We start from the raw sequence: 487,587 nt of genomic DNA, 5'->3' as shown, positions 1-487,587 counted from the left end.
TGAAACTCCAGAGCCATGCACACCAGAACAAGATGCAAAATGAAGCAATGGAAACAGAGTGAAAGGTGGGTTTATGCCAATTATATTTTTAATCATTCACTTGACAAATATTCATTGAGCAATTACTCTGTGCCAAATATTATTTATATTTAATCAGCTAACTCCTACTCATTCTTCAAGTCTCAGTTTAGATGCAGTTTCCTAGATTATGTTAACTGACCCTGTCGCACAGTCCAATGGCATCCAGCAGTCCTCTTATTATCAGACTTATATTTGTCATGCCTTTTCAGGTCATAAAGGCATGCCAAAAGCCCAACTACTTAGCAAAATGAAAACAAAACAAAACATAAAAACAGTAGCTTACTTAACTGCGAAGGAGCAGAACTTGGAAGTTGAGATACAGTTGTATCCAAGGGGTCTTTGCATCTTTTTATGTCTCTTTTCATCCTCTGCTTGCTTCTCCCAGGTCAGGTTATTGACAATATTCTGCATACAGCTTCTCTCCTCAGTAGAGTTGCCAGGTAAAATGTAGGGCACCTAGTTAAATTTGAATTTCAGATAAATAATGCGTAGTTTTTTGCAACGTTTGGGACATACATGAAGAAATTATTTACTGTTTATCTGAAATTAAAATTTATCCTGTTCTCTTAGATTGTATTTTTATTTGATAAATCTGACGACCCACTTTCCAGGTCACTGGCAACCCCAACCCTACAGCCACATAACTGAATATCCAAAAAGAGAGGGTGTCTCAATTCCAGCTCCATTTACAAATTTCAGTAAGGATTCTGACGGCCTGTTTTAGTCATGTGCCCTCCCCTGTAGTGGCGATAGGGTTGGAGTGATATTGCAGCATGGTAGGTCATGGCAATGGATGCCTTCACTAGGATCACAAGGATAAGAGAAAGACGTTCTTTAAAGAAAGGATCTTAGGCAGGCAGCATAAGCCCACTATACAACCCAACACTTCTTAAGATAAATTTCTTTTTGAGTGGTCTATGTCACACACTAGACTGTAATATAAGCTCTGTAAGGGCAGAGTCCAGTTCTTTCCTGCTTACCACTATATCCTTAAGGCATGGGCCATGATAGATGCTCAATAAATTCATGAATGAATGCACAAGATGCAAACTATCAGCAAGTTGTTTGAGGACATCAGGACAGGGGAGGACATTATGTGAGTTAAATGTTTAATGGTATAGGGCTGAAAAAGACAGCTGATGGATTCATCTGCCGTTAGGATTTACCTGTCAACTTCACCGGGCACTCTGTTCCTTAGACAAGGAATGAATTAGAATTGCGAATTTGCCTCAGTTGATTTTGTTTGCTCCGTTTCTGATACACTCCCTTAGAGGTTGCCACACTCTTTCTTTAGAAATGGAAAGACCTTGAGTTAGGTTTTGCTCTAGGTTGCAAGTACTTCCTTAAGGTTGGTTTTGCATATCTCTGGGGGGATTCTTTGAATCGTGCCTCTGTGATTAAACCTTCAGAGGGAAATCCCTTATTTCCAAATCTTTAAGAGGCTCTTATTCCTCTTATCTCCATTGCCTTTTTTATAACACTGATGCCAGTTTCCTAATAGAAACCACCAGAGAAAACACAGTATGAAATACTGGCACACTATTTTCATAAATTAAATCATTCAATAAATATTTCCAGAGTGTCTAATAAGTGCTGTGCACAGTGCGAAGCTCTGAAGAGGTGACTGTGAACAACCAAACTAGAAGGAGAAGTAGACATTAATGAAATAGCCGCACAAATAGACAATTTCTATTTGAGGACAGGTGGTATGATGAAAGGAAATACAGTGCCCTGTGGGCATTTAGAGGAGTACTGACCTATACCCCATGGAGATCTCCCTATGCTTCTGACATTTGAGCTGAGATTCAAGTTATGAGTTCAAGTTACCCAGGTGAGGGCATATGTGTTTCAGACAGTGAGAGAGCATAAGCAAAGACCCTGAGACAAGGAGATATGCAGCTTCTTTGAGGAAAGGACACAAGGTCAGAGTGGCTGGAAGGTAGTGAATGTAGGGAAGAGTCTATGAGATGAGGTCTGAGAGGAAGGCAGGGATGGGTGCCTGCCAAGCTCCGTAGCCACTTTTGAGAGCTATGGGAAGCCCTTAAGTGGTAGAGAATAACAACAGGTTTGCCTGTTGGATGGATCACATTGGCTGCAGACTGGACAGAGGTAAGGGTGAGAGGAGTTAGGGGGCAACTTGATACAGAAATGAGAATTTGGAAAACAAATTTTTGCATCCCTTGACAGAATACTGAGTTGCCTGCTTTATCTAATCTGTCAGTCAGTAGTTTTCATTTGGGATGGTTTTAGCCTTACTTATGCATACTAGAGAACAGCAATTCTAGGAAGAGGGTGGCCGGATTTATTGGATGATAAGATACACTTTTTGGACTTGTCAACTTTGAGGTATCAGAGTATAGTCATGTGGAAAAGGAAAAGAGTGGGCTGGGAATGTGGGTCTGATGATGGAAAGCACTAAGTCCCAGAGCTGGAAATTGGGAGATCTTCACAAAGAGACAATAATTGGAGTTTTGACTATGAATGTAATTATTAAGGAAAATCTTATTGAAAAGAAGGAAAAGAGGACTAAAGAAAAAACGTGTATTTAGGGAAAGGGCAGTCATATAACTATTCACCCATTGCACAAATAATTATTATTGAGTGTTTATTATGTGCCTGGTACTAGGCTGTGCATTGCAGATGAGGTGGCAGGAGGCAGGAAACACTACGGTTAGAGAGAAATAAAGAACCGGAGAATGTGGAGTGACCAAAGGATCCAAAAGTTCTGAGAAAGGAGGGTGGTCAGTGGTGTCATTTGCTGCAGAGGGGAAAAGTGTGATGAATCCTGAAAAGATGGGCTTGTGTATGACTCTCCACAACTAAACTGGGCGCATTAGAGACGCAGGTTAGTAAACAGACTCAGAAGGATTGTACATAAGGGACCCTGACAAAACCCTTCTCCTAGTGTAGAACTTTAATTACAGGAAGATGAGACTTGATATATAAAATTTCACTTTATATCCCACTTCCTAGAAACACATCTATTCCATCAATGGAGAGAGAGCTGAACTTCTCCCGGCCTGCCATGGCTGTCAGCCAAAAGCAGATATGTTGTAATTTGAGATTGGCAGCAAGATGACCCTTCCAGGGTCATTTTAGTTTCTGTCTTGTGGCAGATCCTCCTGCTGAAATACGGAGGTTCCACAATGTTAAATCAATAGAAGTGAGTGATACAGTGAGTTGAGGTGAAACTAAACGTAAGTTTCCTTTGATTTTACCTTTTCATTTTTCTTTCTAAAGTGCACCACTTTAGAAAAAGAATCACTTCTGGATAAATCATCTACACTGGTTTGGTCTTTTAAGCATGACATTATCCAAAGAGGATCAGAAAAGCCCAAATGTTAATTGTATACATATAGGGTTATATGAAAAGTTCTTGTTGCAGAAAAATATTTCCTGTGAACTTTATTAAGTAGCAGGAACAAACCACTTGTTATAAATATTCAGAAAGCTATAAGTTTGCCAATTACAGATAAAATACCATGTAACTCTGATGAAAATTGGAAACTGTAAGTGGGGGTGGTTTTGGAATCCCCTGCATGTAAAGCATCAATTTGACTTGATTTGATTCATATATTGGGTAGATAAAATGTACTTTATTTGGACTATACCTTTGGAAGGAAAAATATTTTAATTTTGTCCTTTATGGTAATTTCAAATTAGGATTCCCAAGCAATCAGTGGGGATGTAATTGGATTAGCCAAATCATTTCTACTTCATTTTTGTTTCTGTAACTGTAAAAACTCTCATGGTTTCAGTGGCTGTTAGTGTAGATCAGTATGACATAACCAATCACATACAAAGTAGAACTTCTTAGTGGCAAGAAACAGTACCCAGCTACTGGACTGGTGATCATCTATAAATATTTCAGGATTGCCATTGGGAAAAAGGCATTTTCTTGACAAAATGGTGCTAGTTCCATTTTTGTCTACCCAATTTTAAACTCCCTTTTATTAAAATGGTAAACTCAAGCCCCAGGATAAATGGAACAAATTAACTACACACCTGGATGATACATGGCTCCCCTCTTCACTTTCTAACATGTAGACATCTTATGGATGCAAGAATACTTCATGAAAAGGGAGTTTTAAACTTACTTTGAATGCATAAAGAGAAAATTAAACATTTTGATGTCTTGGCTCAAACAGAATAGAAACTCACTTAATAGCCTATATAGTGCCTTAAGATGATTTATTGTTATATTAATATTGTAATGTAATATTTATTAAGCATTGGAAGTATACAGAATACTAGATAGTCCACAAAAAAGATCCTGATGGATTTTAGGTGAAAGGGCTAAAACATGCACTCTCCTAAGCCACAGGAAAAGAGAATAATTCAGAATCTAGCTAACCAATAAATCCTATTTAATTTAGTATATATCATATACCAAAAGAAGGGGAGACTAATGGAAATGGAGAGTATAATCTCTGACTAAAAGTCATTTTAAGAGCACATTTTTGGAAAGCAGACTTGGCTCAATGGATAGAGTGTCCACCTACCACATGGGAGGTCCACGGTTCAAACCCAGGGTCTCCTTGACCTGTGTGGAGCTGGCCCATGCGCAGTGCTGATGTGCGCAAGGAGTGCCGTGCCACGTAGGGGTGTCCCCCACATAGGGGAGCCCCATGCGCAAGGCGTGAGCCCCCTAAGGAGAGCCGCCCAGCGTGAAAGAATTCTGCCTGCCCAGGGTGGCGCCACACACACGGAGAGCTGAAGCAGCAAGATGACGTAACAAAAAAAGACGCAGATTCTGGGTGCTGCTGATAAGAATAGAAGCGGACACAGAGAACACACAGTGAATGGACACAGAGAACAGACTACTGAGGTGGGAGGAAAGGGGAGAGAAATAAATATAAATAAAAAATCTTCAAAAGGGAAAAAAAAGAGCACGTTTTCCTCCTCGACTTGAGTTTAGAGTCAATGCAGTAAAATATTTCTTTCAAAAATTTTTTTGTCAGTAATCCTTCTGTGCATTCTTATCTGATGTTGTAAGATCATGAGTTACAGTGGTTTCTATAGATACCTGCTTTATAACTACTATCCCAAACTATAAGATGAAATGCTTTAAAAAATTATACCTTACCTGTAACTTTACTACATCATGGTAAAATTTACAATGTTGGCATAAGGTATTTGGAAGTATCAGACTAGAGTTATAAATCAGCAGTAAGAGGACAATATTACTTAAAAAAAAAGATTTATTTTAAAGGAATATCTTTAGTGTGGTCAGGTGAAATAATAATAATAAAAAGACAATTATTTTGATGGACTGAGACAACAAAACCAAAAACAATGCCCACACCTGCAAAGTATCAAGACCCAAATCCCCTAAAAGTGTCTTTTATATGAAAAAAAAAAGTGCAATAATTAAGAAAAGAGTTTCTTAGTTTACACTTTACTTTGCATAGCCAGTTTAGCTCTTGGGGGAAAAAGTAAAGCTAAAGCTAAACAGGGGCTTAGAATCGGCATTTCCTATTTTATATGATTTGGCTCACTGACTAAGGGTTATATCCTCACTCATTACTAAATGAATTTTCACAGAAGTTGATGAAAATCAGGTGAAAATTAATTGAAAAACAAGTTCTCTGTATGTATGTATATGTGTATATGTATGGATATACATATATATGCTAAGATAAATATGTATGTGTATATCTAAAATGCCATCCAAAATTTTTTTTAAAAGATGAACTAGTTTTTTGAGGGTCTCTAAGCAAGTGAAAGAATAAAAATATGCCTACTGGTATGCTTCTTTGGGAGATAGTATAGTAGATGGAACTGGAGGTAGAGAAATGTCCTAATTATTAGTCTGAATGTGAAAATAAAATGAATGAAACTTATTTCTGAAAAGGCTACTTTATATTCTTTTTGTTTAAAACAAAGGTATGCTATAGAGTTTATGTGTACTTTTGTAATAAAACATAAATATAAATATTTGTTTTCTTGGTAATATATATTCACAGTAATATATGTATTCTTAAGCAAAGAATGTAGTATTATTTAATATTTCATAAAGAATATTTTAGGACAGTATAACTACCTTATGTTAATTGATGGATTAGATTTGTAAAATGCAGCTACATTTTACTGGGTGATTTTTGTTTAAAAACGTGAAGAGGGGAAATACAGAGCAGTAAACAGTATATACGTGTAAAAATAGTAAAAGACAGCATGGAAGTTGCTTATAAGAATAAAATCACCCATCAATTTTACTTTTTGGTTGAAAACTGGTACATAATTGTATTGTACATACATTAAGCTTTAGATAATAGTGATTTGGAAGTTGGTTGAATCAACCAGTATCTGCTTGTTTCTTTTAAAATTGACCTATAAATGCATAAATAGTTGTTATACACACAAACATAATACATATGGATATATTTGTCAAATTATGTGATTGAATCATTTATCAAAATGACTGCTAAAATTTCTGTACGTTTAAAAAGTTTCCTATGTTGGGTTTATTTGAAATAATGCTTTGAAATGTTGAAAAGCAATAAAAAAAGAGACAATTAGTTCATAAATTTTTTTTCAAAATGTCTCAAAATATTGCAGCAACTTGTAAAACTACTTCTATTTATCAACAGACTTTCAAGAGAAGGGCTGCTAACGAAATAAACTCCAACAAGCACCAGGAAAGTAAAGGGAGGATAAAGGAAGGTGGGAAATTCATGATGGAAATTAGGGATCATAGAATGGAAAATAGAGCATTTGTAGAGTTTTCCTTCTCTTTCAGTTGCACATGGAAGGGACAGAGCAGAAATAGAAAAGGGGCTTTCCCAAAAGTCTTTGAAGAGAGAAAAGCTAGCAAAGAGTTATACCTAAAGATGCTGAGAAACGTGATAAAAAAACACGAAAGGGTGGAAGGAAGGAACAGGGAGGGGGCTGGGAGAAGTGGGCTGGGGGAAGACTTCACTATTAACTTAAAACAGGCTGTGTGCAGGACAGCTAGGTGACTACCTGGTGATAGGACTTGAACTTATTTCCAGCTTCTTGGGTCTTCAGAATGAATTCTAAATGTTCTAGAAAGATTGCAGAGTTAGATTAAATACCATTATGTTCACATCTGGTAGAAAGTTTTATGTCTGATTATTTCTTTAATGTTTACTATTGCGTCTTTCTCCTTTAATATCTCTTCTGGGTACTAGTTCTAATTCAACTACTTTGTTAAACAGGAGCTGCTCAGTTTGTGGACCGTGGGGTATGATTCACCAGCTTATTTCATTTATTTGGCTTGCCACTTGACCCAATAGAACTCAACTTCTATCTGGTGGCTGCTAATTCAAATGAAAAACTAGTCCAAAAGGAAGATCGCCCCCTGCACCCACATCCTGGCTATCACTCAGTGTTGTGCCGTGTAAAAATTAATTTAAAAGCATTACTTCCATTTCAGTAGAGAAGATCATGAAATTCAGTTCTCTAAAGTAGTAATATTTCTGCCTTGATGGTTAAATGAGACATTTCTCCAGATAAATAATTACATAACTTACTTTTGCCTGAAATGTTTAAATAGTTAAAGTAAAAATAAATTTTCTGGATTAGTGATTCTCAATCCTGTATACTCATTAGAATTCCCTGGGGAGCTGTGAAAAAAATATAGATGCCAGGTCCCCACCCCTAACCAACTGAAAGAGGGAGCCAGGCCCTAGCGTTGTTCTTTCTTTAAAAGCTCCCAAGGTGATTCTAAATCGCAGTCAAGGTTAGAACCCTGATCTACATACATAGTTTAAGGCCAAAATAAGAAGAAAAAAAAATCTCTTTTTATTTTGAGGCATATAGTTTAGTGCTTCAGTGTCACCAGTTTTAAAGCCACCAAAGTATTCAGTTGCCTGTAGCATTAAGTCCCAACATTATTAGAACAGCAGTTAAGCTCCTTTACAGTCTGTTCCCAATCTATTTTTTCAGGCTTCAGCTCTCTTCAACCCTGTTTCACTCATTGAATTCAAAACATTCGGTTCTACCATGGACTATTATTTCTTCTGTGTTTTAGTTTCCTTCTCATTCTGTCCCTCTTTCTCTCTTTTTTTTTTTTTAAGTTTTCCTTCTCTGTCATTTATGAACCTCCTTCTATACTTGGCAAAAGGCTATTTAACCTTTAAATACCAGTTTAAAAGTCATTGCCTTTGTGACATTAGACTAATCATAATATAATTATTTTATATAATGCTGATTTGTATAAATTCAAATTGCTTGAATGTTTTCCTAAAGCATCAAAGTCACATTATCTAGCCATACGTATAGTTTAAAATACCTCCTTTCAAAGTATATTTATCAAAGTATGTATCTTTCATATTACTGCTTAATAACACCAGGAGCAATCATTGCTTAGTTATATAATTCTAGGAGGTATTTGATTTTTGTTTATAAATTATTTCATGCAGTCATTTGAATTCTGTCTTAAAAGTTGCAAATTCCAAATATCTTTTATTTCAATCCCTTGAATCATATTAATAAAGGCCATATTTAATGTTTTCCGGTTTAAAATGGGGCTATTCAGACTTTAAACAATTGGAGATATTTAAAATATTTTTGACAACCATATTCTTTTGATATGCTGAGTTTTCACATTTGGCTACAGTATGTATTTGAAATAAGTAGCTATAATTTCTTTTTCTTCACCCCTTTTGGCTTTGCCACCACAGGAAGCTAGCTTGCTAGCTCCTTGACACCTGATATTTTCCTGACTAAAAAGACTCTCTGATGAGGATCAGCATTTTCCCAAGACAGGAGTCATGAATTCTCTTCTTCCTAAAGATACGTATATCCCTTAAAAGGGTCCAGAATATTTCCTGCAAAACTACCTCTGTCATATGAGCACCTATTAGAGCTATAGTCAGCAAGGCTGAGAAGAGCATCTTTTCCTCAAAAGGAAAAACAAACGCACCCTAAAATAGGTGAAGAACTTGAACACCAGCAAGGTTGCAGACTGGGTTGCGGGTGAGAAGAAAATGATTTAAATGAAAGTTCAATTTTTTAAAAAGTTTCTTTTATTGGTTCTCTTTAAAATTTCTCACCTCTTTCTCACTGTGAAATATACAGACGATAGAGAAACATTTATGTTAAATTCTGAATTTTATTTTTTTATTAGGAACGTGGTTGGTTTGTTAGGGTTGTTTGTTGGAGTCTATAACTCTATAGACTGCCATTTGCATTACATCTCCTCACAAAACAAAGTTACTTTCCTGGGACACTTTCAGGATCTCTTCAGGTAGGAAAAGTTCCCGTAATTTTGAAACTACTCAACTTTTAGGCACGAGCACATAATACATACCTATGTAAGTTTTTTCCTTAACCCTTACTTTTTATTGATCATAACCCCAGGTTCTCCATTCAAACACATTCCAGACTGAGCTGTAGGCAATACCCACGCTGGGTGCGGACTGCAGGCCTACCACTGGAGGGCGTCTGGACGCTTCAAAACAGCTTCCAAGAGCCTGGAAATCCCGAGACCAAGGTCTGGAAAGCGCAGAAGAGAGAAAATGGAATTTGATTTTATTGGGCTAAGAGGAGAACAGGCAGGTTTGGTAGCTAAACGTAAACTGCTTTTTTTCTTGGGATGAGCCCTTTTCACCGAGGTAGCAAACTCCCGAGAGAGCAAGAGAGAAAAATAAAGAGACCGGCCTGAGACCGCGGAGTCCCCCGAGGGCGGGTCTCGGGAGCTTTCTGCCCCGCGGCGCAGGGCGCTGAGCACGCTCCCCGGGCGCGAGAGGACTTGGGGACGCGTCTCAAGGCCTCACAGGCAGGTGATCGCGCTCCGGAGGCGGTCGACGGCCGCGGCGCGGCAACCTGCCCGGGAAGTCCGGGAACGTGAGGCCTTTTTCAATAATAAAGGAACTCCTGTCCCTAGCGCTCCTGTCCTCCGATTCTTCCCGCGCCTGGTTCTTTCGAAGCATTTGTCCTTTGGGGCATGGACAGCGAACCAAACTGGGGAAGGAATGGAAAAGCGTAAAGAATTTCTGATGGGCTCGCCCGCCGCATTCATTTCCTCCTTGCTGAAGGTGCGCCCTGAATTTTAATCAATTTCAACTATGATTTTTTCCTCCGATTTTAAAAAATGTGTTTTCAGATCACTTTAAAGAGAAGTCTTGCTTCCTGCTCATGAATCTTTAAATCCCAGGCAGGAAGAGGGGGAGTTGAAAGGCACACGAGAGATGCTAGGTTTACAGATAACCAAGTGCCGGGCACTGGGCGATGTTAAGAACAGGGCAGGGATTTACAAACACGCACTCGCTGAAGCGCCATGTCAGCCCATCTGCTGGGATTTTCTGTCACCTGAGGGGCCCCAGCGACAGATTAGGGCTTTCCAGCTACAGGATAGGAACCGGTTCCCTTAACAACGAAAGCCCTTACTCCCAGGTAAAAAGATGTCAAATCATTGCTCAGCCCAGACGCAGTTCAGCATTCAAAGGGTTACGCGCAGCTGCCGGGCTCCAGTGGAGGGGAGGGCGCCTCAGCACTCCGAGTAATTCAATTAGTCAGGTTTCTAGAAGGTGGGGCCGGTGTGGGGAGGTAAAAGGAAAGGGACTGGGGGCGGGAGGAGACTAGGATAACGCCTCTTTCTCGTGGAGCAAACCAATCCGGTTCGAGTAATGAGAAAGGAAAAAACCCCGATCTGTAAGCAAACAGCAGGCAGTTCCCTGACTGGCTGCTCCAGCCACCCTCCCCTTCCCAAGTAAACTGCAAGGGAAAAAAAAAAAGCAGCAGCCCACATGATCCCGTTCGCGGCCGCAGCGCTGGCTGGGCGCGGGCTGGCGGTGCCTCCCCTAGTTTGGCCCGGAGCTCACACCCGAGCTCGCGCACACACGCCCTGGAGGAGCCGCCCCCACCCGCCACCCGCGTCCACGTCCACGCGCGCGGCCTCCCGTTCCCGGCGCCCGCGGTGCGGCTGCTGCTGCTGCCGAGTCGCCGCCGAGGTCGGCGTTACACGCAGGTCATTAACGAGGGGGCGTGTCCGAGGAGATTTTTTCCCATAAAGCATTTTTTCTCCCCCCCCCCCCGTTTTTTTTCTCTCTTTTGCAAAACTGACTTTTACCCCTTTCTACTTCTCGCTAGTCGTTTCAATTCCTCCCGGGCTGCTGGTGCTGCTGCACTCAAGTTTATTTATTTTCCCGCCTGGGTAGGCGTTTTAGATTCGTGGTTTTCACCTCTTGTTGCTGCTGTGTCTTAAGGAGGGAAAAGAGGAGCAGCTGCGGGAGGATCGGGAAGGTTTTCTCATGTAGTCATCCGGGAGGTGCCGCTCACTCGCGTCTTTTTTTTTTCCCTTCTCTTTTCCCATTTCAAACTGATTGATGCATCTCTACAAGTTGCTGGGCTTGGGAACGGACCCGTCGGAGTCGCAGGGACACTCCTGAGAGCTCACTCGGGGCTCTTGGCACCTCTTCTGAGGGCTTCGTCTCGCTCGCGGAAGGCGATCGGAAACTGACAACAGCTCATCCAGGAGTTGGAGGGATCCATTTGAAAGTGATTGTTTCCCGTCCCGCTCTCCAGACGAACAGTTGGGTTTGCGTCGCCCTGCAGGTTTGGGCATCCCGGCTCCGCCTGGCTGGCTGGTTCGTAACCTCTGCTCTGCATTTCACTCTAGCGCACGCACACTCCGGCCAAGAAAAGCACGCGAGAGAAATCTCCACCGAGGCTCCGCCAGCGCCCAGGGTGTCGTCTGCCGCCGCCGCCGCCGCCGCAGTCTGATTCTGACGCGGGGAACCTGCTGGAAGACGTGGAGAGCCAAACTTTTCTTTGAGATTTGCGAGGCAAGATCGCTCCTCGCCAGTGCAGCTGCAGCTTAACCAGTTCCAGGACGCCGGCGGGGCTGGGTTTGCGGCTCCGGCTCCCCACCCCTCTCGGCGCACCTCCCGGAACCCGCAGCACCTACGACTCCTCGAGATTTCCTCGAGTCGCCCAGCTGAGGCGCAGAGGAATCGGGAGAGGGAATTTCAGCCTTCCGGGGCCACAAGCACGCAGCTTCCCCACCCCCCAACCACACGGCGCCCTCCTCTTGCAGTTTCCCACCAGCCACCAAAGTAACTTGGAGAGAAGCCGGGCGCAGCGGGAGGGCCCCGGGCAGCGGCTGAGCCGTACGCAGCCTGCGGCGCCAACGCTGAGCCGGGCCCGGCGGGCCGGTGTATGTCTCCCCGCGGCCGCGGCGCGCAACTCCCGGTGACTGTGCAGCGCGCGCCGCCGCCTGTCCCGACCCGCGCTGCCGCCGCCCGGCCCGGCGCGCACCTCCCTCTCCCGGGGTGACTGGCCTGCCGCCGCCGCCCGAGACACCGCTTGGCACCCTTTCCCCCGCCCTCGCCGCCACCACCACACACGCACGCTTCTCTCCATCTTGAGCTTCTTTTTTCCTCCTGAACCCTCCAGTGGGGGTGCGAGTTTATCTTTATTCTCCCTACTCCACCGCCTTCTTTTCTCGCTTCTCCCCCGCCCCCGTAGCTTGGTGTGCGCCTCTTTCTTTTTTCGCCCCCTTCATTTTTATTTATTCATATTTATTTGGCTCCCGCTTTCTCTCTCTCCCGCCGTCCCTCCCTCCCTCCGGATCCCCGCTTTCTTCCCGAAGTGGCGCGTCGGAGGCTCCGCCGCTGGCCAGGCGTGATGTTGCACGTGGAGATGTTGACGCTGGTGTTTCTGGTGCTCTGGATGTGTGTGCTCAGCCAGGACCCGGGCTCCAAGGCCGTCGCCGACCGCTACGCCGTCTACTGGAACAGCAGCAACCCCAGGTAAGGCGATGGGGGGTGGGACGCCGGGGCTGCCCCGGCCTCGCGGGCCTGCAGAGGAGTGGCGGTGGCTGCGGGGACCAGTGCGCACCGGCCGCGGGCGGCGCGTGCCCTAGGAGCCTGCGTCTCCCCGGCGCTGATTGCTTTGGGGAGCACGCCTGTCGCGCCCTTCTTTGTTAAGTCGTCGCGGAAAGACCGGGCAATTACAAGTCTCCACGGCTGTCGGGACCCTCTGGTGGGGCGCAGGGAGACTCGCAAAAGGGCGCGAGTTGGCAGTCTTTCGCTTCCCCGCAGGGGCAGGCTGGCCAGCATCTTGATCTCGGCGCAGAGCTGGGGCGCCAGGGTCCCACAGCGCGCCGCGCGGGTAGTTTTCACCTGGTGCGTGGGTGAACAGGGACAGCAGGAAGAATCGGCAGAAATGCCCAAAGTTTCTTTTGTTTTGTTTTTTTAATTTTTCTTTTTTTCGGTGCACGCAGAAAGCGCGTACGAACTGGGGGAAGTGAGGGGGGCTGGGAAGCGGAAGCTTTAGGTTTTTATTTTCATATTCAGTGCGAGGAAATCACCCCGCCACTGGGTCAGTCTTGCCCCTGCACGGTTGGCGGTGGTGAGGATTCTCCCACCTCGTCCACCCTCCGGTGGGTTCAAGGTGCCAGAAAGTTTGATCTAATGCTGGGTTACGTCATGTGTGCGGAGCTTGCTGCTGGAGATGGCCAGCCCGGGAGGTGGGAGTCCTCCCGCAGCCCGACAGTGCGCCACCGGAGGAACGCGCCCGGTTACCTGGAACCGTTTTGCCGGCGTCTCTGAAGCCCGCTGGGCGCGCGGGACGCAGGAGGCTAGAGGTGGGCGCTCAGGGCCTCCCTAGTGCGCCTGATGGACCTTGACCAGCAGTGGACGTTCTGAGCTCATGGACCCGGCAAATGGGGAAGGAAGGCGATTGTTCAAGGTGCCCGGCGGACTCATCGCAGTCCGGAGCAGCTGAGTCTTACTTTCTACGGGACCTGCGCGCGGCAGTCGGCCCCTCTGGGCCCGTATTGGTCTGCCTTCCAGAACCCGAGGCCAGGGTTCCAGCTCTGAGGTAGTCCCGGTGCCCGCTGGGAGGGAAATAGTATCAGTTGTACCTAAACCCACAAGTTTTTTTCTTGCCCTGGAGTGGAAGTTGAGAGGCAGGAGGCCGAGGAAAGACCTTGTGGTTGCTGCGCGCCCCTAACCGGTGGGCAATTCCCAATTTTTCCTATCACCCGTTGGCCCTCTCCGCCGCCTCCCGCCTTCCTTCGGTCTGCAGGCGTGGGATGGACTCCCGGCTTGAAGTTGTGTCAGTTCCCTTGAAGATGAGTAGTTTTCCCTGCCAGCGGTCCACCTGTTGCCGAAAAGAGAGGGAGCCCCCATCCTCTCCCCGCACTCACTACCACAGTTAACCCAGGAAACATAAGTCATACCCAGGTAGCTCAAGCCCGAAATGCACCGCCAAATGGAAGCTGAGACATCCTTGAAAGTTGCTTTAAAAAAAAAAGTCTCGTGAAGGTGGGTGGTGGGAGATGGGAAGCTATTTCTTCTATGACATGCCACTTATCACTAGGAAAAGAGAAAGAGAAGCCGTCCTGCCAGGGGTGCCTTTTATTAAAGCTGACAAGACAAATAGAGCAAGCTTTCTAGTTGTGATGGTGTTAAAAGCAAGTCTCGTTACGTTGGTTGGCTTTATTCCCTGTTGGGCTTTATTAGACAGCGTATATGAAACAGGAATTTATATTTCTAAACTTTAGCGCCTTATTAAATAGAGTAACAGTGAAACCAGTTAGTTGAGTTTGGGACATTTTGCTCTTGTCTTTTCTTTCCTACTCAAGACTTCACGGTGTGGTCTTTTTCTCATGTTGTTATTCATTTATCTGGGTACTTGGGTGTTCCAGTTTTTCTTGGTTGAGAAACGGCAAGGATCAGCAACATCCCCACTCCATCCACCCCACCCCCCAACTCCCCTTAACCTGTCAAGCTAGCTTGAGTTAGTTTGAGAACATTTTATCTTAGGTTATCTCTGTTTTTTGCTTTTGATACTGTTGTTTGGTTTGAGATTAGCACATTGATTTTTGTCACAGGGCATGTTTTTTAATAGATCTTCCCTGCCTGCAGAAAACTCCTCTGCTCTAGATTCCATGCTTTGAATCTGCCTAAATTAATCTGTAGAATTTTAAAATACCAAGGATATTGTTTACTCAGTGTACTAAAGATTTCTGGAAATTCCTTTCTGTTTCATCATTATCAGTTTGATAATGTCTGAAAGAAAGAGTGATATGCTCTCTCCTCCCCAAGAGATTCAAATGTAACATTTAGTCTTCTTAAGGTATATTATCTTAGGGCATCTTGGTATGTTACCACAGTAAAACTTACCTTAAAAATAATATGATTTTTAAAATAGGTAAGCAGTTTTGTCTCTGAAACGTTGAGTAAGACAGTGCTTTTATGACTCATTTCAAAAAGTCAAGTTGGATGAAATTTAAAAGGTCCAAATGCAAAATAAGTAATCTAAAAATAACCAATATTTATCATAAAATATTGTGAATATTTTTTAGAAGTTTGCATGCCTTTACTAAATGCTGTAAATTTATTATTTTACATTTCCTTTTCATACATGTTATTAGGTAAAGTAAGATAACCAGGCCTTTTAGTTTTACATAAACCTATTTTTTAAGATTTTGCTAAACTAGTAATAGAATCAAAATACTTCAACATTTCTGAAAAAATGAACCTTAATTGCAACTTGAGTAGGTTTTTTTCCTCTTAGAAGTAAAGTTCAGTGGACACATTAAGCTGATAATGATGTATACTGTGTCTAAGTGAAGTAAATATTTCAGCTTATATTAATGAACTCTAATTTGAAATTATGTTTAGAAAGAATTAGAATGAAATAATGACACCTTGGTTATAGGATTTAAATCTTAATGTGAAATTTGTGTAGTTATAGAAGTTTATTGGCTACGTTGGGTTTCATTTCTGACTTCCCATTGATACCATAAATATCCGTAGATGTTGGTACACAGAGCAAAAAATATTAAACTTATTTGCAGTCAGAGTAGTTTTACTGTCAGAATCTGTGTTCCCAAGGTAGTCACTTCTTGAAGTGAATGTTCAGTTTTCAAATGTGGATAACTTTTTAGTTACCAGTATTTATTGGTCAGGGAATCAAACTGGTTTCATGTGTTGAATTAGCACTAATCTGTGAAATAGCAATTGAGAAGTATCAATCTTAATAGAAAGAAATGATAACATTTGCCTAAATGCATCTTCCATAATTTTAAAATCTGAAAAGATGTATGAGTTTCATCTAACTACTGAGAGTAACAGAATGTTGTTGATAATGTTAGGCTGAGTTCTGAGCCAGACGTGTTACTAAGTAATTCTGAGAACTGAAAATTCAAATCAAGGAGAATATGACTTTGTCCCTACTTTTCTTGATGAATGTAAAGAGCTAAGTAACTTTAAAAAGGTTTTCAATAATAAGACTTTATTTACATTTCTCCCTTAGTATCTATACTTACGTAGGTAGAGATGACTCAAGAATAGCATGCCTGTTAATCTGAAGCATGCATTCAATGAGAATATTCTTTAAAAGACTGTGTGCCTATTGAGAAGTTCTCTGGATTCTTTTGGCTAGTTGCTAAAATGATGCTAGGGCAATTAAATGTCCTTACTAGTTGTTATTAGTGGATAGAGTAGTAAAATAAACTGTGGAAAATACAACCAACACAGTTTAAGAAATACTGATTCTTATAACTTGGTTCTTTGTTTCTATTAACGCTTAAGTATTACCAGTTTAGGTTAGTCTCTTAAGGGAAAAAATATCACTGTAATTCATCAGAGATTTATTAAACTTTAACCTAATCATAGAATTTCTTTGGACTTTTTCAGTTCTTATAGGGACTTGTAAATTAAGTATGTCTTATCAGAGTAGCAGGTAATTGACACTATTTAGTTTTGTTAACATATAATCTTGGAGTTGTGAAAGTCATGTGAATTCTAGGTCTCTACTCCCAAACCATTCTCAGTACAGATCATATGTATGCCAATAAGGGGATAGAAGTAGTAATATTTTTTTCCTTCTAATCTTGCTTTCTTAGGTATTTTTCCTCTTTCAAAATTCAGGTGTCTATTTTGAAAAATCTGAGCCTTCAGTGTTTTGATATACGTGGACCAGTATATTGATGCAATGCCTTTTTCACTGACAAATGAAATCAATATGGTTTAAATTTTAAGATTTTGTTTATAGGAAAGATGGAAAGTTGGTCTTGGTTTTGAATGAGTTTTATCACCAAACTTGTAAAGGATTTCCTTTATTTTTGAACTTTGAAATGTTTTTAAATGATATTTTTATGTTGGAAACCTAAATGTCCTTCACATAAAGGACTTAGAACTTTTAACTCTTTATTTATTATCTGTGAGCTTCAATACGTGTTACTTAATTAGATATATTGAGCTAACATTATTTTGATATTTATATCAGAATTTATATAAACACCAGGGTAAATACAAAGCAGGAGACCTGAGATGAATCTTCCCCCCACCTCCAGTCCCCTGCTTTAATTTGAATCTAGAAATTTGTAAAAGAGAAATATGTTTCTTGTTTTTAACCAGTTTGCTATAGATTGTTGAAAAGCAAAGTTGCTACTGAGATATTAAGGTTCAACCATTTATGCATATTTGTATATATTAATTATAAGCTTCTGAAGTAGCCAACTGTCTGTTTTTTAGATGAGGGTAGAACATAATGCTATTTTAGGCACATTTGGCTGTACAATCTAATTTGGCATTTCCAGTATGAGACCGAGGTCAGTCAACTCCTGGTGATTGAAAATACCAGAGAGAGCCTTCAGTAGCTCGTTATTCCCTGTTAGTTGACTTTAGTAGTATTAACTAAACCATTGGCTCATTGAATGAGCCTTGTTGCCATGTGTGGTCTGGCTGAATAAGCAATAGCTTTAGAGGTTTCCACCTTTGAAGGCTGAGGATCAGGTTTGGAAGGAACACTTAGTTATTTGGAGGCAAATTAACTTTGTGAATTTCTTGCTATTTAATCTTGCAAGATGCTTTCTGAACAGGCATTTCATTGCATTCTGCCCACTGGCCTGGTTTCCTGTTGGATAGGGACAGATAAAGATGAGTGCCTCGTTTTCTCCCCTGTTGTTATGAACCAAGCAAGCTACCAGCTCCATGCTGGGCCAAGAAAATGAATGAATACAATTAGTCCTTCAGGAGTCCTGGCCTTTGCAGGCTTGGGAGAAGTACATGCCAAAAGAATGTTCTTTTGAGAGAAAGAAAACAGTAAACTATAAAATGAACAAAACATAAGTAAATATTAAGAATGTAATTTTTCATGCATATACTAGCATTTGATATTGCTTAGTCTTCTTTCAGTATAAACCATTTGCTTAATAACTTTTCTGAAAGATGCTACTCAACCTTCTGATTTTTGTTTGCTTTTGAACAATCTCCAGTAGCAATAAGAATTTAAAAATCCTTATTTTATTCAATTCTTAAAATATTTTAAAAGAAATGAATATTTTTAAGAAATGAATCACTCTAAGTTGACTGATTCCATACTATTGATTTTCTTTTCAGAAAACAATATATGGACTGTTAAAAATCACAGTCCTGATTAGAACGTTCATGTTGAAAGGGAAGCCTGTATTTCTCTTAAGTACAGTGAGGAAAGATCTCATCCCTTGCTCAGGACACTCAGTCAGGATCAGTCTTCTGAAATAAGATAAAATTGCCTTCTGATCACTTGTGATGGATAACACCTTCATATTCAGGTATAAAAACCTCAGAGGAGTTTAAGAAATGAGGTGTTAATGTTCACTTTTAATAGTTTGTTTTACAATGGTGATCTTAGACAGCCAAACATCAATAAATTTCTGTCTCTTTTAAGGGTCTGACTTATACTAATAGATTTATTTTTTCATCTGCTTCTCAACCTGTGTCCTAAGCTGTTTTGTAGAAAAGTTTTTTGTGATTAATTTGAACTTCCACTGTTTCTGAGTGGGATATTACTCACAACCAGGAGATCTGCTTTCTCTTAAATTTGTCTGCATTTCTATTTAAAATGTAGTCTGTCACAAAGTAGCATGATGACATGGAACCACTTAATTTAACAATAAAAATTATTATTGAAAAGTTCTGGTGCTAAAACTATTATATGTAGTTTTGAGTAAAGATGGAAAAAAAGCCTGCTTATATCCTAGTATTCTTAATAATCTATTCATTGTACTCCGTAGGATTTATTGTAAAATACTGAAATCGGTGTGTTATTTTTTAATCTAAAATTTGTGTGACTCAAAATCTTGATTTTGAGGCTTCTAAACAGAGTTTTCAAGCGTTGAACCATGTATTTCAATAGAAACATCATTTCAAAATATTGAAAACTCCTACTTAAGTTAACTAGTTACCGAGAGGCAGTACTGTGCCACAGTGATGGTTAGCTCAACTTTCATTCAAGTAGAATTCTGTCATTTTCAATAAGGAAAAATAAACCTTTGTCATCTTTAGAAACATCCTTCATACAATTGACATCTGATGGGTTGAAGAAAATGTTACTGTCAGGTCTTATTTTCCACTCAAGTGAGGGGGAAAAAATAGGTTTGAGGGAGTTAAAAAAAAATCTATTTAAAAATTATTTCAAAACAGAGGAAGTGTTTTTAATTTTTATATGTATGCCATAGAATTTACATGTCATTTGTTTCAGGGAAGGTCAGCATAGTGCATTTCAAGGAGAGATTGTCGAGCAGTTAAGTTTCTGGGATGTTTATTCTTAAAAAGCCAAACACAGTAGTTGTTACAATAAGATATTACTGGGCATTTTTATGATCGGATTCTTAAAGAGGTAAAAGATATCATTGCTATTATTGTTATTGCCTTGTCAAGTAACCTGATTTTCATGGTTGATGAGCATGATTCTAATATGAAGGGTAAATGGGAATTTTGGTTATGTGATATATCTGTGTTTATGTATTGGACAGTCATGTTATCAGCATGCAGAGAGTAGATAGGCCATCATTTTTAAAAATTACTTTGTATTAATAATTTTAAATAAGTATACAGTGTAATCTGGATTTCCACGTGGGAGTACACGAATACATATCTAGAGATGAAAAAATATAGATTACTATATTCTCCTTGCAGATTTTGAAAAGCTAAATTTTTTTCCCCCGTTAAATCAGTGTTTTCCCCCTTAGAAGCAGCCATCTTGTTTTAAGACCGATTTTATTTCTTTCCTGAAAATGGTCTGGAAATGAATATGGACGATTGAAAAGGACTAAACCACTTCATAATCATTTTTGGCAGAGCTCTACATTTGAAGCTCTGTCTTAAGTTATTTGTGAGCTCACTGAAATGCTATTTTTTTTCAACTAAATACAAGAACGTGTTAACTTAAAGAAATGTATTTAAACCCAAGCATATGATAATTTAATGTTAAATGTTGGACTATACCATGTTTACATAGGCATTTTTCTCTTGTGGCTTTTAATTTATTGTTAATTTCAAAGTGATGTAATAGCTCCTACTTGTCACCCCCCCCAATCCATATTTCATTTCTCTGACCATACTAACTAGTCCTTTTTAATTGTGGGTTGACATTCCCTCCTCAAATTGCTTAGCGGTACCAGGAATCTTTCTCCAGTAGAGAGGTACTAATGACCTCTAAAAATCAAACATTTTTGGGTGCTTTAAGAAGCATTGTATGCAGCCAGAGCCTTTTGTTCCTGAAATATAGACTCTTATTACCAAGGCTTTCTTGTGAGTTCTTACAGAAATTTTTTTTGAAAGTGAATTCATATTTGTTACTAAAAGTTGTGAGCATATATATCAACTGAGTCTGCTATATTTTCCACCTTGTTTTGTGTTTCTCAATACATTTGGAAGAACATGTGGGCTAGTAAAGTTGACTAAATTTATACTACATTTTTGCTACTGCATCTGTTTGATGATGTCTGGGAACATTACACCCATGTAATGCAGTAAAAGCAGAGCTTTCTTAAGATTAATTTCAAAAGTAACTTGACTCAGGCAGTCTGATTAAACTAGGTACAGATGAGTACTACTTATGTCACCAATTGTTTCAGTTCATTAAAAGTTGAATTTCTGGTGGTTATAGATCCAGTATAGAGGTGATAAAGAAAATGTGTGTTTTAAAGGCAGATATGCATTTTGTGGGTTTCTTATTAAAGTCCAGGTATAAGTTGACAGTTTTTGCACCAAAAAGCTTTCCTCTGATATCCTTGATCCATTTCTCTTTGGCTGGCGGAGAAAACTAAAATAACTGAGTGCTCATAATGACCATTTTGTTTTGTTTTAAATGAACTAACGAATGCCTGTTGTTTTTTCTTGCTGTGTTAAGCTGTATCAAATGTATCCATTTTAGATTTTAACCATAATTTATTTATATATGTAAGAACTATAATTAACAATTAGCACTCCTGCCTCTTACTATAAAAATACATATTATAAAAGTAAATGAAAGTATTTTTTCCTGTTACAAACCCAATGTCATGATTTGAATAAAATCAAGTCAGGGCTTATTTTGTTTGGATAACTATAGTGCAAACTGTGAGCTAAATTTTTATGGTGGGGGGCCAGAGTACTTGATGCATCCTGTTTCATAGATGTAAGCGGACCCTATGACTTTGCCATTACTAAACTCAGTAATGTATAGGGCATTTCACCTTTTTGGTAAGTTTTTTATGGTGTTTAATTTTGTGGAGACAATGGAATTAGGAAAAAAGGAGAAATAACTTGAAATTTGGGGAAATTATCCTTTGTGTTTAACAATTAGGTTAAACAAAGTGGGAGCAAATGAGCCTAGTTCCCCTTCTATTGTTTCAGGGCAAGAAAATACAGACAGATGTCGGAATGTAGAAGCCGTGACCTCTGACACACACAGCATGGTCCGTGCCCTGGCACACAAGTGTCCTGAGCCACCATCGTAGCAGGATGCTTTTTTGAAGTGACTGACACTTTGAGATGGAGAACCCGAAACTGATTCTGTAGCTATTCGCAGCTCTCGGAAGTATCAGTCTTCCCAGCTTCGATTTTAAGTTCTTCCTTGTACCTTTTATGAAAAATGTTTGTTTGACTTGGTGAGCGCTTTTGTGACATCTGGATGGACTCTGTATCCCTGTAGTCATTATAAATCATATTATTCATCATATTGGGATAATGGAGGGGGCAAAGGGAGGCTTAGAAGTGCAGTTCTCTGGCGAGTGTTGTATTTGCCTGCTTTATTTAGCTAATACTTTTTTTTTTTTTTTTTTTTTAAACAGAGATGAGAGCAATGGTTTTGTTAAAGGCCTTTACTTTTATTCTCTGCTCTGCAATCTCACCAGTAACCCCTGGGTTCAGACAGACCATTAATGTTTTAGATACTGTGGCATTCAGTGTGTTCTTCATATATTTGTTTACTGTTACTGCTTCAGTAAACTTTTATGCCTATTTCAGTAGTTTTCTGGCATGGGTCTCCATTTATTAAAATTTAGTGACCCAGCACTAAGAGGGGTACAGTTCAAATAGTAGTGCTTCTGACAGGGTTTTGTGTCAACCTAGAGAAAATAATAGGGAAATGAAAGCTGCCAAAATGTGTCTCCCAATTACTAATTAATCAGGCGAAAAAGGACCGCAGTGACAGATCTGGTGTCCTCCATGATAGCAACTCAGGCCTGCTTTATTTTAAATACTAGATAAAACAAAGAAAGTTCAGGGAATGTAGCACTGGGTAATTGGTATCACAAATACTGATTTATTTTAAATTTGTGAAAAGCAAGACAAAAAGTCCCCACAAAATTTGAAAGTGGATCTTTGTACTCTTCACTGATGGCATCATAAAACATAAAGCTATTCTAAAGAGTATTTTCCTTGTTAATAGCAAGACCTTTCTTATCAGTAGTGTACTACAGATACAATAATTGTATTCTTTGATTTTAGTATTAGTGTCGCATCAGATATATACTTTATTGTCACCAGAGACTCTTAATTTGAAAATTAGGGGTAAAACATCAAAAAATTTTTCATCATGTGCCTGACATCAGTAATTTGAGCATTACTGTAATTGAAGAACAGAACTTTTTTAAACACTGCAGATAGATATTTTTGCTCTCCCAGAGGTTCCCGTCTTTTCTGGCAGTGTTCCCATTATGGTCAGTGGACCTGTAATTAAATGCCTGTTATTAGTGTATTTTTTTTCTATAGCATTTACAACATAAAAAGAAAAGGGTCTTGTATGGAACTATAGCTGTCAGGGGAACAATGAAAACTAATTATACACTCTGCTATCACTATTGTCAACTATACTCTTGGGAAAACAACAACAAGACAGTGTGGGTGTGGGTGCATGTGTGTATATGGGATATTCCACAGGAATATTACACATAGGGTCAGGTACATCTGATGGTTTAACTTTAAACTCTGGGTTCTCCTAAGCAAAAAAAAGTGCATTAAGGATTATCTAATTCAATAAGTTAAAAAGAATAAAAGAAGTTTGTTGGGAAAGGGCTCCCTTCTTTAGTATCCCTCCTTTGTTTAATATGGACTGAGAGCATCTGTGATATTTATGCCTCTGAATATCTCATTGTTTTGAATATTATTTTGGAGGTGGCCTTATGGATACATCTGTGCTATTAGCATATCTTATAATTTTCCCTTTTTCAAAGTATTTCTTTACTTAGCTCTAGAAATTTTTGCTGATATCTGGTTATTTGAGGGACTACTCATTTAGTTCTTTATTATTTAGGTCTCTCCACTGCTTCCTCTCTCTTTTGATTACTTTGGCCATTTCACTCTCTCTGGGGTAGGTGAATTTGAGAAAGAAAATAAAACTTAAAAAAAAAAAGATATTCCTGAAATATAAAGCATCTTTGATATAAGATTTGGTAAGAAAAGACTTTGAAGCTATTGAATGACGTGAGATTTTGGAATCAATTTTGGTTTTCAATCAATGGCATCCCCATTCTCTAGTACCTTATAGAAAGGAGTTGGTAATGTTTTCCATTACCATTTTTAATTCCTTTGGTGAATTTTCTTTTCTGTGTCTGAAACCAGAGCCCCAGGTGAGTTCAGGAATTATATTTTGATTTGGACTTATTTTTCCAACATTTTCATGAAAAAGAAATATTATAGCTAATATCCAATAGTTATAATATGTTCCTAAATTGAATATCTAAAAGTTATAATTGATGAAATATTTATTGAGTAACATTATGTACAAAAACACTGGTAGGCATACAGAGGAATTAGAGTTGACCCATTGGAATGTACATTTCTACCCTGAGGGAACTCAAGTTTTGTGTGAGATAAGAATTTTATACATAGAAATCACAGTTGAAAGTAGAGGATGCCATAAGGAATCTTTACATGTAACTTCTTCGTTCATTCATTTGGTAAATCTTTATGGAGTGTCTGATGTGTGCCAGGTTGTGTTCTTGGTATTGGAGATTCTGCCGTGAACAGTACAGACTGCGTTCCTGCCATCATGGAACATTATAAATCCCCTGAAGATCATGTTGAAATGCAGATGTTAACTCATAGATCACAGGTGGGCCTGGCAATATGCAGCTCTCACCAGCTCCCAGGTGGTAGTGATGCTGCTGGTCCACACACCACAGTTTGAGTAGGAAAGCTCTAAATAAAATTTAGTTGGGCCCAGCAGGTGTAGCTCAGTGGTTGAGTGCCTGCTTTGGTACCTAAAAAAAAGAAATTCAGTGGGGAGAGAGATTACTTCTGGCTTCTCATCAAGAACACTTGATTGTATTTGCTCTGAACTTACTATATAGTTTTACAATTTCTAAAAGGGCTCAGAATTTACATGAATGAAAATTGCCGTTTAAAAAGCCCGGAAAGCCTCCAGTTCCTCCTTTCCTGCCATATTCCCACAAATCTCAGACAAATAAAACAGATTTTTACATTGAGGTTTATATATCATTAAAAGTATAGCACTAACAAGGTAATAGGCTAGGGATTTTGTTGTAAGTCTTGTTTTCTATAGACAGATTCTATTGCCCTGGTCCAAAATATTTAAGGAATATCCTGTCATGAATGTCTGAGGATATTTATTTGCAAACCCTCCCTAGATGTATGTTATGTGGCAATGCCAGAATCATACCTCAGAAACAGATTTTTATCACTTTCCAATTTAAGTCCATATGGTTAAATGAGCCCAAAATGTTCACTTTACATTCAGCATAAAAGATGACTAACAGTTTCTCTGCTTCCACTGGCTGAGATTTTTGTGGGTGGCTTTCAGAAACCTACACTTCCAATGGAGTTACAGAAGACTCGAAAATGAAAAACCTTCCTGCTGTAAAATTCTATTCTATGATTCTAGTACCTTTAAGTGAGAAAGCTTCGTTGCTACAGAGTCTAGATAATATAAGGTCTGCAAATACGCATCCTTTTTTTTTTTTGCAGCATATATGTCTGGCTTAATATTGCAAAGCAAATATTATGCAGTGCTTCTCTGAACAAGAGATAGAACTAGTTAAATTCAGAAGGTTGCCCTGCCTGCTTACCTATTTGATTTTTTCTGTTCCTCTCTCTGTGTATATAAATACAGTATTACTAATCTCTTAAGTCAACTCTGAAATCTATGAAAACACCAGTACTTAGACTTACTTAACTGAAATATACCTCTACAGAACGATTCTAAAAAGAAAGATCAAACTTTACTATTGTATTTTTATGAAAACAAGCAACCAAAAAGGGAGAGGAGAATGAGCACTCTTAATTCAAATAGCCTTTTATTTTATGACAATTTTTATCATCTTTTTTATAGTTAATTATAAAATGAAAGCAAATCTTTTCATTTTTAAATTCTTGATAATATGGATTTAATTAGGATATTCGGAAGCATTTCATAAGAATTACGTTTATAATTTAAGAATGGTCCTGGTGTTTTTATTTGTTTCTCTAGAAGGGATATGTTTATTCTTGCCATGGTGGAAATAAGGGTTATTAGATGTTGACTTTGAGGTGACACCTACTTTGGGTTTCTAGTTTTATTGTTCTTCTAGATACAGAAATCAAAGAATTTTCTATGACCATGTGTGGCCTTAAGTGGTTACTGAAAGAGAAGCATGGTATGTGTTTAGAAGATAATTCTGTTTAGAAATAGGATATCTTCATTTGCATATCTCTAAGGAATGGCTTTGTTTAAGATAGGGTTGTTATATATTAGATTTGTAGTTTTTGGGATAAAGTAGATGCTCAGTGTTCTAATTATTGCTTCTCCCTTCCATTTATGAAAAATAAATACATTGAGCAGCTTTTATTTTGCTCAGTTATTAACGGTGATTTGTCATCAAATTAATAGGTTGTAACTAAGTTCTTAGGTTTACTGATAAAAATACATAAACAGATTATTTTTATTGTGTGAAGTAAAAACAAAGAATTCATATACTTTTTTCAGTTTTGGGTGTTTTTATAATAGCAACTATTTTGGATAAAACTTTTCAAATGCATTGTATGTTGTGTAGGCAAAACTGAGAGTAAGATATTAAAAATCTTTCTTTTTTTTTTTTTTTTTTTGCTATATTTTACACCATTTAAATTTCAGAACTCGTTGAGTGGCAAGTATGCCATTTATACTATTAAATTGAGCCTCAGTTTCTTCACTTATTAAATAAATGGGCATAATAAAAAATGTCTCCTTCAGAGTTGTGAAAATTTATATAAGATGTGGATGTGTGTCCTGTTGTGGCCCACTGGGTGGACTGGGGGAGAGTGTGGACTACAATGTGGACCACTGTCCATGTGCTGCAGTGGGTCTCCAGAATGTATTTGCCGGGTGCAGTGGATGTACCAGAATGATAGAAGGGTTTGTTGATATGGGAGGGTAATGTGGGTGGGGTGGGGGGGTTATATGGGGACCTCATATTTTCTGAATGTAACATTTAAAAGAAAATAAAGAAGAAAAAAAAGTGTATAAAACTTAAAATAGAGATTTAGGGGTTATCTCACTTTATGCAGCTCACTTATAATTCTGTATATTCTGGTAAACTGCATAGAATAATTTATTTAAACAGTTAAACACGCTTCAAAGCATTTAGGAAGAGTTGACTTTCTAAAAGAAAGACTGAGTTTTTTTTTTTTTTTTTTTTTGTAAAATAGGATGTCCCAGATAGGTTTATTGTATTCATTTATACTGGGTTTTCCTTTAAAGGGATTCCTGTTTTAGGTTTTATCTTGTCATATATACAAGATTAGGAAGAGTGACTCTTGAGAGGCACTGCTAGGACCTTCTTACCACATAGGAATTTTGGAGCTCCTTTGCACAGTTGGCCAAGTTTATTTTTAATGTCTTCTCTTGCCCTCTCACTTTGTCTCTTCTATATTGTTTCTCCTGACTTCTAAAACCCTAATATTGTACTTTGGACTTCATAGGTATAATGAGATATTTCTATCTCAGAAGAGAAATTAATGAATACAGACATCCTCTTGGAGAATGCTTATATTTCCAATGAGGAGCTTGTTGAAACAAATCAGTTCCTGTCACAGTGGGGTTGCTTCTTAAAAGCAGCCAGACTGTCCCTAGGATCCGTGGATTCTTCTGAAACTTACTGCAGAGGAATGGGGTTTAGTTTATCCTCTTCACACCTCTCTGCTTAAAAGATTATTGCTATGGATACCTTTTAACCTGGTACATATTAATTATACACACATTGATATTAGGACCATAAATAGATCATAATATCTAGTTGAGAAAAGAAACCTAATTTGTCAAGGAACACATACGTTATACATTGTGAAACCTGAGTAGCACATTATTGTCAAAGCGCCACTTTCCTACAGAGTTGTCTGGTGGTTAATCAAAGCAGATTTTACTTAAGACATTTATACTTATTTCAGTGAATTGGAAATGTGCCAGTTACTTGTTCTAAAATTGCAATCATATACTTACATAATTATTTCATAACATGTTTTAGTCCTGAAAGTATAAACCTTGCTTATTAAAAAAGAAAAGTAATTCATGGGGAAATTATCAAAGATCCTTATGTTCTGTGCCCAGAAACTTAGTGATAGCTGAGGACAGAACTTGGCCCAGTGGCAATGAAAATATTGGATTTAGTATTAACGATACCAAAATTATTTGAAAGAACACTGCTAACTCTGCATAACATATTTCCCTTAAAGGCACAGTGTTTTAATATTTAGATTTACTATATTCAACTGGACACTAGAACAAATATTTCTGCATTTGTGTCATTTCTTTGTACAAAGGAATTTCTTGGTCCTGCTAAATTGACAGTTAAGATTTGACAAGGGAATCAACTTGCTATGAGTTTATTTCAAGTTTAAAAGTTTATAATTTTATGTTACTTAGATTCAGGAGCTAATAAATGATTTATAGTTATAATCTCTCCTATGTTCCAGACTTCCTTTTATAACAAAGGGTAGTCAAGAAACTTAAAATTTAGTGACTTATTTATTGACATTTTGTATTATAAAAAATAATTCCTTATATTCTTATATATCAGTTAAAAAAACCAGTCAACACTTTATCTCAATTAGGCTAACAGTATTTTTTTTAATGAGGTTTATCAAATTGAGTGTCCGTCAGTACAGTAGTTCCTTGAGATGTTGAAATGATTGAATGGAATTGCATTTTAATTTTTAGCTTTTACTAATGCGGTAATTAATATAGTAAAGGTTAGAGCTGAGCAAATTCCAGTGTATGAATTTAGACATTTAGAACTGGCCTAAATGTCAGTGTACCAGCTTTTACCTCATAATATTTTTTAGGGGAAGAGGGGCTTTGAATTCTCTTAATTCTCTCTTGTGAAAGGATAAGTAATGTCATTGTGTTTTTCATACATGGACTATAGAAGATGGTGAACTTTCTTTAGTCGGTTGTGATAAACTTGAATTTTAAACTGTGGATAGCTGCAAATCCTCCTCAGTTTCTCTCTCATTAACCTTTTCAGCTCATTTGGCTCTTTGTCTATGGAAACATTGTAAAAAGTGAGTGGAAAGTTTGGGTAAGTCTTTGAGCAATAAGAATAAAATCTACTTATTGATCTGGAATGGAATAATGACCATTATAATATTAGTTACAGCCAACTTCCTATGAATTTCTTTCCTCAGATATTTTACAGAAATCTTTAGTAATTTTATATAGTCATAATCATTTTTAAAAATGTCCTAACTGCCACTTTGGATTAAATTTAAGACAATTGACATTTTTAAAAAAAGAAAAAATTAATTAGGCCAACTGGGCAAATACAAAGATATTTACTGTTAAATAATTTTTTGTATTTAATAAAGAAAATATCTATGTTTATCCCAACAAAAGGCAATGTAAATCATGGGGAAAATTCCATTGACTCTAACATAATATCCAAACCAAGTGTCCATTTTTACACATCCTGTCTCCCACCTGCGGTCCTTTAGTAAACCACTTTCACCAGCCAGCGGGAAGAGAGTGTTTGGGACTCAGGTTCAGTCACTCCCTTAAAAACCGTAGATAAGCCTTCCCAATCTATTGCCCAGATAACAGACACGCAAGTGTTTTTTAGCGCATTCTTAATTCATGATGTTTGGTAATTGCAACCTCATTTTAGGACACACTTTGAATTGTGTGTAAGATTTAAGAATAAGATCCCGTTTGGAAGGGTTTGGGCTGATTTCACCCAGGGGCCCTGCATTGCTATTATGAACAGAGCAGGTAAACACTGGCAGTTCACAGGATCAGGGCCCTGCTCAAAGGATATACAGGGGTCACATTAAGTGGATTTGCACTACAGCCTAATATGGAGTTTTAGGACCGTAGTATTCAGTGTTGGAAGACGATTGGTTTTTCTTGTTATAAATTGCTAATTAGTATTGAAAGTCTAACCTGTTTTGTTGAATAGCCGTCCTTATTTTCTCTGAGAAAGTGGTTTGGACAGTAATCTATTTACCCTATCTCTCCACCCTTCTTCCCGCTTGTTAAAATAAAATCTAGAAACCTCTGGGGATTCCCTACTGTTGAGTTCTGCTTGGAAGGAGCTTTAAAACAGTGGCTCCAAACTGAAGTAAATATTGACTGGGTCTGGGGCTGAGCCCTCCTCAAAGCCTGCTATTGTTCCTCCTTACTCAGCACTCCAGAGCGGGACTCAAGTATGCATGTGTTAGGAAGAGAAAAGGCTGCGGAGGGCCCACAGCTGAACTGGTAAAAGTACCCGATAGAGGAAAGGGAAGCCGACTACAAAGCCAGCCAGAGCTTATGCAGAGTTAGAGAATTTAGGACGCTGAAGTGCAAAAATACTGGCCGTCCTGTCTGTCTTAGAGAAGCTGGACGTTCATGAAGCTCTTTGTCTTGGTCGGTCCAGCCCGTCTCTGAGTGAAAATTTCATGCCCGTCATGCAGTCTCCTCAAGGGGAAATGGAACGGAGCCTTTTGGTGGACTTTAAAGACAGATAGAGGATGAACCTGGATTCCAGAATAAAGCTTCTCTTTCCCCGATACCTGTTCTAATGCTGCCGTCAGCCTTTCTCTGAAAGGTCATTCTGGATTACATACTATCTGGGGTCTCCTACCTGCTTGGCATCCTCTGGGTATCAGTGGGTGAGGGAGAACCAACCATATGCCATCTGGAATGAAAGTTCTGAAATTCTCAAGTTGAGATGTTCTTATTATGTGAAAAATTCCAACTTTTTTTTTTTAAAAAGGAAAATTAGATCATTTATCTCTGGAACAGTTTCCCTTGTTTAAAGTGGAGTACTTATGAATAAATGCTGCCAGTAGTTTTACCGTTCTATTCAAGAACACAAACAAACAGCTGGCTGACTTATGTTTTAGCTAAAACCACTCCAGTACACTTACTAACTGGAAAAGTAAACATCCTTAAAAAGAAGTTCTCATGTGTCCTGACTGCAAAGTGATTTTTAATAAATAGACAGTAAAACCAATTGCAGCTTTGGGTTGTTGCTCATTTCCACAGATATAGTAAGTGTCCCTTTTTAAATGCCTAGTTGTCTGTGATATTTGATGTGAACACTTCAGTGCGAAAGACCACATGCAGGCAAATACCAGAACAATTAGGAAATTTATCAGTTGGCAAGGCAATCATCAAAATGTTCTGCTTCACTCAAGCCACTAATATATTAAAACAAATGATGTCACAATAAAGCATGGAATGCTATAGACAGAGAGAGAAAGCCCATCTGTTCAGGGATATCAGGATCTAATCCCTGGGAGAGGAATAATTTAGTCTATGTCTTGAATGATAGGTACGGTTTTAATAGTTAGAGATAGGGGGCAGTAGAGAATATTCCGGAGATCCTGGGCGACAAGAACAAAGACCCGCTAGCTAGAACCTAGATGAATATGAAGGATAGCAAGTAGTTTATTCAGAAGGTAGGGGATCTGGCAATAGTATCTAAAGTGTGGGCCAGAACGGTCGATTGGGCCATGTTCTGTGTTGGTTGTGAGGCTGTCTTTCTAATGTCAAGGGGAAGACTCTAACAATGGATTATTTTTATGTTGAATGAATTACCTGATTCTGATATGTATTATAATTCTTCTGCACTGCTGTGTATCTTATCCAATGATTAATTGCTTTGTAAATATAAGTGAATGCTGATGAAGGTTGACGTTCTTCCAATTTGGCTTGGTTTTTAAGTGGTTAGGTGGGGATGGTAAAAATCAGAGTATTTTTACTATTTCCAGATCAAACCTGGAGTGCTCTCTCTGAATTGTTTCTTTTGTGTGAATTAAGCAGTTCTCAAAGTTATTTTATAGCCTAAAAAAATTCATTGTTCACAAAATTAATTAGTCAAAGCCTAATATGTAAAACAGAAAAAAAATAAATAAAAAGAAACAAACAAAAAAGACCAGCACAACGAACCAGGCATCAAGCTGTGAGAGATTGAGGTCTGGGTTTCTGCCCACCTTCCTTACAAAAGCTTCTGAGAAGGCTGTGAGTGGTCCATACAGCTTTTTCAATCACAGTTTCAAACTGTCCACCTGCCCCCTCAACCCCCCTTAAGAATGCTGGGTTTGGCATTATCTCAGGGACAGGTAGGCTGTTGATGAGAGTCACCTTTGCTTTAACAGACTACGGAAGTGCTTGTAAGCACCTGTAGAAACTGACTTGAATAACTCCTATTTATTGAGCACTTACTGTATACCAGGTACAGTGCCTTACAGACATTATCACAATCATCATTTATTTAATCCTGACAACAGCTTTTATGAGGGAGGAATTATAATGACCCTTGTTTTACAGATGAGAAAACTGAGTTTTACATAATTTAAACTAGCCAGAGGTCTCTTGACCAATAAATGGCCCTTAACCACTGAGCTGGGCTGTGTGAAGCGACATACATTGTCTAACTGAACTCAGTGAAATGTCGAAAGGTGACCTTGGGGCAGAATTTCAGGGGCGGCACAGTGAAGGAGAATGATATGGACTGCATGCTAATATTATGAAAGGATTGTTGAAAATGCACACGTATATTCTCTTGTTGAGCATGTAATGGACTGAGGTAGCAAGCCACAAGTGTTGCCTCCACAGCCGGTAATGAATATAGCCAGAGGTTAAATGTTTTGTGGGCTTGTTCTTTGGAGCTAATTGTGAGGTCATTTGTATATGCAATGTGTGTTATATATGAAGAATAATCAGACTGTTACAGAATTCACACACCATCTGGCCTTCCTCCCCTGTGTTCAGGTAAAATTGATTCATGAGGTCTGCCAAGGTATAGTGCTATTTTTGAAAATTTCCAGAAAAAATTCTGGATATTCCTTGAATAAATTTCAGAATTAAACAATCATATAGTCAGGAAATCTACGCTATATTCATCTAATTCCTATACTTCTAAGTTAATTTTGGTTTGCATAATAACTGTAGATATACTATAAATTTAAATGCAATTTTTGCCTACTCCACAATGAGCATATTTTGAGTAAGAAATAAACGTTTTTTTAAATTGTAAGGAGCAGTGTATGAATGCTTGAATTGACTCTGTGACTTTTGTGTCCTAGATACCCACTCTCCCTCATTCCCCCCACCCCCTTCCTATTGCTTCCTTCCGCTACAGGAGTTTTTGCCCTGTAGCTTAGCAGCCAGTAAATTACTCTTGATTAGTTTCAAAGACAAAAGTTGCCTGATAGGATGTGGGTGGATTAAGTTTCTGCCTCATCTCTAGAGAGACAACATGGAGGGGGATGAAAGAGTTTTTTTCACATTATGCATTATGTGCATATCTGTTTTGCCCCTAACCCAGGTGTCGCACATGAACTGTGTGTGTGGAAATGTTAGGAAATTCATCCTTCTTGCACAGCCCTCTGTACCTCCATGTTGAAAGTTGGTACCCCTCTTCTACATTAATCGTTTATTTGATAAGTATTGTGGTTTGTATATACTGTCTGCATCTTTATATGTATTCTGTCCCTCTCCACTGCTAGATTGTAAGATTCTTAAGGTCAGGGATTGTGGTTTCCACGCAAATTCACTATACACACGGGCTGGCCCATGATGAGAAAGAGCTTATATAGGATGGGTTCTGGGTTCAGTTCTCTGCTCCTCCATTTGAAAGTTGTTGTACTCCTAGACAAGTTACTTTATCTGTCTGTGCTTCATTTACCTGGTTTGTGAATGGTAATAATAGTATGTTTATCCCATAGAGTTATTATGAGGATTAAATTTATATATTGCATGTAAAGCTCTTAGAACAATGCCCAGCCCACAGTATGTGGCCAGTAAATGTTAGCCATTAGTAAATATTTTTAAATGAATTTCTGATTTTCCATTCTCTCTTAAATGTACAGTCTTTTTATAATCATACATATGTGTCTTGACACATACAGACATGTGTCAAGGAGAGAACATAAACTAACTTTAGAATCAGGGTGACCTGAGTTCAAATTCTGCCTCTTTCCTCTAAACCCTCTGTTTCCACTTATGTAAAACAGGGAGTATGTATTAATTTGTAAAATTGGTTGTGATGATTCAGTGAGAAAGCAAATATGTCTAAAATTATGGAGCATAATATTTACTCTGTGAAATTGAGATATTATTCATTATTGTCATTTTTCAGATTCCTTAATCTTTTGAGTATTAATCTATAAGATGCATTATCAGCACACAGATTTTCTCTCCATTTAATTTTTTGACTTCCTGTTGTCAAATATTTTGTTGGCCTAACTGGAACTCATGTTTTAATTGTGTGAAATTCTTTTTTCTGAGTTTTTCAGCTTGAAATATAGGGTAATATCATTAAAAAAATAAAAAGTCCTTGTGTCAGGTCTGGGAGTTAGGTGTCCCTTTTACTCAATTATCACCTCGATGTTTGACCTTAAGCAAATCACCAAATGCTTTGGGACTGAACACCTTTAGAACTAGGTGATCATCGAATTAGACAGCCTCTTCGGCAAGAGTGTCTGACTCAGAAGTTCTGAGTTGTGTTGGGGTCTTGACACCATTAAACTGTTTGACCTTAGGTAAGTCTCTTAACCTTGGTCAAGTGTATTTCCTTATCTGTGCAGTGAGGGGATTGTCATGCTCTGGAAGATCATTTTTAACTTCATTAGTCTCTCTGCCTTTTTAACTTCTTTGATTAAAACATGTAATTTATTTTGCTCCCTCTACTTTATCATTGCAGAGAAACTAATATATACGTATTTATAACGTGCAAACTTATGAAGAGAACACAAAAAGTTTTTCTTTTTTACTTCCATACATAACTTTAAGGGTTTAATGTCTGGAAAACCATATTGAAGTTTCAGCTAATAAGTAAGAAGAATAATGTACGGCATATATCCAGCTATCCAAACTACTCAGCCACTTGGAAATAAGTCAAATCCTGAAATTCAAATCTGTAATATCTTTACGTTTGACTGAATTGTATCATGATTAAACCACAAGTTTAGGTTGGTTCCAAAAATTAAGAATTTTTTTTTTTAAGTTTAAGAGTTCTAAAAAATGAAAAAGAAGAACCTAGAATTAAAAAAAAACCTTTTAGTTCACAGCTATTAGTTCTACCATGAGTTGATATACTGAAATGTTTTGGTTTTCATTTCTTTTCCCTTTCCTTTGAGAGGAGATATGAAGCAGAATAGGGAAGACTTTAGAAAATTGGATAAATATGCAAATATTGGAATATAGCATGTCATTGTACAATATAGATCTTTTATCATAGTTATATAAATATGACTCCAGTGTTTCATACTTTTATCCTGTTTATTGATATAGCTTGTACATTTATTTTTTCATACGATTATTTAAAAGGTATAAATAATGCCATGGTATACTTTATCATTTGAAATGTCCATTTCAAAAATGAATAATCAGTGAAAACTTCAGTGGACAAGATATGTTGAATCTATAAAATAAGAGCCAAGAATCCAGTTAATTGTATGAGAAAGAATGATTCAGTCAGAAAAGAAGTTAGATTTTTAAATGTTATTAAATATTTTTGTATCAAGATGATGGTAAATGTAGAGATAGGTATATAAACAATGATGAGTACCTAATTCCCCAGTTTTTTGCCTTCCTTGCCTTGGACAGACCTGCTTATAGAAAAGAAATCGTCTCATTTATTTGGAGATGCCTGACCCATTTCAGCATCGATTTTTTTCAGCAGTTTCTAGACAGATTATTCCTAATCAGTTTCATGGGTAGATTGGACTGGATTTGCCCCATTTCTTGTGGCAGTGTGGGTTTTCAGTGAACTAATTATAATCACAAAACACGAAGATGTGTTCTCTTAGAGGTTAGGTCTTGTTCTCATCCAAATAGATTGATTTGCAAGCAGCAGTCATTACCAACAGTAGAATGTATGTTTGCCTATGGGTTTCTGTGTTCAGTAATTGTTGGACATGATCTGAATGTTTCCTGTTTCCTCGTTGTCTGCTAAAAGAAGCCTGACTAAATTTAAAAATCCAAGTTTAACTTTAGTGGATTTTTTAATAATTTTGTAATCTTTTATTTTAAAATATACACAAACTGCAGTTTTTACATTATTTAATCTACTATATGAAATTTGCTTGTGTTTTGTGTTTTATGTTATCAGTAAACCCATTAGAAAGATAGTGTTTTTTTATTTTAAAAAGCCAGATATTGTATCATAGGGGTCTTGTTCATGTCTTAGTTATATTTCGTGTATATATATATATATATATATATATATATATATATAATTTTTAAGCATACCTATTAACTGTCTTCAGTGTGCTGATGATAATGAAAAATCCCGATTCCAGTGGAATTTACAAAATAAAATATTAGTCTTGGGGGAACTTGGAGAACTGATCTCAAATGTTTGTACTTTATGCAAAAATCATACATGATGAAACTTTTTCAAAAATATTTTCTCTCATTTCTTTGGTATCAAGGAAATCTCATCTTAAGAACCTTTCAGTGACAATACCCACTGGCAGTAAACTGCAGTATTCCTCACCATCTCTTACACTCCCGTGTGAATAAATTTTTTTGGAAGTTTTTTTTTTTCCTTCAACAGCTACCTCTTTAATTATGCTATATACAATATGAATGTATGTCTATGACCTTTCCTGTCTCCGTGTTTACAGGGAGACCAAGGAACTCAAAATAATTTCATGAAAGAAAGAACTAGCACCAACTTGTCTAATTAGTGCCCCCTCCCCATTTCCCTTTCATATTTCTCCCTAATTCTCTCATCTCATTAAGGAAATTAAGACTAGACACATTTTGATCTCCTTGGTGTTAGTGCATAGTTTGTTCATCTTTATGTTTTCTGTACTTAGCTTATGCTTGGCATACAGTAGGCACTTTGAATATTTTCGAAATATTCTCTCAAGATTCTGCTCATCTTTCCACAGAAAAGGAGCTAAGCTTTAGTTAACCCATTTTTCTGTGATAATTGGTTAAGCCATGAGTCTTACCTAACTAAGCTAACCTATGATTATTCTTCCTCACAGTAGAAACATAAATGGATCCTTATTCATTGTTTTTCTCAGTTGCATTGTTTGTTCTCAGCCTCTTAGGTATTTGAAAAGATGAATTGATGATGCCAAAACAGGTGACAGGCTTCAGGTCACAGGGAACATGTGGCCAAATGAGTTTGGCTTTCTTAATGTTACTGAATCCTTCATCCTTATCTGAGAAAACAGTAATACTAAGTCAGGATCTTTTAAAATGCCTAACACTTTTTAACATTTGGGGGCTATTCTGCAAAGACCTGCTAACTTTAAGTATGCCCAATATCCACAAAATATAAGTAAAGGAAAAAATCTTTTTCCCCCTAAAATCTTTATATAGAAAATAAGGTACTTTGCAAAAATATTTTATGTTCACATATTGGTCTGGTGTTTGGAGTAAGTTTAGTGAGAGAACCAGGCTATCTATGAAACTTGACCCACTCAGTATAGGGATGGACAGATTGGTTTCCATGGCACTAAAAATATCTTCTCTCTTTCTCCTCTCTTTCTCTCCACCCCCCCCCCCCCCAAGCAAGACTGATATAAATAAATTTGGTATAGTTGTGAACATATGAAGAGTGAATGCATTACCAGTTAGGGGGACTTTTAATCAAAATATCTTGAATGTTAGTACAAATTTAGTATTGTCTGCTGGAAAGAAATACTTTGGACATGATATGGATGAACAGTTTAGGTCATGAGAGTTTCAAAGTGGCTAGGGAAATACTTTAACTCCTAGAAGGCATATGCACTCATTTCCTAACTCTGGGCTCAGAGCTTGTCACATAATAGAGATTTTATAATTTTTTTCTGGATGAATTTCACTTACAACTGAACAGTTGAAAACATTTACAGGTAATGACATTATATAATGTGACCATTTTGAATCTTTAAAAGTAAGAAACAGTCATTTAAATTTTTCAGGAAATTTATTAACTTTTGATTGAGCACTGACTGCGTGCCATTTACTGACTATGTACTTAACAAAGATATTTTTGGATGACAGAAAGTTATGAATAATTGACTGGATTTACCGGCTTACTTTGCTTTTTAAGTGCAAGTTTCCTTTTACACATGAAATTTCTTTGAATGAAATTAATTTTCTCCTTTAATTAATCTTCTACAGGCCATTTTTTGTTCATTAATTTGTATAAATAATTTTTTAAATGAAACAAGTTAATTCACATTGTATTTTTAAATAATATTTCATATTCTTTCTCTTTTTTTAACCATGCTCTCAAATTTTTCTGAAGGTTAATAGACGATAACAAGTAGCAGTATAGTGCTTGTCTGAGGAATCTGAGCCGAGGTGACTATTTATCTCTAATGGAGGATGACAACGAAGGATTTAAGAAGTCATCCCCCTTATTGTCTCCAGTACAAAAACCTTCCACCTGCATTTTTCAACTTGTATCACCACTTCTAAAGGATCCATGAACAAACTGCTGAATTTTTATTAATCAGCTTAACTTAATGAGATGAAAAGACATTTTCAAAAGAATAGGAGAGAGACAGATAACTGAGAACTACTCTAATTCTTTTCCATGAAAAAAAAAAAAAACAGATTTTTAAAGAGGGCATATTTAATTCTGTTTCCAGGTAATCCATCTGGCTAGTCTTTCTAATTTTTACACATTTTGGGCTTTCTCTAACCATGTGCTGCCTTTATTTTTACTATTTTTTAAAGAAGTGTAGGCAGCCATAAAGAAGAATTAAGAATTAAGAGTTGAGGGGAGGAAATTCCGTTGGGAAAGGAGGCAGGAAAGCTTAAGCTTATAAAACATGACTCCTTTTTTTTTTGATGGGGCTCTGTTTGGATAACTTGCCCTTGTCTAAATTCTTCTCTCTTCGCATCCTTCCTGCTATCCCCTTCCTTCCCTCCCCCTCTCTTGTCAAGCCTACTTCATAAACGGTAGCAGCTGGAGATCTTTTAGTGGCATTCAGGGATTACTGCCCTTTGGGGTTTTAATAAGCCCTGATGCTTGAAACACCGTAAGAGTGGAGACAATCACCATTCAGGCTGGGGACTTGGACCCTTCAGTGGTGTCACCCGAGGCTGCACTGCGGAAGGCAGATGAGTGAAGCAAGGAATCCGTGGGTCTAGAAGGATAGACAGGGAAAGCAGTTAATAGATGACTGCTTTCTATGAAGTAAATAAGGGGAATTTCCTAGTCTCAGCTTTCTTGACTCATCTTCCTTCATATGACTGGATTTAAATCTGTTACGAGGCAGAATTGCTACCACTAAAGCTACATGGTCTGCTGCTTATCAGAACCCCCGTTGTGCTGGTGAAGCCCCCCACTACAATGGTATAATAACTTGCTGATCTCACTCATTAGATCTACTGAGATGTTACTTAAAAGCTTCAGCGGAGCAGTTGGAAGTCAGGGGGTGCAGCATGCATAAGTATTAGAAATGTGTTTTTTGCCTCCTAAATTTTTTGAGGTCTCCTAGTAATTCTCTCATATCACCTAGTAATATATCCCAATACACAACTTTTAAATTAGTTTTAAGAGTGAATCTGGAAAAACTCTGTGGTGTCACATGGGGTCTTCAAGGTAGTCTAGTCCAAGTTCCCTTATTGTTTTTTTTTTCCTGGGGGGGTGTGGGATGGGAAATAGACAAAATGACATTTTAGTTGTCACACAGAACAAATACCGTCTTTTCATCCATAATTTCTAAGTTTTTTTTTTCCCACTCTCATGTGGAATTATATGTTTAAAGTAGGTGCTGTAAGGATCCTAAAAATTCAGTGATTTTCTCTGGGATGTTCTTTCAAGGTCACTTGGGTTCTAGGGAGAGAACCTCTTTTATTAATAGAAGGTTGCAAGTGAGTCTGGTCAGTATTCCCAGGCCTTTTTAACGCAATGGACAAATTGTCTCATTAGGGAGATTTCTGGATTTAGGAAGTAAGACTTGTTATGATTTCACTAAAGCACTGAGTGATGGCAATAGAAGGTGTCTCTCCAAATGCCTGGTTAGGCTAGCCCCACTCTGCATTTTCTCCACTTAATCCAGTGCGTGGCGCATCATCAGTGCCCTCCTCTCACAGTTTGAACTGGGGAATAACGAGACTGTGGGAAGTTTTAGGTTAGTCATTTGGGTTGAGCATGGTTCAGTGTGGACCTGGAATATTAGGAAACAGCTGTGCTTTGTCTGGGCAGACAGTCATTGATTTTTAAATACTTAGGCCTCCTGATGGCATGAAAAACCATTTGTGCCTCTTTAGATTAAGGTTAATTTTTGTGGTAGTGACTGCAGATGCAATGAACAGATGCTGCATACTTGCTTTGGCTTTTAAACATAATCTTTAGACTTTAAAATGAAATGTAATTAAACATTAAATACATCATTAGGTCATAAAAATAAAAGAATTCCTAAATAGCATATATTGCAATAAAAAAAATTATGGACCTTAGGAGTTGATGAATGAATAAAGTTCATGGGTAAACTATGAAGTGTTCATTATTGATTGGATTTTTTTCTCCTCCCCAAATTTCCAGCTTACTGTGCTCTTGTATAATGATTTCTTAAAACTATATTAACCATAATCAGATAATTATGAGAACTGTAAATTGATGTTTATTCATTTTCTTCAACAGTGAAAATCAAAGTTTTCAAAGTATGCATGAGCATACACAAAAATAGACATGTGTACCAGGCTGATCAAATTCAAACTCAGAAATAGAAGTGACTGTTGTATGGCTTGCTCAAGGGTGCCATCGGTGCCCCTCAGATCATCTTTTTCTGGGGATGAAGAGAAACCCAGGTTGTCTGGGAGGTTTGTGATTGACCTTGTACGTGGCAGCATTCTCATTTGTCTTTGGAAGTATCTGTATAGTGGTTACCTCTGCAGTTAGGAAATCATTTGTAGCTTAGAGTTGTAATGCTGCAAGACAGTCCGCTCACCTGCAGATAATGTTTCATTAGCCTCTTTCAAATTGACAGGGCTGGCTGCTTCCATGTATTCCTCTGGTGAAGCTGAATGATTGCTCTGTTTGTTTTCTACTTTCTTGTTACAGGTCACTTTCAGTAAGGACTCTCCCCTCAGGCCTTATTAAAGGAACAGCAAGACAAATAAACTATGCCTCCGAATTAGGAAGAAGATGGAACTTAAATTACTTGGGTTTTATTATTATTGTTAGCTTGTTTTTAGTCATAAGGATATTTACATGGCTTTTTACCATTCATGTTGGGATATTCCATATGAGCTTTTCTCATATGCATGGTTATTTATTAATTGCTTGGGTCCAGCCTTTATTTCTTTTCATCACTCTATAGTTAGAGTTTTCTCATGTCACTGGAGACAGACTGTAAATACTCAAACTCTCCTTGTCAGTGACTGCATCTATTTTATTCAAGATTTTGCCATCACTTAACGTTATAACCCATACTTTTCCTTCCTTGTCCTTGGCACTCCAGTTCAATGGGAAATTTAGTAGTCTATACCAAAAATTCCCATTATCCAATACATTTGGGAAATGCTGGATAAAAAAGAAGGCTTTAAGGCTGAGCTCAGTGCCTTTAATATTTGAATAATCATTGTGACATTTCAAGAGGGAGGAACCTAGTTATATGCATAACTAGGGATATGCATAGCATATCCCCAAAACTACTGTTTTTAATTACTGATTTTTTTTTTATTGTTAGGCATTCCAGTTTCACCTGAGTTACACATAACTAAGTTTAGAAAATTTTTTTTTGCTAAAAGTTTTCTTCATATTTTGGTTTTTCCTTTGGGTAAGGTAGTAGGATTTTTGGATCACACAGTATTAACATTTTATAATTCTTGGTAATATTGTCAGATTGCTTTATCATTTTATTGCACTCTTATTAGCACTGGGTAATTTCTTTTTTTAAGGGTCTCATTTAATAAAAAAGAAAGAGCCCTTTTTTTATTATACATTTCTTTTATAATCAATAAGTGAGATGCTTATTTATTTCATGTACTCTTTATAGAGACTCTAATATTTGGTAGAATTTGCTCTTATTGACCTGTGCTGTTAGAATAAAATGCTGCTTCTAGTTATGTCTGTGCTGAGCGCCTAACATAGGAGTCCACAACAGCCTTATGATTAGAAAGCACTTACCTAGCTCTTAGAACGTGCCCGAAATTTTCCTACTTCCCTAAGCACTGTTGATGTGGTAGTTTGCCTAATGACCTTATGAGGTAGGTACTCTTATTGCCATCTTCATTTTGCAGATGAGGAAATTTAAGGTAGAGAGAGATTAAGTCAATTAACAAAGGTTACACTTAATAGGAGGCAGAACAGGCTTTACAAACCCAGTCTGGTTCCTGTGTTCGTAACCAGTTCACCTGGCTGCCTTTGCTACTACCGTTATCTATCTAAGCAGGCATATGTCACGTTATTAAAATTGCACAATGAATGCTCGTTTCAGTGCCTACTCCTCTGCCATTTTCAAGTTAGTAGTGTTCTCGAAATAGGAATTATATCCCATATTTTCAAATCCCAATTTATGGATGTCATTCTTCTCTGTGAGGATATAGGATGGAGAAAAGAGGGAGGATGTTAAATGCCCGAAGTAAAATGATGTGCTTTTAAATAAACCTGTCTATCATTGAAGACTGAATTTTTCTTACCTGCTGTGCAAACTGCATGCTTCTGTAGTATTCTGCAATTTACCACCTTGAGTCTCTTTGATAAAATTTATTATATAATACGGATTAGAGAGTATGAGACCTTAAAGTGATTTTATGTTCAGAAGTTGATGAAATGCAAAAGTGACCTAAAAATGTAAACTGTTAATTTAGGTTTTTTTCTCTGTAAGAACATTTAAATTGATTATATTTCAGAAATAGGGCTAAAAGTTAGCCTAGAGATTTAGGACCTTATATGTCTTTCTATTTTGAAAATTTTCAACTAAAATGAACTTTTTTTCATTTACATTTTTAAAATTCATTAACTCATGCTGTAGAAGGAAAAGAAAAAAGAAAAATGCCTTGCAGCTCTTCAGGAATATTTGGTTCTGAACCTTTCTAAATATATGCTTCTCCCTCTGAAGCATTATTCATCTTCTGTTAGCATTCTCCCATGGATTGAAAGTTAGGTTTGTGATTTTCTTGACAGATGCTGGAAGCAGGATCGAGTCACAGGACTTCTCTTGTCATTCTAAATAGTATAGCTTGAAGGAACTTATTTTAACCAAAATTCTTTTTTGGGGAGTGGATTAAGGATTGGGGAGTATATTGCTCTAATACTTTTCCCTAGCATTTTGATTCCCTTTAAATTCCTATAAGGATTTTATTTTTTGCTTATGATATAATAAACAGAGAGTGACCAGTAATGAACTCGTTTACTATTATTGGCCTCATAGAAGAAATTTAAGCCCCTTCCACAAATTTTAGGGATAAAATCTTTGCTTAGTTCAGCGTTTAGCTATTTGTCGTGGTCATTTCTGGCCTGGGTAAAATAAAATAAACAAAAAGCAGGCAAATTTTAGAAAGATTTATAGTAAGTTGTTCTTATAAAACCAGAGAGTTAAAAAACTGGTTGATTTAAACCAGAAATGCTTGCTTTGCTCTCAGATATTTATAAAACGCTAAATACTTTTCATGCTCTTTTCTGATCGTTTACAGATTATTGCCCTGTATGATCACGGGCACTCTTCTGCCAGAACCTATAACCTACATAGCTGGTTATTATGTGACTGTGTTTGCCTATGTTTCGCTCTTTTCCTTTTAGACAGTGTTCATGAGATTTAACTTTTCAATTTTCTAATAAAAGAAGTGTTACGTAAGACACATGGCTAAGGCCATCCATATTAGAGAACATGGTCTTACCTTCTTCAGGAAAAAACTGGACAAGATATTCCAAATTATTTTAGCTGTATTAAACAATATAATGCAATATGGCAACTCTTCTGGAAGCAAATATCTTAAACTAATAAATCAAGTAAATCCTTAGTTTCAGACTGCCATTTCATCGATAGCTTGGCTGTGTCAGAAAAACGTACACATCATTTGGTAAAACTTGTCACGACTTCCTGAAGTGTCTCAGTATGTTGGATTATTAATCTGTAAACGATGAGATGAAGCATTCTTCCTTGTATTAAATTTGAACATGCTTTTGGAGCTCCGTGGAATATTAAATTCTGTTTGCCATCTTTGCAGGCACGCGAAGCAGGAAAACCTTTGTGTGCACATTGGGGGAGGGGACAGGACTGGGTTCATGGCATCTTGGTTCTTATTTTTTATTTTAACAGTAATGGTTACCTGAAATATATTTTTGAGAAAGTCATAGGTCACATATATGTATGAAAACTATGCAGAAGATATATATATATGTGTGTGTGTGTGTGTGTGTGTGTATGTTTTCATTACAGTTTTACTACTAGCATTTGTTAAGACCTTACAGACTGGTTTTATCTGAAACTGATTTCACAGTCAGAGTTGCAGCATGCAGTATTTAATGTGGTAGCTTAAATGTTGACTTCAAACAAGAAAATTTTAAATTCATAAAGATAAGAAAGAGGGGAATGATATTTTAGCATTGATGCTTTTATTAATATTTATTGACCAGTGTCCCTCAGGTTTAATTGTCCCCAAGAAGTTCCGTAGTTAACAACCAGGGCAGCCTAAATGACCTTGCTGAGTGTTGACTCACTCCTGAAACGGTCCATCCTAAGGATGAATGCTTTACTAACGTGGACTTCGCTGTCAGTGTCTGCACAGAGCTGAATTGATACATCTACATTTCTTAATGAGGAGTTTGGTCTTAAATGTAGTGAACCCTCTCACTGTGAGGCTGTCTGTTACCTAAGGCTCAAAATCTATCATAATTACCATTTCTCTTAAACACCCATCATTAAGGAGTGCACAAAACGCTTGCCTTAAAAGGATAATTTCATGGAGATTGCTCGTTGTGTGTCAGCACAAAATGAAATCCCTGGGGTTAAAAAAAACGAGGCACTTCCACACAGAAAAGTGGTGAAAAAATCTACAAATTCAAATCCTGCCTATGAAAGGCAATTAATGTGTTGCCTGGTAGTACAACCAGAGGTGGTGCAATCAGAGCTTTGTGCCCTGATGGACTATTGGGGCCAAATTCTTTCACTGGTGGTAAGTTGATGTTGAGGAGTTTGTTTTGCCTAGAAAAGAATATACATCTAACTCTGGATTAAAAAATTATAAGGAGTTGGCTCAAAGCAAAAAATAAAAGCAGTCAGATATTAAAATAAAAACCCTGCATCATGATTTATTGACTTTGGCCACATCAATCTGACAAATCATATGGATGTAATTTAAGAAGAATGTTATTTTAAGAAACTTTACTCCTCTCTAATTTGATGTGACTAAACCTGAAGCCCTCTGAAAACCACAGTTCAAAAAACGATCCCCTCCCCCAGAGTTTTCATCAATTTGCATTTAGAAATGTAATATTAGTTCTCATGTAGACGAAGGATAAATTTTGGAATATTTCTAGATAATGGGAACCTCATTCAAAGAGTGAAGGTGAGTATCATTTGATGTGAATTATGTGCTATTCTTCTAAATTTCATGTATTTTAATTTCTACCTTTGATTTCTCAACATCCCTGCTGATACCTACTTTTATTCTTTCCCCTTTCACTCTTGTATAAACTACTGGATTATTCTCCCTTTTCTTAAACATTAGAAATGTTGCAATATATCTTGGGAATTATTGCTGTAAAGGAGATAAAATACTCAATATGAATTTTTTCAGTTTGAAATAACATCTTTTTTGAGTTTGGGTGTACACCTTTAAAGGTCCAGTTTAACAATCATTTTGTCTGTATGGACAAGGAACAGTGTCCTTCTGACATTCAAATACTGTTAATCCCCTTCCAGCTCCCATTTATACTGAATCATTGAACGAATTTTTATCCCATGCGCTGAAGAGCGCTTTGAATTTAAAGTTTGCATTACTTTACATTAGAACCATATGCTTTTTTTACTTAAAATCTCTGTAAATATGTTTACCTTTTTCTGGAAGATATAAAATGCTACGAACCTGTAAAATATCATTCCCTTCACTCCAAGGGCTGGAACCGGGGCTCTAATTGTTATGGTCTGTGGCTTTTGTGAGTCATCAGTTTTTGAATGTACAGTTACTTTTGAGAATATTTCATTTATTTGCCCCTTTCCTGTCTGTGGGCAGTGAACAGGGAGATTCGCTGCTGAATGTACTGTGTGATCTCCCCAAACTGGTGATATAGGGTGCATCCGAACCTTCGCTGTGCACTGCATTCCTTTGGCCTCATATCACTGGTAAAAGGAACACGGCATGCCAGTGTTTAAATTATTTATTGTCATAATCGGCCTTTATGTTCGGCCGCCTTGCCAGACCTCTGTTATTCTAGTGCATAATTGATGGTGCTCAGAAGTGGAAAAGTTAGAAAAGCGTAAGTAATGTGACGCAGAAGTGCACTGAGGCAGTGGAGCTCTGCCCGCCGGGGCTGAGAGCAGAGAAGGGCTGCTGTGCTGGCCACAGAGGATGCCTCCCAAGTTATGGGGCTTATTTGGGCATCCCATCTGAAATTTTTCCCTTCCTTCTTCTTTTCTGCAGAAAGGGACAGGGGAGGTGCAAAGAGTCTGTGTCAGATTTTTGCTGTCTAATTGCATGTCTGATCCTGACTCTTGAGTAGAACTAACTGGTTTACATGTAATTCTTCATAAAACACAGTAATAACATTTTAAGAGGAGCAGAAAATTAGAAAAAGACTATGTGTCTTGACCTGATTTTTATTAAGATTAACAAATGACTTTCAAATAATGAAGGCAGGAAGAACTTTTTAAAAAGCAGAGTGCACTTCAAAAATGAACTCAATTCAGACTATTAAAGTGCTTTTCCTTCTTGTTATACCTCTGTGTGCCATTTTTTGGAAAGCAAGAAATGGAAAATAGTCTGCATTATACCTAAAAGCACACATGTAGTGAGAATGAGTTTAGTGCAGATTAAACACATATGCAGTAAAATAAAATATTGAATTATTAGGTGAATTCTACAATGTTGTCTTGGCCAAGTTATTTTGAAAAGATATATTTTTAAATTTCAATAAACTGTTTTTTGATTCATGAATAGAATTAGAAGAATTCTTTAAAGAAAAATGCCTTCCATGAGCTCTGCTATGATGGATTAAATAGTTTAATCCATATATTATTATTTCCATCCTAGGGTAGGGTTTATTTTGAGACACAACCTCTGGATTTTCTGTTACAGCCTTGCTAAGGAGAGGGGAAAGGTTAGGAGAAAAGGAAAGGTTCTCTAGATAAAAATTGGTAAGATTTTATGTATATTTGGAGGGGAAGATTGATGAATTATTGGATAGTTTTGAAGGCATGTTTTTGAACTAAAGCAATAAAGATGAAAAGAAGGACCAAGAAGAAGGAAAAAGGATGCTGGATGAAACAATAATTGAGAAGGTGGAGAAGAGTATGGTCAAAGAGAGAAGTATAGAAATTGTTGAAAAAGGTAGGTGACAAGGTGAAGGATTGGAGATGTAGTGAAGACAAGTAGAAAAATTCAACATTTTCTAGTCTTGCTTATCAACTGTATCTGGGTTTTACCAACTGGAACTTTACCCAAGTGTTATAATTTTGTTTATTCTTTTAAGTACAGCAAAGTTTTATGGGATTATGCAATTTGCATACAAGTTAGAGGATAGAGAGAAAATAGAGGTTAGAGAAGGGCAGGGGTGGAGAGTAAGTATGAAAAAAGAAAAGGGAAAGAATTAAAACGAGGAGAGGGATAAACTTGGGGGTGGGGGAAGACGAGAAGAGAAGAGAGAGAATAGGAGAATAGCAAGTAGAGAGACACTTTCTAAATGTCTTGCCTCTTCTTCCTTCTCTCTGTCATGGGCTGGTTAGGTGGGGACAGGAGGGTAGGGTACTGTAGGCCAGCATGTCTCCCAGGCCTTCCAGCGTTACTTTTCTGGCCACTGGACTATTTCTTTTAAAAACGGGTGCCCATTCCCCATTATGGACTAAGGAAAGAGAATCACATTGATTCCTAAGAAATTTCAAATAAATGCAAAATATCCATATTCATGTGTCACTTTGTGAAATCTGACCAACTGAAGCCTCAGTAAGCTCTTCTGATAATGATTTTTCTTCTTTTTTTTTCCTAGGGGGAGAGTAGTACTTTGTGCCAATTAAAAAAAATTCAAGATTATCAAAATTATTTTAGGCTGTGGAGCTAGCTTAAAAGGGAATACATAAATATTTATCTTTTATTTTTGTTAGGAAAATACACATCTCTACAAATGACTCTCCATTTCTATAAAAAAGTAGTATTCAATAAACGATTGCAGTGACTTGTTTCATGAACATCATTGTTCTCCGGGAAGAATTGCTATTGCCTTTCTGAATAAAACTTATGTTTTTTGGTGTCCAGGAAAACATTATATGCTTATTCATGAGTAGTTCTTTGTTTGCTATGTGGGTGCCTATAAATAAACTTTTAGTTTTACCCTGGACAGAATTTATGTATGTATGTATATGTGTAAATGTGTATGTATGTGTATTCCATATATGTGTAAGGACAGGACTTAAATATATTTTTAACTATAGTTTTGTATTTTTCTCCCTCGTCTATTGTTTTAGATGTAAAATATTCAGACATTATTTAATAATCATTCATTAATTATTTAGTATAACTTTGAATTTGCTAAATATTGTTTTGGTGAGTGTAGACTGAGACTTAAAATTTTGTTTTTATTAAAATAATAGGTAATACATGCACATAGTAATTTTCAACTGGTATAAAAGTATTTGAGAATGAAAACATCTCCTTCATTCTCTCTAGAGGCCAATAAATGTGAATTTAAGAAAACTGCTTTCGATGCCTAAAATAATTACATTTTCATAAAATATAGATAGCCTTTTTCCATTCCTTTTTGGCATATGCAGACAAGAAAATAATTATATCAGGTGGCTTTCCATCCTTCCTTCCTCAAGTCTTTATATGAATTGTTATTTTTCTTAGTATTTTAATATTAATCAGAAACAATGCCCTTATCTTTCCCAGACCTCAAAATACCACCTTCTTTTGTCCTAAATAAGGCCTTCTCTTTTCACAGGTCTCAAAAGACTAAGGGACAACTTGAGTGGAATTTATATCCATTTTATTTAGGCTTCATATTTCATCTTTGAGTTACATTACAATTTTGTTTTCAGTTGCCATTACTCATTGTCAGTATAATATTTAGTATTTATCAAAGGTTCTCTGGGTACAATATGGTGTGGCATTTTCAATAATGTATAGATTAGCTGCTGTTCTAGCCTGTGAATAGCTTGTGCTGTAAGCAGGAAACAAAAAGCAACACTTCCAATATTATATGTACATAGTGACAGATTTTCATAATGAATGGATTGGGGGAAAGTGGAGCAGGAGGTACTCCATTTATGAAAAGTATTTATTCTAGGTACTTTGTGTTTTGTGCTTCATTTTATATATTAATACACTTTCAGGCTTGTTTAGCATGAAATTTCTAATGTGCTTCAATGTGTATAACATAATAAACTTATTTTTAAATTAAAGTTCTTCTTTTGGTACTGGTAAAATTCAGCATTTGATTCATATGATAATTCTTAAAAGGCATGGTATAATGAATTTAGAGGTATAATGGTATAATAAATTTGTAATTTAGAGGATAAGTTCTAGAACCAGTTACCTGCCACTTACTAGCTATATAGTCTTAGTCTTTATCTTCTTGGTGTATTCCCTTTTCCATCTATATAATAAGGATGATAATAGTACCTGCCTCAGCATTATTTTACTGATGACATTCAGTTACTATACATGAAGTGTTTAATTGAGTACCTGGCACATAGAAAGAAATTAATTAGTATAATATTTACTGTTTTCAATTTTAGATTATTGTAGATCTAGCCCAGTTATCTTCATGCTTACTTGTCATTTATTTTCATTGAGTAATGCCATATATTTTGAAACTAAGTACTGTATAGCTATGATGGTGAAAATAAATCTATTTCATAATTGGCAGTGAGCAGTGCTAATGAATAGGACTTATTGTCCCCTAGTAAAAGCAAATGTTTGTAGCTTGTATAAACATCATTGTGGTAATTGAAATTAATTGTAACGTGAAATACATGACTTAATAAATGAATCAATCATTGTGTTTTATATGTATACGTGTGTGTATGTATATATGTACTTACAGCTGAGAATTGGTACCTTATGACACAGAAACAGTAGCTTAATGCTCTTTAACTACTAATATAATCTCATCTTAAATAACTTCCTCAGTTATTTTTGGTATGTATTGTAAATGACCAGGCACTATTTAACGAAGCCTTGCCTGCATTCTGTTGAGGAAGATGCCCTGAAACAGGCATTTGCATGTTAAGTGCTCCCCCGGTGACAATTCCACAGGTGATGAAGTGGCTAATAACATTTATTATTATATCTTTGTGGAGAAAATGAATGTTTCATCCCCATATGTTAGAAAGATGAGAGTTGAGAGTTCAAATCAATTTATCCAGTACTCTAATCTCCTTCTTTAGTAATACTTTTATATTAATTTCACCAGGGATAAACAGAAAAAAAATGAAAAAACAGAAATAAATCACTCACTATAGAAAGAAAGGGGGTACGCAACTATTTTTAAACAGGAAAAAAAAAGCAAAAATTAATGAAGTAACAGAAATCGTTACAACATATTTGATGATGCTATATAAAATTTCTAACAGGCCATGGAGAGATCAGCACTGTTTACAAATTAGAATGTGTTGAAACTCAGTTCCACAGAGTTGGATTGGGGAGGTGGGAGAATCATTGGTGAGTGGGGGGTGAGGGCTAACAAATATTCTCTATTCTTTATTGCCCAGGGCTCTGCCAACTGTGATTATTAAGGAAATGCTTTTAAGAAATGTTTTTCTCTTAAGTTAAAAAATGTAAACCAAATCCAAATCCCAGTACACATAAAATAATGCTGAAACAGAAACAGTCAGTGTTTACTAAAGACTTTCTTTGAGCGAGTTTCTTATGTATGTAACATCAGAGAGATGTATTTTCAGGGCAAAGAACCAGCCATGGGCTCTAGGTCCAGTGAAGCTGCTATGTACAGTACAGATGTCTCATGAACAAATTTATAGAAAATATACTATGCATGTACTCTTATTTACTAGGATAATGACTAGTGAATTTTACTTTAGTGGTTCTGCTTTCACTAAAGATGTTAGCCACCATTTGTGCATGTTAATTGGACTAGAGCTCTATTTCATTCAGAACATAGGCAAAGCCAGTGCTTCGTTAACTGACACTGCTAATCAATTCGTAAGATTTTATTACTTCAATAATGAGTGACCATCCATCGTGGTAGACCAGAAAACAAGTTTGTGAGGCATGAATTAACCTAGCCAAAAAAAAAGGCTTTCACTGAGTCTTTATAGTATTGAGATATTCATTGAGTCTAAACTTAGTCTTCTGTATTGTAATTTAAGAAAACCAACTTAACAGTGTACAACTGAATTGCACTTTTCATTAAAATTTGAAAATCATGGTAACAAGACAGGAATTTCAGAGTTATAATCAATAAGACTAATTTAATTTAGGGGTAGCTGAGAAGAAAGATGAAAATCAGGTACTGTAGTTTGAATTATGGAAAGTGTCATATTTAATTTCACAATTGGTTCTGGTGTGTTTGGGGATTTAGAATAATTTTATACCTTAACATTCAATCTTTATTTTAGAGTGAATAAGCTAATTTTAAATGACTGCTCAACCTGTGTTTGCTTGCTATTATGGAATAGTAGCTTTGGAATAATTTGGTAATTCTTAACACCAATTAATAAGGAATTAGAATTATAAGTTTAAATATGAACAAATTACTTCAGATTATTACATGTATAGTTTATATAAATTGATATTAGTGACAGAATAAGAATCAAGAAGAAGGTATGCTGCCTAACAATTTTCTCTCACATCTTGGTTTTGCTTTGTACCTATATCTTCAAAGAAACTGGTTAATTTTGAATTTAATAATCATGCCAATTTATTGCTGGTTGCTAGATGCAGAAATGCTAAGACCATTTCCAAACATCCCACCTGGTGTTAAGTCAGCTATTCAGGTACAGTCAAAATAGCCAGTTCTCTTAATTGAGTCAACAGCTAGACATTCAAGAAACGAAAGCTTTCTTGTTTATTGACCTTCAGAAGGAGCTTAAAAATTAGTTGCTGTATGTTAAGTTTAGTAGTGATTTTGGGAGAGGCTCTCTTCTGTCTTCTGTCAATTGATTAAATCTCTCAGCTGCATTTAGATGTTCATATTTTGGGTTGTTTTAGAGTCCCCTTGTGCATGCTAGCCATAAAGACAAAGTTTATGGGAACATTAAAATTAACCTAATAAGTATAAACCGAAATTATTTTTAAATTATTTGGCTGGCACTGTATTAAGAGTTGGCAAGTGAATGTTTATGTATAAAATATATTCTTAGTGAAAACCATATTTCCCTTAAATATTGCTGTTAAGAAAGGATGTTTTACAGGTAGACAACTAATGTCTCCAACATAGCAAATACTTGTTTTGCTGGGACTATTACATATTTTGTTGTTTATGCAAAAATTTTCTAAAGTGAATTAGCTAAGGTTATTTGTAATTTTGGTGGTTCATTTCCAAAATTTTGAGGTGAAAGTTAATCCCATGACTTAACTTTTATACAAGAAAACTGGTTCTGTTGCAGATATTCACCACCAAGTTGTTGAAGATCATGGAGAGAATATTTGTAGTTAACAAAGTTAGAAAATATGATACGTAGAATTTGTCAGAGGAATACAGACTCCTGTGCTGGAAGTTTGGAATCTCATGTCTAGAAGAAGAGGGGGAAAAATCTTTTCAACTAAGCCTAAACTAAACAGGCTACTACACAGTGATAAACACTGTATTATCAGCACAATTATTGTATTATACATAATGCACTGACAGTTTAAAAATTTGAATTCTGTTAAATCTGCCATAATACAGTATATAATGAAAAAATTATAACCATGAAAGAGAAACATGATGTTCCTGGCTATCTAGCTGGAGTTGGGGTTGTTTTAAGGAAAACACGTGAAGGATATTTCTCATGCATATGACAATATTAAGCTTCGGCCATTGACTTTTTATTTATTTTTATATTTTTACTTTTAGAGAAGTTGTGGTTTCATAGCACAATCTTGCGTGAAATACAAGATTCCCATATACCACCCCACCACGAACACCTTGCATTGGTTTGGAACATGTGTAACAATTGATGATAGCACAGCCATTGACTTTTGTTATTACTTTGTCTGTGCTCACTGTGAGCTTCACATCAAAGTAAGCTTTTAATTTGTAGCATTGAGTATTGCCTTGATTTTGCTTATTAACGTAGGATGAATGCCTTGACAAAATTAGGTGGCTGTTAATAGTATTGTAAAATCCTGTTGATTGGATAATGGCCTGTTTCAGGTCTTGTCTTAAATCTGTTTAGATATTTCTGGAGCAAAAGAAATTTCATTTTAATTATGTGAGTGGGATAACGTAGAGGACTCTTCCACTTGTGTACTGGGAAAAATTTCTACGTTTTTTGGTTTCATTTTGCTGATGTTCTTAGGAATTTGGGGAAGGGGAATGAATTGGAAAAAATACTTCCTTGTTCAAAGAAATGAATTTTTATCGCCCTGTAAGACTTTATCACAAACTTCATCCTTGTCATTTTTGGGTGATTGGAGAAAGAATGAACACATCTTTAGAATCATAAAGGATTTTTCTGCCACTGTAATTTACAGTATTGGCAAAGGACATTTGTTTTTTTTAACAGACTCTCCCTGGCCCTCACTAAGTTTTTTAATGTTTTGGAAGTAATATGGCAAAATTATAAACTGTAAGTTTTTTTGTGTGTGTACATGTCTATCCAGCAGCCTGCCCACCCACTCTTGCCATACAGTACTTCATGGAAAATTCTGTTTAATGTCACTTAATGAGTCCCTAGAATTGGTGTGCTCTCAGGTACATTGATGGACTTAAATTTACAAATGTTCTTGGACTATAAATTATCATTAAATATTTGAGAAAAAGAGATACTTTTCTATACATTTCACATGATTTATTTAAACTGCTAAATCAGGAAGCTGAAAATAGATGAGAATTTGGTGCTTCCATTCACATTGTAGAATAAAGTTGGCACATTCTGGATGTAGATCAGAGAGAAGCTTATATGAAAACACATGTAAAGTTTTATGAAGTAAGTAGATATAATAGTTCAATTAAAGTAATTTTCAGTTAGATTCATCGTTGAGCTGCCATAGGACCCAAGATACAAGGTTAAGTTCTTTTATTCAGAGGAGACTCATCTCCATCATTACCAGTATTCTCCTCTTCTTCCTTCCCGCCCCAAAATCTCTCTGTACATCAGCACCTTCAGTAGCACCCACTAGATTAAGTGAAAGGAAGCAGAACACACCTGGGCAGGTAATACTGGGCAGGCTTAGGGGAACTGCTTCGAATTTCGTAAAGTGTGAGCTTCAGTATGAACTTGTGGGGCTCTTAGTCTAGTTCTCAAACTCAGTGTACCTCAGTTTCCAAGAAGTAAAAAGAAAATAATATTGATCTCAGGATTTGTTACATGAGTTAGGGAATACATGAAAAGTGATTTGCAAGAATCTTTCCTAGCATAGTGGTATAATGGAGATACGCAATAAGTGGTAGCCATTCTCAGTGTTTAATATTACTTATGGCATTCTAACAGTAGTCTTGATGGAAGAAGATATTAAATAATGTAATGGGATAATAATGGTATCTTTAAATCAGCAGTTTTTCAACTGTAGCTTTACATTTTGAATCACCTGGGGAGCTTTACCCATGAGTTGGCCCCACCCCAGACAACTGAGTCATGCTATTTAAGAGTGTTTAGGGCATGGGTATTTTTTAAGTTTCCCAAGTGACCCTAATATGCAGCCAAGGGTTGTAGCCAAGCAGCTGAGAATTCTGCTATTCTTCCATTTCTTAAGGACATGGCCTGTATCCTCAGGGCTGTGAAAACTCTAGTCATCTTCCAGGAAGCAGGAAAAGGCAGCAGAATAGAAGAAAGAATGAAGAGGAGCATGTCCTGTTGCTGGGTCACATTTGTCATTATTTAACTACCTAACTGTGAGGAGGGCTGGGCTGTAAAATGGAGATTATGTTTTTTGTTTTCCAAGCAGCCATGAATTCTTTCAAAAATTGGGAGAATGATAAGGGAATGTGCTAGTAGTTCTAGAAACTGAATATCAAATCAGGGGCAGTCAAGTCTAGGAAGAAGGTATTATCTCAGTGTCTGAATGCCTCCATCTCCAACTCCAATCTCTTTACACTACAGAATACAATTTACCTAAAACCAAGCTCATGTCCCCTTTTTCTTCTTCCCTATTAATATCAATTCAATTCCCCCAAAATAGAACTGTGACATTCTCCTTTTCTTGCTTTTCTTTATCTCCCATTTAATGATGTTGATCATAATTTTTTGAGTAATCTTATTTTAAGCCTTGCAATAAACCAATGATTTTGTTATTTTTCCTGTTTTACAGATAAGCAAACAGAATGTTAATGACTCCAGCAAGGTCTGGCAGCTTAGAGGGTCAGAGCCAGATATATTCAGTTGTTGCTAGCACCAAAGTGCATTGTCTCAAACTATGGGCCATGCCACCCCCCCCCCCCCCCCCCCCCCCCCCCCCCGCCCCCGCAGTCACTTCCCAAGTTTTGTGAACCTGACCCGCAGGCAGGCCATGATGTTTCAATTCGGTTCTTTTGGTTGAGAAGATTGAAAGAGGAAGTTTCAGCACTTATGTTTCCTTTACCATTGAATCTTTCTTTTGTCATTGAATCTTTCCTTTGCCTTTGAATCAGCCCTCCGTTGGCCCATTGCTGCTTGGGGGACCTGGCTAGTGCTAAAAGCCTGGAACTGTAAGCTGCCTGGGCCCAGAACCTTCTTCCAACCGTGGGCCTCATGGGGTCTTTTTACGTCTCTGTCCCTACTCCTACCCACCAATCCATTTCTGCTGGATGTTTCTACTAAAGTTATTTTCTGCCAGGCATGCCTTCCACAGTTGTCTTTCAAAAACATCAACTTCTTTCTTTTGCTTACAAACCTTTGTTCACTCCACCTTTCTGAAAGGATGTCTCCTTCAGCTTCTAGCCCCACATTCTCATTTTAACTTGACCATTACCCTCTTGCCTACTATTTTCTAGATATAACCTCTCTTTCCTTAAAATTCCATGCTTCCTCACCTCCTTTCACACATGGTGACCCAAATCTGGGATGTTTTTACCCTTCCTTACTCTTCTCTACTGGTTTCCTGCTCATTCTTCAGTTCCTCAGTTATTCCTGCCTCTATGCACTTGAAGTTTTACATACAAACCTCTACTATTTTAATAATTATTTTACGTTGTAAATAGTTGATCTTCTCTTTTAACTGTATGACTAGGGCTCTTCTCAATGTTTTCCCCACTACCTGCTCTTTTCCCTACAGTCAAGCATGACAGGGGCATGTAGTCCATGCTCAAAAAGTGTTCACTGAAGAATATACGTTCTGAAATGACTAAAGATTCTTTTTTGGAATATGGGGAAATGAGGGCCTTTTGCAGGTTCACCTTATGTTATTTTGTATTACATTTGTCTTATATAGTAAAACAGTACATTGTCATCCTCCTTTGAAAAAGAAAATGATTGTGAAGCCATGCTAAAAATAGAGTCCCTATTAAGGAAAAATTATTTTTAAATGTCTCCTGTAATTAACTTAGTATGTTTCTAGTTTGGGAGACTGTGTGTAGATTTAAGCAATAAAGAAGTATTTCTTAACTTTGTTTTAGTTGCATGACTTACATAAATATGTATATGCATGCTCCATTTGAAATAGGTAATTTAGATTATTAGGTAATTTAAGGTACAAAAATATTGACAGATTGCTGCTGAATTGGTGGTGAAAGTAAGTAAAACATCGCTAGCACAATTAGAACTCGCCTGAATAGGGATCTTGTTTTTGTTTTTTAGAAAATGAGAGATGCCAAGTGTTAACAAAGATTTTGTCAATATTCTTTATTATAGCAGATTTGTGCAACTTCATTTATAAATGAAAATCAGATGAAGGTTGACAGTGCTGGAGTTTGTTAAATTACTTGGAGGAAACATATCTGAGTAAGGCATTCTGCATCTTCTTTCTGAGAAAATCCTTAGGGTTTGATTGTCAGAGTACAGTGCTCCTGCAGAGATTTACAGCCATTTAGTGCCCTCGGGCTGATTTCTTTTGGAGATCTATTTACAAATGGGAAATTGGAGAAGTCAGAGTTTTGTAGCCAGAGGTAGAAACATGGGTCTTGGCTCTGTATAGTGCCTCATGGAAAACTGATTAAGCTGTTTCTTTTATCCACAGTTTTTTCGAATATGATTATATGAGTGTGAATAGGAAAGGCATGGTGGTGGTGATGATGAAAGATAGAAAAAAATCTGGCTTTTAAAGAATTCAGAAAGGAACATGATGTACGTTAGAATTTACTTTCTTGTGTTCTAATGTGCTCTTGATTTTTTTTTTTTTTTAATTTGCCAAGGCTAATAGATGAAATTCAAGGTTTAGTTGAGGCATGTCATGAAATACATTCAGTTAAGTTTTGGTTTCTTTTTTTTTTTTTTTAATTTTAATTTTAATTTTATTTATTTAATTCCCCACCCCTCCCCCGGTTGTCTGTTTTCTGTGTCTTTTTGCTTCGTCTTGTTTCTTTGTCCCCTTCTGTTGTCGTCAGCGGCACGGGAAGTGTGGGCGGCGCCATTCCTCGGCAGGCTGCTCCCTCCTTCGCGCTGGGCGGCTCTCCTTACGGGTGCACTCCTTGCGCGCGGGGGACACCCCTGTGCGGCACGGCACTCCTTGCGCGCATCAGCACTGCGCATGGGCCAGCTCCACACGGGTCAAGGAGGCCCGGGGCTTGAACCGCGGACCTCCCATGTGGTAGACGGACGCCGTAACCACTGGGCCAAAGTCTGTTTCCCAAGTTTTGGTTTCTTAACATTTTCCCTTGATGCTGACTTTTTACTCATTCCTTTGACTTATATTTATAAAAGTTCCCATTTGGCACAAGGCACATTGGGAATATGAAAAGGAATGAGGCTGGGCACATCCCTGGAAGTGCCAGTGGGATGGTTTTTATAAGCTGAAAAAAAGATACCTTAATCCTTTTAACCTAAATGGACATTTTCCAAGTTACGTGTTTCATTAATTTGACCAATAGGCATCTTATAACATCTTTGTCAGACTCAAGTGGCATGTTGAACGTTTTTCCTCTTGTTGCTTGTAGTAGTTTTCTCCAAAATAGCAGACAAAAGTATTTTTTTTTTCCTTGCTCATTCTAACTTGGACTTTGAAACTTTGGTGTGCTAAAACTGTCAGGAAAACTGTGCCTATCCTGACATTGCTGAAGATTATGCCAAATGTATTTTCTGACACATTTCAGTTGATTCAAGCTGAGAGGTACTTCTTATCTTTTGATTTGTCAGTCTACTGGCCTGAGGAATAGAGCTACAGTTCCTGGGAATCTTATGACATGCGGAAGCTGAATCACTGTTTTCAAGTGCTGTCAATTAGTGTTTGGAAATGTGGAAAAAAGTACATCAGAATGTCACAAGTTCATATAATGAATTTTGTCTAAAATGAATTTCATGCTCACACATTTTCTTACCAATACCAAGTAACTGAAATACATCAAGATTTTATTATTGAATTAACACTGAAAGCCTCAAATTTTCCTTCTCTCCTTGTTCAATAGAAAGAAGGGGGAATTGCTGACAGGACTTACTATGAAATCTTTAAATTGCATATACATAAGAGCATTGTGGCTAGAATAGGGCTTGGCACATAGTAGGGCATCAGCAAATATTTGTTTAATGAGTAAATGAGGGATGCTGACAGTGTTCTGGGCCATATCATTTTTTTTTTGCCTTCATGAAATGCATAATTTTTAATCTGTTTATTTAAACAAATTCATTTACTTTAAGTGGATGATTTTCCACATGGGAAAAATTAAACTATTTTGTTTTCATTTCTATTTAAATTTCACCATGGCCCGAACCGAGCACTTCAGTGTACACTCTTCAATACACATCTGGTAAAGGTAGTTCTCACAGTAGAAGGTGGGAAGGAGAATGGTATTTCTTTTATTAGTCATTTTCAGTTCTTGCTCTTTACTTTGGAACAGTTGGACAAAATGTGGGACAAACTTGCCTCCAGTGTGCATATTTTCTTCTTTCCTTTTATTTTACTTCCTTTTTCTCTCCCATCACCCTCAACATCATTGTAAGGTTTGGAGTTGCTTTCAGTATTGGGTGGTGCTGCTGGAGGTGACTTTTAACCTGCTTCTCTGATTAGGAGGTTAACGTCCCGGAGCAGAAGCTTGTTTTACTGTTGTTATTAGCATCTCTCCCAGTTTTCTGGTATAGAGACCAGCATCTGGTTGGTACTGAATGAATGTTAGTTAATTAACAGTTGAAGGAGTAGGGACCACACTGCTCCAGTTCCACTTCCCTGTGTTTAGAAACAAACACATGTTTTTTTGTGTGTGTGCACGTGTGTTTTTGCACACATAGGTATGGCATTCACTTTTTTTGTGAATTGAAATTTAATGGTAAGGTAAGTTAGGAAGTAGTGATAACAGCTGATTCACGGTTATTTTTCCCTGGGTTAAAGCTAGAAATAGGCAGCGTGCAAAAGCTGTTAGATTTAGCTTTCGGTAATAGTTCCATATGGGAGAAGGAGTGGGGTGAGGGCGGTGGAGGATATATGGGGACCTCATATTTTTTGAATGTGACCTTAAAAAAAAGACCAAAAAAATTCTCAATTAAAAAAAAACGGCCAGAGTTTCCTCCACAATGCTACTGATGTGTGCTCTGCCATTGATCCCCTAGTTGGCTCCTGGAAGAAAATTGACGTCGCCAAAGGTACCTGAACTCATCCAAATTGATACTTGAATTACTTTAAATCCGATTTTTGTTTGTTGAATAAAAAGGATTGCCTCCTGAAGTTCTCTCAGAGGCGTTTTCTAAGACCACAACTTGTAATAAATATAGTAGATCTTTATGTTAAGAAGCCTTTACATGTGCTGCTATTTAACATGTAACTATCAACCAGGTATTTCTTAATGGGCAAGATACTTTCTATTAGCAACTGAAATGTGGCTCTTGGTCTCCTTTTTTGTGTGTGATGTATAAAGCGTTTTCTATTTTTTAAGAAGCGTGTGTGTGTGTGGTGGTGGGGGTGGTACTTTTCATATATATCTCCGTCATTATGTCAGCTCCCAGTTACCCACATGTGGTTTACTCAGCCTTGGGAATTATCTGCAGAAAATTTTCAAATCCCAGGCTGCTCTCTGCTATCCTCATTTGCATGAATCATGTTACAGTGTCATCAGTGTGTTCTGTGGTAGTGCAGCCTAAACCAAGCATAACTGGGAAGCCAAATCAACCCATCCCCTCTTTATTACATTCTTACGCAAAATACTTGTCTTTTTTTTTTTTCAGTCTTTTCCCTTTGGGATCATCCTCCCCATTATTAACACTATTGACTATGACTTATATGTTCTCTGATGGAAAATAAAACACCATATAATATAAAATCTCATAATTCATTTTAATTTTCCAAACTTTCTTAGTGAAATTAAACTCTTGATTTGATCAAAGATGCTACATGGGAAGGTTAGATTGAACCAGGGTTCCTGGTTTCAGTGCAATACTTATTAAATTCAAACATAGTCACTCTAATTACCTCTCTATTCCCTTACTTAAATGAAATATAAAATCTTGAAGTGCAATATAAGAGGAAGAACAGTTTATAAATGGGAAATTATACTTCGAGTTTTGATATTAACTATCATTGGGCTTTAAATGAGCTCTATTTTTCTTATTCTATGTAAGTAAGATAAGGTGTGTCTTGTTTCTGACCTGTTCTATGTAAAACATAGCTTTTGGCATAACTGGAAGGAAAAAAAGATGGAAGAGATACCCCACCTTATGCTGGTTATATCTCAGAGGGAGGTTTCTGATCAAGGGATAGAAGAATAATTAGTCTGATTTTAAGTGAAGCCAGCTTTTAGGGTACAAGATAATTTTTTTTGTTTTCTTTTTTGGTCTGTTCTCTAGAAACCAGAGAGGAGAGGATGCATAATGGGATGCTGTACTTGTGCATTTCGGCAAAGATCTAATCTTTTTGAATTCATTGCTTGTGAGTTATTATTTCTAATCATACGCTTGATTGACTCCAGCTAAATGACTGTCTGACTGCAAAGGCAGGGGTGTTAAATCCAAAACCGTAAGTGCACATTTTAACTGAAAATAAGGATCATCACGGAATGCCTTCTCAATCAGTAGTGCCTGACACCCCAGCCCCCCCAAATGTATTTTTAAATAGAAATTCTCTCGCATCCTCATGTAGGAACAGAGCATCACAGAACATGATTGAGCTCCAAGAGAGAAGATTGAAACCCTGGAGGGGATATCAAAATGATAAAAACTGGGACTCCGATGGTGCCACAATGACTGTAGTTAATATGCCACTTTAGTCTGACAAGCCAGTCAGGTGCCCCTTAAAACTCCTCTTTGAGATTACCTTGTCATTTTAAAGATTAATAAAAGAAGACGAAAAAGAGGGGAAGGAAAAAGAGGGAGGTTGGTGGTAATGTTTTTTAGAAGCAGGCTTTGACTTGGCCATTTCTCTCAGTGCTTTTTGCCTGAAAATCTTGTAGATACCATAATTTCTTATGGCAGTTTACATAGGTATTTTCCAACATCAGAACATAGTTCCTAAATAGTTTGTTTTTATCTGAAGTAAAATGAGATAAATTCAAGTTCCACGTAGAAAAAGAAACCACCAAAAAAAGTTGAGCTTTTGCTCAACATGTAGTATTTTTTTCATATCATTAAAAAAAAAAAGTTGTTAAAGAGTTGTTTGAACATTTAAGTATATTAGTAATATGCTACCATAACTTTCTAATAAGGTCTGTATTTTACTACTGAGATTTTTGTCGTTCTTGCCTTAATATCTCACTGATACTCAAAAGTTTCTTCTGGATTTTTGGGAGAGGGAAAAAAATACAGAATTAGGAGTCTAACAGGGAATTCACGTGAGCACCTCTGCATAGATTACCCTGAAAACTAAAATAACCACTCATCGTTATTAGAGAAAAGAGCTACCTAGAGGTCATTACCAGTGCTCAAGGATTGTGTATATGTTGCCTTCAAAATAGAGGGCAGAATTATAAATGGACACATGGTAAATAGTCTGAACAGCTAGCTTCCTACCTGGGAGAAAGCCAGTGAAAGCTAATTCCTCATTTGACTAGTTTTTTTTTCTTTTTTCTCATCAGTATATTTCAGTAGTAATTTAAAAATAATTGCAGATTTTACCTTAGGTAATACTTTATGAATTGAGACTCTTTAAAAAACCTGATTTTATTAAACCACTAAAAATTTAAACACCGTCAATACTATGTTAATATGTTAAATATCCAATGCTTTATGGTTTAAAAATAAAATTTTTGTTTAATCTCAACTTCACAAAGCCTCCTTAGGAAGACCCATCCAGTTCTGTCCCATGCCTGGAGAGGGGATTGAAGTTGTTTGTGAGCCAGTTCCAGCAAGAAGCTTTACCTGTATAATTAGCACAGGGAAGATTTTGTGGGGGATGTGGATTATGTGTGTAAACTATACAGGGGTGTGATATTAGGGTGTTAATCTCTTTTATGAAGGTCATTGGGTGATGAGTAGGAACAGGTGCTAGGTTTATTGTGTTCTCTGAGGATCAAAAGGTTAGATAAACTGTTTTTAGGATTTATATAGGGTAGTGATTTTCATGTCAGTTTAATTATCCCTATGTTTTACAAAACTGTCAATCAGAATGCCTGCAAATCTTACAGAATTGGAGGCTCTGCAAACTTTCCAGACTATTTCTAATTAGGCTTATTTGATAATCATTCTTTTCATGATGACCTTAGTTGAAATGAAGAGCTGTGAGAACTGAAAGGCCTGCTTTAGTGTAGGAAGTAGATTTAATCAGGAGTATATCATCCAGACAGAAAAATGCCTTTCATTCTCTTTTCATTTATTTGATATTACTTAGTGATTCAGAAATCTCTTCTTGGGGTCATTACTTTGATTTTCAACTTAGCAGTGTAACTCTTGAAATACTTTATGTAAATTATTTCCTTCAAGGTGTACTGTGTTTAAAAAGCTATCAATCAGTTGAAAATTGCTTTTAATTTATTTCCCCCCTAGACGCATGAACTGTCAGGAATAAATGGAGAGAGAACAGAAGTTCATCCAGCAAGGGTCATGCTGTGCTAACCAATCACCATTTTGTAACGGATTTTCCATGTTTTCTTCCTATTTAGAATATTCGAAACATCTTGAAGATTGTGTTTATTTTAATTTGGTGGTAGTAATTACACTGGCCACATTACAGTTAATAACTTGCATTTCATTTCTTCAACCCCAAAGGCATGAAGATAAAAAGAAACTTATATGATATTAAAAAATACCCTCAGCAATTTTTCTAGGCGCACTGCTTTTATAAAACACTTGAGATTTTATTTTTATTAGTGTAAGACACTTAGAAATGAGTAACTAGCAAATAAACTTAGTGATATAATTCAAGTTTATATTGCTGGGTTAATAAAATGAATAAAATCACAGCCTTTCCCAAGATTTTCCTTTTTCTCTTTTTTTTATTACAGAAGAAAACTGTTCAAGTTATTGAGTTTCAGGTCTTTTAGGAAATTATCTTTAGTTCTTTGTGTTACTTCATCACTGTAGATGATGAAGCAAATTTTGTGTCTTTTGCCAAAGCAACGAATTTTTCAGAAATTTTATTTGGAAACTATTTGTTTTTACTTGCAATTTTGCTCCTGAGTTTGCATATCTTGAAAATTATTTCCTTTAACTTTTATTCATATAATAGGTTTCTGGGATCTTATTGCAGATTTTATTGTCTGGTAAACACAAAATATGTTCTTGTAGTGCCTGTGTCCCTAAGTAGGGCTTCCCTTTTATTAAGACAGTGACCAGTGGTAGTATCTCAACCGCGACCTCTATGTTGGGAACTGCTCACAGCTCTGCTCTGCTCTGCTTCTTCACCATGCATTGCAGTGATATATTCCTTTTTGCATTTATATCTGTATTCTGATTAAACAAAGAGCATATTATCCTTGGTAGCTTTCTTTTTCTTTTTCTTTTTTTATTAGAGCCTTTTTGGTTTACAGAAACATCATGCAGAAAGTGCAGAGTTTCCCTATAACCCCCTCATACCACACAGTTTTCCCTATTTATTAACATTTTACATGCCTGTAATACCTTTGTTACAATTCATGGAACAATATTATTATAATTATGCTATTAACTTTAGCCCACTGTTTACATTATCCTTGATAACTTTTTCTTTTTAAAGAAGCTGAGAGTTTATGAAACAATTATGCATCAATCATAGGATAATCTTTTAATACTTACCCTGCATTGTACAGTAAGATGGCCTTAATAGACATTCTTCAACATTGCATGTATTTTTCTGATTCTGCATAATTTCTTTATATTATAAAAATGAACTCATTACCAATGACATGGAAATTATAAGTAATCAAGTTTCCAAATTTATCAGTAAAATTTACCTTCTAAGAAACATCAGAAATAAATATGAAATATAGTACTAGAGGCGGCAGACTTGGCCCAGTGGTTAGGGCGTCTGTCTACCACATGGGAGGTCCGCGTTCAAACCCCGGGCCTCCTTGACCCATGTGCAGCTGGCCCATGCGCAGTTCTGATGCGTGCAAGGAGTGCAGTGCCATGCAGGGGTGTCCCCGCGCAGGGGAGCCCCACGCGCAAGGAGTATGCCCCATAAGGAGAGCCCCCCAGCAGAAAGAAAGTGCAGCCTGCCCAGGAATGGTGCCGCACACATTGAGAACTGACACAACAAGGTGACACAACAAAAAGAAACACAGATTCCCGTGCTGCTGACAACAGAAGCAGACAAAGAAAACGCAGCAAATAGACACAGAGAACAGACAACTGGGGTGGAGTGGGGAACGGGAGAGAAATAAATAAATCTTTAAAAAAAAGAAATATAGTACTAGTATAATAACCTAAAATAATTTTCATGCAGATGCTTATACATAAGATATATCAGGCAAAAAATGTCTATAGACATTTCCTGTTGAATGATGATAGTTAAGAAATGTAGAGTTTATGTTAAAATCCTTTGCTACTTATAAGACACGTTTGTAAGTTTTCTGTTAATCATTGCCTCTTCTTTCTGCTCTGTATTAATGTTATTTACTTATAAGTTGTCAAAATTGTTGCATACATGGATACATAAGCATTTATGCATTCAGTTTCCTTACCTGAAATCTAGCACAGAAAATGATTTCATCTAACTACACGTTGTATATTCATTCCTTCATGGCAACTAAAGTGGGTTTTGTTTCGAATCAGCTCAAGGACATGGGTTCAGACTGCTTTGGACCAGATGGTTCAATTCTTTTCCAAGGACTAAAAATGACTGTCCCAGCCCTGTCCTGCTCCCTCATCAGTATTTATCTTTGGAACCAATTGGAGATCATTGTGACTCCAGCAGTACATATCTTCACTGGAAAAAAAAAAAAAAGTGTACGCTCATGTTTTTTGTCCTGTCAAATATCTGCAGTTAGAACCTAGAATCCATAAAGAAAAAAATCCTAACAAAAATAACTTGTACATATTTATGTGTCAATGAAATAAGATAAAGAAAACCTACAAAATTCGAATATTCTTTGCAGTAACCTCAGCCTCCTTTTACTATATTGATGATCATGCTAAGTCAGGACTTAAGCATATTATCTTACCTTGTCTTCCAAGGAATTTTTACAAATGTAGATTTTTTTTTTAGGTGTAACGTAGGCTTTAACATAGCAAAAAAGCATACCCTGATGCAGCATTTGGTTTATTTTGAGTTAAAAGATCTACTAATGTTGAATTTGTACTTACTGATTGAGTATAAAAGTATTTTAAACATTCTCTTTTGTGATATGATTCCGTCATTTTCTTTAAATTGGCATTTTCAGCTTGGTTTTTATGTCATTATTTTCGTTTCTGGACCCTGGCCTCATATGCGTTGTGGAGTGATAAAGCTGTGTTGCTAGGCAGAGTTTTTCCCAGCAGTTCATGCTGGGCTTTCTATCTGTCATTGCCCCACTTTCATGTTTCTGTGAAGATGGAAATGATTTGAGACAGAATATCATTGGGAATAGGCGCATAGTTAAGTGCCCAGGTCTCCTTATTCTCCATTGAGTCATCATGAGCGTCTCTGAACAGTGCCAGTGGTATTCTTGGCACGCAAGGCTCAGCGGGAATAACACTGAAATAGCAAAGATCGAAACTTGTGTTGCTAGAAAACTCTCGGCTTTCTATATGACCTTTTTGGTCTTCCACCTTTGAATATGTGCCCACGCGTCAGTGCCACTGTTGGAGTGATCAGGGCTGCCATAGAAAGTGCCAGGGAGAAGGCAGGAGAGATGAGAATAAAATGAACCATTGGTGACATGACTGTATTATGGTGGTGGTTTTTTTTTTAATGTTCACAGAATTTATATCAGAAACATGGGACTTTCATGTGGTATACATTAAAAAAGAATCAAAAGGTAATTCTACTTTTCTCAATAGTGCAATTTTTTAAAGGATTGAAAACATGAAACTCTTTTTGTGCAATTCAGTGAGAGCATGACAGTTCTAGAAAAGGAATAGAGTGGCCCCAAATAGCCTGCCTTAATAAAGATACAGCGTATTATGTTGAGGCTTAACAGTTGACAAAAATAACTGATCGTTTGATATTTCATATAGAATGCTTGGTATATATAAATTAACAGGATCTTGCAGTTGAAGTGCTACATATTTATTAGGCTTTTCAAAATGTCTGCCAGGCTGTGGAACCTCATAAAGAAAGACGGGTGCTGTGTGGGGCTGGTCTGCTCAGCATTTCTCTAAATTCTGTGAATGCTCTTCTCATGATATGCCTGAGAACCTTCAATATTATAATAACGCTAATAAAAATGGAAAACTCTGAATTCTTTATAGATGCATAAAGAAAAGTGTAATTTCTCTGTGACCTGAATAACTCTTCGAATCGCTGCTTTGGCCCTTTGACAGAAGGCGGCTCTTCTATACTGCTTTGTGTTCCTTTCAGCATCTTGCTATTTGACTATTTTAAGGATGGAAATAATAGAAGGGAATTTAATGCAGGGTTATACTTTGAAGGACAGGTGGGATTCCCTCCCAACCTGCCCTGCAATTTCCCCCCCTTCCCATTCTATTGAACATTGCTATCTAGCCTGGCTTCTTAAATGAGAGGTGATCTTGTTGATGAATAAAATTAAATGATAATACAATTTTTCACTTATTCAGTCTCTTCCACCTTTTGGTTTTGCCCCTTTGAGAATCGTAAATTGGATTTGTTATCGCGACCTTTCAAGAGGCACCGTTCAGTCATCTTATTTTAATCGTCGGCCGGGCAGGGGCATGGGTGGCTGGAGGGCTGGAAGGCAGAAGGGCTGTGTATTTGGAGGCTTGCGGCCTTGGGTTGGGAAGCAGGGAAAGTGCAACCAAGGTAAATTTGGGCAGAAATAATTCTACAGTGACCTGTTCTCTCTCCCTCATGCTGTTGATGAGAGTTCACAGTAGTACAGCCTCCAACCCGCCGATGGATTCTGGGGTGATTTTGCTTCCTCAGCTTTGCGTGGATCAGCATGGGGGGTGGGATGGGGGCGCTTGTTGTGTTTTAGGCTCTCTTCTGCTTAGGAATTATTTTTCTCATTTTGACATGGATGTACTACTTCAGCCACTAATGTTAATAACGAGGGGAGAAAGATCAAAGAAGGCCACGCCGCAAGAAGATGGGAGGAGGGCAGCCTGGGCTGGCAAAGCAGGCAGTTTTAATGACCAGTTTTATGGGTAATTTTAGTAATTACAGATTTTACATGTTGCTAAAAAGAGTAGAAATATTGATAATAAATTTTCATTGTTTTTGTTTCTTTGTATGATATTGAATAGTGGCATCAAAACTGTACTGAATCGTAAATGGCAACAACCAAGTGCATTTTATTAGGAATTTAGAGAGGAAACCCTTCTAATTATGCTCTGTTTTAGTTGGTCTTCTTCCAGTTTTCTTCTTAATTTAACAGCCACTTGATTATTTGAGAATTTTTTCTTTTATCAATTACTGTAGTTGCACAAAGATGCGTATGGACTATATTTGAAATCCATGTTTCACAAGAAGAAATACTGTGCTCAGAGTTCAGTAGGTGAACAAAAAGATCAGGAAGTTCCGGAGTGCCCCATTTATCAAATGTATCTAATCAGAAAGCACCATTTATGGTTATAATAAAAAGCCCATAGCCCGCCCAATTCTAGTAAAATGTTCTGTGGGCTGGGTATTCCAACATATACAGAAACTGAAATCTTTGTTCAGCTTCTCCATTAAGCCGAGCTTGAGGACCAGCCCATTCATGGCCATCATTAGCGCCGCTGTGGATAAAGAATGAAGGTTGTGGCTACGCTGGGCTTTGTTGCTGCTTTGTGGCGAGCGCAGCCGTGCAGTGGAAGTGAAGGGTGGGGTTGTCTTTCTCTTCCTTCTCACTCCGCTGCTGCAGAGCCTGGTCAGACAGGAGGAGCTGGACCTCGGAGCCTCCAATCTTGTGCTGCCTGAGCCCTTCTCTCGGGAACTCAGGACCCTGCTGCTCTTGGCCTCCCGGCACCGTGACAGCAGGAGGCAGAGAACACTTTGAAAGAGCATATTCATCTGAAATTGTCAGGAATAAAGACTTGCCTGCATGCAATGTAGCATTTGAAAATATGTCTGCATGAGCAAGAGGGAAACCTAGGGTTTGAGCAAAGTATTTCTAAGGTGGACGAGCCTTAACGTTTTAAATTGTGTATGAGGCTGTGGGCCACAGCTTGGGAGCCTGACCTTGTTTTGTTGCATCGGAGGCTAGAGCAAGTCTCCTAATACAGTTGCTCATGAGGAGGGGGTATAATGGGAATCACAGGATGGGTCTAAAACATGCGGAACCATTTGGGAACTCTGAACTGAGAAGCAAACAAGACACCTAGAGGCCGGCAGCAGTCATTTAGTTTTTAAAGTCTTTGCCTCAGTGAAAGTTACGCATTTCTATATAAATACAACTCATACATCAGAATTAGCTACAGCAGCAGTGATATACGTTCTGCCAGCCCTCTTCAGAGAGGAACACAGTCTGCGTTTGTTTTGGCGTTGCTGAATGCCGTTTTGCTCTTATGGTGCGGAATTTTAAAAACTCACTGAAATTTGTGAGCAGATGGATAGTAGATCTTTTGGACTACCCGGCTCTGACAGCTTATCTGCATTTTATTGTGAAGGTGGCGGCAGCAGGAGGGTGTCAGGGAAGGGTGTTAGGGAGACTAGAAGAGATGCAATAAGTTTGTCTAGTCCAGGTCCTTTTCAGATGTATGGTAAGCAAGTGACAGTGAAGATTTAATTACTTTTTACTGTACTCCTCCTCCCCTCCCTCACCATTCAAGTTTGGGATAAACTTAATTGAGAGAAGAAGAAGTAGATTACCACGACGATGATAACAAACTGAATTTTCCCCCAAGAGATGCAGGTTCAGCTACAAAATATCATAGTCTCTGTCATAATAGTTGATTTAGAATATGAAAATAGATTATTTTTTCAATGTTTATTATAGGTGAGTAAAACCTGAAATCCATGAAAAATATCATTGATTTTTAAAAGTTTATACATTAAACGTCCAGAAAGTAAAATAGACAACATTGTCTTAAAACAGTTTCTTTTTTTTTAAGATATTGATTAACTGGGCTTAAACTCTACTGCACAGGTTTGGAAACAGAGAAGAAACAAGTGCTCCTTCTTCTCCAGAAGTGAGCAGGTTAGCCCCCTTGCCGTTTTAAGTGTGAGTTTGTATTCCCCTGGGAGGGGAAGCAGGATCATAAACCTCTCCTATTTTTCATAGTAATGAGTTGAAAGAATGGTTCAGGGATGTTTTCATTTGTATTTGTAGACAGTTTCTTTTATGATATAAACTTTATATTGGCTTTCAGTGCAGTGGGAATTTTTAGCAATTTTAAGCCCACCTTTAAACTCAGGGCTAATGACAGGATGACTGTATTTATGGTTTTGTTTAATTTGGATATCTTTTATTAATTTAGTAATTAAATCTCTTTACCTTTGAGAAGGATTGGAAAGAGAAACAAAATATTATTCCACTTAGGATAGGAGAATACAGATTTATGAAAGAAGAGATAAGAAGTATTGAAATAAGAAACTGAGAATGGAAAGAACTAATTTAGGACTTTTTCCAGGATCAGGAAACTTCACAAGGAACCCTGTCCTACTCATTTATCTGTTAAGTCTGTATATGGAGGATATTAGAGAACAGTTTGCCTAGGAAGAAGGAAAGAGGTGGGAACTAATATTTATTTTATGCCTGCTACTGCTGTGCTGTGATAGTATTTAGTAGCCATGTAAGGTAGGACTCATCTTCTTGGTTTTATGAAAGAGGAAACTGAAATTTTGGACATACTATGTAACTTCCAAGTTCAAACAGTATGTGTTTCAGTCAAAAATTTTACCATACTATACTACTATAAAAATACGATAGAATTTTGTATAGTTGAGCCATGGGTGTGTGAGTGTGTGAGTGTGTGTGTGTGTTACATGCATGTATGCACCTATGATTGGGTCCAAGTAGCAGGGGTGGGTTGAAGTATCCAAAGCTACTAAAAACAAACAAAATAGGTAGGTAGATAGATGGATGGATGAGAGGGAGGAAGGAAGGAATTACAGTTTCCCTTTATGAACCAAGTGGATTCATTTATTCAATTACCCAGTGGGAAGAGAAAAACTATTTTTAGAGTTAACGTCAACCCTATTCCAGTCTGTTCTTTACTCTGCATTAAGCCAATCACATGAGCCAGGGAAAGTAAATTTGGATGGATGTTCATTATGTTGCAGGTGATACTGGAGTTTTGGGAAAGTAAAAGGACTTTTAGAAAGATAGTAAATAGTGGCTTTCATTGCATTAAGAATTTGCAACAGCTATTTGAGCAAATGGAATTGTTAGAGTTGGTATATTTTGAGTAGCTGGAGGATTGTGTAGGCTTGCGTGCATGCCTATGTGGATTTGGAGCTTGTAAGCTTTGTGTTGCATATTATTCACAAGTGTAGTCTCCTTCTCTTGCCTCAGTTTTTGATCATGATCACTTTCTCACCTTGAATTGACCTCAAGTGTTATATAGGAAACAGAAGTTTTTTTATATGAGAGTGATACTCCATCCCCTCAAAAAACCATTTTATTCAGTTCCAAGAGAAATAGAAACACTTCCCTTCCCTCGCTTCCTCTCAGTTGCCCATATTGGCTTTACAAGGAGGGAAGAAAGCCCGTTATTGAGGACAATATTGAAGAGAAGAAAGGTCAGGGCAGGCAGGGGAAATGGAGGTTCCAGTAAGAACAATACATTCTCTGTGTTATTTTAAATAGTGTGTAACACTGATGCTCAGTTAAAGCCAAAGGCAAAGCCTCTTGAAATATGTGTGCATCAATACAACCACTTTTGCACCCAGAAAAGGAGAAAGGTGCTTGCAATGAGCCATAGTGAAATCTTGGGTTGAGGGTTTGAAGGTGGGATGGGAAGGAGAGGTAGACAAAGGTCACACTGGCAACGGGATGTACCATCTGCAGATCAGTCCTACATCCCCAGCCGGCTTGGGTTTATTCCTCCTACAGTCTTCCTCTTGGTTATCATGGCTGCTATCTATCGGCTAACAGTGAAATTTTCTGCTGTATTACTGTGTTTAGATAAGAGAGGATTTTTTAAAATTATCAAATGAAGGTTTATAGCCGTTTACCTTATTCTCCTGGCAGGTAACTTTTGTCTCTAGCCTGCTGAATTGTGGTCTCTGGCCTCGGCCTCATACAGTCAAGAGAGCTGATCCTTCTCCCCTGGGTCATGCATATGCTTTCCTTCCTAATACCCATAAGAGGGTTTTGGGGGCGGGAAGGAGAAGAACATAAACACAGAAACCACATCCTAACAGCTGCCTCTGGTTATCTCTGTTTTTTTTTTTTTTCCCTCCTAGCTTTTAAATCTTACAGCGGCACCTAATTTGTCCCACATGGCTTTCCTTCCAGCAGTGCTGCTGTCCCTTTCCTTTCTGTCCTTATTTGATCTAAAGCAATGAGAAGAATCAACTAGTTCATCTTCTTTGGGTACTGTCTTTAGGCAGTTGGTTTGCAGGTGCCTGTGAATAGGAAGAAGATAGCCATTTGTGGGTTGGGAGAGACTAGAACAAAACAGTCTAGGTGCCAGTGGATTCATCAAAATATCTCTGGAGACACTTAAGCACTATGTGAAATTAGTTGGCCAAATAGATGAGCTGTGAGCCACTGAGTGGACTGCTGTGATTTGAATAGTCAAATGGTTTTGACCTAAGGGATCATATCAGAATTGTCAGGGGTATTTAAGAAATTCACACACATGTCCAACTTCTTCCCTTTCATTCATCCTGTATTTTACTAAACCTGGGCATAGGGAGTATATGTAATATAAGCGGATCTGTTCCAACATGTCTCCATGGGAAGTGGGTTGCAACTCTCACTATTATTTTTATTATTTTTTAAAGTTTGAATTAATATTTTCTTGTGTTACTCATGTCTTCATTCCCTCTCCTTTGCCCCCCCACCCCCTTTTTTTTAAATCACTGAGTACAAAGTCAGATGCTTATTGGGCAGGCAGAGTATTGAATTAAGTTACTTCCTCCACTGAAGCTAGTCTTCTGTTTCTCCCTTTTAGCTCCTGTTTATTTCTTACTGCTGCTGCTGAGAAGTAAGACATGAAATCCATACATTCAGTGTCCTTTTCTTGTGACTTTAAAAAAATGGTCGTGTTTTAGAAAAAAAAATTAGGGAGTAGCCATTCTCTTGTAGATACCTCTTGATTTATTATTCAATATATCAGTCATCTAAATTCTCTTGCACATATGTGGAATACTATTGGCTTATGTTCTCTAAGATCTGGGAACTATGTGTGCTTCACCTTGAAAAAGGAGTACCTGGATTAGTTCTTATCTTCTTGTCTTGATGATTCTGCTAAAGAACTGGTATTCTTTTTCTATAGTAAGGAATAAACCTATCATGGCTTGCTTTAAAAGGTCATTGTCTCTTGCAGAGTAAATTAGCTCACTTTGTTCTATGAGTAGGAACCATGCTGCAGCCCTGTAAAACTATACATATAAAGTAAATTTTTGATGTCATTTTAGCTTGCTCTTAAAAAAGAAATTTCATGGCAGCCAGTTTTCTCTTGCTAATAAGTCATAACTTCTCATGGATAGAGTGGCAACATGAGAAAGGTATATATTGTGTGTTTCTACTTTTAATATTTCTCTGCTCTTAATAAATGCAATTTATCAAGCCTGGAAAACAGGTGTAAAAGCACTAATGATGAATTGGGTGATTTAGTATTTTTGGTGTTGTTGGAGCCAGTAGTTAGTGGTTGAGTCACAGTAGTCATTGAAATAACTAACTTGTATTTTATGGAAGTGAATAATTGAAATGGAACTTTTCCTTTACTTCATGTATATCATCCAGAATGGGAGTTCTGGTCTCCTGAGGGATGGCCTATTAATCTCCGTTAAGTATAAATCACCACGTATCCAAGACAGTGATTTATCACGTCACTTAGAAAAGCCAGTAAATTTATATGAAAGTAGGGGATAAAAATTGCCATGATATTTTCTTGAAGAACAATAATTAATTCTCTGTGTTCTTTCTCTTACATGCTAAGAATGGGATGAGAAAAAATTCCATTAGAGGGAAGAGTGACTCTCTGATGCATCTTAAATTACGACCTTCCTTACAGTAACTAATTCATCTCCAGTGTCCAGGAAGGAGGAGTTCTTCTGCCTAAATCTGCTTAATCCTTTAAACAATGAAATAATTATAACTTTTCTTGTTGCAAATGGTTCTAAAATGTCACAGTCATTCCCCAACAGGGTCCGGTAGAGTATGGTGAGCTTTCCCTATGAACCAGCATCCTCATTAAGAATACCAGTTACTGAACGCTTCAATAATACCGGAATGCACTTGGGAGCCTTTGAGGTCTGAAGGGTTAGCCTGACTTTTAATGATTTTCCCCAGATGCCTGGGTTCTCTTGCCTCCTACCAATGCCTGGGACTCTTTATTTGAAAGCCAGTGGCTTCTGGTCTCTGTGTTCTTCTAATTGATGGTTTTTCTTTTTTTCTTCCTTGTACTAATTTCTATTCTCCTCTGCCACGTTGACCTACTGGGAGCCTATTCTGATTTCTGTAATCCCAAATCCACTCCCCACCCCCGCTTTTTCCTTTTATAATCTAGCACTAGTTTGAGGGCTGCTGGTTGAATCCAGATAAGTCATTATTGTATAATTAAGTCAAATTATTAGTTCTATCCCCAATTGGTGAGGTGATTGGAAGGGAGAATGAGCAGAGCTGGCTCCATCACTGAGCTGTTAAATAAAGTACGTGGACTTTGTAAACACTGTTTTCCTTTTGCTTGCATGTTCATTTGTTTTGTTCCTGATGGCCTTTTGTGTTCCCTGACTAAATTCTGACCAGAAAAATGAGAAGCAATTTGACCTTGTCTTTTTTTTTTAAGACTTAGTTTATTTATATATGCTCCTACCACCACATTTGTGCTTGCTGTCTGCTCTCTGTGTCCATTTGCTGTGTGTTCTTCTGTGTCTGCTTGTCATCTCTTTAGGCAGCACCAGAAACCAATCCTGGGACCTTGTGGAGAGGGAGAGAGATGCTCAATTGCTTACGCCACCTCAGATCCCTGGTCTGCAGCGTCTCTTATTATCTCTCTTTTTGTTGCATCATTTTGCTGCGCCAGTTCTCCATGCAGGCCAGCATTCCCTGTGGGCCAGCATGATGTGCAGGCCAGTACTCCATGTGGGCCAGCTCCTCTGCTTGGGCCAACTCACCATGTGGGCCGCTTGCCTTCACCAGGAGGACCTGGGAATCGAACCCTGGACCTCCCGTATGGTAGACAGGAACCCGATCACTTGAGTCACATTGCTTCCCTTGATTTTGCCTTTTAAAGGCAGTTTATGGGCACTGATTTCCTATCTTTGTCTCATGGTCTCCATGACTTTCTCCCTTCATGGACAGGTTATTTACAGCCACCTGCATTAATAGGACTATTTAGAGATAATGAAGTCCCACACCTGGCCCAGTACCCTTCAACAATATTCAGAATTACACCCATTTTATAAAAGGCCAGGTTTTAGATAAAGTGAAATGTCTGTTGATTTTCCAAATATAACTCTTGTCAGCAATGGGGACTGTGAAAAGTGCTACTCAGTGAACATGCTTTTGCTGGAATTCCATTAGTAATGTGCACATTTCTTCAGTTATCAAAATTCCCACTCCTTCTTTGCCTCTTCTCTGAGCTCACCTTTTCCCCAAAATTAACTAGAGCATTAGGTTCAGAGTAATGCTGATTGTAAGTATTCAGTAAATTAAGGAAAATTAAAAATATATGCATTAAGTCTCAAAAGGAAAAAATAATTAGCTCTTGCAAAACTCCATCCAAAATATATTATTTGAGCAAACATCAAGTGTGTTGTTAACTGTTTTGGTATGCCGTTTATTCTATCAATGAGTCTGCATATTGCAGTCAAATTCATAGGACTCCAGGTTGCTTCTGCCAATTTTCTAATTTTGTTCTTTATTTCTATTAAGGTATGAACCAAAAGTAAAAAGAGAAAACATGAGTTAAAGTACCTGGCCCAGCAACTTGAAAGTGCTCAGAGAATGTACTTATTCTTGGAATGTTTTTATTGTCAGTTGCAGACAATTATTTCTGCTTTTTAAACTCTTATGGAGTCAGTTTTCTTTAAAAAGATGGCCATTGCTTTATCTACCTAATCAGCTGAGAAATTTTTCATGTTGCTGTGTAGTCTTCTTGAGATTAAATCATACAGATTTCTTAGTCTTTTGTTTACTCTTATATACTTGATTCATTTGGGTTGCTTTTATCAGGATAGCCTTTATTTCCACAGCTTGAGAAGATGATACAGCAGCCCAAAGCAGTAGTGACCAGAGACTGATAGTGAATTGCCTTGTGCTTTTCCAGTGCTGTTTTCTATGGTTCACGTTATCGTCATTTGAGATTTTCCCCAACGGCAGCCCTCCCAGCACACCTTAGACCTAAGGCAGAGGGACTGCACTGCAAGTTCTTTGCTTGCCAGTTGGACCAAAGGATTTTGGATAGTTACGGCTTTCTCCCTTGAGATATATTGCAAACAGTCCTTGTTTCTAGTAATTATGAATGTTATTACCTGTGAAACAATCTACACAACTTTTGAAATTACGTTTAGATTTAGCCTGTTTGCCCCTCTAGAGGTAATACGTTCTCTAAGCTTACTACGTCCTGTATAAAGATGGCCTGTCTTTATTTCTCCTATTTACCGGATATGAAAGGGATGCCCCAAAACATCCCTAATAAGAACTTGATTGTCGTTTTTCTCAGCTTTCTTTATCAGACAAAGTGGTTTTAAACGTACAGGTTTTCCAGGCCTCCCCCTTTCTTGATCAGCTTCCTCTCCAGTGGACTGCTCTCAGCTCATCAGGAGGTAGTGTACAGATATGAGATGGAATGCCAGGTGCAAACATACCTCAGATTTGTATATTAAGAGGAAAACATTTCTTTAAAAAGCTTATCTGAGTACCTTTAGTTTATTGTTGGCCTTTTGGCTACAGCGGTACATTACGTTTTAATCTTTAGCAAATAGTCATCAGTGACCAGCAATTCCTCTTCTTGGGTTGTAACTGACACCTTGCAGCCCATTGATCATCCTCCAAGTGTAATTTATATTCATTTCCCTTAAATGCATACCATTACCGTTGCCCACATCTCAGCTTCTGTGCCACTGTTCTGTCTATTCACATGGCCCTGTGAAATCTTTCTGTAATTCATCTCTGGTCAGCTTGGCATTCATTGGCATTCATTTCCCTTCTATCACCTTCAAACATTGGCTCAAATTCACTTCCTGTAGGAAGTGTTCCTTGGTTAACCCTGACACTGCTCACTCATACTCGGTATTCAGATTATGTCAGGAGGAGCTTCAGCATCCAAGTGCCTCTTTTGTTCTGAATTTTGTTTTAATTATCATTTTTTCCAGTGTGACTGCTTCATATTCTTTTTTTTTACTGAGTTTGGAAGTTATTCAAGAGCTTGGAGAGAGTCCTGAAGGGAAGCTGCCGCTTTTGGACTATTAACAGATACTTTCAGAGTTTTCCAGGTGTATTCTAGAAGCCGTTGAGTGGCCTACAAGATGCATTTCTGAACACGGAGGGTCTCACCGGAGTCTTTATAGCCAACTCACCATAGGGAGATTTTCCTGAAAGCATATCTTTCCTGTTACTCTTTTTTCCTCGTCAAATCTCTGACCTTCTGTCACACTCTTTATAGGTGGCTACTTTTCATAAAATGTTTGATAAATCCTAGCTGCAGTGATATTTATAATTACTACATATTATCAAAAGTTTTCTATCAATCTCTTAAATTGTCTTCAGATGTTCTCTTTTATTTAATAGTGAATATATTCAGAATGTTCAAAATTTATATGATATAGAAAGATACATATTGAGAAGCCTGGCGCCCCACCCCTGTCTCCACCCTCTGTTCCCTACTGTCCCCTGTAGAGAATTTTTTATTGGTTTTTGAAGTATTCCATTTTTGTGCAAGTACAAGCACATACAAATATATATTTTAACCCCTGCTTTCTTACTCAAAGCATATTATACTCAGAGCATATCATATAATGTATTCTATATACCCTGTGTTTTTCTGTGGAGAGCTTTCCATACCAGTACAGAGAGAGCTTCCTTGTTTTTCTTTACATCTTCATATCATTCTGTTGTGTCGATATGTTTGTTAGGTTTGTTTAGGTGGCCCCATGATGGACCCTTGGGTTGTTTCCAATATTTTGCTGTATAAACAGTGTTGTAATGAATAACCTTGTACACACATCATTTTTTTTAACATATGCCTACTGATACTTATCCTCTGTTTCCTTGCCCATTTCCTTATGGACATCTTAAGCCACTGTAAAATTGGTATGCATGATGTTTCTATCTCCCTTAATAATCCACAATGACTTCCTGACTAGGGAAATAATGTCTTGAACTGTAGGATGCCTCCAGTACAGACTTCTCTTGTTTCATCTGAGTCTTACTTATGGTCTCTTTGGACATCTTTAACTCAGTGAGCTGAGCCACAAGTGACAGAATATAATTAAAAAGAAATATCCCACATGCAGATTTAGTTAAGGAATTAAACTTTGAGATGGTATTTTGCCACACAATGAAATAGTAAAATTTTAATTAGGTTATTGGCTACTTTAGAGAAAAAGAATGAAAAATATTATATTGAGTTTTAAGAGTAGAGCTTTAAATGTAATTAGATATAACTAGATGAGCAACACATTAGTGTCACAGTACACTGGTCAGGGTTCATAATTCTGATTCTGAATTCAGACTTTAATAAGATGATCTTTATATTCCTCTACCTGTTTACGGGTTCAGAAGTTGCTTTGTGGGTACATTTATAATACATAGCTTTTCAAAGGACAGACTGCAGACTTTTAAAGTGAAAATTAATTTTATTCTCCAGTCTTTTTTATTTCCTGTCACATACAGTTTTGCATATAGGAACTGTGGTACACTGTGAACCTGGCTTTTTTTTTCCTATATGTGAACATAACCAGTCTTTTCCCAGAATTTAATATCCTTCACTTATAGATAAATTTATGATATTTCTATCCTTTTGGACTGCTTACTGTCCCACTCAGTTTGATGTCAGAACCAATTATTATGGATAAGATGTTAAAAAGAATGCGGAACTCAGGGCAAGATTCCTAGTAAGGGAAATTCTTTAATTCCTCTGATTCCGTGTCTGTAAAATGTGGCTAACATCACTGTGTCTCCCCTCAGCGTTACTGAGAAGGGGTAGGGATGAGGAGTGTGAAATACATGGTGCAGTGTCTAGCGCAGGGTAGGCACTCAAATAGTAGATGTTCTACCTTATCTCTGCATTTATTACTTTGAGTTTCTGTTGTCTTTGAGGACATGTAAGGGTTATTGTAAACAGTTGAATAAATGATTCAAATACTTTTTAATGATCATCTCACTCAAAAATATGAGCATGACTATAAAGATTGTTAGAGATCTGTGTTAGTGTGCTTATATATAATTATTTGGTCTCTCTAGTTTAATGTGTCTCCATTTTTCTGGCAGTTCATTAGGAATTCTGTCGGAGGATACACTTCTATCAGCACACTATCAGCAGCTGAAGAATTTTCAGTTTTCTGCTCACTCAGGGCTTGTAAAAATTGAATATATATCGTTTCCCCTTTATCATGTTGAAAATCTCTGGTTCATGGTCTGTTGAAATTCATCTTGTTATATTCAAAATGCATCTCCTGGAAGCAGCAACAGTGCGCACGGCTTGAGTACACTTAATTCTCAGTGTTTTTGTTTCAATTCCTTTTCTACACTTTTTACTTGGAGATATTTTGTTTTAATCTTCTCTTTCCCTTTTCCCTAGCCAAGTTTTTTGTTTGTGAAAAGTAATATTTTTCCAAGCTCTATTCTATGTGATACAATATGGCCGTGTTTCAAGATGTTCCTCGGCTCTTGCATCCAGCTACTAATTCAGTTCTCTGAAAAAACTCGATGATGTTTATGGTGATGGGTCAGTGCCAGTGGAAGGAAATAATTTTGCAGAAGATGAATCCATTTCCAAGTAATGCTGGCTGAGTAGAAGCTTACATTGGAATTAGTTAGGTTGTCTGATAGGAACCAAATTTGACCAAGACGAGGCTGTATATGTTACGTGTCTTTGTCTACTCATTCTATGCCTTATGTTATATATGTATATAGGATATAATTTCATTTTGATAGTAATTTTAAACTTTAGAAGGATTAGAACAGTAGCTTTTATTCCCCTTATTGATTTCATTTTGATGGATGTTATAAAAATATTTTTAATAAAATTTAAAATAATGACCTTTTTAAAACCCGTGTTTATATGCCTGGTCCTTTACCATATTATCTAGCTTCAGGCTTGCACCAGTCCTGAAAGAAGTGATTGTTATTAACCCCATTTTATAGACAAGGAAATAAGCTCAAAGAAGTTAAATAACTTGTTCAAGTTCACACAGTCACTAAATTTTGGGTCCTGGATCCTGATGTTCCTGAATCTGTTTTTGATTGACATTCTCTTCTGTCCATTGAAATGCCAGTGAGATTTCACTTTACCACTTTACTTTCTGTTGATTTTCTCAGAATATAAAGCCTCAGTGGCAAAAAAAAAAAAAAAAAAAAAAATCCTCAATATTTTCCTTGTGTACAGTGGACAGGGACGGATGGAGGGGTATTGTCAAGACGTGCTAATTTGATATATCTCCTATTGCCAGGAGATAGAGAAATTTCAATTTTCCAATTTGAATGACTTTTTCAAACATTTTAGGACAAAGATAAATTTGGGCTCTTTTCCAAATCATCAAAATGATAATGGATAAATTAATAAAAAAAGACATTTGTTATTACTTTCTATTAAGAAAATTAAATTTTGTTCTAACAAAAATTTTACTTTTACTGCTTGCCCATGTATTTTATTTGTAAATCTTGTTTCAACAAGCAGTAGTAAAAAGCAGGAAATACTTTTTTTCCTAGACAATCTGAGAAAACTAAATATATGATGTCGTGTTTATCAACTCATAGGAATAAAAATCTTTTGCTTATCACCAGTTAGGATTATAAATGCCTTTTTTTCTGCCTTTTATTTTTTAAGATTGGCTTATGTTCTCTCAATAGTGTTACTTATTGCATATGTATATGTGCCATGCACTTTGAAGTATATATTTTATCGCCATTTAGAGATTAGGAAATCAAGTATTAGAAGGCTTGATAAGTTGCCCATGCCATACAGTAAGCAGTAGCAAAGCTGAGAATGAAATCCTGGTCTGTCTGATTCCAAATCCCATACTTTTCATCCTGTTGCTGTAGTGTCGATACTGAGGAGAATGGGTGATACTGAATGGCATTCTTGGGAAGCTACCCTAGTGTGAACTTTTTCCCTAAATAAGCTTTATAATTTCTCTGAAAGTTGAATTCATAGTAAATTAGTTGTATCTTTCCCTTTCTCAGCTTACAAAACAAAACAAAATAAAACAAAAACACCACCACAACAAAATAATGAGTTACTGCTTATTTTTCTGTAAAAGGTATATATTGAATAATGAATTCAAAAGAGTACCTGACAATAAATAACAATTGAGCTTCATCGTTAGTGGTATATTTAAGCTTTATGTGATAAGGAAGGTGAATTTAACTGTTGGGGCTCACTAGAGGCTTATAGCAAACATATCTGTTTCATAAGGAGTCATCCGGAATATCCAGGGTCTTTGCCTTTATTAAATTGTACAGAGAAATTCCTTCGTGAAGTATGAATGACTTTTCCTTCTCTTAGGGAGACAGATTACTAATTTTTCACTATTAATTTGGTTCCATCTGCTCTTTCTGCCTGCAATTCTAAAGGTTATACTTATTTCCATAGTCTTCGACCAACCCAACTGTGTAATCGAAATTAAAAAAAAAAAAATTAAATGCAAGTTTCAATCTTGGTTTTCATAGTGTACTTTTTTGGCTCCTAAAGAGGGGAAGAATGACTCTACTTCTTTCTCCTTTCATATTTTTTTATTCCATTTTGTTCCTTCTTGTACCTCTGCCATATGCCACAAATTACACAAAGCTAACCTCTGTGATATGAGATACAATAATAAAAGAAGTAGAGTGCCCACTCAGCGCCATTATGGTCAGAAGTCTGTTCTAGTATCCAGGTCATGAAAATAAGCATGGAAAAGGCCTAAAAGTCATCTGTACTTGGGAATAATGATTGCATTTCATTATTTTGTGTTCTTATAATTTCAAGCAGTGTGTCATGTCTCAGCATATATAATATATGATAGGGGCCTATAGGGCATGTCTGTGAACAGGGTGTGTGGGTTTAGGATGAGAAAATGGTTGGAAGAAAGCAGACCCTGACTTCGTAGCTAAAAATATGAATAAATGAAGTTCCATACCGCAAATTGAGTAAAATTTGATGATGGGGGATTACTGGAACATTTTATTAACTTGGGTTTTGCTTTTAAAAAAAATTAACTTCTGAAAAAAGTTGAACCTCTAAGCTTATGTGTAAGGGTTTGGCTTGTGCATTGTGGTGATTACAGCAGCTGGCACCGTTAGCCAAACCCTTTACTGTCACACCCTGCAGTGACCGTGCTCACTTTTTCCTCTCTCCTCCTCCCTTCCTCTTCTCACTCCCTCCCGTTCTCTTTCCTCAGGGTCCACCTGCCTTCCTTGTCTTGGCCCTGGTGCCTTTCAGTACCACCGCGAGATAACTCTTTTTTTTATTTCTCATTATAAGCCTGGGGTAGCTTTGGTGACTTACCCAATTACAGTATTATTCAGAAGGTAATTAGAACTGGGAGTCTGTATATGTAATCTTTTAACAATCCATCTTACATTCAGAATTGATATTTGATAAAAGAGCCTCAGAGTTTTTAACAGTATCATGGAGTTTGGAATTTCAGTGCAGGTGAAGCAGGTTTTATCAATGAGGCAAATACTCTGGTTTACAATACTATTTGAAACAAAGATACTTTTTTCCCCCACCCAAGTTTTTTTGTTCAAAGAGCCAGTACTGAAAAAGAATGAGAAGATAAGCACATACTCTTTTTGTCTTACTTCTTTTACTAATCAAATAACCATTTATTAGAAGCAAGTATTCTCCATTAGAGTGTAATTCTAGTTTAGTAGTTAAAAAAAAAACAAACCAAAAAACTGGATTATGAATAACAGAAAGATTTTCAGGTGGAAAGAGGTTGATCGCTGGGTCAGGAGAGGAATTAGATCTGAGTTGCCCTGGAGACCTAGCGTAAGTTTGTAATTATTTGGTGGCAGAGGTGGGGAGGAGTGGTCCTTTTGTAGCACATCCTGTCTTACATTCTGCCTTTTTCTTCTGATAGAGCATTTCCTTTTGGTTCAGTTTCCTTTTCACTTTAACTTTCTAGACCCACAGTTCTCAGTGCTGGCTGCATACTTAAAATCATCTTGGGGAAGAGAGGTTGCTAGGACTCCATCCCTAGTGAGTCTGATTAAAATTGGGGAAGCAGATATAGCCCAGTGGTTGAGCACCTGCTTCCTCTATATGAGGTCCTGGGTTCAATCCCCAGTACCTGCTGAAAAAATTTTGAATCAGGTGAGGGCTGAGCATGAGTGTTTTTCCGAGCTCGCCAGGGGATTCTAATGTGCAGCCAGAGTTGGGGACTTTTGTTTGAAAACCCCCTGACAAAACTGGCATGCTTTAGGAACCATGGCATAGGTTGGATTTCAAGTCAGAAGCAGTGCAGTTCCCCATCGTAGTCTTGGCATTATTGAACGCAGTGCCGTTCCCCATCGTAGTCTTGGCATTATCGAATGCATTAGAGTAATCAAACAGATTGTCTGGAAATCTCCTGTCCTTCCAGAGAGGACAGATTTGTTCTCCTGGTACACAGCCACGGACTGCTTCACTGCCGAGGTCCAGTCTTCCGTTAGGAAGACACTGTCTCCTGGAAACAGTCTGGTCTTGTTTTGACAGTCCTGGTTGGAAGATTGACAGGGAGGAGTGCACGTAATAGCTGAGTATCTGTATCTGATGAGCCTTCTCCCAATTATGGGGTCACTCAACCGCTCTCAGAGTGGTTTCAAAACAGGTTCTAATGTACATCCATGGACAGCAAGGAATTATATAGAAACTGCTGACTAGGAGCATGAATAGAGTTCACATGCTGCAGCCCCTTCTGGAGGTTGCTTTCTCACATACCTTTCGATATTCTTCACTGCTGTTTCTGTGAAACATTAAATTTGCAGATTTACCTCATTGATGCTTTGTCGTGGCTGCTCAGGAAAATTAGTCAAAAGAACCTTGTTTTTTTTCTGCCTCTACCGTAGCTTGTGAGCAGACTCTAAGGAAAAAAAAAAGATATGGGGCTTTTGTCATTTTGATGGAGAAATTAGGAAGTGTGATGGTTTATTTAGTCACGGTTTTCACGCCAGCTCCTCACAGATGCTGAAGAGGTGCATGTTGAAGCGTCCTTTCCTTCTGACAGGGCTCTGCCTGCATTCTTTGGTAGAAGCATTTCTGCCTGGAGGTCTGGTGCCCCACCAATCTGCGTGGAGTAAGTTTTAAGCCCTAGCCCCCATTCCTGTGAATGTGACCTTTGGATATAGAATCTTTGCAGGTGTAATCAAGTTAAGATGCGGTCATACTGGACTAGGGTGGGCCCTAAGTCCAATGACTAGAGATACAGAGGGACACAAAGGAGATGGTATGAGATTAGGATGGTGCAGCCACAAGCCAGGGAATACCCAGCAGTTACTGGATACTAAGGGCAGGCAAGGAAGGATTCTCCCCTAGAACCTTCAGGGAACATGGCCATGCTGACACCTTGATTCTGGACTTCTATCCTCTGAAACTGAGAGAATACGTTTCTGTTGTTTTGCAGTAATCTGCTACAGCAGTCTTAGGAAACTGAGCCGAAAGAAGTCATGTCATTGGTCAGCCACATTTCTTCTACTTAACAACCAATTTTAAATAATTTTTAAAGCAGCATACCTATGTGAGGTCAGTTTTTCAGGTGGAAAAACGAGGTGATTCATAGTTTGTAAAACATGTCTATGTTACAGGTAATCATGCCATTTGACTTAGTTTTACTCAAGAATGAGAACTGTATTTGTACCCAGTAGAGTTTTTGGTCAACTTTATGACCCAAATGCATACTGTGATTTAGTGGAGATTGAACATTGATATAATTGAAGCTTATGTTATACAAACTATTTTTTAAGGTTGACAGTCCATTTGAAAATATGAAATATTTCTACAAAATTGGGTGTAGATAAAGTAACTGCTTTGGGAAGTAGACTGGAATATATTTTAGGCTTGCTATTTTTTTTTTAAGATTAAAAAAAAATTTTTTAGCCCCTCCCCCATTGCTCTCTGTGCCCATTTGCTGTGTGGTGTTCCGTGACCGTTTCTATCCTTATCAGTGGCACTGGGAATCTGTGTTTCTTTCTGTTGTGTCATCTTGTTGTGTCAGCTCTCCGTGTGTGTGGCAACATTCTTGGGCAGGCTGCACTTTCTTTCACGCTGGGTGGCTCTCCTTACGGGGCGCACTTATTGCGCGTGGGACTCCCCTGCGTGGCACGGCACTCCTTGTGCGCATCAGCACTGCTCATGGGCCAGCTCCACACGGGTCAAGGAGGCCCGGGGTTTGAACTGTAGACTTCCCATGTGGTAGGCGGACACCCTATCCATTGGACCAAGTCCACTTCCCTAGGCTTGCTATTGCTGGGGTTTCAAGTTTCTTTCTTTCTTTACTCATTGATTCAATAGATCTTTAATAAGCATCTCCCATGTGTTACACTAATTGATCTGTATGAGGGGTCTTAAACTCAAATGTCCATAAAGGCCAAGCAGGGAAACGGACTTGGCCCAGTGGTTAGGGTGTCCGTCTACCACATGGGAGGTCCGCAGTTCAAACCCCAGGCCTCCTTGACCCGTGTGGAGCTGGCCCATGCGCAGTGCTGATGTGCGCAAGGAGTGCCGTGCCATGCAGGGGTGTCCCCTGCGTAGGGGAGCCCCACACGTAAGGAGTGCGCCCCATAAGGAGAGCCGCCCAGCACGAAAGAAAGTGCAGCCTGCCCAAGAATGGTGCCGCACACATGGAGAGCTGACACAACAAGATGACACAACAGAAAGAAACACAGATTCCCTTGCCGATGACAACAACAGAAGCGGACAAAGAAGACACAGCAAATAGACACAGAGAACCGACAACAGGGGCGGAGGGTGGGGGGGAAGGGAAGAGAAATAAATAAATAAATCTTTTTAAAAAATAAATAAAAAATAAAGGCCAGGCAGGTAATACAATTAAGTGAGGCAGGTTGGGTGGAGTAGAATAAGAAGAGGTAGGAACTGTTGTCAATTGGAGAGCATGAGTCCCACCTAAAGGAGCAGCCACTATTCAGTACTATGGCTGGGCATGAAGATTAATATGAACAGTGTTGCCAGAGTTACTAATTTTATGACAATTTTGTAATGTAGTATTTTAAGTCTATTCTATACCGATTTTTAAAATGTTGGCTCAAGTTAAAACAAACAAACAAAAAAGCAATTCTGTGCCTGCCAATTTAAAGCATGTTTTTGTAGACAGGACTGTTTGTGACCCTTGATCTCTGTAGCTCCATTCTGTGTGCCCCACCCCCACCTCACCCCAAACACATGGAAACCATTTGAACAGGGTCGCTCACTTTAATGCATTCTCAGCTCTGAGAATTCCATGTTAAGTAATTAAAAATTGTTGAAGCAACAGATGGTAATAGAATATGTGCAATGATAGATTCACTTCACACATACACTCCCCTCTTGACCCACCCACACAACTGTTAAAATTTTTGCATTAAGAACCAAACTGGTTACAAGCATCTATGATTATTGGTGTGGAAAATGCCCGTAAATATGGGCACATAAACTACCCAAATGACTGTTTAAACGAGTTCTGGTCACATTATTTCTCAAAGCAATTTCTGAAAGCAGTTGTGGTTGCAGTTAGCTTGGTCCAGCCTTACGGCCACAGAACACGTGAGGCTGTGGCCATATGGGTGCATACCATTACTTTTAAGATGAAATCGTGCTGGTGACTAGAGATCCCAGGTCGTTGACATTTGCCACTGAAACTATAAATTTTCCTCCCTCTGGATAGAACTTATTTGGAAGCATTTCAAGAATGTCCGTTTTCCTGAAGTTGGTGTTTGGAGGCTTGATTTTAGAATATAGGAAGGAACTACCACTTGAAGAGGGAAGATGAATTATACCTGTTTATTTTAGCATTTGCATAAAAGTCTTGACTGTTTTGCTTAGTCAATTCCATTTGTCCTTTTAACTGCTCTGGAATAGGGCAGTGACTGTTGGACTCATCTTTACAGATGACGAAAGCCAGGGTCCAGTAGACTGACTTGTCTATCCAAGATCACCACCTCCAGTTACTGTCTAAGTTAACATCCATTCAGCCAAGTTTCTGGGCCACCTCTTCGGGGTCTCCCTGCTCCTCTTGGAGTAGTCTGGGGAGCTGAAGTGTATCAGCTGGTGTGTGCAGAGGCGCTGACAGAGCCGCTTGCTCAGGGCTGTGTTCCCTGCCCCTATGCAGATGCCCCACAGGTCATGTACTTACACAAGACAAGGGAATATAGCTATTCCTTGTAGAGGGAAGGCAGGTGCACTGAGGGAATTCTCTCCCTGGCTGGGTTTTGAGGAGGAGAAAATTTAGGAATTAGGAACTGTAAGCAAAGGGGGAAAAACCCAAGTCATTTAAAGTTGACTTAGCAGGGGTAAAGCCCAAGCCAACAGAAGCATTAGCACCTAAGACTATACCTTTTACAGAAACCCCTCTCCTTTTTCAGGATCAACTTCAGTAGCCAAGGTAGGAAGTAAACAAAGGGTGTTAAAGGATAGTCTCTTCTAGACTTTATTTTTTTTAATGATAATGATAAAAAAAAAGAAGAAACATGCAGTTTACCCCCTTTTCACTTCACGTCTCCTTTTGGGAGCTACAGAAAATCAAGTGGGGGGATATTCCACTTACTGTGTGCTTTGTTCCTCTTTGCAGAACAAACTATACATTTCTATTTCATTCACTGGTTTTTAAGCACTGTGGCAAAGAGTAGTCACACTCTTTACTGGACTGTGGCTGTGTTTATAATTGTAGTTAGTTTTTTGGAGGCCCCTTAACTCACTTATAAAATATCAGCAGGACTGTTGATTATACCCTTTTTCCCCTACCTGTTTTAGGTTTTTCAGCCATATTTTTGCTTTTTTACTATCTGAATAGAAGGGGATTATTGAGTTAAATCCAAATAAATTGAATCTGGTTCGTTAAGTAGTTTTGGGCTTAGTCTCTGAGAAAGTTAAAACTATTCCTTATATTTAGAGTCGGTGGTTATCTGTAGACTTATTTCCTTCACACTGCTCCCCGTGCCAGGCACATGCTTATTTCACATACCTAAATCCATTTCCATCTGCACAATTTCTCTTTGAATTTGTTCTGTTTGCCACAAATTTGAAGCTTCTTGAGATGGCACATCTCTAAACTGTCTCTCTTGCTGCCACAGACATAGTAGGGGCTCAGCAAACACCATCAATAATGGCAATGCCAGGAAATGTTAGAAATCTTTTTTAGAGCAAGTTGAGGACCCTTGGTACCTCTTATAGAAGGCACGGTGGCTTTTCACTTTGCACTGCAGCCAGAGCACCTGTTCAGTGAGAGGAATCAGCTAAATTACTAGATGTAATTGATGTTTGTGCAAAACATAGAACATTTGTTTTTCTCTTCTTGTGGTTAATGCTCAGCTTGATAATTTAAACGAGACTTTTTCTCTTCCCATCCCTCTCCCCATTCTATTACACACATTTTTCCCTCTTAGCCTTTGTCTCCTGGGCACGAACAGTTGCTAAATGTTTCTTACGGAGGATAATATATTTAGAAAACAATTTCCATTGAAGGTTGTAATGCTATTGGCCCCTTACTACAGGCCAGGCAATGAAATGCAGATATGATGCAGTTACCTTCTCCAAGTTGAGTCATTTTAAAGTTTATGCACGTAATATATAGTTTTTAATAATCTCTCTGCTATAGAGCATAAACTGGTCTATGAACAAGGATGGTGTAATGAAACTTGCTTCCCTGTAAACATGGCTTGAACAGAATCAGCCAATTTCAAGGCAGATTGGTGGCAGTGTGGAGAGACCTGGATAAATAGACAATGACATCACTTGAAGAAAAGAAAAATCATGAGAAGGTCCAGGACATGAGGATACAATTGGAGTGGCAAAAATGGGCCTTGCCATTCTGTATTTTAAGTTTGAACAATACATCAGAAAGCCTAGGGATTGCCTCTATTTAAAAATAAATAAATAAATAAAAACTGATGGTTTTAAGGCTAATTCAGACCACGTAAGCAGCGAGTAGAATTTGAACACTCTTCCCAGACAGTGGTTTGGTTTGTCTAATTTCTTGCCAACCCATATTTTTTAATGAGATATTGCCTGAGCCAAGGAAGAGGGTCACTGTGAGTTTTTAGCTTTATCCTCACACATGTTAAATTGTTTAGCCCTCCCAATTTATCTGGCTTTGATTATGCTCTCTTGTGCACGGTGGTTTTCAGTCCAGTGCCAAGGCACTAGAGGGCTTGCTGTCGTTAGCTTACATACTGTGGGTCCACCTGCTTCCTCCTGGGAGCAGGTCCTGCTGCCCGGACTCTTTTCCTGCTTACTAGGGAGCGGCAACCCTAGAAGAGTAGATAGTTATCACATCTTAAAATTGTACATAGCAAAAAGGAGAAAACTAGTGACATCTTAGTGGTATAGAGCGTGATCACTGTTTGAATGTTAATATGCCTTAAGGGTTATTATATGTATAATTTGAAGGGTAAATGTTCAATTTTTTTAACTTTTATAATCTACATATTATTTCTGCCACTTTTCCCTCCTTTTTTCCCATCGTACAAGTAGGTCAAGAAGTCTTCTGAGAGCCCTGAAATAACTTTCAGGTTTCTTTGGAGGCCAAGAAGCTTCCACTTTTGCTATTTCCCTAATTTCCCATCAAAAGAAGAAGGAGATCGAGGACGAGGAGGAGGAGAAGAGGAAGAGAAGTGTGTGGTTTGTTTAAGCACGTTATCAAAGATTTTTCTGCTTCATACATGTTGATCCTTTAAGTGACTCTTAGATGCTGTTATGATTTTACTTAGAAAATTAACCTGTGTTTCCTTATTTTGCTCTTGTTTCTACATTGTGCTGAGGTATAAGTGAAAAGAAATGCCATCTCTAAGAGAGTTGCTATATCCATTTCTGTATGGACTCATGGGTCTTGGAAGGTTCCATAAGGAATACTCAAGTTGATCCTTCTGTTTCCATGTAAGATTATACCTGCTCATATCTGAAAGACAGTTGATAACTCTTACAATTAATTTTTCTATAAATGGAGGCTGCAGTATGCTTTGGTATAATGCATGGATATGCTTAAAAGCTAAAGCTGTCTGAAGACAAAATTATTTCTGATTTTTAACCAAAATTCTTCCCTTATCTTGACCCATTTTTGAAGGCATGTTTTTTAGTTTTCGTTCTGAATAAATAAGGTTCATTTTATAGCAGATATGTTTCTTTTTAAAATGGGTGCATTTCTATAAATATAAACCTGTTAGAGATATTTTTCTCATTGACTTGTACCATAAAATTGGCAATTACATTTAAACTACTCCCACATTTTTAAAAGTACATACTAATAGTAAGTCTTTTGGGGAGGGGGTGATAAGAATGTTCATTAAGTAAAAGCACTCTATGAATGCCTCGAATACAGTACCATAAAGTGAATTCTCTTGGATCCAGATTCTTGGGTATAGCTGTAAATTTTATATATTTTTTGTTCTTTTCGTGGGTCTTTGTCTTCTCTCAATCTCATGCTCTTAGTTGCTTTTTCTAAAGGCAGATAGATGAGGTCTGCTATTTCTGTTGTATACTCAGAAGCCTTAATTAGGGCTGGAGATGTGTTTGTTTCAATATTTTGTGTAGTTCTGTGGGAAAAGCCAGCGTACTTTTCCTGATTTCTAGGTATGACTTGCCTTTAAAAGCCATTACTATGAGCAATTATTTCCGTAATTGCAGAACTTTTTATAGTGAGTTTTATTTAGTCAAGACCTCTTCTTAATTGAGCGTGATTGAATAAAATAAAAATACCTGAATTTGAGCAATTCTGTGAGTCAGTGGAAGAATTCAGAAACAAAGGAAAACATTGTAAACACAGTATTTTTCAGGCTAGTGGCATGAGGAGTTACATTAAAAAATTGTGCCCACTCCAGCACTGGTTGGACGGGGATTTTGATGTCAGCCTGATTTTTCTCTTTGAGTGATCTGCTTTGCGTAGTAGTCTTCATCTCAGCAGTTTTACTCACTGTGCTATCCAAAGCATTAAACATACCAGTGAACTAAACTGTCCCCAAAATGTAATTTCATTTTATACCATATAATATCTTCCACTGATTTATCACCATCCAGATGGTCTTATGTAACAACTTCTAACCACAATTCTGAGACATTTAGGGATAATTTCTGCTATGGCATGGTCTCAACTTCTCTCATAGAAAGAGCTTTATTCCATATTTGGGGATTGACTTGATTTTAAAGAACTCACAGACTCAATAAAATCTACCCCCACTTTACTCTCAGCACCCCCTCTTTTGGGGGGGGGCGGAGTCTTTATTTTTACCTGTCTTGGACAGTTGATGTAGTGTCTGGCTTATCTGACTTAGTTGTTTAATTTATCACAGATCCATTATGAAAACTCAATTATCTTTCTTTGCCCTTTTCAAATTAGGAATGGATGTTAGTCACAGGTTTTTCTATTTCTATGTAAGGTCTAAATAATTTAGAATTTATCAGCACCTTAACTTAGTGACTGAGCTATCATTCTCTCTTTTGGAAGTATTTATCTCTCTGCATTCCAAAACTACCTTTCTGTTTGCTTTGCTGCTAATAGAAATGGCAAGAAATTCAAAGAGGTAAATCTCTTTTTGTCCTTTGTTACAGTACAACAGGAATTAACTAGCTGTTGAGGTACCAGGGAGAAGGGACATTGATCTTTGTATTTTACAGAAGCCAAATTACAATTTCCCTTTACTATCCCTTTTTATAAGGGAGAAGTAGGAAATTGTACCTACAGTCTCCTTCCGTGGATATTGCATGAACCTGTCTTCAAATCCTGTCCTGCTTTTGTCCACATCCACTGGAGGAACAGAAGGGATTTATTCCCACAAATATTTATGATATATATTTGTACAATTTATACCATATGGTAGGAGACATTATCGAGATATAGCAGTCACAGATATATCCCAGCATGTAGAATAAAACTTGCGCATGGTAGGTGTTCAATAAGTAGTTGTTGAATGAATGAATGAATGAATATAGTCTTCCCCCTTTGCACAGGAACAATCAGAGAAACAGAGGAATTAATTCACACAAGGCCCCTCAGCTAGCAAGCAAGAGTACCTATGAAAATTGACTGCAGTTGCTCTTTGGAAAAAACTGTTTGTAAATGCTGTCAGTTAGGAAGAAAAATAAATCAGGCATTCATTCTGACTGAATTTCCTAATGGTTAAGTTTACACTAAGAAGAGACTGGTAACATCCAGAAGTTGATATAAGACCCAAGTAATCTTTGAAATAGAAGATGTTCAGTTATTGTCTTTAAAGGTTACTAACTCTTAAATAAGAAATTTAAGGAATATATATATAAATGCTGCAGCCAGTACCCTGGGCTAGGCCTTGGCTGTGCTCCTTTCCCTGACAAGACTGAATTCTGACAGCCAGTTTGCCATGGGGACATCAAAAAGGAGCCTGTCTTCGGTGAGCCTGACCCCTTCCTGTTTACAGGCCAGCGGTTTAGGTGAACGTGATTACCACAGGACTCTCTTCACCTTAAAACACCTTGGTTGCTTCAGGGGATAACTCAGGCAGTGTTCTTGGTTTACTGCCCAGTTCACTGGTCTCTTAAGGACAGAGTTATGTTTTGGAGAATCTTGAGGGGATTTTGATTGCTTCTGTGGGGACAATCTTGACATGCCTTGAGCAGCTTGGATCTCCTTAGTCTCCCCATGGAGCTAATTGGAACCTTTGGGAACGTTTGCATGTGGTCTTTCCCTAGAGATATGGAACCCCCATGGACATGAAAAAACCCTGCCTAGACCCACAGTAGACTCTCTTCTGGGACTACAGCAGGGCCTTCATCTCTGCTCTGTGGTACAGATTGAGTGTCCAGGTCACTGGTCACCAGTTCTGCCTTGATTTTTCTTGCCATGGTAGTCAAGGGAATGAAAATGCTCAATTTATCTGTGCCTTATTGTATCATCAAATAAAAGACATACTCCATTCTAATTGGATGAGGCATCTTCCAATTAAAGAACTTGTTGGAAATGTGCAGTTTACATATCTGGCTTCTGAGGTACAAAACTGATTTTCCATGGCAGTGGTGCCATCCCATCACACAGACCCTCTCTGTGTCTGCTCTTCCTTTGCTTTCCAGACATAGTGTGAGCCATGCCAGCCTTCATGGAGCAGGTACTCCTAAGGGGTGAACCTGATGCTCTGGAATACTCTGTCTGTTCTTAATGCAGGAAAGAGTCCCATCAAAATGCACATTCATGCAAAGATGTCTGAGGAAGCAAGTTTACATAAATGGGAAAATCATACCTATGATATTCCCATTGCCTTGTGAACACCTAGTACATACAGATGCACAATTGATATTTTTCTATCAATTGTGTTCCATTAAAACCTGATATTTTCGTGTATCAGATTTTAATGGAACACTTACAATATTCCTTTCTTACCATATTCCCAGCATAGGTAGTTTAATCTGAACCATAATTTTTGGCTGAATAAACTATTCCCACTTCTATTTTAGTTGTTTTAAATTTAGCCAAGTTTATTTTAACATTATCTTAGGCTGCTACCTTTGAGGGACTGGGAGGTCATTCTTAGAACATAGAGTATTCTTCGAAATATAACAAGAGTTTCTCTAACTTCTTCTCAGAATAGTTACGATAACCTTGGATCTTTGCTTACCTAAATTGTGTAGGATTAAAATTCTTTATCCTCTAATGATTACTGGTTCATATATATAAATGTTATACACATGACCTTGTTGTTGAACTTTAGAAGATGTCCTGTTGTTTCCCCATAGGAAGGAATTAAAGTTTTTCATCAGGGAAACTTAGGACTCCTGTTGTTATAGCCTTTCAAACCTAAAAGAATTCTGCTAACTAGATTATAGTTATTTATAGCTGTTTCCTTGAACAGCTAATCTTCTATTCATCGGTTGTTTGAGATGGAATGTGGAATTTATTGACAGTAATCTGGCCAGAGAGTAGAAGAGGAAAGAACAGAAAGAGAAAAAAGGGAATAAGCTCACAGATTGATTTTTGTTATAAGAACTACATAAATTCTTTGGAAACTGCTTAGTTTCACTTCTTATCATTCACTTTCTGGGGGCTGGTTACAAATAAAAGTAATATTTTGAAAATTATCTCAAAGACCAGGATCTAGACATTAATGGCGGAGTCTCTTGTATTTCCCATATTTTACAGACTCCCACCTATGGCAGATTTCAGTGGAAAATTGTTTCTGATTGTCTAGGGTAACACCGAAATATTTTTTTGCGTAGCTTCCTAAACTAGAAAAGTGATATGTAATTTACAAGTCTTTAACTCTATCCTTGAGAAGGCCCATACTCTGTTCTCCACACATTTATTCTTTGTAATATTCTGTCTTATCCATGCCAAAATGAACAAGATAAAATCCCAGTCCTGAATGAACTTAATTTTCTACATGGATATTTTGAAAGATTCATGAATAAAAGTCATTTTAAAATATTCATCCATGTACCAGCATTTATTGAGACCAACTGTTAGGTGCCAGGCTGGGTTTTAGGTGGATGCTTTGGCATATCAAAAGCACATAAGAATCCACTTAAAGCAAAAAAGGGAAATGGACTTGTAAGTAATATTGTACCACTCTAGTAGAGCTACTCCTAGTTTATTTATTTATTTTTATAAGCTGTTCATCGGTATTTGTAATACTTTTCCATGTAAATACAATTAATTTTATAACCATGTACTTTAGAAGGAGACTGTTGGCCACCAGGATGTGTTGTCCAGGTAGTGGCAGAAAGCAGGTTTTTCCCTTGCTATCTTCACAGAGATAGATTTTGAGATGCTTTCTTTCAGTGAATTTTTTTTGGCGGTACCAGGGATTGAACCTAGGACCTCATACATGGTACGCAGGCTCTCAACCACTGAGTTACACCCGCTCCCCAGTAATTTTTTTTTAAACAAATCAGTTTAATTGATACATGTTAATAAAGCATAACCTGTGATTCTTTTTAACTTATTTGTATTCACTCCAGTTGATGTCAGTGATCTGAGGAGAACCTTCAACATGCAGCTAAAATCCTTTTCTGAATATTGAGCAGAGCAGTTTTGGCTGCTAAAATGATGTAGGAGCTTTGGTTCTCATAAGGTACTGGGATAGCAAGTTTGTCTCTTACGATATAAAAGGATCTGTTTCCTCTGCAGCGGGGACCTAAACTCTACTCCCTGTTCCAATTTATACACTAAGGCAGGCAGCTGTACAAGTGGAACTTGAGTCCAAATCACAGGGTGTTATAACATATGAAACTTGAATGTGGCAACTGTTATTGTCTGCAGTAGTGAACTGTCTGGGGAAATTCAATCCCAGCCTTGGGCCTGGTGGAGGCTCCAGCAGCACTTGGTCACCCGTGTAGATGGCTTTGGAACTGATTTTAAACACTCTTCATTGGAACTGAAGTATAATTCTGACCTGCAGCTTAATCAGATATTCGAAGTGCTATGGACTAGTGGAATTTTTTTTACTGTTTTCGGCTCTCATCCCTACAGGCACAGTGCGTCTCTATTGCTCTTTGTTATTCCTTCGTATGTCTCAGAGGTAAAGGACCGTGATAATGAATAATCTCTTGGGATCATGTCACAGGGGGAATGACATTTTAGCAAGTGGGAGGGGAGGTAGAGTAAATTATTTTTAAGGTCTCTTTCAGTACTGTTTTTATGAAATGGCTTAACCTGTACTGGCTTATTCCAGGGTAAAAAAGGTGATTTTTTTTTTTTTCTGGATGTTGTTAATGGAATTTGGGCAGATGATCATGCTGTGAAGGAAGACTCTGAATCTGAGATACACAGGCTGGCTGACTATGTTGATCACAGCCTGAATTGCTCAACTTTAAACTAGATTTTGCTGTAAACTTGTGATGATATATTTTATACACACCTTTAAAATTTGTTGCGCTAAGTCATTTTACAGATTTACCCCAAAGTACACATTACAGTGAAAATTATTCTCAGTGTACTGACTTAGTTCTGAGATAAGGAAATTCCCTAAACTCTTTTTTTGTACGTGCTAATTTTAATATCAGAGATGCCTGCAATTTGGAGAGCAACAGATGGACCAAACAGCCAATTTTTTTGTGTGGACACAGCTAATGCAGTAGTACAGCATAATGTATGTGCATGCTTTTTGGGTGTTGTCTTATTTTGTCCCTTTTTTTTTCTGTAAAAGGGCATGGGATTTGTCTCTCTTTTGACTTTGCAGTTGCTCACCCCAATTAATCATAGTTTCAGATGATCACGTGAAGAAGATCATCCCTGCAACTGGGAAATAAATAGCAGGATAAAATGAGTTTGTTAAAATATAAACTAGTTCTCCTGCAAATGTCCTTAATTTTTTAAAATTTGGATATAGAATTCAGTATATTATCAGAATTGTCTCTAAATGGAACATTTTTCACAGTGTTCATGAGGTCTTATCAGAGATCTAACTTTTAGTATTAAGCATGTTCATTACAATGGCAGTTGGTCACTGAAAAGACCTCTTTAAATTGTAATTTGTGTGTAGCAATATAGACTTGTCGAGTACCTTCAGAAGTGTGATTATGTAGTCCACTAATACACCTTTCTGAGGGCTGAATTATTGTTAGAGCCCTCATCAAGAGCATATAAAATCAGCCTTTAAAGACCAGTAAATGCTATGGATGATTGTACACTGTTAAAAGATTTATGGATAAAGACTTTCATTAGAAATACTCTGAGTTGTAGTAGATTACATAGTGTACCTCTCTCTTACATAGTGGAGACACTGTAAACAATGAGGGAGTTTGATTGATTCATAAGTGAAGTCACTGGATGGCACGAGGATCAGAAGTGCAGTTTATGCTACTAGGTGCAGGGCACATGAAAATTCTGCTGGAAGAGAATCAGGATCAAGTCTCTTTGGTGGATGAAAGCACTTCTGATTTTTCTGTTCTGCATGAATGATTTTATTTAAGGATGATCTCTCAATTTTTTAAAAAGATTGGATCGTGCAACATAAAATTCTTGGGGCCCCTTGTCTGTTACACACATCTAAAGTAAAAAAATAGGATAGCATAATGAAAAGAATTCAGCATCAGACCTGAATTTAACCTTAGACAATTACAGAGATTATAGTAATAGCCACTAATTTTTACTTAATCTGTGCTAGGCCCTTATATACATTTTATCTAATTCTCTTAACCATATGAAGCTATTTCTTGCTCATTGTCACACAGCTGGTTAATAGACGCACCAGAATTCCAGTTCAGCTGTGTTTGTCTCTAAAATCCATGCTCTCTCTTCTGCATTATATTTAAGTTTTTCTGTGCTGCACGATCCATATATACAAAACAGGGACAGTGTTAATTCTTAACTTCTAGAGATGATAGGAAGAAAAGAGAGATCATAGAGTGTTCATGGCACCCAGTGGCCATGCAGAAAGTGGCAGTTTTGATCAGGGCCCCACTGTATGATTTGTGTGGCCCCCTAGTGTTTTGGTCTTTGTAGCCCCTTTCCTCCATAAGCAATATATATGGACTTTATATATATAGATATAAAATTCCTTTTTATTTATTTATCCCACCCTGCCACTTGCACTCAGTGTCTGCTCTCTGTGTTCATTTGCTGCACGCTCTTTTGTGTCTGCTTAACTTCTCTTTAGGCAGCACCAGGAACCCGATCATGGGAACTTTTCATATGGGAGGGAGGTGCTCAATTGCTTGAGCCACCTCAGCTTCCCTGGTTTGTTGTGTCTCTCATTGTCTTTCCTCTGTGTCTATTTTTTGTTGCATCATCTTGCTGTGTCAGCTCTCTGCTCAGGCCAGCTCACCTCCACCAGGAGACCCCAGGAACTGAACCCTGGACCTTCCATATGGTAGATGGGAGCCCAATCGCTTGAGCCACATTCGCTTCCCTATATATATAATTCTGTCTTATGACAGCATTGGTATATAAATGAATATAATCAAGGCTGGATTATGTTCATTTTTTGGTTTTGATTTTAAAAGAAATTAAAACATTTTCATGGGCCTTAAAATAGTGTGATCCATAGGCTTGGTGCCTGCTGTGCACAATGCATAAATCAGCCCATATCATCACAGTCTCATTACTGACTTCAGAGTCATGCTTTTCTTTTCATGCCCTTTCTGAACTCGGACTCCTGCCCAGCATATGTATATGTGTGTGTGTTGGGTGAGGGCGGTGGCAATTATCTGTCCCCGTTGGTATTAGTTGACAGATGTTCTTAACAGATTAGTCTGGCTTATGTTATTTATCATTTAATTTTTCTTGTATTCTTTGACATTTTTGCAACTTTCAGACCACTCACATCCATACTGAAAGTTACTTATAGGAAGCTCTGGAATTAGCTTCGCAAAATTTTTTTTTTCTCTACTGATTAGGACCAGCAGCTGGTTTGGGCCTCATTGTGGCCCTTTTGGGGTTAGAAGCTGGTTCCATGGCAGCTATTTTTTGCCTTGCACCCCTCAAATCCACAGGCCAAAACTGGTTGCAGTCAGCATTTCTCAACATTCAGTATGAAACTCCAGGCTACCTCAAACTTCATGGATTTTGGCTAGGTCGACGTGCGTAACCAGTTTGACTGACTCATAACTAGTTTAATTAGTGTTTGACCTGGCTTAGATTGCAAAGGTCACACTACGAAGGGCACTCTTCCACATCTTCTCAATATCTGAACATTTAATAAGCTCCTGTTGATTGAATGAAGGAATGATTGCCTGGCAAAGAACCAGTCAGTTATGTCAGAGATGCCAATTTCATTGTGTTTAAGACTCAATCCATTAAAACCTGGGCTACGTGGAGAGAAAGTAGGGGCCTCACCAAAAATTAAGAACTTGAGAGACACTTAAATATAATCATACCAGGATCCAGGCCATGGTCTTTGATCAGTTAAGGAGAAAAATACCAACTGTTAGAAATAACCTAAGGTTTCGGACAGCTTCCTCAGCAATGCCTGAACCCCAGTGCTCCAAAAAGCGTTTTTCCCTCCTGTGGACGTCAGACAATATGCTTGCTGATGCAGCCGGTGATATAATTAAACTTTTGACCACATGCATGACTTTAAGCAAAAAAAGTGGCTAAAGCTCTGTGTCTAACGTGATTGAAGGGTGGAATCCGATGGCGAAGCTCCCCCAACTAATCTCTCCTTTCAGCATTCTCTCGAAGCAGCTCTTCTGGGGGTCCAGAGTTTACAATAAGACCCTTTTATACTTAAAATGTCAGCAAAACACTGAGACTAGCTCTTCCCGAAACACGAAGGGGTAAGCCTGCCCATTCTTTCCTCTTGACATTTGGTCTAATTCTATCTCAGATAAGTGGGTCTTGGATGTAATCCAGCTGGAGTGGGGCATCCTAAAATTTGCCCAGATTTTCAGTGTGCTTTTTGAATCTGGGCCTTATCGCTAAACCCTCCCTGGGTTTCCTGTATCTAAAAAGGGCACATGGTCCTTTTTTTTTTTTTCCTGGTCAGGAGTAATAGCTGATATTTAGATTTCATAGACACTATGAAATGTTGTTCATAGACACAACAGTCCAGCCGGGAAACTGACTTCATCTGGGAATACCAGATTTCCCATTTTCCCAGGCTACTTTCTCAAGCAAGGTTTGAGTTTTATGTTCACAATCCGCTTGTTTCAGAGTGACCAGGTGGCCAGAGTGCCTTTGAAAACCCCCTTAGGGCCTAAGGGAATTTGTATTGACATTTATGTTAGTCAGTTTGCAGGTGGAAGGTATTCTGATTTACATTTCACAATCTGATCTGCTGTCAGCCAAGGGTGAAAAACCGGTGCAAATGGCAACTGGGTCTTTTTGAACTAAGAGTGACTATATATACTTACTGTCCTGGGTAAAGCTGAGATAGTTGGGCAGGTTAAAACAAATTTCCGTGTTTGGGAGTGAAAACAACTCTGGAATGCTAACCTTCATGGGATGAGGGGAGAGTATGTGAGCAACAATTTAATTTTCAGGATGTGGATTAGAGAAAGGGTTTCATCACACCTTAGTATTGTACAACCTAAGCAGTTGTTCTCCTGAGGCTCTAAAGGAGGGAGACTTCGTGTTTTGGGAGCTAAAGAAAAGTAAGGCAGGCTTCTCTGAGTTTGTTTTCTCATCCTCATGAACTAAATCTGGGGTTTTGCAGTTTTAACTTATAGGACCCTCTAGAAACACCCATTACTGAATTGTATTTTTCTCATATTTGTGGGGTAAACAGAGTGTTTAATTGATAAAAGTCCCATATACAGCTTATACAGTGTTCTAACAGAAGTGATCAGGAGAATATCTGTAGTAGTCCCACCTAAGATAGTTGAAAGTGGAACTTTACCAAAGAAATGTCAGCATAGTTCCTGATGCTGTATTTTTATGTACTTCTTTTGCAATTGTCATGATTCAACATTGATTTTATGAAAAGGGCTGAGATTAACCTTTGTGAAATAGGCTGGAAAAATGATTGCCTGAAAACATCATGTCCCCTAATAGCATTCTTAGTGGCAATCAGAGATAATCTACTTGTTCACCTTCATGTTATTAGCTCATTTCCTTAAGCCATTTCCTAAACTTGTTACCTGATTGCTGTGATGGTACCAGTTATTGGATTGAAGGAGAGTTCCTTTACTGGATGTAACTTCTTTAATTTTAAAAGAATATGGCAATGACAATGGAAATGGACACTTCTGTTAGAATACTGTAGTAAGAGTAGAAGACTAGAAAACATCTTTGAAAACCAACTGATTTTGTACCATGACAATACCTTTGAAAACTAGACAGTTAACTTCATTGAATTCTGAGATGTCACCAATACTGGCATACCTGAGTGTTTAACGTGGCTATTTAAGTTACTGTTTGCCCAGCATTTCCTCCGTAAGGAAATGAGGCAGTTTGCAGAAAAGAAATTAAATAAATGCTTTCCTTTCCTTTTTATTGCCTTTGAGATTTCCATGAAATCTTTCATTTCTCGGGACCTCTAAGTATATTTGCTATGGGCAAATGCTGATGTTCTCTTAACTAAATGATTTTGGAAGCTCGTAGAAATAGGTCAAGTTAAATAGGTGGAATCCTAGACCCTGTGTCTTTTTTCTTTTTGACCTCTTCCTTCCTAATATTTAGAATTTTTACTAAAACTTTTTCTGGGGGGGAACCTGTTTACCTAGTGGGATGTCAATTCTTTGAGAGTAGGAACCATGCGCTGTATTACTTGTTTGCTTATGCATGGTAGGTTTACAGTAGAGTACTTTATAGTTTTCGCGATCTCATAAATCATGACTTACTCACCTGGGGGAAAAAAAATTCAATCTAACATACTTTCTCCAATTTGCAAAAATGTTAATAGAAGTTTTTAAAACTACATTAAAAAGTTATCGCTAACATATTTTATGAACTAATTGGTATAAAAAGCTATCCATCTGCATGTGTTTATAGAATTCCTAGAAAATACTTTTTCCTTTCAGAAAATACAATTTCTTTCTCTAAGATGGATAGTGTGTATCCTAGTGATCACAAAACAAATCAAGCACTTTGGGGAGACGTCTCCTTTAGACTTGTGGATTTTAAGTGCAGCTCAATGTTCTTTAAAATTCTATAGGGTCAGTCTTTTTATTAAAGTATGATTTTTGCCTGATTATCCTAAGATCATTTCCTGTCTGTCTGGGGAGGCCTTTCTCACAGACCAAGGGCTGTTTCTCACCTCTTGAATCTTTTTGATTAAGTATTTGTTATATTAATAGTTATACCTCCAGAACAGGACCAAAGAATGATTCCATTTTATTCTTTGTTACATTTGAAGAATTAATGTGAAAGAATGCCATGTGTTGTCAGAGAATGAGTATTCAGGTTAGCATTAGCAAAACAGAGCAAGTACCCTCTGCTGTGGCTTTTTACCATATTAGACAGGGATGTCCTTTAAAGTCTTTGGTGATGATGGGCATAAATCAAATTGAGAACAGTAGTATGTAGTCAATTTAGCGCAACTGCATTTTTTAATATGTAAGTAGGCTTAGTGTTATCTTAAGCCCCGTCAAGATCAAACTCGAGCAAGCATTCACATCCACAATTGAATCTCAACCGCCTTTTTCTTTAAGTTAACATTAGTTCAAACTTTCCCCACTGCTTCTGTCAATAGATCTTTTAAAGGCAGGCATTAGAGTTAAGTTTGCCTTAGTCTTTTTTTTTTTCCACAGCTTCAAGCCCAAGGGCTTCTTTTAATAGGCATTAGTTAAGGCCCAGAATTGAGAAGACATTTGTGAAGGAGACTTGAAGTTTGGAACAGAATTGGCCTTTATAGTTTTTCCATGGGGGAAAAAAAATCTTCTTATGAGAATAAAGGCTGCCTACTAATCTGCTACCATCTGGAGAATGGAGAAGCCAGAGGTTGTTGGCATCAGGTCACATCCCTTATGTAAACTGTCAAATTCTTTTCATATTAATGGCATATTGAATTAAACCTAGGGAGATTTGGTATCAGAGCTCATTTATTGACTTCTTTTTTTTGCATGGGAGGGGTCTTAGTATTGTTACTATATGAGAGAAAGACACTGAGTATCAAAAAAAAAAGGTTTTGACTAATAAAAAGACTTTTCCTTTTGCTCACGTGGTACTTACTAGTAGTTTGAAGCCATGCGTAAAAATCCTCAAGTTAGAGTTCTTTCAAGCAACTAATTCCCATCAGACTTTATTGAAGAAAGTTTGAATGAGTCTTAAATTCAATAAGTCGATAGCAGCCGATAGCTATCATATTTATCCCCATACTTGAAATAAAGTAGTAGTAAGTCTGAGATTCTGTTTTGCTTATGGATTATTTTGCATGTGAGTATAAATATAGATGTACCTTTTGGTGCTTTAGGTTTTAATAGAAAAGCTAAAATAACCTCAAGTCTTATGAGGTTTCTGCTGTTTGATTGGTAAAGAATAAAAATCCCTCGCTTTTTGATTTGAAGCCTTTAGCCTTCTGTGGACGCTGGGCCAAACAGATTGCAAACATCTTGACAGCTCTATTCAAAGCAGGAGTCCTCTCGGCAGCGCTTATTTCCAAAACCGATGAAGATTGATTTTGTTCATTCTAAAACTGTTCTGCCTTCCCCCCTCTTCCAAATAAAAAGACACCCATACACTCAACTTTCAGATCTTTTGATAGGCATAGGTTGAACTCTCAAAACCACAGTATGGAAACCAAAATAATTACGTTTTTCCCGGCGACTGACAATGATAGAATAAGCTGAAAGACATGGTGAATAAAACTTTTGTATTATATACTATCTTCATAGGATATTTTGTTTATTGAAGGTTAAACATTCAATAAATTGAACAAATAAGTAAATAAAGGAATGACTACAAACCCTTGCTTTACCTAGGCAGTCTTTGGATTACATAAGGAACAACAAGAAACGAAACCTAAAAATTTCAGCAAACGCGATGAAATAAAAAACAAGCACCAAGACTTTCAGCTTTTGGAAATTCTTTTAAATTCTGAAATGGGAGCATTTGTCCTTGGGGGCCTGTATTGCACGAGCATTTCATACTCCTTTGCTTTCATACGTAAACCAGAAAATGAAAACCAGATCAAATGACCCAAAGGAGAAGAAGCATGTTTGTTTTGTCCATTATATTTCTCTGCTCACGCCCAGATGCCTCGCCTTCTCTGTCCCCCGTGTTTGAAGTTGAGAGCTGGGAACAGACAGGAGATTGAGGTCCCAGGAAGAAGCCAAGTTCAGCCTGAACTGGTGAACTCAGCGGGACTTAGGACGGATAACGTGAGCTAAAGAGACTTGTGTGACATGTTGCCAGGAGGGGAGAGATTCACTGGGGCTTTACAAACCGGTTTCTTTTTGGTTGTCTTTGTGGATGGAGCCTCGCTGAACCTCTTGGCAGTTTCCTTACATAAGCATCTCCAATTGATGATGGTGGGAATGAGTTTACACACATGCCTGTGTAACATAGGATTTTCTGCCTAAGACATTGAATGTTGCAATTCTGAGGGGAATTGTTGTAGGGGATAGTGGGCTGATATTATAGAACATCAGCATAATTTTGTACGAATCCAATAGCAAAGGAAATGAAAAAGAATTGGGTGAAAAGGAAGGGGGATGAAAACTTGGGGGGGATATTAAAATATCTGAGCATAATATCATGATGCAAACCAGAAACAATGGGAATGCAAAACTAATTTTAGTTTCATATTTTGTTATAAATGGTACTCTAATGTTTGAAAGCATTTTAATCTTATGCTGCAGTGCCATGTATTGATTTAAATAATTACTATTAAGAGTATCATTATAAACTCTTATTTTTAAAAGGGAAGTTAAGATTTTCTCCAGTGATCAAGCACCGTATGTGTGAATGACTAAGAATCGTTTTATGGTAGGTTCCCCTTTGTTTTCTTCTCTCCCCAAATTTCTGAACTTGTCACATGCAAAGCAGCAGTCGGGTTCGTATTCATTCTTTTGAACTTGCTTGGACTTTATCTGACTGCAGAGAACCGTGACTGGACAAAGATTATGGCTTTGGGCAGTGTCTTGCTATGATGGGACGTTTTGCTCCCACTGTGTGTTTTACAAGGAACTTGCATCACCAGAGATCTTTCCCCTTCTCCGGCCACTTTCAAAGAGATCGGTGGATTTTCTGGAGCTGGACCAAGAGGCGGAGTTCAGCACCAGGGCCAGCAGGGGGTGCCCTTGCCAGATAAGAACAGGTTTCTCTGTGCCAGAGAAGCTAAAATCACATTCTCTGCCAGTCTTTCCTTTTTAGTCAATTTGGCTCAAGATTCGGCCCTCAAAGCATTTTACACTGCCCTCTCAGGTCCCGGCCCACACCTGTATAACTTGTGCCATCCGCTTTGCTGTTTTCAATTTCTTTTTGTTGTTAACAGTAGGCTCTGCTTTGCAATAACTGCCGCTGGTCCCCTTTTACTTAGAAATTGGAGAGTGTTTTGCTTTTCCTCTCCTTGTATCTAAGGTCAAGTTGAAGGGCACAGTCACCTGCAGGGAACAGGACCAAATGTGTTCATTGAGCATTTTGCTGTTTTACATGACCTAGCCATAAAGGAATGTCTCTATGGGAAAGGAAAAACCTGTTTCATAACCAGGCACTGAGCTTTGTTTTCTCTCATCAGGGTGACAGCCCTTTGGTGCTTGCCAGTGGGTATGTGACGGGGAAGGTGGGGAAATTGGATCATGAAAATTCCACGGGCTGGTGATTGCTCATTCTTTAGCCTCATAGCCGGGAGGATACCGTCTGGTTCCCAGGGTGGCATAGTACAGTATTTCATTCAGAGAGCCCAAACCTATGTGATTAGCATATTATTCTTAGCAAAAAAAGGGGGGGAGGATGACCCATGGCAATTTTTTAGCAGCTTCAGCGTAGTCTGGTGGGAGGGAGGGGATTTGAGGAAGCGTTTTGTTTCCTGAAACTTGGACTCAGTGTACTTCTTGACTGGACTTTGCTGGGTAATGCTTTCCCCAGACAGTGAGCCATCTGCGCAGGAAAAGTTCACGGCGCAGACCCAGGGCTTGTTACCACAATGTGGTGCTTTATGACTGAGAGCCTTTCTTAATGTCTGAGCCACTACGTTCCTGTGCCCTCTGCCCCAAGTTGGATTACAAGCTTCCCCGAAGCTGGAGTGGTTCCCACTCCGGCTGGGGCAGACACAAGAGCAGAAACCCCACAGCAGGTGCTGATGCTTCGGATGTCCTTTTGTGCAGATCCTTCAGCCCCCTTCCCCACTGGCTCAGTCGCCTGACCCCTGCCGTCCATACTGTGCTTCCAATTCTTGGATTAGTTCTCAGGCAGCTGCAAATACTGATGCACGGTCTCCAGTTAAAACAAAACAAAACAAAAACCCATGTGACAGGTACCCCCAGGAAGAAATGTGAAATCACTGAGCCCAAATCTTAGTTGGCTTTCAGAAGTCTGTGTGGAGTGGGTTTATTTTGGTTTGCTTTTAGTAGAAGCTAGTTATTTAATGGGATGTTTCTTTTGTTTTCAAGCTCCTTCTAAGTAACTGGCATTTCAGCTGTGTAAGGACACAGATTCAAAGCTCCATACTATCTATAGGTTCTTGTTTAAGCAAGTCATGTGCAAAATAGGGTTCTGAAATGGAATTTTTTTCTTTAGAAACTGACGTTTATTTTCTGTCCTCTCTACAAGTAACAGAACCATTTAATTCCTGCTCCTCCCCAAACCTTTTTTCATTTTAAAAGTCATCTTTAGGAGCTGTCTTTCCCAGAGCCTCATTGTTCATGAATTATATTGTGAATCCATTTGGACACCAACCAGGAACTTGCTATAATTGCTCATATGCAAGTAAAAGCTTTCTCTGTGTATTAATTAGTTGATACAAGGGATTAAGATGATTACATGAAAGGCATTGCTGCTTTCCTCTGAATAGTTAGTCCAAGGTGGGTGCCAAGGCATCATTTGATCCCATTTGCTCAGCATGTTCTCTTGATAAAGGCACAGAATTCGAATGTTGAAGTTTCCTGAGGCAGCAGAATACGGGCATCATTTGGAGTCACTCTGTTGATGTGAAATGTGGGATATTAATCAAGGCTAATTACATGAACTGGGTTTGGAACAAACTGAAGGCCAGTCCAGGGCATGGTTCTCTATGTAATTACTGACTTTAAGGTACCAGGGTAATTACTAAAAATTAGAGGCCCTGCGTTTATGGGTTTTGCCTCTCAAAATGTGGAAACAGTTTCTTGCACCATTAGGAGGGAGCTGTCTGCTCAGTGTTTGATGTTAAACAGATAGGGCTGGCTTTAAAGTAAGCCTAGTTGACGCCACATCATTTCTGGAGTCAAGGCAATAATCCAGATAATTCTGGCCTATTTTTTTTCCCTGTCAGGGACATTCTAATGTTAGAGTTCAAAGTAAAATATAATATGTATTTGGCTAGGCAGTGGAATTTTAATTACTCAGTGTCCTTTTCTAGCCACCCATTTTCTCTAGTATTATATCCTTTTTTAAAAAGGTAATCTGTGATCCTTTCTATTAATAAATATCACTCAGTGTACAGGTGCTTCACAATGTGTGTTTTAGGGTACAGATGTCCCTTTTTTGGAGGTACCTCGGTCTTGAAGCTCCTTCCTGGAGGAGCGGTTTCACTTCCACTAAGAAAGCCCCAATAGCCAGATTCTTGTTCCCAGGGATCTCTGACAGCTGAGACATGGATGGACATGTTACCTAAGCTTGCCAATTTAATGTCCCTGTCCCAGACTTGGAGCCTAGAGAGAGGAACATGGAGAATCATGGGCAGTTTAGAATGCTGCCCTTGGCAATGGCTTCCAGCGTCTGCCAATCGGGCAGGGATGGCAGGTGGAGTCTTGAGTCCAGAAGTTTGTCAGAGAGTGTCAGGTGTGGCCAGGGGTGTTAGCTTCTGCCGCATTCTTAGGTTCATGCCCATCTTCTAAATGTTCTGGTCAGCTTTGTGAGAGACTGGGTTTTCTTACTTGAAATACCATTTCTGCCTAAGTTCACTAAGGTTGGTTTCTGATGTTAACAATAAGAACTCTGTACGAGCATAATTTTAAGTGTCTCTATATCTACCTTGGGGTTAATATGCTAAGATTACATTTAATTATATATATTAATATGTACAGATTTATATACTACTGTGAACATAACATGCATACTTTGCATGTATGTATGCTTTTACTTAAAAACTCAGGGAAAGGGCTAGGTCTCTGGGCTATAAGGATTCACAGTGGGAGCAACTAGTAATATTTATACAAATCATACTTTGGGCTTGTTCTGACATTGTCCTTTTTAAGGACTTTCAGAGCCAGTTCTCATCATAGATATACTGCTGTTGCATCTGGAAACGGATGGATTTCTAAAAATATGGAGGACTTGTAATGATTTTGCTGAACTGAAGAGTTTTTTAAAAACTTTATGTATATACTGTTTATATTTTCAAGATTAAAAAAAAAAACCATTTTCCAAGTGGCTGACTTCATCACAAAGCTCAAACAACTAGCATATTCTTAAGACTTGTTTATATTCTTTCATGTCCCACAATTATTTACTTGCTCTCCATCCAGGATGTATACTTCTTACCTTGCTCACTTCTGCACATTTCTGACCCAGATTTGAAGGTGTGAAATGGAAAAAGAGGTACTTGAATCTCTAGGTTGAGGCAGTGAAGAACTGCGGCTGTTAGATACTCTGTGGTTTCCCTCTTTCTTTACACTTTCACCCTTTTCTTTATCACTTCATTATTACTATTATCCTGCCTTTGGCCATTATTTCTCCCCTTCCCCTTTGCCACCTCCTGCAGGATTCATCCCCTCCCTAGGACTTTGCAGGCTTCTACCTGTCCAGCTGTTTCACTAAATTATTGTCCCTGCTGTCCCATGAATTCTTCCCTTCTCATGATCCTTATCTATTCTCTTTCTCCCTTCCACTCCCTTTCTCTTCCCCTCCTTTATAGAAAGGTGGATGTATATAGAGATATCTACAGGCATATTCGTATGTATGCAGGCAGAGGGGTACGTGTTTGTTTATATACAACTTAAATGTAAAAATTAAAAACATGCCCCCTGTCAATTAAGAGATGGAATGGGCATCTCCATCCCACAGTCCTCAGGATTGGGGAATAAAATATGGACTAGAGTGGGCTTATTGGTATTCTACTATAGACTTATTGATATTCTAGCAATGGAAGAAATTATATCATTGATGTGGAGACAGTGGTCACTGGAGTTGCTGAAGGCAGGGAGACAGAAAAAGAGGTGCAATATGGGGCATTTTCAGACTTGCAGTTGTCCTGAATGATATTTCAGGGACAGATGCTAGACATTATATATCCTGCCATAACCTACTGAATGAACTGTAGAGAGTGTAAACTACAATGTAAACTATAATCCATGCTGTGTAGCAGTGCTCAATTGCATTAATGTACCACACTAATGAAAGAAATTGATGATGTGGGAAAAGTGGGGGTATGGGGAGTGGGGCATATGGGAATCCCCTAAATTTTTTTTAATGTAACATTTTGTGTCATCTATATATCCTTTAAAAATAAATTTAAAATATATTTTAAAAAATTAAAAACATACTCGTCATTCCAAGACACATGCTGCCTTACCTGAGAGCTAACATTTCTGGCACTCAGTGCTACAGATCTTAATTTCTCAGGGCATTCTAGAAATTCTCCATAGACATCAACGTAGGTTTACCCTTTCTGTGGTTTTCAGGGAACATGGTTTTTGGTCTTTTAAGGTTAATTGTCGTGCTACCCTTATAAGATCAGAGAGAATGCTTCTAGAACACTGCACCAGAGTTTCTGTCTACCCATTATCCTCCCTTTCTTGGGAGTCTTGTGTGAGGCAATTGCAGGCATCCCAGCCTAGGGCAGAAGTGGAATGGAGTGGGTGGTCCGTTTCAAAGCTCCAACTCCATTACCTGGTGGGGCATTTTCTCCCCTCTCCAGAGCAGAAAGATGACTTGATCAGGTCCCCGGGCTAAGTGTATGCACACACGTGAATACCATACTTTCCACTTCTAGCAGTAGGGTAAGCCCAAGATCATAGAAGTAAATCAGCAAAAGTGGAAGTCAGGGCTGTTGATTCTTTACATTCCTCCCTGTAGGCTGCCTCATATATTCTCAAAGAACTTATATACATTTTTCTTCTCTGCATTTTAAAGATTTATTTCATCTTTGGCTATACAGAAGGGAAGTGAAATTTGGTCTATGGGGACATTCTTTTGTACAGAATATCAATGACATCATGGGGTGACCAGAGTCCTGTTTTTTATTAAACGACACATAGAAGGTTTTGCTGCACAAAATGACAATTCTTTCTTTTCCTATTTACTTTGAATAATTAATATCTAGTTTAAGTTCTTTTAAATGCTCTGTAAAAGTTCAAGTAGCCATTGAATAGAACTTCTGTGGGTTTTATTTTTTTGGTAAACATTAACTTACCAAATTTGAATGGCAACTTAAAAAAGGAAATTGGCAAGAAAGGTATTGCTGACACTTATTTTTTTTCCTGTTATCATTCTTTAACGATTAGCCAAGGTTAATTAAGGGAATCACAAAGGGCTGCATTTAGGGAGATATTAGGAAGAATATATTGCATTGAAAGAATAAGAAATTTGATCAGTATTCTGGTTGCTAAAACTTTCACACTTTTGCAAACATGACTGGAAGAGATCCAGAACTTAAAACTCAAATGATATTGCAGGCAGTATTTATTGGCTTCTGCTTCCCCTATAGTTGATAAAAGTTGACTGATGGGATTTGAAAGGAAGCCAGGAGTATTTTTTGTATGTGTGTGATGCCTGTGAAAAGCTGCAGTAATTTGGGGTACTCTGTCCTGGGAAGCTGGATATATGTGTGACAAGGAATGCAGCATTTAGGTATCTGCTTATATGTTTCAAATATCATAAACAAAATCATTGGAAATGATAACAAAGTGTTTTATTGTGTTTTATTCTAAGCTGCCTTTTAGCAAGCTGGAAACTATTGCCACTGACACAGCCTTTTCCTTTACATTTGAACTTTCCTGGTAGAAATGGCTTGTTGATAGAGTCCAAGCTAGTTCATTCCCTTTGTGTGTGGAGAATTAGACACGTGAATGCCACAAATTAATCAAATGTATGTCCAGAATAGAAGCTTCACCCAGTAACATGACTGTGAAAGTCCCTTTGAATAAAAAGGAAAGGACCCATCAAATACGCATGAAAAATAGTGAGTTTATGAAGGCACAGGAATTAAAGGGCTTGACTGGACCTGCATGCCACCACTTAGGGGGCAAGAGCAGAGGGTGAGGGTGGGAGGACCACCAGCCCATGGGGGACAGCGGGGGCTTCTTTTTAAAATGATCCTCTTCCATAAAGAGAAGCTTCTGGGAATATCAATGAGCCCTTAGCTGAGGAGGGGTGGGAGGTCAGAGTGCAGGACCAGCAACCAGGCTTCCTGAGGGACAATAGCAAAGCCTTTCTGAATATATGACAAAGGGAAAGTCCAAAGAGTATTTCTTAGATGCTACTGAATGAAACCGCTGTTAAATTAAAATCATGCACATCATGTAAAATTAACCTTCTCACCTCCCCCCTTCCTATAATTGAAAGTTGATTCTCTTCTTGTTTTTATGATTCCAGCCTCCTATTTTTTTGACTTACAGAACTTCAGCCACTTCAAATTTTTAAATGTCTTTATGTCCCTTTTAATGTTTAGAAGATAATGCTATACAGGAAAAAGGTCTCTGTGGGTTTTGTGTCTAGTATTTCTAGCATTATTGGACTTCTAAAAATTGGCAAAATACATGTTTCTAGATGGACATAAAATATATAATTAGATTCAGCAAATTTTCTTGTGCGAATGATAAAAAGGTAATATAGCTGTAGAGTATATGTGGCTGAATTAAATTTGTATGCACAGGTATTAATTCTTAGAGAAACATTAAAAATCAAAAATTGAACTCCCATGAAAATATTGAAAAGAATTACTCAAGCATTTATTCTAAGATGCCCCAAATCTGGATTTGATATAAATATAACTTATGTAAACATAAACAGATGAAATATGAGAAGTCCTACCATTAACGTAAAAACAAAATGAAAACTTGGCATTTAAGTCACACAGCATAACTATGCGTGCTATTTTCCTGACTCTATCTTGATAAAATTGAAAGTTACCCATAAAAATACTACTCTGTGGTCTTTCAGAGACCATATTTTTGGTTCCTGGTATGGTTTAAATTTCACATGATGTTTATTTTTCTTCTTTCTCTTCGTCTTCACCCTGAAACCACAGAAGGTTTTCAATGGAAGAGAGAGTATTGTATCACACTTCCTGCTCAGTGCCAATTAGTTCCAGTGTGGACTTTCTTTTGTGGCTTTCTGTTGGAATGCTATCATATTATTGGTCTTCACATTTGCCAGAATAGTTCCAGTTTTCCATCTCTTAGCACCAAATCCTCAAAAAGGTCATATGCAACTTAACTAATGGCCAAGCACACATGCTGAGGCGTGTATGGTTTCTTGGTAAGATGACTAAGAGTGGAAACTTTGGGCCTTTTGCATTCATTCCTTAGAGTAAGTATTTGGTTGGACCCTTCCAGCTAGTAAAAGGCCTCTTAGATCAGATAGTGATAGTAATTTGATTTTGGACATTTATTATCATGTGGCCATGAAGCACATTAATAACTTTTAAGCCTGAGAAAAGACACCAGGTTAAGCTAGAAGAGGACAAGAGTCAGGGCAAGAGGCCTTGCAGGGCCCTGCTTGGGTCCTTTTAGGAGACTTGGATTGGACTAATGTTGTCTGATGAAAAGTATCAGGTTGAAAACAAAGAAAACAAAATTAGAATATTCCCAACTATGGTTTTAGCTATCTTTTCTTTAATATGTTCACATTTGACCAACATTTATTGAATGCTTACAATATAAGTTAGGCACTTTGGGGAATACAATGCAGGTTATAGGCTAAAAATGGAAATTGGGCAAGTAAACTATCATTCATAATAGCAGGACAATTCTAATTACTATCATCAAATATATACCACATGCTGTTGGAATTTAAAGAAAGGGGTAGTCACATGTGATGGGGAAGTCAAATATTTTTCCGCAGAGGTGGATGTGAACTATTTGGAGGGAAGATTAGGAGCTACAACAGAAGTTCTGTCTTTAACAATCATTGGTTAGACCACTTTGTTGCAGCATCTTCAAAAAAGTAATTTATGCAGGATACTTGGGTAAATAGATCTGATTGCTCAAGGCTGGGAGGCAACAGACTCCAACCCCCACCCAACATCTCCCCAGCCTCTACCATCCCTCTCCTCGCACTGAGGAATAACTGTGTCTCCACAGATGTGGTCCTTTTAGAGCAAATTAGTTGAGAATCTTTGACTGTAGCATGTTGGATGATTGGATAGAAAAACTAGACAGTGGCCCCGTTGAGGAAGTCCTGGAATGAAAGCTGAGAATTCCTTGGTACCAGGAAGGTAGAGGGGAGCTTTGATAACTTTTGAACAAGACTGTGACATTGAGGATTGTACTTCAGAAAGATTAATCTTGGAGTAGAAGAGCCTGGAGGTAAGAGCCTAGTTAGGAGACTGTTGAATTCAAGTTGACTCTGGGCAAGGGAAAAGGGTGGATGTCCCAAAGACATGGAAGAGGAAGCATCTAGCCATTGAGCAGGTGGTGACATCTAGGTTTCTAGGAGGAGAGACATGGTGCTTGGAAAAAGTCACAGTATTACTTCAGATAGGGATATTAGGATGAGGTATAAGTGTGACTTATTCAAAATAGAAAATGTGGTCTATTTCAAAAGATTTTATCATTAAAGAGAATGCACTGTTAATTAAACCCCTGTTTATTCAAAAGGAGCTTGAATTGTTTTTTCACCAAGAGTTAAGTAAGGCTTTAAGAATACCTTTGCCTTTAAGAATACCTTTGAGTCTGCATCTCACAGCATCACTGTAATGGTTGCAGAGCCAGAGGGTGATTATATTCATATCCCACTGACTTTCATGTTGGTTTGTGAAGCCACTGCGAGAGACCTTCCCCTCACATTTTACAACACAGTCAACCCAGCAATTTAATGCGGGACCTTCCAGTATAAATATTACATGATGAGTACATTTTCCCATTACTACCACAAGGAATTATCTGGATGCTAAGAATAATTTGGCTTTATAAGGTCATACAGCAATATATTCTTTCCAACCCAAAACATAAAAAACGTTTAAAGGGAGGCTCTTCTTTCCATTTTCTTGTACTAGATGAAAAGTTTCTTGATAGAGGAATCATTTTTCTGCTCAGTGGGTACTCAGCAAATGTTACTCACTATGGTCTAGTGAGTTTACTATGAATTTGGAAAACGAGGATTTTGTTTTGTTTGGGTGATCATCTGCTTCTTTTCAAATCGTTCTTTAAATAATTAAATCATTAAGCCTAATTCTTGTTGTACATTAGCCAAGAACACACCAATTACCCTTTGTTCGAGATTCTACTTCAAGTCAAAATCTGACTTAGGAAGAAATTGTCTGTGTGCAAATGAACTAACCACAACTTCCAATCCTATTTCACAAAAGGTAACTTAGAGTGTTGGTTTAGATAAAATATAAACTCAAATGAGAGGGTGTGTGTATATATGAAAGAGGGAGAGAGAGAAGGGGGAGGAAAGAGAAGCTAGATGGAATGATAAATGAAAACTGAAAAAGGCGGGCTTCATTTCACTGGTATTAATTTGGTAAATTATCCATAATTTATTAGAGCTTGTAAACATTGTGGCAATTTTTTTTGCCCTGTCAGTAATGAATTGCTACATCATTAATTTTGTCAAGGGATCAAGAAACAGCATGGCTGAGCTCAAAAGAAAACTCCTAGATGAATATAGTTGTGTCTGCAGTGCTGGTGTGGCTACTATAAGCCAGCAGTGGCTGCTTTTTGACCTGAGGAGATGGTTCCTTAAATGGCAGGATATGCCGACGCTTGGATGGAAGGACTCTACTTGGCTGGCACTGCCTTTTTTCCCTTGTGTTTCCCAGTGACACCTGTGTTCTGGTCTTCACGACTTGTTTCCATACTAGAGAGAAGATTTCAAGAGTTGTCTGCAGTACTGGTATATATTTATCTGTCTTTACCTACTTCCAACTATATTTGAAGTAGCATATGAAAACAATGCATTTTTAAAAGACAGTTGAAATAAAGATTATAAAAGAGGTCAGAAATAATTTATATGGAAATCATTTAATGAGAACTTATTGGAGGGATCTGGAATATCTGTTTAAGCATTAAATCTAGCTTTTCATTTCCTGGTGGCTATGAGAAAAGAGAAATCTGACTATTTTTATGGTTCTCCTTTTCCCATGAAAAAAAAATGTATTTTTGTTTCTTTCTTGCATTTAAAGACCAGGGGGTATTTGCCATATGGCTTTATAATATAAATGGTACCAAGTAGAATAACAGATTTTATCTTTAATTTTAGTTTTGTAAATTGTATTTTATGGTTGTTTGTTTTTGACCCACTGAAGGCCAAATTCATGACTTTCAGTCATAACTCACAGAAGACATTTCAGCAGGAAAAGGTAGGCTGAGGTCTTCTACTGTACTGAGATTATTTGTGTATGTTTATTTTTGGTCATCTGGTCATTGATAGAATTTAGGGAATCTAGAAAAGTTAACAGAGATTATGTCTGTCTACTATCTATCATTTTACTTATTTGTAGTCAGAGCAGTTAATTGATCATTAAAGCCTCATGGGTATTCAAAGCACAATTATTTTCCCTTGTTTGGAAAAAGGACATACTGTTTAAAAACCTAACATAATGGTAGCAGTTGAATTACAGAAATGCAGAGCTAACAAGGAACCTTAGAGCTAGACCCACTCTAGGTTCCTGGTTCTGCCTCGCCTTTGAGATTCTGGAACAACATACACTCCAGACCCTGTCTAACCAACAGTGGTTATGATGGATGAGGCCTTCCCCTCCAGGAAATGGAAGGATTGGGGACAGGGCAAAGAAAGGAGCCCAGTTCTACCCCTTTTTTGACAGACAAGGTACCTGATATTCAAGGAATTTAAGCCACTTGTCTGTGTTATCCAGCTTGGTAATAGCACATGTGAAACTAGAATGTAGAAAAATAAGCAGCTTGATTTGCATTTGTAGGCAACCAAAAAGTGTGTCTATTTCAAAACAGCAGGTGGGAGATGTGACTCAAGGAATTGAAGGTGAAGAATATTAAAAGTGAATATAAGGGGAAGTGGACATAACTCAACTGATAGAGCGTCCGCCTACCATATGGAGGTATCCAGGGTTCGATACCCAGGGCCTCCTGACCTGAGTGGTAAGCTGGCCCATGCTTAGTGCTGCCATGTGCAAAGAGCGCTGTGTCATGCAGAGGTGCCCCCACATAGGGGAGCCCCACGTGCAAGGAGTACGCCCTGAAGGAGAGCTGCCCAGTGTGAAAAAAGTGCAGCCCGCCCAGAAGTGGCACTGCACACATAGAGAGCTGATGCAGCAAGATGACACAACAAAAAAGAGGTGCAGTTTCCTGGTGCCGCCTGACAGTGCAAGCAGATACAGAAGAACACAGCAAATGGACACAGAGAGCAGACAACAGGGGGTAAGGGGAGAGAAATAAATAAAATCTTTTTTAAAAAAGTGAATATAAGAAGGCAATATCTTATGTTTTCACCCAAAGAGCCAAATGTGGTTGAGACCTCAAGATACTTAAACAGAGGTAGAAATTCCATTAGTTAACTAGTTACCTTGTTTAAGGAGTCAGGTTACCGTTTGTCTTTTCTCCCTGACCTACTACTGTATATTATTTGAAAAACCTTTATTGGCTCATTGTTTTTAATAAGATAGCCAATGAGTATATTTTAAGTGAAATTTTAAAGTCTTCACATATTGGATGATAAGTATTATAAAATTTGAAATTGAAAGTAATTCATTCTTTAGCTTTTCAGTGAAAAAGCAGTCTTTTGAAATATCCTTTCAGCACGAGAAGCTTCAATCTTCAGTGTTTGGAGCATTTGAGAAAATAGAGTAAATTCAGTTTTATATAACTTACTTTAATACTCTTAGAATACCAAAGTGTTTTTACAGTAACAAGTTTGAGATAGGATCCAGTATAAATATATTATCTTCACAGCAAGCCTGTTCCTTTAGTCAATTTCAGAACACATATTAAACTAAGCAATATATATATACACAATCTTTGTTTCAAAGTATATTCATGTTCTCAGATGTGGGATATATATCTAGTGAAGTGAACTTAAACAGATGTAACCAAGACTTTGATGAAATTTAAAGTTAGCATTCTGCCATGAATTATAGTGCAACTTCATAGCAGGGAGAGAAAAATTATGAGCTGGCTCTTAGCGAGTGCTCTTTACAAACTCATTATTGTCATGAGGAATCCATTCATTCCATCATTCCTCAGTAAATAATCAGTGCCCATTGTAAGCTTGGCATGGTACTACATGCCAAAGGACTTCCAAGTAATAAGACATCTTCAAGAAACATGTAATTTTTTTGTGTATGTGTGAAACAGGCATATGTGAAAGAGTTAATGGACAGTTTAAGAAGAGCCCCAATTATTAATAATTATCAGAAAATACATTTTCAGACATCATAAGTTGCCATGAGGAAGGGTTTTGGATGAAGTGAGATGGAACAGTGCTGTAAATTTGGTAAGTGTTGAGCAAGGTGCTAAGAGGTGGGGGCCAAATAGAAGAAGTGTTATATTTGGGGGTGAAGACATCTGGGCTGGCCCTGGCCATTCACTTCCAGTGATTTACTGAACCTTTTCCTATGTAAATTTCCTCCATTTTAAGAGTATCTCTAACGTCCCTTCTTGCTGTCTTGTCATCTAAGTGCTGATCTGACTGTAGAATTCTCCATTTCTGCCTCCAAATTTTAGCTTAAATGTACAAGTACCAGAACATATATAAGAAACAAAAAGAGAAGCCCTTTAAACATACTTTCTTTGGTTCTCTTTCCTTAGATTCAGCCTAGATTCATTTGCTCCATAAATATTTCTCATTTTTAAAGTGATTACAGAGAAAGCAATACACTTGAACATATATGACTTTCATTGTTGCATAATAACTGAGCCTAAATTGGATGAGTCTCATTAATGAAAGGACAAGAAAATAAGTAAGTCAAGACATAATTAGGTCACAGTACTTGACCATTGTGACTTAACCTTCCCTTTGCCCTTATCTGCTAAAGCTTTGGTCTTAATATGGACAAAAGGACAATTTAAATCTCTTTCTATTCCTATCCTTTTCCTTAGAGCAGCTCCAGATCTAAACCTCTAATAAAGAAAGGGATAATGAAATAGCAGGGAAAATATAATGGAAATTATATTGACTCTCAAAGAAGTTTTGTAGGAGAAATATATTCTCTTCCCTTAGCTCTGTAATAATATAATAACGGTATGATTTCTACTTTGCTAGACTAGGAACTATTTTGGAAATCTTTAATGAATATAATGAGGTGGTAAGCATTTAAAAATTACTATTTCCTCAAAGCCCAGAAATTATTTGTTCAGTATAAAATGCAAGAGAAAAAGAGAAAAAAAGCAAGCTGCATTTTTTAACACAGTATAATCTGTGTGGCATGGTATAATGGAGTCAGGAGTGGGAATTGAGACCTAAGCTTTGGTCCCATCTTTGAATCTTGCTTATAAAGTAGCACAAGTCCCTTAAACTCTTTGGGGCTCAGATTTTTCACCACCAAAATAATAATAATAATTAGTAAGCACTTATATTTACTGTGTGCCAGGTGCTGTTTTAAACCTTTTAATTATTTAATTGCTAATCACTCTCTTTTATTTCTATTAAATCACGGCAACCTCTGAATTCCCTTTAACTTGCAGCAGTGGCCACTGGGCTACATAATTCATAAGGCAGCACATGGTCCAGATTCATGCTACTCTGCCTGTCACTGTCCTCTGTCCAAACCCCCTCTTCTCCCTGTTTTCTCATTTAGCTCATTTACTGAGCACTATCACCGAAGAGGTACTGTGCTAGGAACCAGAGCTAAAATGTGACTAGTAAGACACACAACTGCTGCCCTTGAGTAGTTTATATTCAGCAGGGAGGTAGGCATTAAAGGATATAAAATTACACATATGCTGAGAGTGATAAAGGAGATGTGGGTGGCTATAGGAGTGGAATTTGGGACAGAAGCCTTGGGTTTGTGTTCAGTTGCCCCTTACGTTTCTTCCTAAGTGTTCCAGCGTTGATGGGACCAGTCTCCACGTAATGGATAATTTAGGGCAAATGAGTTGTGCTGAAGTGACCTGAGAAAGATTAAAATTTTCATCAAACACGTCTTGCCATGGATTGTCATTAATGGAATATGAAGCAGAGTGGCTTTAGGAGGGCATTGATTCAGATAACTTCTTGTTGCCATCCACAGGATTTGAGAAGTTTAAAGATTTGTGGGTAGAGGAATGGTGTTCTAAGTTGAGGGATAGAAATGTGAATTGCCTTTTTAGTTCTGTCTCCAAATAACTTGTGTGCTTTTTTGTAACATCTCGTAGGATTGAGTGAGAATGTGTGTAGGATACTTCACTTAGCTCCTGGCACATAGTAATGTGGATAACATTTAGTCCTTGTTATTAGTTGGGGTTGGGGCTGCAGAGAGGGATAAGACACTGTGTGTGTCCAGCAAGGGTAGACAGCCTTGCTGGAGAGGTAGAATGTCTTTCCACAAAAAAAGAGGCAGTTTTTTCATGTGGGCCAAATAAAGGCTCTTGGGTTGATTCGGTGACCAAAGAAAAGCAGTAAGTCATTTAGCGGTTAAGGAGAATATTCTGGAGGGAGACAAAGGTGTGGAAAAGGAGAACATGAGTGTGTCCCAACAGCATAGATGGATCCAGTTTGACTGGAATGCCTGTGGGGTCAGCATATTGCATCCCAGACCCCAGGGGAAGCTTTCTTTCCTTTCTCAGCATCCTGGATGGCAGTTAAGAATTAATGCAATTTCTACTTTATCCTTGAAGTGGAGCTTGCACTAAATTGGTTATCTTATAGAGAAGTTTTTTTCCCCCTTATTTTTAGCTTGAAATTTAATGAATAGTTATTGTATAATCAGATTAGCCATGTACGTTCCTGTTAGAGAAGAATGTATCTAGCTTACATCTAACTTTGAGCTATTCACCATTCTTTGCATTCCTTTCTTCTGTCTCAGGTTAATTAAACCCTTGTTATTTTCTGTGTTTACTTTACGTGGCATAGTTTTAACATTCATTTTAAGATGACTAGATGAGAAGTAATAGGATTGAGATATCTTTAAAACTCTGGCTTTAAGACTCAATTGTAGAATAAAATAATGATGAAATTAAATATATCCAAAAATAGAAGAAAATCTCAATTCCTCCATTCCACTTCTAACGTACACAAAATGATACGTAACAATGGCCACAAGAGTACTAAGAAAATTCCGAACATGGTAGCTGCTCAAACAGGATTATAAAAACTGTACTTTGACTGTCCAAACAGATTAATGGGTGATATATATCTGGTTATCTCAAGGTTCTGAAGGTGGACCAGGGCAAGATAATGAAATTGCCTGTCAGGTAATCTGATTTGAGGATTCCAGTCATCTGTGAACTGGTGTGTGGGCTAATAAGCCAGGAGTTTGCCAAGACTCATTATTTTTTAAGCTGCTCTGCTCTCTACATCAATCTTTGCAGGCTATGTTAGACAGAGTTCCCTTCAGAGACCAAGAGGTAGGGAAGCCATGAGAGTGCCCAGGTTATAGAGAATTGCTGAGGCCCAACTCCTGACTGAACATGTCCCAGTTGTTGGAAACGCAGAGAAATGCACAGCTGCTTGCGTAACAGAGAGCACAGTGACCTCTGTTCCTCTCAGGTGGTAGAAGCAGCTGTTGCATAATCTAGTAACAAGTGTCCCTCTAAAAATGTGCAGAAGTGTAAGGTTTTTGTGTCACACAGATCTGCATTTGAGTCTTGTCTCTGACATTTAGTAGCACTTGGACCTTGGCTAGAATATATAACCTTTCTGAGATTCGGTTTTCCCATCTCTAAAATGTAGATAATCGTGCCTAAAGCAACTGATTGTCAATAGGATTATAGTTAGTCTCAGAGTATTTCCCCATACAGTAATTGGTAGATATAATCAAAGGATTAAATGAATTTAGGACTTTGTATATTTCTCTCTTTGCCTATCTGTTTCTTCACATCTCCTTTATTTCTTTTTTAATTTTTTTGCCTTTATTCATTTTTTAAAATATTACATTAAAAAAATACGAGGTCCCCATATACCCCTCACCCCCTCATCCCACTACTCCCTCCCTCCTTTATTTCTTATAATAATTGTTTTCCTTTTTTCATTTAATGTTTTTAAAAGGATAGAGAAACCTTACAATTATTTAGTATGTTTTTGCTTTATTAGAATCTTACATGTATTATGCAAATATTAATTGGTGCCGTATCAGTAACATAGTAAAATCACTAGAAGTGATACTTTCTCTATTTTGAGTACAAGATTCAACTGGAACATCAAAATGAGAAGATTTTTTAAAAGGTGCTCAAAACTTTGTTTTTCTTTCCAATATAAATGAGATGCACACTTTTAATGTACATCTGTTTATATTCTAGATAAATTAATGTCACCCTTTTGTAATTTGTTAGTCTTGAAATATTTTACAGGGAAAAAATACATCAGTAAATGAACTGCTTTTGTCAGTGCCATTTTAAAAGCAGTGCTAACAAATTATAGGGTAATTGGCTAGTTTTCTGGACATCAATTGCAGCTTGCCTTTTCTTTGAAGAAACTCTTTTTATTCTGAGTACAGAATTCATCATGAAATTATTCTACTTTTTAAAGGAATTATTTTTGAACTTGAAGTATTAAATTCCTTTTATAAAATATCTTAAAAAGATATTGTCACATCCCAGGTAAAATATTAACCAAAAGAACTGCAAAGGTAAATGGAAAATATATATAGGGTGTGGAAGAACTTACTAGATATGTGGGATTTCCCTTTTTTTTTCCTTTGGGGAGAACATTTAATTGCTTTTTTTCACTGACTTTAAAGAATCACTCCTATAGAATGGTTATAATGTATATGTAATTTAGAAACAAACTGTTTCAATATTCAGTATACTTCATTTAGATAGAGGGAAAATCATAAAGGGAAGCAACTTCTCATCTCTATTATCTACTTAGTAAATTCTGTGGAATTCCCATTGGATATTGAAGAAAACCCATTAATGTCAATAACCCTGGCTACAAGGATAGTGTCCTGCCAGATGCTTGCTTTACCACTAGGAAAAGCCTGTCTGTGTTAGACCAGTAAGAGCTTCTGTTGAAGGTCAAGGTCTCATCTAAATGTTAAAACAACTAAACCTTGAGGAGATGTGAAAGCGTTTCTCCCTTCAGGGATGTAGAATGTAATGGGTGGGTTGACCTTCCCTGGGCTTCCACCGGCCTTGACTGTGTGAGGTAGATTCCCTCTCTGTACCTGGAGAGCAGTGAGCGCGGCTGGCAGTGGTAGCGTAGCACGGGATCTTTCCTGGCTTCTGTCGTCCCCACCCTGTGTCACCTACTCTTCTTCTCTAACACTTCCAGGCCCCAGGTGCAGCAGGGCCACTGGAGATTGCAGAGCAGCTATTTATTCTTGACCCCTTCTTACTGGAGACTGCTGCCTGTGCAGTTAAATAAGGTCCCTGGGGAAGCCCAAGTAAATTCCTTAAGTTCCGGGGTGGTAAGTTGAATTGGATCAGGGCATTGTGTTTCCACTCCTCATCACTCTCCTTTTCTTGATGTATTTATAGTACACGATTTTCCCTTGGAAGGAAATTTATAACGAAAAGGTAATCCCTTAGAGGAGAGCTGTAGTAATAAAACAACAGGTTGCATTTATTTAGACTTTTACAGCTTACAAAGTGCGGTCACACATATTTTCTCTTTTATCCCCTCAAACTAACCCTCAGAGGTCGGTTATTACTGTCCTCATGTTAAAGCTTCTAGAAATTGTCGCTCAAAGTGGCAGAGCCGTGAACTTGGCTTGGAAAGCCTTTTTCACAAGATGGGCTGGTCTTTTCCACTTCACCATGCCATAGATGGATGCCTACAATATCTAGCGCACATAGGCAACATCAAAGCATATTCTTTTCTGGGTTTTCTTTTTTTAAAGTCTTTAACTCTTTGACTTTAAGAATTATTTGAAAATACAGAAATCTCTGATGGACGAAACTCAGTCATGTAAATGGTTTTGAGACCCTACTTTATGAGTTACTGTTATTTTTAATACTCCCTTACTCTAAGTAGACACCAGATATTGTTGCATTAATGGATCAGTGGAAAACAATTACAAACCAGTCTTTTTTTTTTTTTTTAAGGATTTTATTTATTTCTCCCCCCTCCTTCCATTGTCTGCTCTCTGTGTCCATTCACTGTGTGTTCTTGTGTCTGCTTGTATACTCATTAGGTGGCTCCGGAAACCGTTCTTGGGACCTTCTGGAGTAGGAGAGAGGCAGTCATTCTCTTGTGCCACCTCAGCTCCTTGATCTGCCACATCTCTTATTATCTCTTTGTGTCTCTTTTTGTTGTATCATCTTGCTGCGCCAGCTCTCTGCATGGGTCAGTACTCCTGCGCAGGGCAGCACTGCTGTGTGGGGCAACACGCCTGCGCGGGGCAGCACTTCTGCCCAGGGCAGCAATCTGCGTCGGCCAGTACTCCGCGTGGGCCAGCTCACCACACAGGCCGGCTTGCCTTCACCAAGGGGCCCTCGGTATCAAACCCTGGACCTTTTATATGGTAGATGGGAGCTCGGTTGCTTGAGCCACATCTGCTTGCCATGAACCGTCCTTAAGAAGCCTTGGAGCCTGCAGTTGTAGCCATGTTGATCACTTCCCAGCCTTCTTTTCTCTCATGTTATCCCATCTTTATGTGCCTCAGTTTCCTTACCCTTTCAATGGGGATTATAATAGTACCTCCTTCATGAATATCTTAAGATCACATATGATTTTTAATGTATGCCACAACAATGCCTGACTCCTAATCAACTCACAATTATTGGTAGTCATGTAGTAGTATCATTATTATTCTCATTATCCTCCCTTCTATTTGTTACTATTGTTTACCATAAAGTTAGTATGTAGAAAACACTTGGACATTTTTCCACTCTCTGCAGCAGAAGTTACAAGACACTATGAAGACACTGCCCATGTTTTGCAGTGCCATAGGCCACAGTGAGTGGCCAGGATTGCAGAACTCTATCAAAGCCATGGTTTAAAGAGGGTAGGGTATGCATTTTATGTAACAAATGTATTTGGCAATATTAAAAATAAAGTATTTAATTTAAAGGGAAAAAGAGAGATGGCCATAAACATATATTAAAGTTGCATATGTTGGTCAAAAGGGGAGAGTAGTGGGGGTTTCTTTCAAAAGCTTTGTAAGATCTAGCAGTTCTTATTTTTTACCAATTTGCATGCTTATTTTGCTTATAGTTCCTACTCAAATTTAAAAGGAAATTTATCATATTTTGATTAAAATAAAATAAATTTGCATTAAATTTATATACAGGGAGATTTTAAAGTAAATGTTCCATTTTTAGGGCATGAGAATTGATCCGTACGATCTTGCAAAAATGAATACAGGCCATAATAGACATAGGCCATTTTAAATTTAGTTTAAGCCTATAAAAGTGTACAGTGCAAAATGTAAGCCATAATGTAAACATTGGCCATGGTTAGTAGCAATGCTTCAATATTTTTACATCAATTGTAACAAATGTACCATCCACATGCAAAATGGTATTAATAGAGGACCGTGGAAGAGGGGCAGGACACTGGGTATGGGAATCCCTTATATTCCCTATGTGACTTTTCTGTAACCTAAAGCTTCTTTGAAGATAAATTGAAGAAAATAAGACACTGGGGAACATACAAAAGAAACTGTCACTATATATACAAGATAACAGATCTTACAGTGATGAAAGATATAATGTCTAAAAATTTTTATTTTATTTCAATTATTTTATTTTTCTATTTTTTATTTTTTTATTTTTTAAATTACTATAATTTCATTAATTTTATTTGGTTACTTTTTTGTCTTTGTTTTCAGAGAGGTTTTGGATCACAGAATGGTCAACTGTGGCAGGGGAGAAACACTGGCGTGGGATGTCAATGATGGGAGAGGTATGGGGAGGGGTGCACCTGGGGCATGCCTCTGAGGCATATGAATATGTTTAGGTGGTCATGGGGTGTTGTCTCAGTAGGTGTAGATGAATACAATAACTGAAAAAATATTGAATTCTCATCCTGGGGAGTCCTGCCACATTCTCTAATAACAATGGCAAGAATCCCGAGTACATGGGCAGTGCCTAGTGAAGGAAAACAGACCATTATGCCAGGCCCTTGATATTGATGGTTGTACTTATGAAAAACCTTTTTCTTATGAAATTGAACCTTAGCCTAGTATTATATATTGCCTAAACTAAATGTTCAGAAAGATCAGTTCTTCAGATGGGGTAGGAGAGAGATGGAATAAGTTAAGACTGCGTAGAGAAGAAAAAGGGGTATAATTATGTCTTCTTTGATAATCTTGTTTTTGTAAGTATACTGTTTGGTAGAGAAGAACATGGAAATTTGTAGGGAATTACTAGAGTATATCAGAAAGAATCCTTGTGTGGAGCCCTGAATCTAGAATCTAGGAATGTAGACGTCTTCTAGTCTCTGCTGCTGCTTTAAGGGAGATAATCATGGAACTTTAGTTTTCGTACTGACCAAAGAGGAATATAATAGGTCACTGCCCCAAAGACTGTTGGGAGAAGCAAAAGAGTTCCATGGAAAGTTACTTTGAAAAATATAAAGCACTGGAGAGGCAGAATAATATGATGGTTTCTGGCAGGAACCAGCCAACTACATGGTCCATATTGTTTATGACAGAGACTATGTGGCCTGCAAGGCCTGAATTACCTGAATTATTTACTCTCTTGGCCCTTGAAGAAAAAGTCGGCCAACCCCTGGTTTAAAGCAGGAATTCTAATGCTAGTTGGTCTGAGTTTGAATCTTGGCTCTGACACCTACTAGCTGTGAAACCATGGGCTAGTTATTTCCCTACCCCATGTCTCAGTCTCCTTCTCTGTAAAATGGAGATGGAACTGGCATCTGTCTCACTGGGTGGCTGAGACTGAAATGAGTTGGTCCTCGTAAAGCTGCTAGGGCAATGCCTATCACTTAGTAAGTAAGCATGTAATATGTAAAATTTATATGATATTATTAAAGCACTTTAACCCTGGGTAGTAGTCATATAAATGATACTTAATACCTAGGATTCTGATTATATGGCATGATATTTGCATGCTAAAGCTTTTAAAAATTGGTAAATTGATAGTCACAGAAACGGATTTTGTATATTTTCCATTGTACCTAACAGGAAGTCTACCTAGAATACCAGAGTAACTAATATGGCCTGGAAGTCCTCTAGGAATATGGAAGATACACTGTGGACTACCATTTTACCATCTGAGGTGGTTTCATCTGAGACTAAACTTCCTTATGATGGTGGCCAAACTGAAATGAAACTAAAAAGTTTGGCGTTCTGTTTGAGTAGAAATGTTTGATAAAATGCATAAATTTATTTTAATGTAGAAAGTTGCAACAAAAAAATTTAAGTACCTTATAATTAAGGTACCTCATATACATTATTTTATTTGGTCCTCATAATAGTATTTCAAGGTATATATTTTTCTTCACACTTAAGAAATGGGGAAGCTGAAACTCAGAGTATCCAATTTGCCTAAAATCTAGATAGTAAGCCCACAGTCAAAGGACTAAATTCAGTGTCTTGTGTTCAAGGCCCAAACTGCCTCTATACATTCAAACATGAGCAAACTCTGATAGATTTACATAAGTGGTAATATAGTATTAGTATTGTTTAATTCAACCTTATTAAAGTTAACATTCTAAATTATTGAGCTATAAAATTCCTCTGTTAAATTCATATTTGATATTTGCGACTATTGCTGATAGGAGTTATTGTCTAGGTTTAAGGACCAGCAGTTTTTTGATGGTGTGAATCCATCAGAAACCAGAGGGCATCGAAAAGCATCTCTACATTTAGTGGAACCATGTGAGAGTACCTACCCATTATGAGAGGTATTTGAGAAAATTCTTTGCCAGTGTCTTTTCTGCTCTGAGAAGATCCATTAATAAGCAGTTCCCTGCTTTGGTACAGTTTGTCATCTTAAGAAGGTGTTTGAAAGTCAAAAGTCCAAAAATTGAAAGGCAGTCCTCTTCATAAGGAATGTGTGGCTTCCATTTCCAGAGCACTTTAAGTACTAGCCAGTCCCTACTCACATTGAAACAGGCATTGTTTTGGTTTGGACCAGGCAGCCCTGGGAGTGGTGAGAGCACTGACTGTCTCTGGGTCCTAGGAATGTGGCTGCGCTTTCCTGGTGGTTATGGGGCTGCACCCTCATAATCAGTACACTGATAATGTGCACTGGAGAGAAGGAGAGAGAACAGAACTCAGGGAAGCCTCGGTGGCAAGGCCCAAGCCAATGAGAGAGAGGGCTTCTGTGGGGCTGCCCTGTACAGACCACTTCAGAGGCCAACCCTGTCCTCTTCCCTCTTACTACTGGGAAGAATCCTAGGAACCTGAGAAACTGGGGGGACTGGGAGCCTTCAAGTTTCAGATGTCTGAAAAGATTTAATTTGGTGCCCGTGAGATACTAAAAGATGTGGGTGCGCCATGTGGGTGAGCACGAAACATGGTCCATGCCCATCTGTTCATAAAAAACCTCAGTTTACTCTTAGGAACTAGATACTTATCTGCTACTTTCCATCTGCTCCAGGGGACTGGAAAGCTGCCACTTACTAGCTCTACGAATATGGCAAATTGTGAGCATCCATTTCCTCCTCTGTAAATTGAGGATAATTCTTGCCTTGCCTGTCGTAAAAGGGTTTTGTGAAGGTCAATTGAAATAATGTCCCTCTTATATAAGTAAGAAGGATTATGGCATATAATTCTTTACTGACTAATTACTAGACAAATGGGGATTGGTGAGGTACCATTGAAAGCCTCAGTATTTTTGACCACTGTTAATTGTTAATTAACAAGAAAATGGAAGCTTTCCTGAAGTTACCATATAAATCAGTTATAATTTGGTTTTATAACTTTTTTTTACACCAATAGTTGTCAGGACCACTATTTTAGGAAACAAGGGTTTTGGCAAATTTTGAATCAGTTTTTTTTACTTCCTGAGAATGTGGTGTATAGAAAAAAGAAATAGAATGTGTAAGTATGGGTGTTTTCCTGCACAGTATGAATTATGCCCTTTGACTTCACTCAGACGTAGGAGGCCTTGGGGATCTTAATCTCATATGGGGCAATCCTCTGTCTTAGTTTCCTAGGACTACCATAATGAAGTCCCACAAATGGGTGGCGTAAAACAACAGAAATGTGCTGTCTCACATTTCTGGAGGCTAAAAGTCCAGAATCAAGGTTTTGCTGGACCACGCTCCCTCTGAAGGTTCTAGGAAAGAATCCTTCCTTGCCTCTTCCTAACTTTGGGTTGTTAGTAATTTTGGCTTGTAACTGCATCCCCCCAATTCTGTCTCTGTCATCACATAGCCATCTTTCCTGTGTTCCTCTGTTGCTGTGTTCAAATCCCCCTCTCCTTTCTCTTACAGAGAAACAAGTCACTGGATTTAGAGCCCATGCTAATGCAGTGTGACCTCATCTTATCTTGGTTACATCTGTAAAGGCCCCAATTCCAAATGAGATCATGTTCACAAGTATCAGGGAATAGGACTAGCACATTTCTTTTTTGAGGAGGTACACAATTCAACCCACTTTGTCCTCTTCATCTTGCTTGGCTAGATCTCTGCCAAATTCTACCTTGCACCATTACTGGTGGAATACCAGCCCCACCACCACGATCCGCCAAAACCAACACGCTTTTGAAAGACTGCTTCCTACAGAGGAGGAAACTGACAGGTGGTTTGAAATTTTGCACATCTGGTCCTGAAACAAAGGGCTGATTCAACAAATACTTGGTATCAATCGCCTTACCTCTGCTAGAGACTTTTCCTATGCATGTCTCACATCAGCTGTGCATTTCAGCAACTGGGTTATTTATGTGATGCTGTCTTATAGCCCATTGAATAACAGGAATCAAAGGAAGTATTTCCCAAATTTCAAACTTTACCTGTTGATTTTTTTCAGAAATTTCTACCCTCCAAAAAATTATCTGAAGGTATAGCAGCAATATTCCTTCACTTTGTTTTTGTCATTATAAAAATAACCATCTTAAGTGTGAGGCAAAATTATAAGAAAAATATTTTGTTCATTAATATTATATGCATAATATGCATATGTGTAGAATTGCGTATGTGCAATTGCATGTGTGATATCCATTTTTTCCATACAGTTGGGGTATAGGAAGAGATTGTTTTAAAAGTCCATTGTTTCATAAAATTTATGTTGGCTTCTGAACTTAAAAGAAAAAAAGTGCTCGACTAGCATTCCACATACAGCACCTCCCTGCCCCCAACACCAGCTAAAATAATGCATTGTTATTCTGAGGTTTAACTTGATTATGCTAGCTGTGTTTCCTTGGTTATAATACTTTACCTCTCTGGATCTCATTTTCCTCATCGATTAAATGAAGGTTTAGAGTGCTTGATTTTGGTGGCTCTTCTAGATTCTTTTCTAAGTAGGTTTACTTTTCACAGTTATCTTTAACTTAGACAACAAGCACAGAAATTTATATAAACCTTCTTAGGAACTTAGAGCCTAACTGCATAAAGAATTAACTTCTTCCTCTGAATTTGAATGCTGTTTTAAGGTATGAGTTTCGTTTGTTCAAAAAAGTGGTGATTCCATTTAAGCAAAAAGCACTTAGTTTAACAACAGATTCTTAGTTATTTTATCAAAGTTACATTACCATGAAATGTCTGGGGAAAGAAAACAAAAAGCAATTACGAGTCACCCCTAGTAATTATTCACAATTAGTGTACATCATCAAAAAAGAAAAATGCTTTGTTTTTATATAAAGTTAGAAATCACAGGGGCTTTCATATGATTGTCACCCACTTAATGTCTTTTTTTAATGTGCTATGGCCAACTCACCCAAAAATGTCCTGCCAAGGGTAAACATTAACTCTGTATTTATTTGCACAGCATACATTAGTTTCATGAGGTAGTCTTGTCTTTCTTTGAACAACATCAAAGTCTTAGCCTAACATTTCAAACTGTAAACCTAAAACCCTGACCAAGGAGACTATGTGGTTAGAAGGCCTGGAGGAAATTGTGTGGCACCATCACATCTGTGTCATGATTCCAGAGTTTTCTGTTATAGGGAGGAACCAGCATAATTAAGGGAAAACAGCAAACCCATCTTGATCTTCTCCTAGCAAGTCAGATTTACCACGTGGACAGAGTGTGAATTTCTAGTTCTGGCATCTTTTGGAAAATGTCATCCTTAAAAGACATCCCTCTAGGGGCCTGAGGAAAGCTGTTATCGTCTCTGCTTTTTCTACTGCATTCTAATTTTCAGCTAGGCCAGCATGGTAGAGTGTATCCATGATCTATGTGTCTAGTTGGAGAATGAAGCTACAGTAAGTAATACAAAAAGCCACTTCTTTTGCGACTTGATTAAAACAATCCACTTGTGCTTGCTTGGTTGTCAGCTCGAGCTCGTCTCTGTGACTTCTTTTCTGCCTCTCACTTCCATCCATCATTGCAGAAAGCACAGAAGAAGGAATATATATAGTGCCCTGTGCTTGCTTAGGCCTTAGCAAATATCAATTCATCACCAACTTGGGTTTATAAGGGACCATTCATTGGTGTGTTAGACCATTACAATTTACCCAGTGTTCTCTGGTGTCGAAGGAGTCACATGACCGGATCTCAAAACAAAAAGAATTCCACAATATGTTCTTGGAGTTATTAATAAAAATAACTGCTGGTTGACAGGAAAGGCATATGGCAGATTTAAGATGCATGACCACAGTGTTTCGTCTAGAAAAAAATTCTCCCTACATCAGGGATGAATATATGTGTATGTGTTATACACCAGAAAAACCTCCAACCCTGACAGCCATTGATGAGGTGTTTTCAGTCTTCACTAGCTTCTTATTCCATTGCTTTGCCATTGAGCCCTCATAATACTGCAATGAATAAATGTAATCAAAGCAATTGGCTGCCTGAGATCTTTTTTAATGCACTGCTTCGGACGCAGTACATATGCCGTGCAAATAAATACAGAATTAGTGTTCCTGTTGGAAGCATTTGGTGAGAATGAGTGATTTGTCTTGCTTATGAAAGGTGCATACATTTCCGCTCATAGCTGCTTATCGGCCGGCCTCCTTCTGCTTATGGATTCAGAGATGGAATTCATCATTTGTCAGCACACGAGCAGATGTGCTAGAGACGACCAGATTGATCCACGAGGATGAGCAGAGCAGCGGCACCAGTGCTAAGAGGGCGGCCCCTACAAATTGTATTATCTTTTTGAGACTGTTGTCTGCTAGCTCTTTCCTATACTGCAGAAAGAGAAGGAAGGATTCCTTTTTTCACTTTTTGCTTTTGTTTGTGAAAAATGGCTAGTTTTAGTATAGCTTAATGGAAATTGAAAACAGCCTTCATCTCTCTGTGTAGTGAAATCTGAAAAGCCATTTTTACTGAGATCCACTCACTCTTCTGATTGCAAGCAAGCAAATACATTATTTGATGTTGGGTTACAATTAAAAGCAAGACGCTAATGTCAGGGTTGCAGAATTGTCATTTGTTCTGTTTTCAAACTGCCACAGACAGAATTTTCTCAGTTCATATAAATCGTTTCCACAAAGAGAATATTAAGAGACGAGAGAGAGTGTTCTACTTGGAGAAAACTAATGGTTTTCTCAAAATGTGACTTGCTTTCAGTCAAAAGCAAAAGGCCTGTTAAAATAGAGTTGATTATGGAGCCATCAGAGGCTCTTCTTGCCAACAAAATTCCTTAGTGTACTGTGAAGATAGTCCTCTGATGCAGCAGATTGAGGAGCTCCATGTAGCTTTCAGACTGCAGGTTCTTGACCCTGGCCTGAGGTAATTGCCCATCTAGGATCCACATCGACCTCTAAGGGAATCTGGAAAAAGAAACACATCCTCATCCTTGATTAATAAACGGACATAAGTATAAGCAGAACTAGGTCACCACATGAAACATGGTTGGGGCTTACTCACTAAAATCCAAACGGAGCTGAAATGTTTTCACTGAGTTTCCGTGGCCTATGCTTGCTTCTGCAGTCCCTCCGTGAATATTTTCCTTCGGGTGATTTCTTTTTAATCATATTGGTAGAAAACAATTTCATACCCAATATACCCAACATAAAAGTCAAGTCCATCAGAAGTGCTGCATGTGTTTTTGGAAATGTGGCCCATAGTTCTGGACACATGTGGCTCACAGCTGATAATGCTGAGCCAAACTGAGGTCTTAGACCAAGCCCTGATACCATAACAGGCAGGTAATATTTGTGAAAGATGTGGCTTTGATGAATTAAGGAAAGTAAAAGGTTGGATGTGTGACTTTTTTTTCCTCAGCTGAGATCTAGACAGGGCTTTAGAGGTAGAGAAGAATATATGTTTTTACTTGACATTCACCTGTTAGCTGATTTTGTCAGTTATGCTTGTCATCTGTGATTTTTTGAGTCACATGGCTTCAAAGACAACATCAAGGATGTTTAGGTGGACATTGATAACTAAAATGATGGCATAGATGTTTCATGAGATAACAATCAGAGCAAATGGTACTCTCTTGGGGGTCAGTTTTCACATTTCTGAGAAAGTTCTTCAATTTTTTTCTCAGTGTATGTTAATTAAGTAACTAAAATGTGTCAGGCCTTGTGCTAGGTATTGGGATTAAGATGTGAATCAGACACTGAGAAAGGGTGGAAAGTAAATAAACGATTGTAGTGCATGGTGCTGAGTGCTCTGAGTGAGTAATCTTTCTAAGAACACTGAGGCGGGAGTGGCTAATTCTGTGGGACCAGCCCCTCAGCTGCTCTTATCTCTTTCAGCTGTTTAAATAGGCTCTAAAGATAATTTTTAGAGCTTAGAAGATTCATTTCTTCTTCCAAGTGCTGCTTTTGTGTAATTGGAGGTTTTGAATTTTATATTGATTCACAGAACACAGCCTCTCTCCAAAAGCAAACTTGTCCCTCGTCTGCGAGGAGCCCCTGTGTTTGGGACCCTCAGAGGTTACTCAGAAAAAGGCATCCTTGTTCTGACCGATTCTCTGGTGTTCAGGGACACAGTGTACACTGGGTGACAGCTCTGGGATGCTCAGGGCAGTGTCCTTTACGAGGGTCTTCAAGGCTGCGTGTGGGGCTGAGCCCCTGCATTGCCTGACATGTTTTATCCGACCGACGCATCTCCTCCACCAGGCTGTCGTTGGAATTGTCTGATTGAACACCAGCAAGTGCTCTCTAGGAGGGAGATCCTTATTGCCCATTTTCTCTGTTTCCTAAATGATCTTAATTGCTCGGGTAAGGAGGCATCCATTCTAAATCTCCCTCCCACCAGGGGTGATTCACAGAGTAACAAGGTTTAGATTACCCCAAATGTCAGGACTCCCACAGATGTAATGGGCTTCCCTCCAGGGCCCACCTGACAGGCTTCTCTCAAATACCTGCAATGCCCGGAACTCACTACCTCTTGGTCTGCACCCAGGTTTCCTACCCCTCTTATTGGGGCTGGAAGCCAGAGCTGCTTTTCTGTACCTTTTGATTTTTAATGTTCACGATCTGTGGAATGTGTAGAATGCTGATATGTTCGCTATTTTAATTCCATTTAAGTCATATTAAATATTAAAATATCTAAGTGATATTATCAAGAATAACATTTAGAATATGAAAGTTATTGTCATGTAATTTTGGTTCATGGCTTCTGAAAGGTAGGAAATCAGAAGAAAAAAATGTAAATTCCATTTTGGAGTGTTCATCTATTTTTTCCCTCTCTCTGTAATCTATGTTTTTCTTTTCTTTTAGTCTACTGTATTCCTAGATGATAACCTCAGAAAATTCTCTATACTACCTGTATAAAAATGTATTAAAGCATAGCACTTTCATTAAAATGGTAAGTAAATGGAAAACAGCTAAATTACAAAGACCACTGAAAATAAATTTGAATTACCTACCTCTGCCAGGATGTTCTTTGCGTGTATTTTTTGGTAAGGAAAATGACTTCCTCCTCTTTTCCATCAAAGCCATGAGAAAGAAGTAGAGGCAGAACAGGACTGTCATATTTGAAAAAGGAAATGATTGACAATGTCACTTAAATTCAAATATCTCCTTAAAATAAATATAAAAGGGTCTTTGAAGAAGTTGCTTTGAAATCTTTTTTTTTTTTTTTAATTTTTAAAATTTTAACCTGGAGTCCCTAACTTTTTTTCCCTTCTACTTTGTTCTTTCAGACAGATAAGGTGAATTTAGCCTTTATCAGAGCAGAGTAGCGGCTCCACCTGGAGTGGGAACAGGCACCCAGCCCAGTGTGTTAGATGTTACAGAACTTCTACCATACTTGCTTGCTGGCCTCTAGCATTTCTTGGGAGCAGAGGCTCCTGGGTTTGCCAGGCTGTGTTATAGTCGTGTGAAGTACCTAAGTGGGCCTTGTGTGAGGCCGTCATGTGTATTTTAACTTGTGACAGTCCAACTTCCCTGTGAGCATTTGAGCCTAGCGTTTCAGGATAGAATGAAGTCGTAAGAACATAGCCCGTTGAGATTGAGGCAGCCTTCTTGCTTCCTCTTTAGTGATTAAAAACACTTCCAGCGGCGGACTTGGCCCAGTGGTTAGGGTGTCCGTCTACCACATGGGAGGTCCACGGTTCAAACCCAGGGCCTCCTTGACACATGTGGAGCTGGCCCATGTGCAGTGCTGATGTGCGCAAGAAGTACCCTGCCACACAAGGAGTGCCCTGCCATGCAGGGGTGCCCCCACGTAGGGGAGCTCCACGTGCAAAGAGTACACCCCGTAAGGAGAGCCACCCAGCGCTAAAGAAAGTGCAGCCTGCCCAGGAATGGCGCCGCACACACGGAAACTGATGCAACAAGATGATGCAACTAAAAGAGACACAGATTCCTGTGCCACTGACAACCACAGAAGTGGACAAAGAAAAACACGCAGCAAATGGACAGAGAACAGACAACTGAGGGAAGGGGAGAGAAATAAAAATAAATCTTTAAAAAAAACCCAAAAAAACCCACTTCCAACAATTGAAATAACGTTTATTACAAATGAGATGAGGAGTACATTCATAGCCCAGACGTTGTGAAACTGATAGATATCTTTCTAATACCAACCAGAGTTTCTGGGTACATGCAACTCTTAAAATGCTCAGAAGCGTGAGTCAGGCTATCTGATAACCAGGTGAGTGTTTCTTTCCCTCGTCGCAGTACACACATTAGTGATATTTTCCAGCAGAAGAGGTTATAGCCAGCCCTCTCTATCTCCCACACCCCACACCCCACACCTGCCCTATACTGCAACCCAAACAGCTAAAAATTTAAGTGGGTAGTATATGAGCCACCCTCTTGCAGGCAGCAGCCTCTACTTACTGTACATAGAAACCAGACTTAATCAAAGGATAACCATATCCTCTTCCCACCATCTTTTACTAATTTGACAGAGCTGTACTTGTCCTTTCCACAGGAAATTCTCACTGTGCTCATAGGACCAGAGAAAACGGAGCTTTTATCAGAATTTAGTTTATATTCTCTTTGGCCCTTACCTTTCAGTACAATTTTGGAGCAGGGAGTTCTCATTTCTTGTTCTTCAAGACTTAAAATTTTTGTAACCAATCTTATACTAAAAACGTTGAAATTGGACAAGATTTAAGAAAAAATGTGGCAGCGCATACATTTTTCTTTCCTTAAAGTGTGGCCCCACCCCCATTTTGTCGTGTCAGCTCTATGAGCATATGGGAATGGAAGGATTATGTATAATTAGATTTTAACAAAATGTCAGTACTTTTTTGGGGGAATGTTAATTTTTCTTGAAGAATGTGTATGTTAATGTTTTTTCCTGTATCATTTGCTTTAGAACTGCTTTAAAACTCTTATACCACAACACAGATATAAAAAGTAAACCTATATTCTATTTGCCAAACATTTATAATACAGCTATAATTTAAGTGTCTGAAGATATAAATCAAACAGAATGATTAAGATGGTAACTTGGCCTTATTCTACAAGTTAGCCATGAAAATTGCTTACATGTTAACACAGTCAAGTTTCTAAAGGATAGGGGAAACGGACTTTGGCCCAGTGGTTAGGGCGTCCGTCTACCATATGGGAGGTCCGCGGTTCAAACCCCGGGCCTCCTTGACCCGTGTGGAGCTGGCCATGCGCAGTGCTGATGCGCGCAAGGAGTGCCGTGCCACGCAAGGGTGTCCCCCGCGTGGGGGAGCCCCACGCGCTAGGAGTGCGCCCGTGAGGAAAGCCGCCCAGCGTGAAAAGAAAGAGCAGCCTGCCCAGGAATGGCGCCGCCCACACTTCCCGTGCCGCTGACGACAACAGAAGCGGACAAAGAAACAAGACGCAGCAAATAGACACCAAGAACAGACAACCAGAGGAGGGGGGGAAATTAAATAAATAAATAAATCTTTAAAAAAAAAAAAAAAAAAAAAAAAAAAAAGTTTCTAAAGGATAGCTCTTATTTCTTTCCTATTTTCTTATCAAGTACAAAATCTGTAGGTTTAGCTTCCATCTACTTAGAAAATTGTTTCTTTTTCATCATTGCAGTTTATTGTGTTTGAGGTTGAGGTGTGCCTGCCTCAATCTGGGGTGTGTTTGTGGAAATGCAAAAGTTGCATGGGAACAAAAACCACTTATTCAATGTAATCTATAACCAATACAACTTTCAGGTCAGTGTTTTGTTAGAGAAAACTGTCTGAGCTCTAATCTGATTTATTGCACGTTTTTCCTTCAAAAATAATTCATATAACTTTGTATTATGTTTTATTGCCATTTTTGAAGTTGTGGACTCCGATTACATTTTTCTGATTATTACATTTATCATTTGTAAAATTCTAATGAGTTAAAAGTAAGATAAGAGACCATAGATAATTGCTATTAGCATTTTGGTACATTAACTTCCCAGAATTTTATATTCATATGAAAATTTTGATTTGTTATTTGTTCTCTAACATAGTTGTAATCATATCATGAATAAAATTCTAGAACTTGATTTTCTCACCTGATGTATTTTTAAATGTTATTAAAATTTTTAAAGGTTAAGTTTTTATTGATTAAAACTTTTAAATAGAAATCTTCATCCATACACTAATGATTTCTTTAGGATAAATTCCTAGAAGTAGACTTACTTGGCCAAAGACTGAAGATTTTGAAGACTTTGAATTGCTTTCAGTAAAACTTACAAATTTATACTCCAAAAGCATCTTTGAGTACCATGTGTTTTCATTAGTTTTAATAATTTGTAGTAGAAGTAATTGATTTTCCACATTTTTAATTACCTTACTGTTAAGGTAGGGCATTTTCATGTGTATTATGCAGTTGCATTTACTTCTTCAATCTGTTCTTTGCAGTTTTCATAAAGTTAGGGCAAAAAGGTTGTGGGTAATCAACTTTTTTTGGTGACATTTTCATTTCAGCGAGCCTTTTGTGAATGTGGGAAAGAATAAATAGGATTCTTTTTATAGTAGCAAACTGTTATATAAACAGGTTTTGTCATGCATTCTCAATTTGATTTTAGATTATAAATTAGAGTAACTATTTTGTACTTCTTTTGTCTTGAGTATGTATTATAGGCATAATTACTTATGTTCATAAAACTTTGAGTGCCCTTTGTATTCTCCTTGTCTGCATTTTGACTCTTAACCCCTTACCCTACCTCAACACCAGGGTGGTTCGCTCTTCCCTTGACTCCATCTGTCAGGTCATCTGTCTGAGGAGTTAGCATTCCCTTGCCCTCTCAGAATCACCCAGAACAAATAGTCCATGGCTAAAGAAAAGCTGATGAGCATTTCTGTGTGAAAGACAGACTTATCACCTTAAAGATCCCTACGGATAGTCTGAAACAAGAAGCCAGTGCCTAAGGGTGATTTCAAAAGCCATATCCAAAAGCATGTTCTAACCCCCAGCTCTGGCATTAGTATTTCTTTCAGAAATGGGTCCCCCTCCCCCATTTTGCCTTTTAACCATAGAGTTGTCCTCCAGTGGTATGCTAACAGGCTTGAATCCTTTTAAGAGTTTCCAAAGTCAAGTGATTCCTCCTTCCCTCTGCCTTTAGATCTCCCTTCTCTTCCAAGCATGGTCTTTATGTCTTGGTGGTCTTCGATGAAGTACATTACCAGCAACCAGGCTGCAGTTAGTGTTTTCCATTGCTCTCTTTTCCCTAGCCTTCAGAGAAGGAGGGAGATCCGTAATGTATATAGAGCTGAGAGTAGTATTCCCTCTTATAGCAAATGGTGCATCTCTTCTTAACAATGTAAACTAAATTAGCACATGTGATCTTAAACAGTCCATGCATGTATGGCATGATTAGCTTTCTGAAAAAATTATCAGAATCACGTTCAAAGAACCCCGTGTCTCCCAGGCAGGTCACAGGGACATGTAGTTATAGCTTGACCTTTTGGAGCCAAGAATGGGATTTTTATTTCTACCTTTTAGTGAGTGTACTTGTGTACACTCTGTGTATTATGCCTTGCAAGCTGTGAGCGTTGTGACAATGGCTTTTGTTCTCATGTATGCGGTTGTTCATTGTAGAAACCGGAAATGGAGAAACCATATCAAAGCAGGGCAGCCCTAACAAAAGAGAGGAGCCGAGTGCCACAAGGGAACCACTATGTATGAAGGTGCATCTTCTCTCCCAGCCTACAACCAACACTCAGATAATCACATGGCGTCATTGCAGATGAATCAGGACTTGGCTGATGGAATAGAAAATTATGACTGTAACGTAGAGTAACCGTTGCATCTTGTTTTGAACCTTCTATTCCTGCTCTAAACTCCAGGTAGAAGTTGTACCTCCAGTGCCTTACATGTATCCTACCATAGAGTACCATCTGTTATTTGGTAGAGCGTACTGATACATTTTACATAGCCCAGCCTCGCCGTTGTTTGTTCTGTGCATTGACCAGGAACACCCATCCCAGCAACCCAGCATATTACTTCTTCAAAACCCCATTCCTCCTCTAAACATACAGTTCACTTACTGTTCCGACCATTTTTATGTTCCTTAGTCATGTGTTCAATATTGTGTCTGTGTTCAATATCTTCAAGTATGGACAGTGCTTCGTGCTTCTCAGAATGGCAAACATAGTGTTTTGTACATAGTGGAGGCTCAGTAAATATTTTAGTGATTAACTCATTAACTTTTTCTGTAAGAAAATGGGTTTGATTGGATAAGTCTGAGAGAAGACTCCAAGAACTCCCCTATATTGAGTAAACTTAGCTGTAGTGGTGAAAATTTTCTTGGTCTCACATTATATACTAAGTGGAAATTGGTGATTTATCCTTTGTGGAATTACTTTTAACCTGGACATTGCACACTGAGTGTAACAACTGTGTTAAAATAACACACTATCTACAGAGTTTCTGCCTCCACTCTTCCTGCTGTTCTAGCTTTCCCTATCCTTAAAGACAAAGCCCCTCCTTCCTTTAAGAAGCTTTCCCAGCCTTTCTAAGCTTAATCTGCAACCCTAGAAGAGAGTTCTCCTTCATAATACAGTGTTTGCAAACACTGCAGTATATTGTATGCTGATCATTCATGTATATCTGGCTACCTTCCACGACTAGATTTCAGCCTCCTTTGAGGTCTCAGGACCATAGTTTAATCCTTTTGCATGCCATACAGTAATTAGTGTGATGTTTGTCCCTGGATTTTGTGGAAAGCATTCAGAAATTTGGTTTGTGTGACTGTTGCCTAATAATTGTGTGAGCTGAACAAATTACTTCTCTGTACCTTAGATTTGTCATCTGTAAAATGATAATGATCTCTCTGAATTGTTATGAAGATTAAATAAAATAACAGATGGACAAGTGTTTTTAAGTTGTAAAGCCAATATATGTGGAGGAAATTATTATTGCTACTTGTTGATTAACTTTTTTTTAATCTCCCCCCCAGCTTGCAGCTTGCTTGTGGTCTGTTCTCTGTGTGTCTGTATTTATTTTTATCTATCTCCCCGCCACTCCCCCCCCTCTCCCCCCACCCCCGTGGCTTGCTTGTTGTTTGCTCTCTGTGTCCATTCGCTGTGCGCTCTTCTGTGTTTTTTACTGGTCTCCCTTTTCGTTGCGTCACCTTGTTGAGTCAGGGCGGTGGGGGGGGGGCGCTCCTTGGCGCTTGCGGCTTGCGGGACAGCGACCCTCCACAGCGCACCAGTGAGCCTGCCTTCACAAGGAAGCTCAGGATGGGAGCCCAGCTGATTTAGCCACAGCAGCTTCCCCTGATTAACTTTTAAGAAAAGATTTTAAAAATCCCATATCCCATTGAGTTTAAAGTTCCTTGAGGCTGCGCTATGTTCTCTTTTTCCTCCACAATGAGAATGTGTTGGTGCATGTGCTGAAAATATGTATATTTTTTTGACTGACATTGATTAGCTGATTGGAAGACTTTTGAGTTTTTGTTAACTTGTACATATTTTAAGAAATGCTTTTTGCATTAAGAATTGAGGGCTTCATTTCATTCAACCATCCATTAGAAATAATAGATCATAAAGAGTGTCCTAGGTATGCTAGGAATCTTATTTTAAAAACAAAATCATTGAATAATTATTATTAACATTATACATGACTCTAAGCAATATAAAGATACAGTTGAGTGGCTTGTTAGGGGTAAAGGGGCTGAAAGAAGTTATAATTCTTTTTTTTTTTTTTTAAGATTTATTTATTTATTTTTATTTCTCTCACCTTCCCCCCCCCCCACCCCAGTTGTCTGTTCTCTGTGTCTATTTGCTGCGTCTTCTTCTTTGTCTGCTTCTGTTGTTGTCAGCGGCATGGGAATCTGTGTTTCTTTTTGTTGCGTCATCTTGTTGTGTCAGCTCTCTGTGTGTGCAGTGTCATTCTTGGGCAGGCTGCACTTTCTTTCACGCTAGGTGGCTCTCCTTACGGAGCGCACTCCTTGTGCGTGGGGTTCACCTATGCGGGACACCCCTGCATGGCAGGGCACTCCTTGCGCGCATCAGCACTGCCTGGGCCAGCTCCACGTGGGTCAAGGAGGTCCGGGGTTTGAACCGTGGACCTCCCATGTGGGAGACGGACGCCCTAACCACTGGGCCAAGTCCGCTTCCCAGTTATAATTCTTTAAGTAAATAATTTTCTACCCTAGCTACATATTAGAATCATTTAGGTTTCCTACTTAAAAGGAAACAAAACAAAACAAAAATCTAATATTGATTGCAGTGATCAATGCACAACTCTGTGATTATACCAAAAGTCATTGAATGTACTCTTTAGATGGACTGTAAGGTATATGAATATATCTCAATAAAATTTGTTTACAAAAAATAACTGCCCCCCAAAAAAACCAAACAAACAAACCCCTCAGGTACCTTTGCTCTGCCTCCATTAAATCAGAATTTCTGCTTTATGGAAAATGTTAGCTTGTTGTTCCTACAGGTGAATGATATGAAATGAGCAGGTGTTTAAAGATGTCTACTTGCTGTCATTATTTTCTTACAAAACTTTGCTTCTTCTCTTTCAGTAGAGATGTTGAAAAGGAATAGAGTAGGGAGAGTTGAACAACTCTATTGTATCTCCTGAGTCTTATTAAAATTAGGTGGTAATAACTCCGCAGTACTAGGTACATGGTGCTAGGTATGCAGACTTGCTAAAGAAATGGTCCTTGACGGTGATGTGTGTTTAGCTAGTGGGGAAAGGTATGAAGAGGATGACAAGAAGTCAGTGGGAAAGAGGATTCATGTGTCTTGAAAGAGTAAGGGAAGGCTCCAGAGGATGAAATAGGAACTTCGCAGATAGACAAGAAGTCAGACATTGGGTGAGGAATTCTGGCTGTTGCAAACACATGATGTTAGTGTTTTCTCTAACCCTTGTCCACAGTGGCTGTTCCATAAATATTTACTGGGAGTAATAATAATAGGCATGATCTTCATGGCTAGTATTAATTTCTGGATCTTAGTCCAAAAGGACTGGTGTTCAGTTTCTGTCATTGAATAAAAAAATGGTCCAAACATGACAGACTTGGCAAATGACTTCAAAATCCTTTTTATAGTTATTAAAAAATTATTTCTGCTGATATGAGAGAACTCTATAGTCTATCCTAAATTTAAGAGTGCCCGGTTTCTGCTGGCTATCAAATATTATTTCATGTAATGAAGATTGGCATTAAGTGTTTTCTTTTTAAACTTTATCATAATTTTTATTTATCAGTTTATTTTCCAGAGTATTTGAATGTTTTTGCTTCATTCTTTTTTTATTAGAGAAGTTGTAGGTTTACAGAAAAATCATATTGAAAATACAGAGTTCCCACATACCTCCACTCAGGCACATAGTTTTCCCTTCTATTAACACTTTGCACTGGTATAGTACCTTTGTTGATGAAACAATATTATTATAATATATTATTAACTATAGTCCACAGTTTACATTAGGGTTCACAGTTTCTGCTGTGTACAGTCCTGTTTTTTTTTAATTTTTATTCTAATAACATATACAACTATGACGGTTTGAAGCTGGGTGGGCCCTGGAAGATCATGTCCTTAGAGCTAATCCATTCCTATGCATGTAAACCTATTGAAAGTGGGACCTTTTGATGAAATTACTTCAGTTAAGGGTCTTTGATTAGATTGCATGAGCCAGGGTGGGTCTTCTTCCTCTTTTTTTTTTTTTTTTTTTTTTAAGATTTTTTAAAATTTATTTTTCTCTCCTTCCCCACTTGCCTCCCTGGTTGTCTGCTGTCTGTGTCCATTTGCTGTGTGTTCTGTGTCCACTTATATTCTTGTTAGTGGCACCAGGAACCTGTGTCTCTTTTTGTTGTGTCATCTTGCTGTGTCAGCTCTCCATGTGGGCGGCGCCATTCCTGGGCAGGCTGCACTTTTTTTGCACTGGGCAGCTCTCCTTACGGGGCACATTCCTTGCACATAGGGCTCCCCTATGTGGGGGACACCCCTGCGTGGCACGGCACTCCTTGCGCACATCAGCACTGCGCATGGGCCAGCTCATCATATGGGTCGGGAGTCCCTGGGTTTGAACCCTGCACCTCCCGTGTGGTAGATGGATGCTCTATCCATTGCACCAAATCTGCTTCCCTGTTCTTCCTCTTATTCCCCTTTATACATGGGAGAAACATGCAATCATTGAAAGAAATCTCTAGAAGCTGAGAAAGAAGTCCACTGAAGCCAGAAGCTGAAATCAGCTTAACACAGAAGCTGAGAGGAGGCCACTGAAGCCAGAAGCTGAAAGCAACAAGACCTGGTGTAGCAAGAGCCACCTGATCGCCCAAAGCTGCAGCTCAGGGAGAAATCATCTCCTGATGATGCCTTGATTTTGGGATACACTGTAAGCTTATAAATAAAAACTCGTAAAAGCTAGCCTCTTTCTGGTATATCTCCTTGGCAGCCTTTAGCAAACTAAAACAGAAATCCAGAGTTTCCCGTTTTAGCCACATTCAAATATATAGTTCAGTGCTGTAAATTACATTCATGATATTGGTCTGCCATAGCCACTAGTCATCAAAGTCTTGGTAAGGGTGCAGTCAGGGCCATGCCTTGTAAGAAGAATACTTTGAAGTTCTTTGGTATTACTTGTCGTCTGAAACTATTGGTAAATTCATTTCTTTTTAAACCATGCACTGTAGACCTCCAGTCTGGTATTCTCCTGTATCTACAAATAGTCATTTTTCATCTGATACATGTGAAATTTCTTTTTCCTTTCCAATCCTGCAGTCTTCTCTCTACCCACCTACTCACCACTGCCGAATTCCACTATGCCACTATATCATTACCCTCCTCTCTTGGACAACAAACAATATAAGTTATTGTCCCCTCTTTATACCCCAGGTGTAAAAGATTGCCAATGAAATGGGTCCTGGTTTTTTTCCCCTTTTCTCAGAAAAGCATACATGTAGGAGAGGGTATCATTTTTTCCACAAAAAAAGGTACGGAAAGTTATTTTTAAAAAGAAAATGGAATTGTTTTCCTTTGTGGCAAGCTTCCATTATGCTTTTATTTGTTTATTTTTCATGAAAGAAATTCATGCTTTATAGAATCAGGCTCCCTTTGAAGCTGTACCACTCCCTTTTCTATCAATTTTCTTTTCTTTTAGAACATCAATTGGTTGATAAATGCCCTAGTCTCCTGTTTAGCTGTCAGATTTTGATAAGCTTTTTGGGGAACTCATGTGCACTGCTCATTTCACTGCTGTTTTCCTTGTGTGTGGTATACCAGAAGTAACTTGGGGTTAAGGTTTGGCACTTCAGCCTAGTGTTTTGGCTTTGGCTCTGCAGAATACATCACAGAGCAGACATAATATGTGTGCAAGCAGCTGGAGACACTGGTGGTATCCTGTCAGCTAAAAAGCAGAAAAGTCTCTGAAATGTGACAAAGATGAAATTGTGCTGAGTGTATTCATGATAGCATGTTTGCATCATCATTGAAACCACAGCTAGTATTATGCATTTGCACTTGATCATCGTCTGCTTTCCAACACTGGACATAAAAGTAATTAATAGCTCATGCATTTCGCATTTGTTGCTCTTTCTTAGCTCATATGTTTACATGGAAACAGTCACCCACATACACAAAAGGAAAGAGGCCTCAAGTAATGTTCCTTACATAAGTGAGATAGCATCAGACCTCTTCTAGTTTATACATCCTCAAACTATATTTATGATGAAAGTCAAGTCTTGAAGTGTTTTTATGCTCCCAGGTTTAATTGGTTTTATCTGCTGTTATCATAACAACCTTATCTCTGCAGAAAGTTGCATGGATAATATTTGGAGATCAGAATTCAAGCCCAGACACACTGTGTCATCCAGCAATTAAATGTTATTTGATAGTTCTGTGTGTGGCTCAGGTGCTGGGGAGCTCCTGCCTCTGGTTGACAGTCTTTATAGCATCATAAAATGGTTCTCAGGGGAAATCCGGATATGGAAAGCTCTCCGAATAGAAATGGCTGGAGAAGCTAGGGTAAAGTGCGGTTCAGGCTCTTGTGGTTCCAGTCACTGACTGTTGCCTAATGACTATGCGGTTCAGGTCTGAGCGATGTTTAATTATTTCTATTATTGCATTTTGGTGAAAGGATAAAAAAGTCATCTAGTTCTGTGACATGGATGCTGATGTATATTTTGGGAGAGTCCACTAAATGGATCAACATTGCTTTCTACTTGCTGATTTAATCCCTCATATGAGAGCTACATAAAACATATAGCTCTTTATGGGAGAATTCTTGATAGATGTTTAACTGCATAGATCTAATTAGATGCAGAGTAAGACTTTCCCCCAAATGATTAACTGGCAAGATTAGGTAGACCTTCCTTTGTTTTGTTGGGATTTGGCCTTTCTTCATGTAATATTCCTTTTTATCTTTTGAAATGAGTTTCTGAAAGCAGAAATTGAGGCAAAGCAAGCACTTGACACTGCTAAGGTTTGAAGAGTATTAGAGTTATTCTTTGGGGCTTTTTGAGGAGTGGATTACCTCTTTAACTTCCTGTGGCCTGTATGGGGGAGATAGGGAGAAGCCCAATTCAGGCACCTCTGTAGGTGAAGCACTAAAGTGTTCTGCTCATTACATGTTTTAATTGCTCAGTTGTGCCTGGAATGTAGATTAACTCTCACACCTGAAAAAAAGATTCCTCCTTTCATATCCAGAGCTGTGAGGATGGGGAACAATGGGATGACAAATGAGATCGCTAAGTGGAGCCCTGATCAATAGAGAGTGCTGTCCATTTGGGTAATGGACATCCCTGTCATCTCAGCTGTTAAAGAATTCAGCAGAGATGAGTCCCCATAGGTCTGCAAAGTATAAGGCATCCAATACAGGAAACATTTCCACCTCCCTTCCCCAACCCAAATAAATAAAAAAGGTGCATCTCAGGAGTTCAGTCTTTAGCTGTGGTAAGCTGTAGTATGTGGGATTTATTGTGCTCTGTTTTCAAAAATCTTTTCACAAAGCAGAAAGACAACCTGGAGACTGGGGGTGTGGGGGGTGGTCTTTGTTTTCGCAGCCCTTGACTGTGATGTGAACACCTTGGTAATCTTGTGTGTGGCGAGGAGAAAAGTCTTTGGGTGTGAAATTATGAGGTTGTGCAAGTTGCTCTTTTGAAATGATCCCCCTGCCACCTGGTGATTTAAAGCCAGCATATTTGGCAATGAAGGAGCTTGACGAATCGCTTTTGTCAGACAGCCATATGGCAGATGGGGTGGAGGTCACTGCGGTGTCCAGCCTTCCTTACTCAGACTAGTGCCATTTCGGTCAACTTGTCCAATTCTGACAGAGGACTGTTCATGGTTTTCCCTTCCTAAATACTTTCAATATGGCAAATCTCTCCTTCTTAGGTACTCCAGGCTTCTTGTATCCTATGTCATATCATCGAGGCCGGATATAGTCTATTTCTTCATCTGTCTTGCCTCTACTCATTTAACCCAGCTCATTCCCAAAGGGATTGCTGTAACCACTGACTGACGGGCAAGACTCCCTGCTGGAATGTGAATGTGAGGATTTCCGGACTGTTGTGAAGAAGAGTGCAGTCAGGTGTGGGTCATTAATTTTCAGTGCTGTTGTTTAACTATTAATGAGGTCATGGCCCCAGGGCAAGACTGACTTTACCTATCAGATGTCTCCCGTCTCCCAGCAGGCCGTTCACCTTTAGCCAAAGCGCTCCACTAATAATTGTCCTGCGCAGTGTTCACACGCCATTGCCTCATCTCTTAACCTCAGCTTCTTCCAGATAAGAAATAATTCCTCCTGCCCATCTCTCCAGTCATCCATCTTCAGTAGGGTCCATAAAACAGAGCCGTTCCCATTTTCCATTAACCTCAATGTCCTGAAACTTAGAGCCGGATATATGGGGTTTTTTCCCCCTCCCTCAGCAAGGGGCATGTATTTGCCATCATCTTTAGCAAGTCTTAAATTATGCGGAAAAGGCAGGCATCACCCCTGTTGACCTAGACACCTTCTTTACCTTTTATTTTTTCTCCTGCTTACCAATGGAGTTGATAATTTGTAGAACTCAGTAAAATAATTCACAACTGTCAGCATCTTTATTATATTGCAGCCAGCAGCCAAAATCGTAACCTGAAGGGATATCTACTAAATCAAGATTTCTGTAGCATAAGCAGTGTAAATGAATTCCCGCACATTACATTATTATTTTTATGATGTCTTTATTAAAAAGGAAAGGAGAGGATGCCTATTTAGAACAGCATGTCCAAAGGGTGAGAGATTCTTAGGCTGGGAGGAAAAGCACTGTAGAGCTGCTAAGCCCCGATTTCTAGCCCTATTGGAGTCACCATATCCCCAGCAGCTTCTCCTGGCTCTGCTTGGCCATGACCTCACCAGCCGTCAAGGGGTAATTCCTGCTACTTTGTCCTCCTGTTCTCAAGAGCAGCACAGAGAAAGGTCTACTCTGCATGACAGCCCTTCAGATATTGGAGGGTAGGTATCGTATTTCCTGCAACATTCTCTCTTCCAGCCTAACCATCTCCAGTTTTTTCTGCCATTCCTCATCTGTCATGCTTTCTACACCCCTCTCCGTCCTGTCTGCCCCTTTTATTTGTCAGTATAGGTGCAGAAGTGGGTGTCCTGGCACTGCAAACACGGCTGTGGCCAGGCTCTATGAACTATAAGGCATTGGTTACATCCCTTGATCTGGACACTAGGTGTTAATTAAAGTGGCTAAGATTACCTAGGATTTGGGGTCCAGCACTGTTCTCACTGGTTCGTGGGGAGCTTGCATTAACCAAAACCCCTCAGACTGACCCACATGAACTTTAGCTGTTGGCACTTTTATAGTCGACTTTTTTGAATGCGAATGCAGGACTTTAAAAAATATCCTTTTATGTTTATATTTATTGTATTCCTACAATCATTAGATTTTAGTTTCTCATATTTTATGACTTAGAGAGTTATTGACTTTCAAAAAAAAAAACTTTATCAAAGAGCATCTTGTTGAATCCTAAGTCTGTCACCCCTTAGAGCTTTAATTCATTGGCAAATTAAATTTTCGAGATTTTCTTTATAAAGTAGTACATCTATCCTACTAAAATACACAAATGTGTCAACAGAAAGTAACAGCTCACCTATGGCTTCTTTACTGACAAAGGCAACACAGGGCTCCAGGTAAACGCCCGTCTGTAACAGCTGTCTTCTATCAGTGCCTATTACATGCCTGGCCTGATGTGAAATAACACCATGCATTATTTCTCACCCTTACACCAAACCTACATGGTGGGAATTGTTGTTCCTCCTTTTACAAATGTGGAAACCAGACTGGGAGATAATAAGTGACTTGCCTGAGGTTGTGACATTAGGAAGTGGCATAATCAGGACTTTGGACCCAGATCTCTCAGTCTGTCTCCCATTTCACTGCCTTGATGCCTCTGTTAAATTTTACTTGTTAATTTGTTTTTTAAGGCAAGTTTGCGAATTCCCTTATGTTTTACACAGGCCATTTGAAACAACAGCAAGTCAATGGATTGGGGACCAAGAGCAAAATATTTCTGAAGTAGAGATAATGTACCCCATCTACCAGCTGTGGTCATCATTAAGGCTATTTATACAGGGTTCTGGTACTTGTACCTTCCAAGCAAATGAAAGCAAATATGTTCTCCCTACTCACTTGAAATTTGGTGTGGTTGTATGACTGACTGTGGTCAACGGAATGTGAGTAGTCCTGTGTCACTTCTAGACCAGAGCTTTAAAAAGCCATGTGGCCTTTCCTATACTATTTTTCTCCCACTGGTATGACTACTAGCAACTTTTAAGTAGTAGCTCTCTGTCAACCTAGTCCCTGAGTGACCACAATAGTCCTCTGCTGATTGAATGTAGACATATAGTATGATAAATCAAATATTGTTTTTAGATCACTGAAACTTGGGGGAGGTGGTGGTTTGTTAATGCATCATAATCAAGCCTAACCAAAGCTAGATAATGTTTTGTTTAAGAATAAAAGAAAATTTTCATTTACTCAAATCTTCTAGATATGAAAACATACAAAACAATCACGTATATAGGCAATACCTAAAATCTCTATTTTCTTACTATCCATGAAATTTCATGCACAGTGGAATCTGCATTTGTATATAGAACATTACCCTATAGAAAGCATCTTACCTACTAACACTTTAGGTGGGGAATGGGGAGGCAGCTATGCATTTCCAGGGAAGCAAGGGTAAAGGAAAATAGGAATTGAGGCAGGGAAGGAGGGAGAGCAGTACAAGGCAATGTGCTGTATATACCAGGTCAACCATAGCTTCAGCACAAAATAGAAGTGGTTACTTTCTCATGTGAAATGGTACCAGAAAGGCTGTATTTTAGAACCACTCTGCCTTGGACCAATCCATCAGAGAGAGAAAAGTGAGCATTCATCTACTGGCTCCTTCTCTTTCCTTGTCTCTCACTGGCCACAGTCTGTCCCACAGGGTGTTAACTTCCATGTGTTTCCCAGCTATGCTGCCAGGAGACTCCCAGGTGGTTTCTGGGGAAGCTAGAACCTCGGAGAGTGCCTTCTGGGCAGTACACAGGCATGGTGGAGCTTTTTTCACTAGGAGGTTTCTTTAGCCTGTAGTTTAGTAAGCAGAGGCAACAGGGTTTACCTGATGCAGTCCATAAAATAATTCCAGTTCATTCCATGATGTTAAACCATGGTTGGGGACCCTCACCACTTCACACTTCTGTTTCCTCATCTGTAGAAGAGTACATTGGACTATGGTGTGAAAGATCTCACTCTAACATCCTGAAACTGGTAGTTTTTCAAATCGTACTAACCATTGGTCTTAGCAATATTGGATTAGTCAGCTGATTTAATTATTGAGAAAACCAAAATCATTTGAACCTAAGCAATCTTTAAAAAAATCTTTATAAATATTTATTCCCTAGTGTTTCTTAAACACTTATTTCTTGTAATGACCTATTGTAAGAAATTAGTTTTATTTATGGCCCAGTGCATATATGTTGCACACATAATTAAAACAAAAATTCCACAAAAGAATGCTTCCCTAGCTAAGCCATTTATTGTAAATGATAAATAATGTGGTCTTTCTATATGTACTTTGTATATATGGTTAAAATATTCAATTTCATTTGCGATACTTTTGACCATAATTACCTCACTGAAAGAAATGCTGAACATTTCATTTTCAGAGGGTTTCGTTATTGTATTTGGGAAGAAAGTTTCAGCTGTGATAAGATGGAAGAGGAAATTGATATAACCAAGGATAGAAGTGTATGGAATTTAGCTAGAGGGTTTCTTATTCTTTAGACTATCCCTTTAGACTCATAGTATGTAAATAAGACTGCTATAGGTTAACTGAGGATCAGAGGTCCTTTTTCTGGCTTAGTTGTTTCGATACCCAGCTCTGCAAGAAAGGATATTTTCCTCCATTATCCCAGGCAAGTCATTACAGCAGCTCTGTGCATTGCGCACAAGGGGTTCAACTGTTCCCATTTTACAGATAACAAAGGTGAAGAGTAATGTATGTAGTGAATTCCTCTAGACTTTCTATAAATTACTAACTCAATGTCACTGTAGGAATGTGATTTTGTGCTAACAGTCACTTATATCTATTTCCTCCAAACCATATACCATTGAATTTGTTTCCTGCCAATCATTTTATTTCTTGGTTTCTGAAATAACAACCAGGAGAGTGTTCTGAACAACTTTTACTTCTGAGGCAGTAAGTTGTGGAGTTCTTCCTATGCTAAGGGGGAGCCATACCTAGCTTCCTCACATTATCATCCATTACTTGACTTTCCCCATGTCCTTTCACCTTTCTCTACTTGAGTTTTCACATCTGTCACATAAGCTTATTACTAAACTTTCCTACCTGCCACATGCAGTTGTGGTGCAACTCAAGATTATGTCCATGAGAACACTCTGAAAGGGAAAATTGATCTATAAAAATAATGGTATTAGGATTATTATTTTACCTCCTTCCTTTCCCTCAATGCACACCAATATAGAAGAATCATAAAGAGTTGTTCTAAAGGAAAATAAAGTTTCTCTGAATGACCAATTTGCAGATCTACCTATATACATAATTGTTTTATCCCACTTGAAGTTCAAATTTCATACATGTAAATAAAACATAGAATGCTTTGGTTTCTGACTCATAGACAAAATGTAAGGCCATATTTATAGGTGAGATTTTTTTTTTTTAAAGCACAAATATTTTTTCCCAGCGTAAAGGGATGATTTGCCCAGGAGAAAGTGGCAATTTGGCATTTGCTGTTTAATTGCTTATTTGTATCAAAAATGTAGTTGCCTATGGTTATCTATAGTCATTATATTAAAATAAAACCATAGGTACAAGTCCTTTCTTTTCACTTTAAACCATCTTGTCGTAGTGGTTTTAAAGTATCTTTCTGGCACTAATACACATTGTATTACTGTAAATGAAGAAATCAGAATTTCATGTTGTACTTATAGGTTATCCTCATGGTCCAGTTCACCGTAGCACCTAATTTAGGAATTTGCTCTCCCTGTGCTCGTTGGGACTATCTGCTACTATACTGATTTAGTTGCTAGAATAAAATAATGTTCTTTCACATTCAGAAGTAAATTTTGTTCTATTCTTTTCTAAGCACTTTTCACTTGGGAAACTAATCAGATGATCTAGGTATGACCCATGACTGAACATAAAAGCGCATATAAAGGTGATTTCTAGAAAGGGAGAAAATGGTATAACTTTTGCCTGTGTAATACGGCCGAGGAACAAAAGGTGCCCATTTGGGGACATGGCCAAGTCTGAGCTGTTTATCTTGTCAGTGTGAGCAGAAATCACATGTAAGGCCAAATTCTAGTTTCAGGAGGAGTGTTCCACATAAACTTCAGGCCTGAATGAATAGGCACAGAGACAGTGCTGAGTTGGCTGTATATGCTTAGAGATTGCACCAGGATCAGGCTTCTCCTTCTTTCAGAGTTGGAGTCTGTGCATTTTAGCCTTTACTGGATAGTTACATTTTAGACACAGGTGAAATCTGTTATTTCAAGAAGCAGGGTCCTTTTTCTAGAACAAGGGTTCTTAACCTTTGTGTTTCATGGACCTCTGCCAGTCAAGTGAAAACCATGGACCCCTTACTAAGTCTACACTTTACTGTGTATTATTTAATAAATATATCGCACCTGCACCAACACGTCCCCAGAAGCATAATGTTTTTTTAAAAATTTCATTTCAGGGTCGTATCCTTTGTTAAGAAACCTGTTCTAGAATCTGATAAGGTATTTACCCTTTAACTTACAGGATAAACTAAATAATAGATTTCTGTTTATTTCTGACATTCTGTATTGATGGTTGTAAGCAAAAAATGGCATCACGTCTCCTTTTGATTGACTTGTTGAGGGATTCTTTTCCTTCTGATTGTCCTTTGTAAACATCTTCTATAGGGCAATATAAATTTGATTGTTAACTAAATAAAATATTTGCATGAAAATTCAGAAATAGGTTTTAGGAAAATCAGAGTACCTTTGATTCAGATTTAAGTGAGGTGCTGTTTGCTAAAAAAATAGAATGGAAATATCCACATTAACATATGAATTAGGGAAAAAAGAAGTAGGAAAGCAACATGTTCTTATACCTTACACTGTGCTGTTGCTTTAAGATTAATAATATGGCTCAAGGTTTTAGATGCGTTAACAGTATGAATTTGACTAAAGATTGTGAGCTCTCATGCTACTAACTCTTATAAAACTAAATATTTACTACTGTAGAACTGTCTAGTATAGAATTTCTCTCTTGCAAGTATGAAGCAACTATCAGTCATTAAAAATGCAGAGTATCATCATGACAGGCAAAGATAGATGGATACAGGTGAAAGGGAAGTCCCTTCTTCACCTTTAGATATTCTGCTGTTCTTCATTTTACTTTGCAGGAGTGGATGTTCTTGCAAATGGATGAAAATGCTTAGATCATTACAGTTACCCAGTTATTCCAGCAACCTAAGAAATAAACTGATTTAAATCACTCATAGTGGAGAACTGACTCCTTCAGCTTTCTTTAGCCTTGAAGTCGGGCCCTTGGGTGTTTGAGCATATAGGCAGATGTTGGAGTTTTGTTTTTTAAAGTACACAAATCTCTGAAAATTAGAGTATAAGAATTTTTAATTAATCTTATATGAAGAAATTATTTAAGTGGCAATTGTTTACCTGAGACTCTTTAACAATGCCTCCAGGGCGACTGTAGAATGGAAGCGCCAGGAACTAGGCATTCTTATTTTATCACTGCAGAAATCGTTATTCAAGGGCCCTTAGGAGATACAATGTTCATACACAAGTAATTTTTGTAAAATGATTGCTTATGTTATATTACAGAACCATTACATTACATAATTTCTGCAAATATATAGCTTTGCAGTGCCTTGTATGATGATGTACTTTACCTTCGTTTGATGTTTAGTGACACAAATAATTTTAGGGTCCTCCTCGGTCTTCAATATTAGAAATGCATTTAGTTAAGTTTCTGTGATTCTCTATTTGCCAGTGGTAAAAAATATGTTTGCATTAATGAAGAGCATAGTAGAAGATATGTAAATAGTATAGAATACCCTTTGTTTTTCACCTTTCCTAAACTTTGCTACTTTTAATGTCCTTAAACCCCCGCCTGTTTTTAAGCACTTTGTAGTTCTTCTGTGGTGAAACACTCAGCCTGTGCTCTGGGCCTTTTTCTGTGGCCAGGTAAACAACAGTATTTTGCCATTCATTATAAATAAATACCCCCTTCCCTTCTATTGAGTAATTGATGCTATTGGGACAATTTGTTACCTCTAGTGCTTTTTTTTTCTTTGCTGACAAATCTGGTCTGCCAGGAACATAGGTGAGTAACTGCAGGTTAAAGAGTCACTTAGGGTAACTTCAAATTAGACTGTGTACTGCTTGGTGACTTCATCTATTGTAAAGATTGGCATTGGTGAAAAGAGGTTAAACAGTATCATTTTAGTTGATTAACTACGTGAATTACAAAGCAGAAGAATCCAACGAATTGATTTTTAGGGACCAAACCACTGACATTAAAAAAAACGAAACTTTTAATTGCTGTCTTGCACCACCTTAAAGATATTCAGAACCTAACCCATTACTATAAATTGCTGCACAATTTAATTATTTTCTATTAGAAGAGTGAAAGGTATTGGAAGGTAAAAAGGGAGATATGTCTGCTCTTGTTAATTATAGATGGTAACTCACAGTCTGCTTCTGCTACCTGTTGTCATTCTTCCCCACCAACTAAATGTAAAAGCACTCATGTATCGCTCATCTGCATACAGGAGAAGAAGGAAACTCTCATTTGTTATTACAAAGGGATTTCTTTCAATAAAGAAATAAAGTGAAGGGATGACAGATAAGTGCACTTAAACCTTTTGAGCATTACAGCAAGCTTGGAGAATTCGGGCACTGAATATAATCTCTGTATTCTTTGTTAATGATAGAGTTTCTTGGATAGACTGATGCTGTGCCTGGAACCGTAATCCTTTCTTTATGCCATTGCATTGCCCCCTAACAGGCAGGAAGGCATAAACTCATAGCTGATTCTTTCGCTCTCCACCTGCCACCCCCTTGTGTACAGAGCTTTTGAGCCTGATGTAGCCTAGTGCTACATTTGCACAAAATATTTGCACAAAGAGTCAGGCACATTTAGGAACAGCATGCCTTTCACAAAACAGTGAGATAACAAAAGATTTATATTGTTTTAAGTTTTAACAAATGGAAGACAACTGAATATCTGAGGCTATTTCTGAAAGCAAAAAACACCCTTTTCCAGCTTTCATAACTTATTGATATCATGGCTATTTACTAACTCTGGATAATACTAAGATAGCTGCTGTTCCAGAAGGGTCTTGTATGTGCAATATCTTTCAAAAGCAAAGTTACAATAACAAAAAAGGCAGTATTACTGTTCAGTCTGTGAAGACCTACCATTGTTGATTTTTTAAAACACTAGTAATTGAGCTCAGTAACATTACCTTAGTAAATTAAACCAGTCTGTCTCCTTTCTTCCTCTCTGTTGTGGAATATGTGTTAGTGGAAATTAAATAGTCTTTAAATACATTGAGCCCTGTTCTAGATGTTGGGAATAGCCTTCTGTTCATTAACAAGGCAAGGTCCCTACCCCCATGGAGCTTTGTTTTGAGTGGGAGATTCAGACAACTTTCAAGTAAAGGGGATGCATAAACAAGAAAATTGGAGATGGTGATAAGTGTAAATTTTTAGAAGTAAAAAAAGCACAGAGATGCAATAGAGAATAGGGGATAGAGGAATGCTACCAAAGTGGCTAGGGTAGTCAGTGAAGATGACTCTAAGGTGGCGATATTACACTGAGACCAGAAAAATGAGAAAGAGCCAGCCAGGAACATAGGTTTCAGGGACTTTCAGTCTGTGGAGCACAGAGTCGTGGGTTACCCTCGAAGGATTCAGAGGGTTCCTGACATTCCCTTATATAGCAAAATTTGGTGATTGACTATAAAGTGCATGCATGTGTGTTTTACAGGTACAGATACCATTATTTTCAAACAATATGCATGCAGTTGGGGTTAGTAAAATATAAATTCATGGAAAATGTTATTGTACTTATGGTGGTTTTTGTCATGTTGCATTGTTTAGTGCTCAGAAAAAAGAAATGCAACTACTTTCATATAGGAATTTTCATTCTTGTAAGGATTGGGAACTACCTATGTGTGTGGTTATTGATAAGTGCATTTCTGCCACATGAGGATGATATGCTCACTCTACCAGCAAAACAAAAGAGCATGAAATAATATATACATCTAACAGTTAAATGGCACATGTTCATTTTCCACTTAGATTTCAAATCATATTACACTTAGACTAAGTTTAAGAGGGTAGAAGCTTGGAAAATAGGCAAAAAGGGTTTTTATTCCATAGAATACTGTTAAATATTGTATAGAATTATATCATCAGGATATGAATGACTAATAATTACCCTGACCTATCACTATAATTTCCTGAAAGAAACAACAAAAACATCCTGCTTTAGGCAGTCCTGAGTGGTACTGAGCATATAGAAAATGTGCACATTCTTGAATCCTGTTAATTGTAGTTTGAAGGCCTGCTTGTCTTACTTTATAGACTGTTCAGAGAAAAATCTTAAGATGGCAGACTTACTCAATTCAAACTAGCAAATATTTATTGAGTTTTTAAAGCTCAGTAGGAGTTTTTACCTCCTTACCAGGTGAAAGATAGAATAAATGATTTGGGCTAACCTGAACCCAGGTACCAATAGATGCTCCGCATTCTGTGCCTATCACCTTCCAAATATCAGTGTACACTATAAATAACCAGATAACTGAGACCATAAAACTTAATTTTAAGTGTTTTTGTTTCATATCTGGAACACTTAGTATTTTGATATTTTCAGCCACTGGTTCCTTGAATTCTTTATTAAGAGGGCTTTATTGTTATGAGAACAGGGGTCCCACCCTTTTCTCACATCAGTTCCTTGCATTTATAAAGCTTTTAGTGGCAAGCCAGATGTGGCATGCAAACAGACTCCACCAGCAAGTATGCCTCGAGTACAGTGCACGAGAATAGTTTTTGTTATACCAGAGTAACACAGTGATTTATGAAGTGTCAAACCCTCTTGCCTTTGAAGAATTCTGGCCTTCACATCTGTCTTTTGTGTTTATTTCAGTTGTCCTAGTAACACGCTGTCCCTGGAAGCCCTGAAATGGTTCTCTGGACCTTGATGCAAATGAAGGGAGGGCTGTTTCCCACTTTTTAAGAAGAGAAACAAAGCTATGAATGAGAAATCAGGGGAGAATGGGACAGTGAGTCACTGTGTTCTGTCACTGCTCACCCACTCTGTCACACCTGGCACAATCAGAGCAGTGCTTAGAGTTCAAAGGGAAAGGGAAGCCTTCCTGCTAAAATTTATTTCAGTCTTAAGGATCTGAGGATGAAGATGCTTTATCCACCCAACCTTTTCTTAGAAATATTTTTAAAGTGAATATATTCAAATAAAGACACCTAAGCAAATATTGCATTGTTTTTCAAACTTGAATTGTCTTTAGAACACCCGCTTTGTGACTTATTTGTGCTGTTCAGTGAGATGCCTGATTTAAAATTTTTCTGTAGTACATGCTTTTCAAGAGGAGCACTTCACTCTGTGCCCCCCAAAGAAACAATACTCGTTTTCTCAGTGTTTTATTTTAGAAGAGAAAACCACTCTTTTAAAGACCTCTGTATATTTTCCCCTTAGAACTTTGACCCCCTACATGTCTGTTTATTGTTTCAATATCATATAGAAATTCTGAACAGGGCTTTCTACAGGCTGAAGAGGATTAAGTGAGAAGAAGTTTTCCAAAAGGATTAAGCTTAGAGGAACCTGGTGTGACCTTGTCAAGACAAGATTATTTTTATTCCTTTGCCTCAAAGAATGGTCTTGTGATATCGGGTGAAGGAGTCAAGAAAAGGTAAACATTTGATTTTTTAAAAATCTGCATTTCAGCCAATATAGTTTCTATAGTTTTAATTGATGTTCTTTGAAGGAGAAGAAGTAATTGGACAGTGATTCCAATCACCAGGCTCAGACTTACAGAGGGAGGGTTTGTTGATGGTTAAAAATTTGTGTGGGCAGTAGCCAGGATGTGGTCCCATTGATGAGTGCTCATCTAGCTCAATGATAGGGTAACACAAGTTCTTTGTGGCAGTGTCTGTTGTGTACCTGGAAGAGGGACAGTTTCCTTAGATGAAGTCATAGCATAAAGCTAATAACGTGTCATGGAAATACATTTATCCTCTGTAACCACATATCCCAGACACCACAGTACCAGACCAAGCAGGCTCTAGATGTTCTTGTTAAATTTGGGTCACAGGGATTTTGAAAAATAGGGACCCTGGGAATAATTAACATGGTTCCTCTCAATGACTGGAAACTTAGAAAATACTTTTCTTTGAGTGTCTAGGGATTTGAGTATGACAAGGAGATGAAGTAAGTTGGCTTTGTGTTTCAAAGCTGTGGTTTTTTGCCTTTCAGACTTGCCTACTGGAAATATAGTTGCCATACATCTTAAAAACCATCATTGCTTTTCTGAAATGGCTTGAGCTTCAGCAGCTCATAAGGATGCTTTTGGGAGCTGGAGTTACTGAAGTGTACCTAATGGAAATGGTTACAGGGTGCCTTGCCTTTGGCAAAATGAATCTTGCCAGGGAATTTTTAGTTTTCTTTATTTTGGTGTTGTGTATCTTGACTTCCCAATGGGTACTAATTGCCTGGGAATGTCATTTACAGCACTTGAACATCCTTCCACCAGTCCCTGTTGCTTTGCCTGCTACATTGTTCTCCATAGCTGCTTCCGTTTAAGTATGGTCAGTACTCAGGATCTCTCTTCCCAAGAGGTGCATGTCCCTTCTCAACCCTCCTATGAACACCAGAATCCTGTCAATCACACTGACCTCAGAGGACCTCCAGCAAGCCTGGTAAACAAGGGACTGATGTCTGCAAAGACTTTTTTACACACTCTTTTTTTCTTTTTTGGAGTGGGCCTTTCTGATTACTTGGTTGTATATGCAAACACTGAAGGAGTATTAGGTACATCAAGTGGGGCTCCGCTTATATTAGGAAACCCTTTTATTTTCTAAATAGAATATGTCAAACATATTCTTTTCTTTTTAGACAGTTAACCTTTCATCTCTTCTGTAGCAGAAATACCAGTCTCTGGGGCTTGCTAATTTTGTATTTGAAATATTCTAATGCAAAAGGAAACTGCTGTTTACAGTGCCTTCATTAAAATGCTTTTAATCGTGCTTTTTTCGGCATATATAGTCTGGATCCCTGCTGGGTACACTTCATTGCACTGGAAAAATACAGTATTTTTTTAAAGACACAACAATAAAAACCAATCCAGTTCTACTTTGACCCTGACAAATGAGTAGACAAAGTCCTTTTAAAGTGTTCGTACTAAAAGATTGCAATGAAAATATGAGTTTAGTAGATCCTTAGGAATATGGTTTTTTTTTTCAAGATTTTTATTTCTTTCTCTCCTCTTCCCTGCCCCCCAGTTGTCTGCTCTCTGTATCCATTCACTGTGTTCTTCTCTGTCCGCTTGTAGTCTTGTCAGTGGCACCCAGAATCTGTGTCTCTTTTCATTGCATCATCTTGTTGTGTCAGCTCTCCGTGTGTGCGGCGCCATTCCTGGGCAGGCTGCACTTTCTTTCGTGCTGGGCGGCACTCCTTAAGGGGCACACTCCTTGCGCATGGGGCTCCCCTACGCAGGGGACACCCCTGCATGGCAGGGCACTCCTTGCGCGCATCAGCACTGCGCATGGGCCAGCTCTACACGGGTCAAGGAGGCCCGGGGGTTGAACCGCAGACCTCCCATGTGGTAGGTGGACGCCGTATCTGTTGGACAAAATCTGCTTCCCAGGAATGTTTCTAAGTGACCTCCAACCTTCTTATTTTTGAAAAAATCTGTATGTAGCCCATTTAATTTTTTAATCACATGCTTGTGAACAATATAATAGTACTTATTAGGAAGTGTCTGGCAATATTTTTAGTGTTTTTCCAAATGCAGAATTTTATATTCATGAAAACCCTTTGAGTTTGGTTCTATTATTATATCTCTTTACAGATGAGGCAACTAAAGCACAGTGAGTGACCACCCCCAACTGGACCCAGGCAGACTGGCCCAGGTCCATGCTTTTCCCTCTCTGCTATGCTTGACAAACCTGTGACTCTCATGGCCCACCATGAATGTACAGGCCTAGGGAAAAGAATAGGAACCATAATTTACATGAGGTAGCTTTATTTTCCTTTCTTTTCTTCCAGCCCCACCCCCATAAGCTATAAAATTTTATAAATACTGGGCTTTTTTCTCGTGCTCATTTATTTAAGAAAAGTTTTATTGAGATGTCATTTTTAAAACATAAAATTCACCTGCTTAAAATGTATAATTCAATGTATTTTAGTGTTTTTACCAAGATGTACAAATATCACCACAATCAAAGTGTTGTTTGTTTTTTAAGAGGTACCAGGACCGCATGTGTGGAAGGCAGGTGCTCAGCCACTGAGCTACATTGGCTCCCCAGTGAGTGTTGGTTTTTCCATTTGTTTTGTTTTTAGAAAGTACCAGGGATTGAACCTGGGACCTCAGACATGGGAAGGAGGTGCTCAGCCACTTGAGCTACATCAGCTACCCATGCAATCTAATTTTAAAACATTTTCATCATCCGGAAAAGAAACTTGGGTGCTTGTTTACAGTCACTCCTTGTTCCCACTCCCAGTCCTAAGCTGCCTCAAATCTGCTTTCTACCTGTCTAAATACCCTTTTTGGACATTTTAATGGAATCATGCAATTTGTGTTCTTTTGTGCCTGGCGACTTTTCTAGATAGTGGGCTTCTCTACATACTTTCATTGTTTCACACATCTTTCGGATGTCCTCTAAACCTGCTCCCATGGAGGCGAAGAAGTCCAGGCTTTACTAAATGAAATGTTGGGCAGAACCTTTGTGGGGAAACAACATCAGCGCCATCAGCGTGAGCCTCCCAGATAATTAACTTGGTGCTTAGATGTGGGCTTCATGTTATCTAAAGCATCCCTTCATTTTATGGCTGTATATGTCCTGGGTCGAATTGACAGTTTGGGGGGAAGAAGAAGCCTCATTTCAGTGGAAAAATAAATCAAAGTGTCATTATATAGTTAAGAGAATTGTTTGATTAGCAGATTATTTTCCCACTGGCCAGCAGGTTGTTTGGGAGCATTATGAAGGCACAGGTTGAATCATTCCATTTGTTGAAGTTTTCTACTTGACTTTGAGAATTAAACTTTATTGTTTTCTGCATGTCTTAGCTGCTTAAAATTTTTAAAAAATTCTTCATTGCCCTGAACTGCAGGTCATTTGAATTGTAAGGATAAGTAACACCATTTGAAGGGTATTCAACAAATGGATGATGTAACAAGCTGCATAGTGAAATCGACTGTACGTTTTAAAACTACTTTGCAATGATTTTCAGTATGCCAAGGCTTGGATTCTCCTGCATACAATATAACTCATCGATAGATAGATACCTTTGGGGCATCAGCCTGAGTAGAAAGAGGTTATAAAGTTAGGAAGTACCCAGAGCTCTATATTATAATTCTTTGATTTGATTTGTAGAGTCCAGGCCCTGAGTAGATAAAATAAAGCCATGGCCCATGACTTGTTCTCAACAAGAAGGCCCCTTTGCAATCGATAGCAAGTTTCCACTCAAAAATAACTATGTGCTGAGCACCCATTACAAGCCAGGCCCTGTCCAAGCCCACTAGTTTAATTGCTATGGAGCATGGTAAGGGGATAGGTAGGAACTGAGGGGTGTGGGAGTGCTCCCTTAATTTGGTGGTCTGGGGAGTTATACCTGATGGGGTGAAACACCAGAAACCCGGAGGTCCCCTATGGATTTCTGCGGGAAGACAGCTTCAGCCAGAGGGAACAGCAAATGCCCTGAGGCAGGGTCCATAGCCCAGTGTGACTGGAATGAAAGGAGCTGCTAGAGGAAGAGAAGCAGGAGGTCCTCTGAGGGGAGGATGGAGGGGCGGGGAGGCAGGCAGTCCTGGAGGGCCTCACAGGACCATTGTCAGGACTTGGGCTTTTTCTCTGAGTGAGGTGAAAAGGCATTGGAGTGTTCTGAGCATTTGTGCCTCCTCCCCCTTGAGAAGAATAATGGGCTTTTTCTTGCCTGACAATAAAAAAAGGGGTTGACCCATTTCTGCTTTTAGGGTTACTGTGGTCTTATCTGGTTGAGATTGCTTTGATGGTTCCCTTCTTGTAGAAAAAGAAAGCTGCACTTATATGTCTGCTTCTTCAGGTCTCTCCCACACTTTAAAGTTGTAGAGAAGTTTGAATTAAAAACAAGCATTTCACAAATGATTCATGTTCCAGGTGGGATGCTGTGTCCTCTGCCTACCACAGAGAAGGGGAAGATCACTTCACATGAAACAGTAACCTTTTCTTCCCCTCCACATTCTACTCCGTGCAGAAAAGCACACAAATGGTTTCTTTCTGATTGTGTATTTGGAATTTTCCATAAGATGGATCTCTGTTGAACTCCCAGGTGAATACTCCAATCCCTATTTAGTCTCAAATTCTGACAAGAAAGAAAACCCTCCACCGGATGGGAGCGCCAGTCTTTCTGCTGTTTTCTTTAGGTCTGGGAGATCCGGGATGTTTCATAACTTAGTGCCAGAAGAAAAGGGAAGATTGATTGGGGTTTTATGAGGTGGCAAAACACATAGCTAAACCTGGGGACAGGGATGTCATTTAGCATGACAGACACAGCAAAAATAAAGGAACGGACTTTATTTTGTTTTTGTTGAAGCAGTGTGAGATTTGTTATTTCTGCCCCACTCCATCCCCCATGGCCCTAGCTGTTGTTTTTATGCTCAGCGCAGATGTCCAGGAAATGGATTCTAACGCCAGCACCTGTGCAGCACCGACCCGGGCCGCCTCGCAGCATCCTCTGCTCTTACTGTATCATGCAGATCAGCTAACACGGGGCATTTTTCTCTCCCCTCTGTTCATCCATTCACAGCAATCTCAGAATTTCTCTCCATCCATCTGAGTTCATGGGATTCAAGGAAAAACAATATGGAGTCTAGGATTTCTGGGGCGAGTATGTTTTTAATAGACAGGTACCACCAGCTTCTTTAGTTTTGAGGTGGCCTGTGAACCCATGAACACAGTTTTGCAGCCTTGCAAGAAGCTGGTGCCCCACAGCCCATGTCATGTAGAATAAATATATGAACAGTCAATTTCAGTAGGGTGTTAGTGTCCTATTTATAGAATGCCATGTTTTCATCTAGGGCCGTCCAGGTAGATCTCATTTTAAAACTCTAACATCTGCCTTGCATATGGCTTCTGACATCTGGCTTCCACTTGCTATACGACAGAGACACTTTGACTGATTTCCCCATCTTTGCAATGGGACAGTACCTGTTTTTGGGATGCTCTGAAGTGGGAGAAAGAGCAAATGGTAGGAGCATATACTGGAAACAAACACTCCCACCCCCCTCCCCCCCCATATCAACATGCTCATCTCATTTTATTATTAACTGAGTTCCCAAATGAGTGTTTCCTTATAAATCTTGACAGGCATTTTATTTTTATTGAGTTTTTAACTCTCTCCTCTTGGCTTGAGAGAGTGTTCTGCTGCCTGCCTGGGAAAGCCTTTTCCCAATCCAGAATATCTGGTTATGTGGTTTCATTGGAAGCTGGAACCTGTCACCCTCACAGTTCAAGGCAGGCTGGGGAGCACCAGATGACTCCTGGGGTGGGTGATTGTCTGCCTGCAGCCCTGCACCTGTCCCCACGCTCCCCCTTGGGTCCTGGCTTGGCTCAGAGCTACTGCATACAAGAATGGAATTCATTTAGAAGGGTAATGGCCTCTCTAACACAGCAGCCCAAATGACACACCTGATCAAACCTTGCTCACATGGAGACTTCTTCATCAAGGAGCATAGACTTTTAAATTCAGTTGATTTCTCTACAGCAACTTTAGGTCTTCAGAGAGTGTCACAACTATTTTCATTAGTTTTTCTTCATAAGCAACCTGTGTTAAGATTAGGTCAGAACGAATAACCTGAAGTATAAAAGAGGTTAAGTGATATACTTAGAAATGGTGGTTGGCAGGATTACCTTTGAATTCAGAACTGGTGCTGGGTGGTTACTGCAAGATGGAGCTGTCATCCTGGAGTTAAGGTTGTGCGTACGTTTCTTGAAAACACCCCCATGCTTGGGTTGCTCTGGCATTGCTTTATGTTAATTGCAGTAATCAAAGAAAATCTCAGTGTTCCCAGCTTCTTAACCTGAGTGAGATGTTTCATCTTTGTGCCTTATGTAGCTCTCCGTAATGATGGCCTTTGAGAGCCTGGAGCCTCTCTTTTCTTGAGAAGGTTGAAAAACAGGCTAGAGCCCTGACTTTGGGGTAAATCAAGAAGAAACCAATTTTTTTTCCTAGCTCAGCTTGCAAATCAGTTGCTCGTACCTAGACTACGGGGGCACTTTACACCCTACTGAGGCGCCTACACGGGTTCTTTAACAGCTGAGCGAGGATTGATTGACAGCTGCTGTCTTCAACTACAACAGAGATGGAGTGAGCACTTACACAGACTCAGTGGGGTAGGACTTCCCTGGTTGAATGCTGCTTTATGTCTTTTCAGCCAAATGCCATTTACATCTGCCCACCATTTGAAGTCTCCTTTGACTTTCTACTTTTTACAAAAGGAATTAAAAGAAGTGCTGCAATAGCCATAGATAGTATCATGGCATTTCCTTGATTTTCCAGAATGCATTTTTGGGGTGTTGTATGATCAAGATCTTGAGGACAGTAGATCTTTTCAAATGAAAATGTTGTAGTCTTACTATGAGGTTAGCTAATAAATTTTGGAGAATGCATTGTTGAGTTGGTGGGGGGATGGAGACAAGGGGCATGGCCATAAATGTTCTTTGCCCTTTAACAAACCATGTCTGCACATAGCATGTTCATGGTGCCAAATTATTAGTCCATGTAGTTTTTCTTAAGAAAATTAAAAGGCATATAAATTGATAGATAATTGTGGTATTTTCCTTCTATTTTTTAATGGACAGTTTTGGCCTTAAATAGGCAGTGGGGGCAAGGATGAAATTAGAGCAATGCTTTATTAGACTATTTAAGAAATTTAATTTACAGATTAAGAGTTAAATTAGTTAAAGGAATTTTGTACTCTTTTGTCTCAGGTTAGAATACAGCACTTTCTGAACAGATACGTGTAGGAAGTCATCACAGCAAAATACAATATGCTTCAAAAACCAGTATAATTTACATGATGGATTATTATACCATTTACTTTAAAAAATAGGTGTTCAAAGTGTCTTTGATCTCATCATTTTTTCAAACTTGTTTGAGAAGATTATATCCAGGCATGCAATTATGTTGAAATAATTATGTAAGGGTTGTGATGACCATCTAACCAACATGGTTGAATTTACCATTTGGTTTAAAATTCTTTGTGTCTGAGAATATTCTAAAACAAAAAAAGATTTCTGGTCCTCACTGAAGCCTGACTAGATAGTTTATTGTCATACTAGTCTCAGTATGCAACTTTGACAAAACTCATTAACTGATCTCCATCTGATTATCTTAGAGAAATTGATGCAAGTTAAAGCTTACATGTCATGAGGTTTATAAGAAAAGATTAGAAGAAAAAAAAAAGAGTAGGCATTTCTACCAGTCTTCATCACTTCCTCAAAAGTATCTTGTCTATGTGAAATAATGACATCAGTTCATTTTCTAAATCCTGACCCGGCCTTTGCAATTCATTTATTCATTCATTTATTCAAGAACATTTATGAAGTATCTACTTGTCCTTAACATTTGCAGATTTTCTAATAGCTACAATTTTAAAAACTCACATTGTGGCATACAGTGAAATGGTGATCATGTAGCATATTGTTAATGATAACTCATGGCCTCACCTTTACCATGAATTATTCATTCATTAAACATTTATATTTTAACTGCCTATTATGTGCTGTTTAATACACAAATATTTATTGAGCATCTACTCTGTCAAAAGAGAGCTTTTCTGAGTTCTAGCAATATAGCAGTGAATATAACGGGTGCCAGTTTCTACCCTCTTGAAACGCATGCATTTCTTATTTAAATTTTAAAATCATTTAACAGCCATTCATATGTATATGAGTATGTTTGTTTTTTTCTCTAGAGTATAAAATCTTTGATAGTCATTTTAATGTGCATCACCACTGTTTTATTAGAGAAATAAACTTCATTTTCAAAGGTTGCTGAATAATCATTTGTTCTTGAAATTGAATAACAGGAAACTGTACTTACTTTTCAAACCATTTGGCAATTGACAGAAGCTGTTGGCCACAAAATGCAAGCCCAATAAACTGCAGCCCTTTTGGCAATCCGTGGCTGGAAAGGGCCACAGGGACACCTACTGCTGGCACTCCTGCCTTATTTACATATGGGTGTGTTTCTAATGGATGTAGAAAGAATTGATACCATGTTTATTCTTTTGTGCAGTCTGAAAGAGTCTGAAAGGGGTACCTAAAGGCATCTTAGGTTTTAAAGGGGTATAAGAAAATTTTTAGGCAAAATTGCATTGAAGGCTGACATATCATGTGAGTCAACATTGTTCTATAAGTAACACAGATTCTGATAAGCTCAAGAGTAAAGCCATCCTATAAATAAATGTGTAAAAAATAGTTCTTTGTCCACAATGAAAAACCGAAGTTTGCTCCTAGGTACTTTAGACCAGATCACATAAAATACCCATTTAATTGAAGAATATATCAAAATAATTAATAAGTATCAGAATAATTACTAAATGCAATAATGAAATACTGCAAAAAATAAATGCATGAATGTTTAAATGAAATTTTTGGAGTAGTAATAAAATCTAGTATCTTTACAATACTGAACATGAGAAAAATTAAATTATTAAAATTGAATATTGAAACTCTTTTAAGTAGAATTAACTTCTAGAACTTTCCCCCTCATTATTATGAAAACAAGATTTATTCATTACATATACTTGTGCTTACTAAGTTTGTACTACGCTATTTTCTGTTTTCAGATAGTGTTAGTTCGAGCTTGATTAATCTACCCATAGTTTTGAGAAAAATCTAGTTAGTTAAGGTTATTGCTATATCTTGATAGCAAGAGATGATGAGAAAATGGCAAAATTAACCTTGATATTTCAACTCTTCCCTGTTTGATAACCATGCAGCCAGTGTGAAAGTTTGTGTACAATTCCCTCATTTCAGTTTGGTGTAAAATAGATGTGGTCCATATTTATATTTTAAAAGCATATTAATTGAAGAAGCAAGGCAGCATAAGGAATGAGAATAAAGTTTTATACCACCCAACTCTGTGATGATATGTAGACCGTGATTATCTAGAGAGTTGCTTCCTTAATCTGGTTATCTCTTGTGTGAGGACCTAGGATGTTCTCATGGTAACTGTGATCACTGAAGTGGAGGCTTTTCCAACTTAGGACTGCTGTGCTTTCAGTTATATTCTAAGGAGCCTACCATCTGTACTTCCTTTGCCTCACAGTTCTAGAGAAAGCAAACAGAAGGACAAACTTAGATTTAGTTCAGTGGGAGGGAGAAGACCTGAATTGCTCAAAGGCATCATATTGTGACGGTCCAAAGATGATGGTGGAGATTCCTTTCTCCTGGGTAACTCCCCAGATTTCTTTCTGAAAGATAACATATCTCTCTCTCTCTCTCTCTCTCTCTCTCTCTCTCTCTCTCTCTCTTTCTCCCCCCCCCTTCCCCTCCCTCCCCCTCCAGATTCTTATCTCTGAAATGGTGAGATTCTGTCTTGTCTCCCCTCCTGCCCTTCTTAGGCATGCCAGAGCCCACAGTCTATTAATCTTGTTGCTCATTTTCTAGAGTAGTATTGTCCAGTAAATTGATAGTGTGAGCCACATATGTAATTGAAAATTTTCTAGTAGCTACATTTAAAAAAAGATAAAACAGGGAAACGACTTGTCCCAGTGGTTAGGGCGTCCGTCTGCCACATGGGAGGTCCACTGTTAAAACCCCAGGCCTCCCTGACCCGTGTGGAGCTGGCCCATGCGCAGTGCTGATGCGTGCAAGGAGTCCTGCCACGCAGGGGTGTCCCCCGCGTAGGGGAGCCCCACGCGCAAGGAGTGCGCCCCGTAAGGAGAGCCGCCCAGCACGAAAGAAAGTGCAGCCTGCCCAGGAATGGCGCCGCCCACACTTCCAGTGCCACTGACGACAACAGAAGCGGACAAAGAAACAAGACTCAGCGAGGGGACACAGAGAGCAGACAACCAGGGGAGGCGGGGGAATTAAATAAATAAATAAATCTTTTTAAAAAAAGAAAAAGAAAAAGCTTATTTAAAAAAAAAAGATAAAACATAGGTAAAATTAATTATGTAGTTAACCCATCATATCCAAAATAGTATCATTTTCATCATGTAATCAACATAAACATTAACAATGAGATAGCTTATATTCTTTTTTTATACTAAGTCTTTAAAATCTGTGTTTTATACTTACAGCACTTCTCAATTTGGACTAACCACATTTCCTACGGTTCAAATAGCTGCTGTATTGGACAGCACATTGTAGAGACTGAACATCTGGAGAGGGGGGTTGGCATCCTTTCCATATTTCTATCTGAACCCTTCCTACAACCCCCGCATTGCCTAGCTAGGTTCTTAATTAATAGAGGCTGCTGAATGAAGGAATGGTCCATTTTCACTGACCCTATCATTTTAATTTTTTAAGTTCATGGAAATGTTATTAAAGAGCCAAAATTTGTTTGGAGCTAAACTGAAGTCCTTTTCCTAGCGTAGTTGCACATATAGCTATAAAAGATAGTAGAGACAAGGCAGTAGACCAGAGTTAGGAGACCTGATTTGTAATCCAAGAAACACTAGCAACTCTGTGTGACCTAGAGCTGGTTATTCAACTTCTCTGGTCCTCGCAATCTTCTTTGCTGTAAAATGCTGTAGGAGTAAATTGTTTTTAAGGTCCTTTTCTATTCTCTGATTATAGAATTTGTTTTCAAAAACTGGACTTTTTTTTCTTTTGACAGATCGTATTTTATAAGAATAATAGCTCTCTCCTTCTGGCCTTTGCAACCCAACCTATGGTTATTTTTGAGGGTTTTTTTCCATCCCTGAAGATGACGGCATTGTTTCTGTGACTTTTTGCTTACATTTAAAACTATTGGTTATCAATTGCTTGGTGGAGAAATGTGGGGTTTTCAGCAGGTGGTGAATGTTTCGGCTGCCTTTCTTCTTACCGTGTAGGAATTCTGAATAAATATGACCCTTAAAAACTAGATACTGGTTATTGTTTTCTTCCATCTCTATCTTTCCTACAACCAAAAGCAGTTTTCCAGTTTTGCTCTCCTAATCATGTTATTGCCAGGTTCAAAACTCTTCAATGCCTAAAGAATCGGTTGGTGTCAGAGGGACTGGACACTGATTCTGGCCCCTCAAATCTGCCTTCCCACCTGTTCGTTGCACTGAGCCCTGGTGTGAATATGTCATTTGGGCAAATCAGTCTGCCCCTCCCATCCAGACCATGACGTCCTTGCTGCTCTCTGTCCCCAGGACTGCCTCCCCAATTATCTGAATCATTCCCATTCTTCAAGGTCAGCAAGAGGCAGCTTTGGCCTCCGTCTTCACCCCAGTCCATAACTGAGCAACCTGTGCTGACACATTCCTTATTCTTACATGTCCTTATCTTAAGCTTTCTCTAACAAATCAAACTTTTATACCAATAAACAATGGACTGTTTCTACGACCAGATTGTAATGTTCTAGAGACAGGTTCATTTTATTTACTAACCCTTCTTGGATGCTATGTGCCAGATTCCAGGCAAGGCCAAAACATAAAAATATAGGGGGAGGGGATGAAATGTAGACAAGTAATTACAAAGCAGATTGAATAAGTGCAAAAACTGGGATATGTGCAAGGTACCTTGATGGGCCAGAAGAGAGAGTAGACAAGTTAATTGTTCGTGAGGGAAATCTGGGCAGGATACATTCTGCTTGTGAGCCCTAAACTGGGAGTAATTTCAGGCAGTAGGAGTTTCACTAATCATGCCGCAGAGCTTGGAGTGTTCACCTGCACCTCCTTGTGGTTCTGCTTTAGAGCAGTATGTGCATTGAGCCTACAGACTGATGTCTGACTGCACGAGTTCAAATCTTGGCTTTGCCACTCACTAGCCATCAACTTGGGCAAGTTACTTAGTCTTTTTGCCCTTCAGTTTGTTCGTATGTAAAATGTTCATGATAGAAATTTACCTTCTAGATTGTGTGTGTGTTAGGGGCAGGGGAGACTGAAACGAGTTAAACTAGGTAAAGCATTTAGAGAACAGCAAGTGCTTAATAAGTATTAGTTCTTATTTTTATGTCTATTATTGCTTCTTATTTTTATGTCTATTATTGCTTGTCATGTACACAGAAGGTGTTCAATGAATATTTATTGATTGTTTGAATATTGATTACCAATCAGTTTTATATTCAACCCCTTTGTTAAAAAAGCATCCATTTTCTAATGGTACCCCATCTCTCAATGATAGGCTACTTTTTTAAGGGTATGAGAGGTGTGTGTGTGTGTGTGTGTGTGTGTGTGTGCATGCACACACATGTGTGGATGATATATGCTGGGTTCATTTTGGCTCACTAGGGGAAATTTTCCAATTCTGAGATCAATGACCTGAAACTCCTTGTCTGCTGTGATTTCCAGCTGCTTAAATTTTTGATACAGCATGCCATAGGCAGTGTTTGCAGATTTGTTGCATGGAAAATCAGTACACGGCACACCTTATAGTCACATCGTTTGTGTAAGACTCAGTTTCTTCTCTAATGAAATGCATATGAAATGCATATGAAATTAATAACATGGGGATGCCTTGAAGCTCTTCTAAGTCTTTTACACTTAGATCATTTGATATTTTTTTAAACTGTTTTTCATATAATGAACAATATTTTTTTCTCACAGATATACAATGCCTACTGCTTTACAAATTATGAACTATGAATATTAACATATAGCAAGTCCCTCATCTTAAAATTCGTGCATTTTTGCCTTGAACCAAGATTGAAGCTGAGTCCTCTTTAGATGCTTTCTCTTTACAGGGCTTGTCTTTTGTTATTAATGTCACAGTGGTTTTTCAGAACAAATTGCATTAAAGATACAGGGAGAAAAAGGCTATTTTTTATACATATAGCAGCTATTTGAAGCTATAATTAAATAATAATATGAAGCTATTATAGTGCCATAATTTTACCATTAATTAGATCATAGCTTTTGTCTGTTATAGCTATATTTTAAAGCATATTTAAATAAAATAGTAAGAGTTATTCCTAAAAGTTAAAATTCAGAATCTTTCCTAGAATAGTAATGAAAATCTTTATAACTATACTTCCATAAATATATGCCCGACATTTAGGCTTCATGTCTAAATAGGCTTCAGCAGCACTTTTTCATCTGCTCTCACCACATACCATGGGGATAGGTAGGGAGTCTAGTCTGTTCCGCTGATTTTACAGATGGGTAAACTGAATCACAAAGTAGTTAAATGATTTGCCCAGGGTTATGTTGTATTAGATATCTGTATCTGTGCTCCTTTCAGTGGGTGATTCTGCTGCTCAAAATATTTATTCCTTTACATATGTGTCATTGTCTTTTTCTCTATAAGAAGATAAGAGAGTATAGCCAATAAAGTTTGCTATAGTAGGGGGACAGACACTAAAATGTGCCTTCTTTGAGAGTTGTAACATTTTGTTAAACGAATTTATAAATATATAAATATTCGTTTAACAAAAATGGTACTTTCATTTCAAATCAGCCACCTCTCAAAATAATTATTTAAAAAGACATTTAACTTTTGCCTGTAATTCAGACCTTAAGAATTTTTTTTATCAGTCTTCATTCATACCTTTTACAGATAATTTTTAAAATATCCCTTTCCCGACACAGGAAGCATCTTTCTTTTGAGAAGCCTTTCTACATGGCAGAGTTCCTTACAACAAAAATACCTGAAGAAACAGAAAGCTCTTCTGACACTTCTCATACAACTGATATTTGAACATGCTAGTCTGGCTGATGTATGAAAATGAAATTTTCTATAATGTGTTGACATCATGAAACATGAGAGCTATCTGATGATTACTTTTAAGGTAGCTAATTTAATACATGTTGTTACACTTTTTAAAAGTTCTGTATTGAAATTATTGAATGATATAAAAATACACAAATCTGTTTATTTCCTAAGAAGATGAAAAATAAAATATTGCTAAAAATTTAGTTATTTAGTTTTTTAATGGCCATTTTATGGGTAAATAATTTTTTATACTGATAAATCATATTAAATGATTATAAGCATAATAATTTTAAAGTGTTGATAGTCTAGGTTACAAAGGCCTTATCTTTTAAGACCTTATCTCTTTAGAATTTAAGTGCCTTTACATATTTTGCTTCATTTATTTTTATAGCATCCTTATACAGTGACTTGCCTGGGTGGCCCAGTTCTTACTATGTAGATGGCAAAATCAGGACATAGGTTAAACAATATACTCTTAATTTTTTGCTGACTTTTGGGGGACATTTTAAGACTTTGTATTGCTATTATTCTAAGCAATACATAATTCAAAACAGGTAGAAACTCTAGGATAGAAATAGCACCAGTTCTTAGAAGATCAAGTTTATTTAGAGTCCTTAATGATTCTGACCTTTGGAATGACAGATTTTTAGTAAACTTTAAAAAAAACTGTTTCTAATAAAAGTGGAATGGTTAAAACTGTGAACATTTTACAATGATAACGTGAAGGCATGTAACTGGGCCAAACATATTCAAAATATAGGGTAGTATTTTGTTTATTTCAAATCTGATGTATTTTGTTTACTTCAAAGGCTGATGACTTTGTTAGTTGGTGACAGTTTCAACAATTCTGGAAACTTCAATGCGGAGTGAAGCAATCCTGCATGGTAGAACCAGAGGAGGGAAAAGAGATGACCTGGTAGTAAGTAAATAGTCAAGTTCACAGGAGAGAACTCTTCCCCATGCAGGCCCTTTCCCAGCATGCTGGGGGGGTCCATTTTGAGTTCTTCATTTTAGCTCCCATTATCCACCACCCAAGTTTTCAATTCAATTTCAAATTTGGGCAAAAGACTGTCATTCTATTTGCTTTGGGTAAGTTTAGCAAGCGGCTACTGATTATGTGTTAGAGAAGTTGGGTGTACGGGTTATGGAAGGCCAGGACATGAGAACTCTGAGAAGCAAATTGATTTATTTTGACTGGCCGGACTCGGTGGACTCCTGTCCTAATAAAAACCGAGCCCCGAATAGAATTTTGGGTTCCCTTTTATACAGAAAAGATATAAGGGTGGGGAGTTAAATGGTGCTTTTATGAAAGAAAACGACTTTCCCTGTTAAGTGTTTGTCTGAGTACCACATAGGTTTGAATTGAAGTACCCCCCACATTTCAGGTGAGCTTGAATTAGCAATTATACCTTAGAGACTGTGTGCCTCTGGGAGTGTATTTTGTAGGCAATGAAGGGGAAGAGGTTTGGAGCATGGCTTCTCTTGGTAAGCAGGTGTACCGTATCAGGGATTGTCCTTCCCACCTTTCAATCTGTCAGCTCTCTGTATCGATGGAGTGTCCTATGCCTGCAAGTCATCCCATCCCAGGGCAATGAGAAGTGCTCTCCTAGGGCCCATTTATCAAGTGCGTCTAGTGGCATTTGATGGAAAGGAATTTAGAAGTCATAGTTTGATACACTTAGAGCATGGCCACATTGTCCTTTGCACGTCCCCAGTTTGTGTGTACGCATATATATATATCAACCCTGTGCAAATGCTTTTCAGCAGCTATAGTCATGTGCTGTCAAAAGCCCTACAGACTAAACAACAGGATACAGCTGTGCTTTGTAATGTAATGCGTAAACTTCCCCAGTGCCAGGATCACAATTTTTTAAAGTGCTGCTTCCTCCACTAAAATTATTGCTGGTTCATTTCCATCAGATGGGGAAGATGTGCTAGATAAATTCAGAATGTTGGGGAACAGTTTTAATGCTGACTGCGGCATGATAAGCGTTCTTTCTAAATGATGATGGTATCAGCTCTCAGCTAAGATGAGACTCTGGTCTCAATGCAACAGAGACAGCTTCCTGTTGCAGTGAGGCATGAGGGGTAAATGGATTAAATGAACATAAATTAGCTTCATCTCCTTTTCTGAAAGAATCGGGGGAGGAAGGTGAGGAAAGAAGGCAGTTGGGATTGCTGCAGTGCTTGAAGAGTGGAATTAGATTCCTGAAGTCAGAGGATTGGTTTGTTAGTCCTATGTTGGGTGAAAAGGAACACTCCTTAGTGCCTGCAGCCTCAAGTTGCTGTATTCAGCAACCTGTGGGAGATGCACAGTGTTCAACCTTGCTAGAAACCCATCAGATGGGGTGGGTGTTGTTCCTCATTGAGCTCTGCTTTTAAAGCGAAGTTTCAGTATTGTATCCCAGCTGCAGTACTTTTCTTGAAGGCAAGAAAGTGTTTAAACTGATAAAATCTCAGAGGATTCTAGATCCACTACATTTTTCACCTAGTTGTTGCCTATTATTTTGACTTTATGGTCTTTTATTTAATGCCATGAATTTAAGTGATACACTTCCTTCCATCTCTGTACCTCACATAAAAAGTCAGCATTCTTTAATTTACGTTATAAAAACCATTGCAGGTTCAGTATAGTGAGGGTTAAGATACCACAATGAAAATGTAATCTACATTATATATCTTAAATTTTAGTCAATAACTGCATTAAAGTAATATCATTACAATTTTAAAAGTTCAAACAAATAGTGAATGCACAGAACAAAGTACTGAAATATTTTATGAAGGATTAAAAGCACTAGTTTTGAATGAGAAAAAAATAGTTGATGGGAATTTCTTTGCTATTCAGCACAATTTGATTCATTGCTACTGAACTGATGAATGAAAGTCCGATATGAATGTAAGCGATAATATTTTCACTTAAATGTCATGTCTAATATAAGAGTATAATATATCTAAAACTGCAAACCATACGATTGTTATAAAAATAGAAAAAAGTTTAATTTCTTGATAAAGCCTATATTTTGTTGATTATATAGTTGATATTGTACATGGAGTAAGAAATAGCCCAATGAACCAAGAAATATAGAAGAAAAGACATTTAAAAAATCATAAGGGAGCAGATGTGGCTTAAGTGGTTGAGCTCCCACCTCTCACTTCAGAGGTCCTGAGTATGGTTCCCAGTGCCTCCTGAAAAAAGGAAAACAAACAATAAGCTAAACAAACAGGGAGCAGATGTGGCTCAGTGGTTTAAGTGCCTACTTTCTATGTATGAGGTCCTGGGTTCAATTCCCAGTACCTCCTAAAAAAAAAAAATCCAGTGAAGGAAAACAAACAGGATTTAGCATGACTACTGTTGAAAAAGATTTTGAGTTTTTCTGCCTCATAAAATTAGGAGTTGGCATATTGTTATCTGCTATAATTCATTCCAACAAGATGTGAAGAATTCCCAAATAGGAATTTGATTATCCAGAAAAAATTATGGCCTAAATGGAAATTAAATTACTAAACCAATAATTTATTTCATGCTTAGAGATTATTATGTCCAAAAGTTAGAGCTCTAATATAAAAACTAGAATTCTGTCATAATTAATTTCTATTATATTAGAATTGTTATTTACATTTATAAAGATTTGTTGCTATACTATCTATTTCTTATATTTGATTATATTAAATCTAATCTGGCCTTGCACTCTCTTTTAAAATATGTGATTTCTTTCAATCTATTTTTATATTTATTTATCAATTTTACAATAAAGGCCCTTTTAATAGCTGAAAAATAACCATTGATTATATACATTGGATAGATCATATGGTATGTGAATATATCTCAATAAACTGCTTAATAGTGCTTGCTTTGGCAGCACATATACTAAAATTGGAACGATACAGAGAAGATTAGCATGGCCCCTGTGCAAGGATGACACACAAATTTGTGAAGTGTTCCGTATTTTTTAATTCCATCCATCAGCCATGTGGGATCTAAGCCCTGTCTAGATTTAGAGGTGGAGTGGAAATCACCATCACAGGGTCCACAGGGTGGAGGAATAAAATAAGGATTAGAGTGGGTTTACTGGTATTCTACTATAGAACTATTGTGACTCTAGCAATGGAAGAAATTGTATCATTGATGTGGAGACAGTGGCCACGGTAGTTCCCGAGAATAGGAAGAGGAAAGAAGAGATGTGATGTAGGGGCATTTTCAGGACTTGGAGTTGCGGTGGTGTGCGGGGGTAAATGGGAAACTCATATATTTTAATGTAACATTTTTTGTGATCTATGTATCTTTTTAAAAAAAGAACAGTTAAAATTTTTTTTAATGAATTAAATTGTAAGTCATATAGAAAAAAAAAACTGCTTAATAAAGAAATAAAAAATTGTGCAAGAATAGCCAGAAGTAGCTGCTGAGTACAGCAGGGAAAACAGAGATTGAGAGGGGAAGATTTCCTTGTTTGTTTTTTTGTTTATTGTTATTGAAATAATGAAAATGCTTTAATAATGATTGAAGTAATGAACTCACAACTATGTGATTATACCAGATATCACTGATTTTACACTTTGGATAAATTATATGTTTTACTTGAAAAAAACAAAACAGAACACCCAACTCAGGGAAGCTGAGGTGGCTCAGTGGTTGATTACCAATTTACCAGATGCAAGGTCCTGGTTCAATCCCCAGTCCCTTAAAAAAACTCATATAATTTATTTTAAACTATATAGATTTAAATTGTTTTAACAAGAGTCTGCAGGCTTGAGGAAATGACACTTTATGGCTACACTGTAGAAGGCTTACAGAAGTTGTCTTCGTGTTAGTTTATACCATATGCACCATATCTCCTTACCTAGCCCGCAGTGTGCTGTAAAACAGTAGGCATAAACAAGACGACTCCAGCTATGAATAAGTAGGACAAGCTGGCATCTGAAGCTGATTCCACTGTGAGTGCTTCTCCCCACTGCCCAGGAGTTTCACAGGTTCCTTTCTCCAGGACCCAGGATGAATGATCCTGGCTGAAACGTTCAGGAAACACTGTTTGGAGGAATGTTTCTCAGGCTCTCACTGTTTGAAGAAACGGAGTTGAGGTGATTTAAGGGCAAGACAAATCCCTTAAAGACTTTTGTCATAATATAGCCCTTTTGTCATAGTTGAACACATGCTCAGTTGCCCACAGTGTTTCATGTTCCAGTCAGGGTAGAACAGGCTAATTTTTAAGGGACATGTGCTTCAAGGACACATACAGGGAAATAAATAAGACTAAAAAGTGTGCGCTCAGAACAGGCTTAGAAGGGAGTAAGACTGCCACACCATAACAAGGACAGTGCTGGGTGGAAATAAGACCAGGCTAACAGAAAGCCTTGTTTCCTCTCGTCTAGAGAAAATTGAATTCAGTTCAGTAAATAGTCAGGCACTGTGGGGGAGACATGTGTATGATAGGTTTCTGCTTTGTAAGAAGCTTAGAGGGGGCTTGGCTTACACTGGTGAAATCATTAGAGAACAAGAAAGATTGCAGTAAAGTGTTATGATAGGAATATGCAAAGCCACAAATGTGTGGCTTTGCATGAATAAGATACATGAACGAGTTGTAGGGAAAATATAAAAGATCAGCTGCCTTGCCCTACAGATCATAGTTTTACTAATGATAAATGTGTGAACTTTGCCTTACTGCAGATTATAAACAAAGCCCCCCAAAATAAACACCTATTAGTGGTCAATTGATAGGCAAGAGATTAGATTGCAATACTTCCCACCCACCCCCATCCCCCCACCCCCCGCCATGAGGAATCTGCTTTGAGAGATGCTACCTACCAGTGGCATTTGAGAGGATTACAAGAGGGCGAGAGAAAAGCTCTCACTGAAGCTCCAGTAAGAATATGGCCAACGCTAAGTTACAGGTGCTGTGCTGTGAATTCCTTCTTGCAGACCCCAGAATCAATTACCTGGGCTGAAGCATGTACAGTACGCCACAGAACCAGAACCATGACTCTGGGCTTTCTCTTGCTGGCCCCTCCCACACATTCCATTTGGTGCTGCCAGCTTTATAGTCTCCATGGGCTCTTTTGCTTTGGTAATTTGCACCTAATGCATTTATATTGGTGCTTTTTTCTCCCTGGGACCCTGGGATCTTATTTTATTCATGAGTGCAATAAGTGGTGGAGTGAATATCCCTCCCTAAAGCAAGGAGGGGAAGATTTATTTAGGGCAAATAGCAACTATGCTAACTGTGGCTTTAATTAAAACACCAAAAAAAGATTTGGTCTTATTTAGACGGTGGCAAGTACCTGCATCTCTTTGTAGAACACTAGTCCATCTGTGGGCATTATGACTAACTTAATTTTTTCAGCCAGTGTCAATGTGTTTTAGTTTCAAAACAAAACAATAATAGCCCAGAGATTGAAACTCAAGAATTCTTTGGCTGTGGCTTGCCAAAAACACATACTTGGTAGGGCTTGTAGGGAAAATTGCTTTGAATAACAGAAGTGCAAACAAGAACTGATAGAATAATAAGCAATTAAGGTGGATTAAGAACAGTTGCTGAATTCCAGCTGTTGGCTGCAAATGCAGCCTGACTCCTTAATTCAGACTAGTTGGAACCACTAGAGACCATGATGCCCCATAAATATAAAATTCTGGTAGACCACAACATGTGGGAATTCAACAAGACTCCAAACAAGTATAAGGTGAGTGTTGTGGAAAACATTGGCTTCCTTAGAGTGTTGATAGAATATGCATGCATCAAGAAGTAGAAAAAACACAGCTGAGTTCATTTTGTGAAGTGTTTCTACTGTCCTAGTAAGAACAAAATATATAGGCATATGTGAACAACAAAATACAGGTTGAGTAATTATGGTTATTCCGCATACTAGTTAAATGCACTTATATTTTCATTTAAAGCTGGCACTGTACAATATAAAGATGAATGGTAGAATTCAGGCTTGTAATGAAAAGATTTAGCTTTTCTTTATTTAGACAGACATTGAGGAGCAAATAAACATCATGACATGATGAAAGTGACTGTCGAAGAAATCAAAAAGCTTTGTATTTTAGTACCATTATTGGCTCTTCTTCTGCTTTTTGTGCTGGGGCCCTGTATTTTCATGTTGTGCTGGGCCACACAAATTATGTAGTGAGGCGTTGCAAGGTGATCAGCCTCAGATTTCACTGGGATGAACTGTAGAAGATGCTAAGACCTCCCAAGTCTTCTTAGATCGTCCATCAGACACAAACACCAAAAAGATACGCATCTTGTGCCATCTTCCGAGACTTAGCTAATGTAAAGAATTGACCCAGCTGAATAAGTGGGAATAAGGGTTCCCACTTATTCAGATACCACCATATTTAAAAGTTTCCACCTGCACAAAGAAACTTTTCCAGCCTTTTTAGCTAGGCAGCCTATCTTTTTTGACTTATTATCTTCAGTACTGTGTGAGAGCCCTTTAACCCTCCAGAAGTGTTTAACAAAAGGAATTTTGTACCAGTGTATCAACAGATTATAAAATGCCTCTCCCAAGCTGTTCCCCTTTCCCAACTTTTTTGTTTACAGCAGAATGTGAGCTTTTTCCTCTAAATGAGTTAGAAAATGTGTCCTTGTTGATTTATTTGCCTTCATGAATGTCAACAGTACTCTGTAAAAAGAATGCCTACTACCACAGACAAAAACACTAATACTTTGCTCATGATATCACATCGAACTATATGCCACCCTTGTCCAACGCAGCTCAGTAACTGGCTTTTAAGTCAGAACAGTGTTAATAAATGCAAGTGACCTCAGGGAGGTGGTTATGAAACCACAGGTCCCCACTTTGGACCAGTGTCAAGTGTCTACTTGATACTTTGTGAAAACTGTTCCATCTCAGCAGGTAAGACATTACCTTTCAGAAACTTGGTGTGAACTAGACCCTCTGGTCTTATCTATGGCAAAGAGCTGTAGAGTAGAGGGTCTTTCGGGTTTTTGTTGTTTTTAATTAAGTTGGAGGGTGGAGGTTTGAGTTAGGGTGGAGAGAAGAGACCTGTGGACTAGCCCTCCAGAGGCTGACCTCCGGATCTCGTCTCAGGCCAGTACTCGAGGTGGCCAAGGCTTTCCCTCCCACTTTTGGCTGCAGGGACTGCCCATTCCTTACCAGACTCTTCTGGTATTCACTTCTGACTAAACTGGACTCAGTAATTCCGTCAACACCAGGCCAGGAGCCATTTAATAACAAAGGTATATGAATATAAGAAGATCCTTGCTTCCAAAGATCATTCCAAAAGATTTCCAAAGATTGGAAATGTGGTTTTGAATGTTGTTAACATTCCTTTTTTGCAGGGAGTGGAGGATGGATCAGGGAGTTTCAAAGTGCTTGAGAGCACACATTTATTTGTCCTACCTCCTCATCTTCTCAAATGTGTGACACATGACTTTACACATTCTAGGGATTCAATACGTATTTACTGAAAAAGGAATAATATTAATAGATTAGGAATTCATGGATACCTGCTGTCCGAGGCAGTGACATCATAGAAAAGATTACTGAGGTAGAAAAGTAAAGAGATTCTTTCACACTTCATGATCATTTTAAGAGAATTAAACTCATTGAAAGTAGTGTTGAGTGCAGACTCTGGACTCAGATTGCTAGAGTTCCTGTCTCAGTACTCATGCTAACTAGCAGTGTGATCTTGGGTAAGAGTTTGTGCCTCAGTTTCCTCTTCTGTGAAAAAGGGATAATATTCTGAGATCCCTGAGAGTTGTGATTTTTAAATGAGTTAATACATGTAAAGTGCTTAGAAAAATCTACACGTGTTTAATAAATGAACACCATTGGTATTCAGAAGACCAAGTCTACCAGTTATGCTCAAAGGAGTCAGAGGGATAAAAGCACCTATAGCTCATCCTAAAGTTTATGCAAGTAGTTATTGAAGTTACTCTGTTTGTACATGAAGGTCTCTTAAAAAGTACAAGATATTTATATTTCCCTACACTTAGCAGTTTGCAAATTCAAATAAGTACAGAGTATGACTTCAGTTTTCCAGAGTCTTGTTATTTACGTGGTTTTTCTTCTTGAAAAAGGAATGTAAGCCTTGACGCTATTATATTTAGGCAAATTTCTTTCATCGCTTTTAAAAGTATGCTGGTAGGAATGTGATGGTTACTGGTAGCTGAAAAGAAACGAGATGTGGGAAATGCTCTCCAAGTACCTCACACTTCAGCTTCTGGGTCCTTTAATTTTTCTTATCAGTAGTTCACTTTAGATAGCAACTATGGAGACAAAATTGACCATAGGGTTTGGCTGAAGGGAGGGAGAACAAAGATTTTATTGGTCTTTGATCTGTTTACTAAAATGTATTTGGTCGTAAAAGATAAAAACAAACGTGTCTCCTCTAGAAAATGAACAAATAAAAATAATTATTGTAGAGGGACATTACGTACAAATAGGATATATTTACTTTTCCCTAGTTGGTGGCTTCAAATTAAGAACTCATTATTATTACTTTTTGACTCTCCAGTTGAAAATCAAGCAAAAGAATAGGCCTAAAGGCTAATTTTCTTTCAGAATGCAATTGATGGAACTTACTTATCCTCAGCCTAATTTTATTCTGTGAGGATCATAAATTGATGGCTTCTTTCTCTAATGGTATCCTAGTGTGTAAGAATGAATGATGGGATAAAGCATAGTAATGAAGAATCTTGGGTCATAGCGAAGAGATTTAGATGATCACACCAGATAAATGAAATAACATGGATTTACATGAAATGCTTACTATTAGTCAAGAGTAATGTTGAGGGGGAAATAACACATTTTTTTTCCTTTAAAAAATTATCTACTTTTTAAAACCTCTAATTTTTATAATGTTGCAATTGTTAATGATTTTTCTACCTGAATACAAATCATAATGAAAGGATGACATTGGACTCTTCAGTAAAAGTATCTGTCCCATCTCAATGTTGTAGATAACCATTTTTGAAGCATTTTTACAAAATCGCTCTTGAATATTTGTTTTCTTAAGGACTGGTTTTTGTTTTTTCTTTTAAGTTTTTGTAATTTTATAAAACTGGATGATTTTGTTTAATATAATTTAGGGAGGATATTTTTAATTTCTTTTAAAATTAGATTATTATATTTGAGTATGCAATACAAGCACATGGTATAAAATTCAAAAGATATGAAGGATATATGGATAAAGGGTATGCTGTCTTCCAACTAGGCAGTTCCTCTCTCAAGAGGCAACATTCTTTCATAGGTTGTGGGTATTTATAGTGGTAATATTTACACATACAAATGGGGGAGGGGTGCGAGGCACACAATTGGTGACCTACTATACATTTTGTATTGCATCTTTCCTTTATTCCACATAACATATTTTCATGTCACTACTTAAAACTGCCTCATTCTTTATAATGGCTGCATATTCTGTGTGGATTTACCATAATTATTTAACTAGTCCCCTACTGATGAACATTTTTATTTTGTGAAACCTGTCAGTTCATACAGGAAAGCATATAAGAAATGAAACAGCAGTGAGGATAGGAAAGGCTTAGAATCTTACCTGTTCATCCCCTGTAAGCGATTCTTTATTTAGACTTTTGTTTTTACATTTTTATTCATTTTTTTAACATTTTTATTTATTTATTCCTCCCCCCACACACACCCATTGTCTGCTGCTCTCTGTGTCCATTCACTGTGTGTGCTCTTCTGTGTCTGCTTGTCTTCTCTTAGGTGGGTCTGGGAACCGATCCTGAGACCTTCCAGAGTAGGGGAGAGGTGCTCAATCTCCTGTACCACCTCAGCTCCCTGGTCTGCTGCATCTCTTATTGTTTCTCCTTTGTGTCTCTTTTTGTTGTGTCATCTTGTGCGCCAGCTCTCCACTCGACCAGCTCACCATGTGGGCCAGCTTGCTTCACCAGGAGGCCCCGAGAATCAAACCCTGGACCTCCCACGTGTTAGATCACTAGGTCCGATCACTTGAACCACATCTGCTTCCCTCTTTGTTTAGACTTTGCCACTGTGTCTGTTTAGAAGGGGATGTTTGGGGGACAAACAATGAAATATACTAATGACATGATATTTTTAGTTCCTAAGGAATAAAAGGGGTCTACTGTCTTATTCTTTGTACAAGATAAAAAAGGAATATATTTGAAATTGTGAATTATCAAAGAAAAATAACTTTACAGTAGAATTAACTATAGATATCCCATGTCACCTCATTCAAAAGATAAATTCTAATAAAAATTTCAATCATCTTTCAAATGGGCAAAGATCAAAAAGGTTTATTTTCCACTATATTGATGCGGGCATGGTGATATAAATTTTAGTGCAGCCTCTGTGGAGGGTAATTTGGCAATATCCGCCAAAACTTAAAATGCATATACTATTAGTTCCAGCATATTTCTAGGAAATTATCCTACAGGTACACTCATTACTTGTGAAAAGTGACATAACATTAATTTTGACCTGTAGAAGATGGGCACGCAGTAGTTATCATGCCTTATATCTGTATAGTGTATTCAGGTTTTGAAAGTAGTTCCATCCACTTTCTGTAATAGGTAAGACGTCTGTGTGACAGAGGTTTTCAGGTTTTGAAAGTAGTTCCATCCACTTTCTATAATAGGTAAGACGTCTGTGTGACAGAGGAGGAGGGTGAGTCTCAGTTGCCCACATCACAGAGCTAGGAAAGGGTGCGGTTGGGCCCCAGGGTCTGGTCCTGTGAACACAGTTGTCCAGTTGTACAGACACAGCCATGAAGATTGCAGACTTCCCTTATTCAGTCCCCAAGAAAAAAAGAAAGTGGAAAAGACACAGTGGAAGTCCTCCGTGTTGCCATGGAGAGCAGGCTGGAATTAGGGGGTCCTCCTGCTGGGGGCTCTCCCCACCTCACCCTTTCTAATAGGCCCAGAGGAGGAGCCATGTCCTTCGGACCGCTGCCCTGGAGGCAGTTTGCCCTGAACATAGAACCACCAGCTTGTGTCCTTTCTCAAGGTGACCAAGCCAAGAGTCCCTGAACATTTTGTTACTGAGTTCTGATAACATGTTTGCTCCTTAATTCATAAGTCACTTCATGTCATGATGTGACTTAGGTGAGAATAAATGTAAAACGTGTTCTCGAGCCTCAAGCAGGTTTGAAGTCCAGTTGTCTGCCTTGGAGCTGGGTTTCAGGTAAGGGGAATATAAAATCTCATCCTGTTTTTAACTGTAAAATGAGTAGCATCACTGAAAGGTACTATGACTCTGTTAGAATGGTGAAGACAATGTCAATTTGGAGTTGTGTAACTTAGATTAATACTCTCTTTTCCCAATGAATGGTAGACTGGCAAGTAAAGATGAATCTGAGTATGCTGCTGTAATGTATTGGCCACATCTGCACATATGCTGACTTCTTTACCTGCATCACTTCTTTCACCTCTGCAGTGTTAGTCACATGTCAACAGTTAGTGGTTTCCGCTGCAAGGTAACTTCCATGTCTAATCGACCCTGGTGTGCAGGTGAGGTGAAGTTTGCACCCATTTACTAGTAGTCCCACAGCCTAGGGTGAGGGCACATGAAGTCTCAGCTTACTTTGAAATGACTGCTTTGATGTTTCCTTTTCTGGAAAGTGTAATGCAATTCATGGAGAAATAATAAACTGGTTAACTAGAAGTGTGGGTGGTATAGTTTGAAAACAAATATATTGAAAAGCAAGCTCCCCACAATGGGCTTGTGCTTTTTTTCTCATCTGGTCACAAATAATGGATATGAAAAGTGGATTAATTGTAATCTAAGTATCTTGTAAAAATGGTTTAAAAATTATAAAAAATGAAAAAAGCGGGTTATATTCAGTTGCAGGAATGAAGCGTTGATGTTAAACTTTGTGGGTAGGTGAATGGGGGTCATATTAGCCTTGAAGTTCTCAGAAGCTTCAGGGTCCAATAAAATGCTTTAGGTACCTTGTAAATTCACATTGAAATAATACATATTAAGTTTTTCCTTTAAGATCTACCCAAGGCAGATTTAAATTGGTGAAGTTTTGTTTAAATTTTTTTTTTCTTTATCCATTTTTTTATTATTACATTAAAAAATATGCTAAATTTTCTTTTCTTTCACACAGTATTTCTTTTAAAGATATAATTTTTTTCTCGGCCATTTTGTGGGGGTGTGTATGTGTGTATGTCTTCTCAAATAGCGGCTCAAATAAAGCCAGGTATAGCTCTTGATAGAATTATGTTTATGACATGGGATTTGTAAAGTAATAGATGCCTGTAGGAATCCACATAGAGTGCCACACCTTTTTAAGAAATGCTTCATGAAGAGGAGGCTCTTGTAGACCCGGATAGTGAATAACCAAGACATTTGGAAGTCCAAAGCAGTAGAAGAGACACGTGTCATTCTCTTCCTTCACTCAGACTTCTGAATTAACAAAGTAACTCAGTGAATATGTTCAATGTGAAACAGAAAAGAAATTTAAATAGAATGTTTTTATTCCTTTTCTTCTTTTAATTTCGTAAATAGAATTTTGAATGAGACTTGGAAACACAGTTGCCTTATGTGATATAAGAATTTGATAAATTAATTGAATGAATGAATGAACTGGTCAGTCAGTCGATGAAAATTCTTTAACTAAATCCCCAAGTAGGGGATAAAGTTTGCATACAGCAATTAGTATTTCTAGCTGCCTGTAGCAATGGTGTATTTGGTTTTTTAAAAAGATTTATTTATTTATTTATTTCTCTCCCCTCCCTCCATTGTCTGCTCTCTCTGTCCATTTGCTGTGTGTTCTTCTGCATCTGCTTGTATTCTCATTATGCAACTCCAGGAACTGATCCTGGGACCTTCCGGAGTAGGAGAGAAACGATCATTCTGTTGCACCTCAGCTCCCTGATCTGCCGCATCTTTTATTCTCTCTCCTCTGTGTCTCTTTTTCTTGCGCCATCTTGCTGCCCCAGCTCTCCACATGGGGCAGCACTCCTGAGTGGGGCAGCACTCCACATGAGCCAGCTTACCACACAGGCCAGCTTGCCTTCACCAGGAGGCCCTGGGTATTGAGCCCTGGACCTCTGTATGGTAGATGGGAGCCCAGTTGTTTGAGCCACATCCATTTCCCTGTATTTGCTTTAGTTTGACTCATCCCCACTTTAAAAACTATTTTTCCAGCACAGAACTCATCTCCTCCATGGTAAAAACAAATCTTTATCTCAGCATTTGTATTTTAAATGCATCTCTATTCTTCCAGGACTCTAGGCTCAAAATATTAATTTATATCAGAGATCCTGAAACGTGCTGATTGAGCTATTATACTGTCTTGGATTTCTACTTCCACCTTTTCATAGGTTCTACTCCCTTTAAATCCATTTGCCATCTAATGTTGGGTGTAATAAAATAGTTTGCTGACTGTTCTCTCCAGTGTCACAGCATAGGGAGTAATCTTTTTGAAATTAAATTCAGCAAATATTTGTTGGCACCTGTTATACAAACACTGTGCTTGTTGCTATAGGGAATTCAAATATGAAGAGACAGTGCCTGTTTTCATGGAGCTTTACAGTCAAAGGGGGGATGAGATAGGTAAAAAACCATAGCTGTCTTTCAGTGTTCAAAAAACATAGCTGTCATTTCAATGTCTAAGGTACTAAGAGGCTAATTCCCTATCATTTTTTTATCATCAATTGAAAAATTCCTAACCTCCACAATTTGACACCATCCTAACTCTTTAAATTTGTTTTACAGCTATTCCACAAAGCACCTTTACTCTGCTCCTGCCTTCTGCCTAATACTGTTGTGAACAAATTCTTCCACATATTCCTTCCTTCCTTCATATTTGTGCAAATATCAGCTTTTGTGTCAGAGCCTATGCTAAGTACTCTTGGGAAACAGAAATCAATAGAACACAAACCCTGCCTTGAGCAACTTACCATCTAGTGGGAGGAGACAGACAAGAAAACAGTTTTTTAGGGGAGGAGGATGGTACAGTAGGTTCTGTTCTAAAAGAATATACAAAGTACTGAAAAGAGGACAGAGGAAGTGAAGGCATCACAGAGGAAGTTAACCTTCCCAGAAGTTGATCAGGAGCTCTCTAAAGAGCAAAGGAGGGGAGAACCGTTTAGACAGAAGTGGTGTGAAGCAATTCATGGATGCAAGGCAGAATGTGGCTTAATTAGGGTGTTGGCAGCAGGAATGTAGGATGGGAGCTAATGAACAAAAATAACACTGGCAAACGGAGTCAGATTATGATGGGCCTTGACTGCTATGCTAAGGAGTTTGTTCTTCATCTTTTGTGTCAGGTAAATTGATCTGAAACCTCAAACAGAGATGGAGACTGATGCATGTCTTAGACTGTTGAGGTAGCAGTGTGGAAGATTAGAGTGGAAGACTGTGGTGGTTTGAAACTGTGTATACACCTGAAAACTATATTGGTAAAGCTAATCCATTCCTGTGGGTATAAACCTATTGTAAGTAGGACCTTTTGAATAGGTTACTTTAGTTACTGGGTGGCCCAGGGTGGGTCTTAATTTTCTTACTGGAGTCCTTTATGAATGGAATGAATCCAAAGAGAGATAAACAGTTACAGAAGCAAGAAGCAGAAAGCATTGAAACCTTGAAGAGAAAGGAGAGGCCGGCACATGCTACCATGTGCCTTGCCATGTGACAGAGAAGTCCAGGATAGCTATCAGCCAGTCTACAGAGAGAAAGCACAGTCTGATGATGACTTGAGTTGGACATTTTCTCAGCCTCTAATCTGTAAGTTTGTCAGCTAATAAATTCCCACTGCTAAAACCAACCCATTTTATGGTATCTACTTTTGTCAGTCTAGCAAATTAAACAGAGCTACTGGAGACAGACAGGGTAGAATGTTGGATAAGTCCCAGCCAGAGGAGAAAAGGCTTTGAAATAAAGCACAGGCATAAAATCATTTTGAAAGTTAATTTCCCTAGGGGACCTTCATTGCTACTTTGGTATACATACATTAGTCAGGACAGGATAGGCTATGCTGTGGTAACAAACAGCCCAAAGACCTCAGAGGCTCAACAGAGTTTTGTTTCTTACTACAGATACTGTGATCCATGCCATGACTCAGTGATCAAGTCTGCTTCAATCTGGGGATTTACCATTTTAGCACAAGCCTCCAGGCAAGAAAACACTAAAAGGATCAGCTAACACCTACAAGGGGCACAGGTTATTTTGCTCAAAACTCTTCCTAATGTAAGTGAGTTGGGAGAGGGAATTCTTTCCTGTGCCCAGGAGAGGACAGTGGATATGGGTGAATTCTAGATATCCCTCCTACTCCATAATCTTTATCTCCCCCCTCCCCTGAATTCTATACATTATCTGGACCACTCTCTACTTGTTAGTTATATATTTTTCTTAGAATTATTATCCGTTATTGTTTCTCACAGGTCTGCCTTGTTTCTCTAGGTACTTGAACCTGATGTGTTCTCAAGGATAGGGTTGTATCTTTTACTTTATATTCCCTCCTGCGTCCTAACACTAAAAGCAAAGCTAAATGGGTGCCTGTGAAAGTGCATTGGATTGAATTTGGCAGGTTTGGTTGTTTCCTATCAGAGGCCTCTTGAGTACACACTCAGGGATCATCTGATTTTTCTCTTTGTTTGCGATTTCATGTCCATCAGATGATTGAAATTTGATTTGAACTAAAATGAATCAATAGGGGTTGGGCTCTTTTACTGGTAAGCCTTTAATGCCATTTTGCCCATGAGGCCCTCATTTCTCATCCCTGCCTAGTGGAAATTGCACAGCATTTACCCTGAATGTGCCATTGCCTTGGCACATTTGAAAGGTGAATCTGAAGTTTAAGGACATCTAAATATGTCGTCTTCGCTTCAGTATCCACTTGGTGAGGTTCAATAGAAAACAAATCAATTGCCTTCCCCAGTTGAAAATAAGCACACAAAGATCTAGCTTTAAAAAAATATTGCAAAATGAATTCATACACAGTAGAAGGTGAGGTCGGGACCCAGCAAGCACTTTATCTGAAACAGTGCTTGGTTACTCAGACTGCACATTTCATCCTTTCCTGGTCAATCTCTTTGACTTTTTCTTCCCTAGTAAGCCTGACTTTTAAAATAAGTGAGAATGCAGTGAAGCAAACCCTGGTTCCGATTAGTTCCCCATAGTATAAAGACAGAATAAGTGAGTATCTGTAGCTTTTGAACATAATCCATAGGAAGTAGGTATGGCAATAATTATTTTTGACCCAACACTACTGCTAACAGATCAATTCAGTCTTTCTCAAGGACCAATTCTACCACAAATATTTTTTGCCCTGAAAAAGAGAGAAAGATTCATTTAGTAGTAACAGGGCTAGCTGTTTATCTATCATCCTGCAAACTTGAAATAGTACATTATAGTTGCACACCTCAGGGGGTTACTTGCTGGCTTCCACTTCTGCCTATGAATTCGCTGCTATGAAATGTGTGTTTAGGCTTTTCCCATTGAATTTGCATTTTAGTATTTTTCCATTCTTCATAGCTAAGAGGGAACTTTCTTTTCTCTAGTCATGTCTACCTCAACTTCAACACAGTTGAAACTAGGTTAAAATTGGGCCTTATTATTGCAGACAGAATGGAGATGTACGAAAGATTTGAATTGAAGTTCAAGGGAAAAAACAAGATCAGGAATTCAAACCCTCCTCTTAGATTTTTATTTTCTGCTTTTTTTCTGCCTTCTCATTTCATTTCTCCTAGAATTTTCTCATTTTTCCTCCTTTGATCCCATCTTCCATCTTTCTACTTCACTTTCTTGGTGAACCTTGCTCCTTTTCTGTACATATTACAGCACTTGCTTGCAAACACCCTCTTCTCTCAGAATTGTGATGCTGGTGAAAAATAATCATAGCTGTCACAACAACAGTGACAACATCTGATCTTCCTTGGACCCTACCTAGATGCCCTGGTCTTTAGATACACCATCTCAATTTAATCCATTACCACCATCCTATTTAATTAATTTGCAAATGAGGGTTCTTCTGGGTCAACCAGAAAGTGGCAGAGCCTGGTTTCCAACCTAGTGGTCTTACTCCTCCCGCTCTATGCTTAGAGTAAAATTTGGGACAATATTATAGCTGGTGTCCTTGGCTCATATATTTTAGACACAGAAGAACTCTCAGGAGACCATCTGGTGCCATACTGGCTTTCTGATTAGTCCCTCTAATTCCAATGTGACTCTGTGCACAGCATCTGTTGCAATGGATCCATTTAAATCTTCCAGGTTCTGAACCAGCTCCTCAATGACTTGAAGGTTGTACAATGGGAAAGAAATTTCTCTTGAGTTGTCATTGCTGGTACCCGGCAACTTCCTATGTTGACTCCAGTACTAGTAGAAGCAGCAGTTTGGAGAATTAAGTATCCTCTCTTACCGTGGACACCTACTCCATAATTCTCAGAAGACTGAAAGCATTAACCTTGGGGGAGAGCAGAGAGGGCTCCTGAGCTCAGCTTGATATAAATGCTAAAGGTGTTCAGCAGTTGCATAGTCACAGCTGTGTTACCTGTTTTGCACTAATTAGGAGTTACTATGAATCTGACAATTAAGGACAAAGTGAACTTTAAGGCTGATCGGTACCATGGGACAGTAAACCGTTCACAAGCAAGCAAAATGAAAATTTGTACCAAGTACTATGTTTTACTGAGACTATAAAATTTCTTTAATAATGTGAATTCAAATATTAATAAATAAATAAAAGCCTGAAGTAGGTTTTCCACAACGTGAATAGGATCTCTCTAAGCAAATAACTCCACTTCACATCTTTGGTAATGGAAGTGGTTGTGTATGTTCTTTGTCACTCACCTGATAAATAGTACTTACTTCAACATTAGCCTTAACAAGTTCTTGGATTTCAGTTGCCTGTTTTTTGACTAGTATATCTTAGCATCATAGCAATTCAGTAATTAAATAACTTTGTTGAGTAGGAAAACACATAAAGTTTAATTTCTCTTAAAAGTCATATTTGATGAGCCATGTTTTAAGATAAAAAAACGTTCCCGGTTTAAATTTTCTGTTCTTCTTTGCTATCCCTTGCCCCCCACTCCCACCCCCTAAATAATTCATATAGGCATGTATCTATTGCCATTCATTTGGGATTAGGTCATGCATGCTCTTAAATCATGTTCTTTTTTGTGGGCTGTAAAAATACCTGAGGGGAGATTTATCAGGGCTGGATTCTTTAAGGGCCTGATGCTAAGTTTCAGGCAAGATTGCCCTGTCATCATCCAGAATCTGAGAAAGAGATAGCAACCTGGGTGTGACTTACAGCTAGGATTCAGGAAGACAGTGCAGAGTTCAGAAAAAACCTGCAAGCCGGAAGGGGCTAGTTGAAAACTGTAAGTATAATTAAGCCAGGTGGATTCCGTGACAACAAAGAGGATTTAGGGACCTGGTGGATCAGGTAGACCATTGAGACCTATGCAAATAGATGTCAATTTATTTATATCCCTTCTCCCTGGGGTGGGCGTCGGGGGGAGTCACACACACACAAACACACACAACATAGTTTGATGTCTAAATGAAATAATCCCTAGAAAGAAAAGGGAGATTATATTTGTTAAACTGTATAAAAAAATCAGAAGATAATATGGCTTTGTTCATAGTATTACATAAAGAAGATTAAAGACGAGGAACAAGCTGCTTAAACACTGTAAACTAATTAGTTCTACGAATTGTTTTCCCGAGGTTCATGAGATATGAAACATTGGCACCAGTGCGTGAAATACACTCTGCCTCAGTGCTCTTTTCAATTTATTTTTCTGTTAGTGTCATATGTATATATATATATAAAAGAGCAGCCAAAAAAGAAAGAGGTTACAGAGGGAGACCGAAGCCTGTAAGATGATCGAGGCTGACATTTTGTCATCTTAGCCTGGTCGGGAGGGTCCCCCTCTAATACCTCGTATAAATACCAGCTTCGTTTTCCGCCATCACAGGCTACATTGCGCAAACGATGTCACGACAAGATCCAGAGGAGTTCCTGCTGCTGCTGAGAGCAGCCTGGCAGCTCCAGCACAGTTAGGCCCAGGCTAGCGCCTGTGTCCTTCGTTGGTTTCCCAGGATCTTCGTCTTTTTTTTGAGGGTAGGCAACGGAACACAGAGTGAGGGGGGACCCACGTGCCCGCGGGCATCAACTTTTCAGTCCCTTCTTAAGAGATTTCCCATTTGCTTGTCCTAAAGTTGACTCTTTTCTAGATTTTATCTTTTTCAGAAATTTGTATTTAACTTAGAAATGTGTTATTGGTAAAGGAGATGAGTTTTCTTATGCTTAGCACTCTTGTAATGAGGCTGTTTGTAACCCTCACTCTCCATCACGTCTTTTCTGCTTTTCTTCCTGTATATATTGTGCAAAAACAGGAGCATCCTCACTCACTACTTAAGCATTCTAAGATATTCTAGTCAGGATAAATCACTACTTTCTCTTTGTACTCAGAGATCTATGTAATAGTCCGTTACAGATATAAAAGTGTAAAGTTGCTGTCCTCTTTTTTTTTAATTTCGCCATCAGACTTCTAAAGGAGTACTTCTTACATCTCATCCTCACTGGATCCTGACCCTTGCCCCACTGGAAGCCTGTCTCAACAGTAATGGAAGACATCTTATTATCAAATCCACTGATCTCAGTTCTCAGTGAGCCAGATTCTCCCTCCCTCCTTTCTCCCTCTCTCTCCTCTTTTCCTTCTCCTTCCAACATTCCATCTTTAGCCCATCTTCTCCCTTCATTTATAGTTGGACACTTCTTGGTCCATATTTCTACCTTTCACCTCTCACTCAGCATCCTCTAATTCCCTGTTGCCTGGTGAACATCTCTTATATGTCTTTTGCTCATTGTTGTATCCCCAGATTTCAGAATAGTCCCTGACATTTAGAAAAAGCTCAGTTACTATATGACAAGTGAATTAAAAGCATGAATCTCCTCAGGATGTCCCCCTACCAGCTCCTCAAACTCAAGAAGCCAGTTGCCACCTCTTGTTGGCTAAACCTACTTCTCCCTATCTGTTCAATCATTTAAGTTCTCTCTCTCTTTCTTCTGTTTGTTCAGATCTTGGTCATTAGCAACTTCTCCTTCCTGCACACTTCTAAGCAGTCATCCCCCTGTGAGGTCTGCTTCCCCAAAAGCTCTCATTCTCATTCCCATAACTACACCTTACACAACCCTAATGTGGTCTTTTCTGACCACTTCCTCCAAGACTCTTGAAACTGTTTTCCCTGGCTTCTGTTTGTCCTCCATTCTGCTACCGCAATTACTTTCCTCAGTCACAAATCTGAATTTATTGAAAAACGTGATCACTCTGACTTGTAACAAAGTCGTGACTGCTCGTTATGGATAGCATTCCAAGCGCCTTTCTATCAGCAGCCTCTTTATAGGTGTCATTTCACCCTCCACTCAATCTTCTCCCACTCAAGCCTAGACTTCCTATTGTCTTAGCTTCTGGGTTCTGCTTAAATGGTGGCTTCTGAAAGTACCTCCATTATATTAGTCAGCCAAAGGGGTGCTGATGCGAAATACCAGAAATTGGTTGGTTTTTATACAGGGTATTTTTTTGGGGTAGGAGCTTATAGATACCAGACCATAAAGCATAAATTACTTCCCTCACCAAAGTCTATTTCCACATGTTGGAGCAAGATGGCTGCCGATGTCTGTTCAGGCTTCCTGGGTTCCTCTGGGCTCAGCTCTTCTGTTTTCTCCACAAGGTCAGCTGTAGACAAGTGAACAGCTCTGTTTCTCCCCCTGGGGTTTCTGCCATGTCTAAGGAGCTGTCTCTATTCCTCTATGTTCTTATTCTGGCTCAGGTCCTCTCTTCCTGGGGCTTGCTTCTCTTTTCACTGCGTGCTGACTTTCTGGGGCTCCAGCTTAAGACTTCAGCATCAAACTCCAACATCAAAATTCTAACATCAGAAAACCCCCTACTCTGTCCTTTGCCATTCCTTTTATCTGTGAGTCCCCATCCACCAAGGGGTGGGGATTCGACATCCTAATGATCTGGCCCAATCAAAGCCCCAATCATAACTCAATCATGCCCAGGTACGGACCAGATTACAAACATAATCCAATATCTATTTTTGGAATTCATAACCATATCAAACTGCTACACCTATGTAGCCCTCTCGCTTTTCCTTTACTTTTATGTATGCCTTTTTTGCACTTATCAAAGGGAGCCAGGTAGTCACATAATTTATTTATTGAATCCTTCCTCCCCTAGAATGTTTTGGAGTGCAAAAACCTGTCTCTTGAGTCTTGATATCTACATAGAGCCTAGGACATTACTTTTTTAAAAAATTGAACTCTTGCCTTTATTACATCTACTACATCTTGTAGTTAATAGATTTTTTTGGTCCCTGCCACTAAACTCTCCTTAGGAGCAGAGAACATCTCTGTACCTTTGTAGGACATGAAGTAGATTCATACAAAATTGGTTGAATATAATTTTAAAGGGAAACAGTGGATGTTGAAAGGTTAAAAATGTAGAGAGTTCTACCAATACATTTACAGAAAAGCATCTGCAGTTTGTAGCATTAGTATATTTTCATTACATAGTCATATCAAAATAGCAATATGTTCAAGCCCATCCAGCTGGGACAGAATAGGCTATTCAACAAATGGTATTGGGAGAACTGGATATCCATATCCCAAAAAAAATAGAGCTCGTATCTCACACCTTATACAAATTAACTCAAAATGGATCAAAAGACCTACTATGAAAGAGGCATAAAACTCCTAGAAGAAAATGTAAGGAAACCTCTTCAAGACCTGGTGGTAGGTGGTGGTTTCTTAAACCTTATACTGAAAGCACAAGCAACGAAAGGGAAAAAATGGATAAATGGAACCTCCACAAACTTACACTTTGTGCTTCAAAGGACATTGTCAGGAAGGTGAAAATGCAGTTCACTCAATAGAGAAAATATTTGGAAACCACATATGCAATAAGGGTTTGATTTCCTTGCTATATTATTTTTTTTTTTTTTAAAGATTTATTTATTTATTTAATTTCCCCCCCTCCCCTGGTTGTCTGTTCTTGGTGTCTGTTTGCTGCGTCTTGTTTCTTTGTCCACTTCTGTTGTCGTCAGCGGCTCAGCGGCACGGGAAGTGTGGGTGGCGCCATTCCTGGGCAGGCTGCTCTTTCTTTTCACGCTGGGCGGCTCTCCTTACGGGGCGCACTCCTTGCGCGTGGGGCTCCCTTACGCGGGGGACACCCTTGCGTGGCACTGCACTCCTTGCGCGCATCAGCACTGCGCATGGCCAGCTCCACACGGGTCAAGGAGGCCCGGGGTTTGAACCGCGGACCTCCCATATGGTAGACGGACGCCCTAACCACTGGGCCAAAGTCCGTTTCCCTCCTTGCTATATTAAAGGAATCATACAACTCAACAATAAAAGAGCAAGCAATCCAATTTAAAAATGGGCAAAAAATCTTTAAATAGACATTTCTCCAAGGAAGAAATTAAAATTTAGGACAAATCATGTGATAAAGCTCATGAAAACATTTTCAGTATCACTAGCTATTAGGGAAATGTAAATCAAAACTACAAGATACCATCTCACACCTCATAGAAATGAAAACACTCTTTTGCTGTTGGTGGAAATAAAGAATGGTGCAGCCTTGTGGAGGACAGTTTGGTGGTTCTTCAGGAAGCTAAATATAGAACTGCTGTATGAGCCAGCTGTCTCTACTAGGATATATCCAGAAGAACGGAAAACAGTGATGTGAACAGACATTTGCACACCAATGTTCATAGCAGCAGCATTCACAATTGCCAAAAGATGGAAACACCCCAAGTGTCCATTAACCAATGAATAGATAAAATATGGTATATACATAACGATGGAATACTGTGCTGCTCTAAGAAGAAATGAAATTGGGACACGTATGATAACATGAATGAAACTTGAGGACATGAATGAAATAAACCAGACACAAAAGGACAAATATTGTTGGTCTCACTAATATGAACTAAATATGAAGAACAAACACATCGCATTAAAACCTAGAGTATAGGTTACTAGGTGATAGGATGAAGGCTGAGAAGGGGTCCTGATGCTTACTATATGTAGAATTTTTAATTAGCTTGACCGTAAAAGTGTGGAGATGGATAGAGTTAATGGTAACACATTATAGTGAGTATAACTAACATAGCTGGTAAATAAATGGGATTGTGGATGAAAGGGGCAGTTTAGGGATGTAAATATCAATCGAAAGAAAGCTAGAGAATAATCTAGGGACTGAATAACACAGTGAACCTGGAGGTGGATGAAGATTGTCGTTAATAGTACAAAAAGAATAATTTTCTTCTATTAAATAGGATAAATGTATGTCCCAATTATAAAGTGATAAGAATATGGTGATGCACGGGGAAAAGAAAATTAATTGAATTATAGTTAACAGCAATATTGTAATATTTTTGCCCCAGTGTCAAAGTGTATACTATATCAATGCAAAGGGTCAATAGTAGGGAGATATGGGATTTTTTTCTTTTGAACTAAGGGAAATGTTCAGATACTTACTGTGACAATAACTGCACAACTGTGATGAGAGTGAGAGCTACTGAGTGTATACTTTGTATTGTACAAGGCATGGGACTGTATAACACAGTAAACCATATGGTGAAAGATGGACTGTGGTTAACAGTACAAATATGAGAGCATTCTCTCATGAACTCCAACAAATGTACAGTACTAATACATGGTGTTAATAATAGGGGGTATATGGAAAAACATACCAAATGTAAGCTATGGGCCACCATTAGTGGTAATAGTCTGATCATATTCTTTTATAAGCTGTAACATATGTTCCACAACCATGTAAGGTGTTGGTGGAGGAGTAAGATATACAAACTATGCACATTTTGCATCATCATTTTGTAAGCTCACAGCTCCTCTAATAATATATATGTATAAAAAATAATTAAGATGTCCCAAATAATCTCTTGCCCATCCTCTGGACCTCTTAGGGAGCCTGCCTGCCATCATATCCATCAAAGGTCACTTGTTTTACTAGTTTGCTCTTCTTTAAGTCTTCTTACTGTGCGAAATTGAAAATGATCAAAGGAAAGACTAGTATAGATCTTTATCTGTTGGTAATCATCTACACTAAGCTCCTCAGAGTGGGCTCCCTAGTTCTGAATTTATTTTAATTACGCATGGACAACTGTGCTTACATGAACAGAGAACTGAGAACTGGGCCCACATGAACAAGGTTTAGTACTGTAACAAACATCATTTCCATAGATTAAGGTGATAGTGAATGGTAATCATAGGTACTGTTCTGAATAGTACTTGGCATAAATAGTAGTTCATTTAAATTATTCTCATTGTTACTGCTTTTTACAATAAAAATTAATTTTGCCTTTATCTCCCATAACTGTGATCAGACTCTGACTTCATAAGCAATTATATCCTCATCTCACCCAGATGTAGTTATGCATGTTCATATCTGTGCATTAAAAGATAAAACATCAGAGACAGCATGGTAGTAGGATAGTTCAGATTGTACGGATGAGGGTGGGTAGCAAAGTGCAGTGATAAATAACAGCCAAAAATGCTAAATAAAGATGATCAGTTATTTTCAAGTCAGTAAAATAGCAATATGTTGGCTTTTCCAGATTTAGCTACTATTGCCTTGCGTATCTCCAGCATATCTGTAGGGCACTTTGGGCATGAAATATGTCTTGTTTACCTTTATTATATAAATTGGAATTCTTCAGCCATTCTTTATTTTCTAATGACTTTTTTTTACTGATATAAACAGGCACTAATAGGTTTTTGACATCACAACATAGCATTAAATTGGTCCTATTTCAGCTGAATCTTGATATTTTACCTTTTTAAATAAAATAACATATATATACAGAGTGCCAGTATTGTACTCTGAAAATTCTATTTCCTTTTCATTGTTTTTCAAAGTATAAGATAATGTAACAAATTAAGAATAGTGACCCTAGAGTCAGATCCTCTAAGTGTCAAGTTTCTTTATCTGTAATATGAGGTTAGTAATGATCCTACTTCATGAGGATGCTATGAAGAGTTGAAATAATACCTATAAAATTCTTAGCATTGTGCCCGGTACACACACACTCAATACATGGTTACTTAATATTATTCTTTTGTTTATATTTTGGATTTGTTTAGGGAGAGAGTTTTGCATTTCGTGGAGGATACCTCTGAAGAAAAGAAAACTCTTATGGACCTTTGTGATGCTGTCTAGTCATGAACACAGTGGCAATGAATGACTCCCTAGAACACTCCTGTCTCATTTAACCTCAAAACCCCATAGCAACAGTAAATCACTCTGTGGCTTCAAAAGGGTAGTTGTACTTTCATTGTTTTTTGTTTTTTTTTTAATTTGTTTTCATTTATTGAGGTCAGTGCATTTGTGTCAAACATTTGAAACCTGTCAAGAAAAATCAAGAATAGCCTGGGCACTTCTCAATTATTATACTGATCAGATTTTAATTAGCACCAGATGTAGAAGAAGTGCTATTTTTATTATCCATTACCATACACTTGCTTACATATTTACCCAGTGGTGAGAAGAGTTTTATTAATCATTTTTGTTGGAAACCAAGGCAATAGTTTTGACTTATGATTTGAAAGTTGCCAATCTGCTTATACACTAATAATCTTCATAAGAAATGAACAATATGTGTCACCAAGCATGAACAAATCTCTATAAAATAGAGTACTTCATTGTTAAGTTGGGGTCATTAGCTTTTAACACTATGCACAACTTTATTCCAGACTCTTGTCTTAGGAATTATTTTTCTTTATCCAAGTTGATGTTACTTTCTGAAGCTGAGCCCCTTAAATCAATATACATGGTCAACATGAATTTGCATCTTTTTTAGAATAGTTTACCTTCCTAATCGAAAGGTTAGCATTGCTTAATTATATGTTTTTGGAGCAGCCTTAGAGAAGGATACAAAGTTCCATAAATAAAATGAAAGTTTCATTTTAGAAAGCGGGCTAATGAAGTATGAACCAGTCTAATGACAACAGTAAATGGGAACATGAAAAAAAAAAATGCAATGCTTTTACAAAAATAATTAGATACTAAGGGACTTATATTGGTTCCAGAGGTAAACTCAGGTGACCCTGTCTTATTTATTATGACCGATGAGCTTCCGTTGGTGTGTTTCTTCCTTTGCTCCTGCCGCATTTCTTCATTTTTTACATGCTGTCTAGAAGTTTGCAACTTTCATGCTATATATTTTTCCCTATCTGACTTTTATGACTTCCCCTATAAAATGTATTGGTTGTCTGAGTCTCACAAATCCTAACCTACTTAATGGCTGTGGCTGCATCCATTATGCTGTTCTCTGTGTGTTTGTGTTTTTTTCCAGACATCTGTGTAGATATCGTCTGAAATTTACAAAACCTTTGTAACTAATCCCATAGGTTGACCTGAGCCAGGGGCGCTGTTTGTTTCTGCTAATTACACAGTGTAAACCTTTGGGAAATAGGCCCTTTGTTTATGATGAATTTGAGCAAGCAACTAAACATTCCAGAGGAATGCTGAGAATATTACTTACCCAGGTCTTTATGACTGTGGATCTCCTGCTTGCCTCTTCTTTCTCTATAGCTGTCTGGCCATTGTGCTTGACGTACGTATTAATTGCTCTATCAGGAAGGGAAGTGGGGAGCTTTTTTTGGCAATGGGGTGTAACACAAACAGCTGTGTAATGAGACACAAGTGGATTATTAGGTATGACATAATGAGTAGTATTTCTATCATGGCATTATGTATCTGTCAAGGTTTTGTCAGACTTTTTTCTTCCTAGGACTTGAAAACCTGCTTATCACTAAAAATGGCCAGAAATCCCACTGCTACCAATCAGTTATGCTACCTCTAAACATCAGCCTCTGATTAACAGTTTCTTAAAGTGTGTTACAAAAGCAAGGGGAACTCTCTTTAGAGTTGGTGTGTGTTTGATTTAAGAGGTATTGATTTGCATAATTTAGGAAATAAAGTACTATATAATTAAAGGACTGGAGGCATTTACTCAACTTTAAAAATAAATATACTATTCATATATTGTGATCTGGATTTATCATATCAAAACTGTCCTGTAAAAACAAAGCAGTACCAGAAATTAATCAGGAGCACACAATAGCCACACCTTGAGGAACATCTCACCTGGTGGCTTGCTTATTTCTATCAGGCCCACTTAAAAAAAAGCAGAATTATAGAGAGAAAACGATTTATAACTTTTATTATAAAAAAAGACACCTGAAAAACAAAGGAATGTAATAAATGTCATTGCCAGGGATTCTTTTACAACTGCTTACGCACTATATAGCAAGTTTTCTAGAACAGTAATGCTTTATATAAGGAAGGCCCTTTTTCTACATGCCATTTCTAAAGAAAGCTCTTTCATACTTACACATGCAAGTTTAGGTCTAGATTTGGACCTGTAAACAGTTCAGAAAGATAAAAGTTTCTCCAGATGTTTTTCTCTTAGTTGCTTAGTTCAAAAGGTTCCAAATCACTTAACCTATTGTCAGGGAAGAGAAAGCCTTAAGATATGCACATGAATATTGTATTATTAGTCAGGGTTCCCAAAGGAAACAGAACCAAGAGGAGTTATGTAAATAGGAATATTATGACTTTTATTATATGAATTGGCTCATATAAATGTGGGAATAGGGAAGTCCGAATTTTGTAGGACAGGCCACAACTTAGGAAGTCCAGTGAAGGGGTTTTTTTTCCTAAATTCATCTTTTAAAAATTACTTTTTTTTTTTTTTTTTTTTAAGATTTTATTTATTCCTCTCCCCTTCCCCCTGTTGTCTGCTGTGTTAATTCACTGTGTGTTCCTCTCGGTCCACTTGAATTATCCTATGGCACTGGGAAACTGCATCTCTTTTTTGTTGTGTCATCTTGCTATGTCAGCTCTCCATGTGTGCAGTGCCGCTCCTGGGCGGGCTGTGCTTTTTTTCACATGAGGTAGCCCTCCTTGTGGGGCATACTCCTTGGTTTGGGGCACCCCTACACAGGGATCCTCCTGGGTGACATGGCACTCCTTGTGCAGCAGCAGCACTGCACATGGGCCAGCTTATCACATGGGTCAGGAGGCCGTGGGGGTCGAACCCTGGACCCTCCATATGGTAGATAGACACTTTATCAGCTGAGCCACATCTGCTTCCCTCCAGTGAAGGTTTTGATGAATTCCCAGGAAAAGCTGGCTGGGGATTGAAATGGAAATTCTTTTTGACTGCTGAAATCCTCAGTTCTCCCTTTAAGGCCTTCAATTGATTGAATGAGACTTCTCTCAATGCTGAAGGCAATCACCTTTGTTGAGTCTAATTAGCTATAGATTCAATCAACTGACTAATGATTTAAATTCATGAAATACCCTCACAGTAACAATCAGGCCAGTGCTTGCTTGACCACATAACTGAACACCATAACCTAGCCAAGTTGCCACACGACCTTAACCATCACAGTCCACCCCTTGTTAATGTAGCATTCATACATATCTCCTTAAACCATACTTAATCTCTAAATAAAACAGTAATAGTCATACTTTAGCCTAACATAGCCCAACTAAGTTAGTCATTTGCCAGGTGATAGAGGTATACCATGACCAAGAATGAGTTGATTTGCTCAAGTAATGATACCACATTTGGTACAGCGGCTGCAATTGGAATCACCACCTAGTTAAGTTTATAATAATCTGCTGTCATCCTCTAAAGATTCATTTGTTTTCTGCATAGGCAAAATAAAGTAAAATGAGGGTGTGGTGGGAATCACTACCCCTGCCTGCGTCCTTCAGATTCTTGATGGTGTCCCTGAAGGAATGCAGCATTGCTTCTGATTGACTATTTTGGTAGGTAGGGACAATTCTAGTCGCTTCCACTTGGCCTTTCCTACCATAATAGCCCCCACTCCATAAGTCTGGGAACCAGTGTGGGGATTCTACCAGTTGCTGAGTATGTCTATTCCAGTTCATTCCAGAACTGGGGAAATAACCACAGAATGGGTTCTGGTACTCACCAGACCTGCTGTGAGACGGACTTGAGGTAAAACTCCATTGAATGATCTCCTGAGCCCCATAAGCCCCTACTCTGACCAGTGGGCAACAGTGACATTTTGGGTCTCCTGGAATTATATCAGTTCTGAGCCGGTATCCAATAATCCCTGAAATGTCTGATCATTTCTTTTTCCCAGTGCAAAGTCATCCTTTGCATTCACTATAAGTCCTTTTGGGGAAAGGCTAGAAGGAAGATTAATAGTATAGAGTTTTGGCAGTGTACCAGGGTCCTTCCTGAAAGGGACCTGGCCTTCGTTTCATTCAAGGGGTTCTGACTCTGTAAATTGTCTCACGTCTGAGAATTGATTGAGGGCCTATGACTCTGTTTTTGTGGTATAAGTTATACTTTTGTTCACTGGACCTAGAACTCATCTGCTTTCATAGAAAGAATTTAGAAGACTGCCCCTGTTTCTCACATCTGTGTACCCCATGCTTAACTGGTCAGTGCCACAGGCCTCTGCTAGTCAAACTATTCTGATTATTGCTATGCCTCTGATGTCCATTACAGTAGCCATGCCTACCTTGTCTTTGGCAATTAAGGGCCACCACTTGGCTCCTGCTGACTCAGGATCTGATCATCCCCATTGTGTTTAAGAATCCTAGTTCAGGAGTAGCTGTCACCATAGTAATAGCCAGCCTACAAAGAAGAGGGACCATAGAGCTCTTCAGGCATAATGGGACAGTTCTCACAAATTTATTCCTCACTGTCCTAGTGAAAGGTGTGTCCCCTGGACGTTCCTGAGGTGGGTGAGTAGATCTTACATGATAAATCCACTATAACCATCCTATCTCTCTAAGCCTTTAGATCCCTTCTTCTACTATATACCCCGGGGTAGTTCTGGCATTTTATTTTCTGGCATTTTAATTTCAAGTAACATAGGCCACCTTTTGGTCCATGCTTCTACCAGCCACCTGAACAAACTGTTAGAGCCCTTTCTAACCCCTCAAGTTATAACATCAAATCCAAAATCTCTGCTAAGTGGGCCCATATCAATAAATTCAACCTGATTCAACTTTATATTCTTTCCACCATTATTCTACACCCTTAATATCCATTCCCACACATATTCCCCTGATTTTTATCTATATGAATTGGAAAAATAATGTAGTGCTTTTGGAGTGTAGCACACTTTCTCATGGGTCACACTTTGTACCTCACCTTTTGGGGCCTATTGGGACTTCAGTCTAGCTGTGGGTCTGAAAGAAAAAAGGGGTGGTGGTAATGGGTCATGAGAGAAATTAGTGTCTTACAAGCCAGCTCTCTCAAGGCAATCCATTACAGTTTGTTCTGGTGAAACAGGACTATCTCTTCAGAAGGGGTTATGAAGGTTCTTTCCTTAAGGGAGGTGGTTACAGGTTTATGAGGCACATCATGCTTAATCTCTTCAGGTGGCCATGGAATGGCTGATTTCTCAAGGAGAATGGGGTTAGGATGGCTTATTCCTGAAGACAGAGCATCACAGTTTTAAGCTGGCAAAGAAGACCTAGTAAAATTGAAGGTTTCAGTGTCCCCACCATCATCATCAGCTCATATGTCCCCATCCCAATTTTAAGGATTCCATTTCTTCCCCATCAGTGTCCTGATTTTAATAGCAGACGATCCTGAAAGGTTGGGAATTCAATTTATGTTGTAATTCAGCCACTCATACAATGAGATTCTGGGTCTGGTTTTCAGAAATCTTGTTTGCAGCTATAAGAAATAAGATTGTCTCAGGGAACACATAGAAATTTTCATGTCCTTCATGCAGTGCTTGAGGTAGATATCTGAAGTCTTGAGCTCATCGCCTTATTTATCAACTGTATTCAGTGTATTTGGGAACAACCAGGCAAAATCAGTATACTTTTAACTCCACGAAACTCAGTTCAGGTATAAAATGCACTATCACCCAGAGCATTGCCTCTTACAAGCATTTGAGTAGCAGTACTACAAAGTGATATACTTTGTGTGCCTCTATTATGAATTCATACCATGAACTATTAGTAACATTTTGATCATTAAAAATTGAGTCATTAGTGGATTTTTTTTTTTTTTTGGAAGTACCAGGGATTGAACCCAGGACCTCATACATGGAAAACTGGCACTCAACCACTGAGCTACATCTGCTTCCCAATGAGAGTTGGTTTTTTCATTTGTTTTTAGAAGACACCTGGGATTGAACCCAGGACCTTGTACACGAGAAGCTGGGACCCAACTGCTTGAGCTACATCTGCTCCCCTCATTAGTTTATTTTAATCTAATCAGATTAGGGAACCAATTCCAAAATCCCCAGAACCAACTCAGAAATTTCACCCTTAAGATTTTGTTTCTCAAAAACTTCTTCTGGTACCAGAATCTCTATCAGTCAAGGTTCTTCAGGGAAGCATATGTGACAGGATATATAGGTATAAATATGCAACTATTATGAGATTTATTATATGAATTTGCTTGTGCAACCATGAAAATGGTCATAAGTTAGGAATTAAGGGCTGGCCACAAGTTAGGAATTCTGATACAGGTTTCTATGAATTCCCCAGGAGAAGTTGGCTGGCTAGTGTAAAGATAGAAATTCTTCTTTCTGCCTGCTGAACACATCAGTTCTCCCATGATGACCTACAACTGATTGGATGAGATTTCTCTCATGGCTGAAGGCAGTCACCTTTGTTGAGTATAGATGTAACCATAGGTTCAATCAACTGACTATTTAAATCCATGAAATACCCTCATAGTAACAATCAGACTAGTGCTTTTTTAACCAAACAGCTTGACACCATAACCTAACCAAGTTGCCACATGACCTTAACCATCAACAGTATTCATAATTCAATAGTTTAGTTATTTTGTTCAATTTTTAAAAATATATATTGACTTGTATTTGTTAAATTCTTCCTCAAATACTTGTAGAGAAAAACTTTCTGTTGATAAGCCAGTAATCCCCTTTTGAAACTGTTTCTTTTTGCTTGTTTGTTCTGGCTCCTAGTAAGCTCAGCGAGGTATTGTGATCAGTTGCCACGTGACCTTGCTTATTTGTTGCTGAAGCCGCAGAAGAATCTAGCACAATGTACATGCTTAATACATGTATGCTCAATGAGGGTGTCTATGACTTGAAGTGGTTTTTTATTAGTAATGATTTCCATTCACCTTTCTATTTGGCTCTTTTGTTATTAAGCTATCTCAGGTCTGTAGTCTCATTATTTGTGAGTCACATCATTTAATGAAGGAGGCAGGATATAATAAATAGGAAAGGAATATGCCTTTGTTGGACACTATAACAACAAGTTTGGATGTCCTGTGTGTATGTGTATGGATACAATTATATATTTTGTAATATTTCTATTTTTGTAGGGAGTTAAGGTTAAAGAATCTTGACATATGAAATTCTAGGAATTTTACTTAATAGAAAGGTAATAAAGTATTTCCCAAAACTCTGCTCTTCTTCTCATCAAACTGGTTATTTGCATTAATTTTTTTGTTAATTAAACTAGAAGGGAGAAAACAGCAGTTATAGAAGGGTCTGTTTGAAACTAAGCAAGCCAGTTGATGGCTTTGTTTATCAATAAAATAAAATTGAATCCTTGCTTCATGTCAAAATTACGAAAATATACATTTGTAAAGGTTTACATGTTTCAATTGAAAGTATTATATACTCTGCTCTCCAGAGTCAAGTTCTTTAAAAACTCTCAATCCACCCTGGTATCATCCAGCTCATGTTTTATTGATTTTCAAGTTATACCATTTCAAACAGGTGCCATGCTGTGAAAAACATGACCATCGTTTAAAATTCACTCTTGTAAAATATTTCTACATTAGACGTTTTTAAAGGATCTGGAAAGTGTTGATATTAATTAAGAACATCCCATTGCTCCAGAAACAATTCAGCCTGGGTATTTTGAGACTCTGAATTAGTGTAATCTTAGGTAGAACAATCCAAAGGGCTTTCTCACTGTGGGGTGGGATGTTCTCATGAGAAATATTTAATAAGGTTGTGGATACCCTAGATAAATCTATCTTAAGATGTGTAAGTCTTATGCAAGGTTATAGTGTTACTGACATAGTCCTTGATCAGCCGTCACAATTTTACTGGCTTTTCTGGCTCTGTTCCCCTTTTAGCAATGCAGTAGATTAAAATAGCTTCTGAAGCACTTTGAAAATGTTCTGCTCCTGAAAGCCATAGAATCTCTCTACATTTTTCTCCCAGGATCTTCACCAAATCCTTTGACATGGACAGCAGTGGCATTTTGTTTCTATTGAGTTTCTTGGAAGATTCATGTTAACCATCATCCTCCACCAAAACCCTTATACAGTTTCCTGTGCTAAATGTTCATAGGGCATCCCTGAGCACTACAAACCATCTGCTGTTTCACACTTAGCTGAGGTCAATGATACTGGTAGTTGGAGAAGTGTGAAGTGTATGAAATGATTAGCCACCTTACAAGGGTGGGGTGAAGTTGCACCAGAACCTGTTTGAATAGCTCATGTTTGTTAATTCACAAAGACAAATTAATTATTAACATTTAATACTGTATAACTTACAGGGAGAGAAAAGGATTGTTTATTCACTGTGCTATTGTGACACCTTTGTTCAACAGGGAACATGTTACAAATGCCACAGGTAGTAACTTGAGGATACATCCTTTAACAGTTTATTAGTAGTCATTTCCCGGTTAAGTAAACATCTTAGCCCAGAATTTTATTCAGTAAGGCACAGCCATAGTGTAGAAGTAGGAAGTAACTTCACATTGCACAAACATTATTTAAATAGTGGGGCAGAAATTTTTCTGACAGTGATGTTTATGAAAATTTGATAGTCCTCGAATGGTAATAGCCTGAACATTTAGGAGTTACCGTAATTTGTCCTTTCCCTGAGAATGCCCTGAAGTAGCCATGCATCCCCATCATCTTTGGCATTTCCTTGCTCCCTGCTGTTGAAAGGAGGTCAGCCAGCATCATCCTGGAACAGTTGCTGGTCTTCCCTCTGCCTTTTGGCTGGAACATAGTGGCCCGGTATCAGTAACGTTCATTCCAAAACAGACTTAACAAGACTGAGAGTGGTGTGCCCTATTGCATATTAACCAGTATTTGATATCAACAGGCCTGGTATCTTTGACAAACTTGGTGGACCTGAGATATGCTCTCCAACACGTCAAAGCCACCCCAGGATACTGTGGTCAGGTGATTTGCGGTTGAACCATTCTTCATTGCCAGTGCATGGTGCATGATTGCGTGATAACACCTTTCCGTATTGTATTAGTCATGCTTGAAGGAAAACTCACCAAGGGTTAGTGATCCTTTGGAAAATGTTTACCTCCAAAATTGTAACTCATGCAGTCTGAAATTCTTGAAAACTCTATTCTGGCTGTTCCATGCCTATGAATATTTCTTAAAGTAGATGCAAATCTGTAAACTATTGATTACGTGGCAAACTCTGAGAAGTGACAGAGAGAGGTTCTTTTGCAGACATGCACACTTACATGGATGATGTGAGTTAAGGACCCTGTTTAAAAAGTGGTCGCTCATCAGTTCTAGCAAAATATTACCACATAAGAGGAATATGGAGCAAGTGACGCCAGACCTAATTTTTCAAGAGAAGGTAGAAATCTGCACTTTATATGAAATCTCAGGGTATCTAAATATTGGTTCAGATTATTCTGAAACATTGTGGTGGCCAAAACTTACATATATGAGGCTGAAATTGTTCCACAGATCCTAGTTTAAAACACCTCTTATGTGGAAATCTGTATCTAAACCATGTCAATGGTGTACTAACTACATGAATGTTAAAGTCAACGACAATCTAATTGAAAATGAAGAACATTGAGTCAGAATATCTTCTGGAGCCTGGCAGAATGTGTCTTGGCATGACAATCACATTCCATACCTGATTGTAGAATATTAGGCTAACTGTATTTTCAGAATAATTTGGCTGTCAGAGCCATACATAGTTCCTGACTTTGGGAATAGTTCTGTCAGCTTCTCCAGTGAGTTGTAGTTAACATGAACACAAGACAGGATCCCTAGTAATAATGCAGAAAAAAACAGCCTGTTTGTCATCGATGAAGACTCCTAGGTCTTCTTGGTATGGTATATACAAAGCAGAATCAGTGAAATCCTCAAGTAGGTGACCACTATCATTTTAAGGGAAGTAGAGTATGATATCAACAAGTAGGATGAATACGAGAAATACTTGAAAGACTCAACTCTGTTATCATCAGTAGAGCCAGACTGCCAAACTTCAGGACTGGAATGCAGCAATTAGAAAGATGTTGCTTTCTAGAACAAAGATTTGAGGTGCACAGAGTGTAAATTCCAGGGGCAAAGTTTTGAACAGTGGCAGCTCTACGAAGGGCTACAACTTGAAACACTCCATGTTCTTGAGTTCTATCTTCATCAGTAACATCTTGGAAGAGGGCAGAGTTGTTTGCAGAAAAACAGTGGTCAGGGTGCCTGGAATGAGTAAGAGCATCCCCCAGAGGCAATAGGTGAATGAAGAGTTCAAGCAGGTGCTTGGAGGGGGGCTCCATTTACAATGTTGAGATTCCTGCAGGGGCTAAGAATATCAAAGGTTTGTTCAAATATCCTTCATCAGCTCACCATTTGCATCCCTTGGTCCAACAAGCTTTATTTCAGCAGTGAATGTGCTCAGATGACCCATCCAGCTCAAGTTACTGATTGCTATCTGTTTGTCATTCTAGCCCTGTTACCTCCCACAGGAGTTGTACCTTTTTGGTGCAAATAAGCTGCTCGAGCTAAGCTGGCTTGATTTCTGTGCGGCAGATGTCTCTAATTAACTTGATTGTGACAGGTCCATGGGATCCCGTTGCATAGTGTGACAAGTCCCACTGTCCTGGGAGGCACTACCCTGTCACCTGATGCATGCTTCTTGCTAACATCCTTTGGGCAAAGTTTATTAATGACTAAAGTCTTCAAGTGCCCATGCTTTTAATATGAAAGCTGTGGAGTGATGGTTGCTAACGGGCAACGAGGAATGTAAGAGTTATCTAAGAATTATCTCATGCTTTCATTTAGGTTCCTCAGAGAAATCTCAAAAGAACTTTACTAACTTCTAGTGTTTTAAGATCCAAACTGTAACAATTTTATCATTACTAATAATACTAATAACAGTATTGTAGCAGCTTTAAGAAACATGATCAAGCACTGTAAAGATTTGATTTGTTTTTATTTCCTTCAACATCCAAATTTACTCTCATTTTTCTAGAGGAATAAATTAATCATCTGTATTTTGTGTGAGTGGTTTTGTGCACATTTGTATGTGCTTTCTACGAATAGCTATAGCTTTTTTCTACAAGTTCTAGTCCAGGTTTAAGGGTATTTGTTTTGTCTCCCTGCATGGATATCTTACAGCAGTTATTTTCTGAAATATCCTGACTCAGAAGTCTATTAAATGTTGAAGGAAAAATAGAGAAATTGTCAGCCACATTTAAGTATTACTGTGCATGTAATATTAATGAGTATACATGTAATATTAACTATTATGTAACATTAATGACTCTATTATTCACAATAGATATAATACCCAACACGAAAGGAAAATATTGAATTCTTTGATTTTTAAATTCTGTTTTCATGGGTTACCATTTACATCACAACTCATCACCAAATGCATCCTTTTGGCTATTTCTAGTAGAAGGTGCATCATGAGGAATCATCACAATCCATGATCTAGCATCATTAAATAGCATGGCCTTGCCTCACCCATAAATCGCAAGTGGATTAATATATTAATATTAGTTCACTCCCAGTTATCCAAGCTGTCATTATCAGTCAGAATTAATAGTTCTATTCTCAGTTGACCAACATGAGTTTGTGGACCATGTACCTGAGACTGAAGGATAAAGAGAAGATAGAGAACACGGTCCTTGTCAGTGCCGTACACATAAAATTCAATTGGGCCACACCTCAGATAGAGAAAAGATAGATACCCTCTACTACTTCATGTTTCAAGTATAATAATATTCTCAGACCCATTGGACCTCGGAAAGGGAAGAGGTCTTTGTGGGCTGTGAAGGTGGTAGAAGCTTTTATAGCTTAACCATTGGCAAATAACATGAGAGGAATTGAAGGAGTTGGAGGCAAAGAGAGATTCAGTAGAAGCGTGAAGATGGGAGTTTGCATAGAGGGGAGAAGACTAGGGTGGCAGAGAGGTCCTAGGAGTATCGAAGGTGGATAGATTCCTTGCGTGGAGAACTGAAGGACCAAGCATAAATTAGAACAGCTTTTCTGATATAGGCTACCATTTTGGTTCTAAACCTGAGAGGGCCTGATGAACTGGAAGAGGAGAAGAGGGACTGGGAACAAGGAAGAGCAGCTAGGAGGTGATATAATCCATGTCGTGTAAATGTAATTGTCCTAACAAACTGAAAGCAGATCTAATCGAAAGTAAATTCAGCACTTGAAAGCAGATTCAACACGGTGATAGTTTGAATGCTCAATGTAGTTTATTTACTTCCTTAATTGCAAGCTGCCAGCACAGCCAGTGTATAATAACTATGCCAAGGGCACACAACACATTTAAAGGTGGAGGATTCCAGAGCCCGTAGAGTCTGTCTTCCCAAGGACCAATACAAGGCAGGTGGATCCCTTTAATAAGAGAGCTTGGGAGCCAGGTTCGACACAGTATAGCAGTAAAGCGTCTGAATCCAAAGGCAGGAGGTACAGATGCCCATGTACAGACAAGGGCGCCAGTGAGCACAGCAACTGGAACTGTGAGTCGGAGCAACTGGGTTAGCCTGCCTCTATCTGATGCTCACCAAAGCTGCATCTGCAGTAGGTTTTATGCCTCAGAGGTCTGGTTGTCAATTTTTTTTTTTTTATCAAGGGAGTACCCCTCTTAGCTGGCATTGTGTCAGCCCATATCGTTTCCTCGCCTGAATGCCTGGTTATCACTTGTTACAAAAACATGGTTGTTCTCAATTTGTTTACATCTATCTAATTGTGGTCAACATGGTTACGGTATTTTGGGGATTCAACATCAGTAATATCATTTCGATACACAACAATCCACACATGTGACAATAAGTCCTGGATGAACCTGTGGTATTTGAATAGATTCTGAGAGATCAATCTGAATAGGATATTGAAAAGAGACATCATCAGAAATTTTTAACAGATGGGCTGTGTTGAAGGAAAGAGACAAAGCCATTTTTCTCCTGATTACATTTTGTGATTCTTCTTGTGGACAAGTCCATCAGAAAGTAGGGAATAGAGAAGTGAAATTTTAGAAAGTCCATTTTATCCATTATTAGCAGTGTTAATCTTTGATGAGTAAAAGAATTTATGGTTTGTTGAAGAACTGCTAATATTAAGGATTTGATAAAGAATTTACAGTGCATTTTAAACTTGTCTGTGCATCGCTAGAAGAAAACATTAGGAATTGACAAATACTATCAGCTTCTCTGTTTAGTCCTTCAATTTTAATCCAATAAAAATTGCAATAGACATTAATGGTTCATCTATTATACCACTCTCTCTGGTCAAGTCTCAACGCCAACACATAATAATTGGAGATTTTTCATTTCGGAGGATATACTTCATCATCTTTAGAATTCATACAACAATGACTGGATGTCATTTGCTTTTGGTCCAGTCTGCAGGCTTAAAATGGCCTCTCTGGCTACTCAGATAAGCCTTTTTCCTGACCTATGTATGGCAGTCCCAGGAGTAGTGAGTTAGTGATTCCAGGACTCCACTGGAGCCATTTTTCAGGAGCAAAAGCAGACAGCAAGAGTATGCCTGCTTTGGCATTGACAGGGTTATCAGTACAGGGAAGGAGAGGTTCCTGCAGCTGTAGGTGTACATCTTAGTTTCAGAGCCCCTCCTAATGAATTTTGGACTGAGAATCTCATTCTCCTAGAACTATCACTTGAGAATCAGAGTAATTATTTCCTATTGCCCTTTGTGGAATACAGTTATAATTGCATTACTGTTAATGGTGTTCGCATTAACACTTAATTGTTAATGTCCTCCTAATTTGGAAGAAATCATCACCTCTTCATATTTCATCACCAGAAAGAGTTGTTAAACTCAGAAAGGATAATCTGATGCTTCCAAGTGGAAAAATGCAGAATGGTGTGAAAATTCAGAGGCAGAATTTGTGGAATGTCATCTTTTGCTTATACCTTTTTGTTTGTGAGTTTCTTTTCTTTTAAGGTATAATGCACCTACTTCATTGTGAGGTTAAGCTGGCATGCAGCCATTAAGTGCAAAGTAACAGGGATTCCTGTGTGGCGTGGATACGACTTTGGGGTTCATGGTAGGAAACGGGCAGTAACTTTCTCTCATAGCTGACATCCTGTTTGAGTGTTGAAAGACACATTAACAAGGAAAGAAAGACGCCACTGTGGCAGGGTCAGCCAGAAGGTGGTGGGCTATAGGCCTTGACTTTCAGATGATTGTTAACTTATCCTTTACAATATACTGAACTGCCTGTTGTTAACAACCAAGCGATTCCTTGGCTTGGCTCCACAGCAGGAAACTGAAATATTTTGAGAAGTCTTTATTCAGGCTTGAAAAAAAGGGGGGGGGGGGGGGGGGGAGGCGTCGGTAGTGGTGAGAAAGAGGAAATAGCAGAATTATGTCAATCTTTGACTGTTAAGGGGAATATTGTTTGGAGCTTTTGAGGATCTATTTTCATCTGGACGTAGGATGGGAGGATCTATTTTCATTTGAACGTAGGATGGACATCTCTAGGACACTGCCTTGGATAGAACCTGTTCAGGGACCAGAAAAAGGAATAGCTATAGTTGCTGAGCACAGGGAGAACTTGTGTGTGCGACCTGTGCTCAGAAGGGCTCAGCACTTGGTTTACTGCTCTTACTGCTGCTCCTGGCTTGAAATTCTTAATCATTTTGAAGAATTCCCCCAACCCCCATTTTCATTTTGAGCTGGGCCCTGCAAATCATGTAGCTGGTCCTGCCGAGCACTCATGGGTAGTTGAAGCTGAATGTTGTTTAAATTTCACCAAGTGTACTAGAAGCCAGACTCTTCAACCACCCATATGTAATCACATTCTGTACTCTTATCAACACACAAACTTGTTTGACAACATTTCAGATTTGCGCTTTTTAAAAAATGTCATTTGGTTAGCAGCCATATTTCCTTAATGCTGACATGATGCCATAACCCAGTTGACCTATTTTTTAATCTTTTCAATTGGTTATTTCTATATCATACAAATGTATCTCATAGTTCCTTGTTAAAATATGAAAGATTAACTAGAGTTCAGTTTCATAAGTTTTAATGTATTGTTTTAACCAAAAGAAATATTAAAGCTGATGTTTCAAAAGCAGACTCAAAAATGGTGAGGTTTAACACTTGCATGCCCAAGGGTGCATTCTTTTATTTTTACGGGTGTGATTGTTGAGACCTGGAAGATTTCAAAAGCACCTCCAGGCTAGGAACTGCCCTCCTTCTAGGGGAGGTCAGCTGGCACAATTACAGTGCAGAATGGACGTTGAAAAGATTCCTGCAGCCATAGCTTGATTTCTTATCAAGTTATGCACTGACAAGAGAGGAACTACACCATTCATTTTATTCTGCTCTGTGACTCATTAGATTTATTTCTCATGAACACCCTTCCCTTCCAAGTATAATCTAAAAAGTTCTGTCATTACAAGCAATTTTGTTTTTCCTGCCTAAGGGTGACTGTTTTCAACAAAATATGTGCATTTTGACAATGTGAGTTTTGCCTATTTAAAGCTATAAGTACAATTTCTTTTTTAATGGATGGTAAACTTTCTGACAAAGGACAGTGAAAATTTCTTCCCTTTTTTAAAAAAAGTGATTTCACATTTCTTTACGTCTTAAAGCAAATTTTACGTAACTTTTTTGTTTTCTTTTTTAGAAAAAGGAACAATGACTGATTTTGTGTGTTGTCAGTTTTACAGGGATATTAGAGGCATTGAGCATTAAATGAAGTGTAAATAGGTCCTGAAAAGAGAATGAAATGCTATGTTGTTTGTATTTGAAAGGTTGGGTTTAAATGCTTATTCCTATAAATATAATGTTATAAAATTACTACCTGATTTTTTAATGTCAGCATGTATGTGCATATCTGTTACCTTTTTCTGATTCTTTTTGATTTGCTGGGCAAAGGAAAGGACCCTTGGACAGTGAGTCACTGACTTCTTTGCTCCTTCTGCTGTGGGGAGACACCATGATATCATTTCCATTCCTTGCCCCTAGGTCTGCTTCCATCAGTGCTCAGAGCTGGCTTTTGTTATGATTCTCACTCTTACATTGTACTTCTAGTGAATAAAACCAAAAGTAGAGCTAACTTCAAGAACACGAAGACGGGGTTTCTCAAACTTTGGTCATCCATGTGTGTACTGCCTTCAAAATTGTTGCTATATTAAATATATGACCTATGCCATAATGTACTTAATATTTGTCTTTAAAATACACCCTGTATTTTTCTCTAATATTTTTCATGGAAACTTTGTATTATTCCCTAAAATATTCCTTTGCCATATGTGGTATTCCTTGGCTAAGTGAGCAAATAGGTGAAGCCTACCCTCTTTGTTAAAAGTTGAGATTAGTCAGTGTTAGATGTTAAAGACCTATTAGCACCATAGTAAGATTTTCTCCTGGACAGCTTGAGAGAGGATTCATAAAGGGATAATTTTCTCATTATGTGATTCGTTGTTTGTTAATGCTGTATCTACATATCACCTGTATAATGCTGCTAGAGGTCTAGGTCATTCACTCTGAAAACACTGCCTTAAGTGATGGGATTTGATAGATACTGAGAAGGTCCTTCCACTTGCCATGTTGTCTAAAATTCCACCATTACAATCATTCCTTTAGATTTATATTTCGATTTTGCTCAGTAATTACCTATTTAAATGTAAATTACTCTGTAACCTTTCAGTAGTCTTCTAAAGATTGGATTTCTTTATTATTGAGACAAAGGCTCCCCCAAAGAAGGACACAGGCTAGAGATTGGGGCTGTAGGAAAATGAAAGAATTACTTAAGATAAACATACATTCTTCATAACTGACTTAGAGTTTCTTCATAGGCATTTCTTTCAGCCTAGCCTCTCTTCCATTACCCACCTCCCTTGACTCAGCTGTTTCGTTTTTTAATACACTCGATTCAAATGCCAACACCTCTGCAGCACTTTCTTGACATTCCTCCGGAAATGTTGAAGGATGTTCTGTAAGCATCTTGCTTACAGAACTCACCACACTAACATACATGATAGTTGTCTGTGACCTCACCTTAGCTACTCTGGTAGACACCAAGTGAGTGGAGTATGAACAGGAGACCTGACATCATTGACCGTGACAGAAAGTAGGAAAAGTGTCACAAAAGAACTTTCCCTAGGTTGGTTTCACAAGAATATTTCTCATGCATCATGAATGGCAAGTGTCACTTTGCATCACCCAGACTTGGCCCAATGACATCAGTATTATGTAATACATCAGTAATACATAGTATTTCCATGTGTATAGAATCATTAGAACAGGCAGACTCTGAGACTTGCTGGAAGTGGGGAAGGGAATTTGGGGGGAGAGAAACCATTTCTATCATTTCAGCTCTGGTGCCCAGCTCGGCTTGAGCTATCTTTCTCCAAGCTTGGCTGACTGACTAGAGTTATGTGGACAGGGAGGATAAAGTATTATCTCGGCAAAGCATAACAGTGAGTCAGCATTTAACACCTACACCTTTGACACAGATTATGGTTTAGTACGATTTATGAGCTGCCTATTGTCTCTAAATCCACGGTGGAACTTTGTTATTATAACAAGCTTTGGCAGCGTGAAGATCCACTGTTTTAGCAAAGGAATGCATCTCTAAACAATTTGGGCATCTTCAGTGGTATCGTGGTGTTATGATACTTTGGAGTCAACCACCTGGGTTTGAATCCCAGTTTGGCATTTAGAAGCTAGGTGTCTTGATGGGAGTTAGATATCTAGTGCTCCAGGCTTTCTCATGTAAATTGGAGATGATAGTAAGGTGAGGACTCTTACTTCACAGTGTTCAGGGTGAGCTATGCAAGACAGAGTAGAGCACATAGCACAGTGCCTGATCCCAAGAGCCAGGGAAACTTATTTTTCCTTGTTTTTCAGTGAATATCTCCAGCTCTTTCTGGCTTGCATTGTTGGATTGTGTGTGTTTGTGTGTGTATCTTTGTGAATGCCCTTGTGAGAGAGTGGGTGTTGAGAGTTTTCTTTTCAGTGTACTAAGACACCATAACAGTACATTTAAAATGACGGGCACTCTGCAGACAAACTGGAATAGCCAGTGATAGAGAGATGAGTATTTGTGTTATTGCTCATTAAACATCTTTTGCTGCTGTGGTGGATTTGCTTGGGAACAAACCTTTGGTAATTATCTTGCTCTTATTTATTGGATTTTCAATTATGCTGGACTAAGTTTCTCACAGGCTAACTGCCATAACCTCATGCTCTTCATTGTGGCTTCTTTCTCACGGTGGCTCACATCTTTATGAGGCAAAGCCACGGGTTTCTTTGGCTTCCTTGGAGAAAAGCAGTGGAACCTCCATGGTCAGCTATATTAGAAGCATCCACCTCTCACTTTTAGGACTCACTTGGCCATGTTAATTCTTGTATTGTCCTCCATGAGTTGTAAAGGGAAATAGGAATAAATTACATAGGGTTGTCACCTTAGTAGCCTTCAGACATTGTCTTTAGAGGCTTAAACATTGATTTCACTATCTCTGGTGTGTGTGAAAAGATGGCCTTGGGAGAGGGACATGGCAAGAAGTGAAGGTGAAGTCTGGTGTAAGTCATAATTTGGGTCAGATTTGAAAATAAAAAGCTTTGCTGTCGCTGTTGGTAACCATTGGCCTAAGGAAAAGCAGTGGTTCAGAAACTTCCCTTGAATTGTTTTTCTTAAAAAAAAAAAAAACTCACAGAATTGAAAGTTTTGGTCACAGGTGTAAACCCTTAGGCCCTGCTTCCTCAGTGAGCTCATTGCTGATCTCAAGGACAAAAAGAGAGAGGAAAAAAGAGCTTGGTATTAAAAACAGATTTACCTCTTCAGGCAGAGTGATGGCTGTGAATGCAGTCTCTGTCAGAACTGGAGGAAGAGTTGGAAAGAGTAGCTGCAGACTTGAGGTGTTTATTTCCCCCTTGCCTCTTTCCCTGGCATGATGAACTTCTCCCCTGGATTTCGTTTTGCTTCAGACTTCTTTCTATGTGATAAGTGAAGGTTAGCTACATGGGGACCAGCAGTTAATTTGAGCCTGTGGGCAACTCCCTTCTTGCCTGGGATTCTATTTGTAACATTCTGCTCTGTGGGTTTAACTGAACTGTCAGGCGGGCGGAGGGTTGAGTTATTGGAGTTCATTGTAGAACGCTCTGGCAGGAAATGAAACTGTTCACCACCCCAGAGAAGGAGAGATGCAGCAGGGAAGGAGAATGTCTGGGCCCAGAAGTAGCCTCTATGATGGTTTGTTTCTCTGGAAAATTATGTGCAGAATTTTTCCTCTTTGTCCCCTGAGGATATACATAGATTTTAAGCTGCTTCAGCATCATGTCTTGCCCCCACCTTTGCTAAAGCACAGTTCTGCTCTAGTTTATCCTGGTGTAGGAGCAGGTCAGATACGGATTCATCTTCATCAGAAGGCATTCCAGACCCAGTTATGACATGGGTGATAAAGGATAGCAGGGATTTTCTGGGGGACAATAGAGTGGACCAAAGCTGCTGCTTGCTTCTAGAAATTGCTGATGTCCTAACCCTGAGGTTGAATTCAAACCAGCCCAGTCTCCAAAGGCTAGGGGTTAGGGACAGGATGTGCCTAAATTACTGCTCTCCCTCCTTTTTAACCTCATAAAATTCCTATTGTCCCCTCCTTGTAGCCACTGCTTCTGGTTTAAAGATTGATATTTAAACTGTGGAGCTTCAAAATTATTTTCTTAATGCTTTTAACCCACTTGCTCTGTAGCACTCGTACAGAGTAAACCTTGGTTTAATATGAGGCACTTGATGCTACCTGTGTCGTTCTCGCCATTAGGTGGATCTGCTTAGATGCAGCTCAGTGGGTGTGACTTTGAAATCAAACATTAGTAACTTCAAATCATTCACACAAGAAACCAGAATGCCTAGCATTTTATGGGAAGAGAGGCTATAGAAGCATATGAAAGGTTATAGAAAAGCCTGATCTTTAGGAATTCTTAATTGATTCAAGAAAATTTTGTAACTGTAGCTTTCCTGAATTAGTTCCAGCAACCATTTTATTTTATTTATTTATTTATTTATTTATTTATTGTCTCTGGGTTTTTATCACTCCATTGATAAGCAGGTTTTTTCTAAGTTCTCTAACAGATCTTAACTTATAATCCTTCCCTGAAATATCTAGGTCATTTGTTTTTTGTTTTGCTAAGTGTCAAAATTCCTCTGTCTGAATCTCTGTGCTTTGTAAGGTGTACACACAGACACATTTATTTAGGTATTTCCCTAATTTTTGTTGGGAGAATGTTAGAAGACAGTCCTGAAAAAGCTAGGTGTAGTATCTTAGCATACATGTGTGTGTGTGAACTTATATTAAACTACATATTGTATTGTGATCTGCCTTTTCATTTAGTGATACATGTGTTATTTACTGGAGAAGTGGCCAAATTGAATTTTCTGAAAGTCTTTTGAAAATGGTTATGATTGTATTTCTGGAGGAAAACAAAATGTAGTGCTGCGGCTTGCTCGGTCGGTGGCGGTGGGGTCTGGCTGCGGACGAGGGGTCGGTCCAGCTTTGGACAAGGGGTCGGTCCGGCTTGGGACGAGGGGTCGGTCCGGCTTGGGACGAGGGGTCGGTCCGGCTTGGGACGAGGGGTCGGTCTCACAGGGGTTGCGCGGTTCGGCTGACGGGGTCGCCCGGCGAAGCCGGCGATGAAGGGGTCGCCTGGAGAAGCAGGCGACGAACTGGGGACAAGGGAGGCCAGGCCCTTGTCGGGGGCTCTCAGGACTGGAGGGCGCACAGCAGAAGAACTACCGCGGAGACGAGGTAAATACGCAGGTCCAACTTTATTGAGGAAGTGGCTACAGTTTTATAGGGGCTGGGGAAGGCTGATTGGTCGATGTTTATGCCATGTTCTGATTGGCTGTCGCAAGCAGTTACTGGGGAGAAGGGTCAGTGGGAGGTACTGGAAGGGGGAGGGGTGGTGGTTAGGGATTGGCGGTTGCTGTTGCTGGGGAAAGTGGCAGGGTTTAGGGATTGGTGGCTGCTGTTGCTGGGGGAAGTGGCAGGGTTTAGGGATTGGTGGCTGCTGTTGCTGGGGTGGAGGGCAGACTTGAGTTTCCCGCCTTGTGCCTGGCTGTTGCTGCTGTTGGGGGGGGCGGGGAAGGCAGACTGGAATTTTCCGCCCTGCGCCTGCGCAGGGAGAAAGAAGAAGGGTGTTGCCTCATAAGGCATCGTGTGGCGCCATCCGGGAGGAGGGGCGGCCGCGGAAGCATGGCTGCCGAGAAGGGGAGACCCGAGGGCACTCTGCGCCCATGCCGAGCTCCCTTCAGGGGTGGCGGTGAGTCCGACCAGCCACCCTATTATGGGGGCAGCGGCTTGGCCTGCCGCGGCTGCTCCCCTGCCAGGCCAGCAAGCCACACTTCAGCCCGAGGGGTGACCGCAATGTAGATTACCTCTTTCAAATGCTTAGAAATAAAGAATATAGAACTATACACCCCTGTCCCGTTAGATCAAAATTCAACCCCCTTTAGTCATAGACGAGGAAACTGAGTCCTGAGGACGACCTGACATACTCATGGTAACCCTGGAAGTGGGCCATAAAGTGGGGACTAGCATTCAGGTCTCCTGCCTCACGGGCCAGCCATGTTTTCTCTCCAGTACACTTCTTCACATGGCATTTTTCTTTACTTCCACAACAGAAATTCTGGTTCATGCCCCTTTTGAATCTTAGCACATTAAGTGTGCACCTTCAGTAAAACAGATTTGGAAGGGCAAAGGAGACCGTGAGAACCTTGCTGGGCTGAACCAAGGCTGTCAGACTGCCTTATGGGACAGGTGGACGTGCTCCTTAATCATGGGAAAGGAGGAGTTGTGTCCCACGCAGCAGGATACGGCTTTACACTTTGCCTTTGGTGTTTGATCTCTGTTTTCTTTTTTTCAGTCTTTGCAAGGTCTCTATAAGATTAGCGAGGGTGATGCTTCTGTTTATCTAGTGACTTAAAATCTGGGCGCTCACAAACCTATTAGCTCCACAAGGACATGCTGTGTATGAAGCTTTATGTCTGGCTCATAGCATGGACCTGGTGCCATTTATTATGGGTTTTTTGCTTTGTTTTGTTTTTTTGCATTGTGGGTATTTCTTATGGAGCAATGTTTCTATTGGTTTGAAATGGAGATACCAGTTCAGCTATATAGCATTTGTTCACTTGAATTTTCAGTGTAGAATAAAGACTTCAATCCAGAAAGGTTATGTAAACAAAAGATGCTCTTTTTTATTTTTCTCTCATCCTTTTCCTTTTCCTCTCTTTTTCTCCTTTCTTTCTCCAAATCCCCTCCCCTATACACACTATGCTCCTGACCTCTTCTCAGTTCTCCCATTTCTTCACTCTTTGATGTGAAGATACCTATTGCCTTTGCAAGTTTTAGGACTATGGATAGTTTTACTGTGTGAATGTGCGTGTCTGTGTGTTTCCTGGTGTTTTCAGGATCTCTGCAGAGATCCCAGGGAATAACCACGTACCCCTAGAAAGGAACACTCTGACGAGTTGCAGGAAATAATTGATCAAGAGGTTGCTCTGTTCAGGGCACATTGGAATTTAGTTAATATGTAGCCTGGAGCAGAAAGTGCCTTGCTGCTTTCAAGACCCTTTGAAAACTTGTACAAGTATTTGTGAGAACTTCAGAACTCAGTTAAGCTGACTTTGATTCCAAAGATATCCCTAAGGCCAGTGAATAAATTACAGATTCTCTCTTTTTTTAAATTTTTACTTAATGCCTATATTAAATAATTGATTTTTTTATGAACCAATGTGGCTAAATAGGTTAATCAAGTTATAACTGGATTTGCTTAATTTCCCCCACTTTTTAAATCGTGCTTGTTTAAAGAGCCAATGACAGAATCGTTTATTAGTCTTATATAGTATTAAGTACTTTTGACCTACAGAAGCGAGGCTGCATCTGTAAGTTGTTCCGGGGTTATTTAGTTGAACGATAGTTCACCTTACTCCCCTCCAGTCTTTTGCCTAGATTATATAACCTGTAGAAAGGGTCTCTTTTCTCCGTATTTAATATCTGACACGTAGGCCTCTCTTCAGGGGTCTTATCAACTGGATTCACAAAGATGCTATTAGGGGCTTGAACTTAGAGGCTTACTAAGTGGTACCTTTGTACATTTAAAGAATTCTTTTGAATAGCTTTCTCTGTACTCTTAGGCAAGTTCATTCTCTACATCTGTACACTTTGTCCTTACTTCATCTGGAAACTGAGCAGAACTACATGTTGTAATTATGGACATTTTAGCCTGTGCTTTTACTTTCAAATTTTCTCTTTTTGGATAATCTTATCTTTCTTTCATTCTGTCTATCCTTCTTTTATTTTTAAATTTCAAAGTCTCTTGAAACTTGGGAATTGGAAGAGACCTTAGAGGTTGTGTAGTGTGATTCCTCCCTCTTTTATTTAAATGTGCAGATGATCAGAATTTGAAATTTCCTTGCTCTGAAAACACAAAGGAATACAGGGCAAGTTTCAGAGATAGAGAACTATTGTGTCTGATTCCCTTTTGAGTTTAATAGCTTTACCCATCAGATTTGCATGGCAAATGTGGAGTGAATGCAAGTCCTTTTGTTTTTCTTACTGGATATCCTAGGATTCTTTTCTAAAGGGAGGGGGGCGGGGTGTTAATGAGAGGCTCAGTTTCCCTTTTTTAATGACCCAGCTATGAAGAGTCATAGACACCCATACGATGACACAGGTTTCCTTAGGGAATTTTAAATTTTATTAGCTTCTCTGATGAGTCATCAAGCTTTATGGTAATGCTGATATCATTTATCCATTTTCTTCCCCCTCCCCCCCCCCCTTTTTTTGGTTAAGATAGAGGAAGTAGGTCAGCTTTTTGCCATTATTATTTTTTTTAGCCTTTTCCTGATTTTAAATTGCAAAGGGAATGACTTTTCTCAAATTTGCTTTTTACATAAAGAAACAGCTGATACCTTTTCTTAAGAATGAGGCTTAACTCAGTCAAGTTTTCAATAAATCAGTTACACTGATATGCTTGCTGTGTGACAGACTGCAACTGAACCTCATTATTCATACATGTCTGTGTGATGTTACTGAATCAATTTGTGCTGTATCCATTTTGCACTCATGGATAGTTCACAGTCCCTTATGAGCAGAAATAGTCAGCAGGCAATAATAGAAGACATGGAGCAAAAATGGATGGGGCCCATAATCCTTTGCTCCATGCTAGGTCCGTTTTTTAAAAATTCATTTTTAGTGACTTTTTGTTGTTAATTCTGGTTTCATCAATATAAGGACAGCATCAGCAGAATCACAAAGCAGATACCTCCCAAACCTTTACAAATCATTCTGCTTTTATTCTAATACAGAATATTAACTGAGGGCACAGTAAGGCTCTCCGTGTCATCTGACTAGCAGAGCAGGCCATTTCCTCATGTAATGCCTTTTGTCTATATAACACAGTTGGCCTTCCTGACCCAGAAGACAGCATGAAAGCAGAAAAGCCAAAACTGCACTCAAAAATATTACCTTTGGGGAAGCGAATGTGGCACAAATGATAGGGCTCCTGCCTACCTTTCAGGAAAACCTGGGTTTGACTTTTGGGGCCTCCTGGTAAAAAAGAAAAAGAGAAAGTGTGCCGGCATGGCAAGCCAGCACCTGTGCAAGTGAGTCATGCAGCAAGATGTTGATGCAACAAAAGAGAGACAAGGGGAGAATCAAGGTGAAGCACAGCAGAGACCAGGAACTGAGGTGGTACAATTGACAGGGAACCTCTCCCCACATTAGATGTCCCCAGGATCGAATCCTGGTGAATCTTAGAGGAGAAAAAAAAAATCAGAAGCAAAAACAAATGGAGAAATAGATACAGAAGATCACACAGCAAATGGACACAGAGAGCAAAAACAGCAGGGCAGGGCGGGTGGGGAAGAGAAGAGGAGCAATAAAAAAAAAAAACCTTACCTTTTCAGTAGCCATACAATTCCTAAGCATAAGTGTTTGAGTTTTGCAATCTAGAGTAGAAGAAAAGAACAGCACCAATATCGGGCAGGCCCTGGTGTCTCTTGGCAGCTGGGCAGAGTTATGGCCATTAAAACTGACTCCAATGAAGCGTCCTGCAGAACCCGCTGTCGGCCCATGTCTCCTTAGGTGCAGTTCCAGGCTTCCCTAAGTGCGTTCCCGCTGAGGAAGTGGTGTTGCCACCCATCACATGTGAAGTTAACTCATCTGCCCAAGCCACTGCATTTTGTCAACTCACGTCTGACCACTTTACTGCTCTTGTGCATTAATGGTTTTCCTGAGGAAAAAAAATATTAACCTCATACAATCTTCAACTCTTTTGTACCCACAGAACTCCAGAAGATAATTTTTACAGTGTTGCCCTGGAATTCAGGAATTCATTCCACTCCAATTTTGTGGTTAGTGATCTTAGTCTACCGATTCTGCCTTTCTGAGTGTCAGTTACTCACCTGTAAGGTTTGGGCATAGAATGAATGCCCGCGCAGGGCCTTTAGTTTAGCCTTCTGTTTGTCTGTGGTTCTAGCCTAGTTGTTCCCTGGGCTTTTTGTTTTTCTGTGTCCTGGGCATTTAAAAAAAAAAAAAAAAGGGAAACGGACTTTGGCCCAGTGGTTAGGGCGTCCGTCTACCATATGGGAGGTCTGCGGTTCAAACCCCGGGCCTCCTTGACCTGTGTGGAGCTGGTCATGCGCAGCGCTGATGCACGCAAGGAGTGCCGTGCCACGCAAGGGTGTCCCCCGCGTGGGGGAGCCCCACGCGCAAGGAGTGCGCCTGTGAGGAAAGCCGCCCAGCGTGAAAAGAAAGTGCAGCCTGCCCAGGAATGGCGCCGCCCACACTTGCCGTGCTGCTGACGACAACAGAAGCGGACAAAGACGCAGCAAAAAGACACGGAAAACAGACAACCAGGGGAGGGGGGGAATTAAATAAATAAATAAATCTTTAAAAAATAAAAATAAAAAAATAAAAATAAAAAATAAAAAATAAAAGTACTCCAATGGATGTTTGGGGTAAAGCACCGTTAAATTAAAAAGTAAATTTAAAGGAAGAAATGCACCTTAGATCAAAGAATTGTCAGAATTTCACTATCAAGCTAAAAATCAAGATTTGTGCTTAGAAGGCCTTTACAGAGACTCATTTATTTTTAGAAAAATCTAGGATGCACTTATTAAGATATCAGAAATATCTAGAACTTCCCAAGTCAAGACTAAACAAACATGTATGAATAATGAGGTTCTATGATGATTAAAGATTCTGTTGCACACAACAGAAGGTAGTTTTAAAAATCTTCCTGAAAAGCTCTTCCATAGAGACTTAGTCACTTTAACCAGTGTTTTAAATGAAATAGTGAAGTAGGAGGGCATTCAGTACTTAATTTCTCTTATAATTTCAGTAAATAATTCATGCTACTGACCCACACTTAGGTTTTCCAGCCATCTTTTTACTACATGGCAAAATTTCTGTAACAAAGTATTTACTCATAACAATATGGTTTATTGACTTACTACTTCCAAAAAGGCTTTAGTCATACATGTTACTGACAACCTATCCTCACCTGTGTGCCTTTTGATTCACTCATGCTGTCGGCCTTTTTGGAATGCCTGTGCTAACTTTAGGTAACTCCTGTTTAAACTTTGACACTTGGAAGCCCTGTCTTACCTCAAAGACTAGTTTTGGGGGCCTACCTTTATATTTAAAGATGTAATTGTAAGTTTGTTTCTGTCCCCCTCACTAGGCTGAATTCTGTGAGCAAAGGAATTAGATTTTTTCATCCTCATACTCCATACCCAGCGTAATACCTAGCACCTAGTTAAAGCTCAGTGAATGGAGGCTTTTGAATGATCAGTTGAAGGTATATTACTTGAGACCATTCAAACAATAATAATTGTAAATTGTGAAGAGGTGAGGGAAAGTAAACATGTCAAAAGTATATTACTCTCATTGAATATTAATTTTAGCTCTAAGCGGCCCTAGCAGCCAAATCCAAAAATAATGTAACCAAAATATAATAGAAAGCAGCATGGTTTAGAGGGAGGAGAACAGGCTTTGGGTGTGATATTAAGGGAGTTTAAAGCCTTGCTCCACTACTTACTACTGACCTTGCACAAGGTCCAGAATCTTGTGGAACTGATTCTTTCTTCATCCCAGTTTCCTCATCTGCAAAATGGGAATAATGAGACCTACTTTATAGGGTTGTTTCAAGGAGTAAATAAATTCACATATGTAAAGTGAGAACAGCTCCTGTACTGGAGTGAGGCAATTCAGAGGGTCACTATGTTTCTTTTTCTTTCTTTTTTTTTTAAATTAAACTAGGCAGCATATAAACTATATGGTAAATTTATAACTGAATCAGAGGCCAAGTAAAGGGACTTTGTGCCTTTATCTTTAAAGATTACCTCTATGGAGCACAGTATTAAGTGGCAAATGAACTTTCTTTTGGAGAAGATAACCTTCGACCATAATAGGTCAGTGACGAACTTAGAGCAGAAAAAGTCATGAAAGTTGCTTTTCTTTCAGCAGCATTAGGAATTCGTACTTTACACACTTTTAAGTTTGTTTAAAGAAAAGGCTTGTCACAAGACGTTGAGGGAGTCTCAGAGACTGTTCACTGGTAGGCTGGATGGTCCCAGCTGACCCAGGGCAAAGGGGAAAGAGCCTCGAGAGTTAGACCTGCATTGAGAAGACTCCCAACTGAAAAACCTCAGTGAGCATGCACGGAAGCAGTGGACCAGGGCTGAAAAGACTGCACAAAGAGCACAAATGAGGATTCAGAGTCATGCAGATTCTTCAGAAGCTTTGTAAATATATAAGCAGCAAGTGTCCTAAAGAAAATGGATTTTAAAACCCCAAACAGTAGACTTCTTCCCCCAAAGTTCTTACAGAGCCATCTTGGACAACGCAAAAGCTAGAACAGCCAGAGAGCTCCTTTAGACAGGAGGCAAGTATGAAGGAAGCAAGGGAGGTGATTGATCAACCCCCATCAGAAGCAGTAGCGCAGCCATATTGATTTGCTGGGACAAGCATGGGTTGCTAAACTAACACAGACAAATACCCCAACCACTGGCATGGTTGTAGGAGCATTTGGTTTCAAAACATCTCTTCTTAAAATGGGATCTTTTTCAGCTCTCTGGAGGGCTTAGCAAGATCTGGAAAGATTTTGCTCTTGTTAGCTGGCTGCTACGCATACCACTTTTTACACCTTTACCTAGATGGAAAGCTCTGTAACCCACTGCATTACATGTTTGAACAAGCTTCTTGGATAGATGACGGTGCATGAACAGCTGGCTTCATGAAGAGCTGATTTGCACTGCCCTGACTTTGCCTAAACAATGATTAGTTACTTTTCTTCCTCCTTCATTGTTTAATAAGTTTCAGCATGTTAGAAGAGAGATGTGTGGGAAATGGCTTAGAGCAGGGGGATAAAAATAAAAATGTATGTCACACTGTAGTTGGCTTAGGTTAAATGAACTTTAGATTGATATATGGAGACACATCTTTTTAGGAGATGAACCAGATACCCACCACTGGCCCAGAGCTCTTAATTAGCCCTTTCCAAATGGAATATGTATGTGTGGTCATTCACTGGGATCCTAATCCTTTGTCAAGGGTTCTAAGTTAAATGGACTCTCTCTAACATTGTATTATGTCTGTCAAAGCCACAACTGTGTTAATCAAACAATGGCAGAGTATGAAGTATTTCCAGTCAGTGGATAGCATTTCCCTACAGGAGGTACTCAAAATCAGAAGTTTAGCTGCACCCAATCAGGGCAGCTGTGCATTAAAGTTGTTCTGAAAATGTTAACTGGACCAAAGTGTTAGTTTTACAGATCATTACAAGGCTTGTGAGGAGAAAGAAAATCACACTGAGTTAAGTAGAGAGAATTATTCATTACCAGATTGTAACAATGATCTCTAACAGCAAAGAAACAGGGCATTTTGGGTTTCTTGTATCTGTGCCTGTGTGTTGTCTTAGGGGGATGAGATCAAGAGAGGTGGAAGGCAGAGAGTGAGGAATTTTCCATTTTTATCTGATAGAGTATGTTAAATAATTGTGTTTGGTTGAGGCAGTACCGATTTCTGAGTTTATATAGTATGTAGTATCTTCTCTCGATTAAAGATTTTCAAGAAAAATGATTGGCAGATTTGAATATCAGGTATTCAATAATTTCCCCATGTGACTAGTTAGTAACTTCTTATCCCTCAAAGAATTTTAAAAATGTGCCAGCGTAAGGAGGTCAGAGGCTAACCATGGAGGTGTTTAATGTGTGTTTTTTCCATATCTCATGAATAGACTGTTGACATGGGTCTTTTGTGAACTCCCTGGTTAACTATATTCATGATCTGAGGAAGGGGAGAAACAGAGATTGTTTAAATTTCAGAATATAAAGTTTTGTTTAATTTCAGTCAGTCATTTGTGATGGCAAGTCCACTAGATGAAATGCATCTTTGGGTCTCTGTGTGGAAATCATCCTGCCTGCCATGGCGCCAGATCCAGCAAACACCGTTGACACTAATGATAGGGACCAGATGTGAAGACCATGGAGAAAACCTTAGGTTTTGATGCTTGTATCAGATTTATGCATATAGATGTAAGCCGATGGACAGTCATATTTGGAGGCACCAATTGAGGATTTGGGGTTTGTCAAGTCCATCAGGTGGGTGGAAATCTGCCTTTAATGTTTATCACATGCTTTTAAAATATTTTACTGAAGATAAAAACCTTCATCTGTTCATAGAATTGAGCTTTTAAAAAACCTAGATTGGTTCTTCATACCAAAATACATTGCTTGCTCTCTCTCCGTTGCTCTTGTTCTCTTTCTCACTCCCTGATTTTTGTCACCACAGTGGAAGAGAGTTTAAAAAGAATTAAATTTGCAAAACATTTTTTTCCTGAATGTTTCTTTCTTATTCCATTCCTGCCCATCTCTAAATATGTTAAACATGATAATTGTCTGAGAATGCAAAGATATACTTAATGCATTTTACAGTCTCAAAACTAGCACAAGGACTGTAAATTAAAACCATTACTAAAAATGGTAGTACTTACAGTTTACAAAATTTCCCCATATTTTGATTTTTCAGAGCTTAATTTCTGAAAGTTTTATATTCCTAATCTAACGATTTAAAAAATTTCTAACACAAAAATAGTCATAGACTATTACCTTTCTGTGTAAGTCAGAGTTATTCTTTGCACAAAACTAGAGACTGGAGTCATTTTAATCTGAACGTGAAAAAAGTAGAAAATTACTAAGTAAGGCTTCAAATGATGAACTGAGCTGGTTTTACTATACAACTTTGGATGATTGTTCTTAATCTTTACTTTAAAATAAAGTTACTTTATTTTTTTAATACACTTTCATTAATATTTAGATGAAAAGAAGAAACAGTTGAAGCAAAACTTTTATCGGAAAACAATTTCTTACTGAGTTTAGCATAAAATATTTTAAAATTTCAAAAGTGGGTTTTAGAATTTTACAACTCCAATTTTCCATGATAAAATGAGTTTATTTTTACTTTTAGAAAGCCTGAGTATCAGCTTTTGCTTCAGTTTGTATAAAAGCAACTGCACAATGACAGAAGGAAAATGTTCATGCTAATTATGAAGGGAATTATTGGCTTTGTTCATACTAGAACCCCTTTAATGTTTGAAGAGTGGGTTAATGATGATCTGGCATTCATTCTGCTGTGCAGCCATCATTTAAAAACAAACACACAGATCCTTCAGCTTCGGTTGGCATTTTTGCCAACAGGCTGCTGAAAGCTGATTATTCTTCTAATCAGAACTATCACAATCAGGAGAGAAAATTAGCCAGGTTAGGCCTCTGCTGATTTTGCACGTGGTCCTTAGAATCAGATGCCTTAAGCACTCTTGAATCATATCAACAAGTATTTCAGTAATACCTTTTCGGGTCTACCTGCTGCTGTTAGGGTCTGGGTCTGTCTTTCATCTCTGGAACTGTTTGAGTTTCTGAGTTCTTATTTATTTTAAATTGAGACCACAAGGCATTAAAATTTGCGAAAGTCGAAACTTGGCAGAACTCATTACTAGTGCCATTTTAAAATCACCTAGTCAATAGCTCCAAAAATCTCAAAATCAATTACCTGTAAATAAGTCTCTGTTTTTTCTACACTTAAGCACTTCTGAAACTGAACTTACAGTTTGAGTTCCATGTAAAATGCCTATAGGTGTATAAGAGAGATTTTCATGTATAAAAAAGTAAGAACTAGGCTCAGCATATTTTAAGCCTTACTTAAATCAGAATGACATAAGACCTCTTTGACAAGAATTCATTTTCGTATTTTTCAAATGAAATAAATTTTGTTCTGAATATGATATTTATTGATTATATTCATCTGGACATTGTCTGAATTTACCAGATTTTGGAACTTTTTTTTTTAATCAAACAAGCAATAACTATTATCACTGTAACAAATATGTCAAAATAGTCTGCACATCTGTCTGAGTATTCTGCCAGTTTTAGAACTCAAGCCAGAATGTCAGTGTGTTCCAGAGATCCAGGCTAGCAGAATATTATCACTTAGAAATAAAGTGTCTTTAAAGGGAAGCCAGAAGATCAAATAGAGATTTGTTTAAAACAGTGTAGGACTTGTTTACTATAATGTGAGAAGGATATAATGATTTTATAAATGTAAAAAAATGTAAAAAACATAACTGGGCAAGCATTTTTTTTATTTGAAGGATTAAGGTATTGTTATTAATTTTATGTTTGCAAGTTAAGTCTTTGTATGTGTACCTATCTGTTCGTTCATTCATGAGTTTTCCCAGGTATATGCACTGTAATTCTTGTATTTGGCTAATGACTCTAACAGGGAAGATCAATTAGAAAATGACTAAGAGTTTAACATTTAAGGGTTGATAAAGATCATCATCTAATTAGCTAATTATTACATGAAAATAGGCTTAAATTCTAACTAGGAAATAACAGCTTTATTGTAAGTCTGACATTTAAGTGGGTACAAGTTCAGGTAATTTATATGTTTTCTTTAAGATTTTTGTTTACTCATTCATTTGAACTTTCAGTTATTCATTCATTTACCATCATTCTCTCTATGTAAATAAATCTACATATAATAAACATATATTTAGATTATTTATTCTCAGCCTCCAAAACAATAGCAAAAGTTTATGTCTTCAGTGTATTTTTAAAATTTTTTTCATTTTGCTAAATTTAGAAGTACTTGTTGGGACCATTTATGGACCATGGTAATAGCATTCTGATTTTTGCAGTTTAGAATTAAACAGTCTTGCATGGTTTTTGTTTTTGTTTTTTTGCTTTACACATATGCATAGACAGCTAATACAAACCAGCATAACTGATTTATCCAGTTGCTCTATGGGCAATTAAACCAGGAGTATTATCTCAGCAGGCATAAGTGGGCAAATTACACATGTGAAGTAAATGGATCTTTGAAGCTTGAACACATAGGTATAAAGATTCTTGTAGAAATCAATGGGGGTTTATTGAAGAATACCATATAATAGGGAAGTGATGTCACAAACTTTTAACTGTCTAATAAATTATCTTTGACATTTTTTGCCTTTGTGTAAGGCCTACTGCTTTTTTGCAAAATAATAGTGTGGTCTTCTACACATTGTGAAGAAAGCGCTTTGCCTTCCTGTGGGATTAAACCTCAGGGATCAAATGCAGAGGCCATTCCCCAGGCTGTTTCCTAAAGTTCTCTAAAGAAAATGAAAAGCCTCCAAAGGCATTACCCTTGTTCCCTTAAGGAATGTGATAGATGACAAAACATTGTGAATTTTTAATAGTAATTTTCATTTGCTACATATAAGCATAACTCACATATCCTCATTGGTTTGAGTAGTCTCTGACTGACCTCACCAATACTATATAATTTTAGAATTCTAAACACCCCCAACGTCTCTTGTAAAACAGAGTCCAGTTCATGTGAAATAAAGAATACTTTGTTGGAGGAGTCAGTAGATGAACCAAATACATCCAGAGCCCTGATTTTCACCCTTAGTCTCTAATTATGCTCAGGACTTCATGCTTTTGTCAACTATAAGCAAATTTTAAGGAGCAAAGATAGGCAGAACATTTGAGTTACTGAGCAATACTTTCAGGGATTAGGCTCTCATGAGTGTTCTGGATGAATTACAGCTTTGAACATGCTTAAAGACTCCAGGAGGAGAAAGTATTTAGTCAGCAAAACTAGTTTAGAAAGAAGACAAGAGAGAGGGAGACTGGCAGAAGGCATTTTACAATCTAGTTCTGTGATTTTAGTTAAACCACAGTGAGGCTGATAGCATCAGTTCTCCAGGAAGTGAAGATTTTGCTGTCACCTAGGAAAGCCAAAACTTTGCTTTGAGATCCTGAACCTGAATGTGTAGAGGTCCCAGGGTGCTCAAAAACCCATTTTGTTTCATTGAATCAAAATGAACAAAAAAAACAAAAAACCCTTTTCCTTGGCATAGCCCATTCCCTCTCTTATAACCCGCCTCCTTCCTAATGCTAAAATTGAGGCATATAAAATATTTCATGGCTTTCTGTCATAGTTAATCCAAATTTATTGGCCAAAATAACAGATCATTTGAAAGTACATGATTTGTCTCACCTTTGGGACCTGCAGGTCTATTCACCATGCATAACAACAAAACATTTATGTCAGCATATCCTTAATCAGAGCCAAAAGGGAAAGTTAGAGCAATAAAAGAAGTGACCTCCATCTGCCTAACATATTGTCAACAGTTTTAGAGACGGACAAAATCTTAAATTACGCCTGCACTTAGGGCATCTAATTACCTTCTGAAAGATTTTGGAAGAGAGGAAGTTTTTATCTGTCCAGAGAGGGTCATACAAATGTTTTTTGATTGTTTGGTTTTTTTAACCTGTCTTTTTTAGTGGGAGGGAACAGGTGTAAAACAATTTTGATTAAGTGTGTATTATATGCTAATATTCCTTTAATGGGTATCTTGGAACCTGGAGAGCCCCTCAAGGACTTTATATGTTGAAAGAGATCATGAAACAATTCAGAAGATACTTGGGGGAAATTATTAAACGGTGACCTCACTGATTTTTCTCATGATTGTACTTGCCATTTCCTGTTGTGCTGCATCAGCCTTCAGTAGGGTTGAAAGCAGATCTGAGGGAAGAATTAAAATCGTGTAGTTTTTGATCAGTGGTGACATTATTATCAGTTGTTACCACTTATATGGTCCCTATTTCTGCCACTTTTTACATGTAGTGAGTGGAATTCTTTCCATGCTGTTAGGCATAGTTTTGGCCTTCCAACCTTCCATACCTTAAATCAGGCAATCACCAGGTTTTCCTTGTGTTCCCTGAACACTGGGACACTGTCAGCTTTGAGTGTTTGATTATATCTGCTCCACTTTCAGAAAAAATGGATGTAACAGTGACCAGGAATCTAGGAGCAGAATTTGGCCTAATCTCGGTGTTCTACCGAGGCTAATTAATCATTTAGTTTCTGAAATAATCCTGTCACCAAATATATGTTAAATGACAGATCTCCGTATTTCCTGTGCTGGACTGAAGCACCTTTAGGACATCTAGTTACTCATTTATTCAAAGTGAGATAAAGGGAGATTATATTACCTGTCCAGTTTATACAGTTTATAATGTATTTAAACTCAGGTCTTTTGCTCCAATTTCATTGTTCTTTTTGCCACGTCCCATTACCTTTTTTTTTCTTTTAAGATTTATTTTTTATTTATTTCTCCCCTTCCCCGCCCGCCCCCGCCCCCAGTTGTCTGTTCTCTGTGTCCATTTGCTGTGTGTTCCTCTGTATTCTTGTCAGCAGCACCGGGAATCTGTCTCTTTTTGTTGCGTCATCTTGCTGCATCAGCTCTCTGTGTGTGTGGCCCCATTCCTGGGCAGGCCGTACTTTTTTCGTGTGGGTGGCTTTCCTTATGGGGCGCACTCCTTGCGTGTGGGGCTCCCCTATGCAGGGGACACCCCTGTGTGGCATGGCATTCCTTGCATGCATCAGCACTTGCGTGGGCCAGCTCATGACACAGGTCAAGAGGCCCTGCGTTTGAACCCTGGACCTCCCATATGGTAGGCGGACGCTCTATCCGTTGAGCCAAATCCGCTTCCCTATTTTTTAACATATATGGTGGTACTTAAAAGCTACAAAGAAGTAATCAAATATTAGTGATTATTATTAATCCTCTCCTGCGGATTCTGCCTTTTGCCTGTGTGTAACTTTTCCCTTGTTCATTTCCTCTGTTTCATTCCTGCAACAGCTCTACTTCAAGCACTTTTTTACCTGATGTCTAGGCAATCACAGGAAACCTAAGGAAAAAGATTGCAACCAATATTGTATCCTCCCCAAACACATACACAAAAAAAATCTTGCAAACAATAGGGCCTCTACAGATAGTTGCTAAATGGATGAATAAGTGAATACTTTATTATCAGATGCTGGGGGAGTAAGAAATCCTCAGCTTACCTGCAATGTTTGCATGTTGTTTCCTTGCCTGGGCTATTGCAGTAGACTATGGGATGACCTCCATGCTCCAGCCCATCTCCCCGTCTAGTGTATCTTCTCATGTACTAACAATAAGATCGCTTTTAGAGTAGAATGCAGCCATGTCCTGTACCTACTTAAAGTCTTTACTGGCCCTTCATTTTCTGTCAAACTCCTTTTTCAAAATAAGTTTTAACCTCCGTTGGTGGTCTCATTTGCCCTCTCAACAAACTCCTTGCTCTCAAGCTCCCTTGCATTTGTACATGTCACTCTTGCCTGAGAAGCCCACTCTTCTCCTGTCTCTTAGAAGAATTCTGTCTGTCCTCCAGCACCTGGCTCCTTGTGGGGTCTTCCTGAACTCTTTCAAAGTCTGTTTCTGCTTCCTATTTGTCCACGGTGTTTTGTACACATTTCTCTCATCACAGTTACTTCTTTTTATTGTGATGATTTACTGTGTGGCTATTTTCCCCACTAAATGGTCATTTCTCCTAGGGTAGATGTTCTTAATCTTCTTTGTTCCATGGACCCCTTTGCCAAGCAGGTGAAAACCATGGACCCCTTACTAAGTCCACACTATACTGTGTATTATTTAATAAATATATCACACCCTCACCAACACGTCCCCACAAGAATAATGCTTTTTTGAATTTAAATTCAAGACCATGGACCCCTTGTTAAGAACCCCTGCCCTAGGACAAGGACTGCATCTTGGTTCATTTTTATACCTCCACCTTCAAGTATAATACCTGAGTCACAGAAGGCAATCAACTTACTTGTTTTGAGTGAATTTATTCATTAATGAAGAAAGACAGGCTATAAATATACGGGAGAGTCAATCAAATTAAGAATGGATGGAAGGTCAGCCTAATAATTGTATTGTTCAAGTGAAGTGTAATTTTAAAGTTTAAGTTAAAACAGGCCTTCCTATGGAGAAATCTCATTTATTCTAATGTAATGCAATGCTTAGTCTAAATCTGACCTCTGCAAAACTGGGTAGTCTCCAGTGTTTCTCTGGTATCTCACTACACCTCTGCACAGTGTCTCTCCCCTGAGGCCTGTCCCCCACAACACCCTGCAGACCATCACTCTTTCTTATCAAAATTTACTCGCCATGGGAAGCGGACTTGGCCCAATGGATAGGGTATCCGCCTACCACATGGGAGGTCCATGGTTCAAACCCCGGGCCTCCTTGACCCGTAGGGAAGCAGACCTGGCCCAATGGACAGGGCATCCACCTACCACATGGGAGGTCTGCGGTTCAAACCCTGGGCCTCCTTGAGCTGTGTGGAGCTGGCCCACGTGCAGTGCTGATGCGCATAAGCAGTGTTGTGCCACACAGGGGTGTTCCCCTTGTAGGGAAGCCCCATGTGCAAGGAGTGTACCCTGTAAGGATTGCTGCCCAGCACGAAAGAAAGTGCAGCCTGCCCAAGAATGGCACCACACACACGGAGAGCTGACACAACAAGATGATGCAACAAAAAGAAACACAGATCTCGGTGCCGCTGATAAGGATAGAAGTGGTCACAGAAGAACACACAGCGAATGGACACAGAGAGCAGACAACTGGGGGCGAGGGGTGTGGGGGCAGGAGAGAAATAAATAAAAAATAAATCTTTAAAAAAAAAATTTACTCACCATGGATGTTGCTCAACAGATAGAGTGTCCGCCTCCATGTAGGAGGTACAAGGGTTCGATACCCAGGGCCTCCTGGCTCGCCTAGTGAACTGACCCATGTGCAGTGCTGCTGCATGCAAGGAGTACTGGACTATACAGAGATGCCCCTGCGTATAGGTGCCCCCTGCGCAAGGAGAGTCGCCCCGCGTGAAACCGCAGCCCATCTAGAAGTGGTGCCACACACACGAAGAGCTGACCCAGCATGATGACACAACAAAAAGAGACACAGATTCCCAGTGCTGCCTGATAAGAATACAAGTGGACACAGAAGAACATATGGCAAATAGACACAGAGAGCAGACAATGGGGTTGGGGGGAGGGGTAAAATAAATAAATCTATAAAAAAAGATTTACTCACTATGACCCCCAGTTTCCTACGGATCCTAACTCTGCTAGGTGACAAGTGTTAATGGGTCAGAGAAATAAAATACATTAATGTATTGGTTGGGAAGTAGGATTTCCCTCCTAAGCAAAATATTTAAGGAATGAAATTCAGACTCTTGGATAAGATATTTTTGTGTAAAGATGGCTTTGTGTTCCAGAAACCACACTACTTGGGCAACTGCCCTCCCTTCCCCCATATATTTAGTCCAACAGGCCACTGAGTTATCCGTGTCCTGTGCATAGGCATTCCCTCTGAAGAGTTAGCCTATTCTCTCCCCCATTCCATAAACTTTTAGAAATCACTTTTCCTTCATAAACAAAAATTTGTTATAATTACATTCTATCTATTTGAGTTATTACAGTGATGGTTAAAAAAAATTTTTTTTTCTAAAGATCTTTGAGATTCTCAACATATTTTCAGAGTATTAAAATTCTTTGTTTTTAGCAGTCAAAACATCTTTTAGTTATGTAAATAATATAAGGTACATATCTCTCTCACCTTTATTAATATTTATTGAGTGTTTTAGTTTGCAAAGGCTGTTGGGAGCAAAATACCAGAAATGGGTTGGCAAAATGGGAACTTACTAGGGAAAAATCCTACAGTTCTGAGGCTGTGAAAATGTCCAAATCAAGGCATCAGGTGAAGCACTCTCCCTGAAAGTTGGCTGCTAGAAATCCTGCACTCCTGCCATGTGGCAGGGCATAATGGCAGCTCTTCCAGTCCCTGCCTTCTCCTTTGAGCTGCATTGATTTCAGCCTCTTTGTCTTGGGCCTTCTCTCTCAGCGTCTTGTTGGCCTCTTTCCATGCCTCTGAGTTCAGCTGATTCCAGCCTCCAGCTTCTCTCTCAACCTCCTTGGGCTTCTCTAGTTCTCTCTCTTATGGCAGGGTAAAATGGCAGCTGTCTTTCTAAATGTGTGTTTCTGCTTTCAGTTCTCAGTTTACATAAGACTCCAGAAAGAGGGTGGAAACCTATCCTGGTTCATGCCTCACTGACGTAGTCCAATCTGAGGCCATAAAGCAATCTAATCAAAAGTTCCGTTAACCAAATCTAGTACATTCAAAGGGTCCCACACCCACAGGAATGACTTAGTTCAAAGAACATGATCTTTTCTGGGAAACTTGAAACTGTCACATTGAGCATTTACTATTTTTCAGTCACTGTACTATGTCCTTTACATTTAATCTTCACTTGTTTGTTTAATGTATTCATTTAATCCTAACATGTTTTAGGAGCGAGGCATGATTATTATTTTTATGTTACAGATGAGGAAACTCAAGTATAAAGAAGAAAATAACTTTCAAGTTTACACAGTTGTATTATCGGAACCCAGATTTGAAGCTAGGCATTCTTTATCCCTCTCTCTTGGCCTATTTCCTGCACTGACTGTCACAACTGAGTTCTGAGGCTGACAAAAATTGGTTTGTTTTGTTTTTTTCTCAGTTATTGGATGTCTATAAAGTCTGCAAAATGAGATAAAGGTGAAATATCTTTAATCAACTCTGATTTCTGTGATAACTATCAGACATCAGTGAAGTTTACAGACTGTATGTACTAAAGAAAGCCAAGTACCACAAGGACTGGAGATTAAATTTCCTTTCTACTCCATTTCTACTTTTATTATTGACACTTCCCAAGTGATTCACAGGACACCTATTAGTGTTTCTGGACATTTTGTGCTATTTGCACCTGCCCTTAGAGAGGTCTGGGTAGCTGAACCCCACACACACCTGCCCAGTGCCCCTCTGCCGCTGGCCACCCTCCCTGCCTGAGCAATTCTAGAATGCTCAGTAAACTGAGAGGTTTCCTCTTTCGTGGGCTCAGCATCTTCTGAGTTCTCCGTTCTTGAATCCCTAGTGCCGGGAATCAGTCCAGAGGAGCATGAGACCAGATTCTCACTGAACTTACATTTCCCCTTTACCTTTTTGGACATAGGTAAATTAGTGAAGTGAAAACAGGAAGAAATAGTTCTAAGCCATTCAGTAGAGCATGTGTGTGCTCTGTCCAAAGTGGATTAAAATACTCTTTGGTACCTAAAATCATATATGAAAATGGCACTGTTTGTCCTATGGTATTTTATCATTATTCCTGAAATCAAAATTAGATTTGTTTGCTTAAATCCATAAAGAAAAAGCATTTAGATTAGTATTGGAAAATATGTAAGATATATGTTTTTCTTCAGAGTGAAGCATTACATAAAAGCATTATTTGAGACTGGGAACAAATAAACAGCAAATCGTGCCTGAAAATTATTCTGGGGTCAAACCGTTTTTTGCCAGTTTTCACAGTAAAGGAAATTTTACTTCTAAGCTTGTCTTACACAAATGGATTTGGAAGAGGAGAGCCATTCCTGCCCTGGATATAGCAGCTGTGCTTGCTGGTTTTATAATCTGTAATCTCAAATTGTGCTTCTATTTTAATTCCAGCATGCCTGAAGCACAGGATTCTTTTCAAACGTTTATTCAGACATGATTATTTAAAATTTTAAAGAGAAGTTCAGCCATTAAGTATTCTCATCTTCTCTGAGATTTTCTTTCTGATGTGATGAAGTGAAATACTTTTTCATGTTGCCCATATTATCTACTTACAGTCTTACTTATGCAAACTTTTAAATAGGCTGTAGATGCAAGAGCACATAAAAATCTGTACAAATTTTGTCTGGCTTTGCATTATTGTTAAGTCAATGAGAATTCTAATGGAGTACGGGGAATGAGACAACAAGAATCTAATCAATAGATGCAAAAGGCAAATGAACTTGCATAAATTAGCACTCTAATGGGAAAAGATAAATATGTGTTCTCTTTCATCTTTCAAGCAATACACATTATTGAAATAGGTCTAACAGATACCACCCTGGTTTATTTTAGCCTTTTTCAGGGGTGCAAAACCTAGAAAATGCATGTAAATTGAGCATTGAAGAGACAAATCTGAGCCAGTGACATCAGATCAATGTATAAACTAAGGAAGAACTCAGCATGTTGGGTCCACATGGATGACACTGTCTTCAGCGTGGTTCATAGAAATATGAATCCTTGCAGAGATCTCCAGAGGAAGGTTCGTCCCATGAGTTAGTTTTGTCTTGGAATAACTAGCTTCAGATCCTGGCATCTAGGCATTTCAGTGCACTCTACATTTTACACTCCATCCACAGGGGGGAAATGGCAGGAAGGATTTGTCTGATGGAGAATGGGTGTCTAGAACCTAGGCAGCCACAGATCTGCCACTATAGCACCTACAGTAGTTCAGTTAACCATCAACCAACGCAACTCAAGGAATGCTTAGAGAGCCATAGCACGGCCACCCATTATGCCAGTTACACCCTTTTTTGGTGACTGTCAGTGGCCCTGACATGAATTTCAAAGTGGCACTAATGCTTTGGCCATAGTATAATTGGCAATACCCAGGAGGTTTCTCTGCTTTTTCCTATTCCCCCAACTCTTTGTTTACTGCTTCTCTCTATGGAGAAGGAACTGGGTCTGTAAGGGGCTGCCAAGTAACCATTTCTGCCTTTGATAAAAAGAAGAAAACCTCAGCCAAAGATTGCCATGCATGGCATCCTGATTATTTATGTTGCTGGTTGATTTAATATGGGTCAATAAGCAGATGTCCTAATGGTTTCATAATGGCCCTTCTCCAAAGAGCTCACCTACAGACAAGGAGAAACCTGCACTCCAGGGAAAATTTGGATATCCTCTATCTTGGTATTAGGGGAGTACTTTGGATTTAAGTAGGCACTTTTAAAGATGCAGTGTGTGCAAAATTCACATGGTATGGTTACTTTTATTGCACCCAGGGAAGTTTTGCTCTTTGGGAAACCTAGAATTCTATCTTAAGGGAAATACCATCTGTATTGTTGGAAGAGCAATTAATTTGTCACTGTTGTTTTGTTCTCCATCCAGAAAACCAAAAAGAGTAAAAAAAAAAAAAAAGTGCTGAGCATCGGCATTTCTTATTTTTTTCTTTGCATATTTTAAAAATAGGTCTTTCCTTAGCCCTCTTCCATTATGGTTAACAGTAATCTGTACTTTATGGTTATATTATATAGCTTTGTTTCATTAGGGCAATGAAAATGGTATTGAACAATAGCAATATAATGCAGGGAAACAGTTTGTAATTCGGTTGGAAATTGCTAATGCAGTAGAGAGTCGATAATACAATCAGCTAGACTTTCCAGGGAAAACATGGGCTAAATTTCCTCTATTTTTCTCCTAGATCTTCTCACAGGGTGGGGGTGAGGAGATGCTCTGAACAATACTAGAAGACTGGATACCCCTGAATAGAAATTTTCCTTTATGCATTAAATTTGAAATGACATCTACAGGTCCTGGGCAGAGCTACTATTTAAGATTCAGATTATTCCTCTAGATTTTTTGAAAAAGAGACTAGATAATTAACAGTCCCTCAAAGAAACAGCTGGTTGAGATGATGCCTCAGAGTCTCTTCTAATATCTCATTCTATAGTCTCAATGCAGAGTAGGGTTTTGTGAAGTTATTGTCAAGTGTAGAGTGTCAAGGGAAAACTAGCAGGCCATCTCTTTACAAGGCTATGTCATTCATGCTGTGTGAGCTGAGGAATTTTTAATTCCTGTAGGTTAAGATTGGAAAACATGAGTAATGTCTAGAAATACAAAGGCAAATAACTTGGTTTTTTAAGGAAAGTGATTTGGATGCTCTCCTCTCCAGTAACTTGGTTGTGGTGGTTATTGCTGAGTCAAAACTAATTACTGAAAGTTTTACATGAGTTCATAGATTCAATAGAGTACATAAATACTTGGCTGCAAATTTAATGCCAAGAATTCCATTTTTAATTCAGTGAGTGCTTAGGGAAGCTGGATTGCAATTTACCATTAAGAAAAACAGGAATGATGTGTCTAATTTTGAGTTGTCCTATAAATTTTTCTTGTCATTTGAACCAAAACGATTTTCTCTCATGTGATATGAATTTTTAAATGTCCTAATTGTCTAAGGAAAATAGCAATATTTCATGTTTCCATAGACTTCCAAACATCCCTGACATCTTTAGAGATATTAATTATGTCTTGAAGCCACCCTGATTTAAAAAAAAAAAAAAAGAATACTTACCAGCAAATGCTATGCATATGTAAATTTGTTCCTTTGGGTTTTTTTATGCCAGAAACCCATATTTACACTCAGAACAAAACATCCCCAAGAGCTCTTAATTTTCACCTCATTTCTTCTAGTGGTTAGAACAGTTGCAACTTCTCAGGATTTAAAACCCTAAGCCAATGTGTGTCCAAGCTCAGATCATGTCCCAGTCCTAGGATGGTAATCACAATTCCAGCACAGGTACCACCCCCCCCCCACCCCCCCTCAACACACAGAAGGAAAGGAGTCATTTCTGTAGATAGAAAGAATGTAGTTCTCCCTCCTCCAGCCTTGGGTCCTAAGCCTCAGGACAAGCTTATCATCACCAACAGTGGACATATATTCTATTAGCATTGTAGACTGCACTCTTAGCTTGCCCATTTGGCCAGCACAATCATAGTGTTGCTTTTTCTAGCCATGTTCATGAAAACATAGTAACTGGCACTCTTAATACGTTTCCATTAATAACTATATTCATTAGAATATCTTTGGTGGGAAGCGGACTTGGCCCAATGGATAGAGCGTCCGCCTACCATATGGGAGGTCCGCAGTTCAAATCCTGGGCCTCCTTGACCCATGTGGAGCTGGCCCACATGCAGTGCTGATGCGCGCAAGGAGTGCCCTGCCATGTAGGGGTGTCCCCTGTGTAGGGGATCCCCAAGCGCAAGGATTGCACCCCATAAGGAGAGCCGCCGAGCCCGAAAGAAAGTGCAGCCTGCCCAAGAATGGCACCTCAGACAGAGCTGACACAACAAGATGACACAACAAAAAGAGACACAGATTCCCGGTGCTGCTGATAAGGATAGACGCGGTCACAGAATAACACGCAGCAAATGGACACAGAGAACAGACTTCTTGGGCGGCAGGGGGGAATAGAGAAGTAAATTTAAAAAAATAAATAGATCTTTTAAAAAAAAAAGAATATCTTTTGGCTAGGTTTTGACTGTTGTAAATCTTTTCTCAAATACATGATATGCTAAAGTAGAAAGTTTGAGAGTATTCCAAAGTGAATTCCCCTTTTGCCTACCCTTTTATTTCCCAGAGACAAGGTTGTAAGATAAATTTTATATTTGCAGAATGAAGAAAAAAATCTGAGTTCCTTTTAGAGTACAAAGTGGATTATGGTTTTAATTAAATATTTGGCATCCATGGAGTAGATACTCAGATGTTAAATTAAAACATCAACAAATGAAATTGTGCCCTATTCTAGAAATGAATTGATCAATGAGATATTATAGTCACACTTTCCCTCTGAGTTGGATACAGATTCAGTGCAAAGTCCTGGCTCATTTAATTCCTCCCATGAGTTTCACACATCCCTTTGTTGTTTGACCCAGCTCATCAACACTGAGTCTGTAACTCAATGGTAGCTACATCCTCTCTTTTTCTCTGCCTCACAAACAGTTTGAACAGCAATAAAATGTTAATGCACATGAAATAGAAACTTTCGGAATCTGGGATTATACTTCTTATGGAGTGCTGAAGAAAGCCAGTTGTGACCCTGTCCTCTTGAGGCTCACAGTGCTGAGTTGTCACCCAGCATGGAGTGCCCCTTATCACTCTCTTATTTCATCATCTTTGTGCCCTGGCATTAACCATCTCTCTGAAACCTCACAGTGCGCACAAGTGGCTCACTTCAGAGCTGGTAGCAGGACCAAAAATTCAGAAAGTTCAAGAGGTGGGCCATGTGCATTTACTTTGAACTTAACAGTTCTTTTCTATGGCAGACATTTTAAAAGTAGAGTTTATTAAAACAAAAGTAGAAGGGGAAAACAACAACTATATTCTCTGTTATTGAGATAGACAAGCATTTAAGTAGGTAGAGATATTATGGCACTTGAGAATCCCCTGAAGTGCTTAGATTTATTTCTGAGAAATAAATAGTGAATTGTTTATTCCTTTCTCCCTCTTGTGTTTCCTTGGGTCAGAGCAATTAGTTTCTTATTTTTTATGATTGCATTATTCTTGCATATATCTTTCTTGTGGTCCAGGCTATAAAAGTAAATAGAGGATCCAGCCATATGAATGAATATCCTTTTAATGAGTGTGGGGAGGAAATAATAATACTAAGTGGTGCAAAACCATTTTTATGTGATGAAGCAAAGTACCTTGGTTCCCGAGCTTCCCAGTTTTAAGCCACAGGCCACCAGTAAATGCCTGCATAAAATGACAGTTTCCTATTTCTGGTGTTAACAAAGGTACTTCATGATTTGTTTTGTCCACAGAATGCACTGAATATGATTTTTTGAAGGGTGGTGGCATATTCTATTTTGATTTCAAGGGTCAAGGGAGGGTAAAAGGGAGTATGTGACTCTTCTGTAACACCCTTCATTCCATCTCTGGGCAAAAGCCTTGCTGAAACAGTGAGATAACACAGTTGCCGGGTGATAATACAGTCGTTTTCATAGTGCCTTGAGTTAATTTCAGAGGTGAAACTCTCCTTACTTAGGAAAATAACGTGCCTTCTCTCCTCAGACCAGCCATTTGCTCAGAACAGCAAATGGATATTGTGTATCTTCCACGTGCAAAGCATTGTGGGAGGTGCCAGAAGGCTCTAAACTCTGCTGTCTTCCTTTTCTCCTTATTCTCTTCCTTCCTGGCTATTTTTAGTTTATTGTTTCTCATTGATTCTTTATATCTCTGAAATCACTGGTAGTAATGTAATTCAATACCACCCATACCCCGGCTCTGCCATTAATAAAATTTTAAACTGCTCAAGTAATAGGAGAGCAAGAAAAGTCCTGCAATAGAAAACCATCCGCTGTCATGAACTCTATAGTTACTAAACACTTAGCCTGATACTGCCTACTTTTACATCCAGCAATTGCCAGTGTTGTCATGTTCTGATCATAGTTGCAGGGGAGAGCTTGAAAAGTCCTACATGAAGCCAAATGAAGAATATCAAATACCCGTTTGCCTTTTAGCTTCCAACAGTGACGTGGAGTATCTGATAAGCAAGGATTCTTAACAAGAGGTCCATGAGCTTGAATTTAAATTTTTAAAAAAAACATTATTCTTGTGGGGACTTGTTGATGCGGATGTGATATATTTATTAAATAATACACAGTATAGTGTGTACTTTGTAAGGGGTCATTGGTTCTTATCTGACTGGCAAAGGGGTCCGTGGAACAAAAAAGGTTAAGAACCCCTGTAGGAGAGGGAAGGAAGGTGGGATTTCTAACCCTTAGAAAATCAGGAACTCTGGTCTTGTAAAGCCCCAGGACAATGAATTGGTTCTGGTCTTTCTCTTCAAAGACTTGAGTCATTGTCGGGTAGGTTTGAGGGAATTCTGGCTGGTTCCTGAGAAAGTTGGTTTCCTCTCCTGACCATGACCTGAAGAACAAAGACTGGATGTCCTGGTGGGAGGGACACACTCTATAACCACCTTGACTCCTGCTAACTAGAGCAAACTCCTGGGGATATCCCAGCCTGGTCTGGGACTGACCTGAGTAGAAAAGAGCCTCAGAACCAGAAGACCTCTGGATTGCCAACTCGTGGTTGCTGGGACACAGCTCAGAACAGAACGGTGGTTGGCAGAGGCTGAAAGGGAGTCTGGGATGTTCCTGCCAATGTGATAGGCAGTTTCAGGATTTTGTGAAGCAGTCTGATGAACTCTCTTAAATAGAGGCACCTAATGCTGCTTGGCTGTGTAATTGGGATGGAAATGGGCCAATGAAGGCAGCAGTTTGTGCTTAACCTTTTGGGAGGAGTATTCCAGGACTTGGTGGGGGACAGGGGGAAGCATTACAAATAATAAACTTCTCTGCCTGATTTGTAATGAATTAGTAATAAATAGCCAAGCCTTCTAGGAAAGTCTGACGATTACAGAGCAGTTTTAGCTAAGTGCACGGGACCACATCTTATTTTGATCAGCTGTAGCATTGCAAAGACATGTAATTATCATAATCTAACAATTAGCCTGGCATCACTTTCCAGTGTTTAATTACCCCGATAAATGGTAATTGAATAGAGGACTTAATGACAAGAGAGAAACTTTCATTCTGCCTTAGGTGCTTAAGTTGTCTACTCATCTAAGCATAATTTTCTATCATTGCTTGAACAATAGTCCTGATTATCATTTTCCTTTTTGCAGTCTGCCGTTATTTTTTCCTGATCTTGACCTTTGTTTATAATATTAGTTAGCTCTTTCAAAATTTGATACTGAGACCCAAAACACCAGAGATATTGGGTACATGAACACAGTTTTCTTTTCAAGCATTGTTTTTATAATACTATCTTTCAGGTACAGTTTTCCTTCATTGAGCATGTATTAAATCACTACAATGTGCCAATACTGAGCTAAGTTTAGGGTTACAGAGGCAAGGAAATGTCAGTGCTGTCTTCAAGGAGCTCAAGGTCTCCATTTTAAAATATTATAATAATAATTACCTTGATGTATTTTCAGCACAGTAACAGATTTTTTCTAAATCTGTACATGCACCTGGGATGCAATCAATACTTCTTATGACCTCAATCACCACATACTTTCTGATGACTCCAACTTTTTTTTCTCATATCTTAGCTTCATTCCTGGTCCCAGATTTATATTCCAGCTGCTCACAGAGTTCTAACCAACAAAATCAAAGTACTTCTCACATGTCAATTTTACATAAAAATAGCATCAATTTCTGCTCCATATCCTAATGCTTTGTAGGTAATTTCATGATGATGATGATGATGATGATAGGTAATTTCATGATGATGATGATGATGATGATGACGATGACGACGACATTGATGGCGATGCCCTAGCATTAGCAAATACACACTTTACCTTGTCTTAGGAAGATCAAACCTAAAGGAAAGTCATAAAACCTGTCTTGGTCAGCGGTTTCTTTCCTGATTTGTTGTTCTGGTTTGTCTAAAGGAATTAATTATTAATATTTGCCACATTGGCCTCAGATATTCCAATTCCTGATAAGCCAGGACCAAATCTCAGATTTAGATGGTAATGATCCCAGTAAGTTATCAGTTAAAACAAATATTTTTTTAAAGATTTTTATTTATTTATTTATTTATTTCTCTCCCCCACCCCCACCCCGGTTGTCTGTTCTCTGTGTCTATTTGCTGCGTCTTGTTTCTTTGTCTGCTTCTGTTGTTGTCAGTGGCACGGGAATCTGTTTCTCTTTTTGTTGCGTCATCTTGTTGTGTCAGCTCTCCGTGTGGGTGGCTCCTGCACTTTCCTTCGCACTGGGCGGCTCTCCTTACAGGGCGCACTCCTTGCGCATATGGCTCCCCTACGCAGGGGACACCCCTGCCTGGCAGGGCACTCCTTGCACGCATCAGCGCTGTGCATGGGCCAGCTCCACATGGGTCAAGGAGGCCCAGGGTTTGAACCGCAGACCTCCCATGTGGTAGATGGACGCCCTAACCACTGGGCCAAATCCGTTTTCCATAAAACAAATATTGATTTCACTGTTTGTACAACAGGTACTTAAGAACTATTAATTTATTATTTTTCAAAAATCCTGCCTTGAGTTGGTTAGTGCAAAGGAGATTTATTACAGCTCTTTGGTTATTATTAATTTTGAAATAAGGAACAGCCTGAAATTCCACTAGGTTACTCCATCCTAATAGGATACAAAAAAGCTATCGGTAAGTAAGCAGTTTGGCAGGTATCTTATTTGTTTGATTGACTCCAGCATTCCCTGAACAGAATCAGTTTGTTTATTCCCATTCTCCTAGGACAGTGGCTGGATACCCTGTTAAACGATTTCCTGCATCTGTTCTTACTGATTCTGTGTGTACGTGGCAGGCGCTCTGCTCCATGTGCTTTGTTTGCGCAGTGTAAAACTCAGGATAACTTCTAGAGCCTGAAGCGCAGCTTTGTCAGGAAGCTGCTGGCCAGCAGGATTGGAGAAGGAACCTGTTGTGCGTTGTGGTTGTGGCTGTTGTTAAGACTTATACTGATTGCCAGGCGTTAATTCTTTATTTTTTTAAATTCCCATTTGAAAACCATTAGAAATGATCTATGAGGTGTTGGGTCTCTAGGACTCTGCCTGGTTAATTCTTTAGCTGACTTGGCCTGTTGATGTTGACACATTCTTAGTCTGTGCCCGAGGCCTCTTTGGGGGCTTAGAAGCAATTAGACTGTCACCCAGAACTCCCAGTCTCTTCCTGAAGGAAAGTCTTGTTTAGGCTCTGCCAATTTAATGCTTTGTTTCCTTTGGAGCTCCTCTGTCAAACTAATAAAACAAACTCCAAATGAGTTAAGACACTGAAGGAGAGATAATTGTGTGGGCTCTGTATTTGAAACAGGTGCTACTCCTAGGAGATACCATTTTTAAAGTCATTCTGACTGACACGACTTGTACTAGAAAAGCAACAAGCTAAAGCTACTTGACATTTTTATCCACCTATTTGATAGGGGTAATCAGTATCAATTATGACATTTTTAAAACCAAGATTTTTTTTTAATAAAACCAAGATTTTGAATCACTTGTTTTTAAAACACCAGTGCTCACAAAAGGTTAAAAAAGAAGTGACAAATTAGTTAGTGCACTAAACTACTGGTGAATTCTAAATATCTTGTTAAAAGTAAATTGTTTTATTACCATGGCCAACAGTTATTGAATTCAAGGCAAGGCTCTCATGCTTCAGAATTTATAATTACCAAGACATGCATGTGCATGAACTCTGTTGGAGTTTGCATTAATGGATAAAGAGAGCACTAAGTCCGAGTTCCAATTTTTTTTCAGGATCTTATCCTTTGGATGAGAATGTATATATTGTAAAATGAGGCAATTCAGCTATAAAGAAATAAGTAGGAAACAACTCTGAAATACATCATTGAGGTTTTTTTAACTGCCAAATCTTCACTACTTGGTATGTTTTAGAGCTTGGAAGAGCTGGACTGGGCTGCCTAAAATTTTTTTTTTTAATTTTTAAAGAAGTTTTAGCTTATACAAATGTTACCCGAAAAATACAAAGGATTCCCGTATGCCCCACTACCTCCACACACCCCCCACACACCAACAACATCCCTCACTAGTGTGGCAAACCTGTTACAATTGATGCACCTATACTGAAGCATTACTACTAACCATGGACCACAATTGACGTTATAGTTTACACTTTATCCCCCGCAGTTTTATAAATTACGACAAAATATACAATGGCACGTATCCGTCACTGCAGTGTCATGCAGGACAAATCTCGTGTCCCAAAAATGCCCCCATATCACACCCATTCCTCCCTTTCCCTCCCCCAGAACCTCCGGTGGCCACCGCCTATACATCAGTGACTAGTTCATCCATTGCTAGAATAACAAACGTCTATAGTCAGATAATAATGTCTACTTTAGTCCATTGTTTATTCCCCAGTCTTGAGGATTTGGGGATGGTGATGCCCACTCTGCTTATATGAGGGTCCCAGATCCCATGGGGCAGATGGATGGAGCCATCCCACCTGCAGTTGCAGACACTGTCCGTTCCCTGGGATGGGCACCGTCCATCATCATCTTCGCCCCAGTTGTCCTGGGTGAGTCCAGTGAACTGGAGAGCAGGTGCTGCAACTCTGCTGAAATTCAGGGCTCAACTGACACATGAACAAACCAAAGATCCAAGTCTCTGGACTACATTCACCAAGTATTGATACATTTTAAAGATAAATATGTTTAAGCCCATGAAAGAGAAGAAATAGTTTAAAATAAGCAAAATGAATCTTTGTTCAGCCCCTAGTGACGCTATTATTATTTATATACCCCAAGTTTGATCTGCTGTTTGTATTCTGTGCCTTAACCTCTGCAGGAAAAAAAAAAAAAAGAACATCTTCAGATTCAGGGTAAAAAACCCCATAAGGCTTTCATTCTGTGCTGAAAGGAATAACAGAAGGACGAAAAGAAGTAGTGTGTTATGCAACAGAGACTACCATCTTGCCCATATTCTCACAAAAACATATTTTTAAAACAACCCCTTGTCTATTGCAGAGCCCACTAGGCACTTAGAGGACACGTAAATTATTTTGGTTAAAAAGAGGCATCTTATTCTGAAATTAACCTTTAAATCATAATAGGATTGAAAGAGTGCTGGCTAAGATATATTCACTCTGGATTTAGTTTAGAATTTGGGAGAAACCCTAAGCTGATAAATTTGTTTAATCTTTGACCATAAATCATCTCCTATTACATTTCACTTTCAAGATGTAATACATTACATTGCCTTGTAATTAAAAAAGTGACAATGTAGTTCTGTTCAACTAGGAATATTAAAACGATCACTTCATTGACAGATTAAAATATACTTAAAAATTAATAATCAGCTATCCAGTTAGGAGAAATAACATTTTCATTAATGAATCCTTTAAAACATTACACAAAGGGGATGAAAGTGTCTCACAGCTTCCTAACCTCTAATAACCACTCTGTCTCCTTTCAGTACTGCTGTTTCTGTATTTATGGAGTGCAGAAACTTCACCCAGGAGCTGCTTGATAAAATACCTCAGTACATATTTCCCTGGAAGCAGACTCTCTGCTGTGCCAGCAACATATGCTAAAGGCCAATTTAGAATGCTTTAAATATGCACCATATCCTTCCCTTTCCAGCTACTAAAATGAAATGCATCTTGGTGTTAGCAAATGAGGGTGGAATGAGAGGAGGAATACCGCAGGGAAAAGTAGCTCAAGATGAACTCAGAGGATGGTTATGATGCTTCTCTTCTGTGGCCTGAAACCCAGGGCATTGCCTTTGTGTCCTTTAGACTTGGCCTCTCAACTGTCAGTATCCACAACATGAGAGCATATGGTGGTGGAGGAGGAAGTAAGGTCAATGACATGAGAACTATCCGCTGAGAACAAAAGTTCGGTGCTGCTTACTTTGCCTTGCAAAGAGAAACCAAAGGACAGGTTCACAGTGAGTTGAGAAGTTCCACTGGATGTTGGTAAAGGACCTAGAGTGCTCTAGTACAAGATCGTCCCTTCTTTCAGGACCCCAGTTTGAAAATAATTTTTTTAGTTAGAAGGAGCAAGGTCCTATTTTTCCAGTTAACTAATGTCATAAAGCAATGCTTCAGTGCCTATCTCAAAGTAGAAAGTTGAGGCACGCTGTTGATAATTAAACAAAAAAAACAATTTTCAACTATTACCTGACCTCCTTTGCCTTTAGCTTATTGGAATTCTGAAACTCAAGTCATTTACTTTCTCAAGGCTAAAAAGGGGAGATGTATTACTATTGGTTTTAAATTGTAATCAAAGCTATGATTCGTGTTGTGCTCTTTTCAGGTAAACACTGAGCGACAGAGACCACACATATGTCCTTCTATACAGATATACAGCATACTTTCTGGCTCACACCCCAACTTCAATTGTTACTTTAACTATCAATAGCCCCTGAAATGTGTTTTCTATCCAACCCTCCAGGCAGCCTCTGGGTCTTAAAGGACTACCACAAAGTACATAATTATACTTTTGGTATTTGAGTTGATTATAAAGGACCAGGTCCCATGCTGAATTTTATTCTTCTTAATTGACTAAAATGACCCTTTCTTAATATATATGGCATTGATTCTCAACCAGTCTACTGCCAAATTTTGATAAACGTGTAAAATTTGTTCTTGCCTTAACAGAGTACATTTACTGTTATAATTATATGGCCCATGGAATATTGACCTGAGTAGCTACACAACACATTGGAGAACAGGATCCAACTTTCTATGCATTAAGAGGTGTTTCCTGTCACTTGAAACATTTGCACTGTGAGAACATAATCAATGCAGTAATTGTTTTGCTCAATCTCATTCAATTTTCTAAGTAGGGTAACTGTACATATTTTTATATTGTGAATCGCTCTGATAATTTAGTAGGGATTTTATTATCATTACTGCTGACTTGTTGGTATACAACCAGAGATTCTTACAGTTCAAAATAAGTGGTGATCTCAGAGAGGTAGAGAATACCAGATAGAATGGATGGGATTCAGAATAAGGAATAAAAAAGGAGGAATTTCTAAGAAATGTACAGATATGTTATTAAAGTAGTGGCAGTGCTACTGCCTATGACATTTTTAAAAATTGGCATGTAGAATTATTCTTCCTACATGCAAACTTGTTCTTTTGCTTATGTGCTAAAGTTCATGAAAGTTGTTTCCTTTGTGGAAAAAAATATCTCCTTATGTGAATGGCTGCTGAGCATAACAGTGCTAGTCTATGAAAGACTGGAGTGTTGTGTGTGATTCAGGAGCTAACCTATGGTCTGAGGCTTATTCTACAAGTTGATGCACCCCTATGGTCTGAGGCTTATTCTACAAGTTGATGCACCCCTCAATTTTCAGTTGAGGAGTTTAGGACCAATCCCTGGTGATGAAGAGAGGGGCTGGGATTCCTTGCAACACTGATCTTCTAGGAGATGAAGTATGTAGGTATCTAGGAGATGCAAGTATGTGAGGTAACTGGGTAGCACTCAAAATCCTTAAGAGGGCTCCATGTGATGAGAAGAATTTCTACAGCTGGTAAACTTGGAGCCATTGTGCTTAGGAGGAAAAAAACAGGTTTCTAAACCATATAAGACTTGGGTTCAAATTACAACTCTTCTACTTACTTGCTGAGGAAAAAACAAGCTAAAAGTTTCACTTAAGCTCTTGGAGCAACTGTTTCCTCACTGGCAAAATATTCCTAATTATAACTACCTCATAGGGCTATTTGAAGGATTGCATATGACAACATATGCAGCACACATAGTAGATCGTGGATACCACAAATGTTTGCTACATCAATGAATGAAGAATTGAAACCCCATCAAGAATGAGAATCAGGGAAGCAGATGTGGCTCAAGCGATTGGGCTTCCGCCTACCACATGGAAGGTCCAGGGTATGGTTCCCAGTGCCTCCTGGAGAAGGCAAGCTGATGCAGCACAAGAGACACAAATAGAAAAGACAGTGAGAGACACAACAAACCAGGGAGTTGAGGTGGCTTAGGTGATTGAGCACATCTCTTCCATGTAGGAGGTCCCAGGTTTTGTTCCCAGTGCCTTCTAAAGAGAAGACAAGCAGACACAGAGGGCACACAGCAAATGGATACAGAGAGCAGACGGCGACCACAAAACAACAAAGGGTGGGGGATAAATAAATAAAAATAAATCTTTTAAAAAAGAAGAATGAGAATCATCATCTTCCACTCAACTAGCAGGGGCCATACAGAGTAGACTTAAGGACTTGACTTAGGCAATTTCATTTTTCAGGAAGTTGAGTATTTAGAGCTTCAATTCTGAGGTCATACTTTTTGGGTTTGAGTCTTGCCTCCACCTTTTACTAGTTGTATAAAACATTGGGCATGTTGCTTGACTTCTTAATCCCAATTCCCTCATCTTTAAATGGTGTCTACTCTGTGACTTGTGATGGAGATTAAGTTTAGATAATGAGTGTAACATAAACAATTGATAAAAATACTTATCAATATAAATATATACACACACACATATTTACTTCTTTTTAGTAAGGCCAAAAAAGAATGGAATGAGTCAATGTCACTTTGTACATAGAGAACATGGTTGAGAATAGTATTAGAATATCTGAACCTAAATTTTTCTTTGGATTTTTCTTGAGTAACTTATACAAATGCCTTTCAAGAGTTATAGTCTATCATCATTTGTATATTTATATTGCCCATTTGAAATTTACCTTAGTAAAATTAATATATGAAAATTTAAGATGAAAAACAGAAATCTGCGTTGATTTTATTGTGGTTCATCATCTTTTCTTTCTCATGTATATAGAAGAGTAGAAATACTCATCTGTGGGCCAATCACAGATTTAAAATGGACTCCACAGTCATTCACTTAGTCACCAAAAAGGATAACTGGTCAACCCAATGTAAACTGGGTCTTCAGTCTCAAAAGTTGCTTTATTAAAATTTTCCAGTCTTAATAGGGATAAAAGTTGGGAAGTGGGAAATAAATTTGAAGTGATAAAAATGCATTCATTTGTGAAATAAAGGGAAACACAGAATGAATTTGGACAGTGGTGGTTTTAATTTGTATTTTCACTTTTAAGCTGTGCCAACTGATAGTAGAAGCTAAAATGAATGATACTTATGGAAAGAAAAAACCTTCCCCTTTGAATATCTTTAAAATCTCTGATAATAATGATAATAATATAAAGTGCATCTGAGCATTGCCTTCTACTGCAGTTCTTATCTGGCTCTCATCCAAAACTGTCAGGCTACTCTGAGTGCTGCTGATTCATAACCCGCCCTTTTATCTGAATGTTGCAGTGTCTTTTCTTTGTACTTTGGCAGTGATGCTACCTTGATGTTCAGAAATCTTTTAAAAGCAACACAGGTTTTCCTTGCATCTTGACAAGTTGTTGCCTGCCAGTAATGAAGAAGAAGTAAACCTGGTTCCACTACTGTTGAAACTATATAGATAAGCAAAGAAATAAATATTTCTGAGGGTTTTTTTTGTTTTAGTTTTTTAAAAAGTCATTATGTATTTTGAGAACCTCTAACTGAAAAATGAATATTCTATTAGTCTTTCCTTATTTTCCCTGTATAAATTAGTATACTGCTTTTCAAAAGCATGGGCAAATGAAGTTTCTGTGGATGTTTTGATATTTGAGGTCAGAATTAAGGAATTTTATATGATTTACTTCTTTGAGGATTTTTTAAAAGGTAAAAAGTAGGGAGTATTTTTATATCTGTAATATGTTCCCACTACTGTTGTTTTAAAATTAATCTTTTGTTATTTGCCCATTTAATATGCTTTAATAATACTTTTCATGCATTTCCTCATTTGAGGCTTGAAGAAGCATGTGAGGTCAAGGCAGGTTCCTAGTTTTATTCCAAGTTTTGCATGAGAAACCTGAGGCTCAAGAGGGTTGTGACTCTTCCACTCAACTAGCAGCAAGTCCTTAAATCTAGGTCTACTCATTCAAATGAGTGGCACTTCCACTTTTCCTGTAATGTCTTTCAAAAGAGAATCTCAGCTTTGTCAGTGAGTGTTGAGGTCTAGAGAGAAGACTGCAGTACTTCCCCTGGCATGAACACAGTCTCACAGCCCCTCAGGCTTTTTTTTTTTTTTTTTTTTTTTAATGTTTGGGCGCTGCATTTTAAGGAGAACACTGGCAAACTGGAGGTTTTGAGGAGGGTCAAGAAACTAGAATGATAGGAGCCTGGGAATTATACCAGAAAAAGTCAAAGGGTCAGGGTTTTCCAGGTACAAGGAGGCTATGTGGAGACATGTCTGGCATCTCCAAATGTTTTATGGACTCCCTTGTGGAAGAAGAATTAGATGCCTCCTTTATAATTCCAGGCAGCAGAACTGGGATCACTGGATAGAAATTACCCAGAAGCAGATTTATGCTCAATATAAGAAGAAGCTTTCTAACATTTAGAAACATCCAAAAATGGAATAGACAATCTCACCATCACTGGGATGTGTTCATTCAGAGACTGTCCAAATTGAAGATTATATGACTTTATAGGCAGTGTGTTTCAGCTGTACCATAATTTATGGTGAACCCTCTAAGGGCTCAGCGAAGACTATCCTCACTAGCTAAAAAACAGAGGGATTTTGTAGGTTTTTCCACCTTGATTTTAGGCTGAGAAAGTTGTGTCTATAATAATTCCTAGTTCACACATCACTGTATCCTGAGAAATACTCTTCAAATGATGGGGAAATGCATGTTAGGTTTAAAAAAATAAGCAAAACCTTTGTAAGGTAAGATTTGAAGCAGACAATGCAGTATGTGCTGTGTTGTATGTGTGTGCTTGCATTAACTTTGTCAATTCATTTCATAGATGAATTGGTCATATTTTTATGGGGTTTCTTTGCTTATTCTCATCTGACTTATTATTTTCACTACTTACGTGTCCTGCCCTAGAATATGACCTATATTACTTTTTTAAATGTGAGAAGTAAGTCTGATTTAGGTGGTTTCAGTTTTCTTAATGTGGGAACAGATAAGGCATCAGAAGAAAGGTGGACCTAAATGAGTTTCTGATATAAACCAATCTATTAAGAAAAACACTGCATGAAGATTTGAAGCCTGGAATTCCAAGTGTGGCTCAGTTACTCACTGCTTTATCTATGTACCTTATGTTTTTATTTTTCTCTAAAATAGAAGTAATTTTCCAGGAATTTTCTTTCCAACTTTTAAATTTTATGATTGTAATTCAACCAATTTAATGATTCTAATTTTCATCATTTGCATAGGAAGCTGAGAATGGTCTCAGTTCTTACAAAAACAATTCAATCATTTATTCTTCAATTTACCAATTTATTCAAAAACACTAAACGAAACATAATTTTAGCAGGAATATGAAAACTTTGCTTTGTTATATGTAATTTTAAGAATGAAAGAGAAAAAAAAAACACTACAGCAAAGCCTTACCTCCATAGAGTTCCTCATTTTCAAAGATTAATTATTAAATGTGATACTTAAAAGGAAAATGAAGCACTCCATTTGTAGGATATTTTGAAACAAATGTAATAGAATTCCTTTCTAAAATGGCTTGTTGCTTAGATTTGGAAACTGCAACAGTTCAAGTCATGACCCAAACTACTAGCGTGCAGTAAAAACTTACTATAATAAATCTTTTAGCCACAGCATCTGTAAAGGCTTCCACCACCAATTCAAAACAGAAAGCCTTTCCTCTAAGAATAATTTTATCTTTTTCTTCTTCTGCCAACAGATTCCAGAGAGGTGATTACCACATCGATGTCTGTATCAATGACTACCTGGATGTCTTCTGCCCTCACTATGAGGACTCCGTCCCAGAAGATAAGACTGAGCGCTACATCCTCTACATGGTGAACTTTGATGGCTACAGTGCCTGTGACCACACTTCCAAAGGGTTCAAGAGATGGGAATGTAACCGGCCTCACTCTCCAAATGGACCGCTGAAGTTCTCTGAAAAATTCCAGCTCTTCACTCCCTTTTCTCTGGGATTTGAATTCAGGCCAGGCCGGGAATATTTCTACATCTGTGAGTATATAGAGATTTATTATGTTGTAGGGCAGCTGCAGGAACCCAGACTAATTTTTTACCCATATTTCAGAGAATCGCAGAGAGCTGGACTCTGCATTATAGATGTCTCCTTATAAATGCATACATCAGGATCCCTAGATACATTAACTGGGAATTGAGAGCACAAATTAGATTAAAGACACAGTGCCTCTCACCCTATGAAATTGCGTGTCAGCCTGTTCAGTGAACCACTGCTGACTTGTATTTCTTTTAAATGAAAATTGTTAGTACTTCTCCAAAGCTCAGGGAAAAAAAGATTCCTGAAAAAAATTAAAGGAAATAATTAAATTTACATAGCTGGGAGTCATTGGATTTCTTATTCAGGTGTCAGCAATATCCTTTCAGTCATCCACATTTTCAGTGGAGAAAGCCAAAACTCCTGCAAATGTCAGCATACTGACGATAAATACTCTCTTTGCACCAAGGAGAAAAACAATTATTAAGAGCAGCTGTGTCTTTAAATAAGAAAAAGCATGAACTATCTAGAAAGGGTTCCAGGGGAACTGGTATGAGTGATTTTCCCACCTGTGAACATTAAGTCACTGCATCCAGAGAGTGCTCTAAAACTTTCTGAGCAGACCACTGGATTAATCACATTGCCATGGTCTTATTTCTTCTCCATCGTGTATACCATCACTTCTTTAGGCATCCTAATAGTCATTAATTATAGGCAAATGCTTCTCAAACTTTTCTGTGCATGAGTCACCTGGGGCTCTTATTCTAATGCAGATTCAGATTCAGGCAATCTGACTTTAGGCTCAAGAGTCTGCATTTATAAAGCTCCCAGGTGATGCTGATGCCACTTCTGGACCACACTTTGAGAGGCAGGTTATAGATGATATCTAATTTAGGCAGCAGTGTATACCTGGCCTTTCCTTTACTAAATGGTATCACATATTTAAACTAGTTGGCCTTTCTCACATGTTTACACTGTCAAATGAATGACTTAAAAGTTTATGTTCAAAAGTACATTTATGGAGCAGCTTATCCTGGCTAATAAATGTTGGGGGATGGCAGATGAAAAGATACTCCCTGTCCTCAAGGAGTGACAGTTTCGTGGGGGAGTGGACCTGTAAATAGACATTCTAGTGTAGATAATTGCCAAATGAAGATAAATGCTGACAAGAGTGGGAACATGGGGGAAATTGTATCTCACCTGCTTGAAAGAATCAGGAAGTGCAGCTGCACGTAGTATGGTTAGAGCCAAGTAACACCACCGTGTATGCTTAGCATCATCTTTTCGCCCTAGCTTTCCAGACAAACAAGATAAAGAACATTCCTGTTATTCCTGTTTTTCTGACTCATTTCTTCTACCCAAGTTTCCCCACCCACTCCTAACCCACACATTTTTAAGTCCACAGGAATTTCTAGCTCCACTTCTTCTCCAGAAAGGAGAAATTTATAAGTTGGATTTTACCATCACAAGAGTACTCTCACTTACATTGGAACTGAATTTAAAAAAAGAAAATTGAACAGTAACAGTTTTATTATTTCAGTACATATTTCCATCATTAGTCATGAGAAAACATTTTAAAGCCTTGATACTATCTCACATTCTATCTATAAAATAAGAAAGGAATATTGAGTCCCACAGATGCAGGAAACACTGGCACACAGTGAGTTCACACATTCCCAGGCAGCATGCTCTTGACTTTTGGTGATTTTTTACTTTGTGAAAGAATCCCGTTCAGCAAATAAAGGAAGGAAAGAGGAAAACTTCAGTTATGGAACAGCATCTCATTAATTGCTAACTGTAAAATATGATACCAGTATATCAGGAAATTATTGCCAGATTAGAAATTTTCCTATTGGCTTGTCAGATTAGAAAACAAAAGCAAAAACCAAGTGTGAATGGAGAGCACCAAGATGGGGATTGAATTATACTCACCAGCAAACTAGTGGATTCCATGATTATTAGAAATTATAGAATCCTTTGAGGTTCATAAGCAAGATGTTATTATTCAAGTATACCCATAGTGCTTATGGTTTTTCCTCATTTGTGGTTGAATTCAATATTTCACTAAAAATCATTATGTGTCTTCTATAACATTCATTTAACAGAGTCATTTAACTGTCAAGAGTTCCCGTCAAAGTAATTGTTCCAAAATGCTTCAAAATATCAAGAGCTTTTTACCGTTCAGCTGAGCTTAACTTGAATTACTTCTTTTTAATGAAAGGTAAAATAGCACAAAATTAGCGTCAAAGAGATGTTCATTTACAAGAAATATCTTGGCCTCGTAGTCAGTTAAATTAAATTTTTAGCCAGGGTTTAGAACCACAAAAGCATCCTTCCCCATCTTTTTAGTAGCGAAAGAGTTTCTTCTTTCTTTCCCAGCTGAGAACAGGAACGGCAAAGTTAATGTGGATACCTTGCAGACATTTAATGTACGGTGGTCATAATTAAAGTAAAGGATTCTTAGGGGAGAATTGGCCCTCAGTTGAATTTTCCTCTTGCTCGGTATGCGTAGAATGAACAAGCCATTGGGAAATGGCTCTTTTCACACTTAACTACATTACAAGAAACTCTTCTTGCCGATCTCAAGAGCAAGCTTGACTGCCCACCAGTCAATTTGATAAAATGTTTACTAGGCCAGGGCCGCATTTCAGCTCCTCAAGGCCTTAAAATCTCTTCTAACTTAACCAAAGAAAGAGAAAGCTATAGCCTTTCAGCAATCCTGCTTTAGTATGCAAGCACAAGCTAAGTGGTGATCCTGGAATGCTGAAATTCAGATACAAACACTGATTTGGATAAGCGAACATGAGTATTTGATAACAGTATATTCACCTCATCACTTAGACTCTGGAGAGGTCATAAGCCAGAGAATTTTTATCAATTTCTGCTTTATCCTCAACTGGATTTCTTTCCTTCTTAAGTGCTTTGATTTACATAAAAACTAAGGGAGTGAAGTAGTAGGAGATAACCCATTCCAATTTAATTTTTTTTAAATCCTTCATAGTTCTAGATCCTTCCTTCATTTGTCCCCCCAAAATAGACTCTGTCTATGGTATGTTCTCCTTTCCTTAAGAGTAGGCACTATACTGAGTTGTTGTAATCTCTGATTATTGCTAGGGCAGACAAGGGCCATTCCTAAATCTGACAAATACTATTTTTAATCTGCTGTTGTCATTTTGGTAAGAAATTGGCATATTAGAGTAATGATGGGAAGTTGGTGATTATTTCTATCAGCAATGGATTTGCAGAACTGCCAGGCATTAAGTTAAGGTGATAGTCATTTGTATAGAAGTCCTAAAGGCAAGTGCTATTTTTAGAAACTTCAAAAATTACTTGTTTTAGAAATGGTTCTCATATAGTAATAACATGTTGAAAGAATTTTTTTTGTTTTTAAATCAGCAGAAGTGAAGGGAAACAATTTAAAATAAGGCGCCATAAGCTATCTTAAGGCACCATAAAGTTATAAAATAACTCAGTAGAAATACCTGGTCTCAAAACTGAGACCTAGGACCTTCTCTTTTTTTTCAAATTCTACTCAATTTATTCATTTTTTTAAAAGATATTACATTAAAAAAATATGAGGTCCCCATTCGCCCCCACTGCACCCACCCCACCACTCCCCCCACAATAACACTCTCCCCCATCATCATGTCACATCCATTGCGTAGGACCTTCTCTTGACCTAACCAGTGATATGATCCTGGGTAAATTATTTAACCTCTCTGGATTTCTAACTCCACATTGTAAAATAATGTGGTTATAATAGACAATTTCAAAGGTGCTCTTGGAATGTTATTATATTTTACCTAAGGATGTATACCACTGGGGTATGTGATAACATCTGTAAGGTGGCCCAGTCTAGTGCCTTTCTTATTAGGTGTTGAACACTCAGTAGGTGTTCAATACTGCCTATTAAAGGGAAGTGTCTAGGGAAAAGGTGGAATACAGAAGTGGATTAGAATTGTTGGAACAAGTTGTACTCCTACCAGCCTATCCAAGCCACCATCACCAGGGGCCTTAACTAGGACTAGGACAGCAGCCTCCTATCTCTTTTCCCCACTGTTGCCAGAGTTATTCTTCCAAAACTTAAGTCAGATCATGTAACTGCTCTGTTAGCACCCATCAGTGATTTCCTGTCTCTGCAAGTTTAAAATCCAAAGTCCCTCGCAAGGTCATCCATGGGATGTACCCCTTTTCCCCCACCCTCTGCTTCTCTGGCTTTCCTCGCATCAGTCTCTGCCTTACTCTCTCAGCTCTGACCACACTCCCTCCTTGCCCTTCCTCATGTTTGTCCAGTACACCCTGCCTCAAGTACACCTTTGTACTTGATCTTCCCTTTGCCTGGAGTTCTCACTGGCCCAGGCACCCTTACCCCCTTACTCTCACTTTCTTCAGGTTTGTGCTCAAAAATGTCTTTATTAGAGAGGCAATTCTGTCATCCTCTGTCATTCGCTATACCTTACTATGCTTTATTTTTCCTCAGGGACTTATCACCGCTGGCATTTATTTATGGTTTGTTCACTGCAGTTCCTGCTCTGTGCCCTGTGTTAATTTGCTTGGATATATATGTTCAGTAAATAAGGGTGACTAGTGCTTACCTAGCACTTACTATGTGCCATGTACTGTTGTAAGTCCCACTAATTCTCAAAGCAGCACTATGAAGCTGTTACTGTTCTTATTTCCCAGCTTACAGATGAGGAAACAGAGGCGTGGAAATATTAGGTAACTTGAAAAAAGATTGCACACACAAGAAGTGGCTGATCTGGATCTAGATCTCATATGTTTAAAAAGAAGCACTGTTTAGTGTGTATTAAAAAAAGATTAGAAACAATTAGCACCCACTTTGACATTCACTGTGTAGAGAGCGCTATTCTATTAGTTCTTCCTAGAAACCCCAAATCAGATAGTAGAAAGACAAATTTTGAACTTATTTATCCATTTTCAACTTTCCAAAGGATACTCTTTCATCTCCAGAAGATATTTCAACTTCATCTTCCCAGATTGTTGATGCTTTTACTCCAGATAACTTCAGAGGCTAGCAAAATTCTATTTCCTAAGGAATTCTTCTTAAATTCATTGAATATTCAGCATCCAGGCTGAATCAGGCTTGCAGACTTAATTCAGGAATGAGTTAATCCTAATGTGAGGTCCACAATAAAGACAAATATTTTCTGAAAATAATACTAAAAAGGTAGAGGATTCTTCCAGCATTTATTAAATCTAACTTATAGCTGGTTTTCTTCAAAAGACAATATTCAGAGTAAAGGTAGTTTATAGTCACAGCACCCAGATGGAAACCTGGAGTCTCTGGTAGGTTATTAAGGAATTCACCTTCCTTGGCTTATTGGCAGGCAAAGTTGAATACATGTTGTAGTAGTATGTATGCCTTCGTACTGCTTTGAAGAAAAAAGTATGGAGCCCAAAAAAGCCTATTTCTTTGAAGCTAGAATCCTAAAATCTCATTAATGAAAAGAACTTTCAGGGAGCTGAAGAGATTTCTGTTCTTTTTTTTTTTTTTTGGTATACAGAGTTCTAAAAATTGGGGGTGGTTTATGTCACAATGGGCATCGTTGTTTTTTAAAGTTTATTTTATTTGTTTCTCTCCCCCCTCCCCCTGTTCCCTCCCCCCCCATTCCCCCCGTTGTCTGCTCTCTGTATCCATTTGCTGTGCATTTGTGTTCTCATTAGGCAGCTCCAGGAACCAATCCTGGGACCTTCCAGAGTGGAAGTGAAGCTATTATTCTCTTGTGCCACCTAAACTCCGTTTTCTGCTACATCTTATTTTCTCTCCTCGGTGTCTCTTGTTGAGTCATCTTGCTGTGCCAGCTCTCTACATTGGCTGGCACCCCTGCACAGGGTGGCTTTCCTATGCTGGGTGGCATTGCCATGCAGGGTAGCATTCCTGCACAGAGCGGCATTCCCTCGTGGGCTGGCACTCCACATGGGCCAACTTACCACATGGGCCAGCTTGCCCTCACCAGGAGGCCCTGGCATCGAACCCTGGACCTCCTATATGGTAGACGGGAGCCCAGTAGGTTGAGCCACATCCGTTTGCCATTGGGCATCATTCTTAAACTCATAATATATGCTCCTTAAATGCTTGTGGCTGCTTTACATATTTTAATTAAAAGTTTACAGTTTTGTCTTAAGCTGTGAAGCAGGTTTATTATGTAGGACACAATTTTTAAAACTGAAAAGACAAATACCCTAAATTCCTAAGAGAGTTCTTATTAAAATGATGTAGTTCAAGCTCAGGCATCATTTGATTTTACAGTATGGTTATTGACTAACCTTTAAACAGATATCCAGTAAAACCAGAGAATGCTAACTTAAAGAAAGTCCTTCACTTGCCAACTGGATGTGTTCCAAAAGTTTATTTGCAGGTGAGTTGTTCAGAAGTTGAAGTGTACTTTCTTATAGAAGTGTTTATAAAATCAGGCAACTTTTTCCTAATATGGAGAATCCTCTCAACCATAATGCTGATCAAAAACTATGTATTTTCAGTGAAAATAGTTGAAGTCAACATCTAGAAAAGTGCGTCATACCTAACAGGTATGCAATAAACATTTGTTGAATGAATGAATACCATAATAGTAAATAAACAGAACCAAAAAGTAATTAATTTTTTTTTTATTTCTGACATGTTAATGTTTGAGAAAATGAGAAAAATTAGAGGCCCCAGCTTTTATTGCAACCTCTGCAGCAGTTATCTCTAGTTTCTGTGATCATATGTAGGTAAAAGTTGTCTGCTGCTCAGAAAGGTATCTTCAATAATCTAGATCCAAAGAACTTTGCATCCTAATTGATAGTTTAATGAAAAAAATTGAGAAATGCCAAAAGATTAAATTTGAAGACCGTGCGCTGTAAGTAGAGGAACATTTTGCTAGGACTACATATGCCAAAGGAAGTGTCATTCCCTAAGATGTCTGGTTTTCAGTGACTTGCTTTAGAATCTACATTAAGATTTATTTTAGTCCTGACAGTTTACACCCATCCACCTTTTTATGAGTCGTTCTCATTGAAATAGAAAAGTGTCAAAGCTGCACAATTATCAAAGCAGGAGGTAATCTTTTTCACTATTCATATTCTTTTACTCTTGGAGGGAGGGTGACCTGTAAGTATAATGTGCTTTCTTAAAAATTAACAACTCGATAGTTGCTCCAATGCATATGTGCATTTTGCTTTTATTATTGAAAAAAAATTTTTTTGATTACTGGAGTCTCATTTTAGCATTATTTGGTGTAGCATAAATGCCAGCTGAAATTCAGAGGATGTGTAACTGAAATTTCCAGAAGAACTGTGGTCAAATATTAGTTCGCCTTCTGTAATTTTTAAGTATGTGAATCCAAAACATGGTTATTTCATGAAAGTTTATTTATATTAGTAATAGAGAAGGGTCTTAAAGGACAGTGTTAGGAAACTGACAAATTTTAATATTTTCTAAAGTGGAAGAAGTGAATATGGACATGGCACCAAACATCAAAAGTAATTTTTCAAATATAGATGCAGAGTATATCTTAGTCATTTAAAACTATTTACAGGTTTTTTTTCTAATAAAGCTTGGTTTTAATTTGAAAATAGAATGGAACTACTTTTCTCCAACAGTCTTTAGTGAATCTGCAAGAATGCACTTTTTATTTAAAGAATGAGTTTAGAGAATTGTGTGTTTCAAGTTGTCCCTAGGCATCTTTTAGGAAAGCATGAATGGATTTTTGGATTCTTAAATGAAGGTTAAATAAAGAACATGAAAGAGGGATATTTAGGGACTTTGGGGTATTTTTCTGGGTTAATTTTAATTTTCTCTTATGACAATGGTTGTTTATTGCCAGATGCCGGTTAACCTTCTCAATAAGAATGCTCGATGTCTGTGTGCAGCAGTGCTTGCTTCCCGCAGCATATTTGAGATAGTCTTGAGTAAAACCAAAGGGGGAAGGGTCTGTTGATAGGGACACAGGGTTTTTAAAAGCACCTCATTATTTTTAAAATTTGGGACAATATCATTTGGTCAAATGGGGAGAATTTTCAAAGGAAATTCATGTCCTGTTAAATAACTGGACTAAAATATGAGATTCTGTTAAACAACAAAAAAAAATTAATGCCCGATCTGTGAAAAAGGAAACTGGAGCAAGCCTCACTGCTTAATAGATTTTGAGGTTGGGAGCACTCTTAAAGTTTGTGAAGGGAGCCTTACAAAAGCTATGAATAATGGGGACCTGATGGAAATCCATGCTGTGTCAGCCACAAGAAAACAGAAGATGCCAGTACCCTTCCCTGTATCTGAATTTTTCTAAGACTGTGACGCTCAGATAAGAAGTTCAAAACAAAATTTTTATTTGTATTCCTCTCAAGAATTAAAAACGCTCTTACAAGACTGAGGAAGCATGTAGAGTTCTGACCTCCTAAGGAGGTAGAAGGAATTATGTCACCCTTTGCATCCTTTAACTCCACTGAGACTAAATGCTGAAACAGAAACAAATCAAAGCATTGTTCTTTTTATTCCCAAAATGTCAAAAGTGGTCACATCTTCTAGAGCACTAATGCACCTGATTAATTGTATGATTTCATGGGGAAGCAGTAATTCTCAGTCTTATAAACATGTAATGTACTAATTTGGTTTCAGAGTTAACTGAAAACAGTTTAATAAGCTGCCGTATCGCGTGGATGTGCAGTGTTACATAGAGCAGATGCCAGGAGAAATGGAAATAACATGCCAGTGACACTTGGAATAACAGTGTTTATACTTCATTGACTTTAGATTGTCAGCATGCTATTCTCTGTGTTTCCTTAGTAACTTATTAAGGCAACCGAACTTCAGTTTGATGATGTCTAAGTGTCATTTGTTGTAAACAACACAAGCATGCACACACCAAACACATAACCAATCTTCAGAAAAAAATAATTCTGTCTAGTATAGACAACCAAAATATTATACATGAGGCATGCATGTAGAGTTAAGGGTGACTCTCTGAACATAGTGCGTGCTAGAAGAATAGTATTTTGGCCTTTCATCAGAAGAAATGCTATTTCTACAGATTTTCCCATTCATCTATTCGTGCTCTATTTTAACAGAATGGTCGTGTAACTCTTGGTTTGAAAGTTGTCATACAGCCTCACAGCAGGCTTATATTATCTACAGAGTTCTTTATGAGGAAATATAAATCACCACAAATGAGACTTTTCACAGTCAGAGATATGTAGAAATTTGTGTCAGTACTTTGCTGGCTTGCTAAAAAATATCTCCAGGCTCAGAAGCTCTCTCTCTCACAACTCATCCCCACTCCCTACCCTTTTGGGAAGCAATTCTCAAAACTTGAGATTTATGGTCCAGAGAGCTGATAGTGGCTATAAAGTTTCTATTTTCTCTTTTCTTTAATATTAATGCAGAGAACAAGGCATTATCATTCATTATTTTAGTTCATGAGTATCCTGTGGGCTTGAAATACAGTTTCTAGGGACATGGCTTACCTCTGTTTAATAGGGGAAATATGTGGAGTTTGGCAACAGGCTTCTTTCCATTGGATATTTTTAGGCAGATTTTATAGAATCCACACTGTGAACACAACTTTAATATATATGATATATCCAGGTTTGGTTTTAAAATTTAAAGCTTTACAAAATATTAATTTATTCTGAGCCCCAAAAGCCTAAACTGTAAAATATCATGAATTGGAGAAGAGCCAGCCTGTCTACAATTGTTCGAAAATGGAATGGTATTCTTTTCATTTGACTTTTTTCAGAGATGTGTAAATATTTCCAACTAGCTGGATCTAAATTAATGTTAGATAAGTTTTAGTTTATAATTAGTACCCCTTTTCTGTACCCAAATCCTTAAAAGCAAATAATATCTCTGAATCATTCAAAATGAATGGATATTCTTTTTAACTTAAACCTGCCCAGTTTTTGGTAATTCTGATAGCAGATTTCTAATGTAAATTTGCCTTGCCTAATATTTTTTACAGAATTTTTTTAAGTTAATTTTTTCCTGTAGTCAGTTACCACACATTCTGACTAAAATGTGAATTTGTCAGGTTTTGCTTTAAAAATTTCATCGAGTCCTCAGCCTTGAATTCAGAACTTCATGTTCTATATCAGCCTAATTTTTAAGGACAAAAATCTAAACAAGGAGAGTAAAATAGAAGCCAAAAATATGAATTGGCGAATTTCTTATTTTTAATAGGTTGCTTAAAGTTGTTGCTATATATATTTGAGGCAGTTCTGTTCAGAGAGTTTTGAGTGCTACAACGATTTAAATGAAGTTTAATTCAAAGAAATTTTTTGTAATAAAAGCAGCTTTTTGCCAAAGGCTTACTTATGGCTTGACTCTAACTGCTCCCCTAATACTTGTTCTGATAAGGATAATTATCATGATTTAGCATTTTATTTAAACTCACCATGTGTCAGGCACTGTACCAAGCACCATATACATTTTAACTCTTTGAACCCTTATCTGTAAGGCAAGTATTGTTATTATCGCCATTGCATAGATGAGGAAACTGAGGCTCAGAGAGGCTAAGTAACTTGTCTGAGATGAGATGTTTAGTAATGGAGCCAGGGTTATAATCCAAGCAATTTGACTCCAAGCCTATACTCTTCATTCACTTACTACATAATAAATATTTAAAAAGAAGTTGAAAGGAGACACTTTCAAGCACCATTGCCAAGTCTTTAAATACGTCCTATATCCTGGAGTTTAAGGCAAAACCTCTTCTAAAAATGACTAATGTGAAACGTATTGGAAAGTTTCGTGTCACCCTATTCCCGATATTCACATACTAGGAGGTGTATGAGTTTTTTAAAACAAAGTACAGCACTGTTGAATGGTATGTGAGGTCGAAGCATAATGACATCATAAAATGTGCCATTGACTATCCCATTTCAATTTTGTTGAAGACATTTAAAGATAAGCAAGGTTATTGAAAGTATTTGTCTCTTCAGTATCCTGAGTCATTTCTTAGAGGTTTAAATTTCATTAACAGACTCAATAGCACAGTGCAGGCATTGATGGAGATATTGCAAAGCCTGGTGATCAACTGTCTCAACACTGCAGCTTGTAAATGTGACATGTTGGGGTTTGCCTTTACCTTGTATTTAAGCAGCATGCCAGCTGCAGGTTATTGCTGCAGTTATTATTAGGTGCAGTTGACATTGCTGTTGTGGTGGTTGTTAGGTTTCAAACCCACCAGCTTCTCACAGACGTGGAGTTATTATTACATCTTTGCAAATTCAACATAAAGGACTAGAGATTTTATGAGGGGAAGGGCCACTCTGAGAAATGATAAAATCCTTTAGAATCAAAATGCAGGAATTGTGGCAGCTGTGTACAGCTCCTGGGTTTTACACAGAAGGGGTTTGCAGCACTGTTGCATGAGGATGGGTTCTAAGTTGAGGAGACCACCTGGCAGCCCTCCAGAAAACAAGCTCTCCTGATAAGGAAATCACAAGTACAAAGTTTCAGGAATCAATGCATAGACGGATCTGACTGGAATGGAGAATGTTTGGAAAATAAAATTGGGTAGATTCGGACTGATTATGGATGCCTTAAATTCTGGTCTGAAGAGCTTGGAATTTATTCACCAGGCAAATTTAGTAGGAAAGCTACTAAAGCTTTTTACATAGGAAGTAGTATGTTTTAAAGGGAAAGCTGATTAGATAAATACAGGGACTATTTTTTTAGAACTAGACACTTGCTGGTTATATATTAAATAGCTAGGATGTAGTAAGCACTTTTATCCATTCCACATGCTTGCATAGATCATCTCATCTATGCCTTATGTCAGCTATGTATTAGGCACTATTATTGTTCCCATTTTACGATGAGGAAACTGAAGCACAGAAGGTCAAATAACTTGCCTAAAATCACACTGTTCATGCACGGTGGAGTCCAGATTTGAAACAAAGTCGTTCTGACTCCAGAGTTCATGTACTTAGCATCTACCTTATCCCTGCATGACAAGTAGTATTCAAAAGGTTATTACATGAATAGTACTAGTACTATTTTAAAACAAAGGAAGAAATTATTCTAATCTCAGAAATATTAGTACCCTTTTCTTGAACTTCTGTTGTCTGTTGTCTTCAGTTCCTTTGCCATAGCTGCAAAGTTTTGATTTTGTTTTTTTTGCATAGGCTTTTATGATGCTGATATTAACTAGAATTGCTAAATCAATACCATTTGCTGGATTATTAGCAGAATTTCTGACCTTTCGATATGATGTGTTAGTTTATTATTAAATTCCATTTTGGAAGATTTACTGCAGCTATTTTCTGAAATATTTATATTCAAAATGCTATATAAATCCATTTATTAACTGGTAGTTGGGGTTGTCACTACTTTCGGCACCATTATGTTCATAGAAAATCTACAGTGGCTGTGGAAGGACACATGTCAGTATTATATATTGCTTTCTTATTATCCAGATAGGTCATCAATACTTTCTGAGCTGTGCTCATCCAGTATACCAGTATGGCAGACTTTGTAGAGGGATGATAGAAAATATTGGATGTAATCTTTGTCCACCAGGAGCTCACAGTTGAATGTGGGGGAAAAAATACATGCATGAAAATAATAGCAAAGAGGGAAATAAAGTGTGAGTTACAAGATACTATCCATTAAAGAGAGAGAAAATTGATTCAGGAGGAAAAGATTAAAGATGGGAAATGCTGATTTGAGGAACTAGGTGGAATTCAGGTATTTGGGCTTAAGAAACTATCCCTCACTGTAGTGACCCACCTGCACAGGTGGATTAAAATGTAAATCCTTGGAACTCACCCCCAAAGAGCCTGATACAGCAGATTTTATGGGGTTGCAGTAAGGTCCCACATTTTTATCAAGCCTTCCAAGTGTCTCTTCTGCAAGGGACCCTCCTTTCACACTTCAGGAACACTAACTTCAAGTGGGAGTGGATGGTTCTGAATTCAAGACCTGGAGGAAGTAGGGTACTGGAGGATTTTGGTGAATGGAAGGAACCAATAGGGTTCTAAAAGTGGCACTGAGTGTTGGGAAAAGGCAGTCTTTGGTATGTGAATGTTCATATAAAGCAGGGAAATTCTGATAAGGGAGAAACTGAGAGTTTCCTCATTTGTGATGTCAGCAAACCCTTCCTCCTACCTCAGCATGCAAACTGTGTCATTTGCTTCATCCAGTAAATATACAATTTGGCTAACTGATGCAAATAAGAAACATGTAACCCTTTGGGATTTTTATATTTCTTATACAGATTTTTTATTATTGTTATAAAATGAAGCCCTCTTATAAAATGGGAAGATGCATAAGTGGGGGTAAGAATCAGAAAACCGCATAAAAATAGAGGGCAGAGAAGGCAAGATGTCAGTCAATAAGAAATATTCACTTTGAATCAACAATTTACACAGGAAATTTGTACTTGGGGAGAAATGAAAGAATAATGAATCATTTCTGTAGTATTCTGTTCATACAACATAAGGTTTTTTGGAAGGTACATTGAAGAAGTGGGTGCCTGTTGTCTTTGACCTTTTGTGCTTGTCAGTTTATGTTTTCCACTCCCTGATGTGAGTTAAAGTCTGATGAAAATGGAGTATATCTAAATGGAGCAATGATTTGGTTATGATTAAAGGTCAACAGTGATGTATATTTAATCGCTATTTAGTCCTTCCATATTGGGTTAGACAGCTGTCATTTTTTTAATCATTAGATCAGGAAAGCCCAGATTCCTAGAAAATAAATTCCTTATTTAATAGATTTATTCTTGATGATATTAATTAGGTTTAGAAAAATATATTAGATGCACATTAGGAGATCTTAGTCTTAACTCAGCCACTCATTAGATATGTTAAGTTGGTTATGCTATTTCTCTACTCCCCATGCATCAAGTGTTCCATATGTAAATGAGTTAAAGTGCTGGATTAATAAATGGTATTCTTAATATTGATAGTTGAAAGGCAATTAGTAACTTTCCTACTTTCTGTCAAAATTAATGTAGATTCCATGACAAAATTTTATGGGGACTTTAAATTATACATTTGCATGTGTCAAAAATAGTTCCTCTCATCAACTAGTGTGAAATACACTGGTGGTCAGAAATAGCCCACTGTCATTTACTCACAAGGGCATTTTTCTCACAACTTTTGAAGAATCAAATATGACCAAAAATACATTAATTCAGTTCAGAAGTTATTAATTCAGTTCATTGTGAATGTTCATCTAGAATGTTCTACAGTGGTGGAGGTACAGAAATACTAGTTCTGTTACTTAGAAAACCATTCTTTGGGTCACATATAAGTCTGCATTGGTCAGTTGAATGTATGCAATACTCTTTCAAAGGAAAACCAGAAAATCACTGTACCATTGGCAGATTTTGTGCACCTGTTTTCCCCATAGTCTCTTACCTGAGAAACATGGAGAAATGTTCTTTCCCTAAATTGAAAATCTCAGCTGTAGTCTAAATGAAATGGGATAAATTATCTTTTTCACAATTATCCATTAAGGAGAGCATTAGAATTAATATTAATCACAGATGTTTCATCAAGTTTTATTATCAACCAGATTGGCTGCCAAAGTGCTTTCTGGAAGACATTTTCTCTCCCTCCCCCCACCTGCTACTGAGAACAAACTATTATTATGGGTCCTTAGATAGAGATTAATGGTTTTAGCAATTCATTTGAGGAAATCTGTATTTTACTGTACATTCCATTTCAGTTAACCACATCACTAAAAAGCATGGTTGTCACCCCTGGTAAAATTATGCAGTGGAGACGCAAAACAGTATAATTCTTTCTACAGTCAGAATCAAGTTAATCACCAGAGCACCCCAAAGTTGGTTATCACCAGATCCTTTTTTTTTTTTTACTTTTGGCAAGCCTTGTTTGTGTATTATGAAGCAAAATGCCTATATAAGCTAGTATTTTAACAGCTGTAATTTTACCTATCACACCTGTCATTTTCATATTACTTTTCATTTTTATATTAACTTTCCATTTGCAAAGTACACCACAGATGAGTATTATGTTCATTAGTGTTCTCCACTTCTATGCAGCGTTTATTAATTCTAGCTAACTTACGCAAAATAAGGAACCTTTTCCTATCAAAGAGGTTGATACTTTTAATTGAAAGCCTCAGAATAGATAGGAACCAAGGCAGTGCTGGGGCTCTAAAACATAGACAAGTATCTCTTCAAGACATAGCCATTCTATTGCCTTTGCTGTTGTTGTTGTTAGGCAAGGGAGTAAAGAGTTTATTAAGAAACAAGGAAAGGAAAACAGTCCACAATCTGAGACAGATTGCAGGTGTGCTGTAGGGTGAGATGCCCATTTATCTATTTTCTTAACTTCATGATTCTCCATTCCTTTTTTCACACCACTCAGGATTCAAGCTCCTAGGGGAAGGAATTTGGTTGATGTGTATGCCTATCCTTTGGCAAGAAAAAATGAGCAATTTAATTGTTATTCCCATCAAGATTGGGTGAAACAAGGAAAGAGGTTCTTTAAGGCTTTTGGTATTGTTTGTTTGCTTTAAACCTAAAGAAGATTTGTAGTGATGTTGAATACGCAAAAAAAAACTGGCCACAAACCAGGGTGTATTTCATTGATGAACAGTAGTGTAGAATATGCAGAATTGTTTAAAACAAAGGGAAAATCTATGTAATAAACTGTCTTAAGTGCAAGAGGGGCAGAACATCAACTTACCATTTTTATTTCTAGTTTACTGTGCAGTAATATATTGTCTGTTAGTTTTGCAGACATTAATATGTTGCAACAAATTAAAGAACATGGTTCATATTTTGTCAATTGGGATTTCACTCACATTTAATTGCTTTTCTTTCAATGGCAATGTTATGAAAAAGCACAGACTTTGAGACAAATAATGGTATCATCAAAATACATGAAATGCAGGAGCCTGGTTAAGCCCTGTTTCTGTTGTTGCCCAACTCTAGTTGGTTCTGGAATCAGTTGTATGATTGAATCTGCTTCTTCAAACGTAAAATGAGGAATTGGGCTAGATTGGGGATCCGAAGGTGGTTTCAAAGGATGACAAAATCATTAAGGTGTGACAGTTTCTGAAGTCAAAATATAAGTTAATTTTGGGAAATTCTGGGCTAAATAAAGTTTAATTTTTTTCTTCAAGACTTCTTTTGGAGCCTTAAATATGTTACATGCATTAAAACTTTCTAAAGAAAGTGATAGGTTATGCATTGTTCACCAAACTCATTAGACCTTGAATACTTTTTTCAAAGAACGTCTGGATGGGCCTGGCTTCCATGGGACTAGATGAGATTATTGATACAATCCCACTTAGCTTTAAAATATAGTAAGCATACATCTCCCAGTCACAAAAGTGTGAAATCCATCCCAATACCATTCATCATCCCACTCTTTATATCTAATCTAGTTCTAATGCTGCTTCCACCACAAGGCCTCTTGAGTTTCCCTCTCTACCCTTTGACCTTCATCGATACCTTTCAGGAGTTGAAATCGTTTTCTTCCATTTTTCCTCTCTTGTTTTCCTCCAGTCTTTTCCATAGACAGATTGGGTTTATTAGCCCTGCTTCCTTTAATTTGTCCCCTTTGTCTAAGATACGCCAATGGCTGTACTGTTGTGTCAACCTCTAACTCATATCTTGAAATGTAAGCCTTTTCACTATCTGGCCCTACCTTATTTACCCAGGGAAATCTCTCTCAGTTACCAGAATGAGCCCCTCTAACATGGTTTTGTCTTCTGTCCACCTAAATTGTCCTCTTCTTTCAAGGCCTAGCTCACCTTACAGCCCACTATTTCCTTTTCTTACTCTGAATTCCTCCAGAGGCTTCAGACTTTTCTTACGTGTGCAGGTACCTGAAACACCTTTCATTCAGTACAGCAATACAAAACAACTGATTTTCTTTATTGTCCAGTTCAACATCCATATTTTCTATAAACTCAAGTTGACAGTTTGCTTTTACATGTTCAGAATCCTAGTAATACTTAGAATAGTATAGACTACACAATCTGTCTCTTTTTCTGCTCTCTTTTTTCTCCCTTCTTTCCTATTTGAGTTACCTAAAATATAGTTAAAATCCTTGCAGTTTAGAACATGCAGTTTAGAAAATTCGTTTTTACAGATGACTGTACTGAGGAACCTAGAGGTCGTGTGATTCAACCAGCAGGATTTAATGAAACTTCCTTAAAATATTGAAGATATTTTAAACACAAAATTTCACCCTCATGTTTTTCAGCCTCTTTCATTGTTTCTGTGGTTCATCTGTGTGCATCTGTCTCTCCATAGACTGCACTCTCTTCAGGACCTCCCCTCTGGCCCTGTGTCACTATTGTCTAATTTCTTTAACCATTTATTCATAAAACAGATACTTACTAAGTAACATAGTAGCTGGGTTCTGTCTCTCTCCCAGTTTTGCTGTAGAAAGTAATGAGTAAAATTATTACTTTGCTTACTTTATTACTTTAATTATGATTGCAAGGAAGTATAGTAGGAATGATATGACAATAACATCCATACAGTTAAAAAGCCTCTCTTTAATAGCTATTACTCACCAACATTCTTGCACTTGAAGATGGTTTAATATCTGGTTTGCAAAACTTCCCATTTCTAGGTATGTCAGTAGTAAACATATACCAGACCAGAGTTTATCTAGGGTTATTGTAATCCAGAGTCACAGGGAAGGTAGAATATCCAGTTAAACCAATCAAAACTATTTTGATGCAAGTAAAAACCAAATTCAAAACAGTGCAATCCAAAATGAGAAATTTTTTGGCTATATTTTGGCAAAATGAGAAAGTTTGAGGGCTAAATCTGACAGCTGTATTGAGGGCTTCAAATAATGGCAGCAGATCTGTTTCTCCATTTTTCTATCCGTTTTTTTGTTTTTGTTCTGCTTTACTCTCCACAGGTGGCCATGAGTGTGTCAAGGTTCATATTGATTCTGTCATTATAATAAGGCCACCCCCTATAAAATGTAATCCCAGCAAAAATTCCAAGGCAGATTTTTTGGCCCAGCTTGGGTTATGTGTCCATCCTCAAACCAATGGGTATATTTTGAATGGTCAGTACTGTGCCTGGAGTGAGGCCTAGTCCAGTCAAGCTACATGAACTGAAATTAGAGGAGCAATTCTGTTAACAAGAAAATCCCAAGACTGTTAACAGAAAAAGAAGGAAAAGATACTGGGCAGACAAAAAGCAGTAGTTGTTCTCTATAGCCATCTTGGATGTTGACCTCTTTCAGTATTTTAAGAATTTTCCTTTCCAGCATAACAAGACTTTCTCTATAGTTGCATCTAATCCTCTTTTGAGATGAGCGATAAATATAGGCCAGTTTTCTCTTCCTTCAAAGATTCATGTTTGGCATGAATTATGCCACTTAAGTTCCTTTGACTGTTCCAATGAGAACTGTTTTAAATTTTTTAAATAACGTTTTTGACCTTTTCTGGACTCTTTTTTTTTTTTTTAATCCAAAATAAGAAAACAACCTTCCAATTAGATCTGATAAATAAATAGAGCAGTATGGTGCTACTCCATTTGTTGTCCATTGTGGAGTTTTTCCCACTGCTGCAGATCTGTGCCTAATCTGCTATCCTTTACATATGACAGACTTTTCGTTTTTGTCCCTTAGCATGCTCTTTATTTTCATGAACTTCGTGCCACTTTAATGGACCATTTCTCTAGTTGTCTTCAAGGACTGGTTGCCCTACTCAAAAAATTTTATTTTAAACCTTTTCTCAAGTCCATCTCACAATGCTTTGATGAAAATATTGAGTAATTCCTCAAGAATGACTAAGCTGGGGGGTAGGGGCAGAGAAGCCCTCCCTAATATGTCTTCAGAAGTTGGCCCTACTTCCTCTTTTTGCAATGAATAACTGGCGAGGAATGCATAATACAGTCTTTGATCTTTCGCCACTTTTGCACCAGGACCTTATCCCCACTCCCCGCCAGGCCTGATGCCATTAGTGTCCGTTAGTGTCCTTGCTGCTTTGAGCTCTTAGGTTCTGACTGCTGGGCTCAGAGGGTACCAAATCCTTAGGATCTTCAAAAGATCTTCTACACTGTGTTGTACATATAAATGCATGCCCTGCATCCCAAGCACTGGTAGTCCAAAGACAGAAGATGAGTCATAGTCCCTGTATCCGTGAGGTCAGTTTCCAGAGTGAACATGGCATAGTGTTCAGTAAATGCTTTTGAACTGCAACGTCCCATACACTCTTCAGGTTTGCCGGGATTTCCAGATGCCAGAAGACACCAGTTGAACCTGCCCCCCTGGACGCTTTTAATGTGTGGGCATAAACGATGTGGAGGTTAACACCTTGGAAACTAGGTTCTCTGATTCAAAGTTGATTTAACCATCCCATCCCACACAAAGCCTGTATGTGAAACTCCTTGTCTTTTCCGTTAGAACACTGACTACAATTCAGCGTTCTATATCTTACTCTCTTAAACGTTAGGTTCTGATGGCAGGAACTGTGTATCTCTTCTTTCTTGTTGTAAGCACCGTGGCATACTTCCTGGTACAAGGAAGGGAAGACATGTGAAGAGAATGACAGATGATGCAGATATTTAGACAATGACAAGGCAGGTGCTGCCAAGTATTTTTAAAGTTCTGTTTTCTATTCTAGAGGGAGTTTTCAACTGAAATCGGGTAGAAAGAAATAATTAATGTTTGTTTCATCCCCTTGAGGAAATCTGAACAGGTCTGTATCCTTTTAAACAAGTGTGACATATGAAATTTAGGATTTTATGGAAGATAAATTACAACATGATCATTTACAGAAATGGAATTCTTTTCAATAAATAACCCATGAGCATATTTAAAAATGATTTGATTTCCAAACTCCGGTTTACGTAACCTTCAGATCATATTGGTTGTAAGAAGCAAAAGTAGTTGAAAATGCTGAAAGGATAGCTGTGGGAATAGATAGGGAGAGCACTTCTTTGAGAGTGGGATGAACTTCTTGACATCTGAGAATTGAGATAAAATTTGTATAAATCTTTTCCTTGTAAGATGGTAGTGATGGCATATGTGGGTGTGCTTTTCCTGAAGGCAGATTGTGGCAGCAGCTTCAGCCTTGGTTTTAGTGGTACATGTGTGGATACAGTGTTACACTGTAGAGAACTGGGCCTGTAGCTACTTATGAGAAATATTTCTATAGCTTCATTATGGCTTTTCAAATTATTGTCATAGACAGCTCCCACTTTTCACCACTCTGCTTTCTGGAAATAGATCATAAAGCAGACTGTTGTAAAGTGCCTCCTTCAGGAGTAACACCTTAATTGGGATTTTGTCTCTGATCATATTTTTGAGAAAAAATAAATATGAGAAAAAAAATAAAAACTATATCCAACCCTGTGTCAGAGGCAAAGATGCAGGAGCCAGAACCTTCCACAGTTATTTAAAATAATAAAATTATACTCTTTTCTATAAGAGGAACATAAAGGTATTATACACATTGATTTTACATGTATTCAAAAGAATATGTTCAGAAAATAAAAAGTTCAAACCATTTCATAAATTAATACAGAACTAGCTATAATATAAGTTCATTACATGTTTAATTCCTAATAATTTGGTTCTTTGTATTTATGAGGAGCATTGCAGATTATTTCTTTGCACTGATTCTGTTCCAGGTAGTTTGAATGAGTACTTTCCCTTTCTTTTTCTTTTTTTTTTTTTAATTTTCTTTTTTCATTTTTTAAAAAATATTACATTCAAAAAACATGAAGTCCCATTCACCCCCACCGCTCCCACCCCACCACTCCCCCCACAGTAACACTCTCCCCCATCATCATGACACATCCATTGCATCTGGTGAGTACATCTCTGGGCATCGCTGCACCCCATGGCCTGTGGTCCACACCATAGCCCACAGTCTCCCACGTTCCATCCAGTGGGCCATGGGAGGACATACAATGTCCGGTAATTGTCCCTGCAGCACCACCCAGGACAACTCCAAGTCCCGAAAATGCCTCCACATCTCATCTCTTCCTCCCATTTCCTGCACCCAGCAGCCACCATGGCCACTTTTTCCACACCAATGCCACATTTTCTCGATTATTAACCACAATAGTTCATGAATAGAATATCATTAAATCCACTCTAATCCTTACTGTATTCCTCCTTCCTGTGGACCTTGGCTTGGTTGTGTCCATTCCACATCTATGTCAAGAGGGGGCTTAGATTCCACATGGATACTGGATAAGTTGAGTAAACATGGCAAATTGAAATGTCAAATTTCAGTTTCCTAAACATAAAATGAGGGGACTGAACTAGATGGCCCCTGGGTTCTCGGCCATGAGTTTTGTGTTACCTTGTGTGAACCTTGAGTAGTCAGTGATTTAAGATTGCAGGGCCGTCTAAGGTTGCAAAAGTATTCAATGATCAGATATTGATGATAGTGATAAAGTTCCCCTGCTGGGTTTATTTAGGTCCACGTCACCCTCTTGTATATCCTCAAGCTAATCAGAGCTGCTCAGCCTCATTCAAATGAAGGCCACCAAGAAAAAATAAAACTCCTTCTTAGACTTGCTTCATACTTTCTACATCATCAGCCTTCACCCTTTGAAGGAATGCCTTGAAAACAGCCACGAGGTTATTAAGTATAAGCTTTTCCTAAGGTACTTCAAAGTCATTTTCCATTATACAAATATGTCTTAGTGCATCTTAATTGAATGTGGAAAAGAACTATCTTGAAAAATAAGCCACTCACACATATTTATCGCAGACACATGCCTACTCAGGTATTAGGTTTTTTATTTCCTCTTCTTTCTCAAACTTGTGATCTTGTGGGCATTGTAATAGATCAGTGAGCAAACAAGCATTATTCTTGGGGTGACCTTTTCTTTCATTCATTTATTCTTTCCTTCCTTCCTACTTGCATCGAGCTGGTGTGTGTTGAGTGCATAGTGCTGGACAGATAGTGTTTGAAACCGAATACAACAGAGGAAAAAAACAGGCAAAGCCTGCTTTGAAACTACACTCTAGTGGGGGGCGAGGGACAGATAAGCAAATAAATATCTTAGATATTTCAGGTAGTTCTTTAAGTGCTGTGGTGCAAAAGTAAAGCCTCTTAAGAAGAATAAGGAATATGACGATGGATGGAATGCTGTTTATCTAGAGTGGCAAGGGAGAGCCTTTCTAATAAGTTAAGATTTAAGCAAGGACCTAAAGGAAGTGAGGAAGCAAGCCATGTGTCTATCTGCAAAAGAGTGTTCCAGGCAGAGGGAACCAAAAAACTCAAAGGCTCCAAGGATGGTGTGTGCCTAGAGAGCTCCGGAGCCTACCGGCCACGGGTGTGGCTGGAGCAGATGAAAGGAGGAGGAGGGGGGTGGAGGGAGCCGCCTGAGGCCGGTCAGGAGGGCCTGGCAGGCCACTGGAAGGGCCTGGGATTTCACTCCGATGAGGTCTGGAGCCTCTGGAGGGTTTGAGCAGAGGAGTAATGTGATACTCCTAGGATCACTCTGTATTAATACCCATTTTTCCATAGTAGAGCAGAATTCTTTGTTTCTCTGGTTGCTGGAAGCCTTTGGATTCAGTCCACTAAGGGGCAGAATTTTTGGAAAATAGTTGGTGCAGATTACTCTGCCACTGACTGGGATATTCTTTTACCAAATATCTATGTTGCAGGAGGGGGAAAAAAAGATACAGAGTCACCGTATCAATGAACTCCTATAAAAATTACTGAATCTGCTGTATCCCTTACATTCCTGAGGCATCAGGAAAAGCCCCCACCTTGTCTGTATGTAAATAGACAAGTGGTGATTGTCCGAGCAGGCTTTCCCCCGCCCCCCTCCGGATATCTCTCAGTTGGGTTTGGATAACAGGGATTTCTTCTCTACATGTTACCTTTGGTTTCTGTGCCACCACTGTTGTCAGCTAATTTGCTTCTCCTCCTGGCCAGGACTAAGGCACCACAGGGGTGGGAGCAGGCAAGAACTGCTCAGATCTCAAGGAATACTAGGAGGTCAGAGATAGCAAGATCAGGCTGGGAATTTTCTTGGCCCATATGGGAGTGTGCATTGTAAATTTTCCCCGTTTTCTTTTGGGAACATTAGGTTACTATGTTTTGTTTCATATTTCCTCCTACATTGGTTCTTATAGATACTTAGACGTACATCAGTTACAGCAATATAATATTAAAAGGCGTTTTCCTAACATGTACCTGATTAGGAAATAGCCATAGGGCAAGCCTCTGCAGGCAAAACCCTCACTCGGTTTTTGTTACTGAAACCTGTTACAAATGCTCAAGATTATACAGTCAACTTCTACCAAGTTTTAACCTCTCTTCAGTCTTTTCTTGAAAGACTTTTAAGAGGTTCTGGGAAATTATGAAATAAATATTTGAAATAGAACAGTCATGAAGAAAAGTATGATTTATACTATAAACTGGAGTTGTATGGTTTTGGCATCAGAATGACTTGAATAAAATATCTATTCTACCATAGACTAGCCATGTATGATATTGGCTAACTAGTTATCCTCTCTAAGCCTCGGTTTCCTCATCTCTAAAATGAGGGTAATAATACATGACTCACAGAACTATACTGAGGATTAAATGTAATAAACTGCCATGGTGCCTGGTGCATAGAAATAGTAGACAAATGGTCGCTATTATCATAATATTATTATTATTCATCCTGAGATGAAGTTCCCTGCCTCTAAGCTCCATGTCAATTAAGAAATAATTTCATGTTTCTAATTTGTATTTGGTCATGGTGCATAGAGAAAAGAGAAACATTGTCAAGCAATAATATTCTAGAATAATTGGTGCAAAAGAATCTGAAAATAAAAATAGAGGTCTTGTTATTAGTTCCTTAAAACAGTCATTTGTGGCCATTCTATGACAGATTTATTGACTACAACATTCATTTAGAAATGCTAAACTAATGAGAACTAGTCATTAGTTGTGATAATGGGCTATCATTTGAGGAGCTAAGTCTTGAACCATGTGTACTTATTTGGCCTCATTTCAAAATAATAAATTATTTCAGACTCATTTCATTACTTGGAAATATCCTGATGATTTAGGTCAAGCTTTGGAATATGTGGGTAGTATTCCTGCCATCCATTATCCAAAATAAACTCTATGATTCTGGGCTATTTTGAGATTGAGAAACTTCATTTTTTCAGCAATTGCATGAAAGGATTACAGGGTTTCTCAAACCTCTAATTTACCTTTTTATGCTTGTGCTTGATTGTTGTTCCATATTAAGGTTTATTGCACAAAGAAAATATATGGCTAAATACCACTGCAAGGAAATATTTACAGATGCAAATGACTTCTATTTTTGGAGCTCATGATCAAAACTTGAAAGAATGTGGTACTAGAAAGCGTTTGAATAACCTTTGAAAAATCTCACAATGGAACTAAGCATGGGATATTTTTGATCTAGAATTATAGCTATAAAGGTATGTGTGGATATGTATGTTCAATACGTCTTAAAGGAAATCAAATTGAAACTTGTGGGCCTAGATTTACTTTTCTGTAATTATATATTTAAATATTTTATTGTGGGGAAACTAATTTAGAATGAACTGGAAAACTTGTCCACCAGAAGGAACTAGTATCATATTTGCCTGCAAGTATGTGACCCAGACAGTTTCCACACTTCCATCTTTCTCATAAAGACTGAGGACATCTGCGTTCTTCATTGGACCATTTCAATCTCTTATAGATGTTTTGAGGCTGAAAAAAAATATATCATTATTTAATTTATTTATTGCTCCTAGAGGAGGCTGCTAATAAAATCAGAATAAAGCTGTAATCATTGGCATATATAATCTTTTCAATCTACTCATACCCAGAGAAGGCCCACTCTCTGTTCTCTTCTTTTAAAGACTAACCTAAACAGGGGCCATTATAAAGAATAATATAAGTGGTCTTATTTTGGTGTAAATCGCACCTTTAACACTTTTGGGTGAAGTGACCTGGTTGTGTCCTTTCCTGAGGATGGGTTCTGGAGTCTGACCTGGCAGGGGCCCTGGCTGTATAGGAGAACTAATAAGCATGTCACATGCATCTTGAGTCTTCCAGTCTCTGGCACAGCTGTGGCGTGCCCCCTACCACCCCCCACCCCACCCCCACCCCCGCTGCGAGGCCCAGCACGCTGGCCATTTGTTGGCAAGTTCATATTTCACGCTGCAGGGAATTGAAATGATTGAACAGACAGAAGAAGAGTTTTATTTGCAGTAGCCTATGTATCCCCAGACTCTGATTTGGCATAAAACATCTGCTTCATGATCTGCTTCAAGGCCACTTCTTTTCCTCCAACAAAGGTTACGACTTCAGGCAAGCTGTGCTTCCACTGGCAGGAGGAAATTTGCCTGAAGACTTGATTTAGTCAGAATCAAAGCATCCTGCCACAGAATTTCTTTTTTCAATTATCTCTGAAAAGGCAGCCAGACTTTAAATGTATCAGTATAATAAATGTAATGGAATAAGGCAGACACTCCTTTCCCCCCATTGCTGTCAATAGGAGATGCATACACAGTTGCATGTCCACACTCAGAAGCCTATGAAACTTACCTGTCTGTCTGCTAGCACACAGATTTGGCAACAGCATATTGTAGGTATGGCCCTCAGTGTGTTTCAGCCCATCCTTATGATTTAAAAAAAAAAAAAAAAAGCACATGCATTGGTTTTACCTGCAGAATGCACGTCCTTCATATTATAAAAGCAAATTTGCATGATGGTGCATGTAATTATTACTATTTTTCTTAGTGAGGAAGCATCATATAGCTTTTGTTTGGTGATACGGTCCTAATTACTAATTATATTTACGTGCATGCTTTTGTTATGCATAATCATATTTTTTGTTCAAGACAGACCTTGCTAGCCTTACAGATATACATACAGAATTAAATCTTAGCATTTTATTATACCAGAGCAATTAGATGCCATCCTAATAATGAGGAACATGACATCTTCATCGCTCCACTCTATATTTTCATGTTGTTTTAATGCAGACATTTACCAGAATTGAATACAGTCTTCTTCCTACACACACACACACATACACACACACACACACACACATAATTGAATATCTGCATATCTCCAAGGAGTCCTGTGGGTGAAACCATGTATTCATCTTCTTTAGTTCTTAGGCCACTTTGGTTTAAGAGTAAGAACTGTTGCTTTTATGAAGTGCCTTTTTCTATAAAGTCAAAACCTCACAGCAGTGCACAGAAAGCCGATGGTATAAAGGAGCTAAGTAGAGTCTTTAATAGAGAGAGCTGGGTTGTAAGTGTTTTTGTTCCTACAGAGCAGATAGATTTGGCTCCATCTGTTCCATATTCATAACAAAGGAGCTCACTTACAGGAGGGCCAACTTCCCCTGAGCCGCCTGGTAATGATCTTTTCACTGGAATGAAAGCATCTGAACCCAGTCACTTGGCCCTGCGAAAAGCAGCTCGCAGGATTGCCCTACGGAACCCCGGTTTCCTTGTAACTCAGGTTGACATAGTTTTTCCAATACATAGAATCTAAAAAAAAATTACTGATTTCTCATCTTCCTGCCGCACTGTGGTAGTGGGGAAGTTCAAAATGTGTAAGTTTTACCTTCCCCTCCTGCAAACACAAAAGATTTGTAATTAGAGTGTATGGGGGGAAGTTTGCACTTGAAGTATCTAAGGATATCACTGGGGAGAGACTGTTCTTCAACTTTTAAGTTGTTTCTATTCAGACTTCTTAATCTTTTTAAAAGTGAGGTTAATGAATAGAAATATGAATTACACCAAATAAGGCAAAACCCCTGTTGAGTTTTGTAATTAGCAAACTTCAAAGCCAATTTCAACTGAGCCCTCTTAGATTAAAAAAGTAAATTAACCCAAGAGTACTTACTTTTCTTCCACTAATCAGAGGAAAAGTAGAATGAATTTTTTTTCCCAAAAATGCCATGGTATACAATAAATATTCTTATATATGACATATAGAGTTGGCATACCAATATAAATGATTCCTTAAATAGCATGTTAATTAATCTATTGATAGCAAAGAGAATAGATAAAATGTTTGTGTTTTATATGCTAACTTAACAGATTTCTTAAGAGAGACACATTTTGAAGTATGTTTATCCTTTTCTGCATTCTGTGCACTTTTCAAATACTAAAAATACAGTTAATTAATATACTTCATGTTAAAATTATAATTGTATTTTTTCAACTTTTATTATCCATCTTGAACCCATCTATGCACTATCAGATTATTAAACTAGGGTTTCAGGCTATCTAATACTAAATAAATCTCTCAAAAAGTTTGCAGCAGCAATGAAGTAGGTTAAGTTTTCATTTTGGCCACCTGTGAGATGCTCTGGGTGTTAGCAAGAAGACAAGTAACAGTCATATTCACTAAGAGTAAATAACATAGCAAATCAATCTGTAATGATCTCAGCTTCTAGAATACCTTGGTACCTTTGGTTAATTTTAGTAATATATGAATGTGAATATTTCTAGCTCATTCAGGTTTTAATTCAGTCATTCATTCCTTCAAAAATATTTTTCGGGTACCTGCTTTGTACCAAGTAGTACATTAAGTTTTGGAAACACTGTGTTGTATTTAAAAATAGTAAATTGGTTCCTGCCTCTGGAGCTTACAGCTTAGCTGGGAAATAGATGATAAACCAGGAAAGAAACAAATCTATAACTGCCAAGTACATTAAGACCTGTAGAAGGTGGATGTGGTGACACAGAAATATGGAAGTAGAGGGGAGATGGCTTTCGATTGGGTGGTCCTGGAAGGCCTCTCTGGGAAGGCAGCATCTGAGCCATGTCCTGAAAGGTAGGAAATATAAATGTGAAGTTGTGGTACACAAAAGAGTGGTTTTTGTCTACAGAAACATCTTTTTAGAGGTTTACTTTGAATTTCAAATTTGATATTTGATCTATTAAAGTTAAAAGATTTTAAATACTAATATTTCCTTAAAATTTCAAATTACCTATTCAAATTAGCTTTTCCATCCTATTCTATGTATAAGAATCATAAATTTAAATATTTGGTTCCACTTACAAACTTGGTTAATTAAATGCCTTTAACTGTTCAGAGCTGTACTTTACAATTTAATGCATTCCCTTTCCTTTTAAAACATTTGAAATGAATGACTACAAAGCTTTCCCAAATAATTAATTATGGTAATTATAATAAATTAAACTTAAGTATGATGAACCTTTAGTTCTCTTAAATGTTCTAATACTGTATGCAAACTACAATTTCAGTTAGAAGTCTAAATTGATTTTTCCAGTATATATGTTAAATTGAAATTACCTGTCTGCTATTTTAATTGATCAAAGTTCTACTCTTTGGAAGTGTTAAAGTACCACATACACAGATGTCTTCTTAACACAAAAATACTTGTTCTGTTGTTTTGCACCTCATATAAATGTCTGTACTTAATTTTTAAACTCTGGTGTAATGGAGTTATATCCCTCAGCATAATTTTGGGGATTACTTTCTCATGTAATTTTTGAAGTACCTTAACTTGAGGCTTCTTAATGACTAGAGGATTTATGGTAGCATGATTGTCTTAACTGCTTTCCTGACTGCCTCATGGCTACTTCTTTTTATCATTGCCCAGGTAAGAAGCCCTTGGTTCTCTTTTTATCATTGCTTGAGGAAGCCCTAGATTCTAGCATCACTTCCTTTGTTCCACTCTTCTCTCAGCAGGGTCCATAATCCCTACCCAGGCCAAACATTTTATTACATTCTGCATAACTTCAGCTCTAAAGATGCCCACATTCCTTTCATTTATTTCTTATCTCTAGGGACCACACACTCTTAAAGTTACTAAAATAATATCTGATTGACTTTGACTATTTGATCATACTTTCCAATATTATTCCTCCAGGAGCCAGCAGAGAGGAAAGAAGTGCCTTCCAGAGAAAAGGACATTTTTAAAAAAAATATCTGTGGAATTTGCCACTCCCTCGCTTTCAGTTTTTCTTATTTGTTCTAATCCTGATTTGGGGTTCATGCTTGGTCAACAAATCATTTTGCAGTTTTACAAGGTTTTTGTGTTTTGTTGTTGTTGTTTGTTTGACCTCTTGGATCACCTTTGATGAACAAAGCAGTGGATTCCCTAGAATCTGATACACCTGCATGGCCCCTGCCCTCAGGGAACTTGCAAGTCTGGTTAGAGAAGATGGCAGAGCTACAAAAGGGAATGGGATAAGTGCTATTAAGGAGATGGAAACAGACTAGGGTAAAAACCCGGAAGAGGGTTATAGAGTTAGAGGAATGGGGAAATATTTTAAATGGCCTGGAGGCAGCCAGGATTTTGAGAGGCAAAGGGAAAAAGGGGGAAGCGGACTTGGCCCAATGGATAGGGCATCCGCCTACCACATAGGAGGTCCATGGTTCAAACCCCGGGCCTCCTTGACCCGTATGGAGCTGGCCCATACACAGTGCTGATGTGCGCAAGGAGTGCCACACAGGGATGTCCCCCGCATAGGGGAGCCCCAACCACAAGGAGTACATCCCCTAAGGAGAGCCGCCCAGTGCAAAAGAAAGTACAGCCTGCCCAGGAGTGGCACCGCACACACGGAGAGCTGATGCAGCAAGATGATGCAACAAAAAGACACAGATTCCCAGTTCCACTGACAACAACAGAAGCAGACAAAGAAGAACACACTACAAATGGACACAGAGACCAGACAAGTGGGGCAAGGAGGGAAGGGGTAAGAAATAAAATAAATCTAAAAAAGAAAGGGACATTTGGGGGAAAGGTAACAGAGTCATTACAGAATGGCATATTGTTGGGACCAACTGTTAATGTGACTTGAGGGATGTGGTTAAATAATGAGTGAGATAAAGAAGGAAATAAAAGCTGATGCCAGATTTTGGAAACCCTGGACTACTGTGTGCTATGCAGTAGGGTGGTAAGTTGGAATGCACAGCCATTAACTTTACTGGAAATAATCCTATTCAGAGACCACCAGATCAAACAAGAAATTAGTACCAGTGATTATCTTTGATTTTATTCACTTTGCCAACATAAAACCTTCATCCAGGAAGGCATTTTTGGTGTGAGACAAAATGTGCAATTCTGGTACCTAAATGACTCCCCCCTTGATAGAATGTTAACCTTCTCAAGAGGGAACATTACTTTTTTCAGGTTTCCAATAGGAGCCTGCAGCCCAAACAAATAACTCTTCCTGTCTAGATATTTACCTTACCACCAGGAATGACAGGCATGGGGGAGAATAGAGCAGACCCATTAAGAAAAAACCACCAAGAGTAATGATTGGCTTGCATAAATATATATTTACCTGAAAGTGATGCAAAAGAATACTGAAGAGCAGAAAATCAGAACTGGTTACAGCAGCACAGTTACTGTGGGCGGGTATGGATATGGTGCAGTGTCTTGTATCCTCCCTGCGCTGGTTTTACTTAGTGCCATGGTCGTAGCACAGTCAGGCTATGCAGCTGCCAAAACAGCTTGGACATCCAGCCTGCCTGCTTCCCTACAGAATTTACATCCTTGTCTCTGCTCTGCCATCCCTGTACAAGAGTAGCATGCACATGCTCTTGAAATGGACTTTTAAAAGAACTCAGAGATTTTTATCATTTCCAAAAGAAACAGGTCTCCCATCACCTTCCTTAATTCTCTAAACACTCTCCCCAGCCTCGGCCCACATCCTCACAGACATACTTCTCTCCTCCAGGGGTGAGAGGGAGCACAACAAATGAAACTATAGCGTTTCCTGTTGAAGCTAGAAATCAAGGGTCACACTGTTCTCCCTGGTTGTCCTTATGACCCATAAACAACTTTTTATCATAACTATTGGGAAACTGATCCCTTTCACCCCCTACAAATTTGTACTCAGATCTAGGATCCTATAGGAAGCCTTGCTTGTAGAAAATCCCACGCAGAGGGCACGACAAGCACAGCGCTGATAGCACTTATAAAGTGGTAAAATGATCTTCTCCATCTGTTGGGATCTGTCACCTGGGTTTCTAAGTACAGTATAAAAGTTTACAGTCCATCTAAAGCAAGTCTTATTTATTCATTCATTCATTTTTGCAAAGGGGAGGTTCACAGAGAAACAGCAACCTTAGGTCTGTTCGTGGACTATTCTGGGGTCTGGTTTCCATTTTCTTGATTTCATCGCAGGAAAGAATTCAGAAATGTGGGAGTTTAATAAGGCCAGTAACGAGTTTTCTAAGAAATGAGAATGAATTAGCGAACACCCCCGAGAGGTGGGCGGGGCATGCTGCAGGGTGAGCGGTCTAGGCCCCGGGGGGAGGCCTTCTAAGGCTTGCCTCCTGCTGGGGAGGGGCGCCAGCCGTTTGCTGCTCTGACTGGCTGCGGGGACCGATGGGGCGGCCTTTCAGTTTGGAGTGTTCCGGGTTTTCTTTTGAGCCCAGGAGTTTCAAGCAGGGACCTCAGGACCTGGGTCCTGGTGGGCTTTTCGGAAGGTAAAGCAGCAGCCTTCCCTCGGGGCTTTCCCATCGGGGCCTCGTGGCTGTGTTCTGACCAGCAGGATTCCAGCTCTTCAACAGCCTTTCTGACCAGAGGCCTTCCCTGGTTCCCTATGTTAACCTGCCTCAGGTGGGTTAAGCAACTGACTCCTAACCACAGAATTAGAATGGGTGAGCCTGAGAGAAAGTTTTAGAGCATCATTATGTGTGCAGTCAACCTGTTAACCACGCCCCTTCCTAAAATCCTATCACAGAGGATAAGGATGAAAGGGGTTTTAAGGGTTGGAAGAAATAGTAATTTTTTTCTAGGAGCTTCGTTGAATTGTATTAACTTGATATATTACTAATTTACTGTCGTGCTGCATTAGTACTATATGATAACATTGTTTTTGTTTATGCTGAATAACGGAGTTGGTGGCCTTGGTTGCTTACCAGTTAGCAGTCGCGCTGATAGCATGTTCCAGACAGTGGCACGAGGAACTGAAGAGAAGGAACACTGTATGTCGCTCCTCCTGTGGGGTTCTAGGAATTCTGCCTTTCCTCTGCTTAGTATTTGCTATTACCTTTATTACATGCTTCCAGCTGAAAAGTTTTTCTGAAGGAATAGTTCTGCTTCTCTGTGTTCTCTGGCACATTGTATCTCTCTGGTACAGCAGCCTAAGTCACCAGCATCACCACAGACACAGAAAACATCCGAGTTTCCGGGTCTGGGACCCTCACTTGATCAGTTTGGCCTCAGGCAAAGCCCAGTTTCAGATAATAGCTACAACATTTTTTTTTCCAGCTGCTAGAAAATGTTTGGAAAGGTGTTTTGTTTTTAAGGAAAATATCCAGTAAGAATCTTAACTATGTTTCTCTTGTTTTAGGGGTTCTGTTTACATTTGAAATGTCTTGCTTTGTGTGCCTGTGTTGACTGGGTTTCCCCAGTCGTGTCAGTGAAGGTGGAAGTAAAAACTAGATTCAGAAACTGAGATTTAAGCTGACTTAAATTTCTTTGTAAACTAAAAATGCTTCTGATAAAGGAAATTTTAAGAGCATTCACTTATTTTTGTGAGAATTATCTTTTGGTCACACCTTCATTGATATGAAAATATATAGGACAGATCATATCCTTAGTATGCCATAGAAACAAGTTTGTTGTCACTGAGCTTTAAAACCAAGTGAACGTTTACAGACACTTAAAAAAAATGTACACAAAAGCATAATTTCCAATTTGTTTATTCCTAGAAATCAGTGGAAAGAAACTGGTCCTCAGCCATTTATTTGAGGTTGCTAAGAAAAAGTAATTGATCTACTGAGGCTTAGCTGCTGGAATTCAAATAATACCAAATTACCATTTGTAGTGAGAACTTTGCCTAAGGGAGTAGAGAACTGGGGAAGGGGGGTAATGGGTGGGATGGGTGGGACCTCTCATTTTCCCTTTTGTCTGAGGCTGCACAGCTGGAACTTATTTTACTTCCCTTGCCCTGAACTTTACTCTAATTATTTGTTCCCTGTTAGAGTTCCCTGGTGTTGAAATCATGTTATAGTGTGGAGTACGGTTTTCTACCCATTTTATTATGGGAAACACACCCCTCTGCTTTTTCTAGTTTTTTTAAAAGAAATATTCCCAGAGCCACAGCAAAGTGTCTAATATTTACATATTTTTTAATTTCTCCAAGGCTTCCAGGTTTACTTATTAATCTCGTTTCCAGTCTTTACATTTGGTTACGGTAACCTGCCAGTGACTGAAGTCTGGAGACACTGTGGGCTGCAAGAGATGATATACATTGGCAAACTTAACCAGTTGCTGTGGCTGCTCTTAACTAATATATGTGATTTTTACATCTGTAAGGGTAGAATGGTGAGTTTTAGTCCATCATAACTGGTGATTTTGTTCTTAATATGAAAATTAAGTGTTGGAGTGCTTTTAAAAAAAAAAGGGTGAATTGCCAATTGCAAATTGTTGACGGTTTCCTATCAAGAGACCTAACTTTTGTTTTAAGAATTTTTCTGAAGATCTGGTAACAATTTTCCAAGAAATCCATATGGCTTTGGTTAATCTCTATCCTATTCCCACCACTTCTTCTGTTCCCCACCCTCCATGCATATACACAAAATAGATTTCATTGATTCATTAAATTCTAAGAGACGTTTTCAGTAGTACCATTTATTTAAATTTTTCAGCATTCATTGTGAAAGGAATATTAATGCTTAATCCGGCCTTCACCTGCCTAATTTGCATTTATTTGTGTTGTATGTTAAACCACATGGAAAACATACAGGGGAATAACTGGGCTATGCTAACAACTAATAGCCTATCTTTTCTTTTGACTTGCACAAATTGAGAAATATTGCTTGTGGCGAACATAATGGAAAACTGCATTTTTAATGTTCCCACACACACTCATTTCTTTAAAAAGAAGAAAGCAACTGACTATTCTTAAAAATAAAACTCCCCAAAGTACCCGGATTGGCATAGGACACAGAAAAGGAGAAGGACTCTGACTTTTGGAATTAAGATTTGAGGTTGAGTAGGGTTAACCATAAATGCTAAAGTTAACTAATGAGTACAGTATTGGGCCTGAAAAATGTCAAAAAGTTGGAGATGCAAGAATCTCACCCTTATGTCCTGCTCAATTTTTACTTCTTCATGAAGAAGAATACTTTCTAACTTAATTATTGGAAACATCTCTTTTTTAAAATATCATAAAGTACATATTTAATTTGATGGCCTTTTAGGAGTTAGGAGTTTTGATGCTAAGAAAGTTTTAACTTGTGTTTCAGGTGTTTTTTTGTTTTTATTTTTATTTCTCTCCCCTCCCCCACCCCCTCCCCCACCCCCTCCCCCACCCCGTTGTCTGTTCTCTGTGTCTATTTTTTTTTAAGAATTATTTATTTGTTTATTTCTCTCACCTTCCCCCCCCCCACCCCAGTTGTCTGTTCTCTATGTCTATTTGCTGCGTCGTCTTCTTTGTCCGCTTCAGTTGTTGTCAGTGGCAAGGAAATCTGTGTTTCTTTTTGTTGCATCAGCATGTTGTGTCAGCTCTCCGTGTGGATGGCGCCATTCCTGGGCAGGCTGCACTTTCTGTCGCACTGGGCGGCTCTCCTTACGGGGCACACTCCTTGTGCGTGGGGCTCCCTACGCGGGGGACACCCCTGCGTGTCAGGGCACTGCTTGCGCACATCACCACTGCGCATGGGCCAGCTCCACATGGGTCAAGGAGGCCCGGGGTTTGAACCGTGGCCCTCCCATGTGGTAGACAGACACCCTAACCACTGGGCCAAGTCCGCCGCCATGTTTCAGGTGTTTTTATAGTTCACTCTCCTCCTATTTGGAGAAGAGCATTCTCAAGATTTAAGTTTACATTTTGTATTAAAATACATTTGTACTCACCCAGCAATTTGGAATTAAAAGTGAGACATCATGCTAATTGCAAAGCAACCGTACATATTGGCTACATTAAAAAAAAACAACTTTTGGTTGCTTGGGAAGGAAAAGGAAAAACCATTTTGAAATTTGGTGTAAGGACAAATGTATACATCTTGTAGTCTTTCTTCAACAGCAGTTTATAATTACCTCTCTTCAAGGCATATTTTAAGTGGGTTTGTAACAGTAGCTTGAAATGGAAACTAGTGAAGGATCCAGTTGTTTAGATGTGACTGCAGAATAAGAAATGATCGGCTCTGTGGAAGCCAGGACATGGCTGTCCATAAGCAAAGTATGTTTCAATGTCTTAAACAGTATTTCTAAAGCCTGCCATGGGAAACTTTTGATTGCACAGATTTGTTTTTGTATGGCATATTATCAGTTAGCCCTTGAATAACAAATTACCCCAAAATTTAGCAGCTAAACCAACCTTTATTATTTCACAGTTTCTGTGGATGAGGAGTCCAGGAGCCGCTTGGCTGGGTCCCCTGGTTCTGGGTCTTTTTTCGGAAGGTGCGCTCAGGACTTGACTGAGGAGTAGCTTTGTAGCTCACTCATGTGATTGTTGGAGTAAGGCATCAGTTCTTTGTGAACTCTTGGCTTAAAGCCTCCCTCTGTTCCTTAGCACGCTGGCCTCTCCACTGGGATTCTCACAGTGTGGCAGCTTGCTTAATGAGCAGGAGACAGCAAGAAAGAAGAGTGCTAGCAAGAAGGAAATCATGATATTGTGTAACCTAATCACAGAAGTGACATCCCATCATGTTTGTTGTATTCTGTTCATTAGAAGCAAGTACCTGCATCCAGCCCACTCTCAGGGCAGGGGACTAGACAAGGGCGGGATAGAAGCCATGTCAAACACTGCTTACCAAGAGTGTGATGCTGGTTTTCTCCTGCTGTGTTTGACTGGTAGGCTGAAAGTGAAATCATGGTGTTAATGTTTGCAGTGCAGCCTGTACCTCTTAGTACTTATTTTGGGGGGCATTGAATGTGGTCCTCTTTGTATACTCCGTTGTCTGGTGAGTCCCGAGCTATACTCCCCTGAAACCCGGGAGACCAAGTGAACAGGTTTCAGCAACGGCTGAGGACAGGCCCCCGTCTGAGGTCATAGAAGAGTGAAGGAAATTGGCCCTTAACGGCCTTACTGCCCTGGTACTCTGTGGAGAACCAGAGGGCCGCCAGCTTGTGTTGCAAGATCTTGATTGGGACACTGTAGATCAATACAGGAAAGGGACACAATGGATCTATTTATTAAGGGAGTGGTTTTTGTTTGATTGTTTTAATGATCCCCATATTCCCACTTCTAGCTTCCTACTACAAATGTACATTTTCAGCAGTAGACTAAGTAAAGGCATTTGAATTTGGATTGTGTAACTAATGTTGACAGTATCAGATTTTCCATTTTAATTTGACAAATTCTATTAGGAAATCCACAAAGCCTTTTAGGAAGATTCCAGATCTAGGTTTTCGTCACCTAATGCAGGTTAAGTCCTCTTTTTAGTTGCTAAAACACCAATTTGGGATGTTTTGTGTTCTTCCTGTAGCTGTTGTTGGCTTCTGGAGGACCAGTGATGAAGCCTCTCATAAAATTCTCTCTGATAAGCATGTCTAGAACACCCTCAGAACCCAGACAAAGCCTCTCGCTCCCTGCCCAAAGCTGTGCTGGTTCCTCAAGCACACTTGCGTTACACCAGTCTCCCCAGGGGCCCTGAAGTCCCTAAGCTGGAGTGAGCACAGCACCAGGACAGGAAGGGTATCTCTTACCCAGCTTTGTATCCACAGCATCTGATAACAAATCCAACGCCTAGTAGGAACTTTAAAAGTGTGTGAATGGATGGATGAAGCTGCTGTCATGTATAATGCATGTTGGTAATTCTTCATTATCACTTTTCAAATATGACTGTTAATTTTCTAAGAAAAGTAGCATAGGAAGTTACATATAAATTTTCTTTTAACTAAGATAATGTTGGTCATTATAAAGTGATATGTCTCTGGAATCACAGAGATTGATATTACATACTTCCTGACAAAAGTCAGAGAGATTTTAAGTTTGTTTCTCTATCATTTACATCCTCAACTCCATTGTCTTTTGCTAGTAATTGATCCTGAGAGGCTTTTCTTTTTAAATTTACTTGGGCTAATATATATTACATTTTTTAATTCCTCTTTTATTTTGTGTTTTGGGGGTTTGTTTGTTTGTTTGTTTACCTTGTGACCAGGAAAGCACGTTTTATTTATCTTGTATCATCAAATACTATTAATAATTAATAATCTATATTTTCAAGTGGCATGAAGGTGTCCTATTATACCTTTGGCAGCCAAGGGCTGTGGGGTGGGAGGGAGGAGAAAGCTTGAACATAACATGGAAACAAGCCACTTTCTCACTTTTTTAAACCTTCCATGAAAAAAATTGCATTCTGCTGATATATGGAAAAGGTTGGTATATGGTTTTATTTCTCTTTTTCAATATAGTAAATAAGGAACCTGAGTTATACTGACCTCTCAGGTTCGTGTTAAGGGTTAGACATTTACTCCATGATCTCAGGTGGAATCAACACATTTGATGTCCTGTGTAGTGTCAGACTTCTTTTTCATTCGTATGATATGATTATATGCTTTATTCATAAATTTTTCTATGGAGTAAAATATAATAGTCAAATATTATATCACAAGATGTTAGTCATAATCGTTATTACAGGTTTTCTGGTGATAGGGAGGAGATCAGGAAGTAATTGGGATTGTTGGTGGGAAGAAAGAGATTAAAATAATGCATCTTTTTTATTTTATCATTTTTACTCACAGAAGAATGTAGCCCATCCAGGAGCTGAGGCTAATAGTTTCTTCTTGGGAGCTAGTGGGAGAACTCACCTAAATTTTTCCTGGACAGCATATCATTTGCTGCTGTTCAGTTATTCCAGTCTGCCCTGCAATGATTTTTAGGTCCTAGATACATAGGATTTCTCCTAAGTAGAAATCTAAAAGTCCTTTTCAAAATCCACGAAATTCTCCACTCAAGTCAACACTTGATCCTGGCTCTTTTGTCCCTTGTAGTGTCATCCGTAAAGCCAGTTACTGCATATGGTGGGTCACATGTTCTTGAGACCTGAAGTGGGTTCAGCTCTGCTCAGAAACCCATGGAAGGACAGTGGAAATATCCACGTATCATTATTTCACACCACCTCACACGAATAAGGCATAAAGTGTTTTTGAAGAACCCATAGTTTTTCTAATGAGTAGAAGTCACCTGTGTGTACTATATTTGTGACATGCAGTTGGGGTCCATGGGAAGGACACCATTTCCTGGATCAAACCACAGAGTGCAAATATTGTGCCCTAAATAACACACTAGTTACTGCAAATGTCAGTAGAGGGAGTTTTTCCAACTTTGATTTAATGAAAGCCTACAGTAAAGCCAGCTGTTACCACTTCTTAGCTGCTTGTCAGAGCGACTGGGGGGATGGGGAGAGCTGAGAACATCTTTTATCTTTTCTGTAGACCTTTTTCTTAATATTAAAAGAGTTTTCCACTGGTGTTGAAAAGGGACACTGGGAGTTCTTTAGTGCCTGATGTCTTTTAGGTGGTTGAATTTGTAAGTTCTCTTCCAGGACATAGCTTATAGTCTAAAGTATGAAGAGATTCATGTAAGATTAGTTTGGAGTTTGCGTCTTGAATCTTCTCACCTGCAAAATAAGCATTTTCATTTTCTGGGCTTCCCATGAGGAATAATAAAGGATAAAAATAAAGGAGAGGGACAGCAAACCAAACATCCGGTCCTCTCTTTGTTGATGAGGATATTACCAAACTAATTGTAAGCAATGTGTGTTTTGATTTTATGTCATCTGCTTTTTCTGAACAAAGAAACCACTTGAAGCAAACTCATAGGGAGGAAAGTATGCAGCACTCATTTCTGTAATTTTTGTCATTTCTAGAATGCATTAGTAAACATATGTGATTGTTCAGGGCCTTCCAGCCCTTGGAAATCCCTTTGACATTTTGCTGTGTGTATTGAGGGGAGATAATCTTTCAAATGTAGGGAAAGTTTACAGTCTTATTATCTTGAAGAGGAGAAGAAAGTTTCTTCCTCAATTGATTTATAACTTGAAACATTTTGTCATGTTTTGGTAAGCCCACTTTATTAATTCCATCCTCCTCTGTGGCAAATTAAAAAAAAAACAAAAAAAAGGACCATTGCAACATAGTACTTTCTCAATAGCATATTGTATTTATAATAGCATGATAGAAGTTGCTCTGCTGGGTTGAGTCATATAGAATGCAGAGCCAAGTTCTGAGTAAATCCTCTAATTGAATTACCTGCAAAACACTGACAGACAGGCTTTCAGGACAGACAAAGCTCTGCTCTCCCCAGCAGATATGGGTCATGTTGAAGTCTGCCTTGCAACTATCTGTTGCTGTTTTTTGCCAGCACTTCCACCTCGGGCCCCTAGTGGGCCCCTTTCCTTTGGCAGAGGAGGGTGCCTTGAGCAAAGCAGGAGGATTTAAGCATTATCTTTTTGATTTAGAGAAAATTGATAACAGAGCAAATTAAATGAAAGATCTTTTGAAATAAAGATCCAAAGTATTTTTCCACAGTTTACCCACATTCTTGCATGACTATTTCTTTATTGTATTAAAAACAGAAGATAGGGATATGAAAGTAGCCCCTTCCATATCAGTCTACATCAGTCTGAAAAGTATTGTTTCTTTTAACCTCTGGAAGAATTGGAATATGGTCTTGTTGTTCAGGAAAGAATTTATTATAGACCATTTATATTTCAAAATGAAGAATAATAATTCTCCCATTCTCTCCTCTCTCTTTCTTTCTCTCTTTGTCTTATCCACAGCCTCTGCAATCCCAGATAATGGAAGAAGGTCCTGTCTAAAGCTCAAAGTTTTTGTGAGACCAACAAGTAAGTTACTAGAATGAGTTTCTGAGGGTGGCTTCACTGCGCATGCTTATCGTGTGATCTGGTTCACAGCGATAATTTTTTTTTTACTGTTAAATCCTGTGTGGTATCTGTTTTGTATATCAACATCCATGTTTTAGTTTTCATCATATTTTTTCTCATCATTCTTCATACTTGTATTTAAGTACACAGCAGTTGCTAACTTGTTGTTTCTTAGACTGTTGTACATGCACAGCAAACGGGAACAATATTGGCATTTGGATACATGCCATTGATTGTAAAAACAATCTCTACATAATTAAAAGGACAACAGAGAGAAAGAAAAAAGAAATGGGAGTTTAAGGGTGTCTTCACTAACATATTTGGCTGTTATCTCTATTTTCGTTATAGATAGCTGTATGAAAACTATAGGTGTTCATGATCGTGTTTTCGATGTTAACGACAAAGTAGAAAATTCATTAGAACCAGCAGGTTAGTATGCTTAGAGAATCTCTTTTAACAAATGCATCTCTCTCCCTGGTGCTTCAAATACTTTTTTTCCTTTCTTCCTCTCTGCACGTTTGCATGTAATAGTTGCTCTGCTTGTGCTCATTGCTAGCAATGCTAATATTACTTATATTCTATCTCATTCCTCCAGTATCTTTGTGTAATGCATGTTAGATAAAATATTACTTTTATTTTTTGGACATGGGTTTGATATAACACATTATCCTAACATGGAATCCCATCAGAATGCTAAAATCTCACTACCTTTTACCATATCCTCGGAGCATGCTGGTGAGTCATTGTGAATATTAAAGATCTGTTTTCATATGACAGAAGAAAACCTATCATTGTATATGTTTAGTAAGTTTTCTTTTATATTATATCCATACCTATGGGTAAAAGTAATGTCTGTTGCCTATTAGACACTGATGCACAAAATAACAACTTGTTCTACTTATTTAGTGTTTTCTAGAAGTTCATGTACATTACTAAACTGATCTATGGAACTTTTATTTCAAATATTATTTGTGCTGCGGTTGTCAGTAGCAATTGGTATGGAAAAGTACAGTCACATTAATTCCTAACAACACAAATGCACACACCTGCTGCTCCCACAAATGAATATATCAGAAGCCTCTCAAAACAAATGTGTTCCTTGATTACTGAGGCAAAATAAGTATTAAGGGTAATTTTTTTCTGCTACTGACATCCGCACACCAAAACTCTCCCATCACCAAGAAGAAATACAAAACCACAAAAACAGTCAAACTGACTTTTAATTAGGCAACCATCATTTTGATAGGGCAAGTCCTCTGTTAACAGGCAATGCTCAAAGCTCAGTTTGAATGCTTTGAAATTGAACATTTACACCGCAATGTAACTACGGATAATGTAAACCTTGAACCTGCTTGGTTCTAAATTCAATCTTTATAATGCAACTAGATTGATTTAGGGGCCAATAACCCTCTCTCCATTGTGCGGAGTGTGCCTCGATGCCCCAGTAGGCTCCCCCTCCTTCCTTGCCCCACCTGCCGGAGATCTTCAGTGGTTTCATTATCCATCTCCCATGGAGCATCTCAAAGTTTAAGGGAAATAAATGTATTTCTCCTTCACAGAAAGATTAGAATCCACTTTTGTAAACAGAAATTTTGAGGGGAGGTCGGGGTCTGTTTGCCACAGAACTTCCCTTTCTTCTGGTCCCATAAATTAAAGGGTATTGACGCCCACTTCATCCTAGAGTATTGTTACTGGAACAACACAGTGAGCCTGAGGAAAACTTACCCCGAATAAATGCAGTGCCTCAGGAAATACAATAGCTTTCACATTGTAACTGACAGGAAGAGTTAAGTTTTTTCCCCTAAGCAATGTTATTTTTCTAAGGCAGGCATCTTACCCAGAGCGCAAATGAGAGGTGTGTACAGTAAGCTCTCAGAGACCTTAGTGGCTCCCCAGGGGTCAGTTGACTGCTTTAGCAAGTTGCAAGGAATGAATGCTGACGCGGAGACATTTTTTAATTGTGTCCTGAAAATCTGGAAGCATTTCTGTGATTTACCAAAGTACCAGACTCCTCACAAGCTCAAGGATTGTGTAGTCCTAAGATTCGTGAATTTGATGGGATCTCTTAAAGACCATACAGTTTACACTCTTCCTTTTCTGACTGAGGAAACTTGCCCCAGTCCACAGCTGGATGGGGGACATATACAAATGTAATATTCAGATCTCTGAATTCCTTTCCAACATTAGTATTAAAGTAGGATTCTCCTACCATTATTAGAGGTATAGATGTTTACAAAGAGGGCTCTACTCTCTTGGCTTTGTTAATAATTCAAGAGTAAAATGACTGGCAAAGGTAGGCATGTTGAACAAAAGTTAGCCTAGCATATGATTTTTCAAGATAGGTTGTGCATAATGGAGGTATGTCTTTCTAATAATCTTTTTTTCAGGTAACCTTCATTGCCTATTTAGAGAGCAAGTGGCTGCTTAGAAACAACAGATTTCATGTTTCTCTCTAGCCAAGGAGAGGCACGCTGAGAACTATTCTGACATTAGGAAAATTATAATTCAATTCAACTAATGATAAAATAAAAGAGATTAAGAGGCTTTCATATGTGAGCATATTTCACTGTCTTTTGGAAAACGGGTTCTTTTTCACTGAGCATATACATTGCAACATGGCACAAAACCTGTGCACCTGTAACTGATGAAGTTACAAAAGTTCTGCAGAATGTAGTGATTGCATTTGCATGTGCATGTGTGTCTGTCAGGAGCATTGCATATATGCACATGTTGGAACAGCTCCTTGAGTTCATCATGACTACATTCAAGGGCTTGCTGGTAAGCGTCTTCACTAAAAAGGTAGGACGTGGTTGAGCTACAACTCCTGGAACTATGAATCCGATTCCAAATTTGAGTGCTTCACCTTATTCCTTTAAAAATTCAGTCTGACTCGTACTTCCCTTCACCATTGTGTTGAACAGTTGAGTGAATGAATATTCACCTTTATCCAGTTCTGGGTGTTGACCCAGACTTCATGGATCCAGCAAGCCTGGAAGGATTCCACTGCATGCTCTCAGCAATGTGTACTAATTCACCTGTCTTTGGAATGTATTTGTCTTTTTTGTTTGCTTGCTCATTCTGCCTGCCAGTTTCCTATCATCAGGGATACAGGATGATCTCAGGGCAGACATATGCCACATAATATGGTCCAGAATATCACTAGTGTTCTCTCTTAACCATTGAGTCTCCTATATAGTGGAATCCTGTGGCCAGGATGCAGGAATTGATTTGGCTCCTAAAGAACATTTTCTTCCTCCAAGCCATGTTTGCGGTGACAAGTGTTAGAAGTTCTCTCATATTTAGGTGTAATTTCCATTGAGATAGACTTTGTTTCTGAATTCCTCCTTAGAATTCTGAAATTGCTCAGATTTATCCGAAACGGTGGCCAGTGTCTCATTTTGTTCTCAGGGGCCATAGGATCTGGCAACACTGAGGCCCTGTTTTAATCAAAGAATGTTTTTTAGAATCCTGAGCGAGGACCAGCACATTGCAGGAAGTATGAAGAACTGTGATGCCCTGATCTGTTGTTTTCCCCTTTGGGGGTGAGACAGGTTCTAGTCGTTGGTTACTTAGAAAGGGGCTAATTCCAAAGACGGACAGTGATTAGAAAACTGAAAGCTACATTTAGCCTCATGCTTCCCTTCGGTTAAAGACAACATCTTTTCTCTCAGTGAGCTCCTGCAAGGTGGGTTCACTGTGTCCTGTGCTGAGTGGGTCCAGAGAATGGATGGCCTGTGCTGAGTACCTGGAAAGGACCGGGAGCTGGGGAGGGGGGGAGCCTTCCCGCTCACACTGAGTGCGCCGAGTGTTACTTGGGTACCTTATAGCAGTACCCATCCAAACTAAACAAGGAAAGAGGGCTGGACAATATGTTATTAAAAATAAGGTGGAAAAAACCCAATCGCTGATGTAATTTCAGGTGTATAAATATAAGTGGTGTTTCAAAATGAACTCTGGAATCCTTCAGGCTTTATGGTTCTTTCACAATTAAGCCTGAAGCACTCCATTGTTCTGATTGACAACATATTGGTGCTCTTAAGAAAGTGATTTGGATTTTAATTTCAGGGCTGTTTAAGGGCATTTACTTCCATCTCCTGTTAACTACAGACTTAATAGATTTGCAAGGCTGAAGAAGAGCAGAGAAAGAGGAGGGTCCACAATTGCATCGTGCAGAGCTTATGTATTTTCCTCTTGCTTCCTAACCCTTTCTCGGCTCCTAAACTAAAAGCCACTCCCTGCTGTTTTGCTAAGGTCCAGAAAGGGAGAGCAGATTAACAAAGGGATGCAGTGGCTTCTAGGTGAGGACAGGCTCAAATGATGGGAGCACTCCAAAGCAGAAGCCTTATTTCTTAATTCCTATTGGGAATGAACAGGATGAACAATACATCCTATCTGAATGAGCCTATCTGAAGTATGGACCAGCCTTTGAGCCTGAAAAGTGGTCATTTTAGAACAAATAACACAAGTGTGACTTTACCCAGTGAAGAAAAAAGCATTCTTAATGTGACATGTATGGTGTGAAAATAAAAATGAGTTTAAAGTATGGACAGTTAATCCATGAAGGGTTTCAAGATGCATCATTCAGGGATATTTTAGGGATTATCCTTTGGGGTCTACATCATCGAGAACTCCTAGCCTCACTAGGTCCATTGCCTCTGACTGACCATTGAGCAAATCCAGGGTGGCAGTTGCTGAGCCCCTCTGGGAAGTTTGCCTGATGCTGAAATAAATCACCACAAAGACCCACTATTGGCCTCAAGAACTTGCCGTTCAGACTCTTAGTCTCTTAGTCTAAAATCACAAGTTAGGTTGGGTAGAGGGATGAAGGCAGGCAATACCAGGGCATGGCGAGGCTCATAGACAAGCCTTCAGTCTGTCTTAAGGTACTGATTGCTGCACGGTTTTGGTTTCCATGTTAAGCCTGTTAATCATGCAGTTCAGGAAGGCTATCCAAAGGCAGAAGCAGCCTCATAGAACATTTTATAGCAAAATAAAAGAAGCTTAACTCACTTAATCCATTTTATTTAGAGGAAAATTTGCATCCACACTGATAAATTATGTGCCAAGCTTCAGCCCAATAAAAATAAAAATAGTTAAGTTCAAGTAATTTAATCCTGCAGATACAGGGCTAGCAATGGAAATAGTACCATAATTGATTCCTAATTGTAGGCAAACCGGTGGGCACCAGTTTATTGAGGTTTACTGGGCATTATGTATAGTTGATTTAAAGTGCTATTTTTTGGCATTTAATGTTTCATAGTTGAAAATTCATCTAGGCATCCAACAACCAGGCATTCAACACTAATCCTATGAAACCACTAAAACGAGGAAAGTGGGCAGCCTATCCAGTTCACCACTAATATGCCAACATAACTGCCTCTTTTTTTTTCTCCCAACACGCTACTCATTTCCCCATGGCATCTTAGGTTTAAGATGTACATTCACAGATTATCTAAAGTGTGTGCAAGGTGTGTGATTGCTAGGAAACCAGAGTAGCTCACCTGTCAAAGGTTACAGTGTATGCACAACTCTTGCCCTGACTTTTTAAGGACAGTATTAGTATTGCTGAGAAAGTCCCTTTTCTCTGCCTCTCCTTTGTTTGCTGTAAATAATGAGTGATTATGCAGACATGAAAGTCAATGGTGGCACAAGGTTCATTACCCTACTCTGCAGAGGGGGGTGAGGTCTGTTAACAGCAGGTTGCTGCAAGAGAGTTATTAAGGATGTGAAATCTCATTGGAATGTGTGCTTTCTATTTGAACAGATGACACCGTACATGAGTCAGCCGAGCCATCCCGCGGTGAGAACGCGGCACAAACACCAAGGATACCCAGCCGCCTTTTGGCAATCCTACTGTTCCTCCTGGCGATGCTTTTGACATTATAGCACAGTCCCCTCCCGTCACCTGTCACAGAAAAACATCAGGGTCTTGGAACACCAGAGATCCACGTAACTGCTCATCCTAAGAAGGGACTTGTTATTGGTTTTTGGCAGATGTCAGATTTTTGTTTTCTTTCTTTCAGCCTGAATTCTAAGCAACAACTTGGTGGGGGAGGGGGGGCTAAACTAGTCACTGCCTCCTTACCCCAGCCCTTGCCCATGACTTCTCTCACCTCTTCCAAATTAAATGGACTCCAGATGAAAATGCCAAATTGTCGTAGTGACACCAGTGGTCCGTCAGCTCCTGTGCATTCTCCTCTAAGAGCTCACCTCTGTTAGCACACCATGTCAGCCGTGTGTGGACAAGGAAGGATGGTGGCAGATGCAGCCAGTGATGGCTAGGCCCGGGAGGGTTTTACTCTCCTGTACAATATTTATGCCTTCTCATTCAGGACTGTGAGATGATCGTGCAGGGCATCGTGTCACCATGTCAGGTCCAGAGGGGAGGTATTAAGAATAGATATAATATTACACCATTTCCTCTAGGAGTGTATAAATGAACAGGCTTCTGAAAGGTTGAGACACTGGTTTTTTAATATGACTGTCTTAAAGCATTCTTGACAGCAAAACCTGTGCTCTGTAAAAGAAGCCTTTTTTTTTTTTTCCAGACGGCAGGTCTGGTGCCGGAATGCTAGCACAGAGCAAGTGTGAAAAGAGGAAAAATATGTCCGGTGGGGGTGTGTTTGTGTGAGTGCCTCTAATTTTTTTGGTGACTGGGCAATGTACACCAGATATTTTTTTTCCTTTGAATACAGATCACCATGGTGCTACAACTCTTTTTTGTTTTGTTTTGTTTTGTTTTTAAGAAACTCAAAAAAGAGGCATTTTTATGAATAAAGTGACCTTCCCCAAGGCTGACAAGCCAGGGTTGATGAGTACATAGTGGAATAGCTTTGGATCCTCCTCTGGGGACCATCCGTACCAAGGAAAGGATGTCAGAGGCCCGAGGAGATGTGATTTGGCTTTGCTGGAGCGCCAGTGTGCCGTGGCCTTTCCCCGACGCCCACCCCAGAACCCACGTTTTGCTCCACACTCCACCACTGCAGGGGCTTGGATGTGAACCCCTGTCACCAGGAGAGTCAGTCAGCACTACTTGGGAGGCTAAAGGGAAATTTGGAATAAAAATTCCAAAGTTTGGAATAAAAAAATTCAATTTTGACTTTTAGATTCTTTCCCTTTCTGACACAGCCTAAAGCATAGGGGAACATGTGTTTATCTGTGGGAGATAAACAAGATGGAGTCCCAAAGACTTTAACAAAATATTTTTTTAAAAATCCACTAGAATAGAAAATACATTATTTAGATATACTTTATGCTGAGAGTGAGTATATATGCTTGTCCTATTTAAACTTGTGAGAAAAAGTGGTATCCCTTGATACATTTAGAAATATAAGGGGCTATCTTGTTTCATTGTGGGGGTGGGGCAGAAGGAGAACAAATGCAGGATGACCCTGTTTAAGGAATGGCCAACAGGGAACCGTTTCCAGTTGATTGCCAAGAAATGCAAGCCTTGGGGTTTCTACTGGTGGGGCTGTCACAAACTTTGAACTCCAAAGCCTAGACAGGGAGTAGTGTCAGACCAATGGAAAAGCAATCTAGCCTTTTTTTTGCTATTGCACGGTATGTCAATAGAAACCATGCCTTTCAAACAAACAAAAAATAACTGCGTTGACCATGTAAAATGTGAAAAATTGAAAGCATTCCAGCAAAATAAGGATTTTTCTATATATTTGTTTTTTAAAATGTATATGTAAAAAGGGGGTCATATTATGGGCAGACTTCATGCGTGGGAATTTGCTTAGAATTACGAGTAGTTCTGAATTAGAAAACTATGTGAAGGAAAGGCAGCGGTAAACCTACTGCACCCTAGAGAGTTGTACACATATTGAAACGTAATCTGGGCTCGCCTAATCCATTTGGAGTGGATGTTACTGCTGGTTCTGTTCTCACGTGGAACCAGGTGAGGCGAGTTGCCAGCCTCACAGATAGAATCAATCCAGTTCTCCGAGATATGGGTTGCTTCACTGGAGTGGCAGAGTCTTATCATAGAAGACAGCCACCATTTCACTGAAACAAAAGTTCACAGCATTCGATTCTTTTAACTATTTATATGCTCAGTACTGTCAGTAGTACCCAGTAATAATTCTTTTTATTAATATTTACAGGCTCTTTGGACCAGAGGGATTTGGGTAGGGGAAAAAAAAGACCTAAAATGAATCAACAGTCAGAACCAAAATAATATTGCATGTTCTATAACCACAAGGAAAACAAATGATCCTGTAATGATTCCAGTTAGTCGTAACTACGTTAGCAGTGCTAATTTCCTTTTAGAACTGGTGACTTCCGTGGTTTTTCTAGCATTTGTCTCTAACAAATGATGAAATGATAACTCATGGCCCTCTCTGCCATTGTCTTTCAGTTTTTTTGCAGTGAAATTAGATCTCTTTACTTCACTGTTTTGCCACTGCAAATTAAGTTAAAAATAGCACAACCTAGGCCAGTAGACAGTGCTCCACCTATAAGTGACATAATGTAGGTCAGGCACTTGCCACTGAGCTTTCAAGGAGGTGACTGGTATCAGACAGTTTTCATCTTACCCAAAAAGTGCTGGTGGCCTTTGTTTTTTTCTTTCTGTGTGTTGTTACAACCCTCTGGGGAGGCTTCGGGAGATGCGATGCAGTTCTGTAATAGCTTTTAGTTTCAAAACAATTCTCAAGTCTGAAGGGCGACCAGAGCTAACCCTCAGCCCCAGTTGGTCAAACCCCAGCGACCTTTGCCCCTGGTTGCCACAGGCTTTGCAACACGAAGCAGGGAAATCAGGATCTGTCTGTTTAGTGGATACTGTGTATCCTTTAATAGACCAGGTAACAGTTCGTGTTAGTTTAGACTATTGTTTTGTACTGTACTTTCTTGGGTGGCAGAGGAAAGAAAAGTAAAACATTTAAAAAAAAAACTGCGTTCTTTAAATTCTGTATTATTAGCAACCTCTGTTGTATATAGTGTTTGATAATAAAGTATTAATTTGATTCTTATGTCTTTTGTAAGTGAGAACAATAGACTTTCAGGATTCAAAACATGCATTGAGGCTTTGAAACATCCCATGTATATTGAGAAAAGAGTCACAAATGGCTGAGACGCTGCTCCCTACAGACTCCCGCGCAGCCATCGCTCACCCGTTCTCCAGACTCATCATCTTGGGACCTGGAACATGACTTTTATGATCAATATTTTGTCCTCAGTGTTTTCAAGGTCTGATGTTAGAACCCTGTGGGATCTGTTTTTGTTTTTGTTTTTGTTTTTCACCCCTGGCATGTTGGTTTGAAAAGATTTAGGGAATTTAGTAATGGTTCTGCCCTTTGGTTTGGTTTTCTGTTTGTGGTTGTTTTCATGGACTGTTTCATTATTTTCCCAGGAAGGGTCTTGCCAGTATCGCACGCAGCCCGCGTGTGGGATTGGTTGCAAATCAGTCAGTGTAGGAAGGTTAAGTGGGGGCTGTTTTCCTCTGTGTCGTTGTGAAAGGAAGAGTCACGAAATACCTGTGGATTTTCAGGGTGTCTTTTGTTCTCTGGTGCCTTAGCAACGACAACAGCCATTTTTATTAGTTTCGAAAATATTTTTAAAAATAGTTTAAACTCCTCCTTCTATTCATTGCTCTCAGAGTTGCGGTCACTGGTTTTTCTTTTGAAAGCCACCTCCACCAACACCCCCGTTTGCCTACCCTCCCTTTTTCTTTTTTTTTTTTTTTTTTTTTTGTCTCTCGCCTTCCTCCCAGTTTTCTTTTCCCTTGGAGCCGTGAATGGGCAGTTTCTGTGTCTGGTTTGGCATCACTGAGTTTTTCCCATGCATTTGCCCCAGAGCTGCTTGGAAGTGAGAAAAATCTCCCTACAATGGGCTTGCCTCCCATTGTCTGTACAGTTTAATAGATGCTGGCATGTTGGAGGTTACCCATGAGTCAAAATCCGCTTTCCATGCTTACTCTTGACACCCCATTGAAGCCACTCATTGTGTGTGCGTCTGGGTGTGCAGTCCAGCTCCGTGTGGTCCTGTGCTTGTACTGCCCTGCTTTGCAGTTCCTTTGCACTTACTCGAGTGCTGTTTTGAAATGCCGACATTATATAAACGTAAAAGAAAATGTAAAACACACACACGCACACACACACAAACAAATCCATACGATCTGTATTTGTATTACACGTGTCCGTTCAAGTATACCTAAATAAAAATTAAAGGTTTTCATCATTTTAATTGGATCCCTCCTTCTACTTCTTTGTTCCTTGAATGGCGCCTTTATTTCAGGGGCTACTTGTACTCTGCTGATTTTTCAAAATCTTTGTGGATAGAAAAGATAATTCAACATGCACAAGAGAAGGCCTGGGAAGCTCAAAGAATGCAGAGTTGGAAATGGCTAAGTATCTAGGCACATTCCAGTGTTTCTGATGCGAATGGTGAAATTGCAGCCTTTAAAGTAGGCGCTATGACAAGCCCTGCAGCCTAAAACTCAGGGTTAATTGCAGATTATATTCTTTTACTTTACACGTATTTATTACCCCTTCTAGGGAAAAAAAAAAACACCTTTTTTTTTTCCAGCAAACATCTTAGACTTCAGAAAGAAATAACAATAATAGCAAATAATCATCATCGCTTCAGTATGAACCAAAACCTCAATTCTTATTATCAAAACAGAATTAACCTACCATTGTGTGACCTTGGGCAAGTCACTTGATATTTTAGGCTTCAGTCTCCTTATCTGTAAATAGCAGGATTGGATAAGTGATTTATTTATTCCGTTCTCTAATTTGTCTGATCCTGCCCTTGCTGGGCACTGCAAAACCCATTTTGCATTTGAATGATGTGTGTGTTTGTCTTTGATGATGACATTGCTATAAGCACAATTTGAGAATTTCATCTGTACAGGGAAAAAACATCAAATATCTGACATAATAGACACCTAATGCATTTCAAGACTTGGCTTTAATTACACCATGTTAACATTAAACTCATTGAAAGCTTTTTATTATATTAATTGACAGGGCTACTAAACACTAATTAGAACCTACTGTAACCTTTCCTGCTAATGAAGAGTGACAGCTTTATAGAATGAGCATTTCACATTTATATATATATATATACACACATCTATATACTGAACTACATACATGATATTTTCAAAGAAGAACAGCATTATGTTATCATCATCATCACCATCATCATCAAAAGCATTTAAGCAGTCATGACATTGTGGTCAATGCTGTGCAGAATAAAGTTAATGTTTACAATTGGTACTTTCAAAGTTTATAGCATAAGGCAGATATTACTGATAAGCATACCATATTAATTTTTTTAGAGTAGAGAAAATATTAAATTCAGGCATTTGTTTTATGCATAAATAATGGGGTAGGAGATCTTTTTTAAAAAATAAGGTAAGTGGAAAAAATTTTAAGATTCAGAAGTTTGAAGTTAAAATATTTAAAAAGTCAAAGTGGGTTTGGGAGCTTCTTACAAAACAGAAATTGTAGCAAATTGAAATTTTAAGATTCAGAAGTTTGAAGTTAAAATCATATTTAAAAAGTCAAAGTGGGTTTGGGAGCTTCTTACAAAATAGAAATTGTAGCAAATTGAAAACCACTGTAGACTTTAAAAGGGTGGTAAAAGGCTTGAAGTAAATTTTCATAGACACTAAAAGGGTGGTTGAAAAGGAGAAAACCCAAGACAAACCCCGAGTGCTGTTGAGACAAATTATGAGGATACTGGTCCAGAGAAGTCACCACAGGGCCAGGCTCTAAGGAAATTAGGGGAAATGATGAAAAGTTTCAGTTCCCACTTTAAAGAATAATCAGCTGCTCCTGAAGCCTAAACTTTCCATCTGATTGCAAGATGTCCAGGACCTCAGTATAGGCAACGCTGCCCAGAGAGAAGCACCCACAGATGAGGGAATGGGCTACATCCTCCAATCGTGGCAAAGTAGGCAGGACCAGAGGTGAGCAGTTTTGCATAACCACGTTTGGTAGCAAAGAAGTTGTAATGCTTGAGGCATCTAAGGGGCTATAAAAAAGTCAGGGAAAATTGGGGAGTCTCTTCGATTGCCATATACTGGAGCAAATAAAACATCCATGTATTTGAATCTCTTATCCAAGGGAGTTTGTTTTATCCTTATTTTAGCGTAGTATGTATTCTTGGTGTCATCAAAAAAGCTCGAGGTAATTCTTAAGAATTGCTCATTGGCCATTCTAGCAGTTTCTTAGGAATTATTTGCAAAGCTTGGTTTCATATTCTGCTGCTAACATGCCATCTCTCAGGAAAGCACTGGCAAAAATGCTGTGAAAAGCACTATGATTTTTGCACAGTCCCTTTGGAAAACAAGTACTTCTGAAAGTGATTATAAATAACTAATCAGACCAATATTCTCTCTCAGTGTTGTGTTTGATACATTCTGCTACATTAGTCAAGTCATTCAGTAGTTAAATACATAAGTGTGCCTATTTTTAAAATGCACTTGTAAGTGCTGGTGAACCCTGTGAGCAGCAAATTCACATCAATTGTGTGTCTTAAAAAATACATACAGAAGACAAATGAATGCACAAGTATTAAAAAAGAGAAGGGATTACATTGCCCCCCAAAGAATCAGTCAAGGACATCACCAAGGGCTCGTTTGGGACGACGGAGGGATGATTAGCCAAGAGACTCTTAAAAAAAAAAGCCTAAGTAGGAACAGAAGGTTTCCAAAGCCCCCAACACAACCCCCCACCCTACCCATTTTCCACACAGGATGCAGCCTCCCAGCGCTTCCTATATGGCATTTCTGCAGCCATGCCTTAAAACTGGGAAGAAGAATGGGACGAAAGGCCTTGTGTTCAGCATATCCCAACATAATGACCCTTTTGACAATTCCCATCAGAGATTGTCACATTCTGTTCCCAAGATCTTCAGTGCATGCTGAGAATAAAGCATGATTTCATTGCTTTTCATTATGAACCACCACCTGCTCCTTTCTTAGTGTCCCGTGAATTCTGCCGTCTCACCCCCAGTGATGGCATTTGTTGGTGTCCACCCTGAAGGAAGGTCAACAAGACAGTGCCACCCACTGTGAATAAAAAAAACTTTGGAGTTCCTCTTCTTGCGTCTGCTTTTTGAGTCAGAGTTTAATTCCTAAACTATGTTTTTGTTTTGTTTTGTAACATTAATGGGGAAAACCTTTTCAGCACCACATCTTGTGTCATAACAGCCCTGAGATGCCAGCACAGGGGGATGGTAGTAACATGAGGGAATCTGCAGTTTGGGGTAAAAGCACTACCTCATGAGGCTGTCAGTTGGAGTTAATTCACAAGAATTCAATCTAGTAGGTGGCTCTCAGAGTCAATAATGCACTTTGAAATATCCTGGATTTTAGTCATGATTATTCAAGCACGGACCTCATGTCACTTGGTAAGACACGGATGCTTGTCAATGTTGACAAGAACACAAAGGGAGGGACAAAAAAATCTCTGAGCGAGATTACAATGGGAAAATAGAACACAATATTTTTGCATGCTGTTTTGTTCACGAGTGCCAGGTGCTCCCTTGAACTGCACATACCGTTTGAGATGTGGGTAGCCAAAGTCATTTTCTTTCCTTCACAGCCATGAAACAAGACACTAAAATAAGAGAAAGAACACATTTCTTCCCATACTGCTCTTGGGAAAGGCATTTTATCAACACCCTGGTATCCTCTCCTCTTTTTTTGTTCAGAGTGTGTTCTTTGAGGCAAAAAAGAAAAAAAAACGACTTGTGTAGCACTTGTGTGGAACACGCAAGTCCTCTGAAATTTGTGCTTTGCTTTACTACATCTGGACACATTTTCTGCAGTAGACAGAACAAGAAGATCTGTCTATTTTTTTTTTTCTTTAAGACAGTGTGCCAGCCAGAAAGCTGACTCCATTTATTTCTCCTGCAGGGAGCCGGCGTGTTCCTTCTCCTGGAAGATGCAGGTACTTAAAATAGTAATAGGCTTTGTGGTTTATAGAGAGTATTTCATCCCAAGATCTTGAAGGCATAAAGAATAAAACATAAACTAATGGCTCTTTCCAACAAGCATGGGAAGAATTAACTGGGAAGGAGGATTGTCATCGTTCTTCCCAGGAGATACACAAGAAAGCTCCTTAACTCAGGTAGCCCAGGGAAAGAACAAGAGTCAAGTTGATCCGGGATTTGGACGGAGCCCCCCAGTCTGTTACTCTTCATTCCTAAACCCTTGATTAAGAGCTTCAGCTGAAGCGAAAGCAAACACCACGCTTTCCCCTTCTTTAGGAAGTTTCCAATGCAGTCTAATTGGAAGATGAGCAGTAGGCAGCTTTCTTGTCTTGTGAGTCAATGGTTTTATTATGAAAGTGTACTTTTCAAATGCAACTTTCTTCTACATTTTCTCAAGGTGTCTCTAATCTTCTATACATAACAAACTAATCTGTAAAAATTAGGAAGAATTAAAGAGAATAATTTATATTGTCACTTCTTTCAGCAGTTCTCCCCCCATCCCACACATACACATCCACTATCCATTACCTTTTCTCTCATTTTATGTATACACAGCACTGTTTTTTCCCCTTGGCATTGTCTGTGCTAAGCAGCATGGTACTCAAAAAGACACTGAGGGTCACTTTAGACACGCTTAAACCTCAGGTCAATAATATCTAAAGTCACAGAGCAAAAATGCAAGGGCCGGAAGGACTAATGCTAGGTGATTGGTAAACTAGTTACCTACTCTGATGTTCTTGGATCTGACCACGGTTTAGAGGATTTCCCGAAGCCCCAGCTGTAAGTGGAAAAACCCTCTACTCTGACAGTAAGCATTCCTTGGTGTCCTTTCCTCAGCTCAGCTGACTTCCCACACCGGCAGAGCCACAGAAGCGCCTGAGTGCGCTGACTTTCCAGGGCAGGGTGGAGCCATCGTTCTGCAAATGTCAGGGCCCCAAGCTCCAGCCGCAGCTCGCTAAGTATGAGAGTGTGCCGGCTCTGATGGCAAGAGTAGTGGACTCTGCACCTTCGAAGGTCACCAGTCTGGGCACAAGGAGCCACAGAGATGACAAAATTCATGGTGGTTTGGGAATGCCTCAAATTCTCTCTCTAGGTTTGCCTTAGTCTGGGCTGGACACTGGTGCAAATTGCCAACCCTTCATTTATTCCTATGTGAGGTTTTGAGGTTAGCATGAATTAGGGTGTCCTGCATTCTGTGTGGGCCCTGCCCTTCTCTGGTCCCTGTCAGTATTCAACAACACAAGTTATTCTGCCGCGTAAGTGGCAGCTCTGCCCCCTCGTAACTGGCATGGGATCAATTTTTGAACTTGATTTGAGGAGTGAGGGGAGTATCAAGAATTCAGTGCTCGCTAGTGGAATCATTAGCAAGCTGAATCAGTTTTAGCTAGAATCTGGCTGTCCTCGTCTCTTAGTTCTGCTCTTTTTTTCTTCCTTTTATCATCAATCCTGCCCACAAGACTTATTACCAACTCTGTCTACTGAGGACACCAAGCTCCTTTGCTAAGACATTCACAGCAGGCACAGGCCGCTCACTGCTCTGGCCCGAACTTCAGCAGCTCCATAGGAAAGAGGGAGAAAAATAAAGTGGGTGAGCACTGCAGTTGCACAGAAAATGACCAAAGCTCCCAAGAATGTTACAAGGAAGCAAAAGACACAGCTTAGAAGGAAGCAAGGGTAATTGCCATCCAGAAACCAGTTACTGCACGCAGGGGGTATATATAGCTTTTTTGTAAGCACTCCCTAAACACAAAATTTTCCTCTCCAGTAATATGAAAGAACCTGAGGTTGCCACTTCAAGGGAATTAATATTCATTTTGTGGTGAGGGAATTAGGAAAACAAGAGATTGATTTTCCAACACGACAGTATTTGCTCTGCTTCTAAATGCACTGTCTGCCCTGATCAAGTGTATGGGTGTCCAGGCAGGAACAACTGCAAACGGTGGTTAGTCACTGGCGGTGCGAGCACGCAGGAAGGGACCTCTGCCAGACACAGTCCTGCACTCGGTGCTGCAGGTCTGCGCTACCCACTGCAGTCTTAGAATCTTGGAGCAATAGTCAATTGGAGACAACCCCATTGAGAAAGCTCTATGAAGGGCTGGAGCACAGTGAGCCTACAACTCTGATGTCTGTCCACATCCTTGATGTCTGACTGCAGGGGGGCTCCAGCCGTCACTCTGAAGGAATAGGCCCGAACCCCCGTTGATACTAGAATACAAATGTACACTCTTCAAGAACATACTTTCAGCTTGGCGGGGGGGAGGTGGGGAGAGTTCTCTAGTCTCCTACAGAAAGCAACTTCAGGGTATTAGAATGAGTGGAGCCGCAGCAAGTATCTCATCCTAAACTGAGGTTTGGCTTTCACATCAGAGAATGCTAACCTGCCGACTCTGCAACAACAGCTCTATTCTTACTGAGCTGGGGGTGGAGAAATCTGGAAAGGACAGAGGGAAAGTGAGCTACAGAATGTCCTGGAATCTAGAACTCTGTGTAATTCACTGCTGTTGACAAGTAAATGACATCAAATCACATACAGATTGCAAGTAACTTCACCCCAAAACTAGCCCGAGGAAAGAATATAAAGATTCACTTGTGTGTTTAACCATAATTTATGGAGAACCTACTATAAGGCAGAAAATATGAAAAGCAATTCAGAAATTATTTTTCATAACAGACTGGCCCCACCCATGAAAAATTCCCAGGCAACATGGCGCTGTACACATCCTCTGTGGAGGCTGTCATAGCCACAGTCCCTTTGAAGGAAAAGAAAGGAGGCAATCCTTGGAAGCCATGTACTATCCCTTCATTATTTCCTTGGCCACAGCTGATTGGAGAAGGAGTGATCACATGTCATACATGGCTTGGCAAGGGGAAAAAAATTCTGCCAATACTAGTTATTTAGTAATTACCTTGAAGAATTTGTTTGTCCCTCTTGAGAGGTAATATAAATAAAATAAGCCTAAGAAAAGAGAGAGAAACAAAATGCAGTCGATATGCAGAAAGTATCTTAGTCACATTTCTTCCAGCCAAGTCCTATCTTCTATTGCTCAGTTCCCTAGTGTTAATTTGTTTCCTTTAACCCAGAACCACTTTCAAGTTCCAGTGGCTATGATACCTGGTCCTTATGTGGTTTCTATATGGGGGTTTTCATGAGATTCTGACTCTGTTAATAGCATAGATATTCTTAAAATAAGCCCTCATTGCTAAGCTAGCCTGGGCAAATCACAATTCCTTGCAAGCAAAATAGTCTGTTAAACAAATATGACATGATAAGAGGACTGAGAAGGAAGTTCAGTAGAAGCACAGAGGGAGTAATTAATGCTGCTAGAATTTAAAAATCTGATTTTCAATATGTTATAATACTGAAGAAATCTGCCATATTTCAAAGGTCACTACATCTAAGTTGACCTAATGAATTATATAAAATGACAAACTTGGTTTTCTTAAAGATTCAGACTTTTTTGGGGGGGTGGGGGATGGGTCAAATATAAACTAAATAGTAACAAGAGCCCCTTCTCCCTGCTGATATCCCATATCAGTTGGCACAGGGAAGACTTACAAAATAAGACACTAATTAGAGAGTCTCTGAGATGGCCAACAAGCCGTGAGATGAATGCCAAACCTCACCACAAGCGAGCTGAAGGATCAATAGTGGGGGGAAAATGACCCATTCTAATTCCATAGGAGCGGACAAAGGAGAACTTTCCTTAATTGGTCCTTTTCTTGGGAACCTGGAGTGTTCTCCCATTAACACGTGGCATTTCCTAACGAAGTCATATATTCTATCAGCCAGTCTAAAACTTGGATTGGTGGTAACTTGTTTCGACTTGGCATAAAGTCCTCAGGGAAAGCGGAACGAGCTGAGCAGCTCTGAATGTACCAATATTTTCCAGCACCTGTTAGCCGTTATGTAGGCAAGGCATCTCATTATCAAATATAAATGCTGCCAGTAATGGCATGGAGAAATCCTAAATGAGTACAGGCTAGGGGGCAACAAAACTTATATTGGCATAAATACTTTCTCTCGACAAGCTCATACCGTATAAAAATTCCTTCTCAGTGATGAGAATCCTTAAGCTAAAAAGGCAGGGGGATAAACATGTTTCAAGGCATGAATTTGTGGTACAAAACAAAAGATGCCCCTACTGGTTTAAATCTGTGTGCCTTGAATGGGAAGGGGTGGGAGCGAGGGAGCGCATTATTCCAATTCCACTTGGCTGCTGCGGGTGTGCTGGGTTCTCTTTTACTCCCCTGAAAAGCTCTCAGTACTGATGGGAGAGTGCACAGCTTAGATAAACTGGATTAGAAGAAGAGAGAGAGGTGGATATAATTCTTTCTTCGACACTAAAAATGGGATGGCCGCCTGCTATAATAAGTCCAAGAAAAGGGCCTTGCTTATCTCGACTACAACCTGAAGTCAGTAATTATACAGAGCATGAGAAGAGAGGTCCCTGTTAACCAAAGCAGGGGGTTTATCTGGTCTTTGTAGGCTCCTGGATAAATCCATTAGCATTGCAGCCTCACGATGCCCCCTCTTGTAGTACAGTGTTTACCCTTATCTTCTGCTTGACACAAATGCACAATCAAGACAGAGCCAAGGAGAGTGTGGCTCTTTATTGCAAGCGAATGCCTCCCCTGCTTATCTCTTATAATTATTATTTAGTTTCTGCATTTGTTCGCAGGTTAAAACAAAATAACATTAAAAAAAAATACCATCCTGAATTTCCTGGGCTTTGGTCTCAATAGCCAGATTTCCTTAAAACTCTGGTACTTCAGAGAAGTTTTGCCAAGTGGCTAAATGAAATGCACACAATTGCAAAGTGTTATGAATATTTATGATGGTTTAATGATGGGATTTTTTTTTTGCATCCATGAATAATAAAGATTTTAACAAGAACAGATAACGAGATGGGGACAAAACAGTGAAGTGGTTAATAGAAGAACTGCTTTGGAGGGACCCCACTGAGAACAGCAGGAGCTGACGGCTCTCCTGCCTCTCCACCAGAACCAAGAGCAAAATGGAACACAGGGTTTAGGCTATTCTTCTGCCTCTTTTAATAGATATCTTCAACTAAAATAGGCATTGTACCCATACTTTCTGCCTCAGCTCATGATCTCTTCTGGAAGTGGAGGAAGCCAAAGGGTGTTAGGCAACACCTTTGTAGAGTGACCATCCACTTGTAACAGCTGCATTTATTTCAGCCATGGGTCTCCAGCAGAATTCGCTGTTTTGCCTCTTCTGAGTCAGCTGTTAATCAAAAAAGCACTTGGTGGAGGCTTAAGTTGCTGGCTCATCTCCCTGGAGGCCCCTATCTCATGGTCTACAACCTTCAATTTAGGGAAGGCCTGCAGCATGTCCCTTCAGGAGAAGGTTCTGAAAGGTAAAGGTTAAAGTTGCCACCTCTGCAGTATTGAAGGCAAAGAACACCCAAATGACCCAGTAGGGCTCTGGCATTTAGCCCACACTCTATGCCCTAGTTCATGATCTCCCCGCAGCTGGCCCTGGGAACATTTTGCCTTCTTATGCCCAATCTCTGGCAATGACTCAAAGGAGAGCCACCAACATAAGGGGGTTTAAATCAAGGAGTTCTGGGCTAGCTGCCACCTTCAGCTTAGGTGATTTAACCATGTGAGGCAAACGGTCCTTGACCTCACAGATCCATTCATTCAATCAGTAAACATTTGTTGAGCACCTACTATGTGCCACAAAATATTCAAAGCATCCATGATACATCTGTGAAGAAAACAGACAATGATCTACTCTCACACATCTTACTGACTAGTAGATGGAAACAACATAAATAATAAACAAAACAAGTAAATGGTGGATCATTGGTAAAGTAACCTAACCCAGGCCACAGGGAAATAGGACCTCTGTGTTGACCTCAGTAACATGCTTGCTTTATGTGGTAGATTTTAAAAGTCCAGAAAAGTTGCATGACAATCAAATGACATTTCAAAGCCCTTGAGGAGTGTGTATGTTAGTGTGTGTGTGTCTTTAATAGGACCAAATGATGAATCCCTTTGTTTAATAATGGGGATCTGAATATACTACATTTGGTGTATACAAATATAAATGTCCATTCTTCATATACTATCCTGGGAATCAGACAATCTTTAACACCAAACCATAACGTTCCCTAATACTCGTTTAACCCCTTATGTCCGGAAGCACAGAACCGTGCCCTTAAATCTACTGATGCAAAGTCATAGGAAAACAGTTCTCATGTGGAAACTCATTTAAATAGTAAATTAGGTGTAAGAAAAGAACGTCCCTATGATTCCTTTACTTCCTCTCCATCTCTATATTCCTCACCAGTGTTCTCACACAGTCCGACATCCCTGCCTGCCAATTTTATTAAAGCCTGCTGTGCGGGAATTTCCTTTCTTTGCTTTACTAGCTACCAAGACCACCCCGTCAACGTGATTTTTCACACATTTTCTCTTCCTGTGTTCTGCATCTCAGTGAAATTTCATCTCCCTGACTCACTGTTAAGTGTTTCTCATTTGAAATCACACTCACTCATAATCTCAAATAAAGTGAAAAAAGAGGATGTCACAAAAGGAGACAGACCAAAGTCCTATTCTCTCTCCAATTACTCAGACATTAAGCAAAAGCTACATAGGAATTGCCCAGTCATCCAAGACTAACTGAGTACCAACATCTATGGAAGAAGAGATTAGTCTTGGCACACAGCACACCACATTCCATAGCACTTCTTAATAGAGCACATGTATCTGTCTAGATAATAAAATCTGAGGACCAATGACAGGTGTTTCACTGAGTTACAAGAGTAATTGGAATCTGGAGCCCCACAGGCCAGACTGGATAGCCTCTCCCGGGAATGGAAGAGGAGGGAGAGCTAGAAGGGAAAGAGGCAGAAGAGAGAAATGAAGAAGAAGGAAAGTCTAATAGAAGTGAGAAGAAGAGGTGGATTTGGAAGGAAAGTCCCCTGCTCATGCCACCTTACTAACAAAAAAAAAATTTTATTTCAAAAGATTCCTAATAGAAATAAACAGTTTTCTATCCTTTTAAAAAACCATACCAAACAAAACACTTAATCACTCCCCAAACTGAGATTCATGTAGGCATTTTTCTAATTCTAATGTTCCCAGGAGCCCTAACAATATATTTGTGTATCATGTCCAGTAATAGTTAGCAGGACGGGGAAATCATCACAATGTATGGAGAAGAGCAAGGATGTGGGTCCTAATTTGCTTTTGGCCAGTGCATAATGATTACACTTGCTCAGTTGGAAGTCCTTACATTGTGTCAGGAACTGTGTACAATGCTTAGCTGGCTGTAAGTTCCGTCCTGCCTCCATGCTCCTTTTATCTTGATTCACGAAGAAAAGTGGGAAGGGATGTGTGGGATGAGAGGGAAATAAAAGGAATGGAAAATTTAAAACAGCAATGATCTGTAGAGGACTATCCATGCTTCTGTGTCAACTATTCCCATTCACCAGATATGTACTTAATTCCTAATGGTAGCCTATCATGGTATAGAAAGTATTAAGATCATGGAGCGAACGAATATAGACTGACCACCCACGTAGGAAAATTTTACTTACAGTGCTTAAAAAAGTGAAGTTAATGAATCAAATGAAATTGTGCCAAGCAGTACAATAGTAGCTAACTGGTTTCAACTGAATTGAGCTAGTGGCCTTCTTGATCCAAGGCATGTGCTCTGGGATCTCAAGACACTGTCAAAGAATAAAATAAAATTGTTTGATGGAGTCAAGAGAAATCATATGAGACAGGCTCAGTTGACAAACAGGATGTCCTAACCCCCCAAGAGTTTGTCTTAAGTTGTATCTGAACTTGCTGTCTTCCTAAAAATCACATATGAGATATGATAGATCACTGACTTTGGAATGAGAGAAAAATGGGTTTGAATCCCATCTAGGCCATTAACTAACAGGGCAAAAAAAATCTTCTGCTTCCTCGTCCATAGAGGACAGGTAAAGATAACACACTTAGATGCTGAGATATTGTAGGTCAAGCAACAAGCATGGTGATTGACTCACTGTGCATGCTCCATAATAATTGTCACTAACAAGAACATTTTGGACAATACCAAAGAAATATTAGAAGCTGGTAGCTACCTCTCCTTCTTTGCCTTTAAGTGCCATCTGCTTCTGCATCTTCTTCCATGCCTTTGCTTTTTCTCAATATGAGATGCAAACATGTAACTTTCCCAGATTCTCCAAACTTGTTTTCTGGCCTATATGTGTTTACTCATTGTATTAGTCAGCCAAAGGGGTGCTGATGCAAAATACCAGAAATCTGTTGGCTTTTATAAAGGGTATTTATCTGGGGTAGAAACTTAGAGTTACCAGGCCATAAGCATAAGTTACTTCCCTCACCAAAAGCTGGTGCTGTGTGTTGGAGCAAGATGGCAGCCGATATCTGCAAGGATTCTTCCTCCCTCTTCCTCTTAAGGCTCCATGGTCCCAGCTTATTCCAAAATCAGCAGTAGGCTGGGATAAGTCTCGTCTATCTCCTGGGGCTCGTTCCTCTCCCGGCTCACCTACTCTGTTCTCTCCACCATGTCAGCTGTAGACTATGAGGCTCTTTCTTTTCCTGGGGCCTCTGCCATGTCTGTGGAGTCATCTCTATTCCTCGTGTTCTTCTCCTGTGTGTTTACTTCCCAGGGCTCCAGCACCCAAAGTTCCAACTAACTCCTCTGCTGTGTAGTTTTCTTTTTGAGTACCCACCCACCAAGAAGGCAGGAACTCAACATCCTACTGATATAGCCTGATCAAAGCCTTAATCATTATTTAATCAAGTAAAAGTGAAACCTCTGAATTTGACACAATCTAATAAACCCAGAGGAACAGACCAGTTTACAAACATAACTTGATATTATTTTTGGAATTCATAAATAACACCAAACTGCTACACTCATCTTACCCTCTAACAAGGAGGAAATTACAAAAATGTTCTCATGACAGAATCAGTAAGGCTCAACAGATGGTATACCTGAGGAGGCAGCTTTATAAAAAGAAACACACTGTGATATATCCCTCTGTCTTAGTTTCCCAGGGTTGCTGTAACAAAGTACCACTGACTATTGGCTTAAACAACAGAAGTTTATTGTCTTACAGTTCTAGGGATTAGAAGTGCTAATCAAGGTGTCAGCAGCGCTATGCTTCTTCTGAAGTCTGGAGGGTTCTGACATTGGCTGGCAAGTCATGCTGTTTCTTGGTTTGTGACATAACTCAACTCTGCATCCATCTCTCTGTTTCTCTCTTACGATTGTGTCTAAATTTTCTCTCCATATAAGGACAATAGTGATACTCGATTAGGACCTACCTTAACCCAATTTGGCCTCATCTTAACTAAAAACGTCTTCAAAGATCCTGTTTCCAAATAGGATCACATTCATGGGACAGAAGATTAAGACTTGAACATATCCTTTCAGAGGAAACGATTCAATCCATAACACTCTCCAAAAGTAAAGTTGCTTGCTTCCAAATGATCCTCTGGGAGGCCATACACACACAGCCAATGTTGCTGCCTTTGTTTAAAGAAACTTGTTAAACACTTCTCTATTGTAATCTGTTTCAAGATCTTTGTAATATCCTCAGTGATGGTGAAATTTTGTGCCTCAGGGTGCATTTAAATTTTGAGAGTCAAAGTCACTGAAAGCAAAACTGGTAAGTACAATGGGTGATCTATCTGTGTAGTACTGTTTTTAAGCAAAGATGAGATGTGATTTGTAAAGCATCAATATAATTTTCTTATATGGATCATAAATATTTCTGAAGGAAAGTCCAATGATAATTTGAATAAATTCAATATATGTATAATCAATATGGTTTTCTAAAGTTATTCCTTTGAGGGACAACTATTTTGGCTGTTTAAGTCTCTTTGTATTTGTTTAAAATATACCCCCTCTCCCCAGAGTCCTCAGTCATCACTTTTCTTGATAGACCAAGAGATGGTGACATTTCTCACATCTATACTATACTGAGTAGTGAAAAATGGGTGAAAAATTTAGCAGTTAAGAATGTTTACTATGGGGCAGATCAGACTTATTTTTAACATTTGGAGATTTGTATTTTATATGTTGTGTGAAAGTACTTGAGCCTAATGGAAACATCTTGATCTAGAAACTGGTTAGTAATACTTGCAAGAAATGTGAAGGTAGAAGGTAATGAACACAGCAAACTTCTGTTCCTTGACTTCCTATTAGCTAGAATACTCTATTAAGCAGTATTTTTTGGCAGAACAATGAAAATTTCCACTAAACATGATGATCCCAAGGTAATCCAAGTATAGTACTTTATGAACTATCAAAAAATTGTTCATTATAGTTGTAGTGTTAAATGAATTTTAATATAATCATATTCTTTTAAAAGTGATAATTCATGTTGATGATTAATATGTAGTATGTGGAGTGAATGTCTATCATTGTACATGTGTGGTTAATCGTCACATCCCACCATATAACCATAAAGGGAAAAAGAAAATGTAATGTAATTTTGTCTAAATGTCTCTACTTGGTCTCCAGCTCTCCTTTCTTTTCTGGCACCCAACCAATTTTTGAGCCATTACTATGTGTCAGGCCTATCCCTCATGTTGTCTTTTTCATCACCATAGTAATACATTAGAGATGAAGAAACTAAGCACCAGAAACTTTGGGTTCTTTTCTCAAAGCCTCTTGCTCACTTAGCAGTAAAGCATGAACTTGGAGCCAGCTGTGTGTGAAGGTAAATCCAGCCTCTACCAGGAGGCCCTGGTGACTCAAACTGGGTATAGCAAAAGTCATGAATTGATCTCTAGAAATGTCTTTACTGGATGAGAAGAGGCTAGAATATAATGTAGCCAATTGAAGTGCTTTAATGACTCATTTCAGGGCTGGCTATTAATGACACACAATGTAGATCTGGATAGTCCTCTCCTTGCTCCTTCAGGTTGTGTTATCAGGTTTCTGTCAGTCTTAACTCTGGTTTTACTCAGACTTTAGCCATTTGACTTCTCATTAACCCTGCTCTGTCAGGGTAAGCAGAGACAGACAAAAGAAAGCAACTAAAAAAGATATTACCTCAGTTGTTTATCCCTAAATGTGATATCATTCATATCAACACACTAAAATATTGAGACACTTTTCCTGACAATTTCCTTTAAACAACAAGAAGAATTTCTTCTGTCTTTTTCACTTGCATGAACTATAATTTTCTTCTGTGTGTGGGTTTTCCTACAAGCAAGAATCTGAGATTATTTTTTAAAGTTCTTGGTTTCTTCATTTATTTTCATATGTATGAAGCTCAACTGGCAATTTAAATGGGGATTTTAAAAAATGCTAAAAGTTTGTGTGTAATTTGGACATTTTACCAGTTTCCTTTGTTTTCTGCTGTCCATGATAATCTAGTATATAATTACCAGGAAAAATTAAGGGTTGTTTAATTGTGAAATAATAATGAGGAATAAATGTGCTCCATTGGTCATTCTCAATATAGAAAAGATAAGAATGAACTACATTTTTGATTAAGGGATCACATGTTTCATTCTATATAGGGAGCTACTTTTCCTTTCATTACAATTCAGATCCTTAAAATGGCCATATATTCATCTTTTTAAAAAATGATAGACTAACAAAAGAGGACTGGGCTTGGACATACTTGAAGTAGGTGGGTAACTGCCAGGAAGTTTGCATTTTAAGAGGTGCAGCAGAAACTTTGCCTCCTATCCAGTAATTGTTCTCCCCCCTTTTTCCTTAATATTGAAAGCCCCAATTTCATTTTGGGCAAATATATTCCCCAGCAAAATGTTATGGTTAATGAGATGCAAACAAGCATGGTTTGTTGAATCTGAGGAAACATCACCAAAGCCGGACAGTCAGCTGGAACTCATTCACCCCACCCCCTCCTGTTTCCTGTCTGGATATGGACATGATGACAGCACCCATTGTAGATTGGGAGGTAAACTTGAGGTTGAAAGCTATTCTTTTGAATAAAGAGGCAGAAATGTAGAAAGAGGCTGCATCTCTGATGACTTTGAACTCCCAAAGACCTGCCCTGACTATGGCTAGACTTCCTTTTTATGAAAGAAACCCACCTGTTTTAAACCATTGCTATTTCTAGTATCTGTTACTAGCACCCAAACACAATTCCTAATTGATACTTGGGTTGAGATACTACTGTCTAAAAATAGAAGGAAATGGATCTTGTTAGATTTAAGCTCCGATTGTTGCTAAAGTGCAACTCTCCCTAGAAGAGGTAACTTGTATTTGTTGAGTTTAAGGTCATTTTTCTACAGCCGATGTTGTGAAGAAGAGCAAATGTAGAGAAAGAAAGCTTCAGAGTAAAGAAAAGGGTGCTCGCAGGGATTATCAAGGGCACACCAAATAAACAATTTTAAAAATTTAAAGATTGATTTGTTTAACACAAGGAGTAAAGCGATTAAGAGACTATGCATTGAGATCTTAGGAAGTTTCCAAAACAAAGAAAAAAAAAATGTGGATTACATCAGCAGGGGCAACCTGTGCTAAGCCAGGAAAAAAACAATAGTCCCTATTCATCTAACATGTTTCTCCCTTAAATTTTATAGTCACATTTTCCCTCTAATGGATGGAGAGTAACTAGGCAAGAAGGCTCCACCTGGGGGCAACTTCTTATCACCAGATATTCAAGCCCCTCCCTGTCAAATCTGTAAATTTTATTGTGTTAGTTTCCTATCATTCATTTCTGATGATTTTAAGTCAGGGATTTTCACAAAAATATTTTAATACCTTTCACTCTTCTTTCTCTTTGAAGTTCCAGCCATTATAATTCACCTACTTCTTGGCTCATAAACTTGGCAAGGCTTTCTGGAAAAAAAAAAAAAGCCTTCTCATTGGCAGAGAGGTTTTTCATGTGCTGACAGTTTAGCTTATATGAAATCACTGAGTAATAGGAGGGATAAAATAAGGATTTTTAGGGGAACAGGAAGCAAAATGCCCTCTGTAAACGAATCCCAGACCCTGACTTTTGTTTATCTAAGAAGATGAAGGGCCTTTTCTTTCAAGCAGCATTCACTGACCTCATGCTAAAACTGTTTATTCAATGTGATTTCTCCACTGGATGGAGCATGGTCTTGTCTTCTTCCTCAAAGCTTTCCTTAGGTGCCATTTCAAATTTAAGTCCGGGTTGTCACTTTGTGAGCAGCCTTCTCTAACCCCTTCTGCTAAAGAACACAGCTGGAGGCTTAGGACCACTTAGGATGCCTCCCACTCAAGTAGCCCTTTATTTCAAAACAAATATCTTAACAACATCCCTTGTAATGAATCTTTGTAGACTGATCTATGTGATATCTCATAAAGACTGAAGAAAGGAAGCTTCGTGCACCTCTGAAAACAGCCAACCTCCATATCTGCTCCATATGAAGCACATGGAAAATATTAATCAGCTAAGTACTTGAGTATACAATGCAGGAGACATCTGCCCTTGTTTTCCCCATGCAAAATCCCTTTTCCATGCTTACTATAACTAAAAAAATCACAGAAAGTAGAAATGGCTCAAATTAAAAACATACTCTTTCACACAGCATCCTGTCCTGCTTAACAACACTGTAATTTTACTGCACTGTAAATAATTAGATAGGGATATTGTAAAATTAGCTCCAATTTGCATAATAATGCTTTGCTATTATAATTTAGTGACTGCATGTACACAAATTTAATAACAATTCAGCCTATACTTTTTGTTTTAATATATTTCATACAAATGATGCCAAATTTATAGATTATGAGGTTCCCAAAAGCAAGCCAGTTGAGGACATTACATTTTTGTGAGGTTAATATACCACTTGATATGATAATTCTGGCCCTCTTAAATTAAAGGGCACCTCCTTTCCTGATTGTTTTTTCCCCCCTGCTTAAGAAAAAAAGTTTTTGAAACTCCTGTTGATCTGGAACAAAGAAAAATATTCCTATTTTTCACCCAATGGCATCTGAACTAACAAACTATTTCAAATTTCTATCCCACTTTATTTTAAGGAAACAACCTCAAAATCAGATCTGAAGGTTAAAAATCAACCATATTTGAATCCTGGACTGGTAGAGTAAAAATCATTAAAGGGTGTTTTCATTGCATTTTTTTTTTTTTTTTTTTGGTCACAGGTGTTAATTCAACAGATCTCGCCAGTATTTTCTTTTGAATTTACAGTATAATTCCAACTGAAAGGAAATGAATTTTCAAATAAACTGTACTCTTATCTGAGGCTTTGTGCACCTAGGGTCACTGGGTCAATGATTAAATCATTTCAAGTCCTGAATCAATGCTTTCCTCAAGGAAATTTAAATGATCATCGCTATAACAGAGCACCCTTTTTTCACAGATGAGACAAGCAGTGATTTTCTTGAAAAAAACTTTTAGAAGGGTTATTACTACATATAGGTACGTGACCTAGTTTGTCAAGGTAGTTGCTTAACTTCTAAAAAGATTTTCCTGACAGTCCCAGTTGTTAAAACATTGATATGAGTTGTCAAAAAAAGGGGCAGAAAGGCATTCCTGGCAGTACTTTAGAAATCCTTGATTCTGTGCAGAATGGCTCGAGCCGATGGTGCAGGTTACTGGCTAAGGGAAGGAGCAAATGGAGGCTGAAGTCCATCCTGTGCCCCGCTCGCCGAGCTGGGTACCTGGTGTGGTGCCACACGCACTCCAAGGAGGACGGACCTTCTCCAGTTGGCACAGGATGCTCTACGGGCACGTGGCAGCCCTTTGCCTGACTCCCTACACTGCTGTAAGGATGGTTTTGCCTAACAAAAGAACTACTTCTTAGGGTCTTTCCTTGCCAGAATTCCATCATTTCAAATAAAGGCCTCGTGGGATATAAGTCTGACTCATTTAACTCCGAATGCTAATCCCACAATACTTGTAATAAAGAGGATTGTGGAAACCATTAGGAGTAGCATCCAGGTCGATCCTGGTTCGATGTACATTTATATCTTCTTACTGTCTCATTGGGCACTTGCGAATTATATTTGTACCTGACAAATGATGTCAACGCTTATCTATAGAATTTGATCAATGTGGATAATTGATCACAATAATCAGGCCAAAATCCCATTTTCTAGCCCACTTCCACCTTGTTTGGAATGACAGCAGTTTTTATGTTCTTTTATTTTGTCTAAACCCTTAGATAGATACCGCTTCTTCACTGGTAAGAGTTGTCTAAAAGATTTATTGATAAAAAACTGTCTGATTCAGAATGATTTTGCACTTTATAAAAATATGTGCTATTATTTGCTACATGAATGACTTTATTTGCCATGTTCTAATCTATTTAAAGACATTTGGCACATTTAAATGTCCAGACAGAAAACACATAACAAATAAAAAAATAATTAACATAAATTTCAACCCAGGAGAGGGGAAAAATAGTGGATAAAGTAATAAAACAAAAATGTGTGCATGTGTGCATGATTTAGAACATATACTATTATTTTATATATGTATCTTATACATAGATATATAGCTATTCCATTAATTGTGGACAGAAAAAAATACGTGAATTAATCCCCTGTCGTGGACACATTTTTTTTGTAATCAGCTTTGCAGGTGGTGAAACTTTCTCTTGAAGGTAAGTTAGAATTAGCCTTTCTGGTTCTCCATACATATGTAAGCTGTCAGAGTGCAACTTAGACATAATGTACAGAAAGAACAAAGATAATGTGTTGTCTATACCACAAACACAATAGTATATGTAAAGGAATATGGCTGAGACCCTCCTTCAGTTAAGCCTAGAATGCCAGCCAAACGCCTACCCTGCATTTTCTTTGGGCAGACATTTGTACCTTGGTGATTGTTTCCTAATGTGTTCCCTAAGAGCACTGATGAGGAACTTTCCTTCTTAACAGCCACGCCCCACGGCGAGAGGCTGCTCTAGCAGGACAGATTTGAGGAGTAAATACAACTTTATCAGTGAAAGCTGAAAAAACTAGTTCTTTTCCCCACCACTATATTAGTATTGAAGCAGCCGTATAGAACAAGAAGGGCCACATGTGTTCACTTTCCAGAGAACAGGCCTTGTGTACTCTGCAGACGCTTAGATGATGATCCTCAGGCATCCATCCGGGAACACGATCATTTCCAAAAACACTTAAGTACATGTTTTTAAAAGGAAAATTTATCACTACTAGAAAGGGGGAAATCACTTGCTTTGAGATAACTATAAAAAGAAATACAATTAAGGAAAACAATTTTAGTAATTTCTAACTGGACAGATTTACCTGCCAAATGCTCAGAGCCCTGGCCTTGCTATTTGTTAAAGGAAAGAAGAGACTGACAAGTTGGGGAGAGACGTTTTACACCATTCAAATTTTTCTAAAAAACTTAAAAAAAAGATTTGAGAGGGAAATATATTTCTTCATATGGAATTTATTGCTATTTAATGCCAGGTCTTTTACCAATTTGAATCATTTCTAATGAGCAGAGATATGGGTTCCAAACTTTTGGAAACCCGTACAGAGGTGTCTGCCATCAGTGGGATGCCCTCTTGCGCACTTCTGACTCAACGTCGTTTCCATCCCTTTGCCGTGGGTACTTAATGGAGTGGGAGTGGCCCTTGATTGTGCAAAGCATTTAGTAAGAGCCAGCAAATATCATAGCATAATTTCTCAATATATTTATTCATTAAATCATCAGGCATATTCTAGGTACAAACTAAGGCAAGCAATGTGCTAGGTGGTGGGATTACAAAGATTCAGTTCTTGTCATTTTTTTTCTTTCTTTTTTTTGAGGTACCGGGTAGTGGGAATTGAACCCAGTACCTTTTACATGGGAAGCCGGTGCTCAACCACTGAGCCACATTGGCTTCCCTGAGTTGGTTTTTTGTTTGTTTTGCTTGTTTTTGTTTATTGAGGAGGCACCAGGAACTGAAACTGGGGGGCGGAGCTCCCATATGGGGGGCGGAGCTCAACCTCTTCAGTCATAACCACTCCCCCAGTCTTTTTTTTTAAAAGATTTATTTATTTATTTATCTCCCCTCTCCACCCCCCACCCCAGTTGTTTGTTCACTGTGTCTATTTGCTGCATCTTCTTTGTCCGCTTCCGTTGTTGTCAGCGGCACGGGAATCTGTGTCTCTTTTTGTTGCGTTATCTTGCTGTGTCAGCTCTCCGTGTGGGCGGCGCCATTCCTGGGCAGGCTGCACTTTCTTTCGCGCTGGGTGGCTCTCCTTGCTGGGCGCACTCCTTGAGCGTGGGGCTCTCTTATGCAGGGGACACCCCTGCGTGGCAGGGCACTCCTTGTGCACATCAGCACTGCACATGGGCCAGCTCCACATGGGTCAAGGAGGCCCGGGGTTTGAACCGCAGACCTCCCATGTGGGAGACGGATGCCCTAACCACTGGGCCAAGTCCGCCGCCCAACTCCCCGAGTCTTTGTCATTTAAGAGATTCATCTAGGAGAGAACTATTTGTTACTTAACATTTTAAGATTAAAACTAAAAAAAGGAGGGTGGGATCTTGCATGTCCTGATTTTTTTTGTTAAGCATACCTCCTCTCTTCCTAAGAAAATATAAATAAAAATAGCATGAGACAAAAAGGACAATATTCATCTCAGATAATTAAAATTGTTAATTATAATCATCCCATTCCCACACAACTCTTCTAAATCCTTTCAAATATCTGTCAAATGCAAATAGATGGAAATACCCTCAAAATCTGAATAAAAAGTTACCACATAAACCTGTGATACTAAAGCAATAACGTAACCTTTCTCTGGTTTTATAATTTGCAGAATGCTGCCATATGTACTTTCTCATTTGAGACTCAGGTACAACTTTGAATTCCATTTTATAACTAAAGAAATTGAATATCCAAAAGGTTGCTGATTTGTCCGTGGTCCCATGGCTAATAAATAGGAAAATTAAGTCACAATCTTTTGGCTGTTTTTTCACCAAACACCCTTTTAGCATGCATAGCTTTGGTACAGCCCTAATTTGTACCAGGTACTAAGAAAGTAAGGGTATGAAAATGAATGGCATACCACTGATCCTTTCTCCTTAAATTGGGTTCCCAGGAAAACAAAAGGTTTATGGGTCTTATATGCCATTCTTATGATGCCTGGGATCAAGAATAAGAGACAGAGAAGCGGACTTGGCCCAGTGGTTAGAGCATCCGTCTACCACATGGGAGGTCCATGGTTCAAACTCCGGGCCTCCTTGACCTGTGTGGAGCTGGCCCGTGCACAGTGCTGATGCATGCAAGGAGTGCCATGATACCCCTGCATGGACACCACTCGTAGGGGAGCCCCACGTGCAAGGAGTGCGCACCATAAGGAGAGCCACCCAGCGTGAAAGAAAGTGCAGCCTGCCCAGGAATGGCACCACACACACGGAGAACTGACACAATAAGATGACGCAACGAAAAGAAACACAGATTCCCGTGCTGCTGACAACAACAGAAGCGGACAAAGAAGAACATGCAGCAAATAGACACAGAGAACAGACAACTGGGGGGGGGGGGAAGGGGAGAGAAATAAATAAAATAAATCTAAAAAAAAAAGAATAAGAGACAGGGGAGTGGATGTGGTTCAAGCAATTGGGCGCCTGCCTCCCACATGGGAGGTCCTGAGTTTGGGTCCTGGAGCCTCCTAAAGAAAATAAGCAAAAAACGAGGAGACATTGAGCAAAAACAGTGAGCAGACAAGAAAAAAAAAACAATGAGCAGACAATGAACAAAAACAGATGAACAGGGAAAGGATGCAGCTCAAGCAGTTGGTTGTCTGCCTCACACATGGGAGGTCCCTGGTTCAGTTCCTGGTACTTCCTAAAGAAAAAACAAACAGACAAGGAGCAAAAACCAAGCAGACAACAAGCAGGCAATGAGCAAAAACAATGGGCAGACAGCAAACCCAAACAATGAGAAAAAAACAATAACAACAATGGGCAAACAGACAAGGGAGCCATCTGGGAGGGGATGGAGAGTAAGGGACAGGGCAATGACGCAGGGAATGAGAGAAAGTATTTCAAGAAAGTATTACTGAGTTGGCCAATACTAAGGACAACTGATTGCTGGATCCCTCAGAACTGTTCTCTAGGAATTTTTTAACATTATACTTTGTTTCAGAACAGTCCATGGTGGGAGCTGGAGGGGAGAAGTTTGTTGAGAAAGGAGTACAAATGCTCAAGTCTCCAAATGGTCAGGGCTTTGGCTCTTGCATATTAACTTTCTCACATTTTAGATTTGGCCATATTTAAGCACCTAGGGCATCTGCGTATCTGCTGTCTCTATGTCACTGGGGAAGCCTCCAGTGGGAAGAGAGGAGCATGTGGTATGGACAAAAGGTGAGGCACAGTCAAGTGGTGCCCATGGAATTTGCAGGTTTTCCCTGGAGGGATGCTGGGAATTTTGTCTAAGGTGGTGAGTGGTGAGTGAAAGGAGTCTTGACGTCATTCACAATGAAGATTTTAACTCTCACCATCTACATTTCCAGTACACACATTGCCTATCAGGGGTCTTTACAAGAGATGTCTCTCAGCATCTCTAATTTTACACATTTCCAAACTAGAAGTCTTCATCTCTCCCTCCTCCAAAACAAACTGTAACAAAAAGATTTATCTTCACTCCAAGGAAGTTTCTTTTATCCTTACAAGTAAATATCCCATGATATCCCATGATATAATAAATGGCAGGAATTGGGACATGGGAGGAGCATGGATCTAGGAATAGAACATGAGACTGACATTAACTAACTTCTTTTTGGAGAAGAGTGGCATTCACTGGGACATGGAGACTGATGATTGCAGGCAGAAAGTTTATTGGGAAGCTCTGCCAATGAAGGGGGTCTGGAGAATAGACTTCAGCATGCACCCAGAAGGGGGAATATGAATTTATATAGTACATTCCTAGGTGGGGAATCAATAGTCTGTGGAAGGGTTTGAGAGTCCAAGTGAGGTGTAGGGACCAGTAGGAAGCCCTAGAGGCAAAGTTTTTTCCTTGTCTGGCTAGAGGGTAGAGTGTTAGGGAGTTATGTTTTCTTGGAATGCTGGAGGAGCAGGTGGTGCTTTGATCTGGAGGGTGTGAAGGTCTCCATTGCACTTTGCTCCCTTCTCCATGTGGTTTCTTTGGTCAACCTTTGGGGGAAGTACCTTGCTTTCAGGTGCGTAGGTTATGTGGTGGTGGGGGGATGGACTTGTCTTTCCTCAATGCATGTCATGGGGAACTGAGTCACAGCTTGTAATGATCGCAAACCTCGTGAGGGGGAACCTCTAACACTTCTCTGTCAGGCTCTGTGCTAATAAGGGCTGGGAATAATTGCTAATACCAGTTCTGGCCTTGAAAAAAGGGAATATTTTATATGCCCTTGGAATTCATTTGGGTGGCAGCTTTAAAAATACTGCTAGCTGGTCTCACATCTGCAGAGACTGATTTAATCGGAATGGGATGTGCTTGGGCATCAGGATTTTTTAAAGCTCCTAGGTGAATCTATTGTGCAAATTGTTTCAACCACTGATCCAATTGTAGAGAACAGGCTTCAACTAGCCTAGAGGATCATAAACTTCAATGCATCAGAGTCATCTGGGATTTTTGTTAAACATGCTGATTCCCAGATCCCTAACCAGGATTGTGATTCACTAGATCAAGGATGGGGCACAGGACTCTGCATATTTAACAACTGCTTCAATGAACCTTATGTTCAGAGTGCTTGGGATTCATTTGGGAAACATTTCAAGTCTTAAGAAGGTAATGGTAAAAGTGAAAAGATTTCAGAAGAGAGTATAAAACTTGTTCATACATTGAAAAATAGTATGAGGAGATACTGAGATTATTTATTCCCACAACAGGGCGAGAGGAGGATTTACAAGAAAAGGAGGTTAGAGGTTGTTTGTGCCAGGAGGAAGTATGTTCTATGGTGACCAACTTTTCTCTATCTCCTCCAGTGAAGATGAAGAAGAAAGGCCTTTACACTGTAGAGTGTGGGCTTTAGTTTATATACAAGGAAGGAATTCCTGGCAGTGAGAGCTGTTAAACAGTGATTTAGGTTATTAAAGAAGGCTGTGAATTTTTTCCACGGAGGTTTTCAAAGCCAGCATAGACTCTCATCTATCTGGGCTCGCTAAGGTATTATCCTGCCCAAAGGCAGAGGGAATAGACTAAATAATTTTTGAGCTTTGACTAGCTTATGAGCTATGAATTTGTAGCTAATAGCAATGTAGTTAAATGTGAGTGTAGAGGGACTTCTAGAATGGCTGAGTGAGGAGCCCAGTGGTCCCTTTTTCCAGTGAACAGCCATTTAACTGATGAAACTTATTAAAAAACAAAACAAAACCCAATCATTTAAAAACTCTGGAAATGGCCCTAAGGGCATACAGCAAAAGGAGAAACATTCAATCTAGAAAATCTACTAAATAGCAGTAAGAACAGTGGAAGTCTGTGCCATTTGGGCCAGGGACGTCTTCCCCTGCCCCCAGCTGGGTGTTACAAATACTTGATTCCAGGTGCTCTACTCTGAGATGCAACTTAAAAGACAGCAGCTCCCTTTCCCCAAGTTCCCAATCTAGGGCTGTTTTTCACCCCAGGAGTACGTTGCAGGCATTTATCATTGTCTTAACCTTGTGTTGCAAAAACTTCATTCTGGGCAAGTGTAAGTGAAAGTTTTGAAAGTCCCTTCCTCGCACCAGCCTCCACTTATAGGGCAGAAGCTCTAACCCAGGTGAGGCAGGCCAAGAATACTAGGCTCCCCATAGCCCCGACACAGCTCACTCATAGCGTGAAGGTTCCATGCTAGGAGGGGAAGCTGAGAAGATCAAAGTCTACCATCCCCCACCCCAATGCCCACTCATATAGCAGAGGTGTCACTTCTGGAGAGAAGGACCACTGTCTCTCCCAGCTCCAGTGCAGAGATGTAGAGGTTTCGCTTAGGGGGAAAGGCCGGCTGTAAACAGCACTGCCTGAGGAGACTGACTTTGTGTGGAACAGAGCTTGGAAAATTCCAGGCCTAAGGGTATTGTTGAAAACAATAGAAATCATGATAGAGAGCAATTAAGAAGGTGTTACTGGAGGCCATAAATTAAACAGTAGAACAGCCAGAAGGGTAGCTTAGAGAACCATAGAAAGAGACTGTAAGTAATAGCTGTCCTAGGATCACAGTCAAATCTGGTGGTGGGAAGGCTGTGTGTATGTGTTGAGATGCACTTATTCAGGAGCAATCAGTGGGGCAGACTTGGAATCACCAAGTTGTACATCCATCCATCAGTCCAGTTCAGAAGCCTCATTGGTACAATGGCTTACTCATAACCTCTGACTAAATACTGACTGAGCAATAACTTACTCTGGCCCACAGGCTACTCCTAGGAAGTGAGGCTTAAAAAAATCACATTTCTTTGGTAGTCTGGGAGACACTGTGTATGCCAAAGGCTGCACCCTCTCAGGAAGGATCAGAATGGGAAAAATCCAAGCTACTGGTCCCTGGCTGAATATGGGACACAACTATTATGACAGCAGCTGGAATTGTGACTGCAGCCTTCAAATAAAATACATACCCAAATCTGAATGACTAAGGACACCCTTTGGCCAATAAGTTGATTTACGCTGGCTCAGGGCAACTGTTGGGTAGCCAGGCTGAAAGACAAAACAAGGAGGAAAAAATCTAAGCAGTGGCTACATACTACAAGGGGCACTTCACAGAGTTAGTTTAGCCAAGTCTCTAAACAAATAAGTGATCAAGCAAACAACAGCAACATCAGCCCCCAGGAGAATATCAGTCCCTGGAGTTGTTACACTATGCTATTTTAAATATCCAGTTTTCAACAAAATGTTACAAAACATGAAGAAATGGGAAGTAAAACACATACACAGGAAAAATATTAATAACAGACAGTAAAAACTGCCTGTGAGGGAGTCAAATAATGGACTTAACAGACAAGGATTTCAAAGCAACTCTTGAAAAATATATTCAAAGAACTAAAAAAAGGAAATGATACCTAAAGAATTAAAGGAAAGTATGACCACAATTTTTATCAAATAGAGAATATTAATAATCAGGTAGAGGGAAGTGAATGTGGCTCAAGTGATAAGGCCTCTGCCTACCATATGGGAGGACCCGGATTCAATCCCTGGGGCCTCCTGGTGAAAAAGAAGAGAAAAGAAAGCATGCCTGTGCAGTGAGCCAGTGCCTGTATGGAAGGCCAAGTGCTCACGCAGTAGGCCAAGTGCACACATGGTGAGCCAAGTGCCCATGTGGTGAGCCAAGTGCCTGCATGGTGAGCTGAGTGCCCATATGGGTGCCCATGTGGCAAACTGAGTGCCCATGTGGTAAACTGAGTGCCCGTGCAAGTCCCCGCATGGAGAGCCAAGTGCCCATGTGAGTGCCTGCGTGGTGAACCAGTGCCTGTGTGGCAAGCTGAGTACCCATGCATCAAGCCAAGTACTCACATGGTGAGCCAGTGCCTGTGCAAGTGAGTCACTCAGCAAGATGATGACACAACAAAAGAGAGACAGAGGTATCAAGGTGAAGTGCAGCAGACACCAGGAACTGAGGTGGTGCAATTGATAGGGAACCTCTCTCCACATCAGAGGTCCCAGGATTGAATCCCAGTGAATCCTAGAAGAGAAAGACAAGAGGAAAAGACAAAAAGAGAAATAGATACGGAAGATCACACAGTGAATGGACACAGACAGCAAAAATAGTAGGGTGGTAGAGGGGAAGGGGAAGAGAGAGGGGGGAGGGGAGGAGGAGGGAGAAGAAAAAAAAAGAGTTAGAAATTGTTTAAAAGAACCAAAAGGAAATTCTGAAGTTTAATACACAATAACTGTAGTGAAAAATTCACTGGAGGGCTCAAGGTAGATTTGAGCTGGCAGAAGAAAGAATAAGCAAACCATGTAGGACACAATTAATGTGCCAAATATGTGTAATGGAATACCCAAAGGAGAGGAGAGTGAGAAAGGGGCAGAACAAATATTCAAAGAAATAATGGCTAAAAACCTCCAAGTGTGATGTAAAACAATCTACATATCCAAGAATCTCAAAAAACAACAAGTAGGATAAATACAAAGAGATACACACCTAAACACATCATAATCAAAATATTGGAAGCCAATGATAAAGAGACAATCATGAAATTAATAAAAGAAAAATGATTCATTACAGTCAAGAGAACTCCAATAAGATTAACAACAAACTACTAATGAGAAACAGTAGAGGTCAGAAGACAGTGGATAGTAGATTAAAAATGAAGAGTGAGCAGTTGGTAACTGGAATTTGTATACATTTTCCCAATCATTTCACATTCTGTATATTTGTCTATCTTGTGTGATTACCTAATTATTCCCCATACTTCTTCTGACAGATTCTGAATCTTGACAGGAGATATTTTACAGTTCCATTTAGCACAAATTATTCAGACTTAAAAAATTATTTCTGGACCTTTCCTCTCCTCTTCTTGTATGTATCTTTGATTCCTATCTAAGTATTTAAAATAAAGAAAAAAAGGATTATTATCTCATTTTTAGGTTGTGAGACCGTTGGTCTCTGCTATGGATATTTGTTGTTGTTGCTTATTCCATCTTCTTATGATGGTAGGCTGTGGAATTCTTTGGGGGGAAATTGCCCTCCCTCTTTCTCAATACATGCAGTTTATCTGGGACTGATCTATACTTCTGGCTTCATGGGTGGGCATATAAAACAAGCATGCTCAATCAGAGATTTCTATTCCTCAGGGATGGATATATAACCCAAGCCGTGCTAATGAGACTCAATTTTGGGACTTTGGCTTGAAAAATTGTAAAGGAGATGTCATTTCATCGGTGTTACTTAGTTGGTAGAAGGCCAGCCTGGAGCTTTCATGGGCCCCCAGATTGACAGAATCTTCCTGAGATGAAGACTGGCACAAGGAAAAGTAGACCTGAGAGATTGAGAGCAAGAAACTGGGTTCTTGTGGCATTGTATGAGCCTATAAATTCAGCTGTGCCTGAAGCTACCTCAGCCTGATAAACCATCTATTCCTTTTTTGCATATCAAATTTGAGCTGGCTTTCTCTTAGTTGTGACTAGAATAATGATATGCTCTTCTATACTTTTCAAATATTCTTTGAGTCTGTGTTCATTTTACAATTGAAAGAAACAAACTTTATACAAGAGGCAAACCAGAAATAGATACACAGAAATTCATAAATAGCTTCAAATGATATCTTAGAAAGCCGTTCTCTCATTTGTGGATTTTTTTTTTCAAGCCAGAGTAACTTTAATAATGAATTCAAGAAACGGATGCCAATTTGATCTTCTAATAGCCATGTGCTGGAGAATGCCCAGTAGGTGATGTTCACCTGAGTGTGAACACATCCATCATTAGTGGCCCGTTTCCCGTTCCCCATGCAGGCCTGGAGAGGTTGTTGAGGTTAGGGTTGAGGGCACGGTGGGCAGAGGTGATTAGCAAGAAAGCCCTGAACATTAACTCAGGGCCTTGTTGAGCTATGTAGGACATACTAAAAATCCAAGGAGGCCACATTTAAAAATAGCATAATGAAATTAGTACATTGCAGTCTGCCCTGAGGAACAGACATGACCTGACTTGATGAAGCTTCACATACAAAATGGATTTTATTTTTAGGGCATTCTATCTGGGATAACAATGGCTCTACTGATAGGAAGGTGGTGGGTATAGTTTGTCTTAGTGGCTGGCACTTACGCTTGAAAAGAACAAAATAGCATATTTAAACTGTCAAGTCCTAATTGTTTCATTAGATGGTGGTAGTCGTTGACAAAAGGAGCTGGCTAACTGCTGAAAGCAAGAATGATGAGCAGTAATTCTGGCAGGGCACTGGGGCGCTGCACTAGTTACCTCTCCTCCTTTGTTTCTTCCCAGTTCATCTCTGTTACAAGGGGAAGTCTCATTTTCTAATGTAATGACTGCTATTAAAATCAGTTAAAAGCCTTTCATGAGCTCTGTGGTATATCTTCTACATATTTTTAGATATGAATGAACTACGGAGGCAAGTTCCAGCATTTGTATTCATCTTTTGGGTCTCCAGCATCCAGTTTTATATCAATTATAGTCACGATGGATATTTATTTAGGACTTTGAACCCAGCAGGATTGTAAAGTGATTTACACAATTTATACATTATGGATGAAATGTTTTGTTTACCACTAACTTGTAGCCACCTCACTTTAGACAGCAAATATCACAGAATCGCCTCTCCTATGTGGAAAATGGAGACCAGCCCATCTGACAGAAATGAAGGACTTTTTTAGTAGGCAGAAGGCAAAAACTCAGCTTAATATCTTGACGGGGCACTGTAGAGAAGGCCCCAGGCTAGACATTTATGGTAAATAAAGCAGTTTCCACATATTAATTTTATAAAGCATTTCTGTTCTTCCCTCTAACGCTGCACATCTGTGAGGTATCAGGGGAGAGACTGAGTGGGGGTGTGAGGAGGGGGGAGATTCTGATTTATTTCTTGCTGCTCAGTGGAGTAAAGACCCACAGCATGTTTTCCATTTATACACATTTAAGAATTTAGAGGCTGCTTAGAATGAGAGGGTGGTTATATTTCATCAAGAGACATCATAAAAGCTTCCTCCATTTTGAAGCACACAAAAAAATCAGATTCCATAGATAGCTATTTTTTTCTCAGGTACAATGAACCAAATGTGATTAATATCTTTTTCAAGGGCCTGAGACGGCCTTTCCCATCCAGAAAAGGCTCACAGAGGAATCCTCCGGCCGCCTCAGGCCTCTGTTCTTGGCAGGGAGGGAGGGAGACTCAAGCTCTGGGTGGGCTGTGGAGACCTCTGTTTTGGAGGCTGCCCCTCTAAGTTCAGAGAGCTGATTTATTTTTGATTCAGGTTTTTAAATTAGCCTTGTTTAAAGTTGTCTATCTTTTTCCAAGGACAGCTTTGCTTTCTGCCAAGCCTCACATGACGCCCTGTGTATAAATTTCAGCTGAGTTGTTTTCCAGATTCAAGAGTCTGAAACGTCGAAGCCCAAGTTTATCATCCTCTGGACTGAGCTGGAGCAAGCTTGCCCTTGTCAGATATTGGTTCTGAGCCTGAATGTGCTATTTATTGGTTCTTGCTCAATATCAGATAATGATTTTGTGGGGGAGACTCATTACTTAAATACACCCCTCCCTAACTTAGATGTGGATAGATGAGGGGTCTTAGTAATTGAAAAGCCCCATTAATGAGAAGAAACCAGTCAGGAAAATGTGGAAAGCATGTTGATGAGGAAAGAGACTCCCTGAGCTGAACAAAAAGCTGAAGTGTAAGGGCAGTCCTTGTGGCCTTTCTACTTCTGCAGGCGAAGAAATGTCACAAAAGCACACTAAGGAAGACACTATGACATGGAAACAGCTTGCTTTCTGGGTTAGAGATCAAGCAGCAAAACACTGACCACACCAGGTAGCCACACCAGGGCTAACTACAAGGGTGTGATGAAACACTTTTCCAGCAGTCGGTCTCTTTACCAGTGTGGACAAGGCTTCAGGCTGCTCTTTCAGCATGTGCTGACATGAAGCCTCCCTTACGCCTATGACTCATTGCCATTTCCACAGGATTAGCTGCCACCCAGTATGTTCCACAGAGATGTGAAATGTTCAAAAACTGGAGATGAGTCTCTTGGCATTGGGGACCATTGAGGAGGGGGAAGTATAGAATCTCATTTTCAAATATCTATTTGATCTGACACAGGTAAGAATACATTTCAGTGGTCTAATTTGGTAATCTAGTTTTCTATCTAGTAAGACAAACAAGTAAAAATCTCAGAATGATTGGCCCTTCCTCCTCTTTTTTATACTTTTCCAACAACATATGCGTGTGTGGGGGAGGGGAGAAAAGAATATTTAACAATTACAAAATGTTTTTAGGCCTGAGGAAAAAAAGTCTTCTAGAGAGGAAATAATTGCATATATTCCCAGTTTATTTCCTTCCTAATTGCCAACAAATAGCCTGGAAACCTGGAAACTATAGTCCCTGATGTGGTTGTGGATATTGAAACAAATTGCCTCACCTAAGGTGGGATTAATATATATGACAATGAATTTCTTCTAGTTCTACATAGGATTTTGCTACTGATCAAAATTGCCATCTGTAGGTTAATGGACACTTAATGTTTTCTTTTCTTTTTCACTGTGAAAAATTAGTATTCACCTTGTGTTCATGGATCATTGTACCATGCACATTTATCAATGAAATGTTAAGTAAGTGCTTGGACAGCAGATTCTTTAAGTTGAAAGAATTATCATCAAGCCACTAATAATAACTCACATTCCCATAAAATTCCCCAATTGTAATCTTGGCTGTACATTTTATCAGAAATCTTCCATCATGAGCCATTTTGACAGGCTTCTTGAGACTCTCTGAGAGTATGCATGGAATTATACAATGATGGGGATGGACATGAGCTTAAAAGCATCTAGGACTGCAGAGGGAGAGAAAGAGGTGTAGTAAGGTAACCAAGGAACTAGTTAGAGACAAATCTGATTTCCATTTGTCCATTTACAGCTAGAGTTCTTCAAAGGCCATCTAGGAATGCTAGCTATTAAGGTATAAAAATGGTCTTAGTGATTCTGTTGCTGTTTTTTGTGACCATTTTCTTTTTAATAATCTTACACAGTTTCTTTAGGGAAAAATAGTCAATGTTTTAACCAGAGTCTTGTGTAATTTAGAATGTTATGTTTTACAAATACTGAAAATATAAAACCCAAGTTAATGCCCCAAATGGGAGCTGAAGAGTGCAAGAATGAGATTCCACTGAGAGACTCTCTACCTCTGCCTCAGCCATAATCCTTTCTAAGAAACGTGACCACTAGATGATCTCTAAGGAACCCTTGTGCGGAGGTCTGATTCCATGAGAAACCCTGTGGGGTAATGCTATTTGCCATGCCAAATTTATTGTTTACATATGTAACATTCCTCTCAGACTCCCTGGCCCTTGCCCCCTAAATCTAGTCTCAGTTTTATTGACCTCAGGTAACCATCTAATGAAAGTTCAAATAATTTGGCCAAGATTGAAAAGTTCAGTATAGTTTTTAATTATTATTTGTACATTTGGAGAGACAGAGTCTAGATTTTAATTACAGGGATATTATAAGAAAAATCTAAAAAACATTACAATTTGTTAATACTCCAGTACACATACATGGACTAATAGTGTATGTCAAATATTAGTGCTTCAGACTTACACTGTCAGCTTATAGGAGAATGCCTAATATTATAGAAAAAATAAAACATGGTATATTTAATGCATGATATTAATGAACTCCATGGGTACTGGGAAGGAAAGACATTTAGAAAATATGGTTCAATTGGCTATGTCCCATTATAGTTGAATAATTCTTGATGTACAGAAAAGGGTAATAATACCAGAGGTGCCTCTCGTTGAAAAAGAGACATTCTAATAGTGTTCAGTGTAAGGGGCAGATATTAGATATAGCGTAAGCTGCACAGGAAGAATTTAACCAATATGATAATTCACATCTTATGGATTCCTAGATCTTTCTCCCAAACTCTAGTCTCCAGTATCACCTTTCTTTGTGTATCATATGTCAACAGTGAGACCATCTTGCTGTCACCTTAACTACAACATTATTAAAATAGAACTTCTCTTACCACTGATCTCTGTTTTCTAATTGCCCTGACTCTGATAAAGATCTTCCTAGGATACCCAGGTTTGCAATTTTGGCGTTACCCATGATTCATGCATTTGTTGTATCAAGGAAACCTGGGGATTTTTCTCAGCATTGACTCTTGATTCTTTAGTCATTTCTTGATGTTACTATTGTTAGGCCAATCCCATACCAAGAGGCCTCATTCATCATTCACCTTTCCCTTGGTTCTGTGAATCTTTTATAGTTCAGTTCAAGACTTATTCCTCCATGCAATTTTGCCAAATTTTGCTGTATATTGCCCTTGCTCTTTTCCTTCTCTTCTAACTGTCAATATTAGTTAATTTCTACCAAAAAGCACACTAAATTATTGCCTGATGCTGTTTGATGTTGCTTTTCCACTGAAATGCAAGCTCCTAGGGTGCCCTGACTGCCTCTCCTATTCTAAATTGCCTATAGAACTGAGAGGGTACTGAGGAGGTAATAGGTATGTGTTAATTGATTTCCTATTTACTGAGGGCTAGCAAAAACATCATTTATATTTGCCATGGAAATGACCTTCATGTCTAGTTTCAGAAAATCCAGGGTGAAGCATACATTTAATTAAAAAGTACATTTGAAATTGGATATTTTTTAAAACATGAACCTGCACTCTTTGCTGAGAGCAGAAAAGTACACCTAAGGAATGTATGAACTAATGCAAGTTCAGTGAATGATGCAAAATACTCTAGTTTCTATGATATTTGAGAACCCTAGGTAAATCTAATGTTGTTTTTATCTTGTAATCATTCTGCATTTTGGTAATTCTAAATTTGTGTGGATATTATTGAGGTCCTGTCTGAATACATGTTTAGGAGAGTTTTTAATTGAATTGGCTCTTCTTTACTCATGTGAAATGGGTATGTGTCAACAAGATTAGTAAAGGAAAAATGAAAATTGGAAAACATAGTTAAAAATGCAGATGTTTCAAATTCTCCCATGTTCCATGCTGTGTTGAGGTCATCTCCTATAAATGATGATACACATTAGCACAAATAGTTTTATCAAAGTTTTAGGAAGAAACTCCATTCAGTGGGATAGCTATTATCCAAAAAGAGAAGATGAGCAATGAAGCATCTTATTCACTATAAATCTGGGTGAGACTTTGAATTTTAGGCAATAACTGTATTTATTTTTATTGTATTTTTTATGAGGAGCCTTTGGTAAAGCTTATGTTCCATGATCTGTTGTTTATGGTCAGTTTAGTCTTCCTTTGAAGATGAGCTACACCCATAAAATAGGCCATGATTCATCCTGTGCTTTTGACCACATGATGCTCATTTGTGAAGTTTGAATCTTTATGACCTTAGGACACACCTCTTTCAGACAAGCCCAAGGTGCCTGGACTCGGTAGAGATATAAGGATGTGTCACTACAGGAGCAGGACTGAGCATGATCTTCCATTATCCAGGCTGACCTCAGTGTCTCTGGCTATATAAACTCATCTGTCTGCTCTGAATATTAATCAAGTTGGGTTTAAACTTGGGAATCTTTTAAAAGGGAAGCTTCCCACTCCTCAACAATAACAAACAATTTAACATTGTGTTTAGCAACTGTCAGATGCTTCATCTCTTTCAAAGGAACGTTGTCGGTGATTCTATCTCAATCATGCTGGACCAGTTTGCAATATGCATTATAGAGAAGTAAGGTGTCCATAAAATAATTTAATAGCACATCTTAATACTAAGGGGAAAAATGAAAGGAAAAAAGAGAGAGAGGAGGAGAAAAATAGAGGGTAGAAATTACAGCTAACGCTCCCTAGCCCTAATGATATGCTAGGAACTTCTGAGAACCGCATGTGGATTCACTCCTTTAATCAGCTCCATAAGACAGCTACTATTATTATCTTCACATTTAACAAGGAGACTGAGGCCCAGTGAATAAGTACAGATATAGGATTTGAGGCCAGGTAGTCTGATGTCATAGTCTAAGCTTTAAACTTCTATGACATATTTGCTCTTTACATAACAATTGCTGACTGCTCTTTGAAAAGAGAATTTTAATGTTAAAAGTAGTTATAACACAAAATCAATTGGGTTTTGAAATTTTTATCTCTTTAAGCATAGTTCCATGAGATGCTCAAACAATCAATTGAACCTTGAGATAGTTCACTAATAATTTGTCTTGAGTCCATACAATGGAGCTATTTGTTTGGTTGATGGTGTTTGGAATGAACTGACAAAATATTTTTGCAAAATGGGAAGACAATGAATTTCTTTTTTTTTTTCCTATACACAAGTTTCTTTCTTTCTTTTTTTTTTAATGTTACATTAAAAAATATGAGGTCTCCATACACCCCCCACTCCCTTCACCCCCCTCCTCCCATAACAGCAATGAATTTCTTTTGAAATCTCATACTGGTTAAGAAGAAATCCATTCTTTGGGTCCACTTGGCTACTTTTCATCAAGGCTTATTCTTGATTACTTTCCTAATTTTATTTTAGAGTTTCATGCAGATGTGCTCAGGCTTTGCAAATGTCAAAGCATTAAACAGCAAATATTAATCGATTAAAAGTTCACTTTCCCTCCTGATGTACTTGTCTAGAGAGGAGGGTCTTGTGGGTGCTTTAGTGAGGGTTCTTTCATAGAAATAGTCTTTCAGCCAAAAGTAAAGGGTATAATATGATTATAAAGTGTATATTGTTTCCCCCACAAACTCATATGAAGAAATGGTTTATTTTGAGTAGTCAATATATGTTCATGTAGGGTTATCAGAGAAAAGTTAGAAACTTATTTTTTGTCTTGGTATATGCAATTATTTCAGGCATCATTAGTTGAGTACTGTGTGAAATATGGTTGGTGTTTGTTGTGTGCTGCTTTGCACCCAGTTTTATGTTGGTAGAAATTTCTCCTCCTCTCACCTCATGTTGATCTGGTAGATTTGACTATATTCCTGATTCTAGGGGTAGAGCATCTGATCAAAGTCCAAGCCGGTCAGCAAATAACATTCTTCTAGCACTTGTAGTTGATTCAACCATGACCTAAGTTAGTTCATCGAAACTTTTGAGAACTACTTGAATTTATGAGGATTTAGCCACAGCAGCTTCTGGCAGCAATTGTGAAGTCATGATTATGTAGTCAATATTAAGGACATCAAGCTGAGAAATGGAAGAGAACAAAATAACATACCTGGATAAAATTATTCAAGAACTGGATCAGTCCATGCCTGAATCCAGATAAACCCCTTCTTCCTTCAATTATGTGAGCCCATCAATTTCATTTTTCTAATTTTTTGCTTAAGAAAATTTGTGTTGGGGTTTCAGTGACTTGCAATTGAAAGAATCCTAAATATAAAAAGCAAAAAAAAAAAAAAAAAACAACGGAGCTGGCCCTGATCAAGATTATAGAGTGATATGTGCCAAGCTCTGTCCTCCCCACAAAAGCTTTGAATAACCAGCAAGAACTGGCAAAAATATCTTTCTCAAATCTCCAGAAAACAGTTAAAAGACTTCAGTAACAGGGTGAGAACTGAATCAAGAAAAAGGGTACTTAACAGTAGTAGAATTTAATGGCTCCTTAGCTGGCTTTTCGAACACCTGTGGGCTTAGCACAGAGATGGTCTGTGCTCCCAGGGTTGATTTCTGGGTCCAGTACTGGAGAGAGTAAAATATCATACCTTCAGGCTCATACTGGGAATTTGTGTGTTTGACCCAATCTGTCCTGTGGGTGGCTTGAAGGACTCACCTTCCCCAAATTTGCCATGCACGTAGAAGGCAGCTCACAGAGATGTGGGAAAGCAGTCAAGTCATGTTGCCTGGAGCAAGGAATTTCTGGCTATAGGATATGCAGGGCAGTCCATGGGATTGTGAGGAAACTATTTCTTAGGGTAGAGGGGATATTTGTAAATGGAGGAAATTCTCAGGGTGATATGTAGGTGTCCAAGGCAATACACATGCACAGAAAAGATCAGGGAGGTCCCTTTGCTTTGCATCCAGTTCTATGTTGGTAGCCTGGAGCTTTTCTCTAAACTCATTGTGTGGATAAGCAATGAAGCAGAGCACTCCCAAGAGTCAATCTGCAAAGACTGGGGAAACTGTACTCTTTTTCCTTTCTTCTTCTTCTTCATTTTGGTTATCTCCTGGTATTCAAGGGAAGCTCTATCATCATACTAACATGGTACAATCTTAAGGAACAGAGGGCTTAGAGCTTACTTTTTTTTTTTTTAAGATTTATTTATTTCTCTCCCCTCCCCCCCCACCCCAGTTGTCTGCTCTCTGTGTCTATTTGCTACGTCTTCTTCTTTGTCCGCTTCTGTTGTTGTCAGCGGCACTGGAATCTGTGTTTCTTTTTGTTGCGTCATCTTGCTGTGTCAGCTCTCTGTGTGTGCGGCACCATTCTTGGGCAGGTTGCACTTTCTTTCGCACTGGGCAGCTCTCCTTACAGGGTGCACTCCTTGCAAGTGGGGCTCCCCTACGCAGGGACACCCCTGCATGGCAGGGCACTCCTTACGTGCATCAGCACTGCACGTGGGCCAGCTCCACACGGGTCAAGGAGGCCTGGGGTTTGAACCATGGACCTCCCATGTGGTAGATGGATGCCTTAATGACTGGGCCAAGTCTGCTTCTGATGTCTTAGAGTTTAAATTCCAGAGAACACAAATTAAAATATCAAAACATCCAGGTTTCTACAAAAGATTACAAGACATATTACAAGACATATAAAGAAAAGAAAAGGAAGCAATAGACCAGACAAAGAAGAAGATCAAAACATTAGAAACCATCAATGAGGAAGATCAGAACTGGGACACACCAAAGACTTAAAAAAAAAATGGCCCTAGGTATGCCCAATGAGCTAAAGGAAACCTGGACAAAGAACTAAAGGAAATCAGGAAAATGACAGGTGAACACAACCAGAATGTCAATAGAATGATGGAAATTAAGAAAATGAACAAAACAGAGCTGAAGATCACAGTAACAGAAACTGAAAATTTGCAAGAGGAGTTCAGCAGCACATTGGAGCTGGCAGAAGAAAGAATAAGGTAACTTGAAGATAAGAAAATTGAAATCATTCAGATTGAGATGCAGAAAGAAGAAAGAATGAGGAAAAGTGAACAGAGCCTAAGAAAACTACGGGATACCATCAAGCATATCAATATATACATTGTGGGAGTCCCAGATGGAGAAGGAAGAGACAAGGAGCAGAGAGAATATGCAAAGGAATAATGCTGAAAACTTCCCAAATTTAACAAATGACATGAATATACATATTAAGATGCTCAATGAACTTCAAACAGACTAAACCCAAATAGACCCATGCTGTGGCATATTATAATCAAACTACCTAATGACAAAGATAAAAAATGAAATCTGAAAATAGTAAGAGAGAAGCAATGTGTCAAATACAAGAAGACAAAATGCTGATTTCTCAGCAGAAACCATGAAGGCAAGAAAGCAGTGGAATGACATATTTAACATGCTGAAAGCAAAAAATTGCCAACCAAAAATTCTATATCTGGCAAAACTGTCTTTTCAAAAATGGGGGATAAATTAAGACATTCTTAGATTTAAAAAAGCTGAGGGTGTTTATCACCACTAGACTTGCCCTACAGGAGGTGCTAAAGAGGCTTCTGCAGTTTGAAAGGAAAAGACAGTGAATGATAGATTGAAGCTGCATGAAGAAATAAATATCCCTGGTGAGGGTAAGAACATGTGTGTGTAAATGCCAGAACTATTGTAGTTTTTGGTTTATAACTCCAAGTTTTACGTCCTACAGAATCTAAAAGGCAAATACATAAAACATAATGATAAATCAGTGGTTTTGGACACTTAATTCATAAACATGTAATTTGTGATAAGAACTACATAAAGGCAGGAAGACAGAGGCATATAGGAACATATTTTGCATGGACTATTGAAGTTAGGTTGGTACCAAAGCAAACATGACTTATATATTTAGGATGTTAAATTTAAATCCATGGTAACTACAAAGAAAATATTGGAGAATATACAAGCTTACGGAGTCAGAAAAAAGTACAGGTCACAAAGGGTGGGGCATAGGAGGAATGGGAAGTTAACATGAAGTGGGTATAGGGTTTCTGTTTGGGGAGATGGGAAACTTTTAATAATGGAAGGTAATGAGGGTACTGCATTATTGTGAATGTGATTAATTCTATTGAGAGTTATGCTTGGGAATGGTTCACATGGTAAATTGTATATTGTATATATGTTGCCACAATTAAGAAAAAGCAACTAAAGTGACAATTAAATGCAATACATGATCCTGGATAGAATCTAACAAGGGAAGAGAAAAGGCTCAAAGAGACATTATAGGGTCATATGAAAAAAAGTTGGAATATAGAATGTACATGTTTATCAATGTTAAATTTCTTGAGTTGAGAATTGCACTTAAGGTGGTTACACAAGTGTATTAGTCAGCCAAAGGGGGGCTGATGCAAATACCAGAAATTTGTTGATTTTTATAAAGGGTATTTATTTGGGGCAGGAGCTTATAGATACCAGGCCATAAAGCATAAGTTACTTCCCTCACCAAAGTCTATTTTCACATGTCAGAGCAAGATGGCTGCCGATGACTGTGAGGTTTCAGGCTTCCTGGGTTCGTCTGGGCTCAGCTCTTCTATTTTCTCCACAAGGTTAGTTGTACACTATGAGGTGAACTGCTCTGTCTCTCTCCCTGGGGTTTCTGCTGTGTCTAAGGAGCCATCTCTATTCCTCTGTGTTCTTCTCCTGGCTCAGGTCCTCTCTTCCTATCTGTTTCTTGCTTCTGTTTCCTCTGCGTGCTGACTTTCTGGGGCTCCAGCTTAAGACTTCAGCATCAAACTCCAACATCAAAACACCAACATCAGAAAACCCCCTACTCTGTCTTTTGCCATGCCTTTTATCTTGAGTCCACACCCACCAAGGGGTGGAGACTTGATGCCCTAATGACATGCCCAATCAAAGCCCTAATCATAACTCAATCATACCCAGTAATAGACCAGATTACAAACATAATCCAATATCTATTTTTGGAATTCATAACTATATCAAACTGCTACAACAAGTGACTATCCTTGTTCTCAGGAAACGTACATGGCGGCAAGAAATGTTCAAGTAACATGAAGCATACAACATACATTCAATTGTTCAGAAAAAGGATTGATAAATGATTTGGCAGATAGGAAGAATGATACAGCAAATGTGGCAAAATGTTAAAATTGGTGGATCTGGGTACTTTCAGGATGTGTAGTGGTATTTGGAGTGCTTTTTATGGGGTTTGTATTATTTTTGTAACTGTCCTGTATATTTGAAAGTATTTCAAAATAAAAAGTAAAAAAAAAAAAAAGAAAAAGGAAACAAAGCAATAAACTTCTCAAAATATGTATAATTTCCTTATTATAATACAAAAATATTAAAGATAGAAGGGAATATTTGAAACCATCCTGCTTGGTGTTTTGGTTGTTTGTTTGTTTTAACAGACGCTTTTCAGGCGTAGCAGAGCACTCCCCTCATGCGCGAATGCACAGATACACTTCAACTTGCTGCCACTATTTTTTTTTGTCTACCTGGTTACATCATCCTCTTTTTGGTGCGTCGCTTCACCATGTGGGGGCTGGGCCTCTCCATGCCACGTGGGGGCCTGTGCCTCACTGTGCAGGTCTGGAACGCCTTTTTTCTTTTTTTACCAGGAGGTCCCAGGGATGGAACCTGGGTTCTCCATTTGGTAAATAAGAGCTCAATTGCTTGGGCCACAGCTGTTTCCCTGCTGCTACTATTCTTGACAGCATTTGCTAAAGTGGTGGGACTAGAAGACCATGTTGGTTCCATGTGATATTGAGCCCCTGCCACCTCTGTTGGGAACCTGACAAAAGTGGAGCCAATCTAGAATTTGAGCTGAGCCAAATCCTTTATCTCATTTGAACCTGTGAATTAAGAGACAGAATTATAGCCAGACAATGATGAGCACTTGAACTGCAGGTCATGCTGAGTCTGGTGATTAAGTTTCAGCGTGGACATTGTGGACATTGACTAGTAAGTAGAAAAAGCAGGTCTGGAGAAAGAATTTGGAGACTGCAATTGACAGTAAAAATAAATGAGAATGGAGAGGACATAGGGTCCTTCAACATGTGAAAGAAATTGTCTGAGTTTCTTGTTTCGCAATTTCATTTCTTCTGTAACTTGGCTGTGTATCTTGTACATTCATTCTTTTGTTTATTCATTAATCCAACAAATAATGATTGACCTACTGGTCTGTTCCTACATTTCTAGGTTCTGTGGATTCAAGATAAACAAGATAAATAATGTTCCCGTCTTCACGGAGCTTGCAATTTAGAGGAAGAAACTGAAGGAAAGTAAGAAGGAAGGAAGGAAGGAAGAGAGGGAGGAACATAGGAAAGAATGAAGGAAAACCTACATATTGAGAGAGAGAGAATTGTAAGTGCTTTGAGAAAATGTAGAAGGGTAAAGAGAGAGAAATGTATGTGGGAGTGATGGTATTTTAATTGGCTGGCCTTTCTCTGAGGTGAAATTTGATAAATGAAGGCACTGAGGAAGCAGGCTCTGGTGATAGCTGGGAAAAGAGAGTCCTTAGGAGATATGAGAGAAAATGTAGAGGTGGGGACAAGTGTGGTGTTGGGGAAGAACAGCATAAAATTTCAGTGTGGCTGAAGCAGAGTGAGCCAGGAGGAGACTGACTTGAGATCAGAAAGACATGAAGGCAAAAAGATCCTGTAGGGCCTTGAAGGCCATACTAAGGACATTTTGATGAGGAAAGTCGGAATTACCTGTATTTTCCAATGCTAATGTATTAGTTAGGGTTCTCTACGGAAACAGAACTTACTGGCAATACCTGTAAATAATATGAGATTGTATAACATTCTCTCAAGCAACCATGGGGATGTACAGTCCAAATTCTGCAGGACAGGCTTCAAATCAGGGGCTCTGATGGAGGTCCTTGATGAGTTCCCAGGAGACGCTGTCTGTCTCAAGTAGAGCTGGGAATTCTCCCTCTAAATGCTGAAATCACTTCCCCTTTTATAGGCCTTCAGCTGATTGGATGAGATGTCACTTATTGCTTACAGCAATCTCCTTGGTTGATTGTAGATGTAATCAAACCATCTATGCTATCAACTCATTGATGACTAGAGCCCACAAATGTCCTTGTATTACAATTAGCCTGTGCTTTCTTGACCAAACAACTGGGCACCATTACTTGGCCAAGTTGACATATTAGCCTAACCATCACAACTAATAATTGTAATTATTTCCTTAGAGCTAGTATGAGTAGGTTTCTGTTTCTTGAATATTAACAACTTTTGACTAAAACAGTTTTCAAACATTTTTTGTAACAGAACCATTTTTTTTTCCAAATTCAGTATCATGTGAAACCTTCAGTATAAATATGAGAGCAGTGTTATTTTAAAAAAAATATTTTATGAGTTCCTATTTATAACATTTACTTACTATAAAGTCAAATTAATGAGACAATGACACTGTTTTAATGAGTAGAAATGTAAACTCCAGGTTATGGATGATAGAAGCAGTTTCAATCTTCAGTTTTATTTTTGTATTTTGCATTGCTTGCATGATATTGGGGAAAAAAAATACTGATTCACATCAACCAATAGTGTAAATGGTAAACAATTTTAATAACTCACCTTGAAATCTCAGGATTTTCTTCAAATAAACTGACCTAGAAACCTGAAAGTAGAACAATGGTTGCTTTTCCTTAAAAATGTGGATTCTTATTAATATCTAATATATCTGCATTATTCATCATAAATATAAAAAAGAGGAAATAAAGTTACAAAATTTAAAGTAAAACTATTTACTTTATGAATGTGACTTGGTATCACAAGTCATGTGTTTTATTTGTCACTGCATGGCTGACTGTTTCGCTGTGGTGATCATGTACACCGAGTGGACCTGGCTGAGTCTGAACTGCTATTAACAGAGCACAGCAGGCTTGTGCTGCATTAGATTACTTCCCTAAATCATTTTTCACAAAGTGCATATATGAAGGAGCACATTTACTAGAAGATCAGTTCACAGATACAACCTTCTTTATCAATGATCCAATTTATAGAAGTTCAAATGTATGTACAGATTATTATGGGGGCTGTACAAATATTTATTAACCTGCATGCTTAAATTACCATGTTGTTTTTTAATGGGCTAAAATTTGGTATAAAGCATTATTTGATTGTGTTTTTTTCTTTATTATAAAGAGTTTAAAAATTGTTTTAAAAATTAAAAATTTAAACCTTATTTTACAGGACCCAAAGCTTCTCTGAAGAATTTCATTGATCTCAGAACAACTCTTTAAAAATGTTCAGGAGTGAATGACTCAGAGGTTGAGTGCCTGCTTCCCATATGGGAGGTCCCCGGTTCTGTTCTTGGTGCCTCCTAGGGGCAAAGAAACAAACAACAAGCAAACAAATGAGGGAGCCAACTCAGGGGAGCTGATGTGGCTCAGTGGTTGGGTGCTGGCTTCCCACATGCAAGATCCCTGGTTCATTCCCTGGTCCTGGTACCTTGAAAAAACAACAACAACAAAAATATATAAAAATGATTGTTCATATTTAGTGCTAATATCACAAACTATGACATTAAAACCCATTGAGGGATATTACATGACCTCACTGATATGAATTAAGCAAATTGAGCAAACTCAGAGAGCTATAGTTTGTAAGATAGGTTTTTAGGAGAAAGAAAGGGAGAAGAAGGTGGTGAGCCAATGCCCATATGGGCAAAATCTATGATAAGGTGGAAGTGTGTAGTTGTGCAGTGGATGACAGTGGTGCAGTGATGCTATTGGGTTGGGTGGTGCTGGTTTGTGAGGGAGCTAGTGTGGGGGAGGGTGGGTTGCATTGTCCATGGAACTGGGGGGAAGGTTGCGGGAGGGAGCAGTTGAACTCTGGGGGTTTGCAGGTGTGTGGTTGAAACTACAGTGTTGGGAATGTTCTTTTGGCAAAAATGGCAGGGAAGGGTTACTGGTTTAGGGTGTTGGATGTGGAGAGGCATACGGGACAGGGTGCACCTGGGCAGGTTTCCAAGGGAGTGGGTGAGTGTTCATCTTGTCATAGTGTGTTATATCAGTGGGTAGAGACTCACATAATGAGCGGGAAGAGTTGGAATCCCATCCTAGGGAGTCCTGCTATGTTCTCAAATAGAAGGTGGGAGTCTCTAAGGCAGTGCGTAATAGGGGATGACAGGCCAGTATGTCAAGCCCTCAAGGTTGTTGCAAGTAACTATGAAACTTGTTTTTCAAGGAGTGAAGCTTGGTGGTGGCTCCCAAGGGGAGGGGGAAGAAGGAATAGAGCAGATGGAACATGGGGCATTTTGGGGGCAATTTAAGTGTTCTACATGATCTTGCAATGATGGATACAGGCCAAGTTAAATTTCATCAAAATTTATAAAAGTTTATGGTCCAAAATGTAAACCATAGTGTAAATCATTGACCATGGTTAGTAGCAATGTTTCAATATTTGTACATCAATTGTAACAAATGTACCATCTACATGTAATATGTAATTAATAAAGGATAGGATAAAGGGGGAAGATGCTGGGTATATGGGAATCCTCTATATTCTGTACATCACTTTTCTGTAAACTAAAGCTTCTTTGAAGACAAAAATGAAAAAATTAAGACACTGGGGGAATAAATGGAAGAAAATGCCACTATTCATACAAGACAACAGATCTTACAGTGATGAAAGACATAATGTCAACATTTTTTTATTTTATATTTTTTATTATTCTAATTAAATTTTTTTGTGTTTTATTTGTTCCCTTTTAAACTATCATTACTATTTCATTTTCCTATTAATTGTAATTGGTTATTTTGTTGGCTTCATTTTTGAAGAAGTTTTGGATCACAGAAGGGTTACAACTGCGGCGGGGGCATCACTGGTGTGGGGTGTCAGTGATGGGGGATGCATGGGAGGAGGTTCACCTGGGGCATACCTATAAGGCATATAAGGAATGTGTTCAAGTGTTCATGGGGCATTGTCACACTGGGTGAAGATTAAAAAACAAACAAAACAACAACAACAAAACCCAATGAGGGAAGTGGGAAGATGGTGAGAAATCTCAGACTAGAACACAGATCTGCTTGTCTCATAGCTTGTGACTCTTTCTAATTTGTACACTGGTGATTTTTGTTTTCTTTATACTAAATAATGAAAATGTCTTTTAAAATATTTGATTTTTAAAAATTATATTCCAGTATCGTTTATGAAACGTATTGTAACACCTTTGCATTTATTTCTATGGTGTCTTTAAAAGAATATTAACATACATAAAGAAATTTTAGTTACTAGAAGTAGTTATTATATTAAAGTACTTATCTAGTATTCTGAGTATCTGCAAGGGAAATGACAAGGCAAAGCTATTTTTCTGTTGGATTTTTAAAAAAATCTTTATTTAAAAAAAATTTGAAATGAGAATTTCATTTCCACCTACATTAATACCTTAATGATAAAAAATAATTTAACCCCACCCCCAAATAAAATAACTTATGTTGTAGGAAAAAATTGTCCAAACCTGAAAATCTTTTTTATACTCATTTGTACACCTGTTTCTGAAAAGAGACATATTGGTCTGACTCAGCCTGCTAGTATGCAATCTCTACCAGGGTAAGGAGTAGGTTTGCGTTGTATACTTTTGCATCTTCTAGAATGGTGTGGGGTGCATAGGAAGTATGTATTCAATACATTTTATTGTCTTCTTGGCAATGTAGCCAGAGAATGCATTTCAAGACTTGATTCCCAGTGGTCTTAACTTAGGTTCATAAATAAAAAGTTATAAAGGCCAGTTTTACTGAGAGTTGGGTGTTCAGCCTAAGGGTTCCTATAGTATTACCATTTAAGGTGTAGTTTCAGATTTTAAAACCCTCAAGTCATTTTCTATCCAATTTTGAAGTAGTTAAGAAACTACTCTTACCCAGACGACCTCTAAATTTTTCAAGTTTTCTAATTCAGTTGTGATGGAACTGCATAGTTTATGGTCAATCCAATTACAGTGGTGTCTCTATTTCACTTAGCATGATTCTCAAACTTCCACTATTAGTGGCTCACATCCTAAAGGCTGAGGGACAGTAGATTCTTGATTTGTCTCAGCTAAGTATGGCTGGTATGACTGTGTAGGTGTATCCCTGCTGGCTTATTGTCAATAGATCCCATGGATAACTCGAGTTTCATTTATTCAATGATTGGCATATTAATTCATTTCTTTGTATTACCTAGAATTTGAGACATTGAAAATTACAGAATGAAAACTGTGTTTACATCTTATTAATATCCAGGTGCTATCCTAGGTTGTAATTCTGTTCAGAACCTGTCTTTTAAGCCTCCCTCTGTTTGGTATTACAGCTATCATTGGTTTAGTGTGCAATTTCATTTGCCCCTGAGATTAGCTTCTCTCTTTCTTCTGGGCAGCCAGTCATCATCTTAAACAATGTTTCTTTATGCTTCTGTGCCAACACTTAGTGTTGTGCTCATGTGTTGGATTACTGCCAAGAGTGAAACTCTGAAAACTTTATGGAAGTGCCGACTCTGCTAAAGCTCCTAATGGAAGAGCATAATAAGAATATGGTCTTAGATTTCCAGGAGCTGTTCAGTCTCAGAATCACAGTACTAGAATTTTCCTCAGTTGCCTCCTTCTGGTGAGTGAGCACTACTCCTCTGGTGATGATCCTGTCTCAATTGTGAGAAGACCCTATGAAGGAGAATCACTAATACTGAATAACTATTGCTCTTTGGAAGAAGAGCAAGGAGATTAAAATGGTGGATGATCTGAAGACCATGAATTTTAATCCTTTAGTCATTATATTCTGATAGCTTTTCCAATAAAACTTTGACTGAGCTTCACAACCCACCAGTTTTTTCATGCTTTCCCTTTTCTTCCTCTGTTAGGTCCACTCTAATCACCACCTCCTGCAATTTAGAGAATAGATGGAGTCTCCCGGCATTGTGCCAGTGGCTCTTTTTGGAGCTGTCCTCTAGATGCCACTTCCTTTTCATCTTAGCAATGCCCAGGCTCACCACTGCATATTTCAGGATAGCTTCATTTACTTTCTTTCTTCTTCCCTCCTCTCCTTATTAAAACACACTTGATTGGTGTCACATTCCTTCAGACTCCTGAGCTCTACCTGGAAGCTCATTATCTGGTCTGCTAACTACTGTGCTGGTGAACACTGCTGAGTTAAGAAGTAACCCCTTTCTAGTTATATGTTTGTTTCACAAGAGTCCATCTTAAGGCATGACTTTGAAACAAGAAATTAGGTAAGGAGTGGAAGCTTCACAATGGGGATGGTGCGAGAGAGGGGAGCTATGCTGGGGCAAACACATCTGTCATACCCTTCAGGTTATATCACACAGCCAACTGCCTACTGTCCCTGTCTTTGAACCCTGATGGTGGAAGTTTACGTACTGTCTCAAGAACAAACCACAGGAAGAACACAGCAGACTCTGATAATTGCTTTCTGGATAGTAAGAGCTTAAAGTCCATTCACAGTCCTTATGCTTGTACTTTTTTTCCCCAGCAATTGGGCATTTCTGTTTAGAAAATTCCTCCTCTGTGAGTAGTTCCCTCCACCACCAAATGATGTGAGTGAAAGCACCAATGCATAAAACGGTGACAAGTGAAGCCTCCTGCTACAATCATGTTCTGGGTTGACTCAAACATCCAACACATAGGAAAGGTTGCAAAGTTTTGCTGGTAAGTGTATTTTTGTTGTATATTTTATATTACAATATAATTGTAGTATAATTATATTACATTATACTTATATGCTTCTAAGTAAATCTATAATTTTACATTTTGAACTTTTGACTGACTTGAATGAGCAAATTAACAGATTTTTCTAGTATTGTACACATGCAGCCCAATTCAAGGAAGAGCTGTCCGAAGCTAATTACATAACTGTTGTGACCTAGTCTTACACAACTTGCATTTTTCACTTCTGTTTTCTGGGGTCCAGGTGATTGAATATCTGTCTTCTCTCATTGAGCACCCACTCAGGAAACAGCTCCATGACAGCAGTGCCCCAGCAACTAGGTTTAAATAATGACAACTTTCACTGATTTTCTGCCAAGGTAAATAGCTGTAAGTAATTTTCGAAATAATAATACTGGACTAAGTGATCATCCTCAGTTAATCAATGAGAAAACATCTTAGAACTCATTCAGGTCTAACAATCTAGAAGGTATCAATCTTGAGAGGAGGGTTTAGTTCAGGTAAAACTCTAACTGTCTTCTATTTTTTGTCATTGCTGACAGTAATACTAAAACTACAAAGAAGCCATTGTTTATTGATGAGGCTTCTATTAGGTATGTGAAAGCACAGACTCTGGAGTCAGAATGCCTGGGTTTAAATCCCAGCTCCAAGGTGACAGGCAGTGTGTCCTTGCGCAAGTTACTGAACTTCTTTTCCTTAATGTTCTTATTCGTAAAGTAGAAATAATAACAGTACTTCCTCATAGGGTTGTTGTGATGAGTTAATATATCTGAAGCACTTTGCAATGTGTCTGGCACATAGTAAACACTCAATAAATGGCAGCTAATGTTATTAATTTCATGAGTTTTTCTTGCTTTCAAAAGGAACAGCCCCTTCAGACTCCTAGGCAAAGCCAAAGCTGCAACTAGAGTTGACAAATTTGGGTTAAATGTATTCTTGCTCCTGAGAATGAAGACTGCCTGTAGCAAAGGATGGTTTAGGTTATGACATCTTGGAGGCCTAGCAAAAGATAGTAGAGACCAACATGGATGGTAGCTGAGCAGCCGATGAGGACTATTTAGCAAAGGAGCTGTTTCTCTAGCACCAGTAATGGCCTGAGCTGGTCTTTATGATTGTTTCTGAGTCCTGGGGTTATTCCTGATGTGCATATAGCACTGTCAAGAACTCTGCCTTAAACGAGGTTTCTCTATTCTGTAGGAAATGATTGTCTTTGAAAATAGTTAACAGAATTCAAGTCTTTGCTAGTATATTATTTCACAGAACGTCAAAACCAGACCATCAAACAAAGGGATTATCCAAAAAGTGATGTTTGTTACCAAGCTGGAGACATAGGTCAGGGCAGTAGATGAAGCAGTGAAGAGGGTATAAGGACAGATGAAGGCAGGCTGAGTCAGGTGGCAAGTCATGTGCAGGAGGTGACGACTATGGAATTGTATCTTACCAGGGCATTAGATTAAAAAGTTAGCACTTCAGGCAAAAAATTTCATAGCAAAAGTTATCTTTGAAAATCCCTTTTATTCCTCAAGAGGTTTAACTTTTATTCTTTGCATACACAATGCTGCAGTGTATGTATGAATCATGTATGAAAATTTAAATAGTATATGAAAAGTAGTGCACATGCAAAATTTAATTTTACAACATTTTATAAAATGTTAAACTCTTTTTTTTTTTAAGATTTATTTATTTATTTCCCTCCCCCCCAACTTGTCTGCTCTCTGTGTCCACTCACTGTGTGTTCCTCTGTGACTGCTTCTATCCTTATCAGTGGCACTGGGAATCTGTGTTTCTTTTTGTTGTGTCATCTTGCTGCGTCAGTTCTCCGTGTGTGCGGCGCCATTCTTGGGCAGGCTGCACTTCCTTTTGCGCTGGGCAACTCTCCTTATGGGGCGCACTCCTTGCGCGTGGGGCTCCCCTCCGCAGAGGACACCCCTGTGTAGCATGGCACTCCTTGCGCGCATCAGCACTGCGCATGGGCCAGCTCCACATGGGTTAAGGAGGCCGGGGGTTTGAACCGTGGACCTCCCATGTGGTAGGCGGATGCCCTATCCATTGGGCTAAGTCCGCTTCCCTAAATGGATGCTTTTTAATTTTAATTAATTAACCTACTTACTCCCTCCCCCCCCCCCATTGTCTGCTCTCTGTGTCCATTCACTGTGTGTTTTTCTGTGGCTGTTGTATTCTCATTAGGCAGCTCCAGGAACCCATCCTGGGACCATCCAGAGTGGGAGAGAGGTGATCATTCTCTTGCACCACCTCAGCTCCTTACTTTGTTGCATCTCTTATTGTCTCTTCGATCTGTCTCTTTTTGTTGCGTCATCTTACTGCGTCAGCTTTCCATGTGCGTGGCACAAATCCTGGGCGGGCTGCACTCCTATGCAGGGGGCAACCCTATGCAGGGGGCATTCCTTGTGCACAGCAGCACTCCGTGTGGGCCTGCTCACCACACTGGCCAGGAAGCCCTGGTTATTAAACTCTGTACCTCCCACATGGCAGATGGAAGATCTATCAGTTGAGCCACATCTGCTTCCCTTAAAGTGATTCTTGAACATGGAATAGAATCATCTCTTCTATGGTTCTTACAACACTGGTTGGACACTGGATAAACTCTTATTCTTTGAGGTACATGTTATACCATTTGCCCTTAGCCTGCATACTCTTTCATGCTTACTTGACACCTGAAGGTTAATGTATTTTTTCAGAAGAAAGATATTTAGTAAAGGGTGATGTAACGTGTGGATACTTTGTTCTCCAAGAAGATTGTCAGTATCATAGACTATTAGACTACTGGATATCAGTTTTAACAACAATGCCTCTAGGAAATTAAAGAAGAAATTCTTGCATGTATGCCTGTTTCTAAGGGGACGGACAGGGGTTCTGTGTTAGGAGAGTAGTGAAAAAACTGCATATAGCATCACTCTAAGAAGGGTGACCAAAATGAGTGAGCATCTCTGCTCCATTTTTCTTGCTTGTTTACCTTCCAATGAGAATAGAGATAGTTTCTATAGGGGCAGTCTTAAACTTATTGAATGAGAAGCCAGGTGATAATGTTGTGATTGAGAAGATATCAGGGAACCCCTTATCCCCCACATCTGGCCTATAATCAGTGTGGAATTTTATATAAGATCAAGTTCTTTGTCTCAAATTTCTTCTCTGTTAGTGAAGTAACATATTAGATTTATCAGTTATTGTGCCAGAGTCAGTCTAGAATCCATTTCTTCCTTCTGTACATATATAAAACTACATTTTCAACCTGCTTTGCATTTAGGTTGGGAATAAGTGAATATCAGTGGAAGGGATGCCCACCACTTCCAGAGTTGGATTTAAAATCTTCTGCTTCATCTTCAGGCTCTTTTTCCTACCTTAGTGATTGAGAAAGTTGTATTGAAGATGCCAATATTACCAGATGGAAGCAGCCTGAAATCCTGAGTCCTAACTTGGGGGAGAACCTTTTAAGAGAGCTGTCCATCCACATCAGATTGTGTATAATGATCAGTATACCTCTTTAGTACTAAGCCATTGGGATTTTGAGGTTGGTTGTTAGAGCAGCTAAGATTAATTATCCTAATACATACAATACTATGAAGAAGTGAAATACTTCCATTAAAAACCTAAATTAAGTGACATTGGCTTAGTTGTAGAGATGTCGATAGTAAGAAAACTGGTAATGGAGGCTGGAATGATGGCTATCTATATGATGTAGTGGCAAAATATTTAGAAAAACTGTTACCTGCTATAAATTGGGGGTCAGAACAAGTTCCTATTCAACCTGCAGCTTTTGGGGAAATGGTTGAAATGAATTAAAGTATTAGTATTTGTTGCCTATTACAGGCTGTATTTTCAAGGAATTACTAAAAGAGATGAGTTCAGAAAATAATTGGCTACTTTATAAACAGAAATGAAAAGGAATCAATAGAGTTTAAGGGAAGCGGACTTGGCCCAGTGGTTAGGGCATCTGCCTACCCTATGGGAGGTCCGCGGTTCAAACCCCGGGCCTTCTTGACCCGTGTGGAGCTGGCCCATGTGCAGTGCTGATGTGCACAAGGAGTGCTGTGCCACGCAGGGGTGTCCCCCGCATAGGGGAGCCCCACGCGCAAGGAGTGCGCCCCATAAGGAGAGCTGCCCAGTGTGAAAGAAAGTGCAGCCTGCCTAAGAATGGCGCCGCCCACACAGAGAGCTGACACAAGATGATGCAACAGAAAGAAACACAGTTTCCCATGCCGCTGACAACAACAGAAGTGGACAAAGAAGATGCAGCGAATAGACACAGAGAACAGACAACTGTGGGGGGGCGAGGGGGGGAAGGGAGAGAAATAAATAAATCTTTAAAAAAAAAATAAAGTTTAAAATAGGTGAGCACTTCTTGCAGTGTGGGAAAAGTGGTTTCTAAGTTCCAAATAGGAAGAGTTGGTTTGAAAAAACTTGTTAGCTGAATGAAGTGACCTGATGCAAAGGTCAGATTAGTGTGTTGCCTTTCCTTAGCTGGCTATCAACTAATTCTTACTGATAAGGGCAATTATCTCATTCTCCAGTTGCAGATGGCCACCATTAGATTGGGAGAGAGAGGCATGAGGGTTGAGAAAGCAAAGTAACAAAGCTGATTTAAGAATTAAACCTCAGAAAGAAAGTTGGAAGTTGTTACTAGCTAATGGGAAATGTATTGGAAACCTATCATTTTGTTGAGGGAATTGTATTGCCAAAGAAACTATGAGTCAGGACTGAAAAAACCTTTGGCTGTTTGAGTTTTAGGTAATCCAGCTGGCACTGTTGCAGATTATACCATCCATTTCTCCTCAGTGGGTCCTAGGACCCAGCCCTGGCCATAAAATCTTCTGTATCATTGTCTATTACCTCTTTTTCCTTTCCTTGGTGATGTGGAGACCATCTGTAGGTGGTAGTAGCATCATGTATCACAGCGATGGAAAGAACTTTTATCCCTGAGATATGACTCGGAGGAGACTTACTCAGGGAAGCTGCTTAACCTTTGTTGGACTGTAATGTGAGCAAGAAATATTTTGTTAAGCCACTGTGATTTTGGGATTGTTCATTATAGCAGCTAGCACAACTCAAGAAGACTCCGAAACACATATATTAACATAGGGACTATTCTTTTGTATAAGCCATACTTTGATAGAACAGGAGGTAGTAAGATCATAATGGGGATCAGTGAATATCAGCAGGGAGAAGGTGTTGCAAATATTCTGCATTTTCTGCTTGGAAGTGATCTTGGTTCTCAACTGTATTCTATTTGTGCATGTGTGTGTGTACATGTGTGTTTGTGAACTCAACACCTAGAATATACATGATAAGGAAGATGCGCCCAGTCATAAGTAGTGATACAGAGCAGGTAGAGTGGTGGCCTTCTGTGGAAGTTTGAGATTATTTATGAATTCCAACAAGAGAGATTATGTTTGTAAACTGATATCTTCCTCTGGATGTGATACTCTTTGATTGAATTAGAGTCAGCTGAGATGACTTTGATTAAATTATTTTAAGATTAGGACTTTAATTTGACCATGTCATTAGGGTAATTCAGTTTGAGTCCTGGCCCCCATTGTGGGCTATATAAATGGACACTCAGTTATGAGGACACACAGAAGAAGATACACGGAGGAATAGAGAGAGCTCCATAGACGCTGAAGAGGAAGGAACTTGTCAGCTTTGATCCTGTGGCCCCAGGAAGAGAGATGAGCTATTTGCCTGAAAGTTTACAAATGACATTGTGAAAAGAACAGAGCAGCTGAGCCAAGAAAGAAATGAGTCCTCCATCCTACAGCTGAGATCAGAAGAAGCTGGACCTACAGAGCCTTAAGGGGAAAGAGGAAGGCTGAACCTTCATAGATATCATCCACCATCTTGCTTCAACATGTGGCAACAGATCTTGGTGAGGAATTAACCTTGAGTTGTACTCTTTAGGGTCTTGTAACTGTAAGCTGCTACACCAAATAAATACCCTTATAAAATCCAACAGATTTCTGGTACTTTGCATCAGCACTCCTTTTGCTAATATACCCTCTTTTTAGTTCCCCTTTATCTTTTTCTTCTTTGCCACATACCAATCCCTTCTTGTTTCACGCTCAAAATTGAGCTGTTTATGACATCTGTAATCCAATGTGTAGCCAGTGTTGCTCTGATGAATCAGTTAAGGCTGGGTAACTTCTGCAAAGAGAAGAGACATCACGGAAAGGGAAGGAGCATCCTGTGTCAAGGACCCACTTCATTCCCAGCTGGCTATCAACTAATTCTTACAGAAAATGACTCTTTCTAGAAACTTACATTTTAATTGGAACATCCAGAGGTTTCCAAAGCTTTCAAAAAATCTTCCTTTTTTAATTAGAAAAATTTTATTTGTAAATATAGATGCATTCACATTGTTTAAAATAAAAATAATATACATTGATGGGAAGCAGCTGTAGCTCAAGCAATTGAGCTCCCATTTACCACATGGAGGACTTGGGTTTTGATCTCTGGGACATCCTAGTAAAAAAAGAAAAAAAATATTTTCCAGCACAGTGTGGAGTGGAGAGGCGCAGGCCCTCACATGAAGCAGCAATGCACCAAAAAGACAATGACAACCAGATAGAAAAAATATATATATAATATACATTGAGCAGAATTTATTTATATCACGTCCTCTACCTAAAGAAGTTAACCACCTTTACCAGCCCATTTTGTAAAATAAAACCTTAATGATGATATTTTAGGTACCAACAATTGTTGGGGAAATATTTTTGGACAGGGAATGCTCTCTTCAAATTACACAGAACAAGAGGTCATCTATTCCACCTATTTACAAAATGAGAAATAAACATTGAGGAATCATCTCAATCTCACATTCTCCCCTCTATCAAAGACCAATCACTTGATTTTCATACCATTAGATTAAAATAGATTGCTTAATTTTAAATTCTTAGTTACTGAGATCAACATCCAACCATTAACTGATAGCAAATGTTAATCGTGAGCAATTTAATCTTTGTAACAAATATTTACATATTTATATTACCTAGCCTTCTCAGACCTATTTGCCTATCTTTCTGCTGGTCCCCAGGAACAAACATGCTGTAGTGATCACAGAAGTAATGATATCACAGTCCTGCTGTGTTTCCCCAGTGAGAATGCAATCAGCTGCACCAGATTTTCTGAATTTCTTTCCTATAGATTCTCTTATTACTTTTCTCTATGGCAACAGTCCACAGAAATTTAGCCCCTCCCCCTTTTATTTAGAAAAATCAATTCAATTTGAATTATAAAACCCTGAATAAATTCAGTCTTAAAGATGCACTTGCTATTTTCTTTGCATTTAATTTCTTGTGACAGTTTCATTCAAAATTTTAAGTAGTAAAAATGAAAACAAAGTTCTCAATGTTAAATATTAACCATGTGTCTGCAATTGTTGGAGGGGAAGTAGGGATCTCAGGGTCTTTGAATCTATACAACAGCAGATGTAAAGATCAAAAAGGAAAAATCAGAAGTACAAACCTAGGGAAAACACTTTGAAGTGTGAGTGATTCTTACCAAAGGAAGCCAATTTCCCCAATTTACTAACATAACATTGGGGCAAATAAACCCTTAGTGTGAATGAGTTGATGCTGAAATGTTGGTAAACAGACTAACAGATGGAAGAGGTGGTTTAAGTGTTCTGCCTTCTCATTCTCTTTCATTATATGAGGACAATACATAAACAACAAAAACAACAGCAGAAACAAATGGAGGCTGGGAAGATTACTTAGGAATGCTTAGAATTCTGAGTACAAGGACAGATGTGGCATTTTGAAAAATTGAGGATGTCTTTGTAAGCAAATGATCAATAAGCCAGCTTTTCCAAAATTAAAAAAATCCATGTGCTTCTTCTTGTTTAAAATATAGTATAGAAGTAGAAGTGGTCAGAATTTTAAAAATTCTAAATTCATTTATGGTTTTGCATGTATAACTATTGTCCAAAATTTTAGCAATTTTGTTATTGCCCTTATTTAATGGGCATAAGCACAATTTGGAAATCTTTAAAGGTTCCCTGAGGAGTCTTGGGACAAGAGTATCATGGGGTTATTTTAGATTTCTTTGCTTTTTGTTTTTTAATCTTTAAAGAATGTTTCTTTTGGCTTCTTGTGAACGACTTTCTGAATGATTTTGCTTCTTCTCTTGCACATACATTACGATGATCTCAATGAGCAACATGTTGGACTCTGAATTTGCTTCCATATGGAACAAGTTAGCAGCTATTTAATTTCTAAAAATGTTTATGAAGTCCACAGTCCATTGTTATTTTTAGGGAGACTTGTTCAGATCTTTGCCAGACAGCTATTTTGGAACTTCTTCATGAAACTCCTCCAGAACACAGCACCTTAAATACACTGAGTTGTTATAACGTTTAAAATAAAGGCATTGATACCTTGTCTTAGTCACATCCTCTTTCAGTAGGAGTTAGTTTGTCTTTAGCCACACATGACAAGCAGATTTTTTTTTTAATTCAAATATTTGTCTATGTTTATTTGGGTTTATAATCAATGAGCAAATTGTATTCATGATTGACCAAAAAATGCATATGTAGTTTAGGAATCATGCAATCCCTTAAATACACCTTTAAAAAAAATCTTTTTTAAAGTTGATATGAATTCATCTGTTTTTGGCATGTAAAATGAGCCTTAGAGACAATACTTAACTTATGGTTGTTTCCAGGCTTCCAAAATCATGGTCCTTAGGTGGTTTTAATTTTTCTTCTTGGTTATTAGCTCGGAGTTACCCATTTGCTCAAGGGTTGGACATTTTTTTAGTATGCAGCCTTCATCGTTCCTTCTGAAAGCTTCTTGTGGCTGAATGTTGAACACTCACAAAAGCTGAGAGGTATTTAAATGTGAAAATGAATTCTTATAATTAGATTTACTCTTTTTAATCAAGAATGCAAAACACTGCTTCTTGTTCTCAGTGAAACTTCACAGAGGAAGTTGAGAAAATGTAAAAGTAAATGTGTCTGTGTCTGCCTATTTGAAAATCTGTATCTCTCTTGATTTGTTCTTACTCGATAATGTTCTTCTCATTATATGATTACTTAGTTGTAGCTATAAAAGACTATTTGAATTACAAAATGCCAGCCTGGTGGCATTAGAGATGCATATTGTAGAAGGCGCTTATCTCAGGGTGGCAATTTAGAGTACAATAATTGTGGAAAAAGGAAATGCCTTAAGAAAGAAAGTGGGAAAGGAAAATGACTCATGTAAGGACTTGTAATTTGGCTCCAGCTAAGTATGGAGTTGTAGGGACCTTATTTTGTTACACACAGTACCTGGTTTGGAAGACATCACAGACAAAATATTAACATGCAAGTTCTTTTTTATATTTAAAGCCGGTAGGGATTCAATGGAGATTTTAAAAAATAACATTAATTTAAAAATAAAATGAATTTGTCAGTCTCAGGAACCAGTCTCTCTCCCTGGATGAAAAATAATTTTGTTTTGATTTATGCATTTAATATTTCACACTGGAAATGTAAAACTACAGCAGTTATTTTATAGTGACTAAAACCAGGAAATATGGGGATAATTCATTATATTTATTATTTTTCTTTATAAAACTATAAATCAATGTTATTGAAAATTAAGTGTATGGTCTACTGTGAGGTCGTTTTTGAGGTATAACAGTACTTTACATAAGGCTTTCTAGGATCTGACAGAAACCTGAATTATTCATAAGAGTCTTGAATTTTCCTTCACCCTAATCAAATTAATAAAACTATTTCAATTCTAAAAGCTATTAATGCTCTGTGGAAGAGAGCAAAAGTTGTGAATTTACCTTCAGTGCTTCAGTGTCTTTTTGAGTTTTGTATACTTCTGGGAATCACCAAGACCAAAAAAGTAGATTTTTTTAAAAAAGGGAGATTACTGAGAATTATTATTGTTACTTTGCTGCCATATTTCACTAGTGTGATAATTTGCAGTCTTCTATTGTCATTGTACTGCCAAGAAAGACTATTACTTGTCCCTTGAAAGGTCTTTTGAATTCTTTTTATTTTTATTTTTTTTAGGAGGTACCTGGGATTGAACTCAGAATCTAGTACATGGGAAGCAGGCTCTCAACCACTTGAGCTACATCTGCTCCCCTTTTTTAAGGAAAAAAATACATTTTTATAGAAGTGTTTTAGTTTTTAGAATTAATTACCATTCTACAACCAAAATCTTTTGAAGTCCCTTGTAAATGGAATCGTAACATGTGATAAGATATATAAACACAACAGAGATATTGAAAGAAACAGAGGTATTATCTTACCGGGTACATTAGATGAGCAAATTCTTTAGTTTGCCACTGCATAGAATTGACTTAAATTTTTTGGCATCTAAGGTAAAAGACAAGTTATATTACATAACCTTCATTGTCTAACCTAAAAATAAGCATATGTATTAGTCCGTGGAGAGAAACTTATTTCAGGATGTAAGCTGAAATTCTTTATGTGGATCCTCATGTAAGGGACTTTTAATAATAAACCCTGTCTTTAACTTCTGCTTTTGCTTACAGAAACATTTTTTCACATTGACCCTTGTTGGATCAGTCCTCTTACAAAGTTAAGGATATGATATTAAGCAATAACTCAGTGAAGGCATTCCTTTAGGGGGGTTTCAGATAATAAAATATGAATATTCTACTTGTTAAAGATCTAGTGTAATACAGAACTGGCACTGGGAGAACCCAGAAGGTGGAAGTGCTACCAAGTCTCCTGGGTGGTCTCTCTCAAATTTCAGATCCTTTAAGTGAACCTTTAGTAAGTGCTGGATAATGGTCGGTTTCAGGACAGAATTCTGAACCAGAAACCCATAGATGGGGGTGAGACATTGCATTTTCACCCACCCCAAAGCATCCAGCTTTAACAGAGTTATGGCTAACTACAAAGTTGGAAGTTAGGACCAATATGTTCTCCAAGTCTTCGTAAGTATTTGCTTAGCTGTTGGAACTGTAGAGCATGGGTGGCTGTGGTGGATTGAATTATGTACCCCAGTTTGGAATGTTCTTAGTCTTGATCTATATTCTTGTGGGTGTGAACCCATTGTAAATAGGATATCTTGAGATGTTAGTTTTGTTAAGATGTTAGTTTGAATGAGGCGGGTCCTTAGTCCAGATTACTGGAGTCCTTTGTAAGCAGAAGAAACTCCAACATTGACAGATAAAGCAACAAGGAGGAGCCGGAAGCCAGATGTCATCTTAACCCGGAAGAGAAAGGAAAGGGCATCACCATGTGATCCAAAGCATAGATGCAAGCCAAGGACCTCCAAATACTACAGCAAACTGGCACTAGAATGTTACAGACTTCCTCTTAATAAAGCCTCAATTTTGGACTTCTCCTAGCCTCAAAACTGTGAGTCAATAAATTTCCATTGTTTCCACCAAACCATTATGTGATATTTGTCATAGCAGCCTGGAAAACTATGATAGTGGGTTTGAATTAACCAGAACAAAGTTTTTGTTATCTGTGGAAAATCTAGCTTTTAAGCAAAACTACATTGCTTGATAGCCCTGCTAGAAAGAGTTAGCTGCAAAATGCATACAACATATCTAAATCTGTTGAATGGCATTATTTGATAACATCCATTTAACATTTAGAAGATGCCTAGTAGATACTACCAATTTTTTTTTAAGATTTATTTATTTCTCTTCCCTTCCCCTCCCCCCCACCCTGGTTGTCTGTTCTCTGTGTCTATTTGCTGCGTGTTCTTCTTTGTCCGCTTCTGTTGTTGTCAGCGGCACAGGAATCTGTGGTTTTTTTTGTTGTGTCATCTTGTTGTGTCAGCTCTCCATGTGGGCGGCACCATTCTTAGGCAGGCTGCACTTTCTTTCACGCTAGGCAGCTCTCCTTACGGGGCGCCTACGCGGGGACATCCTTGTGTGGCAGGGCACTCCTTGTGCACATCAGCACTGTGCATGGGCCAGCTGCACACTGGTCAAGGAGGCCCAGGGTTTGAACCACGGACCTCCCACGTGGTAGATGGACTCCCTAACTACTGGGCCAAGTCCACCGCCAGATAAATTTTGAAGGAAATGAGACCAAGTTACTTCTTTTGACTTTTACCAGTTGATGAGTTCAGTGATTAAGACTATTATTTGCTTTATTGCAAGAGAAAATTAAACTGTTTGGCCAACATAAAGAAGGATATTTGGCATATCATTAGCAATAGCAGAAGGGAATATAATTTTTTCATGGACTAGTTCTACCATATTGTGTAGTTGAGAAAATAAATGAAATGGGGCTAGGATATTGCACTCTTGGAGACCAATTCAAAATTGACAAGTGCTTGCCAGGATGTCAATTTTTGTCCATTCATAGTCTAATGACCATATCAAGATTAGACAGATTGTACCTCAGACTGAAGAAAATGAATGAGAGCTAAAAGTGGAGGGAGGAAGTTAAGATATTGGTAGTTGAATAATGGTGCTAGAAATCTACTTGGGGTATAGAATTTAGAAGGCATATCTAACAGATCAAGTAATTGAAATTAAGAACATAAAGAGTCCATTTGTTAATGTTGGCCACTCTGAAGGACTTTGATCTTTGATTTGACAATGATAAGAACACAGGAAGAATAGATTAGAAACTGTTTTGGTGACAAGATTGTGGACTTGGGAATCTACCTGAATGACACTGCAACAAAAATATAGGCCATTTTATATCTTCCCATACATGCAGAATTGTTTGGGAAAGAGTGTAAAACTGCAATATGAACTATGGTCCATGCTCAGTGGAAATACCCCACGGTGCATCTATCAATTGCAATGAATGTGCCACACTAATGAAGGATGTTGTTTATGTGGGAGGGTGTGGGAGGTGTGGAGAGTGGGGCATATGGGAATCCCTATATTTTCTGTGTAATTTAAGTACTTTTAAAAAATAAAAAATACATATTATTTAAAAAAAATATTAGGCAGTTTATCAAATATTTTGTCTTGGATACTATACTGCCATTGTTTCCTGGCGGGGACATCTATCAAATATATAAAATGTGGAGAGAGTTGTGTGAATTTAAATGGAGATTTGTGGTTCTGTGAATCCTCTGATAAGAAGTCAAATCATTGACAACTATATCGCCAAATCTTTGTAGATTTCCTAACACCTAAATTCAAAGCATCTCATTGAAATCTTGTATTTTATAAACTATATGATATATTTTATGCATATTACATCAGATATTTTATATATTTATATATTTATGTACACGGATAAGTTTATGAATATGTAAATGGGAAGAGAGGAGAGAAGAAAGGATGTTTTGTTTTGTTTCGATGTTTGTTTATGGGGGTTGGGAGTGTGGAACTTTATAGAATCAAGAGCCACGTAAAGCCAGAACTTTGTTTTCCCAGGTAAAAATCGGTCAAGTCTGGCTTCACTCTCTGTTATCTGTTACTTGAAAAGGAAATGTAGAGGTTAATTGAAGAATTGGTGGGATTCACACTCTCTCTTGACCTCTGCACTGCGCTGCAATCTCTCTTCTTATAATTTCCCCCATTAGCTTGTGGAGTCAGACTCAGTGACAACACTATTGAAAGTCAAAGTATGTTTAACGAAGAATGAAACAATTTCAGCAGAGCTAGGATATCAGTTTGAAGAGTGAAAATAAAATAAATTATAATATTAATTGATCATTAATGCTGATGTCCTCTAGGTAGCCCAGAGGCTGCCATTTAATGCTATAAAGTAACAGAGAATGAGTTTGACCAGTTATTTTCACTGAAGTTTCAAACATTTGTCTCTATATAAAGAGCCCATGGGAAAGCAATTTCCTGATTTACATTTCCTTTGCATGGAAGATGCGGTACACCCGTCATTAGTTTAATGACCTTGGGTAAATAAGTCCATTAATCTTTGAATTTGTTTCTGCATTTGTAAAATAGGAATAATAGAAACTTAACCATAAATTTAATAGGGCATTTTAATATAAAAGCCATTTAGACACTGTAATGTCATGTACACAAATATAACAGTTTATTTCCGGATGATGTCTTCATGGAGCCTCTAAGAGTCACTGCTGTGTAGTCATGGGCATAGGTTCTGAGTCAGGCAGATTCGGTTGAATCTCAGCTCCACCCCTACTAGTGTGTGATTTGGACCTCTCTGTTCCTCTGTTTGTTTATCTGTAAAATGAGGATATAGTATTTACTTCTTCGGTTAGGAGAATTATGCAAATTAATAAATGTGAAGCCTTCGGGATAATGCCTGGCACATAGTAAACACTCAATAAATGTAAACTGAGGTTGTTTTATAATTACCATAAAATCTGGCATTCATGCCTCCCTAATTGATGCTTGGAATATATAATATTTAGAAAAAAACAATGAAATTGGTTCCAGACATACAGGATGTGAGTTTATATATACAATCAATCTCTCTCTCTCTTTCCCTCCCTCCCTCTCTCTCTCCATATCTATCTATCTATCTATCTATCTATCTATCTATCTATCTATCTATCTATCTATCATCTATCTATCTATCTATCTATCTATCTATCTATCTATCATCTATCTATGCATGCAGTCTGTAAGCACACATGTAAAGGTAGCTATAAAAAAGTTTTGAGGTTTAGAGGTGGTGGTGAAGGGGAGGAAGGAGCCTGAAGAAGTTCACAAAGGATTGGATGAGAATGAGATTGGCAGTGGTGAGTAGCGGCCTGAGGAGAGTCAAAGAATGCTGAACAAAATCACTGTGGCAAGTGATTAAGGAGTCAAAGACAAAAATAATTTGCTTTAAAAAACTGCAAGTATATTGTGTGCCAAATTGGGAGTGCAAGACTCCAGTGTATGGCAGTACCCTGCCATTTTTTGTGCTGAAACCCGCTAACCAATTTCAGCATGGCTCTTTAGGCGTTTTTGAAGAGGAGAAAACTTGAGGCTTAGGTTAACAGGAGGAGTACAATTGGAGAAGGAATAATTAGCTAGTCACATGATAACTCGGTATAGAGGGATTGCAATCCTAAGGCTTTCAGTTTTAGAGTCAATGGACTTTCATTGAAACTGTCAAAAAAATTTTTTTTTTCATACTTTAGCCTTACATTTAATTTTTGAATCTTGTTTATTTTAAGGATAATCATTTGATTAATCAGAAATATGGAATGGTTTGAAGAGATCTGTATAAGTTATGATATTGTCCATTATGAGTGAGAAATAACGCAACAACAACCAATTTAAGCAAGGAGAAATGACAGGATTTAGTGCTCCAATGATGTCAACGGTTTTTATCCATCTTTGAACTAGGCTTCCTTTCTCAAGTTCTGAGGGTAGCGAAATAACTACATTTGCCTCCAGAGTCTTCATCTTTCTAGGATAAATCCAGTAAGAAAGAGTGAGCTCAATCAGGTAACTTTTATACTGTGATAAATTTCACCATGACTTAGCAGTTTGTTTGGGTCATACCCCATAATTAAATCAATCACTGTGACCAGGAAGATGATATGCTGATTGATTTAGGGCAGTTTATAGAGATGGAGATTGAGGGACAGAAAGAAGCCAGTTGAAATATTGTTTGAAGGGAGGCTGGATGCTGGTGAGGCAAGTACCAAATACCTACTAAAGGCCAATGTATCTTGGACAGTTGCTTAAGATACCTTGATATAATTATGTGTTGTTGATATAATTATGTGTTGACATAATTTTCATAAGACAATTATATGCAATAAAAACATAGATTTTATTCTGGGAAAGTATTAAGAGATGATATATATTGAGTTATGACAAACATCTGTTAGTTTTTTTAGTGAAGTTGGAGATTTCTTTATGTTTGTTTGAATGAGACAACAATCGAGAATATGGCCACTTTTATTCTTTTTCATTGCAAAATTTCGATTCAATTTGGTTACAGAATTCTTTAAGGGCTTTCTTGTCTAAAGGGCAATTGAATCTTGTTCATTGTTCTTTTCACTTAAAAATGATAGGTTGAAATGCTTAAAAATGAATTTTCAAGTGGCTTAGACATTAAAATTGGCTTTTGATCTTTTAACATGTTTTCATTCTTAAATTGTTCTATAGTGTTGTAAGAAACAGATATTTAAATTGAATTAAAAACTAGGCTTGATAGTTAAAAAGGGACAGTTGTAACTTAAAAATAAAACTCTAGACATATTTTTGTGATTGCAATTTTTATAGAAATTCACCTTAGTGATGATGGAGGTTATTAATTATAATTTAAAAATGTAAGCACAATTACATCTTTATAAAATATAACAAATACAAAGAAAGAGTATATGGTACCAAATTTTTGACACATTTCTAAAAAGGAATTAGGTTTTACCATATTACTTTTCTTAAGAGAATTAATAGCCTGAATGAAAAAATATTAGCTGGAAAATACTACAAAAACATTTAGATTAGGCTAATATAAATGACTTTCCCTGGTTTCCTTGTATAGAACAAATACCAATGATATTTTGGGAGCAAAAAATCTTTGAAGAAATCACGGAGCTTGATATTGCATTGATGTATGGTGTTCTTCCAGCAAAATTATGCTAAAAAACTCGATGAGAACCATCTAGTGAAACAGTAGCCCACTTGGGGTTCCACTGATCTAAATGTTTCATTGTATTTTAATATGTTTATTTATATAAGATAGAAGGTAATCTCTTAAGGCCACCTGAAAAATTATATGGTTTAAGGATTTTAAAGAGCAAAAGATCAGGTCTTTAACTTTTATCAGAAATTTTATTACTGACTTTTTCAAATGGGGGTGTGTGGATATTGATAAAAACTCCTGGAGAGAAAGGAATTACTTCTTACATACTATCCAAGGTGTATTCTGTGTTGTTTGGTGTTGAAGTACAATAACCACAAGTATGCCTAACAATAATGCTTTCATTACTAAATTGCGGCCCAGCCAACTAACATTCACTGGCAAAATATCCTCTATTGTACTCTCTCTTGGTGTCTGCGTGAGGACAACTGTCTGGTGCAGGGCTGACCAGACTGAGGCGGGTGGTGTTTTCCTTACGGAACTGGTTTGACCCAGCCAGCTACTCCAGCAAAAATGTATTATGGGAATCAGCCAAGGGAATTTTCCTACCAGTACCTTTGATTGCTCTTGTGCAAACAGCCCATGTACTTGGAGAGAATTGACATAACTTTAGGTGAAACCAGCTTCTGCCTGTCTGTGGGACACACTCAGACCAGAGTGGTTCTTTGTTAAAATTATCAAGGGTCTGGGAGAGAAGGCAATGCGGACAGTAACATCAGTATGGCTGCAGGACTGTTAAAATGCTGAGTGACTTGTGAATCTGTTGGTTAATAGCCACTGCCCTGAGGAGCCTTCCCCACTAATGACCCCCTGGCTCTTTTGGCCCCTCCCCTGGACCCCTAGACCTCTCCATGATACAGCAGCAGCTCAGGGGTGATGTCTGGAAGAGCATAGGACCCCACTGTCTGTTCTGATTGACTGGTGTCTGCGCGGTTCCGGTCCTTCAGCGCCACCCCTGTAAAGAGCTGGTGAACGTCATTTTAGCACTTTAGCTGAAGACCAAAACACAAAAACCTCAGGGCAATGACAGCAATCAAAATGGAGGAAAAAGAGCCCAGCCTGAAACCACGTGACTACAGATCCCCCTACTTCTTTAGGCCAGGCTTGGTATTGAATGTGATGCGGTTTGTCTTTCCTCACTTTCCCCTCCTCCACTTTGGAACTAGTTCTGTTTATGATCCTTTGTCGGGTTATAGCAAATGCTCTAACGTTCCATAGTGGAGCATTTCTGCTAATGAGCATATGCCGGAAGCGTGTGGGTAGCATGATGACAACCCTCCCACTTTTAAGCTTATTTTAGAAGACGCAAACATTAGAAAATGAAAATTAATTAACGAGCAAATTAAGGCCAATGCCAAATATTATAGATTAAGGAGTTCCACATTTCCTTCTTTCTTTTACCTAGAATCTTTTAAAAACTTAAATTAAGCTGGGTCTTTATTAGTTTCAAACATCCGTTGCTTCCCCATCCCTTCTCTTGACTTGCAAAGCCCATGAATTTACCATGGCCTTTCTCTCTAATCTGAGCTCATTCTGCTTTTCCAGATTCTCACCCTGCATCTGGCATACCGGCTTTCAACAAATACACTTGTTATTGCCTCTGTTCGCAAGGTCTTCCCCTGGTTCCTTCTATCCCAGCTCTTCACTCCTTAGAAAGGTGTTTCCTGGTTTTCCTAGATGCTGCTGCTTTCCTTTCAGGTACTCTGTATTCCACACTCTGCTTCAGCTTATCCCTAGCTTGGATAATGATCTGCAATTATTTTATTATTTATTTAGTGTCTGTCTCCCCACTCCAGAACAGGAGCTATGTGCACGAAGGGACTTTTTCTGCCTTTTTTTTTTTTTTTTTTTTTTTACCAGTGTTGCCTAGAACCTAAAAGAGGAAGAAGTAGCATAGAGTAGAAGAGTCAATATACAGTTGTGATTAATACCCAGGTTCCAAAGCCAGTAAATCTTACAAACTCAGGCATCGCCTCCTTGCTTCACGATCTTGGGAAACAATACCACCCGTGACTTAGGGTCTTGTGAGAATTAAATGAGCTGATACATGTAAGATTCACTTAGAACAGAGTCTTGCACCTGTTAATTATAATACAAATATTTGCATTTTTTGTTTTTTTTTTTTCATTAGAATATAAGCTGCATGAAGACAGGATTTTGCTCTTTTGCTTGTTAGACAATCCTCAGCATCTTGAACAGTATCTGGCTCATTCAAGGCCCTTGAAAACTGATGTTGAGTGAATTGTTAAAAGTGACCTTTTTGAATTCTATTACATTATAGGATATAGAGAGTAAGCCTTTCTCATTTCTTATATCATTTCTCCCACATATTTAAGACATAAAACCATGGATTAATATCAGGTTTAATGGTGGCTGGGATTTCCCAGTTCTGGTCACAAGAGTCTATGTAAATTGCTCTAATTTGTTAATGGATTATAATACTCTTTCTTCCTAAGTGTGGTTGGGCCTTAGAAATCCTTCTCAAACCAGTGAGTGCTCCAGAATACTGGTCTCAATCAAACTGGGCACACAAGATATAACCCAGTTGCCATCCTGCAGTCTAGGGAATACTTGGTTCAAAGACTGATACATGGAGTTTGTTTCTATACTATAACCATCTTAGAAGACTTCTCTCTCCTTGCATGTAACAGGATACTCACAAGTGATGGAGATGGGGGCAAAAGAAATGCCATTTCTGATTTCATCTGATACGGTGGGACTTTGTTTCATCTTTTAGGGGGTGAAGTGTACTCATATCACAGATCAGAGAACTATGAGAAATTATTAAATTCACTGCTTTAATTAAATGATCCTCACCTAATAGCCACAGAAGAGGTGTGAACTTGAATTCACTCTATACTATTTAGGTGTTAACATTGCCTAAATATGAGAATTAAGTACTAGTCATATCTTTCACTTAAAAAAAAATAGAACAAAATAAATTATGTCTATATTAAAAATCTCAGACATATTGATAAGGTTATCAAAAACATTCATAGGAGGAATGTAATATTATTTGAAAATCTCTGTTTTTTTTTTTTACAATTTAGTGAGAATTTCATTAGTAATGTTGAAGTTGCATTCACATTTATTTTTCTCTCTCTGACCCAGGTATCATTTAAAATGATTGGTTGGAACTTGGTGTTAATGAGATCATAGTCAGGGTTCAGTTCCTTGTCTATCTGTCAGAGTCAGTTAGATCAACTCAGAGAAGTTCTGCAATCACTGATTTTACCATTTTTCTTATCTGTTGCACTAACATCCAGTTGTTTATAAGGTAGGAGATTCATTCTTGCATTCAATTCAACCAATATTTATTTCTTAATTGGCTAGGCTGTTGAAATGCAATATATGAGAAATGGGTTGGCTTTTACAATGGGGATTTATTGGCTTAGAAGCTTATAGTTCTGAGGCTGAGAAAAATGTCCAAATCAAGGCATCATCAGGTGATGCTTTCTCCCTGAAGACTGGTTGCCAGCAATCCTGGACTCCTCTTTCACATGTCAAGGCACATGGTGGTATCTGCGGGGCTCTCCCAGCAGTCCTCTAGACTTTTTTGCTTTCAGCTTCCTGTTTCTGTGGCTTTCTCTTTGTCTCTTCATATTTATCCCTTTTTTAAAGGACTCCAGTAAGAGGCTCAAGACCCACCCTGTGCCACATTTAATTGAAGTAACCTAATCAAAATGCCCTTAACTGAAGTGACCTAATTAAAATATCCCACCCACAATAAGTTCTCACTCACAGGAATGGGCCAGTTTTAAGAACATGATTTTCTGGGGTACATATAGTCTCAAACTCCCATATTTATTAAACTTTTTTTGTTGTTGTTGTTGTTATTTTATCAGTTGTAAGGCACCGTGGATGATAAGATACGCCATAAATATCATAGTAGGAAAAAAAAGAAGTATTGATTTAAATGAATCATGGATTATAATGTATACAAAGCAACTTAAAATATGAGAAAATATGGTTTGTAGTATAACCCCTTAACATTTCAGGAAAACAACACAGAAGTATATATTTTGTTTTTTTGATGGAGACATCTTAAATTTAATGCATATTTTATTAGATCTAAAGTTCATCCTCTGTATGAGATCAAACTCCTTGTTTTATGTACTGAAATATTATTCATGCATCTATATCTTAATTTGTAATCTTATTCAACAAATATTTATTGAGTACCAAGTCCTTTCTAGGTATGGTAAATATTTCTAACAGTAAAAAGTCAGATAAGGTACCTGTTTTCATGTTAGAAAGGGAGAAACAGTAAACATAAAAGTAAAATAAACAATAGTGATAAAAGTCACGAATGTCAAAAAAATAAAACAGGACAATTTTTAACGAGTGTCTGGGAAGAGGAACAGTCTACTTGACAAGCCACCCACTTTTAAACTTACTTGGTCAGGGAAACCTAAGGAAGCCACAGGTGAGCTAAGACCCTGATGATGAGATGCAGCCAAGGCAGGCATGAATTCTAGGCAGAGGGACCAGAGCAGGAGTTCCAAGATAGAAGAGTAACCAGCATACATGAGCCAAAATGACAAGCACAACAAAAGGCAGTGTGCCTGGAGCTAGAGAGTGAGGGGAAGATGCTATGGTATCAGGAGAGTAGGAAGAATGGACATGACAGAGTGCCTTGTAGGGAATGGTAAGGGTTTTCAATAAGTTTTATGCTATGATATTGGGAAGCATTCGTGGGCTAAGCAGATAATAAAAATCTGCCTTGATTTACACTGACAACTTTTTTTTTTTTTTAATTTGATTTCTATGTGTGTCCTGAAGGGGGCAGGACTGGAAGTAGGAAGACCAACTAGGAGATCATAGATTTTTGCTGGATAGGAATAACGGTGGCTTGACAGAAGTGAAAGCAGTAATGATGGGTAGCAATGTGCAGATCCAGGATGTGTTTTGGAGATAGAGGTGACAGGAGTTGCTGGTGGATTGTTTGTGGAGTAGGGAAAAGAGGAATCAAATAGAATTTTGACTTGATCAAGAAGGTGGATGGGGATGATACTTCTGAGATTGGGGAAGTATAGCTTTTTGGCAGAGAAGAAGAGAAATCAAGACTTCAGTTTTGATTATAATAGTCCTGAGAAAAGCCTATGACACATTTAAATGAGATTCCAGTAGTGATAGCAACAACATAAAGCAAACTGATAACATAAAAATGATAGTTTTATGACAATTGCAGATATGTGAAATATTTAAAATGAAGAAACTAAGGTTATTGAGACCCAGAATTATCTAGCAATTTGACTCTGGAAAACCACCATGTCTTGTTTCTAAATTCTTGTCTTAATAATAGTTCAATCAGGAATATCATTCTCTATTGATTAGAGCATTATATGGTAAGACATTGTAAAGATATATTTTCAGAAATGTTTATAACAAACTGATAAGAAATTACAGAGGAAACTCTTTCTTTCTGTAATAGTAGCATTTGTGCTATAGGCTGCATACCGAAGGGTGTTCTAAACACTGAATCCAAGATAGCTGTAGAACAATGGACCAGAATTTAAGCAGCTTCCACCCCGGCAAATATTTGCAAGTGTACATGATGCTCAATAAGTTATTTCTAAAGCATGTTAGGTTGTGACCCATCACAGAACATACCATATTCTTTGGAGTTCCTACAGATGTGTTATATTTTGTTAGTGTGTAAATATCTTTAGACTCACCTAGGAATGATGAACCACAAGGCTCAGTAACCCTGTCTTGTTTACAATACCAAAAGTATGAGGTATTCAAACTTATCCGACTGGAGACACCAGAGCTTTTATTTATATAGTGCTGTGAATGTACAGTAGGCTTTGTAATAGATTGAATTGTGCCAAAAAATGAAATAAGAAGTCAATTGTTCAAACTTGGGTTTCATGGGAAGCAGACTTTCCAATAGAGATTTAGATGTAGGTGGTTTCTTAGGAGTGGTCTTGGGAATGGCATTTTCAATGGGATAAGGGAGGCAGGATTGTGTAAAGAGAAAAAGTTCAACAGTTCTCAAGCTGGGGTGACCTTTTTGAGATGTTTTGGATTGGGATAAGGGGTCCAGACTTTCTCTTACCCCATTTAATCATGAAATAGTGATAGAATGTAAGTATAACCTTAGGCAAAGCAATACTTGCAGCTAAGAAAAATCCCTGGAGAGGGACTTAGCTGTGGGCTGTCATCAGTCCTGAAGGGGGTTAGATCTGGGTGCACACCACAGCGTCCACTGTTATCCACCCTTCATGCTGCTTAGATCCACTTGCTTTGTATAATAGGTTCACCCCATCTGGAACTCTGGTGGATTAATTTTTCCGGGAAAACTTGCACAATTAAGTCTGAAGGATGAACTATAGTCCTTGATCTTAAGGCTGCAGCTGATACTCATCCTTTTCAGTCGCTAGATTCCCCTTCTTTTCAGCTCGCACCTCTACTGATCTAGGTGAACTCAGACCTCTGAGGGCTCACTGTGCCCTCCCAAGGTCATGGTTAGCACACTTGACCATTTGTTGTCAAAATTTGACAGGAAAGTAACATGAGATGCTCCGGGGGTCACTAGGGTACTTAATAGCTTTATCTCTGCCCCATGTGTAATAGTAGCTCTATCTCTTCCTGATGATCAGGCTCAGTTACTTCTGCCAGTAGGGTGACTCCTTTCCTTACCTGTTGGTCACTTGACTCAGGAAGCACCAAACAACTGGACAGTTGCTTCACATATGGTGGGACTCTTGCTACCTTTGCTGGTGAAAGAGTTCCACCTCAATTGTTTCCAGGCAAGATGAACTGTTGCCAGCAACAGAGACCATAATGGAGCTCCTGATGTGGCACCATCCATTAAGGAGACAAAACATTCTTTGATAGTAAGTCAATTAAAGTGGACCTCTTCTATTCTGGAATCAACCCTCTTGCACTGCTCTTCCAGGAGGGTCATCAGGGGACACCCCACACCCCCATGTAGTGACATATGTGAGAGGAGGGAGATACATTGGTCCAACAGTAGAGGATGACCTCTAAGGGGATATTGGAAATATGTTTGGGGTGAGAGAGAAATTGAACTGTGTTTTAGTCTGCCAGAGGGCTGTCAATGCAAACTACAAGAAATGTGTGGGCTTTTATAAAGGGTATTTATTTAGGATAAAATCTCACAATTCCAAGACTGTGAAAAGTCCAACTCAAGGCACCATAAGAGGTGCTTTCTCACTAAAGTCAGCTGTTGATCCTGGCATTGTTGCCACATGTAAAGTAAGATGTCCACCAATCTCTGCAGAGGTCTCTGCCTTAACTCAGCTTTGAGCAACTAGGAAATAGGGCTTGTCTCTTTCTGGGCCTCCTGTATCAGTGTCGTCTATTCTGCTCCCTTCCCAAGTTCAGCTGTAAGCTATCAGGCATAGAGCGGGTCTGGTCTCCTCTTGAGCTGCTCTCTGGGCCCAGCCTCTTGGAGTCTTCATGCTTAAGCATTCCTTTCTCCCTCTCACATTGCAGAATCAAATATGCTGGCTCCCTTTTTCCTCTATGAGTTTGAGTCTCTGTGTCTCCCTTTACATTAAGCCCAGTAAGGGTGCTGAGACTCAACTTGAGTCATGCTTCACTGGTGCAGTCCAGTCAAAAGCCATGTTGTGATCTATCAAGTAATCTAATCAAAGACCCCTCAAGTGAATTCAATGCAGTCAAAGGGAATTACACCCAGAGAAATAGATTAGTTTACAAACATAATTGCTCTCTTTTTGGGATTCATAAAATAATTTCAAACCACCACAAACTGACTCAGTTGCTACAGAGTCCCAGTGGACCATATGAGGAGCTCTGAAACAGGTATGTCTCTTTAGAGATATCTCATATTGAAGCCAGAGGACTGGACCTTTGTATTCCTGTCTGAGCCAGTCATTGAATGTGGCTGCTTCTGGAGAGAGGATGGAAACTTGGCAGTGGCAGTTCAAATCAGTTTAGGGCAATTCCTGGGGAGGAAATCAGCTCTGAGCTGAGGATTAAGTGCCTTAGATTTTTTTTTTAATCTTTATTTTTAAAGACGTTTTATAATTACAGAAAAGTTATATCAAAAATAAAGGGGATTCCCATATACCCCACCCCCCCCTCACATTTTCCCCAATTAATAGCACCTTACTTTAGTGTGGTACATTTGTAACAACTGATGACCAAGTATTGAAGCATTGTTACTAATCATGGTCTATAGTTTATAGTATGGTTTACGCTTTGCATCATACAATTTTATAGGTTGTGACAAAATGTATAATGGCCTGTATCCATTATTGCAATATCATGCAGAACAATTCCAGTGCCTGATAAATAAATGTCCCATGTTGCACCTATTCCTTTCCCCTTCCCATCAGAACCTCTGGTAGCCACTATCTTTATATCAATGTTACAAGTTCTTCTATCACTACAATAATAATAAATTTATTTTGGCCCATTCCCCTCTTATGTTTGTTTATGCCTCATTCTTGATGATTTTGGGATGGTGATGTCCTCTCTGCTTGAGCTTGAGAAAGGGCTTAGATCTTATGGAGCAGATGGACGGAACGGTTTGCTCACAATTGTAAATACTCTTCACTTGTTGGGGTAAGGGTTGTTCATCATCATCATTTTGTTAGTTATCCTGGGTGAGTCTGAACAAACTGGAGAGTAGGTGTTGGCTGCAACTCAACTGAGATTCAGGGCTCAACCGGCATATGAACAGCTGGAAGATTTAAGTTTCTGGGACATATATTTAATGGGTATAGTGCTAATTATAGGTTCAAATAAAAGAGGCAGAAGAACCATATGTAGGGATATTATAAATGCTTCTAACTCTGTTACATTGGGGAAATACATTACCATATATTCCAAGGTAAGGCTCACTGATGGGGTGCTGATTTCATGGACTGTGTGCCTTACGCCTCAGTCTTAAAGTAATGAAACTTGGTGGAATACCACAGAGCTGTTACATCAACACCAACTCATGCAACTTTTCCTAGGCTTATTTTTTTGTCTGAATGAAAAGAACAAAAAATGCTGAAGTGTGTGAAACCAAAAACAACACACAAAACAACTAGCCCTTTGAGTTTGGTGGATTATTGGGCATCCAACAATCCCAACAATTGGGCATCATACAGGTAGATGGTGAGATTTGAAAGATAGGCATGAAGGAGCAGTGTTTTGAGATCCAAATGGAATTCATGATCACATTCTTGTCCCCCTGAAACCTGACCCACCTCTGTGCATTTTCAAACTGAGTGAAAGCTACTCAGAGAGGCAGCACCGTGTATGCAGGCACCAGAGACCAAAACCTCTTTGTTCTTCTCTTTTCTGACCTCCACTTTATGGTTCAATTACTACATCCTGTGGATGGGCACTCTGAAATCTTTCTTGAATTCACCACTCATCTTCACATTTGTTGCCTTAATTCAGGCTCTAATTACTCAAATCAGTCTTCTGATTTGTTTCCCTGCCTTCAACCTCAGTTCTTCCCAGGTTTCTATGTGCTGCACTGTACAGTAACCAGAATGATTGTTTTATAAGGCAAATCTGATGATGTTATGCACTGTTTAAAATTCACTAATGATCCATTGCTTTCCTTCTAAATTACTGTTCCTTGGAGTACAAGGCTCTTCCTGACTAGTCCCTGCCTACCCTTATTGTGCTTCCTCTCTTGTTCTCTTTTATTTTGACCTTATCATTACCTAGGGACTCATTCACACTTACTGTTCTCCGTGACTGCTGGGATTTAGATTAGCTCTTGCCTTTGCCCAGAACCCTTCCGTGATAGGCAGAAAAAGCCCTTACAAAATGTCTTAGTCCCCAGAACCTGTGAATACATTTCCATAAATGGCAGAAGAGACTTGCAGAGCAATGAATGCTCTTAAGATGGGGATATTGTCCTGGCTTATCTGGGTGTGTCCAATCTAAACACAGGGGTGCTTATATGAGGGAGGCAGGATGAGCTCGTCAGAGAACGAGATGCGAGGGTGACAGAAACAGAGTCAGACTGATGTCTTTGATGGAAGAGGGGTCACAAGCCAAGGGGTGTGAACAGCCTCTCGAAGCCAGGAAAGGCAGGAAAATGGATTCTTCCTAGAGTCCAGAAGGAAACTTGATGTTAGTCTGTGAACCCCCTTTTGACTTCTGACCCCCAGAACTGTAAGATAATAAAGTTGGGTTATTTCAAGTCACTGAATTTGTGGTAAATTTATCAGCAGCAATAGGAAACTAATACATAGGCCCTGTGGCTAACTTCTCTTAATATTTCAAGACTCAGCTGAAGTGACAATTCTGTGTTAGGTGATACTTTATTCTGATGATCTATCTATTCCCTGATCCCCCATCCTTAACCCTTTTACCCTGGCTTGAGAGCTGTACCTGTGCTTTATGGTCTGCGTGAAGCCATATGGACCCCAGGAAAGTATGTTTGTAAAGTTAATCCATTCCTGTGATTGTGGACCTATTGTCAGTAGGATCTTTTAGTGAGGAGGATTTTAAATTGTGACTGTCCTCATTCAGGGTGGGTCTTAATCTTTTTATTACTGGAGCCCTTTAATAGAGAATGAAATTCAGAGGTAAATAAGGAAGCATGGGAAAAAAGAAGCTGAAAGCAGCAAAACTCAGAAGAGAAGGGAAAGACCAGCAGATGCCTCCATGTGCCTTGCCATGGGACAGAGGAGTCCAGGATCGCTGACAGCCAGTTTTTGGGAAGAAAGCATTGCCTGATGATGCCTTAATTTGGACATTTTTCTCAGCCTCAAAACTGTATGCTTGTAGTAAATAAATTACCATTGTTAAAAGCTGACCCATTTCACGTTGTCTGCATTTTGGCAGCCTGGCAAACTAGAGCACCCAGGTAGCCTCTTTCACCCCTGTCCTGTCTTACTTTGTGGGTGCCCTTCAACACTTTGCTGCCACCGCTGTTTTGAGGGCCTATTGTCTGGAGTTTGTGCAAAGAAGGAGGAGACTGGGTCATGCAAGTCGGCTCAGGTGAGGCGTCCTTCAACAGGGAACTCTTGGGGATGTGCAGCCAGATGTTGAGTGAGGTCTTTACTTCACAGCATCACAAAGAACATCTCATGCAGCTCTTTTTCCTACCTATTGTACTGTACTCATTGGACTCCTGAGAGGTGGCCTTCAGCTTTGTCTTTTTTTTTTTCTAAAGATTTATTATTTTTTAATTTATTTTTCTCCCCTCCCTGCCCTTCCCCCACCCAGGTGTCTGCTCTCTGTGTCCATTTGCTGTGTATTCTTCTGTGTTCACTTGTATTCTTGTTAGCGGCACTGGGAATCTGTTTCTTTTTGTTGTGTCATCTTGCTGCTTCAGCTCTCCGTGTGTGCGGCGCCACTCCTGGGCAGGCTGCATTTTTTTTTGCACTGGACAGCTCTCCTTACGGGGTGTACTCCTTGTGCATGGGGCTCCCCTATGCGGGGGACATCCCTGTGTGGCATGGCACTCCTTGCGTGCATCAGCACTGCACATGGGCCAGCTCCACACGGGTCAAGGAGGCCCTGAGTTTGAACCCTGGACCTCCCATGTGGTAGGTGGACGCTCTATCTGTTGAGCCAAATCCGCTTCCCTCAGCTTAGTCTTGAGGCTCTGGCACTGGCTGCAGCAAGTTTCTACAGTCCATTGTGACCCCCTCCGCTTTGGAGCCCAGAGCTGTCTTGCCTCAGCTTCTTCCCACATGTTTTTCCTATTCTCTATACTTTTACCTGTTCTATTTTTATGACCTGAACTTGAACATTTGCTTTACTCAGTCTCTCTCTTTTGATTCTCTAGAGACTGTTTTAGAAATTAAAAACAAATATCCCAAATTGACTTCTCCTCAAGGCTATGTGCTTGCCTTTGGCTGACTGGGGAGAAAATCACAAGGAACTTCAAAACGAAAAGCACAAATATGCCAAAAAATTATCTTGCTACATTCCAGGCTTGTTGTACATAAATATTTGTTAAATGAATGAGTAGTGAGAAGGAATGGAAGAGAATATCAAGGTTTTGGTATGGAAAATGTTTGGGCATCACTGTGGTCCTTATACCGCTGGTTGATAATCACTGTTTTAGAAGATCTCAAGGGCAGAACATTTTGGCTAGAAAATGAGTAATTGAGAAGATGCTATCAAAGGGTTGCAGTGAGGAAGGTTCTTATTTCTATATAACCAGATGAGAAAAGATATAATGTAGGTAACCCAAGTATCCACCCCTCCCACATTCCTGTTCATGAGTCACTTTTCTCCTGTGTATAATAGGAAAGAGCTGGTTTTATCTTTGATCTCTCTATTCCCTCAGCACCATGGTCTCCTCTCTGGCACTCCCCTTTCCTCTGGGCCAAACACTTCCCTAGCTGTGGTTTCCCTCTTGAACTCCTAGAATCAAGACCCTGATGCCATGATGACCTCTCATTCTTTGCCTGCAGAGCCTGGCTGTGGAAAGTCCACATGTTCCTTTGCTATATCCTGCCTGCATCTCCAAGCCCTTGCCCTGTAAGAATAGAGGTAACTTTCATTAATGATTGATTGGCTTAACTAGAGGTAGTGACAATGCCAGAGGGGAAAAGTTGAAGCTAACGTTCAATGTTTCCCCTAGTCCCCCATAGAGATGTCTTATGGATGCACCCCAGGTCGTAACCTCATTCCTCTTCAAGTTTCTCAGCAAAACCCACTGCTTTCCACCTCCACCCTGGGCCATCCCACCAGCTTTTAGGAAACCTCAGCTCAGGTCCATGAGGACTGGTCTATCTCAGATTCCATCTTCCTCCTGTTCCCAAGCCCCTTTCCCTTCTGTAATACAAAGACCCTTGGTTTTTAAGCCTGTCAGGACTTCACTGTGTTCTTAATCTAGGCCTTCAGTGCCCCAGTTTGTCTCTGGGGAAGCAAGGGGGAAATTTCAGTCCTCCAGCTACATTTGTCTCACTTGTAGATGGCAGAAAATCCATGGTCATGGCCAAACCTCTGCTAATGGTTTTTAGTGGGTGACAGCAGAATTTTTTCAGGGAATTTCCTATCATTACACTGGGAGGAAGAGGGTGAAAGAGGAAACATAAAGCAGTGTTTTACTCTGTGGTGAAATCCTCATCCTGGGGGTCTTTTCTTTCCATTACTCATGAAGGACACTTTCATTTTGTTGGTTACTTAGCTGTGTTCTCATGGGGAATTTCTCTTTTTCTCTTTAGTGATGTTAGGATTAGATGTTAGTAGAGCAACTCCTCCTTTCCACGCCCCCTCCTCTGCTCAGAAGCTAGATTTTTACAGGTGATGTGTCTCTGGTGGGGGAAAAAAAAATCACAGCTCTGTTGATTAAAATTTTGGTATAACATCCAAAATTGGAGTTTTCCTGTAATTTGGTGCCAGGTTGCCTCACCATTTTCTCTAGGGACTACATATCAAATGCTATTTTTCCTGTTACTGCTGGTAAAGGCCTGATAAAACCACTAGTTTGACCTGATATTAGATTTCTGGAGATGAAAACACTGGTAGAGATTGCCAAATGTCCTTAAATATACTGACAATCCATACCAACATTTTAAAAGAAAGGTATGACCCAGGGGGGAGAATATGATCTTTAGGTTTGGATGTGTGTTTGTGTTTTCTTCCCCTATCTTCAGTGTGTATTTTTATCCTTTGCAAACAATTTCAATCAATAATTAAAATTGGTAAACAAATCTCCAGGGGGAAAATCCTTCAGTTTGAGTTTAATAGATTGCCTCTCAAAGTCACTCCCTGACACAGCAAGTTGCCAAGGGAGTTTGTGCCAGTAAATAGGAAAGAATGGGGTTGATTAAAAAGTAAAACAGCACAAAACCTGACATCCTGTTGTGAGTTTTAAAATAAAGCAAAATGACTATTAGCAACCCAGGTTGATTTTTGTCAAACTATCTTTATATGTGTGGTAAGGACAAGGAGGAATAACATAGCTTCTTGTCAGAGTTTACTTCGGGCTTTATGGGAATTGGTGATTTTTTTTACCCTCAAACTTCTGTCTTTTTTGTTTTCTTAGGACGTTTCTCCTCCTGTGGAGACTCATGAGACATCTATTAGTCAGTCTGGAGCCTGCAGGTATCTGAATTGCTGCAGGAGGAAAAATGGGATGTCTTTCGGTTTTCCTTTCGTGTAGATTTGTTGCATGTTTACTAAGGTGAAAGGATTAGTGCCCTGGAGATCATTTGCTTTCATAAGCTTTAAACTAGAGCAGCAAAAGTTTCATGCCTTGATTCTCTTCCAACAGCTCTTTCTCTCAGCAAGGCACAGAGGAGCAAGCTGAGACCTACAGATTGCCAGCAGACTTTTCCAACAAAATTGCCCTGTCTCAATCGGTTAAACTGGGTGGGAAGGGAGAACCTCTGCCAGTTTTCTCCCATCTCTTCTACCATGTGGTGAGACACCCAAAGCATTCCACAGGGCTTTATAATCAAGATGAAATACTCCAGATTTCTAAGTCTCAATAATACCCAAACCCCAGACCATATGTACAGATAATTCACGCACTTTCTAACCTTTCCATTTTGCATGTAACCTCCCTGTCAAACAATGATTTTTGGAACTTAAAATAGATAAAAAGTTAAGAATAAACAGAAGAAAAACATACTTTTGTAGGCAAGCACTATTTCCATTTAATGTTACAAAAATAGTAAGAATAGAAACTAAAAATCTTCTGCTTCATCAATTTATAGCAGGTACTCTCCAATATGACTGGCAACTAAAAGATAATGATTTAAAATGTTGATTTTGAAATGGAATATAACAGAAACTAGAATGACAGCTAAACAAACAATAACCTCAAAGCTGGGGTGAAACAAATTCAAAGCTGGGTAAATGCAAGCAGGCCCTTGCTCCCACATTACTTAAAAAAAAAAAGTAAGGAAAGCACACACACAAAAGGAAAAGTAATTGTACACTCTTTATATTGATCTCCTTCCCCAAATCACTCTGGAAATAAGGGTGTGGCTGCAAGATGTGCCGATATGCTTTTGTTGATGTATTTATGTGGTAATGCACTTCACAAAAGCACCCTTCAACAGGGCAGTGATCCAATTCCAAGTAAACTGACTAAATGACTTTCTTCAGTTTGAGCACTGGAAATAAGGAAACTAAGAAAAAGCAAAACAAATTTCCACTGTGAATTCATCAATTTTTTTTTGTGTCTTTTTATTCTTATATAAGTACAGTCCTGAGAGTCTTCAGAATGACCAACACCAGAAACACTAAATATTGAACTTGACTTTCCATTGATCAGGTCTATATTTGGACAATTTAATGATTTTAATTTGGTGATTTATCTACCACCTCACTCACTTGTAAAGAATAACTTTACCTTATATTTCACCTCAAGAGAAAAATAACTAAGGTCTCTTTCAAATCCTTACTCAAATTCCTCAAAGCTAGCCCCTACTGCCCTAGCTTCTCTCCCATCCCTCTCTTTATGGGAGGAAGCCTATTATTTCTAAAACCTCCCCTTGCCTTTGCTTTAAACCCCTTCTTGCTCTGCTCCTCAACTATCATTCATTATTCATTTTTTTTTTCTTTCCCTGTATCTTAAACCTTTCACTTCATCTAGGAGTCTTTCCATCAGCATTTAAGTATGCTGGTATTTTTTCTATTTAAACACATGGCAAACAAACAAGCAAACCAAACCAAAACAAACAAAAACCACTTTCCCGATTCTAGCTCCCTCTTTCTCCTCTCTCCTTCCTTTTGCAGCTACATTTCTCTAAGGAGATGTTTTCCAGTGGCCTAGAGCAGTCAGTGATGGTCAGGCTACTCTGTAAACTTCCTTTGATAGGTTCTGGTCATTGCTGAAGGACAAGGGCTTGATGTCTTCACTTTATACCCTCATTTGTGGTTAAAACAAATGCAAGTCTCAGCTCAAAATCTGCTACTTGTACAATTATTTATTAGAAAAGAGGCAAAAAATTCATAATGCCAGTTCCTATAACATCAATTTAGTCCTTAATCACTGTCTTTAGGCACTTAGATGAAAGATTTACTCCAGAGTAGACATCGTGATCATCTGCAGGACTTCCAGTTGGATCAGGCATGAGGGTACCATGTGTGGGGACAGCATAGGAGCAAATGAGCTGTGGGCCTAGGCTCTGCTCTGAAGATATTAGGCTATTGGGTTTGCTGGATTCTTGAATTTCTTTCAGATAATGAAACATCATGAACCCTACCCATTTCATGAAAGAAAATTTATTTCTAACATCCATTATGCTAATCAACTAACCTTCTGTGGGTAGATTGAGATAATAATAGTTGAAGTATGAGCCTCAGTGCCTTTGTAGTCTAGATTCCTAATTAAGTCCAGCTAAATGCTAACTAGCTACCCATTAGGGTCTGATCAAAGTTACCTCACATATACATATAAATCACACTATTCAGAAGTATTTTATCTCCCAGTAGTCTAACAGTCATCTCTTCTCTCTCTGTTTCTTCACCATTCATAGCTCCATCCATTCTCAGCTGGTTTCTGTCCCCATCACTCCAAAGAAATGGTTCTTTCTATGGTCATTAATAACCCCATGTTAAAAACAGTGAATATGTTTCACTCTTCATTTCCCTTTTTTTTTTAAAGATTTATTTATTATTTAATCCGCCCCCCCCCACTTCCCGGTTGTCTGTTCTCTGTGTCCTTTTGCTGCGTCTTGTTTCTTTGTCCACTTCTGTTGTTGTCAGCGGCATGGGAAGTGTGGGCGGCGCCATTCCTGGGCAGGCTGCACTTTCTTTCGCGCTGGGCGGCTCTTCTTAGGGGGCACACTCCTTGCGCATGGGGCTCCCCTATGCGGGGGACACCCCTGCGTGGCAGGGCACTCCTTGCGCGCATCAGCACTGCACATGGGCCAGCTCCACACGGGTCAAGGAGGTCTGGGGTTTGAACTACAGACCTCCCATGTGGTAGATGGACGCCCTAACCACTGGGCCAAGTCCGTTTCCCTTCATTTCCCTTAACTCCTGGTTACATTTAGCCCTCTTGGCCAATTCCTTTTCTTGAAATACCTCTCTACTTTCTAAATATCATACTTTCCAGGTTTTCTTGCCATCCCTCTAACCAAGTCTCATCCTTCCCAGCTGGTTTCTCAGGCCAAAATAAGAAAGGTCAATTTCTCAGAGAAGACTTCCCTAGGTCACATCACGTATTATTATCTATTGCTCCCATTAGAAGAACAAAACGTTCTTCTTTTGGAACGTTCCAAAATCAGAGGTCAGCCTGATGACTAAGATCCAATACAGGAGCCCGGAGAAGGGGCAGCCAGGCAGGTAGGAGGAAATCTACCACCGAGTGGTAAGGAGGGAGCGAGTTTTAGGAAGGGGAAATGAATAACCCTCCTAAACACTACCAAGGACCCGATTAAGCTGAGGTCAGAAAAGTGCTCATAGAATTTAGCAACATGGAGCCCTTTGTCGTTGACTGTGACAACAACAGTATCAGTGTAGTGGTGGGGACAGGAAAAAACCAGAAGGGCAGTGAACAGGAGATGATATCATGAAGAGCTTCCTGTGAAGTGCAGCAGAGAATGGGGTGGGAATTGGAGGGGAATATAGATCAAAGGAGAATATTTTTTACATAAGCAAAAAAAGCATGCTTGTATGCTGATGGGAAAGATCCAAGAAAGGAAGAAATTGATGATGTAGCAAAAAGGGTATTAACTCCTACAGAGGATGAGGGAAATTATTTCTACAACACTGGTAGATTGATCGGCTCTTGATAGGTGGACGATCCTTCAAATGTCATAGGAATGAAGAAAGAAGATGGTTAACTTTGTAATTTTAAGGGTAATATGAACAAAAGGGTAGTACTTCTTAAAACTTTTGGCATCTTCAAATAGTTAAAAGGAAGAACTTTTACCCACTGCCAGAACTGGGTATGGATAACCTGTCAGAATGCTGTGGGTGCATTGCAACATATGCTTTGGGGGAAGGGCTTTTCTTAAGATGTATGAGCATGTCAGGTGTGTGTGTCTGTGTGAAGGCTGTGAGACTTACCTGGATTCTGGCCTTTTATGTAAGTGGGTTAAGATATGCAGGCTGTCATTACTTTAAAATGTTTTTCATTTGCTTTATGATTTGAAAGTCATCTCTTTCCGTGGAAGATAAAAATTTTGAGGTGAGGTAATAGTTCTTCATTCAATAAAGTCACTTCCTTAAGTGATAAGTCAAAATGATAATGATGGAGACACCCTTTCGAACTGATTGAACATCTGCTCACGTGATAAGAACTAAGTTGGAGCTGAGTGCAGGTTGCTTGTAAAGGTGGGTGTGCTCTGCCCTCCCTAGGAGAACTTCATCTTGAAAAAGGTGAATTATTGTGTTTTGCAAGTTTGTAGACAAGAGATTTTGCTACAAAATCGCCATTGTCTTCATAGAGGATGCTTTTGAAGGCAGTGCTTTTTTGAGGAGAAATGAAAAATACCAAGTAGCATCACTCAGGTAGCAACATGCTCTAAACTTTTAGATTCTTCATTTCCCCTTGAAATATAAAAAAGGAAAAACAAAAACAAACAAAAAACCTCTAACTTGACTCTTCCAAATACACGAGGCTCCTACTATTATGGTTTGTCCAGTGGGGAAGAGGAATCAGTATTTAGGTTATGCATGAACTTCTACTAACATATTTTTCCTCTAAGGTAACTAGAAATTCATACTACTACTGTACTTCTTTTCCTTAGAAGTCTTCTGATCATAATTATAGAGTTAGAGCAAAGGAATCAGTGGTGAGGACAATTCTGAGCTCTATAAATATTATTGAAGAACCCTGCCAAAAATACACATAAATTCAGGTGTGGGGAAATGCTGGGTTTAGCATTCTTAAGATGATATTTGAAGAGTGTTTTAAAAATACGGTTTTATAAGGGCTTTAAAAAAATTTTTTAAGAGGAAGTTTTAGCCTGTCTGGTTGTGCAGATAATCTCCCCTCCCTAAATCAGTACCTTGCTGTTTTGTTAAGTCCATGGCCCTGCAGACTGAAACAAAAGGTGGGAAGTTCTTCTCATTCATCATAATGGGGTGTTAATGGCTGCAGGGGCTGACTGTGACCATTTAAATGTGAGCGCTATTAATCAACTAGAAAAAAATACAAACACCCAGCTTGAGCCGCAGAAATGCAATAGCAAGGGACAGTTGGGTCCAATTTTGGTTTTGAATGAAGACTTGTATAAAAAATGAACAGCCCCCATGCAGTTTGGCAGATTTAAAACCAAGGTAACTGCCTTCTAACCTTTTATTGAGATTTAAAAAGCTGGTTTCTCCTATGAACTTGTAGTTTAGCTGTTCTGCATCCAGTGAATGAGTTTTTGTCAGCAGTGTAAATTTCTACTAGGCAGATGCTTCCAAATTATATTTCCTTAAGGAAGACTTTTCATGTGTTCTTTAATTTGGTAATATGTGTTTGTGTGTAAGTGCTTCAATAATTGTTTAATCAGGTTTCAAATAATTTCCTATACTTCCAGTTTGCTTGCTCTGATTCTTTTTGTAATGCGCTTGTCATGGCTGAAACTATTATTTTTCAGTTTTTTTTTTTTTCAGGGGAAAATCATGGCTTTATCCTTCACAAAGTCAACAAGACCTCTGGAAAACAAAATGAAAAATCTGTAGGAAAACGTCTTTTTCTTGTTGCTCTCTTGCAGGGTCGGCTGATGAAGGAATAGCGTAGTGTCCTGATTCTACTTTACAGAGACTCAGCCATTCCTAGCTTCTGATTTGAGTAATGTTATTAATGTATTAAATTAATACAAGGATGAGCGGTATAAGATTTCTGCTAGGGAATATCATTGACACATGACCTGGGGTTTGAGATTAGCCATCAAGGAGTGCTTTATTTATTTTTTGCTTTTCCATAGATGGCCTTAAGGCTATGTCAAAGTGCTTGATCTGACTTTGGGGTGTGGAGATAAGGGAGGAAGGGGAGCTCTCTGGTCCAGAGTCCTTTGCCTATGACATTATGCTTCTTTCCCACTATCACTGGGAACAATAGCCTGGCCTGGCCTGATCTGACCTTGCTTCATGTACAAGACACAAGGTTGGAGGGTGTTTATCCCAGCTGCAGGATATGTTGTTGACTTTTACTTTTTGACATGAGCAGCCAAGCCACTTTCGGTTTCACCACTTCTTAAATTCGCCCCTTGTTTGTAGCCTAGGGCAGAAGGCACTTGGAAAGTTCACAAAGGAAATAAAATACTTCAGTCACCTCTGAAGTTAAATAAAATACTGGTTTTTATGGGTTAGGTCTTTCCCTTCCCCCTTTCCCATTGGAGAGAAGCAGAAAAGCTGTGGATTTTAATAAGGCTAACATTCTGGATTTGGAAAAGGTCAAGTGACCACAGATGCCTGATAAAGTGTTTGCTTTTTTTCAGTATAATATTTGAATTTAAAAATATGATATTTAAAGCAATTATTCTTCAAAAGTTCACTAACTTCAAATGAGTAGGTTCTAAGGCGCTGAACATGCTCAGTTCTCTTTTTAAGAGTTGCCATCGATATTGTTGTTATTGAGACTTAAGGGAGGGTCTGAAATTTAATGCAATTTAAAGTATTGGCAGGCATCTCCCCATACTTGGTGGATGGGGAAAGAAGACTGGATTTAAAGGCAATCTGAGCTGATATCTAATACTACCAATGTATGTATAAAATACAGTTTATGTATTTTAAATTGTCTTCTTCATTTTCACCTTGTATAAATTCAGGAAGAATTTTTGGAAAAACAATGAACATCACCCACTTCCTCTTTTTCTCCTCCTGCCTGATTATGGATTATCTGTTATCCTTTTTGTAATCTTTTTTAATGGAAGTATTTGAGAGCTCTAGCTTTATTCTATACTTCTGAGATGATTTTTTAAGTATCTGCAGTTCCTTCTGCTAAGGTTACCTGTTCGTAAAGATGGCTATTTGGGAGGAAGAGTTGGGAAAATTGATTGCTTTTGTTTTTCCATAGGAGGCTCTGAGTTCAAATATTAGTTGGTTTTGATTCTGGCTCTGCAACTACCACACTGTGTGGCCTTGGCATGATGTTACGCTTTAGTCTTGGTATCCCTATCTGATAGGTTATAGCCTTGAACAACAAATGTTTACAGATATATAATAACTGCAAGAGATTGTAGAAATTCTAAGTATTACAGTCTTATTCTCTTACAAGATCTGATAAAGTGAAAGTGGAGTTTAATTAGTTAATGCAAGTAAATTGAAATTCTTGTGTGAAAGGGACTGGAGAAGTTCAAAGTCATTATATTTTTTATTAATAATAGGTGTTGTACCTCTCTCTTCCCTTCCTCATCTAATCAGCACACATTCTTGGATTAAAGGGAATGTTCTATCTCCAAATAACTTTTATCTTCAGTGTTGAGACATTCCTTATCCTGTTTTATGGGTATGGAGTTTTTAATGACTATAAACAACTCCCTTTTCCATAAACTTTTTTTTTTTTTAAAGAAAAGGAGGCAAGTTGGATCATGGTTCATCTTCGTAAACATGTGAAAATGTTTATATGAGTCTCCTTTACAAATTCTATTCCTCTGTGGGATTAAAACTTCTTTGCTTATGAGTCCATGTTGTTTACTTCACAGACATTTTTAAGCAAGTTCTATCTATGTGGAGAGTTCCTTATTTTATTTATGTGTCCATAGTTTCAAATTCTATCTCTAATTTTAACACAAAACCCCTCTTAAATCAGAATAATAAATGGAGAGCACAAATATAAATGCACTTAAATTTCAGAGTAGTGAAGACTGGAGAGTAGAAATTTCTCAAATGTGGGGAACTTGGCATGGCTCTGACAAATACCAGCCTCACCTGGCTTAGGGGATGGGAAGTCATTGACTTTCGGTAGAATAAGGATTGACAAATATAGGTATTTGGCTTCCCTCTACTCTACTTCTGGGTCTTCTACTCTGCTTGGTCAAAACTATATTGAGGGAGTAGATATAGCTCAAGTGGTTGAGCACCTGCTACCCATGCACAAGATCCTAGGTTCAATCCCTGGTACCTCCTAAAAACAAAAACAAACACACCAAACTGAACAAAGCATCCAAAATTCACTTTTGCAAAAGAATAAACAATGAGTTATTGAATGAAGTAGAATCTAGTGGGAAGTTCACTGGCTTTTTATTCAAAACATTGATTAAGGATCTTCTTTATCATAGGGAACTGTGCTAGGCTTATGAGGGACAGATGTATATTTAAAATCTAGTATGGAGAAGAGAAATAGTAACCTTTTAGATAACCGGATTTAAATAATGACAGAAGGAGTGTTTCCAAGGCAGCAGATAATTGCCAATTGAGTGTAACAGGTGGTAAATGCCTGAGGCCTGGTTTGGCACACTGTAGGTTTTCAAGGAGTACTTTTGAATGAGTTCACAGGAAGGAGGGGGTCACTGTGGGTTGGAATGGCTGCGAAGTCTTTGTGGAGGGTGTAACAGTTGGTTCAGGCTTTGGGATTGATGTGGCAAGGGAATAAGAAAAGGAGTTCCAAAATGGAGGGCCACCGGGAGAACTGTAAGGAGGGGTGAGCACAGTGTGTTCTAGGAAAATGAGTAAGGCTGTGACTGGGGCAGAGGATGGACAGCTTTTGATAGAAAACACTGCAATGTGCAGACCATGGAGTTGTGAAGGCTGAAAATCGAAAGCATGAGATGAACTGATTGTCTTTTGGGAAGTTGAAGCTCTGTGACTAGCACTTAGGAGGGAGATGTACTTTTAGGACTCTTAGAGAAGTGGTAGCTAATACCATGCAAGTGTTGGTACTTAAAGAGGATTTGAAGTCCTAAGTTAAATGCTTTCCTCTCCTAAGGTAGATTTTTAAGCAAAGGGAAGCTGAGGTGCATGACTTTAAGGGATCTCTATATTTGCTGTGCAGAAAATCACATGACAGACGACTCCTGAATTTTTAAAGCAGATGGAAACCCTTCTCACTGCCCCATATGAATGAAGCCGTATTAGGGAAACAGATGATAGAATCAAGAACCAGAATAATGAATGCTTGCCACTGACTGACTCAGGACTCAATAAACTTGTTCTCAGTTGATTTTTACAAACTGAAGTTTTACAATCTCACTAATGATTGTTAAAAACACCGACAAAGAGAACTACTGCCTTGTTTTCTTTCTAGTTTTGTATGAGGGTAGCTGCCATTTAATGAGTGCCTGTTACAGTCCAGGCTCTGCTTAAGTGTTTTCAGATATTATCTCCAATCCTTCCAAAAAGCTCCAAAGTGGGTGCTGCAATCCTTCTTTCTCATAGAAAACCTGAGCCTCAGAGATGGTTAGCAACTTTTTCACGTTACCCAGCTAGGATTCAAAACCAGATCTGAATCCAAAGAGTGTGCTCTTTCTACTATGTCACACTGAATCTTCTCTATGTAAAATTTAATTTGAAAATGTATTGTTATTATTCTAAAATCTGACAGTATGTTACCCAGAGTATCTAGAGAGTGTTTTTAAATTTTTTTAAAATTTTAGTACCTATTATTTAATCACTTTTACATAAATCTGGAGGCATTTTACACAAAGAGGTTAGATGCACTTATAAATGTGCTTATAAGATGCACTTTTAGGCTGAATATACTCAGAAAATATCTTAACATCTTCTGAAGTTGTTCTATAGGTGAAAGTTTAGTCACAAAGGAAAGTTAGAGCTCTGTGTGGAGAATCCCTTGCCTTTCTCCCTGCTGCCTCCGCTTCCCGCAGCTTGTTGTTCTGAGCAGAGGCTGCCAGGACCCATGTGTCCGTGGAGATATCAGTCCTTAAAGCAAAAGTTGGCAACGCCTGAAGAATGGAAACAGCTGCGGATGTCAAGGGCTGGGGAGTTCAAAAGCAGCGATGCTATGTGGAATCCCACATTTGAGACTCTTTCTTTTGGTCGGAAAACTAATAACCCTCTAGTTTTGAGTTAAAGCATTGTGCTTCTTTGGGCGGAAATATAAAAGAGCCTCTGCCTTCTCTGCCCAGGCGGCCCTACCCTTTGTGGCTCATCAACCTTGTGCTTTAGCCTTGGCCCCAGTTTCACACCTCCTCCTTGTGACTGGCATTAGTTGAAAGGAAGGATCGTGGCCAAGATGTGATCTGCTGAACAGAAGGGTGTGGTGCCAGCATGGGGCCCGCTCTCATCTCCAACCCCCTTCATTTCATCAGACATAAGCCATTTCTTTGGCTTCCAGTTTTTCCATAATTTGTTTAGACTTGGCATTTTTAATGCAACAGCACACTCACTGATTATTAATAAAAAAAAAAACCCCAAAAGAGTGCCCATTTTCCACCTTGCCCCTTTACCTCTACATCTCCCTTTCTTTCTCTGGTCCCCCCAGGAAGAATTTGTGATCCGAAATAAATTGGATAAAACCTGACCCTATTGTGCTTTCCAGCTCACCTACTTGTTCCACTGTAAACCCTTTTGTCTTAATAAGGTGCTGGCCAGGTATATGTAATGTCTTTGTGGAGCCACATCCCTCGCATGTGTCCATGTGTATATCCAGGACTAGTCAACCAGATCTGTCTCTCACCTGCATGTCAGTACATTAACCACAACACCCACTCATCAGTTCTTTTGTGAGTTTCAGTCTTTCGTTTCTCAATTTCTCACTTATGTCCAACTGCTCATATGACCCAATGAATAATTCCTTTTGTCTCTCTTCTCAATCACCTTTTGTCCCGGCAAGAAAATTGGAGGATGTGACTTGGCCCTTGAACAAGCTTCAGGGCACGTGGTAGAACTGGATGAGAGCTATGGATTATGAGTCTGGAGACAAGCATGCTTTTCTCTGGTTCAGGAACTTGGGACTTTGAGCAAATCAGTTTGTCTTCCTGAGCCTTAGTTGCCTCTTTTGAAAGAGACTGGCCTAGGCTAGATGATTAGTCTCTAATGTCCATTAATTTATTCAAGGAGTAACTAATGAGTATCATCACCTTCATGCCTTCCCTGAGCTAGATGTTGTAGATACAGTGGTCTCTGCCCTCATTAAGCTTATAGTATAGTGATGGCTGTCAATGAAAATTCCACAATAACATGTAGTTGTCAACCATTATAAGTGCTATGTAGGAAAAGCACAGGGTGCCCCAAGAGCAGGTAACAAGGGGGACTATCTCAACGGGATCAGGGGAGGGGGAGATGCCATGAGAGAAGTACAGGAAGGTCTGAGGGTTGACACAGGAGTTAACTAGGCCAAGGATTGGGGAGAGAAGTACATTCCAGGCAGAGGAGACAGCAAATGTAACTGTCTTAGGCAGATTGAAATAGTATGTGGAAAGAACTGAGAAAAAGACCAGAAGGCGAGAAAGACCACACCAGGAAAGTGAGACTCAAGTTGAAGTAGAGAGAGGCCAGATCAGGTGAGGTCTTGTAGGCCAAGGTAAGAATTTTAAGCTTCAGGTACAATTAGAGGATTTAATGCAGTAGAGTGGCATGAGATGTGCAGTTGAAAAAGGCCACTCTAGCCCAAGTAGAGATGTGATGGGTAGGAATAGAAAGAGAAGTAGGGAGTCTTTAGGATTCCAGGCAAGAGAAGAGTATGGCTTAGAAGCAGGTGATAGCAGAGGACTGCAAAGAACTAGACCGTCCTTCCAGGCTTGCCTCAAATACTTTTCCTTGTGACCCCATTCTTCCAGTCACACTGCATGTGATCTTGACCCCTCATGCTCTAGGTTTCTGTTTCAACCTCATGTAGGGCACACTATTTACTCCATTTAGTCTTGCTTATTCTTTGTTTCATTTCCTCCACTGGGTTGGAAACCTCTTTTGAGCAGTTTCAATGTCTTGCTTATCATTTATGTCCCAAAATACCTTGCTGTACATACAACTGGGGGCTCAGGTGGGATGCATGCTTTTCTTCATGGACAACTTCATTAGCTGGTGTAACACCCACCCCAGAGACAGAGCTGAAGGATTTCCTGGCAAGTCTGAGTGGTCTCTAGCCAGTATAGCAGGATAAATTTTCTCAGTCATCCCTGAGGAAAGAAGGGGAAAGAGTTGCAGTGAGAAGAAGGGGAAGAAAGAGAATTTTTTCTTTGAAGATTGTATTTGAGATTCACACTCTTCCCAGCTTCATGTGGTTCTCCTGCCCATGGTATTTCCACACACATAGTTATATACTTGTTTCAAGTGTTGTATGTCAGTGGGAGAAAATTCTGGACTGTCAAGATCATAGACTGAAGCAGGTAGAGCCTCACCTGGCTTTGGGTTAAAGGTTTAGTTCCTTCCTGGTGATCACTTCTTACTCTCTGAGCATCTAGATGCTGCACACTGGTTAGGGTGCCATTTAGCAATCTGCTCACATTGGTGCCATCCTCCACTGAGGCTGTGGTACTCTCCTTAGCTCCTTTTGTGGCCTTTGGCAGAGCACAGTCCTTTTCTATTTAGATCCTAGGTCTGGTTGAAACTCTTATTTGAGCTGCCAGTTTCTTTGAAAAACCCTATGCAGGGTTCTCTTTCATGAATTCTATTTTCTTTGGGTTTCTTCTTGTATTTTGTAGCCTAAGGTTCTTATATCAGCCATTTCCCAAGTTTCGGGGCTTCAGGACAGTTCATCATGCATGTTTTTCTTTCCCTCATCTGCTTTGTTTAAAAGAAGAAGAAGAAATTTTAACTTTCCTCAGCACATTTCCTTTTTCCTCAGAGTTTACTTGTAATTCCTGCTACTATAATCCCTTTACAGGGTTTTGTAATAGATGAGAATGTGCTAAAAGCAATCTCTATTGGACTCTGGGAAGTCCTTATTGCATCAATTAGACTCTTTAATGTTCTTTAAAAAAACCCCAGGCACATTTAAATTTAGAAAGCTGGGACCTTCGTCTGGGATCACCCTTCATTTCATATTTATTTTCTGGTTAGAGTGATATTTTTCTCTGGCTGATAGTTTTCAGTCTAGAATTTCAAAATATTAGAGTTGGAAGTAACCTTAGAGACCATCTGAATTCTTATCCATACTCTTATTTATAGATGGAAAACCTAAAATCTTGGTTGAGGCAGGCAGTTTGCTCTTAATTATTCAGTTATTTAGTAATAGAATGACTAGAATCTTGTTTTCCAAAACCTTATTTTCTACTCTTTGTCTTATAATTCCTTATGTTAATTCTGTACTCAAAGTCACACAGCAGCATAAAGACAATGTGTACTCATTGCATTGCATCATTCATTCTATCAATCATTCACCAAATATTTATTGAACACCTATATACGGAGGGCACTGTGCTGCTGCATAACCAATATGCATAAACAGTCAGGTTTAAATGCTAACCAAATACAATTAATTTCTGTTAACCATTTATAAATTTTAAATACTTTTCTAGGAACTAAAAAAATAAAAACAACAAAAAAATTGAAGTTCATAATGTACACATAGTCATTTAAGGAAAGGCAGGGAGAGTGGCATCTGCTCATTGTGCTGTTATGGATTTCTTGAGTTTTATGTAAATATTTTGGTACCAAAAGAAGTGGAGTTTTAGTGTTTGTGAGAAAAGATGTTGAGAATTAAGGCTATTCCCAGAAGAGCCACATGGTGGATAAAAACTTGAGAAAATTTAGATTTAGAAAGAAATTGTTATAATGTTATTTTTCCCTGAATACTGAGAGTAGGTCATTTATTATTTTATTCATTTACTTACTAAATATTATTATTAATTGTTTATATACAGGTAGTGTATTTTTGTAGCTTGAAAGGGAGTTAATATCTGAGTGCTGTCTAAAAGTGCCTTTGACTTCATTGGTGGAATATGGAATCAGCAGTCTGATTTATTAAGTGTCCCCTTCAGATTTGGCCTTCTGTGGTTGTTTTAAATAGCTAGCCTCAGAGGCAATGACCAAATTTGGCAGTAATTGCAAAGATGGAAGTGATGGTATCAAAACCACAATGCAGGGTCAATCCATTTGAAGATAAGAATCATGATGGGAGGCTGAAAGAGCTTTGGGTCAGGAGTCAGAGACCCTAGTTCCAGCTCTTAATCACCGTGTAACCTCCGGGCAGGCCTCGTAACACTGTGGATACTCTTACATCACCTCTAAAATATGAATAAAAGCTCCTTCCCTACCCACTGCATAGCATTGTTTTGAGGATCAAATGAGATCTCTAATGAAACGGTCAGTCCTTTGAAAATACAAAGATCTATGGAAATACAAAGCAATTTTGACCAGTAGCAGAAGTATTTACCTCACAAAAATTAGCTAGTCTTTCCATTGTGGGGAGTTGGGAGTCTGTGTGCATATTTTATTCTGTTGAAAGGGCTTCTGCTCCTCATTCTTTGCAACTGGTAGGAGATAGGCTCACTGCCGGTGGGAAGTAGCAGGCTTCTCTTATCCCTTCAAAGAACCAAGAATGGTACTGAATTTTATTAGAGAGTATCAGTATGGTGGACAAGATGAGGCAGCAGCTATTGGATCGCTATCACTGATCTACCATTCCTTCAGTGTGAATACTTTATAGGCAACTGTTGTGAGGTTCTGAGTCAGGATTTTTTTCCCAGGTGGTGGCCAATACTGATGATATTTATTTTTTCCCAGTGCTATAGGGCTTGTTGTGCCATGGTAGAAAGGAGTATAAATCTGTTTGCAATTGCTCAGTTGTGAAGAACAGGTTTTTCATATTCCATTCATTCATTTAATAAGCAGGCACTGCAATAGGCACTAGAAATACAGGCCAGTGATTCCTGGTCTCTGATGTTGTGAAACTTGCAGATATATTGGGGAAACAGATGCATGTAATATTGTGATGCCACATTGTGAAGAAAAAGCTGGAATGCTTCCTCTATACCTTTGTTCTCCTTACAGGGCAATCTCAGAGGGTACGTGTCCCAGGAGTGCAGCTACAAAATGGAGAAAACTCTTTTGGCTTCATCACTGTAGAACAGGTTTGTTTTAGTTCGCTAAATGCTGCCAAGGCAATATACTAGAAATTGATTGGCTTTTAAAATGGGGATTTATTAACTTACAAGCTTATAGTTTCAAGGCCATGACAATGTCCAAATCAGGGCATCAGGTGAAGCTCTCTTCCCATAGACATGTCTGTCGGTGGGTGATCTTGGGTTCCTGTCCCATGGCAGGCCACAATGGTGGCAACTGCTAGTCTCTGCCTTCTCCTCCAGGCTCGGTTGCTTTCAGTTTTTGGCTGCTCCTTCTGTGGCTTTTTCTCTCCCAGGTTCCATTGATTGCAGCTTCTTGCTCTCATGGCTTTATCTCTCAGCCTCTTTGGGTTCCTCTCTGAGCTCCTGGATCTTTTCTTTCTGCTCTCTCTCTCCATATCCATTCCATTTATAAAGAACTCCAGTAAGAAGATTCACATACACCCTAGATCATACCTTACAGAAGTAATCTAATCAAAGGCCCTTAACTGAAGTAATCTAATCAAAATATTCCACCTACAATAGGTTCATGCCCACAGAAATGGATTAGCTCTAAGGACATGATCTTCTGGGGGTCCAGCCAGTTTCAAACTGTCACATGATTCTATATCTTCATTCCACCCTGTTTCTCATAGGCATTCAGCATTGAGCATGTGATGAAAGTGAGAAATAAATCTAAGATTTTGAAATTTGTTTGAGGGAGCTGCTAGCAGTTATTTATTTGGGAAGTAATAAGCAAGATCTTTGCCCCCAAACAATTTAAATTCTAGCTAGGGACAAAATGGTCATAAAACATAAAAATTCCTAACCTGTTGCCTGTGGATTCTTGGCAGGGATAGAAGTTTTATTGCAATGGACTTGTAATAATACACCAAGCATAGTCTCATGTTGAGCAAATGAAATGCTTGTAAAATTATGTGTTAATATTTTTGAAATGTATGTAGGAGCTATTGTGACTAATAAAATACAAGTCCATTTAAAAGTTACTAGATTCGTAATGCCTCATTAACATTTTATATTTTATTTTTGCCTCTGTGATTATTGTCTCCCCCCTCAAGTGTAGGCTCCTTGAATCTCTTTTTATACTTCATTATGTCCCCAGGTGCTCAAAAGAAGCTTGTTAAATGTTGAGTATATTTTCTCAGTCAGAAGATTGAGAAATTACAAATATCATGTGTTGCCCCTTGCAATTTTATAATGTTAAAAAGATGTCCTCCTTTGGGTTAAGTTTGAGATTCTCTGAGTGTGAGTTAATAAATGAAAGATAAAAGACTGAAGAAAGACACAGATTAGAAGGAGCTGGGCACAAAACCCTGAGGCTGATGGGTTAGACATGGTCAGCTATGGAACATCACCTCTGCCTTAGGCTCTCTTTGTCTTTCATTGCTCCATGCTCTTTACATTCCCAAGAACCAACATCATGGGGTATTTGGGTGAGAAGTGGGACAGGATGCCTGCTGCCTAGTTCTCCTCTCTGAAGGCTTTATGAAGCACCTGATGCCTTGAAGGACAGAGCTGGAAGACAGAAGAAACCATTTTTTTTGCCACAAACCTTGGTGTTACGCTAAGGAAACAGAAGTCCAAACTTATCATACAGTTCGATTGTGGCAAAGGGAGAGTTAGAATGGAAATTCTAGTCTGATATAGACTTTTTCTGCCATACTTAACTGCGTCTTTGTTAGGGTTAGGTTCCTTATTCAGATAATTGATTTGGGAAGAGGTGGTGGTGCTATTGATGAATTAAGAAAGTATGGATTTGAATTTATAGTTTGTCATTGACATTCTGCTTTTATTCAACCTTATAAAATTTGTGCTCCTCCAAATTAGCAAAACCCAGGAGTCAGTCAAAAATACAATTTTGACTATAAACTTAATGTTAATGTTTACCTAATTCTACTGAAGATCATAATCTTTAAGTCAGCATGTATTTATTCTGTTAAGTCATTTACAAATATGCACCTCACCTTAATAAGAGCAAGTAAATATGTTCTTTCTTCATCATTTGGGCATTCTTTCTACACAACAATTCCCTTCTGAAGCCAATATCAATGCTAATGCTGCATTAAGAAAGATAAAGACATAAAACACAATGTTGCAATAAATATCCTGCTAGCCTCAGAGACAATATTTTAAAGGAAATTTGTCTCAAGACACTTTAATGCTTTCAATTGCTATGGTTGCAGAATTACTGAGGGAGCTTTGCTAAGGGGACCTCTACTACATCTATTAATGAGATTTATAAGAACACTAATAGGTAAATCCAAACTTAACTCCATCAGTAATGATGTAAATTAATGCAATTCTAACTATTCAACTCAGGGTTATGAATATTCATGTAATTGTCTTTATAATGAGCACAGACTGCATCTTCTAAATATGTTTGTAAAAAAGAACATGATGCATCTGTTGACATCAGGACAAAAATCAAACTATCATCTATAGTTTGAATAGGGTGACTATTCTGAGCTCTACTAAAGTTAATAAGCTCTATAGAGCCACACATCTGCTGTTGCCATTGAAGGAGAAATATGTACTACCAACTAGAAACTTAAGGACACGGTTTAAATATTTTCTACCAACTTTCAATACCATTGACCCATAGTCTTTGTCATCAGCCTAAATGGTACTTGTAGGACCATCTGCTGGGTTCAGAGGAGGACGAGTCATTTGGTGAAGAGTGAAGGAGATTAAAAATTACTAGAGAATAACTCAGGCATGGAGAAACTAGAAAAATGTACCATGGCAGCATGATTAATTAACATTCTGAAGATGTCTGAAGAGAGAGAATTCTATGTAGGTAGAAATAAATGTGATGCTGTTCTTTAAAACCGTGATCATAGCATTGAATATCTTAGTGAACTTTGCCATTCAATGATTTAAGAAATCTAAGTCATTACTAAATTCTTTTTTCAATAACATTCACCTTGGAGATAAATAAGATTGCCTAATATATTAAGTCTCTGTGGTCCTGAAATATCAAAATTCATTTTAGACAGAGATGAATATATGCCTAATTTTTAACTTATTTTCAGTGCCACATCAAGTTTCTGAGGTGTTCACTTCAAACACTCCTTCTCTTGCACTATGTGGCCTCAAAGCGTTAATATTTTTGCCAAGTCAGAATAACTAGGAGAAAATAATGTATTATCCAAGTTTATTAAAGAAGTACATTCATTAATTATATGCTTTTGAGAATAGCTATTTACATGGATAAAATTTTTATTGCAGAGCTTTTCTGTTGTTTTGTTTTTTTTGTGGGTATCCTAAATATGATTGAAGTTGCCTATGTTTATTTTATTCATTAAGACATGATTCATGATTGCTTAAATGCTTTGGTCTGTGTTTTGTCTCTAATAGCCCAACATTAGATGGCATTTTGGTTTCAGAGGTAGCCAGTGGTCTGGATGCTGTAAAAGCACACTCAGGGAAAGCCACATAGGATTTGCAAATAAACACTTGGTATGTGATCATCTCATATATGAGTTTGCATTTTTTTAATGTGTGCAACCATTATTTTTTTATTATATATGTTTTAAATCTCTTGCCTTTGTCATCTCCCTCATGTTTCTTTGGAAAATAGTTTATTCTCTCAAATAGTCCACCGGGGCATCTTGCTTTCATGACGTAATCCAGTAATCCTCTGTGCACGTATACTTCTGCTCCAGATGGTTTCCAACCCAGGAAAGGCATCTTTCTCTACTCATAAATGGAAATATCCCTTGGCATTCTAGTCCACAAATATCTGCAAATCACAATCCTTTATGAGTTTAGCCAGACTACCTAATGGCTAGAAAGAGATCTAAGACAATGAAGGATAGTCAGCTAGTTAAAGCTTTTCTTATCCTTCTATTTTTCCACACCTAATAATCACCACCTTCAGTTTAAATAAATTCAACTGCAAATGGTATTTAAAGAAATCTTTTATGTCTCTCTCCAGAGTTCTTTCAAAGTGTGTCTTTTTAGTTTTAAAAATATATACATCGTGCAGACCCAGCAGCAGCTCCACACCAGAAAAATCATGGAAAAGGAATAATGAGGTACAGTGAAAGAACCCCAAATCAGTACCAGCTGCTGAACAATTAGGCTCAACTGCTAACAGGTGTGTAGAAGAGCTCATGTACAATGTTACCTTTGTCAGTGTGCCTTCTGAAAGGATTCTTAGTTGTAAAATTCCCGCAACACTTGGATCGTTTGGGGAAAATACTTTTTATACGGTATACATAAATCCAAAGAGAAGCTTACTTTCTTTATAGAACTCCTTTAATAATTAAAAGAAATTAAATCTTTATATCATCTAGGTCATGGACCAGTATTCACCACCTGGAGTCCTTGAACCTGGAGGGTTTGCATGGAGGGGTCCAGGATCATAAACCCTTCAAAGCACATCAAATTTGGGGGCATATTTGCATTAATTATTAGGTGAGGTTTCAAAACTTTCATCAGCTTTCCAAAAGAATTTGTGAAGCCCCTCCTCCAATTTTAAAGCTGGTGTGGTTGAAAGAGTGTGAACTTTTCTTTTCTTTGTTAGGGAAGTTGTGGGTTTATAGAATAGTCATGCATTAAAATGCAGGATTCCCATATACCACCCTATTATCAACACCTTGCATTGGTGTGGAACATTTGTTACAAATGATGATAGCACATTTTTATGATTATACTATTAATTATACTCTATGGTATAACATAGGGTTTGCTGTTTGTGTAGTGTAGTTCCATGAACATAAAAAAAATTTATTCTGATATATGTACAATCTAACATTTCCACTTTCAATCACATTCAAATATATATTTCAGTGCTGTTAATTACATTCACAGTGTTGGGTTACCATCACTACTCTCCATTACCAAAACATTTCCATCATTCCAAATAATAACTCTGTTAAAGGCCTTAACTTCCCATTTCCTAGCCTTACCCTATACCCTGGTAACCTATACTCTACATTCATTTTTTGTGCGTGTGTGTTAATTTTTTCTTTTTAAAGAAGCTTTAGATCACACAAGTAAATATAGAGGATTCCCATGTACCTCATCCCTCCTCCTCCCAAACTGTCCCCCATTAACAACATCTGTCATTAGTGTGGTATATTTGTTACGATTGTTGAACATATATTGAAGCATTGCTACTAACCATGGACTATGATTTACATTATAGTTTACAGGTTGTACCACACAATTTTATATGTTTTGACGAAATGTATAATGGCCAGTATCTGTCATTGCAATGTAATGCAGGACAATTCCAGTGCCCCCAAAGTACCCCGTATTACACCTATTCTTCCCTTTCCCTCCTCTCAGAACCTCTGGTGACCACTGCTTTTATACCAATGATGCAGGTTCTTCCATTGCCAGAATAATCATAAATCTACTTAAGTCCATAGTTGCATTCCCCCCTTATGTTTGTTCATTCCTCAAACTGTTTCTGAATGAGAGGGGTCTTAGATCCCATGGGGCTGGTGGATGGAACTGTCTTGCTTGCAGTTGTAGAAAATCTCTGTTTTTTTTTGGGATAAGCATTGTCCATCATCAATCTTTTGTTAGTTGACCTGGGAGAGTCCACTTAACTGAAAAGTAGGTGTTGCAACTCTTACTGAGATTCAGGGCTCAAACGGCCTATGAATCGACTGAAGAGTTAAGTCATAGTCTACATTCTGACTCTATGAGTTTGTTTTTTTTTTTTTTTTAAAGATTTATTTTATTTATTTATTTAATTCCCCTCCCCTCCCCCGGTTGTCTGTTTTCTGTGTCTTTTTGCTGCGTCTTGTTTCTTTGTCCACTTCTGTTGTTGTCAGTGGCACGGGAAGTGTGGGCGTCGCCATTCCTGGGCAGGCTGCTCCCTCCTTCGCGCTGGGCGGCTCTCCTTACGGGCGCACTCCTTGCGCGTGGGGCTCCCCTATGCCGGGGACACCCCTGCATGGGAAGGCACTCCTTGCGCGCATCAGCACTGCGCATGGGCCAGCTCCACACAGGTCAAGGAGGCCCGGGGCTTGAACCACGGACCTCCCATGTGGTAGACGGACGCCCTAACCACTGGGCCAAAGTCCGTTTCCCCTCTATGAGTTTGTTTATTTGAATTGTTTCAAAAAAATGATTTTATATATTTGACCTTTGGTGCCTGGCTTATTTTACTCAACATTGTGTTTTCAAGGTTCATGCATGTTGTTGCATGTATTAGGACTTTATTCCTTTTTATAGCTGAATAATAGTCCATTGTATACATGTGCCACATTTTATTTATCCATTCATCAGGTGATGGGCACTTGGGTTGCTTCCATCACAATGGCAATTGTGAGTAATGCCACTCTGAACATTGGTGTGCAAATATCTATTTGAGTAAAAGCTTTCAATTCTTTTGGATGTATACCTACTAGCAGGATTGCAGTGTCATGGTAGTTCAATATTTAGCTTTCTGGGGAACTGCTGAACTGTATTCCACAGCAGCTACACCATTTTAAATTGCCACCAGCAATGAATGAATGTTCCTGTTTCTTCACATACTCCTATTATTTTCCATTTTTAAAATAGCAGCCATTCTAATGGGTATGAAATGGTATCTCATTGCGGTTTTGATTTGCATTTCCTTAATGCCCGGTGATGTTGGACATCTTTTCATGTGCTTTCTGGCCATTGGTATATCTTCTTTGGAGAGATGTCTATTCAAGTCTTTTGTCCATTTTAAAATTTGGTTGTTTGTCTTTTTCTTAAGTTTAAAGATTTCTTTATATATTCTGGAAATTAAACCTTTATCAGATTTGTGGTTTCCAAATGTTTCCTCCCACTGTGTAGGTTGTCATTTTACTTTCATGATAAAGTCCTTGGAGTCCCAAATTTTAAAATTTTGATGAAGTCCCATTTCTCTATTTTTTTTCTGTTGTTCCTTGTGCTTTGGGTATTAAATGTAAGAAACCATTGCCTAACCCAAGGTCCTATACATACTTTCTTATGTTTTCTTCTAGGAGTTCAATAGTTCTGGATCTTATATTTAGGTCTTTGATCAATTTTGTGTTCATTTTGTATGAAGTATGAGGTAGGAGTCCTCCTTTTTTTTTTTTTGCAAAAGATGATCCAGTTTTCCCCGCACCATTTTTTTGAAGAGACTATTCTTTCCCAGTCGAGTGGTCTTTTCCACCTTGTCAAATGTCAGTTAGCCATAAATGTGAATTGAATTGAATTCCATTGGTCTATATGTCTGTCCTTAGGTACTATCCTGTTTTTTTTTATTTTTTTATTTATTTTTTTATCCTGTTTTGATTACTGTGGGCTTGTAGTAAGTTTTAAGCTTGGGAAGTGTGAGTTGTCCAACTTTGTTCTTCCTCTTTAAGATGGCTTTAGCTATTCAGGGACCCTTAGCTTTCCATATTTGTTCGATGATTGGCTTTTCCATTTCTGTAAAGAAGGTTGTTGGGATTTTGATTGGGATTCCATTGAATCTGTAAATCACTTTGGGTAGAATTGACATCTTAATGATATTTAGTCTTCTACTCTATGAACGTGGAATGTCTTCCCATTTTTTAGGTCTTTGATTTCTTTTAGCAATGATTTGTAGCTTTCTGTGTACAAGTCCTTTGCATCCTTGGTTAGATTTATTTCTAAATATTAAATTCTTTAAGTTGCTATTGTGAATGGAATTTTTTTCTTTTTCTTATTCTGATTGTTCATTGCTTGTATATAGAAACACTACTGATTTTGGGGTGTTGATATCTACCTTGCTATTTTGCTGAATTCATTTACTAGCTTTAAGAACTTTTTTGTGGATTTTTAAGGATTTTCTAAATATAGGATCATGGCATCTGCAATAGGGAAATTTTACTTCTTCCTTTCCAATTTGAATGCCTTTAATTTCTTTTCTTGCCTAACAGCTCTGGCAAGAACTTCCAGTACAATGTTGAATAACAGTGACAGTGGGCACCCTTATCTTGTTACTGATTTTAGAGGGAAAACTCTCAGTCTTTTACCATTAAGCAGGATGATAGCTGTAGGCTTTTCCTAATGCCCTTTATCATGCTGAGGAGTTTCCTTCTATTCCTAGTGGTCTAAATGTTTTTTAATCAAGAAGATACATTTTGTCAAATGTCTTTTTACATCAATTGAAATGATTTTGTGGTTTTTCTCCTTCATTGTATTAATGTGGTGTGGTACATCAATTGATTTTTCTTGTGTTGAACCACCCTTGCATACTTAGGGTAAAATGCACTTGATCATGGTGCATAATTCTTTTAATTGCTGTTGGATTCAGTTTGCTAGTATTTTGTGGAGAATTTTTACATCTATATTCATAAATGACATTGGTCTTTGATTTTCTTTTCTTGTGGTATCCTTATCTGACTTTGGTATGAGGGTGACGTTGGCCTCATAGAATGAATTAGAGAGTGTTTCCTCTTCTTCAATTTTTTGGAAGAGTTTCAGTAGAATTGGAGTTAAATCTTTTTTCGGATGTTTGTTAGACATTCTCCTATGATGACATCTGGTCCTGGGCTTTTCTTTGTTTGGGAGGTTTTTAATTACTGATTCAGTTTTTACTAGTAATTGGTTTTTGAGATCTTCTTGAGTTACTGTAAGTAGATTGTGTGTTTCTAAGAATTTGTCCATTTCACATAGGTTATCTAGTTTATTGGCATACAGTTGTTCTAAGTACCCTCTTATACTGCTTTTATTTCAGTGGGCCTGGTAGTAATGTTGCCCTTTTCATTTCTGACTTTTGTTATTTGTATCCTTTCTCTCTCTCTCTCTCAATCTCTCTCTCTCATTTTTCCTTTGTCAGCCCAGCCAATGATTTGTCTTATTTTACTGATGTTTTTAAAGAATCAACTTTTGTTTTTTTTTTAAGGAAATACCAGGGAATAAACCCAGGACCACGTACATGAAAAGCAGGTGTTCAACCACTGAGCTACATCTGGTCCCCTCTCTATTGTTTTTTTGGTTTTCTATTTCATTTATTTCTGCACTAATCTTCATTATTTCCTTCCTTCTAAGAGTATGAACTAAAGGTCAATCAGAACTGTGTTAGGATCTCTGCATATTACTTGACCTTGCTGAACCTCTTTATCTATAAATTGATGATTCCACCACTGCACTTATTTGCTTATTGGATTATATAAAATGCTTCACAAACTTCAATGTATATATTGATCACCTAAGAGCTTGTTAAAATGAGCAGTTTCAGTAGGTCTGGAGAGATATATGGAATTCTGCATGTCTAAATATTTCCTACGTGACGCTGATGCTGTCGGTCTGCACACAACACTTTGAGCAGCAAGGATTTCAACCATTGGTTCTCAAATTTAGCTGCACATTGGAGTCACTTGTGACGCTTAAGAAATTGCTGATCTCTGAATTCAACTCCCAAAGATTTAATTGGTATGGGGTACAGGTTGGGCATCAGGATTTTGATGAAGCAGTGAAGCTTGAGGATCACTGATTTAAAGCACAGTTCCTAACACATGTTAGGTGCTCAGTTTCCTTATGAGGTTCCTTAATTAGTGGGATAGTGTAATAAAAAATAAGAGATTGAAGTTTTCTTTCTAGTGATATAAGGGCTGAAAGGATTGGTAAGGAATAGTAAGTAAGTTGATTGCCATCTGCAATATATTTGCTCTGTGACCAGGGATATGGTTTCTTATCATCTCTGTGTTTCTTATATTTAAACAAGCAGAGGAAAGGGAGAATTATGGTTTAAACTCACATATTTATTGGGAAAATTAATGCTTATAAAATGCTTTGAGACCTTGGATGAAAGGGTATTTGAGATCTTTAAAATTTAAAAAGGGATAGAATGGATATTCTTTTAAAATTTAAGTAATTGGCTCAAAGCATGGGCAGATAATGTTGGGGCAATAAAGAAGAAAAGTGGTGTGGTGGGTTGGCATCAGCATGTTTTCTTTAGATGCTTGGAGAAATGAAGAAAAGAATTTTATATTGGTTCATTTTACTGGCCTTGATAATTTTTAAGGGCTTTCTTTTCTTGTGGGAACCTGAATTTTGACCCAGAATATAGGTTTTTGAAGTATTCTTATCCAGCCACAGGCTGTGGGAGCCATCCCTGACTCAGCTGTTATTATCACCGATCCTTGCCAGAAGGAATTTCCAGGCTTCCGTAGTCCATCACCAATCCTTTGGAAGGGCTTTAAGCAAATGCTTTGAAATTTATGAGTGTTGATCTCATTTATGAGTGCCCAAATTCCTTGAGAGTGAAGTTCCTTGCCATTACTATAAAACATTAAATATTTGGAAAGGACATTTATTTGGTGGGATCCAACATGGTGAGTTTAAAAGGTAGTGAGCTCTTCTGTGTTCTGGACTCAAGCAGATGGAAGGTCGGGATAGGGATGCTATGCCATATGTCTTCCATTTGCCCCTGGGGATCAACTCTACACTGCTCGACCCTGCTTTCCCTCCAGGAACCTGATCTTCAAGGGCTGCATTAGTGAGCTCCCTTGTCTGGCCTCAGTTCAGATTCACCAAAGGGAAACTCTGGTAGAAGACACTAGAGGGAGTTGAGGGAATTGAGAATTTTAATTCCTCTAGTCCTCTTGGCAACTCCCCTGGGCTGGTTACAATCCTTCACTAACATTTAGAGCTCCTGTCAAGGTTGTCCTTTCCATATGACCCTCTCCTTTGTTCCAGTCACTATGACTTTCCTTATTCATTTAGGTTTATGATGGTAATAGCCCTTGTGATGCTGGACTCAGAGTACTGCACTATGCCTTGTAATTTGCCTTCAACTTGCCCGTGATTTTGTGAAGAGTTCTTTAGGAAATCCTCCTTGGGTTTTTATTATTTGCACAAATGGGAATACTAGGAGAGCAGGGTCCTCATTTGTCTTATTTGTGATTATATTTTCATTGGTACTTGGTGAATGAATGAATGTTTAAGCCTCTTTTTCATTGACTGCATTTGTTTTCATTAGTTATCAGAAGAGAAGCTCCGTGAAGGATGGGGGTCCCCCTGTGATTAAATTTATCTAAGAACTCTAGCCATTTATGGAACTTTACCATGCTCTTTTTGCTTATATTTATTTTTAAATTCTTAAAATTTATATGGGCTTTAAAAATATGATAAAGGTATTACTTTAAAACAAATATTTTTTAACATTCCTCTCACCTACCAATTAGGTAAGTTTCTCTTAGACATAAGCAGAATGTGTAGCACAAAGTTGCTCAGCTGTGTTCAGTAAGCAGTAGATTCACATCTCTTAAATCTCATTCTTCTTAGTTATCCCTTCAGCTTTACTACCTCTCACTTTTTCTTACCTTTATTAGCAGTAAGATTTGGATTCACATTCTGAAAATGATGAAACTATAATTGGATGCCTAACTTTCCCATCTTGGGGTAAAAAAAAAGTCATATTCCTTTTGATATTTAATTTGAGCCTCCATTTGCTTAAATTACCAGGAAATCCAAATTTTCCACAGTGATTCCCTTCCCAAATTTTTCTAAGGAGCTGCTTAAACAACTTTGTGAGTCAGGTTTCCTGAGATGCAATCATGGGGTGAGGTCTCTGAAGTTGCCACAGAGTGCACAGCCCTGTCCTCCTGCTTTTGCTGCTTGTTGCAGTATCTCCTGGAGTTCTGTTGTCATTGCTGGAACTTGGTCTTGGATGATTCAGAAGTATGAAGATAAATCCAGTATCTTTAGGCCTCCATGATCATGGATGCCAATCTTGGCCAATTCATCAAGACTTTGGTGGCCTTGAGGAATGAAGGGGTATACCATGCTATCTTCAGGCAGAAAACACTAGGATCCTAGGGTTAACAGCTCTACTAGTAGATCAGACATTTTAGTTCACCCAGGCAGATGCATTTTACAAGACACTCCTAAGAACTTTTAGCATTAGGCATCTGTTGTGCCCCTGCTAACATGTCCTTTGTTCTTAGGAAGGGAATACAGACCAACTCATATTCAAGATACCAGTGGGGCTAGAACTTACATATGTCCATAAAGATAGAGGCTTAATTCATAAAGTGACTCTTGGTTGCTGCCATCACTAGGATTGTTAGGCCTTTCATTCCTTAGTATTGCTGCCCTTTCATTCCTTCAAAGACAGGAAGAAGTCTCTTCCTCTGCTAGCCCCACAGCCTGCCTATTTTCTTTCCTGGGAAACTATTACCCATGACGACTGACAATATGAATGTTTACATTTTCATGAGGGGTAACCACTACCTAACAAAGTATGATTGTTTGACGTTGGTATAGTTCCTAAACTATGTTCCTATTCATAGACTTTAATTTCCTTATTAAGATCCCTAGTGAAAAGCATGGAATTTTGCTTTTTGTCTTTAGAAAGGAAATTTCGTAAATCACATTTGAAAATCTGAAGCTTTTAATGTGATTTAATTATGGAATATTCCCACTTATTCTATCCTTGAATATTGTTTTGCCACCATGCTCTCTCTTCTCATCCTCTGGAACTTCCATTAGATGATTGTTTAGATTTTCAATTTATGCTCTAAAGCTCTTGTCATATTCTGGATGAATGCCTCAGTACTATCTTTTAATTCATAATTTTTTTTTAAGATTTTTATTTATTTATTATTTATTTCTCTCCTGTGCCTCCCTCCCCACCTCCAGTTGTCTGCTATCTGTGTCCATTTGCTGTGTGTTCTGTGACTGCTTCTATCCTTATCAGCAGCACCGGGAATCTGTGTTTCTTTTTGTTGTGTCATCTTGTTGTGTCAGCTCTGTGTGTGGCGCCATTCTTGGGCAGGCTGCACTTTCTTTCACGCTAGGCAGCTCTCCTTATGGTGCATACTCCTTGTGTGTGGGGCTCCCCTATGCGGGGGACACCCCTGCGTGGCAGGGCACTCCTTGTGTGCATCAGCACTGTGCATGGGCCAACTCCATACGGGTCAAGGAGGCCCGGGGTTTGAGCCGCGGACCTCCCATGTGGTAGGTGGATGCCCTAATCACTGGGCCAAGTCCGCTTCCCTATCCACAATATTTTTGACATTTTCCAGGCTAGTGTATGTCTATTGAATTTCTTATTTAATAACTTATTTTTCATTTCTAGGAACTTTAACTTGTTCTTTATTATATCCATTTATTTTTTGTGCGTGTGTGTTTTTCTCCCCCTCCCCTTCCCCCCACTCTGCTGTTTTGCTGTCTGTGTCCATTCACTGGGTGATCTGTGTCTGTTTCTTTTTGTCTTCTCTTCTTGTTTTCTCCTCTAGGCTTCACTGGGATTCAATCCCGGGGACCTCTGATGTGGGAGAGAGGTTCCCTGTTGCTTGCACCACCTCAGTTCCTGCTTTCTGTTGCCTCTTGCCTTGATGTTTCCATGTGTCTCTCTTTTGTTGCATCATCATCTTGCTGCATCGCTTGCTGCACAGGCACGCCTTTACCAGGAGGCCCGGGAAATCGAATCCGTGTCCTCCCATATGATAGATGGAAGCCTGATTGCTTGAGCAACATCCACTTCCCTATCCACTTGTTCTTTTTCATAATCTCTTTTTCTTTTATTGTGGAGAATGTTCCTTTCTATATCTCTTTGAGAACTTAAAAATTCTTATTTTCAGATTGTGCTATTATTTTAGCATAACATTGAATGAAATAATCTTCCAGGTGGTGATTTGGTTGACTTCTTTTCTGGCATTAGTTTTTGTTAAATGTTTTCAATTTTGGTGTGCAGGCTTATCTTGAGTGAGATTTTTAAAAAACTTTTCCTTTGCTCCCTGGGCATGTCTTTCCCTACATATCTAGTGGTACTGTGTTTGCATCAAAGCAGCTTCCTAGCAACTTCTTTCCCCAAGTAAAGAACTTATGCTTAGATTTTCCCATTTCAGAGGTGGGACTTATTTCCCATTTCAGAGGTGGGGCTTATAGTATACTTTCTGTTACTGACTTCATAGGCAACTTGACTCAGGGCCTGATTGTGAGGTCGTGTTTGCATCATTTTGCCTATGTAGGCTTGAGGTTTTATATGAGCTATATTCTCAGAGATGGTTCAATAGCAGTTCTTTTTAGCTTCTTTTCATAGGCAGGGAACCCGGTTTGGCCCTGTTTTCAAGCAGCAAGGCCAGTAATGGCCCCCACCACCAGATGGATTTTTGTCCCTATTATTTTGTGGGTGTCAAACTGCTGGTTATCCTTGACTATTTCTAGACACAGAACCCAGCAAGACTGCTACTTCTACCCCACTGATTTCTTTGTGCCTCTAGTTCATAAAGACAATTGCTTTGTTTTGAGTATATTTTGAAAACTCTTGTCATAATTTGTTTCTCATTTTTGTGTATTTGGATTGGGTAGAAAGGTGTCAATGTGTGACAGTGATATTTTAAGGAAATTGCCAAGATTATTTTTAAAGAGAAAAATAAGAAAAAAAATTTCTTTTTAATTGATTCCTGCCTTCCACAGGAAATATAAATGTGATCATTTGAATAAATCTGTGGTTAGAAGTATATTTAAACATCCTACCAAACTATCATGATCACTAATAAACACAGTGGATTAATTATCTCTAAGTTAACAATGCTCTTGTGAACAAACTTCTATTCTATCTAAATATATAGTAGTATAATTTGAAAAGTTTCAAGCATAGCCTAATTTTTAAGCATTGCATAATGGAGTCAATGATTTTTACAATTTGAACAATGAGGGTACAAATCATTTTGAAAGTCTAAATTATTCATGCTAATGGAGGGGAACATTGACAAGGGTAATGCAAGAATAGTAAATTGCAAATAATTTATATGTTGCTTTGCTCTATATTTCTATACTCTCTTTAATCCAGGTGTTTGATGTATTCAGGAGTTTATACCATTTCCATTCAAATGATAAAACCACATTTTGAATATCTGATTTGGAAAGTTCCCCAGCTTCCCATCCTGTTTTATCACCTGCCAATGACTTTCCTTTTACTGGTTCCAGGCTCAGAAGAGACACTGGATTTGTTCTGACTGATTCAAAACTTCTGCAGCTCATCTTATCTTTTTCTAAGCTCATCTATGGTCTGCCTCACATCTTCCTTAAGGGAGGATATTGGAAGGTAATGATATGTTTTGGCTTCCGTGTCCTTTTCCAATGTCTGAACCTGGGAAGAAGAGAGAGAGAAACATTCTAAAATCCTTTAAGGTTACATGTAGACTAAGTCAACAGGATGTGGCGCTCAACATTCTCTGTGAAACCTCCCAAGGAGTTAATTAACTCATAGCGTTGACTGTCATATTGCTGAGAGTTTATTATGCTTTTGACAAAGACTTCAAATTATTTATCAACCTGCTATAGTTCACCTGTGCAATGAAAGCAAAAAGACAAATGAATGTCTATAGTCTGAACTACTTGGTTGACTGGCAAATACGACACAACAGTGTAACATCATTTGCCACCTTGTGTTTATAAACCACTGATCAGCATCTCTTTGTATATAGAAGAATGAATCCATTTGCCTCCCTAAACTGTATAAGGAATTTGGTCTTGATCTATAAATATTTACCAAAATAATATTTTCTCCCAGAAATATATATGAACTCATACTACATGTCGGAACTATTCTAGGCATGGGGAATATGGCAGTGAATAAGCCCAGATTCCAGTTTGAGAGGTGCTCAGCATTTAGTATTAATGTTTTCCATTTGAGATATGACCAAACATTTGGGCCCATTAATAAGAGAGCAACCTATATTGTACTTTTCTCTAAATATGCTTGTTAAATGTTTTGAGATCTGAATCTTGAATTCCACATAAACAACTTTGATGAATGTGTGGATAAGTTTTGATAAATTTTGCTGACAGAACTTTATGGTTCTGTATCATTTTTTTTTGAACAGAGAAATAGAGTTAGTGATAAACAGTGGCTGTTTGAATTTTGAAGAATCAGGGTAATTACTCAGACAATCTGGGAGAATGGGGTTTAGGGGATGTTGTTAAGGAAAAACTGAGGTTTTATTGCTCAAGATTTAAGGGTTTTGACCAAAAAGGGGGAAACATCAAATACAAAAGAGTTTTTATGGCTAAGAGATTTCAAAATGAGTCAGGAGGTCATTCCAGAGGTTACACTAATGCACGTCTCAGGTAGATCTCACTAACTGCCTCTGTGAAAAAAGCCTCAAAAGAGGGGTGCTTCTGAGGGCTCTAGAGCCATGTGGACACTATAGGCAAGGCACACAATCCCTTGAAATCAGCACCCTGTTGGTGGATCTTACCGTGGAATATATGATAACCTATTTTCCCAATGTAACAGATACAGACTCATTTATAATTTCCCTACACATGACTCTTCTACCCTGTTTATTTGAGCCTATAATTATCATATACCCATTAAATCTATGTCTCAGAGACTTAAATCTTTGGTCTGTTCATGTGCCGGTTGAGCCCTGAATCTCAGAAAAGTTGTGGTCAACACCTATTCTCCAGTTCACTGGACTCACCCAGGACAATTCACAAAATAATGATGATGGATAAACCCATATCCCAAAAGGCAAAAAATATTTATAACTGCAAGCAAAACAGTTCCTTCCATCTATAAGATCTAAGTCCCCTCTTAATCTGAGGTAGAGCAGGAATCACCATTCCCAAATCCTCAAGGTTGAGGAATGAACAAACGTAAAGGGGATGCAAAGTAAACGTATTAGTATTGTAGTAATGGAAGAACATGTTATATTGATATAATGGTAGTGGTTACCAGAGGTTCTGAGAGATAGGGGAGGGAAAAATAGGTGGAATATAGAGAACTGGGAATAAGTGTAAAGCACACCATAAACTAGAGACCAGTGTTAGTAGCAATGCTTCAATATTTAGTCATCAATTGCAACAAATGTACCACACTAATGTAAGATGTTATTAATAGGGGAAGATGTATGAGGGGTATATAGGAATCCCCTATACTTTCTATGTAAAATTTTTGTAATCTAAAACCTCTTTAAAAGTAAAGTTCATTGCATTAAAAAAGAAAAGACTTAAGGGTCATTACCTGGCAATACCACTATGAAGTCTATACCCAGAAGAACTGAGAGCTGTGATACAAACAGACGTCTGCATACCGATGTTCACATAACAGTGATAGTCACAATTGCCAAAAGATGGAAACAACCCAGGTGTCCATCAACTGTTGAATAGATAAACAAATTGTGGTGTATACACAAAATGGAATATTATTTGGTTGTAAGAAGAAATGAAATAATGAATCATATGCCAAAATGGATCAAACTAGAGGACATAATGTTGTGTGAAGCAAGCCAAAAACACAAGGACAAATATTGTATGATTGCTCTATTATGAACTAAGTATATTGTGTAAACTCATGGAGCTAATAACTAGTTTATCGGTCACCATAAAATAGAAGGAGGGTAAAGAATAGAAGGCTGAGGGTTAATCTGTGCAGTTTTGGTAAAAAGATTGTTTGTTAATTTTTGGAAATGAATAGAAAAGGTGGAAGTCTATCATAGTGTTTGCAAGTAGCAGAGCTGTTATATGGGTATGACAGTGGTTGGAAGGGAAAATCTAAGATCATGCATATTACTAGAAGGAAAGCTTAAAAATATAACATGGGAATGTATACCATAGTAAAACTCATGTGAAATATGAATATGGGTAATATTACATATATGACTATTTTTCTTTTTTTCTTTGAAACTGAACAAATGTATGTTGATGTTATAAGGTGTTAATATCACGCAAAAATACAAAACAAACTGTGGACAGTAGTATATGGCAATTATTAATAATCTTTCAGTAAGTGTAAAAAAAGGAAATACATTAAGGGGAAGAAACTAGACACAAGGTACTCCATGTTGCTTGACTCCATCTATACAAAATGTAAATACAAATAAACTAGAGAGACAGAAACAGAATAGCTGCTTTGTACGGCAGGGGAAGCATCGAGAGATTGAGAGATGATAAAGTTTTGTTTGTTTGTTTTTTGTTTATTATTATTACTGGAATAATGAAAATGCTCTAATAATGATTGAATTGGTGAATGTACAGCTATGTGATTATACAAAATACCAATGGTTGGGAAACGGACTTTGGCCCAGTGGTTAGGGCGTCCGTCTACCATATGGGAGGTCCGCGGTTCAAACCCCGGGCCTCCTTGACCCGTGTGGAGCTGGCCATGCGCAGTGCTGATGCGCGCAAGGAGTGCTGTGCCACACAGGGGTGTCCCCCGCGTGGGGGAGCCCCACGCGCAAGGAGTGCGCCCGTGAGGAAAGCCTCCCAGCGTGAAAAGAGAGAGCAGCCTGCCCAGGAATGGCGCCGCCCACACTTCCCGTGCCGCTGACGACAACAGAAGCAGACAAAGAAACAAGACGCAGCAAACAGACACCAAGAACAGACAACGAGGGGAGGGGGGAAATTAAATAAATAAATAAATCTTTAAAAAAAAAAAAATACCAATGGTTGTATATTTTGGATAGACTGCTTTATTAACATGAATCAATACAATTGACTTTAAAAAAAGATTTAAGGGTCAGTAGAATAAGCAAACTCATAGTCAGAAACTAGAACATAGGTTACCAGGGGCCAGGGTATGGGTAGGGAATGAGGAGTTAATGCTTAAATTCTGCAGAATTTTAGTTATTATTTGGGTCAATGGAAAAGTTTTGGTAACACTGGTAATGGTGGTGATGGCAGCACATTGTGAACATAATTAACAGCAATAAATTATATATTTGAATGTGGTTTAAAGGGGGAAATTTTAGGGTGTATATGTGTTACTAGAATAAAAATTAAAGAAAAAAACTGCCATAGAACTGTATAACACAGTAAACCCTAGTGTAAACCACAGACTACAGTTAATAGCACAGTTGTAAAAATGTTTTTTCATCAGTTGTAACAAATGTACCACACTAATGTTAATAATAGGGAGATATATTGAACTATGTGTCATGCATTTTTTTTCTATAAACCTATAGCTTATCTAATAAATAAAAAAATTAAAAAAACAAAGAGTCAAGGGTCCATTACTCATATTCTTGGGATAATTACCTAAATTTCCATTTTTCATTATCCATATGGGTAAAACTAGTGAGAAAAGGTTGAAAAGGGAGAGGAAAATGAGTTTCAGCTTTCCTAATATAAATAAGTATTTATATTAGGGATATATTATTATTCAACACTATGCCAATAATTTACTGTAATAAAAATGTGCTATAAAAACTGTTCACATGGATATTAGGTTTTGCAGTTAAAAATGCAGAGCCAAGTTTTAAAAACGGGTTGGCCAAAGTTTGCATGGAAATTTTGCTTCGTTCTGAAGTTGTGTATGTGGAGTTAGGAATCAGCTTGCAACTGATAAACTTTTAGAATATTATGTATACAGAAATTTGTTGAATTAAAAACTCTCATACAGAACTTTGAATACACTGCACTTTCTCCAATTATTTGTTATTAAACCCTTTCTAACTGTGATCTATGAATTTTCTGCATCAAAATTTCTTGGCTAGATGACTAGGTTCAGGGAAGACCTGAATCAGAATATTAATGGATATAGTGGATCATGGAATCTCAAATTTGAAATAAGCTGCCCTGGCGATTCTATTACATAAAGTTTAGGATCCTTGTCTTAACCTTAATATGACTTAAGATACTTCATTTGCTGTTTTTTAAAAAAGTTATCTTCCTGCTTATATATAAATTATTTTGTTTTATTAACTATTTTTTCAAATGTCAACTTTAGGTAACTGAAAAACACCAATGATAGTATAAGTGATTTAAGATTTTTATCATCTTAAAGGATATTCACATGATGTGAAAAATGGCTGTCTAACCTCATCCATACTTTCCCAATGTTGATTAATTCTAAAAACTAATGCAATTTGGCAGATCATTTTGTAAATTGATGTCAGAATTAATCTCTTAAAACATGGAACTATTTTTCTTTGACTTCTATTATAAATAGGAAAGGATCCTAAATACATACATTTGATATACCTTTAAGAGTAATAAAGCTTATAACTCATCTGTTGTTTAGTCATCTTCATTCCTTAATTGTAACCCAAGTGAATCTTGGGCAGGTAGTATAAATTCCACAGAAAATCATATTCAAAGAAAAGTATCCAGCTAACAAATACAATTAAAAACAAACTCCAATGTCTACCTGCTTCATTCATAGCACATTAAAGGGGATCCCTAGGTCATGTTTCCCAAAAGGTCTTCCTTAAATTCTCCAGTTCTCTTGCTACCCTGAAGCTGCTATTGAACATTCTACATCATAAATTCCAAACTCCCACTCCATCTACAGCATAGCTTTCTTTTCTTCTCTTTCTCCTGATCTTCTGTATTATTTAGAAAAATATAGCCTTTATGGTTCTTTTTCCTCCTGACTTGTTTCACTACCTAATCTCTTGATTTTTGTAATTCCAAAGGTCTGAGAGCCAGACCAACTAATGCTCTCTATTACTCACTCCTAAAATGAATAATTAGGGACCGACTGATAATATGATTGTACACCTGGAAACATTGATGGTGGTTTGAGATTTTAAAATTCCGTTTTCATCAATATGTCCTTACTATAACTGTAACCAGATGAAACTTTAGCTGTTTAAGTTCTATGAAATTAAAAAATATTTAAATTTTATAACTTTGGCACCTATTAAGTGATATAAACACTTGAGGTATATAATTTCAGTATCTACTATGAAATATAATATGCAGTTAAAAACTGTATGCCACACTACATATATTCATTGCCAATTCCAAATTGCAGCAAAAACATGTTAATGTTGGTACTTTCACAGTTAAATACGAGCTAGGTACTATGGAATCATATATGGACTTTAGACTTTTGCAGTAGGAAAATTGTATTACATGCTTTGCCTTCAATTTACTTTAATACCACTTAATAATAATACATTGTGTTTATGTAGCACACCTTTTATTCAATGATCCCAAAGCACAACAGAAACATAATTCTTAAAACTCTCTAGGAGATCAGTAAGTATTTTTATACTCATTAAAATTTTTTTTTTTTTAAAGATTTATTTTTATTTTATTTAATTCCCCTCCCCTCCCCCGGTTGTCAGTTTTCTGTGTCTTTTTGCTGCGTCTTGTTTCTTTGTCCGCTTCTGTTGTCGTCAGCGGCACGGGAAGTGTGGGCGGCGCAATTCCTCGGCAGGCTGCTCCCTCCTTCGCGCTGGGCGGCTCTCCTTATGGGTGCACTCCTTGCGCGTGGGGCTCCCCTACGCGGGGGACACCCCTGCGTGGCAGGGCACTCCTTGCGCGCATCAGCACTGCACATGGGCCAGCTCCACGCGGGCCAAGGAGGCCCGGGGCTTGAATCGCGGACCTCCCATGTGGTAGACGGACGCCCTAACCACTGGGCCAAAGTCCGTTTCCCTCATTAAAATTTTTAATAAAAATATAAATGCATGCCATAGTTGGAAATAACAAATCAAATAGTTTAATTTGCTAGGGATTAGAAACTTTACAGTTTTTGCTCCTAGATTTTGAAATTCAGTGTTTATTAAAAATAAAACAGAAGTTTTTTTCCAAATATAAAGTAATGTGTGTTCATTGTAGAATATACTTGAAAGTATGAAAAGGAATATAAAAACTATGTGGAATCCTACAACATAGAGAAAAGCATGCTTAATACTTCATCTATTTTCTACAAATGTATATATTATGGAATTATATGACTACTAAGCACGTGTGTATTTAGCTTTTTAAAAAGTATTACTATATTAAAATCATTTTCCAATGGTTTAAAATATTCTGAATATGTGGTTTTCAATGCCTACCTAGTAGGCACCAGCTCAATACATCATGCTTTATTTCACTATTCTCATACTTTGTTATATTTAGGCTATTCCAGGATTCTAGGATTATGAAATGACCATTCCTATGCAAAAAATCTTTATCTTCCCTATGCTTATTTCTTTAGGATAGATTTTAGAAGTGAAATTATTGTGTTAAATGACCTTTAAAAAATTTATGCTCTATGTGTTAAGAAATTAACACAGAAAGTTCTCAAGACTTAGGAATTTGTAAAGTCTTTTATTTTAAGTAATTAAAACTATTTAAAATTCCTGATATTTTCTTAATCTGAAACAAACAATAAAATCACACTGCTTAAGAACCTCGGTTTCAGAGTCAGTCATTCTTGGGTTTGAATTCTAGCTGTGTAACCTTAGGTAAAATACTTAATCTATGAGTCTCAATTCTTCATCTTCAAATTGAGCATTATAATATCTATTTTATAGAGTTGGTATAAGCATGAAATAAAGTGAGATATACAAAATAATTAGAATAATTTTTGGAAATTTCTCACAGGCTGTCTCCTTTATTCTCATGACTTCAAAATCCATTTATATGCTGACAAATCATAATTATATAACCTTAGTTCAGCTCTGTCTTCTGAGTTTCTGACTTGCCTATCCAGTTCTCTACTTGACATCTCCATTTGGATGTCTCACAGGCCTCTCATTCATAAGGCTTCCAGAAGTTTTGTATTTGGTATATTTCTACAAGTCTCCTTTACATACATATTCACAAACATATTTTGTTTTACAAAATTGTAATGCTAAGTGTATGCGTATACGAATTACTAACTAAATGATTCCTCATTCCCTCATCTTATACCTTCTGCAGCTTTCTCCATCTACTACATACTTCAGAATTCATCTTTCAGACACTTGCGATTGATACCATCTTCTCCCTCATCATCCATATCAAATCCTTCACTAAGTATCCTGTGTATTTGATTTTCTAAATGTCTTTCCAATCCACCTCTTTCCTCTACTGCTACTTCCCTTGTCCAAGCTACCATTGCCTATAGTCTGGACTATTCTATTATTCCACTCTTGCCCTGTCCAATCCATTCTCAACATCACAGGCAGAGTAATCATTAAAAATCCAAGTCTCTTCTTAACAAACCTTCAAAAGCTTTCTATTTCTATAAGAATGGAAAACAATTCCCTACCATAATCTATGAGGCAACACATGCTCTTGTTCCTGTCCACCCTTCTCAACTCATCTCATCCTTGCCCTATACACACTCACTTTCCTTCCATATTAGTGACTGTTTTAGTTCCTGGAAACTGCCTCACTGTTTACTGCTTCAAGTCCTTTGCACACATTGTTTCTTCTGCTAGTTCCCTTGTTCCTTAGTCCTTTGCGTGCTTGGGTCCTCATCATCTTAAGGTCTTAGCTTGGGGGAAACGGACTTGGCCCAGTGGTTAGGGCGTCCGTCTACCACATGGGAGGTCTGCGGTTCAAACCCCTGGCCTCCTTGACCCGTGTGGAGCTGGCCCATGTGCAGTGCTGATGTGCGCAAGGAGTGCCCTGCCACATAGGTGTGTCCCCCGCGTAGGGGAGCCCCACATGCAAGGAGTGCGCCCCGTAAGGAGAGCCGCCCAGCGTGAAAAGAAAGTGCAGCCTGCCCAGGAATGGTGCCGCCCACACTTCCCGAGCTGCAGACAACAACAGAATCGGAAAAAAAAAAGGTCTTAGCTTAAGTCTCCCACTCAGCACAGCCTTTTCTGGATTTTCTAAAGTTATTCTTTGTAGAATACCTTTGTTCTTTTTCTCATGTGAGTTACCACAATGTGCTGAATGTGAGTATGTATTTACTGGCTTATTTAATTTTTCTCAGACCAGTCTGTAACTTTCATTTATGGCAGAGGCCATGGTTCTTTAATTCACCATGGTATACCCATTGCCCAACACTTGCTTGGATGAAGAGGGTATTCAATCAGTATTAAATAAATGAAAAAATGAATATAGATTTAATCAATTAGAGCTGTTACTTTTAATAATTTATTATTAGACCAACAAGATCATAATATAATTTGTTAGTGGTGAAGATTCTGGTATTAAAGAAATCTTTTAAAATTTCTGCATTACGGAAGACTATTTCTTGGGGTGAAATTTTCAGAAATCTTTTAGTACAAGAATTTTTTTTTAAAGATTTATTTTTATTTATTTCTCTCCCCTCTCCCTGCCGACCCCCCCCCCCAAGTTGTCTGTTCTCTGTGTCCATTTGCTGCATGTTCTTTTTTGTCTACTTCTGTTGTTGTCAGTGGCACGGGAATCTGTCTCTTTTAGTTGTATCATCTTGTTGTGTTAGCTCTCCATGTGTGCGGCGCCATTCCAGTTCTCCGTGTGTGTGGCACCATTCCTGGGCAGGCTGTACTTTCTTTCATGCTGGGCGGCTGTCCTTATGGGGTACACTCCTTGCGTGTGGGGCTCCCCTACACGGGGGACACCCCTGCATGGCAGGGCACTCCTTGTGCGCATCAGCCAGCTCCACACAGGTCAAGGAGGCCCGGGGTTTGAACCTTGGACCTCCCATGTGTTAGACGGATGCCCTAACCACTGGGCCAAGTCCGCTTCCCAGTACAAGAATGTTTATATCATTAAAAGCTTCAAAAGAAGTCTTATGTGTGTAAAATCCTGACATTACTCATCAGAATATAGACCGTCATATTGAAGTAATCATCATCAACAAAAGAGAAAGGAACTTATAAATTACCACTATTTGCTGAGGTGAAGGCATGTTGCATTTTCTTTCTTTTTTTATTGGTGATTCCTGCTTTCCTAGAGCTTTTCTTCCCTAAAATAAAGATATCAAATACCATTAGGAAATGGGTTCCACTTTGAACTGCACATAAGAGGAAGTTTAAATAGATTTATCCATAAATTGTAATGTAAAACTAATTATCACTACCTAACAGCATAGGTAGGCAGTAAAGATATGGGCTTATCTATTCTGTATTCTTAACCAAGACACAATACTCTATGGTAGATATTGCCTTATTCCTTCTTAAACCCATAGAAAACTACCTTGATAAACCTATTTATCATAATTGGCTAGAAACTTAAAGTAATAATCTCTCTAGGGAGACATTTTGTTTTGAAAGAATACCCGGACATGAAGCATTAATGATAGAACTTCTGATGGGAAAAAATATTTTAGGATGTTCCTTTTAAATTAAAGTCAATCTAAGATATGAAAAGTCACATAATGTTGACCCTGGATCTGTAGGATATGACTCCCTTGAAACAGATAGAAATTTGGAATCTGATTCAGGGCAACATTTAGCGATCTGGGCCAACCATACCTTTAATTCAACTGATTAGCCTCATGTAGGTTTATAAAGAACACTGTATGTGGGAGGACAGAGGCTAGAGAAATTGTGCTGATAGTATAATGTGGACTGCCAAAGTTTCTCATGGCATTTTGACTGCATTGATAGATGCTGAGTGCTAAAAGACCGGAGTCGAGAGCCTTGTACCTTTCAACCATGAATTTCTTTTATTCCAGTATATTTTTCTGAGTTGAAGTGTTAAACTCACCTTTCCAATATGGAAAATCCTATTTGGAGGAAGATTTTTTGATGTAGGTTCAAACTCTCCCATTGTTACTTACTAGCTATTTGATGAACATGTTAACCAACTTTTTGAATTTGTTTCTTCATGTTTAGCATATTGATGAAAAAAAAATCCTGGTATTGTTAAAAAAAAAAAAGACAAACACATACAGCGTTTCTTAGCACATATTTAGGCACTCAATTCATGTTAATTTTGGGATGTGGATTTGGCTTAACGGATCCGCCTACCACATGGGAGGACCAAGGTTCAAACCCTGGGTCTCCTGACCTGTCTGGTGAGCTGGCCCATGCATAGTGCTGATGTGCACAAAGAGTACCCTGCCATGCAGGGGTGTCCCCCGTGTAGGGGAGCCCTATATGCAAGGAGTGTGCCCTATAAGGAGAACCACCCAGCATGATAAAAGTGCAGCCTGCCCATGAGTGGCACTGCACACACGGAAAGCTGACACAGCAAGATGACGCAACAAAAAGAGATACAGATTCCCAGTGCTGCCGACAAGAATATAAGCAGACACAGAAGAACACACAGCAAATGGACACAGAGAGCAGACAACTGGGGAGGTAGGGAGGGCAAGGGGAGAGAAATAAATAAACATGTAAAAAAAAAATTCATGTTCATTTCATTCTTTGATTCATTCAACAAATATTCTTTGTGTACCTACTTTGTGCCAGTCAGAAAGAAAGGTTCATTAATTGATTTGATAATTGGGTTATGTGGGAATCTGACCAAGAATTTTTATAGTTACCATCCTTCCTTTTGCTATTTCCAACTAACCAATTCAGTAGAAGTCTGAGCAAATGAACTGGAACTCCATACCTTCAGAGGAAGACTGGCCTGGGGGACTGCCATCAGCTTCCTCAGAGCCCTCCTCTCTGCCAAGACAGCAGTGAGTACTGCTCTAGTGACCATCTAATGAAGGTGCTCAATATTACTTTGTCAATAATCCTTTCTGACAGCTGTCAATTCTCAGGGAAGCTTATATGCCTGGGAACTGACTGTGTTACCCAACTTATGTAGGGTCAAAGACAGGGCTATAAATGACATTTCCAGGTATCAAACATGTCAAAGGAATGGAACTGAAAATGGTACAGGAAGACCTTGGCTGACTTTATATTCTGAGGGCATTTTTGCCATAATGTTCTTTAGTCAGTGTATTAGCTAGCTATAATTCTAACCCTTTATTTGGACTAAATCATATAATTATATGTTCTTTTAATTACACAGATAACTGCCAAAACAAAAATATTTATATAAATTACTGAAATTGCCTCTATGACAATACAGAAACTCAAAATATACAAAATTCAAATAGGTATATATTTCTGTTATATTGGCAGGTATAGAGTTGGCTTGTCAAAAATATCAATCAAATGAATAGTATATATGTTCCCCTTTCTTTCTCTGTCTTACGCTGTGGGAAATTATAAAGAAAGAAGAAACATGCAGCTTGTCTCCTGGAGCTCGAAAACATAATACTGGCATGAGGAATGTCCCATAAACATATACATAGCCAATGATAACTTTTTCAAGGATAATGAGTGTTATTAGAATGATAGGACAAAGGCAATGTGAATCTGGGCAGACTTCATGGAAAATGTGAATTTTGAATAAGATTTTGAGCATTTTGAAGGAATAAGACTTGGCAGAAAGATTTTTCTTGGGCAACACAGGCAAGAAGAATGTCCTAGGCAGTCTATTCTAACTTTACACTGTTTCTTCATTCCTAGGTCATGTAAAAACTTCATACAATTTTGATATATTGATATTCCCAATTTGCTTATACAGTCTGGTATATTCAATTGCCTACTGATGATATTCACTTGGCTTCTCTGGAAGATTCTTAAACTCAACATATTTAAAACAAAGCTCATCTATATCTTCCCTGCTCATCCTGCAGTCTGCCTCTCTCAGTGAGGAACACAACCATCCATCCATCTACTCAAGGAAGAAATTTATGAGCCACTCTTGATGTCTTTACAGTGTTACTCTCACATCTAATCAGTGAATAAGACTTACTGATTTTATCTAACAAATTATTTTGTTAACTATCTATCCCCTCCACCATCAACGTCATATTCCTAGCACAAGCCAGATTGGTCTTTATTCAACCACCTTTGTATCCTCCAGCTCATTTTTAACATCTTACCTTGAGTGATCTCCCACAAATGAAAATGTGACCATGCTACATCTCTGCCTAAAACCCTTCAATGTATTTCCATTATTCACGGTCTAATATTCAAACTTCCTACCATGGTTTACAACTGTTCTACAATATGGCCTTCAAAACCTGTCTAAAGCTACTCTACTTCTCATTCACTCTGCCATAGCTATTTTCGACTCTTTTCAGTGTCACAAATGGTGTCATCATTTTTCTCAGCTCTGATCTTTTGCAAATGCTTTTCCCTTTACTTGGAGGAACAATTAGGAGTATTCATTAATTCAGAAAAAATAGATATTTACAGACCGTGATAAAGGCAATTAAGGATAAAGGACAATGGGCAATAAGGGAATTTAATTAGAATGGAGGCAAGAGGAAGCTGAGTAGCTATTGGTCAGTGTCATATGAACAGAAATCCAGGAAGAGTGACAGAATTCTCAAAGGCTATGAGGTAGAAAGAGTGTGTCAAGTTAGAGAACATGGAGAAAAAAAAAGCATAGTGAATGAGGGGGCAAGTGGCATGAGTTGAGGTTGGAGAAGAAAGTGGTGATGAGACAATGAAAGGCCTTCCGATTATGTTGAAGATTTTGAGTATGAGGAAATAACAGTGAAGGGTAGATAGAATCAAGAGAGTCTGGAAATAGGGTGTTTGTCTGTAGGCTGCCAGTATCATGCTGGTGCATATGGTCTAGTTGTGGGAACAAAGAGGAGGAGGTAGGAACTGAAGGCACCTAAATTGGGAAGGATGGATTGGTAGAACTGGTGTTGTTCCTTGGAGGCAGGTGAGGAAGGAGGGATTGAAGAAGATTCCACATTTATACTGTGGGTACCCCAATGGGTAATTGTGCCCCTGACCACAGTAAAGAAGTTGAAATGGGGTGGAGGCTTGAGGGAAAGCACACTAGGCTCATTTTGTCATAATTAGTTTTAGATCTTGGCAGACCACCAAGGAGAGGTATTTTGTAGATCTCATGGAATATGTCAGGAAGAGAGGTCGAGACCTGCAATATTGATCTGAGAGCCATCTGTGGCCAGGGAGGAGTAGTTATTTGCTTTGCAATAAGCAGGGCAGTGTGACAATATAGAATTTATTAGACCAGGTCAGCTGTGTTCCTGGATTTTCATTATCAGTGCTTAGGTGCTCAAGATGGGGCAGAATTATAGACAGTGATGCTAGCAGGGGAAAGGGAGACTATGGAAAGGAGAGGTTAAAGAGAATGAGAAATACATACAAGTTTAGTGTCCACTGCCAGAGTCAGTTTTAGGGAATAATAGAGCTCAGAGCAATCTTCTATTGAGAAAATCAGGTTCAAATACACATTTAGGAACCTCTTAAAAGATAAAAGGAAGAATGGCAGTGTCCAAATATGGCAACACGTGGCCTGAAAATGGGAGGAGGGGATTGATAATTAGACTTTGAATCCAGATAATATGTTGATTTTATATGAGGGCCGTGTGTGTGTGTGTATCTGTATGTATGTGTATGTATTGAAAGCATTAGGGGCAAGTGCCTCTTCTTTTTTAGGTCCTTTTAGGTTAGAATCTTGCTATGGCATTTGTTAGGTTGGTGATCTTGGGCAAGTAACTTAATCGTTTTGTACTTCAGCATCCTCGTCTTTAAGTTAAAGGGAAGAAGGCTGCCTTGTTATGTGCTGTGGTTATGTGCTGTGAATGAGCTAATGTAAGAGGAAGTGACCAGCAGAGTGTTATCCACTTAAGTTCCAGAAAACCACCAGGGAGTGAGGGTCTCTGCCTCTATTTTCTGCTCCTGCTGCCCTTTGCAGTTGGAACCCTTATACCACTTTACAAGGCCTTCTCATTTAGGAGGAAATCACATGCCATCCTCTTGACAATCTCATAGATCTATTTCCATGAGAGAGATTATTGTCACGATTTTTGAATTCATGAGGATTTCATTGATGCAGCAATGAGCATCAGTGTCCTTGATAACTCTTTCATCTCTAGGTTACACAGAATAAGACTGCACCTGTAAACTCATTGTAATTTGCAGAGCTGAACGTACCTTTGAAAAATGATTTGTAATTCTTATGGCTAGCTCTCAAAGAATTTTTTAAATGACTTTGAGCTGAACAAGGACAAGCCAACAAATAAGCTTTAAAGAGGTACCTGACAGACACAGATATCACACATTTGTTTTGATGGCCACTGGGACATTAGGAAGAGATATAATTCCACTGAGCACAAATATTTTTCGCAAGAACTTTTACTTAGAAACTTATAAACATAATAACAATGCAAACCGAGATAATGTTATAAGCATTGCTACGACTGGATGCTCACTTATTTCTGAGTATAGCTGAAAGATGCCAACTAATAATCCCCACATGGCCTTGCCAGAGCAAGTTTATTTTTATTCTTGGAACATTTTGAGTTTCTACATCAGGCTGCAGCAAAATACACTTCAATTTTTTGAACTTGAGATCTGGGCAAAACCATATGCAAATTACAAAACCCACATCCTGGAATGATTAGAACACATGTAACATTTAAGTAGGAGCTACTGGAGGATTTGTTCTTACAGAGGTTGAGAAATGGAGTGTTTGGGGAATGGTGTTATGTCAGGGCCAGCAGTGGTACGTAACCTTGAGAGGAAGGGTGGGGTGTGGGGATTAGGGGCAAAAGAAATCTTAAACTTTACCTCCCTGCCTTGAATTATCCTTTGATTGACCCAAGGCAAACCTGTCCTGTTTACCAGATTCTTCTTCAGTGAAGTCTTCAGGCTACATTTTCCTTTGAGGCTGCTCGCATCAGCATTTCACTCTGAGTTTTCTTATGTGAAAATGTTGGAAGGATGTTGTGGGTTAGCAATAATTAACGATCACTTTTAAAACATATACCTTTGGCCTTGAATGTTGTATTTATTTTCAACAATAAAATATAACAGTTTGACCTGAAAAATATGGATTGAGCACTATGTGTCTTGTTCTGAAAGTGCTAAATTTGGACTAACTAATAATTAACAGTAATAGCCATAGCAACTAAAGTGAAAAACACTGAAAGTTCAATATAAAAACTTCTTTAGTATTGGTTTATAGGTTTTAGTCAATTAAAAGTGATTTTTGTTTGTAAAGAATCTTTTGTTTAACTCCATTCTTCCCTTGTCTTCCTTTGAAATCTGTTTTCTTATTGTAGCCTAAGAAATTTATTTAAAATGGAACATTATTTAAAGCATGTAATATTAGCATGATTTGCTCTGAGGATATTAGCCTAATTAATTTTTTTGTTTTTAATTTAAATTCAACTTAAATATCTCAGTAGTATTATGCTTTGTCAAAATTGCATTTCTGAAAAAACTCACTCATCTCTAACAGAACATGAACCCTTTCCCATATTTTGTATTAGCTCAGTAAAAAATGAATTTCCTTTTTACTGTTTTTCTTTTCAGTACATCTTGTGAAATCATGAGAGAATTCTGCAATTTATATAGGGAAAGTTAAATGTCATTTGCTTGGACTGTGACATATGACTATAATTTGTAACTTTCCTTCTAACACTTGGTTATTTGTTATATGAATATCTGAGTTTTAGAAGTATGAATTAGTGTAGGAACAACAGAAAAGGAAAAAAGGTATTCTGTAATTCTCAGGGGCATAGTATGCTACTATCCTTAGAAATATGGGCTAGGAAACACATTTAGTTACAGAATTTGCATTCTGCTTATATTGGTGATTTACATGAGTCTGTGTGACTTGGATCTTTATTTGATTTTTGTGCCTTTTTTTTGGTTCATTATTCATTCTACTTTGTGTATGGTATTGTTCATGTCTTTGGGTGTTTCCAGTTGCCTTTGGAATTTCATCTAAATGTTAACTTTATTTTCAGTGAGCTTTTTAAAGAAAAAATATTGAAGATATATAGGTCTTGTAAAGAAGTGCATTTAATCCTTTAACAAGTATTTATTGAGCACCTGCTCTGTGTCAGTTACCATGATGGATACTGGGAACACAGGTTTATACCAGGTAGACATGGCCCCTGTCTCAGAGGGCAGGTAGTTTAATGGGCATTACAGAGGAGCAAACAGCCTATTACTAACATGGAGTGTTAAAATGTAAGATGGCAGAGTTGAAGCATATAGGAAGGGTACCTGTTTCAGAATTGGTAGGTCAGGAAGGACTTCCTGGAGGAAGTGACTCTGACCTGAGATTTGGAGGATGAGTAGGAATGAGCCAGACAAAGAAGGAAGTTCCAACAATGAGCCCTTGATACTAATGACTATGCCTGTGAACCTGTGCACCTGAAATAAGAACAAGGCCTAGAGCTGCAGGGTTCCTAAGTGTTACCTCCTGAGAGACTCTGTGTTGCTCAAATGTGGCCAGTCTCAAAGCCAAACTCAGCATGTAAATGTGTTGTCTTCCCCCCAGCGTGGGGCATGACTCCTGGAGATGAGCCTCCCTGGCGCCCAGGGATTACTACCAAGTACCAGCTGATGATGTAACTAGAAAATGACCTTGAATAAAAGGGTCAATTTGGACCAACAGAATATCTCATATAATACCAGGAGTTAAAAATGCTTTTTGACCTGAATAAAAGGGGGAAATGGAAAGGACAAATGAGTTTATATGGCTATGAGTCTCCAAAAAGAGCTGGGAGGTTTTCAGAGGGGCTGCCCTTATGCACACCTGAGCAGACTCCCAGAGACAGATAAAGTAGATACAACCCCAGGTATTGGTTCTTCTGAGGGCTACAGAGACCCACAGATTCTATGGTCGTGGCAGATGGAGTTCAGTGCCATCTCAGTTGGCCCTACTTTGGAGTTTGTGTTTCTGTGTGTTGGAGCTGGACTCAGATGTGATCTCTGTCCACAAGTCTCTCCTGTTACTTTTACTGGAACTTTAGTTGTTGCTGGGGTTTAATGTATACCCAGGGGACCTGAATCTCTGAACTGATCATGTGAGAGCCAGGCCCTGAGCCTCAATAGACTTGCAACTCCTACACTTTGGTTTATTGGACTTACCCCACTCAGCTAACATGGAGGTGAAGAAGGTCAACCACCACACCAGGGAGCCAAGAGTGCCTACAACTGAAAGCAGGAGAATTGCATCCAGCATCCATGTGGAATCTAAGCCCCCTCTTGATATAGATGTGGAGTGGACACAACCATTCTAAGGTCCACAGGATGGAGGAATAGAGTATGGATTAGAGTAGACTTACTGATATTCTATTCATGAACTATTGTGATTAGTAATCGAAGAAAATGTGGCATTGGTGTGGAGAAAGTGGCCATGGTGGTTCCTGGGGGTAGGGAGTGGGAGGAAGAGATGTGATGTGGGGGCATTTTTGGGACTTGGAGTTGTCCTGGTGGTGCTGCAGGGACAGTTACCGGACATTGTGTGTCCTCCCATGGCCCACTGGGTGGAATGTGGGAGAGTGTGGGCTATGATGTGGACCAATGACCATGAGGTGCAGCGGTGCTGTGAGATATATTCACCAAATGCAATGAATGTCTCATGATGATTGAGGAGGTTGTTGTTATGGGGGGAGGAGTGGGGTGAAGGGGGTGGGGGGTATATGGGGACCTCACATTTTTTGAATGTAACATTAAAAAAATAAAGACAAAAAATAAAATATAAACCATAATGTAAAAAAAATAAAATAAAAAAATAAAAACAATTAAAAAAAAAGAGTTTAGGGTTTGGATGAGGGTGGGAGTAGTGGAGGAGTTGATATTGTTCTAGTCAGAGGAAATAGCTTTGTTATACAAAACACTGAGGAATTAAAGGTAGATTACTAGGGCAATGGGGGTTGAGCCCTAGAGTCATAGTTAAGAGATATTTGGGAAGTAATATTCAAGAAGAATGGCAAGGGAAGTGGACTTGGCCCAGTGGTTAGGGCATCTGTCTACCACATGGGAGGTCCGCGGTTCAAACCCTGGGCCTCCTTGACCCGTGTGGAGCTGGCCCATGCGTGCAAGGAGTGCCGTGCCATGCAGGGGTGCCCCCCAGGTAGGGGAGCACCACACGCAAGGAGTGTGCCCCCTAAGGAGAGCCGCCCAGCGCGAAAGAAATTTCAGCCTGCCCAGGAATGGTGCCACACACACGGAGAGCTGATGCAGCAAGATGACGTAACAAAGAAGTGACACAGATTCCCATGCCACTGACAACAACAGAAGAGGACAAAGAACATGCAGCAAATGGACACAGAGAACAGACAACCAGAGCAAGGGAGGGGGGGAGGGGGGACCGGGGGGGGTGGTGGGAAGAGAAATAAATAAATCTTAAAAAAAAAAAAAAGAATGGCAGTTGTTGAGTGGATGTAGGCCTGGAAGAGTTAAAAGTCAAGGGTGACACCCAAATTTATTATTTGAGCAACTGCATGGTTGAGGAAGAGTAAGTTATTTGGGGAGAAGGCAGGTGAAATTTGTTTGGACATGATGAATTTTACCAACATTGTAGAAACATGGATTTACTATGCATCATTTAGGTAAAGATGGGTAATATATACCTGGGTTCAGGAGAGAGATCTGGGTTAGATTTATTCTGCTGGGACTCCTTAGCATATATTTGAAGTCATGGAAATAGATTTGATGAAGAGTTTTGGGGGTCAGTGTAATTGACTGGACTTTAAGCCTGGATAATAAGATGTAAAGGAGTTTGTTCAGATGTCCAAAAACAATGGCTGTCAATGCATATCAAGGACTATGCCCTACTCAGTTAGAGAATGTTATCATCAAAAAGCATGCAAGAACCAGAAGTATCCTCTGGTTGCCCTTGCTTACAGGTCCTGGTGAACAGGAGTGTTATAGCATTATAGTTTTAGCTTTGGTTTGTGTTTCAAAGGGAAACCACCCTCAAAGATGGAGACAGGGGCATGATTTGAACTGAAGTCTAAAGATCCTACCAGACAGGTCCATGACAGTGGCCATAATGCCAACAGCTTCCTTCTTAGGGAAAGTGCCTTACCCACAAGTGGGCTGTGGGAGCCGCTCTGGGTGGCCATGAGTCCCCTTCTCACAGACCTATCTGACTGGACCAGGGTGGTCTTATCCCTAACCAATCTCTATGCTGGCCAGTATCCTATGAGATGGTTTGGCATGAAAAACTGCCCAAACAGACAAAAATGGTGATTAGTTGGGTCAGATGTTCTTTGCTCAGGAATTTGAACTAGAGCATCTGGGGAGGGAGTCAATTAGTTGGTTTTGGGAGAGAGTATAACATTAGAAGAACCACAAAAAGAGACCTTGTGGCAGCAAGAAAGATGAGTAGTAAACTGATGGTGTAAGTAAGTAGAATTTATGAGTAAGCAGGAACTGAAACAGAGATGACAGAGAATAGAGGTGGCTAACTGGTAGTAGTGGGAGGAGTAGATGCCCTCAGAAAGCTGAGTCACCATAAAGGTAAGAGATCAACAAAGTCCTGCTACTAAAGGGCCAGTAAGATTAGTGGCATTGGGATTTTTCTTATTCCAAAATATTCTAATCTCTCAGGGGTATAAGGGATCCCACAATACTTCTGTTTCTCTTTCCTCCTTGAAAATCCTTATAATGAGCTCTAATTAATTAAGGTAACCAGAGTGAATCTTTATTTATTGGGCACACATTGCTTTACTAGAAGAATCTTTCTATCCCAAATTTTCTCCTGGGTTTTTGCCTGGCACAGAGCATGATGAAATACTCCATTAAAAGTCATTCCTTTGGTCTAAGGCATTGTGGGCTCAAGATTCCTTGATAAAAGGTAAATATTCCCTAGTGGTATAACGTAATAACCCATTTTTCAATATAAAGTGCTGGTATTGAAACTCTGTTATGTATTGCACATTTTACTTGTGTACATGAGTGTGTGTGCACGTGTTGAGATGGGGTGGGGGTTGGGGGATACAGATAGGAAGCTCTGAGGAATATAGAGTATGCATAAAACAAAGTCCTTACCTTTAGAAGTTTGCAGTCAGTTGATATATTCAAGACTTGAAAGAACTTTAAAGATAATCTAGACCATGGATTCAACTGTCTACAGGGGCCAGGTAAGAGCAGTATTGATGGAGTGGGCTGGGCGGGAGCTTTGGTCAATTGCAGCATGCATATACCATTTAGAGAGCTAGTTTGTTCCACACAGTTGTTGCAAGGTGAGACTGTCTGACCAGTGTGTCCACATTTTCTGATTTTCAGGAAAGGTTCAATTTTTATGTAAAATATCCTAAAATTTAAATGTTGGTGTGCAATACAAATTAAAGCAAAACAAAGCAAAAATCTTTGGAGCCCAAGGAAAAAAGGCTACAGACTTCATTTAAACTATGGGCCAATAGTTTATGATCTCTGTTCTAGACTACTGTGTTACAGAATGTTTAAAGATTCAGAAACCTTCCTACAAAAGAAATTTTATGCCTAAATCAACTGTCTAAAAAAGACAGAAGCAGAAGTACCCAGGTTGAAACTAGGGTGAGGAAACAAGAGACCTGCTCCCCCCACCTCTACCTCCAACCCAACCAGGCCCAAGGGGAGTATGACCAAATCTTGAAAACCACTGAGGGAGTTCAACACCTTTGTTTACAGGTGAGGGCAGAGAAGTTCCAAGAGCTACAGTCCCACAATAATAGTGGTTAAAGAATAATACAGATTTTATCTGTTTATGTAGTATGAAGTATGAGCTACTGCGTCCAAGATGGTTCAGTATGAAGGTTCTAGAGCTAAAGGGACTGGGTTTGGACCCACTTTCTCTGTGCAGACTAAGGAAAGTGCCAGAAGTCTCTGTGCCTAAATTTCTATACTTGTCAGATGGGAATGATAAATAATATTACTCACCTCATTACGTTTAAGAAGTTAAATGAAATAACACATGTAGAGGATGTAGTATAGACCCAGGCACAAAGAAAGTGTTCAATAAAGGCTAGTTATTTTTCTTATTGGGAATCTTTGCTAGTCTTTAACCCTACAGCAAGTTTTAATTCAGCTGAATTAATTAACTGTCACCTATAAAATACTCCTGGGAGACTGGGACAGAAGTTTGGATGGTATACCATACTTCTGGAGCATGGTGATCTTGTAGAAAGGGTGGGCAACGATAGCTGGCCTTACCAAGGGAGTGGTGTTTTTTTGTTTGTTTTTTTCCTCTGTACTTATGATTCTTGCAACTCCTTTGGCCTGAAGACTTTACAGGTTAGGCTTCTACTTTCACACATGCTGAAAACCCATCATTGTGATCCAGAGGACCTTAATGGTACTCAGAATGAGAATTGAGAAGCTGATCAAGGGACTGAAATATTTTGGAGTTCATTTCCCATAAGAGGAAGGAACAGTGTGTAGATGTAACCTCATTTGTGTGTATATCCTCCTTCCCTGGTCCACAGTGGCACTCATGACCTTCCCCCTTATCAAGCATGCAGGAAGGGAATTATAATTTTCTAGGAATATAAGTTTAGAAGGCTTCCTCAGTAGAGGTTGTCTCTCTTGGCTCCCTCCTAGGAATAACATCCAGTGTGGACGTTCAACAAGTAATTTCTGAACACCTACCATGTGCCCAACAATAGGGTGCCTCAACTGTTTCCACTCAGCATGGCTTTATCAGCCTTGCCTTGGTCTGCTCGGTGATACGAGGGTTGTTCAACCCCGCCCTGCACCAGCCCCCATCTGCAGTGCCTGCTCTTTTACAGGGCAGGCATTTTTGGAGCATCTGGTCAAAGGAGGGACTGGAGCTTCTTGGCAGAAAGGAAAGTTAACAAACACCAATAAAAGGTTTTTCTAAATATGTCCGCAATTCAATATAGCCCACGGTAATTTGATTTGTAGGAAATGGAGTGCAGAACATTACACACAGAGTGCTTATCTATAATTCATAATAATTACTGTAATGGGGAATCTATTGTATAGATGCAGAAGCCAATTACACCCCCAGGTTGAAGAATACACTTTTGGCTACACTGGCTCTCCATGCCCTCCTACACTATAGTGAGCATCACCTAGTTGCCCAGGAGATTTAAAGCTTTTTCAGGCCACCTGTTGAAAGCTCAGAAGTGAGAAGTTTCTCCTTTTGATGAGAGAGGATGACCCATTTTATGGGAGGTACTTGAGCACTCTGTCAGCCTAATTGTTCTCCAGTATTTTAGGCTTGAGGTAATCATGACACAAGAGAATTTATTAATTGATTTTTATTCATGCTACGATCTAGTGGTATTGCCCAGAATGCTTTCTCTTAGTGGAAATGATAGGGGCTCTTCAGTTACTTTTGACAGTGAAGGCTCAAATTCAATGGGGCTAAAAGCTGATGTGCCATCAGGGACGGCAGTCCTTGAAAAGGTGGTGGGAGGATGTAAACAAATATGTGGGGAGCAATAAAATACGGAAACAGGGTCAACTTTGTTTTGAATGCAGACTTCAGAATTATTCTTATACTATATTTAATCAATTTATCTTTGTGGAATTGCTCTATGTACATTTTTTTTCTTGGAATATGGGTAGAGAGCAATAGGTTTACATATTTCACAAGAAAATAATTGTACTTTATTATTTTTTATGTATGATTTTCATAATCGACACTCTCTTTCCCAGGGGCCCCTTTTGACCCTCACATTCCACCCCAAGAGCTCTCTGTAGCTGTCTGCTCAAAGCACTGATCACCATCCCTTTTAGTTGTTCTTTTTACAGTTTATAATTGTCCATCATCATTTACTTTTAGTCTGTCTGGGAGACATTCAGGATCTAGCCACTGCTTTATTTTTAGTGGCAGAGCGTGTCTACTCTTCAGCTGTTGGGAATGCTGGTCCTGGCTGTGAATCTTGTTTGCTTTAAGTTGCAATGCTTTCGGCCCCATGTGTTTTAGTTTTTGGAAGCAGCTGTATTGGTAAAGCTTCTGACTGAATTACCGGACAAAGCCTGTATTATAAAAATCCTCGACTTGTTTGCTCTTCACTTCAAAAAGACTGTGGACTGCCAGCTTGTCATACTCATATTACCCACATGCCTGTTTAAGTTTTCACCAGCAGGCATGAATCTCTTGGTCTCCACTTTTTTTTTTATTTCCTTAATTGGCTGGCCCATAGCTATTTGTTTTGATACTGATCTGTCAGAGGCAAACCATAAAGGGGCTGGAGCAAGACAGCTGGCAATCTTTGGCCCTCCTATTAGTAAGGATAGGCTTTTGGAAGGAGGGTTTTACTTTTTCCCCTGGTCAGCATCTTCAGAACAGAGTTGAAACTGGTGGCTTTGGAAAGCTGGTTGCTCAGTTCTTGAACTAAGAACATGTGTGGGGAGAGGGTAAGTGTGTGTGTGTTGGCACCAGAGACCCTCAGGCTGTAAAGCAGGGTATGGTAGGAAATACAAACATGTGGTGGTTTGTAAACTGAGTCATATATGCCTTCAAATCAGCAGGAGGAGGAAGTTTCAGTTGGTTGGTGGCCCATGAAAGCACTGGAATTCCATCAACACAGTTGTTCAATTCTGAAATTTCTTAAATTGCCACTATATCGCTGCTTTTCATTGCCCCTAAATTAATCCTTCTGTTCCTCCAAATTTCACAATGTGTACTGAGCCTTCACTACCATTTCTGATTTTTATTATCATTGCAACTCAACTGTCTTTCATCTTTCCTTATGATTTGTTCTCTCCAAGAACTTCTGGGTAGTTGAAGAGATTAGTGGATGGGAGTTGAATTGATCTGCAGTTGGTTATTGGTACTTATATTGGATACCATGGAATCCATCCTGCAGTGTTCAAGATAGATGATAGGTGACAGGAGAATTAGCTTCTTTTAGGTTTTTACAGACTCTAGCTCTGACAAGCAGGGCAGGCTTGAGTAACAGAACTACAGATTTAGCTTTCTGAAGCATTCTCAGCATCAAGGTCTTAGGCTAAGTGGTAGTAAATCTTTTGCTTGAATTAAAAAATCAGAAACATGAAACAGAACTTTATTGAGCATTGCCAAGACTAGAGGTGCAAACTCTCAGCCTTTGGACCTGATCTAGTCCACAGAAGGGATTTTGTTTGGCTTAAACATTTATGGTCCACCCAGTGGTTGTTGTTGTTGTTTTCTTTCTTTCTTTCTTTTAGTTGAATTCATTATCATCCCTTACATATTTTAAAAATTGGGAGAGTTCACATAAACATCATGACTTCCAGTTTCTTGGGAATCCATAAAATATGGCAATATGGTATGGGGTTTATATTCTTGCCTGTGAAAAAAATAGATGGAGCTTAATAGCTGCTGGCCCTTTCAGATGGGCAAGCTCACCACAGTCTCTACTAATTGCTCTGGTTACCCAGTCCCTGGGCCTGGTGTCAATTGCCACTTACAGTTGCAATGTTGCCTTTTAAAATGTAATGGTAGGAGAAAAGTGGGTTATTTCTCGTGTCCATGCATCTTGCTTTCTTCTCCCATTGTAGTTACCTGCTGGGCTTTTAAACATATTTTATTTGTGATGCCGACACTGTCCTCTTGTTGAGGAAGGCAAGCTATAGGACCCCTTGGATTTGTTTTGCATGGTTTGTTTTTGTAAAATTCTGGAGTCTGAATGCTTGTGTTACCAGGAATAGCATGTGAGGCAGATGCAATGTTATCTCTGTTAGATATAAATGATTCAGGATGGAATAATGCTTTAAGGAGTGAGGGAGGGGGTTGGGGAGAGTCTGAGGGGTCGCAGGATTTTGGAAAGCTTAAGTATAATGAACTGTGAATTCTTTGAAGAAAAAACAAGCTCTTCATATTCTTCTCCTATGCTGGAGATTACAAAAGAAAACCCAGGTTTGAGCCCTATCTCCCTTGAGATTTCACGAAATAAAGAAATTTGAGAGCCATTGTGTATTGTCTTGAGGCTCACTGGAGTGCGGGCTGCCTCGCTGAGTTCTTTGTGTGTGTGTGTTGGGGGGAGAGTGCGATGGTTGGAAGGGCTGCAAATAATTCATCCATTTTACTATGTGCTCCTTTGATTTGGGGTGTTCAATGTCCATCTAATCTCTTTGTGCGAAGAGGAATGTCAAGGGGGGCTACATGAATAACTTCTGGATGCTTGATAAATATTTCTAGATGATGATGAATTTGTAATATAGTTTGTTTGTTTGTCTCAACAAGGAAATCAGGTGCAAAAAGTGATTGGTTCCTGGTTTTTTAAAAGATTGGCTTCCTTGGAAGACATCATCATTTGAAATTATTAAACCCCTCCCACCCCCAATATAACTGCTTAAGGCAAGAATTGGATTTTATACCTAGCAAATAGTGATGTAAATGTCAAAGAACATATTCCAAAGCATTACACTTACAGCTCTTAAAATGGCATCTTAGAATGATATTAATCACTGTCAGTTTTCTGTACAACATTTCATCAATTAAATAGCAAGAGGACCTGTCCTTTCATGGAAAGCAAATAACACATATGGATTTCCTCTTAGCAATTAGCTGAACATTCTGCATTTCCTTCTTGCTTGCAAAAAGGGTTTGGACTGAAACCATCAACATGTTTGTGTTCTTCATTGGTAAAGCAAAGCAGATGTGTGACTTAGCTTTCAGTTAAATCCAGAGTCATTTGTAAAGCACCTTGTGAAACATCTTGATGCTGAAACATTTCTGTATTGTTAGGTCTTTTAGAGTTGGAGAGAGGGTGACAGTCTACGAAAGTTGCGAAGTGCTTTAAACTTTGTCATGTCTTGACCTGAGGTTTTCAAAGCTGTGTTCCTAGGTGTATGTAGAGGGGGCTTTAAAACTTCCAAGCTTAATGCAAAAATTTGTTTCCAGCAGAGACTAGTTTCAACTAGATCTATGAATTTATAAAATGATGAGGCAACTTTATGTAGCAAAGATTGATGAAAGAAATGCAGTTTACATAAATGGCAATGGATTAGCACTTAAACCACTCTCAATGTATGTTTAAACAATCTTCCATGACCCTCAAAAACTCCTTTTATAAACTTCATCATTTATCTGGGATTAAAAGGGCAATGTTTTGACAACACTGTTGATTTACATGTAACTCATCATTGTTTATCATTTATTTGAGATGGTTAGTGCCTGAACTTCATATGCCTGGAATGTGTATTACACTTGTTTACATTTTTGGTAGATGATGCCCCTTTAAAAGTACTTTTTAGGGCTCAGGACTGCTTGGTGACTTTGATGGTCCTTCTAGTAATCAGTCCCATCTAAGCCTGAGGGAAGTCGACAGTTTATAACTTTCAGTATAGTTCAGTTTTGGTGATAATCCATCAAAGGTCTTAGTATTCTTCTCAGACCCTAGATTTAGACCTAGTCAGACGATGCATTGGTCTCTGAAAATTGGCCATTGGGGCCATAAAATCCTGTAGAGAGGATGAATACAGCACTGGACCTAGGTATTCCCAAATATGTTGATGTAAATCAGAGGTTCTTAACCTTTTTTGTTCCATGGACCCCTTTGCCAGTTAAATATGTCACACCCTCACCAACACGTCACCACAAGAATAGTGTTTTTTTTTTTTTTTTTAAATTTCAATTCAGGCTCATTGACCCCTTGGTAAGAACCCCTGATGCAAGTGATCAAATAGAAATATGGATACCAACACAGCAGGAGGACCTCTCTATTGGTAAAAATAATAATATTCTAAGCAAGATACAATGATTATACTTCAATATTTTTCATGTCAAAATAGCTTTTGCATTCATTCTTATCAAAACTAATTTGGTATCTTAAAATCAGAAAAAAGCTTTTAGAGGAAGTAATTGAAAATAATTTCTATGTGTGGAACAATTTCAGGAGCTGGTTGGAAGATAAATGTTCATGCACTTTATACATTGAAAGTTTAACAAGGTAGAGAATTTGTATTGGCATTCAATAGAATTCCTGAAAGTGTTGATTGTTCTGAGAAAAGCACTCTGGAGTAGAAGACAAACTCTGCTCCTCTGGGCTGCAGATGTGGAGATTCACATGTCAGGAGCTCCACAGGTGTAAATCATGCTGAGTGGAGGAGGGAGAGAAGCATGGCAGGAAGTGAGCATAGAGAGACAGAAAGAGGCAATTTTCATGAGAAGGAGAACTGGGGGAAAGAGAGATATCCAAAAATAATTTTTGGGAAGATTTCTGTGAAGCTTTGTGTAGATTCCCCACATTGTTCATGTAAGGCAATTCACTGTGACGATCCACATAATACTGCAGGTCTTCTGCGGTCAGACTGCTGTTTCATTGAAGGCAATGCTATAGAATCTGGTCCAAGTGGAAGTCTCTTGCCAATGGCTTATATTTGGGGGACTCCTCTGGGACTTTGGATTCAAATGATCACCCTAGAACTAAGCAAAATGTGTACCTTCACTATCACCGTCTATGCTTTGGAATTATATGGAAATTAATATGAAATTTCTTGGATTACATGGTTATTTCAGGTAAAGAAACAGATGTTTGATATTATACAATGTCACTATATTAAAATGCAGACATATAGAAGTGTTTCTTCTATTATGTTTATATCTGTCCATAGAATGCATGGAAGGATAGATGCAGAATTTTGGGAGAGATATAGGAGGAGCAAGCCCTATATTTCTAGAGGGCTATAAAAAATGGTATTGCTATTTACATACAATGTTCAGGTAGAGTTTAGGTTCAATAGCATGTTGTAAAATGATGAATTAGCCAAAAGTATCAGAAGAAGTAGAACTGACTGAATGGACTCAATCTCCTAGGAGATAAAGCCTCCAGATGATCTTCCCAATTATAGTGCTAAAGTAATGAGACCTCAGTAAGAAAACAAAGGAAGAAGGGGTAACTCTTCAGCTAGGACTTACAGTCATGGAAATAGAGTGGTGAATTGCTGTGGTAGACACAAGGTGAAAAAAAGTGAGAGAGAGGGAAGGACCTCTTTTCCTGTATTATGTGTAAGCCAGATCACTGTGTCATTGGTTCTGGGCCTGACTACCCTGTTTACCGGCTGCTTTTAAAGAGAAAGCTCTCAGATGAGAGAAAGTTAAGGTAGTCCCTTTAATGGCCACAATTTATTAACAGGGAAGATGGCTGTTTCACAAAGGCTAACTAGGAAACAGTCCTTTGGTTGGGTTGGATTGTTCTGTGTTCTGTGGTATCCTGTTGCTTGGTTTGAGATTAATGGCTAAGGGTCAACAAAGAAAGTCTTAAAAATTCCCTTGTGAACTAACAAGCTGAAAATTGATTTTTAACTTAGACTCTATGGACACCCATTTACTGAGGAAATTGGAATTGTTCTGGGAAAGGGAGAAGAGGTCAGTGGCAGACATGCTTGGGCTAGTTCAATGTTTTTGCCTTACCTTACTTGAAGAGAACAAATCTTAGCTGGAATTATGGGACTGGAATTAAGTGGGCTCTAAGACCACCGATAGAGGCCAGCTCTACATGGAACTTGAGAAATTTGTAGGAAGTACTATGCCAGGGACTGGAGTAAAGGTCTCTAAATAGTGGTTAGAAATGCCACTGAAATGGAACAAAGACAAATGGACTCAGAGCAGGAAAATGCCACCAACTGAGAATCTACAGGCATTCAGGTCATTCATGGATTCACACTCACCAAGAACTGCCATGGGGAGTAGCAGAGATTTACATTTTGAACTGACAACTATGAATAAATGAGAAGAAAATATTTAGATCTCAGTATTTAGAGTGAAGCAACTGGAACAGCAAGGCATCCTACAGGAGACAGTAGATAGAAGAGCAGTCAATTAGAACTTGTTGAAGCAGATCTACTATTTATGGACAATCTTTTGGATTTTATCACCAAACCTAGGAGCGATCATGCCATCATAATCCTTTTTGGAGGAAATAGATGTAACTATAGCAAATCCAGGAACACAAACAGCAAATTAAGTTTAGGCTTGAAAGTTTGGCTTGCTTTGAACAGCTGAAATGATGAAGATATACTTCATTTTCATGGAATCTGATATCCCCCTCCCCACCCTCCATCCCCCAATAAATAAGAACTCCATGGGCTGGGGAAAAGTAGATGGCAAACCCTGGGAGGCTGCTTTTAATTGAGTTGGAGACTTTGCCCCCTTGTTTGTTTCAGGAATGGCTTGCTGATCATAAGCAGAATTGCTTTGGTTCTCTAGCTACCCATTCGTTAGTGTTTTGCAGATCTCAGCACACTCAGACAACTCAAAAATTTGGGGGGCAGAAGACAGCCCCACTTTTGTTTTTGTTGTTTTAGCAAGGAGTTTCTAGTAGCTGAATAAGCCTTTTTCCCTTACATGACCAGAGTCACAGGCTCCGGAAGAGGCTGGTATCATGTCAGAAAGCTGACAAGTTTTGCCCCTAGACTTGTTAAAGAGGAGCTTTGAAGGATCATAGTAGCCGAGAAATGTCATGCTCAGCTAAGTAAAGGAAAGGGAGGAAAACCAACTGTGAGGTACAGGAATTTGAATAGGAAGAGCCTCTAGGTGGCATAAACAGAGATTACCTTAATCTTTATACCGAAGACACCACCAGAGAGATGCTGTAAAAATACATGAGCTAGAACTTACTATGCACCTGAATGTGTCAGGCAGTGTTCTCAATGCTTATGTATAGCTAATTTAATCCTCATATTAATCTTTATCATTAGTGCATGTTGCAGATGAGGAAACTGAAGCATAGAGAAACCTTCAGGCAGCAAAGTTTTACTTCCACATCTTCTGTTTGAGGTTGCCCCCATTGGCATTTCACTCTGAGTTTTCTTATGTAAGAATATTGGAGGAATGCCATAGGTTAACGATAGTAAGCTATCACTTTTGAAGCACATATATTTTGCTTTGAATGTTGTAGAACTCAGCAACTCCACTAGCTTGACCCCAGACTCTGGGCTTTAAACTTTGCTTTCGTGCCTCACAAATGAGGTAGACAATTTCATACATCAGAGTTTCAGGGGGCAGATGCTAGAGTCAATTTTGGAGAGGCATTTATAAGTTTTGGAAAGTGAGAAATATGTCAAATAAGATATTTAGATGGGGAGTGGGTGTAGCTCAGTGGTTGAGTGCCTGTTTTGCATGTACTAGGTCCTGGGTTCAATCTCTGGTGCTTCCTAAAAAAAAAGATATTTAGGGAAGTGCATTTAGCCCAATGGATAGTGCGTCCACCTACCACATGAGAGGGCCAAGGTTCAAACCAAGGGCCTCCTGACCCGTGTGATGAGCTGGCCCACGCACAGTGCTGATGTGCGTGAGGAGTGCCGTGCCACGCAGGGGTGTCCTCCACGTAGGGGAGCCCCACACACAAGGAGTGCATCCTGTAAGGAGAGCTGCCCAGTGCGAAAAAAGTGCAGCCTGCCCAGGAATGGCACCGCAGACACAGAGAGCTGATGCAGCAAGATGACGCAACAAAAAGAGACACAGATTCTGGGTACCGCTGACAAGAATACAAGCAGACAGAGAAGAACACCCAGCGAATGGACACTGAGAGCAGATAACCAGGGGGAGGGGTGGGGGTGGAAGGGGAGAGAAGTAAATAAAAATAAATCTTTAAAAAAAAAAAAAAAGATATTTAGAAAGTATTTAGTGTTAAGTGTGTGGTATCCCCTGTCCCTGCCACCCACATATTGTTTTTCAAGACTTTTGGAGCAGAATCTCTATATTACTGTGTAAGAAATGGTCAGTCAGGGTGACTACCTCCATTTAGGTTGCAACAATGGGCACAATTTTGAAGGAATTCTATCATTATACATGTATTTGCTATTTTTCCCTTGTATTTGCGTAAGATCTTTTCTCATAGTTTTAAAAGCTCCCTAAGTTGGAAATGTAGAATTGTTAAGTATGCAAAATGCAATACATTGGTTGGCATCATTATGCCTCAGCGGTTTTGAGCACAGCATATGGTGTTGACCTGTTTTTTATCCCAGTTCATGCATTTAAGAATTGAATGAACTCAGGGAAATCACAAGACCTCTCTGAGCCTCAGGATTCTTTTCTACAAAAGGGGGGGAGGGGCAAAATAATATTTATATAATAGAGTTATTGAAATTATTGAATAAGATGATGTAAAATGCTTGGTAAAATGACTTGTTATAATATTGTGGGACATTGTTATTATACTATTATTATTAGCACTTCTGTTTTCTGATTGCCATCATTAACTTCAGTCTGAATCAAGGTAGACAGGATACCAAGTAATTTGACTGCCTTAACTCACTCTTGTAGTCATTAATATTATCTACCAACAATACTGAACACCTTCCATTTTGAAATAATTTTTTCACTTGGCTTCTGATGACCCTCCCAACACACTGGCCACTTATCTTAGTTTTCTTTGCTGGTTCTTGTTCATCTTCCCAACCTCTTAGTATTGATGAGTACCAGGACCCAGTCCTGAGAACAACCCTTTCCTTTATTTGCACTGTTTCCCTTTTAAATATCACTTCTACATTGACTGCTCCCGAATCTGTATCTCCAAACTAGAACTCGGTTAGTCACATCTACTCAATTGCCTATCACCATCTCCTTGTAGATGTCTAATAGACACATCAGACTAATCATGGTCAAAACTGAATCCTTGGCTTTTCTCTGAACACTTGCTTTACCTACATTATCCCTACTGACAGATGCTAAAATACAAAAACAACTACAGAAAACTTGAAATCATTCTTATTTCCCCTTTGTCCTCATGTACTGCCTCCATTCCACCAGGAAAGTCTATTGGCTCCATCTTAAAAAAATTTCCAAAATCTTACAACTTCTCACTACCTCCTCTGTTACCATTCAGGTCTAAGACCCTGTCATCTCTTGTCTGCCTTCTTACAATTGTCTACTGACTGGTTTTACTGGTCCTATTTTTGCCCTCTGCTGTCTATTCTCCACACAGCAGTCAGATTAATATTCTTAAAATGTAATTAAGATCCTGACACCCATCTGTTCACATCCAGTGGCCCTTATCTCCATCTCAACAAAGCCAATTTCAAAAAATTGCCTACCAACTTTCCACAATCTGGGCCACGCTTTCTCCTGTCCCCATATTTAATGACCTTTCTCCATTTCTCACTCTTTCACCAGACACATTGGCCTCCCTGCCTTTCCTTGAGCATATCAATCACTTTCCTTCCTTAGGGTATCAGCACTGACTTTTCTGTCTGCCTTGAACACTTTGATCTCAGATTTTCATGAACTTTGCCCTTTCACCTCCAACTCTTTGACTACCCTATTTAAAATGGCCAGCTTGGGCACTCCCTCTCTTCCTATATCAAGTTAAACTGGACTAAGACAATTGACTGCATTATTTTTCTGCAGAGCAATTATAAACCTATTCATATACTCTATGCTTTATTATTTATTTTGTTTATTGTCTGCTTCTTCCCTTCAATATTTTAGTTTTGTAGGCAACACTTGTTGCTGTTCTGGCTATTGCTATCTTCCTAGTGCTAGAACAGCACCTGGGACATGATAGGAACTCCACTCAGTATGTGCTTGTTGGATAAAGGAATGATTTATCTGTTCTTTTTGAATGAGACATAATGCTTTTGGTATCTCACTGTACTACTTATTGCAACCTTGGGGAGCTTTAGTCACCAAGTATGACTGCATGCTAAGAATGCGTTTCAGTTCATTTGCAAGGCTGATTTCAAATATATTGCATGCATATGCATATACATACATAGATCTTGGCCTCTGCCTTGCTAAATGTTTAGGCTCACACATTCTTCTGGGATGTGTAATTAGGGAAATCACCCTGGTGCTCACTCCTCAAAAGTAAAGGAGAATGCCTCAGCAAAGCTGAAAATTTGCAATGTATTTGTTTTTCTCTTCTTTAATGCTTGCAATTATTTTCCTTTCATTTTCACTTGTGAAACCACTGTTATTGAAAACTGCCTACTACTAAGATGCTCCTGCTATTCTGGAATACCTACCTTCACCACCTGTTCTTCTTTGCTAACAATTGGAGGAGTTATTGTATTACATGCATGAACTGTCCAATGAGCAAAAGGCCAGGTGTCTCTTTGAGTGGCCGCCTTCCAGTTTACTGTACCTCTGTTCATTCAATCGAATGATTGTGTGGCAGTTTATCACTTTGCCTTCAGAATACCTCTTCTCAACTCTTTATTTTGATTATATTCTGGGGTTGATGCCACAAGGAAAGGGTGGTGTAAGACAGAGCACTGATGGGCTTAAGCATTTGTAAGCTGGGACACATTTCTGCTGTTGTGTACTTGATTCTTGCTGCAATGTGGATATCTCTGGCTAACAATAACATGATTCCTTTTTTTTTTTTTTGAGTGACATGTATATGGGATTTGTGATTTTGTTCCTCAAAAAAAGGAAAAGCAAATTCATATGATCTGTAAGGGCAGGATTTATCTCATAGTAAGATTTAGATGTACTTCCTCAACAGCATTTTTATATGAACTTAGTAGAATGGAAATAATAAAATTTTAGCTTTTCCAACCTGATTACATCTTTTATCTTAGTAGAGTGGAGATCATTGCCTGGCTGATTTGGCTGTAGTTGGTCTCCCTGGATGTTACTGAGTGTCAAGACAGGCACAGTGATAAGCTTGGACACGAGTGGTCTGGTTAATTAGTAATAGTCAGTGAACTGGTGTTTTTCTTAGCAGCATTTAGAAGGATTGCTTTTTCTCAAGTGAACTGTGATATTAAGTAAAAATATCTATGTTGCCACTCACCCCAGTTGGTTAGTTCAACAATGTCTTAAAAATTGGCAAGACATCATTCTTCAAGGCCAGATCTTGAAGTAGGTAGAAAAGGCATCTCTCTTCTTGGCATAATTGTGTAGGGCTCCAGGTAATTCACTCTTCTCTCAAACATCAGTGGTACCAGATTCTGAAGATTTTGAAGGTCTTGACCCTTAGACTGGGGCAGGAACTTAATGCTTTTAACAGTAGGGAGGCTTTGTCCATGGACAAGGGTCTGAGCTCCATTTTAGAAAGATGAGTGTGGCAGAGACTGCTATGTATTAATATTTATGGGAACTAATTTCCTTCTCTTCCTGGGAACAGAGCTAGATTTATTCCCCAGCCATTGCTTTGGTTATGTGAGGACATGTGATTGGGTTTTGGCTGATGAAACTTGAGTGGAAGTGATGTGTATTATTTCTTTGTCAAATGGCTAAGAAGTGGCTGTGCCCTTCCTATGTGCTGGCTTAGTGGAGGCATGATGAGGACCGAGAGGTAGATGGAGCCGTATGATATAAAAGATCTCAAATTCCTACATGAAGACTGATTAGTTAGAAATACCTGTATTAGAGAGAAATGTAAGTGAGGAGTAAACTGTGTGTGTATGTGCTAAGTTATTGAGATTTTGGAATTTACTTGTAAACAACAACTAGCATTACTAGCCTGGAGTAAATAAGACTGGTTGGGCTGCTCCTGCTGAGATGAAGTAATGGTGGCTGATTCTAGATTGGAGGCAATGAAAAACAAAAAGAGTTTTGAAGAAATAATTATGATTTTAGGTGTAAAAGATGAGTGAAAAGAAAGAGACAACGATAACCTCAACATGTTAAGCTGAGAAATTAGAATAGAAGTTACCACAGACAAAAAGGAATAACAGGGAGGAAGAACCGATGTGGGGATAATGATTAAGAAGTGTATGTGGGGCGGCGGACTTGGCCCAGTGGTTAGGGCATCTGTCTACCACATGGGAAGTCCCCGGTTCAAACCCCGGGCCTCCTTGACCCGTGTGCAGCTGGCCCATTTGCGGTGCTGATGCGTGCAAGGAGTGCCCTGCCACGCAGGGGTGTCCCCCGCGTAGGGGAGTCCCACGCGCAAGGAGTGCGCCCTGTAAGGAGAGATGCCCAGCATGAAAGAAAGTGCAGCCTGCCCAGGAATGGGGCCGCCCACATGGAAAGCTGACACAACAAGATGAGCAACAAAAAGAAACACAGATTCCCGTGCCGCTGACAACAACACAGGCGGACAAAGAAGATGCAGCAAAGATACACAGAGAACAGACAACCGGGGTGAGAAATAATAAAAATAAATAAATCATTAAAAAAAGAGAAGTATATGTGGTGGATGTTGTTTGGCATATGAGTAACATCAGGAGTTGGAGATACAGGATGGGAGATTAGGTGAGAGGTCAGGCTGTAGTTTTAGATTTATGAGTCATTAACGTCTGCAAAGAAACTGATAGTAGTGATGGATGAGAAGTGTGATGGTAGCATAGATGTGGGTCCTTTTGTTACCAGAGTAATAGGAAACAGAAAAGGAGGCAGAAAATAATGACTAGACAAGTAAAATGACAGAGCAATGTAATGGCAGTCTAGAGAAGAGAGTCTGTTTAGTAATTTGTTTAACACTGACGAATGACTCAGGTAATCAAAAAGGATAAGGAATGTGAAAGGGCCATTTGCTTTGACTCTTTTAAGCTACTTCCTAGAACCATCTCTTTGTATAACTGTGGTGGATCTATATATGGATATATTGCTGTGCTATTACTTTAAGTGGGGGGGATCTTGGATTTAATATATGCTTCAACATCTTTCAGACATCTGTTGGGCACCTTTTATATACAAGGTATTATATTAAAAAGTAAAGAATGGGAGATGACCATACCACCAGCCATAAATAGAGGGCCACTGATACTCTGATATATCTATGAACAAATGCCATTGGGATACAGGCCTGAGATTAGTGGAATTCTTTTCAGGTCTGTGAGGATGGGCCAGAGAGAAGGTGATATTAAATCAAAATGAATTTCCAGCAGAGGGTACAGAATGAGTAAAGGCAATACAAGCATGAGGATGTAGAAAATCTGGAGAATAGTGAGAGGTCATGAGTGGCTGGATTTCCAGGAGATGAGACTGGGAGGTTGGGGCCTTTGGACTTGTATAGCAGTGCAGAGCCCCTGAGTACTCTAAACAGAGGAGGGACACAGCTTAATCTATGCTTTGGGAATCTGGTTCTTGCAGCCTTGACAAGAATGGATTAGAGATGGAAGAAACTGGACACATGCAGAACAATTAAGTGACTATAACAATTCTTAGGTAAGAAAAAAATGAGGGTCACTAAGTAGAGCGGCAGGCATGGAGAGGAAACAATTGGATTAGAAAATGTTTTAGAAGTGGAAATGAAAGAATTTTATGAGTCCCTGAATGTGGATATGGGTGGGAGGTTTAAACATGAGTCAACAATACTGCTTAAATTTGAGGATGCCATTACAGGCGGTAGGGGTGAGGGGTTGGTATTATATATCTAGTTATTATGCACCATTTTCAATCTGGGAAAAAAGTTGCCTCCAACCTAAAAGTACATCTGGAATCCCATGGATTCTCATCACTTCCTCCTCTACTGCTCTAGACCAAGCCACTATCCTCTTGCCTGGATTGTTGCAGTGGCCTCTAATTTCCCTGCTCCATCCTTGCCATCTATTCTCAATGGAGCAGTCAGGATAATTCTGCTAAACGTGAGGGCATGTCTCTCTCTTTTTTCCAAGTTTTCCAATAGCTTCCCATCTCTCTCCAGGTAAGGCTGAAAACCTACAATGCACTATCCAATCTGCCATCCACCCCTCCCCACAACCCGTTGTCTGCTACCTGACTCACTTTGTTCCATACCCGTTGGCTTCCTGGTGTTCCTTTTAACACACCAGCTGGCATACACCTGCTTGTCTGTTGTGAATGGTCTCCCTCAGATATCTGCATGGTTTCACTCCCTCACTTTTCTCAGATCTTAAGGCCAATGTCATCTTCTCCGAAAGACCTATCCTGGTTACCCTACCTAAAATAAGAGCATGCCCTTTTCCCTTCTCTGCTTAATTTCCCTTAAAAATTTTCATTTTTCAAAATACTTGCTTTTAACTTATTTACCTTATTTATTGTCTTCCCCATTAGAATGTAAGCTTCATGAGGGTGGGATTTTAAAAAAATCTTATTTTCACTGCTGTATCAAAGAGTGCTTGACACCCAGCCATTCTTTGATATCATTGAATGAATGAAAAAGTTCCAGGGAAATGTAGCTTATAACAAACAGTTTAAAATTGGGGAAATTATTTTCTTCAGAATGTAGAACACATTGAGAAATAGTCATATATCTCCATCAGTCAGTATTTTATTCATTAACAGTTCTCCAAAATGCTTCAAATAACATTTAAGATATGTTACCTAAATAATGAAGGAATCACAAATCATGCAGAAAAACATTGTATAATATTGCTGATTTTAAAATGTTGAAACTAAGACTACAGGATGAATTTTGAGGACATGTAACATAGAAAGCAGAGGTGTAGGAGCATGATTCTTGCCTTGGGTGAGTGGAATCAGAGGGGAACAATCATTCCATCTCTGGGAATTCCACATCTAGATTTGGGAAGCAGGATGGAAAGGGATGGTGAGAGGTTGCAGGATGTTGATGAGCCTTCTTATATTTATGCTTCGTTGGGACAAAGAAAGGGAACTAAATATTGGCTGTTCTCTACTCTAAACCATTCCATTGGGAATCATGAGACAACACCCATCATCATTTTCTCAAAGTTCACCAATTGTGTAACTGTAAACTATACATTTTATGGACATGTGTCTTATACAAATGAAGTGTAAGGGTGAACAATTATAATTATGTATTTCCTGAACTAGAGAGTTGTAACACTGAAAAAGGTGAAGATAATAAAGTCAGTCTTAAGAATTGCATGACTGATTCATGCATTTGTCAACTTTGACTTTTTCTTTAATGCTAGGCACTGTTCTGGATAGTAAGGATTTACAGTTAATAAAAAAAATGGTCATTGCACATAAAATTTTTGTTGTGATTGAGAACAAAGGTATACAAATGTGTAATTACTTTACTGCATAAAATGCTCTGGCAGGATACCTGGAAGGCAGTGATAAAGAAATGTCCAGCCTTAGAGGCCCGTTGTTTGAGGGATCTACAGTATAGCTGTGAGGACCCACCATTTGAGGAAAAAAAGGAATAGACAGTGTTTCAGGTACTATTTTTTATTGTAATATAAAATATAAAAATGAATGTCAGGAAATGTAAGTTTATAATATTTTAAATTAATCAAATTGATAGTTGAATTCATGAATGATGCATCATCCTTATAGATGAGAGTTGACAGTTTCAGTCTGAGGTTGAGGACAGAGGTTAGGGCTAGAAATGAGCATTTCCATATTATTGATTGATAGGTGATAGCTAAAGCAATGGAAGTGAAGGAGGTTACTCAGGACCTTCCTTCAGGCAGATAGTCCAAGAAAATGCCTATATTACAAGATGGGCAGAGGATGAGAAGTCTGCTACAGAAAGGGTGGAAGAATATCCAGAGTCTGGAACAGAACCAGGAGACCCATTTTAAATACTAAGAGGAGAAAATTTTAAGAAAGTTATTGCCAGTCCTGTCAAATGTTTCATAGCATTAAATGAAGTGACTGAAAAGAAATATAAATGAAAGGAAATGCTGCAAACAGCCTCTCTAAATTGATAGGGTAGACTCAACGTTTTAAAATGGTTTTATTACTCTTTATAGAATTAGGCACCTTCATACCTACAAAAAGTAATTCAGGAACTGGAGAAAAAGGCATGAAATATAAAGTCTCCAATGTGGTCTTTCCATTGGGTCAGCAAACACGCTACCTGGTTTTTATTAGTTCAATAAATCTATGGTGCTTTCGAAATTTCAGGTTTGGATAAAGTCCACATGATTTCTGGATTTTCAAAATCTTCCCTGTAAGACCCTAAGGAGAATATAGTGTATCCAATTTTATAGTATCTATTTTTTTCCCATGTCACTTGTTTCTGGTCCTCTTCTTTCCAAGTATTTCCTATGGCTTCTCTGTGGTTTTCAAAATCCCACTGGCATATTTTCGTCATACCCAACATTCATCTTCTTGTGTGCACAGATATTTTTAAAAGATCACATCACAGAGCCTAATAAAAACAGATAATGGCATTTTTGCCTATGTGGTGCAGCTCTTTCTTAACAGGCTTAAGGGTCGGCCACACGCCATGGTAAATGGACGACTTGGCACTAAGGACGTTAAGGACACTGGTGGGCGGCAGTGTGCTTACTGGCTGGAAGAAACGTGGATGAGTTGGTCTATGTCTAATCCTTTTGTGGCTTCCTGTGTGATACACTGTAATGAAAACATCACCGCAAATTATAAGAATTGTCAAAATAGGCTGCTAGAAGGGTTTTTTTTGCTCTAGAGCTCGCTAACCCAAAATATACAGTGCTTTGTGTCACACATATAGGCCACTCTGTCTCAGAGGATGTACGCAGGCGCTGAGCAATTAACATGTGATAAGAAGGTTAAACCCTCTTTGAAGTCAATGGATTTGGGATCTAGAGGATCATTGTTTCGTAAATTAGAATGTAGAAGTAGGTTGAATGTCAAGTTTCACTCATGGGGCTAAACATCTTATTTGCTTTTGCATGCCAGGTGTTCAGCTTGAGTATCAAGCACAGTCGTACCATTTCCACACTTACCATTATTTAAGATATTTGGGAGTGCATAACGTATCAGTTAAATATCTGCAAATACACCCTTTTCTATAAAACTGTTTAATCATTTAGGTCCTTCCAGGAAATTTATGTATTAACAGTTTGCTTCAGCCATGTAATAGAGCTTAAAGTTCTTTGAGCTTAAAGTATCTTGAAAAATTTTTGTTTTTGAAGCCACACGGTTAGAGTAACAGAAGACATAGTGCTCAGTGGTTTTCTAAGATTTTCTCAGAGCCCTAGAGCTATGTACCATTATCTCCCCTGGTGTACAGATGATGTGTCAGATAGAGGAACACACAGGCAGCAAGCAGAGGGCATGGTCACGATTCAAATCCAGGGAGTTTGGCTCCAGAGCCCCAACTCTTAACCACTCCCCTATTCTTTGCCCAGTTCTGAATACTTAGTGATATCCTGCCACACACTTTATCTCATTTAGATTCAGAACACTGTGAGGCAGACAAGTAAGGACAATTATTCCTAATTTGAAGATGAGATTCATAGGAGAGTAAGTGACTCATACAAGGTCTCGCAGAAAATCTGTGATAGATGGGACTAAATTCCAGGATTCTCAATTCTGTTTCAGGCTTGTTATCTGTTAATTAACTCAGTATTTAAAAAGTGAGACTAGGGGCGGCGGACTTGGCCCAGTGGTTAGGGCGTCTGTCTATCACACAGGAGGTCCGCGGTTCAAACCCCCGGCCTCCTTGACCCGTGTGCAGCTGGCCCATGCGCAGTGCTGATGCGCGCAAGGAGTGTACTGCCACGCAGGGGTGTTCCCACATAGGGGAGCCCCACGCACAAGGAGTGCGCCCGGTAAGGAGAGCTGCCCAGTGAGAAAGAAAGTGCAGACTGCCCAGGAATGGCACCGCCCACACAGAGAAATGACACAACAAGATGACGCAGCAAAAAGAAACACAGATTCCCGTGCTGCTGACAACAACAGAAGCGGACAAAAAAGATGCAGCAAATAGACACAGAGAACAGATAACCACAGTGGGGGGGAAGGGGAGAGAAATAAATAAATAAATAAATCTAAAAAAAAAAGTGAGACTAGGATTTTTTTCTTGGGAGACACAATAAAATGTTCTAATGTAGTTAGATGTGTATTTTTAAAATATGATTAGCATTTTTCTTAATGAAAAAAATAGGAAAGCCACTTAACTTTTTGTTGGTGCATTGATTCAATAAGCAAGTTACAAGGCAGTCATTAGGGGCTAGAAATAGAGATTTGGAAGCCCTTGTTTTATAGGCAGTAGGTGAGGTAATCAGAATAGATGGGATTTTCTAGGGTGAAGTATTGTGAAATTATCATGCCATAGTCAACGAGGAAATAGGACTGAAAAAAAAATACACACATACAAAAATATTTCGATTCCTATGATTAAAACTTTGAATTAGTTTGAATATTATTATATTTTTCCTCTAGTTTTTTTTTCTCTTTTAGAGAAGTTGTGGGTTTACAGAATAATCATGCATAAAATACAGGATTTCCATATACCTGTATTATTAATAACACCTTGCATTTGTGTGGAACAGTTATTACAGTTGATTATGGCACATTTTTATAATTGTGCTGTAACTATAGTCCATGGTTTAACTTTGAGTTCATTGTTTGTATGGTGCAATTCTGTGTGTTTTTTTAAAAAAATTTTTTATTCTGTTACCATATATAAAATCTAACATTTCCCCCTTTAATCACATTCAGATATGTATTTATTTGTGTGCGATTCCCAAAGCATTTCCATCATTCCAAATAGGAACCCTATACATTTTAAACCTTAACTTCCCCTTCTGTATTCCCACTTGATTCCCCGGGTAACCTATAGTCTAGATTCTGCTCTAATTGTATTTTAAATGACTCCCACTGTTTCTCCACTCAAAATCTTTAAAAAAAGCATGTCAGTTAAATATGTATTTAATGCATACCCATAATGTCCAAAACACTAGGCAAAGGAGGCCAAAGGTGACTGAGACCCAGGAAGGTCTATTTAATAAGGTATAGGCAATATGGCAATAGCACTAATATAAGACAGTATGTGAGAAGTGCCATAAGAAAGTAAAATGTACTGTGGGGTTCAAGGAAGGGTGAGAGCACATCTGGTTGGTGGCAATCCAGAAAATTTTGTAGGATGGGTAGGGTTTCCACAGGGGAGAGATGTGTGTTGGGAGAGGGTTATGGGAGAATTTCAACAGAGTGGATTTCAATCCACAAATTGAGAAAGAGAATGAGAAGTTTATGTTTTATATTTTTCCTTAATTCCTTAAACCTACAACTATTTTCCCTGGTTCTCTGCAAAGAAGAGAAACATGAAATATACTGTAATTAAATCTAAATACTTTATATTGATAGCACTTTTATTGCAAGGAGGTTAGAGGAATGTGCAATAAAGATAACCTGAATGATTATAATGTTCTTTGCAGTAAGTGGGAACTAAAAAAACAAAACAAAAAACGAGTGTCTAAGTAACTGGCCTTTCAAGAAAAAGTCACTTGCAGGTTAAAAATAGTCACTATCATCTTTGGAGTTCCTCTACTTCTCCACTTTTTAGTATAAAATGACAGAGTATGAAAGCTTAATTGTGGAACTGAAAAACAGATATTAATGAAATGAACAGAAAAATGTTTATAATGCAGTTGCAATCTACAACTTTTTATAACCATTTCTCCTTAAGTATAGTTAAATTTACAAAGGTCCCCTGCTTTTCACAAACATCCAAAAGCTATTTTCCATCTGATAAAAATCTCTCAGCTCATCAGGCTGCAATGTCTGAGACTCATTAGAACATACCAAATACATTCCACTTATCAAATGAATGAAAGTACCAGAAGGTTGCTATGCTGAACAAAACGTATATAACAAACATGTGTGGCAACTCCCCATGGACCTATTGGATTGCAGTAGTAACAGACGGTGGACTTAGTCCTTAGCTAACGGCCGGAGAGACTCCCGTCTCTTTGGGTATGAGGCATCCTTTCCCAGGAATTCTTACCCAAAGTGCTTAAGTTGTTAGTATTTAATTATGCTTAGCTACTATATGGACCATCATGATTTAGGGTGAGAGAAATTGGGGGGTTAGGGAGAGAAATCTTCTGTGAGGAAATTTATGTTTGACCATGGCCAAATTGGTTTTATACAATATTGTCAGGCTGATTTAGTTGAAGTTTGAAGCTATTTTAGTGGCCCCAAAGTTCAACTCCTGAGAAGGAAGCATGGAATTATCTTCTGAGTGAAAGAAATTTTAATCTCATGCTAATCTGGTTTCTGTCTATTTGATAGCAAGAATTTAGTCTAAATTGAGAAAGAACTGATTAAATCATGCTAATGGAATAATGGAAAGTCCTGCTTTTAAATGGTTCTAGAGCCTTATTTTAAGCGTTTAAGTATTTATTTAGAGAGGATTTTGGTGGTAATTTTTAAACAATGTACAAATTATAATGACCTCTCATTATTTATGAAAATGAAGGAGAAAGCTCTTGAATATTTTTTAAAGAGCTCAAAATATTTCAAAGTTATACTAATTAAAATTTTCAAGTCTGTGAGACAGAGTGGGCAGGACCAAACTTAATTCTTACCAGTAGATTGTAAAAGAGGAACAAGTTTCAATGGGAACGTCTCTGGAATTTGGGAGATGGGAAGGAGGCTTTCCAGTCAGTTTTTTGCCACTCTCAACACAGACTTGGCACCCGAAGAGTTTACACATTCTTCACCAGGTCTTGGCTGGGTGGAAGGAAAGTCCATATGCCCCTATATGTAACTAATAGATATGAAAGGTTATAAGTAGGCTCACAAGAAGGTGCTGCAAGTGGTGTTAGTATTTATTAATGATATATATATATATATTTTTAAGATTTATTTTTATTTATTTCTCTCCCCTTCCCTCCCCTGCCCCCATTTGTCTGCTCTCTGTGTCCACTTGCTGTGTGTTCTTCTGTGTTCACTTCTATGCTTGTCAGCAGCACCTGGAATCTGTGTTTCTTTTTGTTGCATCATTTTGCTGCATCATCTCTCTGTGTGTGTGGCCACCACTCCTGGGCAGGCTGACCTTTCTTTCACGCTGGGTGGCTCTCCTTACGGGGCACACTTATTGCACATGGGGCTCCCTTATGCGGGGAACACCTGTGTGGCACGGCATTCCTTGTGCACATCAGCACTGTACATGGGCCAGCTCCACACGGGTCAAGGAGGCCCTAGGTTTGAACTGTGGACCTCCCATATGGTAGGTAGATGCTCTATCTGTTGAGCCAAGTCTGCTTCCCTATTAACGAGATTGATATTAGTTTTCTTACTTGATCCTGCTCATTCCCCCAGAATTTACATTTTCTGAATGTGCACATTAATAGGTCTAAAATGAAAAACGGTTCTAAAATTTCCGTTTGAGATAACTTGTTTTCAGGTACAGTACCTTCTAAGAAAGACATTATGTTAAAGTAAAAATTGATAAGACATAAAGGTAATACTCATTTTAATATCCCATAAGACTCATTTAGTGATTGCTAAATGTTTTCATTTTATTTTCCATTTACCTTTATTAAAATTCCACACTGCCCATGCCCAAGGTATCTTGTGTGTGATCTAAATGGGATTTTTCAAACCTAAATTTTATTGTACATGTTCACAAAGCAAACAATCCATCAAAAGTGTATAATCAGTGGAATTTGGTATAATCACAGAGTTGTGCTTTCATCACTTCAATATTGTCGCATTTTCATTAGTCCGATAATAATAATAAACAAAAATCTCTACCCCTTAATAGTCACCTATCTCTCTGTCCTTCCTCTGCATACTGGCCTGGTATTCTGTTTCCATTTCTCTAATTTATTTGTATTTATATTTTGTTTAGATGGAGTCAAACCATATGTAATACCTTTTGTCTAATTTCTTTCACTTAGTATATTTCCTTTTTTTTTTGTTTTTTGTTTTTGTTTTTTACTCTTAATGGATGACTGTTAATATATTACTATGCACTATTGTCCACAGTTTGCTTTGGTGGTATTTTTGCCTGATAGTAACATCTTGCATCATTAACATACATTTGATCTGTTTCAAAAAAAGCCTGTCTTATACATACATAATTTCACATACTCGTATTTCACATGAGGTTTTGGTATCCCATACAGTTCCATGTTACATTTCTTAGCTTTCCTTCTAGCAATATACATGACCTTAGACTTTCCCTTTCAACCAGTATCATAGCCATATATTAGAACTGCTGGTTACAAATACTATGACATGCTTTCACCATTTCTATGCATTTCCAAAGATTTATGAGCAAAAATTTTTAAAAACAATTCTGCATAGATTTAATGTCAGCTTTCCATTCTCTACCCTCATTCTATTTTCTGGTGACCTATATTCTAGTATTAACTCCATGAGTTTGCACAATATATTTAGTTCATAATAGAGCAATCATATGGTATTTGTCCTTTTGTGTCTGGGTTGCTTCACTCAACATAATGTCTTCCAGGTTCATCCATGTTGCCATATGCTGCATGACTTCATTTCTTCTTATAGCTGATTAATATTGCATCATGTATATATACCAAAATTTGTTTATGCACTAGATGATGGACACCTGGGTTGTTTCCATCTTTTGGCAACTGTTAATAATGTGGCCAGGAACATCAGTGCGCAGATGTCTGTTTGTGTCACTGCTCTCAGTTCTGGGTATATGCCTACTAGTGGTATTCCCAGGTCACATGGAAAATCTATATTCAACTTCTTTAGGAACTATCAAACAGTCCTCTACAGTGGTTGTACCATTCTACATTCCTACCAACAGTGATTTAGTGTTCCTGTCTCTCCACATCCTCTCCAACACTTATACTTTTCTGTTTTGTTTTTTAAATTGTGGCCTTTCTAAAAGGTGTGAAATGGTATTTCATTGTAGTTTGATTTGCATTTCCCTAATTGCTAGTGATGTTAAACATTTTTTCATGTTTTTGGTTTTTTTTGCCATTTATATTTCTTCTTTGGACAAATGTCTATTTAAGTCTTTTGCCAAGTTTTTAATCAGGTCGTTTTTCTTTTTATTGCTAAGTTGTAGGATCTCTTTATATATCAGGGATGTTAAAACCTTATCAGATATGTGATTTCCAAGTATTCTCTCCCATTGAGTTGGCTGCATTTTCACGCTTTTGACAAAGTCCTTCAAAGTGTAAAAGTGATTAATTTTGAGGAGGTCCCATTTATCTGTTTTTTTATTTTAATGCTTAAGCTTTAGGTGTAAGATATAAGAGACCCACCAGATCTTGAAGTTGTTTCCCCACATTATCTTTTATAAGTTTTATGGTCCTGGCTTTTATATTTAACCTTTGATTCATTTTGAATTGATTCTTATACAGGGAGTTAGATAGGGGTCCTTTTTCATCTTTTGGCTATGGATTCCAGTTCTCCTAGCATCATTTGTAGAAGAGACTTTTTTGTCCCAGTAGCGTGGACTTGGTAGGTTTGTCAAAAATCAGTTGGCCATAGAGGTGAGTGCCTATTTCTGGACTCTCAGTTTGATTCTATTGATTACTATGTCAATCTTTATGTCAATGTCATGCTCTTTTGACCACTGTAGTTTGGTAATATGTTTCAAGGTCAGGCAGTGGGAGTTCTCCCATATTGCTCTTCTTTTCTAGGATATTTTTGGCTATTTGGGTGTCCTTTTCTTTCCAAATATATTTGGTAATTTTCTTTTCTATTTCTGTAAAGTAGGTTGTTGGAATTTTGATTGCTATTGTATTGAATCTATAAATCTCTTCCGAAGGTCAGCTGTAAACTGTCAGGAAAAATGGCTTATCTCTCCCTAGAGCTTTAGCTGTTTGGGCCTTCTCCTTTCTGTCACATGGCAGGATAAAAAAGTGACAGAGTTCTCTCTTCCCATGTTTGTCTTCTTGAGTGACTATCTGCATATATCAGATCCAGCAAGGGGGCAGGGACTCAAGAAGAATCACATCTACTGATGTAGTAATAAAAAACAAAACCTTAACTCAATCTTAACAGGTAGTCTAATTAAAGACACCTCTGCTAAATTTAATGCAATCAAAGGGTATCACACTCAGAGGAATAGATTCATTTATAAACATAATCTTTTTTTTAAAATTCATAAAATAATCTCAAACTGCCACAGGAGTGTGTTGTTTAGCCTCCACACACTTGCGTATTTTCCCTTTTCTCATTTATTATTAATTTATAGCTTTGTATAATTTCAATATTTTTATATTTATTAAGACCTGCTTTGTGACCCAACATATGGTCTATCCTAGAGAAAGGAACATGAGCACTTGAGAAAATGTTGAGTTGGGATGCAACATTCTGTATATGTATATCTAGCTTATTTATTATACTGTTAAAATTCTCTGTTTCTTTTTTGATCTTCTGCTTGTTCTATCTATTGATATGAGTGGCTTGTTGAAATCTTCAACTATTTTTTCATTCTTTTCTCTCTCTTCAACTTCAGCAGTTCTGTCTTCAATATCACTTATTCTTTCTTCTGTGATTTCAAGTCTGTTGTTGTATCCCTTTATTGTGTTTTACATCTCACTTATTTTGTCTTTCAATTCCATAAGCTTTGTTATTTTTCTATTCAGGTTTTCAAATTCTTCTTTGTGCTCACCCAGTGTCTTCTTGATCTCCTTTATTTCTTTAGCCATATTGTTATTCAACTCATTGATTTGATTTAGGAGATTTTTGTGAATCTCACTGATTAGTTGTATCAAATTCTGTGTCTTATCTGAAGCTTTGGAATATTCCTTTGCTTGAGCCATATCTTCCTTTTTTCATGGTTTGCCTTGTGATTTTTAGCTGATGTCTAGGCATCTGATTTTTTTTTTTTAATTTTTTAAATTTTTAATTATTTATTTATTATTTTTTTTAAATTACATTATGAAAAATATGAGGTCCCATTCAACCCCACTGCCCCCGCCCCCCACTCCCCCCACAGCAACACTCTCTCCCATCATCATGACACATCCATTGCACCTGGTAAGTTCATCTCTGAGCATCACTGCACCCCATAGTCAATGGTCCACATCATAGCCCAGACTCTCATGTTCCATCCAGTGGGCCCTGGGGGGATCTATAATGTCCCGTAATTGTCCGTGAAGCACTATCCAGGACAACTCCACGTCCCGAAAACGCCTCCACATCTCATCTCTTCCTCCCATTCCCCACACCCAGCAGCCACCATGGCTACCGTTCCCACACCCATTCCACATTTTCTCTGTGGACATTGGATTGGTTGTGTCCATTGCACATCTATGTCAAGTGAGGGCTTAGATTCCATATGGGTACTGGATGCACTCCTCCCGCTTCCAGTTGTAGACACTCTAGGCTCCATGTTGTGGTGGTTGACCTTCTTCAACTCCATGTTAGCTGAGTGGAGTAAGTCCAATAAATCAAAGTGTAGGAGCTGAAGTCTGTTGAGGCTCTGGACCTGGGTGTCATATTATCAGTCCAGAGATTCAGATCCCCTACATATATCTTAAACCCAGCACCGACTACAATTCCAATAAAGTAGCATGCAAGTCTTGTGAAAAGAGATCCCCTCTGAGTCCAATTCCATCACGCAGAAACACCAGGTCCAAAGAAGGGCTATCTGTCATGGCAGTGAACCCCTTCTGCCATGACCATAGAACCCGTGGGTCTCTTTATCCCTCAAAAGAACCAATACCTGGGGTTGTATCTACCTTATCTGTCTCTTAGACTCTGTTCAGTTGTACATAGGGGTATTCCCTCTGACAACCTCCAGACTCTTTTTTAGAGACTCACAGCCTTATAATCTCATTTCTCCTTTCCATTTCCCCCTTACATTAGGTCAAACAGCTTCCCGAAGTCATGTTATTATATGTAGACAGGTATATTCTGCTGTTCCGCATTGAATCTTTAATTCAAGGACATTTTATAGTTGCTTCTTCAGCTGGTATGTGGTAGTGATCCCTCGGTGCCAGGGAGGCTCATCCCCGGGTGTCATGTCCCACGCTGGGGGGAATGCATCTCATCTACACGCTGAGTTTGGCTGTGAGAGTGGCCACATTTGAGTAACATGCAGGCTGTCAGGAGGAAACCCCCATGCACAATGCTACTCTAGGCCTTGTTCTTATTGCAGGTGTATAGGCTCAAAAGTGTAACCATTAGTATCATGAGCCCCCTGTTGGGCCCTCCTTCCTTCCTGGTTCTTGCTGTTGCACCTGGAGGATTGCCGCTGCTCTCCCAGGGCCCGCAACAGCAACCCCTCGGCCAGGAGCCCAGTACCCCCCCAGCTGTTGTTTTTGTTTCCACTATGAGTATATATAGACATTACCATATACCCTGGGCATATGCCCTGTATAACTCCCTGTCAACCATATATATCCTGTCAATAACATCCCATATCAGTATTCCTCCGCTGCCATTGTTGAACCACTCTGTGATCCAAAACTTCCCGTAAAGTGAATCCCAACATAATGTCAGCTTCAGAAGAGTCTTAGATCACTGAAATTCATATATACAATATACAGTATTTCCCCAGATCCACCATAAAACCTTTTCCCTTGCACAGCAATAATCTTTTAACTTATTCATATCATATTTCCTGAAACTGATGTACAGATTCCAACTCTATAGTTTTCAAACAAGGTGACATTTGTGCTTACTATGTGGTCCATATTTTAGGCTGTACAGTTTTCTAAATTTTTTAGTTATCCTAGGTTTTGTCTTATGGTTTTCATTATTAGTCTGTCATCCCCTATATGTTTTTGGTGTAATATTAGCTGTTTTATATTCATCCTCGTGTACTCTCACATAACTCCTCTTTTGCCCCCTTATTTACCTTTGTTCCATCCATTCCACATCCATTATCCCCTCCCCTTAGGGCCCACAACGCCTGCCAATCTAATACCCTGGGAGCCGTCCTTTCTCACGAGAGATACAGTTCTCTCTATTCGACGGCATTAGTCTTCCCCAGGATATGGGTCCACCCCACCCAATGGTAGAACCCACCTTGGCAAAATGAGCCTTCAGCTATTCCCTCCGGAGTCCGTCACGCATCAGACCATACCCCCTGAGCGTCCTAACCAGGTAACCCTCCTACTTATACTTTGATACGTTTTACTCAACATTTAGTTCTCAACGAACTTCTGACACTCTCCCATATTCGTATGTTGCCCCCCCCTCCCACCTATTTCTTGGACAATATTACCCCTCTTCCCATCCCCAGCCCCCCTCAAATCCAGAAAACCCCGCCCGAAGGTAACCCCTTGCCCCCATTTTGTCCCTTCTTTGTGCTCATACTTACCGCCAGCTCATCACAGATTCCACCCCTGCAGACATTAACTCACATCCTTCCTCCACCCCCCGATTTCCTGTAAGCCACTTTTCCAGACTCTAGCTCTCTGAGGCAGTTAACTTATTTCATATCATTGAGGTCATATAGTATTTGTCCTTCAATGCCTGAGTTGCTTCACTCAACATAAGATACTCAAGGTTCATCCATGTTATCACGTGCGATTGTAGTGTATTGGTTCTTACAGCTGAGTAGTATTCCATTGTGTGTATATACCACATTTTATTGATCCACTCATCTGTTGATGGACATTTGGATTGATTCCAACTTTTGGCGATAGTGAACAATGCTGCTATGAACATTGGTGTACATATATCGGTTTGTGTCCTTGTTTTCAGATCTGATGGGTATATACCCAGCAGTGGTATTGCTGGGTCATATGGCAAATCTATGGATAATTTTTTGAGAAACCGCCAAACTGTCCTCCAGAATGGTTGGATCCTTCTGCATTCCCACCAGCAATGGATGAGTGTTCCCCTTTCTTCACATCCTCTCCAGCATTTGTATTCTACTGTTTTTTTCATGGCTGCCAATCTTATGGGAGTAAGATGGTATCTCACTGTAGTTTTGATTTGCATTTCCCTGATAGCTAGGGATTTGGAGCATTTTTTCATGTGCTTTCTAGCCATTTGTATTTCTTCTTTGGAGAAGTGTCTGTTTAAGTCTTTTTCCCATTTTTTAAATGGGTTGTTTATCTTTTTGTTTTCAAGATATATGTTTTCAAGATATATGAGTTCTTTATATATGCAAGTTATAAGTCTCTTATCAGATATATGGTTGCCAAATATTTTCTCCCATTGTGTGGGTTCCCTTTTTACTTTCTTGACAAACTCCTTTGAGGTGCAGAAGGCTTTAATTTTGAGGTAGTCCCATTTATCTATTTGTTCTTTAGCTGCTCGTGCTTTTGGTGTGATATTCATGAAGCCATTTCCTATTACAAGGTCCTGTAGATGTTTCCCTACACTGCTTTCTAAGGTCTTTATGGTCTTGGCTCTTATATTTAGGTCTTTGATCCATCTTGAGTTGATCTTTGTATAAGGTGTGAGATGGTAATCTTCTTTCATTCTTCTACATATGGCTATCCAGTTCTCCAGGCACCATTTGTTGAATAGGCCATTCTCTCCCAGTTGAGAGGGTTTGGTGGCTTTATCAAATATTATATGGCTATATACATGAGGTTCTATATCTGAACTTTCAATTCGATTCCATTGGTCTGTGTGTCTCTCCTTATGCCAGTACCATGCTGTTTTCACTACTGTAGCTTTGTAGTATGTTTTGAAGTCAGGAAGTGTGATTCCTCCTATTTCGTTTTTCTTTTTCAATATGTCTTTGGCTATTCGGGGCCTCTTTCTATTCCAAATAAATTTCATAGTTAGTTTTTCTAGTTCCTTAAAGAAGGCTGTGTTGATTTTTATTGGGATTGCATTGAATGTGTAGATCAGTTTTGGTAGGATAGACATCTTAATAATATTCAGTCTTCCTATCCATGAACAGGGAATATTCTTCCATTTATTTAGGTCTTCTTTGATTTCCTTGAACAATCTTGTATAGTTCTCGATGTATAAGTTTTTTACCTCTTTAGTTAAATTTATTCCTAAGTATTTGATTTTTTTATTTACTATTCTTATGTTGAACCATCCTTGCATACCTGGAATAAATCCCACTTGGTCATGGTGTATAATTTGTTTAATGTGTTGTTGAATACGATTAGCAAGTATTTTGTTAAGTATTTTTGCGTCTAGGTTCATTAGAGAAATTGGTCTGTAATTTTCCTTTCTTGTGGTGTCTTTGTTTGGCTTTGGTACTAGGGTAATGTTGGCATCATAGAAGGAATTAGGCAGTGTTCCTTCTGTTTCGATTTTTTGGAATAGTTTCAACAGGATTGGTGTTAGTTCTTTCCGGAATGTTTTGTAGAATTCACCTGTGAAGCCATCTGGCCCTGGGCTCTTCTTAGTTGGGAGATTTTTAATGACTGATTCTATCTCTTTGCTTGTGATTGGTTTGTTAAGATCATCAATTTCTTCTTTCGTCAGTATGGGCTGCTTATGAGTTTCTAGGAATTTGTCCATTTCCTCTAAATTGTCATTTTTGTTGGAATATAGTTTTTCAAAGTATCCTCTTATGATAGTCTTTATTTCTGTGGGGTCAGTGGTGATATCACCTTTCTCATTTCTTATTTTGTGTATTTGCATCTTTTCTCTTTTTTTCTTTGTTAGTCTCGCTAAAGGTTTGTAAATTTTGTTGATCTTCTCAAAAAACCAGCTCTTGGTTTTGTTTATTTTTTCAAGTGCTTTCTTATTTCTATTTCATTTAGTTCTGCTCTTATCTTTGTTATTTCCTTCCTTCTTCTTCCTGTTGGGTTACTTTGTTGTTGTTTTTCTAATTCCGTCAAAAGTGCAGTTAGTTCACCAATTTTTGCTCTTTCTTCTTTTTTGATATATGAATTTATGGCTATAAATTTCCCTCTCAGTACCGCTTTTGCTGCATCCCATAAATTTTGGTATGTTGTGTTATCATTATCATTTGTTTCAAGGTAGTCATTGATTTCTTTTGAGATTTCCTCTTTGACCCACTGTTTTTCTAAGAGTGTGCTGTTTAATTTCCAAATTGTCATGTGGAGTCTGGGTCTCTGTCCCTTGCAAATTTCCAGCTTCACTCCACTGTGGTCAGAGATACTGTTTTGTATGATTTCGATCTTTCTGAATTCATTTAGCCTTTCTTTGTGGCCTAGCATATGGTCAATCTTGGAGAATGTTCCATGTGCGCTTGAGAAAAATGTATATCCTGCTGTGTTTGGGTGTAGTGATCTATATATGTCTATTAGATCCAGCTCTTCTAATATACTGTTCAAATGTTTTGTTTCTTTAGTGATTCTCTTTTGAGATGTTCTGTCCAGAGTTGATAGTGGTGTATTAAAATCCCCCACTATAATTGTAGATGCATCTATTCTTTCACTTAGTTTTTCCAGTGTTTGCCTCACATATTTAGAGGCGCCCTTGTTAGGAGCATAAATATTTATGATTGTTCGATCTTCTTGACAGATTGTCCCTTTCACTAAAATATAGTATCCTTCTTTGTCTCTCACAATTGTTTCGCATTTAAAGTCTATTTTGTCTGATATTAATATAGCTACTCCTGCCTTTTTTTGGTTGTTGTTTGCTTGTATGATTGTTTTCCAGCCATTCACTTTCAACCTCCATGAGTCTCTGGGTCTAAGATGTGTCTCTTGTAGACAGCATATAGATGGGTCGTATTTCCTTATCCAGTGTCCCAGTCTGAATCTTTTGATAGGTGAGTTTAGTCCATTGACATTCAGTGTTATTACGTTTAGAGAGTTATTTATGGTAGCCATATTTTGGTTGGATTTGTGTTTGTTATATTTTGTTTGTATTATTTTATTTTCCCCTTCTATTTTTGTCTTTCTTGTTGTTTTTACACTCTCCTCCATCTCTGATTGTCCTGTTTTTTCCTTTCTTCCTGCAGAACTCCCTTAAGAATTTCTTGAAGGGGAGGTTTCTTGTTGATATACTCTTTCAGTTTCTGTTTATCTTGAATATTTTGAGCTCTCCATCATTTTTGAATGCTAGTTTAGCTGGATAGAGTATTCTTGGTTGGAAATTTTTTTCCTTTAGTACCTTGACTATATCATACCACTGCCTTCTTGCCTCCATCGTTTCAGATGAGAAATCAGCACTTAATCTTATGGAGTTTCCCTTGTATGTGATGGTTTTCTTTTCTCTTGCTGCTTTTAGAATTTTTTCTTTGTCTTGAGCATTGGATAATTTGACAAGTATATGTCTTGGGGTGGGCCTGTTGGGGTTTATGACCAGTGGAGTGCGCTGTGCTTCTTGGATATGTACATCTGTCTCTTTCAGTAGATTTGGGAAGTTTTCATTCATTATTTCCTGCAACAGTCCTTCTGACCCCTTTCCCTTCTCTTCTCCTTCTGGAATGCCTATAATACGTATGTTTGAGCGTTTTGCGTTATCATTCAGGTCCCTAAGTCCTATCTGGATTTTTTCTACCTTTTTATTGACCACTTCTACTATCTGTTTGATTTCCAATGCACTGTCTTCCACATTACTAATTCTCTGCTCTGCCTCTTCTAGTCTGCTGATATTTGCTGCAAGTGTATTTTTGATTTCTTGAATTGTGGTGTTCATTTCCATCATATCTGTTATTTTTTTGCGCATGTCTGCAATTTCCCCTCCAAGTGTTGTCTTCATGCTGTTAACCTCTTTCATTACTTCATCAAATTTGTCGGTGATAAATGATCTGAGATCTTTCATTGCTTGTGCGAAGTCCTGCCCCCCTTCCTGATTGGATTCAGTCATGTTTTCCTGATTACTGGTTTGGTTTGTAGATTTTTGTTGCTGTCTTGTCAACATTTTTTCTTGACGGGTTTAATCAGTTCCTTAGCTTCTTTGTCTAGTCTTGGAGATTAATTAGCTGTTGTTTTTGCGTAAGTGTTATATCTTCTCTTTGTCACTTTGTTCTTCTTATTCCAATTTCTTATTGCTAGTTAAGCTCACTTTAAAGGAAAGTATTAGTGCTGGGGAAAGGCAATTGTGTAAGGGAGGAAAAAGTGTGAAGTAGTATTGGTGATATATGTTAACAAAGCAACAATATGAGTTCTGGGAGGATGGAGGTTAGATCATGTAAATTGTGTAGAGTTATAGTAGTAGGAAAGTACCTATAATGAGGTAGACGACTGAATATGGGAGGAATGTGGTACGTACTAAGAGGCTATTGTTTCCGTGAGAGAGGGAAAGAGAAAAGAAAGGTAATAGTTTCAGGGACGAATACCAGATGGAAAACTAAACAAAGGTATTAGAAATTAAGAGTTAGACACTTTGCGGATCAAAGAAAGGGAGATGGAATATAGGAGAGATAGCAGATGGTGGAGGATATCAAGTTGTAGGGGAAAGTGGATAGTGTAGATAGGCTAAATCTATTCACAGAAAAATGAGGCAGTGGAGGGGGAGGAAACTCATCAAATGTGAGGTATTTCCTGTAGGACCTATTGTATTGTTAAGATAAAATAGTATAAGAGGAATATTGGGGATAGGAAAGAGAGGATTAAAAAAACAACAACAACAACAACAAATATAAAAAAAAAAATAAAATAAAAAAAACCCAGAAAAACAAAAACAAAAACAAAGAACAGAAACCCCGCTTCCAGGCTCGGCTGGGCTCGGCTGGGCTCGGCTGGCTCCGGTCCCCCGCCCTCCGCGGCTCGGCTGGGCTTGCCTGGGCTTGGCTAGGCTTGGCTGGGCTCGGGTCCCCCGCCCGTCACGGCTCGGCTGGGCTCGGCTGGGCTCGGCTCTCCTGCCCAGTGCGGCACGGCTGGGCTCGGCCGAGCTCGTCTGGGCTTGGCTCCCTCGCCCGCCGCGGCTCGGCTGGGCTCAGCTGGGCCCGGCTGGGCTCGGCTTCCCTGCCCGCCACCCTCCGCGGCGCAGCGCAACTCGGCTCTCCTGCTCGCCGCCCTCCGCGGCGCGGCTGGGCTCGACTGAGCTCGGCTGGGCTCGGCCCCCTCGCCCCCCGCGGCTCAGGTGGGCTCGGCCCGGCTCGGCTTCCCCGCCCACCGCCCGCCGCGGCACAGCACGGCTCGGCTCTCCCACCCGCCGCCCGCCGCAGCTCGGCTGGGCTCGGCTCCCTTGCCCGCCGCCCGCCGCGGCACAGTGCGTCTCGGCTCGCCCGCCCGCCGCCTACCGCGGCCCAGTTAGGCTGGGCTCGGCTCCCTTGCCCGCCGCCTGCCGCCCGCCGCGGCGCAGCGCGGCTCGGCTCTCCCGCCCGCCACCCGCCGCAGCGTGGCTCGGATCCCCCGCCCGCTGCCCACCGCAGCCCAGCTAGGCTACCCTGGCCGCCGCCCGCCGGGGCTCGGCACGGTACTAGCTGCCTCGGCTCTGCCTACCCAAGGAGGGAATCCTCCACACGTAGCTGGGATCTCCGTGTATATTTCACGGATGGATCCTCTCTTTTACCTTCCCTCCAAATCGATGTCTAAACACCTTGGGACCAGGAAAAATCCAGAAACAGCCCGGTCCCAAGGAGTCTCCGACGCCTCCCAGCCGATTCCCTCCAGGAGCTAGTAACCGGGAAGTTCACTCAGCCGCCATCTTGCCTCCTCTCTAGGCATCTGATTTTGATGGTGAGTTTACTCTGATGCTTAATTTCTCTCTCTTGCATAGGGAGTTAGTGGTGGCAGGCTGTATGTTACTGCTGTTCTTTAATTCTTGGTTCGACCAGAAATAATATTCTAGTTTTTTTAGGATTGTCCTTGTTTCTTAAATCTGGGCCATAGGGCCAGTATGGGCCTCCTTCCAAGGCCTTTGTGGAGAGAAGTTGTAAGGTCTGAAAAAGTCTCTTTTTTAAATTTTCCTTGTGTGCACTTCCTGGGTCTGCCAGCAGATGGCACTCTTTGACAGACCCCTCAGCTCACACCTGGTTGGAATGTGTTTGCTGTAACCCCTACAGGAACAATGTGACAGAGGATCCTACCTCAGAGCTCTTCAGAGTCTTGAAAATCCAACTTTCTCAGAAGCTGTTCTCCTCCCTTTACCAGCATCTCCTTCCCTTTTCCTAGGAAGGAAATAAATCCATTCCCCTCTGTGTCCTCAAAAACCGGTACTTATTGGTTGGGAGGATGTTTGAGATGGCTGGCCCCGCTGGCTCACAGGTCAACAATAGCATGGCCCCACTGGGCATGGAAGGGCTCATGAGACATAGCAAACAGATTTGTTGGTCGAAAGTTGAATCAGCCTTAGGTTGCATCCTTCTTTCTCCCCTTTCCTGGGGAAGTGGATCCCTGTGGCCCCTCTGTTCATAGCTGCCAACCAGAGGCCAGAAGGCTCAAAGTTGTCTCTTCTGAGGGTGGGGGGATGGGGACCAGCAGTTACAGCTGCAGTTTTCACTCACAGAGTTTTCCTGTCTAGATTCTTTTTCTTTGCTCCTCTTCTGGGTAGTGTCCAGCCTTCTCTGGTGTCCTAAGCTGGCAGATAATTTTTCCAGGCCATTTCTGCCAGTCCTCTAGCTCTTTTTCTGGGAGAGAAATGAGTCCTGTGTCTCCCTAATCCTCCATCTTCCTGGAAGTTCTCTATATGGAGTTAACTAATATGTATTTCCGACCTAACATACAATCTGATTCTTCACTGAGATAGTATTCATAAGAAGCCTTTTTTTTATTTCTTTGAAATTTTATTTCAAAAAGGTTAAGAAAAATGTAATAGGTTCAAACCTTAGGATGTGCCATATTGCGTATTCTTCATTTTAAAACCTTAATATCTTTAGTATTTTTTTCAAGGAAAGTAAAAATGTCCCTTCACCAAATGATCAAATATATAATTAAACCTATTTTGGTAATATTTAATTTAATTTTATTGTTAGCTTTTCAATAACAATATGAAAAAAGATTTTTTAAAAATGATTTGTTCCTGGAAAGCAACTGTCAGCTGTCAGTTATATCACAACCTAGATCTCTTTATTAGTGAAAGCCAACATTAATAACTCCACCCTCATCTCATGAGCTAATACATTCTGCATCTAATAGCTTGATTTATTCATTTAACAACTGTTTATTAAAAGCCTACCTCAGGCAGGGCATTGTTCTAGACACTTAATGCAAATGAAGCCATTGCAGACTCCATAATTCAGTTCTAACATTTTTTTTCTATGAAAAACATTTACGAGTGACTCATTCAAAGTTACAAAAACTTAAGCAATGCATCGTTGTAGGAAGCAGAAAATAAAGTCTTTCCCTTATCTTATCTTCCATTTGAATCTACTTCCCCAGGTTAACCATTTTTCAGATTTTGGAGGGCATACTTCTAGACATGTACAATAATACACACATGCACATTTGTATGAACTAAAACAAAAATGGGACAATTGTGACTATCATTCAGAAATTAAATTTCAATAATTTAAAATGGATATTTGTACATTTCAGTTATCTTATTTTTATTAGCAGATAGTCTCATTACTGGATATTAACTTACCTTACATTTTTTTGCTATTTACAATAACACTATAGTCGATATAGCTATACATGTACTCTGACACTGTTTGCCAATATTTATGTAGAATAACTCCTAAAGAATCAGCACTGGAATTGCTGGGTCAACAAACAGATATTTATAAATTTTGATAGGTACTGTCAATTAATATTTCTATTAGCTCTGTTGCTGTGAACAAATTGCCACAAATGTGGAGGCTGAAACAATGTACAATTATTTGCTCACAATTTCCAAGGGTCAGGAGTTTAGCCACGTCTTTTGCTTAGGATCTTACAAGGCTGCAATCAAGGGATCAGCTGGGGCTGGAATCATATTTGATGCTAAGGCTCCTATAGTTATTGGGAGAATTCCTTTCCTTACAGATGTAGAACTCATACTGGTCTTCAAGACCAGAAGGAGAGAGAGATATTACTTCTTTTGACTCTGACTTCTAGACCTTCTTTTAAAAGTCAGAACTACCCAGGATAATATCCCTTTTGAGAAATTTAAAGTCAACTGATTAGGGACCCTAGTAACATCTATAAAATCCTTTCATTTTTGCCCTATAACTCAACATAATCATGGTGTCCTTTCATCTTTGCCATATTCCTCTGATTAGAAGCAAGTTACAGGTCCTACTCACATTCAAGGGGAGGTGCTAATACAATGGTTTGGGTCATTGAGGGTCACTTTAGAATTCCATGTACCACAGTACTCTAAGGGTGTTATAATTATCTATATGCACATGAAGAATCACTCTATGAATTCCAAGGATGAGAGATTTTAGTATTTGAAATTAGATGTGTTTACAATCAAAGGAAGGGCTGAGGGAGCGGATACAAGCAGCTTCCAGTGATAATCTCTGGCTGTAGAATTAACATTAGTGGTTCTTTATAGAAATTGTCAGAAAGTAGCTGCAACATCCAAGAAACTCTGACCAATGATCTTAGTCTACATCAGTGGACTACATCAGAGCTGGCTGAAAGTCTCTATGAATCTCACATCTGTGCACTCCTCTGGCTGCAACAGCCTTCAGAGAATGATGGTTTTTCCTTCTCTTCTGCCTTCTGACTCCCATATGAGTGTTTTTCATTGGCATGGAAGCTGGAACCATGCAATGAAGATTTGGGAAAATGCAGTTCCAGGCATCTCTTCAGTGATGCATAGAACTTTAGAAGGGGGGACGGTGATGTTGAACTAACTCACTGAGATACTCTAGTGTCCATCTTCCATATCCATGTCAATAGCAGAAATCAACAATCTTTAAAAATTTTGTCATTCTGAGAGGTGTGGATAGTTTAATTTGCATTTCCATTATCACTAGTAAGGTGGCTCATCTCTTAATTCCAGTATTTCAATCCAATTTGAGCAGTGTATATTTTATCTCTTGGAAGAGGCTGTCACAAATTTGGGATGTCCAATCCTGTTTCTACATATACCACCCAGGCTGAGAGCAAAAAATCAAGAGGCTGTGGGTTCATTCACTAAAGTCACTTTTAAAACATTTGGTACATTGAATATTGAATACATTTACATTTCAATGGTGGATGAACAACAAACAACACAAAAAACAACCCCCCCCCCAAGCAAAATGTTAAGCACATTCCTTGATTTCAATTCATGTAAAGTGGTGAAATATTTTAATTCCTAGAATTCCACATATAACCCACAGATATATTCAGTTTGTATGTATTTGAAAACTTTGGGAAAAATGGACATTTCTTTGATAAAATGTTTTCAATGTTGATAAAAATATCAATGTATTTCTTCAACTATAAGCCAGTGACATCTCTTTTATGCCTGTGATACTGAGGCCATACTACTCTGAACTCTAGGGGAGAAATAAGTAAAAGATATACTTGTGGTAGTTTGAGACTGAATGGACCCCATAAAAGGTCATGTACTTAGAGCTAATCCATTCCTGTGGGTATGAATTTATTGTAGGTGGGACCTTTTGATTAGATCACCTCATTTAATCTTTGATTAGATTATTTTAGTAGGGTGTGACCCAGGGTTGGCCTTAATCCTCTTATGGAGTCCTTTATAAACAAGATGAATACAGAGAGAAAAGACCCAGAATCTCACAGAGGAACCCATAGAAGCTGAAAGAGAAAGCCATGAAAGCAAGAAGTTGAAATCGACGGCACCCAGGAGAGAGAAAACCACAGGAGCAGGAAGAAAGCTAGTGGAAGCCAGAAACTAAAGGCAACTGGACATGGAGGAAAAGGTAGAGACAGGCATATGAGCATTTCCTGATGATGCCTTGATTTGGAACTTTTCTCAGCCTCAGAACCATAAACTTATAAGTTAATAAATCCCCATCATAAAAGGCAACCATGTCTTGTATATTGCCTTGGCAGCCTTTTGCTAACTAAAACAATATTTAATGTTCTTAATGAGTCCATAAATTGAATGAGATGAAATTGCATATTTATTCAATAAATATTTATTGAGTGCCTGTTATATGTGAGACAATATGTTACATGCTAGGGATATAATGCTTTTCTCAGGGAGCTTCAAGTCAAGCAGGGTAGATAGAAGGTGTCAGAGAACCACACAAAGAAATGGAAAATGGCATCCTGACAACTGATAAGGAATATAGTTAGCATTTTACAAACCTGGAAGAGAAATTGACTCTAAGAATTAGAGGTCTACAACAATGCAAAATGTTGGAGATGGGTGATGTATGGGAGCCCTGTATGCTTGTTTTGTAATTCACAACCTATACAGACATTGTTTATGTATGTTCATGTATGAATGATATACTTCAAGAAAATTAAAAAAAAAAAAAGAATTAGAGGTCTGAGCTGAGATTTCAGGGATAAGTGCACATTAGCTAGGGAAAGAAGGAATGAAGAGGTTTCTAAGTAGGTGTAAAGACCCTGGAGAGGTAAAGAGTGTGGCTTATATGAAGGAATTTATCTATCAGCTATTGTCAACATAATACTGCATAACAAACTTTCTATAAAGCTCAGTAGCTCACAACCTCAAGCATTTACATATATGTTAATATGTCTGAGGTTCAGCTTTGTGTCTTGCCCTCAGGTTGCATTTCAGTCAGACTAAGCCCCAGATTCAGTTGAGATCTGCTCATTGTGAATTTGCTTTGGTGCCCAGGCTGAATGGGCCACCATAGGCATGTTCTTCGCATGATGGCTCTAGGAACACAAGACTCAAACTCTCTGAGTCATACCTGATAACATTCCATTGGCCAAAGCAAATCATCTGGCCAAGTCTACCATCAATGGGATGGTAAAGTAAACTCCACAAATTGTGAAGGTCAGGAAGTAAAGTTTTATAATAATCCAAACTATCATAGCAGCTCATAAATGCAAATGTGGAGTGAAAATTAACAATATGAGGCAGTATTTGGTAAGTATGCTTGAAAAAATCTAAAATGGTATACAATGTAAGGATATAGGAAATTATGTGTCAAATGAGTCATCCAGTCGTCTAGGAGTTCAGACAAAAGGAGGAATCAAGTTCAGAATGATGTGAGAATGTTACGTGGAGAGTGTGGGACTGAACTATCTACTGCAGAAGGGTGAAGGAAGGTGCCATTGTTCAGGAAAGGCAAATCAATCGTTAGAAGAAAAGCACAAATGTAAAGGTAGACTATGACAGCTTGACAGGTGAAATGAAAGGACCAACATTGTTTGAAAAAGAGTCTTCTTTGGGGAATTCAGAGATATGAGGCAGAATAGCTAAATTTTGTTAGCGTTTTTGAGATTTTATAGGCCAAACTATGAAATCTGGGTTTTCAGCTAAAAGCTATCTTGAAAAGTTTTGAAAAAAGTAGTTACTTATTATAAATGTATTCGAGGCACATTTAATGTGACCACAGTGTAGATGGCTTGGAAAAGAGATTGAGATTCAAGAAGAACAATTAGAAGGCTCCTTTAATAATTATCTAGTTACAAGCTAAGAGTGGAGTGGGAAAAAAGCAGACTATATTAGCAATAACACACTGTGAAAAAGAAATGACTAGTTTCTGGTTGATTTGGGAAGAGCAGGGAGGTGGTATAATAACCATGAGATCTATTATTTATTAGCATGAGTTGTTTTATGTTCACCAACTAATTTGATCCTCAGAACAACCCAAAGAAGTGAGAACTAATATTATTTTCATTTTACAGATAAAAAAAAAAAAAATCGTAGACAGCAAGATTAGCTGAAACAATTTCACCAATAAAAGCACATGAAGAATTTAAAACTAAGCAATCTGACTCCAGAGCTATCACTTCTTTTTAATTTTTTCAGCCCAAGCCCCTATCAGTACAATTAACTGGGGTATCTGATGAGGTGGTTTATGTTCCTGAAAATTATTATCTGCATACAAAGGTCAGGGTAGAGGAAGTGGACTCCTAGGGGAACAGCTCCACCATAGTGCCCAGATGACCTCACATGACCTATAGGCCATCACCTAGGCAAGACTTGACCACAGTCTGACCTATGTCTTGGCAGGAGATGCCATGATTCCTTCTGCAACATGAGGCCCAGGATACCTCCTGGAATGAGGGGAGATGAGCAGCCTGCTGAGGAGCTTCCACCCTACCACGTGAGACTGCCACAAGGCCGTTCAGATCTGTCACCCTCCCCCCATTCAATCACTAATTAAAAAGGAAAGAGAACAGTGTCAACTGCAAATCCAGCTTCAGTTTCAGTGTTTTGTTAAAACTAGTATATGATAAAGAAAATCCTTAGATATTAAAATAAGCCCAAGGATCAGATGGCATAGGTAATGTTAATGAATTAAACAGGAAACAATTGAAGGGAAATAATATTTTTTACTAGTTTCCTAGTGTTAAATTTAGAACACATCAATGCTGATTGTTACATTCTACATTTAAAAGCTAATTTGGATTTCTTCCTTTTAACTTCATATCTAGCTATAAATTGCTGTTTCTAGACACAATAAGTGAGTAACACAAAAATGCTGCATATCCAAAACTCTACATCATCAATAATTCAAAGGCTAAAAATGGGGCCCAGTGGCAATCATTGCTACTTAAAAAAATCATTATATTTGATGTGTACATGCTGATAAGTGAAACTTGGAAGGCATGCATTGATATTTTTATGTGGCATTTTTTCATATATAGCTTAGGTTCATTTTAGCTATTAAGTTTTATATGTTGTATACTCCCAAGCTTCACTTGTATTTTAGGAATTCTATTATATTTCCATTTTTTATTTGATCAACAGAAAACTAGGTAAACAAATAAATTGCATTTCTTGGCAAACCTAGACATAATCATATTTTCATTTTGTTCATTATCGAATGCCTTATGTACTCTACAAAAAATAGTATCTCAGTTACTATCACTGAGCTTTAAATAAATATAAACCATTCCACCCCTTTTATCAATAAAATACAATAATAATATTTTTAGAATATTTCTGAGTATTGATTGTATAAGTTGGGGGATTGCCAAATTGTAGTAGGAAATAAATTCCTAAATTTCAATGGCTAAATAAAATAGAAGTTAATTCTTACTCATGAAACATTCTGATGGAAGTGTTCCAGACCTGCAGACAGCTTTCACTGCTGTGGTGATTGATTTAGGTATCTAGAATCTATTATCTTGTGGGTCCATCAACTGCTAATACATGAGGGTCATCTGGTCTAGTCTACATTCATGAGAAGAAATGAAGGAGAAGAGATATCACTTTTCGAAATTTCTGGCGTGAAAAAACATGCGTTTCTCTGGCTCTTATTCTATTGACAAGAGCTAGTCATATAGACACACCTATATACATGGGAGACTGAAAAATTAAATCCATGAATAGAAATTGCCTCCTGATGATAATTCTACATTATACAATTTTTGGTAGGCAATATCTCTGCCACATTAATACATTTTACTCAGAAGTTGAACAATTTATTGACCTTATATTTGCTTCATCCATTTGTGTTAATTTTTTGTCTTTATTAAAATGTTTCCTTCCATTGGATAGGTAATTGTGGCAGCCAGGTGCCACAAATGATTGCAACTATTCTTCTATATTTCCTGGCTCCCTTGAAGTTATATAAGGCCATATGACTAGTTTTGTCAAACGACTGTGAATGAAAGTGACTTGGTGACTTTTAGATTGAAGAATCGAAGAGCTGATATGCAATCCTCTCTTTGCCCCCAGTTCCACAACTCATCTTCAATACTACATGCCCCAGCAGATGGAATGACTGTGATGAGTAAAGTTACTTGCTGACTTCCATGGACTGTGTGGAGTGAATAAGAAATAAATTTTGTGTTTAAACCAATACAGGTTTGGTGTTGTGTTTTTTAGGACAGCATTCTAGCTTATCCTGATTTACTCAGATATTGGTATTGAAAATGACTTCATATAATAAAAGTCCAAAATATGAGGCATTTTAAAAGTAATCAGGTAGTAGGCAATGAGGAAATCGATATTAAAATTAGAAAGAATGGTGATCGGTGGTACAATCTTGCTAAAATTTTGCAAGAAATATCTTGGGCAACAGACTGCATACTTAATGAACTTATACTGACAGGGGAAAAGTTGGAAAAAAGCATATTCCTAGCATTTATTGAATATTATTGGCTCTTGTTTGGTAAGGTATTACAAGAAAGAGATGAGCTCAGGCTAGAAATGACCAATTTCCAAGCAGAAATTAAAAGGTAAAGGGATTACGGAAATTTTGGGTCTCAGACTATTGAAAAAATTAATTGCTTCTTGCTTCAAACAACAAAGATAATATTGAGAAAACTTGGGAGGAAAGCCCCCAGTAAAATCTTCCACCTGATTAAATTGCCTCTGGGAAAAGATCAGAGGAAGTTTATGGCACCCAGTAAAACCATTCAGTTGGAGAAAATGGCTCATGGCAAAGACCAGATTAAAGATTTAGCTGTCATCTAGAAGGTCTGCAGCTTCAGGAGTGCACCTTAAATTGAAAGAGAAAAAAGGGCATGGGGGGGATGGAGAATGAAGGGGGACACTAGGGTAGGAATGTGGGATGTGAGAAATCAAAAACAAAAATGTGTAAATCTGTGACCATGTCTTGAAATCAACTGCAGACATTTCATCAAAGAAACCAATAAATTTTTAAATAAAATTGTACTGCTAAAACACTGTGAACCTAGACTAAAAGAACCTGTGATTTTTTCAAGATTTAAAATAAGACTTGAGAACTCATCCTTCTTTTATGAAAGTGGCTGTGAAATCTGTGCAGCCACTATGGGGTGTATTTTAATCATCACTTAAGTTGTAATCAGAGAAGATACTGAAAAGGAAAGCAGTCTCCTAGAGGTTGGAGCCAGAGAGTTGCAGGAGCACACTCAGTGACAGTGCCTAGCCCTGCATATCTTCCCAGGGTGTGAAATATCCCTGTACTTATAGCTGAAAGACCTTGTGATGTCTTCCTAGTGGGATTTCAGAATTGCTACAGGCCAGTGGGTTCTGCTTCCAACTATCCTATTTCCAAATAGGACTTTTACTGTGGTTATCATTCCATCATTGTATATTGTTCCATCACGGGTTGAATGAGTATAGGGCAGATGGATTCACATTTGAAAGTGATTTAGAGATGACTCTGTATCCTTCAGAGATAATGGACTTTGATGAAGATGCCAAGCAGATGGGCCTTTGGGCTTTCTCCCTTGGGGAAGACTTGAATGAGATCCATGTGTGGAAAGAAGAGAGCAAAGGGATGTTTGGTGCTTGGATGGCAGGCTGTGGCCAATATACTGATGCTCACCCAATGTCCCATCTGCTCCCCCACATTTCCCAGCCTGAGTTCTTGATTGAGTGGAATACAGTCCCTTGACAAATCTGCTAGGGCATGTAGTATTGAGGATAAGGCGTGGAATTAGGGGGAAAGACAAAAAGCAGAAGAACTGGAGATGTATAAGAGAAGTTTTGCTTTCTTTATCTTTTATCTAGGACTCTCATGGAATCCATCTTCCACATAGATAGAAATAATAATACCTGACATTGACTATTTATATATGTCAGTCACTGTTCTAAGTGCTTTAGCTGTATCTGTTCATTTCATTCTCACAATGGCTCTATGAGTTGGTACTATTTTCCCCAATTTAAAAATGAAGAAACTGACAAAGTGACTTCAGGCAAATTTTTAAGCAGAGCAGAAGGGAAAGTCAGGAAATGTTTAAGAACCGAGGTTAGGATGCCAGAAGGCTTCTCTCTTTATAATAACTGGTATATTTGTCAGAAAGGATAAAATGAAGGACAGGAAGCATGGGCAACCAGTTATTCTGTTTGCAGCCATATATTATAGAAATTTTCTAACTCTGTTTTGTGAATTTATCTAAATGAGTGACAAATATTTGAGGGAAGAATTCTGTGATAAAACATTACTTAGAGCTATTTTTTCCTCTTTTTCCCTTTTTGTAATTCAATCATAACCCCGCATGAAATATGTTTAGCCAAAATACATTGTAGGTACTATCTAAGTCAAATTTCAAATACACATACTAGCTTTATATTATATAAAATTATAATAAGGCCTCAAATTGTCCTTAAAAATCACTATAAATATAAGAAGTGTTACTCTTTGAAGCAGTTTTTTAGTTTCCCAGATTATAACATTTTTAAAAGAAAAAAGGAACAAAATATAGTAGTTTACATTGAAATTTGTGTTTTGTGAATTTTTTGCTTCAAATGAAATTGAATATATTATTTCTGAACTCATTTGCTCTTAGTGCTACCAAACTCTAAATACCATAAAAAATAATGAGGTATTATTGCTCCTGTATTTTGATATGCATTTCCAAATGTGAGTGTGACGTGGATGATACTTTCCTCTTCATTAGGCAGTATTAATTGGATTTTAGAACCTTTATTTTATTTTTATAGTACAATAATGGTTAATTTATTGTCCTGAATTCTTTCCTTTATTTTAAAATTTTAAATTCAAATATTCCCTTTTCCAGAAATTTTAAAAGTAGGGGAGAGAGATATAAATCAACTCTAACACCACTGTGATTATATTACACTTTTGTCTGATCTTACCATATTTTAAATTGCTACTAAATAATACTATTAATTTTCTTTTAATTTTCTTAAGAAAAGAGAGAACAGGCATTGAAAATAGAGACTTAAGATAAACATTTGAGCTTGAAGTGGTCCTCCCTTCAAGTCCTGAACTTCATAGGACGAGACACCCCATTGCAGGAGACAGATTCTCTTTTGACTGAGGTGAAGTTTCTGTCCTTTTAAAAGTTGTTCTCTAAAAGATTCAAGTTCAGAACTCACTTCACCAATTAGGAATACCACTTATTTGAACATTTTAACATTTTAACACAAATACTTCGTGTTTCAGAAATGACTTAATTGAAGTGACATAATGGGTATACCATGCTGAAAGTAGCAATAGCTTTTTCTAAAGCTTTCATATTGTTGTACAAGGGTTGACTTGCATAATATTAATACTATTTCCCAAACCTATACAACAATGTAACAAATGCAGAGAAGACTGCACTGGCATATAAAGTGTTGAATAAGCATGCTCCAATTAACCTAGGAAGCTTGTGTGATTCACATTAGTACTGCACAAGCAAATTACGGTTGCCATTATTCTGCATTTTATTTCTTGTTATAAATCTAACAATAATAATGAAATTTCTAAGGAATGCCCTGAAGTTCTAAAGATAAATAAAAGTTACCTTGCTTTGTTGCATGTAAATTTTGTTAAACCTACCTGTAGAAATTGTGGCTCTAATGAATGAGGGGCTTGTTAAAAAAGGATTCCAGAGCTGCATTTTGAACCTGAAATTACATTGTGGTATAAGGTGATTGGTAATTTTCTTAAAAAAATGTGAGGTTAGTCATTACTCATATGATTCTATCCACATAGTTGAAATGTCACATAATATTTTCCAGTTTCCTGTAGCCTTTTAAACTGTCATTATATACAATAACTATCAAAGAGACAAATCTTGAATAACTTTTACTTTTTTTTTTTTTAACTGTAAGGCTACTTAAGAAATAATAGTGCTCGTTTTTTATTTAAATAGCTTATTTGATTTATGTTGGGGATTGAGTCATGTTCCCCACAAAAGGCATATTTAGGTCCCAACTCTTGGTCCTGTGGGTGTGAACCCATTTGAAAATAGGACCTTTGAAGATGTTAATAGCTTAGGTGTGCCCAAACTGAATGAGGGAGGGCCTTGCTTCAACATCAGTGAAGTCTTTATAAGCAAGGAGAGTGGGCACACAAAGGGAAGCCACGAGGAGCAGCCACAAGCTGGAAGTCAACAGAACATAGAGAGGAAGGAGAAGATGCCACCACGTGCATTGCCATGTGACAGAAAAGTCAAGGACTAAGGATCCTTGATAGCCGCCCCCAGAATGCCACAGCTCTGGGGGAGAAAACATCATCTTGCTGACTCCTTGAATTTTTGTTCTTCCTTTAACCTTAAAGCTGTCAGCCAATAAATTCCCATTGTTTAAGCCAATGTGTTGTGTGGTATTTGTTTTAGTAGTCATGAAATTAAAACAATTTATAATATTTTTTTATGTTTCCTTAATACTTTAAATAACTCAGCAGGAGATAATATAGATAAACTTGATGGATAAAAGATCATGATGTATTTCATTTCTCTAATCTAGCAAAATGAAGAAAATATGATTCCATCTAAGTAAATATCCCAGGTGGACTATACACTTTAGCTAGAAATAGTTTTTTCTTTTAAAGATTAAACAGGAAGCTAGAGGGAATGGAGATAGTTTGGGGCCATTAACTGCTTGGGTGACCATTACCAGAAAAAATAAAGCAGACAAAAAGGATTTATTCAGAAGATCAAGAATAGTAAAAAAATACTTGTTGACACAGAAAAGTAATACTGTAGGTTATAAAGAGATATCTGATTATTCATTTAACATATGTATTAAAAAATACATGTATTCTGATCACAGCACACATACATTTGAAAAGATGCCATATCTTTTCAGTATCTGCACTCCATGAGCATACCATCTAACTGTGCCTCCAGAGATGGGGACTGATGGTCCCAGAGGATGAGGTTTCCAAGGCGTAGAGTGTGGGATCAATGTGCCAGCAAACTCTATTAAGGGAATGATTACTACGAATGCTGGCTGGAATGTGCATTTTGGTAGAATTTATTATAGATAACATTGTATTTCTGGTGGCATTAGAAGGGATGAAAGCTCCATTAACTTATAAGCACAGAGGGTATAAAAATGCTAATAGGTAGAAAATCATGCTAAGGAAGATTTCACTGCAATGCTGTGTTCTAAATGGATGAGAGAGATTCAGAAAGCTGTTTGCACATAGAGCTAGGTCTTAATCTCTTTGTCATAGAAGGGGAGGGACGTTTCAAAAATGGACACCTGGTCAATCTCCTCCCTCCTCAGGAAGTCCTCTGGCAGCCGCATAAGCTCTATGACTCCAAAGTGGGCATGTAGATGTGGACCTTGGCTTCACTTCCCAGCACATATTGCTCTCTGCAGAGGTCTACGCAGTCGTATGGTTGTCCCTGGGTGGCCATCTGTGGCCATTCTGCAGCGTGTCGGTACTCACAGAATGCCTCAGATGTTATGCTAGAGAACTGGCAGATTTCATTTCCATTTGTACACTTTTGGAGGTAAATATGGAGAGCTGTCTAATAGAGACAAGAACTGCCCCTAAACATACATGTAATAGACGTAAACCTATGTCATGAGATTTGAGGGTAAACAAGTATTCACAGGCGTCTAGTCGTACCATGCTTTGAATAGTGAGAAAGAATAAATATGGTCTCTAAGTTTGCTGATATGGAAAGGCTGATATGTTGCTGAATTCAGGGTGGCCAGGAATGCTCACTAATTTAAAATATCTCCTTTCCCTGTCTGTCCTTGTTCCTGAAACTCTACCAATCAAGTATTCATTCCTTGGGAGCAATGCTTTGCTCTTTCTATGAATGATTTTTGGAAATCTACTTACTGCAATGAGAAGGAATGTTTTTATATTAATTGGTAGTTTCCTCCAGGAAACACAGGAAACTGAAAGAAAGAATTTTGGAAGGAGAGAATGGAAGAGGAGATTGTTTAATTTGTCCATTTGTTTTCATTCATTCATTCAAAAATACAGGTTCTGTGGAGAGATACAGATATTAAGGCTGTTGCTGATAGCAAGTTCTTACCACATAAAAAAGGTATTAAAAAGTATTTGCGTAATAATAATTCAAGACAAAATCTAAGGATTGGCATAACTCATAGGTTGCCTTCCGTGGATACAAAACCAAGCTGTTTGCTAAGCATCATCAAGGATTCTTGTTAAATAATTATAACAGCTAATATGTCTATTATGTGGCACTCACTATCTTAAGTGTTTTCCTTGAATTAGCTCATTTAATTCTCACAACAATTTTAGGAGATAGTTCTATATTACCATTGCTATTTACAAAGAGTTTAAATAACTTCTCCAAGATGACACCATTAGTGAGAGACAGAGTGGGCATCTGAACCTAGGCAATTGGGTGGAAGAGTCATGCTCTTGTTGCCATGCCATGCCATCACTCTGCCATAAATATTCACAGACTACACTTTGTTATTCTGATTCAAAAAGTCTGAGTTGAAGTGTATCCCAGGAATCTATATTTTAAATGAATACGCAGGTGATTTTGATCAAAGGTGCATGTGACATTGGAACTAATGCCACAAAGGATGCACAAACAAAATGGTATGGAAATACAAATAGAAAAAAAAATAATTGCAATACTTTCTTGAAATGACCTAATAGCTGCCATTTTCAGAGTATCTGAATATTTCATTAAATTAAACCCTTCTCCTCTCCCAAATTGTTCAGTTGTGACAACACACCTTATAGCCACATTCTTAAACATAGGACCCCTACATAATGTTTCTGTTAATGTTAGTTTGATCCATTTAATGGGATACACTTTATCATGGTCACCTGAGATCTAAAAGTTTGTCATTCTTCCATGTAACTCTTTTGTATAAGTGAAATAAGTAGTAGTTTATGAGGATATCTGAAGGAAATTGAGTATTTACTTCCTCCATTCCCTCACTGTTCCTTTCCCCCCATTTTCCTGCTTTTAGTATTGGAAATTTTTTTCTAAATTTTTTACTCTGGATAAGAATATTGTCTTAAAGTCATAATTAAGTGACTGCAGTGGTCATCTATTGTTTTTGCCTGTCCCGAGTCTATTCCTGATAATGGCATCCTGCTTTGTCTTTGCTGGAGCTCCTCTTGTTAACTTCCAGTTTGCACAATTTGACTGAGATCAGCCTCATTTCCCAAGAGGCGATGAGGTAGGCCTATTCAACCAAAGTGTTCCCTTTGATGTCATGTAGGCTAAGCCTATGGCACTCAAGCCTGGCATTCTAGTCAAAACTAATGAAAGGGATAACTTCTTTCCACTGAAATTGCAAATAGAGTCAGAGGTAACTCCTGGTGGCCATCTTGCCACTGTGTTGGAGGAAGATGGGAATGAAGTTGATACAGGAAAGCAAAGGCCAGAAATGAGAAATAGCTTCCTGAAAACCTTACCTGTCTGCCTGGATCCAGCTGTTCCTAGAAAGTATCTAGAATTGTCTGACTTATTGCATTGGTTTTGCTGTCTTGCAACTGAAAAAGTCCTGTCTGATACAATGATTTTAGGCCTTTGCTAGGCAGCACCTGAACCTATAAAAAGCCATTAGCAATGAAAGAATCAAATTTGCTAAGAGTAACCAGGAGAGGGGCTGGCCATAGAGAGTAGGAGAATCAGAATATTTTATTAACATGGAGGGAGTACTGGGGATTTTAGGCGGTAGTAGGACTTTGCATGGTCTGGTATAGCCCTAGATTTACATCACAATGTAAATTCCATGAGGGCAGAAACCATGACCTCATTTTGCTCATCATTGTATTCTCATCACCAAGCACAAATGTATGGCACTGAATGGGAGTTCAGTACATTGCTGATGAATGAACATTTGGAGATTCTGTGCTGAGAGTGTCATTGAAAAGTTCATTTACTTCATCAGGCTAAAAGTGTTTACTTTGGCTATTGTGAGAAAGCGGAGCTGGGTTACATCTTTGAACAATGGTGCAACTTTGTGGGTAGAGTGAGAGTCACTGAAGGGAGGCTGTAGGCACGAGTGGGTAGCGTGCAGGTTCTGCCATTGAGCAGAACATGTTTGGGTCTAGGTGCCAATATTTACTCACTCTGTGATTGTAGGCAATCTAATTTTTCTGAGCTTTAATTTCCTCATTTGTAAAACATGATGCATCCGCACTTATTCGGTATAATGGAGATTACGTGTGTAATGAATGTAATACCTTAGCACAATGTCTAGCACCGAGGAAGAGCTGCTATCATTAGTGCTCTTGACGTTGTTGTTGATGCCATTCTAATTCTTACTACTCTGAGTCAGAACAGTAGAATAGAAAGAGCTCTAAACATCCTCAAAACACCTCTGCTCTTTTCCCGATGCAGAAAAAAATTCTTTTAAAACATCATTTCTAATCTTGGGCAACTCCGATCTCCTAAGTACTATCCTTTCTATAAAATACGGTTGTGCAGAAATGAAGTTACAGATAAAAGCGCTTGGTAAATCACAAAGCATGATATGAATGTGGGACAATATTATTTTCTCCTACTTTACATAGATGTGTGATTTGCACTTTTGGAATTTCTTATTTGGCTCACTTGGCCTTGGTTCACAAACTTAAGTGCGCATAAGAAACACCAGGGGAGCTTTTAAAATGCAGATTCCTGGTCCTTACCCTCAGAGAGTCTGATTCAGTAGGGGGTGGTAAGAAACGTATTTTTAAACAAGCTTTTCTGTTGACGCCAACACAGGTGAGGACATCTTTTGAGAAGTACTACTCGGTGATGTGGTACTAATTTGAAGGCTGTCATGACCACTCTGGAATCCTGGGTTCTTCATGGTCCCGAAGCAGTGGTTGGTGAAGGCCACTACGAGAGCCGTGGCCCACTGTGCGTCGTCATTTCTATTTGTAGCTGAGTGGAGTTGGCAGCAGGCACAGGCTGGCAGCCGTTTCCAACATACTCCTTGTCAAAGCACATACTGTTTCTGCAGCTGGCATCTATTCCCTGTACATCCCAATTATAACAGTACTACTGAGCCTTGTGACAGTCACACATTTCATCACCTTGGGGGACTGGGCAGAGCAGGTTTGCTGTGGCATAGGTGTCCTGCTCCCTTCTTTCCTTATATTCTTCATTGCTTAGGAATCTTGTTGGTCTTGCTTGGCACTGACTGTTTGCTGTTCTGAAAGGGGGATGTTTGGGGCCCAGACCAGGTCAGAGATTATGTACAAGCTGCAGGCTGTGGTGAGTCTGTCTGCTATAAAACACCCTGAAGCATTTCTATTATTAAAGTTGCCACTATTGTGGTGAATACCGTATATTTGCCTTCCTTTGCTGGGCCTTGTGCCTCAGCAAACCATCCCTACCCCTGGATGCCCATGACTGAGTCTCTATAATTTGATGAAACCATGGTGTGCATGTCATAGTATCTGTGTAATAGAGTTTTCACTCCTGCCTAGCTTTTTCCTCTTAATGGAAGTAAGGGGGCTTAGTAAAATAGATGGTATATTATTCCATTGAAATATCTTGATATGTGGTACATTCTGAAAGGCCTTTACTTAATAACTTGATTTTAAAAAATTGAGTGGCCATTTGTACAAAGAAACATATGTTGAGAGTAGTAGCAGTTTAATTACTCACAGTATGTTATTTTAGAAAGTTATAATTAAGCAAGATGTTAAAATAAGCAAGCTTTCTTTTTCTTTTTCTTCAAAAAAAGTTTTCCTGACAGGTATGGGAGATCAAGAAATGTACTGATAATGCTTTTTCCTTTGAGGTGTGTTTATTTGTAAGTTACTTGATATCAGCTGGTAAAAGATGATTCCTGAGGTCAAATCTGGAAGAACAAACTGAATACAAACAATACAAATAAAAGGAATGACTGGGAAATATAAATATTGTTAATAAATGCAGTAATAATGATCTTAGAGATATAATGCGTCTAAAGCTACATATGGGTCTGTAGTAGACTCTCTCATTTATATATAAAGAGAAAGCATGGTGCTAGAATGCAAAATGCATGTAGAAATTAATAAAAGAAATAAATTCTTTGACTGTCTGCCCCTCAAAACTTAAGGAGAATGTCAAGAGTTTGGAGGAGAATAAGAAAATGGTCACAAACTTTATTAAAAGAATGGAAACCCAACCTCATGTGGTAAAGTTCAAAGAATGAGGGTTATTTGCTCTGAAAAGAGACAGCTGGGATCTGATTTAGATTTAGTCATGGTATGCAAAAACTGGATGTAAAATGTTATTACAAAAGATGATCAACTTTATCCCTCATTCTACTTTAGGAAAAACAAGAGGAAATGTGCCTTAAACAAAGTCTGATGGATTTGGATTTGAATTTGTTATTTCTAGAATGAGGACAATTCCTGAAGGATGAAATTCTAAGGGAGTGCTTCAAAAGGCAACAGAATCTATGTTGCTTGTTAGGATGGTTTGTGAGTAGCTGTGACCAGTGTTGAAAAGGCCATGGTGCTTTGTAAAGTCCCTAAATCTGAGAATTCTATGATTAAGCTAGTTTTAGTATGGTGCATAGAAGGTCCAGGTAATTGCTGTGAGACAACTTCTCAGAAATGTCTCAAACTCAAAGGTTAAAAGAATAACATGGAAGTTTTCTTTTCAACTTGGAGCAGAGAAGTGAGAGCTATAGGAAGCTGGTGACATGTACTGATCTAAGGTGAACTTCCTATTGGAAAAGTGTCACACAT

General features: G+C 38.6%; 1 protein-coding gene and 1 non-coding gene across 6 annotated transcripts; both read left to right on the top strand.

Annotated features, from left to right (window-relative positions):
- The first annotated feature begins 10,711 nt into the window (after window positions 1-10,711).
- EFNA5 (ephrin A5) lies at window positions 10,712-304,597 on the top strand. Of its 5 annotated transcripts, none has more exons than XM_004484095.3 (5): window positions 10,712-11,014; window positions 11,388-12,797; window positions 254,407-254,699; window positions 294,308-294,373; window positions 300,177-304,597. In XM_004484095.3, the coding sequence occupies exons 2-5, from the start codon at window positions 12,673-12,675 to the stop codon at window positions 300,296-300,298; spliced, it is 606 nt and encodes a 201-aa protein (XP_004484152.1). In that variant the 5' UTR covers window positions 10,712-11,014; window positions 11,388-12,672; the 3' UTR covers window positions 300,299-304,597. The 5 variants fall into 5 exon arrangements, with proteins under 5 accessions (XP_004484152.1, XP_071065386.1, XP_004484151.1 ...); XM_004484094.4 differs by lacking the exon at window positions 10,712-11,014 and adding an exon at window positions 294,761-294,841 and having other exon boundaries at window positions 11,697-12,797; XM_058276905.1 differs by lacking the exons at window positions 10,712-11,014; window positions 11,388-12,797 and adding exons at window positions 13,361-13,869; window positions 294,761-294,841.
- LOC111762076 (U6 spliceosomal RNA) lies at window positions 174,873-174,979 on the top strand. Its single transcript, XR_002795286.1, has one exon. It is a non-coding gene; the product is annotated as a U6 spliceosomal RNA (small nuclear RNA).
- Window positions 304,598-487,587: the final 182,990 nt, after the last annotated feature.

Source organism: Dasypus novemcinctus, chromosome 2, assembly GCF_030445035.2.
Source record: "Dasypus novemcinctus isolate mDasNov1 chromosome 2, mDasNov1.1.hap2, whole genome shotgun sequence".
NCBI lineage: Eukaryota > Metazoa > Chordata > Mammalia > Cingulata > Dasypodidae > Dasypus > Dasypus novemcinctus.
This window is presented reverse-complemented; position numbering and strand designations above follow the sequence as displayed.

Bases quoted from the DNA above. Each gene is read 5' to 3' on its own strand.
- EFNA5 (XM_058276905.1), top strand. From the start codon at position 13,712: ATGGGGAAGGAAGGCGATTGTTCAAGGTGCCCGGCGGACTCATCGCAG. The intron at 13,870-254,406 runs GTAGTCCCGGTG...TTCTGCCAACAG, and splicing joins GCCAGGGTTCCAGCTCTGAG to ATTCCAGAGAGGTGATTACC. The intron at 254,700-294,307 runs GTGAGTATATAG...TCTTATCCACAG, and splicing joins CCGGGAATATTTCTACATCT to CCTCTGCAATCCCAGATAAT.